Genomic DNA, 484303 nt, shown 5'->3' on the forward strand with positions numbered 1-484303 from the left:
CTCTTCCACTGCCTATCTGAGTTTTACTTAATTAATAAAAAAATTTATTTTTAATGTTCTTTGTCTGCTTACAGCTTCAAGGAAATCTTTGCAAAATTCAGATTAGTATTTCTAGTACTTATATCTATGGAAATAGTAAAATAAATAGAGTTAAGTTATAATTCACATTGCCAGACATCTCTCTCTGCAGTGGCATATTCTGGCAAAAGAATAAAGTAACATTTTCACAAAAACTACGTCTTTTATGGAATTCCTAACTTTAATCTGTCAGTTCCAATGAAAAAGCCTAATCTTTTCATGTGTGATTTCAAAAGCTTCTTTGCCAATAAGAAGTAGATTGTTTTGAATAAAGAAGTGCCCGTCAGTGAAAGATATGTAGGGCTATTGTGTTAGTAAATTTCTATAGCTGCAGCCTTATTGTTTCAAAAAATACAAAAATTACTGTAGTTCTTAAGGGCATCATTAGGTTTCAGAACAAATTTAATCAAAATAAAATGTATTTTTACTCTTTTGTGTCAGTATCACAAAATGAATATGAATGCTTTGTTTACATTTTATGTCTTTTTATAGTTGGAGCTTTTTATCATTTGAGATCAAAGTTGATTTTTCAAATAAGTAAAGCAAATTTTAATATCCTCACATGGCTCTCTCTTATTTTCTCCTTTCCTTCATTAAAGGAGATTTATAATTATTTATTTCAAAAAATCAAATGAGATCATTTTAAGTCATGTTTAAGGACTCAAAGGAAAATTTAGATACAATTAGAAAAAGTTGTCTAAAACTGATTTGGGGACACCTTACTGAAGAGACAATTTATGCAAGAGAAAACACTTTCTGACTAACTGCTATGTGCCAGGCATCACAATGAGCCCCAGGGATAAAAAATCGAATAGCACAGTTCTTAGCTGCAAGGCCTCATTCTGCAGGAAGGGGTCAGAGAACAATCACTTTAATAAACAATTTCTAACAGGGTTACAGAACCACAATGGAGGTATATCTAAAGTGCTGCTGGAGTACAGAGAAATTGTTAATTCTCATGAACCTCTCTAACCCTGTTTTCTCCATTTGTATGATAGGGACTAATATTAGCCCTACCCATAGGGTTGTTAAAAAAGATTAAATGAAATAAATAGGAAGTATTTAGCACAGTGTCTGGCATATGGTAAGTGCTCAATAAGTATAGGTATTGCCATTAATTTGTAATATTGCTGTAATTATTATTTGGAGGAGTAAGAGAAGACTTTACTGAGTAGGCAAGATTAGAACTGTGTCTTCAGGGATGGGGAGAAAAATAAGAATTTGCTTGTTTGAAAAGGCAAGGAGCACCCCAGGCAAAGGTACAGAATCAGGGGAAGTCATACTGGGAAAGATGAGTAACCCAAGTAACTGGAACATAGGCTTATTGGCCTGAGGGATAGGAATTGATGCTAAGCTGTAAAGAACCTCTATATGCTGAACTTCATCCTGTGGACAGTGTACATCCATTAAAATTTTTCAAGTAACAAAGTAAAATAATCAAATTTATGTTTTAGGAAAATAGTTATAAAGAGACTATTAGTCTAACAGAGCTAGGAAGCTATGAAAATAGTTTACATGAGAAAAGTAGTAACAGCTTAGACATGAGGCTTATTATATGCATATGCTAATTGTTTACCATATATTTATGCGTATTCTTATAAAAGCTCTATAAAGCACATGCTATTATTATCTCATTTTACTGATGTACAAACTGAGGTATATAGTTGTCAAATAGTTTGCTTAGGGCTCCATGTCTAGGAAGTGATGAAGCTAAGATTCAAACCCAAGCACTTTACTCCTGAATCTGCATATTTAACGACTATGTTTTACTGCTTCTTAAGTAGTAAGAGTCAGACTAGAGAAAAACCGGTAAGAATGGAAAAGGAAGTTGTGTTCAGGGACATTCTGAAAGTAGAGTTAACAGAATTTGTTGATAGAACTATTATTTAATTCAGTGAAGATTTATTGAGTTCCTATTCCATGGCAAGCACCTGCAGCTACAATGATGAAGAAACAGACATGGCACCTATTCTCATGAAGTTTGTTTGCCAGTGGAGAAGTAGACAACATGTAGTTCATAGTATAATGAAGGAAAAATTTTACCCCTACTCTCTACAGTTTTTTGGCTGGGCCTGATAATTCAATTGGCATAAGACAGAGCAACAGGAGAAGAGCAGACAAATGTATTTAACACAAGTTTTACATAGCACTGGAGCCTTCATATGGAAATGAACACCCAAAGATACAGTTAGAGTTAACCATTTACATATTGAGTTGGACAAAGAATAGTAAACTGTGGAAATGTGACAAGCCAAGGGAATGGGGGGACCCATGCAACAAACATCAAGAAGAAAGAGGCCTGGGAAGAAGGGCTAGAGTTAGGAATTCAGAGGTCATTATGAACTTCACTAGAGCAATTGTCTCTCATTTTCCATTGAAACCCATCACAGCCTGGCCAGTCCAATTGCTGTAACAACCGATTAAATTACTTACATGCAACTGGTATATATAGATATCTTTATATTTTATGTTTCTCTTTATATGATTATAATGATTCGTTGACTCACCTCCTGTTATTACTTTGTGTTTCCAGTGGGAGAGATGAGATTCAATAAGCTGGTGGAAAAGCTTCAGGAAGTAATTTAAGCTAAAATTTGAAACAAGAGTATGTTTTCCAAGGGGAAATGGGGGAGGGAGTATGGGGGGGGTGGAGCCTTTGGGTAGCTGAAAAGATAGATGTCCAAAACCAAAAAGTGCTGGAGAGACAGTAATTAAACCGATTTAAAGGGCTGACTGAGGGTTATTTTATGACTGTTGTTAGCTGTAAAGCTAGAGAACTGGTTGGTGAAAGAACTTGGAGGAGCTTAAATGCAAGACTCAACGTGTTAGAATCTTCTCCTATAGGTAGTGAGGAATTCGAGGACTAGGAATTTAGGGACACAAAACTATCACTAATCCATAGATGGCACGTGGTAGACTGCAGGCAGAAAGTCGAGTTACTCTGAAGCGCTCTCCTAGTTAGGCAGGGGTCAGGTAAGGCTCTATTAAGTGGAATCTTCATCAATCAAGTCAGCATCCAGGGTTAGCACATGAAATTGAAGAATAAATACCCTGTAACACACACACACAATCAGAGCCAGGCTAGAACATCCAAAATCTATTCACCCATCCAAGAAGCAAGATGGAATGTGAGAGCCAAAGTATAGAGCCAAAACAGGGTGCAAGTAACTGAGAGATCAGTAGGGGTGGGCATGACAGGAGATGAGGCTATGGAAATTTCTAAGCCAGAGTGCAGGTACTGAGATAATAGGCTGCCACAGTCCCGTGGTGAGAGTCAGAATGGAGACGGGGTTATATTTCAAAATAATACTGTAGGAGATTTGGTGACTTAGAAGCCAAGAGAGGGAAGGATTTTGAACATGGTGACTATAAAAAAGGTGATGTTATTAACAGAAATGGAGAGAGAGTGGGGGCTAGTTTTCAAATGTGGGGAGAAGATGAAGAACTCATTTTTGGATGTGTTGTTTGAGGCGATGCTGTCTTCAAGGCCACCGAAATGTGAGATAGAGGTCAGGATTGGAAGTAGGCACTATTTATATAGACATGCCATATGAAGGTGTAAAAATGCATGAAATTTCCAAGAGGCAGAGGCTAAGAAGAGAGAAAAATCAAGAGCCCAAACCAGAAACTTTCTGTTTGGGACAAAATAGGAACAGAGAAAAAGAAACTTATTGAAGAAAACTTATAGGAAGAAAAATAGAATGATGGAAGAGGAAGGAAGAAAATTAAAATAGACAAATGTCTCAGAACCTAGAGAGAAATATACAAATGGAGATGTTTGCCAGGTGAGAGTAGGTGCTGTGGGATAATAGCTCAGGTACTCACCAGTGTGTCTTCTAGTCCCCTCTATAGCCACCTCCTCTGCCTGTTCCCCAGCACTTCCTCATACTTGGTCAGCTCCCTCTTCTTGGTCAAGGCATCTGTTGCCTCCAGAGGGTAGCAGAAATGTAAAAAGAAATGGTCACCACTCATATTTTGAATTCTGATGTAGTCTCTTGAAGCTAGTAGGTTTTTGGGTTTTAGAAGGCTGAGCTCTAGAAAATTTGAGGCCTAAGATTTCTTCCAAAAAAAGAGCCAGAGTAACATCTACTTTCCATCATCAGAGGAGAAGAGTTTCAAGAGTGGAAGGAGAAGGCTTAGTCCCTGGCAGGTCCTTATAAGAGGCCTTTTTCCTGCCCCCTACGAGAGCTGGTCTTTTGGAAGTATGGTGCACAGCAGGCCCACCACATAAACTCTGGGGGATTCTAAAGAGGGGACTTGTGTCTGCTTCACATCTACAGCTCTGGAAGTGAGGCACAAGTGATCTCAAAGAAGTGCCTTAGGCCCCAATGAGAAGAAAGCAGTGGGACAGAGAGCCCCATGGCAGCTCTAGATCCCTCACAGCCCCAGAGGGGTGAGGGGTAAAGGCCAAACCTTCACCTTCAGAGAATAAATTGTACAAAGGAAACAGCCTGAGGCCCAAAGGTCTTATAGTCCTTCAAAGAGATCACATCTGAAAGTATCAATGTGAACTGTGCAGACAGAAAATCAGGTGCAGACCTAGTGCATGTGAGCATGAGCAATTACCAGCCACCTCAGTGAATTCCAGAGCAGAATTTACTGCTTATCCAATGCCATAATGTCATGTATGACCCCTCCAGCCCCTGCCACTGCCCCCAAAGTACATACCATCCTAGGGAGAAGGGAAGAAAGGAGAGTGTTCTGAACTGGACTTCATTTAAACCTAAGCAACTGAGCTTACCTCAAGTAACAAGGTAAAGCTTTCTGCCATCAGGTAGAAACAGGAGCTAGACTTAGAAATTAAATTTATTTATGGGAAAATAAAGTGCATTGCCATCTTTTGCACATATGAATTTGTGTCTGTGAAACTTGTATCTGTTACACATACAAGCCTAAAAATTATTATGATCCTGAAAGGATCACAATACTTTTGATGCAGATCAAAAAAGGCACAGTAATGCTAAAAATTAAGGATAAAATTGTGCTTAAGCAATATATAACAGTGCCACAGGGTTATATATTAGGTTATAGGTGTCAGAGAAAAATAAATTTTGTATTCTCTTACATATAATTAAGTGATACATCCATTCGGTTTTCACAACTGCTCTTCTAATGATGGCTATAAAGGATGTCAAATATAATACATACAGTTTAAGTATGTCAAATATCATTTGATTTCTGATCTAAGAATGTAGAAATGGAATCTTCCAGAAACAAGTCAATAGAAGACTTTTAGCATTACTTGGACAAAAGATCAATTTTTACCCCAAAATATCATGTCAAGGAAAAGCGTGCTTTTAAAAATCCATTATTCCAGCTGAGGGATGTGAGTGAAGTGTAGTGATAATTTAGTCTAATAAAAAAAAGCTTTACAAAGAAAATCTAAGTCCATTTACTGCCCTGAATCAATGTCATACAATACTTACTAAGAAAAAAAAAAAAAAGAGCAGTGTGCTCCATCAGTACCAAGCATTGTCAGATTTAATCAGTTTAAAATGTATGTAGCCCTGGCTTTCTTAGGAACTCTGACCAGATAGCCCTTATCTGGTACCAGGTACGAGGGGATGAAAAACAAGGAAACAAATATAGTCTTTGATTCTGAAATTTTACTGAGGAGAATTGCTGGAATTCAGCAGTGTTACACCACAAAATGTCCCAGGAATGTAAACTCTCTTCTTAGTGTTAATTCCTTTACCAAACAGAGGAATTACCGAGAGGTTCAGGAAGTCTTTGTTCCCCACTATTTGGAGGTTCAGGAAGTCTTTGTTCCCCACTATTTGCTTAACAGTCCTAGTCCTAGGGTACCATTATCAATCTACATGGGTCCCTTCTCTGTTTCTGATTAGTCCCTTATAGAAAGCCTACAATGGATATGTGAATTAGTTCTACTTCTTGGTGTTTCCTATAGTAGAAAAAGTATATTAACCCTAAAATACAAATGGCTTTTCCATTACAGAAATCAAAAAGAATATATATTCTGCTAATACATATTCATGATTTACCAAAGCCTAGAAAGCTTATGCCTGCTGAGGGGGCTCTCAGAATAAGACCACCATGCTACCAGCATCTACTTATCCAAGGGTATGAGTGAGAAGTGGGACTCATACCTTCTGGAACTCATGGTTCATCTTCAGCAATCACATTTATTTTCTGTCTCTTCTTTTAATATTTTTTCACCTTTTTGCTAAATTGTAAACTTGGCTCCCCCCTGGGGTCTCTCATGTGGTAGCAGTTTTTGTTCCATATTCCTGGAAATATTGGGCCTGCAGATAAAATAAAATGTGGGATAGGTGTCCTTCCTTCACTCCAGGTCATTCTTCTTTCTTTCTCCCTAAAACTCTCTGACTTTGAATCTCATATCATCTGACCAGCCTACAGCATTTCCTCTTCTTGTTGCTGTCATCTACTAGATTTCAATTCTGGCTCACCAGCACTCTCTTCAATGCTATCGCTCTCTCAATTCTTATTGATTTCAAAACCCACATGATGATTCTTCTATACTCTACCCTCTAAGTTCCTTTATTTCCTGTCTCCATGATCTCCATGGTCCATCACCTTATGTCAGAGACTCATTCCTATAGTATATCTTGGACCTTGTTATTACCAAAAATTACAACCCCTTCATAATCTAAATTTCCATCATCCAACTTCCTATCACCACCTATTTTTCTTAGAACCCTATCTCCAAAGATAGGATCTCTGACCATACCAAAGCCAACAATCCATTGACTCTACCACTTTTTTACTTCCTCTCATCTCATCAAAGTCCCTCACATCCCTCTTTATCCAACTTAACTTCAGTGTTCAATTAGTGTAATCAATTATTTTGTATTCATGCTTACTTCATCATACTCAAGCACACAGCACACACTCTTGGCTTCGCCTAATCCCTGTTAAATCCAATGCTCCATCAACAATGAGCTCACACGCCATGTGTAACCTATAACCAAACATGTCTTCAGAACATATCCTGAATACAAGTGATTTTTAACAGCTCTGCCATCAACACCCTGGTCCAAGACATCATCATCTCTCTCTAGATTATTGTAATAGCCTCCTAACTGGTTTCTCTGCCCTTGCTCCCTAGAATCTATTCTTCATACAGTAGTCATAGTAAATATGTTAACATATAAGTCACATCATGTCACTCTTCTGCTTAAAACACTCTAGTCACTTCCATCTCTCCCAGAGTAAAAGCCAAAATCCTCATAATGACCTACAAGATCTTACCAACCAAATATTTACCAACAAATATTTGTTGAATGAATGGATATTTTTGAGTAAAGGACCTTTTAAAAATGTCATCTATGGTATCTAAGGATGCCCTCTCTATGCCCTTGTCCCTGCAAAGTTAAAAGCTTAACACTCAAAGTGGAACATTTTTCTTAAATTGACATGAACTCTGTGCAGTCAAGAATGAAGTATTGATCATTTTTATAACCCAATCATTTAATAAAGTGCCTGGCTCAGAATAAACATACATATATTTTATGTATACTGCAAAATACCATATGTAGGGGAAGAAAGGATCTGCATAAAATTAGCAAACCTTCCAAGGGCAGTTCAAGAAATTCATTAATAAATATTAAGTAAATAGATTCCTACTGCTACTCATACTGCAAAAGTATGCTAGGATACTGCAAAAAACTCTCACCCAGAAAAGAGCTTCATCAGAAGCTTTACTCCTGCAATTTGAAGTGCCTACTCCTATGAATTTCCAGTTGGGATTCATTTCTGAAATCCTAGTTTGGTTTCTCTGGACTTGATCTTTTAATTTATATGAAACTTCTTTTCTAGTTGGCAGCACAACAAACTTCCTGTACTTTAGTGTCAGTTGCTTTAGAGGATAACTGCCTACCTTGGAATGACCCTCAGGACTCTCCAAAGTGAATTTCACCTCTGTTGTATAGTCTGTATTTTAAGCCAAAACTTCCTAAATGAATTCCTCTCAAACATGATGGAATTTCATCCAGGTATTTCTGTGTGACATAGTAAGAGAGAGATAAACAGACAGAAACTTTATTTTATTTACATAAAATACATAAATTAAAAACACATATGCTTCTATATTTTTAAGATACTTTCTGGAAGAAAAACTAAGACACTATGAATAATAGTTAACCTTTGGCAATGAGATAGTGTTGGCAGAGAGGATGAAAAAGTAGAATTTTCCTTTCATTCCTATACTTTTTGAAGTTTTAAATCCTTGGGTCCATGTTCCTAATTTGTTAATTTTTCATTCAACATTTGTCAAGCACATAATGTGGGCAAGATGCCTACTTGGCTAGACCAAAAAGTGACTATCATTCAACAGAAAATATAATTTTATGCATTTCCACAATAAAAGTGGCTTCATGTGCGTGATACTAGATTGTATGAAAGGGGAGGAAGAGATCCCAGGAGGGATTTCAGCTCATGGAGACAAAGAACAACATCCTAAATTCAGTTTAACAGAAGTTCCAGAAACCAATAGACGTTAATGAGCCTTTCTCCAGTGCTATTGGGACCCAAGCTTGAATTTCTTCATCCACCCCTCACAATGACATGGGAGGTCAGGCTAGCATCTAGCCTGTACTAGACCCCATGCTGGCTTTTTCTTGGGACCAGGTCTATGTAGAGTAAGGGGCCACCTGCTGCTCCAGGGATGCAGCAGCACTCTTGGTTCTGCAACAAAACCCCGCTATTGCGCCCTTTTCAGCTCTGTGCTCTACTGGGAGTTTTCACTTCCTTCAGATTCCCAGCACACAGGACATGTTGTCTGAATTTGCCCTTTTCTTTGCCCATAGAATAATACAGATGGGGGTGGGAATGGTGGGGAGTCAGACTCTCATTCATTGGTGACTTTTCCCATTAAATCTTCACAAGCAGATGCACAGATGAGCTCAAAGTCATCCTCCCAGCCAGGCCTAGTGGTCACTTCTCCTTCCCAGCATGCACGTTCTTGATATCTGAGCTTCTCTTATTTCTCCTGCTACAGCCCCGGCCTCTTTTGGGAACAAAGTTCTATTATTTTGTATACCTTAAATTTTTTAAAAAACTAGTATTAATCTTTATAGAAATTTCTGAAAATGTACTTGGTTTCTGTGTTGGCATGTTCAATGATCTCATTCAAGCCGCTTCATAGTAATAACATCATAACATTTATTGAGCCCTGATACTAGTGCTTTACCTGTATTAACTCACTAAATACTCACAATAACTCTCTAAGTAGTACTAATTTTAGCCCTTTTGTTCAAATGAGGAAATTAAGGCAATGAGAGCTTGAGTAATTTGCCAAAAAGTGTGAGTAACTTTCTATAAAGGGCAGAACCAGGATTCGAACCCCAGCAGTCAGATGCTAGAGCCTGCCCTCTTAACTACTAAGCTACACTGCCTTGCTTCATCCAGAAATTAAAAAGGGATTTTTCTGTGAATAAAAAAATGAAGTGGACTTTAGTTCTTTGTAAGTTTTCCAGAGTAATATTTTGTGTAACTAGTTTCTATTCCACATTGGTTACAGCAACAAATATAATGATGTACATATTACAATGAAAAATTTAATAAAAAGAGGTCCCCATATCCTGCACAGGGTGCAGGACAGTTCTCTATGTGAACCTGTTTTCAAAATTGGCACAGTGAGCAGGTTCCAGTCTGACAGAACCATGACTTCCTGGCAAAGCAGGAAGGGAAATACCCCCCTGTACCCGGGCCTGGATAGAGAAGTCAGCCTGGGGGTGCAGGTCTGGATATGCAGCTGGATGATCTATAGGGTAGGATAAGTGATAAGTGGGACATAGATCACCCACCCCTCACACCCCACTGCAAATGTGAATGACCTGGTTGCGTGGATTGAGGCAGAGAGAAAGGAATGTAGAGACAGGGGAGCAAGGCACACGATCCCCTGGTTGCTGGACACCTGTGTGGTTGCCCATTCTTAGGGCCAGAGAGCTCGGAAAGTGGGTACTCAGATTGTCCCTGAGATATCTGAAAGGGAGCCAGCACTTGCAATGCATGCCTTCACAGAAAGGGAGACCCATGATCTAAAGGACAGATATTGAAAAGTCAGGGAATTCTTGTGTAGCCTGGTTGGTGTGTTTATTTGTTTTGTTGTTGTTGGTGGTGGTGGCGTGTTTCTTTGATAAAGGGACATTGCAGGCCCAGTGACTCAGGCTGAATGGCGCAGTTAGGTATGAGACCAAGGTGTTCCAGGTCCCCACGAGAGGCCAATGGCCCTATATTCCTGTCAAGATAAAAGGGGAAAAAGAGGGGAGTTCAGACTTTTCTGTAGTTCTTGGATACTAGAGCCTGCATGACAATACTTCTAGCACCTTAGAGGAAAAATTAAACTGAGAACATCACAGTGACCTAGGGTGCTTATCTGCTTGTGGGCGGGGCCCTTTGGGCCATTTCAGGTGCCAGTGACCATGATTCCCACAATTAAGTGAATTATAGGCATTGACATTTTGGCTGTTTGTGGTACAGAATGTCATCATCACCTAAGGGGGTATGCCCGCTCACAGCTGAGAATCTGAGCCATAACAGTGGAGCTTATCTACTCCTGTCAGCCACCTAAGCTACCTAAGCCCCAATGGGTAAATCAACAAGAGCAGTTCTGCATATTAAATGGAGAAAAGGACATTACTTTTTAAATTCAGAACTTGCTACAGACAGAATGTTACAAACCACTGTGTCACAAAGTAACAGCCCAGTTTGGCTGGTTAAAAAAGCTTCCAGGGCACGGAGACTGACAATGGACTATGGCAGGCTGAATGCCAAACTAAGCCACTTAGGTGGGAAGCCAAAGAAATATCCCAGATACAGTCAAGCAAATATTGTTGGCTCTGGTGGCACCCACTAATAGAAATGAGGCCCAATAGCTGGAGATAGCATGTGCCCCAACTGGATGATCTTTTGCCCCCCTTAGACAAGGTGACCTGCAAAGCTTCCAGCTTTGAATAGGGCCCTTTGTAGCATCAGGCCTTGGAAGCCATTCAACAAGCTGTGGACCAGGCTCTTTGGAACCTTTAGAACCTGCTAACCTGATGGGATTACAGGGGTCTGTAACTTACATGCAGGCCGATTGGAATCTGCGGCAACAGAAAACTGCCACCAGGGTGTGCCAACCTCTCAGATTTTGGATTCATAAATTGCCTGCAGTAGCTGCCAGAAAATCCCCTTTTGCTTGCTCTTTGGCACTGGTGGAGACTGAGCATCTTCCAGGCAGATGCCACATATGACACTGTGACCTGAACTGTCCCATCTCACAATAATATTGGACAGACTCAACAGAGCTCACTTTACCAAATGGAAGAAGTACACCTAAGATCAGGCCCAGCCAGGAACCCAAGGGATCAGTGGGCTCAATAAACAAATGGCTAGCTTACCGGAAGGGACCAAGCCACATAGGGGATCCTTTGGCTCCTTCTGTAGCTAACTGGGCACCAAGACTCAGAGACCTGCTTACGGATGGTATGGCATGATTTACTGATGGCTCTACAAAACAGTGAGCATATGGGGTCCACTGGGCTGCAGCCACTTTGTGGCCAGTGAATCACCATCTTTTGACTGAGACTGGGCACAAACGTTCCGCCCAATGGTCCAAACTACATGCAGTGGTGATGGCCATGAAGGCTACCCCTACCACCACATCATGCTACATTTTCACCAATTAATTGGCCATGGGCAGCACCTCCTTGTCAGGAGAATGGCAGTTGAGTGACTGGTCTGTTTAAGGGTCCTGTGTGGGAACAAGGACTATGGCCACAGCTGGCTGCCTGTGGATGTTGGGACCTTGAGAGGAATTAATCTCATGTTTTTGGATACTCTGTGGGACTTCACTTCAACTAAGGAACATCCTACTCTACTCCAGGAACATGACAGTGGGAGCATTCTCATGCAACATGATGGACTTCCATGCACCCTGTCATCTTCAGGCCAGTGGAGCCACTAAACCATTGAACAGCTGACTCACAAAGCGGGACATCAAGAGTCCTGATAATGGGGTGTTACCCGCATCTGGCATGGAAAGAACAGACACTAAACACTGTACTCCAATAGATAGGGAACACATGGGACCCAGGAGGGGTGAGGGTAGGGCACTAGCATGTCAATCTGCTTTTTCCACAAGGACATGGCAGCAGAGACCTGGAAGCATAGGCCTTTGTTAGGCTCTCCCAAGCCATCGCCAATAGCCTGATGAAGTGTTGGAACTGCCATCCTGGAACTCGTTCTGTCACAGACCACAGTGATTCTCTCATTATGCCAGTGATAAATGATACCAGCACTCCTAATGCCACAGCATGCACCAGCAGAACCCGAGCCCTGGCTTGCAAGTGAGGATCTGGCACCTGCTGCATGGCAGTGAGCCAGAGATGCCCTGTTTTAACTTAACTGGCCTAAAGTGGCAAAATGTCACCACCACAGCTAACAAAACCTTGGTGGCTGATACTTTGATGTGCCATGCTCCTTTGATTATATGGATGAGAATGGTCCCATAGACAACAATGAAAACAAGGACTGGACTGTTGCCAGCCCTCTGTGCAGGGCAGCAACCTAGCCCAGGATGCCTCTGGATATTACACCTGGGAATGAGATGCATCACTGGGCCAGGAGCTTAAAGCTGTATGCCAGGAGTACTAGAGACCTTCCAAGAGGTATAACTGACTCTGGACTTACATCCTTTATGAGATCTTTAGTACCTATATAGGAGTCAGTGCTCAAGAGAAATGATAAGAAACCTGCCCCTGACCAGGGCAGATGTTGACTCTTCCACTGCCACTGCCTTGACAGCCCAGCAGATATCCCTCAACTCCCTCAGGAAGATTCTTTTAGACAACAGAATTGCTCTAGACTTTCTTTTAACACAAATGGGAGAAATATGTGCCACTGCCAACACCTCCTACTGTACCTGGGAAAACACCTAAGGCATTGTAAAGGCACAAGTGGAAGAGTTCTGGAAGTAGGTCCAGTAGCTGCAGACAGTGGGGCTACTTGAAGGATCCTCCTTTGATCTCTTTAGCAACTTCTTACCTGATCACTGGGATCCTGGGTGGGTTGCTGCTCCAGGCAGGCCTGATCACCCTGCTTGTGGTAGTAGCTCTCCTGGGCCTAGTGAAATCTTGTCTGGCTATGGCTCAATGATATTGCACTGAAATTGTGTCAATCAAGGTGCTACCTCAATCTGACAAGACAAATCTCTGCTTCTGGATCTGAGGAGGTCAGTAGGCATATGAAATGGACTAGCTTTGCTAAGGTGAATACTGGGTTAGGGGATGGATTACAGGACAATTCTCTGTGTGACCTTGGACTGACCCAGTTTTTCCTCCTTTTTGCTTTAGTACTCAAGAGTGTGCTGGGAATATAACATCCTGAGGTAAGAAAGAACTAGACAGAACAGTCCAGGCTCTGCCCCTGTCCCTCCTAGAATAGGATGTCCCACAACACTTTAGCCCAGAAATTCTCATTGCCCTGCAGTATAAACCCAGGATGGGCTGCTTTGGGGGGCCCCTCACTCAGCAAGTGAGATAAATGCAGATAAAACTTCATCTGTCCTGGGCAGCTTTTTTGAGCTTTGGGAGACAAGTTCACCATGAATCCTAGGTTTCTGTTGTACCTTGCTGCTTATCTGTGGGTAATAAACCTGCTTCATGTAACTTGTTTGTGAATGTTTTCTTACAAAACTTGTGCAAGTGATAGATATTGGTATAGCCCAAGGTGCAGTTGGTGATATGTTTAGAGTCCCTCCCTCTGACTGATACCAGTGCACAATGAACCAGCTTCAAGAGGGGTATTATAGCTGTAGCATTCTACTGAAAAACTAAGAAGTAGTGTCTAGGGAGTTGCCTAGAAGTAAACTGAGTGTTAGAGATGCAGAAAGAAGGCCTAGCAACATCAGTATCCTTGCTGTTCTTGATTAACATTTAATTCCATGAACTCTCTGCAGAACACTAGCTAAACCCTGAAGACCTATAATGTAAGGAGATCATCTCTACACTGGAGAGGCTTGAAGTTTAGTAAGAGAGGTAGAAAGGTAGACAGATAACTTCAATAGTATGTGATGAGTACCATGAGGTTTGCACAGGGCCTCATGAGAAGTCAGTCTAAGGAATTCTTGGAAGGCCTCCTGGCAAAGAAAATGCAAAGCCCTGAGCTGAATCTTAGATGAATGATTCCAAAATTTCAGGTACATGAGCAAAGGCAATGGGCCATGAAATAGCAATGTGCATGTGTGTGCACACGTGTGTGCGTGTACATGTATGTGTTTAAAGTTAGGCTGGGGAGATATGAGAACTGAGAGAGTAGTGACTGCACGTGCCCAGTTCAAGCAGTATAATATTACAGAGCAAAGCATGGAGTAGAAGGAACAGAGGGGAGTGATGGGCAAGGATAACCTCCTATAAGATTTCACATGCTATGCCTAAGAGTTTGAACTTCACTGCATAAGTAATTGCAGCCATGTCGACACAGTCGTATTACACTGAAGTCATACCTGTTACATTCGTGGTGATTTTACACGTACAAAAACATCTGATTTTCTTGAGTAGTTTTATCAGTAGTTTTGGCATATTAAAATGAATATTATAAATTGCTTTTCTTTTTATTTCTGCTTTATATTATACCTAGAAAATTATTTCTACTTTGGGGAGATATACACACAGGTAACATTATCTAAGGGTCTGATAGAATTGAGGACTATTGGCTAGGGCAATAGTTCCCAGTCTTCTGAATTTAAGAAGTCTTCTTAAAAATCTTCCTTAAGTGTATATTTTCACTGTTCTTTGAAGATTAGGGTAAGATTTTTGTAACCCAATATCATTTGAGGCTTTCCCTGTCCCTCAGGGATTTACAGAAACTTGGCTTGATGCCCTATTTTCAAGGTTTAAGTGATTACGGGGCCCTCCCTGTGTCCTTCCTGTGTATCCACTCAGGTAACTCACACTTTGGAAGGCAGCTATGCTCACCACTATACCACCAACGCCTCTGGTAACTCACACTTTGGGCACAAAGTTTAAGCCTACCAGTAGTTTCCACGAAACAAAACAAAACAAACAAGCAGTAATTTTACTGAAGATTTGTAAATATCACAGGGGAATGATCGCAAAACACACAGTGCAATCCAGTGCTGGGAGGCTTGGGGTTAAAGTAGAGGTTGGGGTCAGAGCAGGGAGGCAAGGGTGAGAGGAAAAGGATAAAAGAATGTGGTGAGAAAATGAGATGTTAAGGTTAGGAATACTTGATCATTCTCCTAATGTGACCTAAAATGCCTTAGGTGAGTAATAAATGTGACATATCTAGCTAATAATTTAAATGGCTCAAATACTACTTTTTTTAGTACTGAAAATGCTAAAACCATTCCATAAATGAAACAAAATATGTCATCACTAATTATATCTAAAAGCATTGAGTTCACTGCAAAATGTGGAGGAAAAAAATATGTATTTTAAGGAAATTTCTAAATCAACTGCAAAAATACTGACAGGTAGCATTATTATTATTTAATTATTTAAAATAATTAATCTATTGTGTTTACTATATTAAGCAAGTAATCCAATCAGAATTTGTAATTAAATAAATAACTTTCTAGACGTTTTAATAAAAACTTTAAATATTCTCCAGGAATTAAGTCCTATCAAATTAAATCAAATTTCCTTTTTTTTCCTCATGATTATAACCTACCTTTGAAAATACCTTTCCAGCCAATCAGGTTGGAGCTTCTAACCTTCTATATATCATATTAATAATCAAAGAAGTAAAATAAATATTAGAAGAAACAAACTACTCCTTGGCAAAGAGTGTACAACCTACATTTTGTATCTCTTTCCATTTCATTTCTAATTTTTTCAGCAGCTGGGGAAACCACTTGACACATGTGTTATTCACTGATAATAATAACTTACATTTACATCACACTATAAAGCAAGTGTGATATAGGCATGGTGTGTGTAATGAGCCTCATTTTGCAGATAAGGAAACCAAGTCTCTTCCTATGGTTATGATCCCTGCAAATTTCATAGTTGACACTCAAACCCAACCAAGTCCAATTTCTTTCCATCAGGCCTACATGACAATATTTCCCGAACTGAAAATCAGAGTATAAGGTCTGACAAACAAAAGTTTTTGTCCTTTGGCCTGAGAAGTCTGATCTAGTCCTTTAATATTGCAAATAGGCCATGAACACCCTGGTGCCCTATGCCAAAAGATAAAACTCTTAAGTCCTTATTTTATATACTGAGGTGCGGAAGGGTAAACAGTTACTCTTCACTTTGCCCACTTATGACTTTGATTTGTAACTTATACCAAGGTTTTGGGAACATCCTTGTTTCACTAAGATCTTCTAATTTAATAAACCAGAAAGGAAAAGGACAAAATAAATCCATTATACAAATGTCTGTTTATTTACAGTTATTGAACTTTGAGGCAAAATTTTTTGAGAAGCGATGTGGCAAAGTGGTTAAGATCTCGGACTCTGGAACTAGAACACCAGGGCTACAAACACATCTCCACTGTACCCCAAGGTCACTGTGTGACCTTGGGCCAAATGCTTATTCACTTTGTGCTTTAGTTTCCTTATCTGCAAAATGAAGATGATGACAGGACCTGTCTCATAGGGTCATTGTGAGATTTCAATTAATTAATGCATGCAAAGTTCAGTATTTGTCTACCATTATTCATTTCACAAATATTTTTTCTGCTTTTTCCTATTTATTTTTTATTTTAATTTATCAATATACAATTTAGTTGATTTTCGTGTCCCTTTACCAATTCCTCTTTTTCCCCTCTTTCTCTCCCCCCTCACAAATATTTGAGTGCTTACTATGTACAGGCACTGGAAATGCAGAAGAAGAAGAAAAAAGACCTTGCATTCATGGTACTTACTTTCTGATTGGGAGAGACCAAGAAAATATAAACAATAAACTGGCAAATTCCATAGTTTGCCAGGTAGTGGTAAATAGCTTATAGACAAATAAGAGAGAAGAGAGGAAATAGGAAAATCTAGGGAGTAGGGGCACTTGGGGAAGAGGGGCTTACAGTTTTAAATAAGGTTGTCAGGGAAGGCATCACTGAGAAGAGGACGTTTGAGCAAAGGCATGAGGTGAGGGAATAAACCACATAGATATTTGAGGGAAGAGTAGCCCAGGCAGAAGAAACAGCAAGTCAAAGACCCTGAGAAAAGAATATACCTGGCAGGTCTGGGAATCACAAGGAAGCAGAATGAACGAGGCAGAGGAAGACAGAAATAGTAGGAGATGAGGTCATGCAGTCAGAGTGAAGGGGTGAGCGTGGGGAGGGTGTGTGCATGTGTGTGTGTGTGTGTGTGTGTGTGTTTGTGTAAAGGCAGATTGCATAGGGTATTTTTGGCCACTGTAAAACAATTTTGGCTTTTTCTTTGAGTGTGATGGGAAGCCACTGGAGGGTTTTGAGCAAAGAGTGACATGATTGGACTTTAATTTTGAACAAGATCACTCTAGCTGCTGGGTTGACAACAGAGGTCGGTAGCAGGGAATAGAAGCAGGTAGACCTGTCAGGAGGCTTTTGCAATAATGCAGGTGAGAAATGATGGTGCTTGGACCAGAGTGGCAGTGATGAAGGTGGAGAGAACTGATTAGATTCCGGATATGTTTTGAAGCTACAGCCAACAGGATGTGGGCAATTGAAGAAAGAGACGAGTCAAGGGTGATCCAAATCTTCCGGCCTGAGCAACTGGAAGGATTTAGTGGCCATTAAGTGAGGTAGAGAGGACTTCACAAAAATAGGGGCAAGGGAAATGATCAGGAAGTTGGTTTGGGGGTATTAGATGTGAGGTGCCAATTAGACTTTAGAGTGGAATTATATAGTCGACATTGTATATGTGAGTTTCTGTAGTTTGAGTAAAGGTCTAGGCTGGGGATATAAATTTGGAAAGACTAAAGATATATAGACAGCATATAAAGCCATGAGATTGGATGAGATCACAAAGGAGAGAAAAAAGGGGTGCAAGGGCTGAGCTCTGGTACCCTCCACACTTAAGGGTCAGAGTGGTGAAGAGGAATAAATAAAAGTAGCAAAAATCAAGTAGTCAATAAAGTAGGAGGAAAACTGGGATGGATTATTCTGCCACCTCTGAGTTCATTGCTAATTTCAACATTAGACTTCCATATGACTAATATGTTGATAATATGAATCAACAACTCATTCCGGACTCCAACTGATTTTTTTTTCCCACCTGCTTTTAAGGATTCATAAATTCTCCATCCCAACTATGGCACAAAGACCAGTGAGACAAAGCCTATAGATATGAGGTATTTAGTGCTCATAGAGGAGTGGGAATAAGGGACCAATGACAGAATATTTGACTTTGCAGGGGTTTCTGAACATTCAGGAGTATGATTGTTGTAGTTGTAACATGGGGTAGAGGGTCATTGTAATCACAGGTAGCAGAAACATTGGGGCAATATTGAAATTGTGAGTCTACACTATTAATCATGTAGATAAGAACTAGGAAAATTCAGTAAAAAACAAATGTTTGATTAAAACAATAAAAGAGATCTAGATATAGGAAATATCGACGTATAACAACTTTTCTATTTTCCATTTCAGTGGTTGAAGTCATGTTTGTATAATTTGTCAGTATGTCATCCTGAATTAGGAAATTCAAGAGATGTTTCCACTGTTGATTTTTTTTTCAATGTATATTAGTAAACATCTTTTTGGTATGGAGAAAGGCTATGGATAAATAAAAATAAACTACCAGAAACAGAGAATCTCGGTACCCCTTGCTATTCATGTATTTATAGAACTTATAAATTACACTATTTTAAGCATATGTTCTTGTCATCTATGATTATTTTCATAAATAGTTGACATTTTCTTCATACCTTTTCCATTTAAACAGATACCTATTTATCTCTTTAAGGGGAATTAAAGTAATTTTTTGATGTTTCAGGACAAAATATTCCTACTAGTTTGGAAAAGGAGGAACTGGGAGCCAAACATAACCTGATTAGCTACCTTTGAGGATTAAATAAAAATTTCTCAACTCCCCATTTCCTTTGTCTAAAAAACAAGTCTCAAGAATTTCACTGATTTCTAAAGTTAATTTTCACATTTTAGTCTTATTTCTTTTCCTATGATTCATTGAGGAAATATATTTTAGCTTAAAAGACTCTGCAAAGTGATTTCAACAACAAATAGAATTTAACCCCCGGTGTGGTTTTTGATAAGCATAGGCTGTCTACAACATATAGTGGGAGAATTGACTGGCTAAGAGATATATTAGGCCACAGCATGTAGCAATAATACTAATGGTAATTGCCAATTTTTAGCATTGTTTATGTGCCAGGGACTGTACTTGAACTCCATGTGCATTATTTCTAATCCTTATAATAATCCTTGTGCATTATTTCTAATCCTTATAATAATCTTCTCTAAAGATGAAGAAATTGAGGCAGAGATATTAAGCAATGGGCCCAAGGCCACACACCTAACTAAGTAACAGAACTGGGAAATGAAATTACTCTATTTCATATCAAAATAGGTTCTGTCATAGATGGTTTGGGGCATCACATTACTTCTACAAAACATTACTTCTTAAAAGAGAACCTAATTTTTCAGACTTTTTATGATCCAATTATTTTTTGAACTTAATAATAATGTATAGGGAGTCAGAAATCTAGACTGGGAAACTGAGGTATACAAAGTAAGTGTAAACATTTAATTTTGTTACAGCTATTCTAGATTTCCCCTGAGTCCTTCATTCACTTCTAAGTAACAACAAAATTAACCCCTAGTCCAATATGTCCTAAAGCTTAGTATCACACAATCATTTAAATACACATTTGGGTAGTATTCAGACTCTTAGATAAATATACAATCTCTTAGACAGCCTTCCCCTGCTTCTCTCCCTAAAATGGTCTTCATGTGATGAGGGACAAGTGTGGCCTAGGTGAGGAGATAACAGGGAAGAGTTGGGGTCCTCAGAGACAAGGTCATCTGCTTCCTCTGGTCTTTAGAGTGATGCCCCGGGTTTAGCTGATGCTTGAGCTACAGCCCCTAGAACCCAAAATCTGCTGCTGGTATAATTCATGATCTGGAACCTACTGGCTTGGTCAGGGGCCAGTCATTCTCCCTAACTAACTCAGCCTTATCTCAGGCACGGGAAAGGTAGAAATGTTTCCTTCCCTGACCACCCAGGGTTACTTGATTGATTTCATCTTTCTTGGATGTAACCACTGTTCCCATTTATGAATACTTCCACCTGGATCATGGCAGAGTTGTTGTCCTCCTTCTGTGGTTATCACCATTGATCTGGCTTCTGATCTATTGTTTCAGTATGAGGTGAGTGGGGGACCCAACAGACCCCACTGATGAAGTACTCAGATCCCCACTCTCCTCGGTCACTGTTGGTACCTCATTAGGCTGGGCCTGCTCAGTTGGAGGACCCTATTAGCATCACACTACTTCTCTCTTATGTGAGTGCCTCTTCACCTCCTGCTGCAGCAGTCCCGCAAGCCTGTGCTCCCCCCATCTCATGGACTCCCTGTGGCACAGGTGAGGTCGATCTGCTTACAAGTATCTGCTGTATCTCTTGACAGTAGTGAACTTGGAGGGAAAGTTCTTCTCCCAGACCATCTGGCTTACTACAGTCATGTCATCTCTTCCTGGTGTTCTTTCCCTCACTCTTATAGCCCCAGGGCTGGGCAGCAAGCCATGGGTCAGCAGATACCACCAGGATTTGGGATGTCAGTTTTTCTACATACTATTCTGCAAACTTTGGAAGGGATTCCCTTAGGCTCTCTTACCTCAGCTACAGGGAAGAGAAGTATGTGAGTGCCTCCGTCCTTCCACTGTGGGAGAGGTGGAGTAATTCCTAAAACATCTCACTCCCCCTGTCTCCCACCCCTCCTTATATTCCTCCCTGGTAAAGGTCAGCAGTTCAGTTTGGCCCTTTTCACCTGGGAACAAACCAGAAGTCTCTTACCATTAACAGTTTATAAAACTCAGTGTTGAAGAATTTAGTAATTTTGTTCTCAATAAGATGCTATCTCTTGTGACCCCTGCACTATTTGTAACTTTCTGGAGCTAGAAAAGCTCTCAGTTAATACTTCACACGGACCTGTTAATCATCCAAACATCCAAAATGATGCCAGGATATTTAAGAGTCAAGATATTTTATTCTTTTTACTCTAATTCATAATGTAACTGTGTTTTTGATTTTGTTGTTTGTTTAGCAGATTCTGTTCTTTATTTATCTCTTTGTGGTAAGGTTCCCATTATAGTCACTGAGAGTTTTAACATATATAAAATAACTGCCTTCTGATAATTGTTACTGGTGTTATTATTTGATGGGTAATTTTAATCATATGCTTTTGTACAAAACAGTTTTTCACGAAGAAAGCACAGAATTATAAAGTTCAGGCCTAAAAGGGACTTTCAACATCAGCTCATTCAAATCTCATTTTTTTATAAATGAGAAAACTGAGACTCAGAGGGTTAAATAGCTTGGTCAGTGTTATATTGTGAGTTAGTAGAGTTTGGTCAGGACTCCCTTGTCCTTCAGAGCACTTATAAATACCATAGTTGGAATTATGTGTGTAATTATTAATGTGTAGTCTGACTTTCCCCACCCACAAGACATACACATATGCACACACTAAATTAAGCTCTTTTCAGGGCAGGGACTCTGTTTGTTCTCTGCTGCATCTCCAATGCCTAGCAGAGGCTCTTTAACATAATAGGTGCTTAATAAATATCTGTTTAATAAAGGAATGAATGTATGGGTGGATGGACTCAACAAATATGTGTGCAGATTCTGCTATGACTTCGACACCGTCGTTTGGTTTGGGGACTATAAAAGTGAATAAGACAGAGTCTAGAAGAGAGGCAGACACAGAAACCAAGGGCTACAGGAGACCAGAGGAATGATTCACTCCAGGAAATTGTATTTCTTCTGCTCCTAGGTTGGGAAGGCAGCCCTGGGGAAGAGAGCCTCAGCTTTGGAGCCCTTCATCACCTCCTGCAAGATCCGGGATGTAGATCTCCTCTTAAGACTTTGAACACCCTTTCCCCTTAGACAATTGCATGCTGCATTTCTGTTCTGTTTTATTCTAGAAGAGTGGCTCATAGTAGATTAAAAATACACCCATGTGTCCACAATTTCAGCAGAATAGATGACTCACAGTTCAAATCACATGAAGGGAAATGATTATAAGTCAGCTGTGAACTTATTGGTTCCAGATTAATTTAAGGCAGTAGCCTGCCTAGTTCAATGAAGACACTGGTGGAATCTTTTCCATATGTGATCTATCATCATGTGTAGAATTGATTTCCCAGTTTCCTTAGGATTCTTTCAAAGTTGCTCTGTGGTTCTGGAATAATAAAGAGGTTACATAACAGTCAGGTTGAATTCTTTTTTCCGTCCATGAGGGAACCACAGGAGTGGGATGAGATTCCTTCTCCCCCGTGCTCACATTCAAACCTCCAGTCATGAGGAGCCACAGGCCATGAAGAAGGAAGTACTGTCAGCTCATACTAGCCACTCAACAAATTATTACCAGAGCCTGTGCTCCTAACCACTCATGAGAAAGTGTTAAGTGCCCCTAGAGAAGAAGAATGAACACTCTCCCCAGGGACATAAGTTGTACCCATCCATTATATCCACTTTCTCTCTTCCAGGAGGGTGCCCACGTTAGAAACTCCATTACATGACTGAGATGAAAGTGCAAAAGATACAGCTGCTTGTTGTGAATATAGTTGAAATAGAAAACAGGTTTACAGAATTATATCTCCAGTCCCCTCATGCTATCACGGATCAATTGTTTCAATATGAAATGCTTCATATAGAAATTTAGCAATTGGCAATGGCTATCAGCAGACTATTATCCATAGGTCAGCTGGATAACATGGAACTTCTGTAGAGAATAAAATAATTTAGAATGCTGGTTAAATGAAGAGATCAGATAAATTTTTAAAATGATATGTCAAATCTTAGAGAATGTGGGGAATATGTAGCAGAGATATTCAATGCAAAAACATTTTGCTATTAACAAACAAAAAAATTCTAAAGAACTTAGAAAGTAACAAACTTAAATTCTGCAACAATCTCTACAACAAAAAAAGAGGGTATTTATGCTATGTAATCTGTTTTTTGCTGGTAGAGACAGATAAAATGACCAAGATTTTAAAACAGAATGTATAGAAGTGCTAAATCAACAGTGTTTTAAAACTCCTGATAATGACCAATGCAGAAACAGTATAAGAAAGGAAACAGAAAGCTCATTTGCTTCATTGCATGGAGTATGAAAGTATATCTGTGAGTTGGGATTAACAAGTAGAGTTTCTCAGAGAGTTCATTGAAACCATTTATACATGTTTGTATGTACAGTCATATTATCTCATAATTCATACATATTCATATTAATGGGAAAGTGTAGAGGATGGCCACTCCTGCAAAAGAAGGTACAATTGGCAGTATCAGTGGATGTGTAGAATTATCCAGGGCTGTCCACTGGTTTGGTCCCAGCACATTTTGGTCTCTGTCTGGTTGTTGATGACTGTAATGAAAGTGGTAATAGTCCACCATCATATTTCCTCCTCAGAGAGCCTAGGCATATAATAAAGATCAATGAACTTTACTAATATTTGCACAAACACAGAAATGAAGTTACCTTGGTAATAAATAATTTTATTCATTATGTATTCTCAAAATCCTTGAAAGCCAACTTCACAGCAAAGGGTACCAAATTGCTACCATGGAAAATATTTCTTATTTATGAAGATTCAACGTATTTATTGGTTGAGTGATCTAATGATATATGAAGCAAATGAGATTGCCTGTGAAATCCATTCTTTCTTCTATAATTAAAACATTTTGAAGCTCTAGGGATTTACATCTTTTCAAGTACCCAAGACTTTTGAGAAATGGCTCAAAGAAAAATAAGCCACCAAACCCACATTTATCAAGAACCAGGATAACAACTGCAGCTTAAAAATGCCCACTTTAAAGTTGTTCATAAGGACTTATATCAACTAGTTTTTACATCTGGCTCTTTACCACCGTTTCTAATTTACTTTAAGATACAGAATCGGCTTCCTGAATAGGATGAGAAGAAAGTAAATATAGTAAAGTAGAAGTAGCAAGGGTTGGTTATGGGGAAAGGTGATTGACCAACCCTTTTCTACACTCCATTAATTTCTTTTCCATTTCACAGACAGAGCTGTGCCATCACACCTTCCTCAATCTCAAATGACAAATTGTCATCGAGTTATAATATTTTCAATGCACAGATATTAATTATCATCCTCATTGTAGTACTGGGAGTACCTTGTCTCATAAAAACATAATTTTTAAAAAAAGATTGAACAAAATACTGCAGGATCTTATGGGAAGTAGTTATTTCATGTTGTACAGACAAAGGAAAGCTTTATGAAGATTGTATTTCAAGATCCTTGAAGCAGGAGGAATTTAGCCTTGCAGATTGGGGAGGTATTCCAGAGAGAAAGAAGAGCTTGAGCAAAGGCAAGAAGGCCATCAGGCAAGTGTACCCAAGAAACAGGAAGCAAGTTAGTTTAATTTGAGCTTACAGTGCAGGAGAGAGAGCAGTGGATAATTAGAATCAGGGTCTTAAATGAGAGACTAAGAAATTCAGTAGGCAATGCACTGGAATTTGGACCTGAGAATTAGGTTAAGTTTCAACTCTGCATTTATGAGTACTAGTTCAATTAACCCTCACAATAACTCATTGAATTAGGGATTAATTAATATGTTCATTTTTATAAAAGAGAAAACTGAGGCTCAGACTGGCTAATAACTTGTGGACATTAGATCACTAGGTAAGAAAGAGACAAGGCTGGAAATGATGACTCCATGGCCTGTACTCTTCCTACTCTGCTATATTGTCCCTTGTTACATTGTCATCTTTGGTTTAGTAACCTTGTCCTCTGGAAAGACCACGAGCATTTTGCCACAATGACTGTGTCTCTATTGCCTAAAATCCTAGCATGGTGCTTGACATAAACTATGTGATTAATAAATGTTAGCTAAATGAAAGAATGCATATCCAGCCATCCATTTTCATGGTAGAACAATAGCACAGGAGAGAAGCCAAGGCTGAAGAAATACAGGTAAAGAAGCCACTGGCTGAAAGGTCATTGGTGTAGCCATAAGATAGATGAGTTGAAAGGTGTTTTAAACAAATTTAAAGAGTGTTGGGAAAATATAGGAAAAATGGTCAGGGCCCCTCAGATGTTCAGAATCTTGCCAAGCATTTGATGTAAACAGGCATATGCGCTCAGGTGTTCCTTTGTTATCGTCTAGTGTAATTGCACGTGTTCACCCAGGTGTCCTTACGGACTTAAGTATAAGGATGAGTGGCTCTGATCCACAGCGCCTCCCAGCCCTGTGATGCCCCCCCGTGTGGGGGTGTCATGGGGAGGCCACTACTGCTGCTGGAGACTGCTGCTGCTAGTGCCCCCAGGACCCTCTGTAAGGCCACTGCCACTGCCGGACCTGTAAGCTACTGGACCTGTAAGCTGCTGCTGCGGAGGAAGCTGAGGACTAAGCTCATGTCATCTGCCAACAGCTCCTGGAATCTTTCCCAATTACCTAGCATGGACCTGTGTGTGAGGGGTCTGGTGATCCAGCCTGGCATGTGAGGGGTCTGGTGACCCAGTCTTTGCAGTGGGTTTGGAGGGTCTGAGCCCTAGCTCTGACAATACAAATGGGAACTTAGTATAACTAAAATAATAACTAAAATAATGGGACATTTTGGCTTTAGTTATGATTTGCCTTACTTTACAAAGGGCATTTAATGAATACTTTGACTTCAGGCTGAGCATAAAAATACTTTCTCGATCCAGTCTTCTTAAGCGGTAGCTGTCAAGCCCAGAGATATCAGGATGATTGTCCCAAAGAAGCCACCAGGGCTAAGTTAGGAAATACCTAAAAGAAGATGCTCAGGATAACAGAAAGATATAAAAACTTCCTTTTCTTTCATAAAGGTAATTCCGACATTGGGACTTCCAACATTTCATTAGCATGAAATAATCTTTACTTGCCAATTTCTGAAAATAACAACGTTGTGGAAGACAAGAAGGACACAATTGGAAATTTCTTCTAATGGAATATACCATGGTCTTGTGCTGTATTTTCTGAAGATGAGAGGAATGATGGCCTCCGGGTATTTGGAGTAATTTGAAAATAGACTAACTGATGAGAAGCTTTGTTTTGCTCTAAATAATGGAATTATAGCAATGGGCAACAGTTTTTTTTAGAAAGGCATGAACAAGGTCATAACATGTTTTCTGCCCTGCTGACTGTGATGCTGCAAAACTATTAACCAGGGACAGCTGGATGGGAAGGACACCCAGCACCTAGTACCAATTATCAGGGATTAGTAGACAGTCTCTATTTGATTTAAACTGCATCCTATTTGCTAGGTACAGGCATGAGAGATAATAGTGAAGGCAATTCAAATGCTCAAGCACCGAATTACAGTCATGAAAAAAACTTGTCTACAACTTGATGCAGTTATTCTTCCCCGCTCCCTTATTTAACTCCTCCCTCATTCATTATTCCTCCCTCCCTAAACTTATTTAACTCTAAGGTTAGTCAATGTTGATGAAGTTTAAAAATGATAATTCTAGAAAAGAGAGGGTCAAATAAATGAACAAATCCAAAGCACATCAAGCAATGGGGCTGCAAATGCTCACAAAACAGAAGTAATATTTAACTTAATTATAAATTACTCAAATTTATAATTTAGAATTAGTATATAATTACTCAAATTTAAATTTAGAATGCTTATTATGAGCATGATACTATGATAAACTACATAGGGATGCAGCCATGAAGACACATTTTGGCAGCTTGGGCAGATAACAGAAACAAAGGTACATAAATAAGGTATAAGGCAGGCTAGAGGTTGGAGTAACATTCTAGAGAGGACAAAGGAAGAAATTACTTAAATCCATTAGGGCTAAATACAGATGGCTTTTATAAAAAAGGTTGTCTTTAAGTGGTGCCTTGAAGGTATGGGAATATTTCACCAGGTGGACAACAGGAAAGTATATAAATCAAGGAAATCAAATAAGTATGGGCTCAGAAACAAAAAAGTGCAGAATTCATGGGTTACGTATGAACAGTATAATGAAAGATATACCTAGTGAGGTAAACTGAAATGATATTGTGAAGGGCCTGGAACTCCATGCTAAGACATCTGCAATTTATTCTCTATACCAGTTCCAATAGAACTTTCTGTACTGCCTTGGACTGAGCATCCCCCCAAAACCTGACCCCCACTATGATAGTGTTAAGAGGGTGGGAAAACCTACTAAAGTAGTTGAAAGGTGGGACATTGAAGAGGTGATTAGATTGCAGGACTATGCCATAATGAATAGATTAAAAATGATGGTCATGGCATGGTTCTGAGGACTTTAAAAAGAGAGTGAATGAGGATGTTAGTCTCTCTTTCTCTCTCTGCTCCATCACTTTCTGCCATCTGAGACACCTGCATTGCTGTAAAGCCACCACCAAAGACCCTCTCCAGATGTGTTCCCTGGACTTGGGATTTCCCAGGCTCTGAAAGTGTAAGCAGTAAATTTTTTTTCTCTTGTAAATTACCCAGTTCCATATATTTTGTTGTAAGCAACAACCATGAACTAATACAGAAAATTGGTACCAGGAATGGGGTGATGCTTATAACAAATACTTGAAAATGTGGAGGCGGCTTTGGAATAGGGTATTGAGGAGAGGCTGGAGGAATTTGGAGGAACAGGCTAGAAAAAACTTAGCAACTGGTGGGAGTTTAGAGGACAGAAAGCCACAGAATATTTAGAACTTCTTAGAAACTGATTAAATGATGGTGAGCAGAATGCTGATAGAAATATGGACAGTAAAGGCCATTCTAAAGAGATCTCAGATGTAAGTGAGAAGGAGATTTAGGAAAGTGGGGCAAAGATCAACCTTACTATGAACGTGCAACACCAACCTGCAAGAGCTGAAGCATGGCCTCAGACTAGGAAAGCCACAGAAGCAGAGCTGCCCAAGGATATGGGAACCCAAGCCCTGCACTAGTGTGCAGAGGACATCAAACATGGAATCAAGGTACATGATTGGCCAGCTGTAAGATTTAATGCCTGCTCTGTTGGGTTTTGGACTTGTTTGGGACCTGTCTTCTCTTTCTTTTGACCTATCTTTCCCTTTTTTTTTTTTTTATTTTATTTTGTCGATAAACATTGTGGCTGATTATTGCTCCCCGTCACCAAAACCTCCCTCCCCCCTCCCTCCCCCCCTCCCCCCCAACAATGTCCTTTCTGTTTGCTTGTCGTAATTGTGGTTGTTATATCTTCTTCCCGCCCCCCCCCCCGGTTTTTTTTGTGTATAATTCTCTCAAGGTCCATCCATGTTGTTGCAAATGGCAGTATTTCATTCGTTTTTATAGCTGAGTAGTGTTCCATTGTGTAGATGTACCACATTTTCCGTATCCACTCATCTGATGATGGACATTTGGGCTGGTTCCAACTCTTGGCTATTGTAAAGAGTGCTGCGATGAACATTGGGGAACAGGTATACCGTCGACTTGATGATTTCCATTCCTCTGGGTATATTCCCAACAGTGGGATAGCTGGGTCGTATGGTAGATCTATCTGCAATTGTTTGAGGAACCTCCATACCATTTTCCGTAGAGGCTGCACCATTTTGCAGTCCCACCAACAATGTATGAGAGTTCCTTTTTCTCTGCAACCTCACCAGCATTTATCGTTCAGGGTCTTTTGGATTTTAGCCATCCTAACTGGGGTTAGATGGTATCTCAGTGTGGTTTTGATTTGCATTTCCCGGATGCTGAGTGATGTTGAGCATTTTTTCATATGTCTGTTGGCCATTTGTATATCTTCCTTAGAGAAATGCCTACTTAGCTCTTTTGCCCATTTTTTAATTGGGTTGCTTGTTTTCTTCTTGTAAAGTTGTTTGAGTTCCTTATATATTCTGGATATTAATCCTTTGTCAGATATATATTTTGCAAATATTTTCTCCCACTCTGTTGGTTGTCTTTTAACTCTTTTAATTGTTTCTTTTGCTGTGCAGAAGCTTTTTAGTTTGATATAATCCCATTTGTTTATTTTTCCTTTGGTTGCCTGTGCTTTTGGGGTCATATTCATGAAGTCTGTGTCCAGTCCTATTCCCTGAAGTGTTTCTCCTATATTTTCTTTAAGAAGTTTTATTGTTTCAGGGTGTATATTTAAATCCTTAATCCATTTTGAGTTGATTTTAGTATACGGTGAGAGGTATGGATCTAGTTTCATTCTCCTGCATATGGATATCCAGTTATCCCAGCACCATTTGCTGAAGAGGCAGTCCCTTCCACAGTGAATAGGCTTGATGCCTTTGTCAAAGATCAGATGGCAGTAAGTGTGTGGGTTGATTTCTGGATTCTCTATTCTATTCCATTGGTCAGTGTGTCTGTTTTTATGCCAGTACCATACTGTTTTGGTTATTATAGCTTTGTAGTATAGCTTAAAGTCAGGTAGTGTTATGCCTCCAGCTTTATTTTTTTTGCTCAGCATTGCTTTGGCTATTCGTGGTCTTTTATTGTTCCATATAAATGTCTGGATAGTTTTTTCCATTTCTGAGAAAAATGTCTTCGGAATTTTGATGGGGATTGCATTGAATTTGTATATCACTTTGGGTAGTATGGACATTTTCACTATGTTGATTCTTCCAATCCAAGAGCATGGGATATCTTTCCATCTTCTTGTATCCTCTCTAATTTCTCTCAGCAGTGGATTGTAGTTCTCATTATAGAGATTTTTCACCTCCTTGGTTAACTCAATTCCTAAGTATTTTATTTTTTTGGTGGCTATTGTAAATGGGCATGCTTTCTTGATTTCTCGTTCTGCATGTTCACTATTGGAGAAAAGAAATGCTACTGATTTTTGTGTGTTGATTTTGTATCCTGCTACTGTGCTGAAATCATTTATCAATTCCAAGAGTTTTTTCATAGAGGTTTTAGGTTGTTCGATATATAGGATCATGTCTTCTGCAAACAGGGACAGTTTGACTTCATCTTTTCCAATCTGGATGCCCTTTATTTCCTTCTCTTCTCTGATTGCTCTGGCTAGTACTTCCAACACTATGTTGAATAGGAGTGGTGAGAGTGGGCATCCTTGTCTAGTTCCTGTTCTTAAAAGAAAAGCTTTCAGCTTTTCCCCATTCAGGATGATATTGGCGGTGGGTTTATCATAAATGGCTTTAATTATGTTGAGATACTTTCCCTCTATACCTAACTTATAGAGGGTCTTTGTCATGAATGAGTACTGAACTTTATCAAATGCTTTTTCAGCATCTATAGAGATGATCATATGGTCCTTGTTTTGAGTTTATTAATATGGTGTATCACATGTATTGATTTGCGTATGTTGAACCAACCTTGCATCCCTGGGATGAATCCCACTTGATCGTGGTGAATAATTTTACGTATGTGTTGCTGTATTCTGTTTGCTAGTATTTTAGTGAGGATTTTTGCATCTATATTCATCAAGGATATCGGCCTGTAGTTTTCTTTTTTGGTTATATCTTTACCTGGTTTTGGTATCAGGATGATGTTTGCTTCATAGAATGAGTTTGGGAGATTTGAGTCCATTTCAATCTTTTGGAATAGTTTGTAAAGAATCGGTGTCAATTCCTCTTTGAATGTTTGGTAAAATTCTGCTGTGAATCCATCTGGTCCTGGGCTTTTCTTTGTTGGGAGCCTTCTGATAACTATCTTTCCCTTTTTGAATGGGAATATATACCCTATCCTTGTCCGACCAATGGATCGTGGAAGTAGATAACTTGTTTTGAATTCACAGATGGGACTTTGAATTTGGACTTTTAAGTTTAAAAAAGTTAAGACATTGGGGATGGGATAAATGTATTTGTATGTGAAAAGGTCATGAGTTTTGGGGGGTCAGGGATGGAATGCCTTGGATTGAGGTCCCCCCAAAACTTGACTTCCACTATGACAGTATTAAGAGTGTGGGAAATCCTACTGTGGTAATTGAAATGTGGTATATTGAAAAGGTGATTAGATTTCAGGACGATGCCATAATGAATGGATTAAAAATGGGATCATGGGTGTGGTTCTGAGGGCTTTAAAAAGGGAATGAATGATGAGGTTAGTCTCTCTTTTTCTATCTGCTCCACCATTTTCTGCCATGTGAGACTCCTACATTGCTGTAAAGCCACCACCAAAGACCTTCTCCAGATGTGTTCCCTGGACTTTGGATTTCCCAGGCTCTGAAACTGTAATCAATAAATTTTTTTCTCTTGTAAATTACCCAGTTGCATATATTTGTTGTAAGCAACAGAAACAGGCTAATACATGTACTATCCAATATGCTGGCCGCTAGAGGTATGTGGCTATTGAGCACTTGAAATGTTGCTAGTGTAAATTGGTACAGCCACTGTGGCAAACAGTATGGAGGTTCCTCAGAGAACTAAAAATAGATCTACCCTATGACTCAGCCATCTCACTATTTGGTATATACCCAAAGGAAATGAAATCAATATACAAAAAGACACCTGTACTCCTATGTTCACCTCAGCATTATTCATAATAGCTAAGAGATGGAATCAACCTAAATGTCCATCAGCAGATGAATGGATAAAAGAAACTGAGGTATATACATAGAATGGAATACTACTCCGCTGTTAAAAAAAAAGTGATATCCTATAATTTGCAGCTACGTGGATGGAAATGGAAACCATCATGTTAAGTGAAGTAAGTCAGGCACAAAAAGACAAATACTGTGTGATATCATTCATATGTGGAATCTAAAAAGAAAAAAAGAAAAGAAAAAGTGCTTCTTATAGAAGTGGAGAATAGAATAATGGTTACAGGAGATTGGGCAGGGGGAGGGGAGAAGGAGGAAAAGTGGTGGATTAATGGGTACAAAACTATGCTTCCTACCCTAAATGAATCATCATTGTGCATGCTGAACCCCACAAATATGTACAAATAAATGTTAAAATATTTTGAATTAAAAAAAAGAAAAAGATCACTCAAAAAATAAAAAAAGAAATGTGGCTAGTTCAACTGAGAAACAAAAGTTTAATTGTATTTATGTGTAATGTGTTTAAATGCAAATAGCCACATGTGGCTAGTGAGTACCATATTGGACAGTGAAGACAATGAAATGATAGCTACTCAAATTTTTGCGAAAGAGGGTGACAAGATTGGAGAAGTGCTTTAGTATTAGTTTTCCTTTGCAAAATCTAAAATGTTGATTTATTTGGCCTCTTTAATCAGTGCTCATTTATCTCCACTAGATCTTTGGTTTTATGATTTCATCTAGTTAGAAAAATAGTATAAAAGTTAATTAGTTGTATTGTAGGAGAATGATTAGAAAATACGTGGTTAAACAGACTAGATAAAAACAGCAGCAGATGGTAAATTCTGGTAAATTTTAAAAACTTCTAGCACACCAACATGAATGCCTTGTGACTGTTGAGAAATGACACATTTTATTTCTTGGATGGAAAGATTATACACTATCTTACTCATCCTAGGCTGATTAATGTATGCATTACTAATACATTGTTCATGAGACATATAATAAAAACACAAAAATAAGCAATGTTAACCACACAAAGGGCATACTGGTTCTGACAGAGATGTGTGATTTAGAAAGTTTAGGCCCCTAGGCTCACAGAATTTTTATTTGTCAATAAAGATCAAAAGAATAACAAAAACCCAAATGTGTTATTTGCATTCTGTGAAAACAAATTTTAAAAAATAAATTCATCTCATATGTGTGTTTTGCTGTGGGGCTTAAATAGGACTCAAAAAGTCTTTTACCTGTAAGTATATGTCAGAATATTTATTTAAACCAAAACGAAAACGCTTCTCTCTATATTTTATGTGCAGCTTTGAAATTTAGAAACTCCTTGGAATTAAAGTTGTTTCCTTATTTATATCTATCATAGAAAAGTTAGGTTGACTGGCTGACTGATGAAGACTACATTTGACGCTATTGCAGATTTCCCACTGGTAGGTAAAATATTTATGCTGAAGAATGGACATTGAAATTCTAAAACATTAAGTAGCAAGTATGCACTGAAGCAAGTGGAAATTCCTCTCAAGAGGTTGTGCCACATGTAGGTCAACCTAACACATAGGTTAACTTTGGAGCTCAAATGGCTGCCATAAGCCAAGGGTTGTGGATGAAAACAGAGAAATGTGGTCAGTAAGCAGGAGTGAGAACTTACCATGTGCCAGGCCCCCTTCAGAGCAAGCTGTCCTTGTTGCTCCTGTGGGTTGCACAGAGTTCATTACTGTGTGTATCTACTTCTGAGGGTTAGTAAGCTGCTTGAGGCCAATTAATTAATAGTCTCCATGATGTCTTCAGGCCAAAAACCATGAAGTCATCCTTGAGGTTTGTTGCTTTGCCCCTCACAGATTTGTCACCCCTCTTCCCCTGGGTGATGGAGCTGCAAAGGATTACTCAAAGCCCATCTCTTCTGAGCAGTGAAAAGTCCTGAAGTGGTTAATTTCCCAGAACCCTCAAGAGAGAGGCATTCTTTTCATTTGGGAAATTAACCCCTAATTGGGGTTCTCTTCCTGCGTTTATTCTCCAGCCCAGGAAGTTACAGGAAGAGACATAGGTGGGCTTAAAGTTTTAACAAGTTTAACAATAGAAGCTGGTAACATTCAGTAAAAACAAGTCAGATGACATTCCATTAGGCAATTAAGTGATCCACCAACAAAAGCTTGATCTTAGCAAACATTTTCCTCTTACAACATTTCCCAGTATCTTTACATATCAATCAGTAACCTGTCTGTCTTTGAGCCAGAAACCTTGTGGTGTTACAACTCTTTATCTTACAACAGAAAATCAATAGCCTGGGGAAAATTTCCTGTTTTTTGTAAGGTCAATATTTGAAACTGCAAGGCTTTGGAAAACCAGGCCCTGTGAAGTACATTTACTTTATAGTATACTCAACAGAGGTTATCTCTTTCTCTCACACACCACATCCAATCTGTCAAGAAATCCTGTTTGTTCTATCTTCAAAATATATTTAGATTCTAACCAGTTCTCTTGCCTCTGCCACCCACATCCCAGTCCATGCCTTTGTCATCTCTCACCTGAGTCATAGTAGCCTTCCAGCTGTTCTCCCGGCTCCTGCCTTTGCTCTGTTACTGATTCCTAAACCAGCAGACAGATGATCTTTCAAAAATGCCGGTCAGATCACATTAGTCTTGGCTCAAAACCCTTCACTAATTTCGTGTTTAATTCAGAGTAGAAGTCCAAGAATGAACAACAGTTTACAAGGTGCTGAGTGATTTGGCCCCCTTCCTCTCTGCTCACCTGCCTCACTCTGCTCCTGCCACACTGGCCTCCTTGCTGTTGCCAGAACATGCCAAAGGACATTTGAACTCCCTGCTCCCTCACCTTTTCAAATCTTTGCTGGAATATCTCCTTCTCAGTGAGGCCTTCCTGACCACCCTATTTAAAATTGTAACCACTCATCTGGTCCTCCTTACTGTCCTCTACTTTCTCTTTTCCCCTGGCATTTATCACCTTCTAACAACCATGTAACATATTTATTTATAATACCTGTTGTTGACTATCTCCCCCTCCTAGATATGTACTCCATGCATGTGTTTTATTCACCTATGTGCCTGGCAGCACAACAGTGCCAGTGATGCCTGGCACATAAGAGGTGCTCAGGAAATGTCTATTGACTGAATGAATTATCAAAAAATACTATTTTCATTGTGATTTGTGTAGCTTAATTGTGTATGTACAAATCACCATATTTCTGGACATTATGAAGACATTGCTTAAGCTGGATATTCTCAATACCTAAAGATACTCCCATCTGATATATTAGGAATTCCTATAAATGGCATTAACTCTTTCAAGTCATCATGGTGTAATTTTAAAAGGCTTCTATATATTTGTTTTTAACAATAATAGAAAGCTTACTTTTTGCTGCTAGACTACCTTCTAAACTTTTTTGGCTGAGTCCTAAGCATTTTATAGGTATAGATATTTCACTCATGCATTCAAGCCAGGCATTGTCCAAAGCACTAGGAATATAAAGATTTCTAGGACATGGTCCCTGCCTGTGAGGAACGCAGAACCACTGAGAGAGATTAAGCTGTAAACATATTATTATCTACCTACAACATAATGTTTATGCAGCAATATGACTCTAAGTGCAATAAAAAAGGCACAAGCAAGGGACCATAGATTGCAAATTCATTTTGAGATCTGTTTATTAAGTGATAAAATAGCATAGAACAGTTAGGAAAGCATGGAATTTAAAAGTGAGATGGACTTGGATATGAATCCCATACCTCACCACTGTATTAGTCAGTTTCTGTTGCTTATAACACAATACCTGGAACTGGGTGATTCATAAGAAAACAAAATTTATTGCTTATAGTGCAAAGTCCAGGAAACATGTCTGGTGAGGGTCTTGTCCTGTTGGTGACTATGGCATCTTGGGGTATCACATGGTGAATACGGTGGAGCAGAGAAAGAGACAGACTGTCATGTGCTCTTCTTTTAAAGCCCTCAGAACCACACCCCTGACCACCATTGCTAATCTTTTAACTATGGCACGATCCTACAGTCCAATCACCTCTTCAAGGCCCTACCTTTCAATTACCGTAATAGAATTTCCCATCCTCTACACTGTCACAGTGGGGACTAAGTTTTGGAGGGACATTAATCCACCGCAACCACCTTTTACTTTTTAATTTGTAACTCTTTATTGTAGTATGCATACAGAAAGTACATGTCCTATTTGTATAGCTGAATAAGTTTTCAGAAAATGAGTATACCTATGTAATTTGCACTAAATCAAGGAACAGAACATGAACAGTATCCCCCAAACCTCCTTGAGTTTCCTCTCTGTTACTTTGCTCCTCTGTGGGTAATCACTGTATTAATTTCTAACATCATAGTTTACTTTTGTCTGTTTTTGTACTTTATATAAATGGAATCATAGAGTGTATATCCTTTCTGTCTGTTGCTTGCTTAATGTCATACTTGTGAAATTCATCCATATTGTTACATATAGTTGCAAACTCGATTCTCATTGATTATAGTATTCCATTTTGTGAATACAATGTATTTATATATTCTACTATTGGTGAACAGTGGGGAAGTTTCTGGTTTGAGGTTATTTCAAATAGAGCTTCTTTGAAAGTTCTAGCACATATCTTTTGGTAAATACACATATGTATATGTTCAGCTTTAACAGTTATTTACTAACAGTTTTCCAAAGTGGTTGTACAAGTTTACATCTCTCCAGCGATGTATGTTCTGACTGATCCACAGTCTCACTAACATTAGTATTTACTGTCTCTTTTCAATTTAACCATTCTGGTATGTATATAGTGGTTATCTCCTTGCTATATTAGTTTGCATTTTTCCTTTGACTAATAAAGTTATTACCTTTTACATATTTATTGGCCATTTGAATTTAGATTTTGGTATCATCTTTCCTGAAGCGTCTGCTTAAGTCTTCTGTCCATTTTTCTTTTGGATTGCCTTTTTCTTATTGATTTGTAGAAGTTCTTTATATATTTGAGTTCTTTATTGGATATATGTATTGAAAATATTTTCTCCCACTTAATAGAGTGCCTTTTCATTCTCTTAACTGTGTCATTTGAGGAACAGAAGTTCTTATACTATAGTACAATTTATTACTTATTATTTCATTATTAGTACCTTTAATATCCTATTTAAGAAATCTTTATCTACTTGGTCATAAACATGTTCTCTTCTAAAACCTTTATGGTTTTAACATTTACATTTAGATCTGAAAACTACATGGAATTGATTTTTGTGTTTCTGGTCTAATCACTCTATTTTTATGATTGAAGACTTGGATTCATTTTATTTTTATACTAAAGTGGAAAATAATGCCTACTTCAAGTTATTGTGTGTGAATTAAATGAAACATGTGATAAAGCTCTTTCTTCATTAAGCCCCACAACATGTAAGACACGGCACTGGGCACTGTAGAAGATGAAAAGATAAATCCCTCCCAAAAGGTGCTGACAGTCTACGAAAGGACAAAGTTTTGCAAATAACTGTTCTATAAAGAAGAATATAATAAATTCTATAATAGGATATAAACAAAAGCATGATCATGGGAGAGCAGCAAAAGAATGAATAATGGAGGAAAAAGGTATTATGAAAAAATATGGAAGGAAAATGATAGAAAGTAGAACTTAGCAAGGAAGATGTGAATTAAGTTATGATGGAATTTTTTAATGTGTAATTTTCATCTATTAAGGTAAAATTAAAAATAACATAATTCCTTATTAGTGAGAGTGTAATAAAACTGGAACTCTCATCTGTTCAAAATACTGCTTCTGGAACTGTAAAAGGATCAGACCCTTCAGGAAACTTGACAAATAAATCAAGAACCACAAAATGCATTTTCCACTTTAAACAGCAATCTCACTTTTGGAAATTTTCTCTAAGGTATAATTTAAAATGTGAAAATAATATGCACAGACTTCTTCATATCAGAATTGCTTATAGTAGCATAATAGTAGAAGCAACCGTAAATGTGTAACCATAGGAGAAAATGGCAAAGTTTTATGTCAGAGCTTCTCAATGAACGCTCACAAAGCTATCTGAAAAGACAGCTATCTAGAGCATGGGAATGAGTGTAGTTGCAGATAAACAATGTTTATGAAAAGCTGTATATCTAGAGGAAAGCTGGAAGGGAAAGCAGCGAAAATACAAACAGGTTTTTGAGGGTGTTGAAAAAAATGGAAAGAAACTCTATTTTTAAAGCTTTCTGTTAAGCGATTTTTTAAAATCATGTACATGTTTATGTGAGTCATGTACCTTTGTGTCTCCATCTTAACAACCCTCCTCCACATATCTAATTCTATCATATCACTGAAATATATTTTAAAATTTATCTGTACTTCATTATTGTAAATCCATTTCTCTCTACTGGAAAGTGAACCCCTTGAGTCTTATTCTCTGTATTCCCAGCTCCAAACACGGGTCTAGAACATTGAAGGTTATTTTATAAATATTTGATCAGCAAATGCATTAATTAATGAATAAAGATAGGATTTTCCAAATGAGAGCTATTTTTTTTTGTCTAGAAATTATTGAACTTGGACACTTTCCCAGTCCTTTCAGATACTGTGAGATAATTTTCAATCTCTTATCTCTAATCCAAGAATTCTTGGTGGTCTTTGAGATCCAAAATCTAAATGTCTGGCTGAGCTACTTGGCCAGTATAAGGTAAAGAAATAGAGCACAGGGAAATTTCTCTTTGGCTGAAGAATCGTGCTACATACCATTATTTCAGCCTTCATTTATCCCAGATTCCAGACTGGTGTGTACATTCCATATTTATCAAAAAAAGTAAAAGCCTCAGAAAGACCTTCTGAAAAGAATACTTGTAAACAAGGACAAGTATTATCAGGACATTATACACAAACGTATTGAATGAAGATCATACATATTAAGTATTCTTCTAGGCAAACAAAGTATTTCCAATTTTCCCACAGATACAAATGGCCCAGTAGCCTATCAATTAGTGAGGGAAATAGAATAATTTGGAGAGAGAGATTGTTTTCTGTGCCGCATGAGAGAAATTCAACACTCAAAAGTTCAGTAAATAGGAACGTTGTGTTGTCTGTACAACCTCTTGAAGCGAGCAAGAACTTTCAAACAGAAAACAACTTTGAACATCTGGGAAATCCACTGAGACAGACTTGTCACGACACGTGTTTTGTTATGTTGCTTGTGTTTTAAATAACACATTTCCCCCCAAATACAAAAATACTATCTGCTGGGGAAAAAAGAAAAGAAAGAAGAAAATAAGGAAGGACTCTTAGAAAACACTGAAAGGGAGAAAGGTAAAACTGTTGCAGGCCTTTGTAAACTTGAAAGGCATTATAATGATGATGTAAGGAGTGATGATATATGGGGATTAAATGGCACGGTTCTGCAGTTAAACTGACACTTATTATTAGTATAACCTTAAAATTAAGCTCTCTGAGTCTGTTTTCTCACTTCCATAAGAAGAATGATACATATCTCACAGGTTGTTTTAAAAATTAAATATGACATATGTATAAATATATAATATGCTTTATGTAAAGTATTTAGCACAATTCCTGACTCATAACAAGCACTCAATAAATTTTTATTTTGTATTATGGCCAAATTTGTCATCGCATCATTATTATCAACCAGACCAGTGCCCATGGCTGATGCCATTAAGCACCCCTCCTGTAGCAAGGAACTGCAACATGAGAAAAAATTTGTATTTTCTAAAATACAAAATTTTCTAAACTGTTCCCAGTTAGATGATAATGATATAAATGTCTGTTAGAAGTGGATGAGGATATAAGCCTAGGCTCCAGCTATCTCTGTAGGATTTGGGGAGCGCTGTCCTGGGTATAGAGCCCTTCAGCCTTTTTTGTGTGGATGGAGCAAGTGGTCCCTCTCATAGACACTTGAAATACAGACAGAGAAAGCTTGGCCCTTTGCTGAGGTGTAGCCTGTGTGTCAGCAGTGAACCCACTCAGAGATGACCCAGGGAAACATTTCCACCAAGAGCCTCCTCCGCAAAGATGTCTGGCCCTTTGGAAGTCCTAGTCATCATCAAATGGATATCCCTACTTCCACTTCCTCTGCCACTTCCACAGAACAGATCCGAATCCTCTACCCCTTGCTTCAGATCAACAGTTAACTCTGATTTTCATCATTACATTTGTCACTGTCTGATATTTTCTTGCTTATGTCTTTTTTGTTATTTTTTATTGTTTATCTGCCCTTTGTTTATCACTATCTGATGTTATTTATGCATTTTTATTGTCTATTGTCCACCTGCACTTCTTACACACACTCTCCAGTAGAATGTAAGTTCCTTAATAGCAGGGATCATGTCTGTCTTATTCACTGCCATAACTCAGAACCTAGCACAATCTGCCAAAGTGTGATCAGAAAAGATTCTATCTGGAAACACCAGACATGCAGTAATCATCTTGATTTGCTAGAGCTTGCAGGAATGCATCCCCAAATAAACAAAGGGTAAAGGACCATAAGCCCTTTATATACCTACCCTTAGAATTCCATCATTGGGAATGCTAGGCTACCCATCTCGTGGCAAGAATGTATTTAGTGTTCACTATCCCTTTTCTTTCCTCTCTTCCAAACCATCAGCCTGGCTTTTAAGTATTATATTTATCTCATATAGCCCTTCCCAACAAGGTCACTACTCCCTTTGCAAAAGTAACTATGATCATCTTACTTCTTTCACACATTTCTCTCCAGTGAGTGACACACCAAAAAGCACTGATTGTCAGTGTATATGGCTATTTAAAAATTTGTTATATCTCCATTTGCTACATTTTTCAGGCTATATACAAATTTAGTGTAATGCAGTCTTTCTTATTCACTCTCTTTTTACAAGCAAGTTGCCGTCTCTTGGCCAGCTATACTAAAATGCATTTAGAATCACATATCCATTCAAAGACTAGGAGTAGGAGAGAATAGATGTGAGCTGTGCTCTGCCAGATTCTTGTGTGTGAAGGGTGACCTTGAAAAATCCTGCAGAAAGTGGCCTCTTCAGTCCTACATGCTTCACCTCCACTGTGCCCGCTCACAGAATAAGCCTTCATGTCATGGATCCTGGTACTTTTTAGACATTGTTGTATAGGGAAAAGACCCTGCTTCATTACTGCCATAGCCTGCCCTTAAATAAAATATCTTAAAAGTCAGAGGCTGGGACTGTGAGTGATTTGGCATTTTCTAAGGGCAGAAACCAATTTCCATGGAATTGAAATACTTGCCTCATTTAGGGCTACCATGACACATGGTTTCACAACTGTTCACGAAACTACATTTACTTTACAAAACTTAGCTAATTAATTCTTGAATTCCCTCCCTCGGGTAAAACAAAGCTGCAACTACAGTTAAGACGTCAGCAGCAGTTGCTTGTGTGACAAGAAACAAAACCAAGGAAAAGTCTGCAAAGATGAACATCAAAATGCACATTCAGAGAGTGTTTTTTTGAAGCAGTTGCAGTGTTGCTACTCTGTCCCACCAGACTCCAGATGCCAGTGCCTACCAGAGTGTCATTCTCTCTCACACACCCTCCCAGTGTCAGGCCTTGTGCACAGTGAGAGATCATATTCTCAGGGGGCATGGACCATCTCTCAAACAATGAAAAGACATCTTTAACAGGGGAAATGAGTCATCTCAGGAGCTAGAAGAATGGGTGCACCTTGACAGTGGTCTGCAACCCATTATGCCTTGGCTCAGCCACCCATACTCCCCCAGGGGTGCTCCAATGGCCCACAGATCCCTGACCGCACACTCCTCGGATCTAATTAATGATGCCAGCCACCCCACCTACTAAGCAAGTTTCAAATTTAAGAAGTCTCCAGCTCTCCACTCCCACCCACTTCTCTCCTCCACCTTTCTTTTCCTCTTGATGGAGATACTAACGAGTCGATTACGTACTAATCTTTCTGTTAATGAAGATTCTAGACTCGCCCTAAGGCCTTACACTGAAATCTGAAGAGATCTGTGACACCGGCAGGGAAAAAAATTTTAAACCTGGTAGCAAAACTTTTCTGAACGATAGAAATACCAAAGATCTAAAAATTTTCTTAAGAGGGTGGATTCTGCACCTCGAACCCCCTTTTCTCCTCCTCCTCTCCCACTTCCTATCATGAAAGATCGGGTAACCTTAGGAATAAATGATAAATTCTGTGACTATTAGATTTCCTTCCTGGAGCTCCTTGGAGATTTGGGGGTAACGGTGAGTGTGTGTGTGTGTGTATGTGTGTGTGTGTGCGTGCGTGAGTATACTGGGTCCGGGGAAGTAAAAAGGTCTCAGGCTCCCAGAGACCCCGACCGTGTTCCCTTGGCCACCTGGTCCCGGGTGGCCGCTTCCCCAGGGCTGCGCGCTCGAGGGGTGTGCCTGCGACCCCCCGCGCGCGCCCGTCCCCACCCCACCCCCCCGAGCCCGCCGGCGCAGCGTGACTGGCGGCGGCCGCAGACCCGGCTCCAGGAGGCGCGGGCGCGGCGCGCGGAGCCAGAGAGGCGGGCGGGCTGCTGCCTGGCATCTGCCGCGCTGTCCTCCCTCCTCCGCTCCCCCGCCCCTCCCCCGGCGGCCGCGCTGCCTGGGAGCCGGGGCAGCCGCTGCGCCGCTGCTGGGAGCCCGCGGCCCGGGCGCGAGGACTAGCACCAAAGCGGGGGCGGCGGGCGCGCGGAGACCACAGCCCCCGGGAGAGGGAGGGGGCCTGGCTTGGGCGGGGAGAGCCGAGCGTGCGAGCGTTTGCGCGTGAGAGCGAGCGCTGCCCCCCTGCTCGGCGCGGACCCCGCCAGCCCCAGCGCCCGCTCCAGCCCCGGTCGCCGCAGCCCGGCGCGCGCGGCACAGCCATGAACACCAGCGACCCCAAGGAGTATCTGGCCCGGAGGGAAATCCCTCAGCTCTTCGAGGTAGGGTAGGGCCGGCAGAGGGCCGGGGGAGTCCTGGGGGGGGCATCTCCGGGGCTCGGGTGAGGCAGTCGCGCCCCGTCCCACCTTCCCCACGCGGGGCGTGGAAGTGAAGGGGCTTGCAGGAGCTCGCTCGCCCGAGGGGAGTCGTCTTTCCCGCGGCTTGCCAGGGTCCCTGTCAGATGGCTGGGCTCAGGAGCCTGCATCTGCAGGTCAAGTTTCAGTCTTCGAGCCGGGTTCCGGAAGCACGGGGACCCCAGCGCACCCCTCGGGTGCGGACACCCAGGGTGGGCTACAGACAGCGGCCCTGCCGCGCTCTCTGCGGACGAGGGCCAGGCTGGGTGGGTGTACTGTCGTCCAGCAGCGAGTAAGGACTCAAAACCGAGGGACCCCTCTACTCGCCGAGGGTCGGGACCACTGCGGGGAAGGGGAAGTGTGGACGAAAACAGCCTTCCCCAGGGACAGCTTGGAGGCGAGAGATGAAGATGCAAAACGTAAATCCCAGCCCATCAAGTGCAGCGCTGCCTCTCGGGTGACAGGCACCCTTCGCTGCCCTGCGCTCTCGGTGAATGAACTCCTGAGCACGTTTTTCCGTCGCCTTGGAAGGAACGGTTTTCCTTTCTCGCCTTCGGGCCCGCAGCGTTCGCCTGCGCTCCCCAACCAACCCAGAGATAGCAGGTCGGGGAGGGACACGAGGCGGGCGTGACTCCTGTTGCTCTGTCTTCAGACCACACCGCAACATCGTCTGCACCCGGAACCCGGGAACGTGGGGGACACTTTGAGAATGTGAGAGAGGGGGCTTGAGGGATGAACTAAAGGAACCTTGGTTAGTGCTAAGCCATAGCCACAATCTCGAATTGTTTTGCATCTTTTCCTTCTCTCAATATTCCTGAATCCTAGTGTTTTTGCTTAGGGTAAAAAAAAAAAAAAAAAGAATGGAAGCAAGCTACGCTCCATAGGGGGAGCCCTGAAAGGGGAAATCCATTCACTGTAAACAAGCCCCCAGTTTCTGAAAAATAATAGATTTATATAGTAAACTCAATAAAGGTCATCAGTTCTGTTTTCCTGTTTAGGGGACTTGTGCTGTTGAAAGGAATTTTGAAACACCACTTAGGAAAATAACTGTACCCCAGTTTCCCAAAACTATCTTTAAAATGGGCCGCCATAATTACAGATCTTCATTTTTCAGAGAAAGAGAGAATCTTCCATTTCAGGTTATTTGAAGCCATGATATCCAGGTAAACCACCCCCTGAACTCAAGTCTCCTATGTGAAGCCCAAATGTAGCAAGTGTGTTACTCCTGCGTGAAAATAATCAGGTGGTGTTGCATGAGGACAGGTCTTGGCAGTATGGGAATCTTATTTAGAATTTTTCTTTTTCTTTTTTTAATTTTGAAAGAGTAAATATGGAGATGAGGAGCTGAAGGTTTTCTCACAAATATTACTACTGAGATTAATTTCATTACTGTACTTCTAAAAGAATAGTAAGATCTGAAGGAGGGCCACTTGATTGCAAAATACTGCTGAATAATATACCTTTTTTGTTTATGAATGTAGGTACTGTTTTTCTTCCCTAGTGGAAGGTAAACCCAGAGAACTTTGAGTTTGTTCATGAAAATCTACACTGTGAATGCAAATAAGTGATAACAGGCACCTTTGTTCAGGTTTTATGCTTTTCCTTGGCTTCTCTGCATATGAACTGGACATTTTAAAATACTGAACACCCAGAAAAGGAAGTCCTCCTGCTTAGGTGAAATGCAGTAATGCAGTGTACTTAGATTCAATCCTGGATAATGGGAAGATGGAAGGAGACGGCTGGTGACCTCCAAAGGCTCCATCCTTCCAATAAGATTAATCTGTGCTCTGCACAGCACAAGAGGGAAGCAAAACCTGGCAGTTCTCCATGTGATGAGTGTAGACTACATGAAAAACCACAATAATCTAGGAATACAAAATTTAACAATTAAGTATCTATCAAACCCCGAAACATTGGCCCCAGCTGTGGCTAATAGACATCATTATAAACCAAATAAATGATTATTGAACATACATATTGTCAAACAACTAGATATATCTAACTGATCTTTTCAGATTTCTTCCTGATTTGAGACATCACATGGGCTAAATGGGATATGGGATATCTCTGGTAGGTTCGTGTTTGAAATGTATTTCCATTTTTAGATTAAATTGTTTTTAAAAACTGAACACTTTCTCCTGATTTTGTAATGACTTCTTAATTCTAGCTAACCTTACGGTGTGTATATTGAGTTTGTACATTAGAGCAGAGATTTGGCAATTAATTTGAATGCTACAGAAAGTCAAATTAGATTATTTACGTTCTCAAAGAATTAATTCAGAGACTGGAATTAATGTTTGCTGGTTGTCTTCAATCCCTGATAGTGGCTGGCTAGTAGAAGAAAGGATTTAAATTATCCAGTAAGAAGTAGGACCCATTGTGCCTTTTTAAAATCAGTGTTCTTTGGGGAGTCAGTTTTGTCTAGGGAGGCTGGAAGTGTATATTTTCCAGTCAGAAAAGCTTCATTGAGTGCATTTACTCATTTTAAGCAATAACACAGATAGAAAAATTAAAAGACCTAATCTTGAGTGATTCCTATTGTAGTTGGATTATGCATGGAGTACAGAGAATCTGTTATTTTCTTTTATCCCATATTGTATTTTCACAAGATGTATAGAGAGGAATATACGGGTTTTAGAATCAGAAACATTGAGTTGGAACCCTGGGCCAAGGAGTTTCTAGCTGAGTAACTTGAGCAAGTCACTAACAGATTTCCTAATCTATAAAATTGGGATAATAATGCCACACAAGGCTGAGAATGTATTGGGTAAGCTAATGCATATAGGGCACAGAGGTCTTTATATATTGACATAGCTAATACTGGCTCAGTATGTAGGAGAAATGTGTGAAGCCGAACTGCAATATGTGTATACATAGCACAAATTTTGACACACAAACTGCCCAGGATAGTTTTTCCTGCTCTTTCTGCAATTTAGCTCATCTGATGGAATTAAACACTCTAACCCACTTTATTCAGGATTTCAGAAAACAATTGTACCTAGCAAGAATTGCCTCTCATTCTGGGCAAATCACACAAAAATAATTTGAAAAGAAAAGGAAAGATGTCAGCCTTTCTAAGGGTGTGTGTTTTGTATATGAATAATGTATATTGGTGATAATCCTTTCCACTTTTTCCATGAAATACCCTAAAGGAAAATATTTTGTACATCAGCTTAGTTCCCAGGAGTCAGGATTTCCAAACTTGTAGCATTTTTAGAAACTAACACATGTGACACGTTGGACACCATGAACAGAAAAAGTAATAGCAGGATCATGCTTTTTTGCTCAGCCACTCTCTGTAACTGCAGTGGATATTGTGGTGAGTATTACATGTCAAATAGCAATTTTTTTGAGTCTTAAACTTCAATTTTTTTGAATCTTATTCAGACTTGAGTTTTTTATTTTTAATTTTTTTATCTTACAGGTTTATGGCATACAGTGTGTTGTTTCAATACATGCATATATTGTATAATGATCTAATCAGAATAGTTAGCATATCTGTCACCTAAACATTTATCATTTCTTTGTGGTTATAACATTTAAGATCCTCTTTTCTGTCTGTGGTGAAATATACAATACAATATTATTAGCTATTGTCACCCTGGGACACCAGAACTTATTCTTCCTATTTAACTGTAACTTGGTAACTTTGTACTGGTCTACCAACTTTTCTGCTGCCCCCTACCCCCTTTCCTTTCCCTGCCTCTGGTAACCACTGTTCTACTCTCTGTTTCTCTTTTTAATTATTTTTCTTAATTGACCCATGATAATTGTATATGTTTATGGAGTACAATATGATACTATGTACATTCATACTGTGTGCAGTTATCATATCAGAGTGTTTGGTATATCCATCACCTCAAACATTTGTCATTTCTTTGTGTTAGGAACATTCAACGTCATGTTGACTTGAGTTTTGAGTGCTTTTTTTTTTCCTAATCAGAAAACAGTTTAATATGCACCTACCATATGCCAGGAAAAGTGTTTGGTGCTGGGGATTGAAAAATAAGTGAGACCCACTTTGTGTTGTTGAAGAGCTTATAGTTTAAAAGTGGAGACTGACACATAAACCGATGCTTTCAGTATAAATGACAAGTGTGATGTTTTATGCTACATACCATGGCAACACTTGTAGATGAGGGGGTCCAACCTAAGGGTTCAGGGTAGACTTCCTGATAATAATAATAATAATGATAACAACAAGAACAACAACTAAAACCACTAAAACATTTATTGGGCAGTTCCTACGTGCACTTGATATACACTGTATAAATACTAATTTTTTTTAATTCTTAAAAAACCCTAAGAGGTAGGTCTTTAACACGCTGTACTTTATCTCACTTTGATAGGGCTCTTCCATTTTAAATTATACTTGTATAGTTGCCTGAATTGTTTAAAAGGCAGAGACTGCTGAACTGAAAACTAATTGGTCAAAAATTTTAGGGATTATCTCAATCAAATAATTTCAACTCTAATTGTTTATTAAAAGACATGTGCAAAGGACAAAAACAATCCAGAATTTAAAGATGGGATATAACACTATTTTAGCAAAGGTGGTTTTAAAACATATTTTATTTGTACATCTTTTATTGTATTTCAGAGCCTTTTGAATGGACTGATGTGTTCTAAGCCTGAAGACCCAGTAGAGTACTTGGAAAGTTGTTTACAGAAAGTAAAGGAACTAGGTGGCTGTGACAAGGTGAAATGGGATACATTTGTCAGCCAGGAAAAGAAGACTTTACCTCCGCTAAATGGAGGACAGTCACGGAGATCCTTTCTAAGAAATGGTAATGTATATGTAGAATAATAGACAGTTTTATATTTATAGCAATTTTCTTTAAAACATACCATATAGACTGTAGGCAGTGATTTCATTTATTTGGTTTACAAGTGCCTGGAAGAATATAAGGCCCTGGAACATGATTAATCTCTCTCTGCTTCTAATTCTAATCACCTACATGAGAAGACAAACAAGATTATATACCATTGTCCAGCAGTTCACTAAAGACTTAATGAAATTTTATATTACTGACTTCATTATTTTGCAAAATGAATTATATTAGCAAACCATGAATTTTTCTTAAAATTGCAAATAAGATTTTTCCAAATGAATGAGTAGAATACAAATAAAATTGGTAGTTAGTAGGTAACAATTCAACATTTTTCACTAGCTGGAAAAGAGATTTGGCTTATTAATATGTTTCCAAGTTCAGAGTTCATATTAATGCTTCTGCATAAATGCATGTAAAGTTTATACTGTTAATTAAATAATTTGTTAAGCAGCTACTGAATGCAATGTATTAGATTAGGCATTTGGGTGCTATGAAAGAAGTAGAAGTAAACGTGTTTAAATTTTAGAAGTAGTTTGGAATTAAGAATTGGAGTTTGTTGCAAAGGATTTGTGGTGTTCTGATCTCTTTCTGAAATATGTGCTTATCAAAATTAGGTGTTCAACATGAGCTAATCAGCCTTGCAGACTGTAGATGAAGTTGAGAAGTATAATAGCATGTGCAAAATGGGATCAGTACCAAATGGGAAAACTAAATTAATACTTTTCTAGTAGCCAAGATCATTATATTTTCAAAACCTAAACCATTCTCAAAAATTGTACCACAAAAAATTTTAGCCACACAGACAGAACTTGAAGTGGAGACCATTTTATTTGCAATAAATATAATCAGGAAACAAATCTTAGTCTGCTTAACCTTATTCTGTCATGACCCACTTAGATTTTATTTGAATGCAGTGTGGGAAAAAGTCATAATGTGCTAATTTTTAAGAAACACAAGCAGAAGAGGGCAAGTAGAAATAACATTTTCTCAGAAACATCTCCAAAGAGGAGGAGAGTCCTTCCCTATTCATTTAGGAGTCAATACTAGGTGATTTAGGTTTGGAAACTCATATGTTTTGATGGAAGATGATATGACTCCTGACCAAATTTCCCAATGCTGCTGAGAAGCAACTGGATATCTGAACTTGCTGTTTAAAACTAATTTCAGAAATTTTCAAATGTTTTCACAGACCAAAAGTCAGAGAAATAATTAGAAAATATTTGGTGTTACCATCAGGTAATAAGATTAGCCTTCTGAGTCTTAGAGAGCATTGACCTCATCACTGTATAAGCTCTCTCGCTCTCATTCATCTTACATAGATAGATGGTAAAACATCAGTCATTACGAAATAAGCCATTTTGTTACATTCTGTGGTGAACCCTAAGGTTATAGGCCATGTCTTCATATGCTTAGTAAATTGAATTTGCACAAAATATTTTTATTTGACCCTTAGAACCATTCCAATATAAATAGATTTTTACTCTTCCCATTCAGTCTACTCATAGACCCAGATTCTAGTTGATAACAGATCAGAGTCCCAAGTTGAAAAGTTCACTCTTTGTAAATCAGTGAGGTTTCTGTTTCAGTGAGAACAGCCTAGGATACAGAGAGTAGCAAGTGAATGAATGGCAGTTTAGGGCTCCAATTCAAATTGTGTGGATGCAGCTTAGATATGGCAGCTCTGTGGGCTGCAGGTACCCTCAAGCCACCAGAGTGCCTTTAGCCAGTTACTGCTGCAGCACACTTAGTGCATTACTGCTTTGGAGAACAAAATAATATTTTACTGGGCTTGAACAGTTCATACACCTTCCCTAAATGGCTAACTTACTTCCCAGGGTATTGTCATACTGCTGGAATCTGGTCAGTGTTAAATACATACCCTGTGCCCTTGTTGCCAGCTGTCTTCTGGTCCTTTCGAATATGTCATTTGTATTTCTGACTCTGAATCTTTGTGTTGTTCCCACCAACTGGGATTTACTTTCTACATTTCATTACCTGTGCTTGTCTTCCAAAGTTCAGGTCCTGCCTCTTTCACAAGTCCTTTCTTACCACTTCATTCCAAATGAATCCACCCTTTCATTGAACTCCTGTGGTGTTTACGATGAGAGATATTCCTTTTAGCACTTATCCTGCCTGATATGCATACAGCTATCAGATATGAGCATATAAGATCTAGTTTGTAAGCACTGAAGGGACAGGACTACATCTTATTCTTCTATCAAATCACACTCAGTACACTAAAATGTCTGGCAATAAATGGTAAATTTTTTGCCATTATATATATAAACTTAAATCTTCATATTTATATATTTAAATTAAGTAGATTGAAGATAATAAATATTATGAGAGAAAAATTAAATGACGTTGAAAGATATCCCAAATATAGAAATTGTTTGTACCCTTCTACCTGGCTTGTGACAGTACCATAATTTTTGGTTCATTCCACCACCAAGACATTCCTCTGGACCACACTAGAGTTCCTGGATGATAGTGAATGCATATCTGTATTTGTAGAATGAATGAAACACATGATGCATAAGCATTGGTTCAATGAGCAGCTGCATATGGTAGTGAAGGATATGTACTACACAGCTCCATGGAGTACCATTTGCAGATGCCAGGATGTATACAGCCTACCAAGCAATACTAGGCAATATCTGAGAAGTTTCCACTAGAGCAGGGGTGGCATACTAAAGCCCGTGGGCCAAGTCCAGCTGTTTATATAAATAAAGTTTTATTGAAACACAGGCATACTCATTTGTTTATGTATTGTCTATGACTGCTTTCATGCTATCATGACCCTTGAAGACCAAAATATTGACTATGTGGCCTTTTTTAAAAAAAGTTTGCTGACCACTTAGAGAGTCTTCTTCCATTTGAAAAAAAAATCAAACTCATTTAGTCTTTAAATTTCTTCTACTAATTGATTAAATTTTAAAAAGCGTTTTAATAGGCTTTTTTTTTTCCTTTTCAAAGTTATCTTACTCTTTTGCAGTAATGCCTGAAAATTCAAACTTTCCATATCGGCGGTATGATCGGCTCCCTCCAATCCATCAATTCTCCATAGAAAGTGACACGGATCTCTCTGAGACTGCAGAGTTAATTGAGGAGTATGAGGTTTTTGATCCTACTAGACCTCGGCCAAAAATCATTCTTGTCATAGGTATGAGAAAGGAAGCAAAATTCTTGTACTACTGCTAACTTTGTTTATATATTTACATTTCAAAAAAATGTCAATTATGTATGATATTTGCAAATGCTTAGTTGGATAATGACTAGCAATAGAAACAAAAGCTTAAGAGACAGTAGATGGAAGTATTTTTAGAATAATTTTCAAGAAAACGGAAATTGTTATATAATCTATGCCTATTGCATTTTCATTACAATGTCTTAGAAATGATCTATAATGAACTGAAAGTAAGTAATCTTTTCAAGATTTATTATCCTGTGGTTTTATTTATTTAATCTTTAACATAGATAACTGAATCCAGTAGAAGTTTTCTAAACATGATGTGGTTTTTTTCCCTTTAATTCAGCAAATTGAATTTTTATTCACTGTTAACTTTAGAGGTAAAAATAAATAATAACATATTGGTAAAGATTTATATAAATGAATCTTCCTTATGGCAAACTGGTAACTACAATAAAATCTAAGTTTCCATGTTATTAAACAAACAAATCTAATAGAATAGTGTTTACACATCACATAACACCTGAGTATTATCCAAAATAATAATAATTCATTTTTAAAATTGCCACTGTGAATCTTATGTTGAATAAAAAAATATTAGCTCGGTGCCATTTCACAAGGAATAGATATTGAAAATGTCTATTAAATATTTTTGCAAAATTCATTTTTGACCACTTTTGCAAATTCTACTTTCTCAAAATCTGTAAAAATCATTAAGAGACCTATCAACATGCAACATATGTAGTCATTTTCTCACTTTCCAATTTGACTCAGCTTTCACAGAGACGACCAAAAGCAAAAATCTAGCATGAAATGTTCAAAGCTATTCTAGCCAGTAACTATTAACAGAGGGCCAAACGTACACAGCCCCCATGCAGAGTAGTGCTCCAGAGGACACAACTATGGTGGCAACTAGGAAAAAAGCACGCAAATAAACACATCAAGCTGTAACAAGGATTTAAGTTCACCAGACTAGAGGAGTGACATTTGTACATTTTAAAGTAAAATGAAAATGAAATTGCAATTCTATTTAGCCCTGAATTGTTTAAGACAATGCTGCAGGAAAAGATTTTAGAAATCAGCTTTTGAAAAGTCAAATATTCTTGTGGCTGTGGTAGCCACTATTATGCCATGAATCTCTGTTTTTGAAAATGGAATGCTTTTTTTTTGTGCTTAAAAATTTGGAATTTTTACCTAGAATACAAGGAAATACTTTATTAAAAGACAGAACTACAGGTTCTGTAGTAATAATTAGGAATTATTTCACTACTTTTATGGTTTATATGTGGACAGGACACATTCTTTCAATTTTGTTTTTCTTGTTCATGTTAGTACAGTATCAATTGTGATTATTATCAGGATGAGCAAATGGAGGCTTGATTATTTGTCCATGAAAATGGTGTGATACTGAATTGCTCTTATATAAAACAGCACCTTTATAAATTTTTTGAGCATTATGAATTTTATATGAAAATGATTAAAATATTTCAATAAACTAAGATCTTTGCAGAATATATAAATACTCAAATCTCCCATCCAAGTACTAACCAGGCCCGACCCTGCTTAGCTTCCGAGATCAGAAGAGATCGGGCACATTCAGGGTGGTATGGCCGTAGACAAGAAATGATAGTGTAAATGATTTTTAGAGGATTGAGACAAGGAGTAAAGCAAAAGGTAAAGCTTAGGTTATATGAGAAAATTGGGGCAATTTTATGACTTTTGAGGAATTATAAAATAATTGTACCTGAACCTTACAAATTTTTATTAGTTCAGCCTGAAAAATGTGTGGGGTAGGTGCACATGACCACATGGTGTTACACCTAAATAAACAAAATTTCCCTCCTGGTGCTACAGAATTTTTCAAAATCTGACCTTCTTTGAACAGATTTTAGTCTATCATATATTAACATCATCATAAAATTCTACTTTGATGGATCCTACTATTTATAAGTATTAGAGATAAACAAATAGAACAATATTAAGCCCCTTTTGGCTTTAGAGAGAAGAAAGTAAAACTAATTTTTAAGGAAGCTTCAGTAATCAGTCTCATCCAATAAATTAATTCTACTCTCTGTCCATTGTGCCAATCGTATATTTTTGTCTGCTATTGCCCCCATTAGTTAACACAAAAAAATGTTTTTCCTTGAAGGTGCCAAAACTTTCTCAGTGTGTTTGAATTTTTTCTTAATTCAGTGGAATTTATAACCTGAGTTTGATGGTTTGGGAGATCAATTGTGGAAATATAGTTTCTGAAAAATAACGTTGATACTTTAGGGATTAAATCAGTTTGAATTTGTCAATAATAACATATAATTATTATTCTTCGGGCCAATCCATAATTTGCCTATACGTTAATAGGCCAAAAGCAGCAATTTAGAACCAAAACTTTTGATTTGTGAGGTTAAGAGTTTAATCTAGTAGAAGTAGTTTATAATGTTAAGACTAATAAAGGCTGACTGGTTAGCTCAGTTGGTTAGAGTGCAGCCTTGTAACACCAAATTCACCGGTTTGGATCCCCTTACCAACCACCTGCCAATTAAAAAAAAAAAGGAAGTGTTTAAGACTAATAAGACAGGATTTAGAGTATCTTAGAGAATGTTTAAAAATGTAAACAGATTTCTTCACCAAGTTTAATAAAGCAATAAAAAGGTGAAAGCTGGGTATTATTAGGTACATTATTTGGGATTGGGGTTAAGAAATCGTTCTCACTGTGTTAGTTGGTCTTAGAACTCTGTTAACCACATCTACCCACTCAGAATTCTTCTTAGCAAGAAAAGAAAAAGCAAAAAAGACCTGTCCTTTCTTTTTACTTATATTACTTGAAGGAATAAAAAAAATTCATTAAATAATTGATATAAAATGACTTAAACACACAAAAAACTTGATATTAGTTTCTGTTGAGTTTTATTTTCAATATTGCTTAATAAATTATAATTATGTTTCAATGAATATCAGTAAAATATTTCATTACTTATTAGACATTGACTCTTAAAAACTTGATAATTTTATATATAATTATTTTATAATTTATGTTTTAAGAAAATAAATAGCAAGTACTGATGACAGTATTGGTATGTTGCAAAATGTTGATTATTTCATACTAATGTATTACAAACTCAAAGATATTAGTTCTATGAAATTTTTCTACCTTAAGAACCTATTCCATTCACTCTGCATATTCATCATATAAAACTTTTGAATTAAAAGAAGATAAGGCAAGAACATGCATGAACCAACAGATTTCAAAAGAAGATTTAAATAAGCTGTGTCAATATTAGTGTGCCCTTGATTTAAAAATAACTGTTATATGTCACCAAACTACACATTAATTCTTTCTTAGCACAGAATACATTTCTGTTATTTGATCACTGTCTTTAGTATCCCATAGATTTTTCTTTTATTACAGAGGGGAGAACTATTAGATTTTACATAGAAAAATAGGCAAGGTTTCTTTCAACTGCACTGTTCAAAATATTTTTTTTTAATTAGTTATTTACTAAAACAGGTAGAGGGAAAAAAATGTCTCTTTCATCAAATACAGTTGATCGAGACAGTTCTACCCTTTCCTTAGCTAGGTGTGCACTTGCTCCGCTTCAGAGGCAGCACTGAGGACGCCACAAATGGAACAGTTAACCATCCCGGTGTTGGTGGTCCAGAATCTGCATTTCAGATGAAGGTAGTAGTTCTATAAAAAAGAGTTCCTTATTCTATCAGAAGGTCAGATTTTGCCTATCTTAATTAACAGGTGGTCCGGGAAGTGGAAAGGGTACGCAAAGTTTGAAAATTGCAAAACGTTATGGCTTCCAGTACATTTCAGTGGGAGAATTATTAAGAAAGAAGATCCACAGTACCAGCAGCAATAGGAAATGGAGTCTTATTGCCAAGATCATTACAACTGGAGAATTGGCCCCACAGGTACTGATGTATAATTTTCTTCTATTTTGCAAAAATATTTACACCAGTTGTGAGTGTACTAAGTTTTCATCTTTTCTCTTTATCAAAGGAAACAACAATTACAGAGATAAAACAAAAATTGATGCAAATACCTGATGAAGAGGGCATTGTTATTGATGGATTTCCAAGAGATGTTGCCCAGGCTCTATCTTTTGAGGACCAAGTAAGAATGTTTCCTTCTATATTGAATGACCTACTTTTCACTTAAAATTTTGGAATTAAAAAAAAAGATTTCTTGGAAGACTTGATGTTTTATTGAATGAACTCTGATCTGAAAGCAGACAAATACATTGGTATGGGTTGGCAGAAGGTCATTTCCTTGGCAAATGCTTAAAAACTAAAGACAGTCTCTGCCAAAAGGAAAGATAAAAACTAATAATAGAATTCATGATTTTTATTAATAAATGCAAATCTCTCTAAACTTTATTTTAAAATACTTTTTCTAGGATTATTTTTACCTCTAATTACTAAAAACAAGCCTTATTTAGTACTGCCCAGGGATGCAAAACTTCACCCGTATTTACATTCTTACCAATTAGGGAGGCCCTCTATATTGGGCTGGGAAATACTGAATGACCTACCTATATTAAATAGGGTTCAGTGGGCAAAATTTACTCAAATTTGAGTCAAATATGCCTGCTCTACACCCAACATTTTGTTTTAAAGGGAAATAAATCAATTAAAATATTTCTTATATCTATTTAATCTTTCAAAAGCTGTGTGACTGATTTTTTCATATAAAATTTTTAATTACCAAATAATCTATGATCATACAAATTTTAAGTTCTCCTGTAAAAGGTGAAAGTCCATTAACACCCTCCTTCCATTCCACTGCCTCTCATCTTCTGAGAATAGAAATATTGCTTAGTTTGTAATATATACTTACAGGCCTTTTCCTTTTTTTTTTTTAAAAGATGACCCATAAGGGGATCTTAACCCTTGACTTGGTGGTGTCAGCACCACGCTCTCCCCAGTGAGCTAACCGGCCATCCCTATATGGGATCCAAACCCGTGGCCTTGGTGTTATCAGCACCACATTCTCCCAAGTGAGCCACTGGCCGGCCCCCCAGGCCTTTTTCTATACTTCTATACTTGTACACGTACATACATACACATACACATGCATGTGTGCACATGCAGATATAAAAATTCATTTTAAATTTTCATAGCTATTTCCAAACTGTCCTCCAAAGACTTTTCCAAGTTATACTCACGTCATTGCTGAGTGAGAGTACCTATTTCTCTAGATTCTTTCCAAGCAGATGTAATTCATATTTAAAATTTTTGCCAAACTCATAAATAAGAAATGGCATTTTGTTTTTTAAATTTACTTTTCTTGGGTTACTATTAAGGTTTAATACATTTTCATATACTTATTGAACATTTGTATTTCTTCTTTATGTGAATTGCCTGGTCTCCTTTTCCCATTTTTCTACAGACTTGCTTATGTTTTTTTCATTTATTTGAAGGAGCTTTTAACATATTACAGGTATGACCAGTAATAATCAGACCAGTATTACAAACTGGTCATATTACATTGTAATACGATATTGTAATAATCAGACAGGATTAGGTCAAATAAGGTGTAAGTTTATGTGCCACATATAAGAAGCCTGGAGTTAGGCAGTTCATGGCCAGAAAGTAGCTTCACAAAGTATGTCTTTGAATATTCTAACTATTTTTGAACACTTATTATGTTGGAATGTCTTTCTCCCCTCCTCATGTTTCCCCTTCCACCAGAACCTCTAGTGCTTTAAGGGCTTGGTTCTAATTGCTCTGGCCTTGAAGAGAGAAAAACTGGAAAATTTCAATTTTTTGTTACTGTTCTTGCTGCCACATGATACTGCTGCTGAAAACAGGTGCTAGGGCAGCCATTCCATGTGATTCTTGGCTATTGCTGGAAGCTTGATAGCCAGGCAGGCATTGCCACCCAAACCTGGTCCACCTCAGGTATTTAATGAGCTGCACTTGGTAGGTACAAGGACATGAGGCTATTGATTCTTTCTCTATTGCCTTTTTTTTTTTTTTTTACGTTTTATTTTGTCGATATACATTGTGGCTGATTATTGCTCCCCATCACCAAAACCTCCCTCCCTTCTCCCTCCCCCCCTCCCCCCCAACAATGTCCTTTCGGTTTGCTTGTCGTATCAACTTCAAGTAGTTGTGGTTGTTATATCTTCTCCCCCCCCCCCCCGGTTTGTGTGTGTGTGTGAATTTATATATTAATTTTTAGCTCCCACCAATAAGTGAGAACATGTGGTATTTCTCTTTCTGTGCCTGACTTGTTTCACTTAATATAATTCTCTCAAGGTCCATCCATGTTGTTGCAAATGGCAGTATTTCATTCGTTTTTATTCCTTCAGATCTATTGCCTTTTAACATGCTCTATTGAGTATCTCTCTTTTTCCCCGGATAATATCTCAGGCAGATTCTGTGGCTTTTCTGGTCATTTAAAAAACATTAACAGATAATCTCATTTTCAGCTATTAAAGAATCTAGTCCATCCTAAATCAAAATTTCAGTTTTTCATTCAATTTAACTTATCTCTGCTGTCCCAGCTTGGGCCTGGTTCAGGCTCAAAGACCTAAAGTGTTATCTCAGAATCCTGAAATTCTTCCTCATATGACTTGCAGTAGGGTGGGGGAAGGGGGATGAAGAAGTACATAGCCCCTGGCAACCCTCTCTGGGTACCTGAGCAATCTCCATCTTCTCTCACATAGCCTGGTCATGGGTGATGTGCTGAGGGTCACAGTACTGGTTTGGGGGACACCTTTTAGCCAATTCTATAGGACAATCTGCTATCTCTCAGTAGGATGTGCAGCCACTTGCATTTATCATTCTAAACTGTACTTCTGAGGCTGAGAAAGCCAAACTTAACATCTTCTGAGGCTGGCATTGTAGCAGCCTGGCAGTTCTCGGCTACTGTGGGCAGTGCCGCCATTGCAGATCCTGCAGGAGTTCAGCAGTTGCAGAGGCAAAGCTTAAGTGTTTATGTAAAGCAGCGTGTTAGGGTCAGCCCTGATTCCTCCACACCCTATGTGGGCTTAAAGCTTCTGTGGTGTCTTTTCTTCTGCTACCACTTCTAACATCAAGTATGTGTGGGTTCTCCACACCAACTCTTCAATTCTCAAACACCAACTGATGTCAAGAATGCAGTTCAACTTGGACACTAACTATCCAGAGTTAGCACAGACCCCACAGGTTGAGGGTTCAGTCCTACAAGACTGCCCCCATTTCAGACACTAGCTGCAAGTCCCAGAAACCACCTGTACTTCTGATTGACTGACTATAAATTTGAGGGTTCTCAGAATGCCCTTCACAGGTTAGATAATTCACTAAAATGACTCACAGAACTCAGGAAAACACTTTACCTTTACGTACTCATTTATTATAAAGGATACAACATGGAAACTGCCAAATACAAGAGATGCTTAGGGAAGATGTGGTGGCTGGGGTGCAGAGCTACCATGCCCTCTCTGGACACCCATTCTCCCAGCACTTTTTTGTGTTCATCAACCCTAAAGCTCCCTGAACCTCACCATTCAAGAGTTTTTATAACCCAGTCTCCACCTTCCTTCCCCTCCCCAGAGGTCAGGGGTCAGAGTTGAAAGTTTACACCCTCTAATCGCATGTTTGGTCTTTCTGGCAACAAGCCCTACCCTGAGGCTATCAAGGTACATTCCCTCTCCCAATCCCCTCCAGATAGTCAGAAGGGGCTTGTCATGAATAACGAAAGACAGTCCTATGGCTCAGGAAATTCCAATGGTTTAGGAGCTGTGTAACAGGAACTGGGACAAAGACTAAATATATATTTTTTATACACCACAACTCCTCAAGGTTTTTCTTAAACTCCTTTTTTTTTTTTTTTTTTAGTGCAAATACAGGCATGTGCGCACACACATTCAGACATTTTCCCCAGGACTTCCTCACAGGTCCAGGGTGTAAGTAGAGATTGATTTCTGATGTCAGCCATTTATGGGCAATGGTAAGAGCCTTGTAACAGAAAGACCTAACACAAGTGGCTTATGGGATAAAGCGTATTTTTTCTCTTAGAGAACAGCCTCAATGTGAACAGTCCAGATTGGCTGAACATCTTTTCTCCTTGAGGTCATTTAGGGATCATGGTTCCTTCCGAGTTGTTCTACCATCTCCTGGAACACTCATCATTGTATGGTTGAAGTAGGGTTGCCATTGCATATGGGTTCCAGCTGGTATGTAAGGGTAAGTAAAGGAACATGAAAGCCTGAAGTCCCAGATCTGGAAGTGACATTTATCACTCCTGCTCCCATGGCATTGTTGAGAATTTAGGCATGTCGTAGTTTCCTAGAAAACTGGAAAATATAGCCCAGCTGGGCAGCCAGGTGCCTGGCCACCATTTGATTACTGTGGAAGTGTTACCGGACTCAGGTCCGGCTGCCTGCCCCCTTGAAAAGGAAAGAAAAAAAACTCAGAAGTCAAATGGTTGGTGTTAGAAAAGCAGATGTATTCAGCTGAAGGAGATGGTAGGCTACCCCATCTTAAAGATTTACATTAACTGAGGGGTTTTTAAATGAAGGCTTGAGGGAATGGAATGTGGGAGGTGAAAAGCGGGAGAGCAGGAGATGTGAGTTAGGAGGGATCCATTTCTATGGGTCAGGTACAAGGTCTTTCCAAGGTCTTATCTGGTTTCTGGTCTCATCTTCGTTGTTATCTCAGGACCCTGCAAGATTTTGATTTGCTCTGGTGACCAAGGTCAGCTTCAGTCATTTGGCCTTGATCATTTCTCAAAACTCTACAAGTCTCAAAGAAAGAACTGTTAGCTTTCCAAAGTACTAATTAGTTTCTCAGCCTTGTTTTCCTATTTGGCAAGGGAGATAAGAAAGTCAGGGGATGGGAAGCAAGAGTGGAGAGAAAAAAACTGTCCTTTTTAAAATCCTCCCCCCGTCTGCAGCCCAGGCAGCTTTAGGTCCCAACATGGCTTCAGTTCTGCTCACTCCAACAGAAGGTGTGAGAGAACTAATTAGCAGCTTCTACCACAGTTTGCCCCACTGGCCATGCACATGGCTGCCTAGTCCCTTCTTCCCACACGTAGAATATACTTGCTTACTCCCCAAGGAAAACAACCCAGAGTCCCATCCTCTAGTTCAAAAGTCGAGGATCTCTGCTTGTACAGTTCTCTCCATCAGGTCCAGATTTGACTCCTCATACTCAGCCATCTATAAACTAAACTTCAAGTTGTCTTCCCTCCCTGCCACCAATAAACTAAGGGAGGAGCAAGACCAGGATATGTGACATAACAGCTCCTGTTCAAAAAAGGAAAGTTTGGGAATATATACAGTGGTCACTGAACCATAGCAAGTAACAAATTCTGATAGGCGGGGATTGCAAAGAGCCCCTGATTTCTGTGGGTAGCCAATGGGCAACCGCTGGTTCTGCTGTCTTCCAGTAACTCTGTCTGTTCTCTTGAGACTCTGGCCCTCTGAGAAGTTTCCTCAAAAGTTTGGTAGGCTTCTGCTCTTCTTGCTTCTAGTTAGTGCCCATAATTACACCAAGTTCTTTCCTAGATAGAGTTAGTAACCTGCTTTATTTCTTTGTTTTCTCATTTTAAAGACAGTTACCTTAAGGCCGTCTAAAATGGCAGGCTTGGGTAAAAAGGCAACATCCTTACTCTGTGAAGCTCATCCTTTAGGGAGTTTGCCCTTTTTTTTTTTTGGTGGTGGTGGTGGGTTCACGGGCAACAACAGCCTTATCTCCAGCTGTTTGGAGGTGTAGAAGCAGTTGGCTTTTTCAACCTTGTGAGGGCTTAAATTACTGGATACTTTTTTTACCCTTACGTCTGTTTGCAAATGGTCTGTTCTTTCTTGAATTTATCTATTTCTTTTAATAAGTTGCTTAATGCAGCAAAAAATCTTCAACATTGCTAACATTCTAGCTCTTTCTAGCTATTTCTTCTCTAGTCATGGACTCCACTGGAACATGATCTGCCTTCCAAGTTATCACAGTAATAGTTGAACCAAATATTTTGTAATGGCAGTACAAGGGTCGAAACATCTGTACCCTTACTCCCCAAGCAAACCAATGCCACATACAAGCGTACTTCAAAAAGTTGACAGAAACATTTGTACTATCTTTTAATCCTATTTTTCCACAAACTTTTTAAAGTACCCTTGTACTTTAGTTTTTTGATGTAGTATCATCCCAGTTATAGGACTATTTATTATCTGTATTATTTAGAGTAAATCCAAGGTGCTATGATAAAAAGACACAACGATACAATGGCATAACAGAGAAACATTTCTCTTGTATATAATGGGTGGCCTCGCTATGAATGAGGGCAGAGTAGCTTCAGTCCTCACATTCATTCCGAGGTGCAGGTTCTTTCAAGTTATTGTTCCTCCAACCCTAGGGCAATGGTTCTCAAATTTTTGGTCACAGGACCTCTTTACACTTTTAATAATTATTAAGGACCTTAAAAAGCTGTTATTTACTTGGGTTGTATTTACTGATATTCACCATATGAGAAATTAAACAGAAATCTAAAAATATTAAGTCATTTAAAATAATAAATGCATACAAGATAACATAATTAATACATTTTTATGAACGTAACCATATTTCCCAAAAGTTAAAAAAAAATAGTAATGAGCAAGACAAATATGTTTTACATGTGTGCAAATCTCTTTAATGTCTAGCTAACACAGTAGAAGAGAGCTGGATTCTCATATCTGCTTTTATATTCAAACTGCTGTGATATCACACTTCATGTAGCCACTGGAAAGCTCCACTGTAGCTTTGTGAGAAAAGGAGATTGAAAAAGGCCATAATGTCTTACTTCCATATAAAATAGTTTTGACCTGTGACCCTCCCGAAAGGGTCTTGGCAATTCCAGAGGTCTCAAGAGCACACTTTAAGAACCTCTGCCCTGGGACATTGTTGACACCTACATGGTGGAAGCTAGGTCACTGCCAAGGCCAGTTTCCAGCTGGTTGGAAGAAGGAAGAGAGTGCAGAGGATAAATGCTCGATTTCTGAAATCCCAGACCCCAAGGCAGCACACATCATTCTCACACTTGATTGGTGAGAACTTGTCATGTAGCTGTATCCCAACTACAGGAGGTTGGGAAATAGAGTCAAGTGATCAGTCATGGGTCTCCTCCAGAGCTATTCTTACAAAAGAGAGGAAAACAGATTCCCACAGACAACCAGCTGTTTCTTCCACAAGCTAAATGCTGTGCATAGTGCCATCTTTTCCTTCCCACACTAACTTCTCAGCCCAAGAGCTGAGCTCTCCCAGCCCCCAGGCCTGTCATTTCAAGAGGAGAAAAGAAAATAAGAGTCTCCTTATTACCATAGTAGAGCTCTGGTTGTACTCCGTGGGTTTGTGTAGTAGTTCCTTCCTATCTGAAAAACATCTCACTTTTGGCCTGATTGTTGAAAAGAGATAACGGATTAGTGAGGGGGAAGGAATCAAGGTGGGGGAGAGTGGGAAGTCTAAGATCTTTTCACTACCAACCAAACATATTGCCTAGCCAAGATTTCACTAGCTAGCCCAGAGTCCACAGTGAAAACCTAAGCAAAATGTTTCTTAAAGGTTGTAGAATTTCAAATTCCATGGGATGGAAGTGGGGAGAAAAGCTACATTTCCATAGTGAAAATGTATTAACCAAACTAACAGTAAAGCTGAAACCAATAAGAACTCTATGTATTACTGAAAACGGAGGAAGTCAGTCTACACCAAATCTATTAAAAAAACACAAACTGACAATAATTAACAGTGTATTCCACTGTCTGGTCCCAGCTAATTTGCCAGTTTTATATATCTGTCTACATATTCTATGTGCTGTACAACTTCCTGATTTTCATAGTGACCTACTCCTGCTGTTTCTTCAATGCTATTTATGTCATCCCATAACTTTCTGTTTTCACTGTGCATTCTGTCTTTGAGCTCCTGTATGGATATATATAAACCTAGCACATCCTTATAACTTTCATAATGTTACATTCTATAAATATATCATGTTTTATCAGTGGACACTCTGGTTGCTTTAAAATTTTGACTGTTACCAACAATGCTGTAACCAGCATCCTTGTACATATCTCCCTTTGCATATGTCAAAGAGATCTCTAAGGAGTATTTCTGGAAATGATTTTTTTTTTTAAGATTAGAAAAAATCTCTACCCTAGAAAAAATGTATACAACATACTTAAATACATATATATACGCACACAGTTTTAAATCTATATTTTAGATTTTGTCATTAAAAAGTGGTCTTATAAGTTTATGATTACTTTTAACTGTTTTCCCACATCTCATCTATACTTCATTTCAAGACTTTTTATTTTAGGCTGTCTGATAGATTAGAAATATTTTAGAAATATTTAGTAAATAGAAGTATTGCTATTTTAATTTGCATTTTCTTAATTACCAGTGAACTGAAACATTTTTAAAAATCTGCTTTTGGCTATTCATATTTCCCCTTTTAAAAATTGCCAAAACATAACCTTGGCCACTTCCTTTTTTGTTTGATTGAGTTTTTAAAATTAATTTGGACATCTCTTATAACATTTTCTTCCATTTATATTTCCCTCAATCATGTTCAAGATATATTTTGTTATACAGAAATTTTTAATTTTAGTTTGGTATTTTTATCAGTATTTTCCCTTTGGCTTTTGCATTTGGATCATAAGAGTGTTCCCAATTAGTCTCATAAAAATATTCTATATTTTTCTAGTTATTTTTAGTTTTGTTTTGAAAGTTCGGGTATTTATTCTGTCTGTATTAATTTTTGTGTATAGCATGAGGTAGGGATAGAATGTTATTGTATGTTTTAAACGGAAGTTAAAAATGTATCCAGTGGCCCAAGAATCACTTGTTAACTTGTACATCTTTTCCCCTATTGAAATGACTTATTCCCATATAGACATGGGTCAGCGTATGGTTTCTGTATTTAATTCTTTTGTCTGTTTATATATTTCTGCACCGATATCATGGTTTCAATTGAAGAAATCTAAATTATTATATCTAAATTATATCTGAAGGACATTACCTCCCCGTTTTCTTTTTTAAATTGGCTATGCCTATATATTTACTCTTCCTTGTAAATTTTAGTATCAGTTTGTCAGACTCATAAAGATCTGTTGATATTTTTATTTGAATCTTAATACAGATTACAGTATAGAGAGAGATTAATTTTTTGAAAAATGACATCTTCCTATCCATGAACGTCACCATATCACTCTGTTTATTCAGGTCTGGTTTTATGTTCATTAGGTAAAGTTTTATAGTTTTCCATATAAAAATCTTATGCATGTTTTGTAGCTTTATTCCTAGGTAGTTTAAAGTTTGGCTGCTATTATGAACAAGCTAATTTTTTCTTCTAACCAGTTCCTCTTAGTGTTCAATTGATTTTTATACAATTATTGTTTGTGTTTGGGGGTGTGTCTGTCATCTGTCTCCCCAGACAGGCTTCTATTCTGTTCCCTTTAAGGCAGAGCTGACTCATTCATGTTGTAAATTTCCTTCCTTTCTTCTTCTCACCACTCCCACCCCCAGGACCCTCACACCTGCCCTGCCAACTTTGCATGTTCCTTTACTGTATTGGGTTCTATTAAATGTATGTTGATTTGGAATGGCAAAAAAATTTTAGCTTCAAGGATATCCAGACAAAGGAAGGATTCAAGGGACTGCTTAGAAAGTGGTCATGAGTTCAATTTCTCAGCTCCTCAAAAAAATCGGTGAATTTCATTATAACATCAGTGGAGGAGAGTGGATTTCGACTCTCATTTGATATGTGTGATTGGCTAATTTCTTTACCCTCTTGAGGCTTTACTGTTTTCCTTTGAAGAATGAAGATTATAACACGTAACAGGATTGTCGTGAAGATTAACTGAGATAAAGTATCTATAGTGCTTAGCACAGTTTGTTTCTCACAGTAAAGACTCAACAAAGGAAGTGGTTATTACTATTAGTCTGTGTTAAAATAAATAACTCACATTTTATAAAGGGGAAGGGCCAACTCTTCCCTCCCCTGTGTCAGAGGTTTTGAATGCAAAAGAACCAGATATCTTCTAGGGGCTGTTTTTCAAATTGATTGATAAAACCCTTAGAGACCATCTTGAGGTGTTAAGGCTGCCCAGAAAAGTTCTGCTTTTATTTTGTGTCCTGAGGTTCCACGTAAGACTTTGTTTGAAGAAAGTTTTCTTCTGCTAAAAATATCAGGAAACCACTTCAGTGATTTGTCAGCAGTGGTCTTGGGACATTCACGCTGCTGGGCAGGAAGCATTTGGAAGCCAACCGATTAAGCAGCACTTCCTGTCTCCTTCATCCTCCCCTCCCTTCCTGATCCTGAAGCAAAAACAATTCATAATTGATTATCTGAAGCCAGAGGTGATGACAATCTAGAAATAAGCCCATGGTAGGAAACCTAATATTGAGGAAGCATGTGCCACGATACATGATCTTATTTAATGTCAACCCTATGAAGAGGCTGTTGACAATCCCCTTTGTATCTCAGAATAAGTACAAAGAGATGAGTTGGTTACATAGTCACTGGCCCGGGCCAAGTCCGTGGTGCACTCGGGAGAGAGCAGCGCTGGGAGCGCGGCGGCGCTTCCGCTGCAGGTTCGGATCCTATGTGGGGATGGCCGGTGCACTCACTGGCTGGGTGCCGGTCACGAAAAAGACAAAAAAATAAAAATAAATAAATAAAAGGCACTGGCCCTTTCACTATAATCTCCTATCAACTCTGCTGTCTAAGATCTGGTCGCTGAAGCAGTCTGAATCATTTCACATGACCACTGATGCAGTCAGTGCAGACAACCACAGGTCTGAGGTGGGCTCAGACATGCGTCTTGGTTTTACATATTTAAACAAAACCCAAATTCCCTCCATTTTGCGTACCATCTTTTGCTTCCACCCAGTTTTCCCCCTAGTTTCTCCCTTCTAGGGGTTGATCCCACAGTACTGCCTTCCTCCCTGTCCTAATTAGGCTTGTACAACCACTTCCATATGATTGTAATGTGAGGAGTGGTTTGGTGTCCTGGGTCCCTCGTTAGGGACCTGGGCAGACCTTCCTTGCTGCTGCTGCTTAGTTTTCTTCAAAGTATATATACACACACAAAAATTATATTTTTGTAACCCAAATATTGCAAAACTCCAGACTTTTACTTTTTTAGTATGTATAGATAGATACTGATTGATGTTAAACTGACCTAACTTTTCAATTGTTTCTATACTTTTGATTCTATTTTTTGGTTCAAGATAAGGATATTGTTCCTAGAATATTATTTATATATGAACGTACATATTTTATCATTGATTTTTTGTTGTTATCACTTTACTCCTCATCATTAGCTGTTATTATTCCATTTTACAGGCAAGTAAACTGAGGCTCAGACAAGCTAATTAACTTGCCTAAAGCCACCAACAGGCAAGGACAGAGCTAGGATTCCAATATTGGAGGAAATACAGTCTCTAGACCACTAGCATTCTCTGACCTTGAGGTGACAATTGGGCGATTCTCAGTCTAAATGTGGGCTGAAGACAATTTTTTGTTAATGGGCACTAAATTTTAAAATCAGGATATTACAAGTTAAAAAGCAAATTTCTGCTTTTCTTGAAAATGTTGGACATCTGGCAGCTCCCAGTCCATGTTCCTACAGGTGGGCAGTGGCTGTTGTTGTTAGGCAAGGTGGGTGCTCTTCAGTCCATGGCAGTCCTCTCATTCCCAGCCCAGCCCTCTCCTTTCCATCACCAACCTGGCCCTCATAAGTGCCACTTGTCCTCCTCACTAGTCTAAGCTGTGGCCTTCTACTGGCAAAACTGCGTCCAAAGGGCTGCTCACCATCCCCTGCTGTGCCATGTCTACTGCTGCCTTGTCTGTGAGGATCCTGTCACTTTTTCAGTACAGCCTGTGCCCTCACACAAAGCAGACTGTGCATCAGCCCCTCTCCCTCAGGCTGTTCCCTACAGCACATCTCTAGTCCCTCCAGATTCTCCTAAAGATGCAGCCTGTTGGACAGCACGAGTCTTTACCTCCACCTGCCACCCATCTGTGAGGCAGTGAAGTACAGAGCTAGCTATTTGCTTGACTGATGCGGGAGAAGAGAAGGAGAAATAATAAATCAATGACAGTCATAGTCATGGAACATGAGTCGAGGACTTACTATAGGCCAGCCATTGTTCTGAACTCATATATGTTAATATATTAATATATGTTAACCCTCAAAACAATCCTATGATATGTATAAAATAGTCGTTCCTATTTTGCACATGAAAAATGGAGGCTAAGTTTACAAAGAGACTGGGGAATCTGCTCCAAGTCATACAGCTCTCAAGAGGCAGACGTGTGGTTTGAACCCAGGCAGTTCAGGTAGGTTCTGAGGCTTCAGTCTTAACCACTACCTACTTTTTTTTAGAAACATAGATGAATATGCCAGAATGTTCTCTAGCTACAATTGTTGCAATATTATTTTTATAATCTAAAATCTATCTTACTAAATAAAACAAACGACAACCCCCACCCCCCAAAAAAACTTGGAGGATGGAACAAGAAGTACAGGTGATACAAATATAGTACATTTAAAGATCCTGTTTAATTCTAGCAGGAGGATAAAGTGAGTGGGAGAGTGGAGAACACCTGGACGGTCCACTATGTTCCAGATTATGAAATGGCACAGGTATCTCAGGAAAAGATAAGAATTTTTACATTATCCCTCTGAGAAGTTTCATTTAACATCAGACATTTATTAAGCTACTGTCATGTTCCAGGCTTTTATACTTCGTTCTGGAAATACAAAGGCGAATGTGTCCTCAGGGTGAAAATACATGCATAATATGAGTATAAATACATATGATGTTTGGTCTGTAGACTCTCTCTATTTTTTTATTTTAAAGTTTAATTTTGAGTAGAGAACACATTTCCATAGTTGAACATTTTAAGCATATAAAATTACATACACTGGAAACTCTTTCCTACTCTTGTCCCCATTTACATTCCTAGAATGCAAACAATTTAACCATCTTCTTATGTATCCTTCCAGAGATACTTTATGCAAGAAAATAAGTGTATAGATTCTTTCTTCCAACTTTTTGCTTTTTTCATTTAAAACATTTCAAAATTATTCTCCATACTTTTTTGATCATGCATACCCTCAGTAAAAATTATTGGAGCATTAGTCTCTACATTATAATGTAAATTATGAAATACATACACAAAGAAATTTTAAGAGGGTGAGATAAAGGTGAAATAACTAATAATTTTAGCAATTTATATTTTATCTTAGTATAAAAACTTTTTTCTCTCAGTAACATTTTAAGTACAATGTGATGTAAAATGAAACTATTTTGAGGAAATTTGGTTAAAACTTTTTGAGACAGGATTCAAAGATTTGATTCAAAACTCAACTGACTTTATAATGCTCCTTGATTTTAATGGCTGTTTTCCCACCAAAAACATCTTACAAAGGTATGTAGACCCTATGTAGGTGACAGGTAAGTATCTGATATGATGGGGGCCACAATGTCAGTCTATATATTAAGGAATGGTGAAGCTTAATTTCTCCTACTTGTTAAATTAAAAAAGTGAATTTGAACTGCACCCATCTCATCATCCTGAGCCGTCTTCCTGGGGTACGCGCATTCTGCTTAAGGAATCCTGGGCTGGGGATTACACTTGTCTGATATTTAACACTCAGAGATCATATGAGGAATCACCGAGGTAATGATTTCTTTAACACAAATTCAAACCCTTGTTCAAAGCAGCAGTTCACCATGGTGCTTTTGTTTTCTGAGATGTGTTATTCAGAGTTTTGAGGTTTAATGTTTATAGTTAAAGTACTGATACTTAGTAATAGCAGACACTAAGCATTCTTACTTGTGTTGTAGTAGAGAGGCCCTGGTGGGAAAGGTAATGGGGAGGAGACTTTAAAGTCCCCGTAAGACACCCTAAATGCTACTCTCACTCGTTTGTATTCCTTCAGGCTTCCTGAGTAAGGGAGAAAGGACTCTAGAAATTGTGCTTAGGAGGGTTGTGGCCTATGAGCACACACTGCCCCTGTGAATTCCATTCACCATGCATTGTGGGATGAAAGAGGGTGAGACCTGCTGGAGCAGTATACATGACTATGTGTTAATTTTTTTTTTCTAGTTATTTTCTCTCAGATCTATAATTTAGCCTCAGCTTCACCATTTAAAAATAGTGAAAAAATAAAGTAAATTCTGAGTTTGAGTGAGACTGGATATGTGGAAAAATTCTCAACTAGATAAATATAGTTTTTTTTAAAAAAAAAAGCTTAGAGATAAAAGAAAATCAACCCTCAGAGGGCTGTCATCCTACTAGCATAGAGAATTGATTTGACAGACTCATAATTTGATTTACTGCTCCTAAGGGGGACAAATTTGATTTGCTCTTAGGGGGAGTGATTTAATTTCAATTATGCAATATTTTTCCTGAGCATTAGCACTTTCATACAAAATATTAAAGAAAATGTTGATGCTTTCCCCTGGAACTAATGACTTAGAAGCTTGTTTATAATTATTTAATAATTAGGTTTTGAATTGAGAATGTATTAGGAGAAGGTGATTATTCACTTGTTTGTATTACAGTGTGCTGTGATACTACAAAAGACCATCAAAGTTGGAAGGCTGATGAGATACTTATAATTGCCCTATGTAAATTGAAGAGGCAATTTTTAAACTTCATGCAAAAATAAAATCAGAGTCATCATTGATTTTGCTATGTATTTTAGGTATTATTGTGGAATAACATATCACCTTAAAAACTTAGTGGCTTAAAACAATAGTCATTTATAATTTCACAAGCTTTCTATGGATCAGGAAATCAAGAACTGCTCAGCTGGTTGGTTTTGACTCAAGGTCTCTAATGAGGTTCCATCTAAATGGTGGTTGGGGTTGGGGCCATCTTGAAGTCTTCTTTACTCCTATATCTGATGCTTGATTAGGGAAGACTCAAACAGCTCCAGGCTGCAACAGCTCCTCTGGCATCTCTTCTTATCTCTCCACATGGAGGTTCAGGGTAGCTAGACTTCATAACACCTCATGCCTCCAAAGGCATTACCCCAAGAGAAACACAAAGAAGCCCTATCACCTTTTCTAATCTAGCTTCGGAAGTTAAAGTGTCACTTCTATAAAACTTTCTGTTTGTTTGTTAGGAATGACTCACTAAGGCTGGCCTGTATTCAAGAAAGAGGAATTATGATCCACTTTATTATTATTATTTTTTAAATAAGAGCAGTGAAAAAAAAAAAACTTGTTGACATGTTTTAAACCACCATACCATGAAGATCAATAAATGGTTATCCGCCCATTTTTCACTTGTCTCATATCAGTTCCTTCCCTTCACTTCCTTTCTTGCCAATCTTTTCATGCCAGGTGCTCACCTCTTTGGACTTTTAGAGTCTTCCCCTATCTACCTTCCCTGACCTTATTCTCTCTACGTTCAGTCTATCCTGTGTCCTGTGGCCAGATCAATCTTTCTAGAAGACCACTGCCATTAATTTACTCTTCTGAGTGAAAGCCTTTAATGGCAAGTACTGTCCACAAATATATTAATCCTTATAGGGTTTGCATCAGAATTGGGTAAATGTCTTGTTAAAAAATGCAGATTGCTCAGATCCCTTTGCAGAATTACTGAATTAGAATTTCTGGTGGGTGGAACACAAGAATCTGGAAGTTAACGACTTTTAGTAAAGCTGATTCTTAAACACACTAAAACACAAACTTTAATTTAGCACTTGATTGCACATAGCAAAGATTCTCAGCCTTAGCATGTTGCCATAGTTATGAAGCAAGCGGTCTGTTGCTAATAATACTGAAGTACTGAAATTAGAGCAGTTCCCTAGTTATCCCAATAATGTCACCTTCACTAGCCTTCACACTAACTTTCTTGAGTGAAGAGAAATTTCTTATAATGTGAGTAATTTCACATACGATGTATTCCCAGTATTGACATCATTAGGTGCCTGTGTCTCCATGGAATCACTGCCCCACACAATCTGATCTGAGCCTTCCATGGCTTGTCTTAAACCATCCCTTCACTTTGTCCTTGGTCCGTCACTATTTATCTCTCTTAGTCTTCTTCTTCTTCTTTTTTTTTTTTTTACTGCTTATCCAGTCTCACCTTCTCTTGGACACCTTCCCTTAGGCCCCCAAGCCTTGGAGACTTCTTTTTACCCTCTGAGTATTCAACAAATTATGATAAGGTAATTCAGTACCACAGGGCTGGTAAAAGTGGGATTTGTTTCCATCCCTACACCTACAAGCTCAAGGAGGCAGAGCAGTTACTTGAATCCAGAAACTTGAACCAAGAAACAAACAGATGTATCAAGGGGGCTTCCTTACAAGAGCCTTGACCTTCAGTCAAAAAGAGGTGGTCAGTCTATGATGATCCAACAGGATGAAAGCCAAGGAAACAAATACCCAGACTTTCCTCTCTTCCCCTCCCCCATCTCCTCCTGATGTTTACTATCGACCAAAGTGAGCTGGAAGCCAGAGATCAAGAGAACCTCTGGATGTGTTCCGTCAGTCAACCACCCAGGTGCAGAGCTGGGGAGAGAACAGTGTAGACTGGAGCTAGAGAGGGCGAGAGAGAACGTAGAGCACAATTAGAGAGTCATTACGTCAGGTACCTTTCGTCTGTCTACCTTGTGTCTTCCTCACGGCTCTACAATGTACTTCATATAGTAGTTGTTCAATAACTATATCTTCACTCTTCTGTGCCTGCATATATTGGTTTCATTTCCCCAGAATGCTTGCCAAGGGTGAGTGACAAAAAGCTTTCCCAGTGATAACATTTTGTATTTTGTGCGCAGCGATTGACTCAAACATAAACTACTGTATTTCCTTAATTGCCATGCCCAATTCCCTTAATGTCTTTAATACAAGAGACCAGGTCCTTGTGAAAATGCAGATACAGTTATAATTTGAGTGTCATAAGTAATTACCAAAAATATAAATTCAAATTTAACTGGATGTCATATATTTTGGAAGTCCAAGATATTATTCTCAGATCCTTCCAGTTTGGCTTCATTGACTGTAAGCACACTGTATTCTGTGGAGAATTAATATGTGTGCAAGTGTGCTGCATGTTATGAGAAAATAATATCAGAGATGCTGACTTTCTAAAATGAATAAACAGGGCAATTATATACGCTACACAAGGATTCCTACCTTTATAGAAAAATTCAAATGGAATTTTTAGGGCTGGCTGGTTAGCTCAGTTGGTTAGGCTGTGTTAACACCAAGGTCAAGCGTTCAGATCCCTGTACCACTCAGCTGCCAAAAAGGGGGCGGGGGATATTCATTATTTGAGTAGAAATGAACATACTTAATTTTTAAGATATACTTTGCAAACACTACACATAAGAAAGTTGGAGTGACTCTGTTGATATTAAAGTAGACTTCAAGATGAAGAGTATTATCAGAGACAGAGGAACATTCATAATAAGAAAAGGGTCAGTTCATCAGAAAGACATACAAATTAGAGATGTGTACGAGGGTACTTCAGAAAGATCTTGGAAAGACTCATGTTATCTTTTTTTTTTTTTTTTTTTTTTGGTGACCGGCCAGTATGGGGATCCAAACCCTTGACCTTCGTTCGCATTATCTTTTAATTCTGTTTTTCCAAGAACTTTTTCAGATGGCCTCATATATACCTAATAAAAAAATGTCAAATACACGAATCGGAAATTGACAGAAACAAAGGGAGAAATAGACAAATGCACACTTAGAGTTAAAAATTTTAACAATCCTTTCTCAGTATTTGATATAACAACTAAACAAAATATCAGTAAGTACATGGAAGATCTGAAGAACATAGACGTATCTAAAATACTGTATCCAGCAACTGCATAATACAGTATTTTCAAGTGCATATGGTGCATTCACCAAGATAAATCATATACGAGGCTAAACAAATCTTAATAAATTTTATTTAATTTATTTTTTTAAGTGTATTTATTTATTAATATTACTTTTTTACATTCTATGATGTCATTGCAGAGCAGTTGGGGGATGGGCAGAGGAGAAGGGGGAAGGAAATAGGGTGGGAGGAGGAGGAAGGAGGAGGGGTGGGTTGAGGCCTGTGGCACCCCACTCCTCCCTGCAGGGGAGACCAGGGGGCTTCCAGTAGTGTCTTGGTCATTGCTGGGCTGGGTGCAGATTTCAGGAAAGTCTCAATAAATTTTGAAAGCTTGAAATCTTGTAGAGTATGTTCTTTGACCACAGTGGTGGGAAAAGCATTTGGCAATATTCAATATCAGTTCATGAAAAAACTCAGCAAATTGGGAGTAGAAGGGAATTCTTTCCATTTGATAAGGGGCATCTATAAAAAACCTTTACCTAATGTCATACTTGGTGAAATATTGAGTGCTTTTCCCTAATACTGGGAATTGCAGAGATGTGCACTCTCACCACTTCTATTCAACATTGTACTGGAAGTCCTAAATAGTGCTCTAGGACCAGAAAAATAAATAAAAGGCATAAATATAGGAAAGAAAGAAGTAAAACTGTTTGTTCTTATGGATTATGTGATTGTTTACAATGAAAATCCTAATAAATCTATAACATGATTACCAAAACTATTAATTAAATTTAGGAAAGTCATGGAATACAAGGTCAATGTACAAATTGATTGTATTTCTATGTTTTAGCAAGAAATCAAGAAATTTCTATGTGTTATAAAAACAGGGTGAGCCACCTCTAGCTTATTGTTTAACCTCCCATGTTGTTTCATTTTTTCAAATATTGACCAATAAGAATAATGTCTTTATTTTATTTTTTTTAATAGCACTGTTCAAATACATAGTCATGGGTACTTGTCTAAATATGTAGCTGGGATAGAGGGTAACATACTTAATGTTTGCAACAGAAAAAAAAGTAGTGACTGACTAATTTTCTAATGTGGTGAGTAGCCCTTGATTATTGCATTCAATCTGTGTGTAGTCTGTGCTTCCTTTTTTTTTTTTTTTTTTCCTGTGAGTCATGGCCTAAAGAGATTCCTCCCATTCATGCTTTAAATAATGCCCTCCATGAGTACATAGATTCATAGGAGAGTAACTCAGGCACAAATTTTAGAAGCTACTTTATTCTGCATCTAGTAGCTGGTGGTTCTTGCCTCTGGGGTTTCTGAGTCTTTGCTGAGGCAAACACAAGTAGGCAGACAAGCATTTTCTCAATCAACTAACACCAGGGGCTGGCCGGTTAGTTCACTTGGGAGAACATGGTGTTGGTAACACCAAGGTCAAGAGTTCGGAATCCTGCACCAGTCAGCCTCAAAAAAATAAAATAAAATAAAAATAACTACAAGCAATAGAGAGTCTGGCAAGTTGCTAGTAGGGAAATCAGGAGTTATAGACAGGATTGTGTGACTGCCTGACATTCCTTCCATCTCCATGCCTCAACCAAAACTTTCCCCCATCGTCTTATCCCACGGTGATCTCATCCTGCTCTGAATTCCTAGAATGCTTGCTTTCTGTATCAACATTCTATTCATTTGATAATTATCGTGGTGATCTGCTGGGTCTTTATATGAGGAAAAGTACTTGTTGAGCTCCACTTTGTCAATCAACTGACACCCAAAAATACAGCTTTTGCCATTTGGACATTCTTAGGATTTTTAAAGAACCGTTACAAGAGTCTTTGAATGAAAAAAGATTAGTAGCCACTGAGCTCATTTTGTGAATGAGAAAATTGAGTTCCAGAGAGAATAAATGACTGGCTGGAATTCACAAACCTAGTTAATGAGAGAAGTAAACTAAGCACCTCAAACTCCTTTCTCCAGTGCTTTTTCCACCCAACTGTACTGTCTCCCTGAGCAATGAAAAAAATTGATCTAGTCTCAAAGCATTGGGATTTACCACTCAAAAGAACCTCCCCGGAGTTAGATCCCAGAACATTTTGAACAATGAACAACATATTAAAGTGAATTTTTAATTTCCCAAATGGCCTATTTTGAAGGAAAAAGCACATTCACTTTATATAAGTTCTGGTATGTTTATTTCAAAATCTTTGTTTTTCTCTATAGTCATCTCCTCATACCTATTTCCCAAGCATGTATAAGAGTTTTTAAACAGTGTATTATCTGGTTCTTCTCTCCTGAGTAAGTGTATTTGTATTTAAGAAAACAATTTTGCATTATATATAAGAAAAATCTCCTTAAAAGTACTATACTTATTAAGCGTTAGGGCAAATTGTTAGAGCCAACCATTAATTCTTGTTTGGAAATTTTTAGGAATTCTTTAATATTATTTTTGCAAACATTAAACTCTCAATATTCACTGAATGAATGAGTAAATGAGTGAGTGAATAAATAGAATGGATAGTGGTTTAAGATCTTTGGTGGGCCTTTTCATATCTGTGGTTCTTTGCTTTCTATAAAAATTTAATAACAGGCCTTTTAGAAATTCATCCAAGTATGTTTTACTTGAACTAGCAAATATTATTCTTTAGGCAATGTGTGTTATGTATGCATATATATGTATATACATACCCATGTATATAGTTATATATGGATAAATAGATAGAAATACACAGAAATACAGACATACATGCAGAGAAAAGAGAAATATTTGGAAAAGATTTTCAGCTCAGATTAGTTTCTGCTCAAATCACTCTGTACCTCTGTCACCCCCTGTGCTGACCTCCATTGTGGATTTCCATACAGTTCCACTGGATTGAGATAACATTTTATGTGTCTGCTTCCACACGGCATGGGGAGATCCTTGTGGGCAAGGACTATGTCTTCTCCATTTTGCATCTCTTTAATCTAGTATGGTAGTTAGCTCATAGTAGATGTTTAGTAAACATTTGTTGAACTGAAGCGTTAAACCTATAAATGTACTTTCAGCTAGGGCTAGAACCCTACTTGTCAGAAAACTTTTAAAAAGGAAAAATAAATGAATGAAAGCATAGCAACCTAGTTTAACCAGTTATAGGCACATATTAAACAGTCACTAAATGCCTGTGGATTGAACACGTGGAAAAATGAATAAATCTTCCTTAATTGTTCATTTACTTAGAATGTGCAAGAAAATCTTGAGAATAAGATGTCCTGAAGATATATTCTCATACTCTGGCTGGAATTTGTTTGGGTTTCATTTAATGCCTTATCTGAGAATATGAATTCAAACTATTTTTCTTCATTATCAATATGAAAGAGAAGAGTTATTATAAGATAAGATAAGCCGAGTTATATACTAATGGCTAATAGAGTGCAATCACTCCTCCTCCAGCCAATAGTAACTTAATTTCTGAATTTCTTTAGAGACAGTCTTTGTGTTCGAGTTAGTGGTGGGCAATAAATGTGAATAAATGTGAAATAGAACTTTATTAAGCATGCATCTTCTTCTGAAGTATTAGCTTCTTTCAGCCACACAAATCAAGATAACTTTTACCTAAGAAAAACACACCAGTTTTTCTTGAAATGACACCAAAGTTGTTTTGTTTTGTTTTGGTTTTGGGTTTTTTTTTTAAAAGTACTTTTATCTAAACTCCAAATGGAAATCTTTAATAATGACATTTTGTGGTGAATTTTCAGCCTATTTTCCATTCAGTAAGCTTGTGCATGGGATATTAATGGAATTGTTGCATAATTTCTCATCTATTTTGTACTTCCACAGTGTCAGTTCACATTTAATATACTCTCGAGTTTCATTTTCCTCCAAGAAATGCTTTTAAAAGATTTGAAAATGTGCTTCTTGCTTTAAGACTTTCTAAATCTCTTTTCTAATACCTCCTTTGAATGGATGCATTATGCCTCAAAGCATAAAATCCAGTTGTCTGAACTAGGTAGGTCAGGAAGAAATGACACTGTTCTTGTTTTTAAAATGAATACATTTTATCTTATTTGATGAAACTACAAATATATCTCACATTTAGCTCCAATGATTTTTTTTGAAAATTAATTGCAATGCAGTAGACCAAAGGGATTTGGACCACATGACCTTTAAAAGATCCTTCCTGATCTTCTTTGTTTTCATGAATTTATGAACATAGTTGTATTAGTCTGTTTTGTGTTGCTATAACAAAGTACACTGAACTGGGTGATTTATAAGGAAAATTAAATCTATTGCTTACAGTTTCTGAGGCTGAGAAGTCCAAACTCCATCTGGTGGTGGTGATAGTGACTCAGGGGTCTCACATTGCAAGATGGTGGAAGCAGAGAGAGCAGAGAGACAGACAGACAGACTTTCCTCTTCTTTTAAAGCTCTCAGAACCATGTCCCAGACCACATTTTTAATCCATTCACTACTGCACAGTCCTACAATCCAATCACCTCTTCAAGGCTCCACCTTTCAATTACCATGATAGGATTTCCCACCCTCTTAACAGTCACAGTGGGGGCTAAGTTTCTAATACGTAAGACTTGGGGGACACAATTCAAGCTTCAATGAGTTGGGGGGGGACATAATTCAATCTGCTACAATAGTAGACAATAAAAGTCACATTTGTGTTTACATGCTAATGACAGGATCTCAGACAGTGATACCTATTGTCAATATTATGGGTTTAAGTGTTAAATATTTGCAAGGAAGCAAGATAGAGAGGGCTGGTTTAGAAGTTGGCTAAATACTGACATTAGCAATATGCTGCGGAAAATCATTATAGTGCTTTTCTTGGCTGGGTCTGGCAGAATCACCAAACATTATCATCCAGTCATTTGACCACTTCTTAATAGGCTGTTTTCTGCAGTCTAATCAATCATGCATCACTGCACTAGTAATGAAGAGTCCATAAAGTGACTATTATGAACCAGGCAGGTATGGCTCATCCCACAGGTGTAGAAACAGCTGATTTGGTTTTGGACTCTGCCCATTTGCCTTCATCCTTCCCTCCCCTCCAATCTCAGAAATTCCTTTTGTCCTATTTCATTGCCATTTGCCTAATGCTGGCACTAACAGTTCCCTTATTTCCTCAATGTTCATTAAAATCAAGCACATCTATAAAGACAATATTGAGAATAATGATCATGTTTTACATTATATCTTATTTGACCTCTACTCATAAGGGCACATCATTGTAGATAGTTCAGGCTCATTAGCTCTTCCAGATGATGTGCTTGGCTCCAGTCTCTGCCCATCCAATCTGCCCCCTGCACTGCCATTGATACTCATTTTAAAGCATGAAATAAAATATAATACTCCCATGTGTATAAGATAAAACCCTAGCTGCTTAGCATGGAAAACAATGCCAGCCCATCTAGTCTCAATCTACCTTACCAGAATTTCAACTTCTAGCTCATGATAGGATCTTAATAAATACTGGATGAATGAATATATACATGAATGAAATAGATGCCTGAATAATCAAATTAGTGGTGAGGAAAAGACATCTTGAAAAAATAGCATTGTAAGTTTACATTCATTTACGTATTGTATTAGTCCATTTCTGTTGCTTACAACAGAATACCTGAAACTGGGTAATTTATTAAGAAATAAAATTTATTTCTTATAGTTTCAGAGGCTGGAAAGTCCAAAGTCCAGGGAACATATCTGTAAGGGCCTTTGTAGGAATGATGACTCTCCACAGAGACTCAGGGTATCACATCAGCAGAATGGCTGAGCAAGAGAGAGCTAACCTGCTCATTCACTCTCCTTAAAAAGCCCTCAGAGCCATGCCCATTACTCCACAAAGGGACCAATCCATTCACAAGGGTACAGTCCTCACAATCTAATCACCTCTTAAAGTCCCCACCTTTCAATGGCCGTAATGGGATCTTCCACCCTCTCAACACAGTGAGGACTAAGTTTCTAATACATGAAACTTTGGGGGACACATTCAACCCATAGCACTTATTGTCAATATATGTTAAATAGAACCTTTATCTTTTCCTCTTCCTTAAATTTCTACATCTTGGTAGCCTAATGTACCCCCAATGGCTTTTAATGAAATGAACATTTGCACCATAATAACCAAACCACAGAAATGTGTGTTTCATAAACTAATTTTAATGATATATTTTTGAAGCCATTAATGATATACTCTGTTCAGCAGATATGATTAATTTGGCTTGTGAAAGGACAGAGTATCCTAGATAACTACTTCACTAAAGTAGAAACAATGTGCATTTTGGACTGTAAGAGATTACCACCAGGTCATGGAAATAGAATGCAACTTGTCAATAGGAAATGCCTAAACTCAAAGTAAGGTTTCACATACTGGTGATCTCTGTAAATGCAACAAAATAGTTTCTTTCATTTTGCATTTAATCAGATTGATATACTTTGGATTTTTAATGTTATTGTTGTTTTACTTTTAGAGATCTTGCAACCTCACTAACCTCCTGCTTTGATCACTCATTTCTATATAGAGAGTTTCTTATAATATAAAGCAGAGGTTAAAAGACAGTTTTCTAGGTCCCATATCTCCAGAGATTCTGATTCATGAGAATAGCATGGAGCTCGTGGATCTGCATTTCTAACAAGCTTCTAGAGGAGGCCTGTGGAAGGATGACTAGTGCAAGAGCTACTCTTTCAGTAGATGCCTCAGAGTCCATGGATGTCATAGTTTGTCTCAGTGAGTGAAACAGATTTCATTTACTTCATGTGATTTCATGAAATTGTAACAATAATAGGATGGGTAATGGTATTTGTCCTGGTAAAAAAAGAAGACTTAAGGAGAATACGTTAACTGACATCAGGTATTATAGGAATTGCCGTATGGAAGTAGCTCTCCTCTTTACTACCATATTTTTTAAGTTATTGCATGTATCATATTGTATTATAATCATCTCATTTTAAAAATTATTTTTAAATTGACAAATAAAATTGTATATGTTTATTGTGTACAACATGATGTTTTGAAATATGTATACATTGTGGAATGTCTGGATCAAGCTAATTAATATATGCATTACCTCATATACTCTTTTGTGTGTGAAGAACACTTAAAATCTACTCTCAGTGATTTTCAAGAATATGTGTTTATTAACTATAATCACCATGTTGTCCAACAGATCTCTTGAATTTATTCCTCCTGTCTAACTGAAATTTTGCATCCTTTGACCAACATCTATCCAACCCCCTGTAATTATCTCTCCATTTCCACTACTAGACTGTGAGCTTCTTAAAGTCAGGGAAAATGTCTTGTTCCTCTTTCTGTTAATGGAGCCTAATACTCAGTACTGATTATTGGAAATATGAGATATTAAAATGATGTTTGGGAAACAAACAAATCCTATGGGCAGTCGAGCAGTCCTCCAGCATGATCTAAGTCAAATACATACAGGGACAGCAGTAGACAGCAAAAACATTCTTTTACTGTGAAACTTTGTTTCCAAACCCAGTGAGGTCCAAGAATATTATCTGAACACATGGAGGATTCCTTTTATCTGGGATGGAGGCAGCCTTGAGCCTGGGACCAAAGCAGGTCAAATGGCCTCCTCCAAATCTAATCTCACTCCCAGTCTCAGATTGTCCCACTGTTGTCACACACATGTTGCTCAAGACAATGCCAATGAAGAAGAAGACAGGATGTGGAGCCAGAGAACCATAAACTGTGTCAATATTTGGCCACCTAACGTGAGTCTCCTGAGAATTAAGACCAATTATGCAGTGAGTCTCCTGCACTACCTGCATAGAAAGAAGCAAGTTCAAGAAGAAAGATGAGCAGCAGAGAGAAAGAAGATGGATATTCTCCAACCTCTTGGAAATAAAAGAGACAAACCACATGTCTGCCTAGTACTATTGCATGGTGAAAAGTCTTGCTCTGACCAGTTTTAGCCACACATTTTCTCCTCAAAAGTGAAGAGAGGGGGGTGGTGTTGGTTATAGTGTTGCAAATATCTTCTCTCAATGTACAGCTGACATTTCCATCCTCTTAATGCTGTGTTTTAATAAATAAAAGTGGGGGGTGGTTTGTTTTGTTTTGTTTTGTTTTAATTTTAAAGCTGTACAGTTTATCAAACTTTTCTTTTACGGTTAGAGATTTTCAGTTCCTGTTTAAAAAATCCTTGTCTACCCTAAGATCTAGAAGCTAATTTCTTACATGTTATCTTCTAGAATCCTTATCATTTTACCTTTCACGTTTAGATCGAAAAACCTATTTGGAATGAATTGTTAGGTATTGTATGATGTAGGAAGTCAAGAGTTATTGTTTTCCATATGGACATCCATTGATCCAGCACCATTTATTGAAAAGACTGTGTTTTCTCCACTGCATTGCAGAGCCACCTGCCACAAATCAGGTGCCCAGGTATTTGGGCAGTGATCTATCTCTAGGTTCTCTCTTCTGTTCCAATGGTCCAATGGTCTTCCTGACACCAGTACCACACTGTCTTAATTGCTGTAGGCAATTGGTTAGTGTTTTTATGGTATGCTTTTTTCATCCTTTTAGCTTTCTGCATCTTTATATTTAAAGTGTACTGCAATATCAAACGCCCCGCATGCCCCCCATCATATCCTCTCAGTCCACCTTTCACTTGGCCATTTCTGCTGTGACCAGCTTTGTGCCAGTGTATTATACAGCGACTCACTGTGCATGTTTGGCTTTCCACCCTGAGACACACATACCTAGGGTGAAAGTATGAGGAGGTAGAATGCCAAGGGGCAACTCTTGACCAATCAGGGATGGGATCTGATGGATAAAGGCTCCTCAGAAGGCCCAGCAGCATGAAGTCTCTGTCTTCCGTAGCAGTGACTAGCTTGATACCGCACCTGTGTTGCCTCTCCCCTGCTCTTCTCTGCACTCTCCCCATCCCTACCCCACCCCTCCTACTTCCTGAATCACTTCCCAACCAACTATCTGCAGGTAAGCCCCTGTCTTGGGTTTTGCTTTCAATGAAAACTCAGGCTAAGACTCTGTCTTGTGAACAGCAAATAGTTGGCTTTTGGTTTTGGTTGTTATTGTTTTTTTTATCCATTCTCTATTTTTTTTAACTGAAATATTTATTCTATTCAAATTTAACGCAATTAGTTATATATTTAGGTTTAAATCTGTTATTTGACAATTTATTTTCTATTTGTCCCACCTGTTTTATATTTCTTCTTTTTTACTTTCTTTTAAATTAAGTAATTTTTATGTTTTAATTTTCTCCTTCTGCTAGATTGTTTGTCATATTTTAGTCTACAACTTTTTAGTGGTTATTCTAGAGCAGGGGTCAGCAAACTATGGCCCAAGTGCCAAATCCTGCTGGCTGCCTGTCTTTGTAAATAAAAGTTTTATTGGAACACAACCAAGCCCATATTGTCTGTGGCTGCTTTCATGCTACAAGACCATATGACCTGCAAAGCCTAAAATATTTGCCATCTGGCCCTTTACAGAAAGTGTTTGCCCACCTCTGGTCTTCTGATTATGGTATGCTTTATTAACTTATTAATGTCTCATAGAAATTAGTACTTTTACCACTTCCTAAACAAGTCAGAGACCTGGAACAGTTGAACTTCATTACCTGCCTCATGACTTATGTGCTATCTCTGCTTTTAAATACCACAAAATACTTCTAGTATTCTTTTATATGGTCAATATTTATTTGGGTTTACCACATATTTACCATTTTCGTTGCTCTTCATTCATTCTTCTGGGTCAACTTTCTATCCTGGATCATTTTTCTTCTACTTAAAGAATTCTCTTTAATATTTCCATTAATGTAGAATTTCTGATGACAAGTTCTCTCAGTTTTTGTTTGTTTGAAACTGTCTGTATTTACTCTTAATTTTTGAAAGGTATTTTTGCTGGATATAGAAATCTAGGTTGGCAGTTATTTTATATCAATACTTTAATTTCCTTGTTTTCTGGCTTTCATTGTTTCTTTTGAAAATTTAGCTATCGGTCTTATTTTTGCTCCTCTGAAGATAATCTTACATTGCTTTTTTTTTTTTTCTGGCTGCTTTTTTTTTTTTTTTTTTTTTTCCCGTCTGTCTAGGTTTTCAGGAGTTTTACTACGAAGTGCTTAGATCTGAGTTTTCTATTTGTTTTTCTTAGTTTTTATATTGCTTCCTGAATCTGGGACTTGATGTCAGTTTGGAATATTCTTAGCTATTATATTTTTATAAATATTGCTTCTTCGTTTTTCTCTGTTCTTCTAGTGCCTTCCAACCATGTCTCATATGTCTGTTTTGCTCCTTTCTGTACTATTTCTACCCTTTTCTCCCCCTTGCTTCATTCTGGATATTTTTTTCAGACCTATGTTTTAGTTCATGAGTTCATTTTTTAATCTGTGTCTTACTGGCTATTAAACACATCCAGTCACCTTAATGTAATGAAGATTTGAAGTGATTCCAAATAGGTCTTGGTCCCATAATGGCTTGTTCATACGTGCTCTGATGATATAGCCATTTAGGGTTCTGGCAAAAGCCTGGGGTTGGGGCAGGGTACTTTCTAGAGCCCCTCCTCCTTGGTGGGCCCATATTTCAGTTTTTGTTTCCCAGCTTTGTAGTCTATTGAAAGCTCTGCCCAGAAGTTATCTTCATGTTAAATGGTAGTGAAGTCCAGTTATCTATTTTTTTTCCCTTGTTTAATGATTATAGCCTAACCTCTATGATAATGGCATATGTTCAATAAATGTTCAGTGGAAGAAAGAAATAACCTATTTTACATCCCCCTGTATGCAGAATAGGGAAACAAATTTTAGCCCAGCATTAGAAAGAACTTCCCAGTTATTAGAGTCACCAAGTAATGAAAGAGGCTGCTCCATAAGTATTAAGTACCCATTACAAGAAATGCTCAGGCAGAACTTTCAAGTTTAAATGTTCAAGTTTCAGAATCATTTGTCAAGAGATTGTAGAGATGATTACAGGTTTGACATTAATTTGGGTTAGATAACCTCCAAGTTTTTTCTCTCTGTTTCTATAGTTTCTGTGACTCCAGTTTCTGTTTCAACTGTGGTCTCTCTTCTTTAGTACTTTGCTTCCTGGTTTCTGACAGTGTAGCTGATCTGAATTATGGAGCTAGGCCTTTTACCCATCTTCATAAAGAACAGGGCAGTCAAAAGGACTGACAGTTAAGAACAGGGAATATTAAAATGAGCTCACTTTACAGTCTGATACAGTGAATATGTCTTTGGTTATACAAAGGCAGTTACAGGCTATTTTTTTTTTTTTTTTTTTTTTTTGTCTTTTTGTGGCCGGCCGTACCGCGCTCAGCCAGTGAATGCACCGGCCATCCTTACACAGGATCCGAACCCACGGCGGGAGCACTGCTGCGCTCCCAGCATCGCACTCTCCCGAGTGTGCCACGGGGTCGGCCCTACAGGCTATTTTTAATAAACAATCATTCAAGTATGGGCTATAAAATGGATAGAGGAAAACTGAGTTGTCTATGTAATAACAGGAAAAAAAAGATCAACTTAGTTGATTCGATGGGAGAAACAATAGCAGTTTGCAAGTTTACTGCCACATAGCAAAAGTGATATCTCAGTTTCGTTTGCATTTATTTACTTATTTACTCATCCAATCAGCAAATATTATTTGAGAATGTAGGCTAAGAAAAGGTGTGCCACGGATCCATGACAGCTGTTTTGTTTGCTGATATTTTTCACCATTCACAGATGTATTTCATAAAGACTTTCTTGGGGTTTCACATCTTTTTAAATAGAACGAAGTCTGCCTCTATTTTAAAGTTTTGGGAAAAACATAGCCATTTAAATATTTTTTCTCTTTAAAATGGAGCACTTTTGGAGAACGTGAGGCCATCATGAGTGGATGTCTGTGGCTTTACCAGGAATCAGATGAGCATGCTGTGGCTGTGGTCACTCTGCTGAGCAGTCAGCTGATTATCCCAAACTACTGTGGCATTCTTCCTGTTTTTACATTGTAATTTTTTTATTCCCAGTCAGATGTTATTTAATTTAAACCAAGGAAGGACAGCAAGTTAATCACAGTTATAAAATTAAATAACTTTGCAGATTCACTTCAAGGTCATCTTTATCAGACACGAAATTGTATTCATTGATTAAAAATCTACTCAGTTTTTCTGTAAATCTAAAAATGCTTTTAAAGAAGTCTATTAATTTTTTAAAAATAAAATGCAATTTTATTCAAAGTACTAAAAAATCCTATATATTTCTAGTATTTCGAAAGCTAACCAGAAGACAGAATATAGGGTGATTACTTACGTAAGGGTACCCTTGACCTTATTGTATTATCTAGAGAGAAGCACTTACATTGCCATCTGAAACAAAACACAAAATGTGTTCATGTAAACCATTTCAGTGCAAAATGCAAGAATTTCAAAATGTGTGAAGTTTTTATCTGCATTCAGTACTGAGCTGGTACTTCAGTTGTTCCTGTGTTCCAATATGCACTGTCACCAAACCAAGAACATTACAAGGGTACTTCAAAAAGTTCATGGAAAGATTTGTATTATCTTGTAATTCAATTTTTCCATGAACTTTTTGAAGTATTCTCATTATAATGTCATTTTAATTTATTTGTCAAAAATTGTCTTCTTCCTTATATAATTCATTTAAATTTTAAAATGTGTCCTTCATTATATTGGGTAAAGTTGAATATTACCAAAGATTATATTGAAATTTATAATATAGTTGATAAAATAAAAATTTTAACTTTAGGTAATCTCTTTATCATATATCACACAAAAATCACAAGTGATTTTCTAAATTTTTAAGATTTCTCAAAAGCAATTTATATGTTTTTTTAAATACTAAACTACTGAGTGGGGGTTTCTCCCTTATTTTACAGTTGAGAAAGTGAGGCTCAGAGGGACTGAACGATTTGCCCAAGGACAAACAACTAATCGAGGGCAGATTCTAAATTCAAACTCAGGACAATCTGATTCTAAAATTCATCCTCAATCACTTCACCTAGTGTGTGCCTCTGCTTACACAGTGGCAGTGAGAATTGGAGGAAGGGAAGTCTGAATGATGTTTCGAAGACAAAATCGAGAGAAAACAGTGATAGCTCAGACAGACTGACATTTTCATGAGTAAGGGTGGAATTGATGCTAAGGTTTCTGCTAAGAGATTTAGGAAAGGAGTGTTGTTATTGTAAAAAACAAACAACAAGCAAATAAATAAGATGGGGATTTAATTTAGGTAGAAAGGTGCCAAGATTAATTTTCGGCCTTGCTGTGTGACAAATAACATTAAAACTTACAGACAGAGCTGTCACATACACATTTGAAAATATAGGACTGAGGTGCTGTTGAAAGTCAGTGCTGAAAGTGTAAATTTGGAATCCATCAACAAGGGGTAGTAGTTGAAGCTAAAACAGTGGAAGGGCACAGAGAGAATGAAAACCTGGAGAGGGAAAAAATATGATCCATGTCTCCCAGCTTCCAAAGTCCATTTCTAACTAGTGGTCTCCATAGTGCACAAAGCAAACCACTATGATATGGGAAGAAAATGTTAAAATTTTAACATCCTTTTAAAATTTTATTTGTGTGAGTATTTTACAATGTGTACCTTATATTGATATATGTGCATATCATACATACATGCATAATTTATAAATTAATAGATGTATGTTTATTGGGGTATATACTCAAAAAATTTACTACTATAGTGTGAAGATGCTTCAAAAAATTTTGGAAATTATTGCTTCAAATCACTATGCAAAACTGCCTTTTTGCCTTGTCCCATATTCCACAACAAACTGCATCCACTTCGTATGATCATGTTATCTTTTAAATGCAATACTAGTTCTAATTTTGTTAAATAAAAACTGCTTATTTCATAGATTCTTTTTATGTCATTCCTTGATATTTTCAGAAACACACGAAGGCCTTTGGGCCATTTGGTGCTTTGTGATAGTGGAATAGAAGCCTTAGACCAAACAGACCTGTGTTCAAATGTCAGCTTTTACCCTGTCGACCATGTGATCTCAGACAAGTACTTAATTTCTCAGAGCCTTATTTGCTCACCTATAAAATAGAGATAATGTTTACCTTGCAGGTTGTTGTAAAGCTTAGCAATATCACAAGAAAATAACTTAGCATTGGGCCTGGCACACAGTAGATAATTTTTAAATAGCAGCAAATACTAATAACAGCAGTAGTACTTGTTTGCTGTAGAAAATATCTGTGACCCAATAGTCATCTCCCATCTAAAATCAGGTCGCATATACATTTGGCAAAGTTTGACCCATGTTTTCCTTAATTCAACCTGGAAATTTATTTGAAAAAGTGTTTTCTTGAAAAACATAGTGCCTCTATGTAAGGCCATGTGGGTTGTAGAATGCCCTTTACAGGAACTATAATGGGAATGGCTACCCCTGGCCTTGTGTGGAGCCGCAATCCCAGAGATACGCTGGTGAGAACATAGAGGGGTGGACATGGCAGCCTCCACAGAACCAAAGGGGATGATGCCATGACCACACTTGCATTGGTTGGTATATTGAACACCTCTCTCCTTGTTTGATACTCTCTGCAGATCTGTACTCCCGACTTGGTGGTATTCCTGGCTTGTGCCAATCAGAGGCTCAAAGAAAGATTACTGAAGCGTGCAGAACAACAGGGGCGGCCTGACGACAATATGAAAGCTACCCAAAGGCGACTAATGAACTTCAAGCAGAACGCTGCTCCACTGGTTAAATACTTCCAGGATAAAGGGCTCATCATGACAGTAAGTTAGCCCCCATGTGAGAACGATTTCTTATTTGGTCATGTTCTCTCTTAGAAATCCTCTTTACCTTCAAAAGTGGCTTTTTTGGGGTGTAGTAGCAATGAAAATCTCACGCATTTTGACCTAAGCTTTGCCTTTATTAAGCCATGATGATAAAAAAAAAATCATTTTAGTTTAGCTGATTTTCACAAATGATGATACATTTTAAGCTTGGCTAGAATCTATAGCCCCCAAATAAAAAGTATTTTGAAATAACTATTTGGGAAATTTTAAACAATACTTGCCCAGTTTCTCGACTCTTCTGTCTCTGGAAATCTAATAAAACTGATAGGCTTATAAACACACAGTTGACATGCTGTTATAGTAGATTTAAATTGTAACTTAGGCTTTGTTTATTATAATGTACTAAATAAAGAAATGAGATTCTGACTGCACAAAAAAATTTTCCTAAGGGTTTGATTTGTCATAAAGAAGTGATAACATGTCGAGATGGGAGGCATTAATCTTTCTGCTCTATTTTATACAATGCAAATATTAATGTTTCCCTAAATGTTTAGTTAGTTTTGTGATTAATGAAATTCAGTGTGCCAGTGAAGGATGATGCTGAATCATTAGTTAATACAGTTTTTTGAGTCTAGGACATTAGATGTGAAGGTTCAGCTAAATTTATGATCCCCACAACATCAGATTCAAGTATGAAAACACAGAGGAGACAAAGAGGATCATAGGCCATCTGAAGAAAGCACTTTATGCAAGAGGACACTAAAACCATAGCAGCTCCATGACAGCTGGGTGGTGGCAGACCTTGGCAGAATCCTCCTCTCAGCCCTGGGCCCCTTCCCACCAGACCAAAGATTCTTGTCTTGTGTTGCTATGAGCCTCCATGGAGAATCTGATGAAAGTGATGTATGCCTATCCCAATAAAATGCACATAAGACACTTTAAAGAAAATTTAGGTTAACCAGCCGAAGCCCATTCACAGAGCTCCTGTGACCTAACAATTCCTTGGTTAAAACTCTCTTAGACCTGAAAGAGGCAGTCTCGACATTTGAATAATAATTTCTTTGCAGTCTTTTTAGCATTATAAAAAAAAATTTATTACGATTTGCTCTTTGAGTCAAATTTGTCATGTAAGAGAGTTGTAAATCTGATGTGAAAATTGTTTGCAATACCCGAGTTTCATTTTTTGCTCTAAAACAAACATAGAGTTACAGGAAATGGTTGGAAAAATCAGGGTGGATGTTTCTGTGGCTATTTTTTGTTGGGGTTATCGTTTGCTTTTTTCACCAATTACCAATGCAGACTTATGCATTATGTCATAAAAAAAAAATTTACCCTACAGACCAAACCCCAACTGCAAGGTGCAGAGCCAGATTTTAATTGATGATTGCAAGGCTTAAAGGTATTACCAGAGTGTCCCGATTACTCCCTGCTTGTCACGTTCATCATCACAAGCAGAGCAGATTTCCCCAATGAATGCAGAGTGGGGATTGTTAATTTACTAATATTTTGCATGGAGGTGAAATGCCATTGCCTCTAATTGAGGGAGTCAATAACAACGTGGATGACAGCCTGTAACCTTACTGCTAAAACCAGATGAGCTTTAAGATAAATACCTCTAATTACTGGGAGAAAACTTGCCTTGGAAAGTCACCCTTTAGAAAGAAACAAATACAAACACAGGCTGAGCTCTGGGGAATATAATTTGAAAAATAGTCTGAGAAAGGAGCATATACTGCATCCTGAAACACATGTCCTCTTTCTGGATCATAGTTGACTTTGGGAATTGAAATATATGTGGTAGCACTTCTGCTTTTAAAGATGAGTTAAATAACAAAAATGATCATCCTTATTAACCATAAGCATGTTAAGATTTTAATAAAAATCTAGGGGTTATTAGATCAAACCCAAATTTTTCCTTTTCTCTGTAGTTTTTTTTTCCTTTTGCTTCTACCTGCTCCTCCTAAATGATTAATTTATTGATTCAATAAATATTTATTGAGAGTCAAGGGATACTCTGCTTGGTGCTAGGGGTGCAAACCTAATAAGCAAAGGGTAAGGATTTTCTAGGTATTCACCTGCCAGGTACATAGTAAGCGCCCAGTAAACAAATGAAGCTCACAGTCTGTGGGGAAAAAAATATTAAACAATGAGTTATTAAGTATGATGACTGTTGAGTTATTAGGTGTGATGACTGTGATGAGTTATTAAGGTGAGAATGTGCACGGTGCCCTCACAGATGACATGCACTGTGTTAGGGATTGGAATTCCCTGTAATGAAAAGAACAGACTCTTCTCCCAGTGGAGAGTAGGGTTAACCATTTATGTCCACGGAAGGTTCTTAAGGATCACAGAGACCATGTCCCCCTTCAATCCAGTTGAGAAACTTCATCTTCGTGCTCCTCTTCCCTAGGGCTTTGGAGTCTGAAACCTCTCCCTTGGAATCTCAGCTCCACTTACATTTAATAATTTCATGATGCCCCACAAGGTACTAACCTCTAGGACTTGGTCTCTTTATCTATAAATTGGAGACGATGTTACCTACTTCATAACATTGTTGTGCTGGTGACATGAGAAAAATGTATGTACCGTGGTCTCTGGTTCAGATTCCAGCTGCACCACCTACCACCTGTGTGATTTCCTGCAGGTTACTTACTTGCTCTGTGACTCACATGCCTTACCTGTAAAATGGGTATAATCATCAATCCTTACCTCAGTGTGACTGTGAGGATTAAATGGATGAATAGTGCCTGGAACATTGCAAGGGTAATTTACGTGATTGATAGCATTTTATATTTTTTGTATCTCTTTCTGTCTCTTTCTTCCCCCTCTAATCCTCATATTTTGGAACCTACAATTACTACTAACAATATTGTGCTCTTTGAAGGAACTCTGTTGCCTTTTCTTCAATAGATGGTTATTGAAGAAATACAAAATGAATAATTTAGGTTTTAAAATTTTCACGCCAAATTCATTTTTTTAAAGGGTCTGCTAATCAGTTATAAAATAGGCTGTGTGTTTTCTTTAACTTCTATATTTTCCCTGTAATTGTTGACCTAAATAACAAACAGAGAGAAGATCTCTAAAAGAAAATGATATTTATTCAGGAATGGGCATTGCAAAGAGAATACATGTGCCATAGTAAACTGTGTGTGTATTGAGAGAGGTAAAGGAAAACAAAAGGGTTTTAAAAGAAAACTGATGGAGGATTACATAATTGTTTTAGGATAATTATCCTTGGCTGCAAGGATCAATAACAACGGTAAAGCCAGTCCAAAGTTAGATAGACAATTGCTGAGCGGATGTCCTCACAGCAGTATTTTTTGTGTAAGGTTGCGATGGCCTTTTGTGCAAGGTTGTGGATTTGCAGAGTGCTTTGTGATAATTCTTGTTATCAGGCATAAATGCATGAGAACTCCTCCTTCATGGCCTCCCCCTGGCTCTGTTTGTCAGGGGGTTTTTAACACAAGCAACTCTATTTTGATTCTGAAAACTTTCACATTGTCAGGCTATATAATGGTTGTGTCTGAATAATGCAGATGAACTGTAACAGAAGTCAGTCCAATTTTTTTTCTTCTTTTTTGTTTCATCATTGACTGTGTTGGCAGATTTGACTGAAGAACAAACTTAGTTTCACTGAAGAGAAAACTTAATCAAAATAACCAGGAAAAATATGCTATTGCCTGAATGCTATATCTTATTGATATGGTTCCCACCCTTGGGCCTCTTAATTTTTTTTGTCTTTTATTATATAGTACATGTCTATACATAGCCATGTGTGCAAGTATTAGTTAAAATATATGAAATTGTAAGGCTATACTATATACTAGATTAGGAACTTCTTCATAAAATCTTCTCAGACATGTTTATGTTATTTTAAATTTCTCATGATGTCTTTTACAGCTGTATGCTTGTAATTAAAGATTAGGATGCTGTGAGTTCCCAGAGTCTGCCAGAAGATTTCCCCTGAAGTTTGTTTGAGTATTATTGGGACTACGAAAGCTACTTATTTAGTGTTACTGAGTAAGCTGTGCTTTATGACATTTTGGAGCACTTGGACTTGATGAAACTGTATAATTCAAGAGCAATAATTTTCCTTTTATAGATTTTTTTAAAGCCTCAATAAAATATCTGTTTAGTGATAACTTTTTATCTTTATTTTTAAAGATTTTTAAAACTAGTCTTTGTTTTAATCATTCTTATCAAGTTGGAACCCTTTTTTAAAGAAATAGCATTAAATACAGGTCAAGTCTTTGTAAGTTTGATGAACTCTTTAAAAAAATGCAACTTTATTTTTAAAGAAGAGCATCCTTTAAAATGCTTAAAAACAATAGGGCAAGGTGTAATGTTTGTTATTTTCCAAAATGCATTGAAAGCTTTGTGCCATTGTATGTTCCATTCAGCCAGAAAAACATGCAGCTCACCAGGGAAATGGTTGCACACTTGTGTGCATTGAACAAATGCTACTTAATATGGGGGATAATCAGTGAAAGTCCGCAATTAGCTTTAGACTGTGAAGTAAGCAAATGTCATTTTCCTTCTGGACTTTTTGTAGGAAGAAGCAAGAGAAGCATAACTTAAAACAAGAAGTAAACTGGATGAATGAAGAGGCCTACTAATTCATACCCAGATTTACCAACAGGATCTCTTCAGCCAGGAAAGGTGTAGGCTGAAAAATGTTAACGTCAGGATTATTTCTTGTTCACCGACACCAATTTTTCTGGAGAAGTGGGCAAGGAACTATAGCAAGGCCACTCTGGCATATAGCAAGGCCGCACAGACCAGTGATTCCCTATGCTTAAGAGATCAGAAAAAACATTTTTTTAAATGAGGCTAAGATGAAGTTGGCTTTTTTAATTATACAAACTGAGGGCATTAGGAAAAAGAACCATCACTATTGTCATTGTTTGAAAGGGATACTTTTAACACAAAAAAATTGGGAATGATATAACTCCAAATAAAGTCTCTAAAAGAATCTGTTTGGCTTTCAGAAAAACTCCCATTCCCCTTATTTTTCTCATTTTGCTGTGGTTTAGGGAGCCCTTCACCACAGACTTTCATCACTGCTGGAAAACCACTGACATACAGGACACGCTATTGTTCATTCACCCAACATTGTCCCTGAACCCAAGATAACCCCATTTGCACTACAATTGCTTAATCTGCCTCCTATCACTGTCTTCAAATTTGAGAATCCTCCCGTTATATATTGCAATATTACCATTGAAACTATGTCTTTCCCATCCCATCAGACACTTCTACCCAAAGGAAAAATGAACAGGAATAGAAAAAGTCAATTTAGACAGAACTGCTGAACAATTATTTAATTAACTTCAAGTTTCATCAAAATCAATGCTAACATTTAAAATACAAGTACATTTATCCCTAAACTCCAAATGCACAGCCATCAGTTAATTATCACCATCTCCACTAGCCTTACTGCACAGGGTGGGAGAAATGCGGGGGGTTGGGGGGAACCTTGGGAAGAAAAGAAATATCTAAACAGCGTAAACCCTCAAGAGATTCAGCAACCCTCCTAAACATAAGAAAGGTAAAGAAAACACTTGATAACAGTTTTCCAAACAAATCCATTCCCCTAAAATTACTAGGAAAATTCTACCTTTACCTCTCAATAAGTAAGAGGTTGATGAATTTCTAATACGTAATATAGCGAAACTGTATTTCCTTTAGGTACCATTGCTTATTATATATCCTGTTTGAACATCCATTGTCATATAAACAAAAGGTCCCACTAATTCCTATTTGGTGAGGCTAGTAACTAAGTCAGAAAATAGTCAAGGAGGAATTTTCAAAGGTTAATAAAAAGGAAAGGCCATGGAGGTATTCTGGAAGATATTTACTTGGGTGACAATGATGTATATGTGCACCTGGATATCTGGCCCTCTAAATTGTTTTTCAGTTGTCCAGAGTATTTTCTAATTAAGTAAATAGTACTTTCTGGCATGAAACCTGATACTGATCGAACCTGCATGTCAAGAGCCCAGATGTAACATGAGAAGTAGGCATTTTTGACTTGAATAAAGAGCAGCTTATGAGGAATCGCGTTCTCTGGACAGCAAGCATTTATCAAATTCTCCTGTGCAGAGCTGGCAAGATGGTGCTGCCCTTGGAAAAGTACTGTTGCTTACATACAGAGGGTACTGTCTCTGTGGATTACTCAGTGCTACCTATTTAATTTACCTATTTACATAGGTCTTGGTAATCCTGGTTTAAAAATATCCAGAACCAAATTGAAAAGAGAATCTGATTCTTTTCATAAACTGTCATTATTGTGGGCTCCAAAAACTAAAATACTATGATCCCAGTTTCATTTTCTGACCTTATGTATAGAAGGGAAGATAAAAGCATTGAGAAAGAAAGACATTTGGTCACAAACTGGCAACCCACATATTGCAAAGTAACATCTACAGTCCTGTGGGATAGATTATGCTGGTTCCTAAACAGCATCAAAACAACAGGGAGAACAAGCAGATACCATATTTACAGCTCATTCTGGCATCCTGTCTTTGTAACAAGCAAATGCCCTGACTCACAACTTTCCTATACCCAAAACTCACTCAGCATCAGTCGTATTCACACTCTGTAGGGCAGAGAGCAAACCAAATGACTCAGCGAATCCATCTCCTTTCAAAGCTGGAAATTGTTGCGGATTATATGGCAGCCCTATTGACAACTCCTGATGATAAGAACTCTCTACCAACAGAGGCTGTATTCTTATTGTGATGTTTTATACAGGTGTTTACAGGAAAAATAAGGAGGAATTTAAAGAATGAACACATTCTTCCCCAAAAGGATGTAAAATATTTTTCTATTGATTTTGTTATTACAAATACCCATAAAATAGAGTCCAAAAAGCCACAAGAACGACTTTGTAATCATCTTAAGTATAAATCAGGGCCGTCACATGATAACCAGGAAACAAATGATATGGACAAAAAATCAAGATAATATTCAAGTGAACACATTTGGAAGATTTACATTAAGACAATTCCAGTTCCAAGAACTGTTACTGGCAGATCTATCTAAAAATACTTCAGTTAAGCTCAGCGCTATTTCTGTAGCACTGGCTTTCACACAGCTTGACTTTGTAATTTTTTTCAAGTAAGGGAAAACAATTAGTAAATAATTGGCAGCTGAATATCATGCCATACAAACAGCTTCCTATAAATTCCTATTTCAACTCTACAGTTCCAGACAGAAACACGCGCGCGCACACACACACACACACACACACACACACACACACACACACACACACACACACTTTCAGCTGATTGATTCTCCAGGAGACATTCTGTGATCAGAACAAATAATTTTGACTGTAGTGTCACTGAACATTCCAGACTTCCAGAAGTAGGTTTTCATTTACTTTAAAATGTTATACTGAGACTTATTGGGAAAATGAGTAAGAAAATAATATTTTTCATAAAGTTTTTGTACTAAATTTCTTTCATATTTAAGTCCAAGCTAATTGGAATTGATCAATATCTTTAAAAGAGATGGTACTATAGTTTATTTTATTTTATTATTTATTTATTTATTTTTTGTCTTTTTCGTGACCAGTACTCAGCCAGTGAGCACACCGGCCATTCCTATATAGGATCCAAACCCGCGGCGGGAGCTTCCAGTGCCGCACTCTCCCGAGTGCACCACGGGGGTCGGCCCAAATTGGTACTATAGTTAAGTGACCCCTCCCCACCACCACCACCACTATACACACACACAAAAAGAAAAGAAATAGGCATTTAAGTCTTGCCAGTCAGGAAAATACAAAAAAAAAAAAATGTGAATAAAAGGTTCCTTGAAAAACAACGGCTAACAGGGACTGGCCAGTTAGCTCAGTTGGTTAGAGCTTGATGTTATAACACCAAGGTCAAGGGTTTGGATCCCCTTACCAGCCAGATGCCAAAAAAGAAAAACAATGGCTAACAGTTCCTGAGTGCTTAGTAAGAGTGTGCCTGTACTATTCAAAATGCTTCACATATGGTAGCTCATTATTTCTCACCATATCTCCATGAGGCAGGTATTATTAGCATCTCCATTTTGTAAATGAGAAAACTAAAGCACATGAAAGGGTAGCTTGCCAGGATCCCAAGAGCAAAGCAGCCTGGTCCAAGACCCAGGCCACTGACCAGAGGCTATACTTGTGACTGCTGTGTTGTCCCTTCATTAAAACCAGACACTTATGCACTCTGAATCATGAAGAGAAAGCCCGATAACTGCTTTCTCCAGGCATTTTTAATTTGATAAGCATCTCTATTCTGCTCTAATCTCTTCATTTCTATTTTTCAGAAAAGAATAAATGAGAAAATTAATTCTGTTGGTACATTACATTGAAAGGTTTTTTAAAAAGTAATTTTTACTAGGTAAAATAATTAAGATAACTCATAAAATTGATTAATCTGATCACACATACAAGCAAGGAAATTTTACTACAAACGGTCAGTTGTTGGGCCTTGTATTTTTGTTTATCTGTACTACTGACCATCTTCTTACCTTCCTTGCTCGGTTTTACAAATCAAATGTAACCATGGCTTCAGATCTGCTGTAGGCAAACCTTGTCCTTATTTACTTTGAGTCTTACAGTTCGTCTTCCTCATATGACAGTTGTTTTATAGTCATTCATTCAAACAGTTTTATGGAGTGGCTGTGTATTCATAGTGCCCTTCTCAACAACTATCTGCTGACATGCCAGATAATAACACTTTCCCACATACTTGGTACCACACTGGGCACTACAGGGACTACAGGGAGGATGTGGAGCTAGATCCTGCCTTCGTGGAGTTTGTGATGCAGGCACACTGATAATGTGAACATAAATAACTTGAACATGGCACAGGAAGGGGCAAGTGCCACCACGGAGAGATATAATAGGCCAGGAAGAGTCAAGGGCAGAGGAGTGATTTCCTCCTGGGAAGATTGGGGAAGGCTCTACCGGAAACACTGACCCTTGAGAGGCAGGCAAGAGTTGGAGCCCAGTGATGGGAGAGAAGGGCATTTTAGGCAGATACAGGATGTGGACTGTATAACAGGGAGTAGTGACGACTAAAAATGAGGGGGACAGATGTCCGGGATGAAACAGGAAGGTGCTGAAGTGCTAGGTTAAGGAGAAGGGTTATTCTATTGGCAGGGGCCAGCTTTAAAGGCTCTGAGGAAGGGAGTGACATAACTAGAAATATTAAGCTGGTAGCTGTGTGTAAACAGTGAATGGAGGAAGCGTCTGGAAGGGATTTGATAAGGGCCTGAACTGGTGGCTGTGTGACAGAAGGCTTCACTTGTCTGTAGGGCAGGATTTACAACCATCTGGAACTAGCTGCAAACATGGGAGTAACAGAAAAAGTGTTCTGAGGACAAATAGCACTCATAAGTCACCTGCATATGAGATGTAGCATAAATTCAACCATTCTGACATCCCATTTGGATAAAGTTTACGGCAGATTTAAAAGGAATAGCAATAGGAAAGGAAAAGTAGTGTAATTAAGGACTCTGACAAGCTAAAGCATTGTAAAGTGACATTAAAATTCAAACAAAGGGAAAGCAGAATCAGTTGAATCACCAGTTATATTGTTTCAAAATAATTCATTGAGTAAGTAAATTAATGAATTAAGTCAAACATTATAGATATATCTGGAACTATTTATTTTCATGATAGACAGCCCTATACATCTTTTATCTGTGAGGACATAATTCCATTACATCAGTTATCACCAAAATAAACAGTGTGTGTTGTTGGGATGTGTTTCATTTCAAGCAACAAAATAGCTGAATAGCTGTGATTTAAACAAACAGGTTTATTTGACTTGTGTAAAAATAAGCACAAAAATGGATGATCCAGGGCTGGAGCAATGACTAAATGGTGTTGTCAAGCATCCAGGCTCCTTCTATGTTCCTGTTCCACCATCTTTAATGTTTTTTCATTGTGACAAGATGGCAGCTGCTGCTCTAGTCATCAAATCCACATTCCACACAGGACAAAGGTGTGAGGGCAAAGGGCTGGGAAGCCACAGCTATTGCCCTTCATTAAGAAAGCAAAAGCTTTCCCTAGACAGCCCCCACCATCCATTGACTCGAACTTAGGTCTTATTGGTCACATAGGGGTCACGTGTTCTCCTCTGCCTTCAAGGGAAGCTGCAAATGGAGTATTTAGCTTCCCAGCCTCTGATCCAAGCAGAGGAAGGCAAAGGAGAAAGAAGCTAGAATAAATGTTGAGTGAGCAAACCTACAATAAACACTACAAGGTAAAAAAAAAAATTTAATGCACTTTTTTCTTTTTAAAAAGATATGATAAAATACTTTTGCAAGTAATTCCATCAAAAAATGGTTAAAATAGGGCCGAGCCTGTGGCGCACTCGGGAGAGTGTGGCGCTGGGAGTGCAGCGATGCTCCCACCGCGGGTTCGGATCCTATATAGGAATGGCCGGTGCACTCACTGACTGAGTACCGGTCACGAAAAAAAGACAAAAAAAAAAAAAAAAAAAATGGTTAAAATAGAAAATGTGCTTAATAATAATAGCTGCTTTTCGGTAAGCATGTTTAATATGCCAGATTCTTTATGCACTTTATATCTAATTCTCACAATAGTCCTTTAAGGTTAATGATGAAAACAGAGGCTCAGAGAGGTTCAGGAACATGTCATAAATCCCAGAGCTAGTAAATAAGTGTGCTGAGGTTTGAAATAGGTTCTGTCCCACCCACCCCTTTCAAAACACTCAGAAAAGATATTGATAATGCCATATTAGTGTGACCCACAAGATGTTGCTGACTGAGAAGCAACAATACCTGTTAAAGGGTAAACTGAGGCACAATAAAATTTTTAAAGACTTTATTTAAGCAAAGAATGATTCATGAATTGGGCATCTTCAATCTCGAAGTGGGTTGGGGGCCATACAGTGAAGGCTTTTATAGGACAACCATGGAAGTAAAGAAAATATTTGGTTACACTTGCCTTATGTGGTCTACCCTGCTGGAAAATCTCTAGTTATATAAGTTATTTGGCGCCTTCTGATTGGTTAGCCTTAAGTTTCATTTTCCTTTAATATAGGCATTTACAAGGAAAAGTCCAAGTTAAGTTTTGTTTATGTTTGCAAATCAAGCAAGGTTAAGGGCACTAATGAGGCCTAATTGGCTTTGTCTGCTCAGGGATTCTTCAGGCCTAATCTCCATTTTAATTTACATACCTAACTATAATGATTACAAGAGAGAAAATAATAATTCTAAGAGAATGGAGAAGAACTAACATATCATATCAAGTGCTGTGCCAGCTGCTTTACAAATTGTTACATCTCTCAGTCACTCAATCCTGTAAGGTAGGTATGAAAATTATTTAGTGCCTTATATGCACCAGGTATTTTTACTCAGCTTATCTCTTTTCAGATAAACACAAGAGCTTGCTGTCCTTCCTCAGTTAAATCCTAAGCTGCACAACCTGACTCTCGCCTCACCCACCCCATGTCTCACTGTGACATTGTTCTCTGTTCCTGGCCTGACCTGCTCCACCCTCTTAACTGCTGTTGTCTTCTCCGCCACGATGGGTTTCTGTCTTCTGTCATTTCGCCTCCCTCCCAGCCACCATCCTGAAGGCTCTTACCCAGGCACTGCCCCAAGGATGGTGTCTCCACCTAGTTTAACCTGACATGGCAGGTGCGACACAGGCAGATATGCAGACATGCCCCTGCTTCGAAGGAGCCCACAGAGAAAGGGGAGGAGAGGAGGAAAATGAGTGGCCTCACTGCACCCAACCATTGTTATGATAGAAGGATGTATCAGGGCCTACACGGTGGAGTGAATTGCACCTGCCATCTCCATGATAGCTTCTGTAGGACTTGATGAACTCAGACACTCTGGCACAGAGGTTACTCCAAGCATTCAAAGAAGTCATCAGGCACCAGAAATTTCTGAGTGAAGAGTCATAGTCATTACCAAGTTCAGTTGGAAATGAAAATAGGTGAACAGAAAAGACAGAATCAAAGGCTGAACAGCCAGGAAAGGAGTGGGGAAATAGAAATTTCATCTTAACAATTCTATTATCTTGTCGATTCCCCCCTCCCTAATTAAAGAATTTAATTTAGCATAGTATAAAATAAACTTGAGATCTCATTCATCATTTTTTAGGCAATTATTTCGAGATTTCTCACTAATGGGGGGTACTCAAAGATTAGTAAAGATGTTGATATGGGAGACTGATAGAGTTTGGATACGTTGTCCCCACCAAAACTCATGTGGAAATCTGATCCCCAATGTGGCAGTGTTTGAAGCTGTTTGAGTCATGGGGGCGGATCCCTCATGAATGGATTAATGCTCTCCCTGGGGGGTGAGGGTTCTGAGTGAAATTTCACTCTGTTAGATTCTGCGAGAGCTGGTTGTTTAAAGACACTCGCACCTCCCCTCTCTCTCTCTTGATTCCTCTCACCATGTGATCTGCTTGTACCCTCTGGCTGCCTGCCACTTTCCACCACGAGTAGAAACAGCTTGAGGCTGGTGCCAAGTGCAGCTGTCCCAGTATCGTAAGCCAGATAAACCTCTGTTCTTTATAAAAGACCCAGTCTCAGGTGTTCTATTATAGCAACACAAAATGGACTAAAACGGGCTTTCAGAGCTCCTATATGAAATAACAACTCTAAATTTAAAAGGATGTCTGTAGAAAGGAAGCCTGAATGTGTATAAGTTGCAAGCGTGATGTAAGCTATTCTCTTCAGTAACCTGCTTAGCAGGGACTGTGTAGCTAGTACTGTGCCAGGCGCACAGTGGGTGCTTAAAAATATTTGTTGACTTAATGCATAAATTGAGTCGAGCTATGTGAATTCCTAGTAATAAATTGAATGTGAACAAAAACTTTAGACTTCATTCATTCGGATTGGATAAGTAGCTTTTCAGTAATGTTTTAACCTCTGGCTTTCAAAAATTCATGCTTTCCACTGTGGTCTGGCCCCGAACCATTGCCAATTCACAGGTTATTTGAAGGTGTCAGCAACTGTGAGAGATTTCTCAGAAGATACCAGAGTGTTGTTTCAGACAATTTCCACAACTGCTGTCAAATTCAGGATCAAGGAGGAAAAATAAAAATAATGGATTTTTTTGTTTAAAAAAAATCTTGTCTTTTCAGAAAGTTTAATCTGAAAATGTCAAGTGCACAGTGAGATATGATTTTTCCTCTATTCTGAAATTTCTGCTTAAAAATCCGAATAAAGCTATCACTATCACTTGATATATACTTGATAATACTTATTTTTAGTTTTTCTACCAAGACTTTAGAGTTTATATGTCCATGACAAATTAATTCTGGCAGAATTCCAAAAAGATGATATGATCCCTTACAACTGAATGATTAATACAGCAGTAATTTCCAACTAAAGCCTGCTGTCTCAGATCTCGTAAAGCCTTCGGTGAAATCCTTTTGGTGCTATGAGCTTACTTCTGATTGTCTCTTCATCTCATCAATTCAGTCTGAATTGCTAAAACACTGAAATTTTATATTAGCAATATCAACCAATGAATTTCCTAAAATTGCTTGGGTAGGCAATTCCATTATGGTACTGCTGTACTCCATATTCTGTGAAATGATAACCCCAATTTAAATTGTAAGAGAAGAGAAGAAACGTAAGAACCTTCAGTTATTTCAGATTATCTTCTGTTACTTGTAGTTGTTCAAAGATGGTGTTTTTTCAGCTAGGGACCGTGGCCCAGGCTTTTCTCTCTGCAGTCCTGATCAACTCCATCACTCTGCCTTGACCATGCTGGGCTGTCATATTTGAGATGGCTTCTTCTGAGAAGCCACTCCAATGGGGACAGATGCCCTACCTCTGAGTTCCCACAATACCGCTTCATCCATTCATGGCAGTTATTATGCTATTTTATAATTCTACTACTTCCTTGTGATTCTGCTATCTTTCTACTATAATTCTACTGTCTTTATGATTACACTACTTTCTTCTTTATAATTCTACTGTCACCTTCAATGTTTTATTTACAGCACTTGGCTTGAAGCCCATAAGTTCACCTCCTAAGTGAATAGACCATATTAATGGGTTGTCAATTATATGGTGCATATACATATATATGCACTTAATATATATAGGGAAAGAAAGATCAAAAACAAAGCTAAAAAAGATGTTTCAGCTTAAAAACCTTTTTTCACATCTCTGCAGTTGATCCCAGGTAACACCTTTTAAGATTTCTAGTCTTTACATTGCCGTAAGCATGCTTTGTTTTCCTTTTAAATCTTAGATCTCTTGGTTCAAAATTTAAGGCTTAAATTGCACATAAAATTTTGATTTTTTTTTTTTTGTTTTACACTTTCATAAAAAATTCTTCGAATAGTGCAGATTTTAAAAATAATGTACAATGTCACTGAAACAAAAGCTCCATGAAGGAAAGTATTTTGATTGATTTCTTTACCATTTTATCCCAAACCCCTAGAATGTTGCCTGGCACATAGTAGGTACTCAATAAACATCTGTTGAGTGAAACATAGATTTAAACCAATACTCTAATCACATTCTGAATTTGGAAACATAAAAGAGAAGACTATTAAAAAAAAAGAAAAAAAGAAAAAAGAATATGACCAGGCAAGTGAAAGCAGCACCATGTATCAAAGGAGAAAACCTGGAACAGTGATTAAAAATGCAGAAGTCAGAGGAAAACAGATCATGGTTCTAGGCCATTCACCAACTCCTGACCTTGCACAAGTTACTGAAATTCTCAGGGCCTCAGTCCTACCACCAGAAAACTGAATCTCATAATACCTACCTCATAGGTAGACTGAGGACTGAGTGAGGAAAGGTAATTAAAGCATACAGTGTAGTGCCCAGCACAGAAAAAACACCCATCAGGCACAGTGATTTTTCTTATTTTGATGGTCTTGTGCCAACCCCCACCCTGTACTAACCAGAGACACTGTTAGTACTATAGCAACCACATTCCCTGTGAACTTTGTCAGCCCAATTCTTTCATTATATTGGAATTCTGACAAGAGAGAGATTCCTATATTCCAGTGACATTTTTTAAATTTTAGGAAAGTGGCTTCTGCAGCTCCTATGAAATGATGAACTGAGAAAATTGAACACAGCTTAACAGTCACAAGAAGCATTGCCAAACCTGTCACCAGCTATAAAAGCCCCTTAGAAGCTATTTTATGGGCTCTTAGTGTTGACTTTTCTCTCTTCTCCTTTCTTCCTCCAATTTTGCTTTCACTCTCTTTGATTTTTTTTCACTTTTCTTCCTTTCTGAGGATGGTTTCATTAGACACCAAGAATGTTGGGTAGGGCTGCCAATTTCATAATTTGTTCATGCTTGTTGTATTAGTCTGTTTCTGTTGCTTATAACAAAATACCTGGAACTGGGTACTTTGTAAGAAAACAAAATTTATGGCTTACAGTTCCAGAGGCTGGGAAGTCCAAAGTCCAGAACACATGAAACCCATGGCAGTGGTGACAGTGACCCAGGAGTCTCACAAGGCAGAAAACGGCAGAGCAGAGAGAGACTAACCTCTCAGGTACTCTTCTTTTAAAGCCCTGTGAACCACACCCATGACCACCATTGTTAATCCATTCACTACAGCATGGTCCCTCAATCTAATCACCTCTTCAAGGCTCCCCTTTTAATTACCGTAATAAGATTTCTCACCCTCAACAGTTACAGCAGGGATTTAAGCTTCAGTGAGGTTGGGAGCAGGGGGACGTCCAATCTACAGCACCTGTGTTATTCAGAAACCCTGCTCAATTTCTAATATATTCAAAGAAACCCCATGCTGGCGAAATGCTGAAAGGGACTCACTGATAAATATGACATTAAGCAAAATGTAGTGTGGTGTGGTGGGCCAGAGGCTGACTTTGAGGTCACGAAGACCAGGGTTTGAATCCTGGCAAGTTTCTTAACCTCTCTAAGCTGAAGTATCCTCATCTGTAAAATGAGGATGGGGATAATTGATTTTCAAGATTAATTAAGGATTAGAGATAATATGTATGAAGTATTCATATCACATGCATGACTAAATAAATGATATCTGTGGTTATTAGTGTAATCCATAGCCCATGCCTCAAAACAATTAGAAACAAGTCTAATCAAAATATGTGCTAAATAATAATAGCTTATATTTGTCAAGCAGTTCACTGTGCTGGACAACATCATGCGAATGTTTTAGGAAGATAATACATGCCTGGCGATAAATTCTCTTCTAGCCCATGCTCAATCTGAGGTATATCCATTCAAAGTCATGGGTTCCATGAGAAACCTGAAATCCAGTTCTGAAAGCCACTCATTACTTTTCAAAATAACTAAATCAGGAGACAACACCAACAGCTACTTATTTTAATAGAGACATTTTTCAGAAGAAATGTCAACCACAAATCTGTCTTGGCAGATGCATGCCATGTTATTTTCTGTCATTTTACTTCTCAACATTGGCAGGTGGGAGCTGCCGGAAGGATGAGCAGCTTTCAAGTTTTTATCAAGAGGAGAAATGGAGTCTGTTTACTTCTGGTTTTAATTCTTTTTGTGTTAAAAATCTTATGCCTCCTTTTTAAAACAAGGAATATTTATGGAGATGTTGTGCGTGTGTGTGTGTGTGTGTGCAGGTGTCAGTGTGTGTGCGTATGCGTGGGTGGGTGTTGGAGGTGACGAATGCAGAGGAGTATAAGGAGAAAGTAAAAATTATCCATTATTCAGCAATCCAGAAATAACCACTGTTAACATTTTGAGTCTTTTCTCATGCAGTGTTTTTCTATGATATTTTGATGATATGGTAGTTGAAATGATATCCTACTCTGCTTTAAAATTTTTTTCGACTTAAAATCATATCATGAGACATTGGTTGGGCAATTTTTTTACCCTCTTGAAGCCTCAACTGTAATGACCATTGTTTCTACATCACAGAATTGGTATGAGGCTCAAATTAGAAAATATGTGACAGTGCTTTGTAAGTCCCTTATAGAGCACACAAACAAAATTATTATTTATTTTGATCCCTATGTCTTGGAGAGTCAAAGGTTCATACTTACCAAGTATCCACAGAGCCCTCTGCAGATCACTTTGAGGATCCAGAAAAGACCGAAGACAACTCCTGAACCCAGACAGTTTAGTCTGATGCCAGAAATGAAGCTAAAACATGAAAACATTAGAGAAAAGGAGAGGGTTAAGCTCTCCTTTCAATTACAAATAGAACTTTGCCTTAATTATTTAAAAAGCGTTCTCAGATCTTGAACTCCTTCTATCCTTGGCTCTTTCCATTTTAAAATGAGTCATGCTTCAGAGAATTATTTTTTTTTACCTCAGACACAATTATAATTTTACCCACACTAATATGATTTGCCAATTGAATAGTAAATTTCCTATCCCCTCAAAAAAAAAAGAAAGAAAAGGCCTATTTTTGTGAACTCAGATTATTTATAATTGTGGGCTTAAACTGAAATCAGTGTTTTTATTGAGGGGAAAAAACTCCCTAAATGCAAAAAGAAAGAAAGATATAGAATCAGAGAGCCCCTTAAGAGTCTATTAATTTATGTTGTAGAAAAAAATTGAAACTATTTCTTTTTGCCAGAAGCATTATAAGGGGTATTTTTGCATAATCAACATATTGCTATGGAAAATTCCTATGTTTGGTTATGCCTGGAAGGTGGAATGATTTTTATCTTTTTTCTTATCTTTTTCTATAAATGTGTCTACTATAACATATATTCTGGTGACAGTCCGAAAAAAATGAATAAAAATTATTAGAAACTGTGTGTTCTTGAAGATCAAAAATAACAGTTAAGTCAGCCAGTTTAAATAAATGAGAAATGGGAAAATTTAGTTCAAATAAACATAATCCAGCAATGTGATATCTACAGGAAACCAATAAAATATTTTCCATAAGGGAAAAGTGCATACTGAGCCTATTTGAGCTTTTTATAAAACCTTTTCCCAGATAATTCACTAGCTTGACTTCACATTATTTATCTGGTTTCATGGTATGTCAGACAACTGTCAAATTCAGTGATGATGTTTTTTTCTCCCTCCTTGAAATCTACCAGGAATTAAAGACATCAAAAGTTGTCCAAAAGTAAACAAGTTTGTCAGAACAGGAATTAAATTAATAGGCCAAGGGATGGATCTTGGGTTAGCTGTGGCTCAGGAAAAGATTTGTAATGGGACCAAGTAGAGTTTGGCAAGATTTAGAAGAAGATGCAAAAATAACACAGGGAAAAAAAAGGTCAAATGAAGTAGTCAGCACAGGGACAGAGTGATGGATTTTCTTAAGGCCCAGCCCATAGGAGGCACTAGGTTGTTTTCCAATTTTTAATTCAATATGTACGTGCTGTCACTGGTGAATAGATTGTAATTGAGTAATATTGCCTAGAGAGTACTAAAGACTGAGTAAAAGCAACGTCCGAAGGCTGGCAGAGGAAGACGAGTCAAGGAGGTGAAGAGAAGATGGTCAAAGATGTGAGAGAAAAGAAGAATTGGGAGTCACAGATGCTAAATTAAAATTGTTCCAGGGCAAGAGAGGAGTCCACTGTCCAAAGTCGCCTCTCTGAGAAGTCAAGCAGATGAGGACTGAAAAAAACTGTTCATTTTAACAATTGGAAGGAAGTTCATGAATTTTATTGTCCATTGCTTGTTTGGTGGATTGACAGAAACAGAAACCAGATGGGAGTAGGCAGAGAAGTGGGAGGTGAGAAAATGGAGTTGGGTGGGGAAGGTGTAGAAAACTCAAGACATCTGACTGCAAAAGAAAGGAGAAAAATAGGGCAGTAGTTAGATGGAGAAGTGGATTTGAGGGAAGAGTTTTTGGGTTGTTTGTGTGTTGGTTTGTTTTGGTTTTATATCACATTGGTTTTGTTTTAGGGAGGGAGAGACTTGAGCATGCCTCATGCTGGTAGAAGGAACACATTTGAGAGGTAGAGACTGGCTGAATCTGTGACTTTAAGAGGCCTTATGTAAAAGTCTAGAATAGATCAAAACCAGCAACTCAACTAATTTCAACAAACATATGTTGTCCTCATAGGCCAGGGATCAAAAAGGAGCAAGACAAATTCTCTGCCTTTTAGAAGCTACAGTTTGATGGAAACTTACTCATAGAAAGGATATTCAGGAAAGGGGCAGGAAGCCACATAATTAATGCCTGTCAAAATAAAGTCTAGAAGAAAATTACCAGAAAAATGAGAAAGACCAATGCAAGCCCATAAGCCAATATAAACTGTTTCCTCTAGCCGGCTCTCTTTAATGTTCTCCAAACATGCCATTCCAGTTTACCCTCCCAAACTTTGCTTCTCTTGCTTGAGATTCCTTTTCTCTTCCGTTCCACCTTCTGGATCCTGTTTTTTGCTATTGTTGGTTATTTCACTGTTGCTTTGGGTTCCTTCACCCCCCATGGATTTGTCACCCCACTTCCCCTGGGTGATGGAGACGCAAAGGATTACTCAAAGCCCATCTCTTCTGAGCAGTGAGAAGCCCCAAAGAGGTCAACTTCCCAGGCAGCCTCCAGTGAGAGGCAGCCCTTCCTTGGGAAATTAACGCCGAATTGGGGTTCTCTTCCTGCATTTATTTTTCAGACTAGGAAGTTACATGAAGAGACATAGGTTGGGTTCTAGTTTAACAGTATAGGCTGGTAACTTTCAGTGAAACAAGCCAGATGACATTCCAGTAAGGCAATTAAGTGGTCCTATCGACAACAGTTTGATCTTAGCAAACATCCCTTCCTATAACAATTTCTCAGTATCTTTACATAACAATCAGTAACTAGTCTGTCTTTGAGCCAGCAACCTGCTGTGCCACAATCCTTATCTTGCAACAGAGACTTATAGCCTCTGCTATAAGGGAAATTTCCAGTCCTCTGCAAGGTTAATATTTGAAACTGCAAGACTTTGGAAAACCAGGCCCTGTGAAGTACATATGCTTTTAGTATATTCCACATTTCACCTCTTTTCCCTGAGGAAAATCTCCTCTGTTTCCAAATTCCCTTACTGCTTAACACTTGTACCACACATTTCAGTTCTTGAGTATTTACTGGGAGGCAGTGTGGTATAGTACTCCCCCCTTATCCACAGGGACACCTTCCAAGACCCCTTGTGGATGCCTGAAACTTCGGATAGTACCAAACCTATATACACTATGTTTTTTCCTCTACATACATACCTATGCTAAATTTTAATTTATAAATTAGGCACAGTAAGAGATTAAGAATGATAACTAATAATGAAATGGAACAATTATACCAATATGCCTGCTGCACTGCTTTTGCACTTTGAGGTCATTATTAAGTAAAATAAGGGTTACTTGAACAACAAGCACTGTGATACCATGACAGTTGATCTGATAACTGAGATGGCTACTAAGTGACAAATGGGCGAGTAGCATCTCCATGGAGATGCTGGACAAAAAGATGATTCGTGGTCTGGGCATGGCAAGGCAGGGTAGGACTGTGCAAGATTTCATCATGCTACTCAGAATGGTGACAATTTAAAACTTATGAATTGTTTATTTCTGGAGTTTTCCACTTAATACTTTCAGACCATGGTTGACCTCAGGTAACTGAAACCACCAATAAGGGGAGACTACCATATTAGAGAAAGGAGCATCAACTTTGGTCTCAAAATGACCTGGGTCAAATCTAGCTTCTATCTCTCACTACATACAGGACTTGGTAAGTCCTGTATTTAGTTTCTCAGTCTCTAGAATGGGGAAACAAATTTATCTCTGAAGGTTGCTATCAAGAGTAAATGAAATAATATATAAAGCAACTGATACAAATAATTACAGCAAAATAACAGTTCTTGACCCAGACTGTATGTGTTAGAATCCTGGCTGTGCTGTGGCATCTTTTAACCTACCTGTGCCTCATATTCCTATTCTATAAAAAAGGATCCTAACTGGTATTTACCTCAGAGAGTTGTTGAGGAAAATGGGACAATAGAGGAGAATGAGAGAATACTATACACATAAAGTGCTTAGAACAACACTAGGCACATATTAAGTACTATGTAAATGTTTGTGTTATTATTTTCTTTACTGCCATGTGTTATTACAGTTAAAGATAGTTTACTTAAAATGTTTGCTACTCACCTTCTAGCATTATTTATAATATTTCTAGTTTTCAGATAATTTCTATTCAGTGAGTACATTGTTTTAATTTTTAAAAAGTTCTTTTGCATTTTGATTTTTCTTTTTATGATGTGGTTTTTTAAAAATCGGGCTGTATCATGTATACTTCCTCAATTGTAGTTTAATACTGTAGTACTTTAAACTGCCATTATCTGCCCAAGCATATAAATTGACCTGAAATATCTCTCATGAGTTACCAGAAAGACCACTATGGCATCAATCTGATCCTTCATCATAGACTGTACTTCCTTATCCTATACTTAAATAACAAAAGATTACAAATAACTAAGAGTAATAAGGTTAAAAATTATGTGAATTACAATTTTTTTTAAAAGGTACCCCAACAGAAAATGTGCTCTAAGCAGGACATTAATAGTCAATGCACAATGCTGCCAGTATGGATCTGGCTTCACATCTCGGCACGAGGGGTGACAATCAGCTTTGCTTCTCATGAATATTCATAACCAATAAAAAAAGAGTCAATGCTTAGAAGAAATGAAAATGATCAAAACACATTATAAAAACTTTTTGCTAGTAATCAGAAAAATCAAATCAACAGTAAGGCTTTATTTTTATATGTGTCAAATTAAAAGAGATTGTTTTAAAGCATAATATTTGCTGTTGGTGGTAATGTAAATTGTTAACACCTTGAAAAGTAATTAGATAATATGAATCAAAAGGCTTAGCAATGTGCATGCCTTTTTTTTTTCTTTTTTGTGACTGGTAAGGGGATCGGAACTCTTGGCTTGGTGTCATCTGCACCGCGCTCAGCCATTGAGCGCACCGGCCATCCCTATACAGGATCCGAACCTGCAGCCTCGGCGCTCCCAGCGCCGCTGGAGCACAGCGCCACACTCTCCCGAGTGAGCCACGGGTTCAGCCCTGTGCATGCCTTTTGATCCAATAATTTTACTCCTAGAAATCTGTCCTGATGCAGTGACCATAGATAACAATATTCATCAAACACACACTCACTTCCCTGTTGATCTCATCCACCCTCATATCTATAAATTCTCTATTCACTGCTGACTCCCAAATTTATATCTGTAAGTTTGACCCCTGCCTTGAACTCTGGACTCTTATATGCAACTGCCCATTGACATCTTCACTTGGATGTCTAAAAGGCATCTCAGTCTTGACATGTACAAATTGACCTCCTGCCTCCTAGTCCCCCTCCACACACAACCCTACTCTATTCCCAGTCTTCTCCATTTCAGTTGATGGCACCTCTGTCCTAATGAAGTTTGAGCCAAAAGCTTGGTAATCTTTGACTCCTCTCTAGCCTCACATCCCACTTACAATCTGACAACAAATCTTATTGACATTTCTTCAACATATATCCAAAATACTCCTGCTTCTCACAGCCTCCACCACCACCACCCTTGTTCAAGCCACACCATCTTGCAATAGCCTCTTAACTGGTCTCCCTGCTTTCAACCTTGCCCTCCTGCACTCTAGTCACATAGCAGCCCAAGGGAACATTTTTAAAAGCTAATCAGATGATGTCACTTCCCTGTTTAAACCGTGCAGTGGTATCTCATGTCACTCAGAGTTAAAATCAAAGTTTTTACCATGGCCCAGGAGGCCCTATGTATGATATGGTATCCCTATTTCTGACCTTATCACCTCCTACTTTCCTCTTGTTTATTCCACTTCTCTCACTGTCCTCCATACTGTTCTCAGAATGCCCCAGGCACAGTTCCACCTCAGGGCCTATGCTTTTAGGGGTCCCTATATAGCTACATAGTTTGCTTCTTACTCCCTTCCAGTCTTTGTCCAAATGTTGCCTTCTCACTGAGATCTTCTTTGACTCACTATTTAAAATACAGCAGCCCTTCCCTGCATTCCTGATCCCCCTTGCCTACTTTACTTTTCTCCAGAACTTTTATTACTTTCTAATATACCATCCAATTTATTTTATTGATTGTCTACCTCTTCCCATTAGATTGTAAGCCCAGTGAAGGCAGGGATTTTGTTTGTTTGTTTGTTTTATTCATTGCTGTATCTCAATGCCCAGAATAGTGCATGGTACATGGTAGGTGTTCCATAAATACTTGTTGAATGAGTTAATTAATAAATTTAGAAGAGCAAGAAAAGGAAATAAAGTCCAACAATAGGAGAATTGTTAAATACATCATGGTACATTCAAACAATGAAATGTTTATGGACATTAAGAATCATGTTTTCAAAAACATGCAAAATTAAAAATTATCCTAAAACATACTTCTTTAATCTTGAAGGAAATATAGCAAAATCTTAACTCTGGTGTTCTCTAGGTGATAAGCTTACAAGAGATTTCTGTTATCGTTTTTGTAGTTCTCTTTTATTTCCAAATATACACATAAACATTGCTTTTATAATCAGAGTTTTTTCTCCAAAAGTCATAATACATATGGTTTTTCAAAAACTGTATAGTGGCAATAGGATCTTCATCATCATTATTGCTATTTATTAATAGTGTCAGAGGTTTTCTGTGCAAGTGCTAGGTCTTCTATATACATTATGAAGGAGACAGAATAACCAAGTTTTATAGTCAGATACAGATCCTACTTGCTCTCATCAAGCCTCCACTTGCTCATCTGTGAATTTGGCTAACAATACCCCCAGAGAATTTCTCTGCAAATTAAAGATTAGGCATGTAAAACATTTGGTCCAGTGCCTAGCACATTGTAAACCCTCAGTAATTTGTAGGTGCTATTGCCATTTTTGTTTTGGTTGTCATTATTATCTCTCATTTGTTTAACAACCTTTAATTGTAACGTGGATGAGACTATTACATTTATTGAGATGAGGGTACTTGTCTGAGTTCACATAGCACGTGAGTGGCAGATCTAGAATTCGCTCTGTTTGTCTAGATGCAAAGCCCACTTCTACTACATACACCATTCTACCTCTACCCAAGAATCGCGGTTGCAAAGTTTTACTTTTTTGCAACCAAGACTGTGGTACCAAGTTATCTGTACTCAGCTGCTTTATTTTTGACACTGCTTTGGATGAATGTGTGAACATGAGGCATATGTCTTAGAGTTAAATTATCAGGAAAGAATGTGTGGTTTTAACTGTGAGCAACCTTTAGTTTATAATCTCTTTACTCTTCAATAAGGTCAAGTCATGATGACAAGAGATTGTCACTGAGCTAAAGTGCTGATAAAATTTGCTCAGTGATTTAAAATTGGGTTTTAGCTTATACTTTTTCTAAGTGGAGGTCTTAGGTTTTTTCTCTTTCTTGAATAATTTCATTGATGCATATTAGCCTTCACCCATCATTGTTAAATGTCAGTGGTCTACGTGTGAGTAGTATCATCACACTTGAGAAATGCCAAGGCTCTGCAGCTACTTTCCGTTGGTCTTTGGTTCCAAAATTAGTTATTCTCAAGAGGACTTGTTAGGTGAATTATAGGGGGTTCTTTTTTTCTTCTGATTGAATCATGTGACAACATTTTAATAGTTATACATGCATCTCTAAATACAAGGGCACTTCAAAAAGTTCACGGAAAGATTCATATTATCTATTAATTCTATTTTTCCACAAACTTTTTGAAGTACCCTCCTATAATACATATGGAATCTTAATTTAATGATCCAGCTCCGTTTAAAAATCAAGGGTGATGATGCCTCCCTCTTTAACCAACCTTTACTGTTTGTAGTTCATGCCAAGTCTACCAAATGTTTGGTTCATGGAATTGGTGCTCATTTTCATCCTTATTAAAACCCTTACTCAAAGGAGGTTTAAAACCAGATAGTGATAAATCCAGGCTTCAAATCAAGATCTCTCTAATTCCAAGCCTGTTCTCTCTCCAATGCACAATCTCAAATGTATTCAAAAGAGTACATGTTTTAGCAAGATCTAGGGGTTTTTAAATTTTTTAATTTTTTAATTGAAACGCATTGATTGTACATATTTATGGGGTACAGAGTAACATTACAATACATGTATACAAGGTGTAGTGGTCAGATAGGGCAGTTAGCAAATTAGGAAGTGTTATATTAACAAACTGTTTTTTCTATGAAAACAGATGCTACTTTTATTTTTCCCTAATTTTCTTCTTCAAATAAATAATTTATGCCTCTCTCTTGGAATCATTCGAGTTAATATGATCTTGTGTTGTCATTTTAGTCTGTCATCATATGTATTAATCTTTGTATCTCCTGTATCAACTAATCAACAGAGTTCATTTTTACCTCTCCCATTTGTATATCTGAAGACAAAATAAAACCACACTTCCTTTTACATAATATGCAATATCGAAAAATGGTAAATGCAAATTGTTTAAGATAAGAACCTATAATATTAGAATTACTTGTATTATAAGGAAATAGTATGTTACTTGAGAAGTAATCATTACATCTTAAAGGTAGTAAACATTTAAGTAGTTTCAGGACGCACTTTGACAAAAGCATTGAGGATTAATTCGTCATAAATTATTAAAAGAAAATACACAAGTTTTGGAGTTTAGAGTGCAGCTATGTCCTTCCCCAAAACACACTTTAATGCCACTGTCAATAAATGCCATTTCCAATATGATATTTGCTATTACTATGACATAGCAGTTAGATCTGCTTTGAGAAAGCCGTATAACTTCACTATGTTGCTTTTTTCCCTCTGAAATAGCATCCAATACTGTCGGCAAAAACTTTTCTCAGCAGCTTGTGTCCTTGCAGACCGAGGCTGAAGTGGCAGGAGCTGCCGGCTGTGAGCCTGGGACTAGAGACAAGGCAGATGCCTTCTAGAGGGCTCTGGTCCCACCCTGCTGGTTCTCACCTGCTTATGCCTGTCCCAAGCAACGGGTTCACAGCTTCTGCTTTCACACTTCACCTCCAGCCCTGAGAAGAATTCCAGCAGTGAGCTTGGCTGCCTGACACTTTTTTCCCCATAAGTCACTGAATAGAGATTAAGCCCCAAATCTCAAAGCTGAAAGGAAGGAAATTCTACCTTCCAGCTTGTAACAAATCATCCCATGTTTTCTTTCTCACAAACTCTGAAGCAGCCTGAAAGCCTTACAGACTGTCTCTCAAAGAAAACTTTCACACTAAGCAGAAGAAACTGCAAACAGACTTGGGGGGTGGGAGACTTGGATTACAATTTATGAGGGTACTTCAGAAAGTTCATGGAAAAATTGAATTAAAGGATAATACGAATCTTCCCATGAACTTTTTGAAGACCCCTCATATTTTCCAACTTCGTGTGTAATTGTGAATAACCCATTGTGTTTTAATGAATGGAGTTTAAAAACTTCCAAGATGGATCAAGATTCTCAAGGCGGCAATGGAATGGGATAGAAATACTGAATGGCATTCTTCCTTTTGGTTATTCTCCACTTAGTACAATCTCTTGCACTGGAAAGCCACAGAGAGTGGAAGGAAGGAGTATTTTAGCTCGCCTTGTGCAAGAAGTGAAATACCAGATTCCAGCCCCAACCCAGTCCAGCTTAGCAAGCCTGCCACACTAGTGCTGGGGCAGCAACCTGGGAACCAGGCTCCAGGACCCTCCAACCCATCTGGGCATAGCTTCAAAACAGCCTGTGCCTTCTTTTTTTTTTAACCCCCAATTTTATTTATATTTATTTTCGTGAGTTACAGTGAGTTCCAACACGTAGATATACTGCACAGTGACTCACTTAGAGTAGATTGCAGAGTATTGTACCCGTTAGTCCACCCCTTCTCCTCCTGCCCCATCCTCTCCCCTCCCAGCCTCTGATAACCATTATTCTACTCTCTACTTCTATGAGAGTCACTTTTGTTTGTTTGTTTGTGTTAGATTCCACCTATGAGTGCGATCATGTGCTTTTGTCTTTCTGCCTGATTTACTTCACTTAACATGATGGTTTCCAGTTGCATCCATGTTGCTACAAATGACAGGATATCATTTCTTTTTATAGCTGAGTAGTATTCCATTGTGTATATATACCACAGTTTTTTTTTATTCCTTCATCTGTTGATGGTCATTTAGGTTGATTCTATCTCTTGGCTATTGTGAATAGCGCTGTGATGAACTTGGGAGTGCTGGTGTCTTTCTGATATAATGATTTCATTTCCTTTGGGTATATTCCAGTAGTGGGCTAGCTGGGTCATAAGGTAGATCTATTTTTAGTTCTCTGAGGAATTTCCGTACTGTTTTGCACAATGGCTATACCAGTTTACACTCCCACCAGCAATGTAGGAGAGTTCCTTTTTCCCTGCACCCTCACCAGCATTTGTTATTTTCTGTCTTGTTGATAATAGCCGTTCTAACTGGAGTGAGATAATATCTCATTGTAGTTTTAAGACCCTGATGATTAGTGACTTTGAGCATTTTTTCATGTGCTCATTGGCCATTTTTATGTTTTCTTTTGAGAAATGTCTATGCAGGTCCTTTGCCCATTTTTTTAATTGGGTTTTTTGGGGGGGGTTTGGTATTTTTTTTTTTTTTTTTGGCTTTTTGCTGTTAGGTTGTTGAATTCCTTATATATTCTGGATATCAGTCCCTTGTCTGATGTGTAGTTTGAAAACACTTTCCCATTCTGTAGGTTGTCTCTTCATTTTGTTGATAGTGTCCCTTGCTATGCAGAATCTTTTCAGTTTGATGTAGTCACAATTGTGTACTTTTGCTTTAGTTCCCCATGTCTTTGTAGTCTATTCAAAAAAGTGCTGCCCTCTCCCATTTCATGTAGTGTTTCCCCAATGTTTTTTTCTAGCAGTTTCATAGTATCTTAAATTTAAATCTTTGATCCATCTTGAGTTGATTCTCATGTATGGTGAGAGATAGAGGTCTAGTTTCAGTCTTCTGCACGTGGATATCCAGTTTTCCCAACACCATTTATTGAAGAGGCTTGAGAAGTAATCATTACATCTTAAAGGTAGTAAACATTTAGGTAGCTTCAGGACGCATCTTGACAAAAGCATTGAGAATTAATTCATCATAAATTATTAAAAGAAAATAGACAAGTTTTGGGGTTTAGAGTGCAGCTATGTCCTTCCCCATTGGTCTACTTGTCTATTTTTATGCCAATGCTGTGCTGTTTTGGTTACTATAACTTCATAGTATATTTTGAAGTCAGGAAGTGTGATGCCTCCAACTTTGTTCTTTTTGTTCAAGATTGCTTTAGCTATATGCGGTCTTTTGCAGTTCCATACACATTTTAAGATTGTTTTTTCTATTTCTGTGAAGAATGTCATTGGTATTTCGATAGGGTTTGCATTGAATGTGGAGATTGCATTGGGTAACATGGACATTTTGATGATGTTACTTCTTCCAACCCATGATCATGGATATGTTTCCATTTATTTGTGTCCTTTTCAATTTTTTTCAACAATGTTTTATAGTTGTTATTGTAGAGATCTTTCATCTCCTTGGTTAAATTTACTCCTAGGTATTTCTTTCTTTCTTTTTTTTTTTTTTATAGCTATTGTGAATGGTACTACTTTATTGATTTCTGCTTCAGCTATTTTGTTATTTGCATATAGGAAGACTGATGGTTTTTGAGTGTTGATTTTGTATCCTGTCACTATACTAAATTCATTTATTCTAGTAATTTTTTGGTGGAGTCTTTAGGGTTTTCTATGTAAATGATCATGTTATCTGCAAATAGGGATAGTTTGACTTCCTCCTTTCTGATTTGAATAGGCTTTATTGCTTTCTCTTGCCTTATTGCATTGGCTAGAACTTCCAGCACTATGTTGAATAAGAGTGGGGAAAGCGGGCATCCTCATCTTGTAATGGGATTATTCTGATTATCCATTACTATCCTAAATTAATGATGAGTGCCATACTTTGTTCTACATTTCCTTTCTGAAGTCATCCTTTATTAGTTCTGCTTTTTTCTTCTTCTTTTTAGTCATTCATGTGTGGCTGGATGTCATATTTCATTACCTGCTGACTCCATCCATCCCATGCTGAACCAGAGAGGGTGTGGGCATGGGATCCTATAAATACACAGACTCTCTTTCCATTCACATGTCTTCGGACAGTTTAGGAGCTTGTCTCTTGCAGTCAGAATTCTGCTTAGGCTCTGATTCATGACAATGTGCTCTTATTCCTAACTGTAGTTCTCAAATGACCAGGAGCCCTTCTTGGCATCATTTAGAGTCTTCCAAGAACATATTTATGTGAGTTATTTTAAGGAATAGTCCTACCTTGTCTGGGAGCTGGCTATTTGGTCTGTCTATTCTCTAGGTGAGAGGGGGCAAGGGCCCACCCACACTTATAATTTTCTCTGAAGCCTACAGGTCTCCAGACAGAAAGAAAATTTTACAGCCCTGGAGGTGCTATTTGGAAAGGAGGTTTCAAAAGAGATAACAAAAGCAACAAGTTTGAAGTCAACTCATTGGCACTGTCAGGCCTGCTGGTGAATTCCTCCCTGTCTGAGGTCCCCTGATCTGGTTCATTTTTATTCTTACTGTTGCCTACCCCACAGGCATTTGATAATCCACTTAAGAGTATGTGCACAGAATGTGGGCTTCTAAGTCAGGCAGTCCTGTGTTCAGATGTACGTTCCAACCTCTGACTCACTGACATTAGAGCAGCTTACCATCCATCTGGGTCAGTTTGCTCCTCTACAAAACAAATAAATTTAACACCTACTCTTCAGGGTTATTCAAAGGATTTAAAAGGATATCTCAAGTAAGGGTGTGGCATTTAATAAATGGTTAATAAATGAAAGTCTCTATTATTTCAGTACTCCATGTTTAGTGTGCAAACTGGAGAGTAATGGAGGGAAAGGGAATAAAATTTTTAGTTGTTAAGTTCTGATACTTATTAACACTCCTTGGGAAGATGCATCACGGGAGAAGGCAAAGGACCGAAGTAATAGAATATGTGATTTAATGAGTCCATCCCAGGTTGCTTAGCCCCCTTGGAAATGACCACAGGGACACCCGCACTCCTCCGTGAAGGCATGGGCTCATCTGAACCTTTGGATTTCTTTCATCTGCTTTTGATTTTGTTTACCATTCTTGTTACTAATCCTTACTAATGCAGCACATGCTGATCTTTGATAAATGGTTTCAAATAATAACCCATACTCTTCATACGTGTTTAATCACTGACACTTACCAGACCTTGAATACTACCACTAGATTTAAAACAAAAAATACATTTTATTTGAAATTTTGCAGTGAATTTTAGAAAAGCACTTTATGAAATTCTAGGAACAAACATTGCACAATGTACAGAAATACATGCTATTTTCTCTTTCATAGTTAACAGTCATGAAAATTCAGGGACTTAACCCAGTCATGGTATTACTTCTTTTATCATCACTTAAACACCAAATTTTAGATAGCCAAAGACTTCCCACATTCCACCCTCACCTTTTCCGTGGAAAAAAATTATTACTAGATGTCAGCACACTGGGGAATTTTTTAAAAGAGGCATCATTAATATACTAGGCTTGTGGTTAAATCTCTACATTTAATATCTTAATATAGAAGTATGACTCAGTCATTTTTAATATATTTAACTTATTAATGTCAAAGTACCAATATTTTAGAGTTTCTAAACCCTATTCTCTCTTTAATCCCGAAAAAAATTCTACCAAGTGGCTTTGGATATATAAGAAATCAAAATTACTCATGCAAAAAGTAGCATTGGGTAGAAAGGGCTTTGGAAGTCTTCGAGTCACCTGAATGCCACTAGACAAAAATTTTAGCCACAATTTCCAAATATTTTGGTGTTCTCTTTAAATAAAATATAAATAACTAAATATAATGCATATGTATATACAAGATAAAAGCATTATGTATATACGATTGAGTACCTAAGTTTTGTCTTTAGAATTTAACATGGACATTGACCAATTAAAAATTCCACATAAAAATCATTTCAGTGGCTGCCTTGTATTCTATTGTAGAGATTTATCTAATTTGCTTAACCATTCTTTTATTCTTTGATGTTTAGATTTTCAGTCTTTTACCATTATAAAGATGTGACAAGCATCTTTGTTTACTCAGGGTCACACTTTTAATTATTTTTTTTTTAGAATTGTTTTCAAGGAGTGAAATTTCTGGTTCTTTTTTAGACTCTTCATACATAATGTGAAATTACTTTCCAGAATAAGCTTTTAACAGTTTACATTCCCACCAGTTGTGTAGGAAGAGTTCCCACCTCACAGCACACTTGCCACCGTGGGCACTATCATTTTAAAATATATTTTATAACGGAGGCATAGACTTCAAAGACAAGAGAGTCTTAGATGCCATTTCATGTGACCTTTCCTTCAATGGAGAATTTGTCTTCCCAACACTATAGCTGTAAATTCCTTGAGGAGGACTCTACTTTATTCATCATTATAATCCCACTGCCTAAAATATAGTGATACAGTAGTATTTGTTGAGTTAATGAGAGAATATATGCATAAACATATGATTGAATAGACATCCACAACAGATAATCATCCAGTTGCCAGATTATTATTCAAAATAGCCTGAAGTAAATAGTAAATGCTTTTGAAGTCAGCATATTCTCTATTTTAAAAATGACTCCTAAATCTTAAAATTACACTGTAATCAGTATATCAGAAAAGTCTATTTAAAAATATTATTCTAACATAAAAAATTGCCTAAGAAACTATATGTATGTCTTTTAGCCCATAAAATACATATATTGAGTAAATGTGTTATTTCTGAGATTTCCATTTATAATGCTGTCATTTCCCAACTGAATGAATTCTATCCTAGAGTCTCTAATCCATCTGAAATTAGATTGGTATCTCGATTTTTTTACCAAAGCATGTACCAAAAATATAGAATTTAGTTTTAACCTCTTATTTGCCTACCATTCTTAGTACTGTCTCATAATAGTTTTTAAATGGATTTGCAAATCTCTTTTAAAACCCAAAAACACTCTGGATTACCTGTTGGGAGCTTGTCCTTGAACAGTTTCCAGTTTTGTTTTCTTAGTCAAGCAAAATGCCCTTGGACTTGCTTTTATTCTTTGTCTTTTACCTTGCCAGATAGGAAAGTGACCAATTAATTCTCCAAATAGTTACCATGAAATCCTCCCAAATACAAATTTCCTTTTGGGTTGAAGTTCTCTACTGCATCGCTTTTCAGTTCTTTTATGCCAATTGAGTTCGTGCTTTTTCTTAAGAACCAAGAGAAGGAAGCCAAAAGGTCAGGTTTAGCAATATCCGTTCCAAATATTCTTTATTCTTGAGACTCCTTTTCTGTACTTACAGGTTTGTATTAAGTAGAGAGTATATAGTAGAGAGACCTTAAAATCATCACTAAAAAAGCAGTCCAAAAAAAAGCAGTTAATAGATTATTTTGATGTTCACTAAGTTTATCTGATTCATAAATTTTAATTATATTAGCAAGTGCATTCTTATCAAACTCTTAAAATTAATTTCTCTTCCTTCTGACATGGTCCTTATGCAACCTCAGTAACAAGGTCACCGTTTGCTTGGTAGTTATGATGTGCCAGGCAAAGAGCTAAGTGCCTCAGATTTATTATCTCATTTAGTCCTTTCAATAACACTGTACTATAAGGTATTATTTGTCTCATTTTTATAGATGAGGTAACAGAGGCTCAAGAGACTTGAAGATGCTTGGCCAGGTCACTCAGCAAAAGATCAAGAGTGCTGTGATTCAAGCCAGGTCAAACCCTGTGCTTGTGGTGCTGCACTGTAACACAAAGCAGTTCAAATCAGTGACATAAAGCAGGAATACCAAAGCGTTTTATCTGGCATGCCAGACTTGATCAGTAGCCCACTTAGATGCTGAGTTGAGGCAGGTGAGCAATTTGAGGTCTTTCAGAAAGAGTGTCATGGTCACCTAGACGTGTCTGCTGTGAATTCAGGAAAAGGAGATGACGGCATGCATGCTGGGGATTTGCCATTCGAGACCTCAAAGAAATAGTACTGGAGCAAGTGGAAATGAGAGCTAACAGCCTTAGAGCTGTATCCAAAGTGTTGGCTCCATATGGGAGATAGTGTAGGGTAGGAGAAGGATTGTGGTTTGTTACTTGGAAGCCTGGAACTGACTCTTAACCCTGACACTTGCTACATGTGTGACCTAATGACTACTTCAGAACCTCTGTTTTCTCAGCTGTGGATATGGATAAATCATGTTAATAATTATTTCATTGACTAGGCTGCTGTGATGTTCAAGTGAAAGAATGCAGGTACAAATGTGTTGTAAACTATCAAGAGCTAGGGGTTTTAGCCATTAGAGTGTGGCGTAATAGCTAATGATTAATTTTTTAAATATTTAATAGTTTCTTATGAAAAACACAGCAGCAAAAGTTATGCTTCAGTGTTGAATACATTCATCACAGCTTCAGACTCCTGGTGCTGCATGAAAACTCAAAGAGGGCACCACTGGTTTATGTCACTTGAGACTCCAGACACTGAGCAGTAATTAGGGAATATGACAATAATTTGATTTAAAGTCTGCAGCCACATAATTCGGTCTCCATCCTTCTCTCCTCAGATTACTTAATGCAAATCAAGAGGGAGGGCAAGTAGTTTGAGGCAGGCTCTGATGTCAGACACTTACAAGTGACTGGAGAAACAGAGCCTCCCAGTTCTACAGCTGATGCAAAACCAAGCTGAAAAGCAAAAGCTCTAGTACACTCAATGCCAGAAAAAGACCTGTCCTGCTTTTTTTTATTATTATTGCTGACTTAATCAGTCATGCATGTCACTATTTCTATGGGTCTTCTCTTTGATTTTTGAAGAGAACCATAGGCATTTTGATGTTTTATTGACCAGGGGGGTTGCACAATGTCAGCCATAGTAAAAGGGATATAGATGATAAGAAATAAACAGAAGGTCCCCTTTCATTAAGTGACAACATTAAATAGAATTGCTGTGCAGTAAAGCTAAAATAAGCAATTACAGTCATGCATCATTCAACGATGGGGATATGTTCTGAGAAGTACATCATTGGGCGATTTTATCATTGTGCCAACATCATGGAGTGTACATACAAAACCTAGATGGTCTAGCCTACTGCACACCTAGCCTATATGGTATAGCCATTATGATCTGATGGGACCACCATTGTATACGTGGTTCATTGTTGACTGTTTATAACTCTACTTGAGTTCTTAAAGCAATTTGACAATCACTTGCCCCAAAACTGTGAATCAGCTCCTCTCTCCATCTTTCATGGGTGTTTCTCCTCTCTGGCTTTGTGTTGCCATCCCCGGTTTCTCTCTTGATTCTCCTCACTTCTCCTCATACTCTCTGTGGGATCTCCAGACCCATCTATCAGACTCCCTGACCCTGTAGTCCTCTCTACTTGGATTGAATTTACAACTTCTGCCCATCTCCAAACCTGCTTCTACATTCCCTATCTCTATACATGTCAGCACCATCTGCGAAGGAGCATGTGTCGAAACCTCAGTTACCCTGGATCACCCTCTCTCACTTACCCCCATGTCCAATCAGCAAGCATGTTCGTGTCATCCCAGCTTCTAGATATCTCTGCAGGTTGGCCCCCGTTATTCCTGCTGCTACAGCTTTCATTTAGTCTCTTCCCCCTACCCTATCCCTTCTTGCTGACGTTACTATGATCCACTGCTTTCCCTTTTTCTAGCTTAGTCTCTTCCATCCAATATCCACATGCTTCATGAGCAGTGTTTATGATCATGTCACTCAACTGCTTAAAATCCTTCAATGCTTCCCCATTATCTCTTGAATGAAATAAGGATTTTTAGTATGACATTTCGGGCTACTGTATCATGCTTCCTTCTGACTGTACTGAAATATTAGAGGTTCCTTAAGTGGGTGATAAAATTTCATACCTCTGTGCTTTTGTAAAAGATGTTCCTTTGCATGCCTCTTACCCTTGGAGAATGCCTACTCACTCTTTAAGACCTGAATGCCACAATCTATGAAACCTTCCTCCTTTATGTTCCTATAGCAACCTGTAAATAAGTATTCCTCGATAATGCTTATCATGTTGTTTTATTATGAATTTTTTTTCTAAATCATGAAACAATTTTATTCAAATTCTTTATACGCTTCCTAACGTCAGGGTATTTGTCATCATTAAAGCTACTCATTAAGTTCTCTAACTCAGTTTTCCAGAACACATCAACTTCACTCCCATGTAAGCTGCTAAAAGACATAGTACCTTAAAAATCCATGTATATACTGGAGAACAAAGGTTTCAGGGCAGCCAACTACCCAGAAAACAAGAAAGGCAGGCATTTGCTGGGGAGACGCTTTCCGGGCAGATGTAGACAAGCAAGAAGACTTTGGGTAGAAAAGTTAACAAATTGGTGAAGGCCAAGTGTGGGCTGGCCAGAGACCAAAAGCCTCCGGGGTGGCCACATATTAGGGGACGTTGACACCTTCTTGCAGGCTTTTCTCCACAGACTCCACCCACCAGGTGCTCACAAAAAAGATTGGCAGGATTCCTGGGAAGGTGCCCCTTGTGCTGTAGGTCTGCAGGAAGGAACATGAAACCCTCCTGGACCTGTCAGCTCCATTCACCTGTGGAACAAAAGCCCTAATCTGTGGGGGAAAGGTATGGTATCTCTTTAGAGAACTGGTGGAAACCCATTACATCTATAAGAAGGGAACGGGGGAAAAACTTCCATACCTGGATAAGAGGCAGGAATGCGAGCTGGTCCCAGAACTGATGTGGGAGGAGCAGAAGCACTAAGAAGGTCACACCCTGAAACCCAGGGACACAGTGCCTGTTTAAGACTGAGACAATCAGAATAACAGAGAACACTCCCCCACCCCACACAACCAGGACAACCAGCATTGTGTCACGAGTGACAGTGGAATATTGGTAAGACAGTTGTGAGAATGTAGAAATAGACCCTCTCTGAGGCATGGCACAAAAGAAAGGCCTAAAGCTCAGGGTGGAGCAGATATTGAGAAGAATTCTCTGGAAAATTACCCCACACTCTAAATAGAAGGTATTCCTAGAGGAATTCGAAGCTTGGTGCTCTGAAGGAAACCATAGATAACAGCAACAAACCTGAAACCCAGTTTAACTCCTGACTAAATGGACTCAAACACTATATTAGAGCCTGCGCCAAAGGAAAGACAGGCCCATTTCCAAGCATAAAAACTATTTATCTCAGTTCCTACTCTCCTAGACAAGATGTCTGGCTTTCAACAAAAATTATGAGGCATACAAAATAGTAATAAAAACAACACACTGCCGAGAGACAAAGCAATCCACAGAGCCAGATGTGACACAGATGTTTGAGTGATCTGAGAAGGAATTTAAAATAACTATGATTAATATGTTAAGGATGGACAACATGCAAGATCAGAGGGGCAATTTCAGCAGAGAGAGGGAAAGTATAAGAAAGTCAAATGGAAATGGTAGAAATGAAAAACACAGAAACAGGTGAAGAATGTCTTTAACAGGCTCACTAGTTGACTCAACACAGCCAAGGAAAGAATAAAAGAACTTCAAGACAGGTAAATAGAAATTACCCAGACTGAAACACAGAGAGGGAAAAAAAAGTGAAGAGAAAAAAATCAGAACTGAGCATACCAAATGTTATAACATACATGTGATTGGAATTCCAGAAGGAGGAAGAGAGAGAATAGGTCAGAAGAATTTAAATTTAATGTAAATTGAAGAAATAATTTTCCAACAATTAATGATGGACACCAAACCACAGATACAAGAAACTCAGAGAACACCAAGCAGGATAAATTGAAAAACAAACAAATCAAAATATCTAAGCACATCATAATCAAACTGCTGTAAACATGAGATAAAGAGAAAATGTTGAAGGTAGACAGAGAAAAAAGATACGTTATGTACAGAGGAAGAAAGATAAGAATCACATCACACTACCTGTCAAAAAGCTTATAAGCCAAAAGACAATAAAGTAACATATTTAAAATGCAGAAATAAGAAAAAAAACAAAAGTCAACCAAGAATCCTTACTGAGTGAGAAAATCTTTCAAAAATAAAGACTTCCTCAGACAAATAAAAACTGAAAGCCTTCATAGCCAGCAGAGCTACAATGCACGAAATGTTAAAGGAACTTCTTCGAGTGGAGTATGATATCAGATAGTAACTTAAATCTACACAATGAAATAAAGAGAGAGCTTGAAATGAAATAAATGAAGATAAAGGAAAACTAGTTTTTCTTGTTTTTAATTATTCAAAAAGAAAACTGTCTAAAGCTAAATTAATAGGCATATATTTTGTGTTTATAGCATATGTGAAAGCAAAATGTTGGCAATGTAAATTATCAAATATAAAATGAACACAAAGGATGAGATGGAAGAATTGGGAATATACTATTATAAAGCCCTTATACTACATGAGAAGCAGTATAATGGTATTTGAAGGTGGACTGATTAATTAAGGATGTATAGTAAAGCAAGGTTGGATTGATGAAGAAAATGGAGAGAAGTTATTATACGAACCGAAGAGGGGATATGTGAAAAAATATGCAGGTGGAACTGAGGAAGCTCTCCAGGGAAGATAACAGAGCTGTCAAGGTGACATGGACTAGGGCTGACACAGCTGGAGTGTCAGGAGTCCTTAGAATATCTAGGCTGTGGGGAGCTTTAGATACTTAGGACAAACTGCCATAGAGCTGAACAGAAAAGAGGTACAGTCCACAGAGTTTGAGGCGGGTTATCATTTCAGCTGCTATGTATGGAATGGGCAGTGCTTTCGCAGTCCTGGGAGGTCTGGGCAAAAACACACCACAGCAGGCGTGAGAGAGTACATACTAGGTTCCTTCTCTATAAAAACCATGTTTCTTAATTTTGCTCCTCAGTCCCAACCACTTAGGTGGCATTGCCCCTCAGTCTTGTTATCTGAACATGTCATGTGCCCTTTGACCTTGGTGGGTTCAGGGTGATCCAGCAGGACAAGGACCAGTGGTTAAACAGGAAGGAGCCGTGTGTGGCTGTGGCTGAGCCCTGGCAGAAATCTCAGATGGTGGCACTCCCCTTACATAAGTGCCACCTTTGCGATGGATGCAGTTGGCACCTTCAACACCCCCTCTGGAGACTTGCCCACTGTGGTTCACAGAGCACATGAATCATCACCATTATCACAGACCCCAGAAAGGAAGAGGCTTTAGGTTTCTTGCTTCCTTTCTCTGCTGGCAGCAGGTAATAGCAGGATTATTTGTCCATTCGATTTAGGAGCCCTACAGATTAATCAGAGATTTGGGCTGATACTCTGCATAGACTTAAAGGGCCACTGATTGTCATTTTTAAGAGTCCTTTGTTCTTAATAATCCAGATAACCTTTATAGTGGCAGTAGGAAACCCTGAAAATGCAGTAAATTTGAGGATGAAGGAACATGTTCTTTGTCATAAATGCATGAATCAATTAGTGGCTTCCTTAACTTCTTAAGTAGGAATTTGGGCTTAATCAGGGCACATCTATCTTTAAAGAATATGCAAGGTGCCCAGGTTGAAATTGAAGTAAAGAACAGAAACAAGAGAGATAATGTACTTTGTTACTGCTGTTTGATCTCCATGCTTTCGTTGCATGGGCTTTCTCAGATTGTAACTTGTACATAACATGAACCCAAAAAACATGAATAACGAATCTGGGTCAGTACTTAAAGCATTCGTTTCACACAGGCCTTGAAAACCAATGGTATCTAAAACATATTTGATTATTACTTGTGGAAAGACTGAGTTTTGAATCTACTTCTGTAGCATGTCAACAGCTTGTAGGGTTCCAGGGAAATAATAATTATTAATGACAACATCCTGAAGGTTCCCATTGAGCCCACAGAGTAAAGAGTATTTGAGACTGTTGAGAAGGCAGATGCTGAATGAGCCAGTTGAAATGTGAAGGCCACAAGGGCTCAGTTTCTGTTTGGCATCCTCCCCAGCAGGGCTGGGATGGTGGAAAGAACTGCTGAGGACCCCGTCGCCTCAGCCCTTGAACTTGGAAGGGAAGTGCAGTAACAGGCAAAACCCAAGCTAGAGCTCTCAGTGCTTCACTTCCTGATAGTAATAGCTGACATTTGTTAAGCCCTTGCCAGTACGAGGTACCATGCTAAGGACTTCACAGCCAATCCTCACAAAACCCCCAGGAGGTCAGAACTATTGTTATCTCTTTTTTTTTGGAGACTAGAAACTGAAATTTAAAGAAAGTGCATAACTGCTAAGGTCACATGATTAGTAATTGGTAGAGCCAGGTCTAGAACCAGTTACTGACTCTAAAGCCTGCATTTCCAACCACTTGCCCTCGTCCACTTCCCACAGTTCATCTGGAGGATGTTCATTCAGTTCTTCAAATAGTGATTGAGGATTTACTATGTATAGCACAGTGTGGTAAGCCCCAGTGGAAAATTGTAAGCATATGTACTCATTTAATCAACAAGCATTTCTTGAGCACCTCCTCTGTACCAGGCACTGCTTAAGATGTGGTCCCTGCCCTCAGGAAAGCACAAACTAGTGGTGGGCATGGACAAGTAACTCAACAGTCCTGACTACCATGTGTTGTCAAGGCCACAGAGACAGGGCCTTCTAAGAAAGTCTCCAGGAAGAAGTGGCCCTGAGCTAAGTCATGAAAGAGAAATAGGAATTAGCTGGATGAAGACTGGGAACCAAGGCTTTCTAGCCAGAGAGAGCATGTCGGTGAACGAGCATGGTGTGTCAGGGAACAATAAATGTTATGGCTAAAGTTGAGAATGAGGTGGAGACTTGGAAGAGATGAGACTCCTAACTCTGCTTTTCAATATAATGCTATTAGTGCTTTAAGGCTGAGAGTCTCTTAGAACATTTATAAAGGATATTCTCTCTTTCTTAAGCAAAAGATTCAGTTTAGTCCCTGCTGTACACTGAATGTTTTTGTCCCCCCAAAATTCAGATATTGAAACCTAGTCCTCAATGTGTTGGTATTAGGAGTTGGCCTTAGGGAGGTGATTAGTGCCCTGACAAAAGACACCCCAGAGAGCTTGCTTCCCCCTTCTGCCATGTGAGGTTTTAGTGTGACTATGCCATTTATGAACTAGCAAGGGCCCTCCCCAGACACCGAATCTGCCAGCATCTTGATCATGGGCTTCACATCCTCCAAAATTGTGAGAAATAAACTTCTGTTGTTCATAAACCACACAGCCTATGTCAGGAAATCCAGGGTAATAATCTAAAAGCTATTTAGGGTGACCTAGAAAATGTATCAAAGTGGTCTTGCAATGAACAATAATGAAGAAAAAGATCCCATTCTCTGTATCAATGAAAATATTAAATATCTGCTACTTAAGCTAATGTAGCATTCTCTAGGACTGAACAAATAAAATTATCTAACCTTAATGGAAGAAATAAAGGACAATAAGTTTTACACTATTGTTGTGGAAGACAGTTGAAAGTATGTAACAAAATCTTTCAAAATGAACATATCCTTTTTATGCAGCCAGTACTTCTAGAACTATGTAATGATGATGATAATTATAGCTACTACACTTATTGGGAAACTACTTAAGTAGCACTGCACTAGACACTGTGCAGATATTATTTTACATCCTTATGAAATACTATGGGTGGACATTGCTGACCATGTTTTAAAGATGAGGAAACTAAGACCCAGAAAGGTTAAATAAATCACCTCGGTCAGATTCAAATGTAGGTTTACCAAGCTGTTTCTCCCACCCCATGCTGCCTCTGAAACAATGTAGAAGAAAAACAGAGGAAACAAGAAAAAGGAAAGGGGAAGGAAAAGAAAAGAAAGAGGAAGAAAAGGAATAGGAAACTTTTTTGTATAGTTTGCATGCCTCAGAAGGGAAACTAGAAATAACCTAATGCCCAACAATCACTATGGAAGTGAATTCAAAGTATAGAACAGTATCTATCAGAATGAGTGAACTCCTTTTATGCAGCATACTTCTAGGATTGTGTAATGACCACTCTACTGCTACAAATAAGAATGAATTAGTGAATAGCAGGAGTGAGAGACAGAATACAGTGGGAAAGGGTTGCCTGGGTACCAGTCCTGGCTCTGCCTCTTACCAGATGTAGAACAGTAAGGTTAAACTCAAACTCTATTCCTCAGTTTCCTCCTCTGTGAAAAAGTAGTAGTTTCCATCTACTTCACAGGGATGTTGGACTGAATGAGTGGATAAATGGCAAGCACTTAGGACAGGGCCTGATCCACGTGTGACAGTGAAAAAGAACACAAAATGTGATAACCCGTTGATTATATGTAAAAAAAAAAGAATATGCAAAAAACTATGTAAATAAATTCAAAATGGGCCTTAAAGTCAGAGAATTATTTGCAGTTTTTGGTTGAAAAATCTACATTTTTATATCTCTGTAATATTTGAAAATACAGTTTTTTAAATTAACTTTAACTTGGCAAAGGCAGTATTTTACCAAAGACATACAGAATGTGCATGTGAGATCAAACAGTTATTCTCTTAGAGGGTTAGAGAGATAATGGACACAGTAAGGAATCTGTAGTGATCGTCACCATTTTACACACCTACCTTAGGAACGGTTTATGCACATATTCCCATAAAAGGCTACCTGTCAAGAAATGAAACTAGGAATCTGTCAGTGACCTATTTAATGTCAAATAAGTCTGAAGAGAAAACAAAACCTTATTTCCAAATACAGTCACATTCTGAGGTCTTGAGGGTGAGGACATCAATATATGAGTTCGGGGGGGAGGGGACACAATTCAGCCCATAACACCAAGTGTAGCATCCAAGGTGAGACAGGCTGAAAGTGGATTGAGAGCCAGCCCACAGGCTGTTAGACCACGGCCCCCTGCCCTGCCTCATGCACAGCACCAGTGATCAAGAGTCCATCCCCTGGCTGGAGATGAGAACATGCCTCTCTGATGGAGAAACTGGTGGGCCCCAGTGAAGTATGTTCTGACATTTGAGGGGATCTCTCAGCAAAATGAGCTCACTCATAACTATTCATGGTCAACCAAAAAATCTTTGGAGGAAAGCTTTCAACACAAAAGTGGATGCAACATGAACAACAGAAAATAATGAACTTGGGAGAAATGGAGATTCTGCAGGAAATGGAAGAAAACATTAACAACACTCTAGTTACATCTTCAGAGAAATATGAGGAAATAGTGTCACCACAGAACAGGAACAGTATGCCACAAGAGAGGATTAGTCATTTAATGGAAAATAATGGTATAATTTTGGGAGATCACAACAATTGGACGTTGAAAGTGGTATAGGAGATAATCTAAAATCAAGAAATAGCAAAATCATATCATTTGTAATGGCAATGACTTCCAGAAGAATCAGCTAAAATAAAATGCACTTGCCTGCAAGAGAGAATAGACTGCTATTTTTCATTAAGACTTTTGATGCTATATTCTCTTTCTTTCTTTTTAATTGTGGATATATTACTTTGAATTAACTATTTTTAAATTTTAAAAAAAGCCTTGGAATAGTCATAACTGTGCTTAATAGCTGTGTTCTTGGCAATCTGTGTAGGTTAGTTTTTATATGTCAATCAATATTAATTATCTTTGAGGTGTCAGTAAGCCAAATTATTTTAGTCTCTGTGGAGGAATATAAAGAATTGCAAGAAGTTCATTCTGTCTAAGAGTCTGTGGTTTATTCAAGATGACAGTATTTTAAGGCAGCATATTCCAAGTAATAAATAAGAGCAGCAGACTGGCAATGTCTCAGGACTTGAGGGAAGAGATGATGTGGAGTTCACAGAGAAGGGGGATAGAGTTGAGCGTTGAGGAGAAGCTTAGGATTAAATTGGGGGCTGCGGAGGAATCTCTGGTGGAGGTGACAGGAAACACAAGGGAGCAGAGGCGGGCAGCTCATATGTGACTGTGAGATGGGTAGTAAACCAAGTTGGCAGCAGCAAAGACTTGTGTCGGAAAAGGGTGGAAATAAGTATGAAAGAGCGGTCCGAGAGGCCATGCCAGAAGTGGATTTTATCTCATAGGAAATAAGTCTCTGGATGTTTTTTGAGCAAGATGTAGGCAAGATCAACCTAGTGGTGGTGTGTGATATGCTGTGACCAGAAGACCAAACCAGAGGTTGGGAAAGAGTTAAGCAATTATTGCAATATTCCAGCTAGGAGATGAGAGTGACTTTAACCAGGACAATGGCAGTGGCAATGGAAAAGAAGGATATTAGAACATTAAAGATGGAAAAACTTAGAGATCCACAATATTTCCACCTCCAAGGAACATTAAATATTATTTTACCCTAATTGTCACTGGAAATTTCTAGAATGTCATTACAACCAATCAGAGCCTTTTAGCAGCATGAGTTAACATCTATTACTCTACTAAGTTGACAAGTCCAAGCAAAGAAACTCAAGGTTTTAGTTGTCATTTATAGCACCTTTGTGGATAAAGGTACAATTTCCATTAGGCATTGTGAAATATAAAATACTTAGAAAAGTAACTGTTGGTTTCTTATTACTGCTTTAAACCCCAGGGAGACTCCCAAGTTGGAAACCACTGGCTAGACCCAGAATCTCTGCATTTATAGGTGAAAAAGATTAACCAGATATATCTCAAAACATACCTTCAAGTTATTAGCAGAACAGAGTCAAAACAAGCCTGTTGAGTTTTGTCCAAAGCTAGTTACATTCTGCTGAGAATTCAAAGGACTAGGTATCTGACTAGTAGCACTTTTAGAAAACAACTAAGTCATTTGAAAAGCCAATAATGATCCCCTCATTTATCTTTTGTTTAAGACCAGCTTTTCCATTAGTAAAGGTTTGCTAAAGCAAGATAAACCATTAATTCTGGCTGAAAATTGGCTGCTAAAACCACCACCTGGATACTTTTTTCTAACATTGATTTCTCAGCTGCTTATTTTCTTATTATCCTGCCACTTTAAACAAGAACAAGCATTACTGTTTCTTGATCTATGATGGCATAATGGCACATTAACAATTTTATTGTTTAAAAGTTCCACTGTCGTGCACATATAGAAATGGGGCTTTAACAGACTCAAGAACTGAAACCCTCTTATTCCACTCTATGACATTTTTTTTCCTCCCATAGCTCAGCAAGTACAATATCACAAGTGTTGGGCATTAATTGCTTATTCAGACCAGCCTCACTAGCCTCTGCGGTGACATACATATTTTATGATACAAGTCAAGCTGCTAGATTAGCAGATGTTTGTCATTAAAAGAATGAAAAGTGAAACAGCAGTCACAGCATCTTTGTCCTTATATGCACTCAATGGTAATGCTACATTTAGGAAGCAAGTTAATGTGTATATTATCTTCTGAATTATCATCACCCTGAACATGCTGTCTCTCAGTATGCTATTCTCAGCATACAGGTAGAACCTTTGCTGACAAATCTTTGACATCTGAGTAACCCAAAGCCATGTGAAAGATCCTGGATCTTAACTTTCTTTTCTTGCATTCAGCATTCCTCATGTATGGGAAACTATGATAATTTAGAATGAAATGTGGGAGAAATATTTTTAAAATATTGTCAGCTACGTAAAGCCTGACATTTAAGAAAACTATTATGCACTACTGAAAACAAAGTATGAGAAGGATGAGCTCTATTTAAAAAAAAAAAAGAAAGAAAGGAAAAAAAAGATTGATTACAGTCCTGCACTTTCTCCACTTGGCCAAAAGAAGAATGTGAAGTGCTAAAGCCATTTTGGTGGGGTGACTGGAAGGGTTGTTGTTGCAATGGACAGGCTGAGTCACAGACCACAAATTAAGGAAGCAAATTCAGAATATCAGGGAATGTTGAAGAAAGTAGAAGAGAAAAACTGGGGGACTGGATCAAAGAAGAACTAGCTCATGGACTGAGGACTATCCTGTCTAGAAGATAGAAGGCTTAGCAATAACCAAACAGCATAATTAAGGATCTGCATTGAATGTGGTGTCTAACTTCTTTGACTAAACAGAAGGCTGAATTGCAAAAGACTGCATTTGGGGCTCTGTAATGTATTAAGCTGGATATCCCAAGGATGATTTTCTGGTACTTCCAGAGGGAGACTGTGGAATTACTTGAACATGATACACTATTGGTAACAAGATCACATCTGCCTGCAAGATGAAATGGTGCAAATAGAGAGGGAATAGTAACGTCCTGTTTTAAAACACATACAAAAGATATTTACCAATTCTTGTCCCAAATGCTAGGAAAGAAAAAGAATGGATCTACGGCTACCACAAGAACAGTTTCTGGGTCTTGTTGGTAGGAAAGAATAAAGTAGCATGGTCTGGGGCATAGGGGTTGCCTTAAACAACAGAAATGCTGAATTACTTAAGGTAAAGTACAGAAAAGTGACAAGAGGAGGTAGTGAGAAGGGAGAAGATGACTACAAAAAAAAGGAAGATAGAGGAAATGAATACAATTTTAGCTTTTCTAAGCATTGGTGGTGTGATTAATAAGAAATTTGTGGAATTTGGGAGGTAAATAATTACAAATTATTACTATTTTAACAAATTGTTACCATTATGACAACTTAGTTTCTCTAAAAGTCCTTTTTAAGAAACAGTATGATCTCATGGCAGGCAGACTTCAAGCATGATACTGTCTGAATTCAAGAGTGAGAAGAGGGCCTCCGCTGGACACTCAAGGTCTTTTTTAACCCCATGATTCAGTGATGTGGTGAAGGATCGCCAGTTATGAAAGATAATTAGCCATTCTGTAAGAAACTTGCAGAAAATTAAGAAATTTATTCTGCTCTTGTCTGACTATCCTACCCAGTCATGATCAGCTATGCTTATTTTCATAAAAAAGTTGCTTTAGCAAGATCTCTAATAGTGTGAAATCCCTATACCAGGCATTCATAATAATTATTCATAATTGCATTATTTATCATGGTTTATAAAACAAAGATGTGAAAGTTTTGACCAGAGCACATGTTTCACTATGTGAAAATTATTTTTCCAGACTACTGTATATATGTTGGATGGCCTCATTACTTAGTATCAGTAATCAGTTAACTGATAAAACTGTTCTGCTGGACAATTGGGTGAGAGTGGACGAACCCATTTTAGCTCAGAATTTATGACGCTAACAACCTACTCCTACAGAAATGACAAACCCAGACCACTTAATAAGTAACAGAAAAAAATCAATAGGAATAAACACTGAAAAAGGGAGATGATTAAAATCACCAATCTGGTTTTTTTGTTTTTTGAGGTTTTTTTTGGCAGCTAGTCAGTAGGGGGATCCAAACCCTTGACCTCATCAATCTGCCCAAAAAAGAAGAAATTTTAATTTAGAAGGAGCATAGAAAATAAAAACAAACCCAAAAAGGTCTTTTAAAAGTTGTTAAATAAGATTTTTGTTCTATTTAATTTACATCTATTATAATCGCGTGATTTCTTAGGTTTAAAGGTGAGGAAGCTCTAAATAAGCTGAGATAATAAAGGCAGAGAGAATACTTAATAAAGATACTTAATAAATACATGTTCAATCACTTTGGAAAAACAATAGATTACTTGAGTCTATGTATTTTAAAGAAGTTCTAGAAATATTTGCTTAGCCATTATTTGTGTATTTACTTGAAAGCTGCATTGTTATCAAAATTTTTATCAAAATAATACACAGCATGCTTTGTTTTGGGTTGGATTCCCTAGCAGCAGAACTTCTGACAAGGTCTGTTGAGGGTTTGCTGCCCGAAGACTCCCGTCATGGAGTAAAGGAAACAGGAGAGGGAAGGGAAAGGAGCCAGGAACAAAGAAATGGGTTCTGGAGAGGTCTAGCCTCAGCCTGATCAAACAAGCAACTCAGTAGGATAAATTTACAGATATGGCCCCAGGGTTTGGGGGCTGCTCCCAGACAGCATCCATCAGCCAAGAGCAATACTCCAAAGAATAGTGCAGAGGGGAGCTGTTAGCAGCCAACTCTCACAACAATTGCGGGATAGGTGCACCAAGCTGGGAGTGTGTATATATTTGTCTTTCTCAGTATTTTCTTCATACAAAAAAGTCATCCAGCTGTCGATGTTGCACAGTGCCTGTCTGTAGCAGGCATTCAATTAATAGCTAATGGGTGAATGAACACATGGATAGATGCTACAGAAAAGGTACTGAAGAACTAGATCATAAGAAATAGATAATAGTAATAAGAAATAGCATCTATAAAACATTTTCCGTGTGCACACACAATGTGTGTATTACTTTCATCAGGTAGGAACAGTTCACACTTGCAGAAACTGAGGTAGATATTTTCCAGAGCCACATAGCTGGTGGGATATCAGAGCCCACACACTGAACCTCTTCATGATACCAAATGCTAAGAAATGAGGAAGGTGAAATAAATGAGGTCAAAAAAATACTGAAAACCACCTATCCTGAGTCATTTCTAGCTTCATAGAGTGGCTTTGTTTTGCTTTTTTTTTTTTTTTTTTTGGTTGTGAGTTGTTTTTCTTTTAGAAAATAGAATTAACATCTGCATTTCCCTCCTTCTAAAAGGGCAGGTATGTAGTCTCCAACATGGTCCTTGAATAAAAATTAGAAATTCTGGAATCGTTGGATCACGCAGAGTAGTTGAAACACCCAGAAGATTCCCAGTATTTTTGTCTGTGCTATATGACAGTAACCACTGACTATTCACATATATAATTATACATTCTAAATTGGTTGTTTATGTTACGCCTGGCTGTAGTTAAGAATATGCCATATTATTGGAAGTCATGAAATTTAAAATGTTATTTTTTCAATATTCCTCCAAGGCCCAAGTTTCCAAATTCAGAATCTCTTGAATCAAATATGAGAAAGTCTCTAATACATTTGGGGCTTTTCTAATGAGTTGCTTAGCTTTTCTTCAGAGTAATTACCAATTTGTTCTATGCCATATATAAGATAACTGGCTTAAAGTTTAAGCCAAAATCCCTCTGTAATTCTCTGGATATATGGGGGTACTTCAAAAAGTTTGTGAAAAAATAGTATTAAAAGACAGTATTGATCTTTCCATGAACTTTTTGGAGACCCCTCATATTAAAGAAAACATTAAAATAACACATTTTAAATAAATGCTCATATTATCTTAAAGCGAGAAAAGTATCTGGCTACTTATAAATCTTTAATAATACAATGGTATGAATCTGAATTTTAAAAAGAGAGAATCTATATTGATTTCTCTTCAGTATGTGCCCAGGGGATTATGTTCAACTCTCTGGGCTGTCATTCAGCTGTGTTCATTGTGACTGGGCAAATTCAGAATCCAAATCTGTACATTAATAATAATATTTCTGACTCTTCTGACAACACAGCTAAGTAGGTCATGACTTTACACCGAAAGGAAATGGCCTTTTAGTGACCAAAAGAACTACTGTTTTTTATAATCCATGGAAACCTGTTCTGGTGATCTAGTATTATCATTGCTGTGGTTTTTCATCCCAAATTCATCACTTTGCCCACAATCTTTCATTTTGACCTTCCAACGAGGAAATAGTGGTGGAATTTCATTTTAAATATCTTAAAATCCAGGAAAGCACTTTATGATACTGTAGATATTACCAACTTTCAGAAATCTAGCCTAGTTTTTAGGACATGATTTTTGTCATACTTTATGCTTCCTTTTGAGGCACAACCATCAAGATAATTAACTTCTTTATTCATTAATTCATTTGCACAGCATCTCTTCTAGGTTAGTAAGTAGACTTAGTCTGAAAGAAATGGTGAAAAAGTGAAAGCCAGGCGTAGGTTGTGGTGATTTATTGTTGTGGCTTTTATTCCTTTTATCATTGTTATAATGATATTTATAAGATAAATGTAAACCAGGGTGGTTTGGGTTTTTTGGTTTTTTTTTTTCTTTCTTTTTTTTAAAGAGCAATGTTGAGACCTAAGAAGTTGTCAGAAAGAGATGTAAATCATGCTGGACTTAAAGAATTTATCCCATTTTCTATGTAGAAAATGTGATTCTACATAGACAAGCATTTGTCACTTCCCAATATAGTAATAGGTGACACTTTTTGAGATTTACTGTGTGCTGAGTTCTATATTAATAATGGATTCTCTTACCAAATCCTTTTAGCAGTCTACAACCACATGACATTATTGTTGTCACCTTTTTATATATGAGGAAAGAGGCTCAGAGAACCAGTAACTCTTCCAGAGTCACACAATTAGTAACGATAGTCTGGGATTTGAATCTAGGTGGTCTACCTCTGGAGTCTGACTCTACACCCTGTCACTTCTTATCACCTCTGGAATCTGACTCCACACCTTATCACTTCTTATCACATCAGTGTTGCCTGTGGTCAAAGGAAAACAATGCATAATTGTTGACATTATTAAGAAACTGAATTCTCCAGCCAGATTTTAAAAATAGTATAGATCTGTGTGACTTTTGATTCATAAAGTGTTGTCAGATAAAGAATATCTTTCCCAGATCTGGTGGGGCAGCCACTAACTCAGACAAGGATCTTTGTGGGCTCTGAATACTTTGGGCTCAAATGCTCCCTCCCATATAGTACTTTCTTTAATCCTCACTCTGACCCACTCCACACATCCCTCTTAATCCTCCTTTCCTCTCTGAGACCAATTAATCCTTCTTTCTCCTTTGATCTCCCACTGTACTTTTCTATGTAGATCTCTGACAGCCTTTATTCTGTATTAATGTTAGGACTCAAGTGAATGTCTTCCTCACTGGACTGTGAACTCTTTAAAGGCAAGAGTCCTATATTACTGAACACTAAACCCCAGTGCATAGCACATAGCAGGTACACAATAAGTGTTTTTAAATAAATTAATTAATAGCAGTTTCCACACACTCAATAGTGTCACTTTCTCACTCACCTTTAATGGAAGTTTCTACTTGGACAGGCAGAGGACATTCATAAGAGGTAAAAACTTAATCTACTATATTATATGATATTGGAGTAAAACATCTTTGCATACTACCCACAACAAATGTTAGGTAATAAATATTTGTTGAGTTACACTCAACTATTAGAAATTTCCAATGCACTTGCAAATTCAGGAATTTACTGGGATATTTACTGAGAAACTCACTGTGACTTACATAGTTTTTAAGAGACACAGGACCTAAGAGACCATTAGATCTGAAGCCCCCTCAATAACACTTTCTTCATCCACTACTGGAGAAAAAAAAAAAAGTAAATATGAGGGCCTTCCTCTCCCCCAGCTGTTCCTGAAATGAAGCATTGCAGTTGAAGGAGGGAGGAAAGAAGACCAGACACATTTCAGGAGAGTTCGGAGCACGGTGCTGATCTCCTCCACTGCTGGGGGAAATGGTGTTTTCTCTTTTTTTAGGATAAGGATGGAGCTTTATTTGGAAGAAAAAGGACCCGGCAAATATGATAAATTTTCTAGATGTCCCACTTTGTCATTTTGTAAAAGCTAATATAGGCTTTGTTTTTGTGTGATCAAGTTTGCCTGATTCTGCAAAGCCTGAAGGTTACATTTGAAATAGGCATTAACTTTGTTTTTCTCAGGCTTAGCTTTTTGCCCTGAGGCTCCTACCAGATTCTAGTTGGCTTTCATCTTTATTATTGACCATGTATACCAAGAGGAATGTCTTCTATAAAAATCTGAAGTCTGTTGCTTTGAAGATACTATGTACCCTTTGTACTTTAGGTGAGCTTATCAATTCCATCCCCTTTAGGATGAGGTTGACCATGCCAATGGTTGCCGAGGTGAAAATAGAAAGAAGCAGCCTTGGCTTGAGGCCACATGGAGACTAAGAGGCTCTGCACTTTGCTTTGAGTAGAGTCACTCCCCTGTGGGACAGAATCTCATTGTTCATGTCCTCAGGAGGCTGGGAAGGATTTCTTCCAGCAACTTAACCATATCTGAAAACAAAAAGGATAGAGGCATAATTAAGCAAAAAATAACCTCAAACAAACATGATGGAGAAGATGAAGCTGGGACACACATGGACAAGTTTCCATGGGATGAGATAGAGGCATATTTTTCCCCTCTACCAATTCAACGACTGTCTGAGAGATCTATCAATACCATACTTCCTCAACAGAATCAACACTGGGCTGCACACAAATCTGAATGTGCTGAGTGTATAGTTTATTGAGTGATACTTGGCCAATAGAATTATTTTTCTATATGATCCACTTTAGATCAATTTAACAAATAAAATATATTTACCATACAAATAAAATTTAATACCATAGATATTACTTATTGATTGCAAGTAATCTCTTTTTCTGCATGTTGCTTCTTGTCAAAGGTCTAACCACTTTAGCAGAGAACTAAGAGTGACTATCTTTATGGTTGAATCAGCTAAATCCACATAAAATCATAGCATCTGCAGCATTTATAGGGATTTTAAATCCAGTTGCATATCAATTTCCTTCCTCTCTGCCCATGGATCTAAATGTAAATCGCATCATTATAAACCTGATTTCCATTCTCATAATTACTTTTTCCACTCCTGCTTCATCTATAGTTTTCCTAACACTTGGAGCAAAATTGCTCAATTATACAAAGGGCCCAATAGCTATTAATTTGTTAAACAATCCTCCATTCTGTTTCCGTTCTGTATTAGCCATCTTGCTAATAAGTTAATTATTCTGAAACGAAGACCAGTTTCATTTTTTTGGAACTTGGTACAAACAATATTATCACAAAGTACTAGACCTGGGGATGAGTAAAGGAAAAAATGAGGATGCTGTTTAAATGGCTCTAAATGGAAATGACCCTCAAGCTAAAAATAGGGAGTAAAAAGAGATGAATGTGGAATAGCTAAGAACATGGGCTTTTTTTCTTCCCAGAGCTAAAATAGCTTAGTTCTTAAGGGCACAAGCATTGTAGTAAGACAGACCTGAATTCTTATCCAAGCTGTGTTCTTCAGGAGCTGTATGATATTAAGTAAGTACTTACCTCTCTAGGCCAACTATTTCTTTGGGAAAGTGAGACCTTAGGGTTCCTCTGGGGGTGAGATGTTTGCAAAGTGCTTTGCCTATTGCCTAGCATACAGTAAGTGCTCAATAAATGATAATTACTGTTATGCACATGAGCTCACCTGTCACATTCCTGTGTAAACAACACAGCACACACTCACTACAAACACATGCCCAGGGATTTCTGGTGGAGAATAGTCAGCTACCAGATTTAAAAATCCCAAGAAGGCCTTCAGATAATTTCTGGAAGCAAAAAGGTACATTGCCCATCCCTCACAAAAGAAGAATCCCAAGCTTTTAAGACAGAGGCATCCTCACTGTCTTCAAAGAAATTATGCTTTTATACCTTCTCCTCCTGCGCTGCTGTTCCCTCTCCCTGGAATGCCCTTCCTTATCTTTCTTCATTTTGCTTAATCTCACTTGTTCAAAACCTGACTCATGCATCAGCTTCCCCAGGAAATCTCTGACCATCTTCCAACCATGCACCACCACACCTACCCACCCCAGCCCCCAGGACACCCCACACACACCCCCATCACAGACCTCCCACATTGAGCTGTTTATTCATGATTTGATTATCAGTCTCTCAACGCCGACCTTAATATCCACGAGGGCAGAGATGTTGCCATATTTGACTGAATTAAATTATTTCTCCAAAGTCATACTTTATGTCCACTTCTCCTACAGAGGGAAACGTTAGCGTGATTCTTCTAGCAGCTATTTTACTATCCAGAATGATTGTTCACTATTCCAATAAAATACATTTTCATAAATGTTAAATGCTATCCTAAAGGTTTGTAAAGAGAAAGATAATCTCTCAATACTGGCATCATTGGATTTGTGTATTGTCTATAAGGAAATTTAGTTAAAATCTGAACCCTTTTTCTACTTTGTTGGTGATGTCTTTTATCATACTGTCCTGTATTTCTATTGCAAGATACATTTCCCCTAGTTTTTCATTTTCTAACCTGGTCTCTTTGATTCCACTTGATCTCCATTGAATCTTCCACATAATTATGAACTGACCATGTTTGGTCATGATAGTTAAAGTCAACATTGCAAGAGAGAAAAATTTTTTAAATAAAAGGAGGCAGCATTCAACTAAGAAATAATAATAATAATAAAAGGAAAAAGAAGCTCTCTGCTTTCTCTGTGCTCCGCTATTCTGCCATGTGAGAGAGACCCTGGTGTCACTGTTATCACCAACAAGGTCTTCACCAGATATGTTCTCTGGACTTTGGACTTCCCAGCCTCTAAAACTACCAGAAGCAGAAAGGCAAGTCCAAGTCATGAACATCTTGCATGATCCCTATGAAGGCTCAGAACCATGGCTGAACAAGATTCCACACATCCTGTGCCTGAGTATCAAGCTGACTACTGAGTGCTCAGTTTCCGCCTGGAGTATAGAGTTTCCTCCCCCACACGTCGTCTTCTCCTTCCTCCATAGTTCCTTCCGTGGCACCATTCTACCCTAGGTGACACCTGCTGCGTACAGCCCTCTCCTCTCCTTCCGTTCTGCTGCTGCCTTAGTTGGAGTCCTAGAACCCTCCTACCAATGATAATATTCTATGTTCAATGTGAGTCTGGGGGGCCCTTGTGGGTGGTTTTTCTGCATAGAAAAGATTGTTCAAAAATAATTCTGTTTTTTTAAAAAATCAATATAACCTTTTATCAGCTCAAAAACCTTTCTTTAGCTTTTTTTCAACAGAAAGAGTTTAATGTAAAGAATTGTTAATTAGGCATAAATTTGTTGACTATACCAGCAATAACTATCATTTTGAGATACTCTATTGGGCAACATTTAAAAGGAAGTAGAACTTTTAAAGGGCTAAGGGTTAAGCACTTTCAGGTGTCATCTCTCTCTGTGTGTCACCATCTTAATCATTTTTAAGTGGCGCATAGTTCAGTGGCATTAAGTACATTCACACTGCTGTGCTGCCATCACCACCATCTGTCTCAGAACTCTTCCATCTTGTGAAAGTGAGACTCTGTGGCCATTAAACAATAACTCCCCATGTTCCTTTCTCCTCCAGCCCCTTGCAACCACCGTTCTACTTTCTGTGTCTGTGAATTGTACTCTAGGTACTTCATATAAGTGGAATCATGCAGTATTTGTCCTTTGTGACTGGCTTATTTCACTTAGCATAATGCCCTCCAGGTTCATTTATGTGGTAGCATGTGTCACAATTTCCTTCCTCTTTAAGGCTGAATAATATTCCATTGTATGTATGTGCCATGTTTTGTGTATCCATTCATTTGTCAAAAACCTTCCTTTAGCTTTTAAGTTCTTTTTAAAGACTTTCCCCCTATTTATAGCATTAGCAAAGTATAGCAAACATCTTTAAGGATGTCTTTGGTTAACTTGGTTCCATTTGTAAGCTTAATTAAATACATTCAAACATTTAAAGCTACATTTATAAATTTAATACATGCAACTTCTTTTTTAAATACCTCAATTATCTGACAACAAAATCTTACCAATAATTTTTTAAATACACAAATATAATAAGTTAAACTGGTAAAGAGTAGTACGTAAATTCTCCTAACTCTTCCAACACTGTACATAATTTATTGAACTTCCAACTTAAAATTACAAGTCTAACTCAATTACACTTTTAAATTTGATTTATAACTCTCACCTATTCCTCAAATAAATGAAATTCTCTTCAACATTACAAGTGCTACACCTAAAATGCCAAATATGCAGAGTATTCTTAAAACAAAAGAATTAATACAATCAGTGTATTTTAGAATCATTTCTATACTTAGTTTTAAATCTTCTGGGCCAAAAGAAGTTTTTCCAGAGGGCAGGGTTTTACAGATTTCCCCCAAAAAAGAACCGCCTGGAGTATTTGTTAAATATAGATTCCTTGGCCCCAGCCCAGATACACTGGAATCTACATTTCCAGGAAAAGATCAGGTAATCTGCATGATTGTAAAAGCCCGAAGTTTCTTTTCTCACCTCAGAAGTTTGGAAACTTGATTTGGGGAAAAACGGCTTCTCAGCCATCTATGGACCAGATTTTGGCCGGGTTCTGATTAGATTCTAATGGGTCACTCTGAAGGGACCCACCCCCAACATTTATTATCTGTCATTTCGGTGTCATTGTAAGTTCACAGAGGTGGCTCACCTTCTTTTGCTGTGTGTCATATGGTTACCTAAGTTTTCAAGTCAGGTGACAGCTTGGGGCTTCAAAACTCTCTGGATAATGTAAATGTCTTCTCCCTCTACCACTAAAAAAGGTTTTTTCTTCTTGTTTCTCAGGATCTCACACCCTTATAATGCTGCCCTATTGAGGGGGGAAAAAAAGAAAAGAGAAGAAAAAAATAAAAGAAAATAGAATGAGCCTAAATTATCCCTATGCACACATCTGGTGCTTAGGCAGCACACTGTTTTTTCAGGCTTTCAGGGTACCACTTAGGGCTCTGTAGCAGGGAGACACTTGAACATTGGAGGAATGAAACCAGTAATTAGGAAAGACACCAAATGTCACATGAGCCTGAAATTTGACTTCTGAGGCTCTAACTTCTTTAGTTTGGAAGCTTCCTTGGCCAAGGTTTAAATCTTTATCCCACTGCTTTGTAATTTTGTAAAGCCTCAAATTGCTGGAATGCTGGGAGGAGAGAAAAAGAAGAAGAAATAGGAAGGGGAAAGTGTATTTTAATTAATTTAATTTTCTGGTTAACTCAGTTTGATGAGTATTTGGTGTCTAACAACTAGGCTCAGAATGCTGCTAGGTATAGCAGAGAAAAAGTGGGAGATGCACAATGTAATTCTCGTCTGCAATGAGCATATCTTTTCTTCTCCATTTTCTCTTTTTAACTCTTTCTTTACTAAGTCTTTTCAAAGTATTTTAGTCCTCATTCGTGCTTTCATAAGTATAGAAAAGCTAACATGATTTAATCTTCCTTCTATGGTTCTCCAGTGCCCAATACAATACCTGGCACAAAATAGGTACTCAATAAATCTTTATTGAATTGAATCGAATCTTGTTGGTGGTATAAGAAGTTGGATAGAATCTATATTGATCCCAAGGCATATTCTAAAAGTTTATTTGATAAAATCTATTATATCAACCTATTTTCTTGGCTACAAATCTAATTCATAGTTAACTTTTGAGTGAGAAACAATGCATCATCTAGTCAAGAGCATTTTAATAAAATCTTAAATCCTTTTGGCATTTATTAAATAGGGGCTTATTTCAGCTACCTCCATTAGAATGTATGTATCTTACACATGCTTTCTACAACTACTTAATTTTCAAAGTATCCTGTCATACTGCCCATGGATCAGTGAGCAAAATATCAGGCACTTGATATCCACTCATGATTTGACATTGGTCAGACGAAGGACATTTGCTCTGGGGCTTACCCGAGTCTACAAAATTTGAATAATCAGCCACTGCAGCCGCCCACCCTTCAGCTCGAAAATTGTTCCAGACCCTGATTTCCACCTTCAACTTGGTTTCATTATGCTTTAGCCCCCTTCTCTCAACAGTAACTCCTTCATGGCCTAAGACATAGCCTCTTCCTTCTTATTGTGGATGGTCTGGCTTTGGATCCACCATTCCCTACTGAGACAACCAGAGCAAGGAGGACTGGAAAGGAGTCTGGAGTGCCTCCTCTCCATCATAGGGGACAGTAAGAGCTGAAGCCCTGGCTGGAGGTAGGGAGGGCTGGCTAAGCCAGGCCTATGTCAGTGGGTGCTGGTGGATGGAGCCCTGGGCAAGAACCAGAGCAGCTTCTACAGGAAGTGTCAGACCAGAGGTGGATCCATATCAGAAATCTATTCTCCCACCCAAGAGAGGCTCCTGGAAGGAGGGTAGGCCCACTCTTCCTTCAATTCCTAAGGGGGATTGAATAATCATGAGAAGAGAAAAACAGAATCTGCACTAGATGACCTCAATCCTCTCAACAAACTAAAAGGCAGTGTTATGTGCAAAGATAAGTTTTAGAAGGCTGCTGTGGGGTACAACTGGAATCAACAATAGACAGAGGATTGCTGAGCAGAAGCCAGTTTCCCTGTGAAATTGATAGCTTTCATCTAAAGACCCACAAAGAGAGCTCTGCTAGGAGTTGGGAAATCATCTGTCTCTTGTGGTCAATTTTGCCTGTCCTTGCTCCTCCTGATACCCATGGCCAGGCTACAGGGAAGTTCTGCCCACAGCCAAAGCCACCTAGCAGGTTTCGTGCATCATGCAGAGAAAGAAAATCACCTGCCGTGGCCCTCACATGGGGAATAAGATAAGGAATATTTGAGTAGATTGCATCTGGACCTGGCTTGGCTTGGCTTCTGAGGATTCTTGGGGAATCCTCAAAGAACCTAAAAGTACTTCTAAAAGCCCTGCTTTATTCTACAAGTACGCAGCCAGTATCTAAGGCTGCCCTAATGGAGCAGAGAGCTGATCCAACAGCCTTAACAGCCAGTGGGGCTCACAGTTTTGTGTAGACAGATGTGGATTCAGATCCTGGCTCTGCCACTCGCATAACCTTAGACAAGTTACTTAATCTCTCTGAGGCGCAATTTTTGAGCCTGCAAAATGGAGATAATGAGACCCCTTTTATAATGTTATCATAGAGACTGAATGATAAAAATGTATAAAGAAAACCTCTAACAGAGTGTGTGGCACATAGTAGTAGCTCAATAAATGGTAATGTTACCTGGTGCAACAGAGCCATGTTGTTGTTTGCAGATGAAGATTCTGAAAAATGTTCTCTGAACTAATGTTGTAAGAATAATCAAAATTATCTTGAGTTAGCCTTCTTTTCTAGTTTCTGTAGCAAATAAATCAAAGGTCATTATTACATCGTTAAAACTTGAAGTTCAGGGAGAATTTTTTTCTTTAAACATTTCATAAACATCATAACAATTTTCTATGAAATCTCTTTATTGTGTTGAATTTTTCTCAACAAAATTTTCTAGATGTTGTCTATAATCTGAATATCCAGTAAAATGAAGATTCTGTACAGAAAACTGAGAAAATAAGTTTTCTACTCAGTTATCCACAGCTTTCAAGTGTTCTATACTCATCCTTTGCATACCAATCATGTCTGTTTTTAGATCTGTCTTCTTTCATGTTTTGCCCTTATTTCCATTCTGCTCAATAAAACGTTCTGCAGAGCTTAGTTCAGCAGGGCTGGAGCACAGAAATTCTTATCAAAACATGGGATTGATTTGCCTGTCTCAGGCAGAGAATTTTCCCCATCCACCAAATCCACTTAGGTGTTTCTCTTTCAAATTTTGTGGTTAATTATGAAGCTTTAGAAACATGTTTCTGCAAAGCAGTAATAACGATCATTACTTCATCACTGATAACTACAGATTTCACTCCAGGCACCATGCCTTTTTAAAGCATTACTATTTTAGTGCAATCTCCCATTTTTAGTTAGAGAAAAACAAATCACTGCAAAGAGAACACCAACCAATCTTTTAGAGAAAAGTCTCCAAACATATAAAAGAGAGTATTTGAAGGGCCAGTTATTTGCACGTTGAGGGATTTTCAGTAGCAAGCAAGGAAAGCCATTGGTGGAGAAGGTACTTAATTGAAATCCTTTGCATCACACAAGGGAGAAGTAAAAATTTCAGGAAGTTCATTTGATGCTTAGAGAATGATACTTAGGGGATATATAAAACTGAAACAATACTAACAACAGAGCCAATTTATTCTCTCCTCAATTGATGCCAAAGAGAAAAAAAGAAAAAGAATGGGAGACAGACATAAATTTAAACAAGAGTGGAATCTTGAAGGAATGATTGAATTGGTACCATCCTTTTTTAATCCATTTAGGATATTTTATAGACCTAACATCACTAGCTAGCAGAAGTAAGAATATGGAAAGCCCTGTTGCTATGGAGAAGATTTGGGCAGCCTGTTGCCATCTGAAAATCAGAGCCAAAAGAAAACAAAAACAAAAACTCATTTCTGCCATTAAAAATGCAGACCATCATTGTCACTTTCTCCTCAAATACTGCATAATTCTACTACGTCTGCTGTAATTTCCTTTCCTAATCTAGATATATTTTGTATGCTTTTGAAAGCTGTTACAGCATTGTTATTCAAATTAAAACATGTGTTGTGAGTGAACAAGAGAATATTGTAAGCATATCATTTTGAAATTTCCAATTGACCTTCCCAGCCCTCTTGCATTAAATGACATAAAACAGATTATGCAGACCATGTCCTCTGCAAGTTCTGTCCCTCAGAGTAAGAAAAGTGTTTTCTTAAGACTGCTAGACGTTAAATAACAATCACCTAAAAGATAAAGTTCTCATCTAATATCAGAACTGGGAGCAACTTTAGACATTGTCTGGTCTATTCCATGCAATTACATCTCCCTGAAACCTTTTCTGACCCATGAGAAGTAAATAGATTTTTATTTCTAGGAGACCTCAGCATTCTTTAATGCTGCTCCTGCAGCATTATTACTTGTGCTATCCTTTGTATTTTGGAGTGAATAGCTCAGGTTCTTCAAACTCAAAACTTTTTTCTTTAAAAAAAAAAAAAAATCACTACTTGAGTGTCAAAACACCATTTAGAAATCCTAAAGCGAAGAATGCCTTGGCATATATTAGGACTTCACAGCTTTGGCACTATTGACATTTTAGATGGGAAAATTCTGTGTGATGAGGGGGGCTGTCCTATGTGCTATAGGATATTGAGCAACATCCCTGGCAAGTATCCTCCCCACCCCTGCAAGTGTGAGAACCAAAACGTCTCTTGGCATTGCCAGATTTCCCTGGGGGAGGGAAGGGGAACGGGGGAGGGATGGGGTCAGGTCGCTCCTGGTTTAGAACTATTGATGTATACGGTCTGTACAAAACAAATGATAAATAAAATGTTTCATGATTTAGAAGTCAGTTCTCTCTTTATCGTACACAACCTCTCCAACACTGAAGGTCATGGTTTTGTAAAAATCTTTGCCAATTAAGTGGCAACTGTTGTGATAAAACTTAATCAGAATGCTCTTCAGGGTCCCCATGCCATATTTACAAAAACAATAGAAAGAGGAGAAACACGCCAGTCTGGGGTTATAGGAGGGGAAGTTGTAAAGAGTGAGGAAGTCTGACTTCAGTCTGTCGTCCCGCAGTGAGAGTAAATTGGCTTCAGCAACATCTGCTTAATCCCAGAGTTGAGTTGGTGATGTGACATGGTTTTCTTCTTCGTGGCTTCACGTTCATTTGTCCCCAAGCTTAGATGGTCAGTTGAAGAGTCTACCTCACACATAGTAGTTACTCAACAAGTATTTGTTGAATGATTTTATGAATTGTGTTTTACCTTTGCCTCTTGGATTAGACAATCAGGTACTACAGTCTGTGCTGGAACTAAAAATATCCTCCTTCGAATCAGTTGAAGGATATAAGATCTCCGAGAAACTCTCAAAGATTCTTTTATTCCTCACTCCACACCCTGAAGTTTTAAAAAAAAAAAGTGTGTGTGTGTGTATGGTGTGGGTGCATGCAGCTGTACAGCACAGAAGCAATCAAAGATCCATAGAACATACTCTGTCAGCCCTGGGGACTCAAAGAAGAAAAAGAATTTAACACAATTAAATTCTGTTCTACCTGCTGTTCTCTCCTTGCTTTTAGACAAAAGGGCTGTGTTAACACACAATTTGTGTCTAGGCTGTTGTGTTAAATAGACAATTTCTTTAATCCACACAACCATCCCTTCAGCTGGGTATTATCACCTCTGTCACATAGATGCTAAGAAATAAGTTGCTCAAAGTGAGACAGCTGCTACAGTGGGTAGCAGAAGTTCAAATCAAGCGCTAGCCAAGTTATTAGCTGTCTAAGCCCAGTTTACAAGCCTCCCCTGATCACTTGGCCTATGTGCCCAGGCCTCAGTTGATTCTTGAATGGAGAGCCCTGTGCTCCAGTGCCCTGCCTGTCATGGCATCTCCTGACTTTGCTGCCAGCCCCAGCCAGCGTCTTCAGGGAGGAGGACTGGGCTTATCATCCCCACCACGGTGGGAGTCGCTGCAGAGCCAACACCCAGACCCACCCAAACCAGACCACAGAGGCATTGGCTCCTCTCAGCATTTCTGGATTCAGATGCTGTGTTGCCCCCTGGGGCTGCCCAGAGAGGCTAGGCAGCACAGGCAAGAAGTAGAGACTTGTGTCCCCGTGGGGAAAATGTGGACAATTAAAGACAGGCAATTGAAAGGCTCCAGCAGATGAACTTCTCTCCTTTCTCCCCTTACCAGGCTGTTCTGCGATAACAGCAGTTCCATTTGGCCTTTCTGGAGACTGAGCTGCCAGCTGTGTTTTCTTGCAAAGCTGGGGCCCAGCTGAGGGCCCCTTCTTTGCTTCACCTCCCTTTTCTCCTCACACTTAAACCGCCCTGGAGTTGCGCGCGCGCGCGCACACACACACACACACACACACACACACCAGTGAAATGTTAACTTGCAAGTGCTGCCTTAGTCTCCATTTTCTGGGGCACCCTGGCTAAAACATAAGCTTATGTTCTTTATTTACAAAATGACAATGCTTCCACCAGTCCTTGAAAAATCTAAGAAAAAAATAAAAATAATACCCCTCTTAGTAGATATTACCTCATACTGATAAGAGTAGCAAATATCTTGAAAGAAATAAACAGCCACAGTATATGGGTATGAAAGCAGTACACTGAAATGGCACTAAATGTACCTTTGGGGCTACCTTGTATCTGCTGCACCTGCTTTTCTCTCCTTGCTTTTAGATAAAAGGGCTATGTTAACACTTCCTGGAGCAGAAGGGCTGTACGAGGGCACTTTGAAAACTTCATGGAAAGATTCATATTATCTTTTAATTATATTTTTCCACAAACTTTTTGAAGTACCCTCGTATTTTTCTTACTGTTGTGATCACATGCCATCTGGTAGGATGGCAAGTGTCAATCAGTCCAGTTCAAGTCCCACCTTTTCTGCTTATTAGCTGTGTGACTTGAGAAAGTCATAATATCTCAGGTTAGATATTTCCTCACCTGTAAGTTAGAAATAAGACTATCTGCCTCACCTTTCCCTTGAGTCTATGTGACTGCTTTATCTGTGTGAAGAGAGGTAAGGAAATAACTTTCTAACTTAGGTTCCCCAAATTTTCCTCACTACAAATAATACAACACTTCAGTAGGAAAATATCAAGGAATAAATCACTTAAGTCTTCTGAAATGCTTGCATCTTCAAGATAATAATTAAGATTAGAAGCTAAAGGGTTAAGACTTCCAATCTTCACCAAGATGGAATAAAAGAGACTAGATTTTCCCTCCCACATGAAACAATTTTTAAAAATCTATTTAAAAAAATTTTTTCAAGGATGTTTCATGGATGTCAATGAAGTGATCACTGAGAGAAAAAACAAATGCAGTGAGCCCTGTGATTGCCTCAGGTGGCTGCCCAGAGAGTTTCCAGGTTACAGTGCAGGGGAAAGGAAACTCTGCAGAGGCTGGTACACCCCGTGAGGAGATGGAGCTGAGAGGCCAAGAAACCAAGGTGACAAGAGATTGTGTGACAAAAGTCTCAGAAATGAGAGAGTTGCACAGAGAACTCTGGAGATATGCCAAGGGCTCCCTCCAGTATTCAGCAGGGTCCTAATTAGTGCATGTATGTGAAGAAATTACCCTAATAGCCTTCTCTGTTTGGTATGAGGCCTGGACTTAAAATCCCTCTAAGTGTCTGACTGAAGACTCAAATGCTTTAATTCCTGTTGTCCTGCTTCATTAGAGATACAGTTGTGTGATGCATGCTCATTATACACTGGAATTAACTAATTTATGTATTCTCATGTTCCAAACTTGCCTGTCCTGATTTCCCCCAGTTTGATGCTGACCGAGATGAGGATGAGGTGTTCTATGACATCAGCGTGGCAGTTGACAGCAAATTATTTCCAAACAAAGAGGCTGCAGCAGGTAAGTTGCTGTGTCCTTTGGGCAACAGTATACCATGTTCACCTGCCAATGTCTGGGGCTTTGTATTAATGGGGGAAGCCCAGCAAACTGCAGTACATCTTGAGGAAGACACTGTCCTCAGAGCCTCCTACTTTCTGGTTGAAAAATAAAGCTACAAAACAAAATAGAAAGAAAGGGCTATAAATCCATCCCTTGTAGTTGTAGCTTCTCTTCCTGTCACTGCACATGTAAATTAGCAGGTAGTCACAATGTAATACACAATCTATGTTACTATGATAGCAAAAAATCTAGCCTAATCCTTACTTTGTGCAACAGTTAAAAGTTACAGTTCCTCCAGAACCCCCTAACTCATACAGGTTTCTGCTGTGCTGCCTGGAAAAAGCATCCCCTCCAATCTGGTAGCCACTCCCATCCCAACCCACAGCTCCTCTCCTAACCCTGCCCCTTCTCTTCCTGTGTGCTTTTGCCTGCAGGTTTGCCTTGGGACACTTGTGCAGAGTAATCGTACCTCTGAGGTAGGCGGTTCTCACGCTTCTGTCTTTAACCCTCCTCTCATTGTCTCATTACTCTCTTTGACTCCGGATCAATTCATTTTCTTGCATGGTATCTGTTCTACAAGAATGACTCTCAAATCTCGGTTTCAGTCCTGACCTTTCTTCTGAGTTATGGCCTCAGAGGGTAAAGACCAAAAGCTCTGGACTATAAAGAAAAGGCTGAACACTTAAAATTTTAAACCACTGTTTGAAGCCACCTAAGAGTAGCTGTAAGAAAAGCAAGGTGGTTGTCTTTCTGCACAAATAACTGATGTAAACTCATCTGCCTGATTTTCCAGTGATATTTATAAAAAGTTGGCCTATTGCAGGAAAGATGGGATATTGAGAACTGTGTAAGATCATATAAACAAGACAAGTGCTGCTCTGAAAAATGCTAGGACTCCTATGCTTTTTAAGTTAGTATTTTTATCTAGAACATGCTTTAAAAATATCTACCTCTAACAACAAATATTTAACTGCTAAATATCCTTGGCTTGCTAATACAGTGGAGTGGAGAGGCTGATCTAAGCTACCCCTTCTTTGAAACACCCCAGCACTTTGTGGCTTGCTGGTGGCATTTCTTCAAGGTAGCCTTGTCCTGCAGTTATGCAACTGTGCTGGCTTCTGTGCTAATGGGTAAGCTGTCTGAGGATAGGTGCTATGTCCTGATTTTCTTGAAGTCCCCTTGGTATAGTGCACAGTGCCTGGTCCATAGCAGTGGTTTCCAGGTGTCTGCTCTTTCCTCTCTACACCTCCAAGCTTATGAACACAGGAGTCTCTGCTTACAGCCTCAACTTCTGCTAGCTCCCTTCAACTCCTAAGACCCCTGAAAGCCGGGTTCTGCTCCAGCCTTAAAGTAAGCCTGTTCTACCTGTAACAGCCCTCCACGAGTGAAGTGAGACTGGGAGGGACTATGGTAAACTAGAAATAAGTGATGCCAACCCTACAAGAGGCAGCAACTATGCAGCTCAAGGCTACTGTTGCCATTAAAGAATGGGCCAGTGTTACTGGGTTCTCCTCCCTTCAGAGAGAAAACAGAAACCTGCATTTGTAGGTGAAATCTCCTGGCTTGTAAATGTTGTGACTCACCCAATAAATAAGTCACGTCCGTGTCCTCTGCTCTGTGAATTGTCAGCCTCCAGGTTTTGTCCCTCCATTCTTTCCTTCTCTCTGAACTCTCTCTCTTTGCAGAATCTTAGCTGCCCCACAGCTCCCATATCATCTCCGTATGAATGGCTTTTAGTGCTCTTTCTCTCACCTTGACCTTTCTCTAGAGAGCCAGACAAAAATGTTCTTGCCCTCGCGCCCCACACCAATCATCATTCCTCAGGGACACCTTGGGAATCCAAACCTTCTTCTCCATTCCCACTGCACACATCAAAGGCTTTGTCATTACTCACCCCTGGGCTTGCCTGTCTGTCTTGAATCTTGTTGCTGCCTTGGGGATGCTCAGAATGCAGCTCTAATCATCCCGCCTCTCTGAAAAAAAAGAAAAAGCAAACCCAAACCTTCAATGACTTTCCTGCAGGCTGGGGGCACCAATGTCCTCCACCTAGCAGAGAGCCCCAATTCCTCAGCTTTCCTGCAGTGGTCCTGTCACTGCAACAGCATCACCTCCCCGCTTACCCACAACAGCTTCCTCAAGTACCTTACTGCCTCTGTCTGTTTGCACCTGCTCTTCCTTTTGCTTAGAACACCTGTCCCGCTTACATCCCTCCACTCTCCCAACTCCACAGGCCCATCCTTCACCTGACCAGATCTGACTTTGTGCCTCATTGTAAATGTGAGTTTCTCAAGGAGGCTTTCTCAAACCCCACCCCAGACTAGAGTAGGTCTCTGTGTAGTACTTTTCCTTCAGGGTATTTACCATCACTGTGATTATGTAGATGGATATATGATTATCTGTTAAAACTCTGTTTCCCTTATTGGAACACAAGATTCCATGAGGGCAGAGAGAGAGAGAGAGTGTGTGTGTGTGTGTGTGTGTGTGTGTGTGTGTGTGTGTGTGTGCCCCCAGTGTAACTCTCATAGGAGATGACATGTAAGGCCTATCTTTTCCAGCTGGCCACCTCAGCTGGGTCATGTCTAAGTACCTGACGCACAGCACACCAGATCTTCTTTGGCTGCAGAGTAGTGTATTTGCTTGCCTCCAGGCCTTTTCCTATTGACTGCGTTGCCCTGAACCTCTGCACCCTTCCAGCTCCACTGCAGCGTCTCCTCCTCTGTGGAGCCCTCTGCTGATACTTCCAGCAGAGCCATCTGGCTACATCACTCACTTTCTCTGGACCTCTGTTTCTTCATCTGTAAAGAGGGGGAAATAATAGTACCTACCTCTTAGGATTGCCCTGAAGAGTAAATGCGTATGTGTGTAAAATTTGTGGCTGTCACATTGACAAGGCTATAAATGAGTTAGTATCTCCCCTGAAGATTTGAGGGCTTGCAAGGAGAGGCCACGACATGCACAACACAACTTCCCCCCTTCTCCTAGGTCTACTTCTCCTCTCTTCACCCTCTCTCTCTTCCGCCTTCCCCCAACCCTGTCCTGGAGTAATTGAAAAATCCCCCCCATCCCCTTCTCACCCAGAACAGTCCACCAACACCCAGACCCCACCCAATGGAGAATTGGGTGTTGGTAGACCGTAGGAGGAATTGTTACTTTTAATTGTTGCACAAAGTATGGATTAGGTTAGATTTTTTCTACTCCGAAATACTGTTAGGATGTTTTTCCAAATAAATAGTGCTCTTCCTCAAAGGATTCTGATGCAAACTGTTACTATCACTTTTCATGCCTGTTGGTATTAGAGCTGGATTCTCAGTGCCTAATGCAGGTCTCGTACTTACAGGAGGTATTTAATGTTTGCAGAGCGAATAAATGAGAGCAAGATCTATACAGATGAAATGTAAATATCCTTTTATTCATTTCCAGTCATTCAGCATATATGTATTGCATGCATATAATTTCTGAGTTTTGTTCTTAGATTCAGAGACGAAGCCCAACCCTACCCTCATAGGGTAGCTGGCAGTTTAACGGAAGAGCCAGGACAAGAGACTACTTTCCTTAGAGGGGGAAGATAAAGTGTTTAAGGAGTTTATTGACAGACGCCCTTAGCTGCTCAAGAAGCCCTGTAATTGTCGGAGTATCTATTTGGTACTCAAAGTGGGAGGAAGATCTTCCTAAAACTTTAGATTGAAGATCCACAAGAGGAAAAAAGTCCGTAATATTGTCCCAGAGAGCAATATGATTAGCCTGCGGTATTTCTAAAGCCAATTTGTATCATCTTCCCACTTAAATTTAAGGAGACAACCTGGATATCTTATTTCTGGAGATCATTCTACATCTAAAACTAGTGAAACTGAGTGCTCCCTGTGGGGTTCTGTATTTCAGTTTATACCATTTTCTGTTATCTATTGACAGGATATTTTTAAATCTGCGGAGAAATCGAGAAATTCAAAATAACGGGAAACGAAAGCCACACTATCACTTTTTCAAAATGCCCTAATTTCACTGTCTTTTTTGAGTAACAAGATTATTTCAGTTGTTTTATGTGTCAAATTGTCCAAAGGAAGAAGACAAAAATGTGTTCATAGTCTAAATTTACCTCCCTACTTCATATGTCCAACCTTGGACTATTATTACGGATCCCATTTTCAGTAAACCAAGCAACCAATGCTAAAAGAAAATGAAAGCTGTTCAATCATTATCTAAGTTGATAATGATATCTTTTGTCTATTGCCTTCTATGATATATTAATACTGTTGCCAGGGGCAACAATGTGTCAAGAAATTCCGTCCCTTAATGATACAATAAAATTTCTGTTAAAAACATTTTATTAGAAAAGCCAGTTACTCCTTCCTTATAGGCACAAGGTTATTTTGTAGACAAAGATCTTTTCATTTCATTCTACCATTGCGGAAGACAGTTTTCTAATAATCTTGCTCCAGTTTCAAATATTAATGTGTAATATCTGCTAACTGGGTTGTTTAACAGCCCTTCACGTTGTACTTTTTGCAAACAACCAAGAGAACTGTTTCTAATTAAATAAAATAAGTAGGACACAGGAACTAAAAGCAGCTGTATGTTTCATAAGATTTCATGTTCGGATCACGTTGCTCACTCCACATGAGTCACTCTAAATGCGGCTGAGGTGAGCATATCATTTGAATCCAAGTACCTAGCACCACTTCCACTAGTCAGTGGTAGATAATATCCACATTGTGGAACTAATGAAAGCCGAATAAAATTTGCGTTACCTTTAGTGATGCGGCCACCTAGAAAGGAGCATCGATTGTCACCGGCTTGAATGAGACTCCTTAATTCCACTTGTGATTCTTCCATTCCTGCAGCCAGCTGGTGACCCGCGTCATCATCAGCCATTCACTGTTCCTCATTTTCCCAGAATGTAGAATCGGCTGCGTACTCCTTCAGGTCCTCTCCCGCAGAGTGCTGTAGTGAGAGATCGTATTTATAAAGCTGTTTGGTTTGATCCTACTTAGAATTTGGAGCCAGCAGGGTGTGTTAGAAGGAGAAATGGGAGCTCCAACTTCTGTCTTTGATGTCACACACTTTCTGCATGACCTTGGTCAAGTTATTTAACTTCTCTGCATCTCATTTTCTCTCTTTTATAAAATGGGTGGGATTCTGTGAAATATTGGTTCTGAAATGTCTATGATCTTATAATGGAAAAATATGCATTTGGGGGCTGGCCCATGGCTCACTCGGGAGAGTGCAGTGCTAATAACACCAAGGCCGTGAGTTCGGATCCCATATAGGGATGGCCGGTTGGCTCACTGGGTGAGCATGGTGCTGACAATATTAAGTCAAGGGTTAAGATCCCCGTACTGGTCATCTTTAAAAAAAAAAAAAGGAAGGAAAGAAAGAAAAATATACATTTTGCTTTTGACATTTGTATTGCCTCACAACACAAGCGCAAACTGACCTTCAGACTGGGCTTTAAGATGGTCAAGTATTTGGGCCCTAAGATACACCTTACAAAATTCTTTATTTGAAAAATACCAAAAGCACAACATTGAAAAATTATATATAATCCCACTAATTTAAAAGTGTGTTTATAAACATACATAGAAGTTTCCCACATCAGCCCTCTAGTCTCACGCTGTTAAGAGCAGGGTGCATGGTCTCCCCCATCTCCATTTTAGCAACCTCCTTATTAACAATGGAATTGCAAGACTTCTCTCAAGCTGCGACTGGCATCACCTAGGGCTGTTCTGAATACAACTATGCAACTCCACATGGCAACTCTATGATGGGTTACTTTTCCAAAACGGTTGGATGGTCCAGGTATCTCCATTTTGAAAAACATTATCATCCTTTTAAAAAAAATGTAAAGTAAAGATACGAACACAATAAACAATGGTGTGACTGCTTAGTACTTACTCAATTTGGTAGACAGCAGGGATAATGAGAAGAAAAGAAGAAAAAAAAAGAAGAGATGAGAAAAGACTGTGAGGGCAAACCTTAACTCTTGATTTGGAAGAAAGCATGAAAGCAGCATCTCTGGGACAGGTCCACATCTGAGATGTGTGTGAGATGCTTGATGTTTTTAAAAAATACATCCTTGTAAAACAGTACTTATTGCACATTGTCACCAACAATTATTTGGCAAGGCCAAGTTTACCACAAAACATGGAATGGTTTGTTTTTTTCACAAGACACATAGTATTTTATAGGCAGCACTGAATTCTTCTTTCTGGCTAGTTAGGGATGTATATTTCCCAGCAGGAAAGAGTTGTTAAATGAGTATAATGAACCAATTGTGCTTCAGGAGCCCCATTGTGAAAATTAGCAGTTTAAGTTGGAGCCTTGGGAATGAATGGGTAAATGATTTAACGTAAACTGTAGTACCTAGGGGAAACGATCTCTCTATTAATACCTTAAGTTAATCTGATTTTCCTCACCTTCAGGGACTAAGGTGATCCAAAGATTTGAAGACAAACTTCTCAGGTTTCATAGAGTGAGCAAACTCAGCCCTTCTTATTTCTGGAAAACCTTTGCTGTCCTCCCACTCTGTACTTTGCTCATAGTGTTCCTTCTACCTCAGTTACAACTGCACACCCTGAAACTGCTTCTCCTCCTGGACAACCCGTACTCACCCACAAAGTTCAGGCTCATGGACTAGTTCCTTGTGAAGAATCTTAACTCCACCATCACCTGCACTTCTAGTCAGAATTAGTGGCTCACTCTTTTTGGTTTGTGAACCTTGCTGTTGACAAATTATTCTCCCCCCCAATATTGCCTTCTTCTTATGGATGGAGACAGTGTCCAGAGTGTGTACATTCCAAATCTCCAGCCCAAACCCAGTGCCTGACAGATGGGAAGCGTTTAGAAATGTTTCCAAATTTAATGTAACCATAGGAGAAAATGGAAACCTAGTGGGAAATTGTTTGCTTTAAAAACATACATAAACAGCCTCCATCAACTAATCTTTTCTTTCCTAATCTTAGGTTCAGGTGACCTTGATCCTTTGATGATGTTGGACACTGGAGAGATCATTGACACAGGTTCTGATTATGAAGATCAGGTAATTAAAATCTAAAAGTATTTCTCTACTTAAATGTTTTTAATTTTAGCCTTTGTAAATGTTTTCTGAAAATTAGAATGATATGCCTTCATTTTGTGAAACCTTTGCAGATAAGTGATAACATATTCCACACTAAATCCTAGTAACCTACAGTTTTCACTCACTGAGTGTGGCTCTTCAACCCTCCCTCACCCACAGATACAAAATAGCAGTTAATTATGGAAAGATTTGTGATAGAAAGTTACATGAGATACAAATGAGATTCTTTTGCCCAAGAATGTGCCTGTGTCTTGATCCCTTCCCACTAATAAACCAATAGTATTTACTGAGCGTCAGCTACAAGCTCAGGGCTCCGCTATTCTATTTCTAGCCTTTGGAAGGGAATAATGACTGAGGAAAACATAGCCAAGAAGTTAAATGTATTTTCTCTTTGAATAAAACTGAAGAAATTTATCTGGTTCATTTTCCTCTCAACTGAAGAACTCTCCCTATTGCAGTATTTTAATGACCCAAAATAGTTGGCAAATGGTCCAACTCTCTAATTAGGCTTTATTTTTTAAAAAGGATAATGTCTGAAACTTCCTTCCCCCTCTCATCTGTGCTTCTCAGCAATGGCAGGAAGCCAGGTGAACATGTTCTTATGTGGGGGTCTTGTTCATATCTTAAACGAATATATGTCACAAAGCAAACAAATCTGACCAGTGTCCACATGTAATGGCCAGCTATACATTTCATATACACATTCAAAGCTATTTTCACAAGCATTAAGTTTCTTTCTTATATCATAATGCAAGGAGAAGATATTGACAAGTGCTATAATAGCTACCACATATTCACAGTAATCTTTAACATTTATTAAGCACTTAACTATATGCAAAATATTGTGCTAAGCTCCTTATGTAGATGATCTCACTAATTCTTCACAACATCTCTAGGAAAGAGAAATTATCTCTGCTTCACAGACAAGAAAATTAAGACTGAAAGAATACTCTGTCCAAAGTTATGCAAGTAGTTTCATAGTGTGGATATGAACTTAGGGCACATTCCCTAACACCCACAATATGCTGCCTCCTATGCTGGCCTCCAAAGACAGGCCATTCAGTAATACATTTCTGGAGACTTCCTAGTTGCTGACCGTTAAGGCTCCAGCAGAAGCAAATACCAAACAACCACTCATGGTCTAAAATCACAACTGTGCAAAGAAATAAACCATAACAAGAAAGCCAGCTGATTAAACAGATGGAAAGCTTCACACCCCCAAGAACTAGAGATAACAAGAAAATGTGAAAAAAATCTTAATATAGGAATATTTAAAATATTCAAAAAGATAAAGAGAAGATTAGAAATCATGAAACAAGTACAGGACAGAATGGAAAGGAAAAGGCAGAAAGGAAAAGAGAAGAAACAGACATTCTAGATATAAAAAAATTTTTCATTGAAATAAAAATTTGATTAATAGATTGAACAGTAGACTAGACACAGCTAAAAAGAGACTTAATGATAGAACAGAGGAAACTGCCTTAGAATAAAGAGAGAGCTAAATATGAGAAAGAATTTAAGAGACATTGAGGATAGAATGATTGGGCTGACATATTCTAAAAGTAGTACCAGAAGGAGAGAATTGAGAGGATTGAGCAGAGGCTGTATTTTAACATATAATAGTTGAGAATCTTACAGAGATGAAAAAATATAAGGCCCCAGATTGAAGGAGACATCCAGTCCTGAGCAGGATTTAAAAAAAAAAAAAAACTCATCTATTCTTTTCTTCATTTAGTCATTCAACACATATTAATTGAGCACCTAATGTGTGCCAGGTTCTGTTTAGGCACTTGGAATATATAATTATATAAAATAGGTAAGGACTTTTGCTGCAAGGAGTTTACATCCTAGTAGGGAAGGCAGATAGTAAACAATAAACATAATAAATTAGTAAACTTTTTAGATTGTCAGAGGTGATAAGCTCTATGAGAAAAGGAAAAGTAGAACAAAATAAGGGGGTTAGGAATGCTGGAGGGGGACAGATCTTAGTATGATGGTTATTAAGACAGATCTTAATATGACGGTTAACATTAAATGGAATGGCCTCATTAAAGAGGTAAGATTTGAGCACAGACTCAACATATACCCTAAAACAGAATGTGGAAGACAAAAATAAAATATAAAAGTGAAAAGGCATTATCTACAAAAGATTAGCAATTTGGGTGGCAGCAGATTAACTGAAGCAAGAACTTTTCATTTATTGAGCACCTATTGTAAACCAGGCACTGTGTTTTATGGTTTACATGCATTATTGCTAATCCTTTCAATAACTCAAGAAGGTAGCTCTGTTCATCCATAATTTACAGCTGAAGAAATTGAAGCTCATAGAAGTCAACTGACTTCCCAAGACCACACAGCCAGCAAGGTGTAGAGTTAGGAACCAAACTTTGATCTGCCTGGCACCAGAATCTAGTTTCTACTTCCACCACTCACTCCCATAAGCCATTATCAAGGTCTCTAGTAACCTATTGCCAATTTCAGTTAACACGTTTTTAGTTATCTTTCTTGATCTTTGCTGTGTTTGACACTGTAAACCAGGGATCATATAGGATCTATAAAACACCAAGTAGTAATTTTAGGCTCTGTGGGCCATATGGTCTCTGTTGTAACTACTCAAACTCTGCCATTGTTGTTCAAAAGCAGCAACAATATGTAAGCAAATGAGCTTGGCTGTGTTCCAGTAAAACTTTATTCGTGGATGCTGAAATTTGAATTCCATATCATTTTAATGTGATTTATTTCATCCATTTAAAAATGTAAAACCCATTCTTAACTGAGAGGACATACAAAAATAAGAAACAGGGTAGATTTGACCTGCAGGCCATGGCTTACTGACTCCTGCCATAAACCATTCTCCCATTCTTGACATTTATCTCCAACATTTAGCTGCTAACATTTCTAGAGTCTATTACTGTTTTGAGTGCTTCACATTTATTACCTCATTTTATCCTCAGACAACTATATGAGACAGACATTAGTAGTATTATCCCAATTCTACTGATGAGGAAACTGAGGCATAGAGAAACTAAGCAGTTTATTCAAGGTCACACAGCTGGCAAGAGGTAAAGCCAGGATTCAAGAGGCAGAGCCAGGATTCAAACACAGCCATCTAACTGCAGAGCCAAGTCAGGAAAGATAGGCTAGGCTGTGCTAAAACTCAAAACCTGAGTGCTTTCTTTCCAGAGGCCCTTTTACAGGCAGCCTCCAAAGGGCTCACGGATGGGAAGAAGAGCTTGAGGAAGATCCACGTGCTCTTCATTGCACATTTCCTCGTCTCACATTCAATGGCAGCCCTAGTCACTGGCTCTATGTAGTTGCAAGGAAGCTGGGAAATGGAGCCCAGGAAGGAGCCCATGTGCCCAGGAAGGAAGAGCTGGATCTGGTGAGCACTGAGCCAGCCAGCCCTGGCCACAAAGCTCCTGCTCTTAACCACAGGTGGCAGCACCTGCCTCTGTGTGTTCACTCTCTCCTCCCTCTCGGTTCACTCACTCTTGGTTTCCTTGCTGAACTTCTCTGCTTTGGCCCATTATTTAAATGTGGGTGCTCCCCAGCATCCTGGGCATGGCCCCTTCTCTCCACACTGTGCACATTCTCCTTTGAGAAGCTCGATCACAGCTGGGGTTTCAGCTTCACTGAGAGCTCCCTGGTGAGTTCCTGTTGCTTATGTCTGCCTGCTAAATAGCACTGGTTAGATTTCCCATGTGCACCTCGAACTCAACATGTCTAAAACCAAGCTTACCATCTTCCCCCACAAAATCTGTTCTCCTTCTGTTTTTCTTATTTCTGTGAGTGACACCACCATCCCCCCAGCTGCCCAAGACTGAAACAAGGATGTCTTCCTCGCCTCCTTCCTTTCTCCCCCTCCCTACATCAGTGTGATAAGGCAGCTGGTTGGTTCTGTGCAGGAATTGCTCCTCCTCTCTCCAGTTCCACTGCCCCTGCCTTGGTTCACATCCCCAGCCTTTCTCCCTGGGACTACAAGGACATGCTCCTAACCAGTATCCCAGTCTCCTCATCCATCAAAATAATCTTTCTGAAAGCAAATCCAATCATGGCATCCCACTGCTTAAAACCTTTCTTGGCTCCTTGTTCATTTCAGAATTAAATCAGAACCTCTTAGCATAATAAACGGAAACTTTCAAATCTGAATTTGACCCCTACGTTCCTCTCTAAACTTACCCCTTGCCAATCATCAAAACGCACTAACTGCTCCAGCCACACTAAGCCATTTGTAGTTCCCCCAAGTGGGTTGTGCTTTGCACAGTCCCTTTTCTCTATATGGAAGCTTCCTTTAACCCATCACCTCTGTCCCAGATAACTCTTTTTCGTGCATTGTCAGGACCAAGCTTCTCCTCACAAAAGCCCTTCTGTTGTTACATAGTTGGTACACCTTCTCAGTGGACCCCTGAGACCCTGTGTTGCAATGTTCTCTTGCATTTTGGAGACTGTGCTCTGCTCTGAATATCCTCATGGCCTGCCACACATATGACATATGCTCAATAAATGCCCATTTTTTAAAGCCGAGAAAATTAACTTTAGTTCTTCTACTTAATGCATAATATTTTTTTGATAACTTGCTGAGGCTTTTTTGAGCCTCAGTTTCCTCTTCTAGAAAATCATGATGATAACCCTACTTAAGAGTACTGCTGCAAGAGGTAGGGAGTGCAAGGTACCTTGTACAGAACAAATGCTCAGTAAATGTGAATCCCTTCTTAAACCTGACTTTAAACTCAACTTTTCAGGATTTTGTGCCCTTCTGTAGCTGATAGGGGCCTCCACTTCTTCAGCTAAGTGAATGCTCATTGTCTGAGCACTAGATGATTTCTGGACTGGCATGTAAGGAGCTTAGAAGTTGCCACTCTGTCTTAACAAGAAGTAAAAAGCTAAACAATCTGAAAAATCAGCAACTCTTATTAGATCCATCAGAGAAGTGAGGTCATAGGGCAAACCACTGCATGAAAAAATTAGAGAGACAGACATGTAAATACAGAGAATTACAACTTACCTAAAACCCACAAGCAGAAACCTCCATGGGAACCAGTGCCAGAACAGGAAAAACTAAACAATTACAATTTCTGGAGGCTAAGGGTGGACAAATCTGAGAGTTAGAAAGACTCCAAAGGGATCCAGTCATGGGCCCCCCCCCCCACTTTTGTGAGTTTCACCTCCAGGAGCACTACCAGGTCCTCAAAGTGAATATCAGAAAAAAATTCCCATCAGTCTTTTGGCAGGGGGAGGAGAAAGGGAACCATATTAAAATATGCCAGAACATTCTATTCTTCTTAACAAGACCTGCCCTCAGAAGAAGCTATTTTACCAGAGCCTAATCTACTTCGAAAAGAGAAGCACCCAACTCCAGCCCTCTCTAACCATCTTGTCCCACCTAAAGAGAGAAAAAAACCTAAGAAGCACTGGTGAAGTTCACAGTCCAGGGACACATACTCACCAAAAGGCTGAGACTTAATTGTAGAATTATAGAATGCTTCCCTTTCCCCTACACTTTACCACTACATTACCAAAGGCTATTTACTATAGTTCCTTTTACCCAGTACATCATGTCTATCTATCAAGAAAAAATTACAAGGCATACCAAAAAGGGGAAAAAAACTTTAATAGACTGAACAAACATCAGAACCAGAGTCACATGTGGTAGGAATGTTGGGATTATCAGACTAGGAATTTTTTTTAAACTATGATTAATATGCTAAGGGCTTTAATGAAAAAAAGCAGAAGGCATGCAAGAACAGGTGGATAATGTAAGCAGAGAGATAGAAATTCTAAGAAAAAAACAAAAAGAAATGCTAGAGATCAAAAGCACTATAATAGAAATGGAGAATGACTTTGATGAGCTTATTGGTAGACGGAACACAGCTGAGGAAAGAATCTCTGAGCTTGAGGATATGAGAATAGAACTTTCCAAAACTGAAAAGCAAAGAGAAAAAAAGACTGAATAAACAGAACTGAGTATCCAAGAACTGTAGGATAACAACAAAAGGTATAACATATGCCTAATGGGAGTACCAGAAGGGTAAGAAACAAAGAAAGGAACAGAAGCAATATTTGAAGCAGTAATGACAGAGAATTTTTCCAAATTAATGTCAGACACCAAGCCATAGATCCAGAGAGCTCAGAGAATACCAAGCATGATAAATGCCAAAACAAACAAACAACAAAAAACATTGACATATAGGCATTTCATATTCAAACTGCAGAAAATTAAAAGATAAAGAAAAAAATCTTGAAAAAAGTCAGAGGAAAAAAACACCTTCCCTGTAGAAGAGCAAAGATAAGAATTATATCTGACTACTCCTCAGAAACTATGCAAGCAAAAAGAGAGTAAAGTGAAATATTTAAAATGTTGAGAGAGAAAAGCAACCCTCAACATAGATTTTTTTTTACCCTGTGAAATTATCTTACAAGGAGAAATAGAGACTTTCTCAGGCCAACAAAAATTGAGGGAATTTGTTGCCAGTATCCCTACCTTGCAGGAAATGTTAAAAGAAGTTCTTTAGAGAGAAAGAAAATTACATAGTTCAGAAACCCATCTACATATAGAAAGGAAGAGCATCAGAGAATAAATAAGTGAAGGTAAAATGAAAACTTATTTTTCTTATTATTAATTGATCTAACAGATAAGTTTGTTCAAAATAATAGCAACAATGTATTTGATTATGTATGCTTATACATGTGTGTCTCTATATAGAAGTACATACACATACATATATATGGAAGCATATATACATATTTGGATGCTTATGTATAAGTGAAATGAATGATGGCAATGATACAAGGGATAGGAAGGAAGAATTAGTAATATTTTGTAATTATAAGATACTTGCACTACCCATGGAGTTGTATAGTGTTATTTGAAAGTGGACTTGGATTCATTGTAAATGTTTGTTGTAAACTACAGGGCAACTACTTAAAAAAGTGAGAAAAGAAGTATGATTGACATGCTAAGAAAGGAGAGAAAATAGAATCATATAAAATGCTCAATTAAAACTCCAAAAGGTGGGAAAATGTGGAAGACAAAAATAGGAGCAAAGAATAAGAGCAAGAAATAGAAAACAGTAACAAACATGGTATATATTAATCCAGTTATATCATTTTAAACTTCAATGTCTGAATACACCAATTAAAAGAAAGAATGTCAGAGTGGATCAAAAAATAAGACCTCACTTTATCTTATGTACAAAAAAATCCACTTTAAATATAAAGACATATAGATTTGAAGTAAAGGAATAGAGAAAGATATACCATGCTGACACTAATCAAAAGAAAGCAGGAGTAGCTATATTAATTTTGGACAGAGCAGACTTCAGCACAAGGAAAGTTATCAGGGATAAAGAAGGGCATTATATAATGATAAAGGTGTTAATCTTCCAAGAAAACATAACAATCCTTAATGTGTGTGCCTAAGAACAGAGTATCAAAATACCTGAGGCAAAAACTGATAGAGCTGCAAGGAATGAATTTACTGTTATAGTTGGAGACTTCAACACTCCTCTATCAGAAATGGACAGATCCAGCAGACAGAAAATCAGTGAGGACATACTAGAACTCAACAACACTACTAATCAACTGGATATAACTGACATCTCTAGATTCCTTCATCAAACAATGGCAGAATACAGATTTTTCTCAAGTTCACTTGGAACATTCACCAAGATAGACCACATTCTGGGTTACAAAACACACCTTACCAAGTATTTAAAATATATATTAATCATACAATGTCTGCTCTTAGACCATAGTCTAATTAAACTAGAAATTAATAACAGAAATATAGTGGAAAATCCCAAAATACCTGGTGATTAAACAACACATTTCTAAATAATGTATGGGTCAAAGAAATCTCAAAAGAAATTAACAAATATTTTGAACTAAATGAAAATGAAAATATAACTTATCAAAATGTGTGTGATGTAGCAAAAGCAGTGCTTAGAGGGAAATTTATAACATTGAATGAATATATTCAATAAATGAATTAATATATTCAATGTAAATAATTATATTTGCATTGAATGCATATGTTTACATTTACATTGTATGCATATATTAGAAAAAAAAGAGAGATCTAAAAATCAGGTACACAAGTTTCCACCTTAGGATACTAGAAAAAGAAGAAAAAACTAAATCCAAACAAAGCAGAAAAAAGAATTAATAAAAATTAAAGCAGAAATCAGTAAAATTAAAGACAGAAAATCAATGCAGATAATCAACAAAACCGAAAGCTGGGTCTTTGAAAAGATCAATAAAATCAGTAAGCCTCTAGCCAAAATAACTAAGGAAAAAAGAGAGAAACACAAATTACCGTTATCAGAAATGAAACATGGAACATCACTACATATCTCACGGACATTAAAAGGATAATAAAGAAAATTATGAAAAACAGTGTCCCCACAAATTTGATATGGAATAAAGTAATTCCATGAAAGACTCTGTCAGTCAAAACTCACACAAGAAGAAACAGACAATCCTAATCTTAGGCATATATCTATTAAAGAAAGTTAATTAATAATTAATAATCTTCCCAAACAGAAAGTACTAGGTCCAGCTGGGTTCACTGGTGAATTTTATCAAGTATTTAAGAAAGAAATTGTACCAATTATCTACAATTTCTACCAGAAGACAGAAGAAAAGGGAATATTTTCCAACTCATTCTATGAGCCATTTTATTCATACCAAAACCAGATATAGAAATTACAAGAAAACTGTAGACCAATATCTCTATGAATGAAAAGCAAAACACCTCAACAACATATTAGTAAGTCAAATCTAACAATGTATAAAAAGAATTATGCACCACAACCAAGTGAGATTTAGCCCAGGTGTATAGGGCTAGTTCAAAATTCAAAAATCAACCAATGCAATCCATCACATCAACAGGCTAAAGAAGAAAAATCACATGATCAAATCGATAGATGCAGAAAAGCCATTTGATAAAATCTAACACTCATTTATGATTAAAATTTCTCTAGGACAAGAGGGGAATTTCCTCAACCTCATTTTAAAAATCTGTAAAAAGCCTACAGCTAACATCATATTTAATGGTTAAAAACTTGAAGCTCTCCTTGCTAAAATCAAGAACAAGGCAAGGATGTCCCCTATAACTACTGCTTTTCAACATCATACTGGAATTCTTAGTTAATGCAATAAGACAAGAAAAGGAAATAAAAAGTACATAGACTAGGAAGAAAGAAATGAACCCTCTTTGTTTATAGATGACATGATCGTCTATGTAGAATATTCAAAAGAATCAACAAAAAAGATCTCTGGAACTAACAAGCAATAGTAAAGCTGCAGGACACAAGGTTAATATACACATGTCAATTGCTTTACTGTATACCAGCAATGAATAAGTGGAATTTGAAATTAAACACACATTATTCATATTAACACCAAAAAAATGAAATACTCAGGTATAAATCTAACAAAATGTGCAAGATCTATATGAGGAAAACTAAAAAACTCTGATGAAAGCCATCAAATAAGAACTACATAAACGGAGAGTGATTTCATATTCATGGATGGGAAGACTTAATGTTGTCAAAATATCAGTTCTTCTCAACTTACTCTATAGAATAAATGCAATCCCAATCAAAATTCAAGTAAGTGATTTTTTGAATATTGACAAAATGATCCTGAAGTTTATATGGAGAGGCCGAGGACACAGAACAGCCAACTCAATATTAAAAGAAAAGAACATAGTTGTTGGACTGTCACTACCTGACTTCAGAACTTTCTATAAGCTGCAGTAATCAAAACAGCATGGTATTGATAAAAGAATAGACAAATAAATCAGTGGAGCAGAATAGGTAACCCAGAAGTAGACCCACATAAGTATGGTAACTGATTTTTTTTTTAATTGAAACATTTTGATTGTACATGTTTGTGGGTTACAGAGTTATATTTCAATACATGTATATAGTGGGTAGTGATCAAATCAGGGTGTTAGCAAATTCATCATTGCAAAAACTTATTATTTCTTTGTAATAAGAACATTTAAGCTCCTCTCTCCTAGCCATTTGACAACATACAATAAATTATTGTTCATTATAGATACCTAGCACTACTGTACACCAATAGAAATGATTTTTCCTAGCTAGCTGTAATTTTGTGTCCATTAACCAGCCTCTTACTATCGCTGCTACCCTTCCCTTTTCAGCCTCTAGTAACCACTGTTCTACTTTCTATTTCTAAAACTTCAACTTACTTTTTTTTTTAGCTCCTATGTATGAGTGAGAACATGTGGTATTTCTTTCTGTGCCTAGCTTATTTCAATTAACATAATTTTCTCCAAGCTCATCTATGTTGCTGCCAATGGCAGAATTTTATTCCTTTTTATGGCTGAGTAGTATTCTATTGTGTTCACACACTATTCACATCTTCTTTATCCAGTCATCCACTGATGGACATTTAGGTTGCTTCCTAATTTTGGCTTTTGTGAATCAAGCTGTGATAAACATGAGTGCAGGTATTCCTTCAAAATGTTGATTTCCTTTCCTTTGGATATATACCCAGTAGTGGGATTGCTGGATTGTGTGGTAGTTCTATCTGTAGTTGTTTGAGAAATCTCCATACTATTATCCATAATGGCTGTACTAATTTACATTCCCACCAATAATGTATGAGTCCCCCTTTCTCCACACCCTCACCATCATTTGTTACTTTCTTTTTAATAATAGCCAACCCAACTGGAGTGAGATGATATCTCATTGTGGTTTCAATTTGCATTTCTCTGATGATTAGTGATGTTGAGCTTTTTTTCATATATCTCTTAACCATTTGAATGTCTTCTTTTGAGAAGTCTATTCTTTGCCCATTTTTTAATAAGATTACTAGGGCTGGCCCATGGCTCACTTGGGAGAGTGTAATGCTGATAACACTAAGGCTGTGGGTTCGGATACCTATATAGGGATGGCCGGTTAGCTCACTTGGGAGAGTGTGGTGCTAACACCACCAAGTCAAGGGTTAAGATCCCCTTACTGTTCATCTTTTTTAAAAAAAATAATAATAATAAGATTACTTGTTTTTTAACTATTGAGTTGTTTGAGTTCCTTGTATATTCTGGATGTTAATCCCTTGTCAATTAGTAAATATTTTCTCCTATTCTTCAGATTGTCTCTTTGCTCTGTTGACTGTTTTCTTTGCTGTGCAGAAGCTTTTCAGTTTGGTATAATTCCATCTTTTTATGTTTGCTTTTGTTGACTGTGCTATCGAGTGTTTATTCATAAAATCTTTGCCCAGTCCTGTCCTGAAGTGTTTCCCCTGTGTTTTCTTCAAGAAGTTTTATAGTTTGGGGTTTTATATGTAAGTCTTTAATCCATTTTGAGTTGATTTCGGTAAATGGTGAGAGATAGAGGTCTACTTTCATACTTCTGCACATGGATATTCAGTTTTCCCAGCACCATTTACTGGAAAGGCTGTCCTTCCCTCAATATATTTTCTTGGCAACTTTGACAAAGATCAGTTGGCTGTAAATAGGTGGATTTATTTCTGGGCGCTCTACTGTGTTGCACTGATCCACTTGTCTGGTTTTATGCCAATACATTGCTATTTCTGATACTACAGCTTTGTAGTATATTTTGAAGTCAGGTAGTGTAATGCCTCCAGTTTTATTCTTTTTGCTCAGGGTTGCTTTGGCTATTCAGGGTCTTTTCTGGTTCCATATGAATTTTAGGATGGGTTTTTCTATTTCTGTGAAGAATGTCATTGGTATTTTCATGGAGATTGCATTGAATCTGTAGATTACTTGGGTAGTATGGTTATATTGACAATATTAATTTTTCCAATCCATGCACATGAAACGTCTTTCCATTTTTTGTGTGTCTTCTTCATTTTCTTTCATCAGTGTTTTTTAGTTATCATTGTAGAGATCTTTGACCTCTTTAGTTAAATTTATTCCTAAGCATTTTATATTTCCGGTAGCTCTTGTAAATAGAATTAATTTCTTGATTTCTTTTTCTGCTAGTTTCTCATTGGTGTTTAGAACTACTTTTTCTGTATTAGCTTTTGTATCCTGCAACATTACTGAATTCACTGATCAGTTCTAAGGGTTTTTTGGTGAACTCTTGGTTTTTATATATATATAAGATCACATCATCTGCAAACAGGGACAATTTGATTTCCTCTTTTCCAATTTGGATGCCTTTTTTTTCTTTCTCTTGCCTAATTACTCTGGCTATAACTTAGAGTGCTATATTAAATAGCAGTGGTGAGAGTGGGCATCTTTGTCTTGTTTCTGTGCTTAGAAAAAAAGCTTAATTTTTCCCCATTCAGGATGATGTTAATCATGGGTTGGACGTATATGTCCTTTATTATGTTTAGATACTTTCCTTCTATATCTAATTTGTTGAGAGTTTTCATCATGAAGGGATATTCAATTTTATCAAATACTTTTTCTTCATCTATTGAGATGATCATAGGATTTTTGTCCCTCATTTTGTTGATGTGGTATATCACATTTACTGATTTGCATGTATTGAACCCTGGAATAAATTCCTCGTGATCATGGTATATAATCTTTTTAATATGCTGTTGAATTCTATTTGCTAGTATTTTGTTGAGAATTTTTACACATATGTTCATCAGGAATATTAGCCTACTGTTTTCTTTTTTTGTTGTGTTCTTACCTGTTTGGTATCAGAGTGATGCTGTCCTCATAGACTGAGTTTGGGAGAATACCCTCACCTTTGAATTTTGGAATAGTTTGAGAAGAACTGGCATTAATTTTTCTTTAAAATTTTAATAGAATTTAGCAGTAAAGCCATCCAGTCCTGGGCTTTTCTTTGTTGAGAAACTGCTAATTACTGTTTTAATCTTGTTGCTCATTACTGGTCTGTCCAAGTGTTCTATTTCTTCTTGGTTCAGTCTTGGTAGGTTGTAAGAATTATCAATTTCCTACATATTTTTCAATTTGTTGTTGTATAGTTGCTTACAGTAGTCTATAATGGTTCTTTGTATTTCTGTGGTATTGGTTGCAATGTCTCCTTTTTCATTTCTGATTTTTGTTATTTGTGTCTTCTGTCTTTTTTTCTTAGTCTAGCTAATGGTTTGTTAATATTGTTTATCTTCTCAAAAAAAAAGTTCTTGTTTCATTGATCTTTTGAATCTTTTTTTGGTCTCTATTTCATTTAGTTCTGCTCTGATCTTTATTATTTCTTTTCATCTAGTAATTTTGGGGTTAGATTCTTCTTGCTTTTCTAGTTCCTTGAGGTGTAATGGTAAGTTGTTTATTTGAAATCTTTCTACTTTTTTGATGTAAGCACTTATTTCAGTAAACATCCCTCTTAGTACTGCTTTTGCAGTATCTCAAAGGTTTTGGTACAATGTGCTTCTATTTTCATTTGGTTCAAGGAATTTTTTGATATCCTGCTCATTTTCTTCCTTGAACCATTGGTTGTTCAGGAGCATGTTGCTTAATTCCCATGTATTTGCACAGTTTCCAAAATTTCACTTGTTATTGATTTCTAGTTTTATTCCATTGAGGTCTGAAAAGATACTTGATATGATTTCAGTTTTTTGAGATTTGTTGAGACTTGGTTTGTGGTCTATCATGAAGAATGATCCATGTACTGATGAGAAGAATTTATATTCTGCAGTTGTTGGATGAAATATTCTGTAAATGTCTGTCACGTCCATTCGGTCTATAGCACAGTTTAAACCCAATGGTTTTTTGCTGATTTTTTGTGTAGATAATTTGTCCAATGCTGAGACAGGGCTATTGAAGTCCCCGACTATTATTGCATTCAGGCCTATCTTCCCCTTTAGATCCAATAACATTTGCTTTATGTATCTGGGTGCTCCAATGATGGGTGTGTAAATATATATTTATAATTGTTATATCCTCTTGCTGAATTGATCTTGTATCATTATATAATGTCCTTTGTCTTTTTATAGTTTTTGCTTTAAAGTATTTTATCCTGTATATCTAGTCTTGCTAATTTTGGTTTCCATTTGCATGGAATGTCTTTTTCCATCCCTTCACTATTAGTCTGTGTGTGTCTTTACAGATGAAGTGAGGTTCTTGTAGGCAGTGTATAGTTGGGTCTTGTTTTTTAATCCATCCAGCTACTCTATATCATTTAAATGTGGGGTTTAATTCACTTACATTGAAGGTTGTTATTCAAAGGTATTGCCTTATTCCTGACATTTTATTAATTTTTCATGGTTGTTTTATGTATTTTGGTTCTTTTCTCTTTTATTGCTTGTCTTTGTTTTTTGGTGGTGTTTTGTAGTGATAAGGTATGATTTCTTTCTCTTTCTCATTTGTGTATCTGCTCTACCAGTTTGTTTTGTTCTTTCACATGTTATCATTCTTTTGCTTCCAGATGTAGGACTCCCTTAAAGATTTCTTGTAGGGCCAGTCTTGTGGTGGTGAATTCCCACAGTTTTTGTTTGTCTGGGAAAGGTACTGTTTCTCCTTTCTGAAGGATAGCTTTGCTAGTATAGTATTTTTGGTTGGCAGTTTTCTTCCTTCAGCACTTTGAATATATCATCCCATTCTCTCCTGGCCTGTGAGGTTTCTGATAAGAAATCTGTTGTTAGTTTGATGGGGATTCCCTTATAGGTGACTTGTTGTTTTTCTCTTGCTGTTTTAGAATTCTCTTTTTGTCTTTGACTTTTGACAATTTGTCTACAGTGTGTCACGAGAGGACCTTTTAGGGTTTTTTCTGTTTGGGGATCTTTGAGCCTCTTGGATCTGGAAGTTCATATCTCTCCCAATACTTGGGAAGTTTTCAGCTGTGAATTTTTTGTTACATAGGTTTTCAATGCTTTTTCCTTTCTCTTCCCATTCCAGAACACCCATAATATGGATGTTTGTATGCTTAAAGTTGTCCCATGGATCTTGTAGGCTTTCTTAATTTTTAAAAATTCTTTTTTCTTTTTTTTCTTTTTGTCCAACCGGGTTATATCAAAGCACCTGTGTTCAAGTTCAGAAATTCTTTCTTATGCTTGATCTAGCCTGTTGCTTAAGCTCTCAGTTGTGTTTTTTATTTCATTGAATGAATTCTTTGTTTCCAAGATTTCTGCTTGGTTCTTTTTTATCATATATATCTCTTTCTTGAATTTCTCCTTCAGATCCTGAATTGTTTTTCTCATTTTGTTGTGTTGTCTGTCTGTACTTTCTTGTATCTTATTGAGTTTCCTTAAGATTATTATTTGGAATTCCTTTTCAAGCATTTCATAAATTTCCTTTTCTTTATGTTCTGCTGCTGAAGAATTATTGTATTCCTTTTGGGTGTCATGTTTTCTTGTTTTTTCATGTTCTCACATCCCTAAATTGATGTCTGGGCATCTGGGGGAACAGTCTCTTCTTCTAGTACTCTGGAGTTGATTTTGAAGGGAGAGACTCCTGTAGATGTGTTCTATAGAGATAGTCAGGTAGAGTGTTTTAGGTTTGGTTCTGGGTGACTGCATTAGATTAGTCTCCATGTGGTTTCTTCAACTTTATTCAGCATCAGAGGTTTCTGTGAGAGCTTCTGTGGCCTAAGCACTGGGGTGCTGAGAAGCACCTTGCTGAAGTGGGTGACAATGGGCTGGGTCAGAGGGATCAGGGATGAGGTCTTGATCTCTTGGCTAGAAGTGTTGGGGTGTTCTGCTGCTCCTTAGCTGTAGTGAGGGACCCTGGGTGGGCTCACTGTTGCCCCAGCCAAGATCCTGTGCTTCCAATAGAGGCACTGAGGAATTCTGCAGCTCCTGAGCTTAAATGGGCAACTCTGGCTGGGGCTGAGACCTTGGACTTTTAGGGAGACAATGAAATGCTCAGCAACTCCTCAGCTGAGCTGGGTGACTCTGGGTGGGGTCACTGGGGCTTTGCACTGGGCCCTGCACCCACAAAGGAGGTGTTAGGGTGCTCTGCAGCTCACCAGCTGAAGTGGGTGACACTGGGCAAGGTCACTGTGCCTGAGGGGAGGACCCTGTGCCCCCAAGAAAGACACTGGGGAGCTCTGAAGCTGCTCAGCTGAAGTGGGCCACTTTGGGTGAGGCAGCTGCAGTCATGTGTAGAGCCTTGTTTCCCAAGAGAGACACTGAGTCATTTTTCAGCTTTTCAGCTGGAATGGGCTTCCCCGTCTAAGGTCACTGGGGTTTGGGGTGGGCCCCTGTGCACACAGGAGAGATGCTGGTTCATTCTGAAGCTCCTTGACTAGAGTAGGCCACCCTGGGCAAGGTCACTGAGGCCATGGACAGGCTCCCACACCTCCAAGAGAGACACTGGGTCACTCTGCAGCACCTCAGCTGGAGTCGGCCACCCTGTACAAGGTTGTAGGGGTTGTGTGCAGCCCCCTGTGTCCCCAGGAGAAATGCTGGGTCCCTGTGCAGTTCCCAGTTAGGGTGGGTTGCCCTGGGAGGGCTCACTGGAGCTGAAGAAGGGGCTCTGTGGGTACTCCACAGTTTCCCAGCTGGAGTATGTGGCTCTGGGTTGGTTTATTGGAGATGCAGTGGGACTCTCAGGGGTGTGAGGTGTGTGGGCACTTCACTGCAGAGAGCAGGACCACTGGCAACAGCAGAAGACCCAGATTGGTTAGCTCTCTGGCTCCAGAAAGTTCATGTATTGGCTCCCTATATCCTGGGAGTGGCCTCCACACAGTGCTGGACCACCTGTTCCCAGGGGGCCAGGTGCCATGTGAACTTGGGTTCCAGAGTCCCAGAGGGATGAGTGATGTTAGAGCTGTGGAGATGCAGAGGCTATTGGGCCCCTATGCAAAATGCACTCTGGTATTGGCTCTGATCCCAAAATGATGACATGCTGCAGCAACCAAGGACATGGGGGGTTGGGGAGCTCAGCATGAACTCCCTCGCTGGATTAATGTAGTCGTGTGGGCTCCCAGCAGCTTCCCATGCTGGGCTCACAGCCTGCAAGGGCCACTCAGCTCCCTTGTAGCTTGGATTGCAGGCATCTGTCTGTGGCATGGAACAGCTTTCACTTGCCTTCCCCTGCAGGCGGAAATTCCTCCTGGGTCCCTGCTGCTCCTGGCTGGAGGATGGGGTGGTAGAGGCTGGATATTTATTACCTTCCATTCTCTATGTGGCTGTCCTGAGTTTCTGTGCTCACTAGTGTTTCTGTTATTCCTTTGATGTGCTCCAGTGCTTTTCTTTAGTTATTTTTGTCCAAGCATAGTTGCATATCCATTGTTTTGTCTGTCTTTGAGGGAGAGACAAGTGGTAGAGTCTTCTAGTCAGCTATCTTGCCTCTTGTTTTTAATGCTTATTATTTAAAGAGATGTGACATACCCACATGGCTCATAGTCTCTCCACAAGTATTGAAAATATATCAAATAGGAGATTCAAACACAGCATCTGGGAACACAGCATGCATTTATGCATGCAAGTTATGAGACAGCTCATTTCATAGCTCTTAAAAACCAGGCAAACATGTTTTCTGGGGTAGCTGCTTCTGGTGCAGGCCTCAGGCTGCTTCCACTCATGGTGTAAGTCAGTAGGCAGACAGTGGGTGCAAGGAGATCACAGAGTGAGAAAAGAAGCAAGAGAGAGTGGTCAACTGATCTTAACTGATCTTTGATAAAGCAGCAAAGACATACAATGGAGCAAAAATAGTCTTTGCAGCAAATAGTGCTAGAACAACCGGACATCCATGTGCAAACAAATAAATCTAGACACAGACCCTACACCCTTTGCAAGAATTAACTAAAAATGGGCCATAGACCCAAGTGTAAAATGCAAAACTATTAAACCTCTAGAAGATAGCATAGGAGGAAATCTAGGATTCTCTCTTTGTCTTTGTCTTTTGCCAGTTTGATTACAGTGTGTCTTGGAGAGGACCTTTTTGGGCTGAATCTGTTTGGGGATCTTTGAGACTCTTGAATCTGGAAATCCATTTCTCTACAAATACCTAAGAAATTTTCTGCTATTATTTTGTTGAATAGGTTTTTCGATGCCTTTTTCTTTTCCTCCCCTTCTGAAACACCCATGATTCAGATGTTTGTGTAACACTTGAAGCTATCTGATAGCTCTCGAAAATTTTCTTCATTTTACAAAACTCTTTATTCTTTATTCTTTTTTTTTTTTCTGTCTGCTTGGGTTATTTCAAAAACACTGTCTTTGAAATAAGAAATTCTTTATTTTGCTTGTTCTAGGCTGCTGCTGCTTAAGCTCACAAATGTAGTTTTTATTTCACAGGAGAAAATCTAGATGACCTTGGGTATGGTGATGACTTTTTTGATATTACTCCGTATTCATCTGCTTTTGTGTTGCTATAAAAGAACATCTGAGACTGGGCAATTGAGGGAAAAAAAGGTTTCTTTGGCTTACAATTCTGGAACAACTACAGCTGGCTGAGGCCTCAGGCTGCTTCTACTCATGACAGAAAACAGCAGGACATCCAGCAGATGCAAATATCACATGGTGAGAGGAGGTAAGAGAGACAGAGAGAGGAGAGGTACCAGGCTCCTTTTAACAACCAGCTCTTTGGGGAACTAATCCATTCCTGAGAGAACTCACCTACCCCTTCCCGAGGAAGGGCATTAATCTGTTCATGGTCACTGGGATCCTCCCCAGTGACCCAACACCTCCAAAACACTGCCACATTGGAGATCAGATTTTAGTGTAAACTTTGAGGGGGACAAACATACCCAAACTAAATGAAATACCAAAATCATGAAAGAAATAATTGAGAAGCTGGACTTGATTGAAATGTAAAACTTCTGCTAATTGTCTGAGCAGAGTGTATAAAGCTGCTGAGCCCACACACTGAATCTGAAAATGGTACCAGGTTGCAAAGGTTACACCAAGGAAAATGCCTTCTGTTCCTCTTCTCGGTGTACTTTTTCACTCACAGAAACACCTGCTGAATACAGAAAACTACAGCTTAGTTTCTCAAAACCTGCAGTCACACCTCTACAGCTTTGGCTATCCAGGAAAACAAACAATTGCCCCATCAGTAAAAGTAGGGCCTTTTCCCCATAAGATGGAAAAAACTCCAATGAAGATGACAGGCCAGGCTAGCAGTGTTCTCAACACTGAAGTTCAGGGATGCAGTTTTTCATTCTATGATTGTGTATTGAACATAAGCTAAACGTGCCAGGCTCTGCACTGGGTGCAGAGGTCATGGATCCTGCCCTGAGAGATGGAATTCATACCAGAGAATGATGAGTGGAGAGGTTGGATTCAAGAGGAGGGGGGAATTATTCCTAAAGTGTCTGTCCATCTTTCATTCATTTATTCAAGCAATGTACACTACATACCTGCTGTCGGTCAGGCACTGTTGTAGGCCCTTGAGATAAATTGGAGAACAGGGACAGATAATGTCTCTTCTCTGATTGGCTTACTTCTTTCAGAAAATAAAAGCAAGGATCCTGTACTTCATGGAAAACATATTTAAAGACTGGAGACATCTGCTGCACGTAAATGCTTGTTGCCAGTATCGGTGTAGAAAGCAGATTGTACATTTACACATTATGTGAAGTCATTTCCTCCTGCTTCCACCCCATGATTGTTGACAATGAAAATAACATTTTTAAAAAATTCTTTTAATCTACACCTAAATTACCAAGACTGATCTCAACCTTAGGTCTCTTTCTGGCAATAAAGAAGTTTTCCAGCACAGACTGAGTTCACAGAACTTCCCTTCACTCCACCCTTGAGTTTTCCTGTACTTTTGTCCCTTCAGCCAGCTTCAGGAGAGGAGGTGCACAGCCCGTCTCCAGGCTCACCCTCCACCCAAGTCCTTAACCCCGCCACTGCCATCTTCCCCAGAACCTTTCTCCATTAACTGGTAGTGCTTTTTCTTTCTCAAGGCTCTGATCCTAATAGCATCTTTCTCTATCTACAAGCCCACCACCCCTAACTTGGAGGAAGAAGGAGCATCAGCAGTGCCAAGAGTCACAGAAAGGCCAAGTGGGATATGGTCTTTCCTCTTCCCTTTCCTTTAACAGCAGATTTGGTGAAAGAAAAGTCTAATCCCCTGCTTCTATGTCCTCACCTCCCATCCTGTCCTATAAACCAACTTTATTTCCCAGTTACAGTGTCTGGGCCTAAGACTCTGATGACATTTCTGCTTTCTCCGAACACTCACCTCCTTTGGCTTATGTGACCACCGTGGCCATTATTTCTTCGTCTCTTCCCCCCATCATGGTTTTTCTTCCTCTTCTGTCCCCTTAAAATGTTGTGTTCACCAAGTTCCATCCTAGGACCTTTTCTCTCACCACACAATGGTTCATCCATGCCCATGCTTTCAACTTTATTAACTTACTTATTCATTCACCTTATATTGAGAATATTTAATATGCCAGACCCTAGATGAGGTTCTGAGGATACAACGATGAGCAAAAGACACAGCTCCTGCTATCATAGAGCTCACAGCAGAAATAGATGATAATAGAATAAACAAACAAAAAGTAAAAACTATGTCAAGTGCTTGGGAGAAGAAGCACATGGTGCTGTGTGTAGATATGGTCAGCCAAGGGAGGAAAGGCTTCCCTAAGGCCAGAGATGCTTGAGTTGAGATCAGAAAGAAGAGTAAGAGATAACCAAGTATGTGTGAGAATGTGAGAGCACAGAAAAGGATGGGGGACGAGCAGGGGGTGTTCAGAAAGAGGAAATAGCATGTACAGGCAGGAAGAAGCGTGGTATCTGAAAGAAGGCCAGTGTAGCTGGAGTGCAGAGTAAGGGGGAAGGTGGCATGAGATGAGCCTGGAAAGTAGGGCTTTGTAGAGCAGGTTAGATGTTTTCACTTTATCCTAAGAGCAATGGGAAGCCTGGAAGAGTTGGGGGTTTTCTGGTGGGACTTGGGGGGAGCAGGAGAATGTGTTAACATAATTATGTTTGTATTTTTAAAAAGACTGTTCTGGCTGCAATATGGAGAACACATTGGAGGCAGGCAAGAATGCGCTTAGGGAGTCCAGTGGGAGCTGCAATGGTCCAGACAAGAGATGGTGGAGGGTACCTTGTGCTGGAGTGGTGGAGGGGATGGAGAGAAAGGGATGTATTTGAGAGGTACTCGTGGGGCAAAATCAGTGTGGAATGGAGATGGGAGCCAAGGGAGAGGGAGCTGCTGAAGATGACTCCTGGGTTTTTATCGTCCAGCTGGGTGGGTGGTGGTGACATTCACTGAGAAAGAACACTAAGAAAGGCCAGTTCTGTAAGGAAAGAGCATGAGTGTAATTTTAGATATGCTCTGTTCAAAGTGCCTTAACACATCCAAGTAGAGAATTCAAGTGAGCAATTGAATATACGAAGGTACATCAAAAAGTTTGAGGAAAAATAAAATGGAAAGATAACACGGATTTGAGCGTCACATATGGCACACAGGTATTGATATTTAACGCTGTACCCCACAGATATGTATGTTCAATTATGTTTCAATTTTTAAAAAGAAAGATTTTTTAAAAAGAAAGAAGGGAGTGACAGGCCTTTTGAGCAATGTGTAACAGTAATAATAATAATAATATTTCCATGAACTTTTTGAAGTACCCTCACGCTCAGAGGAAAGATTTGGGCTGGAAATATAAGTTTATGACCCTTTTGAATATAGATAAGAGTGGAAGCTGTGAGTGGAGATGAGATAGAAAAAAGAACTGAGCTGAGAAGAGAAGGGGTCTACAGCTGAGCACTGAGGACATATAAAGGCTGGCAGAGAAAGATGAAGTAGCAAAATGACAGAGAAGAAGCTGTTAGAGAGTCAGGAGGAAAGTCAGTGGAATTTGGTATTCCAAAAGCCAAAGAAAATAGTATTTCAAGAAACAGGAAATGTCAGATGTTGAGAGGATGAGGAAGAGGGAGACTGGAAAATAGCCACTATTCACAGAAACATGGAGGAAATTGTTGACCTTACAAAGAGCTACTGGGCGAGGTTGTCTTCGTTTGTTCATAATGGAAGACACTTAAGTGTGTTTAAGAAGCCATTGGAAGGATCCACTTGCTAGGGAGGAGATTATAGGAGAGAAGTAAGTTCACCTGAATGCAGTAGGGCTGGGTTCTAAAGCTCGGGGGAAAGATGGGCCTGAGACCAGAAGAGGGAGCACGTGTGGGTTGTGACGGAAGGAACACAGTAGGATGGGAGTGTGGGTTTGTATGTTTAATTTTGGGAAGGTGATGAGTTCCGTCAGAGACTTCCAGAAGCAAAGCCATCTGTTGGGAGTTCTAGCTTTGAAGAGAGTAGAGGACCAAACTGTGAAGTCCAACAGAGAGTGAGCACAGGAAACCCAGCAGGATGGCCAAGCAGTCCGAGAGCCCGTTTGACGTTAGTGACTGGAAATTTATTTTGACCAATCAATCCCTTTCATTTTTCCCCTTTCCTTCAGGAAGTGTTTACTGGGTGCTCTCTACGTGCCAGACACTCTTCTAGGTACAAAGGATACAGAGTGTTGTGGAATTCCTAGTGGGGCATAGTCTTGTGCACACAGTGATGGAGTATTACCAGCTGTGTGCTACAAAAAGACAGAGAGCAGAGCATTAGCAGCGTGTAAGTGGTGGTGGACCAGGGAGTCTAAGCAAGGTAGGAAGGGAAGTGGACAGGGGAGAGTTAGAGGCCAATGCCCAGAAGAACTAGAAGTATATTTGACTTCCTTAAAAATATAGCTTTGTCACAAATATGCTTTTGTTCAAAAGAATATTTGATCCTAGCAATCCTGCTTCTTCTTCCTTGAGACATTCACTAATAATCAGAGGAAACCTTAACGTCTTGCCAGTGAACGTGTAAAGTGCTTGAGGCTTATACCTTAAGTCTCAGCACGTGATTATGTCTAATTCTGTACTTCGTTACGTACTGACTCATATTACCCTCTGATTGTCATACATCCATTACCAGAAAGAGTGTGGAGGGTGGGGCCAGACAGACCCGGTTCCAGTTACAAGGTGCAAGTTACTTAATCTCTTCCAGCCCGAGTTTCTTCGTCTGTAGAATGGACAACTATTTCGAATAAAAGAAATAATCCATGTAAAAGCGCCTGGCACAGTAGGCCATCCGTTAAATATTTCCTCTTCTTTCCTTCTCAAGAGGGAGGACCCCATCACATCCTTCTCTTGTGCACTGTGACTAGGACACCATAGGGACCAAAACAGACGTAATGATTAAAATCATAACACACATTCCCTGGCCAGAACAGATAAGAGTTTACTGTGGGGTGTGTGTAACTGAATTTCCATACTGATATCCAGTTTCTAAATCAAGAAATATCACATTTAGCCAAAGTGTGTGTTAGGTTGTATTCGTAAAGCTGGTTTAAAATGATGCCATTCCCAAGGCAGTGTATTTCAGTAACACAGTGCTGATCGCAGTATGGGGACTTAGCAAGTTGTAGCTCACATGCTGAATCCTGTTCTAATGGGTAGGTCAGGTTTTGTGGCAAGTCCTACAAGGATCAGCTGAACCAGCAAGTTAGAGTGGCTGGATTTGCCTCTCAGCTCGGCAGGAAGCATTTGTGCTTAGTGGTGAAAGCTGTCGGTGGCTTATTGGAAGGATGAGAGCAGGGACATTGGAGAGGGAGGATGTTAGGTCTAGCTTTGCCCCAAACCCTGAAACAAAAATGCCTGCTGCAGGCTTTCGGGCAGCCAGCACTTCCTGGCTGTCTCCATTGGCCCTGGAGAGGTGGAGCTAGTTGGAAGAAAGATTGGGGGTGGAGGGGGTTAGAGGAGGGGGAAATGAGGAATTGGTAAAGGGACACAAAAATCAACTACATTGTATATTGATAAATTAAAAAATAAAAAAAAGAAAGATAAGTCCCATTTTTAAATCTCATGTATTAATAGGGATATATTTTCACCATTCTTGAGTGCAAAGTCAGGGATGTCCTTCATATTTTCAGTGTAAATATTAAATACTAAACAGCAATGTTATGTCACTTAGGTTGCCAGTTGTAAGCCAGGAGTTCGATATATTTCCACTCTGAAGACATAAAAGTAAATGCCTCGTCACTATGTGTGTCTGGCACACTCCATCACAGATATATAGGAGAAATCTTTGCAGAAGGAAATGAGAACTGATAGAATGCTTCATTTCGAAGCAATAGGAAATACTGCAGGGGTAAAAACATATGAAAGACTGATCAGCAGAGACTGCGTTTCTCATTTCAAAAACCCTATTATTCTAGTCAGGCAGGTTTTATAATTAATTTCATGGGCTCCTGTGACATCTTATTAACTGGAATAACCTTGAATGCCATGTCATTATAAAGGCAAAATGAAAATATTTGTGATAGCATTGTAGTATCACTGCCTAATAAAGGAAAGGAAATAGAACTCATGTGTGACCATCATCTAGTGTGTCTTGGAGCCTTAAAAGACAGGAAATTGTTGTTACTGGGACACCAAATAATCTTCTGGGATTACTAGGTGTTTATGGAAGTAAGGAGGTGGGGCGAGTGGACAAAAACCTGAAAACTCAATCTAAAAGCTAACACAGGCTTACCAGTTACACAAACTTGAATGTGGGTAAGGGAGGGATGGGATGAGGTTGCTCTTTGCTCCTTGGAGGTGGCTGCTGAAGAGCAGAGTTGTCGTTGACAGGTTACCTACTGACAAATTATCTTTCTCTTTCTATCGAGTTTTGGGTCACACTATATGTCCTTATTTCAATTTTCTGTTGGATCCATGTTTTTATTAGGGATTGTGATTGTGTCTAGAGCAAGTAAAGATTCCCCAGTTTAGAGTCCTGGATGGGTTTGAATTCTGGTCTGCCACTCGGTGGCTTCATGCTGTTGGAACTTCCACCTACTTCTCTGAGCCTCAGTTTTCAAATCTATAAAATGAAGAGAATAATGTGAAGATTAAAAAATTGATTCCTATCAAGGCATTCTGTCAAATGCAAAGCACTTTACATATTGTTATACAAACACAGTCTTAACGTGATGATTATTTACTCTAAGTTCCTCATATCCTCTTTTGAAGCTAGATAGAAAACATAACAGCTTTGCCACTTAAGATCCTGAAAGGACCCCTTTAGAAATACATTAAATAATTACACAAAGAAGAAGAAAATAATAAAATAGTGCAGATAAAGAATTTGGATTCCAGTGCCATCCTGAAGACTTTTGGCAGATTTTCCTTACTTTCACCAGCACTCACTCCTAGTTCTGTTATAGCACTTATCACATGGATTATGGCAATTTGTGTACATGTCTTTCTCCCCCAGTAGAATATACCTACGAACACTGACAATGTCTTCACTATAATCCCTCAATTCCTAGCATAATGCTTGATAAATTATAGGAGGGCAATTCAGAAATATTTGTTCCATGAACAGAATAAAGAAGAAACACGAAGCGAAATATAAGGAAGTCTGACATTTGTAAACTGTAAACAGAGAGCAGGGGGAAAAAGCAAACTTACTTGGCAATGATGAAATTTTTTTTTAATTTACATGTTTTCAAAAGAGTATAGTTAGGATGTTGAGGGATCCACAAACTATCACACAAGAAGTGGTTGAAGGATCTGGAGATATCTAAGTAGAGAAGAACGTTCTACTGGGGCATGAAGACTGACCAGGCTCTCTCTGGTCTGTCCACTCCGTGTTGGGTGGGGTTTGTGGTCTTGTTCACGGCTCTGTTCCCAACACCTTGCACAGCACCTGACTTGAGCTCAATAGTTACCTGTTAAATGAAAAATCCCTTATCTATAAGGGACTATATTGTATTAGAACAGGGAGTTAGACTTCTGTATGACTGTGTAAGAGAGAATTGGGCCCTAGAGATGGAAATTGCAAAGGGATAGAATTCAGATCAATGTACGTAAAAAGGAATTTTTGAACTAGTGTTATCCAGCTCATTTAAGATATTTGAGCAAATTCTAGGTAGCCATTCTTGAAGAATGTTTAAAAAAAAAAAAGTGATTTCTATACTGGGCGGGAAAAATTATGTGTCTCCTAAGGTCCTTTCTTTCCATCTCTGAGTCTACTTGTTTAAGAAATGGCCAGGGTGTGTGTGTGGGGGTCGGTGTGGGTATGTAACGTCAACTCCCACCACCACCATCCCAGAAATACCTAATTATAACCCTGACTGACCTCAACACCTGAAATCCCATCTCTAGGGAATCCAAGGAGGGTTGATAATGTGTCACTAGAAGCTCTCTCAATTTTTCATCATTAACTTATATCATTTAACCATATGTAACTGCAGCTGAATAAAATCTCAATCATCTTAGAACATTGTTAACTGTATAATTTTTTCATCTTCAAATTCAGACCAGAAAAAATCATTTTATTATCAAATATCAAGAATTTCTAGTTTTCTTTCAAAAGGTAACTCTGATAGGAGGGGTAGAAACATATTAAGTCATTGTTGGCATTGGCTGTGCAATGTGAATGAATTCCTTATCATTTAAGCAGAGGTGGTAGCGTTCAGGGGTTAAGGGCTGGTGGTCAGACTGCCTGGATTTTGAGGTCTGGTTCTGCCAATTACTGGTTGTATGGCCTTGAACTTCTCTATGCCAAAGTTTCCTAGCTTGCAAAATGGGGATTTTGTGAGGATTAAATGAGATAATATAGAACAATAATGATAGCTAAAATGTATTAAGTACCTACTCCAAGTCAGGCACAAAACTAAGTACTGTTCAATTACCTTAACAACCCTACCCCTAGCCCAAAGTTTCAGTTGAGACTTGAGAGATGTTAAGCAACTTGCCCCACACCACACAGCTAGAGAGTGGCAGAATTGTGACACAACTCACCTCTGTCCAGTGCCAAAATCTGTGCTCCTAACCTCCACAATATGTGGCCTACATAGTTAGGAGGTTGCTTCCTAGCCCTGCATTTGTGAGGAAATTTTAGAGCAAGAATGTAGAGGATTAATAATAGTAATAGCTAAAATTTCTCAAGCGCTTACTATGTTTCAGGGGCTATTCCAAGCACTTTGTGCATTAAACCTCACCAAACCGTTATGAGGTTTTATCTTTACTCCCATTTTACAGATCAAGTAACAGGTTAAGTAACATGCCAAGGATTCAAAGCCAGGCAGTCTGATAGCACTGAGACTAAGTTTTAACCACTACACGATGGTTCTACTTCAGGATAGCCCTGGGTGGGGCAGAGGACTTTGGAAAACCAGAGAAACACATGCAGCTCCAGGATCCAAAAGAAGAAAGTGTTGGGTTGAGGAGGAATCAGAGACTGTCAGAGCCCATTTACCTCTTCAGTGGTTTTTCTAGAACTCCCAACAAGGCTGAGAGTGGAACTGGGCCCAGAGAGGAACATATGGGTAGACTTTTGAGGCACACCATGTGATAGTAGGTCTGGGGCTCTTTGTTGGCCGTCTTGTCTTTAATTTAGAAGCTTGATGATTCATGAGGAACACACTTGGTTCTAAATAGTAAATGTAACAACACTCCTTTTAAAACCACTTTCCTTTTTCATTAATCTTGTCTGGAGGAAGCCAGCAGAGAACGCAACATAAAACTTCTGGTTTTTTACTGTATATTCATAACCTTGAAGAAAAGTCAGAGTCAACAGCTTTTATTAAATGCCTATCCTGTGCCAAAAGCTCTCATGATCTGGTTTAATTTCCACCACAACTCTGGGAGGAAAATATCATTATCTCCAAGGTCACACAACTAATAATGTCTTCACTGCAAGTTCATCTCTTTGCAATAAGCCATACTGATGCCCCAGAATCTATAATAACCACCCCCAGCGAAACACACACACACACACAGTCCCCCCAAAAATTAGCTTGCATTTTATCCTGGTATTTGCAATCATAGGAGTTAATCTTTTTACAGGTTTATAAAATGAGCAAGCCACATAAACAGATTGTAAGAAATATCAAGTTTGTGATTCATGCATCATACTCTTCCATTTCCTTGTTATTTCCTTAAATTTAATAACATTTTTCTTATTTGTGAAAGCAAACTACATGCTATGGAAAATTTGAAAAATCACAAAAAGTGTAAAGAAGAAAATTAACATTAACATTATGGAGTATTTCCTTGATTGGTAGAGAGATATTTAGTAAAGTTATGATCAGATTTTTCACTTCATAATATAGAATTGCCCGTATCATCAGATAATTTTTGTAAACACATTTTTAATGTCTGTAGAAAATATAATTCCATAGGAATACTGTATTTGTTTTCATCATTCCTCTACTGCAGGGCACCTACTTTTCTTTTTATCTTTTTACTTTTATAAATAATACTCCCCTGGCACATCATTGCACATAAACTTTTTCTAAATCTCTGATTATTACCCTGGGAGTAATAAGGGCCAAAGGGTATAAAGAATAGTATTGCAGTATTTTTACCTTTTTCTAATCAGATATATTTCAATAACAAAGCAAGAATTATTGATAGGGCAAGGGATTCTAAAGAGGAAGATTTTTAGATAAGGCTATACATTCAAACTGAATTGAAGTAAGAGTTGTCAAACTGGATCCAATTTAGTCCCACATGACTCTGGATGCAAAATATATTAAATCCTGAAATATCTGCAGTTCATTGATAGTAAGCGAGTCCTCCAAAATGCCAGTCACCTGTGTAGTGGGGCTAGCCTAAACAACATGCCCAGGACATGCAGCAGAACCTCTCCTAGTTTTCCTTGGAAATGAGTAACCTCCATATTCAGTCCTGCATTCAGCAAGAAATTACTGGGTTTCACTGGGCCCAGCCACATACTGGTGCTTCCACGCTCTTTTAGAAACAGTATTATTCAAAACATCCAACAGTGCTTATAATTTCCAAACACACAGGCTTTCTTGAATACTTACAGCTAATGCCCAGAACATCTCCATTAATCTTCTTACGCTTCATTTGACCTCACTATTCTCTGTGGAGGAAAACGTGTTTTTAAAAGGAAAAAAGAAACCTATAGAAGGTAAAGTAGGAAATAAAAGTAAATCAATTTTATAAGATATTTCAGACAGACTAAAACCTGTGCAGAATGATATAACAAGCATCATTTACCTGCTTCCCAGCTTAAGAGATAAAACACTGCAAATAACTGGAAACGTCTATGCACCTCCACTGAAATCACATTCTTCTGGCCCTCCCCAGAAGTGTTCACTGCTCTGAATTCAGTGTTTAGCAATCCCAAGCATGTCTGTATTTCTACAACGTGTGTGTGTGTGTGCGCATCTAGAATGCATGTTCCAGGAAAGCAAGTACTTTGCTTTGTTCACTGTTGTTATCAACAGCACCTGCACAACATCTGACACAAGGAGGTATTCAAGAAATATGTATTGATGGCTGAATAAATAATGTATTCCTAATCAATGTAAGGGTGTTTTCGTGCTTTAAATCCCATGTAAATTGTCCAATATTGTATATATCCTTCTGCAGATTGATTTTTTTGTTCACTCCATGCTGATAACGTAACTCTGCTTCATTCATTTTCACTGTCATATAGCATTCCAATGTAAGACTGTAACATAATTTCATTATTCAGTCTCTAATGTTGTGCAGTTCAATTGTTTCCAGTTTTTAATATTGTAAATCTGATGCAGTGAATGTCCTGGTACTGTCTTCTTGTTCGGTTGTGTAAGAGTTTTTCCATAGTAAATAGCAGGGGAGAAGGTGGAAAGGGGCTGGCCCTTGCCTCTGCTAAGTCCCTTTCTCCTCTAAATCTCTGTTGGGGTGAATGCACGTCAGGAAATTGGCTCAGCCCTCTAGGTGTCAGCTTCCCCACAAGTAAAATGAGGCCAGTTGGCCAGCCAGTCTTTCAGTGAGTTTGTGCATCTTCAACTTTATTATATATTTCCAAATTGTTCTCACTAGATCGATCATTTTAAATATGTAAATGTAATCATTACACACCAGAGGTAAATGGATGTATGCACTTTATCACTTCCAGCAGTTATACTATACTTGGAATATATGTGTCAACTCTAAATTAGAACCACTTTTAGCAACAATGGTATAGAACTTAGGAAAGGACTAACTTCCTCCGTGTAACTTTTCTGTGTTTTTCTAAATCAATTTGGTTCTATGGCCCTATCCATATAGGTAATGGAAGTTTCATTTTCAGTCGTGTTATGGGGAGCCCCTTCTTCCTCTCTTCCAGTGTCTTACTAGAGTCTGGGAAGACTTACCTAGTCCAAAAAGGTTGAAGAAGAGGCGTCTAGTCTTCAGCTCAGTAGGGTCAACAGGAGATGCTTATGTTTCAGGCCTGTGCGAGTCACCTGAAAGTGGGCTGCTCTGCTTACAGCACCCATGCTGCTGGGACCAGCTGGACAACAGGGACGGTTGAGACCTCAACCATCCATCTGTCAAATCCACCAGAGGTCCTGGCATTTCCTAGGACTGTCAGTGAGGGAGTAGGGCACAGGTCTCCTCCTTTTACAAACTACCAATCCATATTTGCTCTGGAATATTCTCACTCTCTTGGCTGGGGGAGGCAGTGTTGGTCCATCCCCCTCTCCTCAAATCCCATCCCCTTTTGGACAATATTACTCCATCTGCCCCAGGAGCCTAGACATTCTCTCTCTCTCTTTTTTTTAATGAGCCAACTGCAGAAAATAAGATATGGTTACTTTCTCGTAACATATCTGGCTAGTTTTATTTCTGGAGGTTCTAATCATTTTTTAGTTTCATCAGCTTTTATTTACTCTCAAAATGATTGCATTTAAATAACATATTTAGAGTAAAATGATGGGTTCTGGTCAAGATGGCGGAATAGACGGTTCCCAGCGTCACCCTCTCCCACAAATCAACCAATTTTCAACTATAAAAATGTATCATCAGCCAAGCTGGGGCCCCTGGAGCTCAGGGGAAGAGGAGGAGAGACCTACGGAGTTCATGAAGGCAGGAGATCCATGATGCGAGAAAGAAAAAGCTGCTCTGAGCGTTTCGGGCCGCGGCTGCTTTAATGCTGGGGCTGATGAGCGCATGGAGCAGGAGCCGGCAGAAGCCGCAGCTGTGCCCTTCAGATGGAGTTACCTGGGGACAGCAGGAGAGAAGAGGGCCTTGGCGGCCCCGAGGACAGCAAGACCACTAATAGGGTTCCCATGGACCCACGCAGGAGCAAGGAGCCAGAACGGCTGAAAAAGGGGAGCCATTCAGAGGCTGGTGAGGCATCGCAAGGGACTGGCACAGGGCTCGTCCCATGAGAAGTGTTTGGAGCACATGTGGTGGGTAAGATGGGCCCAGCAGGAGAACACTGGGGCACAGCAAGGACAGTCAACCTGCCCACTCAGAGGAGACTGGTCAGGAATGCAGAACTGCATGGGGTGCAGTTTGATGAAAAAACTCAGGCCCAGATCAGAGATTCTACAGAACACAGATCCACTGGGTCTCTGGAGAGCCAGAAGTACCTATAAGATCAACCATTAAACCCTGAGCTGCACAAAAAGCCTTCCTTAGGGAAACAGCAGCAAAGCAGCAGTTTAGCTCAACCACACAGCTCAAGGACAGGTTCCCACAGGAAGTTCCCCCGTGTTAGAAGCAAAGGACAAAAAATTAGTTCCAGCCCAGGCACACCACCAGTACCTTGGGGCCTGCCTGGGAACTAGAGGCTTGGATCCAGGGACCAGACCCCACTCCCACTTCCAGGCAAATGTGCCAGCACCTTGGGGCCTGCCTGGGGAACCGAGGTATGGAGAAGGGGACTGGACCTCTCTCCCACAACCAGGCACACCAAGTCAGTGCCTTGGGCCCACCCAGGGACCCAGGTCATGGAGAAGGGGACTGGACCTCTCTCCCACAACCAGGCACACTGTACCAGTGCCTCGGGGCCCACCCAGGGACCCGGGGCATGGAGAAGGGGACCAGACCACCCTTCCCCAACCAGGCACACCACGCCAGCACCTTGGGGCCTGCCCAGTGACCTGAGGCATGGAGAAGGGGACCGGACACACCTCCCACAACCAGGCACATGGTGCTAGTGTCTTGGGGCCTGCCCAGAGACCAGAGGCATGGAGGAGGGGACCAGACACACCCCACAACCAGGCATACTGCCAGTGCTAAAGAGCATGCCAAAAACAGCACCTCCGTGTGGGTGGCCCACCACAGCCTCCGTGATAGCCATGGCTGCTGCGAAAGCGACTAGACACCACAGCCACCTCGCAGATGGTCTGCCCACCACTGGAGTGCATTCACACAAGGAGAGTCACCAGCAGAGATGAACAAAAGAAGAGGATGTCTCTTTCCACAAAGCCCATTTCAGAGTGACAGAAGAAGCATCTGCTCTATGATAATATCAGGGGACCCGATGACATCTCTCAGCATTGGACAGATCATCTAGGCAGCAAATTAACAGAGTAACCGTTATTTCAGAAGGAGAGAAGAAATCTAGGGTAATTAGAGGGGGCAGGGGGAAGGAGTGGGGCAAGGGGAGAAATTGGACAGGGGGCATAAAGAATGATTACGATTTGTAACAGTGTATATGCTAGTAATACTGATTTGATCAACATATCTCAGTGTTCAACCCCCAAAATATGTATAATCGATTTTTGATTCAATAAATAAAATAAATTTTAAAAAAATAAATAAATAACATTTAAATTCTGTAGACCAGACCATAGCTATCTTCTTTAATTTATGTTTTCCAAAGAGACCTAGTAGATTTACCAAAACAGGAAATTAATATTTATCGCCAAGAAAAAGTCATTACCTGGCAAAGTCAAGTTGAACAGATAACACTTCTACCTGCAGCTCTTCACTGTGGCAAAGTTGTAACTTTTTTTTTCCAGATTCCATCGGTACACAAGTAATTGGATGACATTGACCTTACAGATTTTCTTGAGCGGTCTAAGTTAGCTTTATTTTTTTCCTTTATGAAGTTGAATTTATAAACTACAATCTTTACCAAGGATTAAGACCTTAAGTTTCATCTTCTTTCTGAAGTAAGATCTTGAGTGAGTCAGTTAATCACATTGCCCTTCCTTTGGCTCCAAGGTAGGAAGTTTCCCCCACTACCCAAGCAATGATGACCAGCTCACTCTTGCTCCGCACTCAGTATGGGTCAGGCACTAAGCAGAATGCCTCATATTTTTTATTCATACCAGAGCCCTGTCTGATTGTCATTTGTAAGCCCATTTCATAAACAAGAAGCTGAGAACCAGAGTGTAAAATTACTTGGTCAAGATAAAACACCTATTATTTTGCCAAAGCAGCACTTGAACCAAGTCTCTCTGACTCCAAAACTGCTATGGCCTGAATGTTTGTGTCCTACCAAAATTCATATGTTGAAACCTAATCACCAGTGTGATGGAGTTAGGAGGTGGGGCCTTTGGGAGGTAACTATGCACTGCCCTCATGAATGGGATTATTTATTTAAAAGGCCACAGAGGGCCGGCTCCATGGCTCACTCGGGAGAGTGCAGCACCGGTAGCGCTGAGGCTGCAGGTTCGGATCCTATATAGGGATGGCCGGTGCGCTCACTGGCTGAGGGTGGTGCAGACCACACCGTGCTGAGGGTTACAGGGTTGCAATCCCCTTACCAGTCAAAAAAAAGGGCTACAGAGAATTGTCTTACTCCTTGCACCACGTAAGGACACAGAAAAAGGGGCCGTTAGCAGACACTGAATCTGCTCCTGCTTTAATCTTGGACTTCCCAGCCTCCAGAACTGCGAGATATAAATTTCTGCTGTTTATAAGCCACTCAGTCTATGGTATTTTATTATAGCAGCCCTAATGGACTGAGACAAAAAAACACTGTTCTAAACCCAGTAGTTACTGTCCCAGTTGCACATTAGAATCACCTGGTGATTGTTAAAACCTGCCCATATCTGGACCCCACCCCCAGAGGTTCTGATTTAATTGGTCTGGGAGTCAAGCCTCAGCAAAATTATGTTGTAAAAGCTCCCCAGGTGATTCTAACATGCAACTCAGGTGAGATCCTGAGTTAGGATCTCAGAGGATCCTAGAAGAGGATCAAGCATGCAAAAATAGAGTTGATCAAAAGCACCAGGAGCAGTGGTCTTAAAAATGTAAGAAAGGATGATCTTTTCAAATTAGTTTAAATATGAAGAAAGTGTGTTAATTCAGGAAGATGACCCTTAAGTTAGAGTAGGTATGACTGAGGTATCTGGGATTTTGCAGGTTCCACACAGTTACTCAACTTAGCCTGTGCCTGTGGTGGCAGGCAGTGTCTGCTGGAGCAAACCACCAGAGGATGCCCCTAAAACAGCGAGTAATTCCTCAGTAGTTAAGTATGAGATTTAATAGTTTTTAGTTTAAGAGAGGACTCTGTTTCCCCCTGCTGATGGAGCTACGTGGTGGATTTTTTTCTGGGTTTTTTCCCCATGTTTAAGGGCACTAGTCTCTGATCTTGCGGGCAAATGGGGGTAACCACCACTGTCCCCCCACACCAACTGCAGCTCTCCCCTCTGAGCAGGGAGAGGTTTCATTTGGCATCTGCCTGAATAGAGACGTCTCAGGAGGTTAACAGACTGTGTCCTGTTGTTACACCTTGCTGGAGAAGACAGCCACCTCAGCAAGGATATATTTCTTCATCTCCAAACTTGAGCTGGGCTTAGAGGGTAAGTAGGAATTGTCCAGGCAGGAAGCATGTGCCTGGAAGAGAGAAGAGCACGTGCAAAGTCACAGACTTGAAAGAGCGAGGATGGGCCCAGTTTCAAGTAGGGTGACCAACCATCTCAGCTTGCCTGAGACTTCCCCGATTTTAAAGCTGAAAGTCCCACGTCCCGGGACACCCCCTTATTCTGGGCAAACAGCAACAGTTGGTTGCCCAAGTTCCAAAGACCCAGGTGGAATGGGGAAGGAGAGGCATGCCGGGCATTACTGAAGTCAAAGCCTGGTCCCTGGTCTCACCTGCCCCAGGCAGCCTTTTCTGGAGGCCAGTAAACTCCCTCTACATTGTCCTGTTTGAGCATCTTTCCGGGATCTGGGGTCTGATGTCTTCCTCTATGTATTCCCTACTTTTCTAGAGCACATCCTATAGTGCTTTCTAATAAACAGTTGATTGAAGGTAAATTTTTTTTAAGTCTCCCTTTACTGAATGGTTTTATTTGTTCCTCTTAATTTTCTGAAAGATTACCTGGATGTTTAATCCTAAAGTGACAATCCCTGAAAATGCTGGAGGCACTGGGCCGTTGTCTTCTGCCTTGCAATGTTGCAGTTGGGTGGTGTTCTGATTTTCAATCCTCTGTTATTGTGATCTGTGCCCTCCCTGCCCTCTCTCTTCACAGCCCTTGTCGTTTTTTAAGACCCTCTGTTTATACCTGGTGTTCTCAAGTACCTGGGCGTAGACATTTTTACACTCACTGAGCTGGGCATTTGGTGTGACCTTTCAATGTGGAGACTCAGGTCCTTCAACGGTGGGACATTTTATAGTGGTTTCGTTTTTCTTTGCTCATTTTTATCCTCAGCTATTTCTGTCCTTGCTTTTTAGAATCAGATGTTAGGCTTCCTGAAATGATCCTTTCATTCTTTTTTCTCATTCTCTACCTTAAATTTTCTACTACATTCTGCTTTCTGGAAAATTCCTTAACTTTACCTTCTAAAGTACTGAATTAATTTCAGCTGTCATGTTTTTAATTTTCAAGAGCTCTTCTCTCTAAATGTTCCTTTCTCACATCATAATTTTTTTTATTTTATGAATGTCATATCTTTTCGTCTTTCTGAGAATAATAATGTTTAGATTTCTTTCTAGATTTTCTTTGTATCTTGCCTTATTTTCATATCCTTTGGATTTATTTTATTAGTTTATTTGGACCTCTTTCCTTTATCTTTAAAGGTTTTTTCCTAAGTTTGAGATCCACGGCTGTCCATTTATATTAGAAAGGAGGTAAGTTCTGTCCATTTATATTAGAAAGGAGGTAAGTTCTGAACACTCTGTGTACGTGGGGGCCACTCAGGTAGGCGGCTTGTCTGGGTGGGTTTCAGTCCAGCAGGATTCGTCAGTCTCCACTTTCCTATTTGCTGTAACAAATTACCACAAACTTAGTGACTTAAAACAACACAAACTTATCATCTTGCAGTTCTGGAAGTCGGAATTCCTAAAATCAAGATGTCAACAGAAACAGTATTCACAATAGCTAAGATTTGGAGTCAACCTAAAAGCCCATTAACAAATGAATGGATTTTAAAAACTGTGCTATATATACACAATGGAATCCTTTCCAGCTATTTAAAAATTGAAATCCTGTCATTGGCAGCAACGTGAATGGAAGTGGAAATCATCATGTTTTGAATTAAGCGAGGCACTCAAAAACAAATACTGCATGATCCTACTCATATGTGGAATCTAAAAAAAATAAAAGGTGGCGGGTGCGGTTCTCATGGAAGGAAAGAGTAGAATAATGGTTCCCAGAGATTGGGAGGGGAAGGAAGGTGGGTTGGGGGCAGAGCGGTGAACTGACGGGTACAGCACTATGCTATCTACCCTAAGTGAATCACTGTGCAGTGTATGTATGTATTGAAATAACACACGGCACCACACTGACCCCCACAAATATGTACAAGTAAATGTTAAAATTTTAAGAAAGATGTCAGCAGAGCTGGTTCCTTCTGGAAGCTCTAGGGGAGAATTAATTTCCTTGCCTTTTCCAGCTTCTGGAAGCTGCCTGTGTTCTTTACCTTGTAGAACCTTCTGCCATCTCTAAGGCCAGCACCACAGCCTCTTCAAATCAATCTCTCTCTTCTTGACAACTGTTTCTTTCATTACGTCTCCACTCTGACTGTGACCCTTCTGCCTCTCTCTTTAAGGATCTTTGTGATTACCTTGTGCCCCAACCCTGGGTAATCAGGATCATCTCCCCATCTCAAAACCCTTAACTCAGTCACCTCTGCAAAGTCCCTTTTGCCATGTAAGGTAACATGTTCACAGCTTCTGAGGATTAGGACAAGGATTCCTGGGGGGTGAAAGGGGCATTATTCAGCTTACTATGGGTAGGGACTGGTCATTTCCCAGCAGACCTCCAATGCCAGAACACACAGATTTTGCTGTCTTTTTCCAAACAAGTAACTTCTGGTGTCTTGCTTGGGAAACAAGGATCCTGGCTGTTGGTTTATTCACTGTAAGAGAATTGGTGGTCTAGCTTCTATATGAACACATTTTAATCTCATTTTCAGCCTCTGGCCACCCTCCTGGGTCCTGGGACCTGGGGCCTTTGTCTTCCACATGTATCCTATTCCCTTTCTCTAAAGAACCCCAGTAATCTTATTAAAAATAGATCTAATTTTTATCATCTCCTTTTTAAAAACCCTTTAATGGCTTCTCATTCCCCTTAACATTAATTTCAAACCCCTTACCTGGATTACAATTTCCTAAATGATTAGGCCCCTGCTTGTCTATCCGGCCTGCTAAAGTTCTCCAAGTGTTCTGTACTTCCCCCGCTGCAGCGAGTTTTGGAGTTTGTCATGCATGGCCTGATTACTTCTTTGTAAGCTCCACCCCTCCACTACCCCAGTAGACTAGAAGACCTACAAGGCAGAAACCACTGTCTTTAACCCAGTGCTTCTCACACTTGAAGGACCATCAGAATCATCTAGCAGCACGGATTAAAACACAGTCTGGTGGGCCCCAGCCCTACAGTTTCTGATTCAGTAGATCCGAAGTGAGGTCTGAGAATTTGCTTTTCAAACGAGTTCCCAGGTGATGCTGATGGTCCAGGAGAACGACAGATTTAATGAGTACTGATCAAGCATGTCTCGTTCACCTCTGTATCCACAGCAACCAGCATGCTATCTGGCACATAGTAGGGCCTCAGTAAATGGTGGCTATTGTTATTGTCAGTACTAATAAAAGGAATTAGAGAAGGGAGCAGGAAGAGGAGATACTGTTCAAATTTTTCTCGAGTTTCTTAAACTAGGAAATAGTTTCTTAAATATCTGTGACTTCTGAATCATTAAAATATATTTTATCATATTTTTAGAGAAATAGAATTTATGATCTTTAATCTGGTATAATGCAAGAACCAGGGGGAAACACTGACGTTCAGTGAAACCTATTTAGGCTCTAGATCTTATGGTCTTACCATGAGCAGAGTGATCACTTCAAGGTGCATCTAGTTTCTCAGAGATATGACAAGTTCTAGAACTTGCCAAGAATACAAATTTCATTATTAAAGGAGTCATCAAGACAAAAATGAAGAACATTTTCAAATACAGGGACTGTGTTCAACGGGTGCTAATAAAGTGATTCAGACTTTACAGAATGGGTCACCATAGTCACAACATAAGCATAGGTGAAGATAAGAGATTATATTACTGCTAGCTTCATTGCAAAAGAGGAATCAAATGAAGAGCAGTTAGAAAAATAGTAAATGCCACAGGAAATATACAAAGCAAGACAGAAAAAGAATGATGTTTGTATATAAATCCACTCTTTCTTCCTCTAAACAGGGATCTGTAATTAAACCCAGATTAAGATTAGAACACACATGTGTTTGTTCAGGACATTGGCCCCAATAAAAACAAAAGAAACATAATCTCCACTGTTTTTTGGAAGTTAATTTGTCAATCCTGAGAATGCCCTACATTTTCAACTTGGCTTAAAATGATTCAGAGGGGCCGTTAAAATGTTCTAGGAGCATTATTTGAAGAATGGAAAGTTTTCTTTGTGGGAAGACAAACAGTAGTCTTTAGAAAAGCAGTTCTGACTTTCTGCTCTCTAAGAATATTTTCTATTTTTCCACAAGCTCTTATCCTATTCAAAAGTCATAGACAAGACAGCAGATGGTCTTTATTATCCACATCACAAACTTTTAGCATTATGGCTTCCATAGAAGAAGACGATCGGGACAAGGAACACTTTCACTGACTTGATCTCAGTTAACTAGGCCAGGCACATTGTAGGTGCTTAACAAATATTTGTTGCATGGATGGATGGATAGATGAGTTGTGAGTCCTGATTTTTCTGTTTTTTTGTTTTGTTTTGTTTTGTTTTTTTACTTAAGCAATATTTGTTCATTTTACAGAAATTACAAAATATAGATATTTAAAAAGAAAGCATCTATAGCCATGCACCCAAGTTTAAGCTACTTAACATATTAACATTTTAATTTTTATTATAAATTTTTGTGTAGATGTATATTTATAAAAATGGGATCAAAGTATACCTGCCATTTAGTTACCTATCTATTCACATAATAATATATTGTAAATATCTTTCAATATTAATACATATGCTTCCTCACTATTATTTTTGAATAGCTGTGTAAAAGTAGAAAAAAACACAATAATTCTAGTATTTTGTAGGTTTCCTGAGCCTCAATTTCAATATCATATTCAATAAATACAGTAATAGTATTTTCTGTGCTTTAAAATAATAAAACTGGGTTCGTTGAAAATATTCTTGAGATAGGCTAAGAAGATATTATTGCTGATATATGAATCCTCATTTCATGTAGAAAAGTAATTGTATCAATTCTGCATAAACTAGAACTTTTACAGTGTTTAAGGTTATCTTAAAATTTATTCTCTTAATTAGTTTAATTATGTCCCTGCTGCCTTATTTGAAATTTAGCATCAAATCCTCTTTATGGTGTGCAAAGCATTCAGATTCTGATGGGACTGTCATAAACATGGATTAGTTGGGTGTGAATTAATAAAGTATTTCAAATAAGATATATAAGTTATAGAAGCTGGAAGGGGGAACTTCTTCCCTCCTAATGTTTGAGGAGGACCCAATAATTAGCACCCCCACTCCTTCCTTCCTGACTTCTGAACAATTGAGAAGTCCCTAAAACATTCCCTTCTTCTCCTATGGGGAGGAAGGAGTGAAGAAGCAGAGCTCAGCACAGTTAGTCTGATAATAATAAGTTTGGTCCACACTGATTGAGTGTTTTATGTCTTTTGTACATCCTCTCATTTGATTCAAGAAAATGTCAATACATCGATTCAACAAGCACATATTGAACATTTACTAAATGTGAGGCACTATGCCAGTTTCTGGGATTACAAGACTTAAGATCTACTTAGCCTTTGCTTTCAAAGATCTCAGTGTCCTGGGAAAGACAAGCATTTACAGAAACATTCCATTGTAAGTCACAAAAACCTGTTTAAGCTAGCTTCAGCAAAAAGGTAAATATATTACAAAGCTTTGGGGGCCTCTCACAAATCCATGGAAAAATGTAACCTCCATTGTATGTCTGCGTCCTGTGAGAAATGCCCTCACCCATCCAAGGCCAAGGGATGGACACGGAAACATGAGGTACAGAGAAGCGAGACTTTAATTACAGCCTTGCAAGTTTTGGGTGTCTGACAGGCAGACACACAGAAAAGGGCTGTAGCAAGTAACTTATTCCCTAGTGTGCAAGACCCTGCCCCCACCTCCTCATTGGTCGGGGTGCACAATCTTCTCAGATGACGTCTAAGATGACACTGATTTCTTAACCCCTTGTAAGAAATTTCTTTGTCTGTGGGCTCAGGACAAGCCCTGGAAAAAGGCCCCTGGAAACCCTGTGAAATGAGAAACACTAGGAAATGAAGAGAACAATAAAGGGCTATTAATTCATTACCATCTCAAGGAGAACTTTGTCCATTTGAAGTAAATAATTAGGGACTGGTAACTCATTAGCATCTCAAGGAGAACTTTATCTATTCAGCGACCCCCCAGGAATGGGCTGGGCCAAAATTATTTCTGAAAATGAATCAGTTAGATTATTTTCTTACACTTCCCTCTATGCATTACCTCATTTTTCTCTCTTTGCAGGTCTATTTCTTTTGATACTTACAATCACATAGTGGTAAAAGTATCTACCAACTGTCCAGCCAGCAGGGAGGCCAGTCTCTCTCAGTCTGAATTCCTAAGGAAGGATGTTAATTGTCCAAGCTTGATTCAGGTGCAGTCCTGATCCAATCACCTGTGGCTAGGATCACTTTATAGGGGGAGGCCGAAGGTGGGTGGGGGAGTCCAACGGGGGTCCAGTATGTTGAGAAATTGTAGAGGTGCTATGGGTTAATGAAGGCAGAGGCCACTTTACTCTGCCTTCTATGATCAAGGCACTATAAAAGATGAAAAGATGAATAAAATGCACGACTAACTCTAATATAGGACAGAGTATGAAGTGACATGCACCATTACAGAGAGACAACATTCTTTTTAAGAACACTGGTGGGGGCGGACTGATTCCAATGGGAAGAAGGAGAGTGACTCGAGTTCAATCTTAAAATTAGTCTTTTAATGAGAGGAGTTGAAGAGGTAGCTAGGCAGATCATTCTAGGTAAAGATAAATAAATGATATAAAAGATAGATGGTATAAAAGAAAAATTATTCTAGGTAGGATAAATAAATGACAGTGCATATTGAGGGACAGCCAGGAGGACTTATGGAGCAGACAGTGACCTGGGTGAGCCTGGAGAGATGGGCTGGCCCAGGTCTGAAAGGGCTTTGCAAGGTTCAGTGATAGGAAGTCTCTGGCAGCCTTGGAGCAGGCAGACACCATTGGATCTGCATTTTAGAAGCATAATGTTGTTACTCATGTGGGAAATGGACTGAAGTGGAGAGACTGGTTTCAGGGAGGCTAGACAGGAGGGTATTTTTATGATTCAGGCAGAAAGAAATTATGGGGGTGGAGCCAGGGCAGAAGCAGAGGGAATAATGAGAGGAGAGAGATTTAGGAGACCAAGGGAGAGCAGATGTGCAGGATGTTTCATCCCTCTAATTTCAGGATTAAATTTCAAAGGCGACTCTGGGAGCTCTTTGCTAAGAAAGAGGCGCTCGATGTGTGGTGGCTCCTGGAGAGAGGCAGCCACCTCTTCCCTTCCTTCTCTGCTTCTCCTGTGCCTGTTCTGCGCACTGTGCTATCTGAACGTTGTTGGCTGCCTGGCAGGTCTGAATCCTGATGAAATTTCCAAACCGTCTCTCCCCAGGATATATTTTTCTCATTCATGAAAGTGAAGTGCTGCTACTTCAGGGTCTTGTAGAAAAAGAGTGCTGATATCAGGCCAGGAAAAAAGCAACAGCTCAAGATTATCTTTTTAAAAAGCTCACTGCAACATTCAGTAGATAAAAAATGTGTATCTGAAATTCATTGAAGGCCATGAGTAGTCTGCTCTTGAGTTGCCGTGGCAACTGCTCAATTAAGTAAAAAAAAAAATGAAGAAATGTACTATAGTTGCTCTTGAGCTTAAAGTTCTTTTTAGAAAAAAAAGAAAGAAAGAAAGTAATATGTTCAGTGAGTTACTTTCCCCAAGGCTTTTCTAAGACTGCATTTCCTCACTCTGCATTTTAACAAGCATGTCCTGTTCCCCAACTGCGTGCTGGGCTGAATGCTAGAGCTGTCATTCATGATTAGGAAACACGGCCCTCAGATTTCACCTCAGAATGTTCTTCGTTAACACTGGCTTACATCCAGCTTCCACTGGATTGTAAGGCGGAGCAGTGGAGCCTGTATCAGAAGAGAGGTGGGAATCGTGGGTGGGTTCTAGCACTGGATTTGACCCCAACTTATTTATAACCTTAAACAAGAGACATGACTTTTCTGAAGACATGAATCATAGCTCCTGCCTTGATGTATTAAGTAACAAAGGATATAATAACAGCACCCCACCTACATTTGTCAAGAATTTCCTGTTCACAAAACACTTTTAATCATCTCATTTCCTCTTAGCAACACCTGGAGTGGCCATTGTACTCTCCCCTGCAGACAGAAGCAAACCTCCAATCCATGCTCTGCACAGACTCGAGTGATCTTTATAAAAATACAAAAGCAATTGTGTCACTTTCCAGCTTGCGACGCTCCAGCGTCTCTCTTCCCATTGCTCCTGGGGTAAAACCTGATCCCCTCCCGGTGGCCTGTGGGGGTCTGCCTGATGCCTCAGCGCACTGTCCTCCCAGCTCTCTGAGCCCAGCCTGGCCTGGCTGCCTCCGGCTGCTCTGAGGTTTGCTGCTCCTCCTTCAGGCCTTTGCATCAGCTTGGTGCTCTTCCTGGGACACGCTGGTCTTTCCCTACCCTGCTCTACCCTTCCTTTCCCCGGTTGGCCAAGTTAGCATCTACTCCCCAACCCCAGTCCAGCTCAGCTCCTATTTTGATTTTCCTAGAACCCTGTATTTTATATAAATCCCTATTTAATATACATTTACTTATATGATTAATATGTCTCCTCAACTAGACACCAAGCTCGGTGAGCACAAGGACCATGTCTGTCTGCCTGCCACTCAGCCCGGGCACGGTTCCTGACAGAATGGGCCCTTGGTGTAGAATAGAGGCCTCACTCACGTTACCAAGAGCACACAGCAGAGCTTGGACCCAAACACAGGTTTTTAGGAGTCCTATGCTTTTTCCAACATACCAAACTGCATTGCAATGAAATAAAAATGAAAAGAAGATATTCTTAGCATAAAGTACCATATAATAGTATAAGAAGTTGGCATTTGAAGAAAACACAGTGGCTTCTGTGGGACCACATTAACTTACATGTGGACATGCAACACATAGCAATTCTCCTGCAATATGTACTAATACACACTTGCATAGAAAATGATAGCAAGTGTCCTCATTTATTCATTCATGGGTAGTCTTTGGAGTCCAATCCCCTGGGTTAAGGCATCAGCTCTCTTACATGCCAATGATGTGATGCTGGATGTCATATTACATGTCCCCCCACTCCCTGAACCTCAGTTTCCTTCCTTATGAAGTGGGGGCTCCTGATTCCTCCTTCCCAGGGTTTTTGTGAACATATTCACAACAATGAGCATGTGAGCATTTCACAGCAATGAGAATCCCTCTTTCCACCCCATAGACTGCTGTTCTATGCAGGGCCTGCTGCTTGGTAATGAGTAGAATAACAGCAAGGAAAACACTTTGGAAGTCCAGGCTGATGATTTATAAATGTGCTTTTGTGAAAAGTAAAAATTATTTTCAGCGAAAAAGAATTATTTTATAGATCACCTAGTTCACATACGGTTATTCTAAAATAAATACTAATGCGTCAGATCCATGGTATAATCTCCATATTTACTCCTCTTCAGGGCTTTTAATTCTTTATTTTAGTACATACAAAGAAAAGATATGAAGAGGCATCGAGGAGAGGAATTTATTCTAGCCTTTAGAACATATCCATTGTCCCTTAAAGTTTCGTGTTCTGCAACTTCAGGGGGAACAAGACCACTCCGAACTCATAAGGTGTGTCTCGGGAGACAGGTGCGTCCTGTGCCTCTCCCAGGGCAGAGTGGTTTCACAAACAGTGAGCCCTCCCTGCATTCATAGCATCCCTTTCTGTTCATACCTCATCCCGGCCTCACAACAGTGTCATTGTGCAAGTAGGAAAGGAACGATGGTTCCTCTGTTATGAATCAGCGAAGGAGGCAGAGAGCAGCAGCGGCATCTCCAGAATGGTTACATAGAAGAGGTTTAAGTGCTGGGATTGGGTCAAAGGGGGGCTTATAGGACTGGCCCGAGGCGGTGTTGGTCTGGCGGTCCCTGGTCTTATAAATATAGTGCATGTCTATTCGGACAGTCGTGGGGTGTGGTGGTCGCTGCGTCTGACTGATAGCATGGAAGTGGCATTTGCAAAAGCTGTAAACTCTGACTTGGTTTTTTTCCCCCATACTCTTTTTCTTTTGTTTTCCAAATATTTGATATGGAAAAAATTGATACTTTTTCTCAAGGCAGGCTATTGCTAGCTCATATGGTACCTTTGTACAAATTAGAAAAAGACCCTCCTCTAGACAGACACATCTGTGGGGACACACACACTCTGGTGAGAGGATTTAGTCCCTACTCAGCCCCTTGGCCAAGATCATTTGCTCAGTGCACAACTGCAGAGCTGTACATGGCAGCTGTGCCTCAGGGACAGGCTTCTGGCTTCCAGCCAGGGAGAAAGGGCTGCCTTCCCTCAGCGGTAGGGGTCCAGCCTTCCATTTTGAATGTCCCAGGTTTTAAGGGTTAACTGTCACGTTAACTCACCTTACCTAAGCCTCTTTTATTTTTGCTTTTGGCAGCTGTTTCTTTTTTCTGTACAGCATTACTTGTGAGGGACTTTCCGAAGAAGAAAAGAGCAGGCGGGTTTCCTTGGCTCCTGCCTCTGTTTGTGTTTTGGTAGTGGCCTGAATGTGTGTTTTTCCAGATGATGTCATCTTGCCTTTAAGTATTCCCAAATATTCCTTGCCAAAGTCTTTTCAAAAGACAGTAGAATGTTTCTCTTTACCTCATTTGGAGCTTTGTGCTGAGATTTTCAGACAAAAAAGAGGTGTAAAGGCTGGCTTTTCAGTACAGTGCATTTCCAGGAGGCACACAGCTAGGCTAGGTCACTCTAGAAGCCACCCTGTCTAAAACATTGTCTGGGGAAAATTATAGCAGAGTTAAAATAGAAAGGGCAAAAGTCCTTGGGCTACAGGATTTTGAAATACTGTTTCAAAATAAGAAGTGCCGTGTATTCAGTTAACTATTTCTATGTCACCGTCTGTAATTTAGTAGATTAAAACAACATCCATTTCTTATTTTTCTTGAGACACTGGGGTTGATTGAGCAGTTCCACTGATCAATGCTGGGCTTGGCTGATATCAACTCACTTGCATCTAATCAGTTGAAAGGCCATCAGAGCAAAACAGAAGTTTCCCTGAGAAAGAGGAAATTTTGCATATGGCCATCAGCATCAGCTCCTTCCCAAGAATTTCCAGCCTGCCAATCTGCCCTATGGATTTAGATTTGCCAAACCAGCCCCCACAATTGTGTAAGCCAATTTCTTGCAGTAGATTCCATAAATGTGGACATAGACCTACAGAGACACCTAGTCCTGTTTCTCTAATACAACCCTAACTGACAGGTGGTCAGCTGCTGGGTGAGCCAGGGACTAATTGGTCAGGGATGGCCTCAGCTGGGATGACTCCAACTCTGCTCCACATGGTCTCTCATCCTCAAGCAGGCTGGCTCAGGTTGGTCCTCACGGCAGTGGCAGGGGCCCAAGGGAGGACATGGAAGCATGCAAGGTTGTTGAAATGTAGCCTTAGAACTAGCACACCATCACCTCTTCTTCATTTTTGGCTGAGCAGCAAGGTACAAGACTGGCACAGGTTAAAAGTTAAGGAAAAATACTCCCCTCTGGATGAGAAGATCTGCAAAATGACATTGCAGGGGCAAGAATGCAGGGAAGGGTGAAAATCTGAGGCCGCAGTTGCCATTGATCTACCACAGACAGTTTGGTACAAATGGTGCAGAAAAGGACAAGCATCAAAATTTTTTTAACCACCAATATGCCTTTTCCCTCTCCCTAAGAAGGTAGGTAAAACTATAAAGAAAAATATTCATCACCTTATTTTTCTCACATACTAATGAAGGATAGTAAAGCCTACCTGATGGTGTTAGCATGAAAATAATGAGATAGCTGAGAGAGCATCTGCTGCAGTGCCTGGCAGGAGTTCAATAAATGATATTTCCCTTTGCCAGCAACCCTTGACTACCTACTGCACGCATGAAAAAAAGAAGACAAAACATATTGAAGGCACAGGGTGGAAATTTAATTTCAGTGTCTTTGTAAGGTCAATATGCATAGGTAAAAACTATTTTCAATAGAAAATATTTATTTGACAAATAGCTTAGTCCGTATGTGGCAATTCCAATGTAGTTTTGAATTTGTAGGGAAAACACACCTTATGAACACAAATACAACCCAATCCTCATAATTTGTCTTTGTGATTTTGAATTTTCTTATTTTAATGGCAAATTTAGGAGCTATATTTTTAAAAGTTGGTGCCCAGCTTTTGGAATCAGACAGACATAAGTTCAAACTCCAGCTCATATACTTTCTAGCTCTATGACTGAAGCACATTCCTTAACCCTAACATGCAGCTTAAAATATATAAAATGGGGATGATAACACCTTCAGCAGGCTGCTGCAGTGAGCAAATAAAATGAGATAACAGTAAATACAGTTATTGTTATTATAACCAATGTAATAAGATGATAGCAACGTGAGTTTAGAATGCACTGAAATGCTTTTTTTTTATTGTATTGACTGCCCATTCACTTCACCTTTTGCACTTTCCTCCCCAAGAACTAATTCTGCAACAGCCCTGGCCTTTATTGCACCCACACCTTGGGACTGGTTAGAAACGTATCTTCTGTAACTGAAGTAGTATGGAGGTTCATCTATGAACCTTGGAACTTGCAGGTGTTAGAGCCTATCCCCATATATTGTCAATGCAAAGAAAGTATTGCCACATGGGGCGGCATTAAGTAAACAGCCCACAACAAATTAAATTGATAATGATGAAGAGAAAGTAATCATAATCAACCATGAAAAAGCAAGAAAAGCAGCAACAAAGCAGCCTGAAAATTGTGAGATTGCCAGTTCCAGCACGTGCATACGCTCTGTAGGAGCACTGAACATTGTCAGATCTTGTACAGCAGCCAGATTCGTAGGAGAATACCGAATTAGAGTCCTCCAAAAGCTCTAAAAATATGCTGATTTTAGATTACAATTTTAAATATTTTTAACCCTTAATAACCTGTTTATTAGATTACTGGTAAGTGCCTTTTAAATATATGCAAAAAAATGAAATTCTATGTACTTGCACCATTCACCCAAGAAACGATTTTGCAATTGTAAATAAGTTCAATAGGATTCAGTGATTTTGCACACACCTGCAAGTAACCTAATTAAAATTGTTGCAAACAATTAAAAATGTCATTTTCTCCCTTAATTACAGTCCAAAGGTAGATGGTCCCTGGGTTAGTCCAGCAGTAACACAAGGTCACACAGGGCCCACGCCGTTTCCCTCTTTTCCCTCTGCCCTTCTCAGTGAATAAGCAATGCCTCCCTCCATGGTTGCAAGGGGAGGTGTTGGCTCCAAATGTGACATCTCATGCAACCACTTGCAAAACTTGAATGGGAGAGCAAAGCTAATTCTCCCTGTGTGTGTCTTTTTTAACAGAGAAAACATCCTTCTTCCAAAGTCCCCCAAAATACTTCTTTCCATATCCTCTTGGCCCAGATTTGGTCACAAATGCATGTTCATCATGCAAAGAAGGATGGGAAAGAAAGTATCAGTCATTTTCAGCATCCAAAGAGGGAGGTGAACTCTGCCTGCAAGAAAAGAAGGCTGGAGGAAGGCTACTGAGCAGGCAGCTGAGAGTGCCTGCCAGAGGAATTAGCGAGGAAGGCAGAAGGCATGGCCCTGGCAGGGCTCTGGAACCTCTCACTCTGCCTTCATCAATACTAGTTCCGTTCTTATCTGCTTTAGATAGTAGGCTTCCAAGATTCTGTTTGAATAAAAGCTTCCATGGATAAAAATCATTTGTAAACCTTTGGTTCAGCACACTCAAATACCTGATGTACCAAATGAGTCAAAACTGTTTGCTCAGTATTACATTCCCAGCACATAGAACAGTTCCTAGCACATAGTAGAAGCTTGTATGTATCTCCTTTTGCTGCTGTAACAAATTACCACAAACTTGTGGGTAAAAATAGCACATATACAATACATGTGTGTATTGAAACAAAAATTGTACCCCATAAAAATGTACAGTTAATAAATAAATAGCACAAATTTATTCTCTTACAGTTCTGTAAGTCAAAAGTCCAAAATGGGTTTCTCTGGGATAAGATCAAGGTGTTAGAAAGACTGCATCTCTTCTGGAGGCTCTAGGAGGAAATCCGTTTCCTTGCCTTTTCCAGGTTCCAGAGGTTGCCCACATTTCTCGGCTTGTGACCCCTTTCGTCAGTGGCCTCACTCTGACCTCTGCTTCCATCGTCACATACCCTTCTCTGACTCTGATGCTCCTACTCTCTCTTACAAGGACCCTTGTGATTACATTGGGCCCACCCAGATAATCCAGAATGATCTCCCCCTTTCAAGATCCTTAACTTGGTCACATCTGCAAAGTTCTTTGTGCCATGAAAGGTAACATTCATAGGTTCCAAGGATTAGCGTGTGGCAGATTTGGGGGAGGAGGCTATTATTCTGTCTACTACACAGCTCAATAAATATTTGTAGAATTGTTGAATGAACAGTAGAATCTCAGTATTGGAAATGTCTAGTCTCACCTCTTACAAAGTCTAAGAATCTCTTCCCTGTGACAGTTATTCTGCCTCTGCTTGAATACCTCTGATGCTGGGACCTCTTCCAACTCAACACTTCCAGGACTTGACATCTATAGACATTAGACATTTAGAGCTTTCTTCCTTATATTATTTCTGCCCTTCTTCCTTCTAGGGAACTATAATAATTGTATCTTCTATATGACTATTCTTACCAAATTTGGGGGAGGGGGGAACTATCATATTGTCTTCATCATTTTCAGATCTTTACTTAGCACATTTCTCTGTTTGTCATTGGGATGCAAAAAGATGGAAGACGGCCCTGTCTTCGAGGGGGCTATTGGAAAAGTGAATCCTACACATAGGAGTTAAATAGCAATCTAATTAAATGAGGTCGTCTATGTAAAGTGCTTAGCACTGTGCCTGGCACATAGCAAATGCTCCAAAATGTTACCTGCTCTTGTTGCTGTTATTACCACCCACTTATGCTCTGGGCCAAATGGGAGTTTGGGGAGGGAGCAGTGATTGGCAGAGGTTCAGGGAGGAGGGGAGATGGAAGAAAGGGCAGAATGTAAACAAACTCAGGGCAAAGGAGGAGGCATTCCAGGTTGGGCAAATATAATATGTGGGGGTCTAGAAGCCAAATTAAACAAATTAAGCACCCTCCCCCAAATCCGTCCACATTCCTAATCCTTGGAAACTGAATGTTTCCTCACATGGTGAAAGGGACTTGGCAGATGTGACCAAGTTAAGGATCCTGAGATGAGGAGGGCATCCTGGATTACCCAGGTGTGCCGAATGTAATCACAAGGGTCCTTGTAAGAAAGAGGCAGGAGGGTCAGAGTCTGGGAAAATTAATTGACTCATTTATTTCATGTAGAGCTTATCTTAACCAGCTTGGGCAAAACAGCATGTACTTTATACAAGTTGTAGGTAGCAGCTGCTCTGCAGCCTCTCCAGGCTCTTCCTCCTGACCCCTTCCTCAGACGTGCAGATTCTGGCTAAAGCCCCATCACCTCAAGCCTAGAGCTTGTTTCCAGTGGGACGAATGCTTCTTTTGACTTGTCTCTGATTCCTAACTCCAACCTGGATGTCGTCTTTAGTTCCTCCTTGGTTCTACGTTCCTCCCATGGCTACTAACTAACCCTGTCACACACCCCACTCAGCCTTACCCTCTAGACTGTCAAGGAATTTCACACAGACAGTCACAATGAGGAATAATGGAAGTGGGAGAGGCAGGGGCCAGGTCACAGCTGGACTGTAGATTTAGGAGTGATGCCTGGAAAGCTGTCTGTTGCATCAATGATGGTGACAATTAAGAAGTAGTTCCGACTGCAGAGAAAGCATGAGGGTACACCTGTGATGAGCAGAAGAGCTGAGGAGGAAAAGGAATTGGGGAGGACTTGTCCAAGTCCTGTGAGCCCTCCACTTGCTCCCCTCACCCAGACCTTCCTTCCCCCATCTTACTTCCTCTACAAGAGAGGTGGTGGGACAAAGGGTGACGCCTCTGGGTGGTGTTTTTTCTCCCTGAAAAACATGAACGCACATATAATGTGTTTTCTTTTAATAGTTCATCTGATTTTCCATTTTGAGATAGATATATATATCTATATAGAGATATATCTAATATATATGGGGCCTTTACATATGTATGACACCTAACAAAAGTACTAGAGACAGGCCAATACACTCTGTAATTTTCAGTGGTTGAAGCTAAGCTTTGCCATTTTGTTTCTGTTTTACAAGGAATCAGAAAATAAGGAGGTAAAGGCCAAATACTGTCTTTGGTAAAATTCTAGTCAGATATGAATTCATGGGCCACGTTAACTTTAAATGAGAAGAAATCAGAATGGGAACTTCGCACCTTCCCTTAAACCACCAGCCTAACAAAGCCCTTCTTAACAATGGGGCTACATTTGGCATATGAAGACAAGAGCGAAGTGTTTCTTTCATTATCTTCCAGCAGTGAGTTGAATTGGACACATTTTTGAGATGGTGAAAACAGGAACTTATAGAAAAAGAGAGAAAATTTTTTTCTTTAAAATTTCTTATTAGAGACACCAACACTTTATATTGTACATAAAAGAAGAAAAATACCGTTCCTCCTAGAGAACTAGATCTGTAAACCACTGTTTAAACAGTTCATGTAGAAAACCTGCAATTTAATAAGACTGGAAATAGGTTAACCTAGCATCCACTATTTCTTTCATTCCTGTTTACTCTATTATATAAGCACTTCCACAGCAAGCAGACCTCTAATTGTGTATACTTCAGTGAATGAGAAATGGGACTTGCTGCAGAATAAATTCTTGGGGGTAACTAAATTGCATACCACTTTCATATTTTTTTTTCCAAATTGCCCATTACTTTAAATGAAAACATGCTTTAGAAAAGAACTATAAACACTCAAAGCATGTCTCAAGGACCAGTCTCCCATCTCCCTTCTAATAAAATGTAGTTATGTTTCTATTTTCCAGTATTCTCCTGGTGAAAAATCCAAGAGATTTCAAAACTTTACTCACAGTTTACCAGAAACACTTGAAAAATTCACTTTCAAACCATTATGCGTGATCCAGCTTCAGTCCCTTTTTTAGCAAGTGAATGCATCTTCATTTCTACTCAGATGACACCAGGCACGTTTATAAGGACATCCCTCCTGGCTCACTCTATTCTGTCCTCCTGCACTTCAGACACAGACGTGTCATCTCACCCCACCTGGAGCAGCAGGAGTGAGGCAGAACATGGGCTTGGGAATCAGGAAGCCTGCCCTGCTGGGGCATCCTGCACAAGTCACATAAACTTTATGAGCCTGAGTTTTCTCATCTAAAAACTGGAAATATCAAACGTGCCTACCTACTAGTGTTTTTCTAAGATCAGGTGAGATTGTCCATATTGAAAACATTCTAAATACTGCCTAAATAATGGTTACAGTAATCACTTTTAAAATTGTGTGTGTGTGAAGTGTTTTGCTATTTTTTTAAATAGGTGTCAAGAAAGAATCCAAAAAATTCATTTTCAGGTTACAAGATGGGGAAATATCTTGCTATCCTTTTGGTTGTTCTTTTTAAATTATTCTCCTATACCATTAAGATTCTGCTCCTCACTGAAGTGAACCCTTCCAAGAACTACAGGACATTTTTGAGTCCCACCCCTATCTCTACCGCCCTGCTGTTACTTCTTGTAACCAAAGGCAAGTCACTAGGCCTATTTAAATAGAAATCTAGGAAAATCCTCACCTGTTAGCATTTCATGATCACATTGTCTCAGAAACTGGGGAATATCTGTTTTTTTTTTTTTTTTTTTTTTTTTTTTTGCAGAGCTGTAAAGCACTATTTAAATGTCAGCTTCTTATTGTGATGTGATCTGCTTGTGACGGTGCTACAGGAAATTGGTTCTTTAACTAGGAATACACAGTACGCTGTAATCAAAACAGGTTGAAGAACGTAGTTTCATAAAATTAGTGAACCCATCTGTGATGCTAAGTTGTTCTATTTTGATCTCCCCCACCTAAAATTTACTGATTCCAGAAATTGGGAGTGACCAGACATCCCTATCTTAAGGTGGTAATGATAGGTGCTCTGATCCTAAAGAAAAACACATACACACACAAATTAGTTCCTCTTCCTACAAGTGATACTACCAGAATCCAGCCTTGCAAAAGCAAGTAAGTTTTTGCCTCCAAATCCACACAAGGAAATAAAGTTGATTGTGGGGTGCTTTTGCTCTCCTGTGGTTCTGGGTTGACTAGAGAGTGAGGGATAGGGACCAAAAAAATCTGTGGTACAAATCTGCAGTTTCCCATAAAGCCACTAATCCAACCTTGAGGTTCTGAACGTGTCCCTTCAACAGGATTTAGATTTCTCCCCATCAGTTACCAACGTATTATCCAATATATAGCATCAAAAGGATGTAGCAACCTGAATTTGTTTATTTCTATTAGTGGGTTTGCTGCAGCATTCCCCACCTTTGCTGGTATTAATCTCAGCATTGTAGGCTGTGTCTTGGCTCCATATTTGTGAGTCATAAATGGCATTTACATAAAATCTGTGCCTATATTTATACTATCTCTCTTTGTCAGTTCAGGAGATTTAGTATCCCACTTCATACCCCCAAAACCTAGTTTAATACTGTGGAAAGTCACGTATGTCTCATTCATTGTACACACAAAGCCTAACTCCATAATTCGGACTTAAGGTGACAAAGAGCTAACCGGATGGAACATCAACATAGTCAAAGGCTGTAACACAAAGAAGCACCCACAGGCACTGAGAGTGGAACTCAGTGTTAGTGGGTTGAATTTTGACAAATTATGCCTCACTGAGGATGAAGCTTCAAAGCAGCCAGGCATAACCGCCTTATCAGATGTCTCCTGAATAAGGATACAGCCTTTTGCTCGTTGTCCAACTGATGTTCTGAAATTAAAGCCTTTCATGCAGAATACACCCCGCATTTGAAAAGAAACAAGATTTAGTGCCTCCAGGGGGTGTTTGGCACCTTTTTCACCAAAAGCAGAAGTGTTTGCCATTCACCCCTGTGTGTGTGTGTAAGATGAGATGCCAGATTAATTTTCATTTACTAAAGATTCCCATTGGAACCATGAGGTTTATTGAGAGTCACTGGAAAATAATATCCTCCAATCAAACATCCCACTCACCTGGGCTCTCCTGTCAGTTCACTGCATTCCTGGCTCAGAGCTGAGGACCGTTGTTGCATCTGTGCCCCAGCAACCTGTTCACTATCAACAAATTAATGGAAGGAAAGCGAGGGTGCATTCAAAGCATGAGCGCAAACAGAACAGGAGGCTGTGCATAAGAGCTATAGCCAAAATCGGGTCAGACTCGAGAAGCCAGATAGAAGTCAGATAAGCCGTTTTATAATGTGGTGCATTGTTTTATGAATTCAGATTAACCATGATTAGACTCCTGAAACATGATAGCCACATATAAGAAAGATCTGATACAGCTTAGCCTTAAGGTGGGTGTAAGTCTAGTGATCTAACAATAATATTAAAAATCAAGGGAGAGGAGTCAGTGGTTTCCTCTCAACCTTATCTGGATATATTCAACAGCTGTTTGACAAACAATAAGCAGTTCTGGCTAAACAATCCTTTTCCAGCAAACACTACTGAGCCTCTTCCTATGCCACTGCATCTCAGGCAAGCATATTAATTGCTTCAGATAGGTCCCTGTCTTAGGTCAGCTTCCCTGGAAGCAGCGACTGAGTCGGACGGGGATTCTTGTGCTAGTGTATGATTAGGGAGAGAAAAGCAGGAGAGGGCAGGGGTGAGAGCCAAGCAAAGATGTGGTCCTGGCTCCATCCTAGCCTCATCCTGATCCTGCGGGGAGCTCTGGGGCGCAGCTTGCACCACAGAGTCCTACTGACTTGAGGCAGGGCCCAGACTCCTGTGAGCCCTTAGTGATTGTGGGGGATGGGAGCCCCAGGCAGATGGGTGGTGGGACACCAACAGCATCCGTCATGGTAGCTACACTGATGGCACAAAATCTATAGGTGCCACGCAACATGGTAAAAGACATAGTTCTCATCCCATCCCTGACCTCACTAAGGACATCATGACATGGCATGGGCCCCTCACGTGACCCCTCTAAACATCAGTTTCCTAGTCTCTAAAATGGGAAAGGGGCGTGGCAGGGTTGGATTAGGTGATCCCTATACTCCCAGCTCTGAAATGCACAAGGGAAGTGATGGGGAGGCTCACTGAGGAATAACTGATGTTTTTTCTGCTCACAGAAGGGGAATAATTAATGTAAATGTGTCCCTGAATGACCATTCCATTAAAAGTTCTTCTCTCACCTGGAATAGCTCTGGATACAGAGGCAAATCTGAGAAGACAAGCAGTAAAGTTGCCCTGAAGGCATGTGTTTTAAAAAGAATGGCAAGGCTCTGTCTTTAAACAAAGTGCTTTCATGGCAGTTTACCTGAGGGAGCATTAATGCAACCAGACAGCCTCATTTAACTGACCCCTGATCTAAGTGAATTAGAGACAAGAGGCTGGTGTAAAGCACTAGCCAGAGGCTGTCCCTGCAAAATGGTACAACCTCTATGGGGAGCATTTTGGCAAAAATCTGTCAAAATTATAAATACATTTTCTCTTTGACCATGCAGTCTCCCCTCTCAGAATTTATCCTACAGGAGTATATGTATGAAATGACATGTGAATTTATTCACTGTGCCACGTTTCCAAAAATAGTCAAAGATTGGGAACAACACAAAGTTCTATCAATAAAGGCCTAGTTAAAAAACAACTATGGTACTGTCTGCACAGTAGAATACTGTGCAACCGAGAACATTCTATACAGATGTGTAGAGCTAGGGCTGGGACTGGAGCTCACAAACCCCTCAATCCCATTGTTCAGGCTGGGTCACAAACCCTTCACACACAGGTCTACAAGCTAGGTAACCGGAAGAAAGGTCCTCGGAGTCTTGGTTGAAGAAAGAAGAGTCTTTATTCAGTACACAGACATCTCAGAGCTAGGCAATTCAAAGAGAAACTCAGAAACTCAACTGCTACCAACAAACTCCAAAGAAAAACTGAGCAGCTGCCAGCAAAGTAAACATGCTCTCTTTTTAGATGCGAGCTCTCTGCCAGCCAGCACTGCTTCACCAACTCTCAAACACACAATAGCAACAAAACTAAAAAGATACATTGGCACGCACATGCACCAACTCTACCCCCACACACAATTTGTTTACAAAGAATGTGCTGCACCACACCCAACTGGACCCGAGGTGAGAGGGCCTGATTAAACTACTCTATTTTCCCAATAATATGGAAAGTTCTCCAGGATATATTAATAAGTGAAAAGGCAAGTGGAAGAACAGTATATTATAGAATAGTATTATATCAATCATAAACACATATGCATGTATAATAAAAGTATGCTGCTTTCATATAGGAATGGAGGTCATAGAGTATATATTTATATTGAAGTGTATCCCTGGATATCTGGAAATTGTTTTTGTGTAAATGGAAAGAAGCTTCTATAAGTGGTTACCTATAAAGGGTGAGAGAGTGGGAAAATAAGATAGATAAATAGGTAGGTGGGAATGAGTATTCTTACCAAATGCCCGTTGTAGAAAATTTTTTTCTGAATTTTTCCCAACCACCATGGGCTACTCTGTAAGGAAAATGGAGCATCTGTTTAATTAAAAAATAAAGTGAAAATTTAAAGTCAAGCATCAACAAAAGCTGGTCATTCCAACTTCCCTCATTTCATGCTTTGGTTCAGGGACTGGCAAACTATGGCCAGTGGTTAAACAGTTGCAACAGAGACCATACTCGCATGGTCCACAAAGCTGAAAATATTTACTATCTGGCTCTTTACGAAAAATGTTTGCCAAGTCCCAGTTTAAATTATGGAGGTATTCGTAAAACAGCTGTGACTACCCTTACTAGTAAGCTTCTGATACTGAAGGGTTTTGTCTTCTTGAAGTCAGCTTTTCTGTTCACAGATAGCTTATGCACCAAGAAAATGAGGCAGGTGGGGTACTGTATCAGTTAAGAGAGCATGGACTCTGGAGACAGATGGTCCGCGTTTAAATCTGTGTTCTGTCCCTTACGACTGTGTGACCTTCAGCAACTTAACTTCCAGAATTCTCCGTTTCCTCATAGAATTGTTTGGAAGATCCTCCCTCATAGAGTTGTTTGGACGTTTAAGTATATTAATGTTGGGAAGGGGGTTAGCACAATACCTGTTAGTTAGCATTATCACCTAATATTGTGACTTTTTTTAACAGGGTGATGACCAGTTAAATGTATTTGGAGAAGACACCATGGGAGGTGAGTTTCCTTTACTCATCAGTTTAAAGTTGTCATTTTAGTAGCTTTGAGCATGCCTTTTTTATTAAACACCACCTAAGAGACAATAAAATACCAACAGCACGCACTTTCCCATTAGCCAGGGAACATGACTAAGAGTGGAACTTTGGATCTCTCCCCTCTTGGTCCATGTAAAGAGCCAAAGGTATGCATTACTAAGAGATGCATTTCCTAACTGCCCAGAGAACATGACTCCCCAGATGCTCAATGAAAAGAGGATGTTCTGGTCAAATATGTTTGGGAAATGTTCAAAATTGGATCCCCATTGGAAGATTCACATCTATAGCAGAGTAAGGCTCCCAGAAGACCTGCAGTAAAGAGAGCTAACTTTAATTCCACATTCTTCACACTTAATTGGAACACAAAACTTTTTTTCCTGCATAGTAGTTACTATTCTGCAGTGTTCCTTTGGGACCCGACCTAACATACACCAGGATTATACTGTTTTGTCATTTTTGTCATATTAAAAGTCTTGCAAAAACTAAAAATCCACCCACAATTAGCTATTCATGTAACTAAAAATAAATAAAATTATTGAATTCAGAACTGTCCAAAAAAGATAGTTTATGATTGTCTTAGATAAAACCTTCTCACGTTCCCACTCGGTAACAACAGTTGTTATGATTACGATTCATGGAAATATGTTTATAGTATTGACTGTGTACACACACAAGTAAGTGATCTGGCTTTTTACATAACCCCAGCTCTAAGCCTGCACTGATCGTTGAGCATGAGGTAGCAGATAAAGTGTCATTTGATGATAATGGCAATAGCAGTGTTTGAAAATTGCAGTCACCAAATGATATCATTGTGATTCATGGGGCAAGGCCCATAAACATGAGCCATAACTCAGCTGTCGCTTAGCTAAGTGCAAATAATCAACTTGGTCTCAACTGGATAGGGGATGATTGATGGCCTGAATAAAGTTTCCATTTTTCCTGGTTATAAAATTAACAAATACTCACTGTGGAAACTTTTTAAAGTAGAAAATAAAAGTCATCTAAAACCTTATGACCTGTAAATAATCACAGTGTAACATTCTAGTATATTGCATTCCAGTGTGTTGTCTGTACGTCTGTTTTTACATAGTTGAGAATACATGTGTATATACAAATATTATCTCCAAATTTTTTCTACATGTCATAAGCATGTTCCCATATCATTAAAAACTCTCTATAAAGTTAATTTGTAATGACTACATTGTATAAATGTACCATGATTAGTTAAAAAAAATAACTTTTAAAAACTTAAATAGAATACAACCATACAAAAATAGAATAATAATAACCCTGGCCACTTTCCTAGATTCCAAATAGATTAGAAGTTGCTCATCTTCATAAAAATAAACTAGCAAGCCGGAGAACAGGAAAGGACCATCTAGTCCCACATGTTAGGAACACCAGTGTATCCATCTTTAATAGAAAACTCCAGACAACATAAGATTTTTCCAGTGACCGTGGGCTACCCTGTAAAGAGATTAGAGCATCTTAACTAAAAAGAGCAAAAAATTTCATCTTTCCATATGAATACCATATGGTTCCAAAGACCCCCCCAATTCACTTCTTTCCTATGCTTCCAGCTCTTCCTCCCTTCTTTGTCCCCAACCCAATTCTTCATGCCCCATTCTCTCTCTCTCTCTCTCTCTCTCTTTTTGGTAGAATTGGGGCCTTCACTCAGCTAATAGTGGATTCCTGTAAAAATGTAGCATTGTTTATATAAATGAACCATCCCAATTCCACTAAAAAATAAGTTTTAAAACTGTTTTATAAAGTTTTATAAACAGGTTAAAATGATGTTTAACTTACTTATAAATAAGTTATGCTAAATTTTTAAAAGTAGTTGTCATCTACATAAAATGTAAAGTGTAAGCCACAGTACTATCGGTTCATTTTAAGTGTAAAAATTATAATTTCACCACCAAGATGGGAAGTAAAAAACCTATGACCTCTCCAAGTAATCACATCCCCCATCATTTTAGTCAACTCATACCCAGAGGGATAGTGATAGCAGCCGCTGCCAGAGCCAGAAAAGAGCCCAGAGTGCCACCTAGACGAGGAAGTCAGGGGCTGACTCCATCCAGTAACACGCCTCTCCCAAGGGTTCTCCCTGCTTCGACGGCTGCTCTAGGAACCTCAGCAGCCCAGGATCCAGAATGCACATCCAAGGGGCTGGGGTTCCAACAAAAAACACCAAATGCCTTTGAACTCTAGTGTCTTTACTATAAAACTCCATGCAAATTTTTCATCCTACATCATAATATATTAATGTCTACTCAACTGTCTTGCAGTTTGAAAAGCATCTCCCTTAACATAGGCATTAACAAGAATGAGAAATTGTTCACAATTATCTTCCGTTATTCTATCAACACTTGCATCTGTTTAAGGGAAGCATCCAGCCTCAGATGCATTCGTTTGGTCAGCATGGTGCTCCAAAAACTTAACTTTGACTGTTGACGATTGTTAACCACAGCCCACACCATCCACACCCATCCACAGAATCTTTGCCTGGCCTTTGTCTAAGCACATCAAAGAAACCTTTCTGGAAGCCAGCATAGTTCTTGTTCGTGGAATCGGCCTACCACCTCACCACCCCACTCATGCTGCTGAAAAATTAGCCCGTCCAAGGATGGAATTTTACCTGGTGAGATTCTCTGACCCTGGAAGCACCTGCATCCTAAGCTTTGCACCGTCCTCATTTGCTTAGGATGGGCCTCTAGATTGGAGCAGTACCTGCCTATGTGGCTTGTGCAGATTCCAGCTCTGAACTTCACAGCATCCTGAACTAGCCTGCAGCTGCAATCTTTACCCACCTTAAAACTCTGCCTCCAGGGCAGAAGCCTGACCCTGCACTGGCACAGTTGAGTAAGCAGCATGTTGACTCACGTGTAGCTGGTTGGAATCGAGTGCATATGAAGTCTTATCTTCATAAATATAATCTTAGGATCTTAAAGCAAGGGAGGTTGCTCATCTCAACTCCTGTCTGAAATAGTTTTAGGTAGGAGTGCTGTTTCTCTTGTCCCTGGGGCCCTCACTCTATTTTTTTATTTTTATTTTTTAATTTGAGGATCCCCTGCTTCCAGATTCAAACAGTAACCATTAGCATTTTTTGAGCCCAGAGACTCTAAGTTCTCAGAGTTGTTCCCAATTCTGGTTTTCAGTTGTAGTCATCCCTTCAAGTGACCTCACCCTCACCTAGTGTCTCTTATAATCATGGTTTATTTAGGAAGATACCTGAAACATATGACAATAATAACATTATAACTTTAGCTGAGGGACAAAGAAGGCCACTTCCTCAGGTGACCCATTCATTTATGGGAACCACAGAATCATCAGTATTTGAACCAAAAGAGGCATTAAAGATCATTGGGTCCAACCCATTGATTTTACAGATGGAATAACTGAGGCCCAAGGAAAGGAAGTCACTTGCCAAGTCGAGCCACTTGGTAAGAGGACCAGAAATGTAGCTCTTATCTTCCCCCCAGGACCCCCTACTGCACCACCTGGCAATCAGAATCCTTTAGGGTTCCACAAAGCCCAGAGAGTTTCACATTTTGCTTAAAATTCCTAGCACAAATCATTCTTTTGCCTTAAAGCAGTGGATCTCAAAATTTAATGCTTGCTTACCACCATCCTGGTCTTTACTCTATCTCAATACTAACCACCTATACTGTATATTATCTACTTAATATTTTTCTGTAATTGACTCACTGAGGTTACTTAAATACATTTATTTTAAAAGGAAATCTTATATACTACCTTAAATGGGAGGTGGCATTATTTGTTGTAAATAGAAAGTATTTTTTTAAATATTGTCTTCCAGATACTCTACTTGGGTTTTAACCCCTCTTTATTGAAAGGGAGAGTTGCAGATGTCTAAAAATGTTAAGTAACACCAAACTGAGATACTTAGGAAGCATTTTAAATAATTTTTTTAAATAGCTTTCTTTGTGATTTATGTTATTTAATGACATCAGTTTTACTACCAAAAATTGACGGTATATGTTAAAATGAAAATATATTACCTTGGTCTGGGAATAAAGGTGAAATGGTTATCAGTGCCTGTTAATTGCAGCCTGTTAACGTTCGCTCAATTTCAAGCTTATCAAATAAAACTACAAGATTTGGGGTTTTACATAACATGAGTAAAACCAGGGTTCAATATAGTATTTTTTGCCAATAACTTAAGTTATTCTTATTTTAAAGGCTTCATGGAAGATTTGAGGAAGTGTAAAATTATTTTCATGATTGGTGAGTAACAGCCCTCAAATTTTCTGTACAATTGCTAATAATAACACTTTGATAATGAAAGACTATGAATTTCTCACTCTTTTTTGAAATCTTGTCCTTTGGTCAGAATAACACCCCAAAGGTTTCCAGACTGTTGCTTTCATTTACACATTTTTATATTGCTTTTGGCATTATATCTTTTCAGCATAGAAAAAGGAGGACTCCAAGAAACACCAAACCCCTGAATTTAGCTCTACAGTAACAAAGTAGGCCACAAGGGTGAGAGGATGCCGTCTGTTAAAATCTAACATACTCCTTTTCTGTTTGAACACTGATGCTCTCCTTCCTAAACTAAATGCATCAGTGACCACATATTCAAATATGTTTAAATAGCTCTACCTTGTATTCTACCCAGCTAATGGTAAAAACTGTCTAATTTGTTCTGCACCTTAGTACAATGAAACTCATTGATAAGTTAATTGTGGGATGATATGCATTTGTGGGGGCTTCAGGATGGCTGAACACGTAGGGGTTCCTGAAGGGTGGCACACCCAGAGAGGGCATGGAAGCTCCGCACCCCTTCCCCCATACCTCACCCTATGCAGCTCTTCCATTCGGCTGTTCATTTGTGTCCTTTGTAATAAGCCAGTAAATGTCACTTTCTTAGTCTTCACAAGCCTGAGCTTCTGCCCGAGCCCACTCTCCACTTCAGGGATCAGCCAGCTCCTGTGGCCCTACACCCAGGTCTCTTGGCACAAAGGACAGATTTCATCTCCTTTCTCATCTTCATCGGGGTTGTCAAGTGACGACCTGTGGGCCACAATAGCAGGGGACTGTCATCTGACCATTTCTCAAGCCCTGGAAGCCTGTCTTCTAAAAGGGAGGCTGCTCGGGGTCCTCTAAGGGAAGGAGAGGAATGGAATCCCATTCCTGCTTCTTACCAGATGTGTGACTCTGGAAAATGGATGTACTCTCTGTGCGACTGAACTTCTCCACTGTAAAATGGGGAACAATTGAAACCTTCCCCACACAGTCGTGTGGAGAAAATGAGAAAACTTAAATAAATGTTTGGTGCATTAAATACACACACACACACACACACATATTTGGGGCTAACCAACATTTTCTGAGCACCTGCTATGCTCCAGTTATCTCATTTAATCCTGACACAATCCTATAGGTTGGTATTGTATCCCTATTACATAGACGAAAAAACTGAAACCCAGGAAGGTTAAGGAACTTATCCAAGATCCCATAGTCAATGAGTGTGAGAGCCCGATTTCCATTTTTCCTCATGGAAATAAATGGGACTAGTTAGGCAGCAGTTAAAAATGTACAGAAAAGCACATGTATTTTCAAAGCGTCTCTCAAATGTTAGTATTTTTTCCTCTAATCATTCAAGTAAATAAAAACATTAATACAGCTACCTGCACATTTTTCAGAAAATAAATATTTATATTCAGAAATAATGAAAAAATCTTCTCCTCACTGAGTGGGGAAAGAATGGCTGTCAGCACCACCGAAATATAATCAGATAAACTTAGAATCTTGTGTGCCAAAGTCAGGATGCTTCCTTGGAAATCTCTGAGTAAACCTCTCAGATGTGGAAACTGAGGCCCAGAGAAATTAAGGGGTTTGGCCAAGGTCATTCAACCAACTGGTGGCAGAGAAAGGACCAGTGTCCGCAGCTGGAGTCCCTCACTCCAGGGGTTGTCCCCTCCACCACTCACTTGTCTTGGTTGTCAACCTGAGCTCAAACTGTCTCACACATCCAGCCTTCTGACAAATACTTATTGGATATTGCACCCATTCTGGGCAATGAGCAGGAGTCACAGAGCTTCCATCTTAGACAAAGAGAAAAATTAATATATTGCAAACCTTGAGAAGTACTAGGAAGGAAACAAAGCTGTAATAGGGAACAACCTGGGTCAAGTGTTTGGGGTAAAATTGGGTGATTAGAGAGCGTGACCAGGGACACCTTCCGTGAGGAGGTAACATATAAGCAGAGAACTAAGTGAGAGATGGATGGGGCCAGGGAAGGGATTAATGAGATGTGAGAGGAGGGAAAATTCTAATCAAAGAGAACAGCCTGTCTCAAGCAGTGAGACCTACCTTAGTTCTACTTCTCATTGGTTTGCCTGTAGTTGACCTTAGCCTTGGGAGCTGGATAGATTCTTCCCACACTTATTTTACATTCTTTTCAGAAAGTAAAAGTATATTACTTGTATTTCTTACAGAAGAGAAACTCAACATCATAATTTCAAAGGAAAATCACTTGTGCTATAAATTACTAAAATTCCCTTTTCTGCATTAATTTTAATAACCAATTTTCTTGGCATCCACACCATGCACAATGCATTTTATTTTCTGTTCAGCTTTTATATTAGGGGCCAAATTAGGAAAAGGAAAAACCCTTTAAACTTGATATCTAGGAATTCAAAGTAGGAGCCCTTATTATCACACAGAATCTATGTTTTTAATAGTGTGGTTCAAAAAAGTTTCTAAAAATAGTACGGCATGTTTTGTGGTTGTTACTCTCTCTAGCAGTAATATTATTTCAGGTTTATCCATTGTTTAGCTTTCACAGTTGAATTTCGAAATTTATTTTCAAATGTCTCTTTTATCTGTCTAGGTATAACTAAAGACCTCAACCCACCTATGCCCTTCAGGAAGTCGAATAGCACAATGTAAAATCTTTGGCATTAGACAAAGTTTGAGGCCCCCAAGGGTCCACAGATCACACTCTGAGAACCACTGCTCTGAGCAAAAGTTTTCTTTTATATCTAACCAAACTCTCCTGTATTTCAACTTACTGGTCAGTCACTACTCTAATAAAAGAGATCTCAGCTTACCATTTGGGGAGTAGAAGGTCAAAGCTACTGTGATATGAGAGGAAATGACTGCTCTTCTAAGGTATTTACTGGACTCTGAAAATTAAGGCCTTAGTTCTAAATACTTCGTTGATAGATAGCAGAATGGTATTTGGGGACTGCATTACTGCAGGTTAATTTGAAGCTTATAAAAATACTCAGGATTTCATAGACACACTTGTAGCTGTTTTGATGAGTTTTAATAAACGAGGGTCATTTGATTTCACCAGAACAAGTGTGGTTTGTCTATATGCGAAGATGACTGAATTTTTCATTTTTCAAATTGTTGTCTTGGCATCTACCAGAACCACAGTGGGGCTGCAGTGTTAGCCAGAGCCTAGGTTGGCATCCTCTTGTTAGTCTTAAGACTCTTCCTCTGATTTAAAGTATCCATTTGTTCCTTTTTATCCACAGAAAGGTCCAAACTCCTCAGGCTGGCCCTTCAAAGCTCTCTCATGACTGGACTCCACGTGTCTTTCCCATTTCCCACTACACCCCCACATCAGCCTACGGCTCCAACCCCACCTCCATCCTTATTATCTCTTGAATTTGCCCAGCTTATGCCAGTCCTTTCACTTAGAATGTCTTCGCCCCTCTCTCATCACGCCCCAAGGTCAGGTTTAAGTTCTAGCTCCTGAGAAGTCTTCTCTAATCACCAGCCTTCCTCTGTACTCCTCCATCACTTATGTCTGCATTGCTCATTTGGATACCCCATAATGACCAGAACAGCAAATATTTGTTGGAATAGTGAATTCTTTAGGAAGTAATGTGGTTTGTTTCCATAACAACCGAAATAGCAATTGGAATTCCTGGACTGGACCTGACAGGCAGGTCGTTGCTGCTGTAGCTGTTTCTTGCAGGACAGTTTTTAGGTTAACTATGAGCCTAATCAGACACTGCTTTCTCCGTGTAGCTGCTACCCTCTCACTGAAAACAAGCAACAACAACAACTTTTTCCCCTAAGCTGGTGCTGTTTTTTGCTCATTTGCAAGGCAGTAGTTATAAGCGGGGGCAGGTGATAGCACCGACTGCCCTCCAAGTGGAATGAATGTCCAGAGAAAACAGACCATTTGCACCAGCAGGAAAGGTGACAAAGATGGCCCTAGCTGACCCTTTGAATATCGTGTGAATGTTGTTACCTTTTTGTTCATGAAAAAAGCAGCTCAGTAGCTGTTTATAAAGAAATACCTTTCAGCAGACAGAGAAGAGATCCCCCCAGGGTAGGGCCAGATGATCAAAAGGGTTCAAAAAGGTTCTACGGACTTTGGTGGTTCACAGGGAGATACAAGAACCTGTGCAGGTGCACAAGACTGGGACTCAATCATTTTCAAAAACAGCATATTATTTGGAAAATGTAAAACTATCCTTTAAAGAGCCTTGTTCTGTCCCACTAACAGGTTCCTACAGTTTCTCACAAGCTTTTCTGATACATTTTTCTTTTTTTTTCTTTCTTTCTTTTTAATCTCTTGACCATTATCACACGATTATTTAATCTATTTTGGCTTCTTTTTCCTGTTTCCATTTTTCATTGCCTGCCTATGCCAAAAATGTGACATACCCAAATTCTTGTTCATTTATTTCCAAAGCCTGGTAGAAATACTTCAACTTGAAAAACATTTCTGACTTTTCAGGGTGTGATGTTAATGGCATAATGATGAAGACATCACTCAATGTCCATAGCTTTCAGAGTGTCAGGGACACAGGTGGCCTTGTGTACACTGGCATTGGTGATATGATAAAGTGCTTTTAAGTAGTGTGCTTGGGAGGTATTTTGACAATATTTTGTGTTATTCTACGTATTTTTAACCACTGCACAAATAATTCTATTTATTTTCCTTAGGGAAACTGGAGAAATGGGAATTTTTGCTTAAAACTCAATATTTCAATGTCTGTCACTATTTTATTATAGTCCTATTGTCATTTCATTATTGCTTCATTATTAAAGAACTATGGATTAATTTTTAGAGTATCTACTTGGCACTCAGCATGAACACTTTTGATGGAATTGACTCACATATTGGACTAAATCAAATATGAAAAAAAAATCTGATTGTTTTAACTCAATGTAGTTGTAATAGAAGGCAACATTTATCAAGCCCTTAACATATGCTACACACTATATAATGCACTTTATAATGTTATCTTATTGAATGCTGGTATCCACCCTATGGAGCAGTACTTCTGCCACCTGACTTTTCAAGTAAGACATCAGAAAGTTAAATGATTTGCTAGTAAGTGTTGGATCTGGGGCTAGAAAGCTTGGATTTTAACATTGGCAACAAATGCTGCCATTTGTTTTTCTTGAAGTGACAGGTTTTATTTATTTTCAAGAAAATGTCTGCCAGATACTCAGGTCTGAAAAACCGTAGTTTGTCTGTTACAGATGGTCTCTCCAAAAGTAGAAATGGTGTTCAATTTCAAAAGCATCTAGTTTAGTAACTCAAGCAATCACACAAGTGCTTTTCCTCGAGAAAACCATCACACCTAGGTGTGCTAAGTGCCTTATGCATACTGCCCTTCTGTCACACAAAATATTAAAATGATACGTACTTAAGGGCCAGAATGAAATAAAATTAATCTTTTTTACTGCTTCATCCAGGGCATTCTTAAGTAACGTTGGCATTTTCTTTTTATCTTTTTTTTTTTAACTACAAGTGCATGGTAGTGAAGGAAACAATGACTGGTACATCTGATGTCACTGCCTTGATTCACCACAGTGTTACAACCACTGCTCATGCGCCATCCATGAAAAGCAAACAACCTCTTGGTGTGATAATGAAAATAGGGGACCCCCCCAGGTCTGTGGACCACACTTTGAGAACCACCACCCTGGGGTTAATTGGGGTGTGGGTGGAAGTGTTCAGCAGGACAGAAAGAAATCCCAAAGTCAGCATTTAGGGGATCTTGAAGGGAAAAAATTCCCTTGTGCCTTGTTTTCACTTGTCCTTGCAAAAGTGAATAACATTACAGATGTGAGGAAGGGGTCAGGGAAAAGGGGTGCCTCTACTGAAAGCCCCTGTTTCTTCAGGCTCTTGTAGGCCTGAGAAAGTTCTGAATGTTTCTCTGCAGCCAGTGGTGCAAGGGATGCCTGAAAGTAAAGCTCGTGTGCTTGTCAGAAGAGGGCAGAGATGAATGGATCAGGGAGACCAGCAGGAGGCCCCAGAGCGGGGCTGGATGGAAGGTAGAGGGGTACACCTCAGGGGACCAGTAGCAGCGGGAAGAATCAGGACTGGAGAAAGGGCCCTAACCCAGAGACTGGACTTTGAACTGGACTAACAGGATTGTCAGAAATCACTGGATAGGACTAAGAAAACCCAGACTAAATTTGACTGAGTTTCCACTATGAAGTAAAACCAGGCGGCTCATGGTTTATTTTAAGCTCCAACTTTTTTTTTTTTTTTTTTTTAATTTTATTTTGTCGATATACATTGTAGCTGATTAATGCTCCCCATCACCAAAACCTCCCTCCCTTCTCCCTCCCCCCCTCCCCCCCAACCATGTCCTTTCTGTTTGTTTGTTGTATCAACTTCAAATAATTGTGGTTGTTATATCTTCTTCCCCCCCCCCGGTTTGTGTGTGTATGTGTGTATGTGTGTGTGTGAATTTATATATTAATTTTTAGCTCCCTCCAATAAGTGAGAACATGTGGTATTTCTCTTTCTGTGCCTGACTTGTTTCACTTAATATAATTCTCTCGAGGTCCATCCATGTTGTTGCAAATGGCAGTATTTCATTCGTTTTTATAGCTGAGTAGTATTCCATTGTGTAGATGTACCACATTTTCCGTATCCACTCATCTGATGATGGGCATTTGGGCTGGTTCCAACTCTTGGCTATTGTAAAGAGTGCTGCGATGAACATTGGCAACTTGACTGGGTTAAGGGATATGCATACAGGTGGTAAAGCATTATTTCTGGGTATGTCTGTGAAGTGTTTCTGGAAGAGACGGGCATTTGAACCATGGGCTGAGTAAGGAAGATCCACCCTCACCACTGTGGGTGGGCACCATCCAATCTACTAAGGACTCAGATAGAACAAAAAGGTGAATCCTTTCTCTCTTCTGGAGCTGAGACACCGTTCTTCTCCTGCCCTTGAACATCAGAAGTCCAAGTTCTCAGGCCTTTGGGCTCCAGAACTTACACTAGCAGCCCCCAGCTTCTCAGGGCTTTGGCCACAGATTGAGAGTTGTACCAGCAGCTTCCTTCATTCTCCAGCGTGATAGGCGGCCTATCGTGGGATATCTCACCTCCATAATCAAGTGAGCCAATTCCCATAAAAAATCCCCTCTCATATATCTGTACACATATTTTATTGATTCTCTTTCTTTGAAGAAGGCTGACTAGTACAGCTGGGTTCATGTAGAGAAATAAGTTTCTACCTGACTCCCAAGCCTTTGGCCTGGCCCAACTGAGGCATTGTCCCTGCTCCATGCACAGACCCAGGATCACCACAGCTCTTTCTCCCCTGCAGGATGCAGATATTAAGGGCCCCTTCCATGCTCTCCCAGGCCTGACACCTGTATTTCCAAAGTCCAGGCCATTCAGGATGGGAGAGTAAAGAAAGAGACATTGGACTACCTTCCAAGAGAGCCTCAAATGCATTTACAAACCAATAAGATGTCTTTTTAATGTTGGAAAAATGTGGGCACTATGTGCTGACAACAAACCTGCTTAATATATAAACCTTTTCACTGCAAAAAGGCTCTAAGTGATGTTGAACTAGAATGCAATGCTTTCTTCATTTAATCAAACCAAATTAATAAAACTTTATCAAGGGTTTACTATGCTCAAAGAACTGTGAGATTCAAAAAGACATAAAATGGTCCTTGGAACACTGAATGACATGCAGAAGTTTGCTTTGTTTGGTTGGGTTTTTTGTTTGTTTGTTTTGGGGGGATTTGTTTTGTTTTATTTTGTTTTCCATGACTTTTAATTATTTCCTCAAAGAAAGGAATGTTGCTGAGTTAACTCAGAGTCGTTCAGAAGGGCAAATTACTGCTACAAAGAAAAGAGCACAAGTATGTGATTTCACCAGGTAAAGTGAATGGAGACCTCACGCTCATTGTCTCCCTGCCCGTTGGTTGAAATCTTTTTGGAAGCACTATTAACTCACCAACCAAGTTACCTGATAAAGTTTTAGGCACTCAGCATGTTCACTAAAGGCTGTGTGTATTCAGGGAAATGGCAAATGTTCCCTGTCCATTTTCTCCTTCTGCTCAATTAGCAGTTGGGTCAAGCCCACATCTCCAGGCCAGACTCACTGAAAGCTTCTTTCTCTTGTTCCACAACCCACTGAGAAGAATCAGTGGACATTGGCAGGAGCTACTGACTCTAGCAGGACCCAGTACTGGAGTGGAGAGAACATCCAAAATCTTGTGTTGATATCCAAGCTTGGTGTGCCCCTGAGCTAATCCTTTAGCCTCTCTGAATTTCTTTTTAAATAGCAAAATATTTTTTTTCTCTGTCCACCCCAAATTTGAGCAGTCAATGAGTTAACACATTGCTAACTTACAACACAAGACAACACAGACATAGCCCCAAGGAAGTGAAGTGTGAAGGCAATTAAATAAGTCAAAATTCCCATCCTATGCCCTCAAAATATTCATTTTAATTATCTCATACTAATATCAAAGCTAACATATACCAGTGACTTACTATGCTCCAGATATTGTGCTGTCTTTATATGTACTATTTTGTTTAATCCTCACACCAATCATCAGCACCCATATTTTTCTCCATTTTACAGATGAAGAAATTGAGGCTCAGAAAGGTTAAGTAACCTCCCTAAGGTTACACAGTTATTAACTGGCAGAGCTGGGACTCAGACCCAAGTTTCTGTGACTTCAAAGCCCATACTCTAAAAGTATCTGCAGATATGTAAGGAGGACAAATGTAGGTGAAGTTGTAGGAGTATAGTGGGTGAGGGATGTGTTTGCCATAATTATTTGAATAAGTGTTGCTTTGCCTCACATGGATTTGTCACCTCTCTTCCCCTGGGTGATGGAGGCGCAAAAATGATTTCTCAAAGCACATTTCTTCTGAGCAGTGAGTGACCCCAAAAGGGTTAATTTCCTGGAACCCTCAAGAGAGAGGCATTCCTTCTTTTTGGAAATTAACAACAAACTGGGGTTCTCGCCCCACAATTATTCTCCAGACCAGGAAGTTACAGAAAAAGAATGTAGGTGGAGTTATGACTAAGTATATTCTAACAGCAGAAGCTGGTAACATCAGTAAAATAAAAAAGTGACATTCAATAATGCAATTTGCAAAAGGTTAAGTTGATCCACCAACAAAAGTTTAATCATAGCAAACATTCTCTTTCCCTACAGCAGCTTTCCTAGTAGTTTACATATCAATCAAATAACTTGTCTGTTCTTGAGCCAGCAACCTTGCTGTGTTACAATTCTATGTCTTACAATGTAAGACTGGCCCGAAAGCGTGAATCTTACTTGTTGGGAAGGCTCATCTCGCAAAGACCAGGAGACAGAGATTGTGGCAATCAAGCAAGAGGTTTTTATTCCAGCATGCTGGGGTCGCTCCGTCTTCAGGACAGAAGCGGCCCCGAGCTCTTAACACAAGCACTTTTTATACAGTTTGGTAGTCAGACTTTGGCAACAGGATGAGTTGTACACAGCTTATTGGTCACCTGAGGTGACTTTTAAATCTATTGGTGGCTTTCAGTGGGGTGATACACAGACGAGGAACTGGGGAATTGACCAATAACCCACCCCTTTTACGATTAGGCCAGGTGGCCCATAGATAAGGAACTGGTTAGACAGTTCCTGGAACTGGGTGTACTTTGGGCGGTCATGCCCTTCCTGGTATAGCTGGGCTGTCCCTCGTAGAGACTTTCCAGCCTTGGCCTGAAATGGCAGAGTAGTTCAAAATGGCGTTAGTTATGCTACCTTGTTCATTTATTTGTTTTTTTAACAAGCACAGGTACAGAAGCAGATGGCATATGTTAAAGTAAATTTCTCCTCTGCAACAACAGAGACTTTAGCCTGGGGAAAGTTTCCTGTCTTTTGCAAGGTTAGCATTTCTATATGTACTTTTAAGAAGTTAGGCTAAACCTGAAACTGCAGGGCTTTGGAAAACCAGGCACTGTAAAATACATTTGCTTTATAAATATTAGTATATTCCACAAATAAGTGCCTTAATTTTCTATTTTACTTTGTTCTTATATACCTAGCTATTGGTGTCTGCAAAACAAAGACAAAATAATAAGACATCAAATGAATATTAATGAAACAACCCTCTGAGTGCCCCAGCCATGTTTCTCCCGATTATGTGAAATTCCCTATTAACTTCAAAACAGGAAACAATTTAAATCCATAAGAGTATCCTGAACCATCGCTAAGATCAATATCTAGTCAACGTTCTCCATCCAACCTGCGAAGAAAATCTCAGAACGACCAGGTGCCTCAGATCCACCCAGCATCACATTCTCAAACACTTGCTTATTGTTGCTGTTGGACCTCTGAAATAGTTTTGATAATGCTGACAAAACAGGTATCCATGATATGTTTTTATAATAAAAGATGCAGCATATATTCTGAAATCAATGTGCTTGGTATGGAAGTAGAATAAAAAATAGCCTAAGGGGGCTGGCCAGTTAGCTCACTTGATTAGAGTGCAGTGTTAGCAAGATCAGTGGTTCAAATCCCTGTACTGGCCAGCTGCCAAAAATAATACAAAAACAAATGCCTAGACCAGGGGATATATAGACTTAAAGGGGACTGCTTAAACTCCCCTAATGATAAATATATTCTTTCTCTGCTATATTAAATTCCCCCTTAGGTATATATGCCTTTTGGTGAGTTTCATTAATTCATTTGACACACTGATTGAGTTCCTGCTCCACATCAGCAGCATGACAGGACTAAGCATACAAAGATGAAAGGCAGGTTTCCTGGGCCGAGGCCGAGCCCGTGGCGCACTCGGGAGAGTGTGGCGCTGGGAGTGCGATGACGCTCCCGCCGCGGGTTCAGATCCTATATGGGAATGGCCGGTGCACTCACTGGCTGAGTGCCGGTCACGAAAAAGACAAAAAAAAAAAAGAAAGGCAGGTTTCCCTAACCTCAAGGAGCTCATGTTGCAGGAAGGAGCAAACACATGGCCCAGCTTGGTGCATGCAATGGCAGAGGCACAGGTGATGGAGAGAAAGAGCTAAGTAGGGAACAGGGGTTGAAAGGGGACTTCAGAGCTGAGTCCTAAGGAAGAAAAGGGATTGGCCAAGAGCTGAGGGGGAAGAAGTTGGGGTGGGCCCATGGCACATAGAGGGAATGGTGTGTGCAAGAGGGAGCCTCAGAGGTGAAAGCGATGGGAAGTGGTGAGAGGCAAAGCTGGAGATGAGGCAAAGTCCAGGCCATGAGAGGCTGCAACACCAGACTGAGTATGAACTTCATCCTGTGGCAGTGGTGAGCCGCCAAGGCTTTTACTCAGTTGTGCGCCATCGGATTCAGATTTCAGAAGGAGCACTCTGGCAGCAGTGAGAGGGAGCCTGGATGCAGCAGGGAGGCCAGTCAGAGGTCATCAGGATGGTCATCTGAGTAAGGAAAGAGGAGGCAGCTGAGGTGAAGAAGAAGAAACAGATCCAAGAGATCTTAGGAGGTAGGATCCACAGAACACAAAGATCCATTGTGTGTACAGGCGAGTGAGAGAAATTTAGCATGACTCAGAAGTAGCTGGTTTAGACAACACATGGATGGAGGAGAAAGGAATGTAGAGAAGAAACGGGTTTTGAGAGAGACGTGAAGCGTTCAGTTTTAGAAAATTTTAAGACTGAGATGCTTGTGGGACATATATGTAGTGATGTCCATTAAACGAGAGGTTTTTGATATCCTATACCCAAAGAACAAGTTCTGGCTGTAGGCACAGGTGTGGAATTCACCGGGATATCAGTGGTAGGTGAGGTCATTTGCAAACGAGAGATTACCCAGTGAGTTTAGGTAGTGTGAGCCGGAAGAAAGCCAAGACCTGGAGCCTTTGAAATGCCCATGCTGGAGCCAGAAGAGAAAAGAACAGAGGGAAGTGGAATATCAAGAGCAAGCGGTGTCCTAGAAGGCAAGGGAGGAGACTTTCCATCTGGGAAAGGTTAAACAAAATGTAATAAAAATTGTCTGTTGGGTTTGACAACCAAAGAGTTATTGGCAACTCTGGTGAGAGCAGTTCCAGTGAACAGAAAGAGGTAAAGCCAGTGGGTTAAGGGGTGATTGAGGGAGTTATGGGGTGATTGGGGGGGTAAGGAAATGAGGATGTGTACAGACTGCATTTCAAGAAACTTACTTAGAAAGAAAGGAAAGACTTAGGGCAGTATCTAAAGAGAAGGGAATGTCAAGGGTAGAGTATTTTTAAAATATGGGAGATTCAAGCACATTTGTATAAAGCGAGAGGCAGTGCAAGTTCTAGACAAGGGCATCAACTGCTTGAGTTCAAATGTCAGCTCTCCCACGTGCTGGCTGTGTGACCTTGGGCAGTGTCCTCACACCCACTGTTCCTCAGTTTCCTCACCTATCATGTGGAAGTAATAATAATACCCAGGCTGTAGTGTCACCGTGAGGATGAAGTGAGTTAACACATGTAGCAGTGCTCTTAGTAAATACTCAACAAGCCTTAACTGTCATTATAACCATTATATGCTGAGTGAGGGGAGACAAATGATAAGAGGGAGAGGATCCTGATAAGGGGGGGTGGACAAGGACGGGATTAGAAGCAAACTGAAATGGGAAAAGATGCCTACAGGCTGGGGGAGCCATAACAGAGGTTCAGAGGTTGGTAAATTCCTGTTTCTGTTTCCTCGGAGTTACTTGTTAAAATTAAACACTCCCTAAGGGACTGAGCTGGTAAAAGGTGTTTCACTTACAACAGCTGTAGTTGGCTGAGATCAGAGGCAGTTGAATTAAGAATGTGTCTCTTACGCTTTAGGCTTAAGCCTGCCTATTCTCTGCCATTTCCTCTAGTTGACACATTCCTGCAATTGTTTACAACAACTCAACTCTGTAGGAGACAATTGACTGTAGGAGACCATTTTTTTGCCTTCAACAATGAAGCAGGGTAACAAGCCAGTGATTACGAGGACAATGACATTTACAAAGTATTCCCCTTCCAGTTTGCTTCAGGCTCCTCTGAACCAAGAGTCTCAGAGTGTTTTTAGCTGCAAATGAAACATTTTTTTTCTTCCAAATTTTATTTTATTTTGTCAATATACAATGTGGTTGATTATTCATTTAAACCAACCATCAGGTGGTCAAGGCAACAAAAAACTCTTTCTTAACAGAGTGCAGCTACTTTGCTTTAAGGTGTCTTATGTTCCTGTCACCCAGGTGATATTTTTTCTCATGTGTGTCTGGGGCACTGACTGAACGAGATGTTCCTCATGGTGCTGCCATGCTACAAGGAATCCCTTCTACTGGGATGTGGATCTCGGTGTTAGTGCCACACACCTGCCTGTGAACACCAGCCTAGGGACCTTGGTTTAAAGTGGAAGGAACCTATGTGGTCCAGTTACATATTTCCCTGCTTAGACTAACTCTTGTAGTAAATGCGTATGGAAAGCTAGTGTGGGCATAGCAGCATTCAGAACACGCTCTTGTTTTTATCGGAAGTCCTCAGCCTTGTCTGGTGGAGCTGCTGAGGCAAGCACCGAGACTGCCCTCATGCCAACATCTGTTGTTGAGAAAGGAAGAGAGTGTTCAGCGAGAAACCTGGCCAAGGCCGGTCATCAGGCTCCTGTACTCCGCCCCTGGAACTCCTTCCATTGACTATTTGCTTGAAGGCAATGATGGCCAGTTGATGGGAGGGTGATTTTTACTAAATCTCCTATATGAGAGAGACCATGCTCTTTTTTCCCTCTTTTCTTCCCTTTTTCTTTCTTTCTTTCTTTATTGTTTTGTTTTATTTTTTGTTTCTGTAGCACCTATCAGGATGCCTAGCACTTAGTAGGCATTCAGTATGTCTTCAGAATGATGAGAGCTCAGATAAAGTTACTGCCCCCAAGTTTCCCAGGCTCAGTTGGAGCAAAAGAAGACCTATCATCAGAAGTAAATGTATTAACCTGTCTTCCACTTATAACCATATAAGAGCCATAATGATAAGAGCAGAGGTTTGAAGTAAAACTATGAAGGTTTGGCCACTTTTAAGAACCAACCAGAACTAAGAGACTCTTCATCTGGGGGGGGGTCTTGAAAAATCAATATGGAGTCTTAATAAAGTTTTTGCAGCCCCTTCCCACAAAAAAAATAAAAGACATGGATTTTGGTAAATTTTGCTGAGTAAGGAAGCACATGGTCAGGAAAGCAACATTAAAATACAAAACAAATAACTAGTAAATGATTACATTGGTGATACGATCCTAAATTGATCCCAGATGTCACCATTCTTCAAAGAACAGAGTGTGGAATGGAGTTGATGTGCTGGTAAAGTGTTGCTAAAGATGACAGCAAGCAAAGGCTGAATTATGCCTCATTGCTGCAGTGAGCACTGTGAAGAAATTTTTATGTTCCTGTTGTCACAGGTAAACACCACAGGGTCCTTGTCTATTGTGAATGCTGAAAGAAACACAATGACAGGGGTGGGTTTGAGCATCCAACAGAAAGGAGCTTTTATTTTTGGCGGGGTGGGGTCACACAAGCCAGGAGTGAGGCTGATCTCAGGACTCATACCAAACTCCCCAGGTAAACAGAAGTTAGAGTTTTTAAGGATCTAGCCATGGAAACTTATACATATTTAATAAGGGGCTGGGCTATTTCTATGTATATTCAAATGAGGATGAGTGCACACGCATGATGAGGCATCATGTAATTTACATGCAACCCATGTTCTCTCGTGGGTGGAGATTTAAGCATTAAAATTAAGGGGAGGGGGTGATGGCTTGCATCATCAGAAGGTGGAATTTCGGGCAAAATTGAGACTTGTGTGTAAACTCCCAACAAAAACTGGTTAGGACTAATTGGGGGCTCGGCCTGATTGGTTATCACCAGGAGCCTGTCTTGCCCACTCGGAATGAATGGGAGGAAAGTAGAAAGACTGATTAGGGAGAGGAAGGAATGAAAGGGCTCTTAATCAAAAGGTAGTAGGGATTAGTAGCTCTCAACCCTTCTCTAGTTTTTATAACTTAATCTCAAATTGGAGTTTAAAGGGATAAGGGGTGGCGACTCCCTCTAGCTACTTCCTGCTGAAAGGGGGCAATATAGGAGAGGGGACTCCTGGGGCTGTGCAGAATTTGACAAGCGGAAGATCCTATTTTCCTATTTTCATGCCTATTTTCTTGGAGAGGAAAGCTCTTGGAGGACAAAGTTATGAGTTAATGTTGAAACTATTTTGGCAGGAGATAAAACTGATTACACAGGTAGGATACAAGGCCCAAATAAGCATGAAGAAAAGGAAAATTATGGGCGTGAGTAGTGACCAAACCCAAGAGAAACTGGGGAACCAGGACAAAATTTAGTCTCACCAGGAGTCAGTGGAATACTAATGTCCAGGGTTTCATCTAGTCCAGTTTGCTACTTGGTCTATCACCTGCAGGCTTTCTTCAATTACTCCTAAGTTATTTACCCAAACACAACAGGACATGTCAGCTACTGCTCATACTCCCCCAGTTTCAGCCAGAAGAAAGCCTAACGCAATGCAATTCTCCATGACCACCTTCGACAAAGAATCTAAAGATTGTTGTTGTGCACAGATGACTCATCCAACAGTCCTGTTATCCAGTAGGTTTCTGACTGATTCCTCTAAGTCTCCTTATCCTGAAAGGGTAAAGAAATGAAAAAGTGTCCATCTAGGATTGGAATATTCTATTTAGTTTCAGTTAAATCTGATACTCCCAGCCATCAGGTCGATTCAGTTTTCCTTATCTGTGGGGGTGTCCTGCTTAGCTCAGCTCCCAGGGGTGGGACTTGGGGCATTTACTTAGATCAGAACAGGGTGTAATAACCATTGGGTATTGTTAAGTACCCAACGGTGTAACTTCTTTTCATTTGGGTGAAGTTTAAGAAATTAAAGGCCCAGGTGTAATGTGGTCTGTCTCTAATCTGACCACAAAAAAATGATAGTCCCAGAGGAGCTCAAAGTAAATGGGGCCAAGAGACATTGGTCTTGTGAGAATTTGAAGCCCACAGAATCAGACTGAAATTGAAGTTGGAACAAGAAGAATAATTCCCCAAATCCTGTGTAATGTTTCTGGGTTTTGTTAATGTTCTAACATTTCCATCTCCCCTACCCAAAATCAGTAGGGTTGTATACTGTATACCCAAGTATACAGTAGGGTTAAATGAAAGCAAGAAGTATTAGAAAGATTGAACCTGAACTCCTATCACAAAGCTATCATAAGCCCATACCCTCCAAGAATCTCTTTATGCATCTCCCAAACCAGTTTTCATTAGGATAGGGGAGGGGAGAGCCCCTTCTGACATATTTTGTACCACTATAGCCCATGTATTTCTGAGTTTACCTGTCAGTCAAGGCCTGGGCTGGGAAATCTAATGATCTGCAAGATTTCCTCCCAGTGCTACTGCTTGAGAAAGTTGGACCATTGTACTGCCCTGCCACTGTGGTCTTAAAACTGTGGCAGCAGGGCAAATCAGTAGAGCTCCCAAAAGAAGCCAGGACATTTTCATGTTGACATGAAAGTTATTTACATGTACGTTATTTACATGTAAAGTGGTTGAGAAAATTAGGTAAAAGGAATCATAGGCAAAAGATGTAAAAGAGAAGCATAGCAATGGCAAAACTTTCCACTAGGAAACTATAAAACCCTTTGCCCATTCCTTTGAAGTTTATTTTTTTTTAAATAGGTCATTTTTTTAATTGAAACGTAATTGATTATATATATTTGTGGGGTACAGAGTTGATTATCAGTATTTGTGTACAACATGTATTGATCAAACCAGGATAGTTGGCATATTTATCATTACAAAATGTAAACTAGGGGTTTTTTGTTTTGTTTTGGGGCTGTTTTTTTTTGCCACAAAACAAGTCTTAATACATTTTAAAAGACTAAGATAATAGAAAACATGTTCTCTGACCATAATAACAGAAGGAAATTTAGAAAATTCACACATGTGGAAATTAAACAACACTCTCCTAATGAAACAGTGTGTAAAAAGAAAAATAAATCACAGGGACATTAGAAAGTACTTTGAGATAAAAATCAAAGCGCTGCATATCAAAGTTTATAAGATGCAGGGCTCATGCAGTGCTTAGAGGAAAATTTATACTTGTAAACACCTATATTAAAAATGAGAAAAATCTCAAATCAGTAATCTAAACTTCTTCCTTAAGAAAATAGAAAAAGGAAGAGCAAACTCAGCCAAAAGCAAATATAAGTAGGAAATAACAAAGATCACAACAGTAGTATATGAAATAAGGAATTAAAAAACAATAGAGAAAACCAACAAAACCAAAAGTTTGTTCTTTAAAAAGATCAACAAAATTTGCAAACCTTTATCTAGACTGTCCAAGAAAAAAAGAGAAAACCAAAATTACTAAAATCAGAAATAAAGTAAGGATATTATTACATTGTGACTATGGCTTTTTGTGGTGGTAAGATTTAATTTCTTTGGCTTTCTTGTTTGCATTTTTATTCTACCAGTGGGTTTTGTTCTTTCTAGTATATTTGTGGTAGTGATTATTGTTTTTTGGATTCCAGATGCAGGACTTCCTTGAAGATTTCTTGTAGGGCTGGTAATGTGCTGGTGAACTCCCACAGTTTTTGTTTGTCTGGAAAATATACTATTTTTCCTTCATTTCTGAAGGATAGCCTTGCTGGGTATAGTATTCTTTGCTTGCAGTTTTTTCTTTTAGTATTTTGAATATATCGCATTTTCTTCTGGCCTGTAGAGTTTCTTTTGAGAAGCCCACTGTTAGTCTGATAGGGGTTTTCTTTTTGTGATTTGACACTTTTCTCTTGCTTCTTTTAAGATTCTTTGCCTTTGAGCTTTCCCGGTTTGACTATACTGTGTCTTGGAGAGGATCTTTTTGGATTGAATCTGTTTGGGGATCTTTGAGCCTTCTGGATTTGAAGGTTCATATTGCTCCCTGGGAAGTTTTCCATTATTATTTCATCGAATAGGTTTTCCATGCCTTTTCCTTTCTCCTTACCTTCTGGAACACCCATGATTCAAATGTTTGTGCACTTAAGGTTATGTGCTAGCTCTCTTAGATTTTCTTCATTTTTTTAAATTCTTTTTTCCTTTTTTTTTTTTTTTTTTTTTTTTTTGGTCTGTCTGGGTTATTTTGAAAAGACTATCTTCAAGATCAGAAATTTTTTCTTCTTGTTGTTCTAGCCTACTGCTTAAGCCATCGGTTGTGTTTTTTATTTCATCAAGTGAATCTTTTGGCTCCATGAGTCCTGCTACATTCTTTTTTAAATTATTAATCTCTTTGTAAATTTTCTCCTTCATATCCTGGATTTTTTTTTTCTTGGTTCATTATGTTGTCTGAGTCTTCTTGTATTTCAGTGAGCTTCCTTAAGATTGTTGCTCAGAATTCCTTGTGAGTCATTTCAAGTGTTTCCTTCTCTATGGGGTCTGGTATTTAAGAATTACTGTATTCTTTGGATGGTGTCATATTTCCTTGGGTTTTCATATTTCTAGTATCTCTAAGTTGATGTCTGGTCATCTGGTAGAGCAGTTGCTTCTTCTGTTACTCTCGAGTGGGCTTTGAGGAGAAAGACGTCCTCGTCTTTTTCCAGTCTCTGCTCGTTACTCTCCTTGTGTCAATGCAGTCAAGCCTCTGGTGCGCTGCCTGCACTTTTTGGCATGCTCTCTTGCCTGCTTCCAGGCAGGGGGTGCTGCCCTCGGCTCCTGCCTAGGACCCCAGGTGCTCCCATTCCTTGAAAGTTTAATGAGGTTTTTTTTTTTTTTTTAAGGTATCTTAGGCATTCTGTAGGCTCACGGGACCGTTGAGGAGCTTCCTCCCAACCCTTTGTTTATGGTTTTTTGTGCTTGTTAGGGTAAGGCCCTCTGGGAGAGCTTGATCTTCTGCTGGGGCTTCATTCACACAGGTGTAATGAACACATGATTTGGGTGCTCAGGAGGACTTCATAGGACCTGGTCCGTTTAAGCTGAAGAGTATGGTGAGCTGATAGTCCTGTTTCCCAATGTAGCAGAAGAAACTTTTGTCTTGGTGAAAAGGAGTGCAGAGGAATATCTGTAGGGAGAGGAATTCTAAGAGAAGCCTAAGTGTGAATAAGATCATGAGTTTTAGACAGAATTTTAAAATAATTTTAAATCCTTGTTTCCTGTGTAAGGTGGGAGTCAGATTTCTGTTTATGGTCAGGCCTGAGGAAGGGTCTCCCGTATAACATTTCATAATGAATCAAGGTAAGCCTACTTCTGGAGGATACACATATCCTTAGCAAAGCCAAAGGCAATACCTGTGTCCATGTCAACTGAACTTCCCGGCAGAGTTAGGCTGGGGCCTGTTTTAGATTATTATTTATATTTTTTATTTTTCCAGAAGATTGAGGCCTCCAGGCAGCATGGAGTGTCCGAAAGATTCCCATAGTTCAGGAGACTTGTTAGGTGATTTCAGCAGCAAACTCTGGTCTGTTACTACTCTATAATGAATCAGGGAGGCCAAATCTTAGAAATATAAAGTTTATTAGTGCCTTACTTACCTCTTATGCTTTTTCAGTCTGTCAGGGATATGCTTCTGGCCAATTAGTGAAGGTGTCTATGAACACCAACAAATACTTGAAACCCCTGGGGCCCTTGGCATTACCATGAAATCAACCTACCAGTCCAGTGCTCTCTAGACCATTACTTGGTATTGAGTGCCAGGAATCAGGGGGAACTCCCAGCACTTTTTTTTTTTCTTTTCTTATTCTTTTTTTTTTTCTTTTTTTTGGGGGGGCAGCTGGCTGGTACAGGGATCTGAACCCTTGACCTTGGTGTTATAACACAACTCCCAGCACTTTTGAGTTATTTGCTGTGCATAGCATATACCTCCATATGACTTCTTGGCTGACTGCAGCAAATCTGTTTCCAGTCAAAATTTTAGAAAGCCACTGGAATAAGGCTTCCTTTCCATGCTGAGTGCGGTTATGAGCAGTTTTAACAATTCAGTAGACATAATTTTCAGGCATATAGACTCTTTTCTCATTGTTATAATATCAGCCAGTATCATATTTATGGAAACCACATGACTTACTTCTGTGTCTGTCCATATCAGTATAAATAGGGGAAACCTCAGGAAGAGTGAAGGAAGGATTAGAGCCAAACATAGCTTTGGTTGTCCATGTAAAAGCAGCCTCTTTAGCAGTCTGATCAACCAATTGATTGCCTTTGGCCACAAGGCTGTCAGATTTTGAATGTCCTAGACAATATAGAACAGCCACCTCATTGGTGCCGTCAACTGCTTTTAACAGTGGAGCACCAATGGTCCGTGTTTTATCTCCTTATTGGTTGCAGTGAAGAGCCCCCTTTCTTTCCAAACAGCTTCCATGGGCATGATAAACAGAAAAGGCATAGCTGGAGTCTGTCCAGATATTCAGCTTCTTTCCCATAGCCAATTATAGTGCTCTAGTAAGTATTATGAGTTCTACCTTCTGAGCAGAGGTCCTGGCAGCTCAAGCCTCGGCTTCTGTAATGGTGAGGCTAGGAGTCAAGGTTACTACAGCCTAGCCCACCTTGTGGATCTCATCTTTGATAAACCTGCTTCCATCTGTGAAGAACTCAAACTCTGGGTTACCAAGAGGGGTATCCCTTAAGTCTGCACAACTGGAATATACTTTTTCTATGATTTTTAAAGTCATGCTAGATGGATGAGTCACTGGGCAATGGCAGCAGAGTGGCTGGATAAAAGTGGTACCCAACTATAAGCTTATAGGAGGTTTGTGTAATAAGTCCACTTAATACCATGCCAGTCTTCCTGAGGTCTGCCATAAATTTTCTTTTTGTTAGTAAAGTGAAAACTGAATGTGGGGTACGTACAGAGAGTTATTGGCTAATGGTGAATTTCTCAGCTTCCTGCAATAACTCACAGGTAATTACAATTGCCCAGAGGCATACTGACCAACCCTTGGCTGTGTAGTCCAGTTGTTTAGAGAAATATGCTATGGGCCTCTGTCAAGGACCCAGTGCTTGAGTCAGCATACCCACTGCAATTCCCTGTCTCTCATGAGTACACAATTCAAAAGATCTTTCAAGGTTTGGGAGTTCCAAGGCAGGATCCTATAACAGTTTTTGTCTGGGCTTGTTGAAGGTGCTTTGGCATTCTGAGGACCAGGTGAATGGGTCAATTTCTGCTCTGTTCATGGCTCCATAAAGGGGGTTGGCTATTAAACCAAAGTTGGGAATCCAGATTCTACAGAATCTGGCCATTTCTAGGAATCCCCTCAACTATCTTCAGTTCTTAGGGGATGCTACTCAGATTATCGCTTCCTTTCTTTCAGTCAGGAGTTCTCTTTGTCCCTGGGAGACTTTAAATCCCAGGCAAGTTACTTCTTGAGAGGAAAGCTGGGCCTTTTTCTGTGAAATCTTATATCCTCTTTTAGCTAGGTAGTTGAGTAACATTACAGTATTTTTATTATAAGCTTCTTGAGTGGGACTAGTGATTAGCAAGCCATTGCCATATTGGAGGAGGACATGATCCTCTAGTTATAAATCCCAGAGGTCTTTATTTAAAGCCTCTCCAAATAGAGTAGGGCTATTTTTAAATCCTTGGGGCAGGACCTTCCAACAGTACGTTTGCTATCACATTTGGGGGGTTTCCCATTCAAAGGCAAAGATTTCTTGGGTCTCCTCATATACTGGTATATAGTAAAGGGCATCCTTTAAATCCAACACTGAGAACCAAGCACTCTTTCCCTGGAGTGCTACCAGAATAGTATAGGGATTCAGTCCCGTCGAGTATAAGTCTCCTACTACTTGGTTAATGACCCTCAGATCCTGAACAAACCAATTTTTATCTGAGTTTGGCTCTTTAGCCAGTAAAATAGGAATATGAAAAGGAAAGTGACAAGGTCAAATAAAGCCGTGCTTTAAAAACTTTTTAATCAATGTCTGGATCTCTCATCTGGCCTCTAATCTCAATGGGTATTGCCTCAGATGTGGTATTTTAATCTCAGCATTAAGCTTTATACAGATAGGAAGGGAAATTTCAACTTTACCTGGGAGTCCAGTGGCCTATACCTTGGGGTTGAGTTGTAGGATCTCTCTGGGAAGGTGGTTATTGATTGGAATGGACAACAGCTGTAGAAATGCATCTTGAAGGAAACATGCTTGGTCTGGCTTTACTCACAGGTTCAGGCTGTTTTCCGAGGTTATTTGTGCCTATAATTTGAAAAGAAGGTCTCTCTCCAACAGGAGTATGGGGCATTCTGGCATATAAAGAAAACTAGGAATGAACAGTTACCCCCAACCTGGCTATCCATCGGTTTTAGAAAATATTTTTCTCTTGGAATTCCCAACATGCCAGTTCCTCTCATCATTTTTGAGGATATGGGAGCAGGTTTGGTATTCAAAAAAGAATAAATGGCTACAGTGTCCACCAGCTATTCAGTCAAGGTACCTCCCGTTTCAGGGTTACCCAAGTCCCCTTGTGGGAGAGGAGAATGGACTGAGTGCTTGGGATTGGAGCCCCCGGGCCCCATCATTCTTGATTGATTTCTGGATTCCTTTCAAACATCCAAAGAGTTGCTGGCATAAATCCAAATTAAAGGCACTTGGGCATGAACTCAGGGGAAGGAGATGCAGGTGAGGAGAGTTTCATCAGACACCCCCTTTGTCAATATCCATCTTGTTTACAGTGGGTGCATAGGGAGTGCCTCAGTTTCTGGGAGCGCTGATGTGCTGTGGGGGTTGCAGGAAGAAGACACCCAATGGTTTATCTCTGAAGTCACCTGAGGGGTTGGAAACTGTATCCCATCTTACCTTAGGCATTACCAGGGCACCATCCATGTAGTCCCCTAATGACTGTGCCTAACAGGGCAGCTTGTTGTTTCATTTTCTGAGTATCCTTTTTCTCTTGTGCTTGGTCTTTACTGTTAAACACCTTAAATGCAGCCTCCACAAGCTGAGATCGAGTCATGCTGAGTCCTCCCACCCACTTTTGTAGCTTTTCCTTATGTCTGGTTCACTTTGTCCAAGGAAAACTATAATTATGGTGTCAGTGTTTTTTGGAAATTCAGGATCTAAACCTGTATATTGTCTGAAAGCCTGATAAATGCACTCTAAAAAGGCTGAGAGGTTCTCATTTGGTTGTTGCTGTACTTCACATACTTTGTTAAGATTTTTGTGTTTAGGCGTCCCCTCCTTGAGTCCTGAGATTAAGCAATATGTATAATTGCTAAATCTGTTTCGGTCCTGAGTCTCATTTGGATTCCTGTTAGGATCTTATATGGGGATGGCAAGGGGGGTGTCCCATTTGACTGGGTCTTGAATATTTTCCTGATGTTCCTCATCTGCCTATTGCCTTGTTCTTTTGAGGATAATCTCATACTCCTCTGGAGTAAGTAAAATGTCTATTAGAACCTGACAATCCACCCAAGTAGGGTGGTGGGTGGCAGATATGGAAATAAACATGTCATTCATTTATTTTGGATCCTCTCAATAGGATGGGAGATTGCTCTTCCAGTTGAGTGTCTGAGGTTGAAAAGAGTATATGTGCCTATGCATATCCTTGTGGCAGCCATCATCTCTGATCCCTATGGGAATTTGTCTGAGAGGACATATTCTTGGCTCTGATGAGGACACATTCTCTCCCATGCCAAATTGCACCCTGCTATGGGTATGGGGCAGGGAGACCATTCACAATTTGGAGGAAGGACTCTCCAGGTGGGCCAAAGGCCTCTGTGGACATCGAGTTTTCCTGGAGCTGGGAGAGGGCAGGGGTCTTGCCTCTGCCCATAGTGGGTAAGGTGCAGGTAACTAAGAAATTTCCTTGAAAAAATTATCATCCTTAGAGGTTTCTAGACACTTAACCATCTTTGCATTTTTTACCTTTTATACCAAAATATGACACTGTTTCTGTAAATTCTTATTGTACTATAAAGTCATAAAGGCTTCCACATATGGGATCTTACACCTTTTTCCTTCCCTTTTGCAGAACAGATCCAACTGCAGTATAGTATTATAATTTAAGGATCCATATTCTGGCCATTTTTCTTCAGACCCTGTACTATACTGAGGCCAAGCAGTGTTGAAATAGAAAATCATCTTTTTCTTTTTCACTGGGTCATATCAGAAATAACTCATTTTTCAAAATGCATCCTAAGGGACCACAATCGGGAATACTCATTTGGGTATCCATAATGTTATACCAATTACTCAAAGTAAATACCATGGGAGGACTGAAAGTTTCTAAAAGTTCAAGCCACTTAGCAGAGGACTCTAATCACCCTCAATTCAGAGCAATTCAGAATACTTGGGGGACTGAGGGACTCTAACCCACAAATCCAGAACAATCGGGGGATTCTGGCCACCCAACTCACTCTTATCCTGAGACCTAAGTGCTGAGCCCTCAAATGGTACTTATTCAGTTCCTTACTTAGCTCCTGAGGATCCTCATCTTGTTTCTGCTGCTCAAACCTTTTGGCAGGGCAGAGTCCAGGAGCAGGCATCACTGGGGGAGTGGAAGGGGGCTTCCTGCTCCAGCAAACCTCCCAAGCAAAAGGCTTGGTGTATGCTGAGATCAGTCCTCAGTGTCTCCCCTGAGGATCTGTCCATCACGTCCTCACTGCCAGCTATTTAATCATGAGTGCCTTCATGGTCATCAAATTTGTTGTTCCAGGTAACACCTGCAGGGTCCTTGTCTATTGTGAATGCCAAAAGAAACACAATGACAGGAGTGCGGTTTGAGCATCCAACAGAAAGTAGCTTTTGTTTCGGGGGGTTGTACAAGCCAGGAGCAAGGCCAATGTCATGACCCATACCAACCTCCCTGTGGAAGCAGAGGTTATAGTTTTTAAGGCTCTAGCTACAGGAACTTGTACATATTTAATAGGGGCTGGGTTATTCCTATGCATATTCAAATAGAGGTGAGTGCACACATGCAGTGAGGTGCCATGTATGTTACCTGTGACCCATGTTCTCTTGGGGATGAAGATTTAAGCATTAAAATGAAGGGGGTGTTGGCTTGTGTCATCAGAAGGTGTAACTTCAGGCAAAGTTGAGACAAGCACAAACTCCCTGATTGGCCCAAAGCTGGTTAGGATTAATTGGGAGCTCAGTCTCAGTGGTTATCACTGAGAGGCTGTCTTGTCCAATCAGAATGGTTGAATGAAAGGGGTGGGAAGGAGAAAGACTGATTAGGAAGAGGAAGAAATGAAAGGGTAGCTGTTAATCGAAAGGAAGTGGGGGTTGGTAGCTCTAATTCCCACCCCTCAAGGAGCTTATCATCTACTTAATGAAGCAAGAATTCATGCTTATGCAAACTTTAGAGCCAATGCAGGACAGTGTAGAATTAACTGATAAAGGAGCTATTCAGTGAATTTTACCAGGGATTAGAGGACAAAGAAAGCACAATTGTTGGAGCCCCTGCCCAGAGAAGCTGAGAACCGAGGGGAGTGTCAGAGAGTGGATGGGATTCCCTAACTTTGAGAGAGGGCTAAGGAGAGAAGGATTGCAAGAAGGGAGCCTTCAAGGAAGGAACAAATGAAAACAGTAGGAATATGCCACTTGTGGCCCAGTAAATCAAGAAATTGAACATGACCATCACCCAGCAGTCTCCCTTGTGTCACCTTCTAATCACTGCCCCCTGCAAGGGTTACCACAGACATTTTAAACTTTATATAAATGGAATCATACTGTATGTATTCTTTTGTATCTATCTTCTTTTAGTAATCATTCTAATGGCTTCATTCTATTCCTTTGCATTGCTATAATTTATTTTGTTTATTCTTATTATGCATTATTTTTTCCCAATTTTTTGCTTTCATTAAAAATGCTGTAATGGATATCAATATAACTAAAACAGTAATATTTTTTCCTTTAGGGTAAATTCATAGATGTTGAAAACATTAAAGACTTTTTACTTATATTGCCAAATTGCCCTTCAGAAAGGTTGTACCAATTTTATATTCCCATCACAAAATGTATAAGACTTCCAGTTTCCATGGTGTGGCCTAGAATTGACTACAAAACCTCTGATGTAATCCAATTAACATCTACCACAATTGTCCCTACCTGTCTTACATTCTCACTTCTTTTCACTTTTCGTAAATATACTACAAGCACAGACATTTTCCGAGTTCTCTGACAAAGATAAAAACATAGAATGATAGTGCTAGAATGACCTTGGAACAACAAGCTTATTTTCTGTCCGACAAGCTGATTTTCAGATGAGAATTCAGAAGCCCAGAGAGGTGAAATACCAGAGCAGAAAAATTCCCAATGAAAACCAAACTAGAAAAGTACATGTACCAAAAAAGCTGCAAAGAAACAAACCAAAATTTGTCTTTGGCAGTTACCTTTGGGGAGTGGGACTAATTCTCTTCTCTTTACTTTTCCAAATTATCTAAATCTTCAATAAGAAGCATGTATTTCTTTCACAGCAGGGAAATAATTATTTATTTAAAAGAAAGAAAAAGTAGAAAGAAGAAGCTAGGTTTGTAAATTTCCTATTATGTTTATTTAATACATGCCTAAGATCCTAGTGTGAAGTGGGCTGCAAAATAGGGGGGGAAGGTAGCATGGTATGTTTAAGAATTTGGAAGAGGCAGAACAGTCTAGAACAATGAATTCCAAGAATTCAGAGACCCAAACAGGCAGAACCTGACTGAAGCAACTTTTGAAAGCCTCCAGTCTGCAGGTTTGAAAAAATAAACATGCTTGATGAGTTGGGTCTGGAACAGACCCTGGAACCTCTAGGTGAAGAAACAAAGAACTTCTTCCCCCCCACCCAACCCTTTATTTGTGTGTTTATTCATTTATTTATTTTTAGCTCCCACAAATATGTGAGAACATGTGGTATATTTCTCTTTCTGGGAAGAAGACACACCAATGACAACAATTCCTTGAACTTTTTAAATGTACAGATATGATGGGGGGGAGGGGAGAGAGGGAGGGGGAGGAGGAACAGGTAAAAGGTCATGAATATCAACTGCAATGTATATTGAGAAGTTAAAATTTAAAAGAAAATAAATAAAAGAAACAAAGGACAAGCATTTTAATGGTGTTTTCTCATGAGCAGTTTGGAAATCCCATCCTTGTCCCTGTTTGGGAATGGGGTTAGGTTGGAGATGGAGTTAGGGTGCTATGAACTGTAGGAGTTCACCAAGATCACAGGGTGGAAAGACTGATGAACCACCGGCATGGTGCACGCGTTTCCTCTCACCCAAAACCTGAACCTTCCTTGTCTTCTGTCTTTGTAAGAGCTAGAGTCATGGCATCCAGTTTCAGAGTCTTGTCCTAAGGAGACATTTCATATTATTGCTGTGGCTATGGTGAGTTTTGCCTGAATGAATCACAAAATCAGGCTGTTGTCAGAACAGAAATGAAATCACATCCCTATAAATAGGTGGTGGGGCCTAACAGGGTGCCAGATTTAACCAATAAAAACAGAACTCCTGGTTAAATTTGAGTTTTATATAAATAATAACTTGGTGTTTAGTGTAAGTATATGTCTCGTGCAATATTTAATTGGGCCTCCAGTATTTCATCCAGCAACCCTATGAGGCCATGGTGAAAGCCGTGTCCTCATGACCACTCTGATAAAGACTGGTCAGTGCATTCCTGAACAGCAGGTCAGACTTCCAGCAAGTAGGACCAGAGAACCTTATATATGAGAGTCTGTAGAGCTGAGTGGTACCAGGGCATAGCTGGCCCATGGCACAATTTTTCTGTTTTAGAGTTACAAATATCACCTGCTTCAAATAGCTATTGTGAGGATTAAATGAATTAATACAAATGGAACACATAAAACAGATATTTATTAGATAAAATATCAAGCCAAAAGCATTGGGAACCAGAGACTTTTAATCTGAATAGTGTGCAGTGACTTCTCAAACATGTCTGGTCACTGAACCACACTATTGGTGCAAAATAGGCCCCAGTACCCTTACTATTCTCTTCAGCTTAACGCTGAGAAAACAAAAATTTCCCCTCATCTGCAAGAGAAAGGAATGGCTCTGCTTTTGATAAGGCAGTAAGGATTTTTATTAACCATCATAACAATTATTTATTCATGATAGAACCATTATCTCAGAATTATTGGACTGTAAATATAAAAAGAAAGAGCAAGACTCCCTGAGGTGACCATTGGGGAGTTCACAGCAAATCACCTTCTTTACATATTGTCTAGTCTAGAAGTTCCAAATCAGGCTAATCATCAGAGTCATCTGGGGAATTTTGTAAAAGATTATATTTTTTATTATTATGAAAATATTTCAAACATACAACAAAACTGAAAGAATTTTACAGTGAACACTTGTATACCCACCACCTAGATTCTACCATTAACATTTTACTATATCTTGTGTTATCGCATATCTGTCCCGCTATCCATCCCTGAATACATCTCTTTTTTTCTTATACAATTCAAAGTAAATTGCAGATATATGTGTACACTTTCCCTGGGGAATTTTCTAAAACTATAAATTCCTAGGCTCAGCCCCAGAGGTTTAGAGATTTACTGACTCAGGAATTTTTTCACCCTGGTAACCATGCTGATGGAGCCCCTACTATCCAAAACATTGCTAGTCTCACCGCAAAGGGACAGGAGCCCAACAAACCACATACTGGCTGTAAAAGCTCCGTCTAAATGTGCTATACATCCACCTCTGCCCACATTTTATTGACCAAAGCAAGTCAGTTGGAACTCTTAAATTCAAAAGGGTGGGCATGAATAGTCCTTCTGCTGAGAGGAGCCCTATGGAAGGAAAGCTGGAATATTTAGGAAGAGTAATACAACACATTTAATCCAGGCTCTTCAATTTACAGACAAGGAAACAAGCATCTGAGGAAGCAAAGTGACTCTCCCAGGATCACTCAGCAAGTTCAGAGCAGGAGTGGTCTAGAACCAAGGTCTCCTAATTGCCTTTCTTGTTATGTTCAGGCTGCCACCCTGAAGCTCACAGACAGTTCACCATTCGGTCATTGACGTAACAATCATTAAGTGCCTACTATGCACCAGACACTGATAAATAAAGCATAGTCCCTGCTATTAAGAAGTTCCCAGTTCCATTTAAAGTATTTCCATGTAAGTTTCAGTGAACCCATCACTGGCATATTTCAACATATTCACCGAATAACCTGAAGTAGTCTGTGCCTTTCAGAACTGATAGAGACGTTGTCTTTGAGGTTAGAGATCTATTTTTCTTAATTGTGTCTGGTCAGAGAGGGTCAGTTCCCAGCAACAGCCTGCTGACACTCTGCACAGTCATGCAGCTCATCCCAGATGCAGAACATTTAAAGCAACTCATGGGCTCAGACTGGTTGAAGACCATTCCTAGGGCACAGCAGTTCATGCTGACAGCGTAATAGCTTTTCTCTGAAAAGAGTCATTCATCACAAAAATTTGAACCCAACTTTGGATCTCATTTTCATTTATAAAGAAAGAAATATTTCAACAGGCAGAAATATGATAGATTTTTAAACAAATCTGAAGGTTATCTAGAAATAGGACAGTTTGATCTGCAAAAGATATTTGATACCCTCACAAGCTATAACTGTGAAGACTATTCATCTTTTAAAATGGTAAAATAGTACCACAATGTAAAAATGCTGTGACTAATCTTTGTAAAATCATGGGATGTTAGAGCTAGGAGGACTTTTAATCATCACCAACACTAGCTGCCTCATTATACGGACAATAATCATAATGCTTGAGTGTTTCACTTTGCCGGCTAGTGTTCCAGGCAGTTCACCTGCACTACCTCACTTTGTCCTCACAACCAATAGGCATTATGACCATCCGCATTGTAAATGAAGAGGTTGCAGCTTAAAGAGGATAAGTGACTTGATCAAAGTCATCTAACCAGGTGGAGAAAGGTCTGAGATGTGAACCTGGAACTCAGGACCTTTAGTCCTTTGCTTCTTTTATGTGAAAGGTGTACACACACACACACACACACACACACACACACAATACTATGAAGAAAATGCCAGGGTGATACAACAACCAAAGCAGAGAAATTAGCCTTAGGCTGAATAAGTTGTATAAAGTCTTCTAAACAGGAGAAAGGAGGGACAAAGGACAGAGGATTGAAGACACAGATGTTTTGAAAATGTTGAGGAAAGAAGATAATCTTCATCTTCTTAGTGAATAGGAGGATTAAAAAGGTCTATTAAGAGTGAGAGGAACAAGGATATGTTGAAGGACAAAGTGGGAAATATTAGAATCCATTCATGGACACTGATTGATATTCAGTAGTACTAAAAGCTATCATGAAGTTAGATAGCATGACTCAGTTAGCTCAGTTTTCTGACTCTCCCAAGGAATTCTTAGCAGCCCAGAGTATATGCGATAAAGCCAATGGTGATCTGGGCAGAGAGCAGGCTGGTGGCTGCCATGGCAGGCACAACAGAATTCAGGGGGCAAAGGGTTCAACGTTACTAGAAAGAGCCTGGTGTCCTGCTAGCAAGGGAGGTAGGTGGAGCCCAAAGGGAACAGACCAACTTCATGAGCTCATAATGACAGCAAAGAACAAACTGAGAAAAAGTAACGTCAAGGGTAAAGAAGGAGAGGAAGATGCTATCAGAGTGGGAAGACAGACCTTAATGATGAACTTCAGGTTCAGCCAGAACAATAGGGAGCTGAAATTGGGTTAGTGATGAAGGTCATTGGTGCTGAGGAGTTTTAAAGAACTGAGACTGAGATGGGAATTAAGGCCTGGAAAGCTTTGCTGATGACAATTAGAACCACAGAATGCTGTCCTCTCTGCTTTGCAACTTAGAGAAAATAAACTTTATGAGTTTTCTAAACCAGGTACAAGTGTCTGCACATATACTGTCAAATGTGTGTGTGTGTGAGCGAGAGAGAGAGAGAGAGAGAGAGAGAGAGATCACACACTGAAATATCTTAAGTGCCTGCAGTGATCTGGACATCTCTACATGATGACGCGTGCCCAGACTTGTTGCTGACTTCAGCTTATGTTTAATTCAAACCTTGGTGTGCTGGGTGGCATCGTTCAGGAAGAGCTAGAGAGCTGGGTAACCTCCCTTCATTGTAAATAGCATTTACCAAGCACCACTTTTTTGACTGATATGGGACATGGGAAATTTTCAATGAGACTTGGGACAAGGGGACAGATTTCAGAGACTTTGTCAAATGTAGACTTGGCAGAGCTTGTTGACTAGTTGGGTATAGGAGAGGAGGGGGAAGGAGAGTCAAAAGTGGAGTGAGGCAGAAAGTTGATTATTTGCCCCCAATTTACAGATGAGAAAACTAAGATTCAAAAAAATTAAAAGGCTGGTCTATAACCACATGACTAGTAGGTGGCAGAGCCAAGGTTTATCGTCGGATCCATCTCTCCTTTGCCCTTCATAATACGTCACATGCCTTTCCTGCCATTCTCTGAAGAACCCTTCTGTGCTCCAAATCATGTTACTACTGAAGACACCAGGCTCAGCCCCCTGCTCTTCTTTCCCACATTTCCCCTGTGTTGGCAAAGGTGATCGGACACCCTTCCCAGACCAGGTGGGGAGTCCCTCCCAGTGCTGTTGCGGTGGTGTTCACAGGCCCCACTCCCAGCCCTACCCCACTGCTGTGATGTGGGGCCACCTATCCATCCTCCTGTCTCAACTGTGACTTCTCTAGTGGAAAACACCCAGCTCTGAGTCTTTTTATTCCCAGGGCTTAGCACAGTGTCAGACCCATACCAGCTGCACAATAGATGATTTTCCAATGAAGAGCTGTGTTAATAGGCCTCATGCTTAATTTCAGGATGCATCCTGCCATTAACAAGACACAATAAAATGTCCACAAAGGACATCATAACCAGCTCTGTGCCCTTACTATGTAAAACACTTAAAAGTGTAATTGAAACTTAAGTGCATGCATTTGTATTTGGGATTCAGCTAATTATCAGCCTGACATCTTCATTTGTTTGGGCTTTCCTTCTGAGCCTGGAACGTGCTGTAACACACCAGCTTTGCCATTTCTTTCTTTTTTTCCTGAGGCCAAGTACCTGCAACAGTTGCTTAGGAGCCAGGTCCTTATCTTGAAGAGCTCAGCTAACGAATCCAGGAGCTGTCTCCTAAGAGAGCATTCCTCTCGCAAATAGAAAGCAGACTGAAAACGGAGACTCAGATGGGCCTGCCCAGGTGACACAGAGCATTTTGGTTGTATCTGAAAGAACACCAGGTACCAGAAAGAACACCCCAGTGAGAATACAGACTCAGGCTCCCTCGTCTCCTAGTTCCCCACAGTCTCCTCTCCCTTCCTTCCGTGGCCACGCTGGGGCTGTCGGGGACCTGAGGGGGAAACGATCTACTGAGTTGTGAAGTGGCAGTTTACAGTATTTGCATTTCTCACAATATAACAGCTTCGGCCTTGCATGGAAAAATTTTTAAATCACATCTGAGGTTGAGAATAAACATTTTTTCACCTTTTTCTTTTTTTGGAAATATTGACAGACTTCAAAATGGAATCTCATATTCCAGGCTCTGTGAATCACACCACATGGTATTGTGTATGGGTTTGTTCAGGGGTTTAAGCCTTGAGTAATGATACACTAAACATCAGCGAGATCACAGGAAATGTGACAGTTCCTCGTGTGCCATCAATCTTCTTGTCACCAGAGAACACAACCCACTCACTCTGAGATATGGTTCCTCAAAAGATTTTGTTCCATGTAACAAATTATCCTGGAAGGATATCATTATTTTTTATTTAAAAGTCAAAAGTTAAGACCTCAAAGACATGTAAGTAACAGTATATGAAAATTCATGTTTCCGCCAGCAGATTTTGTGCCATGATAAAATCACTTTGTTCTCCAGTTTGGAGTCTAGGGAAGAATCAAGTCATTGTGTAAATTACTTAAAATTCCACAGGGCCTGCACCATTTGGCCAAAGAATGCTAAGAATTTGCAGCTGTTACTCCCAAGAAAGGTTTCTAACTGGGGCAGCGGCTGCTGTTTAACACACAGCTGTTGTTAATTTGAGCTGAAGATTTTTAATTGCCTTTGTGTCGAGACATTAAATAACATTTTAGAGGAACAAAAACTATAATAGTCATATTAGTAGGATTCTGAAGGAAGAAAATAATTGGAACACAGCATTTTTGCCTTGTAAGCCAAGTCTGGAAATCTTTTCCACATGACCAGCTTCCAGCCATCCCAGGAAAAGCGTTTCCAGGTAAATCTGGCCACAGAAGCCCTTATGGCCTTTGCAGGAGCTCAGCTGCTTGCTCCCCTCAGTCATTTATCTCGAAGCACTTCTTCCCCTGAGTGGCCTTCTCTTGTCCCCATTCTCTGTTCCTGTCACATCAGCAGACGGGAGTCATAGTGCTTGCAGCAGACGTAGCCTTAGCTGGCATTGGCTCCTCCTGTAAATGGTCTGTATTATTCCGCTGGCCTCTGTAATTGCTGTTTTCCTGTTATATCCAGCCCAGCAGGACAATGCTGTGAGGGGTCTGAACCCTCTCCAGTCGGTTTAGAGCAGCTGCATGGGTGAGCAGAAGATAAAAAACATGAACCTTTCCTGGATTTCCTCTCGAGGCAGAGAAGGAATGAGAAGCCTTCTACAAAGGGGAGACAATTAAAGTTGTCCCTTAAGAGGGCAGTTGCCAACTGCCCCGAGAAAGAAGTTTTGAATATAAAGAGAAGAAAACCAGGAAAATTGCACAATACGTAGTAAATCCTCACTACCATACTAAAATCTCAATCATGTTTTGCATTTTAACGTTAAATATTCCCTTTTAACAGGAAAACTGATTCATCAAACATTTATGGAGTACTATGTGCAAGGTGCTGTGCTCGGTGCTGAGGGCACCCAGGGAAGTCTCCAGGGCAGAGGGTCTAGTGAGGGACCTGGAGACCAAGTGTGAGACGGGCAGAGAGCACCCAGGTGCTGTTCACACCACTCCCTGCAACAGAGTTGAGGGCAAGAGGGCTAGGTCCTGCCACAAGGGGGGAGCATCTGATCTGGGCCCAAGAGATGAGGAGAATCTTGGTAGTTAGAAAAGAGGATGGAAGGGTAAAGAAAATGTGCTATATACAGTGATATTATCCAGCCCTAAAAAGAAGGAAATCCTGCTGTCTGTGATGTGGATGAACCTGGAGGACATTATGCTGAGTGAAATAAGCCAGGCATAGAGAGAGAAATCCTGCATGATCTCACTTATGTATGGAATCTGAAAAAGCCAAACTCATGGAAGCGGAGAGTAGAATGGTCAGTGCCAGGGGGTGGGGGAGGGGGAAATGGGCAGATGTGGTTAAAAGATACCAGCTTTCAGTTATGAGGTGAATGCATTCTGGAGAGCTAATGTACAGCATGAGGACCATCGTTAATAAACCATATTGTGTACTTGAAGTAGCTAAAAGTATTGATGTTAAATGTCCTCACCACACACACACAAAAAAGGTAACTGTGTGAGGTGATGGATATGATAAGTAACATTATGGTAATCATTTTACAATAGATGCAATATCATCAGGTTGTAGACCTTAAATCTATACAGTTTTGTCAATTATACCTCAATAAAGCTGGGGAGATATGGAGAGAAAAGAGGAGGGAGGAAGGGCCTTTCAAACTGAGGACCAGGAAGAGCAAAAGCACAGTGGCCTGGAAAAGAATATCTTGTTGAAGAAACTGTGTGTGGTTGCACGTGACAGTGTTGGGGGAGGTGGAGAGGTCAAATGGGACTAGATTCCAGAGGGTTGAAATGCCACTCTAAGGAGTTTGGATTTTATTCTTTGGGGCATGGGAAGCCATTGAATGCGATGGAGCTGGGGGGTGGCATGCTTTTCAGGCACGTCACCCTGCAAGCAGGTCTGCTGCACTCCAGAGCCCCACCCATTCCCGCTAGAGCATGAGGACGGAGCAGTGGCCACGTAGGTCTGGCCATGGCGGGGAAGAGAAGGCAACGCCTCTGAGAGCCAGTCTGGGCTTCAAATCTTAGGCTTGCCAAATCAGCGGAGCTAACTTCTCTGAGCCTCTGCTTCCCCACCTGTAAAATGGGGATAATAACAGTGCCTGCCTCTTAAGTTTATTTTAAATTAATACACATAAATGCTTAGAACAGTGGCTGGTACAAGAGCACTTGGCAAAGTTTAGCTATTATTATTTCAGATGTAAAATCCTATGACGTAGCAACTAGTTGAACTTGGGGGCAAGGGATCATCAAAGGGATGTGGTAGACACCCAGAATTAATAATCATAGCTAGGGAAAAAAACAAACAAAAAATCATATTGAGGGACATTCTACAAGATCACTATGTGTAATATAAAAGTGTCAAGGAAACCCAGAGGAACTGTTCCATACTGACAGAGACCAGAAGGACATGGCAGCTAAAGGCAATGTGTGATTCTGAACTTGATCCAGTGGCTCAAGGGACATTTTTGAGTCAACTGAGACAATTCAATTGAAATCTGAATAGGGTCTGAGGATGTAGTTGTGTAGGAGGATGTGCTTGTTTCCTTGTTCGTAGGAAATGATGCTAAAATGTTCTGGAGTGATGAGGTAGCATATTCTCAAATGTTTCAGAAAGTTCTTTGTACTCTACTTACAACTCTTCTGTAAGTTTGTGATAGTCTGAAAATAAGAACAATTTCTTTTTTAAAGTAACAGCTGGCATTTGTTGAGTACTCACTAAGTATAAGGCATTGTAGCCAGTACTTTGCACACGAGCAGGTTCAGTTCCCCAGGAAACTTCTCAGAGTTGCACCTCTACCAAAACAGAGTCATGTGCCCCTCCTCTGCCCTAATAGCAGCCCGAACTCCTCCCCATTAGACCACCTCTTGTTGTCTGTCTGTAATACCTGCCCCCTCCAGTAAGCCCCCTTTTTTGGGGGGAGGGAGCATTGTTTGGCAGCTGGCCAGTGTGGGGATCTGAACCCTTGACCTTGGTGTTATAACACTGTGCTCTAAACAGCTGAGCTAACCAGCCAGCCCCATGGATAGTAAGTTTTTGAGGGCAAGGATTCTATCCCATTCCCCATTGTGTCCATGGCTCCAGCACGGCTCCCAGTAGATGTAAATTCTCAGTACATGCTTGATGAAGGAAGCACTGAGGCTTGCTCACCACGGTGACTACAGTCAAAAAAAAAAAAGGGAGGCACCAGTCTGGGGATGCATGTCTGATACATGACTTCTTTTCAAGGTGGCCCTGGCTCTGGCAAAGGCACACAGTGTGAAAAGCTGGTGGAAAAATATGGATTTACACATCTCTCAACTGGTGAGCTCCTGCGTAATGAGCTGGCATCAGAATCTGAAAGAAGCAAATTGATCAGAGACATCATGGAACGTGGAGACCTGGTGCCCTCAGTAAGCAACACTGCCTGCCCCCCAGAGCTGCCTGCCCTGGCTGGAGGGATATTTGGGGCTGTTGCAATGAGTCTGAGCTGCTGGAACAAAGAAACCCAAAGGGGCAATAACTGTATTTTATTTCCCTCTGCTGTAACAATCCAGAGGCCAGCAGGTCTACAGCAGAGAGTGCATCTACCCAACCAAGTTGTGCAGGCCCAGGTTCTTTCTGTCTTGTTGCTCTGCCAACCCGTTCAGTGTTAGCCTCTTTCACATGTTCCCCCAAAACTGGTCCCCACTTTAGAGTAAAAATCTTCTAAACAGAGGTGAGTATGGTGCTGTAGAGCCTAGAATGAGAAAGCACTGGAAAATAGAAAATAACATTGTTCTAGTTCTGGGAGATATGATAGCATTATCTTAAATAGAGAATTTAAGGATCTTGATATATTGCTTTTGTAATTTAAGTAAAGATATCTCTTTTTATATCTTTTTTATTTTCAAGTCACCATCCATCTCTTAGAAGCTGTATATGTGGATATCAGAAAATATTCATCCCTGGTGTACATCCTAGGTCCCCTGCTAGGCACTACAGTACAGTCCCTATTAGCTAACAGAGCTTTCTGCTTCCTCTTACCCAGTTGCAGTCTGCTTCCCACCTGGATGCCAGAATGATCCTGATGAAAGGAAAATACCACTGCAGTTGCCTCTTAGCCAGCCTCTTTGTACCCACTCTATTCCCCCATAGTTGACTTCATAGCAGCCAGAGTGATTTCTTTAAAACTTTTATCAAACTGTGTTATTGCCTTCCAAAGTCTCCTCACCACACTTAGAATGAAATCCAGAGTCCATCCCATGGCTCTGGACTCCAGCGACCTCTCCAAAGTTGTTTCCTGCCACGCACACAGTGCACACTCCCATCCAGTCACTGGCCTCCTCATTGTTCCCCCACAAGCCAGGCTGTTCCTGCCTCAGGACCTTTGCACTTGCTATTTCCTCAGCCTGAGTACTCTTTCTTCATATATTCAGAGTTTGCTCCTTCGCTTCATCCAGATCTCTGCTTAAATGTCATAATTTATCAGAGGCCTTCCCTGCCCACCCTATCTAAAATAGCAGCTCCAGCATTCTATATCTCTTTGCTCTGCTTTAATGTTGTGCCTGTAGGTTATCCCTCACTGATTCTTTATTCTAAATTATTTTGTTATCTATTGTCTGCCTTCCTCCCTAGAATATGAGCTTCATGAGGAGTTAATTCACAATTATCTAGGGATAGATTGTCACCACCACGCTTGTGATGGCTGCATTTCCCAAGCCCCTGCCAAAAGCCAGGGAGCCAGAGAACAGGAAATTCCTGCATTTTAGCAGCTCATTTCATTTTTCCTTCACCCATTCCCAAGCTTCCATGGATCTCTACTCCCTTATTTTCCATAAGCACTTGTGAAATCAAAACTTTCAACAGAGAGCAATGTTGCTAGAAAATGCTACTTCACCTCTTCTGAAAGTCTTCTCAAGTCAGTGGATGTCAAATTTTATAAAATATTTACTGGAAAAAAAATTAACAGTGAAATTCTTCTTATACTGTGTTTTGTCTAGCCTTAAACTGCCCTTACACCTAATTCATGGAGGGCTACCATATTTCATCTAATCTAAGATGCCATTATTTTAAGACACCCCAGTAAAATGTAATCAGTAAGAATGTATCAGTAAGAAAAAACACAAACGATTAAAGTATGCCCAGCACTGATTGTAAGATACCTACCAATTTCATAGCACTAAAATGTGAGGGAGGAGGTGGAAATGAGACTGAGAATTGATGCAATATGGTGTATTGCTGGCTGCTGTTGATCTTATCTGAACCTTCCCTGACTAAGGGAGACTTGTGATCATGCTAGTGCTGTTCAGTGGATGAGTGTGGGTCCTGACCCTTCTCCCTCTGCTCCAGGGTGTCGTTCTGGAGCTCCTGAAGGAGGCCATGGTGTCCAGCCTCAGCAACACCAAGGGCTTCCTGATCGACGGCTACCCACGGGAAGTGAAGCAAGGGGAGGAGTTCGGACGCAGGGTGAGCTGTTGTTATGAGGATCATTCCAGAAAAAAATAGGGGACATCATTGAGGTTGGGGGGTGAATTCAAAGTCTATCCCTTTCCCAATTACATTAATCAAAACTTTTTTTTACAAATGGTAGAAATTCAACTCGAACTAGACAAAAAGAAAAAGGTGGGGGGAATAGATTTATTGACTTAAGTAACTAAAAGGCCCAAGAGTGGTTCAGACATGGTTGGATCCAAGTATTCAAATTTGTTCGTCAATTGTCCGACCCTCTGTCTTTTGGACTTCTTTCCTTTGTGTTGGCTTCATATTCTTCCTGTCCCCCAGGCTTATATACTACCATCTGAGTGAACTCACAGAAAAGTGTTTCTGTTTCCCAATGGGCCCAGCAAAAGACACAGGGTGGGTTTTGTCATCCCATATTAGGTCGCAGCCCTGTCATCACTGAATCAATCACTGCAGCCAAGGGGAAAGGAGAAAGAACACGATGACTGGTCCAGCCTGGAGGACCAGGGGAGAGGCGAGGGAGGAAGGGATCTGGGAGCCACACCTGAACCACACAGACTGAGAGAGGGAAGGAAACTACCCTGGGAAAAGTAGGGATGCCCTACTGAAAGAAGCCTGGAGATTGGACGCTGGCCAGGCGGAGTCATGCACACCACCCCATCTTCCCACCATCCCAACCTCTCCAACCCCCACTCCCAGTGAAGAGGGCGGGTGGGTCAGGGCCACTTGGGAGGGGCAGGAATTAAAAAGCACTGTAGCTGCCATGTACTGAACCCACGCTGGGCCAGGTCTTGTGTCAGACACCATATACATTAGCTGTACTTTTATAGTGTCCAAGAAAGAAAGGTACAATTTTCCCTTTTGTTAAACAAAGACTGACTTCAGAACCTACCAGAAATTTTTATTTATATAAATATCTCTTTAGACTAGTTTTGAAACATTTTCATATACATTCTTTCGTTTGATATGTTTTTTAAAATAAACTTTTTAGATAGGGGAAGTAGTGTCCTCATGTTAAAAGTGATGAATTAAACCCAGGAAGTTTAATGACTTGCCCACAGTCACACAGCTGATGACAACTTTCTGGTAAGTGACAACTGTTGATAGGACAAAGATTTTGGGGGACTATCCATCTCTAACACGGCAGCATTGATTAAGGTGAATTATATGTGTGTGTCTCCTGAGGTTTAGTTGGACCTCCTTCTGAGCCTCTGTTTCATTTAACTTCCCCAGTTGGTATCTAAATATTTAAAGGACAATTGTTCACCTTCCCCTGTCTTTCCTGCTTACAACCAGAGTCAAAGAAAAAATTCCCAGGTCTAGTTGTCAAGGGTGGACCCTGGACTGACCCTGGCTGTTCCTGGGCCCCAGAGCCCCATCACCCCAGGACAGGGTAGGCAGGGGCAAGTGGATTTGTGTGGCAGAGCCCTACAACTGTGGTGGTTCCAGGAAGTTCTTAGTGGGGGACAGAATTCTAATGAACTTCTTCCCATGACACAAACCACTTCAAGAACACAAATCTCAACATAAATCAACTTGTTTTTTATAAAATGGAATTGGGAGGATTGTTCTACTTTTTTAAAAATTGTTGTAAAACATACGTAACAAAACTTACCTTCTTAACCATTTTTAAGTACATAGTTCCGCAGTATTAAATGCATTCATATCGTTGTGTAGCCATCAGCACCATCCATCTCCAGAACTCTTTTGGTCTTGTTAAACTGAAACTCTATACCCACAGAACAATAACTCCCCTTTCCTCCCTACCCCAGCCCCTGGCAACCACCATTCTACTTTCTGTCTCTATGAATTTGACTACTCTTGGTACCTCCTGCAAGTGTAAACATACAGATTTGCACTTTTGTGACTGGCTTATTTCACTTAACAAAATGTCCTCAAGGTTCATTCATGTTGTAGCATGTATCAGGATTTCCTTCCTTTTCCAGGTCGAATAACATTCCATTGCACGTATATGCTACATTTTGATTATCCATTCATCCATCAGTGGAGACATGGGTTGCTTTCACCTTTTGGCCTTTGTTAATAATGCTGCTGTGAGCATGGGTGTACAAATATTTGCTCAAGGTCCTGCTTTCAGTTCTTTTGGGTATATACCCGTAAGAGGAATTGTTGGATCATATGGTAATTCTATTTAAATTTTTTGAGGAACCACCGTACTATACATATACGTACATACTGACAGCCACAGTAACTACTGTTTTACATTTCTACCAACAATTTCCCCTCACCGACACTTATTTTCTGTTTTTTTAATAATAGGCTTCATAAAAGATGCGAGATACTATCTCATTGTGATTTTGATTTGGTTTCTCTAATGATTAGTGATGTTGAGCATTTTTTTCATGTACTTTTTGGCAATTTTTATGTCTTCTTTGGAGAAATGTCTATTCAAGTCCTTTATCCATCTTTTAATTAAGTGGTTTGTTGTTTGTTATTGTTGAGTTGTAGGAGTTCTTTATATATTCTAGATATTAACTCCTTATCAGATATATAATTTGCAGATTATTTTCTCCCATTCCATCAGTTGCCTTTTCACTCTTTTGATTGTGTCCTTTGATGCACAGTTTTTAATTTTGTTATAGTCCAATTTATCTATTTTTACTTTTATTGCCTATGCTTCTGTTGTCATTTCCAAGAAATCATTGCAAATCCAATGTCATGAAGCTTTTCCCCTATATTTTCTTCTAAGAGTTTTGCAGTTTTAGCTCTTCTATTTAGGTCTTTTGATTCAGTTTGAATTAATTTTGTATAAGGGTCAAATTTCATTGTTTGGCATGTGGGTGTCTAGTTTTCCCAGCACCATTTGTTGAAAAGATGGTTTTTTCCCCACCGAATGATCTTGGCACCCTTGTCCAAAATCATTTGACCATATGTATGTGAGAGTTTATTTCTGGGCTTTCTAGTCTGTTCCATTGGTCTATGTGTCTGTCTTTATGCCAGTGCCACACGATTTTGATTACTGTAGCTTTGTAGTAAGTTTCGAAATCAGGAAGTGTGAGACCTCCAACTTTGTTGTGCTTTTTCAAGATTGTTTTGGCCTTCAGGGTCAAAGAGATTCTGTATGAATTTTAGGATAAATATTGCTATTCAAACCAAAAAAAAAAAAGAACCCCACTGGGATTTTAATAGGGATTGCATTAAATCTGTAGATCATTTTGGGTAGCAATGAATCTTAACGATATTAAGCCTTCCATAGATTGTTATACATTTCTGTTTATTCTAGTCTTTTAGCCAGTGTCAAGACTGTGGATGAAGTCCCTGGAGATACACTCTGAATAACTGAGAAACAAGGGCATTTTTCCTACACCACCTCAGAATCAGGGTCTGTGCAAGGCCGGGGGCTTGAGGGGAGAAACAAAGATGAGGAAGGCGTGCTCCAGCCCTGAGGAGCTCCCTGCCTAGTGGGAATTGGCAGTTGTGTAAACACAACACCAAAATACACTGGGAGATGTGCTGTAAGTGCTGCAGGGTCACCAGTGTTTACTGAGGCTCAGGCTTGAGGGTGGTGAGCAGCCTACCAGGAGATTTCCCACATAAGTTCACTTGCCTGTGAACTTCAGGTCAGTAGAGCCTCAGGAGGGCCACTGGGAAAGTCAGCACAGGTCATATACTTGCTTGGAAGTGCTGGAGAAAGATGTTTTTAAAGGTCTTCTTTAAAAAATTGCTCTCAGAGGTGGTAGAATATTCTTTTGAAGCCTCCAAATGGTCAAGGATAAGATGTATAGTAAATATAGGTTCTCTCTCTCTCTCTCATTTATGGCAACTGCTGGCTACAAACAGTGGCAAAATTATAATCCTTATCCCTCTTTTGGGGATTTTTAAACTGGGTCTGAAGGCAAATCTGAGAACTTAGGTCTATGGGGTTCCAAACCATTTTGAGCAATGAATGCACTGCTGGGACCCATCATGTAGAGCCTCCCAAGGTAATATCTTTAAAGCACATCACTCATGTGTCCTGGAGTCCAAAACTGGATTTTTATCTCTGACATTTGTTAGTGTGACCCTCAACTTCAAATTCCACCTCTGTAAAATTGTATAATAATACCTGTCAAGTCCTATTTAAAGGATTTTGTGAACATTAAATGACATAACATACATAAATGTGTTTCCCAGGCTATAAACATCTATAAAATAATATCTAGTTTAGGATCACTCATTTTTTAATCACCCCTTATACAAACATTTACAACCCATGCTCTGTCACCCCTTCCTCCTTTGCTTATAACCCAGTTTGGGTGGGTTCAGGGCTTTATACAGCCAAGTGGTCTGTCCCCTGGCCTTTGGGTAAGTATGAATTCAAATCATTCATATGATTTCCTCTCCCATTATGGTCCCCGTTCAGACAGGTTTTAGAATGTGGACACAATTCACCAGAGATCTAGCTAGAATTAAGGAAGAATAAGCCTAACTAGAACTAAGGAGCAAGAAAGAGTCATCAGCATGGTGACTGGACAGTTTCAATAAGTGCTAAAATTCATGATGCCACATCAAAAAATATGCTAGTGCCCCATTTCATTACCGAACCAATGACCCTGAAAGTGAGCTGTTTAGATATCTACAAAGATAGTCTTTTACATGCTGCTGAGAGTTGCTCACAAAGACCAAGAGTGACATTAATTTGTCCTTGAGTACAGTAACTTTAGAAGATTCTAACAGCAGTTAGGTAGGTGTGCAAGCGAACACATCCAACCCTCCAAATAAGCACCTGCTTTAAACCTGAGCAGAAGAATGAAGATGCTACAAACATAGACTGAGCTCCTCTTGACTCATTTATGCCCTGCAGGGACTCCATCATTTGTACAGTTCCCTCCAAACTACAGAAAAGAAATTAATTTGAAATTTGGGTAGAGTGACATCATGAAGACAGTGGCAAAGATAATTTCCAGCATCGCTCCTCCCCAATTTACAACTATTAAAAAGCAAAGACTGCCAACTTTTGGGACTGCTAGAGCTGGGGGAAGAGGAGGAAAGACACACAGAGTTCTTGAAGGCACCAGAGACCATGGCAAGAGGGTGTAGGGACAGCTCCTGTCGTTCTGAGCCCTGGCCACTTCTGAGCAGCCTGGTACAGAGGCAGGGAGTAGCTGCTGTGCACAGACTGGAGCTGGAAAAAGCCGCAGCAGCTCCCTTCGTGTAACCTGCTTTGGAGTCTGCAGGGGAGAGGAGGGCTTCAGAGCACACCTTACCAGCCCACAGGCCATAAGGATCATTGGCAGGATTCCCCTGAGCTCACAAAGAGCAAGTGACTGCACCTAACTGAAGAAAGGAGCAGCCCAGAGGCTGGTGAGTTATCCCAAGGACGCATACATGGCCTGTCCCACCAGAAGTGGTTGGAATGCCAGGGAAAGGCTGGCCCACCAGGGGAACATTGGGCACAGTGCAGGCAGCCGGTCTCGATGGAAAATGCTCAGGGCAATAGAACTGCAAGGGGTTCATTCTTCAGGAAAGACTCAGTCTCGGTCTGGAATTCCCACAGCCCAGACTCGGAAGTGATTAACAATCTGCACAAAAATCCTTCCCCAGAGAATCAGCAGCAGAGCAGCAATTCAGCTCAAACAGAGAGCTCAAGTCCAAAGGAAGTTCCACAAGCTCAGGAACAAACCACAGGACAGCACATTAGTTCCTGTGCAGAGTCTAAGTGGTGGTGGTGGCTATTAATCCATCACAGAACAGGAAGGAGAAAAAAAAAAAAAGCCACAGGTCAGCGACAAAGCTCTGATGTTAACCAGTAAAGGTCTAACACAACCAAAGAATACCTATAAAACCCAGAAGAGGTAGCAGTCCCCTCAAATGCCCAGGCATCAACATAAAGACACAAAGATCAAGGAAGAATAGAAAACTATGTTGCCACATAGGAAACAAAGAACCAACTATGGATGCAGAGGAACAGCAGAGCTATGAAATGCCTGACAGAATTCAGAATAACCCTCTTAAGAATGTTCAGGAAATCACAAGAAAATAGAAAGATAGAAAATTAAATGATATCTGGAAAAAAATTCAGGAGCAGAATGAGAAACTTGACAAAGGAGTAGAATCAATTTTAAAAAACCAAATAGAAATTCTAGAAATAAAGAATACATTATCTGAATTTAAAAACTCAATAGAAAGCTCCAACAACAGACTTAATCAAATGGAAGAAAGAATCAGTGAGCTCAAAGATAAAACATAAGAAATTATCCAACCAGAGGAGCAAAAAGAAGAAAGAATAAGAAAAAATGAAACAGAAATGCAGCAAATATGGGACTCCTTCAAGTGAAATAACCTCCACATAATTGGCATACCCAAAGGAGAGGAAAAAGGAAGAGATGTGGAAAGTGTATTCAAGAAAATAGTGGCTGAAAATTTCCCAAGTATGGAGAAAGATGACAGCATCCAGGTACAGGAAGCCCAGAGGTCACCAACCAAACTCAGTCCAAGGAGGCACACCCCAAGGCACATAGCAAGTTATCAAAAACAAAAGACACAGAAAGAAGATTGAAGGCAACAAGAGAAAAGAAACACATAACATTCAACAGAGCCCCAATACATCTCTCAGCAGATTTCTCAGTAGAAACCCTTCATGGCAAAAGGGAATGGGATGATATATTCAGAATGCTGAAGAAAAACTGTCAGCCAAGAATTCTCTATCTAGCAAAATTAACCTTCAAATATGAAGGAGAAACAAAGTCTAGCCCAGACAAACCAAAGCTAAGGGAATTCATCAACACTAGACCTGCCTTACAAGAAATGCTGAAGGGAGTTCTTTAATCTGAAAAAGACAATGCTAAGGAGGCGCAGGAAAACATTTGAAGGTACGTAACTCATTAAGTTCACGGACAACATCAGAATACTCCAATGTCGTAAGGGTGGTGAATAGACCACTTACATCCTTAGTATGAAGACTAGAGGACAAACCTAACAAGATAGTTACATAGACAACAGCCATATAAGAGATAGGCAGTATTAAAAGGTGTAAATTGGGGCCGACCCCCGTGGCACACTGGGGAGAGTGCGGTGCTGGGAGCGCAGCAGTGCTCCTGCCACAGGTTCGGATCCTATACAGGGATGGCCGGTGCGCTCAAAAAATGACAAAAAAAAAAAAAAAGGTGTAAATTGAAAAAACAAATTGTCAAAAAGTAGGAGGGAATGATGCCAAAGCATACAGTGGGCTTTGGTTTTTTCTTTTTTCTTACCTATCAAAGTTAAGTAATTAGTCTAGAATAATTTGTTATAACTATAACATGTTTTTATAAGCCTGGTAGTATTGATAACACAAAAACTTGAAAGAGACACACTAAAAATAAATAGTGAGAAATCAAAATGTAAAGCTAGAGAAAACCACTCAACCACAAAGGAAGACAGTAAGAAAAAAAGAAAAAAGGATCTATAAAACAACCAGAAAAAAAAATAGCAAAATGGCAGGGATGAGTCCCTGTATATCAATAATAATCCTAAATGTAAATGGATTGAATGCCCCAATTAAAAGACACAGAGTGGCTGAATGGATTATAAAACAAGAATCAACAATATGCTGCCTGCAAGAAACTCCCTTAACCAATAAAGACACGTATCAGTTGAAAGTGAAGGGATGGAAAAAGATATTTCATGCAAATGGAAAGCAAAAAATAGCAGGAGTAGCTAGCTACAGTGACATCAGATAAAATGGACTTCAAGCCAAGGAGAGTAAAAAAAGATAAGAAAGGTGTATAGACCATGGAATACTACTCAGCTACTAAAAAAAACAAACAAACCGATATTCTATCATTTGCAGCAAAATGGACAGAACTAGAAACCATCATGTTAAGTAAAGTCAGGCACAAAAAGACAAACACCACATGATATCACTCATATGTAGAATCTAAAAAAAAAGTGGTTCTCGTTCAAATAGAGAGTAGAACAATGGTTACCAGAGGCCAGTGGGGGGGTGCAGGGGGAGAGAAAGAGGAAAAGTGGTGGAGTAATGGTACAAAACTTTGCTGTCTACCCTAAGTGAGTCACTGTGCAGTGTATGCATGTATTGAAACAACATATTGTACCCCACAAACGTGTACAAGTAAATGTTAAAATATTTTGAATACAAATAAAATAATAAAATGCAAAAAAAAATTTCTTTTTTGAAAAGATAAATACAGAAATCCGATGTTCCTCACAGATTCAGAGCAACCACTTGGTCAGGAGCAGAGTGAGTCTTTCTTGCTCATGAAACTACACTCATGCCTGTGAGTGGTTTTAAAGCCTACAGAAATGTCACCACCCTTTTTGTGTCACAGAGACCAATGATGGGATCATCTGTCATCTGAAAAAAATCCAGTTGTTAGTTAGGGCTGATACTTTTGCGTACCTATAGCTGAATTTTCTGAGATGCAGGCCTTTGAGAATTTGCTTTGCTACTGTAAATGACTTCACTAAAGACCAAACACATACTAATATCCACAGCTTAGGGGTAAGTCACCGTGTGGCTTCTTGTTACCTTCCTGTCTTCTATTCCCAACGCTGGTCTTCCCAGCCCCCACACTTGAGTGAATGATCTGTGCCTTCAGTGTTCATCATGGTATATTGGGGAAGGGAAGGGTGTGTGTGTGTGTGTGTGTGTGTGAAGGGAAGGGTGTGTGTGTGTGTGTGTGTGTGTGTGTGTGTGTGAAGGGAAGGGTGTGTGTGAAGGGAAGGGTGTGTGTGTGTGTGTGTGTGTGTGTGTGTGTGTGTGTGTGTGTGTGTGTGTGACAGGGCAGAAAGAATATGAGGGAGGAGCTGGCGTTTCTGATCACCATCCCCAGCCTGGTTACGGTGACTTTGATATTAACAGGCCTGTATTCAGAGCCTGGCTTTGTAACTCCGACTGGTAGGCAAGTCATTTAATTTTGCATATCTCAATTTCCTCTTCTGTAAAATGTTACGTTAAAAATACCTATCTTAATGATTGTTGGAAGGATTGGATGGGATGCCTTTATACATTTGTAAGTCTATGGTATTCAGTAAATTTTACACTTTTTTAAAAACTAGTGTGTAGTTTTTCTGACTATAGAAATAAAAATTTTATAGCTATGATACAATACACAAAAGTATAAAACAGAGAATAACCTATTAACATTTGGATGTATATTCTTCCAGTCTTTGTTCTGTCCATTTCATATAGTTAAAATCATACAGAATCTAAAAATAATAGCTGTTATTTTGTGAGCACTTAAAATGTTCCAGGAACTGAACTAGATGCTTTCCATATGTCATTAGATTAATCTTTACAATCCTACTCAGTAGGTGTGATTACCCCCATTATATAGGTGATTATTATTTTGAGGAGGGCTATGCACTTAGCCTGGCTCCCTTGTATGAAATTGAAATGCTTTCCTGTATTAACCCACTCTCATACTCAGCAACAGCCGAACTAAACACGTACCAACAGAGGTAAAAGGCACGGGCTTGCTCTTGGCTTTTTCCTCCCAGGGGACTCTTAGCTGAAAGTCTACCCTTAGCCAGAATATGCATATAGTTTTCCTGGGTGTGTGAATGATGCCATTACTGTCTCTCTGCCTGACTGTTCTTTTGTTTGTTTTTGTTGGTGGTGGCTGACCTTTAAGGGGATCCAAACCCTTGACCTTGGTGTTATAACACCAGGCTCTAACCAACTGAGCTAACTGGCCAGCTCCTGCTGGACCATTCTTAACCATCTCATAACACTTTTCATCTACAGAGTCAGTGATTCTGTTTAAAAATGTATTCTAATCTTCAGAATGAACTCATAACAAAAAAGGATGTGAGCCTGGCCAAGGGAATGTCTAGTTGATGTGTTGTCGTTGTTTGGAATTGTGGGGAGCCCTGGGGGCCGCTTAGGGATTTTCCCCTGAGATTTTCCTGCATCATCTTCTGACTCCTGGTTCACTGTGGAACTTTGGGCTGTGGGATGGCGGGCTGGAGGCAGAAGAGGTGCTGGCAGCAGGTGGTGGGGTTACTGTTAGGGCTGTGTGTTCGGGAGAGCTGGAATGACTCACATACTCCCCCTTAGTAAGGTTCCCCAAGAGAACAGACCTCAGGGGTGAGAGCAAATGAGAAATAGAGAAGCCTGGGTGGGGCCTCTGACTCTTTCTAAACCCAAATCTGACCGCCAGGGGATTTTATACCTCAAGGGGATTATGTTGCTAGGCCCACATTAAATTTATTAGCGCACATTTGTGTAGTGTTTTAAATTAGTTAGGCACTTTACATGTATTAACTCATTTAATCTTCACAATGGACCTGTGAGGTAGAAAGTGTTATTATCCTCTTCTTTAACTGAGAAAACTGAGGCACACACAGAGAACAAGACAGCTGTCATTCTCAAGAGAAAGGAGTTCCTAGATGGCATGACAAAGCCCACTGGTAAACACGGCCTGACCTGTGTTCCGACTTAATCAGAAGAAAACTAAGGTGCGGGTCGGAGGGGAGCAGGGCCAGCTTCTCCTCCCCTCCACCTGCTGGAATTACCAAGGCAAAGCCATTATCACAAGTCCCCTGATGCTGACATCCTCAACCTGGCGGGCTGCCCTCATGCCCTGGGGACCACAAGCATGAGTGCTGATCCTAACTAGATCCCAAGGGGCAGCAAGAGCCAGCTTCCAAAAACTCACACAGGCAAGTCGGCACCCAGCACTGTCCACTTTCTTTCCCACTGCCCGCCCTCCTCTCTGGCTCCTTGTGGCCCACCAGGCATCTGCCGGAGCCCCATTCTGAGGGCCATGGCTCTCTCCACCAGGGTGAAGTCATCAGACTTTGGAGTTACACGCAGCAGGTTCAGGTCTGTCGTTAACTAGTTCTCAGTGACCGTGGTCAAGTTAGCCTCTGGAGCCTCCATTTCCTTAAAGTGGGTATAATAACACCACCCAGCAGGAGGGCTGAAGGATTTAAGGGATGGCTGTAGGTACTGCCCTTAGCCTGGTGCAGTTAGCTGCTGAAATGTTGCTTATAGGACCTCAACAACCCTTCCAAGGGCACTTGTACACTAATAGAAGTCCCCTGAATACCAAAGTCCATGAAGTGATGCTGGTGGCAGAATTCCAGCAATGCCAGCAGGGTGATGTTGGGGCAGGGCATTGTCCCCAGGTCTCTGTGATTCATTCTGACAAGAGTATCTGCTGTCCTGTTCACTTGATGTTAGAGGCTAACCACAGTCCAGTGATGAAGGGGCAGAGCTCGGAGCCAGAGAGCAACTCCAAGGGACTTTCTAAAGGCATACAAGTGCATCCAAACATTTTGAAAAAAAGTTAAAATGTATTTCATTCAAACATTTCAAAAACTGATGTGGTCCAGATCACTTCCAAATGGAATGACTTCTCAATAGCTTTTCATATAGGAACAGAATGCTGATTTCAGGAGAAATGGGTTAGGTCAAACCCCATAGATTTGGCACAAGGAAGTGGCTTTGTAGAGCAGTTTCTGAAATTATTATGTTGTGAAGAATCACCTAGAGATCTTTTTAAAATGCAGACTCTGATTTAGTAGGTCAGATGTTATGCCTGAGACTTTCATTTCTAGCAAGCTCCCAGATGATATGTGGTCCATGGACCACACTTTGGGAACCAATATGGAAGAAAAAGCTACCTCTCTGCCCACACTTATTTCGGTCCAGAGGATCATTTAGCCAGCTCCTGCTCAGCCACACATAACCTCTATTTGTACTAAATGAGTCCCTGGATTATCTTTTCTGTCCCCAAGAATGGCCTGAAAATGACCCCACAAATGGAAAAATCGCCTGGCCACCTCATGCAGCCCTAACCACATACTGTTTCAGGGAGCAGACCTCTCTGTAACTAACTTTACGCTGCCTCCCAAGCTTGCCCTCTGCTGGTAGACAAGGGCCATTTTCTCCTCGATCTCACCCCAACCTCTCTTTCTACTCAAATTAATAGAGACAGAAAAGTTGCATGACATAGTCCAGAGGTTTATTTCTTTCTTGTAGATTTTGGAGAATTTTCCCACTCTGTTCCTTAAAGTCCATCCCTCAGAGAGGGTAGATAAATGTTTGATCAGCACTTACTAGCAATTCATGTTTCTGTGCATTCCCTAGACGTTCTCGCTGACCCCCTCCTGAGCACTTTCTACAAAGGGCTGACAAGCCTTTGTTTACTCACAGCCTGAACACGGCAAGGTCAGAAGGGAGCAATGTTTCCTTCTGACCCAGGGTTGGAGTTGGTAGTGGAGGCAAAGTTGGTGTGTCCCAGAGACACCAGGGACAAAAGAAAAGTTAAGAGAAAGATGAGGAGATTCATATCACAGATCGTGTCACCATCATTCATTCATTAAGACATTTCTTAGTCCACATCCTGTATGCATGACTTGAGACGAGGAACGGAGGATTCCTAACCCCTGCACACAGAGCCTAGGAGAGGAGAAAAGCATAATAGCAAATACTTATTGTTTGCTGTATGCCAAGCAGCATACATACATTACCTTATTTAATTGTATTTAATCCTCACAGTAATCCTATGGTCATCCTCACTGTACAAATGAGAAAATTGAGGTGCTGAGAAGTTGGGTGACACTTTTAGTTAATAATGAAGCCAGGTGGTTTAATAGAACAACTTGTTATTCTCTTTCACGGTTCTGGAGGTTGAAGGGCTCCTCTGGCTGGTTCTCACTTGTGATTCCTTATACGGTTGCAGTCAGATAGTGACTAAGGCTGAGTATACATGTTTGGAGGAGGGGCTGGGATGTCTAAAACAGCTGGGGGCTGGTCGGGCACCTCTGTCCACATGTCCTCTCCACGCGGCCAGCTTGGGCTTCCTCACAGCTTGGTAGTCTCTGGGTGGTGGGACATCTTAGATGGTAGCTCGCTTCCCCTGCTGCAAAACCAGACAGAAAATGCAAAATTTCTCACGGCCTAGCCTCTAAAAGCATGTGGTGTCATTCCTGCTATAGTCTGTTGGTCAAAGCAGTTACAGTTCAGTTCAGAGCCAAGGGAATGGGGTGGAGCAACGGGCTCTATCTCTCAGTGGGGAGCAGCTACAAGCTACAAGTAAAGCGAGGTAAGGGATTGAGGAAGTCCACCTGGAGACCAGTCCTCACACCGGGATTGACCCCTAAGCAGCCTGACGGCAGACTGTGTGCTCGACCACTATGCTGTACTGATACGTGCACACACACACACCCTGAGACAGACATAGCCACAGTGCGCTATGACGATAATACACGATAGAATGGTAGGAAAAGTGATTAGCTCTGCCTCGGTAGGTCAAGGAAGGCTTCACACAGGAGGAAATATCCCACGCGCACACACACACACTCCTGTTAGTGTGGAGGGCAGGTTATTAAATTCCACACAGTGGAATTTCTGACCGTGTTGTGCTCCCCCACCCCTTAGATTGGAGACCCACACTTGGTGATCTGCATGGACTGCTCGGCAGACACCATGACCAACCGCCTTCTCCAGAGGAGCCAGAGCAGCCCGCGCGTGGACGACACCACCAAGGCCATCGCCAAGCGCCTCGAGACCTACTACCGAGCATCCATCCCCGTGATCGCCTACTATGAGACAAAAACACAGCTACAGAAGGTGAGTCATTTCACTCTCCTCCTCTAACATGAGCCGGTTACTCTTTTTTTTTTTTCAAGAGAGAAGAGAAAAAGCCAAGAAATTTTTGGTTAAGGGATCTGGGAATTAGAGCTTCCTACAGCTGCAAAATTTGGACCAAAATGAGTCCCTGACTCTGTTCACTTTTGTCTCAACGAAAATCAAATATCTGTCATCGCATAGACTATAAAAAGTTGGTCATATAATTTTCCCAGATGCCACTACCGTTGCTGAAAACGACTCCTTTTTCCAAGAAAGAGAAGGGAGGGAGGGGCGGGGGTGGCGGAGACAGGGCCGAGACGGCTCTGCGCTGGCTTTCTGGGTGGCCTCTAGAGCTCAGCTGAGCAGGATAGTCCAGAAGGTCTCTTCTAGATCTAAGATTCGACGCCTTTGTATTTCTAGAGTTTTACTTAGTTCATAATTGGCACTTGGCTCCTTTGCCTCGATTTCTTGTCTGGGGGGAGCAGCATCTGGGGCCAGGAAAGCAGGTAAATTTGGTGACACACTGAAGACACTGTGGGGACATGGGTAGTCTCAGCTTAAGGATCATGAGCTCTAATCCATGCCGAGTCACCATTAACTTCATGAATCCGGGAAAACTGCCCAATCCCCGTTCTGTCCCTAATTTCATAAATATGTGTCAGGCACCTATGGTGCATTCATTGCCCTAGTGGTCCTGATGCAGATACCAGGATGTGGTCCTCACACTCCTGCAGAACTTACGGTCTTGGTAGGGGACATAAACAAACATGTGATCACAGTATGCGGTTAAAGCAAGCATGGAGGGAGTTGTCAGGGCCTTTTCATCCGGTCTAAGGGGACAAAAAGGTATCCAGAAAGTTGCCTGAGGCCAGGTGGCAGGGGGAGGAGGGGTGTGAGGGAAGCAGGACACTCCACACAGAAGAAGCTCCAAGTGACAAAGTTCGGAGGGGCCAGTCACTCAGCTTGGCTGTGACATAAATTGCCAAGGAAAAGAAGGACAAGCAATGGGGATGGATAGACGAGCAAGGACCAGCTTGTAAATGCACCTCATGTAAATAACTCTGTGGGTGATGGGGACAGACCCGGAGGACAGGCAAAATCAGGGTTTCAATCTAGGTAACTCACTCCATCAGCCTTATGGAGAATGGATCCTGAGCAAGTAAGACTGGGAGGCCACTGGGAGCTGGGACAGCAGCCCGAGAACGAAATCCTGAGGGCCCAAACCAGAGTGGGGAGAGTGGGGATCTACCTCTTGCTATTCACAGGAGACATCAATCAATAAATAACACTCGTCTCTGAGGCAGCTACATTATCAGTTCCTTGCAGAAAACCAGTGATAATGAATCCTTATCTTTTAAACCTGTTAATGGTCCATTTTCCAGAATCCTAAGAAGCCCTGGTATAGAAATCTGAAGTCAGACGCCTTATCCATTAGGCCACGTGGTCCTACACTCTGGTATAGAAATCTGAAAGATGCCTCTTGATTTAACTTAGGGATGTCATATATGTGGCACGAGAGCCATCATCCCCTTCGGTATCCGTGGCAGCCATTGCTAATTCATCCCAGCATTCTTTCCTGCAGGACCCAGATGTGGCCTGAGAATGTGTGTCAACGCAGCACTCCAGGCAGTCACTACTGATTCATAAGACTTGATGTGCAACAGGAAACCTATTTGTTGTGCTTTGTGTAACCTTTGGTTGCCACATAAAACAAAGACTTAGATCCTTAAAAACAAACAAACAAAAAACACATTCCATAAGAGCAAGGTCTTAAGAATTCAGAGCTGCAAAGGCTTTTCTGAGATTAGGTAGTCCAGTGATTTCCACCTTTTGTGCAGCCTGGAACACACACGGAAATTATCCAGGTAGAAGCAAATGTCTTCCACTTTCAAGATTTGTAAGGGTGAGAAAATGCCTAAGTAATTCAGGACTTAACCACTCTCAGAAAATCCCTTTTATCACTCCCTTGAATTATTCTAACCTGAATTCTACAAACTTACAAATGATTGGCACATGGATACAGGGCTAAGAGTTCTCAGATAAATCTGATTTCTGAACTTCTCCTTAGAACTTTCTAAGGTAGTGGGAAAGGAAGTTTCCCATCCCCTTTGGCTCATTTCTTCAGCTTCCCCTGCATTTTGGAGGTGATGGCCACTGGGCCTATGGAGAGGTAACATTTATGATCCACTCTGCAAATATTCAAAACTGCTTTTGCCAGGACCACAGAGCAGTGTAGGCTCCAGCCCTAAGGACTCCCAGAGGGCCTCCTGGGGAAACTGCTGCATCCCGCTGCCTCTGCCCAGCGCCATCTCCTGCCCACACAGCTGCAGAGATAAACGAGCCTCCCCCTCACACACCCAGTGTAGGCATAAGTGCTGGGCCCAGGAAGGCGAGAACCGTCTGCAGGTCCCCATGGGGTCTGCCAGCAGCAAGGGCTAGAGGGGAGGATTGGAGGAGAAGCACAGGCGGGCACGGGGTTGTTTGCCATTGGAGAAGGAGAAAGCCTCGGTCCCTCTCTGTTCTCTGGCCTCCTGGGCTTTTGCACCTTCCTCTTGCACCAGCTTAATCTCCTCCTGCTTTCTAAGTGACAGCCCTTGTTCCTGTCATGCTCATTGGCTTGTTGGCCCCTCCTCCCCTTCTCCTTGGTTTACTGAGCCCAAGACAGCACCACCCACCCTGGTGGGCTTCTGGGTCATTTAAGGAGTTTTCTTTAAACCAGGAGAGGGTGGTGAGTGCACTTCAAGAATGCAAGTGAGACAAAGCAGCTCAGTGAGATTGAGTTAGGAATTAGAGCTGCACTGTGGCCCAGCCTGGGCAGCCCAGAAATGGTCCACAAGCACCTCCATCAGGCCTCTGCCCAGTGGTGCTGACATTGAGTCCATCAGCAGATGCCCCAGCCCCAGGCCAGCCAGCCCTTTTGGCCACAGATAGCCAAAGAAAGTACAGCAAGATTTCTAGTAATGGTCATTTAAAAAGCAAAGCAGACATTATACAGCCTCTGCCTTGTTCTTTATGTCCTTATTATGTCATAAAAGTATAATAAACTTAGAAGTCTGTGTAATGCAAATGTATTCTTTATGTCCTTATTATGCCATCAAGGTATAATAAAGATAGAAGTCCATGACTTTGTCTTCCTCCCGCTCCTAAAGCAAAACTTTGCTCTGCATCTGAGAAAGTATTAGAACAGATCTTTTCTCTGTTCCATCCCCTTCCCCTGTGAACTTGGGGCAGACACCATTAATCATTCGTGGCACTTCCTTCCTACGAGTCTGGACGCTGCCTCAAAACTTTCTCAACACAGCAGTACAGGTAGTCATACCCAATTGACACCCAATTAACCCACAAGAGGAAGCTTTCTTTCCCCTTGGGTGAGAGAGTTTATTATTGCATAAATAATTGAAATGTAGCCTTTGGGGGTGAAAAGCACAATCACTAGCCAAAGACTCTGGCTGAGAAAATACTGGCTTGGGACTCACAAAGCCCCAGGCACACCTCGGTGAGCTTTGGTGAGTCATTTCACTGATCTGCTTCTCAGTTTTTCTTCCTAAGATAAAGGGGGTGGACAGAACATGATCTTCTGGAATTCTCCCAGTCTCTCACTCTATGATTCTTGGAAAAAAATATTTTTTTCTAATAAAAGTGGCACAGTCTTGTTTCTGAAAATATGGAGAATTAGGTAGTCTCACCACTCAGAGGCAAACATTCTGGAGTATTTCCTCCAATCTTTTTGCTATGAATTTTTAAAACAAGACTGTGACTGTAGGTAATATTAATCTGAACCCCTTGGTTGTGGGTAACAGGCACCCACTCCAGCTGGCCTAACCTGAAACGTGGAATTTAATTATAAGGTGATGAGACCCAAGGCCCCAGGAGGGTGTGGGACCAGGCCTGGAAAGCTGCCACCACTCAGCTCTGCTTCTCAAACACGTCTTCTCCTCCTTCTTTCTAGGCTAGGTTTTTCTCCTTCTCTGGCCCACAAGCCAGAGTATGGCTGCCCGACAGCTTCCACATTCACTGTTCCCAGGACACTGTCTGATTCTCAGTTCCAAATTCCTGAGAGAAATTTACTGATTGGCCTTGCTTGGCTCAGGGTCTCCCTGGTCCTGTTAGCTCTGGACAGGCAGTGGAGATCACACGGGGCTTTTTCATTTGTTCTGTGAATATTGTATTGAGTGCATACTACATGTCAGACACTATTATTGGTGCTAGGGACACAGCCGTAAACAAGACAAAGTCCTTCACTGAAAAGAGAAAAATAGTAGACAAGCAAATAAAACAATTGCTAATAAGCTCTGTGATTAAACAAAACAGAGTGAGTTGTTGGGGTGGGTATTTTAGTGGGGTGTTTGGAGAGTCTGTCTGAGGAGGTAGCATTTGAATTAAGACTCTTTTGGGGCCTGGCTGTTTAGCTCAGGTGGTTAGAGTGCAGTGTTATAATACCAAGGTCAAGGGTTTGGATCCCTGTATCAGCCAGCTACCCCACTCCACAAAAATGTCTATCTCAGGACATAATTTTTTTTTTTTTTTTTTAAATGAATTGAGACCTGATTTATGTAAACAGGGTTGCCTGGGACTCTCTCCTGTGAAGTGGGTGGAGGGACGGGCTTGTTGTGGTCTGAGTGAAACCACAGAAACTCCTTCCTCGAGTGGCGTGTGCAGAATTGTATAAATTGACACTTAAAACCTCTTTTATTTCTAAGTATGCATGTAACAACTATACATTGTTTAAAAAGAATCCAACTAGAAAATTCAAGATATAAAGATAAAAATAAAAATTATCCAGAATTCTTCCATCACTAAGGAACATTTTGATATATTTTCTTATATTTGTTTTTCTCCATTTTTTACATATGCTTTGCTCATGGCATAATTAGCCCAGAAACACTCCAGGCCATGGATGAAGAGAGACTGATAATAGATGATATCTGCCCCTGGGTTATTTATTACTCTTAATCAGTTAAAAAAAGAAAAGAGAGGTCACCGACTCATGACACACGAGTTTTACAGATGCAGAAAATTAAGTTCCTTGGCAACTCTCCATTTATAAAGAAGAAAATACGATTTTTGCTGAGTGATCCTGCTGCTGCAGTTCCCAACTTTTTTCTGGGTAGTCATCCAAGCTGGCAGGAGATGCCCTGTGACCTGAGAGATAAAGAGTGAGAAATGCAGTTTCTGGTTCTTCAGGAAAGGAGTGGAAGCAGAAGGTACTACAAGGCCAGATTTCACCCCCTGGCTACGAAATCTACTTGGTAACTCATATTAACTGGATTCCTAAGTTTGGGGTCTAACGCAAGTCAAGGAAAATCCAAATTTACTTTTATACCTTGGATTCTCTGTACTAAATTCTTTATTTTGATTCTACTTTCAGGTGGCTAAAGTAACCCTTAAACTCATATCTGGTTCAATTTTTCTGTGAATATTTGAGAATGCCACTATGGTGGCTTTACACACAAATGACAGTTTCACTGGATATAAAATTTAGGTCATAATTATTTTTCTACCAAATTCAGTCAACATTGTTCCATTGTTTTCAAGCACTTAGTGTTGTAGAAGGAAAAGCAGAGACAAATTTGGAAGTAAACTCTTTTTCTACTGGTATCCTTAAATTTTTTTTAAAAAAATTTTTTTCCATGTCATTCAGAAATTGTGTCCAGGTGTTGGTCTGTTTTCACTGATTTTCACTAACTCAAAAAAGTTCTGTATAATTACGCTTTGATTATTTTTATGTACCACTGTTCCTTATTCTTCCTCAGGAACACAGTTCTTGAGTCTCCATTCTTTGCTTCTGTGCCAGCTCTGTCCAATAGAAACACAACGTGAATCACATATGCAATTTTGAGTTTTCTGATAGCCACATTAAAAACATAAAAATAAACAGGTGACACTAATTTTATCAAGTCTTTGAAATCCAGTGTTTTACATTTACAGCACATCAGTTCAGAGTGGCCACATTTCATGTGCTCAATAGTGACCTGGGGCAAGTGACTTTTGTATTGGAGAGCACAGGTCCATATCTATAGCCTACTCCGTTATTTTTATTCTGTAGCCATCCACTTTCTAGGAAAAGCCCCAAATTTGTCTCCAACACTACCAATTCAATTTTTTACATCATTCCTGTAACCTTAGCTTGCTCTTTTTCATCTCATGCTGTTGCCTTTTCAGTCTAAGTTCTCATTTCATGACTTTCTGCTCTTATTTCATATCAACCATGTCCTCTTACATACCATTTCAACTACCAGCAGTATGCATGAATTGTTCCTCCCGTGTGTCTTTATAGCATTCTGTTTCTTCTTCATCTTTGTATTTATCATGCTTTGTTATTACTTTTTCACTTCTCTGTACCCACCCATAGAAAGTACGTTCTCTGGTGCGAGGATGTCTGTCTGTCTTACCCACAGCTTCATTACTGGTGTGTAGCACAGTGTCTGGCACAAGGGGTGAAGGTACTCCATAAATATTTATTGTTGATTATTCAAAGAATTTTATTTAATATTTTTCCAGTTTCTGTATTACCTGATTTTCAGAGGTCTTCTCTCCTTCTGAGTCACTAGAACAGTGTGTCTTTTGCCTTTTTCTGTAGTTTTTTTTTTTTTTTTTTTTTTCAGAAACCCCTGTTTGTTTTAAGATGACTCATCTTCTGTGCAGGTTATCTATTGTGTGTAACAAGCCATGCCAAAATTTACTGGCATGAAACAACAATCATTATTTGATACTCATGGCTTCTATGCATCAGGAATTTGGACAAAAGCCCAGCGGAGATGGCTCCTCTCTGCTCTGTGGTGTGGGGGGCTCAGCTGAACTGACTGGAATGGCTAGAGATGACTCGAAGAGCTGGGAGCTACCACAGTCGGGGCCGGTGTGTCCACTTAAAGATGGTTCTTCGTGCACACGTCTGGCGCCTGAGCTGGGAGGGCTGAGCTGGGACTGTCACCCTGAGCACCTACATGGGGCCACTGTCGCAGGGCCTGCGCTTCTCACAGCACCGCTGCTGTTGCCCTCTGGCAGTGAGGACTCCCTGTGGTGTGAGGCTGTGTCACATTTCAAGTGTTCAGAAGCCACATGTGGCTCGTGGCTACCGTATTGCACCGTTCTAGACTGTCCTAGGAAGTGTGAACTGAATATTGCCAGTACTGGCGGAAACCACTGGGTAACTTTAAACAGGAAAATGACTGACCAGATGTTTTGGAAAGGTCACTGTGAAGGAGGGGTTATTTTCATATCTGTGAAAAGATCTGTTAGTCAAATTAGAACTTCAGACAGAACGGAGAAGAGGAGGAAAAAGAAGGAAAGAAAGCACCACGGAACATTTTAAGTGGACAAACTGTACGCCCTTTGGGAACTCCTATTTATGGCAAAGCCAAATTCATCCTGATATTTTTGCTAAAGCTTGTCCTTAAATCTCTCTAAAGGCAAGGTATATAGTCCTCCTTCTTTCTGTGGTCCTGGAGTGAGGAGAAGTGTGTGGCCTTGGCTGGACACAGGAACTGGATGTCTCTCCAGGAGCAGTCTTTTGCCTACCCCCAGCTTTTGAAAAATGCATCTAATGATTGTCCCCTGGCTGTGCACAGGTGCTACATGTTAAGGCCGTTGCCTTGGCTGAGCCGCTGCTGTTATCCCCTGGCAGTGAGAACTCCCTGTGGTGTGAGGCTGTGTCTGGTTGAACAGAGGACAAGATTAGAAGAGGAAGATGGTGGCGCATAGACAATGATGCTAAACCACTGTGGGACAGCTTGGGTTTGTCCCAGAAGCCCCATGGAGCCGATACGTGAAAAACTAAAATGAAACTCAAGCAATGTTTTGAACAGTGTGAGAAAATTCATGAAAAACACACCTAGATACAGGCAGTGTTTGAACGAGCCAACTGTTTTGTGATTTACAGATTGATGGAGGTGCAGAGAATGAGCAGACAATGTGCAATCCCACAGCCGTGTGACTGCTTTCCTAATTTAGCAGAATGTTCTGCTGATGGTTGGGCAGAAATATGGCCACTGACTGATCTACTTTTCCTTCCAGAAGTCAAGTTAAAACTCAAAAATTTGCTATTTCCTGGTCACTTGCTTTTAGTTTTTTAATAAAAGAATCTTTTTTCTATACCGATCGAGACATCACATACTTCAGGATTTTAAATCAAGTCTCAAAAAGGGTAAATTCTTAAAGTCAGAAACAAATCTACTTACCTCGTTTTCAGTTAAACTAAATACATTAAAACTTCAAACATTCTGACTTTGCTGATTAGAATTGGAGATCTTTTGGGAAAAGGCCACCATGAAACTTACTTTTGACTATTCATTGGAAAAGTGGGTTGCTGTAAATCAATATTATAAGCATTGATTATAGAGCGATCACACCTTGTGTTGGAAGACATATTACTCTCAAGTTTGCACAATTGCTAAGGAAGTCTCATTCACATGAAACAATATGCTAATTACACAGGATTCTTCTCTGTTCACTAAGGATGTTAAATGCTGGCACTTAAATTTTGGTTTAAATTTGCAAATGTAGGGCTGGCTAGTTAGCTCAGTTGTTTAGCGTGGCCTTGATAACACCAAGGTCCAGCCACCCAAAATAAATAAATTTGCTAAAGCTGTAAGAACGAAGAATAGTTCTTCTAACTTAGCACTTAGTTACTTAGTTCTTTTCCACTACCTTTGAGTTTCAGTTATACAAGAGTACTTCAAAAAGCTTGAGGAAAAATAAAATTAAAAGATAAATCTTTCCGTGAACTTTTTGAAGACCCCTCATATATGAAAGTACAAAACTCACTTATTCTCTTAAAACATTCTCCACGCAGGAATTAGATGAGCAGGGAGACTCCACTTTGAGATTAAGGAAGAGTCAAGGTAACCTGTGGAGAACCAAAGGAGAAATTTGGTATACAGAAGAGTATACAGAAGGCTTTGGACCCACCCAGTTCAGCTGGGCTCTCTTTTGCTCCTTAAAAATCCAACCCAGAAATCCAGGCCTTTCCCATTTACACACACACACACACATGCATGCGTGCACACACACATCCTTCTATAAGAAAAGCACCTTACTGCCTCTAGAATTTTATTCTCAAAACTTTGCTTCTTGACCCTAATGAGGACTGCAGACAGCTTCAGAGATTTCCCACTCACTCAAGGAAAAGGCTGCTTTTTCCATGTAGAAAGTCTGGTTATTTGATTTTGTCTTTAAACCTCCCCATGTCTTTGGGCTCCACATAGGCAAACACCACAGCACATGACTTCAGTTGGGTAGCACTGAGCAGTTTTATTTAATTAAATAAATAAATCCCCATACTTAAGCCACAAAACAGAATGAGGAGGGAGGTTTTAGATGAAAACAGAAGTGAGCAATTGTCCAGTGAGAGCTCTGGGGCCCGGCCCTCAGCTTTCCCCAAAACATCAGCTCTGGCCTCATTGACAAGATCCCACTGCAAAGCCTTTCACCTCCGGCCATTAGAAAATGACAAGTGTTGCCCTTCAGGCACTTGTGCTCATTAGTGCTCCGTGCTGAAACCAAGTTGCCTGGTTTGTATAAGAGAATCCCTTATCCTTCCATAAAGCCCAGATTGTGGGCCAGAAAATGGGCTCCATAAGCATATTTCTGCCCCCACAACAGCTCATTTCTGTGAGGACAAGAAGAGGAAGTGTGGAAAAGGAGGACACATTCTTTTGTTGAGCCATTTTTTCTTTGCCTGCCTACCTAAATCCAGGCACTGGGGGTATAGTGCTGAGTACGGACCTCATCTTCACAGAGTTTACCATCTAGCTGGACACTGGCAAATACTCTTTGCTTGACCAAACTTTAGTCAGGCTCCTGAACCTTATCCTAGGCCCATCTGTGTACTTCCTTGTAAAATCAAGTTTTAGCAAAGAACGCTGTTAAATCAGTTTAGCAGGAACGCCTACCCTTGATATCTGATCACCTCAGATATCTGACCGGGTTCCTCATCCTCCACCGTCCCCCAGGAGACCACCCTGGCCGGTCTTCAGCATGGATCCTGTTAGGTGGGTTTAGCCAGAATTCACCTAACTCCTGACGTTACCACTTTGTAGTAATTCTCCAGCCTCTGACCCCCACCCTGCTCCCTGACTATAAATTCCCACTTGCCCATGCTGTATTCGGAGTTGAGCCCTATCTCTCTCCCCCACTGCAGAATCCCATTGCCATGGTTCCTGTATCGATCACAATGGTCCTGAGTAAAGTTGGCCTTACCATGCTTTAACAAGTATTATTGAATACTTTTTTCTTTAACAACATACAAATATTTAAGCTAATGCTGCTATGTTATATCTAGCCAAGAAGTAATAAGTTGAACATCACAGCAAGCTGCAGCCAATTTAATGTGTTGAAATGTAGTTCATTGTGATGGTAAAAGGGGGAAAGTAACAGAGTGGACTAAAACGTTGTTGTAATGAACAAACGTGTTTTCATCAGAATCTAAAATAAATCCTGGATAACGGTCAACTGAAATTATGTGAGTCTAATACTGGCATTACATTGAAAGACCAAGTTATCAATAATGAAAAATGGAGGAAAATAGAGAGGATATGATCAGTGTTCTTTTAAAAAATTTCTTTTTGGTACTAATTATCAGTATAAAGAAACATGATAAATATTAGATAGGAGATAAGAATATGGGAAACATAGGCATGGATTTCTTTTGGAAGGCAGATGAATTTAGAAAAGCATATGTATAGGCTGGAGAATATCGGGTAGTATTAGTTACAGAAGATGGATTGGAGGAAGCAAATGTTTCAGGGCCATGTTGAACATGTCATTAAATGCAAAGAACTAGTCGAGTTCTTGAACTAGGCTAGGATCTTACTCCAGTATCTTACATACACTGGAGAACAGATAAGTAAAAGAAGATTCTGCAAAATATAGACTGCCTTGCAAGGATAAGAGAGGTCCCAGAACATGAAGCAGAAGGCGTAACTGAGGCTGGAAGTCCCACTACAGGTGTCCCTCAATTGGGAAATGATATTATATAATGAGAAAACTGACATGCAATTGAAGTAGAAGGTGACTTGGGGTCAATCCATAGTCTAATTAGCTTCCTCTTCTGGGGCAGATCTGGGGCAGATTTTGGGAAGTGCTTGTGCCAAGGACAAAGAATTGGATCGCTAGGACATTGTGCACAAAAGGGTTGTGCTGAGTCTTTGTGCTTGTGGAACTTCTTGAGGACCAGAGACCTGATACTGGTCATGGACAGTATAAGTAATAAACCAAGTGTTTGTGGATCCATCTTCTCGCCCACCCTCCCTGCAGAGGAGGAAACCTGAGAGGGGGCAGGAAAGTAAGTTAACAACCCTTTCCTCTCCTCCCTCCTCCCAGGGTTTGATAAGGCAAGGTCAAGCGACTATCTAGCAGGGCTGTGGGCAGTATCAGATTTGCTAAAAAGGGAAGTGAGAAGGGCAGACATCACGAAGCATGCCTTGGACATTCAGATTAAAGATATTAAGGCATTATTCAGCACAAAAAGGAATTAGGTACTGATAGGTGCTACAACATGGATGAACCTTGAACACGTGCTAAATTAAAGAAGCCAGTCGCAAAAGGCCACATATGGTGTGATTTCACTTATATAAAATGTCCAGAATAGGCAAATCTGTGGAGGCACCTCATTCCAATCTGTTTTTCCAGCTTCCTCTTTTCCTCCCTCCCCCAACCTAAGCAGTGTTTGCTTTACCCTCAACAAATGATCTGCTCTTCGCTGAAAAATCCAGGTGCTTTCAGATCTCTATGCCTTTGCACAGGATGTTTCCTCTGTTAACAAAAAGGAACACACAATCCACTAGAGAGAAAAAGGGAGATTTTATCTTCCAGCAAAGGAGACAGTCTGCAGATGGGGGAAACGCAACCTCCGGGAAACCAAAAGCACGTGCTTCGCTGAGGGAGGGGAGGAGACTGGTATTTATGCCCCCCAGGATCAGGTTTACACATGCATATTCAGTGAGCTTAGAGGAAGGCTATAAATATTTATAGAGAAGACTATTCATGAGCTCAGTGAGTGAACATATATGTAATTATAAGGCACTGAGGTGTGTTACTGCCCAGACTGCACAGACTGGCTGGGGCCGGTTTTGTTATGGCCCCTCTTATCTGGAGATTGTCCATGGAGTGTGTTCTGTGTAATTGGAGCTGCAGTGGGCCTCCAAGAATGAGGTGACTGTAGAACTCCCAGCTATAGCTCACTTGGCCTCATCGTCTGAGAGTTACCTTTTACTCAATTATAGGAAAGAAAAATTTCATAGCAGTCAGGAGCATAGCAACATCCATTGACAGGCTGAGAGATAACGTGTCTGCCCCCTCCATCCTGCTGCGGTCCTTTGGTTCTGTTTAACAATTTGAGTGCCTCCTTTAGCCACAAACTGTCCATTTTGTCTGTCTTTTGGGGTATATTTTTACACCACCATAGGGAAGGTCCTTATTCTTTTTTATTGCCTTATGTCTATTTCTCTAGGCCCAACCTAACTGGCAACACCAAACTAAACTGAACAATCCTGATGCCTGCTGATAGGAGTCTCATCTCCACTAAACTGTGAACTCAGATTTGGAATAGCATAGACTATCAAGGCTGGAAACAAACCTGGAAGTCTTAGATCAGTCCCTGCATGTAGTAGAGGAAACCGAGGCCCCAAGCAGATGAGTGGCTAGTCCAGGTCCAGAAGCACATTGGGGATGGTACCACATATCATCACTCCTAATACAGGGCTCTCTTGTCCTTACACTTCAACCTTTTTGCAATTCTTTTGGATTAAACAATATTTACCAAAGATTTGCTGTGTACCTAGGTTTGATTATGTCAACACATTCCTTAAAAACCCTTCCATGACCCTTCATTATTTTCATGTAATAGGATACGTACGCCTCTTCGTAGCGCAACCTCTGCTTACCGTTCCATCTTCACTCCTTGCTACTCCCCATATATTAGACCATCCAGCCATTGAACTGGTTCGACATAGTATAATTTTGTCAACAAGTGCCAGGACTTTGGAAGTCAGAGACCTGGGTTTAAACTTAGCTATATGAACTTGTGAAATTTAATCCATCTTTCAGAGCCTCTTGTTTCATCCTCTGTAAAATGAGAATAATAATACCTGTCTTCTAATATCACTGTTGGGATTAAGTGATTATTTCAAAAGCACTTACATATCGTTACTGGAAATATTTATCATTTTAAATGATAATTATTACTTTCCTTAAGATGCTTCCCTGTCCTTCCAAGATTGTGTAAGGTACCCCTTTATCCATAGCTTCTGTGCTCACCTCTTACAGTGTCAATTCCTGTTAAATGTTTTTTGTCTCTACCATTGAGCTGTAAGCTCTTTGAGAGCAGGACTGTTGTTTCTTGTTCAACCTGGTATCTGCAACACATTAACACATTGTTGGCACCCAGGAAGTGTTTGTTGGTAGAAAGGAAAAAGAGGGAGAGGTAAAGCAATAAGCAAAGTCTGTGAGGGACATAAACATAACAAAGGCAAAGCCCCTGCCCTCCAGGTGTAGAGCCTCTAGCCGTGAAGACAAACTAGTCACAGATTGCTATATTTGAGTCTCCTAAGGATAAAGTAGAAGCTCCCTCCCCCACCCCAACCCCCACCCCCACCATCTGTCTCTCCCTATCACATCACCCTTCCTCTCCCCAAAAAGTAACCACTACCTTGGCTTTTGTGATCATCATTTCCTTGCTTCTCTTTATGGTTTTATCACTCATGTATAACCTATATAATTACCTTTGTTTTTTAACTTTATATAGATTAAATCACTGTATTTATATTCTTCTGATACTTGTTTCTTTCCCTCAACTTTGTGAGATTAATCCATGTTGTTGAATATAGCTGGGGTTTTTCTTTTTTCTTTTTTGCAATACTATAGTATTCTATCATATGACTATGTCACATCTCCTGTTGATGGACATTTGGGATTTCTCAGATTGGAGTTATTACAAACAGTGCTTCAGTTAACATTGTTGTATCCATTTTCTGGGTTATTAAACACATAGGATTTTTCTTTTCTTTTGAGAATTCATTCTGCCTCTGGAATCAGTGAAGTCCCTAAGGGTTACAAAATTGAAACTAGTTTGCACAAAGATTTAGGTAGGTAGAAAAAAGTTGAAGAAATCAAATGTTTCTCAAAGAGCGTCTAAGATAGCCCACAACAAAATCATCTGGCAAATTTGTTAAATATGCAGATTAAAAAGCCCAGCCCTCACCTACCAAACTGGACCCTCTAGAGGTGGGGCCTGGAAAGCTACATTTTAGCAAGCTTACCCACCACCCCAAACCCCTCCACGAGTCTTCGGTGGATCACCAGGCCTCTACCTTCTCCCCACTCACCATCTGTTAGCAATGAACCTCCCTCCATGTGGCTTCAAGCCACCAGGATACAGGCCCCCTGCCACACACACCCTTAATCTTCTCCCCAGCTTTCCTGCTGAAGAATTCGGCCTTTATGATGACAGCCTGCTTTGGGAGCTTTCCTTTGCCCAGAACTTTGAAGTAGCCCAGTTGGACCACATCAATGATTGGAGCCGCTCCAGTCTTGTTTTGGGCAGCATTTACCCAGGTCTACTCACTGACCAAGGTACACAATCTATCAAGTTCACAGTTGGGCAGAAGTTCTGGTTCCTCTTTAAGTGGTACAAGCTGAGCATCACTAATCTGAAAATCTGAAATCTAAAATGCTCCAAAATCCAAAACTTTCTGAGCACCACCTTGAGGCTCAAAGGTCATGATCAAAGAAAATGCTCATTGGAGCATTTCAGATTTTGGATTTTCACATTAGGGATGCTTGACTGGTAAATTTAATGCAAATATTCCAAAATCTGTAAAACAAAAACACTTCTGGTCCCAAGAGTTTCAGATAAAGGATACTCAACTTGTAATACCTCCTACCAACTTTCCCAAAGTAACCTGAGTGATATTTGAAGTTGACCTTGCATGCCACCAGCATTACCCCGCCTTCCTGTATGCTTCTGGTGCTTGTCCAGGCCTTTGCCTTCTGTAGATGTTACATGTGTGATGGGACAAATCTCAGTGGTCGATGCAATGTTAGGAGAGAACAAGGGCTAGTGGCTTCATGCCCAGGAAATCAGCTTCCTTTCCTACTTCCTCTGTTGGCTTCTTGCGATGGTCCATCAACAGTGTCCAAGTGTACTCTGCCCTTAGCACACCTACACGCTATGGTCCTAACCTTTTGCTTTCTTCTCCACACCCCTCTGCCTCATCCCCCAATTTCTGCCCTATTTCCACCCTGCTTCAAATGCTCTAGAACAATCAGAAATCTCATTTTAAGTAACCCCAAAGTCTTTCCATGACCTCTTATAATACTTTACCTAAACAGGGTACTTTTTTGTTGTTATTGTTTTAAATAGACTTTATTTTTTACAGCAGTTTTAGGGTCATAGAAATATTGAGTATAAAGTAGAGCGTTTTCATATACCCCATTCCCACATACCACAACCTCCCCCACTTTCAACATCCCCCACCAGACTGGTATATTTGTCACAAGAGACAAACCTACACGGACATATCATTATTACCCAATGTCCATAGTTTACATTAGGGTTCACTCCTGGTGTTTTACCTTCTGTGGGTTTGGATCACTGTATAATGGCATACATCCACAATTACAGTATCATACAGAATAGTTCGACTGCCCTAAAAATTCTCTGTGCCCCACTCAGTCGTCCCTTCCTCCCCCGAGCCTCTGGCAACCACTGATCTTTTTACTGTCTCCACAGTTTTGCTGTTTCTGTAATGTCATATAGTTAGACCAATACAATACCAACCCTTTTTAGATTGGCTTCTATCACTTAGTAATGTGCATTTAAGTTTCCTCCATGTCTTTTCATGGCTTGACAGCTTATTTCTTTTTTAGCACAGAATAATACTCCATTGTCTGAATGTACCACAATTTATTTATTCATTCACCTACTGAACAATATTTTGGTTGCTTCCAAGTTTCATCAATTACGCATAAAGCTGCTATAAACATGTGTGTGCAGGTTCTTGTGTGGATATAAGTTTCAACTCATACCGAGGACAGCAATTGCTGGATCGTATGGTTAAGAGTATGTTTAGTTTTTTAAGAAAGTGCAACATCTTCCAAAGTAGCTGTACTATTTTGCATTCACACCAGCAATGAACAAGAGATCCTATTGCTCCATATCCTAGCCAGCATTTGGTGTTCTCAGTGTTTTGGATTTTGGCCATTCTATTAGATGTATAGTGATATCTCATTTTAATTTAAGCACCTAGTTTTTACACAACTACTTTTCACTCTGGGTTTTTTTTTTTTTTTTTGGGGGGGGGTCTTGTTTTAAAATTCTGCAGAGCAAATTATAAGCAGGTAATTTTTATTTCATTATTAAAAGTAATCTTATTTACAAACATTTTTTAAAACTAACTTTCTCTTTTTTTCTCTTTAAATACAGATAAATGCAGAGGGAACACCAGAAGAAGTTTTTCTTCAACTCTGCATTGCTATTGACTCTATTTTCTGAAAGCAAAAATGCATGTATGTTAAGGAGAGTGGAGACAGAGAAAAACATTAAAAGGTTCATCCCTTAAAAGTGTTTCAAGTTAAACCTTTTGTGTCCCCCTGAACCTGACCTCACTGTTTGCTTCCCAGCTAGACATGTATGAGAAATATGGAAATCATGCATGGTGTATTTGGGACTATTGACTTCTCCTTCATACTTCAGACAGCTGTCTGCACTCACAGCATGCACACTTTTTAGCATGTAGGTTGTACCTCAGAGCTAAGTCAGTATGTGAACAGCATTACAGTGCCGGTCTGTGTCAGTGGTGTCCCAGGACTTGTTGGAGTCTGATCGTTTGGTTCTACTCTCATCATATCGGTGAGGAGAGCATCTCATTAGTGAGCATCTGTAACTTCCCATCACATCTTCCTTCCTCTCTCCAAAATTTATATGCTGTTTCCTGATGGGCAGCAAACCTGGGCATCTTTATCTGGTACCTGACTCTGTTTCCTCAACTATTGTCCACTAGTGGCTAAGAGCCAGAGAGTGGGTTGACTAAACAATGCCATGTACACCCTATAGAGGCAGCAAGCATGTCAAACTTGAAAGCAACTTTTTAAAAAGTGAAATTATATAGCTTTTCCAAACAGCAAAATCCAGGTTAGTCATCAGAAACATTCTCTATTTTTAGGAAAACTGGCTATGTGTAATACTATCTTAATGACTAAGAGAACAGATTTGATAGATTGTATAACCTAGTCTCCTCTCTACATGGTGATACATTTCAGGAACTATAAATTAATATCAACTACCAAAAGTAATTTAAAAGCATAAGATGACTTGTTATTTCATTCATTGGACAAATATCAACTTAGAATTTTGATTTTAAATGATCACCCATTTACTTATTGCCAAGCAAGTATAAAAAATACAGTAACAATAACAAAACTGATGCGGGTGAGGGGCATGTTAGTAAGCAATGTTTGGCAGATTCCAATGTTGTATTTGTTTCACATGGGCCCTTTCCAGGACTTTGCAAACCATACCATTCCCATATGCAAGATTGTGTTTCCTTGCATCAAACCAGTGAAGTTTGGGTTCTCTTTTGTGCAATCAGTTGTCAAATCAGAGCTTCTAATATATTCTACTGGAATAACTGCATCTTCCACTCAATCACTACAAACTACATGGCTTCAGTTTGCATGGATTTTCCTTCAATGTTTGTGCAGATAAGGATCTATTTCTAGGAACAGAATTGTATTTTTAAAGTCTTTTTTTTTTTTTCTTGAAATGGATATGTACAAATAAAAAAAATGGAAGACAGGATAACTTTTTCTATTTATTTGTAACTCACATCATTCTGCAAAGCATTTGAAGTCTTACTCCAAACAGAATTAGAAGCAAATACAGTAATCGCTGAGATTTCTGATATGTTTATATGGTTTGAATTCTGGCCATACATCAGTTTTGAGCTATTACACAGAGAATTCTTCTTAATGTATTCATGATACATGGTAATTTTCATATTTCCTTTTTCTCTAGCACTCATTTTTTTTTTTACATTCTGGCACTCATTCTTAAACAGAAATGTCACTGTTTGCTAAAGATGAAATTTCTTGGGTTACTATTATGCCTCTATTAACAAAAAGGGCAATATTCTCACAACTCACACAGTTGTCAAATACTTTATTACTACCCCAAGTTGTCACACTCGATAGAGGAGCATAAGGAATATTTGAGCAAATCAGAAAAAAAGGGTTACAGAATGAAAATTACCAGTTGTGCCAGAAAACATAAAATGACTCTTAGTAGGGATTAATGTTCTTCAAAGACATACCACATATTGGCAAACACAGTCCATGCCCACCACAGCTTTGACAGCTTGAGTAAGAGAAATAAGACAGCAGGGAGGCAGACAAGCCCAGCAATGGCTTTTATGGCTGTAGTTGGCAGCCGTCTTGAAAAAAATCAGCAGGGGTGAATGGCTTTGCCCCTGAAGAGTATCTAGAGGTGCAGATGAACTCTTCTACAGAACTGCTAAAATATACGTTCCTGATTTGAATGGCTTGAAATAACATCACTACTCTAAAATCATAGAATTTTAGAATAGGAAAGGACCTTAGAGATCTCTGCCTAAATAAAGATCTTGTGTGTATATAGAAGACATCAGAACACAACCCCAACTCCTTTACAATAACCTACATTCAAGGCCACAACTGAGCTGGCCCTGTACTCTCTGACCCTATCAATACTACTCTCCTCCTGCCCATGTGGCTCAAGCCACACTGGCCATCTTAATGTTGCCTGAATAAGCCAAGCTCTTTACTGGCTCAGGGCCTTTGCCATTGCTATCCTTCCACTTCTTCATACAGATTATCCACACAGCGAATTCCCTCACTCCATTCAGGTCTCTATTCAAATGTACCCTTGTCATCAGGGCATTCTTTGATTATTCCATCTAAAATGGGAGACTGTTCCCCATTCTCCCATTATTTATTTATTATTTTTTAGCATTATTTTTCTTCTCAGCATTTATTTCTGCCTGAAATCAAGTTGTTTTTTTAAATTTACTTGTTTATTACTAGTCTTCTGCATTAGACTATAAGCTCTGTAAAGGCAGAGTTTTGTATCCCCCAGTACCACATAGCAATTATTACTGAGAGCTAACATATTTAAATTCTCTACCTGTAGTTTTCTCTTCTGTACAGTGGAGATCATAATAGTAACCAACTCACAGAGGAGTTATGAGGATTAAACAATACATATAAATCATTTATTAGTTCCTAGTGTTCAACGAAAGGTGGTTCTTTGTCAATGTTTGAGTGTCTCACTTCCACAATTAGGACTAGGACCCAGAATTTTCACTCCAGTGTCCTTTCCATTACATCACTCTAAAACACTGGCAGAAAATCAAGACACATGGCCTAACTGGGCTCCCACAGAGGGCCAAAAACCTCCTCAGCCACCCAGAGTTGAACTACATCCTCCAGATAACATAGGATGCAATTGCCCTGTCCTCTCACAGCCCCATAAAGGAGATCTCCTGAGGCAAGGGTTCCAAGGATCTCATAGACACACTCAGGCACAGATGGCATCTCCTAACTTCCTAAAGAAAGAAATGTAACGCACCAAAACGTTGGTCATACAACCAACAAATATTTATTGAGAATATATTAAAAGTCGGGCCCTAGAGATACAGACAGACGTGGATGTTCCTGTTCTCATGAAGCTAAATGTGACACAACTCTCAAAAATTCACTTAATCAGTTACAGGAACTGTGAAAAAAAAAAGTCATGTTTTTTCTGGGATCATAAAACAGAAGCACATTTTCCATCAAGGTAAGAAATAAAAACACTTTACAGCCTAAAAGGGACAATGCCTCCCTCCATACTCCTGTGGAAAAACCTACTTGTAATCTGGTAGCTCCCAATTCCATACAGTGCACCTAGAACAATGGACTTCAAACTTTGTTATCCACAGTAAGAAATACAGTTTATATAGCATGCCACACATATATGAGGGTACTTCAAAAAGTTCATGGAAAGATTCGTATTATCTTTTAATTCTATTTTGCCATCAACTTTTTAAAGTACCCTTGTATTTATAATTGAAAAAGAAATTTCACAAAACAATATATATCCTTACTACATGTGATGTTCTATTTTCTCTGTCATTTTTTTTTTTAATGTTCCTCACACCTCAGTAAATTGTTGTGTTCTGTGATTTAATTTAAACAAAAGGGGGAAGGGGAGAAAAATGAGCAAGGTATTATTAAGGTAAGTGAGAAGCACCCAACATGCATTTTAAAAAAATCCTACCTGAGGCAGAAGACATAAGCCTTAGTCCAAACTTTGCCCAAAGCCTCATAACCACGTTTGCTGTCAAATTAGAATATGTAATTTATATGTAGGTGTGTTTTTCTAATTCACAATGGCAGAACATTTCAGTGCTTTCCCCCCATCCACAGATATATGTTTCCCTATTCTGTGCTACAAACCTGGACATAGGCTCAGGTTTGTAATCGAGGAGTCATACCACATCAGGAAAAAAGAATGAAAAGCAACCCCTGCACACCCTCCATTCCTAACACCTTAGTGATGCCTGACACAAAGGCAATATTCTTGTTCGGGAAATAGGATAGTGAGGCACACACTGATTCTGGAGTAATCTGTCTAGGTTAAAGTCCAAGCATCACCACTTTACTAACTACATGACCTTCAGTTACTTCTCTGGCTAGATTGCCTCATAAGAAAACAGGATAATGAACCTGCCTCATAGGGTTGTTGAAAATTAATTAGTTACTATATGCTTGCTTGGCACATACTAAGCACTAGATCAGTGTTTTCTATCATTATTAGTGTATAACACCAAAGGAAACCTCTATCTAAACCTTACAGCAGTGGTTTAGGTATCATTAAAGTTCCTTCAGTTATTAGTAAATAACTTGAGCATAATATAACAGGAAATAGATCTGATTTACTAAATACCACTTAACAAGAAATGCTTTAACAAGTAGGTCTCTTACAGTCTGTTGTCCCTTACAGCCAATACTTCTTTGTAGGCAGATGAAAGGCCTACTTGCAAATGATATAGCCCTGCCCATTCTTGCAACCCTCAAATTAAAACAACAAAAAATTACCTACTACTATCCTTTCGGACCTTTTAAAGCTATGGGGACTATTTGGTTGGAGCCAAAAAATGAAAAATAAACACATTTTCTGCTCAAGCAAAAAATAATCTTCTTTACCACTCAAAAGTCTCAAAACCTTTGCCCTTGAAAAATGCATTCAATGGGTTTATTTTGTCTATTCTGTTTATATAACAATTGTATCACTCATAGCCCTCTTCCAAAGCATAACTTCCTACTTTATGGAATTTTTGAACGATTCTCCAAAACTAACTGGTATTATTTCTATACAAACACAGAATTTACAGAAGTTACCATCAAGTGCCACTGTCTTTCCTAATTATGGGTTGAAAGCAGATCTTCTGGCATAGTAACATAACATTTAATATATAAATGCCCAGAATGCTAATAATTCCTCTTTCTCCCCCATTAATAATTCCATGGTGAGAAGTTAAGCTCAAGTCCATTTACTTTTCTTTTTTGATATGACATACTGTATCAACATCATCAGTGATTTTTTTTAATCAATACATTACTTTAAAAGTCTCAGATTTCTATATTTAAAATTCCATTACTCTTCTCAATTAAAAAACCCCAGCGTATGATTTTAGCACCTTGCTATGTATTGAAGAGAACTAATAAATCATGTTGCCTTGACTTAAAGTAGGAAAAACAGGTGCCATTAAAAATTGGTTCAGGTATAATACCTAATCTTAGAATATTTATGCTATCTTTTCCTATAGTCAATAATAATTTCCAGGAAACAAGGTGATTTTCAAAAACCACCTGTTTAAATACACGGGGGCTTATTTTCATCAATAACAACTAGCACAAGTTTTTTTCAACTTAGGTTTAGTTTTCACATCTGGGTATTAATAACTGCTTTTTTTTAACCCTGGTCTGTGTTTCTTTTTTGTAAGCCAGCTTAATTAAGTGTTTCAGCACACATTGAGTGAAAACATTACCATCTTTTACATGGCTTCTCAAGTTTACCCTCTTTTCCATAATATAGTTCTTATTGTTTGTAAAGGACAGAAAGAAAGTCCTTATATATGTGAAACAAACCCTTAAAAAAAACAACTTCTGGTTTTACCACTGGTAAAACTCCAAAATCTAACCAAAAGGAAGTCACAAAGAGCATTCTATAATATAAACAGACGGTATTCACATAGTTTATTTCTCACAGTTCTCCTGACAAATGAACATTATTCAAGAACATACTGTATACACAGATAAGAAGAAACATACAAAATGTTTTAAATGATGCACAACAAAATCCAGCAGTATAAAAGAATGCATGTGAACTCTCGCTCACTGCGCAGACTAAATTTAATCACTTATTTAAATAGTAATAAAAATACAATCTTTTATGGATCTTGTGCAGACTACAAAAGAGGGAAATTATTACCATATATATGATTTTTATATTAGGCAGTTTTCTTTGACGAGTTGTACTGACAACTCCGAATACAGAGGCAGAAGGCTGTGTATTTTAAAGGAATTAATGTTGTGAATTAGAGACTTTACACAGTTACTACCACTGGCACTTTTCACCATAGTCTGTACACGTCACATGATCATCTTATATAACATTACATTTAAAAAATATATCTGAGTGACAATTTTATAACATTCACACACCATGAGCTGGTTAAGGAAGCAATGCCACAGTCGCCTCCTGTAGTGCTTCACTGTTGGTAATAAAGACAGTTCATTGTGGTTAAAAGACATTAGCTATCAATATGGTTAAGCAGCTCCAATTTCCTAAAGGCCATCAATGACCACCACTGGAACAGTGAGTTCTTTTAAAGTATATCCTAGAAGCAAACATCATCATTGGTTAAAACTTTGTCTAAAGAAGTCAGTTTCTGTGCTGAAAACTATTTTCACAAAACTGAAAGCTACTAAACTGTTTTAATATAAATACTTTGTCTTCTCATTATGACCAAGTTCTTTGAAACCTTTGGAATTTACTCTCACTTTAATATGTGTTCTCATTTCCATCTCACCCATTTAAGATCACCACCTAAAAGGCTTTTAAGGTGGTGGTGAAAAATTCACCATGGAAACCCTCTGCTCACCAGGAATGTTCAACTGCTGAGCAGTGATCTAGAGCCACAAGGGAGCAGAGCTGTACTTGACAAGAACACTCAGGAAGCTCTCATGCTGTGAGTGTCGTTTCAGGGAAAGCAGAGAATCTTTCCAAACTGTGCACATAATTAACAATGATACCATTGCTATGTGTTGAAGAAGACTAGTAAATGATGTTCTCTTCCATGTCATCTGTTTGCTGGAAAGTAGTTTGGGTCAAGGTAATTATAACTTGTGCCCTGGGACACACAGTAGTCTCTGTCTAAGAATGTCTCTGACCTATAAATAGGTTCTAATTGATGATCTTCCTTGTGAATATCTGTTTCATGTAGGCTGCAATGAAAACACACAAACACACACACAAACATCATTACATGGCATTGGATATATTTTGGTCTACATATTACAAAACTTCCTAAAACCTCTACCTGTTTAAATCTGTTAATCTACCAGAATCTTTAATGGAAAGTTACTTGAGATGTGATATGATCAAAAACATTTTAATTGCCTAGAACAAAAGAATTTGATTCACTAAGTGTGGCTATTTTCTAAGAAGTTTGGAAATCAAATTCACTAATGGCTGAGAAGCTCTTTACTTGTCAAAATTCAAGACAGACAATGAAAAAAACACTTACCAGTCTGAACAAGAATCACAGAAATCCAAAGACATTTCTGGAGGACAATCCTGGCAGTGCCACCGAACACCCTGGATAGGTTCCGTCCCACAGTTATCACACTATAACAGATTCAGAGAGAAAAAGGATTGAGCTATATTGTTCTGCAACCTTTTATTTTCTGCTGGGAAACAAATGATGTGCCCATAAACATCTTTTCCTCTCTCCCCATGTACACTGGACAATGGTATAATACAAAAATGGTTCTAAGTTAGATACAATTTTTTAGCAAACTAGGTAAAATTCTGTCCACTCAAGATCGGGATACAGGAGGGTAAGAGGAATATTATAAAGGATAATCTTCAATCTGCTTTAATATTTTTTTAAAATTTTAATTAAATCATCTCAACCTTGGGCATTTTGTAATTAGTAACCATTTATTTGAAAGATACCTCAGACCAGTGTATGATGACTATGATTGGGAAACACTGACTTAATACCATAGTTAAAACTATCCAAATATTTTATAGAACTGTTTTAAAGATTATTGTAGCTAACGTAATCCCAGGCAACCACAGAATCCTCTCTGAACTTTTATCTTACTGAATCACTCTTGAAAGCCTAAAGGCTCCTAATAACCAATGCCTATCATGACAAAAAGGCAGATCTAGCTCTTTCTTGGTGTGGTAGCATTGTGATAATGATCAGTGTGTTCTGTGCAATTTTGGAAATTAAGGTAAATCTCATTTCTAATTTCTCTGATCATCGGGCCAACTAGGGTTGCCGACAGACTGGTGAACAAGCCATAGCTGGGTCTTGCAGCAAAATAATGAGACATGCAGTGAGTTTCCTCTTGAAAGGCCAGGACTGCCAATTAGGAAAATCTCTAATGGAGAAGTAAGGTCACTGAAAAATCAAGAGGGAAAATCATTTAATATATATGGCTAATGGCTACTCCACAGGATCAGAGGTATAATTTTGTTTTCAATTTAGTTTATCAAGCACAGGATACATCAATACTTTTACGTATACCACCAACACCACCAGATTTGTGGTCTCATTATTACTTCCTCCGATCCAATCAAGGACAGTCAATTCTAATGCCTAAAAAGTTTTCTCAAACCTGTTGTGCTCTCAATTTCCACAGCCAACAGTCAAGTTCAGGACAATCCTTATCTTTTGTCTAAATTACCAAAAGAATTTCTAACCAGAATCCTTGCCTCCAGTCTTGCCTTTCTGTAATTCAATCTCCACACTATGACCAGAATGATTGTTTTTCCCTCCTTTACTTAATTTTTTTAAAAACTATATAAATAACATACATGAATATATTATTGTTTCACAGAATTTAACAATATAATAAAGAGCTGTTTGGCTCTAAACTCACTGCCTTCCTAAAGGCTATCAACACTAATAGTTTAAGTAATTAGAATGATATTTCTGAAATGCAAATTTGATGTTATGCTCTGCTTAAAATCTTTCAATGGTTCTCAACCTCTTAGGATAATTTAAACTTCTTAGCAAAACTTCCAAGGCACCTGAACAGCCTCTCACTACTTTCCAGTATGCACTCTAGTCACATTCAACTATTTTCTTTGTTTAACTTCTCTAAATTCCTTGTGAGAACTAAAACAGTATAAGGGTAAGAACTCAAGAACTGAGTCCATCTTTTTTATTGCTGAATCTCTAACACTTAGCAAAATGCCTGGAACATAAGGAGTATTTCAAAATTTCATGCAGTGAGTGGATATATTCAATTAGCCTCACCAAAAAATGGCTGAGATAACTCAATTTGAAAGGGGGAAAAAAAACAACCCATTTCTGATCTATGAATAAGAGCAACAAAAACAAACAGCTAGACAAAAACTTTTCATCTCATATTGTACCTTAAAATATAGATACTTGTATATCTGCCTTCTCTCTACTGAATTGTAAACCTGTTGACATCAAGAACTGCATTACATTATGTTGTATAAATGAACAGGACAAGAGATAAACTTACTAATGTTTCCCTGCATGCTTAGAATTTTTAGAACTGGAGCTTCTAAAGTGGAGCTGACCATTCCAGGAACCACCTTAAAGTAACTCTTCTCATCCTTTCAAAAATTAAATGAATAGTAAGATTAAGTAGAATTTACCTTGAAGCCCACATGTTGTACAAATCCACTTTCAGCTTGCATTTGCTGAAGTTTCTGCTTCTTTAACTTTTTAAACTGTAAGAGTTCTTTATATTCAGGTAAATTCCTATAAATTATAGGAATACTTTCTTCATCCTATTGAAAAGAACACAACACAAAATAATGTTAGTTTGATAATTAAAATAAACTAAGGGTAGGAAATATTGATACAGAATATTTTTCTAATGACAAGATATTTTTCACTTTTAAGATAACTCATCTTTTAGGACTCAGAAAATTAGAGCTGCTATCAGCATATTTTACGCTAATACTTTTGGAGAACTTTTTGATGCAACAGTAATACTGAACTGTAGTAGACTACCTCATAATGCAGGAATAAGGGGGAACATGGCATGACTCCTACCTCAGTCATATACTAATGCAAACCCACCCCACTCTCTACACACTCCTGGTTATTTGAGAGACTCCTTATAATATATTTCTCTCTGATGTGCAGGAAGTTCCTCTTCTCCGGCCTAACAGATTTTTATGCTTGCTCCTATAAACATGACATTTTCTTAAACATGATTAGCAAACCAATCTCTGCTCTTGTTTTCTGCTCTATACTCCCAATGATCAAAGGACTACATTTCTCTCTTACTCAAGGAGATGAACTGAGTTAAAAGGATGACTATTTAGAACAGACTGTAAAATAAATGAACAGTAAAAACTATATAAATATATTAATTTGAAGTGGCCCTTAAAAAGCTGACCTTCAAGATATAAAGTCCATATATGATTCTAAACTTTTAAATATATGTTTACAACTCCACCCACAATTGACTAGCAATTTTATACTCAAAGTGCTAACATGCAAAACCTATTTAAAATTTCTCTGAATACTATTCATCACCCTGGGCAACTGCAAATTCTCACAGATGCCCAATTCCCTATTTCTAGCCTCCATTCTCAGACCAGTTCTACTACAATGACATTCATCTCCGTTCGTTCTCAGTCTCCCACTCCAGTAACCATACCATGGACCTTGCCTTCAACTAGACGTATTCTGCCTTCTAAATATTAAATTTAGATTTCCCACCTACAATGTTATTTCCTTCCACTTCTCTCATGCTCGCACCCTAAATAACTTGCTTTTTTTAACCTCACTGAAATTTTTAACCACTGTTCTGCTTTCTATTCTCCCTATTTGTTCGTGCTCTGCAACTCAAGACCCATGTCCTTTCCTTTGCTCCTAATGATTGATCCCATGGTCACCAATTTCCTAAAAGCATCCCCAATTCACTGACCCTCCTGTTCCATCAGTTCCCAATCCTGGATCATACAACCCTTTCCCCTCCCATTCCTCCTAACATGTCAGGTATTATTAACTACTAGGTTCATTTTACATCAAGGAAATTGATGCTTATAGAAAATATAACACTTGTCCAAGGTCATATAGTTAATTAGTTGCAGAGTTGGGTGATTTGAACCCAGATTTGTCTGACACGCTTAGCAGCCCAAGGCAGAATTCGAAAAGTTATACTTAATTTTTCACTCTCATATCTAATTCAACAAATTCTGTCATTCCTTAATACTTTCTAAAATCTCTCTCAAATTGGTCCTCTAGTACCCACTCCCTCCTCTGCCCCACCATGACTTAAAATCTCCCAATGGCTTCCTGAGCATCTACAGCATGAAGTCCAAAGTCCTCAGCTTAATAAAAGATTCCTTACAATTTTATATTCAACCTATCTTATCTTCCACTATCTAATTCTTGTCAACTGCAATTATTAAATGATAGTTATTACCTTCCTAAGTCACCACTAAGAAACAGAGCAAAAGTAATGGTATATACCCTAATAAATAGGATGTGACCTAAATATTTAAATATTATAGTAAGAAATTTTACAATGAAATTGACTAAATTCAGATATTTTAAGCAAATGCAAAGAGTATAAACACTTCTAAATTTTTTAATTTGCATTTTAAATCTAAGGATATTACTAAATTTGGTCAACAAGGCTAAGATTAAGAAAAGTCATTAAATCACCTCACATCCAGTAAAACAAAACAGAAAGTAAATGTTGGCAAGGATGTGACCCCTTGGCATTGTTGGTAAGAATGTAAAATGGTACAGCCACTATGGAAAACAATATGGCACTTCCTCAAAAAAGTAAACACAGAATTACCATTACATCCAGCAATTCCATTATGGGGTGTATACTCAAAAGAACCAAAATCAGGGACTCAAACAGACATTTGTACACCCATGTTCATAGAAGCATTACTCACAATAGCCAAGTATCCATCAACAGGTGAAAAGATAAACAAAATCTGGTATATACATACAGTGGAATTATTCAGTCTTAAAAAGAAATTGTGGTACATGCTAAGAAAGAGATGAACCTGAAGGATATAGGACATTATGCTAATGGAAATAAGCCAGTCACAAAAGGACAGATAACGTAAGCTTCCACTCATATGAGGTACCTCGAGTAGTCAAATTTAGAGAGACAGAAAATAGAACGGTGGCTGTCTGCAGCTGGAGGGAGGAGGGAAGGGGGAAATGCTGTTTAATAGGTAAAGAGTTTCAGTTTTATAAGATAAAGATAGTTATGGAGAATGAACTGAATGAACTGAATATACTTAAAAATGGTTAAGACAGTAAATTTTGTTATGTGTATTTTACCATAATTAATAATAAAAATTTTTATAAGAACCTCATTCACCCATAAATAGATTTCCTAGTCATAATCATTTTAAAATTACTTAAAGGAGACTAATTTCAAATGGGGCTAAAATGACAGACAGATTTTGAAACTACAGAGTAAATTATATACGTATAATCTCTCTAGCTACTGTTTTTTTGAAAAGAGAAAATGAAATCTATAAACTTTACCACTAAAGGCTTCATAAATATACACACTGAATAGCTATTTTCAAGTAATTATAATGATTTGAACAGTGCGCATTTAAAAATAAATAAAATTAATATAAAAAGGTTAAATCAAATTCAGTGCACAATATTATATTTTGCCAACTCTGTCAAAATGTACTTCTTTTAAATACCCCATCATCACTCCTCATCTGGCTAATTTTTATTCATCCTTCAAGTGCCACCTTCACTGTCACTTTCTCAGGTCTTCCCCTTAAACTCCCAAATGAAATTAATCTTAAATGATTATGATAGCACCTATTTTTCCTTTGAAGAACTTTTTTAAAATTTGTAAGTTACTGATGTGATTACACATTTATCTCTTCGTACAGACTAAGATTTATGAGCACAAAGAGCATACATATTTTGTTCACTATGTACTTAACCCCTAGCAGAGCTTGAAATATAGTAAGTTTAAATAGATATTTCTCAAATGAATAATTCTAATAATCACAAAGTATAAAATTATACACTAATGCCATATCTTAAGGCACAGCAGATATTAGCCATTTTTCAAAAAACAAGTTGAAAAGGGGGGAAAAAAGAATACAGTTATTAACATAATTTGATACCAAAGTACCTAATCAGTATTTCATTAATCTAGAAACAGAGTAAAGGGACATACTGGTATTTGCTGACTTCATTAAAATCTCCTTTTCCAATTATATATAATCAAATATTAAGAAAGATATAATCAAATATTAAGAAAGATATAAGACAATCTTTATGCCCTTTAAGAAAGGAATCAGAATCACGTTAAGTACTAAGGAAATGGAGTTTCAGGAATAGTAAAATAATAAAAAGTATTAACAATAATAAAAAGGAATCCCTATGAATGAAAAGTAAAATGAAATTAATTAACCAAAATAGCATCCAACTGGCGACAACACTGAGAAGAATTAATCCAAGAGAATTAAAAACCTAATTTTTACTTCCAGTGGGATATATGCTAAACAAAATAACTGAAAACAAAAATTGTTTTCAATTTCAATAATCATATTGTTGGTGGTGGTGTTGGTATTAATATATTCTGATACTTCTGTGAGCAGTGTGAGATAATGAAAGTGAGTATTATGTTGATGTCACTGAGAACTGGGATTTTCACTGTGGGAGAAAGAACATACGTATTTAAGATCAATGAGAGTAAGTAAAAACTGTATAGTCCTTAAGTTGAATTTGAAATAAAAATATGAACTCTGATTATGATGTCTTTCACCCTTAACCAAAAATATACCATATTTCCCAGCTCTAGCCACTAAATTGGCCTAGAAACAGGGTGTAGTCTCTAAATACCACTTCCCAATAAAAAAAAAGCAGGACTGACTCTAGGTCTGAGGCAGGAAATATACAAGATAAGGCTGGATTTTACTTGTCAAAACACTACTAGAGTCTCATAAAAAGAACTCAGAAGCTAATGTGTATAGGCTACAACAGATCAAAGGTGGGACAAACCTGAACACTAACAAAGACAATAACATCAATGAATTAAAACACAAAAAATATATTTAAGTACCATAGTTCATAAGAATACAAAAATTTAAAAAACCCCATTGGTCATCTTTGGAGGATATGAGAGGATAAACTCATTACTTTAAAAACAAGAAAATAAAGGGAGAATCAAGTAGTTAATCCTGACTTTTCTATATGTAACTTAGAGAAACTAAATAGTTGATTAGGGGGGTTTACTTTATAAAATATTCAACAAAATAAATGAAAAAGAAATGATAAATATCACTGTTTTGTAACATCTAATGAATTCATGGATCTAGGCAATGATCAGTAGCTGCTATGTTGAAAAAAGAGAGACAACCAGACTGATGAAAGCACACATGAAGTAGACCCACCCACTCTAACAAATAAACAAATACATCTGAGTGATCAATTCTCTAGACATATTATCATCTTATAGGAAATTCAGGGAACAAAGGAATAGGTTAAATGACATGAAGGAAATGCAATCAATAAAATCCACCCTGTGATAAACCACAGGACAAATGACCCCAGTTCTTCAAAAAAAAAGGATGTGAGAGGACAAAAAGGAAAGAGAGAATGAACCTACTGCAATTAATGGGCTATATGTGGATCTGGATTCTAACAAACAAATTAGAAAAAAAAATTATAAAATGGAGAAATGTGAACACTGTATTATTTCATATGAGTTGAATAACCCTAATCTGAAAATCTGAAATCCCAAATGCTCCAAAATCCAAAACTTTTTGAGCACCAACATAACACTTAAAGAAAATACTCATTGAAGCATTTTAGATTTTGGATTTTCAAATTAGGGATGCTCGACCTGTATGTAATCTTCGAATATTCCAAAATCTGAAATATTTCTGGTCCCAAGCATTTTAGAGAAGGGATATTCAACCTGTATAAAAAAGTACATTTTTACTATAAACATAATAATGATACTGTATAATGTCTGGGACTAGCTCCAAAATAATCCAGGGTGAAGTCAGGGTGGGTAGGAAGTATAGGAAAACAAGACTGCCACAAGGTGATAACTGTTGAAGTTCGGTGATGGACATATGTGAGATCATTATACTATTCCCTCTATTTTGTATATGTTTGAAATTTTATTTAGAAAAATAATTTAAAGCACATTATTAAAAAAACTATAAATTTGACCTGTTAATTAAAAGAGAACAAACATGCATTCTCTGAAGAGTAGAAATAATTAGAAAATCCTGGTATTCTCATTCTATACCTGGGTCTATACAATAACTAAATAGATAACTTACTGATGCCTCTTCAATAGCAGTGTTCATGTGGTTGTGAAAACAGGATCGGTCATCATCTTCATCCATATACACTGGTGGTTCATGTGAAGTCATGAAAGTGGAAGGTTTAAAGAGATGCTTATTAAGGGGGTGCTGTCGTCTGCTTGTTGAAGACTAAGTGAGAAAACAAATTTTTAATTGGGACAGTGGAAAATTGTTTAAAATGAAAAATATAAAAATATAAATGTCATTTCCAGCAAGCATATCAGAAGGATTTCACTTCTTTAGCATACTCTTATGTCACTGCTTTTTATACATTATCTGGATTTTTAAAGCACAACTAGCCTTACATTAAAAAACAAAAAAATCCCACAAAAATGTAGGGAAAATAGCCCAACAACAATACAATGGACCCCATGCTCAGTATCTAACTGATATTTGTATCCCCAGCATTAACCACACTCTTGGCATTCAAATGCTGGCTGCACTGAATACCTCTTACAGTCATGTTATAGAAGATCAGAGAGGAGGAAGCCAGACATAAAACTATCCAGTAAAAGAAAAATTTCCATAACACAATGAACGTCTGAAAATAATTACCTAACATTGATTGGTTGCTTACTCTATGCCCATGTCATTTAATCCTCACAACATTCCTATTAAGTAGTTATTATCAGCTCTAATTTAAAAAACTGAAGCACAGGAAGTTTAAGCTTCTTGTTCAATGTGTTGAAGTTAGACAGTGGTAGAACCAGGATTACAAGGCCTGTGTGGTGCCAAAGCCCTCAACTACTATGCATACTGCCTCTCTTGATCAATACCATAGCCACAAAGAATAATCTCAGCTACATGGAGAAACATCATTTCACCTGTTTCAAAATTTAAACTCTAACCATGGCAAGGAATTGTTGTGACTATAGCTATGCAAGATCTCCATAGCCAAAATGTTTATTAACTTTAAATATAGTACACCCAAAGGAAGAAACACATTTAGGTTTCTCCAGTATTCCTTTTGTTATTATCCAGTCTTAGCAGTGAAAACATAAGGTGCATGATATACCTATAAAGTTAGCTTGGAAATTAACCATGAAAATTAGAACTGTTAGACTGAACATTGGTTATCAAGGTTCCAACAACTCAAAATTGTAGGATGGATTCCATATATCTAAGTAATGCTATATTTTGGGGAAAAAGTCCAAAATATAGAAAATGATTCACAAACTAAAACAAGCTTCCAAAACTTCATAAAAATGAATTTAAAAACTTGTAAAACATGGAACTGTATGGACAGTATTCTTAATGTAAAATTATATAAAATAGTCAATAAGGAAAGGTAACAGTTTTAGATTTACTCTTAGCTTCTCATTACATGAAGGATGCTATGGTGGAGAAGGTGATGTACCACGATAATTTATTAAAGAAATGAAAGAAGGTCAATTAGATGCCTTTACTTTTTGCAACTGTAACAAAAAACTGGCTACAATTTAATGCAGCACTATGTGTAGAGAAGAGACAGTAGCTTTTTCACTGTTAAAAGCAGCAGAGAATAGTAGAAAAGGCTTGCCATCAGGATAAGAAAATCAAAGGTTCCCAGACTTACTAGCTATGGGACTAGACAATTTACTCAACATACCTTAAAGTCCCAATTCACTTATCTATAAAAAATTTGTAGAACAGTACCTGGCCCAGGACTCTCAATAGTGAGATTAACAGCTAGCTGTTAATATTATTAGTAGTACAGTGAAAGTGATACTACTACTTACACTTCTAGAATTGTAGTGAGGTTTAAATAAAATACAGTTGACCCTCCATATCTGAGGGTTCTGCATCCACAGATTCAACCCACCATGGTTGGAAATTACTCAAAAAAAAATTTGTCTATACTGAACATGTACAGGCTTTTTTTTTTCTTGTCATTATTCTATAAACAATATAGTATAACTACTATTTACACATAGCATTCACATTGTATCGGATATTATAAGTGACCTAGGAATGATTTCAAGTTACAGGATGAAGTGTATAAGTCATATGTAACTACTATGCCATTTTATATTAGGGACTTGAGCATCCACAGATTCTGGTATCCACAGGAGGTCCTGGAACCAATCCCTGGAAGATACTGAGGGATGACTGTACCTTAACAAACATTTCTATTCTTGGATTTATGTAGCATATCTACAAAACAGAAATTGACTGTATTACTAAAAAGTCAAATATCCTAAAAACTTTGAATTCACAAAGGCCTTTCTGATATTCAATCTAAAATTTTTCAAGTAGTATTCACTCACATTACTTCCAAGAAAATAATCATTAAAGCTCACTATATTTGACTGAGTAGCAATAATGAAATCCTACCCTGAATTTATGCCCAATATAATGAAATGCTTAGAATGAACAGAATTTTAAAAATAAACAACTCTATTCTGACAAATATGTACATTTTTACATAACAATTCTGACTTTAATAAATTTAATCTAAGGTTCACTTTCATCTATTTTCTTTTTACCTTTTTGGAGTATATATATAAGTTTGGTGTTCTGCCTGGGACTGGAATGCCAGCTTTAGTTAACTTTATGAAATACTTCTGTACTCGGCTAGCAACCTAAGGAAACATGACAAGCCTTTTAACATAATAAGACGACGTGTATTACCTGAGTAGCTTTTAAAAACAAAAGCGTACATGTGTATCTAATGAATGCTAACAATTTAAAATTTATTATAAATCTAGAAATAACTTTAAATTGCCACCAATACACTTATATTTTAAAATCTAGACAAAAAAAATCACTTGAATAAATTTGAATGTGTTTGATTCCAAAGCTAAACATATTTTCAACGTGTAAACATTCATGCTTGTAGCATAAAAACACATCTATTAATATGAATGGCAATGTGAAAAAGGAAACTACAAGATACATTTTCAGAAAGATAACCAGGGAATATTAGTGCAATGTCACAAATCTATTAGCACAGTCTCACCAAAAAGTACATAACTGGTACACTTATTAAGCATTCAAGAGATACTAAGTCTGTTATGTTTTTATTTTTTAATATTTTGTAATGATTCAAAGCAGAATTATCTCAAGTTATTTTTGAAACCAACAAAAAAATATACAATACTAATAAATTTTTAAAACCATCATATACTACAGCATTCTGTAGCTGAAAATAGTATGGCAGATCTGCTAAAGTCAGCCGCATTATCCTTCATTAAAAAACTGCCAAAAACAGGCCAACAACCTGCAGCCATCTCCTTAATTACCTGTTTTGCTGTCCTGTTGCCCAGTTCATCTGCTATCTTTTGCCAGCGTCGAGATTCTACTTCTTCAGGAGGGTATTTCAAGAGTAGCTGCTCAAGCTTTTTCTACACCAAACCCAAGAACGAATTTTAAAAAATAAGTATTTGACTTAAATTACTGAATTTCTAAATAAATACATTTACATTCCATTTTAAAGCATAATAATACTCTTTCCCCAATTTGGGGGGTTATGTTACTAGAAACACTCATCATGGTAGGAAAGATTTCTAGTTAGGAACTTAAGACTTCACAGGGAAAATAACATGAGACAATAAACCTATGAAAGAACTTACAAAGGTTTTCTACTCACTTAAGTAAAAAGAATGAACAAGAAAACATAATAAATAAGTGCATTGGTATTTTACACATCTTAGTGATTTCCACTGACCATCTTTTCTTGCTAGAATATGTCAGGCTCTCCCCTATACTTTTGACAAAAACATGTAAATTCATTTGGATTTAGAATATTAAAGGAGGCTTTCCCCTTGTTTGTGTGGTTCTATATTCAAACATTTAATTTTAATATTCTGACAATGTGAAAAACAAAACTGCAAGATACATTTATAGAAAGATAACCAGGGATTATTAGGGCAATATCACAAATCTATTAGCACAGTCTCACCGAAGAGTACATAACTGGTACACTTTTTGTGTGTGTGTGTGTGTGTGTGTGTGTGTGTGTGTCTTTTTCGTGACCAGCCGCACCGCACTCAGCCAGTGAGCGCCCTGGCCATCCCTATATAGGATCCGAACCCCCGGCAGGAGCGCTGCCGCGCTCCCAGCGCCGCTCTCTCCCGAGTGCGCCACGGGGTCGGTCCTTATTAAGCATTCAAGAGATACTAAGACCATTATATTATTTTCCTACACCAAACAAGTTTTAAAAAGTAAGTATTCGATTTAAATTACTGAATTTCTCCTAAATTCTATTTCCTAAATTCTCCCACAGTCCTAAAGAGGAAGAATAATTTGGATGTTTGAAATAAAAGTTTCCTCAAACTTTTTATAAACAGCTGAATTTCTTATAGCTGTGGGGTTAATCCCCGTGTGAGACAAATATGTGTCTCAAACTTCACCCACCATCCTAGCTATATGCCAAAATGTAACAGAACATGCTGACCCAGCTTCATCACTTTCCCTCCACAACAAAAATAAGAATGCACTTTGAGGCTTGGCTTTTCTTGGTGTCAAATTTTTCTCTCTCCCAAAACTGCATTCCAAAAATATCTACTTTCTTCCATCCATTTCTATCTCCCTCCCAAAACCCAGGTTCCTTCTTTAAAAATTATCCCCAAACAGGAGTTCTTATATTCTCTTGACCTCTAATACTGACTCTAATATTAAAAGTTTACTTTTTTTTTTAACCTACACAATTTAGAAATATCTACTACCTGTTCTTCGACAGTCCACAATTGGTTAAATGTTTCAGGTTTGGTATCATCACACAGGCGTCCTCTTATCATCTGTATTTAAAACAAGGCTTTTGTCAAATGGAAAATAACAAAGACTACCTTTTGATGTAACCAAATAACAGATAAATTGTGAACCTTTTTATGGATTTCAAAATATTTCAGTAAATTTGTTTTTTAATGTATATGTATACATTACTGTTGACTGTCTACAAAATGCTTTCACATTCTTTTATTTCATTTGGTTTTATACTCCTAGCAATCCTGTGATACAAACAACAGTAATTTCATTTTAAAGTAAGGAAATAGGGATGCAGAATGGAAAAGTAACATGTCGACTGAGGTTCATCTAACTAATAGTGACAAGGGCAGGACTCACATCCTGGTCATATTCCACTACACATAAAGAACTATTATTTTAAGAATAAATACTATGTGGCAGACATTGTACTAGACACATTACATGTACTAACAATTTAATCTTCACAACAACCCTACAACATAGGCAATATTAATTACATCTTATATAATTAATAAAAACTGGAGCTTGGAGACTTTAACATAAATTATGTCCAAAGTTCCACAGCACTAGTAAACTGGGATTCCAACCCAGGTTTCTCTTAACTTCAAAGTTCATGTCCCTGTTATCTTCCAGTGAAAGACTGCTTTAATTTTAAGATCAAAAATGAGCAAAATGTTAAAATGCTTTGTTTATAACTCAAATTTTCCTACTGCAATATTCATTCTGCTTACCTGAGGACGACTGTTTGAGCCCTCTGGACCGTCACTCAAAGGCAACATAGAGTATGAAAGGGACTCTCCATCCTTCTTAGGATCCAAAGGACTTTTTGGTCTAGCAGGTAAACCTACTAAAAACAAGACCATGTATAGAATTATTAAAGCAAGACACTGCCAGATACTTCTACGTAAATTCTTAACATATGATTTCTTACCTTTATCAAAAACTAGCTTAACTCTCCTGGTATGTCTTTTACGATTTTTAAATTCTCTTTCAAAGTTCCCAAGGCTATGAGTATATTGGTCCCATACAATCTCAGGCAACTGAACAACTCTCTGTGGATATGGAAGCCCTATATCGGCCTGGGGAAAACAAAAAGCAAACAAACAAAAACAAAGTGACAGTCTAAATTTAATTTAAAAAATAACCATCTATAGTCAAATTTCCAGACGATTCCAAACCCAAGTAGTCAACTGGGCATTTCTATTCACTGTTTGAATCCAATAGGCAATAAAGTTAATTAATAATACAGTCTAAACAGTAAATGCTATGATAAGAAATAATAGAAAATGAATTTCATAAAACATAAGTACTACTTTTAGAGTTCTAAATCTGAACTATACAGACATACTGTTCTATCCATTACACTTTAAACATAAATACCAAAGCAAAAACTTTATTATCTCTAAGAACAGCATATGAAACGTATTTGATTGCAATAAACAAGACTCAACACACAGAATTCATTTTAAATATACTCCCATGTTTGTGACTTATTCATAAAACAGTGAATTATTTTCAATCTATAAGCCTTTATCACATTTACAAAAATTATATGTCGAGAATCAAATCAACACCTTTAATTCATCTGAAACCCTTAGAGAATTCATTAGTTGTCATAATTAGTAAAACCAGGTCATTATATATTATATTACATGTAATATATATAATATATATATAACATATATAATATATATAATGTATATTTTTAATAGGGATTTAGGTTAGATAGGTGTATGCATTTGTCAGAACCCATAGAATGGTACAATTAGGATCTGTTAATTTCACTGTAGACAAATTTCACCTTTAAAAAGAAACAAAGTTTAAAAAGAATTTTAGTTAAGTATATGCATGCTGAAGTGTTTTGGTGCACAGTACATGTATCTGCAACTTTGAAATGATCAAATTCCATCCATCTTGAAATAAGATGAAATGATGTATAGAAGGACTGATACACAAATGATAAAGCAAATACAGTAAAATGTTAATTGTAGAATCTAGGCGGTTGATATATGTGAGTTAATTATACAATACTTCAAACTTTTCCACATTGTTTAAAATTTTCCATAATAGGATGGGAAAAAATCAAGTCATAAACTATAAAACTGGCAAGCAAAATCCACTTTGTGACACGGAATTCTTAATATTTATTTTGCTTACAACCTGTTACAGCATCATCATCATAATACTATATATTATTTTAAGGCTCAACTTTTACAGAATTAGAAGATGGTGTCTTTTAAAATCATGGTGGCAATATGAAGTAAAACTAATAAGCCATAAATGTTCCCTGCATTCTATATACCAATATATATCACAAGTTTCACTCATTTCAATTGGGAATTTTTAGATATTCACTAAAACAAACAGATCATATGTCAACAACTTAATTAATATGGTAACCTAAAAAAAAATAGGCAATTAGTATACATGAGTTAAGAGAGAAAAACAGAAGCATCAAACTTCTAAATTAAATCTAGTAGAAAAATGTCTTTCCAAGGAACCTATGTCTTTCATGGTTATTAAAGTACCTGGATTTAATACAATTCTGTACATTTTTATTAAAAACTCTTAGGATGGCCAATATCACATCTTTATTTCTGAAATAAAGTGAAAAGAAATTCAGTTCTAAACTAAATCTGAAAATGAAGAACCAGCAAATAACCAACTACATGCAAATCTAGTATTTATGCCTAACTACATCTTTTTCCATAGCAGGGAACAAAAATGAGACTAAAGTTTATTAATTTTTATTAACATTTACTTTTCTAATACCATGTGTTTTGGTTGCATCCACTGTAAATAAGCATTATAAGTACCTTATCTTTTTGCACTAGCAAATTGTTTAATAACAGCAGTGTAAATTAATAAGCACTTAAGGGGGCCCCATTTCAACAAAGAAGATACAATAGGGTTCTAAAAACCTTACAAGTTTTAACAAATCAATATACAGATTCTATATCTGTTATGATATTCAATGTTTTCTGAAAGCAGAGACAAAGGAATGTTTGTCAACTAAATAATAAAGCTAGAAAAATCCAAATATACATCTAATGAAATAAAGTCTCCAAGGCTACTCCCCCAACACCTTGTAGACTACTTTTGCAACTCATTAAAAACAGGTAACTCAGAATGAGACTAAACCTGTCATATTATACAAGATAAGATTTTTTTAATTTCATTTTTTTGCTTGTTTTTTGTTTACTGTTGTAGCTGGCCAGTAAGGGGATCTGAACCCTTGACCTTGGTGTTATTAGCACCAGGTGCTCTAACCAACTGAGCCAACAGCCAGCCTCGTTTTGTTTTTGTTTTTTTTTTTTTTGAAGACGAAGATGAGGATTTTCTATCATAGTTTCTCAGTTTTAATCTTTTCACACATGCTGATTAATATTATGCCTCTCAAGTTTATTGAGCAATAGTGGGTCCCTAATTCGAAACACTTATCATAACACAAAAGCACATCTAGATCATCTCCATATTTATATACCAAGAAAATTATTTTAAGAACTTGTTTCACTTTTAAATGATTGTTAAACATGAAAGTCCTGTTTTAAGGAAAACAGAAAATTATGAGTAACTTTCACACTAAAAAATAAAAATGCATTTCAAAATTAAGTAAAACTTATACTTCTTGCTCACAGACTTGGCTATCATAACCTTAAAGACATTTAAAATACATTTTTTGTTTTTATCACCATTGTTTTCCTCTCTCAATATGTAGATGTGCAAAAGTAACCCAAAACAAGAACAGTTAATGAATCCTGAAGTATTTTTTTCTTTTAGCTTTACTAATCCTGAAGTCTTGAATGCAGAAGAGAGAAAATACTCTAAAATGGGGAAGGTAACAGGAAAAGTTAGGAAAAATAGCTAAGGAATAGGACAAAAGTTCCTATACAAATATCTAATAAAAGCTCCTAGCTATTTTCATTTGGGTATATTTCATCATGTGCTTTGCGGGGGCAGAGGAAGGTAGTACCCTGCCTTCAGTAGTATGGTCAATTATAGAAGTGAAAAAAATTTAAAATTTTAAAAAGCATATACCCACTTAAAAAGAATAAACCAAATTATCTTAGGTTATTAGCAAATAAATCTTAAAATGTACTCAATGTATACCTTCTTCTGGAGTTTTTCCACAAATCCAATGGGATTTTTTAGAGCTTCTTTCTGGTGTCTGCCTAAACTTTCCAGGTCTTGGACTGCTTGAGAACGCTGAGCCTCGAGAACAGCAATTGTCTGTAACAGTCTCTGATAACTACAGAGACAAAGAAAAATATCTCACTAAAATTTCCTAGTAACAACAATAAATAAAAACTGAGTTCAAGCCATGATCTACTATTAAGTCACACAGTCTTTTAAAAGTTACCTGAAAGAGTTTAGTAAAACATATTACTGGGAATAAATGAGGTCTTCCCGAGTTACGAAGTACCTAGTCAGAAAATATCAGTTAGAGAAAGCAAAGCCTTCTTCCCCCATTTTAAGTCTTTAATTCTCGAACCTGAACAAGTACAGAAAATAAGAAAGCATCAACAAAGTCATTAAGAAACTGCTAAATAAAAAAAAAATTAAAATCATAAAATTTTTGCACTAGGAGGGAACACCAAATTGAGCTGCTCTGTTGTGCTCTGTTGAAATAAGTCATCTGAGGTGCATTTTCTTGCCCAGAGTCAAAGGACACTGTCACATAATACAGACATGACCTTATATCTCAAGGTTCTCATTTCCATTTTGTATTATACACCTCCCCCTCCCTATTTTAGAGATTTACTTTTCCATCAAATAATCTGTTATATTTTTCCTCAGCATTTAAGATAAAGACAAAAGTTCTATTCTTAAGTATTGATCATTTATGGAGAAGAAAGTCCAAAAAAACATTTTTACTTTGCCTGCAAGGGTCTCTTTAGCACAGATAACATACTTGTTCTACCTACACAAATCTACTATTTGTCATTATCCTGAAATCTCCCTACAATATATATATGAAGGGTCTTCAAAAGGTTCATGGAAAACACATATTATGAAAAACCTATACATAGATTTCAAAATTTTTTAAAAAACATTTGTACCAAAATAAACTTGGACTAACTTGTTATATTGTGTCTGAACAGGTTCCAGTTTGAGGCACTAAGAAGCATAAGATATCAGTTTGAAAAGAGACCCTATCAGAGCAACATGAATTCTGCTAAAATTGAAGCAAGGACAAACATCAAATTTATGGTGAAGCTTGGGTAGGAGAATGGTAAAATCACTAATGCTTTATGAAAAGACTATGGGGACAATGCCCACCCCGCCAAAATCAGCAGTTTACAAATGGATAACTCACTTTAAGAAGGGACAAGACAACACTGAAGATGAAGCCCGTAGTGGCAGATCATCTACATCAATTTGTTAGAAAAAAATTAATCTTGCTCATGCCCTAATTGAAGAGAACCAACAATTAACGGCAGAAACAACAGCCAACATCAGACATTTTAATTGGTTCAGCTTACACAATTCTGACTGAGAATTAAAGTTGAGCGAATCTTCTGCTCAATGGGTGCCAAAACTATTGTGCTTAGATCAGCTACATACAAAGGCAGAGCTTTCAATGAAAATTTTAAATAAGGGGGATCAAGATCCTGAAGCATTTCTTCAAAGAACTGTAACAGGAGATGAAATGGCTTTACCAGTATGATTCTGAAGACAAAGCACAATCAAAGCAATGGTTACCAAGAAGTGGAAGTGGTCCAGTTAAAGCAAAAGCAGACCAACCAAGAGCAAAGGTCATAGCAACAAACTTTTAGGATACTCCAGGCATTTTGCCTGTTCACTTTCTGGAGGGCCAAAGAACAATAACAACTGCTTATGATGAGAGTGTTTTCAGAAAGTTAGCCAAAGCTTCAGCAGAAATACACCTGAGAAAGCTTCACCAGAGAGTCCTTCTCCACCACAACAATGCTCCTATTCATTCTTCTCATCAAACAAAGGCAATTTTGTGAGTTTCACCCATTTTTCTTCAGTTAATAATGTAAAAAAGACTGCATTGACAACATGGCTAAATTCCCAGGACCCACAGTTCTTTAGGGAGGAACTAAATAGCTGGTATCACTGCTTACAAAAGTATCTTGAAATTGATGGAGCGTACATTGAGAAATAAAGTTTATATTTTTTATTTTTATCTTTTAATTCCATTTTTCCACAAACTTTTTGAAGTCCCCTAGTACTCATTCATTCATTCATTCACCCCCTGACTGTTCAAATTGTCCTGCTACTCTGACTAATGTCTAATTTTACATATAAACATGCATATGGAAAGACGTTAACTCCAAAACCCCGAATGCTCAAATACACTTTGTAAAAAGAATTTTTTTAAAAAAGTCACTCCAAGTTCACTTTAAAATAAGTGGTTATGTCCTTAAAGTATTAGCAAAGTGCAATTTTTCTTTATAGCTTCAAATAAACTCCATAATGGCAAATACATCTGTTTTGTTCACTGTTTTGTTTAGCCAGTGTGCAGCTCACTTCTCAGCATACAGATGCTCAATAAATATTTTCTGAATGAATGAATGGACAGATGTTCTGTGCAATCAAAAAGTATTGTTTAAGTTCCAAAATCAGCAAACTGACAGAAATATCAAAGGTGAAACAATGTTAATTTTGAGGTTCACAGCCACTAAATTTCAACATGATGTTCTCTATCAGAACACTTTCTCAGCCCCTTGCCTTAAACATATCTTATTCTCGTTCTCAAGTTGTTAACTATCACTGATGAAATGTTTAATAATTAAAGTAAAACTGCTAACTCTGAAGGGTTAGACTCCTCTCAAACTAGAAATATCTCAGTTAAATTTAGAGTTCTGAATGGAAAAACTAGGGCTGTACTATGTCACTTTCAGATAATTACAGAGTTACTTTCACTAAGCCTCCACTTGCTTTGAGGCGTATGGAATGTACAAACCCTGCCTCTGCTGGCTCTTTCTACTAGGCAGATTCACACAGGCTCAATCTCAGGGTGATAATAATAAACTAAGTACTAGAAGCTATCAGAGAATACACTACAACACTCTTAACTGCCATACTTCACTTCCAGAACTCCTATCCCACTAGCCGAATATAACCAAAGACTTGTCACAGTGTCTTTATCCCTGTTTTAAGAAGGAGTTGCACAGTTCAAAATAACTTTAAAAACAACTGTGGGTCTATTAAACTTTCAGCAAACTGCTGTAGGCATAGTAGCAATTAATAAGGCACAAGTAAGAATAAAGTTATGAAAAAATGAGCTAAAGCTTGAAAAAAGTGCTACAGTCAGTCACAAAGGCAGCTGTCCTTTGTTGTGTTTGGTGTAAACAGACACTGGGAACAAAGGCCTCTATTTAAAGCTAATAAATTATAACAATTTTATTATATGTAAATTATTCCACAATAAATCTGACTTAAAAAAAAGCAATTCCAAAAAGATTACAACAAAAGTATAGCTCTTCAACTCCTATTGTATTCTCTTAACTTAAAACAAAATGATTATCAGATGTTTGCCTAGGACAAACATTGGTAAAGACTTAAAGCCCAGAATATTGAAAAGACTATAAGAAAATAGTGAGTTCAACTCTTCTATCCCAGAAAATTTAAACTATCTCCTAGAGTTCTCAGAGATTTTACCAGTAAGATTACCACATATATGTCTCTGCACAAATATGGAAGGAATCATAAAAAAAAAAAAAAAACTGGCGTGACATCTAAAAAAAACAGTATGATATGGACAAATTTATTTTCAATCCCACACACCCACCTACCCCATCTTCAAAAGCAAACTACAAAAGCTGATCCAGGCATGAATCCAAAGCAAGATTCATTTGTTGTCTAAATCAACAATTATTTTTTAAAAAACAAGGCACTATCCTAAAAGCTTTAGTAATTACCAAGATAAATCAGGCATGGAGCTTAGGTATAATAGGGAAGCTAAAATTACAACAGAGAGGAAGAAAAGTAACTAGATGGGAGTGTGAACTGGACAAGATAAGGCATGCTATTGGGGATGGAGGATGGGTATAAGAGGTTCCAGCATACTAGTTCTATACCTTTTTGAATTTTTAAAATTCTCCACAATAAATTTTTTATAAAAACAAAAAAACCCCTCCAACTTTGGTCTAAATCAACAAGAGAAGCGACCATTGTACTCCTCCTGGGCTGGTGAGATCACACCTGCAACTGCATTCAGCTCTGCTTTGAGAAAGAGAAATATATTCATGAACAGATAAGATAGATAAGAAACCATGTGATAAGAAATAACAGTGGTGTCTAACATTTACTGAATGTGTACTATGTGTCAAACACTGTTGCAGTTTAAGTGTAATACTTCAATCCTCAAAATAACTAATGAGACAGTTATCATTATCCTTATTTTAAAGATAAGGAAACCAAAGCATAGAGTAAGTAAGTAACTTGCCAAGATCATACCAGCTATTTATGGTGGAGCTGTGGTATAAAGAATGGTTAAAAATTCTGAGAATATTTAGCCAAAAAATGAAAACCTCCAAAATAATAATACTTCCATCTTTATTTAAGAAACTGCTATGTGAAAAAGGAAATAGACCCATTTTATGGGTTACTGTGTGTCAAACCAGGAGCAAATTGTAATAAAGGCAAAATATGAAGAAAAACTTTGCCTCACTCAGAACTAATAAAAGATGGTAGGATAGCACAAAAACACCACAGATGTTCATAAAAATATGTAGAGGTAATTCAAGCACTAAAAATCCTGAAACTTTAATTCCAGTAAACAAAGCATACTACTTTCACTTTTACTACTCAATGAACCAGGCAAGAGAATTGAATAACTAAAAAAAATAACACACACTTTTGCACGGATGCTAGCTATAGCTTTCCCACAAGAACAGCTTTGTATTAAATCTATCGAAATTATTTATCTATTTCTAACACAGAATCTTACACAATTCTAAGAACAGTGAGCTCACCTGTGGCAAAAAATTGTTAATTTTACTTTCATTTCATGTCTTCAATATAAAATGAAGACAATTTTAATTTTATATTATAAAATTATATTTTGCTAAAACATAAATACCCTTCAAGTCTAAGTTATTTTCACTACCTTTCAGTACCCAATTCCTCCTGAATTCTTTATTCATGTCTGAATATGAAAACATTTATATGAAAGAGTATATATATATGTAGAAATCCTGATGTCTGAAAGAGAATTCCAAGGAATTAGCAATCTGGAAGTTAATTTTATTGTTCAATTCTAGCCAGTAATATTTACATACACAGTAATCAGTAGAGGGAGGGAGGGAAAGAGGGAGAGAGAAAGAGAAAGACAGTCAGACAAAGACAGAGATAAAACAGAAAGGGAACATTTTGTCAACTGCACCAAAATCTTTTTCAAAGAAACAGACTTCCATTTCTATTGTGGAAACAACCTTAAGATTATATGGGCATTTGTAATCTTAAAAAAACTAATGAGGAAACATTTTTTAAAATCCAGATTGGGAACATCCTGCCAAAAAATTGTCCTGATTCTTCAAAATAGTTATTAAAGAGTATCATTAAAGACAAAAAAGATGGGAAGCTATTCTAGCTCAGGAATTTACAACCTATGGCTTGCCTTTTTTATAAATAAAGTTTTATTGGAACATAGCCATACTCATTTGTTTACATAATGGCTATGGCTGCTTTCTAGATGCAATGACAAAGTGGAGTAGTTGCAATAGAAACCACATTATTCACAAAGCCTAAAATATTTACTGCAGGTATCTGGCCCTTTAAGAAAAAGTTTGCCAAGTCCTGCTCGAGATTAAAGGATACAGAGACATGACAAGCAAGTGTAATGCATAATCTTTGATTAGATGCCACAGAGGAAAAATGGTTGTTAAAGATATTTTGGTGGATAAATAGAAAAATGTAAATATAGATTGTGGATTATATAATTTTATTTTACCAATGTTAAATTGCTGGGGTATAATAATGGTGTTTAAGGTTATGCATTATCCCTAATAAGAGTTGTTTTTAGGAGATATATACCGAAATATAAGAGTGACAAGTCTAAGACCTACATTTTAATGATCCCGCAAAAAGAAAAGTATATTATACCAGATGGTAAGGAGGATAAAGGAAAAGGGAGAGAGCAAACGTTACAATATGTTAAATTGTTAACAACTGATGAATTTAGGTAAAAGATATACAGATGCTTGTCATATTATTTTAACTTTTCTACATTTTATAATTTTCCTAAATAAAAACTGAGGAATAAAGAATGCTTCATTATACTTTGCTAGTAGAAAAAGGCAGCTTGATTCATTACTTTATGAACAAACTAAGCCTAACACACTGAAAACAACCAGAGAAAGTAAGGTGACATAAGAATAAACTTATTTAAGTATAAACTGTAGGGGGAAAAAGGAAAAGGAAAAACTTGTAATTAGGTGAGTTTAATAATGTTTTCATATGTGTGCATGTACAAGTGTTCAAGTACATGGTTAGCAGTAGGAAATAAGAAAGAAGTGCAAGATTTTATTCTCAATAGGACAAAAGTATGCAAAGTAAATTGGTACTCAAGAATAACAATCAGGCCATTTTAAAAATAAATTCTAGCCAACATAGCAATTTACCAATTTAAAACAATTGGGAGTGGGCCGACCCTGTGGCTCACTGGGGAGAGTGCGGCACTGGTAGCGCCAAGGCTGCGGGTTCGGATCCTATACAGGGATGGCCAGTGCACTCACTGGCTGAGCGTGGTGCAGACCACACCATGCTGAGGGTTACGATCCCCTTACCGGTCAAAAAACAAACAAACAAACAAAAAACAATTGGGAGTAACTGCCTCAATTTCCTCTAACTACCCCATCATTTCAATCAAGTTTGGTGTATCTTTCTGCAAAATAATGAGCTCATTAGATATACACATGATTTCACAGAAATTATTTTTATGTAAGCAGAACACACAATTTAAAAGTACCTATTTGGTGGAACAGGAGCTATATAATACGATACTTTATCTTCCTTCACAAAGGGCTGAAAGATTCTACGGGAACTGCAAGTTCAAAAACTCACAAATAATCTCCCACTCGCTTTTGATGAAAATCCAAAAGTCATTAGAGAATGATCACAAAGCCTCTTATGACATTCTGTGTTAAGACAGAAACTAATACCTTAGCTTCCAATAATATGTCTTCCAGGTATAAAGATCAATCCTGCATTAAAAATAACTAAAACCTAGAGGGAAGGCCAGTTAGCTCAGTTGGTTAGAGTATAGTGCTGATAATAAGATCAACAGTTCGATACCTGTACCAGCCAGCTGCCAAAATTAAAAACAAAACAAAACAAAAAACCCCTAAAATCCTTAATTTAAAATGTGAGCAAAGAAAAAAACCATGTACCTGTTAATTTTAAAAGTATAGAAGAACTAGCAAGATACTAAGGTTTTATTAACAGGCCAAAGTACTGAACTACGCAAGTTTGAGCTCAATTTCCTGGACTTTATTTGGCCAGGGAACAGAAGATAAAGCTACTAAGAGAGGTAGTCTCATAAGAGACCCTCTCTCCATCAATATGGAACCCTATCCCTCACTCTTATCCCCAAGGAACATTGCCTTGGGTCTGAGGAAATAATATGTATCTACTGCTCAAAATCATACTACCTAGGTGGCCCAAAAAACTCAAGCCGTGACTATAGCCTAAAGCAGTGGTCCTGGACTGAGTACCCAACCCCCTCCAATTCCCACCCAACCCCTTCACCGAGATACCCACAGAAACGAATGCAATCCTCTCTGGAGGAATACATCTTCATCCTAGGCCTCAAAGATAACCCATAAATAATTTTCCAAAGAAGTGAACAGCTCACATTAAAAAATTATGAACCATATGAGAAAAAAAGACACAAAGAATAAGAATAAAAGATGAGCTTGAAAATACCTATAGGGAATAGAAAACTACAAAAACTGAGTATGCAGCTTTGAAAAGGAAGCAAATAAACATTTTAAAAATATAATAATCAAAACTAAAAGCTCAGTGAGGACAAATTTCTACTTCCAGAAAATACAGACAAGACAAATTCAGGAACAAATGCTTCATTGAAGAAAACCAGTAAAAAGCTGGAAAAAAAATGCTTTGAAATTCTTAAAAACACAAAAGAGTTAACAAAATTGTGAGGTATTACCAGGTCAAGATCCATGAGAAGATAGAAACCAGAAAGATAAAACATATATTGGGGGCACTTTTGCCCTGGAACAATTTACTGATCCAGAGGAGGAGACTAAGAGGCTGAGCAGTGGTGCTTTTGACAGCTTAAAACCATAGAAGATCAAAGTTAGCGTATAGGGCCTATCAAGGGCAGAGGCCCTGGGAAACCAGCCCATGCTTTGGGGTAAGATCCTGAAGGGCTACACCTCAGAAAGGGTGAACAGGAAGTAAACAGCCCTCTCAGAGTGGACTAGAATATCACAGTTTATAATTAACTAGTAATGACCCAACTATCCCACTACTGGGTATATATCCAAAGGAAATCAATATATCAAAAAGACACCTGCACTCCCATCTTCATCATAGCACTATTCACAATAGCCAAGAGACAGAATCAGCCTAAATGTCCACCAATGGATTAAAATAACTGTGACATATATACATGATGGAATACTGCTCTGATACAAAATATATATTTATATCTTAATCATTTGCAGCAACATGGATAGAACTGGAAACCATCATATTAAGTGAAGTAAGTGAGGCACAATAAGACAAATACCGTATATCACTCATAGGTGGAAACTGAAAAAAAAAAAAAAAAAAAAAACAATGGTTCTCACAGAAGTGGAGTAAGAATAATGGTTACCAGAGGCAGGGGGCAGGGAGGAGAAGTGGTGGACTAATGGGTACAAAACTATGCTATCTACCATAAGTGAATCATTGCACAGTATATGCATTGGTTCAAACAACATACTATACCTCACAAATACGTACATGTAAATGTTAAGATATTTTTAATTTAAAAAAAAAAAGAAAAAAGAAAATTAACTAGTAAGGCCGAAGATGCACATAACTCAAGAGTCAGACATCCTATACCTATATCTAGGTATGTAATCTCAGGAAACTCTTGAATATACACGTCAGGAGACATATGTTCATAGTAGCATTATTTATAATAATAACCCCAAACCATGAACCACCTAAATGTCCACCTAATCAGAATGATTAAACTATGATATAGGGATATGACGGAATACTATATAGCAATGAAAATGGACAAATTACAACTATTTACACCAACACAGATGATTATCATAATGCTTCACAAAAGAGTACAGGTAATATTGTTCAAAAGCAGGCAAAACTAAACTTTATTGTTTAGAAATATAAACATAGGTAGTTAAAACTTTTAAAACAGCAAATAATGATTTTCTCAAAAGTAAGACAGTGGTTACCTCTGAGAAGAGAAAAGAAGGTATAACTGAGGAATTATTCACAGAAGACTTCTGAAGTGTTATCAGTATTTTATTTCTTAACCTGGATAGTGGTTAAATAATTACAGAATGTCTGATTTCTTTTTATTATTCTATACCTGTATCTAAAGATTTCATTACTCTCACATGCATGAAATACTGTACAAATTTTTTTTAAATGGAAAAGAAGATTTCTAGGAAGAAAATGTTACAGAGAGATCATTTCTACTCTTTTAGAACTTTAAGATTCACGTAAGAGTCCCGCTTCAAATCTCAGCTCTATCAGCAACTATACCAAGCAACATTAAACCTTGGGCCTCAGCTTCCTCAGCTTTAAAATGAAAAGAATGTACCAGATAGGTGACTACAAAAGCTTTTTTCTGGGCCGACCCCATGGCTCACTCGGGAGAGTGCGGCGCTGGGCCGCCATGGGTTCAGATCCTATATGGGGATGGCCAGTGTGCTCACTAGCTGAGCGCGGTGCAGACGACACCACGCCAAGGGTTGCAATCCCCTTACTGGTCACACACACACATAAAAGGAAAAACAAAAAAATAAATAAATTTTAAAAAAAGCTTTTTTCTAAGTGAAAAATTCTAGGATTGTAAGATACTTGTTCCACTCTGGTCACTCATTACTACATATACTTCCTGAATTGTAAATGAATTCAGTTTATATTATATACATAAATACAGCATTAATCTCTGTTTTCTTCATACAGATATCAGCTCTGCCCATAGGTAGAAGTACGCCAAGTAACTGCCCTCAGAGAGAAAGGTATTTAAAAAGATCTGAGGGAAAAGTTCCCCCTACTTCATTATGTCTACTCATGACATGTTAATAGCTTTTCTCTCACAGAGGTTACTTCGAAAAGGAAATTACCAGGAATATGATGGCTGTGAGTTATGAAGGAACTGGCTCTTCCCTAAGTCACTAGTGTACTTCCTGAAGGCAGGAATTTTTAGGTACACCTCTCTTTCTAGTTTCTAAAATGAATGTCTTATTTCATTTACTATATTGTGTGGTTCTTGAAAGGAAAGTCATTTTTCTCCTTCTTTAATCCCATGTTCCATAGCATAGTACAGTTCAAGAACCATAGAAGGTGCTCATAAAGATAAAAATAAATAAAAACCACAAAAGAAAATATGAGCTGAATAGTTATATAGATGCATGACTTTTCAGTAAACAACTATTTCAGAACATTATTGTAATTGTATGTATGACATCTTGAAAATTCCTTAGATATGCTATTAGAACATATAGCCTTGATCCTTTTCAACACTTGAAACTTAGATAAACAGATGGACATACAAAAGGCAAACTTACCATATTCATGTATGACAGGAAGCTAAGAAAGATAGCAAATACCATAGATTAAAAAAATGAGGATTAAAAAATAACAGGCAAGCTAAAATACTAGGCTAACACCAACAAGATGAAGCTTAACCACATAAACAGAAAATCTGGTATTGAACTACAAAACAACCAAATGCACATAGGATGGCATGAACAGGCCTTGACAGGCAAATAAAAATTGTGGTCCTCCCACCTGATCATAAGTTCAATATGAGGTAAAAGTGTGAAGTGACTGCTCAAAAAACAAGTATTAGCTTGAACTTGTATGAACCTATTCAAATGCTTACCTAGCACACTCTCTGTATGTCCCACTATAATAACCATTCTGAAGGACATATACAGATAATTACTACCTACAGAAATATAGATATGTGTATATTTATGGGTTAGTACACATACACATTTTCTTGCTCTGTCAGCTAAGACAATAAAAGCAACAACTCCTAGTAGCAATAAGCACATTTAGCACTCAAATCTTGGTTTCTAATACTATTCTTCAATAAAGGACACTGGGATTCTTGCCTGATTCTAGGACTAAGACAGGAAATATATAAAATGAGCCTGGGGTATTCTGTAGCACCAGAAAGTCACAAAGTGCTCAAAACAACAAACAAAAGCAAAAAAAAAAAAAAAAAAAATCAACAAGACACCACCTTGATGGGAGTGTGTTGAAGGGACACGGGAGCCAATATAAAAGTTGCCAGCAGCCAAAGCTGGAACAATTTAAGCAACAATAAAGTAGTACTGCATGATAATCCAAAGTATAAAGTAAATAACTATGAGAACATACTGACATAAATAAATGACTGAGTAAATAAATAAGTGAAAAGAGAAAAAGTCTCCCGTGCAAAAGGATTCCAAATAATTTATGTAGATACTCTCCCTCAAGGATGGAGAACATAACTACCCACTCCTTAAGTGTGGGCTGTGCATAGTGACTTCCTTCCAAAGAATACAGTATGGAAAGGCAGAGGGGAAAAAAAGGAACTTCACAGTGTAGAAACGTGACAAACACTACCTCAGTCAGGTGATCAAGGTCAACATCAACAGTGATAAATCTAATTGGTACATGCACCCTTGGTATGAGGTAATAAAAATGGCATTTTACCTCCATGGTCTTCCTCCCCAAAACTCATAACCCCAGTCTAATCATAAGGAAAACATCAAACAAATTTCAAGAGAGAGGTATCTGTACCCATCAGAACTGTCCAGGTCATCAACAAGGAAAGTCTGAGAAACTGCCTCAGCCAAGAGAAGTCGAAGGAAACACATGAAAACTAAATGTAATGTGGTTTCCTTGAAGGGATTCTACAACAAAGGACATTAGGTAAAAACTAAGAAATCAATAAAGCATGATCTTTAGTTAATAAATAATGTACTAATGTTGGCTCATTAATTATAACAAATGTACCACATTAATGTAAGATATTAATAATAGGGGAAACTGGGTATAGACGAAAACTCTGTAATATGTTCTAGATTTTGCTGTAAATCTAAAATCATTCTTCTTAAAAAGTCTATTTTTAAGTAAACAAATAACAAACACAAATAAATACATAACAATTTCTCAACCCTCCTTAAAGCCACTATTGTTTTATCTTGGAATAGCAAAAGGGAAAATATTTAGTTGAGGTATTTATTCAAGATTCCACCAGTTGAAAAAGCAGAATTTAAGAGTTCTCATCTGTAAGGAAAATAGAAAAAGTTTAGTCAGGCTCAGTCACCTCACATCTGTTACAAATGGGCAAGATTCAGCACATTCACTACAAACAGTTATAAAAGTAGTGTAACTGTGCATGTGTGCCCATTTACTGATTCAGCATGATTGTTGTTAATTATGTAATGCTTGACTTGTGGCAACTATTGTGTACTAAAAGTATAAAGGTAACTGCTCTGAACTGCTGGACAGCAGAGCCTGGAAGGTTGGTGGAGCATGGAAGGAGGACAGAGCTTGGTCAGCAGGGCAGAGCCTGAGCTTGTCTTGGAGGAATAAAGCATGTCTGTGAAGCTCATATCTGAAGAATAAAGTATGTCTACCTTGCATAAAGCTGCCAGGATCTTCTAGTAACTACCTGACTCACGACCTGCACAGGAAGGGGCAGAAGAATCAGAGATTCTTGCCCGACAACTGGCATAGTCGGCAGGATGAGGAGCTAAGAGAGCCACAAGCCCCTTGGAAGTGGGAAGAGATATGGCTGCCCTCAAGCATGTGGTACCTGGTGGTGGCGTTCCTGTGGACTTGGGCTTCACTGGAAACATGGGTCCAAGTGGATGGGTCCCTGAGAGCATAGAGAAAGCTCTCAAGGTGCTGGGCTCCATGATGAAAAATGAGGAGACCCAATGTGCGGCTGGCCAGATGGACTGGCTACTGCTCACTGCACTGTGAGCCAATATGGACCAGGTACTCCATGACGTGGCATAGTTTTGAGAGTTGAAACAAAAGGCAGACATGCTGGACACTGAAGTACAGCAACAGGTCACTGCCTCTTCTGAAGCTAAAGATGATGATGACCATGAGGGTGAGTTGGGAGAACCTGTGCATCTCCTTGCACCACCTGTTGTGTGTCAGACCAAACCCCTAGCTGCTTGGCTCCTATGGTTATGGTACCTAGGGGTGGATGGCAAATGTGTGGTGTGTGTTAGTGTTGGTGGATGCCAGCACAGAATGTAGCCTGATACACGGCAACCCAAAAAAGTTTTCAGAGGCCACAGTGAATGTTGATGGCTATGGAAGACAGACTATTAAAGTCAAAGCTGTGTCTCTGCCACTGGGCATTGGACGATTGCCCCCTTATGTATATACTGTGTCCCAAGTGGATGAGTGCATCTTGGATATAGATGTACTTTATGGTTTGCATCTGCAAACAACAGTTGGAGAATTCTGGCAGCAGATCCACAGTAAAACTTGTGTTGCTGGGACATGTGAAACAGTAACACTTGCTGGGAGGAAAATGCAGAGATAAATGCCACTATCTTGGAATTAGAAAAGGTTGGCATCATCCATCCTGCATATAGCTCCTTTAATGTCCCGGTTTGGCCAGTGAAAAAATCTGATGGTACTTGGAGAATGACTTTTGAGAACTGAATAAAATAGTGCCTCCTTTGCACATGGCTATGCTTTCAGTTCACAACTTGATGGATCAGCTGAAGACTCAACTGAAAACTTGTCATTTTGTACTGGACCTTGCAAGTGATTTTTTTTTTTTTTTTTTTTTTCTCTATCTCAGTTTCAGCTGATAGCCAAGAACAGTTTGCCTTTGCCTGGGAAGGAAGACAATGAACTTTTCAAGTGTTGCTCCAAGGTTATCTGCATAACCCAACTATCTGTCATGGTTTGGTGGCTGAGGACCTAGCCAAGTGGACTAGGCCCAGCATAATTACAATGTTTCATTATATTGATAATGTCTTACTAACCTCTCACTCTCTTGCAGATTTAAACCAACCATTTCCAGCACTGTTAGGACACTTGGAACAATATGGGTGGGCCCTGAACACAACCAAAATGCAAGGACCTAGACTGTCTGTCAAATTACTGGGAGTTATTTGGTCAGGTAAGACATGAATCATCCAGGAAGCCATTATAAATAAGACACAGGCATACCCTCAGCCCACAACAGTAGCTCAGCTTCAGGCTTATTTGGGACTTTTGGGGTATTGGACAATTTTTGTACCCCATATGGCTCAAACAGCATGCCCACTGTATGCATTCATAAAGAAAGGAGCTCCTTAGGATTGGACTGAAGAGGTAGAACAAGCTCACCATGCTACTAAGAGGGCAATACAGCAAGTGCAGGCTTTACAAATGGCTGATCCCACTAAGCCTTTTGAATTAGATGTGCATATAACCCAAGAAGGGTCGGGATGGGGTTTACGGCAGAGGCAAGACCAATTCCGAATGCCTATAGGATTCTGGTCTCAGCTCTGAGAGGGTGCTGAAGTGTGTTACTCTCTGATAGAAAGACAGTTAGCAGCTACATATTCTGCCCTGATGGCCACTGAAGCTATTACAGGAACTTCCAAGGTCCTAGTAAGGACAATATACCCCATTCTAGGTTGGCTATGCACATGGACAACCACCCCTAAAACTGGTGCAGCTCAGACTCCCACTCTGTCTAAATGGGGAGCATATATACAACAGAGAAGCACTATGTCAATGAGTCTTTTCTCTAATGAGTTGCAAATTGTGTTTGAACCAGTCAAGGTTATGGAGATAATTTTGAAACAACCCCAACCACTACCCATGGAGGTGGAGACCACACCTTTCCATGAGGGAGAGGGACCTATTGTGGAGCAACCCTGGTATATAAATGGCTCCAGCAGGGGACCCTCAGCATTGTGGACGGCTGTTGCTGTCCAGCCATAATCGATACCTTGTGGCATGAAAATGGTATAGGGCAAAGCAACCAGTGGGCTGAACTAAGAACAGTATGGATGGTAATAAAAAATGAGCCAGGGCCATTAACCACCTGTACTGACAGCTGGGTTGTACTCAAGGGTTTGACCCTTTGGATCTCTACTTGGAAGAATCAACGATGGCTGGTAAGTCACCGGGCCTTGTGGGGGCAAGCCATATGGCATGAGTTATGGGAATTAGCACAGGAAAAGGAAGTAACTCTTTTCCATGTCACAGGACATTCCTCCTAAGCCAGTCCAGGCAATGATGAAGCTGATGCACTGGCTAAAGTAAGGTGGCTGGAGAGAGCTCCAGCGGCTGATGTAGCTGGGTGGCTACACTGAAGTATGCAGCATACTGGCTGCAAGACCCTTTGGTTGATGGCCCGCTGGGTGCTGCATAAACCCAAGAAAGAATGCCCCTGATGGGCAGATGTGCTCTTCATGAGCAGATGGGTGCCCCTGATGGGCTGCTAACCCATATGAGAGTGCCTCTGACAGTGGCAGGTGGATCTTGTGGGACCACTGCCAAAGTCAGAGAATTACTGGTCTTCAGTTTGTATGGCCTTGTGGGGCTCCAGAGCAGGTAAGCACTGTGAAGGCACTGAGTAGCCTTATGGTCATGTATGGTCTTTTGGAAAGGGGATTAAGGCTGTCTGCCAGCCCCCCATCTTTGAAGGGATGGACACATTAGTTGTGGCCAACAGAATCTTGAATGAGAGACCTCACAAGGGCAGGTCCTCTCTGATGGAGGCTCTGTTGCACAGAGCTGCAGCACCTATTCAACTGCATGTCACTACTAAAAACGATCTCTTGAAACCAGGATATGGTAAGAATGAAAATATTCTCTTACCGGCCCCAACCTGCTTACAATAGAGGCATACAGTACAATGGGAATGGCCATGGAAAATAAAAGCCCCACATGTATGCTGGGTAGGCCTAATTGGACCTTGGGGGAGGGGATTAAAGGAAGACTTGCAAGTCTCACCTTGGGTAACAAGCACCTGGCCTCCCCAAGTAAAGGTAACTTGGTTTGAACAGAATTTTTCTAGTAGCATGTTGCTACAGTCTATATTGCTGCTATGGCCTATGAATACAAGGGTCAGCTACTCTCACTAAGGGAACATATGGAAGATCAAATGTGTAGATTGTATGGCAAATGACCCTGAAGAGATAGACTGTAAGGAAAATAGAAAAAGTATAGTAAGGACCTCTCACCTTGCATCTGTTACAAATGGGCAAAATTCAGCACAGTCCCTACAAACAGGTATAAAAGTAGTGTAACTGCGCATGTGTGCCCATTTACTGATTCAGCATGATTGTTGTAATTATGGAATGCTTGACTTGTGGCAGCTATTGTGTACTAAAGGTATAAAGGTAACTGCTCTGAACTGCTGGTCAGTGGAGTATGGAAGGTTGGTGGAGCATGGAAGGAGGGCAGAGCATGGAGGGTCAGTGGGGCAGAGCCAGAGCTTGTCTTGGAGAAATAAAGCATGTCTGTGAAGCTCACATCTGAAGAATAAAGTATGTCTACCTCTCATAAAGCTGCCAGGATCTTCTACCTGACTCACAACCTGCATAGGAAGGGGCAGAAGAATCAAAGATTCCTGCCTGACATCATCTAATTTAAATTAAAATTTTTATGTTAGCAAATTTAATGCTATTTATTTCTGGTTAAACTTTACCACATAGAACAATCATTCTAAAGGTTCTAGAACTCATCAATTAATGAATAATTCTCAGCTTCTATCTATGATCAATATGGACATTTATTCAAAACATCTTTTTAGATATTATCGCCAGTCTGCTTAAGAGTGACAGTTGCTAGAACATTTCCAACGTTGTTAAATCTTTGCCAAATAAGTCTAATCTCAAGACCTACTATACCTACACAATTCTACTCTTTCGATTTTAGTGCTTCACAGTGGTGACATTAAAACAAGCAACATTATGCCTAGCATAGCTGTTATATATTTTTAATACATTCTGATGAAGAGGCTAGAGGAGAGAAAAATCTAAGGACAATACTATTACTAAATATCAATTTAGTAATGATAGCTCGTTTACATGATTGTATTAAACCAGCTTAAGAATTTACAGCACAGCAATTTTAAAGAGTATTTAAATAAACGAATGATAAAGTATTTAGGTGTAGGTGCATCTGGTAAGGGCTGGATTTATACAAAATTTTAAGATCACAAGATGGAATAAAAGCTTTCTTAAAACTTTTGTATAGCTATAGGTACCTTATAATCTCATTATACTTATACTATTAATTTTACTCTGTACGCTTATTACCTTACTTATACTCATTCCCCAAATATTTGAGTATATATTAATTATGTTCACATATGTAATACTTATTCTTGATCAAAAACCCTCTGAAATAGGTATTATTACACTTTATATGTGACCTAACCAAAACTTGGAAATGTTAAGTACTGGTGGAAGATTCTTGCCATAACATTCTTTCCATAATATAGTTTTATACAAACCCTAATTTTTCTGTAATATTGAGCTCAGATTTTACACACTAAGAGAGTTAGCCTATACCTAAAACTCATAAATGATCCAAAACCTGAGGTCTTACTTTCCTGCCTTGCTTATAAATATAGTAGAACCAGTAATAAAGTTAGCCTGTTAAATGACTCCTCCTATTCCTATTTATTTCCTCATACAGATACTAATATAATAACAGAATACAAAGGCAGAAAGAAAAGAATACCAGAAGATTTTTTTAACTAAATGTATCTTAAACAGAGTAAGCAATGTCTTAACCAAAACATGTCATTCATAATTAAAAAGGAGTTTTGATAATCTCACACAATTATATGAAAAAGCTTGCCCCTTGCCAAAAAGTTTTCATTACGTATAATCTCTATGTCTACTTAGCACTTAGAAGTATATTTTCTAATGTTTTTCAAAGTGCTTTTGGGGGGTTTATTTGCATGAAAGTTTTATCAACAATCTTGAAGACACAGCCATTCTTTCAGTGACCTCTATTATAAAAGTTATCACGCTTCTCTTTCCAGAGTATACCTTAGTATTCAGAAGCTGGTTTAGGCTAGATTTACACAGGAGTCCACAATATGTCTCTACAAGGCTAAAAAAAAAGGAAAAAAAAAGAAAATGACAGCTGGGCTGTATTTTCATTGTCTTATCACTTTCATTTATTTAGCTCAAAATCAATCGGTAAAGATTAGCCACTTGGTCTGATTTCAACTGAAGGCTTATATAAACCACATATTATATTTCTATAATCTGATGCCAAAATATGATTTTTAACATCATTTTTCTTAGTTCCAAATACCTGGAGAACCAACAAGATTTCACTCATTTATTCATTAATTCATTTACCTGTTAGGCTAAAGGTACAGCACTATGCACTGGAGATGTAATGGTGGACAAAACAGATAAAGGCCTTTTCCTAACAGAAGTATCAGTCAAGGGAGCAACACAAATAAGTAAACACAGTTGTTCCTCTGCATAAGCAGGTTTAACCAACGCCAGATAAAAAATATTGCAGGAAGAAAAACAAAGAACAAATAAAAAAATTTTAAAAATTTTTTTTAAAAAGGAAAATTTGAAATATAGCATAACAGCCCGGGTGAACACCAGCCCCATGTGCTGACACTAATGCAGCCGCAGGCCTGCCCACACCCACCTGAGCCCCAGAGGGACCCACCCACTGACCAAGCGGGAGCCCACAAGTGCCAGCCCCATGCACCAACTCCAAAACAGCCACAGGCTGCCCACCCCTACCCAAGCTCTGGAGGGGCCTGCCCACCGACAGAGGGGGTGCCCAGGTGAGCACTGGCCCCATGCGCTGACCCCAATGCAGCTGAGGGCCCACCCACTCCCACCAAGCCCAAAAGGTGCCCACCTACCAACTGAACATGAGCCGAGACATCCCACCACACACTCAACTGCACTGATACAAGAAAGGACACCAGCAGAGGCTACAAATAGAGAAGGAAGTCTTTCCCCTCATAGCCCACTCCAAAGTAATAGAAGAAACAAGTGTCCTACAAGATGACCAAACATCAATGAAAAAATACTAGAACTATAAGTAAACAAGAAGATATGACATCACCAAAGGAATATGGTAATTCTCAAGTACCAGACCCCACAGAGAAGGAAACCCTTGAGATGTCTGAAAAGGAATTCCAAGCACTGATCTTAAGAAAACTCAAAGAAGCCGCCACAGGAAGCACCCCGGGCTCTCCCAAACAGGGGTGGTAGAGGGTCTCAGGCCTTGGTCATGCCCCCCTGACATGTGCAACCAGCCCAACAATGACCACCAAGACTCAGCAAGAAGGGCCCTGGGTTCCTAAGCTGGGACAGTGGGGAGCAAGGGCTTTTCCACACCTCCCTGACATCTGCACCCAGCCCAGCAATGACCAAGCCACTGCTGCAAGCCCCCTAGTCTCCCCTATGGGAATGAGGGGGGTGCCACAGTCCTCAATCACACCCCTCCCTCATCCCTCCCTCTTCCATCCCATTTCCTTCCCCTTTCCCCTCTCCCCATCCCTCCCAACTGCTCCACAACAACATCCTAGAATGTAAAAATTAGTATTAATAAAATTTCATTTTCTAAAAAAAAAGAAAACTCAAAGAAATAAGAGAAGAGTCAATTAGAAAACATAATGAAACAAGAAAAAATACGCAGGGTATGAAGGATGAAATTTACAAAGAGATTAATACCTTAAAAAAGAATGTAACAGAATTCTTAGAACTGAAGGATTCACTCAATGAAATAAAAAACAGAACAGAAAGCTTGAGCAGCAGGCTAGAGCAAGCAGAAGAAAGAATTTCAGACCTCAAAGATGGTCTTTTTGAAATAACCCAGGCAGACAAGAAAAAGGGAAAAAAAGAATTTAAAAACATTAAGAAAATTTAAGAGCGCTAGCAGACAGCCTCAAGTGCACAAATATCCAAATCATGGGCATTCCAGAGCAGGAGAAGAAAGGAAAAGGCACTGAAAACCTATTCAAGGAAGTAATAACAGAAAACTTTCCAGGTATAGGGAGAGATGCAGACCATGAGATCCAGGAAGCCCAAGGATCCCCAAACAGATTTAATCTACAAAGATCCTCTCCAAGTCACATTACAGTCAAACTGACAAAACTCAAAGAGACAAAGAGAGCATTCTAAGAGCAGCAAGAGAAAAGCGTCAAGTCACCTATAAGAGAGCCCCCATCAGACTAAAGGCAGACTTCTCAACTGAAACCTTACAGGCCAGAAGAAAATGGGATGATATATTCAAAATACTAAAAGAAAAAAATTGCCAGCCAAGAATTCTATACCCAGCGAGGTTATCCTTAGAAATGAGGGAGAAATAGTGTATTTCCCAAACAAAAATTATTAGAGTTCACTAGCACACAACCAGCCCTGCAAGAATTTCTCAAAACAGTCCTGTTTCCACAACATCAAATACGATAATCACTATCATGGATTTACAAGAAAGAGCAAAACCCACCACTAAAACCCAAATGCAAACGAGAAAAAGAAAGAAGCTAAATCATGTCACCTCAAAAATCCAACTAACATTGAAGATAACAAATAAAAGGGGATGAAAGGAACAAATAATATTTAAAACATTTAAACAAAAAGCAATATAGTGACAGGAGTAAAGCAGTATTTATCAATAACCCTAAATGTAAATGGATTAAACTCCCCATTCAAAAGACATAGACTGACTGTATTACAAACCTAGACCCAACTACATGCTTTCTTCAAGAGACCCATTTCACCTACAAAGACATACACACAAACTAAAAGTGAAGGGATAGAAAAAGATATAGCATACAAATGTAAATCTAAAACAAGCAGGAGTAGCTATCCTTCTATCAGATAAAATAGACTTCAAACTAAAAATGGTAAAAGGAGACAAGGCCATTCTATGATGATAAAGACATAACAATCACAAATATGTTATGTTAGAAGATGTAACAATCATAAATATATATGCACCCAACACTGGAACACCCAGATATGGAAAGCAAACACTCTTAGACCTAAAAAAAAGAGACAGGACCCTAATACAATAATAGTGGGTGACCTGAACACCCCTCTTTCAGCACTGGACACATCTTCCAGGCAACTGACAAACAAAGAAACACAGGATTTAAAGTACACCTTACATCAACTGGACCTGGCAGAAATCTACAGAACATCTTATCCAACAACTACAGAATACACATTATTCTCATCAACACATGGAACATTCTCCAGGATAGACTAGGTTAGGTCACAAATCAAGTCTCAGCAAATTTTAAAATATTGAAACCATTCCAAGTATCTTTTCAGACCACAATGGACTAAAACTGGAAATCAATAACAAGCAAAATTCTGGAAACTACTCAAGCGCACGGAAACTAAACAATAGACTCCTGAATGACCTATGGGTCCAAGAAGAAATTAAACAGGAAATAAAAAATTTCTTGAAACTAACCAAAATAAAGATACATCATACCAAAATTTGTGGGACATTGCAAAAGCAGTACTAAGAGGGAAGTTTATTGCAATAAATGCTTACATCAGAAGAGTGGAAAGACTTCAAATAAACAACCTAATACTATGCCTCAAAGAACTAGAAAAACAACAACAAGCCAATCCTAAAAGTAGGAGACACAAAGAAATAATTAAGGTCAGGGCAGAACTAAATGAAATAGAGGCCCAAAAAATAATACAAAAGATCAATGAAACAAAAAGTTGGATTTTTGAGAAGACAAATAAGACAAACCATTAGCTAGGTTAACAAAGAAAAGAGAGAAGACTCAAAATAACAAAAATCCAAAGTGAAAAGGGAGACATTACAACCAATACCACAGAAATACAAAGAATTATTAGAGATTATTATAAACAACTGTATGCCAACAAATATTAAAATCTGGAGGAAATGGATAAATTTCTGGATACATACAAACTACCAAGAGTGAACCAAGAAGAAACAGAAAACCTGAACAGACCAATAACAAGCAATGAGATTGAAGCAATAATCAGCAATCTTCCAACAAAGAAAGTCAAGGACCGGATGACTTTACAGCTGAATTCTATCAAACCTTTAAAGAATTAATGCCATTCAAAATTTTCCAAAAAATTGAAACACAAGCCATTCTCCCAAACTCACTCTATGAAGCCAGCATCACTCTGATACTAAAACTGGATAAAGATACAACAAAAAAAGAAAATGGCAGGCCAATATCCTTGATGAACACAGATGCAAAAAATCCTCAACAAAATATTAGCAACCAGAATACAGTGAAACATCAAAAAAATTATACACCATGATTGTGATCCCAAGGATGCAAGGTTAGTGCAACATATGCAAGTCAATAAATGTGATATACCACATCAAAACCAAGGACAAAAACCATGTAATTATCTAAATAGATGAAGAAAAGCATTTGACAAAATTCAACATCCTTCATGATAAAGACTCTTAGCAAACTAGATATAGAAGGGAGTTACCTCAACACAATAAAAGCCATTTATGACAAACCAATCGCCAATATCATCCTGAATGATGGAATGAACAGGAACAAGAAATGGATGCCCACTCTCACCACTCCTATTTAACATAGTATTAGAAGTACTAGCCAGAGCAATCAGGCAAGAGAAAGAAAGAAAGGGCATACAGATTGGGAAGGATGAAATCGAACTGTCCCTGTTTGCAGACAACATGATCTTATATAGAGAAAAGCCTACAGCCTCTACCATAAAACTCTTAAAGCTGATTAACAATTTCAGTAATGTTGCTAGATACAAAATCAACGCCCAAAACCAGTAGCATTTTTATATGTCAGTAATGAACAAGCATAAAATAAACTCAAGAAAGCAAGCCCATTTGCAATAGTCACCAAAAATATAAAATACGTAGGAATCAATTTAACGAAGGAGGTGAAAGATCTCTACAATGCAAACTACAAAACAGTACTGAAAGAAATTAAAGAGGACAAAAAAAGATGGAAAAACATACTATGCTCTTGAATGGGAAGAATTAACATCATGAAAATGTCCATTCTACCCAAAGCAATCTACAGATTCAATGCAATCCACATCAAAATACCAATGACATTCTCACTCCTAACTAGGAAGGAAGGGAGGAAGAGAGAGGGTGGAAGGGAGGAAAGAAGGAAAGAAAGAATCCTAACATTCATGTGGAAGAACAAAAGACCCCAAATAGCCAAAGCAATCCTGAGCAAAAAAGTAAAGCTGGAGGCATAACACTACCCAACTTCAAACTATTACAAAGCTACTGGAACCAAAACAGCATGGTACTGGCATAAAAACAGACATTTGGATCAATGGAACAGAACAGAAAACCCAGAAATCAATCCACATACTTAGAATCAACTGATCCTTGACAAAGTCAACAACAACATACATTGGGGAAAAGATTGCCTCTTCAATAAATGGTGCTGGGAAAATTGGACGGACATCTATATTCTGAAGACTGAAACTGGATGTGTACTTTTCACCATACACCAAAGTCAACTCAAAATGGTTTAAAGATTTAAATATAGGACCCGAAACCATAAAATTACTAAAGGGAAACACTCCAGGAAGTAGGACTGGACAAAGACTTTATGAATAAGGCCCCAAAAGCACAAGCAACAAAAGAAAAAATAAACAAATGAGACTATACCTAACTAAAAAGCTTCTGCATAGCAAAGGAAACTATCAACAGAGCGGAAAGACAACAGGTAAATGAAAAAATTCTCAGCATCACTAGTCATCAGAGAAATGCAAATCAAAACCACATTGAGATATCATCTCACCTCAGTTAGACTGGCTATTATTAAAAAGAGTGAGAATAACAAATGCTGGAGAGGATGCAGAGAAAAGGGAACTCTTCTACACTGTTGGTGGGACTGTAAATTAGCATTTATGGAAACAGTATGGAGGTTCCTCAAAAACAAATACACATAGAAGTACCATATGATCCAGTAATCCCACCAGTGGGGATATATCCACAGGATTGGAAATCATCATGTTGAAGGGATACCTGCACTCCCATGTTCATTGCAGCTCTATTTACAATAGCCAAAATATGGAACCAACATAAGTATTCATCAACAGATGACTGGATAAGAAAAATGTGGTATATATACAATGGAATACTACTCGGCCATAAAAAAGAATTAATTTGTGCCATTTGCAGCAACATGGATGAGTCTGGAGAAAACTATGTTAAGTGAAATAAACCAGACAAGGAAAGAGAAATACCGCATGCTCTCACTCATAACTAGGAAGGAGGGAGGAAAGGAGGAAGAGTGGAAGAGTGGAAGGGTGGAAGGCAAGGGAGGAAAGAAGGAAGGAAAGAAGGAAGGAAGGAAGGAAAGGGAGGGAGGGAAGAGAAGAAAGGGAGGAAGGGAAGGAAGGGGGAAAAGGGGCGGAACGGGAGGGAGGGCGGGAGGAAAGAAAGAAGGAAGGAAGGAAGAAAAGACCACAACAATACACTGAACGTTCAGAAAAAAAGAACAAATCTAAGGACACTAGAGATGGGGGGAGGGAGAGAGGGAGTTAGGGAGGGATAGGCTGGGTAAAGGGCATTAAAAAAAAATCATGATTTGTAATAATGAATATAATAATAATAAATAAAAATCAAAAATATATAATAACTATTTACATAGCATTTACATTGTCTTTTGTATTATAAGTAACCCAGAAATAATTTAAAATAAAGAGAGGATGTGAATAGGTTTTACGCAAATACTATACCATTTTATATAAGGTACTTGAGCATCACTGATTTTGGTATAGTGGAGTCCCTGGAACCAATCCCCTGAGGATGCCAAGGGATGATTGTAAATAATTATAGTATAGGATACTAAGTGCTTTAAAGAGAGAAGCACACACTATAGGTGGTCATCAAATAAAAGTCTCTGAGGGTTAGGGACAGCTTCCCAAAAGAAATTCAACTGAGATCAGAAAGAGAAGGGAGAATTAGCTGGGAAAAGGGAGTAGAAGGAAAGGAGTTCAAGGGTTGTTCCAAAGAGAAGGGACAACATGCACTAAAGCTTTTAGGCAAAGCACCACACTTAAGACAAGAAAGAGGTTTAGCATGACTAAGAGTGAAGACAAAGCCGATGCTCAGAAGGAAAAAAGGAATCAATTATGCAGGGCTCTGTAAAGCCAAGACTGGACTTACCATGGACGAGTTTTAAGATAGAGAATAACAATGATTTTGCATTTTACAAAGCTCACTCACAATAGAACAAGGAGAATGGATTAGAGTGAAGCAAGACTCTAGCAGGAGACCAATTAATGAGCTGTTACAATAACCCAGGGGAAAGAGAGACTGTATTAAGTGGTGGGAATGGAGATAGAAAGAGGTAAGTAGGTGAATTTGAGAGATTTATGATATAGGCCCAATAAGACTTGGTGACTGTCTAGACAAAATACTACTACAGAAACTAGAAGTGTTTCAAGAAGGAGCGTGTAGCCTACAAAATCAAATCCTAATGACAAATTTAAGGTAAAACAATGAGGCGTATCCAACGGACATCATACAAGGAATTCACTAGTAAGTCACTTCAGAGGAGTGATGGGGGTCGAAGGTAGATTTCAATGGTTTAGGAGTAAGCAAAAAATGAGCAAAGTAGAAATATAAAGTAAAATCAATTTATTTAAGAAATTTAGCTGTAAAGGAGAGAAAGCAAGGAGAACAGTAGATACAAAAGTATACAAGACACGAAAAGATATTTAAATCTGGAAAGATTTAAGCATATTTAAATGCTGATGGGAAAGGGGCCACTAGAAAGGATGATTCTGAAAAATCAGTCAAGAGTAAGAATAAATAGAGCAAGGTCCCTAAAAGAAGAGGGGATAGGACCCAACTCACTGATCAGCCTCACACAGAAAAAGAGACCTCTCCATTTACTTGTTTAAAAGATTGCTTACCATCATCATCATCATTTTGTATTGAAAATTAGTACCTATAAGAAACTATGCTGGGCCAAGCCCATGGCACACTCAGGAGAGTGCAGCGCTGGCAGCGCAGCGACGCTCCCGCCGCGGGTTCGGATCCTATATAGGAATGGCCGGTGCACTCACTGGCTGAGTGCCGGTCACGAAAAAGACAAAAAAAAAAAAAAAAAAAGAAAGAAACTATGCTAAGCCCTTTACAACCACAAGCAGTCCTGTAAGTATTGTTACCCTCCGTTTTTACATGAGGAAACAAAACTTCAAGGTTAACTAACCTTGCCCAAGGTTTCAAGTGGTGGGTTTAAACTCAACTATTATGCTGACACCCCAAGAGCATAATTTGTAATGCTATATACTCTAATTCATGAAGGATGGGGACAGGTGCAGATAAATGTCAGTTTTGTGGCAAGATGTTGCCTGAGGAAGTTCTGGTCTGCTACCTTTTTCCATTTTTTTTTTCATGAAGTAGAAAGCCAGCTCATCTGCTGAGTGAGAGGTTGATGATTTATTGACATTAAAAAGATTTTAAACGCATACAAAAAAAAAAACTGATTACAGAAATATGGAAAGGCACCTAGGAGGCTTCCAATTATAACTGAAAACCATGAATTTACAGTGGTACCAATATGCAGAGGTACATGATTTTTTTTCAACAGGAGCAAAGGAAAGGCAATGGAAGAAAGGAGGGAAAAGTGATGGCAAGAAAGTTACATGCTTTAAAATCAGGGAAACTAAGCCAGGTAAGTAAAGGAAACAAGGACAGATAAGGGCAAATACAGAAAAGCAGAGCTGGTATGGAAATAAAGAACTTTGTGTATCCTTCTATATATTTATTTGTCAACTATCTGTTGTCCATCAATTCCAAGAAAAGCAACAGCAGTCCAGAGTGCATATTTGTTGATTGAGAAAATTAAAGAATATATAGTAATAAAGCAATGGCTTTAACCAAAGGTTGGAACTCTAAATCACAATGCCTGTGACCAACTAGGACAACCAGGATTTCACTTACACTTCATTAAGAACACTCAATAAGTCAAAATAGATGCAGGTATGGATACAATCATTATTTTTACATGATTTATGAGCATGATTAACAGGGCGCTGTGATTTTTTACTCTCTCTTTAAAGCAGTTTTAAATTAATTAGTCAAACCTAGGATTCTAAATATTGATAAAAATTACTATGTCTAACAACAAGAAATAATAGTAATTTTTTAAAACCAGAACTTGTTTATCTCTTCCAGATCCTGCCAACTCTAGTTTCTGCAAGGCTAAGACACAAGAAAATAATACTTGTAAAAAGAATGCCTGTTTTCAAATTAATCATCACAAAATCCACATAATATGTGTTTGCATTTCTGTTGTGGTCTTCAAACAGTACTGCACATTGGCTGAATTCCTCCAGAAAGATGAAAGATTTCAATAGTTTCTTGGAATCAAATTTCAGCTATGTTCTCTTTCTCTGAATATCACCTTTTTCCAAGCAAAGTGAAAATAATATTTTTCTCCCGCCCCACAAAATATAGAGTCATAGGAATGTCCTAAAAGTGAAAGAAAACGCTTATGAGGGCAAAGTTTCTCAAAGTCGTCTAAGGACCACCAAAAATTCCACTACTGGATTTATATGCAAAAAAAATGAAATCTGTATACCAAAGAGACATCTGCACTCCTATATTCATTGCAGCATTATTCACAATAGCCAAGACACAGAATCAACCAAAGTGTCCATCAACCAATTAATGGATAAAAAAATTCTCATATAGGTACACAATGGACTTGAAAAGAAAGGAAATCCTTTTCTTTGGGGGGGGGGGGACATTAGGGACAACGTGGATGAACCTGGAGGACATTGTGTTAAGTGAAATAAGCCAGGCACAGAAAGACAAATACCTCATGATCTCACTTATATATGGAATCTTGAATAGTCGAACACATAGAAGCAGCGAGTAGAATGGTGGTTACCAGGGCTTGGGGATTGGAAGATGGGGTTGAGGAGACGTAGGTCAAAGGATACAGAATTTCAATTAGACAGGGAGGAATAAGTTCAAGAGATCTATCGTACAAAATGGTGACATAGTTAACAGAATATTTTATACCTTAAAATCACTGAGTGGATTAAGTGTTCTCAATACAAAAAATAATAAGTATGTGTGGTAATACCTATGTTAACTAATTCGACTTTGCCATTCCACAATATACTTATTTCAAAACATTGTTGCACACCATAAATATATACAATTTTTATCTGTCAATTAAAAAATAAATTTAAAAAAATAGAACCATCAGTTATTTTTATACTAAAATAGAGGGAAAAAGTATCTATGCCAAGAAAATCAGTATCTACAGAGTGTGCTCTCATATAAACTATTTAAAGTATCATCAAATAATGGCTTAGCTGAAAAAGAAATCAAGAAAACAACCCCATTTACAATAGCATCAAAAACCAAACAAACAAAAAACCTAGCAATAAATTTAACCCAGGAGGTGAAAGATTTGTACACTGCAAACAATAAAACGCTGATGAAAGAAACTGTGGACACAAATAAATGGAAAGATATCCTGTGTTCAAAGGGGGAAAGAATTAATGTTGATAAAATGTCCATACCACCTAAGTAAAATACAGATTTAATGCAATCCCTATCAAAATTCCGATGTCATTTTTCACAGAATTAGAAAAGTAAAATCCTAAAATTCATATGGAACTCCCCCCCAAAAAAAAAACCCAAATAGCCAAATCAATAGAAAGAAAAAGTTGGAAGCATCACACTTCCTGATTTAAAATTATATTACAAAGCTACAGTAATCAAAACAGTATGGTACTGGCAGAAAAACAAACATAGACCAATGGAACAAAATAGAAAGCCCAGAAACAAACAGAAACATATACGGTCACCTAACTTTTGACAAAGGACACAATGGGGAAAGACAGTCTCTTCAATAAATGGATTTCTGGGCCGAGCCCGTGGCGCACTCGGTAGAGTGCGGAGCTGGGAGCGCAGCGACGCTCCCGCCGCGGGTTCGGATCCTATGTAGGAACGACTGGTGTGCTCACTGGCTGAGTGCCGGTCACGAAAACGACAAAAAAAAAAAAAAAAAGGAGGAATAAATGGATTTCCACACATGAAAGAATAAAAATGAACCCCTATCTTACACTATACACAAAAACATACTCAAAATGAATAAAAAACCTAAATGTAAGACCTGATACCATAAAACTCCTAGAAGAGAACACAGAGGGAAAGCTCCTTGACACTGATTCTGGCAATCATTTTTTGGATATCACACCAAAACTTGACTGCAGAAGCAAAAATAAGTCAATGGGACTACAACAAACTAAAAAGCTTCTGCACAGCAAAGGAAACAATCAAACTGAAAAAGCAACACAAGGACTGGGAAAAAATATTTGCAAACCATATATCTAATATGGGGTTAATATCCAAAATTTATGAAGATCTCTTACAATTCAATAATGGAAAAACTAATAACTCAATTAAAAAATGGGCAAAGGACCCAAACAGACATTTCTCCGAACACATAAATGGCCAACAAGTATATGAAAAGGTGTTGAACATCAGTAATCATCAGGAAAATGCATATTAAAACCACTATAATCCCACTACTGACCTGCCGCCAAAATAAATAAATACATAAAAACCACTGTGAGATATCACCTCACACCTGTAAGCATGGCTATTATCAAAAAGGCAAGAGGTAACAAATGTTGGCAAGGGTGTGGAGAAAAGGAAAGCCCAGTACACGGTTGGTGGGAATGTAGACTGCTACAGCCATTATAGAACAGTATAAAGTTCTTAAAGAAATTGAAAATAGAACTACCACACAACCCAGAAATCCATTTTCTGGGTATATACCCAAAGGAGATGAAATCACTACCTTGTAAAGATATCTGGACTCCCTTATTCACTGCAGCATTATTCACAACAGCCAAGATATGGGAATAACCTAACTGTCTATCGAAGGATGAATGAATAAAATGTGGTATATAGATACAGTGGAATATTATTCAGCCTTTAAAAAAAGGAGATCCTTGCCATTTGCCACAACATGTATAAACCTGGAGGGCTTTATGCTAAGTAAATTAAGCCAGACACAGAAAAGTACTACATGATCTTACTTATATGTGCAATAAAAAAAATTTTTTTGAAGAGCTCAAAGACAGAGAGAGAGAGAGAGAGAGAGAGAAAGAGACTGTGGTTACCATGGGGGGGGTGGGGATGTTGGTTAAAAACAGATATGTAAGATGAACAAATTTAGAGAGTTAATATACATCATGCGGACTAAAATTAATAGAACTGTATTAGGGATTTTTGTTAAATAAGTAGATTTTAGCTGCTCTTGTCACAAAAGAAAGTAACTACGTGAGATGTTAATCTACTTCAGTATAGCCACCATTTTACTGTGTTTCCTATAATATCATGTTGTAAATCTCAAATATACACAATAAAATTTATTTTAAAAAAATAAAGTGATGATCTTTACTTTCACCAATTCTTTAAGTTATTAATGACACATTTTGCTTCAGTAAATCATTAAGACATCATCTAGCTGCTCTTAACTTCTTCACAGACTATTGGTCTTTAGTACTGAATACAAAATCCCTAACTCTTCACTTGCATTTGGCTGAGTTATATTTTCAAATCCTAACCACAGAATAAACTTGTGAATAGGTCTTTAAGTAATGTAATAAATACCTTGATTTTATTAGAATCAAGAAAAATAAAACATTATTCTCCACTGCTATTCCACGCCTTAAAAAAAAAAACTTTAAAAGCACCCATATTTAAACTCTGTTTCTCAGCTTTGTATAATTAAAATTTTTCTTAGTATGTGTCTAGGTGGGTAAAGACTGAGGAACCAAAATGGTTCATCTCTAGTGTTGCTAGGCCGGTGTGAGAAAGTGAGTAGGTAAAAAGACTTTTTAAAGGAGGAAATGAAATTACTCATTTACTAGAATAAAATAAAGACACCCAGCCAAGGACTGACCTTTCTATTTTCTCCTGACCTCCTTTCTTTGCCACACTTCCTGACCCCACACCAAAACATACCTGATATACAAAAGAGGGTATATCCTACATATTAATTGTTCACCTATGCTGAATACACATTAAAATTTTTTAAACTAACTAGGATCTCATCCAGTACACACTATAATCATTTTTAACATAAAAAATGTCAAGGGTCCCTAGACTGAATGCCACAGTAACTCAATAACAAATAGAAAACAAGCAGTTAAAGCTTTGAAGTGCCAACTCTGATGTACAAGTTGCAAGACATCTTTTTAAAAATACAGCACGCCCTACAAAAAACAGCTATAAACAAGAAGCAGAAAATTACTTTTTATTTTCTTTTTTTATTATTTTTATTTTCTTTTTTCTTTTTTTTTAATTTTTATTGAATCAAAATTGATTATTCATATTTTGGGGGGTTCAACGTTGAGATATGTTGAGATATGAATCAATATTACTAGCACATATATTGTTACAAATCATACTTATATTTTATGCCCCTTGGCCAATCTCACCCCATCCTCCTCACCTTCCCCGCTCCCTCCTCTAATTACCCTAGATTTCTTCTCTCCTTCTGAAAGAATAATGGATACTCTGTTGATTTGTTGCCTAGATGATCTATCCAATGCTGAGAGGTGTGACCACATACCCCAATATTACCATAGAGCAAATGCTTCTTCTGTCATTCTGGAATGGGCTTTGTGGAGAAAGACAACCTCTTCTTTTCTGTATCTCTGCTGGTGACTCTCCTTGTGTCAATGCACTCCAGTGGCTGGTGGACCATCTGCACGGTGGTTGTGGCATCTACCCACTTTCGTGGCAGCCATGGTTATTATGGTGGCTATGGTGGGCCACCCATGTGGATGTGATGTTTTTAGCATGTTCCTTGGCGCTGGCGGTATGCCTGGCTGTGGGAGAGTCAGGTCTCGGCTCCATCCCTCGGGTTCCCAGGTGGCCCCAAAGTGCTGGCGCAGTGTGCCTGGTTGTGGGAGGGAGTCTGGTCCTCAGATCCATACCTCAGGGCCTCAGGCGGGCACCGAGGCACTGGCACGGTGTGCCTGGTTGACGGGAGGAGGTCCAGTCCCTGGATCCATGCCTCAGGTCCCCTGGCAGGCCCTGAGGCTCTGGTGGTGTGCCTGGTTGAGGGAAGGAGGGTCCAGTCCCTGGCTCCATTCCTCAGGTCCCCAGGCAGGCCCTGAGGTACTGGTGCAGTGTGCCCGGTTGAGGAGAGGTGTGTTCAGTCCCAAGATCTGTGCCCCACGTCCCCAGGTGGGCGCTGAGGCTCTGGTGGTATGCCTGGGCCAGAACTAATTTTTTGTCCTTTGCTTAACTTCTAAAACGGAGGAATTTCCTGTGGGAACCAGTACTTGAGCTGTGTTGTTCAGCTAAATTGTTCCTTTGCTGCTGTTTCCCTAAGGAAGACTTTTTGTGCAGCTCAGGGTTTAACGGTTGACCTTATAGGTACTTCCAGCTCTCCAGGGACCGCGTGCACCTGGGTTGTGTAGAAACTCTGATCTGGGCCTGAGTTTTTTCATCAAACTACACCCCATGCAATTCTGCATTCCCAACCAGTCTCCTCTGAGTGGTCCTGTGCTGACTAGGGGGCAGATTGGCTGTTCTTGCTGTGTCTCAGTGTTCTCCCAGTGGGCCTGTCACCCACACTGCCTGTGCTCCAAACACTTCCCATGGGACACGCCCTGCACCGGTCCCTTGTGATGACTCACTGGCCTCTGAATCGCTCCCCTTTTTCAGCTGTTCTGGCTCCTCACTCCTTCGTGGGTCCATGGGAACCCTATTAGTGGTCTTGCTGTCCTGGGGGCCAGCAAGGCCCTCTTCTCCCCTGCCGCCTCCAAGCAACTCCATCCAAAGAGTACAGCAGCGGTGTCTGCTCCATGTGGTCAGCAGTTCCAGCCTTAAAGCAGCCACAGCCCAAAATGCTCTGAGCAGGTTTTTCTTTCTCTCATAGTGGCTTCTTTCCCTTCATGAACTCCGTAGGTCTCTCCTCCTCTTCCCCTGAGCTCCAGCAGCCCCAGCGTGGCTGTTGTTACATTTTTATAGTTGTAAATTGGCTGATTTTTGGGAGAGAGTGACGCTGGGGATTGTCTATTCCACCATCTTGACAGTAATTCTCCAGAAAATTACTTTTTAAATGCATATCTCAACTAAAATTCCGGTAATACACACACTGATTAATGACATGGCATTAATATACATACATATCATATAAGAAAACAAATGTGCTTTTTAAACATTACGTAAATCGCTATCAAATAAGACTTAACCATAACTCTTCTATTATTTAGCCACTGAATACTCTCTGACAGTAGCTTATCAAGATGCATCCAATGTTGTAAAAGGGGCTAGAGTCTATGATTAGGAGAAAAATATTAAACAAAATTAATAAAAAAGCAACTACAGGTACCACATCATCATAGAATATTAGAGCTAGAAGTTACCACCTCAAGGATAAGCACAACCTTTTCATCTCACAATTGATGAAATGAAGTTGAAAGAGACTGACTTCTTCATAACTGACCAACTAAATGCTTAGACCCATGCTAATGTCTCTTGATTTGATAGCTTAGTGCTCTCCTCCTTAGCACAACACACAAAAAACTGAGGTTGGGGACTTTTTTGTTTTGGGGTTATTTTTTGTTTAAAATTCTTTTTAAAATCCCTTATAATTATCTTTATGAGAATAAATTTTATATGCTCGATTATTAAAATATTTTCTAATTATATAACACAAACAGTGCAGAAAATATGAAACACGAAAGGAAATAAAGTCGCCATGATTCCAACACTAATAAATAAAGTTATCACTTTTTTAATCTACTGAGAAAAATAGATTTTAATAGGGTATTTTATACTGTAAGTCAAAATACAGGGAAAAAAATGTTACTAGCTAAATTTCTTGTTCTAATGTTGAACATCTCATTATGCTTATAACAAAAGCTTCACTTCTGAAAGAGCTTTGAACAGATTTCTAACAAGGGAATTAATTTATGCAAAAAAACTTTGCTTTAGAAATTACCAACATTTTTTAAAGCAATCTCAAAGCCTTTAAAATTAGGACATTGGGTAAAAACTAAGGAACTCTAAATAACATATAGACTTGAGTCAATAATGTATCAGTTCATTAATTGTAACAAATGCACCATACTAATATAAGACACTAATAGAGTAAACTAGGTGTAAAGTATACCGGAACTCTCTGTGCTATCTTCATAATTTTTCTATAAATCTAAAACTGTGCTTGAAAAATAAAATCTATTTTAAAAACTACAGGAGGGTTTTGCAGTTTCTTCACTGGGGTAGCGAGAAACCAATCTGTCTAACAGAGTCCTCAGGATTGCTATGCAAACGAAAATAATAATGATTCTAAACTTTTATAAGAACTCAAAAGTGGAAAATGCTTGACCTAAATCAGGAAACATAGAACAAATGGCAACTCTGCCACTAATTGCAATCTTTAACATGACTACCATTTCTGGTCTAGGTTTCTATGCCTATATATTGTAAAATATCTGTGATTGGTAAACAGCGACTAAAACATTTATTTTATCAATATATCCATTCTAAAGTATTAGAATAAATCTCTCTATCCAGTATGTCATAGTAGTAGGCAAAGAATTTTGCTGTACCATTTAAATAGAAAAATAAAAGCCAGATTAAATCACATGGACAATTAGCATAATAGCTCTGCCATTTCTACTCTAAGGAGTTGACTCCTGTGACACTGAACCCTAGATCCACTCTAGTCTTTTACTAATTAAACAATTTATTAACTGCAGTATCCTCATCATAAGGTAGCAAAGATAACAAGGAAGATGTAAAAATCAGAAGTACAATGTTATGACAGAAGAGAGTAATACAAGAACCCAGAATGTACCTAGCCAAATGTTCCAAACCCCCACACAATGCTTATCTACTTTCAAATCAAAACTTCAGGTTCTAACCACAGCCATGGAGCCAGAAGTTATAATCCACTTCCAAACATTCTTCAAAGAAGCATTAACAGAATGGGGGTAGCAGGAATGCAGACTGCACGGTGGTGGAAGCAATAGCAGAGAGATCTTCCTCATTGGTACACCCCCAATCACTCCCTCTTCTTTTTCCCTGCTTTCACAACTGATAATAAATAGACCAAAGAATTCAAGGAAGCTTTCTCTCTACCTAAAAAAATGAAGACAACACAATCACAGTAAATGAACTTGGGATAGCCAATGGTTGTGCAAAATTAAGACAGATTGAGAATAACAAAATATAATCAATGATGATTGTCTATAAAATTATGATTTCCCAGAATTTTTTTACTATGATGATTACAAAAACGGAGAGAAGGGGAAAAAAATCTATAAAATATTCTGAATCTTTAACAAGGATGGCAATGGTTAAATCAATGTGGAGAAACTACATTATGTACAATTTGGTCCCTAGATTCAAAAAACTCATAACCTAGAATAAAAGATGGTTAAATTAACAATTATTCCACTACATGTTAAGTTCTATATGATGCATATGCAAATGCCTATGGAGTTGTTCTGGAATTCATCAGAGACAAGTTTATGAATCACATGTAGTTCAGGTTAGTGAGGGACGAAAGGACCTCAGTTTCATTATTTATAATTTTATTTGACAAAAAAATATATATTTTGCCATGTTGTATTTCTCTACAAAATATGATTAAGAATTTTAGTAAAAATTAAATATCCTTTAAAAAGAATTGCCACCACTGAGGATATTCTGCAAACTGTACCAAAAGTTGAGTTCCAAAGCCATTTTGAACAACAATGGGTTAGTCCAGGACTCACAACAATGGGTGAGGCACTGATGCCTATAAGGTGGAAAACATTCTACTTGTTTTTGTTTTTTAAATAAAGCTTAGCAAATCAGTAGTACTAAAATAACCACTATGTAATCCCTGCATGTCAAAAGCCCCCTTCCAATTAACTAATACTTCTTTTTAATCACAAATTTAAAAGGAAATAACTACAATAACATAGAAGGTTTTGAAAGTCTGTACACTAGTATAATCTGAGTTATTTTTACCTAATAATTTATCTCTTCAAGAATTCTCATTAATTGGTCAGACATAACTTCCTACTCCTGCCCTTGCAGAAATCATGATTCTTTTCTCCCCCAAATCACTGATTTTTCTTTAAATACCTAGTGTTCATATTTATTATCGTTAATATTATTGACTTCACAGCTTCCCAGTATAAAGACTATTCATAAGTCTCTAATCTCCAAGACCATTTTGGTGCCCTTGTTAGGAATGATAGTCATATTTTAAATGTCAGCCCAAATATAATAGATCACACAATTTGGCTAACATCACCCCAAGTTATTTTCAAAACAGTTAAGTGAATGCCACCTGAGACCTGCAGTTTCTCTAAATTTATTATCAGGATTCTATAACATATCTACATCAGGATAATATTATCCTTAAAATCCTCCCCCAAATATTAAAGCAAGGTATTATCTTTAAAATCCTCCCCTAAATAGTAAAGCAAAAAATTACAAACTGATCAGTAATTGGTTTCTTCTTGCTAAAAACAATGGTTTCCATATTTTGCTCTAAGCACATCTACTTGTAAAAAATAAAAATTGTGAGGCATGCTCCCAATATATTAAGGAGAAACAAATATCTAAATAGCATTTTCTTACTATCTCTCAATGGATGACCTCCACCATACACTAGTATGAACATAATCCCCCCACATTTTAAATTTCTTTTTGGCATTTTTTTATTGTGGTAAAATTCCCATAATATAAAATTTACCATTTAACCATTTTAAAGTGTACGGTATAGTGGCATTTAGTAGATTCACAATGTTATGTAAACATCACCACTATCTCATTCCAAAACATTTCATCATCCCAAAAGGAAGCCCTATACCCACTAAGCAATCACTCCTCATTCTCCACTTTCCCCAGACCCTAAAAACCATTAATCTGCTTTCTCTTCCTGCCTCTATAAATTTACTTATATTTCATATAAATAGGATCATATAATATGTGGCCCACTGTGTCTGGCTTTTTTTTTTTTTTTTTTTTTTTTTTGTGCAGCTGGCCAGTATGGTGGCTTCTTTCTTTAGCATAATATTTTCAAGATTCATTCATGTTGTAACATATCAGTACTTCATTCCTTTTTACAGCTGAATAATATTCCACTGTATTGATATACCTTGCTTTGTGTATCAGTTCATCAGCTGATACACATTTAGGTTGTTTCCACCTTTTAACTATTGTGAATTATGCTGCTACAAACATCTGTGTGTAAGTTTTAGTTTGAACACTTATTTTTAATTCTTTTGGGTATATTTGTAAAAGTGGAATTGCTATGTCATATATGGTAATTCTATGTTTAACTTATTGAGGAACCACCAAACAGTTTTTCATAGTGGGTGTACCATTTTACACTCCCACTAGCAATGTATGAGTGTTCCCATATTCCCTTTTATAGACCAATAACTGATCAAGAACACAGTTTGACTCAAAATATCAAATGGTCCATAATGCACATGTTTTAGCAGCTTACAATGCCCACCACCCTTCTTTCCAAAACATACTCTTGCTGAAAGGGTAGACCAATGCAGCCATTTTTGTTTTGTTTCTTTTTTCAGTAATGCCACCTCCTGACTAGATAATTTTGCCAGGGATCAATACTAACCCAGGGTTAGGTAATCTTATTGAACAGTCAAAAACCAGGTTCTCTTCAGAGAATGTGAAGAGGTTCTAGGGATGAAAGGTCATAGAGTTGAGACCATGACAAGCACAGGAGGAAGCCGATGCCATTTGCAAACTGAAACTACAGGGGAAAGGAAGAGGAAGATATGCAAAGGACATTAGTAAAATGAGAAAAACCATTCTGCACAGCACAGAGAGGCAAACATGAGAAAGCATACATAATCTTGAATAATAACAGGTTAGAATTTCATGAAACCTTGTTAGACTTTATTTCCTGGCCTCTAATATTCATAAGATTGTCTACTGCTGTTTATTTAAAATAAACCCTCTTCTTTGTTTGTTTGCTCTGAGTGGTGTCTGATTCTTGCTAGTTTTAAGTAACTTAAAGAGGTTCCTCTCCAGTTACTGAAAGCGAATACCTTTCATGGGGAATTTTTTAAGAATCTATCGGTATTTTTTTTTTTAATAACATTTTTACAGCCTTCAAAAAATGCTTTTCCCCCTCAAAGACTCTGAGATTCCTGTGAAGAGACCTTAAAAGATGATCTTTCTGCTTGTTCCCAGGGGCTGCTTTTCTAAATCTATGCAACAGATTTAGAAATTTTTGAGTTTTCTCTGTTAAAATAGGAAACTGAATACAACTGTATTGTGGCCAATATTATAAGTTTCATAGTCATCTAGAAAAAATCCTGACCACTGGTCAGATTAAGATTCACATATTTTCTCTACTCTAGAGTTTTAGATTACCCATTCTATGAAACAATCTACTGAAAACATCTAAAATGTTCACCTCCTTTTCCGGCATTGCAAATACATAAAAGTTTCATATAACAGAGACAAGTTAGTAACTTCTAGTTATAAACTAATACTGTTAACAAGCAACACACCTCAATTATAGCCAAACTACGTATCTGTTAAACTATTTGTATGCTATCACTTCACAGTAACTCCAAAGACAAAGGATACAATCATTTTTAATTATTTCTAGCATCTACTCAAAATTATGAGTTTATACAGAGAAAGCTGAGTACCATCCTCCATTGAAAATCTTTAGTAGAACAGACACACATAAAAAGGAAACAATATACATATTCTTTGAAGTCCTTCAATTCAATAAAGACAACCTCAACAAAATTCTTACCACTCCGGAGGTTTTCTAAAGCCTATTGACAAAACTCTATATTGTAAAAGTATATTTAAAATCATATAAAACTTTCTGACAATACCAAACTTATAAATTTATTTTACAATACAATGACTTCTCTTTGGGGTCTGGTATTAACAGCTGAATTTATATTTCTTATATAGCTACGTAAAAACATTATTTTACCACTCGGTGAGATTCAAACAACACATCCCTGAATATGAGACTCCCTCCATACCTCTGTCCATACCAGAGTTTAATGAACTATGTGAATAATTATGTAGCTTATTCATCTTTTCTTTTGTAATTTTAAAGTCCAGATTTTTTGGAAAGTAAAAAAAAAAAAAAAAAATCACTATACTACAGAAATTCAGATTCTTAAAATGATAAAAACTAATGATATTTAAATTTTTCTACTATGAAAAGTATGCTAAATTTTTCTCTGAGCTTTTCAAAGCAAGATAAGGCTTGAAATTTCTCCACTGATACATCACCCAACGAGAAAAACATGGTTCCCTCAAAGAGCTTGAGGTCTATTATATATCTTTACAGGCAATTGTAATTTGCAAACCAATCAGTCTTGGGAAGATTAAGAAAGATTTCTCAGAGAATGTGATGCCTAAGTTGAGACAGCCTTCTCCCTTTTTAGACAGAAGATGATAAACAAGGAAATGGGGATAAGGTAGACTTTAGCAGGCAGTTAGGCATATGAGAAGGCTTATACTGAAAGATCATAATAATTAAGGAACTCAAGGAAATCAAGTTTCAATCTGGTTAGAATTTAAAGTAAGAGATAGAGTGAAAAAATGTTTAAAAATCATGCAATAATTAATCTTAAGAAGATTTTTCCCTAAGACATTTATTCCTGCTACAGTATAGGAGTCCACTGGAAAAGTAGCACCATGGAAAGTAAATGAGGAAGCATCTTCAGTAATCCAGAAAAGAGATAATAGTGACCTAAATTTAAGAAAAAAGAAATGGAGATGAATCAACAAGACTGGTGGGGGAGGAGAGTGAAGAAGTAGTTGAAGAATACTTCCCTTAGATTAGGCAAGTGAAAGACTACCAAATTAAAGAAGAAAATAGTGTTGAATATTGGGTATGGGTGTGGAGAAAGCAAATGCTAAATTCAATTTCAGACATGTTCCATTGAGGTTACTGTGGGATATGCAAATTGAGGTACCTCGTAAGTGATCTGAAGCTCAAGAATAATTTGAGCTGGAGATACACATTTGCAAATTCATCAGTATATAAATGGCAATTTAAGTGACTGAGAACACCCAGAGAGAGCACACAAAGAAAGAAGAAAGCCAAGCAGTGCCAAAAGTAAGGGGAAGGACAGAGAAAGAAGTAAATTTAAAATCATGTATAAAACACGCTAACTAAAACTGTAGAAATCAAACAGGGCCAACGGTTTTCAAATGAGAAAACTAACAACCACAGAAGTTAAAGACATTTGCTCAGCTAAAAATAGTAATTGGAAGGGGGTCGGAGTACTCCTCAGATCTAGTCCAATCATCTTATCTTTGTAAATAATTTTAAAAGAAAATTTAAGAATATATACTGAGATTTTAAATTTAAATGAGATAGCACTTTAAAAGTAAAAAATCCAGGTATGATTGGTGCCTCAAAAATACACTATTTATGACATGAAATATTATACTTATTTGTTTCATTTAACTTGATTCTTCACATATGCATGTATGTTTTGAAATGTTTAAGAAGATACTTGTCTTTGACTGTAACCTTTTTCAACCTCACTTCCTACACTCATTGCCTATAAACTGTTAGCATGATCTTTCCCTCCAACCAAAAGTATAAACATAAAACAATCCTATACTCTTATATTTTGAGAACCTTTAGTTAAAATATACAAATGCATAAAGAAACTAAGGGGAATGGTGATGTAGGACAAGTGAAAGTAGGAAAAAAAAAAAAGCTGAATCAAAGTTTTCCAACTTAACTGGTAAAAATTAAAGTACCAGGGAAAATAAATTTTCTCCAAAACACGCTACATTTAATCTTATTTTAAAAGAAAACCACTTACTAGAAACTGGATAACACTGATAAGTCATATAAAAAGATTATATTCACCATGGTTTTCTGAAAACATTACAAAGCAAATTTGGCCCAGCAAAAAACCCTGAAGAATCTAAGAAAAATAGCTAACAAAAATCCAAATACATTACTCCTTTATCTCTTAGGATTACCATTTAAAACCTAGTAAACATTGCTTCATATCTTCTTGTATGTCACTTTCCCTCTTTTACCCATCTTTATGAACTTTATTCCAACCAGTAACCCAAATTTTTACTTTATTTCAACCATAGCAACACTTAACCAACATAACTAACCATGTCAAGTAAAAATTACCTTCATTCTTCAATTAAAATTCCTATCATTCCAATTTCTCTGACTTTAGCTTCTTTAAAAATAAGTTGCTTAAACTGATTTTTTAGGTATAAATAAAAGGTAGCCTTCACTGTCACAGGAGTGTCAACAATTTCCAGATGGTAAAACTGCCAGCTGGGGGGGTGAATGGTGTCATAAGAAGGAAACATACCCAGTGTCTATTAGAATTAAGTCAGGTGCTCCATTCGGCAGCACATATACTAAAATTGGACTGATACAGAGAAGATTAGCATGGCCCCTGTCCAAGAATGACAGGCAAATTCATGAAGTGTTCCATATTTTTCAAATAAATAAATAAAATTAAATCAGATACTTCCACTTATGGTCATGACAGAATAACTGACACAGAATGACCCTCCTACCATTACACAACAAAAAAACTGTATAAACTATAGAAACAACTATTTTCGGACACTGGACAACAGCACACAACTGTGATCTATGAGAGAGGGCAAACAAATATGGTATGCTCTATCACCCTCTCTTCCTAACTTTGAATGACTGTCAATCTATGGAACAGGGAGGTGTCTTGCTGAACAGAGTGACGGCAGAGTTTGGGGCTCTTTCCATCTCCAGCCTCCACAGCAAGAGGACCTGCCGCCCATCTGCAATGAATGGTCATGCAGAACTGCTCCAATTTCCTGGTCAAGAGGAATAACCAGACATATAGCACCTAGCCCAATAACCTGAAGACCCGCAACTCCTTTTACCACAATGGGCTGACTCATTGCAAGAATAGGGGCGTGAAACCAGCAGCTGATAGCAAATGTGTCATGGTGGTCATGAAGTAGAGATCCGGACAGCAAAAGCCAGCTACTTCCTATGTGGGGACCACCATCAGCAAGAATGACCTGGCCACCCTGAGCGGCATCAGGCACAAGATCCACAAGAACAAGTACTGCCCTGACCTGCGCCATCCGCAGAGCCTGTGTGGTCCTGAGCAGCCAGAAGGCTGTGATGAAGAGGAAGCGGACCCGCCCCACCGAGAGCTCCTGAACCTCCCACTTCCCCGCCAAAAGCAATGAGGAGTCAACCAACGTTTTCTCAACTGCCAAAAAAATGAAAAAAGAAAACAGAGTTTGGGCAAGCTGAGGTAGCAACTAGAATTTGTGACACAGAGCACCAAAGAGGAAGAAGCAACACAGAAAAAAAGCACAGAGGTCACCTTGAGACTTTGGCTCAATACAAAGCTGCACACATGACACTCCACAAACCAAGCAAAAAATAATTATAAAGGAGCAGTACACAGAACAACTAACAGTGTCCTCATAAGGCTAGAATCATTCAGGTTTCAACCAACCAGAGTAAAGACCTCTTTAAACAAGACACCAGAAAGGCCATGCCGTAGAAGGCTAAACTAGACTTCGAGTACAGGCTACTCTAGATTTCCCCCAACATAGGATAAAGCATAAGCCTTAATAGAAGCAAGATTATCACCCAATTAACTACCTATCAGAACAAATATAATTTTTTTTTTTTTAAAGAGGACAAAATCCAGATCCTCAACTATATATGCAGGGTCTTCAAAAGTTCACGGAAAGGTTCATATTATTTTTTAATTCTATTTTTGCATGAACTTTTTGAAGTACCCTTGTATTTACAATGCCTACCACCTAGTCCACCAAGATTACTATAGACATGTGAAAATTAAATAATAACACTTCACAGAAAATTTTGCCTAATGAGAGGGCCCTGAACAAATTAGTACCCTCTTGCCACTTTCAGATTTTCCCTATGTTAAAATCAGAGATTAAAGAGATAAACAGAGGCAGCTTTCCATAATAATGTGAAAGAAAAAGAGGTTTACAAAAAAAAAAAAAAAAGACCTCACTGAAAAATGAGACAAATAGAAAAAGAGAAGTAGAAAGGTCACAAGACAGATCTTCCCATTTACTATATATAATATATGATGACATGAATCATCACTAAAATAGTATATATACCCTGCTTACTAATGTGTAAAAATACAATATTTTTGATCCTACTTCTGAAATAATATATACATAGGTCTCTACCCCCAGTTCCTGATACAGAGCTCCTAAAACCCTGTAAATAGGGATGCTAGGAGAATATTTTGTTCTAATATTTGGTCTTTGACCCTGGTTCTTGACAATGAGTTCCTAAAACCTCTGTAACTTTCTGAGTGGCAGGAATGTCTAAGACAGAACTTGCAAACCCATTAGAATGTCCTGGGTGATAGAAGTGTCTTTTATTCTAATAAGGTGACTCTTGGTGGGCTCCTGGATGGAGGCTGGTCACCAGAAAGACCAAGCCATGATTAGAAGCTTAAGACTTTTAGCCCGAATCTTTGTCCTCTGGGGAGGTCAGAGAAGCTAGAGATTGAGTTAACAATCAATCATGCCTAAGTGAATAAGCCTCCATAAAAATCCCTAAAAGACAGGGTTTAAAGACTTTTGGAGGGCCGGCCTGTGGCTCACTCAGGAGAGTTTGGTGCTGATAACACCAAGGCCACAAGTTTGGATCCTATATAGGGATGGCCAGTTGGCTCACTGGTTGAGCGTGGTGCAGACAACACCAAGACACGGGTTGAGATCCCCTTAGCGGTCATCTTTTTTAAAAAAAAAAAAAAAGACTTTTTGGCCCGTGAGGGTGGCACACCCAAACTCTACAAGTTCCTTTGTGCTTGGTACCCTTTCCAGACCCTGCCTTATGTATCTCTTCATTTGGCTGCTCATTTGTATCCGTTAAAATATCTTCTGCAATTAATTGGCAATAGTAAGTAAACTGTTTTCCTAGAGTCTGTGAGCTACTCTAGCAAATTATCAACCTGAGGAGGGAGTGATGGGAACGTCTGACTTGTAGCCAAGTCAAACAGAAACTATGGATACTTTGAGCTCTTAACCTATGGGGTCTTCCGTAACTCCAGCTAGCATCAGAAAATTTGAATTGAACTGTAGGACACTCAGCTAAGTCAAAGAATTGGCCAGTATGGGGGAAAACCGGACACACATTTTTTTTTTTGACCAGATGTCACAAAAGTGTTGAGTGTGAATATAGAGAAAAACAGTTGGTTTTTCCTATACATCAGGCATCATAAGTGAAGTATAGGTTGAGCATCCCTAATCCAAAAATCTGAAATCCGAAACTTTTTGAGCACTGACATGACACTCAAAGGAAATGCTCTTTGGAGGATTTTGGGTTTCAGATTGTTGGATTAGGAATGCTCAAACAGAATGTATTCTGCAAATATTTCAAAACCAAAAAATAAATCTGAAATCTGAAACACTTTCATTTCCAAGCATTTCAGATAAAGGATGCTCAACCCGTATTGAGCAAGAAAAAACATGTTTTCTCCATACACTATTATGATAATTACTCAAGAAAAATTTCTGCAGCTAAAGGCTAAGCACAGATTAGTCTCAGAATGGTAGGAAATAACAGTTGTTTAAGATGGGTTTTATTGAATAATGAGTCTTTTTACCATACATAAAGAAACAACTATTGTTTCTCTATTGAGAATTTAGCTATCTGGTAACTTACATGAAACACAGCTTCCAAACCAGAAAGCAAACAAACAAGAAAACATACAATCAAAATAAACATCCTATGCCCTAAATCTTATGTGTTCATTAAATATTTAAGAAAAGCAAAGGAAGCAAAGATGATCCTAAGTCAAGAAAAGAAGGTTAAATTATAATTGGGTACAAATATACTTGGATTATAGCAGAGAATCACTTTTAGAAACCACCCACATTAGTTGAAATAAAAGATGCTGGTGTTCAAAAAAAAAAGCAAAGAATTCACTGAATGTTTTGAATATTCAACGGCTTACGCCACCTACAACCAAAATTTTGTGCTTAAGGGATCTACCACCCTCCTCCCATTAATCTTTATGCCAAACTATTGGGGCCAATCTGGCTATTATTCCACAGACCTTTCCAATGAGTTGAGGGGATACAACAAGCATGAGTATACCCTACTAACCTCTGACTTTAATATACCTACTGCAATCTAAACCCTCCTTGCCTCCAGAGTATTCTTTTCAAATTATCCATATCCTCTATTTGAAGTCAAACCATAGCTATAGTTTTTATTTCCCCAGTTTGTTCTTCACAGACACACTAACAAGATGTTCTTTGAAACTGAACATGAAAGTATCTCATTCAATAAATAAAGCAGGTTACTTACCTATAATGCTGATTCTCTGACAGATAAAAACCAGATAATCATGATTATAATTACAGAGCTTAACCTCAGGGTAGAGTTCTTTTCAACCAAGTACCTGAAATCTGCTCATGAGGATACTCAACCAAGAAACCCAAAAGTCCATGGAACAAATCCTCACTGGATAAGGTTCTTCAGACTAAGAATTAGTAGACAGAAATTTGATCCCATTTCTACCAGTAATTCATGATACTTTAAACAAATAACCTAAAAACCTTAATGATGAGATAGGAAATGGAGAATGACCTATCCTGTCCACTTCAAAGTTAACATGAGTGTCAAATGAGAAACAATATATAACTGCTCTGTAAATTATGAAGCACAACACAAATGTAAAATTATCTTATCTAGGGCAGGATGACTCCTCTAGTGCTTTCTAAGCAAAATCTACCCCTAGTCTCAAAGTTTTTCTGGCCCCCTGAAAGAAACTGCTTTTATCAACAGCAATAGAATCTCAACAAGTGAATCTACTCAGATCCCTGTACCATCCAGCAACCAAAAGAAAAAATGTGACTCTGTAAGAACTGATGGGAATTCTTCTCTATGCAGCTTCTGAAAATGATGAAAATATCAAATGTTTTATCAACTATTAAATAAGCATGGTGCAACAGAAAGACATATTGTAATTATTTAGCACCACTAACATTTTCAGAGAACAAAGTTTAAAACTACAGTTCTTAGAAATACTTTTTAATATGGCTTGAAAATAAGATTCTTACCCAGAGTAACTGATCAATACTCTTAAACAATAACTCTTATACGTTCATTACCTGAAAACTTAAAAATTGGTATTAGCAACCTCTTATCAATGAGTTAATCTTTGCAAGAGCTCAAGAATCTAAAAACCCTAAGTTTGACTTTTCTCACTCTATCTGTTCATTAAAGGTTACCATTAATATCAAAAATCCTTAAATAAAACTATTCAAAGATTTTAAATATAAATTTACTTATGTCATGTTACACAATGAGAGTTCAGAGGCAGCTGACCAAATTACATTTTCATTTGAAAATTTATTTTCCAGGGATTACCTTTTGAATTGGAAGAAATGCTCTGAACACGAAAGTTTAGGACCTGAAATCTTCCACACCTGCTTCCTAGAGCCAGAACTTCAAAACTAAGAGATTTGTTTCATTGCTTCTGATTCAAAATCAGCAAAAGGTCAATTCTCAAACAGAAAGTGTAATCACAGTTAAGTAAATGATCTCAGTCAGCCATGCTATTTTGCCCAAAAAAGGAGTCACTAGTTAATATCTACCACTTCAACAGAATCCATCAATGTTGAAGATCAGAGTATTTTTCTTTTGATCCCCTACCTCCTAATCTCTGAGAAGGCATGTCTAATAAAATAATCCACATCTGGAATTTTGCCAGAGAAAAAAGTAGTCTCTAGTCCCTTGCTCACAGCTGGGTTCTCCATTTGGAAAAATAAATATATAAAAGCACATTGTGGGTTTATGTGCTAGAGAATAGCATCTAGAGATAACAGGGTAAGTACCCAGAATATTTGCAGATTCATTTCCCTGGGCTATGGCCAATTTACCATGAGGTCTAAGGCTGTGACTAGATGACCTTATGTGTGACATCCTTGCAAACAAGATGGATAAATTATAAGCTAATTAATGCTCAGTACTTTCTATTACTATCCTATTTTTCAAACTGGCTACTAGGAAGTACTCACTTCCTACTGGTAGAGATATTCACCTTAGGCTGAGCAATGCCCAATTTCTAGTTTCAAAAGGTAATTATCTGGAAAACTTTTCTAGCATGGAGAGAACAAAGAAGAGAAAAAATATTGAACAAGGTGTGTGTACATGTGTGTATAGGAAGATGATAATCCATCTACCCCAAATACTTTCTTTTTGATTTTTAACCCCGGTGATTTTTAACATCATTTTCAAACTGCCAGAAATTTACTTGAGACTTGAAAGCACCAGACAGGTATCATGATGTTATTTTTAACAATGACAACTTGGGTAAAAAGAGCCAATGTTACATCCAGTATCTCTTGGTTCTAGAAAAAAAGTATAGGAAAGAGGGCAAGGGGGAGGAGAGTGGAACTTTACGGAAAGAGATTACATCTGACATGATCAAACACCCTTTCCCAATTTTTCCTAAATTTTCTTTAACCAAGATGCTAATCATGACACTCCCTCTTCATCTCACTTCTCCTGCTTCGCTTTCTTTAAAAAAAAATAAAAGTTAGAAATGAAGTGCCAAAACATGCTCTCTTCAAAAAATTTGGAGCAAAACAAAATGGCAAGAATGACCCATCCAATAAGGCATTAATTTGAGAAAACTGCCCTAACAAAGCCAACCAGCATCCAAAATTCCAAGATTCTGTATATCCTAAAGAACATATGAAACTGTACTGCTCCCATCCTTAAAGGGTTATAAAGATAGGACATCACCATTTAAATGTTATGGCCACTATCTTTATGTAATTTTTTATGGGAACATCATCCTTCATAATCATCATCAGGAAATCTCTTATAAAAAAGTAATACTATAGTGAATTACTAGAAAAATATGATCAATAATCAGCCAAGCCTTAAGAGAACATCTCTTGCCAAAGAAACAATAAAATGCAAAGAAAAGAACTAGCAGAGTATCATCTTGTGGTTAGAACACAGTGTCATAACACCAAGGTCAAGGGTTCAGATGCCCGTACCAGCCAGCCACACACAAAAAAAGAATATCATTTAGTAATAATTCACATTTCTTGAGTTTTTGGCATTTCCCCAAGACATGCACTCTCCTTCCTTGCACCTCCAGATAAACAGCTCTACTTTTAAAAACTGATATTATATGTGAATGGTAACTCAAATTATTTCTAACTTTAAAAACTTCATTTACGAGATGTTTTTCTACCTCACACTGGACTTCAAACATTTCAAATACATGAGACTCCTAATAATATCACAAAAGTAAATTTATAAAATGTTCAGATAAAATGACCTCTCTATTAAATCCAATATTAAAATACTATTTAAAAAGAAAACAGAAATTTTTTTTAAAAGAGACCTATGTTAAAAAGGCCACTGTATTACCATACAAATCACACAAACCTGAACTATCTATTATGTATGTCAAAAAGAATACGATGTCACACAACCAGGATACAATACTTTGATCTGGTATGTACCAGGGTCTGCCAACCGTCACAACAAAAACATAAGAAAGATTCTTCAAATCAAAGAATTTTTACATAGCCTATATAATCTGATTGTGATATTAATTCAAAAGCCTACCCTGTAGGAGTACAAGTGATTAACTTATTATGTAAGCTGTCTTTTACTGTTGCTGAATGTATTTACAATGAGCACTCTTTGTTATAGTTCCTTTCAGGATTATTTAGACATAGCTCCAATTCATTTGTGTTATTGTACAGAATACTTAAAAGGAAATATAAGAAAAATTGTGAAAATTTGGACACAGAATTTTTTATTTACAAAAGTGCATATATAGCAAAGGTTGAAAGCCAATAGCATTTTAAGATACTTTTCCATTATATTCAGTATCAGGAAAAACTATGTCAAATGTTTTATGTAGAGTAAACTAACTCTTGCTAGTATACTAATTACAACATACAACTAACTTTCATAATGTTAACAGTAACATCTACTTCTCTAAGTCACAAAAGTCAAAGATGATGCATAAAGCACATTTTTTAAATCAAAAATTTTAATGGGGAATTGAATGTAAGGAACAAAGATAAAAGTAGATTTCTAACCTGCAAGACCACCCATATCTGGATGACATCTATGTACTCATTAATTATTCTACACCATCTGGAAGGCATAGACATTTCATAGAATTCTACAACGATAAGTCAAAGTATATTGTCATAACTTAAGATGTTTCCATTTTATAAATTAGCTCAAATGGCATAAAACTTATTAAAAAACAAAAACATTAACAACCATGCTTCCCCATGTCTTTTCTAATGGAGACATGTGAAATATCAGAACGAGAAAGACCATGTTGTCATAGAGAAGAGTAATAAAGCTGAGTTTTAAAGTCTTTCCTTTCTTGGATTTTTTAAGAGCTGAGAAAATCAATATGTTAAACCTAAAATTTTAGCTAAAGCATTAATATTAGTTAGCTGTAAAAAAAACACTCTGAATAGACCTTATAGATACTGAAAACTTGGGGAATAATAAACAAAGCAGAATTCATGGTTACCATATTTACACATACTCTTTGTTGTGTTTCAGTGCCACATGATCTGATTCAAAGTAATAAACATCAGGATCATCATCTTCCTCTTCTGTAATGTGCTGACTGGCACTCTCTTTGGCAGATGACAAATGTCCAATATTGAGTCTTGCCTCTGAGGGTGGCTTACTTAGTCCTTCACTTCCATCATTCTGAGAGTCACAGCACATCCCTTTCTCATTTTGAGACTTTTCATCAGGATTTGTGGGAAACTCATTTACATTATCACTAACAATTGCATTTGTTTCATTGAGACTAAGATTATTCTCCTCAAATTGTCCATTTTCTCTGCAAGGAGAACTGTGTTTAGTGGGACTGCCTCTGGTAGGGGCTGCCCTTCGTGGTGACGTTCTCAGGGTATAACGATGTTCTTGAGGTTCTGATAAAGACATCATCTGAGCTGAAACACAGTCTAGAACAGAAGATGGTTCTGATTCTCTGGAGACTGGCATACTCTCAACACTTGTATCCAGGACGTTACTGCTGTTTTCATTACACTGCTCTTTTGAAGCACTGCTATCTCCTACCACATCTACTTCTTCCTCAGAATCCCTTAAAGATGACTGAATTTCAGAAAAGGGGCCTGTAGCTCGCTCAGCAGTCAACTGATTAACATGTTCCACGGGCAGGCAGGCAGTTACTATTTTGTGGTCCTCCAACTCAACCTGCACTTCTGAATTTGTGCAAGGCACGTTATGGTCTATATAACTGTCCTCCTTCCTACTATCAAGAAACACTGAAGTCTGGATATCCAAATCCCCATTTTCAGCTACTGAGTTTTCCTGTAACACATAGGAACCAGTGCTATTTTGTTTAGTGTTCCCGTCAGGCTGACAGTCACCACAGTTTGTAATAGCTGAATCACTGTCATCAACACCATTGACAGCCAAATAGCCTGTGATTTCTTCAACTACTGCAGAATTAAGTGGCCCTTCCTCACTGACATTCACCTTTTTAATTTCCCTTTTCTCACAATCATCCAGTATAAGACATCGACAAGCTCGTTTAGTCCCTTGAAAATCTGCATCATTGTCCACTACTGTACTCCTCTGTTCTACTGACTCCTTGTCTGACTTTACAGGTGAATCTTCTTCTGAACTGTTTGGTGCTTCAGATCTAAGACAACGCTTAATTCTTTTTAAAATTGGTGAAACAGGTTCTGTTTGCCTTCTCTCACAATTTTCTACAGCCTGCCTTTCTATGTTATCCTTTTCTGAAGAAGAAAGTCTTCTTTTCCTAGGGCTTACCCATGATTCTCGAGTACTTTGCTGTTTTAAATCAGTGGTTCTTCCATTGTTATTTCCTTTCTGAATTTGCACAGGCTCTGGTCTCTTCTTTGGTGATCTTGATCGTACTTGAGAATGGGAAGAGATTTCTTCAGGGTGAGCAATGCTACGATTCCTTAAAGTTCTACCACAAAAAGATTCATCCAAGCCGTTTAACCCCACTGTTGATCTTGTAACACGAGTAGATCGGGAAGCAGCCATACTATGGCAAGTCCCTACAATACGGTCATCATGATCCACTCATTGGGAAACCTTCAAAAACGTAAACAAAATAATGAGAAAAAGGTAATAGTTAATATATCTAAAACAAAAGTATAATGCTACAATTTTTTATCCAAGAATAGCCAATATTAATAAATTATGTGATAAAAATTCTTTTATTAACATTTCCAAAAACGATATTAATAATAGCTGACACTGTATGACACAATATGTTGGAATCATTCTATATGCTTTTTATACATTAACTCACTTAAGTCTCATAGCAACTCAGACAGGAGCTACTATCATCTCTACTTTACAAATGAGATTTGAGGCATACAGTTTGAGTAATCTGTCCAAGGTCACACAGCTAGTAAGTGGCAGGGCTCTAAAGGCTATGCTCTTAACCTGCCTCACTTTGTATCTGCCTCTCAGATAGGCACAAAGCACCCACAAAAGATTTATCTTAAAGATGGGATCTAACATTGATTATTAAAATAATAATCTCAAATTTATATAGCAGCTATCTTACAAAAACTATCCGAATCATTTCTCAGGTTCTCTCAGAACATCCCTTGGAGACAGTAAGGCAGGCTATGCTCTTCTTAACTTACTCTCACAAAAATGAGTTTCAGGTCAAATCTTCAGGTAACAACTATTTGGCATCCAAAAAATTCTGGTTCCAGTAGAATTTTTTGTAATTAAACAGATGGATAGAAATCACAATCCTAGCTTGCACCGGCTAAGAACAAAACAAAGCAAGGCCAAACCTTCCTAGTCTTTAGAAATAAATCGATAAATTAGCAAGAGAAAAGAAGTATTCTAAGGAGTATAGAAGAAAATGGGAATGAAGCCTCCGAAGCCAATATTTACATTTAAAAAATCAGGAACACACATATAACTCCATCCTTTCCTTCTTTGAACTCCTGTGTATTGTATTTGTAAGTTTAAATGCATGGCTTGGGAAATGAGCAGGTTTTCTGATATGGATGCTTGGTATTTCTAAAAGAGAAATACAAGAAATATTGAAAAATACCCTGATTGATCCATTCAGATAAACTGAGTGATTTAGTGATATTTTCCAAAGTCTCTCCAATCAAGCAGAATTAAGGAGCTACTAACACTTCCAGTCTCCATTCCTCTGCTCCTCTTCTATTTACCTTTCACAAGATACTTTGCCACTTCACTGCCTAACTTCAAATGGGATGTAGGATGGTTAGAGAAAAAGGCCAATAATGGCTGTAGTGCAGTTTCACAGTCCCCTCCTCCTGTGCTTTGTCATCCTTCCAACAACCTCCTTAATATAATCCTTCAAATGCCATTCTAACCCTCTACCCACAAATCAAACACAATCTCTCCTTTGCCTCAACTAGAAGTATCTAATAATGGAAAAGTTAGAAGAACTACAGAAGGCACAGTGCAACATGCTACTATATACAAAAAGGAAACATTAAAAAGAATTGTCTCCCTGGTCCTGCCTGCTGACAAATGAATTAAGTGAGAAGTGCCCTATAAAATATGTAAGTTTGCTGAAAGTGCCATATAAAATATGCAAGCTTTAGTCTTGTTTCAGAGTATGGTATAACATGAAAATTTTTAATTAACAATTTTTTAAAAATCCTGTAGGACTCACAAAACCAGCCCTGGAATTAAGGCATGATTATTTGTTCTAGAGAATTTCATAGCAATCAAGTAAACATTAAGTATGGAACAGCAATCAGAACTCAGAAATATGTTTCTTACAGTAAACTTTTACGGTTTTAGGATACATTAAAGGTACTCAGACATATAGTTTTCTTTTGCTGATATCCTATCAAGATTACAGTCTTTCTGTTTTTATTCACAGGTAATAAACACTGAATGTCCCATAAACTTTCACTTTTAATTAGAAAAACTTTAAGTTAAATTTCAAGTGATGTTTTAAAAGAACACAAACTGAAAAAAATATTAAAAGTGATTTGTTTCATGTACCCAAATCTGCAGCTCTCAAATTTTAAGATTACTGATTTTTAAATAGTAAATGCCTCTGTAAATAAACAAAGAAAACATAATATTAATTTTATAAATAAACTACTCACAAAGTCTAATGTAAATATCATTAATGCATATTTAATTATATTCATAATTTATGGTTCAAAAATAATGCTGGCAATAGTAGTATTTGATAAACACACAAAAAATCTGTTTATCTTTACCTTTAAAAATGCAATGCCAGAAAAATAATAAATAAATAAATAAAAATAAAAATGCAATGCCAATTAAGGCATATAAACCTTTTAAATAATTCCAATAACAGGCCTTCCTAGTCCTTCTTTTCTTTCTGCACCAACCCAAATGAGAGCAAAAATCTCTTCCTCGTAGTACAAACTTCCCAAAAAGAGACTATTTGGGATGAAATAACCTATTATTAGTGGTGCTCAGAACTCCTTCAAAGAGTAAATATATAAATCACTATAATATACTACCTATGAGGGCCAACCTTATTTCTTCACCATTCCAGTGATTAAAATAGCAACACACTGATTAATACGAAATATTAAACCTCTTTCTGTTTTTTTGCTCTCTAAAAATGTTTTTTTTCCATTCAACAACTACAATAAAGCCCAAGTTTTAGGGTTTTCAAATCCTGTTATTTAAAGGAAAACTGTTTTATAACAAGGACCCTTTTGGTACCTCAAACTCTCGCAACTCGGTGTGGCCTGATCCTCATTAGTATAGTGGTGAAAGCGGGGGGGGGGGGGGGATCAAAGTGTGGCCTGAGAACCAGCATCATGGGCATCTCCTGGCAGCTTGTTAGAAATGCAGAATATCAGGCCCTTCCTTAGACCTCCCACTGAATCAGATTCCCAAGTGATTCATATATATATATTAAGTTTTGAGAAATACTGCCTTAGACCACTGCACTCAGACAGTATTCTAATAAAATAATACAGCTATCAAGTTTCAAACTAAGTTAGACCTATTTATAACACACCCTTTAATTCCTTACTCGATGCTAATAATAAAAAATTCATAAATAAGGCAATGATCTCTCTGACTAAGGAAGCACCAATTAGAAGACTATAAAAATATCTTGCCTGAAATTAACATATTACCTGCACTTAAGGTAATAAATTGCTTAAAATTACTAAAACTAGAGTTGAATAAAATTTTACTAATCTTCCCTCTGATGAATTTTTCTTGTTTTAAAACCTGTTTCTTCCTGTTTTTTTCTGTTTTGAATAAGCATATATAAAGGCACATACTTTCTGTAATTATCTGATAAACTAAGTGCAAAATTCAATTATCAAAAAGGGATTTAAAATATCCAGATTATCTCAACCAAGTCTCAACATTATTTTGCCATGCTTAAAAAAGTATTACAGACTAAAGCAGTTTTCCTCATTTTAGCTGCGTAATACAATGTTACTGAAGAATCCAGTGAAAAAGTTTGAAGCACAAAATTACATTCCTGCCAAATATTAAGCTACTAAGGGAAAGGAAATGAACTCATTTACAATCTCAGAAAATACCCCTGCTGGCTAACTAAATAGAAGGCATATGATGAAAACCTTAGCCAGCACCTATTTGGAACCAGAAATTCAATCACTCTAGTTTTAGAACTAAGGGAAACAATTAGTTAATATATTGATATGGGTAAAACCCAACCTAGCAATTAGACTGAAGTTTTTCCTATATTTTATCCACCAACTAATGAATAGTGACATTTTCTAGAATACAGAGAAAAAATGTAATCAATCACTAGAATTAAACAGACTCCCTTTCTTTCTTCTCCACCTTCCTTAAGTTTTTCATTCTATGTAAGGGCAAATCTGAGAAGGATCAGTCAACCTGTACATTCATATTAAGCCCCCAATTCTACCCACAATTCCATATATTCAACACACTTATTTCCTGTTGAACTACTTTTCTCCAAATTTGAATCTACTTTAACCCAAATCTAACTATAGGATTCTAAAACACTCTCTAAAACATATGCAGAACTGCATCAATAAGAACTAAAAAGAATAATTAATATTAAACAAAAAGACCCACCTAATGAAACACTGCTACAGCTATTACTTTTATTTAAAATAAAGAAATCTCAAAACAATATTTCAAAGACTGACCTTCTGCTCCTACTATAATCACCAAAGTGGTAAGGTTTATTTTGGGAATTGAGGGGCTGGTAATTCTCCATTAACACCAATGTTGTTGTCAATATTATCATAATATTTTGGTTTTTTAAGTGAACAATTTTTAGGAAAGTGGTTATGATACCAGTATATACTCATGTAGACAAACCAAAGGAAAAGGGAAAAAGAACAAGAAGAGCACGTAGAAGTGTCACCAATATGATTCTTTTTCTAGTTGTCTAGAATATAAACATCAATGTTTAAAAATGTTCAGGCTATGACTTTCATACAATTCTTTTAAGACAAATTACTTCAGCTGTGCTATTACTGCCATATCCATAAGGATAAAAGTAAAAGAGTGAAACCTGAGGAAGCACCCATGCGATTCAAGTTAAGAATCCTAATATTTGCCTCTTTGAACTCTGGAAACTCTATTGTGTACTGTCACATAAAGGGATTTCTTCTTTCTTCCCCACTGAGAGACAGATATATGACAAATGATAGATAGATAGATAGACAGACAGACCGACCGACCGACCTGAATGAACATACACTTAAAAAAACAAATGGGGAGAAAGAGAAGTCAAGGAGTTTCATAATGCTCTTTTTATCAAAAACAGCTAGGTGTCAAGGATAGGTTTAATGGTCTAGAGATTCCAACATACTTCACCCTAACCCATGCCCTATAGCTCCACACTCCTCTAAACAGCCAGCCAGACTATACAATTTTCTACACAAAAGATGAAGTCCACAAAACAGCAAGACTCTCCCCACACCCCCCAAAAAAGAAATCAAACTATAGTTGTCTTCACTACCACAAAACTAAATAACTTACCTGTACAACCAAAGATCTATCATTGTGGAAATATTATCTCTTTTCCTTATATCCTGAAGGAGTTGGAGCTATGATCTAGAATAGAGCTTAAGCATCAGGGTTTCAGACTCTCAGCTTCAGTCATGGAGAATACTAGAAACTCTTAAATTCCTTTCTTTAAAATAAAATAATAAAAAAAAAAGAATTAAAGAAGAAAATTAACTTATGCTAATAGATTTACTCCTTTTATAACAGGAAATAGCAGGTAACAGAATCTGTTCATAGTGACATCTTTGGTGTTTCCTGGTAACTCTGTAGCCTCAGGGATACTAAAAAACTGGCATGGGATTTTTAGAAACCAACAAAAACAAACCAAAAAGAGACTGAAATATACCAAACCATTGTAACAACTCGATATTAGTTTGAGTCAAAATGTGACTCAATTATTTTCTAGAGTCTGCTCTAGGCAATATTTTTTTGAGGTGACGTAAAGAATGCCCTTGATAAGATTTCTCATAATAGATTTTATCTTTTATTCTTATTCCAGAGCACTTCAAGTATACACAACTGGGGACTGAACAACAAAAACTATATGGGTTCTGCACACCAAAGAATCAACCAAGGGCTGGTCCGTTAGCTCAGCTGGTTAGAGCGTGGTGCTGATAACATCAAGGTCCAAGGTTCAATACCTGTACCAGCCAACCGCCAAAAAAAAACATCCAACCAAGTCTTCTATACGTACAGGATAACCGTGATGCTTATTAAAGTGTACAGGACTCAATTATAAAATAAAATTTCCATTATTTTTGGCATATGGATTTTCAACAAAAACAAAAATAAGGGTTTTCTTGTTTTACTACCCAATTAGACAGATATTTTAATTAACCTAATTACATTCCATTTCTTGGAAGTCTATTTATTTCAGTTTCACTTTATATTATGATATACTTTTCAGAGATTGCACAATCTGCATAATTGGGTTATTGTGTGTGCCCGTCTAGAAATGAGCACCAGATATTTATGATGGAAACTGTCACTTTAGTAGAAACAGAAATCTAGTTACTCTAAAAGTGACAGTATTTTCAATAAAGGACTATAAAGACTGCCAAATCTTGTAAACAAGAACTACTGCCTAGTAAAAATAGACAACTGTTTTAGTCAGCTAGAAGGGGAACAGGGATAATACCTAAAATCTATAGATGCAACCTGTCCCAAATATGCCTTGTAAATTCTTGAAAAAGCACAAGTTAGGAAATTGTCTAAATGTAGCCATGTAAACTACATTCATAAATGTTCTTAACATGAGGAAGGGAAGGATAGTGAAAACATGATCCTACAAAAAGTAATCCCTGACTTGAAAATTCACTCTTCTTCTAAGACTTCAATTGACAACTCCTTTGTATCCAATGCTGAAGCCTTTCACAAACATGCAAACCATTATGTTCTATAGTATGTGTGGTGGTGGCAATCATCAGAAGCAAAGAAGAACCACAACTTAAATGTGTCTCTGAGCATACATGGGATGTGCCCTTTCTAGCACTCTATCGAAGTTCTAGTCAGCCACCTTATCTGAACAGAATTCACTATAGGAACACCATCCACTATGACATTTACCAGGCAAGAACTATTATTTTCACAGAAGAACTGATACTTACAGCTGAGTTCTACCAGTATTAAGATAGACAGGATACTGTGGGCATGTTTCTTAAAAGCCTGATACACTGGAAAAGAAACTTCAGTTAATTACTTCTAACTAAACCCCACTTGTCCTTAATTAAGATTACATTTTTTTCTTACCTTTTAAAAAGTGTTTCGCCTAGTATTTGATTCCCAAGCGTCTGTATTTATTTGTCATCACTGTTAATGTCCATGTTACATTGAGACTTCAGGTATTAATTATTTATATGGTTGTACTAGCACAACTTGATATCTGTGAAGGGAAACCACAATATAGTCACTTTGGATGTGTTACTGTTTACAGATCTGTGGATAAAAGCAGTAATATTTCTAAACACATATGGCACACTTCATTTACTAATAAATTTTACATATAAGTTTTCTAAATTTAACTCTAAATTAAAATTCTTACAGGGCTGGCTGGTGAGCTCAGTTGGTTAGAACATGGTGTTGATAACACCAAGGTTCAGGGTTCAATCCCTGAACCAACCAGCCAACCCCCTCAAAAAAAGATTTAAATTAAAAAGTTAAATTCTTACAAATTTGAGAGCCTTAGATTCCTTTTCTGACTACCAATGCAGATATCTCTCATTTTCTAGAAGTCTATAATTGCTCAGACATTAATAGGAAAGTACATTTTTTGTGTTTTACGATAATGTTAGGGAATAAATCTATAATGCTTAAGAATGAAGTAAAAAAAGATTATGATTTTCCCTTAAATATGACTTTGAAACATCTGTTATCTTTTAAAGTAACCTTTTTGCCTTAGATTACCCCAGTAAAGGACTAATTTGTCAAAGGTATTTTGGAAGTAAATAGAAAATAAATGTGATTTAAAATAAATCGAGATGTAGTTGTACAAACAATCCTTAAAAGTAAGCTTCTTAAAAACATAGACTTAGTTACTGATCACAAGCCTGAGAAATACATCCATGTACTTACAATGATGATGAAAAGCATTATATAAAACTTTAACATACATTGTTGGTGGGACTGCAAAATGGTGCAGCCTCTATGGAAAATGGTATGGAGGTTCCTCAAACAATTGCAGATAGATCTACCATACAACCCAGCTATCCCACTGCTGGGAATATACCCAGAGGAATGGAAATCATCAAGTCGAAGGTATACCTGATCTCCAATGTTCATCGCTGCACTATTTACAATAGATGAGTGGAAACGGAAAATGTGGTATATGTACACAATGGAATACTACTCAGCTATAAAAAAGAACGAAATACTGCCATTTGCAACAACATCGTTGGACCTTGAGAGAATTATATGAAGTGAAACAAGTCAGGCACAGAAAGAGAAATACCACATGTTCTCACTTATTGGTGGGAGAAAAAATAAATAAATAAATTCACACACACACAAAAGAAAAAAAAAACAGGAGGAGAAGACATAACAATTACAATTCCTTGAAGTTGACATGACAAGCGAACAGAAAGGACATTGTTGGGTGGGAGCGGGGAGAGGGAGGAGGGAGGGAGGTTTCGGTAATGGGCCACAATAATCAACCACATTGTATATCGACAAAATAAAATTTAAAAATAAATAAATTTTAAAAAATAAATAAATAAAACTTTAAATCATTTCAATCAGTTTGTCAGTGGAAAAAATGAGCTATAAAAGAATGCTCATTCATATATATCAAAGAAAGAAGCCTATAAATGGCATTTTTAAATGATTCACCATGGTACACCACTCCAAACCCCATACAATAAAAAGAAAGAGTAAAAATCCACACAGAAATTGCAGATAACCTTACAACTGTTTTGTCAATAAAATCTGTTATTAGAGTTGTCAATCTTTCAGATCTTCTCAGAGAAAAGTTTCATTAAAAATACAGTGATTAAGAAATACTGATATCTATCCTCAAAAATTTATAACAATTCTCTATTGTTTTCAAATGTTAAAAAAAGACCTTAACACCATAAAATTTAACACAGATCAAAGAATTCCTAAATTTAAAGGTTGTCATGACTTCTCTTGTAACAAGTCAGAAAATTAAACTCACTAAAACTCACAGCCCCTATATTGTGCTCTTCATCTCATTTGCTATACATTTCAAACATACGCATTCCGTAAAAATACTATATATGCCTAGAGGTAGAAAAGGGGAGGGGAGGGAAAGGGGGGGTAATGAGGAATTGTCAATGGCCACAAAGAATGATTGCATATTGCAATGATGAACACACTAACTATACTGATCTAACCACCACATATTCTACACAATTATTGAAAATCAACGTTGTACCCCACGTGTATGTATAATAAAAATAAATAAATAGATAAAAATGCTATATATGCTTTCTGGAGCAGATAAACTACTTTGTATTATGACAAGTCATAATAACTGGTTTCATTTGAATTATTTAACTATAGTAACTTACTCTAAAAAGTTTAAAAACATCTATTTTGTCTTTTAAAAAGCATACAAAACAGAAAACAAACTATTTAAGTTCTATTCCTAAAGCCTTCTTATTTATTCCTTGCTACAGAGCTTTGCCTGTTTTCATGTACTAATAAAATCCGTTGACTATTCAAGCATTCCAAAAGCAAATCCAAGAACCAATCTCCACTGAAAAGAATTACTTTTCCTACTACTTGCAGTCTAACACTAATACCACTGTGTTAAATAGATTACAGGATCTCAGATTCATGGCACATATGAAATCACTTAAAAAGACTACAGAAAAATCTCACTAGAAAATATTATCAGTTCTAGTGAAAGAGCAAAGTAATAAGCCACACAACTTACTGTAAAAATAAAACTGTAAAGTCCAAACTAAATGCAGACTAAATTATGAGATCCTGAAATTTTTTTTAGTTTTATAAAAGCTTGGAAAAAATTCAAAATAAAGGTTATACTATAATCTCATATTTAGTATCTGATTCTTCAGTTGTTGTAAGTGAAAATACTAAACATGCGTACTATACTATGATTTTAAAAGAAAGAGAGAGGACTGGCCAGTTAGCTCTGTTGGTCAGAGCACGGTGTTTTTACTTGAAGGTCAATCCCCTTACTGGCCAGCCACCAACAAACAAAAAACAGAGAGACATTCAAAGTTTGTTGTAAAAAGCACTAAGGGGCTGGCTAGTTAGCTCACTTGGAAGAGCATGGTAGTGATGACATCAAGGTCAAGGGTTCAGATCCCCATACTGGCCAGCCAAATGAATGAATGAATGAATAAGATGATGGTCAAGGACAGAAAACCTTTCCTAGACAGTTAAGCTTTCACTTACTCACTAGAAAGAGCTAAATCAAATTTTTATTTGGTACAAAGCATGACCAAAGAAGAAAACATTCTCCTAGCTCCCTAAATTGTTTGGAACCACAGATTCAGTGTCCTGAATACCTTCTACAGCTTTTAGAAATAAATCTATTTCATAGTCAACAGAAAGATAGTACGTAGAGCATCAGATTTGGTTGGAGGAGATGTAGAAGTGTCATTCTCTATCATCAATAATTAACTCACGACAAACAAGCTACTCTGCCCATCTGTGATTTATTTCTTCATCTATAAAATGGGAGACAAAATACCCGCCTACTTACCACCTCTCAGGGTTACTGTGGAGTTTAGAAGAGATTATGTCTGTAAAGTACTTCAGCTTATTGGTTCTGGAACTTTAGTGTGCCTAGGAAATTCCTGGACCCAACATGCCCAGAAATTCAGATCCAGCAGGTCTGGATATAAATGCACAAAATCATTTTTAATTAAGCACTTCAGGTCTTTCCAATGTAGGGCCTCCTGAAGGATGATGATCAAACTTTGGAAAAAAAAAATACTCTACATCAGTTTCTTCTAAAACTAGTGTTCATGAGCATTAACCTAGGTACTTCTTTAAAATGCAAATTTCTACACCTCATCCTTAGAAATTCAGATTCAATAAACTTAAGGTGGAACATAGAATCTTCATTTTATCAAATACTATAGGTGATTCAGATCTACACAGGTCATGGTCCACCCTTTTAGAAACCTTATACTAGATTCTTCCTCTTAAATATTTCTCAAACTGTTCCCCACCTCTGTAGTATCATCACCCATGACTAACCTTAAGCCTTCATCATCTCTCATTTGAACTAATCCAACTGCCTTCTGATTAGTCCTTTTATTTTAAGAGATGTATAGTCTTGTACACGACAGAGTTACTAGACAATAACATTAAATTGATTATTATAACTGTAGTTCATATGCCCAAAAAGGTAGAGAGAAAGATTAACGTGTTAAGTAGAGATATGGAAAATATTTTTTTTAAACTGAAATTGATTCTTCTAGTAAGAAAAATATAATGTTTAAGGTGAAAAACGTTGTGGTTGGGATTAACAGCAGATTAGACACAGCAAAGAAAAAGGTCAATAAACTTGAAGACATAGCAATGGAAACTATACAAAATAAAGAAACAGACTTGGGAAAAAAGCCATAAATGAACTGAAGAACATCATCAAGAAGCCTAATATATGGGTAACTGGAGATCCCAAAAAACTGAGAAAGCAGAAAAAATATATAAAGAAATGGCCCAAATTTTCCCAAATTTGATGAAAATCACAAACCCACAGATCAAAGCAGCTCTATAAACCCAAGCACAAGAAACATGAAGAAAACTACAATAAGCTATATCATAATCAAATTGTTTAAAATCAATAATAAAAAGAGTATCGTAATAGCAGATATAGAAAAACAAATTACATACATAGGGGAAAAAAAATAAGAATTACAGCAGACTTCTCACTGGAGATACCACTAGCCAGAAGACGACGAATTATATATTTAAGGTGCTAAAAGAAAACTTCAACCAAAAATTTTATACCCAGAGAAAATATCTTTCAACAAATAAGGTGAAATAAAAATGACTTCAAACTTAAAAAGTTAAAAGAATCCATTATCAACAGACATGCATTATAAGAAATATTAAAGAAATTTCCTCAGGCAGAAGAAAAAGATACTGGATGGAAATCTTGATCTACCCAATGGAATGAAAAGTACCAAAAATGGTAAATATGAGAATAAATATAAAAAACGTTTCCCCTTAGTTTTTAAATAACTTAAAAAGGTAATTGACTACCAAAAAGATACTAATATATTGTGTGGTGTATAACATACACAGGAGTAAAACGTAATAGTGTGACTGTTGGAGAGGGAAGATACAATGTTTTACGATTTTCAGGTTACATGTGAAATGGTATAATATCACCTCAAGGTACATGGTAACAAGTTAAAGATGTATATACTATAAACCCTAAAGCAACCAATAGATAGATAGATAGATGGATGTATATAGATAGATAGCTAAAAAGATAACAAAGGAAAAAAATATTTAGTAAAAATACTCAATCCATAGGAAGACAGAATAAGAGGGAAAAGGAAACAAAGCACATATGGGAGAAATAAAAGACAAATAACAAGGTGGTAGATTTAAACTTAACTGTATCAATAAGTACTTCAGTGTAACTGGTCTAAAACAGTTTAAAGCAGTTTAGTTATTTGAAAACAGGTACTTGGAAAGATCAGCAATCAATAAAGTTGAAAGGATTCAAGCCATATAAATTGTGACTACAATGGAATTAAATTAGAAATCAATAATAAAAAACACATAACTCGAAAATCTCCAAATATTTGGAAATAGATAATATGTTTCTAAATAACCAATCAGTTGGCTCAGTTGATTAGAGTACAGCCTTGTAATACCAAGGTCAAGGGTTCGGATCCCCTTACCAGCCAGCCACCAAAAAAAACAAAAACAAAAATCATAAATAAGCAATGAGTAAAAGAAGAAATCAAAAGGGAAATTAACACAACATATCAAAATCTGTGGGACACAGCAAAAGCAGTATTTACATGGAAATCCAAAGCAGTAAATATATATTAGGGAAAAAAAGAAGGTCTCAATGACTTCAGCTTCCACCACAAAAAACTAGAAAAAGAAAGGATAATATAACCTATATAGAAAGAAGAAAGGAAATAATAATTAGCAGAAACCAGTGAAATAGAAAACAAAAAAAGCAATAGAGAAAAATTAATAAACCAAAAGATGATTCTTCAAGAAAAATCATTGAAATTGATAAATTTCTAGCCAGACTAATCAGAAAAAAATATAAATTATCAATATTAAGAAAAAAAGAAGGTATATTACTATGGAGTCTACAGATATTTTAAAATAACTATTTCAACATGGGTACCAAAACAATTCAATAGGGAAGGAATAATCTCCAACAAATGGTACTGAAACAACTGGATATCCACAAGCAAAAGAATTATGTTGGATCCCTATCTCAGACCATATGTGAAAATTAACTCAAAATAAATAAAGATCTAAATATAAGAGCTAAAATGATAACATCCTTAAATGAAAACACAGGTGCAAATCTTTGTGACTTTGGATTAAGCAACAGTTTCTTACATATGATGCTAAAAGCATTAGCAACCATTAAAAAATGGTTAAAATGTTAAATTTTGTTATTTATGTTCTACCACAATTTAAATATAAAAATTTAAGGGCCGAGCCCATGGTGCACTTGGGAGAGTGTGGCGCTGGGAGCACAGCGACACTCCCGCCGTGGGTTCGGATCCTATATATAGGAATGGCCGGTGCACTCACTGGCTGAGTGCCGGTCACGAAAAATAAATAAATAAATAAATAAAAATAAATAAATAAAAATAAAAATTTAAAAAGCATAGGCAACCTAAGAAAAACACAGATAAATTGAAATCGTAAAAATTAAAACCTTTTGTGCTTCCCAAGAACTGCAGGTGGTGAAAAGACAACCCACAGAATAAGAGAAAATATTTGCAAACCACCTGTCTATAAAGAACCCTTACAACTCAACAAAAAGACAAACGTAATTTTAAAATGGGCAAAAGACCTGGACAGATACTTCTGCAAAGAAGATATACAAATAGCCAATAAGCACATAAAAAGATGCTCAACATCATTAGCTAGAAGGGAAATGTAAATGAAAACCACAGGGAGATACCACTTCACACTCACTAGAATGGCTATAATGCAAAAGATGGACAATAACAAGTGTTGGCAAGGAGTGGAGAAATTGGCACTCATACACTGCTGGTGGGAATGTAAAATAGTAACGCTGCTTTGGAAAATAACCAGTTCCTCAACAAGTTAAACATAGAATTACCATATGACCCAGGAATTCTATTCCTAGGTATACACCCAAGAGAAAGAAAATATGTTCACACAAAAACGTGTACACAAATGTTCACATCAGCATTATTCATAATAGCCAAAAAGGACAAACAACCCAAATGTCCATCAGCTTCTGAATAAACAAAACAAGGTATATCCATACAATGGAATACTATTCAGCCATAAAAAAGTGTAATGTTGACAGATGTTGCAATATGGATGAACCTTAACATTATGCTAAGTGAAAGATGTCAGTCTCAAAAGCTACATATTATATGATTACATTTACACGAAACATCCAGAATAGGCAAATACATAGAGACAAAAAGAAGACAAATGGTTGCTAAGACTGTGGAAGGTGGAGATGGTGGAAAGTGAGTGCTATGTGTGTAGGGTTTTTTTAAAAGTGATAAAAATGTTCTGCAATTAGGTGCTGGTGATGGTTGCACAAATCTGTGAATACATTAAAAATCACTGAGTTATAAACTTTAAAATGGTGAATTTTACGGTATGGGTATATCTCAATTTTAAAAGACAAGAGAATATTTTAAATAACTTTATGTCAATAAATCCAACAATTTAGATGAAATAAACGGATTCTTTGAAAAACCACAAACTCCCAAAACTCACCCAAGTAGAAATGGATACCTTAAATATACTTAAAGAAATTAAGTCATAGTTAAGAACTTACTAACAAACTCCACGCCAAGAGGGCTTTACTGTTGAACTCTAACTATACACTACATTTAAGGAAGAAATAACACCAATTCTACCCAAACTGTTCCAGAAAACTGAAGAGGAATACTTCGCAACTCATTCTATGAAGCCAGCATTACTCTGATTCCAAAATCAGACAGACACAACAAGAAAATAAAACTACAAACCCATATTCCTCATAAACATAGATGCAAAATTCTAAACAAATTTTTAACAAACCAAATCTGACAATATACAAAAGGATAATAATACATCATGACCAAATGGTGTTTATCCCCAAAATGTAAGATTGGTTTACATGTATATAAGGTTGGTTCAATGCAAACCACTCTTTATTAACAGACTAAAAACAAAAAATAAGAATACTCATAAGATCACCTATACAACTACAGAAAAGGAACTTGGACAACAATCTAACATCTACCTATAGTGACAGAAAGCAGATCAGTGGTTAGCAGATGTGGGACAGGGGAGAAGCAGTAGGAAGAGATCAGAAAAGGCCATGAGGAAACTTCTGGGAGATGGAAGATGGATATGTTTATAAACTTGATTGTAGTGATAGTTGCACAGTGTATACATACATCTAAGCTTTTCAAATTACATACTTTAAGTATATAAAGTGAATTATTCCTCCATAAAGCTATTCCAAAATAAACACAAGAAACAAAACACTTTTCCAAGAATACAGGTTAAAATCTAAGCATCTTAATGGGGATATGAATTGTACCTGGCCTTTCCGTCTCTAACTAATTCCACTTTAAATCCTCCCAATAGCTAACCAGATCTAAACTGCAATATCCTATCACAGAGGTTTTCAACCATGGTTAAGTATCAGAATCATCTGTGACACTTAAGAAAAAAAGATAGCAGGAATTTCTGATTCTGTAAGTTTGGAATTCAGTCCAACTGTAGTGTATTTTATTTTACAATTTTTTAACTTTTAATTTTACTATTTTTAACTTTTCTATTGAAGTTCAGTACACATAAAGAGAATCATAAATGTATATAGTTTGATGAATTATCACAAAATGCAGAGGTAAATATTCTTTAAGGATGATATGATGAACAATTAAGAACTAAAACTATTACCTCTGCTTCTTTGCTCACCTAACATTTATCTTGCACCTCGTCACAGATCAGATGCAACCAAAAGAAGCTGTATTCCCAGGAAATCCTGTGCATACTTCTTATACCACAGAGAATTTGTGGTATTTTTTTAAACTTTCTTAAAGGCAAGAACCCTTACTTAAATTAAATCCTGGAGAAACAGAAGAAAGTGAATCTACTCTAGTTAAAAGCAAGGGTAAACCGACAGCACAATAGTAAGCTTGCCCACCCTGCCTCAAGCTATCCCCCTATGAGTTTGAAGATTATTAGTTACTATACTCACCTATTTCACTTGTCTGTTTCACTCACCAAAATTGCTTTATAGCAAGGTCTATTTTTTATTTCTCTTGTGCTTTGAAAACATTCAAATATTATTATTGAGACATTATTCAAACTAAGAGGAAATATGAAGGATAAGTCAGTAAGGTAAAAAGAAGTTTGAGATAAGGGGAGCAGCACATGTAGAGGTCCTGAAACAGAAAATGGCTTGGTATGTCAGAGGAACTGGAACGAGGCCAATGAGACAAAAACCTAGTGGGAAATGGGGAAAGCATCATGAAATAAGCTTTCAAGTAGCCAGGTGCCAGACTATGAAAGGCCTTGTAGGCTGTTTTATGTTTTTATTTACTTTTTTAAATTTTATTTTATTTGGATTATTTATCCTACTGAAGATTTTTAAAGAGGGGAATGACACAATCTTACATAATACGCATTTTGAAAAGAACATTCCGTCTGCTGTGTGAATGTGAACTTGGAGCATAAAGAGAAGGGAACACAAGTACAATAATACCTGTGATCAAGGGAAATAAAAGAAAAAAAGTTTATGCAGGAAAGTGACATGAACCAATTTTGTCACTCATTTCATTAATTGGGACCAAATGTAGTCTTAGCACTGTTCTGGCATTGGGAATGCAAAGACAAACAAAAAGTTCCTGTTTTCACAAAGCTTACACCTGGTATAAACAAATCAAATACAAATTATGTTAGGTGAGAAGTGCTACATAAAATAAAGCAAGGTAAGACAATGAAGAATGACGGGGTCATCAGGGAGGTACTTTCTAACATTTAAAATAGCAATCACGTAGGGCCTGGTAGGCCATGGTAAAAACTTTGGATTTTATACTGAGTGAAATGAGAGCCTCCAGAAAATTTAAAAGGGAATAACATTATTTGACACTTTAAAAGGATCATTCAGACTGCTATGTGGAGAACAGAGTGTAGACAGCAAAAAGGTATAAAATTATAAGATGGTTTGGAAGGATATTACTGCTGGAGGAGAAATAATGGTGCCATATTACTGGAAGGGGTAAGAAATTTTCCACTTCAATTTAAATTTTGAAGGCAAGCCCAACAGAATTCGCTCATATACTTGGTTCTGGGCTTTGAGAGAGAGTAATTAAAAGATTCTTAAACTACTACTCCTCTACCCAGGCAGTATTTCTCAAGCTTCTGCCCTAGTCCTCCCCTGTTCCTGCCCTCTTTCATCATTGTACAGTGACTTCATTATGCTGAAGGCTCCTAAAGCTAAATATCAGCTTCGACATTTCCCTTCTGACCTTCAGTTTCATATATCCAACTGTCTGCTGGACTCAGTAAGAACTTCAAATTCTATTTGTTCAAAACTGAATTCAACCATCTTCCCTTCAGCCCCAATACCCAGTCCCTGCTCCAAAATTACTTATCTAAATCAATGACGGGCCGAGCCCGTGGCGCACTTGGTAGAGTGCTGCGCTGGCAGCGCTGGCAGCGTGGCGACGCTCCCGCCGCGGGTTCAGATCCTATATAGGACTGACCGGTGCACTCACTGGCTGAGTGCCGGTCACGAAAAAACGACAAAAAAAAATAAAAATAAAAATAAAATAAAATCAATCAATCAATCAATCAATGACACTACAAAACACTCTATTATGTAAACCAAAACCCTAGGAGTAACCTTTTAAATTCCCTTTTCCTCTGTCACACAACCTGTTTGCACATACACATATCCAATGCATGCCCCCTCCCTCTTTTGTACATAATGTGCACTTCAATGATGTCACAGCACAAAAGTAAAGAAGATAATTTAATTTGCTTTCTCTGAAAAGTCAGTTATGAGATAAAAATTCTCCTTTAGGCCCTCGATGCCTCTTTTGGTATCTTCCCCTTTTGTTGCTTTTCTTTGGCCCTTCATGCTCCCTGGTGAGGTATTTTATATTTAAAGAGAGAATACGTGGTTGGAAATGTGAGAGAATTCACCATATTCCTTCAATTTTACTTCCTTAATACACTTCAATTTCTCTCTGACCACTATTAACTCCTGCCTAGAATGGAACAACTTCATATCTGGTCTCTTAAATCAATTATTGGCCCCTATCCAATGCATTATCCACATTGTAGTGCACGTCCACCTACCTAATCACATCAGCAAAACCTTGCTTTAAACCCTTAAGTGATTCTCCTCTTGGAATGTGGGAGAAAATAAAAAATTAAAAAATAAACACTTAGGTGACTCTCTATGACAAAGCCCTTCAATAATCTGGCCCTACCTTAATCTCTCCAGTTTCATCTCTGCCAACTCCCCAACAATCTCAAACTACTTTCAGCTTTCCAAATTTTCCATATTCTGTACTTGCTCTCATCCTCCATGTCTTATTCCAGAGGTTTTCTCTGCATGAAATAGCCTTTCCTGCTTATCTCTTACATCCTATTCACCTAAGTAAACTTCATTGTACCTTTTTCCCAGTTTCATAATAATTATTATTAATATAATAATGTTTGCTAGTATGTATTAAGCACTTAATATTCGAAGGCCCTGTACACAAAATAATGTCTCATTTAATACACTCATCACAATCACTTAGAATTTCCAGTTTACTGATGAGACACAGAGAAGTTAACTTGCCCAAGGTCACAGAGCTAGTAATGGGAAGATCTAGAGATAAAATCCCAGTCTTTCAATCACATCTACACTGTGTTCTCTAGGGAGTTTTCTTAGCATTGTGGTTCTCCCATCAGGCTCACACTACCATAAAGCCTTCTCTAATTTCCCCCAATAAACTCTGTGAAAAAAGACACCAGGTCTACCTTGTTTACCATTATATCCCTAGCACTAAATATAGTGCATGGCACAATTTTCAGCACTCTAGTGTTGATCAACAAATGAACTGCAACAGCTAACATTTAAGATGTGAACACTCTGATTTAATATGCACAACTACCCTGTGATGCACTCTCTTAGAATTTTTATTTTTGTGACAAATCATTGAAGCAATCCAAAGTCTCAGACCTCATTGGTATTACAGTCGGAATGTGAACCCAGAAAGTCCTAGCCACTGTAAGAGATGAGGGAATGAATGGATAGATGAATGGATGAATAAAAGAATGAACTTCATGACATCTATTCTAGCTGCTCAGAAGCCTTTTTAATTTCCTGGTTTAGAGCTACATCTCAAGAGCTGAAGTTTAAGGAAATGACTTCTGCATAAGGAAAATCTTATCTTTAAAACGTGATCTCCATCTTCAAAAATTTTTTAATCTGCTTGGAAAGGCAACAATAACGAAAGAAACAAAGAGGTAATAATATAATACAGGACCATGTTCTTTCTAAGATTTACCTTAAAACATAGGCCCAGTAAGTTATTTTTTTAAATAATCAAATATAATTCCTACATTATTTGATTTGGATAAGTACCACAAAAGCATACAAAGAGCAGCATTTCTATAGTAAAACTGCTTTGTTAAAGACAAAAAATATTTTTTAAAAAAACATAATCACAAATATGTACACTCAAATAAGCCAAAGTAGGCACTACTGGTTGTTTCCAAGTTTTTTCCTTTTTTATTTAGTGCCTTCCAGGATTCAATAATAGAACATTATCTAACTCATACAGTTGTTGGAAGGATGCAGATAATAGATGTAAAGTGGTTAAAACAATGCCTGTCACACAGTAAGCACTCAATATATATTTGATTTTAAAATAAAATCAACACACTTTTAGTCTGCACTGTGAGAAAGCACCTGACCATGGGGTACTAACAGTTAGTTTGTGCCATGGCAGGGCACAAACTGTGACTGCCAAGTCACTGGCAAAAAAGCTGCACCTTTTAAGGTAACTGATGGCAGTTGCAGTAAGTGGTTATTACTGCAGAGGGCTTCTATTTCTTCTCTTTTCATACACTGAGATCTCAAAGCCAACTCAGCTGTAAGAGATGTAGCCCTGTTCATTGTTTTTGAGTTATCTATCTGTACACTGGGCTGGATTCTGAACTCCTCTAGTTTTCTCTAATATCTGGTATAACTCTTCTGCAAATAAAGAAAACTACTCTGTTCCTGAAGCCTTATAATGGATTCTGAATTCCTCTAGTTTTCTCTAATATCTGGTATAACTCTTCTGCAAATAAAGAAAACTACTCTGTTCCTGAAGCCTTATAAGCCAAAGCCAGACAGTCAACTCAATATAAATTTCAAGGGACAAGTCTCATGCCTGATGCACAAGTCACACAGGAAGTTCATCTAACTTGCCTGATGCCACAAACAGAGACAATCAAACTGCAAACAAGAATGAGAAGTCAAAGACTTCGTGCCGTAGGCAGCTTTTCCCAAGACCATGGGAACAGGACTCCCTATCATAATGAGTCTCTTATTATGTCTACCTCTTTCATTTGGCAGGATAATGCTATATTCAGAGTTTCACAATCAGTAGCTTTTTTCAGTAATTTGACAGACTGTTGGATCTGTCATGTCAAACCCAAATCTTTACATGACCTAAGAGATCCTTTAGTCCACCTGGTAGGTAACTTCAGCAACACCCCTAATGTAACTATTCAAATTGTACCAGTGGTCTCTTTTACAGAGTTAGCACTTTCTGCTTTAATTTAACTTAGTCCTGGAATGCTAGATGAGAGAAATGCTACCTACTAGCTGAATGGAGAAGAATCTGTGCATGTGCCAACATTTATTGCTGCATAGGTATCCGGTATTGCAGACACTCCATTACAAAAAATTCACAAGTAGGCTACTTTGTTAAAATAGGTAGACACATCACCTGACTAATTCTTTTATGTACTCAATTTTAGTTTATTTGGTTCATAGGGACCCTGGCTAAGGAGAATACTCCAAACTTTTGGTATTATACTTCTGATAGTCTTAATAGTAGTCCCCTACTTTGTCCTCTCGAAAAATTTTCAATGTTTCCATGCAGCCATCTGTGAAACATCAGATGGTCTCTCTCCAGCTGGAAAAACAAAAGCTCAAAAAACATGTGATAGTAGGACACTGAAACCTATGAATGGCATGCTAAGACCAGAAACCCAGAAGATGGTAACTGAGAGCAGCACTAACGTCCTTAGGTTTGTTCACGCTCTCACTAAGTGAGAAATTGTTAAATAAAATTACAGGAGGCCATTATTTTGGACTAAGCTCCCACACTAGGCCTTAACAGACCAGGTTAAAATTCAAAATGGAGTCACTTATCCTAAAATTTCATGTCACCAAAGCTAAACTAAGTTGTTACCTGACCTTCCAAGATATCAGGAGAGAGAGAAAGCCAATTTCCCAAACAGGGCAGTTTCAGTCTTTAACAGGCATGATAATTAAGTTCCCTCTGTTTTAATCCTTAACCTGAAGTAACCTGAGGTTAACCAATGTTATTTTTCTATCCTTCTGTCTCCCTGTCCCAGCCTTACAAGGAAATGACCAGTCTGCTTTTTGTTCTTTGTTCCTGCTTTCTTCAGTCTGTCTCTGACTATAAAGCCAACTTTTTCTGCTCAGCTCACTGGAACACTTATTCTACTTTATGGAATGAAGTGTTGCCTGATTCTAGACTTGCGATAAAGCCAACTGAGATCTTTAAACTAAATGTGCTGTAATTTTGTCTTTTGACAGTGTTAAAAAGTGTCTTATTTTATGAAAGGAATGTGTGTACCTTTTCTAATGTCATTTCTTACAAAATTAAAAGCTGGCAACCCCACAATGATCCCCCAAATTATTTTTGAAAATTATTCTGGTACGTAAAAAAATTTTAACTTTTTGTTAATTAACTACAATAAGTTGGAACCATACTGAAGTTGCAATGATACTGACATTCTAACATCTTACACAAAAATAAGTTTTAAAAAGACAAAGAAGTATCAGATTGTCATTTCTAAATAGTACTCATCAACTCTACTTCATACTAGTGGATTAAAAACATAAGGAATAAAGTAAAAACATAAAAACAAGTGAACTCAAGAAGATAAATGGAGTTTAGTAGACACATTTAGAAGCAATCTTTCTATAAGCTACGTATCCATTAATCATTAGAGACTGTTTCCTGCTTTCTTCCTATGAATTCCAGAGTTATACGCTGATTTTATAGGTTATGTGGTAAATTCCACACTTCTCAAAGTACATAATTCATTCCTACGCTGATAATTTCAGGTAGTTAAAGAATAAATGCCTACTTAAGTAGTGCTTAACATAAGAAGTATTAAGAAAAAGGATAGCTAATACATGAAATTAATGTTTTTATTTAAAAAGTTTTAATTGAGGGTAGGCAGAAAAGTTAGTCCAGTCAAGGAAAAATCTGAAGAATTGTATTTAGACTATATCGAGACACAATAAAAACAATAAAGTTACAAGAGAAGAATTAAAGTTAGGAAAACAGTGTTATTATTATGACCTACAAACACACAAGAAATTATCTTTCGTTAACACCACCTACCTCCATGAAAGAGAAATTCCAAGTTGTTGATAAAATTCATAAATCATATCTTACAAGTTAATTATCATGTGGCAGGTACTTTGACTAAGAATACTTTGAAGGTCTCTAATATTTTTCCAAGTTCAAAAAATGAACTGCCACAGAAAAAAGAAAAAAAAACCTCAATAAAGTTCCCAAAATTTCCTTTGAATTCATTAGCTATTTCTAGTTCCCCAGACTCGGCATCAAAAAAGTTCACCCAGAATTATTTAAGGGTAGACTAGGTACTTTTTCATTTCTGCGTCTGTTGGCCTTTTGCCCTTTGCTATAAAATCACTTCAATTTTGTGCTTCAGCTTAAAGTAAGTTCCTTACAAAAAAGAATAAAATCAGAGTATTTTTCTCTTTCCAGGGGTGAAACCTAAAGTCACTCTCTAATAGCTAAATCAGCCAGACTCAAGGAGTCTAGAGGTGTGTAAACAAACCATTAACTATTCTTAATTACATATCATCAGGCCATGTTTATTTCTTCAGTAGAAGTTTTGGCTTATTGAGTAAATTTTTTAAATCTTAGAAAATTGGAATAGAAGTTATTTGAAAACAGTGGAAATATACAACGCCTCAGTATGAAAAATCCTGTAAACATGAATCAAAGGTGATATGTCTATAAAGTATATAAATGTACCTAGAGCCTATATTTGAGAGGCATCTTAGTACACTGAAAAAAAAACTCCACAAGATTTGGGTTTCAATCCCAACTAAACCACTTGCTTGCTACGTGGCCTTGAGAAATTAACCTCTGACAACTATTCCTCATTTGTGAAATGGGAGAAAAGCATTCCTACCACACAGAATTGTCCTGAGAATTAAATAAAATCAATTATATAAAGTATCCCCAGCACACAGTACAAAATCAATAAATGTATGTAATAATGATTGCTAACATTAATTGATTCTATATGATATGCCAGACACTATATTTTATATGCATTATCTCATCTAAAACTCTCAAAGGCCTATGATTAGTACTATTAACCCCCATTTTACAGGTGAGAAAACTGAGGCTTTAAAAAGATAAATATTTTATCCAACATTACACAGCTAGTTAAGTGGCTGTGCTTTACAAAAACAAAGAACTTTCTCATTATACCTTCAAAATAACCTCAAAAGTAGACAGGTGAGACATTATCTTCATTTCCTATATATGGCAACAGACCCAATTAATGGAGCAAGAATTTGAACCTAGTTTTAATGCCTAAACCAGAGTTCAATCCATGAAACTCTGTGGCACTCTGCACTATGGTGGAAGTTCTATAAACACTTAGAACAAAGAAATTCTTCCAGGAGAAAGTAAAATGGCATGTATGAAAAACAGATGATACATGATCTTTGTTAAGATTTCCTACCAATGGCTGTTAATATTCAAGTTTTCCAGAAGTTAAAATACGGATTTACTTGAGAATAACAACTTTATAACATTTATATGAAATTTGTGAGAAAAGCCCAGGGCTAGTCAGCAGCAGGAAAAGATATTATGACAGGTTTATTACTGTTTTCTGTGGTATGTTTCTTGTTTAATGAATGACATGATTCAACAGAGAACTAGAGATAAGAATTTTATACTTTGGTCATTCCCTCTCTTTGTTCATAAAGAATATCCATCTATCTATAGAGGCATGGGGCCTAAACACAAAACAGCACATAAGACCTGATACTGAAAGTGCCTGTTGTCATGTTTATTTCCTATTTACCTTGAAATAGAAAACTTAAGAAAAGCAAACCAATCAAACAGTTAATACTGATATAACATGATCAAACTAAGGATTTTAAAGATCAAAATTAAATTTTCTTCTTCTAGAATTACCTTTGCTTCGATTGGGTTTAGTCAACTTTATGCCCCTTCTGCCATGTGAGGACACAGTGAGAAGATGACCATTTATGAACCAGGAAGTGGGCCCTCACTAGACACTAAATCTACCCACGCCTTGATCTTGGACTTCTCAGCCTCCAGAACTGTGAGAAACAAATTTAGGTTGTTTATAAGCCTCACAGTCTATGGCTTTCTATTATAGCAGCCTGAATGGACTAAGACAATGGCTAATGAGACAGACAGCCAAATGGAAAAAACTCTCTCTTGGGAGCAAATAATAAGGCTGCAATTGTCAGTAGCCAAGCAACAGAAAGAAGCAGAACACTAAAAAGGACATCATTTGGGCCGGCCCGTGGCTCAATCGGGAAAGCACGGTGCTGATAATACCAAGGCCAGGGGTTCGGATCCTATACAGGATGGCTGGTTCACTCACTGGCTGAGTGTGGTGCTGACAACACCAAGCCAAGGGTTGAGATCCCCTTACCGGTCATCTTTTTTAAAAAATAAAAATAAATAAATAAATAAAAATAAAATAAAAAGGACATCATCTAAAAACTTTGGTTTAGGGCCGACCCCGTGGTGCACTCGGGAGAGTGCAGCGCTAGGAGCGCAGCAGTGCTCCCGCCGCGGGTTCGGATCCTGTATAATGATGGCCAGTGGGCTCACTGGCTGAGCGCCGTGCGGCCAGTCACAAAAAGACAAAAAAATAAAAAATAAAAATAAAAACTTTGGTTTAGTTCTGCCTGAAGCCAGATAAACACCCTGGACTTTACGTAAGTCAAACAAATTCCGTTTCTTGACTCATGACTTAGAAGAAAAATGAGATGAGAAAGCACTATATATCGTTCTTAGGTCCCAAATAACTTGTTAAATCCTGGAATAGACTAACTTGAAAATGATTCTTGGACTAGCAAGATTGATTCATTTCAAAATATATTAATTGAGCACATACTATGTACTATGCACCTATCATTAAGGCATAATCTCTGCTTTGCACAATCATTTGACTTCACTGGGCATTTGCAATTGTCATATAAATGATTCAGCAAGGGCTATGTGAAATGCTTGGTGTAAAGATCCCTCTATTATCTTCAATTTTTATGGAAGTATATTTTTTTTAATCAACTTGCAGTTTTCCTCACTACTATCTTTCATAGCTGTCTAAATGTATACAGCAGTTTAAAAATACTTACAAAAAATTATGATTAAGTGCTTGCTTTAAAATATTAAAAACAAGTCCTACATTTATAATCATTTTAAAAATCAAATTCTGCAAAGCTGTAGAGTTGTTATGAATTTGCCAATTAGTTAAATATAGAAACACTAAACTTCCATTAATTTTATTCAGTGATTTTTATCTTTAAGGATGTTATTTAATATCTTTTTTTAAAGCCAGTCCCAGGTAATAAATGATTACTTAATCTCTTCTAAAAGCCATGCTCCATCTGTCCTAAGAATTCTCACTGGTTTCTGTCAACACAACTATCAAGAACAAGTAAGACTAGGAAAAGTCTTAAAAGCAAATAAAATAATCAACAGGAGACAAATCAAGGTAAAGATTCATAATGACTGAGGACATTTTACCATTTCTCTCTCATAGGACAGAGTCCTCCCAGAAATATCTTTTGATATCAACATCAAGGTCTGAATACCAAAATGCAGCAACCTTGAATCTTAACAGATAAGTAGCTTTCCCCTAATTTCTTGCATTTTTACTGTCAGTCTAGGACAGCACAAAAAATTTTCACAAGCATATTAATCAACCTGGATTCTCCACCACCTCCAAGAATCTTCAGAGGAGCTAAAGGAGCTCCCAAGCTAGTTTCAACATTTCAAAAACCATAACTTTCATAAGAAATCATACATACAGCCGATTCTCATTATTCATGGGAGTTACATTTTATAAAGTTGCCACAAATACTGAATTAATGAATACTGAATACTAAGGGAGATTCAGAGTTTTAAGTTCCGTGAGCCTCACATCAAAATATTTTCATCAACCTATCAACATAGATCCTTGCTCTATGTGTGTTTCTATTTAAAGTCACCTTATTTCATATATACTGCTGATTCATTAACATTGAACTCACAGCCAACAGCTCTGTAACTCCTAGCTGAATGAAGTTTATCTAACACATGTATGTATTTTCATCACAACTTTCTTTCACTAAGGAACACTAGACAGTACTTCAGCACTATACTTAGGGGCCATTTTAAACAGTGAAATCAACTTCAAAATAGTACAAAGTGGGAAAGACATGACACCTCAAAATAGACCTTAAAAACTGACCTCAAAAAGGATACTTGTTTACAGTATGAGAGCTGAAACATAAAAGCAGAGCATCACCTTGTTCAATCTCAGCTGGGAGTGTGCACATCCTGTGACTTAAATGTCACCATTCTGCACATATACAAAGATGTCTGTGAAAGCAAAAAGAGTACTGATTTTGGGGTTACAAATAAATTTTAGCTAGTAGATGAGTTCACAAATACAGAATCCGCAAATAATGAGAACTGACTATATTTTACATTGTAATCATTAATTCTACCTAATTTCTTGACTTCTGACTAGAAAGTACTATGGAGACACTAGCTATATCTCAATACTGATCAGATGTATCACCACAATTACTTTAGCAAACAAAGCCTTTGAAAATACAAGTTGTGAGGGAAAATAATAAATAAGATATTTTATAGGGAAAAAGTTAGGACCTATTATGCAGAAAACACACATGAAAAAACACAGGAAGATAATCAAACCTTAACTCTATTCTGCCTAGAAAAATTTAACATGCTAATATTGTTGACCTAAATTAAACCATGTGTTTAGAATACATGATACTACAAAAACATATTAAAGCATTCTCGTAAGTATAGAGCAATGCACAACTGCAAGGGATCAGGACTTCAATTTACTGTTCCATCTGCCTGGAATACTTTTCTGGTTGGTTCCCTCATTTGTTTAAGTTCTCTGCTCAGATAGCACCGTATCAAACAAAACTTCTCTGACCTTTGATACTCTCTGATAGCCACCCCCTGCCTCCACACAACCATAATCTCCCGCCCCTTTACTTTCAGTTTTTTCCACAGCATTCATCACCTCATGACATACACATTAGGTCGAGCCATATGAAACTGCCAGTTTTTTAGGTCAAAAATGGTCAAATAACAGCAATTTAATAAGGTTCAACTGATTACTTGCTCTCTGTCTCCCACGACACGAATATAAGCTCCATCTAAAGGACTTTATCTGATTTCTTCACATTTGTACCGCAAAGCCTAATCTAGTACTTGATGTCCAATAAATATTTGTTAAAGAATGAATAATGATTATACAAAATACAATAATTTAGACACACCCATAATATAAAGTACAAATACAAGGACACTTCAAAAAGTTCATGGAAAGATTCATATTACCTTCTAATTCTATTTTGAAGTACCCGCCTATAGCTTATCCCATTTCAATAACAATTTAGCACACTGGCGTATTCCCTTCCATTCTTATTTCTATGTGCGTCTTTTGTTTTATTTTTTTTTATTTTATTTATTTATTTATTTATTTATTTATTTATTTTTATTTATTTATTTTTTTCGTGACCAGCACTCAGCCAGTGAGTGCACCGGTCATTCCTATATAGGATCTGAACCCGCGGTGGGAGCGTGGCCGCGCTCCCAGCGCCGCACTCTACCGAGTGCGCCACGGGCTCGGCCCTCTATGTGCATCTTTTAAATCATAAATTCACACATGCACACACACTTAGTATTACATCCTGCTTTTTCACCCCCAATTAACAAGCCACATGATTATGGTTTTAAAATTGTTAATGGTCATATAAAAACCTTATATAGACCCTAATTTAACTATTTCCATTCTGTTAGGACATTGAGGCTGCTTCTGATATATTGCTATTATAAAAAACACTGTGATTAATGTCCTTGTAGAAGAAGAGATACAGCTTTATAATTACATAATTTCATTACAAAAGTAGTAAAAATAATTTAGGTTTAATACATCTCAAAAGTTAATAGTATGATTCCATTTACATATAGTTCAAAATCATAGAAAACTAATCTATATTGTCAGAAGTCAGGTTAAAGGTTACCCTCGGGATGGGGAAGTACAACATAACTGGAAGGAGGTTCTGCTGATGTTCGCTTTTTTCATCTAGCTGCTAGATTGTTAAGGAGTGACCAGTTTGTGAAAATTCATTGAACTATATATGCTTAATGATGATGTGTTTTACATATGGATGTTATAATTCAATAAAAAGGTTTAGAAAGGTTAATAACATTTGAAACTAACAGTACTATAAAACAAGAAGAAAACTAAATTAGAAATAGAACTATACAAATATACAAATAGGGACCAAAAATATTTAAAAGGAACATTTCATAGCAGGTAAAGGTATGCCTCTTAAGTGAAAGAGGCCACAATTACTTCTTCACACATCCAGCTCCCAATTTTTCTTTTTTTACTGTGGTAAAATACATGACATAAAATTTACCATCTTAACCATTTTTATGTGTACAGCTCTGCGGAATTCAATGTAATGTTATACAACCATCAGCACCATCCATCTCCAGAACTCTTTTTATCTTGTAAAACTGAAACTCTATACCCATTAAACAATAATTCTCCATTTCTCTCTACCCCAGTTCCTGGCAACCACCATTCTACTTTCTGTCTCTATGATTTTGATGGATCTAAATACCTCATATAAGTGGAATTATACAATATGTGTCTCTTTTGTGACTGGCTTATTTCACTTAGCATAATGTCTCCAAGGTTCACCCATATTGTATAGCATATGTCAGAATTTCCTTCTTTTCCAAAGCTGAATAATATTCTGCTGTACGTATATACCACATTTTCCATAAGAGTGAATGGATACTTGGTTTGCTTTCACATTTCAGCTACGGTGAATAGTGCTACTATGTAACGTGGGTGTAAAAATATTTCACTGAGACCATGATTTCAAATTCTTTTGGGTATATTCCTAGATATGGAATTGGTGGAGGGCACATTACTTCTATTTCATTATTTTAGAACCCAACTCTAGTACTGCTTCTCCCTACCCTTCATATTACCATCATGACCAAATCAAGTTTTCTATTATTCTGGGCTGATCTCCATTTCTTCCAATTTATAACTAGAAACAGCTGATCTAAAAGGAACCACATACTTATGAACACACAATACTGTATACACAAAACACATATTTTTCATTTATAAAATTTTTCTACAGAACTGAGGCCACCAGAGGAGAGGGAGGAGGAGAGAAGGTTAGAGAGAAATTGGTAAAGGGCCACAAGAAATGATTACATTGTATAATACTAAATATAGTAATCACTCTGATGTGAGCAAAACATATTGTACACAGATATTGATATTCAACACATTACCCCACAGATATATACAATATATATAGTGTGTATATATATACATTATATATATACACACATACAATATGTTTCAATAAAAAATGTTTCAATAAACAATGTTTCAATAAAAAATTAAATTATATATAAACTTACAATTAAATAAATTATATTAAAAATAAAAGAAATAGATATTCAAAACTAAAAAAAAAATTTTCTGGGAAAATTCAAGAACCTAAATTCCATATATACCCTAAATGCATTTGTTACCCTAATTTGCCATCATTAAATTGAGCTTTAATTGTTTTAATGCAATAAAAAATCATTAGATACCCTTTATAAAAATCACCCAGAAAACCATATAGTTAACAATGACACAGAAAACCCAAGTAAATTTCAATGGCCCTCAGAGGTTGTTTAGCCCTTCTGGCTTTCCTGATACTTAGTTGCCCTCTCCCAGAGGAAAATGAATAAGGACACCGTAGTTTGTTAGCTGGTAACAAACTGCAACCTCTCTGAAGAGAGATTAACTACTTTTTTCTACTATAGGAGGAAAAAGCATACCAATCTTGAATAATTACCATACAAATAAAATGTGATAATTATGATAATTATGAAAAATAGGTACTCAAAATTGTCAGTTTCCTTTATCCAATTTAGGGGAATTTCTTAAATCACAAGATACCCAATTAACATTTTTTTTGAGCATGGTTCAAATTGCTAACAAGGTATTTTTAAATAAAGCAAAACCACTTAATTATCACCACTATGAAAAGATGAAAATCTGAATATACACGGCAGTGATCAGAACTGAAAGTATCCATATACATAACAAGAATCTAACCATAAGGAAACATCAGAAAAACATATTGAGGGGCATTCAACAAAATAATTGACCTAAATTCTTTAAGAATGTCAATCAAGGTCAAAAGATTTGAAGAACTGTTCCAGATTAAAGGAGACTAGAGAGACATGATAATTAAATGCAATGCATGACCCTTGACTTTAAAAAGCTATAAAAGGGCTGGCCAGTGCTCAGTTGGTTAGAGCGTGCTGCTGATCACATCAAGGTCCAGGATTCAATCCCTGTACCAGCCAGCTGCAAGGAAAAAATAAAAATGAAAATGAAAAAATAAATAAAAAGAAAAAAATGGAAAACTATAAAAGTAATTATTAGCATAATCGACAAAATTTGATTATGGACTATAAATCAGATAATAATATTATATTAAGGTTAAATTTCCTGATTTTAATCATTGTAACTGCATTTAAGAAAATATCCTAGTTCTTAGGGGGAAAAGTCTGGCGGTATCCTGGATCTAGTTCTGCTCTATGCAACAATTCATCACAGCCTTTCATTACCAGAAAATAACTGTCTCCCCCCACCACCCACATCACTCATTCCTACCAAATCTTCCCTTTTCCACAATAAGCACTCTCAATTCTGTCAGGGGTTCTCAGACACTTCACCATCCTAGTTACCATCCTCTTGACATTGAATTTCTCATTTACTTTTCTTAAAATATAGCTTTCAGAAGTGAGGCCAACGTGGTGAATATGTTCCAACATCGAATACATATTATATCGCTTATTATGGACAGAATCCTATTAATGTAGCCTGGTATTTCATTTGTTCTGGGTTTTTGTTTAAACCAACTCACACTGTTGGATGTCTTAAGATTATGCAAAACCAAACTCTTGGAAGTCTCTATCAAATCTAGCTAGTTCTTCCACCAATTGCAAATTTCTCTTCTCAGTCCCCACACCATTAAATCTCTCTGAAACTTTTCAACAGGTCATCGTTCCCTCCTTCCTCTGAAACTCCCATCTTTGACCTCCTCCATTTCTTTCTAGCTTTCCTACTTCTGATATAAAAATTTTCAAGTATCTCTCCCCCCATTTTCTCATGCATTATGACTCCTTCTCTGCTCTCCCCCAAAATGTACATAGCCCTTTCTAATCCTCTCTCTACAGGTAAATTTATTAATTATAATTCAGATCATTTTAACTTATAAACAGTTTTATATCATAGCCCAAATCTCAACCCCAAACTTCATAGTCAAACCAGCATATTCAGAGCTCTAAATCTAGATGTCCCAAAATTGCCTTGTACTCAACAAGTAAAAATCCTTAGTCATTTTTTTCCTACTGCCCCCCCCCACAAATTATCTCCTCTCCATAACAATAATCTGTTACAGATATCTGATTATTGTAAATTACCCAGTAAAAAAAGTTAGAATATCTTAACTTTCCTTTTTTGAATATACAATCAACAAACCCTACTTACTCTACCTCCAAAATGTCTTGAAAAAAACTGTCTATCCTTTCTGTCCTGTTGTTATTCCTCCAGTTCGGGCCATCATCATCCCATTTAAAATACTCTAATAACCTAATTAGCCTCCCATTCCAATGTATTCTTTATCTGTTCACAAATATATCTGTCTGAATAAGAGAAGGGGGAGAGGAAAGCAGCAGCAGCAGAGCAGCAATGACTTTCCCCCATCTTCAATTCCTAGAAAACTTTTATTCCTCAAAGTCCAATCCAATGATCCATCAGAATTAGCTGCTCTCTCCTTTGCTCCCATAATGCTTAATTCTTCTGTCATAGAATTTACAATGTATTGTTTGATGTGTCTACATTCCCTATTTGACTACAGGCTCCTTGAAGGAACAGTGCAATTAATTTTTTATTCTCTTCGTATAGTGCCTTAAAACTGATGAACTGAATAAAATTCTGCTCTTATAAATTTTTTTTTTCTTTTGGTGGCTGGCCTGTATGAGGATCTGAACCTTTGACCTTGGTGTTATAACACCATGTTCTAACCAACTGAACTAACTGGCCAGCCTCATATAACTTTTTCTATCTGAATTCCATTCTTTTTTTTTTAATTCCATACTCTTGAGCAACTCACACTATACGTTCCTGCCTGTAGTTTCAGGCAGAACTTTGAAAGTCGTTTTATTCATCTATCCTTACCAGCTGAGTTGTTCGGAAAATGTCTAACTGTATATTTACCCCACACATCAATAAAAATATTAAAATGCACAAGGACAAAAATTACCTCTTCAGATACTTATCTCCAAGTCTCACATTGATCCTTTCTTAACAATATTTAAGAAAGATTATTTTATACTTAATGTTCTTAAAGCTCATGAGCTAGCCAGTATTTCCCTACCTCACCTCAAATGATGTAAAGAAGAAAATGATTTCCAAAACTATTCTCTTTTTTAAAAACAAAATGTCTGTTTCTAGTTTTCTTGCATACTTTGAGTCACAAATTAACAAAAGTTATCAATACCTCTTAGTTCCTTCATGCCATTAAAATGATCTAAAACCTGTGGTACTAGCCAGATAGATAAAAAACGGATTCCTGGAACTCGATCAAGTGGTGAAGCAAACTGGGTGAGGCTTACAGTACTTGATCAGGCAATGAAGTTAAAAAGCAATTACGAAAGGCCTTAAAGTTGAATTCAGAAGAAACCAAAGGGCATTGTTTTGAAGTTCCACTGTTATCATAGAGACAATTTTTATTAAAGGTTCACTGTGTCCATCTGTGGCAGGAGAAAAACCACCAGGATGAAGGCAGCTTACAAGGCCAATGTCAGGCAGATTAATAGCCTGTCAAGAGATGGTCAATGAACTGTGTCATAAACTATGTCACAGGAATCCCAACTTGCTTGAGACAACAAAACTATTTGTGTTCTTAGGTAAGTGATGTCCAACCTCCAAGATGAATTAATATTAAATATTGAAATAAGCATACCAAACCTATGATATTAGTATTTCTGTTAAGTTTAAAAGTATTCTATATATTTCTTTAAGTTTGTATAATGTTTAAGAGACTTTTAACTATACAATCTGACAGTTTAGTCTTATAATTCTAAATTTAAAATAGTAACTGACTTCAGATTTACAATTTCAAGTTTAGAAATGTATTCCATTCAGTTAATAAGCAATATCATGATGTTTAAGAGAATATGTAACTCACTATATTAACAAGTTTCATTTATTAAATTTTAAAGTTTTAATATTTGTCAATTATAAGTCAAATAAAGCTGGGGAAAAATTGAGTTTTAAGTACTTGAGAAAATCCTGCTTTTTGAAATTTTACATTTACTCCACAAGGCATGTGAAGTGCTTAAAAATAAAAATAAAACAGTATATTAAATGTACAAATATAGGGAATGTAATTAAGGTAAGCAGAAGTAGTAGTAGTAGTACTGAATGACTAGTTAACATTCATACAGCACTTCCTTAGTACCCAATTTTGTTCCAAGCACTTTACAGTATAAACTCATGCATTCAACAGATAGTCACTGAGCATCCACTATAAACAAGGCATCATCCCAGGCTCTAAGAACAAAAGCAGTGATCAAAACATAATCCCAACTTTCATGGATCTTATACAGTATTTTAATGAGAAGAGACAAAAAATAAATATCAGGCATAATAGTTAAATTAAGAAAAACAAGGGAAAGTGAAGGAAGAAGGTGCTATTTTAGGTAGCATAATAAGGGTCACAACAGTTGATCACCATTCACATTGAAATCTATGTAAACGATGTCCCTTGGAAACTCCCTCAGGGAAAAACCTCTCTGGACGAGGCAACATTTGAACCTGAGAAGTGAGAGAGCAAGCCATGCAAATATTTGAAAAGAATATTCCAAGAAAAGAAAACAAGTACAAACGCCATTTTAGAGAGGGTTATTTTAAGGGAGATTTAATCTGTTCAACTAGAATTATGAGGTTATTAATCAAAGTCCTACCCCACTCAGAAGAAGTATTCTTAGTTTATATTAAATTTGCTAGATTTATTAATCATATAATAAAATGTATAAGCAGAACTTGAAGACAAGTTTTCTAATTTATGACTTTAATTACTCAGTATCTCTAAAACCAAACATTGTAAATAAATTGTCTTCTCTATACCTAAAAGCAGCCACAGACATCAAGAAACACATGCTGACACTTCTTTGTTCTAAGTAATTCATTGGAACTGAGATCTAAATTTATTAAATGAAACTACATGCTGTTTATCATGTAACATAGCATGGAATAAAATCTCTCTTTAAACAGTCTTTTTACCTTCTCCCTCCCAGTACGAAAATCATTCTTCTAGACACAAAAGAGATAAAACAGGAATTAAGTAGTTCTTACTATTGAATGTTACTTCTCCAATCAGTGGTGTCTTCCTTACTCATCTTGCTTTGAATTTAGCTAAAACTAGCCCTTTTTAATAGTCCGTAGGCATTTTTTGCAAACCTTAACTCATTCAGAGCTCTAGCTTACTTACCACATTCTTACTGAAGCATGACTTTCTGGATTAAATATTAGTTATATACTACTAGTTATGGGTATCCTTGATATTTTTCTTTTGAAGTTTAAGTTTATTAGAAATTAGTTAAGTGAAAGACATAATAATTTCTTTAAATTACTCATACATTTTTCTCCCCTCGATGGAAATGTTTTATTTTAATCAAAGGTTTCATTTTTAAGAGCCTTATATCAATATTGACTGCTTATACTATCTGTGGTCATTACCAATCTTTTTTCTGAACTTTCTGAAACCCACTTTTCTGTGAATTCCTATCTAATACAAACTCCAAGATGACATGGTCACTACCTTTTGATTCCCATCATTTCAATATCTAGCTGGGAGGCATGAAAAAGCATGGGCTTTGGAGTCAGATGTTTGATAAACTTCTCTAAGCCTCCATTTTCACATCAAAATAACAAATAGCACTGACTGAGCACCTATTTTATACGGTACCTTATATACTCTATGAATAGAAAGTACTATATATATTTATAATAAAGAAAACAAAGCTTAGAGATAAGTAACTTGCTTAAAGTTACAGAGCTCATAAATGCTAGAGCCAGTATTTAAACCCAGGCCTGATTCCAAGTCCATGTTCTTTCTATTACACCACAAAAAAATGAATGCAAAAAGGGTACACTTGTCCAAAACCGATGTTCAATAATAGTTAATTCCATACTTCTCTCACTGCTCTTGCCTGTTGACCAAATCAATTTCACACCATCAATTCTCTTCAAGTTTTAGGAAATTAAACTGCCAGGAAAAACAAGAATGTATCAAAAGCTCTGAGAATCTTTATTATTAGTATATTGTTTATTTGATTCACTAATTAAAACCAAAGACTAGACAGTATCAAACTACAACAAACATATTCCTCAGATATTAACAAAAGCCTTATGCACAGCCATAAAAACTCAGGGTTAAAGGGATATAGAAAGTCAAGTAGTTGGACTACCCTATTCACCATACTGTGCTAATTCATCTCCAAAGTTCTTAAAACACACCATGTAGAGAAAAAGCTCTTTAAAAAGTGTATGAGGTATTCATATCAAGACAAAAGAAATACAGTAGTTTTCCAGAAACCAAGTAGCCACCACACAGACAAGAAGAGCACTAAGATTATCAATATCATCATGGAACCATAGGAGTAAGTTTCTCTTATCTTTTTCTTTCTCCCCATTTCCTCTTCATACATTAGATTGTGAATGGCCAATTACATGAATGAAAGAATGGTTCCCTAGCCCTAAACACTACTATTCACATCACTTTAAATCCTATTAATCAGGTAAACTGATGTGAGTGGACTGAAATTAAGAGCTAGAATACCAATAATTTTTTTCCTCAGTTTCCTTGTTTGTTTTTGGTTTCTTGGCAGCTGGCCAGTAAAGGGGTCTGAACCCTTGGCCTTGGTGTTATCAACACCACACTCTTACCAACTGAGCCAACTGGCCAACTCTCAGTTTCTTAAAAGTAAATAAAAGGTTTATCGATTAAGGTTCACAGGAAGGATTTTACTGCTAATCTAAGGACGTCTGAAATACAACAGATGATTTTTTCTTTTTTAAACCTATAAAAGGCTGAAGGTGGGAATGACTCAGAAAAGGCAAAAAAGATCCTTTTGGAGTAACGGAAATGTTCTAAAACAACATTATGGTGATGGTTGCACAACACTACAGATTTACTAAAAATCACTGAATTACATTCTTAAAAAAACTAACTATGATTCACAGTTGGACAGTTAGCACACTTGGATAGTGCATAGTGTTGATAACACCAAGGTCAAGGGTCCGGATGCCCGTACGGGCCAGCCACTTTAAAAAAAAAAAGAATTTACATGATTCAGAAATCCCTCCAAAAATCCTACAACAAATGTGGCCAGGATGCCCCTTCCTTAGATTTCTCCCTTGAAATAAACACCAGTGTTTATATCTATTATCATGCAAATATGCATGTCTTACTTGAATGGAAACCCAAAGTGTAATTTTAGCACATGTGAGGCTTCTAGGTACTGAAATGCACTGTAGTCCTCTTTAATAAACCAATACAGTCCTTGAACATATCTATGACACTTAACACTGTGCAAAATTTTACCTCAAACACTAACCAGTAAGAGCTACCTTACTAAAAGTACACACAAAATCTATAACGCAACAAAGAATTTGGATGGATAACACCTTGATGAATAAACTGAAGAGATTTCTATTTTGGTTAAAAGGACCAAAGTATTCTAACCATAACTACTTCCAGTTCTGATTCTTCTAGTGAACAAAAGATCTGGAAGAAAACTCAAACGTCATTATAAAACACGATACAAAAAACTCATTAGAATACAATCTGTACTATGGTGCTAGAACAAGGAAGGACACATACCCAACACAAATGATCCTGAAGATAGCACCTCAAACTCCAAAAGCACAGTTTAAGTACTCAGGTTCAAAACCCAAACCTGCACTTGATTAAGCACCAGTGTGGCACTGAGGAAGATAACTTCTCTGCTTCGATGTGCTTATTTGTACAATGAAGAGAACAGCAACCCTCATACAATTGTAGGAAGGACTACTGATAATGAATACGGTATTTAGCTTCTATCTAGCACACAGCAAATATTCAATAAATTTTAAGTAGTATTACTTTTACAATAGTTTTTTAAATCACCTAAAGCAGCCCTTTTCAATCTTGAATATACAGACGAACTGCCCAGGAATCTAGTTAAAATGAGATTCTGTTATTCAGGTCTGGCTGGGACCTGAAATTTGCATTTCTAATAAGTTCCTGGATAGGTGCCAGGTCACCACACTTTTGAGTTACAAGGATAGTTCTAAAAACTTTAGTATGCTTCAGAATCCCCTGTAGGGCTACTTTAAAACACAGATTTCTGATTCCATTCCAAAAGTTTGAGAAAAATTGGCGTTTGTAACAAGTTCCCAAGTGAAGCTATGCTGCTATGCCCAGACCATGCCAGTATACTGAGAATTACTGACGAAAACTTCTCAGCTAGGATGTATACCAGAATCACCTGTGAGGTCTTTTGTTTTGTTTTGTTTCTTAATGTAGGTGCCCTGACTATACCTGAGTAGTATTTCTCAGAATATGCTCTCCTGACCTACTAAATCTGAAACTCTAAGGGTAGAACCCAGCAATCTATTATTTAAAACCAGCCAAACTTCCATGTGAATATGACGCATGTTAAACTTACAGAACCACTGCTTTATAGTTACAAATGAATCAGGATTTCCTTGGTTAAATTCTAACTACAGAAAGTATCTACCTACATATATGGCTTAGGTCAAACTGGAAAAGGCTCTGATTAGTTCACCATATACAAACAGTATCTATTCAAATTTAGAAGTAACTTGGGTTCGGATCCTTGTTTTGGCCAGCCAACCTCCCCCCCCCCAAACCCCCCCCAAAAGAATTCTGTAACTATTTAAAAAGTCAGTTGCTGGGCCGGCCTGTGGCTCACTCGGGAGAGTGCAGTGCTGATAGCACCAAGGCCATGGGTTCGTATCCTCTATAGGGATGGCCGGTTGGCTCACTGGTTGAGCGTGGTGCTGACAACACCGAGCCAAGGGTTGAGATCCCCTTACTGGTCATCTTTAAAAAATAAATAAATAAAATAAAAAGTCAGTTGCTATTTTTTTTTTTTTTTCCAAATATGACCGGTAAGGGGATCTTAACCCTCGGCTTGGTGTTGTCTGCACCACACTCAGCCAGTGAGCGTACCGGCCATCCCTATATAGGATCCAAACCCGTGGCCTTGATGTTATCAGCACTGCACTCCAAAGTGAGCCACGGGGCTGGCCCAGTTGCTACCTTTTTATAGGATTTTTAGCACACAATTATGCAAATATTGTAATGTTTATTAATGTTTATGGTGGAATTGTAAATTAGTTTTCATTGGACTATCTTATCCCTTGACAAAAATACTTTGTCTTTTTTCTATGTAATTTCAGAGTTCTTATTTTGTTACAAAAAGACAAAAATGAAATATAACAATGAAGTTATTTAACAAGATTTCTAAAAGTGAAATTTTTCTGTAAAATAAGGTAGTACTTACAACTTGTTAAATATACTTATTCAGACATTGGATGTTCTATTTTACGTATTTCTTTAAAATATTAATAAAATTGAAAAGAAATTTTTAAATAAAAATGTCAGTTACTGTCTACTCCATTCTTCACAAGATAACGTTCTCCTACAGCATGACGTTCCCCCAAAGTCAGACATTTAAAATCTCGACAAAAATCAATGTTTTAGAAATTATGCTAAAATCTTGCATATCATTAATTTCCATAAAAGCTAAGCAAATAAAAGACAGAGTCAGAAGTATAGGACGCAGAAGGATACACGTTACTCTTAAATTATACTTGAAGAAAATAAAATATCTAATTTCAACAGCTACAGGCCATTTATAATATTCTCGTCTTGCCAATTACCAACTGAAAGTAAACAAAATTTGCTTATAAAGGAAATTCAATGTAACATCCAGGCTAACCATGAGACTTATGTGAAAGAAAAATTATATGCAGGAATACAGTAATATATCTTTCACTATGACTTCCATTACAATTAAGGAAGTGAAATGGGAAGACAATACAAAGGGAGAGTTTCTGATAAGAAAGTTGTACTTACACTTGAATACAGCCTGAAAGGAATCTAGTTAAACCAACTAGGTAAGGCTCTTAGCTGTTTCCCAATTTTTTAGTAGCCTATAATTAAGTTTTATAATCTGCACATCACAATGTTATACTGTTCATAAATATAAAATAAATATTTTGAAAATAAAATGACTTAAACTTAAATTGGGAGTTTTTTTCTTGGGGGTTGGGGAACTCACACATTCTTTGAAATAACTGAAGATACTACAGCGTATCATAAAAATAAGAATGGGAATCATCGCTTGAGGAATTCAAAGAATGAAAAGAAAGCTACCGTAGTCAAAAGTCCAAAAAGCTATTAGCTGGTGAGGAATGCCATATCAAAGTTTTCAAAACAAATTTTTTTTTTTTTTTTTTAAAGACGACCGGTAAGGGGATCTCAACCCTTGGCTTGGTGTTGTCAGCACCATGCTCAACCAGTGAGCTAACGGGCCATCCCTATATAGGATCCGAACTTGGGGCCTTGGTGTTCTCAGCACCACACTCTCCCGAGTGAGCCACAGGCCGGCCCTCAAAACAAAATTTTTAAGTGAAAGAAAAAGCAACTGAGGGACTGTTGTAAGCCATCGATGACAGAAATTAAAATACTGTTTACCCAAATAGCATTAAAACAAAAACAAGGTCTACCACACAGTCTAAAAGCAAAAAGGCTTTTTTTTGACGTCTCCTCCTAGGAGTTCTTGAAAATTATGCATGCTATGAGAAAAAAATCTAAGTCAAAATGCTGAGATCTCCAGGTACAAATCAGATTGAGTTCTAGGACTTCTCAGGTTACACATATCAAAACGGGATGAAGATGCAATAAAGGAGTTTAATCTCAAAAACATGTTGAGCAAAAAATGCCAAACACAAAGCAGTACGTACCATATGATTCCAGGTTCAAAAGCAAACAAAATTATTCTATAGTACATCCAAATAGTGGTTTCCAGCGGGCAGGGGTGGACAGAAACAGTTACTGACCACAACAAGGGCACAAGAGTTTCTGGAGTTTTGATAACGTTCTGCGTTTTAGTGGTAATTACACTAGTGTGTCCACATTGTGAAAATTCACTGAGCTGTACACTTATGAGAATTTTCTGTGCATACTATACTTTAATCTTATCTACATTTTTTTTAAAAGTAGGAAGGGGAAAAAGGTAATTTCTCCCCAGGAGAAAAAACATATTACAAGAAGACAACAACATAAAAACTTTAATATTTAATGAGGACAGTTTAGCTAAGAATTATAGGTTGGGGGCGGGTGTTGGAGAGTTAGAGAAGTAGAGAGAATATAGAGAAGTAATATAAAGTTCTTCAAGAGCTATCAGTAGATAAATCTCACAAACACACACACACCTTTTTCAGGACAAATTTCTTGGTAACTCCCTAGACAATACAGCCAAGCCAACTAAAAACATTATTTCACTTTAGGTATGAAACATACATCTGCTTTCTAATGGGGAAGCGTATAAGTATGGCAGGATCTATTTTCCTTGGGAGGGTAAATAGTGCTAGAATATAATCAGCAACTCATATTTTCTGTCAACATTGGTGACATTTCACAAAAGTAATTTATCCCTTATGGGGTAGCAGAATTCTGGTAGAAACATATATTCTGGTAAAAATTATGTTCCAATCCCTTTAAATCTCAACACAACCCAAGAGAGAAGGAAATTTCATCACATCAAGTTCTTCATCTGCAATTCTCTTTAGGCAATCTCCAAGCACAGGACACATATTTTTTCAAATATTTATTTGTTTCACACTCACAAAGTTACTTAAATCTGGTTTTTCTTACTAGCATGAATGTAATCACAACAATCCGTAAACAAAAAATGTCAATCAATAAAATAATAGCTTTGGAGCCATCAGTTTTAAAACGTACATAAGTATAAATATCTTTTTTTCCCCAATCAATCTAAGATCTAAAATAATTATTTCATAAAGGAAAAAAAAAACACACCATAGTAAATAATAAGCATTTTCAGTATTAAAAATGCTCTCCTCGGTATGGATGGCCTCACTAATGCTCACCTGGAATTTCTTACGTTATTCATTATTAAATTTCAGAAAATGCATCATACTGCCAATCTTAACATTTGAAGGTTTTGTGATTCTATAACATGAGTCCAACAACTGCTAATTAACACTTTTTCATTAAATATAGAGGCACATGATGTCAAGTTGTATATTACTGTTTAATAAAGGAACCACCAACCACACATACTAAACTGCTGATCCTAGAAACTAATTTCTCGAATTCCACAAAATCTACCAAAGTAGCTTTTCTCTTTACAGAAAAGCTTTACAGGCACTAGTACTGTACTCTGAGGCAGTTTTATATGCTTTATAGGCACTAGTACTGTACTCTGAGGTAGTTTCTCTGTTTAAGAAAGAAGAAATTGTTTCATTCAATGATACCAAATTCTGGAGTATGGGAAAAGAAAATTTCAAATTCCGGCTGAAAAGAAAGAAGAAATTGTTTCATTCAATGATACCAAATTCTGGAGTATGGGAAAAGAAAATTTCAAATTCCGGCTGAAAAGAAAAGGAATTCTAAAACATTGTTTTGTAAAGAATGAGCTTTATTATCCTCAATTTATAAAGCACTCTTAAAAATCAATAAGAAAACAAACACTACAATAAAAACAAAACCAAAGCAGAAGATATTGAACATGTCATAAGAATTATCTAAAAACAATACTAATTTTTTTTAAGTTTGGGATAAAAATAAACAATATAAAATATAAACATTTAAAATGTAAAAATGAAGGATAACAAAACAATGGGAAAATAAAGCATTATTTAATAAACAGAATTGAGACAATTACCAATTTGGAGGAAAACATTTAGATTCTCATTATACACCAATGTCAGATGAGGTAAAAAGTTAAATTTACTTAAATCTAACTTAGAAAAACTAAAGAAATAGTATTAAATGAGTTTTGTTTATTACATTTCTGGAGAAGGGGGATTTCATAAAATCAGTAGAACAAAACTAAATCAAGATACTTGATTACATTAATTTTTAAGATTCTGTATCTTAAAAATTTACGAGAAATACATCTACTAAGCATGTTTCACCTCAGTAGTAATTAAAGAAAGTGGTACAAAATGTCATATACACTCATTAAATTAACAGTTTTTATTAATAACATTCAATGTTGACCAGGTACAGAGCAACAGCCACTCCAGTGGAAATATAAATTTATCCCTTTTCATAAATATTATGAAAATGTTTTAAGAGCCTTTAAAATGTATGTAAAAATCATTTCTGGCAATATAGTAGAAGGAGATAATACTACATACAGGAAACACCTTACATATAAATATGTTCTTCACATTTATATATGCAAAAAATCAGAATACAGGAATAATATTATACATCTACTACATAGAACATTATATAACCACTTATAATGATGATTATTAAGACTAATTGTGAGAACGGGAAAGTGTTACATAAAATTAGATTTAAAAGGAGGATATTTTAGGTGTTAACATTTTTTTTTTTCCTCTAAAAAGATGACCGGTAAGGGGATCTTAACCCTTGACTTGGTGTTGTCAGCACCACATTCTCCCAGGTGAGCTAACTGGCCATCCCTATATGGGGATCTGAACCCATGGCCTTGGTGTTATCAGCACCACACTCTCCCAAGTGAGCCACAGGCTGGCCCCTAGGTGTTAACATTTTAAAGAGAACCTTCAGGAGTTCTGACCTCTGACTAACCCACCCACCCCAAAGAGGGGACATCTTGGAGAGTCTATAATTAGTTATATTTATACAACCAAAGATGACTCTATTTTGTGGTTTAAGGAGAATAAAGTTGACTACTTGTTTTGTTTTGTTTTTAAGAAAAAAAAGACAGGACATAAAATTAAATGTTTTATCTGCATGTATGTAAAAGGCATATTTTAAGATAATGGAAGAAATATACCAAAATGCTAATAATGGTTATATTAATTTCCAAGACTTAAAGTCCTCAAGCCAACCTTTAAAATTATTAAAATACGTACACACTTTATACCTGAGTCAAATACTGTGTACCATCACTCCATCACTGAAGGGAGTGTTAAGGTTTAAATTATCATATTAAGAGAGTCTGAGAAGGCCAGTAAAACAACAAACACTACAAAATGAAACATTTTTCACCTCAGGACACTTAGCTAGGCTAAGGACAGAGACTCAATATGAGGTTTCAAAACTACAGAACTGAATCATATGGGAAGGTCATTTACTATTTCTAATTACCTGCTTTACTAATTCCTTCATTAACAAATGGGCTAGTCTTTAGACAACTGGTTATTACTGTTATCAAATATTAAATGTAATAGAGCCTTGTTTGGGAGGTAATCGCTTGAAATATTAAATAAGTAAATAAGTAGACAAATAGATAAAGGCAATAAAATAAAACAAAGAAAATTCCATACACAATAGCACCATTTTTATTTGGTATCATCAGATAAGGAGTTCTGTAAGTGAATTTTCCAGAAAACTGAAAGAAACTGAAATAATTAACAAAACTGAAATTATTTACTTTTATAACAATCTTTTCAAAAGACACCATTTCTTACATCCTTAAACATATTACATAGAATAAAAGTTTATTTATGATTAAGGTCATCATTGTAACACATTAACTACTATATTGCTCTACAATGTGATTCCCTCAGAAGTTAATGATTATAGGAGTGTATGTCTTATTTAAAGTACTATTTTTCAATAGTTCCATCTACTTTTTAATAGTTTTTCCTTTCTCCTTGAAATAAAATGACATTTCAGCTGTCAGTGTGCCTAAGTCCAATGGCCAACACTGTGGATTTTAATCTGTGGGCTAATTCCAATTAGTAGTTTCCAACTAAAAGGTAACAGGCTTATTGTACCTGGTTAGTTATTTTCAAGGCTCAGAGATCTTTTTATGTCCAGGATCTCTGCTATGTTTCAAATGGCTGAGATTACTAGTACTCAATAAATGTTAGTTGAATTACTGACTTTAACTTTTAAAAATACTGGAGTTCCAAAAAAAAAAGAATAATAATAATAACTGAATAGTTTGATTAATCACAAACTGATATCCTTTTCAGGTAAAGTTACACAACTCACTTGTCTCCAACAGGACAAAAATTACCCACATAGATGGGAAAGAACAGCTGAAAATAAAAAATAGGTGAGAAGGACAGGTTCAAACAAAACAGCCAAGTCCATACTTCCATGGTTTTAGAAGTCAAAACTTAGGACATTGGGAAATATTTACTGGTAGTGCTTTTTAGTGTACAATTACAGTGGTTATCAGAGTTATTAACTACAGAAGTCTACACAACAATATATGCCATATCTACATTAGTCACTGCTATAAAAATCAGTCTTTCAGCAACTATTCCTTGTAGATAACTCCAAACTGAATTTCACACGAAATTAGTTCTTTTAAAGCACCTGCAATGTAACTTCACTGATATTTCTGGGCAAGTAATTTATGGTAATCTTTCTTAGACACTGATTCAAAAAGAAGAAAGAAATAAAATGTATACTCTTGATACAGTTAATATGTAACATAGGTATTGCACCCTATATAGCTTACAAAGTTACAGGTCTATGGAAATTAACATAGTGTTAGTCCTTAAGAAAAAAAATCCAAGTGAGGATAAATCAGTATAATATTATCTCTATTAACTAATTTCTTCTAATCACTGAAGCTCATTAGCTCTCATCATTTCCACGACAGTAATAATTGAGAAAAGGGAAAATAAAACTTCTTGGTTAAGTTTTACTCAAGCAAACTTGAACCATGTAAAATACATTTCTCCTCTTCCTTGGATTTTCTCAGTGTATTTCTTTTTTGTGGCTGGCCAATACAGAGATCAAACCCATTGAGCACCCCACTCTAAGCAGCTGAGATAACTGGTCAGCCTCTACCAAAAACCTCAAATAATTTAGTGTCTGTAAAAGACTAGTAACTCCCAAGACCCACCACTAAAAAAAGTTTATAAAACAAAAGTTTTAAGTTTGTAGATACCCTTGCAAAGGCTACTGTAAAACTGTGACCTTCAAACCCATTGACATTTTCACAATTTCTTACTTCTAAAATAATAAAACGTACTTAAATGTTATTTAACAGGAAAGCTTTACCTAAGTAAAGAATTCACAAAGTGTCAGTTGAATATCAACTTAAGTTGCTGACTTTGATATCTAGCAATTTTGGGGGTGGACTGCAGAAATGCCTAAAACAATTACTTAAGAGGAGACAATTGCCTCAAATATTGATTCCAAATTGGTCAACTCCAACCACTATGAGCCTGCCTATTCTTGGACCATGGCTCTTGCCTCACTCACAACCTACTACATTCCCCTCTTTTCTCTGCAACTTCTCCAATTCCATTTCAGTATCAACCTATACACACTTCCAGGTCTCTTTTTCCTCTTTCCCACATCGCACCTCTCAACACTTACTTCCATTCTTCACCATCCCTACCTGCATATTACAAGAAAAAAATCACACTGCACAAAGAGTGGACACTTTTTTCAGGTGACAGTTTTGATAAATAATACTACTCGTGGGGGGGATACAAGAAACAACAGTCAATATGACAGCTGCTTAGCAACTTTTAATTTAAGTACGTTTGTATTATCTACTGATATATCTACTGCTCTCTAGTTGAGTTCACTAAATTGAATGGTCAGAAGTATTACTTTAGTTGAGCTGATAAACGTTTAAAACTTCTAGAAAACCCTTACAGACATACTTGTGTTACAGTGGAGAATACATAAGTAATATAATATATAAATATACAAAAGGTAAATATATAACATAAATATCAAACATAAAAATATAAAACTCAAGTGACAAAACATTAATTTCTTTAAATCTTGTTTTATATGGACTTTTTGTGCAAAGTTACCAGCACACTAAATCACTTCTACTGCAAAAATGCTATCACTCAAGATATTTTCACAGATTATACCACCAAAAAAATCTGTACAAATTTGCTTTTTAATCTAAGCCGTATGCATACATGAGTCCTAACAATAGGCCTATATCATTGAAGAAAAATTTAACTGTGCAGAATATTTTTTACTGATTGCTAAAACAACACCCCTCCACCTCCTCTCCTTTGTTTAAAAAAAAACACTAAAACAAAGAAAATGATATCTGGAATAATACACAGCAACCACAAAGAGCAGTTACTTATGGGCAGAAATTTAAAACAGAGGAAGAGAACTCGCTAGAAGAATACAACAGGCAACGTTTTACTTTACATACAAGTACTTCTCTGTATGAAGTGCAGAGTGTAGTTGTTTTTTTGTTTTTTTTTTTTTTTGTCGTTTTTTCGTGACCGGCACTCAGCCAGTGAGTGCACCAGTCATTCTTATATAGGATCCGAACCCGCGGCGGGAGCGTTGCTGCGCTCCCAGCGCAGCACTCTACCAAGTGCGCCACGGGCTCGGCCCAGAGTGTAGTTTTTTTAAAAAAAAGCAAATAAAAATCAATTGTAGGCTGGCCGGTTACTCAGTTCGTTAGAGCCCAGTGTTGGTAACAGGTAACACCAAAGTCAAGGATTCGGATCCCCGAACCGGCTAGTCCCCCCCTCACACCCCCCCAAAAAAAACTATGAATGAATTACTCAGTTACCTGGTTAGTCTGGTAATTAACTTCCCAGTCCGAATACCAAACAAAATCCAAACATCGCTAAAGAATACAAAAAAAGGGATACCGTAAATTCACTTAAGAGAAAACATTAGAGAATTGGAGGAAAATTAATTTGATTTCGAACTCATTTAAGAAAAAAAATGAGCTCAAACTGATACCAAATTTATGAATTTTGCTTTCAATTAAAAATTTGATCTATCCGGTCACGAAAAAGACAAAAAATAAAAATAAAAATAAAAATAAATAAATAAAAATTTGATCTAAAACAATCCACTATTACTCTAAATATGTAACGTAAAATAACCATCTCTAAACATCAATGCTGGCAACCTCAGTAACAGAGTAGTGAGTGATTAAAATCCTACCGATAATTATGAGTTAATAGGCAAGCACAAAATGATTAAAAGAACGATTTTATTCCGACCTCAGGTACTGTCAGAGACATGAGACCCTGCAAATACTGCCAAAAGTTACAGTAAATACAAAGTCAGGAAGTTATCAATGACCAAACAAATGGCAGTAAGTGACACCCAGAGATGAGAGATGGAAGGCGTTCTCTTTTAAGCGTCTGGAGAAAGGTACTGTAGCAGAAAAAGCGAATAGTTAACAGGTCTGGAATACTTCAGAAAACGGCAACAAGAGGAAAAACTGACAAGAACGTTTTGAAGCTAGAGGAACGGTATCCAATGGAATCATCCCGTCTGCGCGAGCACGGCTCCGAACTTCCAGTGGCTGGGACGGGGGTGGAACTATCACTGCGCTGGGGAGAAGTGCCCCGAGCTGAGGGGTGCGTACACTTCTGCAGGTGGCCGAGCGCCCGCAGGGGGGTGGGGAGGAGGACCGTGTCACCTCCGTGGGGTCACTACATTCTCTTCAAGATTAGGGAAAGCCGACACAGCACGTCTCCCGACACCAAGAGGCACTCGCCCCCGGCCCCTCCCTAACGACTTGCCTGTAGAAAGAGTTGTGGGTCCCAGACCCCCGGAACCCAAGGCTCCACCGTCCAGGACAAACTGCTCAGCCAACGAGGTCCCGCGAGAATCGAAAGATCTCGCGATGGAAACCCACTAGCATCTCGCGAGCTTCCTCTAGAACCAACATGGCGGTACAGAAAAATCGGTTATTTGGGACCTTAAAAAGTGCTTCATTAAGGGACGGGAGAACGTGTAAAACAGAAGAGGTAGGGAATCTTTTCCGCCTTGTATGTCTCCTCCCACTCCCCCAGTGGAGAAGAAAAGTAGCAAACAATCCTAAGCCCCCGATGGCCACAGTTACACTACACAGACAGTGCATCCCTCTGCCTCAGCCCAGCCTCCCCGTCTGTCACGTGGAAACGGATTTTCTGCGTACCTGTCACGTGGGCTGCTACAGAACGAGCGCGCGCCCGTCGTCCTCTCGAGAGCCCTCCCCGCCCCCCTTTCGCCCGCGCACACGTGCGCGCGCACCCCCGCCCCACGTGGGGGCTTAGCGGTCGCCGCCGTCGCCTTCAGCCCACCCCCCTCCCGGTAGTTGGCTCCAAACCCGTGTCCCGGAGCCGATCGTTTCATCCCCCCCGTACTCTCCCCCCCTCATTCTCCCTCCCCCGCATCTGGCCCCCACCACGTGCCCCGAGCGCCTGCTCACCTTTCGCGCGAGGCCGGAAGCCACGGGCCACTCGGGGAGGTGCCGCTGCCGTGGCCGCTCTCCGCCCCCGCCACGGCACTTGCTCGGGTGGCCGCCGCCGCAGTAAGCTCAACAGCGGCGCCGCGGCGCTTCCAGGTGGGTCCCCGCCTCCCGCTCCTGCCACTTCCCGCAGCACCAGCGGCTCCTTCCGGTCCCCTCCTTTCTCCTCGTCGGGACTGGCGGGCGGCAGCCGCTGCAGGCGCGCTCACTACACCGCCTGCTGGTAACCGCGGCCCGTGCAGGGCCTGCGGGCCGGGGGCAGCCGATGCCCGCCCCCACGGCCCGCCCCAGCCCCTGGGCGAGGGTTGGTCGTCTGAGAGCAAGACCCAGTCCATCTCCTGCGACAGTCTAAGATGGCCTTACCCATGGAGGAAAGGCGCACCCGTAGCTCCGCTGTTGGAAATCCGCTTCATCCTTTGAGGTCTACTGAGAGATTTGTAAACCCTGGTTCCTTTAGCACTGTGGCCTCAGGCTAGGAAAATATCCGTACAGGTATATGCATTGTACTGTAGATGCTCCTGCCCACCTCGTCTCCAGCCGCATTGCCCCCTCGCTCGCCTCTCTGGCTTTGCGGCTGTTACTACAGCACGCACGCTCTTTGCGCTGGCTGTTCTGTCCAGAACGCTTCCCCCAGGTTTCTCTCAACTCGTCCATGTTCGATATGTATTTCGGGTCCCTTCTCAGAAGTCGACATCAAAGGGCTGCTCAGACCACTATTCAATAGAGCACACCTGCACCAGTGCTTTTACTCTCCTGACCTGCCTTTATTTCTTCATAACATTTATCACTTCCACACCTATTCATCAGAACACTCGCCACCAAGAATATAATCTTAGGCTGGCCTGTAAAGCGTGGTGCCGGTATCACCAAGGTAACGGGTTCGGGTCTCAGTACAGGCCAGCCACCAAAAGAGAAAAAGAATGTAATGTCTCTAAAGTCAAGGACTTAGTAGTTTTTGTTCATTGTTATATCCCCAGAACTGTGTCTGGTACAAAGTAATGCTCAGTAAATTTTCTATGAAAACATATCTAGCAGGTATGTTAAGCATGCAGAAAAATAAAGCCCAACACATATTAATGGAGATAAGCACTTACTTTAGGTTGATAGTACCATAACAGCTTCACCATTTATGAACTGTGGAAAAGCTAAGCTAAACCTCCTTCCCTGTCTATAACATTATGTTCCAAAAATATCAAATCCTTGGGCCGACCCCGTGGCTCACTTGGGAGAGTGGGGCGCTGGTAGCACCGATAGGGATGGCCGTTGTGCTCACTGGCTGAGCGTGGTGCAGGCCACACCTTGCCGAGGGTTGCGATCCCCTTACCGGTCAAAAAAAAATAAAAATCAAATCCAGTGGTATAACTAGGGCTCTTCTACAATTGTGAAGTATTGCTTCATTGCGTTTGTTTTCCTTTTCTTTGGAACTTTTTTTTTTTTCAGGCAAGTGGATACATGTATCTTCTTTTATATTGCTAATAAAAGTAATTAAACAGTTGAAATGGGGTTTTGTATTTACATTTCGAGTTCAGTTCAAAGTAACATCTGCTTCAAGAAAAGGGGTGATAGACATTTTTGACTAACACATCGACAAGCCTTTTATTGAACCTACTTGGAGGCAGGCCCTATACTAGGAGTAGAGATACAGAAATAAACACAAGGTTTCCCCACCTTCCTCCAAATACTTACAGAGCCAAATTCTACTTATAATAACCATAACACTGGCTTCTTGAGACCTATATAATGGGCAATATGCTGTGTAATTTTTTGTATATTACCCTATTTTAGGCTTGCAACAAGCCTATGAGATAGATACTGTTTGTAGTGGGCACTGAGATGTACTTTTAAGATCCCCATTCAGGAATGAATAACTATATACTGCCAGGACTGTTGCCCAAAGCCAGCCATCAGCCTCCTTTCTAGAAAGCCAGTGTCACACAATGTCATAATGTTCCCAGCGAGGCCACATACAACAACTGATCAAAACATTAATAAAAAGCCTAGCCCTCTCACCTCAACTTTCGACAATTCAGATAGATCATCCCATCTCCTGCAGAATACCTTACAGGATCAGCTGAGGCATTCCATTGAGACTTCATCACAGTTCAGCTTCTCCCTCTGGCCAGTTCTGCTGTTTCTCTCACACAAGTGATTATCCCAAGAACATTCCCTAATAAATCTCCTGCACACTAATCATGTAAGAGTCTGCTTCCTGGGAAATACAACCTACAATACTATTCACACTTCTCTGTTGAGAAATCAGGTTAAAAGTAACTTGCTTGAGTTTGAGTTGCAGAAGTTTATTTAGATGTATAGATACATAAATATAAAGTATTGTGGGAGTGGAGGAGAGCCTGGGAAAGGCTCTTTACAAAGGTTAGCATTTGAGTTACAGCATGACTTTGCTAATAAGAGGAAAAAAAGTTCATTCTCAGCTGAAGGAACTGCATGAATGACTGTGGGAGTGGGAGAATACTACAAGTAACCCTAAGTGGCTGGACTGTAGGGTCTTTGAAGTTAGCCCTATAGGGAGAAGGGAAAGGACTAGTTCATCGATAGTAAAGAGAGTAGCCAAGGAGAGAAAACTGTGGGCCTCGGGGTAGATCCTAGCTGAGTGGAAAGAGATGAGTCCCTGAGAGCCTCAATTCTAAGGGTGGGAAAGAGCAGTCTTGTTGATCAGCTGAATAGAAAAATACTGCCAACCTTTCTGGTAGATGCTACTCCCTAATTATATTCCTGTACAGCCTTTTATTTTCATCTAGGATCACAAAATACTGAAGATGGAAGAGACTTCAAGATCAACAATTCAGGAGTTTCTACAATATTTTCTGAAGCACTGGCATCCCTTTACAAACACAGTCTCATGTCAGAATCCAGTATTTGAACCAATTAAATGAGGACCTCAGAGTGAGCGACCAGCTGACATTTCCCTCAGTCCCTTACCATGGTACATAAGGCACTGCCTCAGAACATGCTTTGAAAATCATTGATGTAATTCATTCATTCATTCTTTCAAAAAATATGCCGTGTACTGTACAAGGTGCTGGAGATACAGTGATGAACACAGCAAGCATAGGCTCTTCTCTGACAGAGCCTACAGTCTAGGGAGGAAGGATGACATTCAAGAAATAGTCACATAAATACATAAATTCAAACTGATAAGTACCATGAATTAAAAGTGCAGGTCACTATAAGAATCTGTCCATCTGCCAAAAAATACATGTTCTAAAGCACTTCAAAAGAAGTAACATCCAGGCTGAGTGAGACCTGAAGTGTGAAAGCATTTAGGTATTAGGCAAAGAGGGTAAGAAAAACATTCCACAGAAAGAGAAGAGTTGATGCAAAGCCCCCTACACGGGAAGGAACTTACTACTACTTACTTCTACTAATTCTCATTACCAGAAAGAAACCAGTATTTTTTCTATGGATATATATAAAATCTGATATGAAATAATGTATCTAATTTATTTCATTAAATCATAGGGTTTTTTCTATGTAATTAAACATTCTTCAAAAACCCCAAGAGGGGCTAGCCAGTTCACTCACTTGGGAGAGCAAGGTTCTGGTAACACCAAGATTAGGGGTTTGGATCCCCACACTGGCCAGTTGCCAAAAAAACAAACAAAAAAACCCAAGATAGTCACCATTTTTCTTTTTGGGGACACTTTCATACTATTATGATTGGTTTCATGAGTGCCATTGTGTCCAAATATGTGTCTGAATCTCTATAACTTGGGTAGTTGATTGAATCTGTGGGTAAGTAAAAGGAGAGTTTAGTATTCTTGGCTTGAGTGGCCAGGAGATGGAGATTTCATTAATGACCACAGGAAATACTAATGTAGGAGCAGATTTAGGGGTGAAAATGATATGTTTCATAGGGTATACTGAGTTTAAGGTAACTAGTACATCCAAATGAAGTTTCCCAAGAGTCAGTTGAATATATGTCTAGGAAGCAGTCTCTAGGTCTGAGCTGGAAGTACAGATTTGTGATTCCTCAGCATACAGATAGTAACTGGAACCTTAGGTTTAGATTTGGTTACACAGGGAGAGCAAAGAGTGAGAAGAGCTGAAAATCAAGAACAAAACCCTAAGAAACACATTTTTGGAGTCAAGGAAAGTGAAAACCATACAGCAGAAATGGGCCAAAAAAGTAAAATTACATAGAGTGATACCCCAAAGACCAGGGGGGAGGAAATTTGAAAAAGGGAGTCCTCAACATTAATTTATTAGACAAATTTACTGGACATCTATTTTTTGTCACACTATGTTAAGCATTGGGAGTGAACAAGACAAAACCTTTTGGCGCTCACTGTCTAGCGGGGAAGACATTGTTGTACATCACCAAAAAGGCCATTATATTTGGCACATTTTGAAAAATTATACCTTGGCCAGCCACCGGAAAACAAAATGCAAAAAAACAAAAAATTATACGTTGCTTATTTCTAAAAAGACTTAAGTGGCTTTCCAAAAACAATCAGTATAATAGGTAAAGTAGAATTCAAAATAATTAAAGTGGGAAAATTAGAGCAAAAGAAAAATAGACTCGGAGGAGGCATTACTATTCCCAGTACTGAGACCAAAGATAAATTTTTCCCATGGTTTCTCATGACAAAATCATGTGAATATCCTCAACAGCATTTTTCTAGTAAATCCAACAACTAGTTTTTTAAGACTGTATTACAGCATCTCTCAATCTAGACTGAAAGCAATTCTGTAAGCTTGGAGGAGGTGAACAACACAGCATAGGTAATTCTTACAGTCGTAGTACAAGAAAGGATTTAAGAAATATTCCTATTTAGAGGAATGAATGAATTTTACATTCTTCATGTCCCTCCTTCATTCATTTACTTGATGCAGTCCATAGATATGAGTCTTTGGGGTCTCAACTAACCCCAGGAGTGCTGAGCTAGTATTGGTTTCAAACATCACAGATTCAGAACAACTCTCCTTTCTTCTCCCATAATTCATTTACAGGAGGGGAAATCTTTCAAAAATGTCCCTTAAAAGAAACAACAGAATTATAAGAAATATTAACTAAAATCACAAAAAGTCCAAGAAACCACCAGAAGATGGATTAAGAAATATTAACTAAAATCACAAAAAGCATAAAGTCCAAGAAATGCCAGAATTAAATCATCATTTTGCAACCTATAATGAAATAATTGATTCAGGCAATAATCATCAGCAGATAAAACTATTAGTTGAAACGTTGACTGATAACTTTACAATGCAAAGATTAAGCTCTCAGCACCTGAACCAGATAATGTGTGGCACTCCTTCTTCCTCCCTGTTGTTTCACCAGGCTGGTCAAATTGGTAGACTGTGACATTGATGGCTCCCGATGAACAATGCCTCCTGGTATTCATGCCCTCCTGTAGTTCCCTCCCCATAGAATATGACAGAAATGACACTGTGCCAATTCTAGTCCTAATCCTTAAGAGAACTGCAGCATTTTCTTTCACCCTCTTGGAACCAAGCTGCCACACAGTAAGGAAGGCTATCTTGCTAGAGAGAGAAGCCACGTAGAGAAGCCCTGGTAGGTGAGATCCTGTGGAAGGAGAGGACTTAAAGATAAATGTGGCACCTCAGCCAACAGCCACGCCAAAGCCCCAGTCATGTGAGAGAGGTGTTCTTAGATTTTCCAGTACAGACCAATGCAGCTTCACGAGTGACCCTGGCCAACACCACATGGAATAGAAAAACCATCCAGACAACCCACAGAATTGTGAAAAATAATAAATCATTATCTTAAGCCAGTTAAAATTTGAGGCGCTTTTTTATGCTACAAAAGATAGTCTTCAATCTGAGTAGCATCATGATTTAATGTTGGAGAACTGCACCTGCTGCCATATTCATGAACAGTCTCACAGTCTAGTATCCACAGGTCTGTAGCAGAATTTCACATGGGTGAGAGACAAAGAGAATGGAACCTTAAACCCAAAGAGCTTGTCTGATAAATCTACACCTGAAAATTTGCTAACATAATAATGCCTTCATAATTTTGCCAAACTTACACACTTCAGACATGAATCACCAAGGTCATCATCTACTCAGCATTTAGAGCCATATAGGGGAATGAACTAGGGTCCTGCACTTTCTGCCACTAATGACACGTGAAAAAGCATTAGCATAAGACTGTGCAACTCTCAGGGCATGTTATTTGCACCAAAAATTAGGGACAGGGATACTGTACATTTACTATGCACTTTGTAGCTATTAAAGCATTTAGTTTCACAATAATCCAAAGTAGTAGATAATCATTTTGAAGATAAGGTAACTGAGACCAGAGAATTTGCCAACGCCATACAGCTAGTAAGGGGCAGAGCCAGTATTCAAATACAAACAATCTGACTATAGTAGACAGATTGCCTTAGTGACCTTAATTGTTCACAATTCCTTGTATCCATACCTTTTGCCATGTGACTCTGCAGTTCCTCTTATTAAAAGTAGAATCTATTTCCCTGATCCTTGATTCTGAGTTAGGCCATATAACTTGCTTTTTGGCCAGTGAAATGTTAGCATATATGACATATGCATTGGCTTGAAAATTACTTGTTCCTCTGCCATGACCAAGAGAACATGCCTGGGTAATCCTGCCTAAGGATACAAGAAACAGCCGTTTTGCTCCAGTCATCTCAGCAGAGGGAAGTCATCCTAGATTAGCCAAACCCTAAACAAATGAATAAGCCTAGCAAAGGTCAGCATATCTCCTTGCCAACCCACAACTGACTGCAGATGCATGAGTAAGCCCAACTGAGATCAGCCAAAGTCTGATTAGCTAAACTCCACAGATGTGTAAAATAATGTTCTCGTATACCACAGGTTTCTGTTTTACACAGCATTGCTGTAGCAAGAAGTATCTGACACACTGGCTCTGGAGCCCATACTCCTATGGGCTATTCATATTGCTTTTCAAATTGTTGAGTTTTAGGTGACTGACATATGAGTAGATGTACCCAGCAAAGTTAGAAATTTGGGACTAGAATTTAGAAGAGACATTAAAGCTAGTGAAATATACTTGAGAATCATTTTAAAGACGTGATAATTGAAACCAAGGGAGTGAATGGGCTCTCTAAATAAAACAATATGAATGTATAAAGGTAGAGTGACAGAGCTTTAGAATTCAACATCCAGAATGAGAGAGGTAAAAAGGAGACACGGGAGTAGGCAGATAAGTAGGGGGGAAATTAAATGCAGCATCATCATGCAAATTTAAATGGGGAAGTTTCAGGATATAGTTGTCACTGGGAAAGTTAGTAACTAGATTTTCTAATTGGAAGTTTACTTGTGACTTCTGAGAGAATTGTAGGTTTTGGAGTCTGACACATCTGGGTTTGAATTCTGACACTTAATAGTTGTTATGTACTTGGGCACATTAATCTGTAACATGTTCAGCCTGGTGGCTGACATTTGATGAGAACTCAGTATTAGTACTTGGTTAATAGTGACTGTGTTGTTACTAAAATAGGTTTAGATAGTCCATTTTTCCCTAGAGAAATTGGTTTCTTACCTACTACCACTCCTTACCCCCAATCTTCAAAATAGTACAAGTATATTCAAACCAATCACCTTCGAGTCAGGGGAGTAGCTTCAAAACACAAGGAAATTATCTCTTTCTGATATAATTAACAACACATAATATTCCAAAAGTTTGTTATGAAAACAGCAATGATTGTTTATAAACCATATAAGGGTGACAATAGGAGAAGCCAGACAGTAGATTTAAAAAGAGGGTGAATACTAAAGTGGAAGCAAAGAGTATAGAACAATCAAGTCAGAAACTTGTAAATGAAAGTGAAGGAACAGGTGAGGCAGATTGGTCTAGAGAATGAATATTCGTTTCTCTAATCTTCTCCCTCCCAGTAAAGGAGAATTTAGCAAATCTGATGACAGGGAAAGGGGGTAACAAAGAGGGAAAGTTTGAGCAGCTCTATTGCATGGAGCACTGATACTTGATTGGGGGTGGGGGGCTGCTGGGAGGTATAGGGATCCAAACCCCTGACCTTGGTGTTAATACATCACATTCTAATCAACTGAGCTAACCAGCCAGGCCTTAAATTGCATTTTAAAACTGGAAGTAGCTTAGTGATAGGATAAATGAGTATTATAATAGCTATATATACTATTTTTTTGTTGTTTTGCTTTTGGCAGCTGGTCAGTACAGAGATCAAACTCTGGACATTGGTGCTATCAGCACCATGCTCTAACCAACTGAGCTAACTGGCAGCCATATATGCTATTTTAAAAGTTCGTTTTGCTTCTACGTAATTAGCCTGTATGTGTAATCTTAGGCAAATCACCACCTTTCAGAGCAATGACATTATTGTTAGGCTCAATGAAGAAACTTTTTAAAAAAAATTGTAGGGGGACAGTAAAAGTATTATTTTTTTGCGGGGGGGGGGGGACACCCAACGTCTTATTTTGAAAATTTTCAAAGCTACAGAAAAGTTCCAAGAATAAAATAAACCCCTACACTACTCACCTAGATTCATCAATTAGCATTTTGCCACATTTGCTTCCTATGTATGTGTGTGTATTTAGAATGACTTTAACCCTAAAAACTTTAGCATTTCAGCATATATTTCCTAACAAGGTCATTCTCCTATATTACTAGCTATCACACTCAAGAAACTTAACATTGATATAATATTATTAACTAATATGCATTCTACATTGAAATTTCCCCAACTGTTCCAATATTGTTCCTTATAATTTCCTCCAATCCAGGATCCAGTCGAGGATCACACATTGCATTTAGTTGTCATGTTCTCTTAATTTTCATCTACGCTTTTTTTGCCTGTCATAACACTATTTTTTTTACAAGTCCAGGAAAACTGTGTTTGTCTAATGTGCCTTTTTAAAAATTATCTTGATTTACCCCCCTCATTAGATTTAGATTAAATATTTTTGGCAAGGCTCTTAGATAACGTGTCTTTAGAAGTTACAAATTTTAAAGAAGAGAAAGCAAATAAGGGATTACATCATAGAGTACCAATTATGTTAAGTACATTATATATGACATACAAATAATTATCATAATCCTATGACTGAGTGTGGCAGACACAGAGATTTGTTGTTCAGACCCCTCTTCAAGGAAGCACTTGCTGCCCAGTTGAGAGGAATGTGGTTGGCTGGCAGCCTCTAGCTGTTACCTACTCCAGGGTCAAGCTGAGTACACTCTCTCTTGCAGGTAGCCATTAGTTAGTGACAGAACAAGGTCTAGTGATAGTACAAGGGTCTAGCCATGTCCACCCAACATAGGACCCATCCAATGGATAACCAAAGCTTCCAATATCCTTATGAGGCTGGCAGAGACTTTATCGGGTCTGCATCACTCTGGTAACTGCTTCTGCTCAATCCTGCTTCCTCTCATTTTTTTCCACCTATGTTGCTCCCCAACAAATCATATGCAATCCTAACATCTTGGTGTCTGCTTCCTGGAAAACCCAAACTACAACATTCTCATTTAACAAATGAAGAAAACTGGAAATTAGAGAACTTTAAATATTGTTCCAAATCATGCTGGAAGGTGAAATAGCTTCTAGAATTTGAATTTGACTCTAGGACCAAAAAACTAATTACCTTCATGTTATAAATCAGTGAATTCTTTGACACATGTAGGCTCTCACTGTCCTTTGACTGCAATTTTCCTATTTCTCAGCTTAAGTATTTCTAAGAAAATCATCCTCAGAGAAACCATTTACAGGCCAACCTTTAGCTAAGAGTCTATGGTTTACATGAGAGTCTATGGTACTGCTAAGAGTCTGTGGTACTGCTATCCCTTTACTTACCATATTAAATATTTTGACAATTATATTATAAGCTCTTAGTGACCAGTATTCTTTACATTATTATATATCCCAATAACAGATGTTTCTATTAATGAAAGTAACAGATACCATAACCACTTTCAAAAAAATTCACTGGGAAATGAATTCTTATTCATAGTGAGTAAGAGCATTGGTATGAAGTCACACTGAGTTGAGCTGCACTTCTTTGATGTATGATGATGAGCAAGCTACTTAACCTCAGTCATAGGGTTGTTATGAGGATTACATGTAAGAAAAGCACTTCAGTAGAGTAACTGAAACATCATAAGTATTTGATAAATGGCAAGCACTATTAAAAATAAAGCTTTTTTTAATTAACTACTAAGTGCCAAGCATTACACTAAATTCTGGTGATTCAGAGACAGATCAATAATAGCATTCAATTCTTATGGAGGATCATGGTATAATTATGAGGAAGAAGAAAACTAAAAACTATAATGAAAATAAAAACTCAAACTAATCTTAAAAGATTGATTAGTAAGTTCATCACTTCATTAAAAATCAAAACTTTGGGGCTGAGCCCGTGGCGCACTCGGGAGAGTGCGGCGCTGGGAGCGCGGCGACGCTCCGGCCGTGGGTTCGGATCCTATATAGGAATGGCCGGTGCACTCACTGGCTGAGTGCAGGTCACGAAAAAGACAAAAAAAAAAAAAATCAAAACTTTACACTGAATGGCTTATTTGCATACTTCTGATTAAGAAATAACAAGGCATTAATATTAACAAACTTTACACCCTTCAAGTTATACATTTTAAAATCATTTTTATTGAGCTAATTTTAACAATATTGCTTTAGCTAGTGACATCTGCCCCTAACAAAAACAAAGCCATCATGAATGCTATTCAATATCCTCAACGTAATCTGTTATGTTTTTGTACGTGGAATATAGTTAAACTTTTAACATTACATAATCAAGCAAAGAGCAGTGCATACCATATTATTCAAAAAGACTTTATGCATTTTAAATTATTTTGCAAGTGGCTTCGGCTTTATCAACAATCTCACTGACACATTCCACACTTCATGCTCTCAAAATAGAAAGTGCCCTGAAACTAATTCTAAGTTTTTAAGTTACTGCCATTAATGAATACTATCCAGGGTTATAGAAATTGAATTTTAACATTTTATAATATAAGCGGCAATAAGTTACTAAGATCTGCTGACAAATTCCACTCAAACTAAATACATCCTTGATACATTCAAAAAAGACATTTTGTAAATTTTAATATGCTAGTTTATCTACTGCAGTGCAAAAGAAGTGACACACTAATGTTTCCTGAGCTTTAGGAAATTGACAACAATTTTCTACTACTCTCAATTTAAAATAGGCTCTTTAGTATACGAAGCCATGTCAAAACTGTACAATTGAATTAGGTTTTTGGAGAAATGAAAAGATTGGTCAGTTATGGTAGTCTAGGGTAATGAAAAAGTTTTCAAAGCAAAAGTATTTACAACACTACAAAGGATACTATAAATCTGCATGTAATACAAAGATCAAAGATAATCTACTGATTACCAATTGATCACAATTGTCCCTTCTCTTTCAAAAATATTACACTGTAAGACTTATGGTAAGTTAGTTAGCACTGAATATACCAACCTGTAGTATATTACACATTTTAACATATTCTTTCATAATGCCCAGTACAAAGGAATAAATGGGATAAAAGATGAAAAATCAAGAAAATAAACATGCTTGTAGGAATGTTTTTGCATGTATATATGTCAGGGAAGTGAAAATTATTTCTCATTAGAACTCTCTATATCTTCAATATTACAAAGACCGAGTTTCTACTTCAATTTTTTCTTCTGCTTGCAGTATATCAGGATCAACATGAACAACTGGAGGTCGGAGGATAACTTCAGGCCCTCCACCATATATAGACTGCAGAAAATTCCATGTTTCTTCAGAAATTTGGCCAGAATCTGCTCCTAAAATTATGTGTATATAGAAAAAATGTTTACAAACCTATACATATTCATACTGCAAAAGCTTTCATAATGTACCCCCCCAGTATAAATCCTCTAGGGATAACTAAGAACTTGTAGTATCTTCAGACTACCAGTCCATATTGTTATAAGCTGCAACATATTGTCTACCTTAAAAAGGTGGAGATGATTTTTCCCAGCTCCTACTAACAGCTTTAAAGCCTTCATCAGATAAAAATTAAACACTGACTGCTTTCCACTATCTGTCCTTGTTCATATATGAATTACATTCTTGAGCACGGTAAGAAAGTACCATATATAGCTAGTGCTGATATATTCCTAACAGTGACAAATTACTAACAAGTAAAAGCTTAAATATTAGTCAAACTTACCTTGCCTTAGCATCACATTACCACATTTAGTGACTGCAATTTTAGTGTTGTCAATAGGTCCTGGAGGATCTAAGTTGAAAGGAAAGAAAATGAGCAAAATGCACACTTTTCAAAGAAATGCACCAAATAACAGCATAATTTTGTGCCTGAAATAATTGAGAGCTGTTAACTATATAATCAGATTGGTTAGTTTTCAGGAAAATTATTATAGTAAATTCTTTTGGGGGGCAGGGGCAGTACAAGGACCAGCTAACCTAACTGCCCAGCTCTATAGTCAATTCTTAATGTCTTCTCCTGAGCATCCTTCTTTTTGGGTCTTAGTTACTCCGAAAATAGAACCAGGAGAGAAGGTGAGAGAGACTCTCTCACTACCATCCAAAATCTTTAAAAAAGTGATTTCTCAATTACCCATTTGGGGATTACAGGTCAAAATGTACCTTTGCTGCTATAAAAGAATAATTCCATTAAAAGGAAATTACATAATTCTCAATTTGTTTCAGACTGTCATTACTTAAAGTAAATTAAAAACAAACATTATAAAACGAAACCTTAAAATACATCCTTTTTTAATTTAAGGAAACTTATTTGTTTTTCACTTGAATACAAAAGTACAGTGAATGATCATTATCAAAAGCTGTAAAAAAAAAAAAAAAAAAAAAAAGGCATAAAGAAAAAAATATATTGTTAGCCCACTACAGACGGGTAGACAAACTATTTTAATATCGCTGTGGTCTTTTTGCCTTTACATAATATGTTTGCTTTTTTTTAATACAAAGGTTCTAAACTATGCATACTGTGTTGTAACTATTTTTATATATCAAAAACATCTTATTTTAAATTATCAAATATTGTCATTCAAAATTATTTTAGAAGTCTACATAGTATCTCATTGTATTGGATAATTTAAGCAATTTCCTATGGCTGTATAGAATTTTTTAAAATTTTTCAATACTAAGATCACAGACTAGTTTTGTTCAGTTGCTTTATTCCTGCTACAAATATGTTATAATTCATAAAATACCTTTCAAAAAAATTAAAAACAACCAAAATATAAACTAGAACGTAAGATCCCTGAAGCCAAGGATTTTTTTTTTCTCTTTTGTTCACTGGTGTAATTCCAAATGCATATTGATATTCAAGAAATATTTGCCAAGTGAATAAACAAAAAATTTGCAAAGAATTTGATTTTTCAGTTGACCACTTACCTCCATCTTTACCCTTCACAAAACTTTCCCATTCTCTAAACCACTGCATACTGATGCAATAAAAAGTAGCTGGAGAGTCCTCCTCTTGGAATGCTCTGTTGAGCTACAGGGGGTGGGGGAAATAGTCACCTAATAGTTAGAATTTGCAATCATTCTCTTTCCACATCTCATAAGGCTAATTTTTCATACACACAGAATGTAGTACCACAGTAAGATGTACACTGATGCTAAGTTATCTTAGTATTAGGATATGTGGTAGCACTTATTATTAAACAATTCAAGGTTCTGTTTAAAAATTTAACAAGCACACATAAAAGGGACATAAAAGATTGGATAAGATGGTCAAAGCAAAGTCTTCAAAACAATAAATACTCCATATAATTATTAAAGATCTAATGTGTAAACTTTATTTAAACATACTATATCCACTATCTACACTTACTTTTTGTTCACTTAACATACTGGCAGACAATCTGCTATTACAGTGCTGCATGTCATGTCATCTCACAGGCAGTACACATATATGTATAGGCAAATTCTCAGAAGCGGTGGGACAGTCCCTAAAAATGTTCTACTCCCTCCTCTAGCCCTACGGCCTAAGAAATGGATGTGTGGCTCAAACCACGCACTCCGTGGAAATCTGCAGAGAAGTTAGAATGGCATCATTCCAAAGTCAATTCTTGTTAGCTAGATACCCAGGGCTACCTTGGTTCTCAAACTTCTGGAGATCTGGTTATTCAACTTTTCGTCCCAATAAATTTCTTTTTTGCTTAAGTGAGCCAGTCTGGATTCTACCACTTGCCAACTAAAGAAATCCAACTGACAAAAAGACTAGTTAAAAAAAAAAAAAAAAGGTATAGGCAACACAGCCTCCGGGAAATTAGGGCATTTGGAATTTATTTAATTGTAGTAGTGTGTAAGACTCGTAAGAATATTTCATGACGGGCAACTAAATCTCCATGGTACATACTACCTATGGACAAAAATAACCAAGTTCAAAAAAAAAAAAAAAAAAAATAACCAAGTTCAGGTTATGCCACTCCTCTAATCAAATTTAATCAAAACCCTAGTTCAAATATCCTTGTAAAAGCCCAGAAGTACCTCCATGATCTGGCCCCATGATCTGACATCATCTTCTAATACTTTCTTATTTCTCACTTGTGGTCACACTGACCTCTCAGAACCAACAAAATATATTCCTGCCTCTCAAGGGTTTTGCACTGGCTGTCCCTTCCTTTTGCAGATATCTTAATGACTATCTTCCTGACTTCCTTCAAGTCTTTGCTTAAATGTCCCCTTCTCAGTGAAGCCTATCTTGACCATCCTGTTTAAAATTGCAACCTGGGGGCTGGTCAGTTACTCAGTTGGTTAGAGCACAGTGCTCATAACACCAAGACCCAGGGTTCGATCCTTGTACCGGCCAGCAACAAAAACATATAATAAAATTGCAACCTGACTCCTGCCCTCACTACTGTAATACTTATGCTCTCTCTTCCTGTTCAATATTTTCATTTTCCATAGTACTCATGACCTTTTAATATACTGTATAACTTATTCATTTAATGTAAACTTTTTGAGGGCAAGGATCTTTTTGGAACACAAGGCAGCTCCTTCAACAGAAAAATGAAAGGGAATGAAAAATGCTGTGGCTATCCTTGATGCTTAACAAAGAAATCAGGCAAGTTTGTCTCAAGGCGTGGAATTAAAGTTAGGACTTTCTATGATATACAACTTGTCCCTAGAGAACTGGATTTCTGAAATGTAATGTCAGACTGATTCTGCCAGATGCTGAATTGTAACATCCATTAAGTTCATACCATTACAAGGTTTGGATACTTTCAGGACTTACTTTATCTTTGATTATTAGAAGTTTCTTCTTTATGTGTCTAGGTGGGGGCTTTTTAAAATTCAGTTAAGCACAATTACCCCATTAATTTAAAGATATGTTTTTTTCTAGTTCTGGAAAACTTCATTCAATTGTTGCTCTAAAAGTAGTTCTTTGCCTCAATTCTCTCTTCTAAAATACATATTAGAAAAATATTGGATTTTTTTTTTTTTTTTTTTTTTTGTCGGCTGGCTGGTACAGGAACCTGAACAACCTTGGTTGGGTATTCTTAGCACCACGTTCTCCCAAGTGGCCTAACTGGCCAGCCCAGAAAAATACCGGATTCTATATCTATCCAACATGTCAAAACTTTTCCTCCTGCTTTCCATTTGTTCATCCTCTGTGTTTCATCTTAGAACTACTTCTGCTAGATCTTTCAGCACACTAGTTTGCTCTCCAGCGGTAGTTATTCTGCCATTCTATTAACCCTTTATTTTTTTCAGTATACGATATCCTTATGCATCTACCTGAGGATCAATCATACTTCATCTGTTCATATTCACTGCCCTATCCAGGCAGACACCTTTATGCTTGCTGCCAGATACAATGCAGGGGGTAGAATGCTGAGGTCATCATTGGTATCTGCCACTTCTAAGCTTGAAGCCAGTGTGGTCATTTCCTGGGGTCTTTGGTTTACTTCTTTGATCAGCTTTTCAACTACCTGCTTTTTCAATTTTTTAGAAACTTCATGTAGTTTCTGGTCCACCAAGGGCACCTATTTTTGTACTCCATTTCTATTTATATACTAACACTTTTGTTAAAAAAAAAATGGGGGTGGGTGGGTGGAATCAAACAAAAAACCCTAGTGTCATGGAATAACCATAGACTTGCATTTTTAAAAACAGCTTTATTAAGGTATCATCCACCCACTAAGTATAAAGTTCAGTGGTTTTTAGTAAATTCATACTTGTGCAACTGTCACCACAATGTCGTTTAGAATATTTCCAACATCTCAAAAAGCTCCCCTGCACCAGTTTGCAATCAGTCCCCTGCTCTCATTCCTTGAATCCAATCATCTAGTTTCAGTTTTTCTCCTTTTTAGAAATTTCATATAAATGAAATTAAATATTATGGTCTTTTATACCCATCTTTCACTTGGCATAATGTTTCTGAGATTCATTCATGTTGTTGCATGAATCAGTAGTCCATGACCTTTTTACTGCTGAGTAGTATTCCATTGTATGGATATAACACACTTATCCATTCGTCAGCTGACTGACATCCAATTATTTGAGGCAATTATGAGCAATACTGCCATAAAAGTTTACAGGTGTTATGTGAACGTAAGTTTTCATTTCTCTGGAATAAATACCTAAAAGTGTGATTGCTCGGTCATGTGCTAAGTTTCAAACCTACAAGAAACTTCCTATTTCTCATTTGGCACAAAACACTTTGCATCCCCTCTATCAATATTCATGAGAATTCTTTAATGACTGAGATTGTGTACTTTTTCATGTGCTTATTAGCTGTATCTTCTTAGGGGTAATGTCTATTCAAATCTTTTGCCTGTTTTTTAACTGGAAAATTTATCTACCTACTAAATTGTACGGGTTCTTTATACAGTCTGGATATTAGTCCTCTGGTAATGTGATTTGCAAATACGTACAACTTAATGCTGATTTTAGGTCTACCTTCCTAATTCTCAATATTTCTCCCATTAACACCATTCTTGGATTTACTGAATGTCTCATTCATTGCCACAATATCCCACACTATTTCTGACCACAGAATTCATTTTACACAAAAGAAAGAAATAGGCTCACATTCATTAGCTTCACTGATCTTACCATGGACTATCACCCAAAAGCTGCCGGCCTACTGAACACTCAGTTCTTGTGCCTGGGTGGCAACACCGTGTGGGTTTGGGACTGCCCTACATGATGTAGTATGTGCTCCAAACTAGAAACCAATATATGGTGGTTTTTCCCAGAACCAGAACACATAAGGCTAGTAATTGGGTAAAGTGGAAGAACTTGTCTATTACTACCTACTGACACCCTCACAAAAGCTTTGCTTCCCATCCCCACAACTTTGGCCTCTACTAGTTCGGAGGGTTTATTCCCCAAGGGGACACAACAGTGGTTTTTCTTGAATGGAAGTTGAGACAGCCCCCTAGCCATTTTGGGTTTCTCATGTCACTGAACTAATAGGCAAAGAGGGGTTACAGTAATGACTATAATGACTGATCCCAGTTATAAAGGGTAAATAAAATGACTGCTATACAATAGAAGCAAAGAGGGTTATGTCTGCAAACTAGGAGATTATACCTACTGTATTAGTTTTAGAGGGCTGCTCTAACAAATCACCACAAACTTGGTGGCTGAAAAAGATATTTATTCTCTCACAGTTCTAGAGAGCAGAACTCCAAAATTTTAGTGCCAGCAGGACCATGCTCCCTGCAGAGGCTTTAGGGGAGATTCTGCTTCTTGCCTCTTCAAGCTTCTGCCTTGTGGCTGTATTGCTCCAACCTCTGTCTCCTTCTTCACATGGTTTTCCTCTTCTCTGTGTATTTCTCTACTGTGCGTCTCTTCAAAAGGACACTTACTGGATTTAGGGCCCATGCAGAAAATTCAGGAATATCTCATTTCAAAATTGATACATAGGCAAAGACCCTTTTTCAAGTAAGGTCACATTCACCAATAAGGTCAATTCACAGAGATTAGGGCATGGAAATATTTTTTTGGAGACTACCATCCAAACTACTACAGTCACCGTTTTGAATTTCCATACCCAGAGGTTAAAAGTTAAAAGAAATTCAAAACAAAGAAGCCTACTAAGGGCTCAGAACCTTCAAAAATAAAGGTCTGGGTTATTTTACCAGGTAAACGCAACCACAACCAGCTGAAGTCCTGGCTGAAAACACAGGGAATACAGAATGGGTAATGATCAGCCGTAGACACATGTCTTTCTTGCTCCATATACGTTTATAAATATTTACCAATTTTAAAACAATTATCAATTTTTTTTTTCCTTCCTTTCATTCCACTACTATTATAAAGTATGTTGTTCGTGGTTAAGGTTATAGTTTATTCTTTAAATTAGACTATAAAGGGGAGATTATGACTACACTGACTAAATTAAAAGATGAATGACCATCATCTAGAAATTTACATAGTGACTGATGGAACTTTGGGTGTCTCAAATTTAGGAAGTGGGTAAATAAAATATGTACCGCTGCATGAGCCAGTTGTATCATGTTAGGTAGAAGCATGTTACTGTCGCTACTGTTGTCTGGATGAATGAGTGCGTACAGACACTGAGTTAACAAAGGGACAATCTGTACTGTATTACCTGTCAATGACCATCATTTCATTCATTCTTATACTCTCTTCTGCAAAGAGTAGCCTACATTTTCCCTTGTGGGCAGTGCCCAGATTAGATACTGCCAATGATATATGCAATATGTGAGAGGCACAAGAAAAATAAACTTTTTCCCCCCTGGTGGCAACTGTGGGCAGGCTTGAGGCTTCCACAGATGGCACAAATAAGGTTTTGCCACCAGTTCAAAGCATATTCCCAAGAGTCCAATCTCATTTGGCATTGCAGGCAGCTAATATTTTTAACAGCAGCATCTTGTGTCTACTGGGCATGCTCTGAATAATGCACCTGGGTCCTGATATCATCAGGAGCAGCTTAGGTATTTGAGCACTCTCCTGATAATCACCACAGGCAGGCAGCCGAGATCATTTCCAGAGGCTTTATGCAAATTTTTTTAGCTTTGAAGCAATCTCAAACTTACAGGAAAACTCCAAGTACAGTACAAAAAAATTTTCTTTTCCTAGACCAATTTCAGAATAAATTGCTGAACAGATGTTCCTTTCCTCCAAACAGCTTGTTGTTTAGAAAATGTCCCTCAATCTGGGTTTGTCTGACTTTCTTCATTTGAAATTCAGGTTATGCATCTGTGTACCAAAGAAATAATGCCATGTTCTTCTCATTGTATCCTATCCTGGCACATGATTTTGATTTGTTCCATTTATAATGATGCTCATTTTAACTGTGATGCCAGGATTCTCTGCTGAAAGTTTATCTTTTCTCTTTGTAATGAATAAATATTTTGTGGGGAAGAAGTTGAAACAACATAAATATCCCACTCCTCATCCCTTCCATTTATTTACTTATTTTTAGCAGTATGGTTGCAATATCTCCTATTTTGTTATGTTATTATAATTTATTTTATAGTTCAAATTGTCCCAAATTTGGCCAGTAGGAGACCAGTGAAGATGGCTTCTGGATACTTTTGATATGTCCTCATCATTCTTCAAGAACTTCTTTACTTTCTGGCACGATAAGATGTTCCAGTCTCATCTTGTAATTCCCTGCCCTGGCACTGGCATCAGTCATTTCTCAAGGAGGGCTGGGTTCCTTTTAGTGGAGAAAGATGTTTAGAAGCCAAGATCTGAGAGCTAGGTATGCTCAATCCTATTTTTCTATATTTGCATACCCACACACACACATGCACGCGCGCAAACACACACACACTTCCCTACACCTCTATATTTATTTAGCTATCACCATGAGTTCACAAAGATGCCTACAACTCCAATCAAATAACAGAGTACATTTTAGTTTTCTCCCTTTCCACATTTGTAGCTTCCTTATCTGACAATGAGGAATTTGGCTCTCATTATACTTATTTGATCAATTCCCCATATGGTATCAGCCTCAATGCCACCAACACCAATATGCTGTGCCTTTGTAGCCACCAATCTCTGGCCAAAATGAACATACCTTCTCACCCTACCTGAGCTCCAACACCATTGACTGGGCTCATGCCACTATACAGAAGCTCTCTTTACCCTGTCTTGGCTCTGAAACTCCACTCTTAGTCACTGACCCCCTTCCACCTAAAGTGTAGCAGCCTACTCCACTCCCAGATTTCTTGAAAGTCAGCAGTAGTCTTCTTGACCTTGACTGCCCGGTCCTTTTGGTGGTTGTCTAAGTCTCTCATTCCCTGTATTCCAATTCTATTCAAAATACTTAGAATGTCTTCTGTTAATCAAACTCTGATCGATATAGTCATTAGCCGTTGAGTGTATTTCAAAAAGTTCATGGAAAATTAAATTGAAAGATAGTGTGAATATCTCCATGAACGTTTTAAAGACCCCCTCATATCTAAGCACTGATAGAATTATTTTTAATATTCAATTAAAACTTGCCTCCTTAGATTCAGAAAGCCAGTGAAGTCCAAGCAAAATAAATAAAATAAATCCATACTTATAATATCTTCTCTTACGTAAAAATTTCTTTACTTTAGGCAAGGGCACAAAAAAACCCTGAATCAATGAAGAAGAGAAGCACACACACGTGCTAGGCAGGGATAACGTGGAATGTATTGGACATCTAATTTTGATTTGCTCAAAATCTTCTCTGTGCTTTTACTAAAAGAATCCCAATTTTTTCTTGCAATACCATCCCTCCACCTCAATGAACATGCCTCTCAGGTGACCCAAGCTTAAATAGTTTATTGTCTTAAATAGTTGTAGCTACATTACCGGCAGCTATACTTTGAAGATACTACCTGCTACCTAGATTATTGAAACTGTACTGGTTCTTGTCTATAAAACCTGATTGTTCAGCTTTTTGATTCTGTGACCAGGCTTATTGTTGCTTACAATCAAGGAATGCCTCATAATATACTCACTTTGAGGAAACTGGGTATATTTTATAAGTGCAGAGAGTGCCCAAAAAACAAAACAATACTGTATTTCACAAAAAGATGGAAGCAGAGCATGCAGTCTCAACAGACTGTAGACAACACTAACTTAAGGAAACCTGTAACTTTCCATTTCAATAAGGAGATTTCTTGCCAGTGACAAGCCATAAAACAAAATTTATTGCCAACCTATAAAAACAAAAACCTATAAAGGGAGAACTTAACTCACTAGAACTGTAGTGAACTGCCTGAGGTCACTCACTGTTATGTACCCAGAACACTTGAAATCTATTACAACTCTTTCATCCAATCATTTCATTAACATAATATAGTTCTGCTAATTGTCAGGTCTTCATCTTTATCCTAGATTATTTACAATTTGAAAAGCATCACTTTTTTTACCCGAATAAAAATTTCCAATTCAGTTTTTCTTCTTTTCTCAATTTTCTCTGCCTCGATTTGGCAAGTATGACAAATATACAGATGGTTGACAGCTGGTCCTCCTCCATACCTAAAGCATGAAGAATTTAAGAATTAAGATTATCACAATTTTAAAGAAAGATGACATTCAAGAAATTGGTTTCTAACGTTTTAGTCATTGCTAAATCCCCAATTAACAATAAATCTCATAGGAAAATTTTTTTTAAAAAAAGCATTTTAGAGTCTAAAGGAGAATTCTCACAGTAATGAAAAAAATCCTATAAGGACTTGATTTTTACGTTTATTAGGAGCAATGACTTTATCAGTTTATTGCCTAACCTGTTTTACCTATATTTTCAACTTTTCCTTATAGTTACTTCTGCTATAAAATGTTAGAGGAAATAAAAGAGGTGGCTTTCAAAAATGGCATACAATATATAAATCTTAGTTATGCATACACAGTCCTAGTCAAGTTTTAATTAGATGAAGGCTTCCCCTGGCCTCTAAGAAAGCAGCGTTCATGGCATAATGAATTACTTTTAATATTTAACTAAGGAAAACATACTTAGTAGGAAAATTACTGTGCAAAATGCTTTAAAATAAAATTTAAAACTTCAAAATTTAAGAGTAAGAATATTCAATCACGGGAGTATATACACATGTAAAATTTCAGTGTTGGGAATATACAAAATCTTTTAAATAAGGCACTTAAAGTTAAGTATCACAGCATACCCTTACCAACAGATAATCAGAACACAAAAATGAGAATTAAGTATCTAGGCTAGGGCCATACTAGTTCCATGTCTTCTTACTCACTCTTCATTACAATAAATGAAGGAAAAGAGATATTTTACATACGCAACATACAGCATAAGGAGCATCTGTGAAAAACTGCCAATCCCCTTTTAACCAGTTCAAGTGATTTTCACCAAACTATAATCATGTGGCGCTTAGTGATGTGGAAAGATCCTGAGAAACCCATAGTTAGGGGATTTCATCATTGTGTGAGCATCATAGTTTGTATTTACACAAACCTACACAGTATAGCCTCCTACACACTTAGGCTATATAGTATTGCCATTATGATTTTATGGGTCCAATGTGGTATATGTAATCTATTGCTAACCAAAATGTTTTTATGTGGCACATGTATGTTCTCTGATCTAAAGAACAAACCTGCTATATAGATTATCCCAAATGTTCTGAGGAAGCATCAAAACCAGGTCTTCAATATAACCAGCTTTTCGTGGAGGAACACCTACAAAAATTTTAGACAGGTATCATTCTTTAATCCTTTCATATTACTTTCAAAGGTTATTCACGACTAAGGAACTGGCCAATCATTAGTCTTAAAACCCATCCTCCCAAAAAGGGAAGTATAAAGCATTTTTGGTGATTATGTTTTCTAATGATAAACATATACCTTGAAATTCACAGACAAGTATTTTCTAAAATTTAGGTTTCTAAATCCAACATATCATCATCCCTTGTGGTTTCACAAAAACATAATTTAACAAGGATACTAAGTCTCCAACAGTGAAGGTTAATCAGAGTGTCACATGGAGGTCCTACTTATTGTAGCAACAAACACTAACATAGCCAATCACAAAGCTGTAAATATACTTAACGAATAAATATATGAGATGCTTTTTTTTTCATTAAATCCCAAATGCATTTCCATACTCAGGAAAAGAGACAGCTATTCATTTAGACAAAAGGGTCAAGAACCACGATATAGTTGGTAGCTGAAATCACTAGCACAGGAATGCCTCTCAGCTAAGAAAAATTATGTATAATAGAAGAGCTCCCTGTACTGTAAGTAGCTATTTGTGTATCTGACTCTACCATGAAATTAGAGCTTTGATTCTTACCTCCATGAATACAGAGAAAGTCATTATTTGAAATAGGGCCAGGTTCAGCAAAAGTCTTAAATTTATTTAGCCACTGTCGAGAAATGTAAAACTGAAGGAGGCTTGGTTCCATTATGTTCAACAAATTTGATATCCTTCGCCTCTCTTTTTGTGCCTCTTCACTGCTCTTCCTATTAAGGAAAACGATTATTTAAATTCAATATGCATCTTACTATATTAGACTTAGCATACATTAATACTGTGGGTCCTATTAAGTACTGGAAATTTCAAAAGAAATATACTTTGTATCACCCTTCCCCCGACCCAGCAAAACATTTTACATCCCTAGGTACAATACTATAACCTACCTACTGGCATCCATATAACTACTGGTACACAGTAAGTATTCAAATGTTAATAAGATCAACTAAATAATCTGTTTTCTTGTTTCAGTAGCTAGCATTTTCTTTTATAAGACACTGAAAAATACCAAAAACTTTTACAGTAATGCCTCCATTATTAGATATTTTAGGAGAAAATTAAATTCCTACCATCAAAAAAATCAATCCTTCTAAAACAAAAGCTATCCCTTTTCCCTTAGTAAATTTAACATTTCCTGAACATTTAACATTTTCTGAAATTTAACATTTCCTGATTATTCTGCATACAACTTTTAATTTTACTCTAATAACCCCAAAGAGTGAGATTTTTTTTCATTTTTGTAAGAAGTTTATCTGCGAGAGTTACTTCCATTACCTATAGAAAAGAACATAAGCTTCTGCATTTTGTACAGTAGATTCTGAAACTTCAGTTACACTCTGATCATCAAATTCATACCAGAGATTATTTAAATTGTTTCGGCAGTAGGCTATATAGTGTCCACCTAAATTTAAGGGGGGAAAAAAATCATTACAGTAATACAAAATTAACACAAGAATGGAAGATAAACTTTTGCATCCCAAGAGCCTAACACAGCAGCTCATATTTTTTTCAATATGGATCTGCACCACCACCACTTGAGGAAATGAAAAACAGAAAATGTAATCTTAAAAAACCCAGTGTAAAAATGATCATGTTAAAGTCCTTATTTAACTTTACACAATTTAATTTCCAATATTCCAAACATCATAGTAAAAAATATTCAATTTTCTAAAATTATCTGACATGTTTTTAATAACCAGCCATAAAATCTGTTTTTTAAATATTTTTTCTTTTGGTCAAATCAGGCCTTTATTTAAGGGATCAGTTCAGCTGTTTTATTTTTTTAAATCTAAGAACAAAAGTCAAAACTGCATACTTACTACTTGCTGTTCCATGATGACAAATGACTGACAGAAGATCATATGTCACAATTTGAGCTGGACTATCCTTAGCAAGAAATGGCTGAAGATCCAGGCCTTCTAATGGAAATGAAACGTGGGTACTGATTTTGGTGGAAAACATTAGTTCATGTCTGAATCTTTTAAGGTGGATGCATAGAATCTATAAAAGAATAAAATTCAAAATCCTAATTTATCATTACAAAAGACCAAAGGCATTCCAAGCGGTAAAATGTAGTACACTAAGATTTTTATTCCACAGGCAAGAAATTGAGGTGCTCAATCAAATTGAAATTACACAGTAAGGTACAGTTATTCAAAATTTTATTTAGTTTCATATAGTAGATAAAGGAGTCTATTAGGTATTCACATTGAATTAAGTGTCAAGGTTACACATTAACCTGCCATTATAACCTGATTCCAGAGATGTTAAAAATGAGGGAATGGTGAAACATGGTACTTCTAGTTCAATGCTATTTTTCTTTTTTTTTTTTGTCTTTTTCGTGACCAGTACTCAGCCAGTGAGTGCACCGGCCATTCCTATATAGGATCCGAACCCGCGGCAGGAGCGTTGCCGCGCTCCCAGCGCCGCACTCTCCCAAATGCACCACAGGCTCGGCCCTCAATGCTATTTTTCTAATTTTACACTTTATAACTGCAAGACCCTACAATATTTGATTAAACCATGTTCAACATAGCACTCTGTTAAGGGCACCTCTGGGATTTAACACAATATCTTAAAAATAAATAATCCTAATAAGGCAAGCATAACAACCGGTCAATAGAACCACTTCATTCTTCTACCATGCTAAGAGAATTTATTACTACACTGGCTTTTACATTAATGCTTTATGTTTCTACCATACCAAATAGAGTTAAAATAAAGATCATACCTCAGGAAACTTTTGTACTTTACAAAACTTTACTCCATTCCTCAACCTAAGAGGAGGAATCAGAAAATCAATGAATCTACAAAAGATTTACTATATTTAAATATACAGCAAAAATCTTTTAGAAAATGCAGGAAAAAAAATGCAGAGACAAAGGTATCAAAAAAAAAAAATCAGACTAGAAATACTTCACTATTGAATTATGTTACATATATATACACTACCCTAATAATCAAAACACTGGAGTCCCTTATTGTGAAAATAATTTAAACTGAGACAAACAGAAATTTAGAGAGTTGTGTTATTCTTTGAGGAAAATTTTTTTAAAAACTGTGCTACTGTCTATAGTCTGGGTATCCCTTTATAAGATGCAGGTATTAAGTAAAACTGGATAAAGCAAAACCCCAATTTTATAAAATTTGTAATTCGGGTCAATATATTAAAATCTTTATTCTTAAATGTGAAAAAAACTTAAGATAAAGAATGGCTATTATTAATAATCTACATTAATATGCACTTGACAAATCTCTACTTCAGATTTGGGGGTAGATGCAAGGTTCTTTTCCATCTTTACTATTTTCTTTTTCCTAGCATGCTTTGCTTTAAAGGAAGGATCCCTCTCCAGGCAATCTTCCTTTTCAGCTGTCAGCTAGACTTGAAGGACAAACTGATAAAAACTTTGTGAAAGTACAAGGCAGCTTTTTCACATTTATTGACCAAGTAGTATACCATTCTATTCTGTCATGAAAATGACCAACAACTGCAGGTCAATGTTTCCCTGGGGTTACTGCCAAAAGCCAGAAGTCTGTATTGATTCTAGATCTTATTAGTAGACCATTATTTTTCTATTACAGAGATTCAGGAAAAGTTTCCAGTTCACTCTACCTCAAAATAGTTGTCTTCATCCAGTCTCCATTTTTTTCTGACTTACCACCAGAAAGCATTAAAGTCTGAATTTATTACAGGATAGAAAAAGGAAGCTGGTAGTAGACAGAAACAAAATCAGACTTTAATTATCCTTCAAGTCTGCTACCATAACAGCAGACAACATCAAAATTGGTATAATCTTTCTGAATTTTATGCAGTTTTGAAACTATGTACCTTCCACAGTTCCTGAATCTAGCCTGTTTAAATGGTAATCCAGAAGAGAATATTGCTTTATTTTGGAAAATGCAAAATCACATACTAATTTCATGCCTCAAAATACACACTTTCTTTAACACCTTAGATAAGCTTATTAAATTTGTTAAATTTTTATCTCAAATTTGTTTTACAGAACAACTTTATTAATAGTAGGACAAAGCATTCTGGTCTGTATTTTTCTAAATATAGTGGCAAATTTAGCTCTATATGCCCAAATCAAATAACCAAGAAAAATACACAATATGCAATTAAAAGCACTGTCCACATGACTTACTTTTTGCATTTTTCACAACTGTACATATTATCACCTACAAATAAAACAGATTTGGTCATTTCTTTCAAATTAACAGCAAATTATTTTCTTTTGGTTCTCCAATTCTTTGACTGTGCCACATGCTACCTCAGCACACTACAACAAGGTCTACTTTTCTTAGTCTCTGTTCATGAATCAATTCATGACGCTTAACTTACCTAAAACACTCCTCTACTCCTCTCAACCTTAAAGGCCTACCTCAAATAACATCCTTTCCATTTATTTACTCAAAAAAACTTACTGATTGCCAGCAAGCTGTTGCATTCACAAAAATAGTGAAGGACCTTAAATGATATTGAGGAGTTTACAAACAATCCCAGATACATAAATAAGTCCATTATCTTGGTTGAGTTTTCCCTTCTTTAAATAAAGAACAGCTTTAAGACACAACACATATCATACTATTTTGTACTACAGGAATTTGTATAAATTCCTTCAGGATATGATTTTTCTTGTTACATTTATATTACCATACTAGTAGATACTAGTTCTATGCCAATATGGCAAGTACCATTTAAGCTGCCTAAAACTTAGCTTTTATAATATATTTTATGTTTAGTCTCAGTAGTATTTTAGAGTCACCTACAACAATTTTGCCACAGATATTATCATATTTCTTACCTTTTAGTTCATCCCTGGCGAAGAAGGCAGCAAGACAATCTTGCAACGTTACTACTGGACCCCAAAACCAGCTAGGGACACATGAGACAACAAACCTGAAACATCATTGATAGGAAAAAAAGGAAGTGTTCTGCCAGTACAGCAGAAACAGCAGTTTTAACAAATCAATTAATACAAAGAAAATACATACCTCTTCACATATTCCACGAAAAAAGCTATCCACCCTTGTGGAGCATATGCTTCACCACATGATCCTGCTTTGACTATAGAAGTTGGATGACTTGATGAATGCAGCTTAGCAAGGTCTTCCTTGCCAGGAATTGGCAAGGACAGATCTTGAAAGGTCTCGAGGGTTACAGACACCTAAAATTGTTTTATGTTTTAAAAACGGGATGAAAATAATCCAGCACAAACATTTACAAGGTTAGATTTTAGACTCCAAAGATCAAAGGAAGTAATAATAAGCAAAAACAAACAAAAAAGATCAAACCGCTTTTATAGTAATAACAGCAAAAAACACTTACTCTGTACCAGGTACTGTTCCAAATTTAATTTGCACTTAAACCCTACGCAGTAGCTAGTAGCATCCCCATTACAGTCACAGACGTTGTGATATTGAGAAGTACTCCAAACCCAACCATTGTAGCTTCAGGTCCAAACTCTTAAGCTCTTCTGTATTTATTTTTAGAAACTAACCTTTGATGATAGTTTAAAAATGTTTTTTAAAAAAGGGATACCAAATCTGGCATCTAATTTTAATAGCTGAAAACATTTCTGGATAATTCCACTTACATATTTGGTGCCAAAATAAACTACTTTAAAATTACCCAATCGAAAGCCCTTAGATTTGACTTAAGATACTAAAATAATAATTGGAAACTAAGTTTTGTTTTGCAGATATTATTTAAAATTTATTAATTATATTCCTCATTACAAACCATTTTTAAGCTCAAAGAAACTTTGAGGGATTTAGAGGTATTATTAAAGAACTCATGCTAATTTTAATTTATGCCCTTCTTACTGTCCATGAATCTGATACTACCTTTATTATCTGAGCTCCAATTTTAACATGGGAAAATATTTACAAGCCATAAGTATAACCAAATGTAAAGGCTATATGCGTAACCTTTTGCCTGTGAACAGTAACAGTTTCCCAGCACACTAATTTCATAAATCTTCAGAGAATATACATGTGTTACTACCTTTTGTTGCTAAGCAACTTCTCACCTTTATATGTAACCAAAATAGATGAAGAAATTAGTAATTTCTCCTATTAATGCATGCCTGTCCAATGATGGCTCAAGTCCCATCCTTTAAAAGAGATGTGTGGGCTGGCTAGTTAGCTCAGTTGGTTAGAGTGTGGTGCTGATAGCACCAAGGCCCAGAATTTGATCCCTGTACCAGCCAGCCACCCAAAATAATAATAATAATAATAATAATAATAAAATTTAAAAACACATGGGATGTTGCTGTTACTTCCTAAAAAGTAAATTCAACTCCTAGAATCAATTTATATTGATGCAAACACAAGAAATGCATGTATGATCATCACTAGCAAGGGAAAGAAATTAAACTTTTCATACCATTTTGTCAGGTTTTTTTAAAGAAGCATTTGACAGAAATTTTTTTTGTGTTATAATTACTTCATACTCACCCTGTCACAAGTCAGACACTGCACTGAACTAATGATTGTTCCATCAAATATGTCTGAAATAACACTTCTGTACTTCTTGTGCTGTTTTTTTCTCTTTGGAGATGGAGATTGAGCTAGGATTGAAAAACAAGTATAAAACATTTAAAATAAAAATCACAGTAGTTCCTTTAACATTTTTCTCTACAATCTTTAACAGTAAAAATTACAATGCTGAAGGGAAATTTTCAAAAATACCCTTTAAGAGCATTACTTTAAAATAAAACAAAAAAAGAGAAACCAATCAGCTGGTTTTTAATAAAAGTATACATGATCCTTGGCCAACAGTAGTGTGCACATACAGGAAAATGAAAAATCCTGAATTAGCATAATATTCAGGTCATTTTTTTCCATATGTAAAATGAAGAGTTTAGCCTCATGAATGGCATGTTTACTTTTGTTCTGCAGGTTAAAGCAAGAGGGAAAGAGGTTAGAATGTAGGGAGAAAAGCTAAAGATGAAATAGAAGGGATTCAGTCTTCCCAGCTTGACTTCAGAGTAATTCTGCTTTTACTTATTCTTGGTGTTTCCAAGTAAGTCTTTATTTATTTATTTATTTATTTATTTATAAAAGATGACCGGTAAGGGGATCTTAACCCTTGACTTGGTGTTGTCAGCACCACGCTCAGCCAGTGAGCGAACCGGCCATCCGTATATGGGATCCGAACCCGGGGCCTTGGCGCTATCAGCACCGCACTCTACCGAGTGAGCCACGGGCCGGCCCAGTAAGCCTTTATTTGAAGAAACCATTACATAATTAAGTTTTGAGAGTTCTTTATATTTTTCTGGATACAAATCTTTTCTAAGCTATGTGATTTGCAAATATTTCCTCCCAAACTCATCTTTTCATTCTCTTAACAATGTCCTTTGCTAAGAAAAATAAATTTTTTTTTCTTTTATGGATCATGCTCTTTGCCTAACCCAAGATCATGAATATTTTCTCCTATGTTTTCTTCTAAGAGTTTTATAGTTTTACATTTTATAATACTGAAACTTTCATATGTAGTTAGTGGGAATGCAAAGTGGTACAGAGACTCTGGAAAATAGTCTGGCAGTTCCATACAATGTTAATCATAAAACAAAAAGAAAACCCAGTAATCCCATTTCTAGGTATTTATCCTGGGCAAGTGAAAACTTACGATCATACCAAAATCTGTACACAAATGTTCATAGCAGCATTACTTATAGTTGTCAAAAACCGGAAACAATTCAAAAGTCTCTCAATGAGTGAATGAATAAACAGTGGTATTGTCATACAATAAAATACTACTCAGTAATAAAAAGGAACTATTCTCACATGAAATAATGTGACTGAATCTCAAATGCATTATGCTAAGTGAAAGAAACCTGTTTCAAGAGACTACATACTATATGAATCCATTTATATGACATTCTGGGAAAGGCAAAACAAGAATACAGGATCAACAGTGCCAGGGATTAGGGGTAGGAGAGATGGTCTGATTACAAAGTAGTATGAGGGAATTCTTTCGGGTGTTAAAACTGTTCTGTATTCTGTTTGTGGTGGTGGTAATAAGAATCTATGTATGTGTTAAAACTCATAAAACTAGGCCGGCCCGTGGCTCACTCGGTAGAGTGCGGTGCTGATAACACCAAGGCCACGGGTTCGGATCCTATATAGGGATGGCCGGTTTGCTCACTGGCTGAGCGTGGTGCTGACAACACCAAGCCAAGGGTTGAGATCCCCTTATCGGTCATCTTTTTTAAAAAAAAAAAAAAAAAAAAAAGGGTTTTCAAGATGGCGGCGGCTGCGGCGGCTGGCGCGGAGTAGCTGAGGTGGAAAAGGTGGCCACTGGGCCTCAGGCAGCCGGGAAACTTGTGGACCTTCCTCTGCCATCTCTTAAGGGAGGACTGCTGCTGCTGGCCGGTCGTGGGGGCTGACCGCCACTTTACCCCCGGCAGGAAAGGCTGCCTCATTTACAAGCAACAGCTTTGAAGTGTGGAGCAGGAAAAGAACTGTTTCTTAGCTGCAAAAGCGAGTATCGAAACAGGGAACACAGCGCCAGGGCTGCTGTGGATGCAGACAGGACCCCGGAGGCCGGGGCCGCGCTGAAGGCGGCCAGCTGCCCTATTCAGGATTCGAGGTTTCAGGCCGGCATTAAAGAAGAATCCTGGGAGCGCCCGAGCCGCGCCGCGACTGAACAGCCCGAGGCGGCAGCGGCCGAGAACTGGGAAAGGCGGCAAACCAGAAACAGAGCGAGCGCCCGACCTGGCACAGCACTGTGAGTGACCCCTGGCACAGCTCTGTTCGGGGGGTGGATGCCCACGTGGCTCCCGCCTGCACCACCAGGCCACTCACTGCCCCGGTGCTGCCTCCATTTTCCCAGGTGCGGGCAGCTCCGCCCTGCTCGGCCATCACTGAGCCCTCCCACTTGCTTGGCCTGGCGCGGGGCTTTCCGGAGCCTGCAGACCGGCCTCTGCTCCCACTCCCTCCGCGGTTCTCTGGCGGGGCTGGCAGTGGGGGGCATCCCCGGCCAGTGTTGGGAGGGCAAGGAAGTACGGGTGGGCCGACTGTCACTCCACCACATCCTGGACTCCGGCCCCAGGTAAACTCCCTGTTCCTGGGAGGCAGATACCATCTCTGCGGCCACCAGTTTGGAAAAAAGCCTAACGAATTTCTGGTTGGGAATAGTGTGGTAGGAGAGTTCCCAGGCCCGCTTGAACCTGCCAGAGACCAGGCTGCAGGTGGGCGCTAGACTCGGTTTATACTGGGGGGATACAAAGGTGAACAAGACCCGAGAAAGATCTACATAGTGCTACAAAGGCACCCAGAGAGACCGGTCGTCTGTGCCTAGCAGAAACCTGGTAGACTTCCTGGGCGAGGCGGTGCCGAGCAGGGTCTTGAAGGCCCAGCTGATAGACGAGGGGTGCAGAAGACACGCCCCAGCCCAGCACAGTGCGCACAGAGTGGGGAGACGTGCGGCCAGGGAGGCGGAGACTCGACAGAAACCACACACCCGGTGGGGTCGCCACTGCACAATCTAACAGCCTGGGCCAGAGCACACGGAACAGGGAGAAGTCCTGCACAGGAAGTGAAAGCTCAACAGAGATCACACACCCTGTGGTACGTGATCCACCAGCCCAGCAGAGTCCAAGCTGACCAGAAAGGTGGCTCCCCGGAGAAGCCCAAGACCCAAGGCAACCACACACACAAGGCACTAGAGGCCAACCGAGCAGTCACGGAGGGAGCCATACGAAATTGGCAACCACAGCAACATCCTAGTTAGTCATTAGTCTCAAACCAGTGGACTGTGAAACCCCCTGCCACAATGAATAAACACCAAAAAAAAGATACCAGAAATACAAAAAATCAAGAAAGTACACCAGCAAAAGTTAATAAATCTCAAACTCTAGATCCTATAGAACAAGAAGCCCTTGAAATAACTGATAAGGAATTTCGAGTGATAATTCTAAGGAAACTGAATGAGATACAAGAAAACTCAGCTAGACATCATGATGAAATGATGAAAAGTATACAGGATCTGAAAGAGGAAATGTACAAGGAAATCAATGTCCTGAAAAAAAATGTAGCAGAACTTGCTGAACTGAAGAAGTTATTCAACGAAATAAAAAACACAACGGAGAGTTTAACCAGCAGGCTTGTCGAAGTTGAAGAGAGAACCTCTGAACTTGAAGATGGGCTGTTATGAAATAACACAAGCAGACAAAAAGAAAGAAAAAAGAATCAAGGACATTGAAGAAAATCTGAGAGAGATATCAGACAACCATAAGCGCTCAAATATCCGAGTCATGGGTATTCCAGAAGGGGAGGAAAATGGAGATTCCATTGAAAACATATTCAACAACATAGTGGCAGAAAACTTCCCAGGTATAGGAAAAATCACAGATCTTCAGATCCAGGAAGCTCAACGATCTCCAAATGTATTCAACCCAAAAAGACCTTCTCCAAAACATGTCATAGTCAAATTGGCAAAACTCAGCGACAAAGAGAGAATCTTAAAAGCTGCAAGAGAGAAGCGTCAAATCACCTATAAGGGAGCCCCAATCAGGTTAACATCAGACTTTTCATCACAAACCCTAAAAGCTAGAAAGGAATGGGATGATATTTTCAAAATACTAAAAGACAAAGATTGCCAGCCAAGAATACTCTACCCTGCAAGGCTATCCTTCCGAAATGAGGGGCAAATAGTATATTTCTCAGACAAACAAAAACTGCGGGAGTTCACTACCACACGACCACCCTTACAAGAAATCCTCAAGGGAGTACTGGGTTTGGTTCCTGAAAAATAACTACCACTGCCATAAAAACCCAAGAAAAATCTAAACCCGCTAGTATAATAAAAATGGCATTCATGAAAACAAGCTAATAAAAAAAAAAAAAAAAACTCATAAAACTACACCAAGAAAAAGTGAGTTCAATTGTATGTAAATTTTTAAAGTACCACGCACACAAAAATGTTTAAATTATGGTTGTGTAAAATCATGCTGTCAATTTTAAAGGATCAAATAACATTTCATCTTTAACACTTTAACTTATCAAATACCAAAATCAGCATTTTAATCTAACACCCAAAGCAAAGGAACTTGATCAAGGGAAACTTTTTACCTTTTTTGTGTGTGGGTGTCAATCCTGGCCACAAATTGCCTGACTTAGGAGGGCTTGATGATAAACGTGGATTAACACCTTCATTTGATGGAAGGTTCTGTGGTGCAGACAGGTCATTCAAATGTCCATCAGTGATATATTCTGTAATATTTAATATCTGTATTATTACCTTAAATAGTAAAATTATTCCACTTGTCCAATAATGTTAATTCATTTAAAGGTTTTTTAATTCGATATTTTGAACAATTCATATTAACAAATGTGAGGTAAAGTATTTGATAGACAAAGTAGCTTGCTAATAAAATAACATTGACTTCCCACCTAGGAATCCAATCAATGTTTATAATACAGTACTGTTGTAGGAAATTCAGAAAGTGAGCAGTGAAAATACAAAGCCAAAGAACTTATTTGTCCAAATGTAGTATTAAAAAAATACTCAAGACTGTTTTTAAAAAGTTTTAAGACCATGTGGGAGAAAAAGAGTTTATTCTCTCAAACTAACACAGTAATTAAAATCAGATAAGAAATCTAGGCAGAAAGTAATCATTAGTTATTTTATACCTCTGTGATAAAAGAAAACACACCCCTTCATCAGGAAAGGATCTTTTTAAGAATTAAATTATAAGATGAATTAAGAAACTTTCAGGTCCATGAGAGCTATTTTGATAGTTTGTTGTTGGAGTTTTAGAGCCTAACACGTATTCCAGGACATGGGACTGTGCTCAACGAGTATTTAAGTGAAGAAAAGAGAACTGTTCATAAAAGACCCTGAAACAGAATGTCTCCAGGGATTTTTCCAAATAATGCAAAATAATTTTCATATAGGCATTTCTTAATATCTCAGCCATGACTAAATCAGAATAAATATTGGGGGTAAAAACTCTAGGACTTTCTGAAGGGAATCAAATTAATGTGGTCTAGATAAGGGGTTGGCAAATTTTTCCTGAAAAGGGCCAGATTGTAAATATTCTAGGTTTTGCATATGGTCTTTGTTACATTTTTTCATCAAGGCTTTAAAACACCTAAAAGCTCAGACCCTTGATTTTGGTCATCACCTAGTTACTATGTATAAGTACCTGTTACAGAGCAATAAGGATCAGAATGTCCCTTAATTGGACTTAATTGGGCTTTTGACATGGAAGGGCTGAACAGCAGTCAAGACTGTCCAATACTGACATGGTCAGAATAATTAAAGAGCCTAACATTCCTAGTTTTCCTTACTAGAAAGCATCTGTGCATTGTACACAGGTGAAACATGAGTCTTACTATGGTTAAGAAAATATTCCTCCTTAAGAAGAAATTTTGGATTTGCTCAAATACCTAAATTGTTTAGTAGCTCTCACTTTTTAGTAATTATAGAAGATAAACTTTTTATGTTACTTGTCTGCCACTTATTTTAGGATCACAAAATTTGAACCTCTGATGGTCTAATTTTACGTGCTTTCGAGAACTAAATACCACATTAAGCCAAGATGAGAGATAAATGTAATATGCAAAGCAATTTAACTCAATTATCTTTCATTTGGCCACTCGCACTTTCTCAAAGGAACACTAATATTATGGCATAATCTATCATAACAGAGTTCATCATATTTAATTAAACTCCTACAGTAAAACATATCTGATATGATTCCAATGATAGCAATCTAAATCTAATAGTGTATATAATTAGAAAATTGCAATCTGGTTTTGCTTTTTCCCAGGATCTCAGTAGAATTTGCTTAAACATAAAAGGGAAAATTCTGAGGAGTCCAATATTCTAGATTACTACATAACCATAAGAAAGACTTCTGAATTTCTTTATAATGAAATGACCCATAAAATTCCTCTTATCCTCTGGTTCTACAATTTTGTGACTTTAATACTCACATGAAAAAATTGCTAAACTATAACTCTACTAATTAGAAATCCCAAAAGTAATAATTGTTTTAAGCACCCATTGTCTACAATGGAAATACTATCATTTTCGTGATCAATTGTCACCTGAAGCTCTGCTGTGAATTTGCACTTTGACAGTTTCCTGGTTGTTCAAGTCGACTATTTCAGACACAGAGTCTCTATCTTTTTCTAATTCTCCTTCAGAATTTACTTTATTAATTTTATTGCATATCTTCTCTTTTTGCCAATCTTTTGACATTTCTGAATTGTTTTCATCATCCTGAATTAACATTGTTGTTTCATTATTATCTTCAGAAAAGCCTCTAGAGCTATTTTCATTCTCTGCTTTATCACTGCTGCTACAAGATTCACAGGACTGAAAATCTACATCTGACTGGCTCTTGTCTTCTTCCATGGTCTCCTCAGTGGTTATGGCTTGAGGATCTTCCTCTACTTCCATGACCTGTTCTTTCAATTCTTCATGAAGCAGATCCATCAAACATCGAAGGAATTCTTGAGCATCCTAATATACGAGCAACATAATGTTACCACTTCATTATACATGTATGCAGAAACTTAAAGGAAATTATACAAAATGTGGTTATCAACTGATTTATAAACATGCATAGTTATACTGAGGAAATACCGGTTTGTAGAACATAAGGCACAAAAGGGATGGGATGCCCTAAGTTCTAAAATGTTATGTAAATAAAAGTTGTAATAAACTGAATACGATCTGGAGGTCAGCTTTCAGTATTGCTGCTATTAATAAATTGGATGAATAAGACAGAGAAAATAAGGATTACTTTCTCATGTGGCAATTAGAATTCAGAGAAATGTCCGAAATTCAAATATTTTATAATTTTGGATTAAATTAAACTGGAACTCAAAGAAAACTCCTTGATCAACCTAGAATGCTTACTGAAAATACAAATTCTTGGGTCCCAACTCACACCACTAAATCACAATCTTTGGAGATCCAGGAATCTGCACGGGAAGAAATGAATAGAAAATATGTACAGGTTGAGAATCCCTTATCTGAAGTGCTTGGGACGAGAAGTGTTTCAGCTTTTGGATTTTTTCGGATTTTGGAATATATGCATTATATGGTTGAGCATCCCTAATCTGAAAATCCAAACTCTGACATGCTCCAAAACTTGAAACTTTTTCAGCGCCCACTTCACACTCAAAGGAAATGCTCACTGGAGCATTTTGGATTTCAGATTTTTGGATTAGGGATGCTCAACCAGTAATGGTTTGAAAAAAAGCAGAAAATGTGAAGACCAGGTATTAATATTAAAAGATATTATATAAAACTACAATAATTGATACTACCATGTGTTATTAATTTAAAAAAAGACAGGTCAATGAAATGAATTAGAAAGCCCATAAATAGACCCTATCATATATTAAGAAAGCATGAAACAACTAACAAAGAAGAAATTTTTAAATCAAACAGAAAGAGAATTGTTAACATTCGTACAGTTTGTTACAATTTCTGAGCTATTTGTGGAAAAATAAAAATGAAATTTGAATCACTGTAAAATGAAATAAAAGCCAGATGTATTGACAAGTTAAATGCAAAAAATAAAAGCATAAAATGTAGAAAATATAGCTGAAAATTTATGTAATGTTGGTATGTGAAACTTGAAGCTAAACGCATGAAAAGAAATATACTGACATATTTACCCATCCCTAAATTTAAAAGTTTCTAGAAAAATATACATAATAAAACTAAAAGAAAGTTGGAAAAATATAAACATGATAAAGGGTTACTATTCTTGGTTGATACACAAGGTGTGATGACCCAAAAAGATACATGGACAAATAAAAAAGCATTATGAATGAAAGCAACAGACTAACCTGCTGAGAATATCCCCGAAATGTTGGATTTACAGTTTTAATTCCTTGAAACAGATTAGTAGGTACAACAGATCCTGGCCTGAGGAAGAAAACATTTTTATAGAGAAATTTTAGTGATTTTTAATTTTTTATTTTATAAATTAACAACCAAGAATTCAAAGTGTTATTAAATAAACTGAAAAATATTTGTTTCAGAAAATCATTCAAAACTGCCTGGTATTACGTTTCATAGGCTCATCAAAACATCTTATGACTAATATTTTAAGCGATATTTTATTGCCATCTTTCCCCAAGTAAATGATCGTGCTCCACTGTACAATTTTTCAAAAATGCAATTTCCTGCACAGTTCTAAAATGAAATTAAAATAATAATTTTATATAGCAAACAATTATTATCCTAATGCCATACTACAGAATAAACATAAGCAAGAAATCATTCATGTAGGTATCTATGATCTGGTTCTAGCAATTGCAAGAATACCTACTCCTGCATTAAAACTCAAACTTTTCAGTGATAGCAGCTTTAGTAGTTCAACACTATATCACCAGTCCAGATACTTCCAAACTTCTTAGACACCTTCATTTGGATGTTCAGTTTCAAACATAACATGCCTGGGCCAAGCCCATGGCACACTCGGAAGAGTGCGGCGCTGGGAACGCAGCGACGCTCCCCCCGCGGGTTCGGATCCTATATAGGAATGGCCGGTGCACTCACTGGCTGAGTAACCGGTCACGAAAAAAGACAAAAAAACAAACAAATAAAAAAAATAACATGCCTAAAACTGAACTCTCTCAAATCTGTCTTTTCCACTTTTTTAAGGTTCTATAAATAGAACTGTATCTTTTAATATTTATAATATTCATTTTAAAATATAATAAATGATAAGTATATTAAATACATACATACCTGCTTTTATGCCACAGTTCCGTCATTAGTTTGAGATAACTTTTACAAATGGCTGGTTTCTTATCTGTTCGAGCTAGTCCTCCACAATCAAGAAAAAACTGTGTCAGAGGTGGGCTAATTTAAGACAGAGAAAAATGTTACAGTGGAATCAAATCTTAATCCTGATTAATTTCTAGTCATTCAATGAATTGACAGCACATATATGCCTGTATCTATTTCTTAGCTCTCTTTTACAGCTTCTTATTCATTTCTTCATATTCTCCCCCCCCCCACCCCCCCCGGCAGCTGGCCAGTGCAGGGATTGAACCTAGGACCTTAGTGTTATCAGTACTATGGTCCAACCAACTGAGCTAATCAGCCAGCCACATTTTTTCATATTCCTAAAGAGCTCAGCCTATTTGAATCAGATTTGGCCCCACCATATTAGAGTCCACCAGATCTAGTTAACACCTTTCTGTTCCCTCTCAGTAACATTTGTCACAGGTGCCTACCCCCTCATTCTTGAATGAACCTTCTCTTGACCACTGTAATGTACTTTTCTACTTTTCCTCTTTACCTCTCTAGCAACTTCTTTTCCCTCTTTATTGCTTCCTGCTCTTAGACATCTAAATATAAGGGACCCTCAGGACTTGATCCCATGACTTTTCATCTCTTCCCTATATAATCCCTGGGTGATCTTAAATTTTCATCCTTATGCCAATAATGGCCAAAATTTAAATTAAGTCAACTATCTCATCTAAACTCTAGATTTTTATCAAATGTCCAAACTGATGTCTGTCGTGGCATTTCAAATTTAACATGCTCAAAATTTAACTTTTGAGAGAACCTGCTCTTTCGTCTAGGCTTCTACATTCTAGTATGCAGTATTGATTTCTGTTGGTGGTTCAAGTTAACAATTTATGAGGCAGTGTAATCTTTATGAGCTTGATCAGCTTGAGGGAATCTTTGTGAATCTATTCAGTTATCGGGAACTGAGTGGGCAAAGGACCAAATCCTGGCCTGCAATAAACTGACCATGCTGTGAAGGCAACTGGATAGCCACTAAACTATCTCTGCAACATTGTAACATTATTGTCTACATCCTTTCCAATGAAATCAAAGAAGTTGCAAAGTAAATTTTTGGAAGGAGTATTGTGTAGTAATTAACAATAAAGGATCTAGAGCAACAAATATACACATAAAAATCTTAGATTCAGAATTCTGCTCAAGTATTTACTAGCTAGTAACCTTGACAAAGTTACTTAAACTTCTGTGTCTAATTTTCTGATGTGCAACATCAATCTAGAGTTCTTTCATAATATGATTACATTATTAAACTTTGAATCTCCTCCCTTTCTCCACTTACTGTATCTATAACCTATTAACCAATCATTCTCCCAGAAATGTTTATCTCCAATTCTTCCACTCCTTTCCCACCACTCTAGAAGGTGCAAGCCACCACCATTTCTTGCTTAAATTACTACAATAGTCTCCTAGCTGGTCTTCCAAATTCCATACCCCTCCCCCTCAAACCCACTGTCCACAGGGCAACCACAGTGATCTTTTTAAGATGTAAATAGGATTATTTAGCTACCTTGTTGTAAAAACACTTCGATGGTGTCAGTACACTGAGAACAAAGACTTAAATCCTTAATGTGGCCTACACGACCTGGATCCATGTCATTCACCCCATGATTACTATACTCCTATCATATGATTTTCTTCTAGTTCCTCAAAAGTGTCAAGCTCTTTCCCACACCAAAGCTGCTTACAAAGTGTTGATCTTTCTGCTTGGAATGTTCCTCCCACCCTTTCACACAACCAGCTCATACTCATTCTTCAAGTTTCAGATTAAATGTTACTTCTTCAAAGAGGTGTTCTCTGATCACTTATGAAAAATTTGGTTCTCTTTATTTCACAGGGTTATGAAACATAAAACAATTGAAAGTAAGGTTTTTATACAGAGTTATGACTAAAACTGAGATTATTGGGGAAAGAAATATGCATATGTTCAGTCTCCAAAGACTGCTCTGACATTCAATGCAGTAGAAAAAGTAATGTCAAAGTCAATGGTTTCTGAATTCCGGTCCTAACTCAATGCATCTCAACTTCAGTGTATTACCTGCCACATCTACTTTGTAGAGCTATAATTGAGAAAAAAACCTGAATGCTTTATTAGAGGCTTTCCACTTAGAGAAAAATATAAAATATTTTCATAAGACCTCTGAACTGAAAGTAATCTGAGGAATTATTTCAAGAGCCTCATTTTCTAGATGTAAAAAACAACTTGCTCAGAGATACACAACTACCTAGGGTCTAAGTCAGGACCAGCAGTCTTAGGAAACTACAGGCATACACAGAGTGACCCCATTGGGACAATAATGAAATATGTCCCAACCCAGATTCTTGCCTACTCTACCTTGGGAGTTAGTCAGCTACTACAGTATTATGGTATTTTGCTCAAAAAGTGACTTTAAAAAACTTTACAAACAAAACACAAAATTAATTTCTCTACTTACCAATTAGAAAGAGCCTGCAAAGCTGCGTTCATATAACAAGTATTCCCAATATTTTTCAAACCTGTAAGACCTATTCAGAAAAAATATAAATTAAGTCACCATTCAGTAACACAAAAATGTGTGGGTTTTTACTGAGTACTATGGTTCCCAAACTACATTAAGAACCATGGAAACACAAAACAGCAATTTGAACAACTCAGAGAGGACACACTTTTGGAAACCTTACAATCATGAAATTTTTAATTGGTGCATTAGTTAGGATTAGTTAGTTCAGCCTCTGAAATTTGCACAGGAAGAGTAGCTTTTCCCCCTGTCCTTTAACTAATAGACTTTTTTTTTTTTTGGTGGCTGGCCAGTACAGGGAGGAGAGACATTCAAAGAGCACTAGTTGACTTATATTACAACCAAAGTTTAATTATTATGAGAACAGTTGAATGACAAGGCAAAAAATATTCATTTTAATGTATTATATTGAAAACAGTATTTACTAGGCCAAACCATAGGCAATTGCTGACAACCTACAAAAATTCAACATACAAAAATGGCAATTTCACATGGCTCAAGCTAATACAATAAAGCCATTGGACAATTTTTATCTCTTCCACATATGTTCAACTTCACTTTCATCAGTTTTCTCCATTATTAAAAGATGATATAACAAATACTTCAAAAATAAAATTATAAATGCTATTTAGATTTGGAGCAAAACAAAGGAAATTTAAACTTCTAACAATCTCTTAAGACATGCCTGAATTAACACTTGTTGATAAGCACTTGATAAAATTAATACTATGGGCTAAATTAAAGGGCTAAAACAGGAAAATATATACTATCGCTAATATTATTAAATATGTTAATACCTACCCACCAAGCCCTATCACTGACAGATAAGAATAGAAAAATTGGTTAAGAACCACTGTTCCAACAGATCCCAAAAGGCAAGTTAAGCAAAAATGGTCATAAGTCTCAACTGCAAGAATAATTAGAAACCCAGCTTTGGTAAAGTAATACCAGAAAAACTCAAAATTTGCTTTTTTTGCAAACCCAATTTTACTAGGCCAAATTTTAGAGTTCTTGTAATTATCTTGAGTACCTTTCACCTTCAGATTTTGAAATCTTCACACTATATAGTTTCCTAAAGAAACAGGCAGAGCCACAGAAAGGAGGAATGTTATAAAGGAAAATTATTTTACCTCTTGCCTTAAGTTCATCTTCTTCTTCCACTTCTATATCCAGATCATCAAATACAGCAACCAGAGGAGTTTTTAATGTTGTATTACTAGGTATTTTAAAATCCTTAAAACAAAAAGATAGAACAATTGAACAAATCTTTTCATCCTAACACATCAACTTATCTGTAGACTTCTACACTCTCCTCATACTTATTACTATACTTACTTTCACCCTTTTATTCATATTAAATAGTTCAAAAACATTTAAAATGGCAATTAAAATACTCTAATATTAATTTCCAAGAATTGACTTAACTCAGAGGTTGGAACTGGTGATCTGTTGGCCAAATGCTAGTCCACACTGTTAAAACAAAAAAACAAAACTGTGCGCTAAAGTTTTTAAAAATCTGGTGAACACACATAAAAATCAGAATTTGTGAATTCTCTTACAGTATTAGAATATCGAAGTCCATTGAACCCATTCCACAACAATGAGATAGAGAAGGAAACTGAATAGCATGCTTTTAGCATGTACTCTGGTTCTCCAACTTTTTTTTTTTTCCCTGGGAGAAAATACCAGAACGACAATGGTTCTACAACTTACTATATAGCCTTATTCTACCTCTACATTGCAGGTGGAATAAGCCTATATGCACTTTTACCCACTCACTTTATAAATTTACTTCCCTGGCATCTGTAGATACTGGACATTTGAGTAGGTCCCATATTCTCACTTTTTCTTTAAAAAAATAAAATAGTTATTATTTTTATAAAGATGTTACATGATCATTACAAAATATTTAAATGCAGACAAGTACAGAAGCTTAAAAAAAAATCTTACAACCTAGAAAAAATTTCTATTTGAAAAATCTTACTAATGACATTTGCATGGTTTCTAATATTTTGCTGTTTTACAAATGATACTGTAGTAAACTGGGTTCAACAGCCAATAAATTTTGTACTTCTAAATAAATCTATTAAGAAAAAGTTATTCATGTAATTTCTTCAACAGAGAAATCAGGAAGTCACATGAAATTTAGTTCATGCCTTTTATTTGTTAATATTTGTAAGTCACCAGAAAAGTATTTACAAGCCAACAGAAAAGTATCAGTGTTGCTAGTCTATCAAATTCATTAGAGTTTGCAATCATAATCTATTCTGGAAGAAATAGTAACAGCTTATTTAACTTACTTTTCTTAATAAGTGATGCTGGTAATTTTGCCCTGAAAGATTGTTATGAGTTCCTTAAGTGATTAAACTGTTAGTCAAAACATCACACTTTTGTTAATAATGTAAGAGAATTCAAGAAAACTATTGTTTTCACATTGTCAGGACTTTCAAAAAAGATCAAACATATTTGTGAATGATAAATAGATATCGGTGAAAGAAACAGTAATGATGAAGATTAACTAGAGTCATTCAACTGTGAAATTGGAAATGTAACAAATATTACTCATCCAAAATCTTGCCATCTTAAGTTATATGTGAGGCAAACAAATTTATTATCACAAATGTCTACCATCAGAATGGGATACAAAGACACAGCAGAAAAATCTGAGAGTTGGTATCAAAGAACAAGTATAAAAATACAGTGTGATTTCCATAATACACACAAGGGAAAAAACTGGCTGTTAATCAAATCTGATCAAATTCTGATCAAATGATAATCAGGTAAGTTAGAGAAGCCAACTATTCTAATTTCCTCATTTCCCTTTTCCTGTTTTTATATGACTGGAAAATTCTGAAAATTAAGTGATCAATCTTTACAAGCCTGTACATGTTTTTTAGGTATCTTGATCCTTTAACCAAAGATTGATGCTAAGCTTTAATATATTCTATCCGGTTTTCAATAATTAGTAAAATGCTCACGGCAATACAAATGGGAGCTGAGAAGGCAGGTAATAGGGGCAAGGGAGCTAACTCAGTACCTGCCAACCCATATCAAAGAATGGCCTACCACCTTTCCTAGAATCAGATTTGCTAGAAAAAGTTAAATACTACTTCAATCAATTTTTTTTAAGCTTTTAAAATTCATTAGATGCATTTGCATCTTCGGACAGGTGGGCTTCAATCTCACCTTAATCTATCACTATATGCTATGCAAAAACAAGGAAGAGCACAAGTGCCTCATCTGAGGGGGAAAAAAGGCACATTACAAAAATTATTAAAATATAGGTTTGGCGGAATTTCTTTTTAAATTTCAATTATATGACAAATACAGAAATTATTACCTGAGTGTCTGTATCATAACTAAATGAATTTATATTACCTGGACATTGTTTTCTTGTATTTGGTGAGGTTGTCTTACATGAGGCAATGAAGGCTGAGTTCCTAATTTCCTATCCAAAAACACTTCTTTGCTGCAAGCATAACACCATACTCGAAGAGTGGTAAGGTTCACAGTTAGAAAATGCTTTGTCTCCTGTATAATTTCACAGGAGAGGGAGAAGAGAAACCAACATTAGATATACTTAAAAATACTTATTCGAAAGATCATAGAAGATAAACTTCTGGCCTTTGATGAATAACACTATACTAAAAAAGCTAATCTTGAGCACAGAAAAAACATTGCTTAGATAAACTTCTGAAGTACAATGAGTAGTAACAATATCTACGCATACTCTAGAAGTTATTCTATCATCCTTTCCCACTGCCACTATTCATTATACAAAGATAAATGCAAGAGTATAGGACTGTTTTGCAGTTAGCAAATAAGTATAAGAAAATAAGTGATAATAGCAAGTAACTGTTCTAAGAAACCACAATGGTAAAAGAATACAAATAATATGAGTGAAAGCATAGGTCAAGCAACAGGGAATATATGATTTTGAATAGATAAAAGTACAGCCTTTCTCAAAGTTCTGCAAGAGAAGTCCTACAGAAAATGATCTGAGTGATTAATTTCTCAATTCTCCCAAGGATCATACATATCAAGTACCATTCTAAATGCACAGAAGAGAAGTAAATTATACACAATGATGCCTTAGAGCCTTGGGTCTCTGAGCTTAATTATAGTTTTGGAGAACCCTGCTTGAGAACAGTTGGTGTTGTAGAGATTTCAATGTGCATCTTAAGATACAGTTAATTTGAGAAACTTACAGTTTAGAATAGGAACTCTACCTAATACTATAAAAGAGCCATGCCAGAGTTACATAGGAAGCACCAAACAACCAGTGCAAAGCAGAAAGCGGATTCCAGTTAGAATAATGTGCAGGAAAAGGTTATATGAGATGAGTTAAGAAGTTAGCCAAGCAATGTTATAAACCTAAGCATCCACTGACTTCAACCTCCATAATCTCCTAATAGTCCAACTATCAGCTCCACACATCTGGATGTATACTTCTTAAATCAGTACTATATTACAATCTTATTCTAATATTGATCTTTTCAGCAATTTCCATCCCCCAACCCACCACTTTTCACAGACAATATAAGTGAAGTTTTAATTAACTCTTATAAAAAAACACCAAATTCTGAATTTGCAAATTGAGTTAATAATGTTATGTTTAGGCTCTCTTTTTAAAAAAATTTTGCATTAAAATTTTTTTATATACATACCTGAGAATGTATGGTGCTATGATCTACTTGTGATTCACCACAGCCGACATATGAACACTTATTCTATAAATAATTACATGAAAAGGAAAATAAGATACTTTATAACATATAAATTTATAATAGCATTACAATTACATTTAAAATTAAATTTTGATTACACGTTTTAACTCAATGACATTCCATAGTCAGTTAATTAAACCAAAAGGTACAAGGCACAAAATAAAATCAGAACATATGTTTTTAAACTAATTGGGCTGGCTGGTTAGCTCAGTTGGTTTGAACATGGCCTTGTAACACCAAGGTTAAGGGTTTGGTTTCCCATACCAGCCAGCCGCCAAAAACAAATAAACAAAATGAAACTAAAATCTATGTCACCTCCAATAAAAGGCAAGCATAAAATATGTCAGAGCGGTTTACTAAAAGCTCTGCGAAAGCACTATAAGTTAAAATACTACCAGAGTTTGAAGTTTAGTTTTTTATTATCAATAATTATCTTTTAGAAGTACGTTCATTTCTTTTTTTTTTTTTTTTTTTTTTTTTTTTTTTTGTCTTTTTCGTGACCAGCACTCAGCCAGTGAGCGCACTGGCCATTCCTATGTGGGATCCGAACCTGCGGCAGGAGAGTCGCCGCGCTCCCAGCGCAGCACTCTACCAAGTGCGCCACGGGCTCGGCCCAGAAGTACGTTCATTTCTGAAAAATCATTTTAAATGTCAAAATTATTTAGATCTAAATTTATAATATCAAGCTTTTCAGGAAAAAAACATATACATACCTCTAGGCATGCCCAAAGATTTGGCCCTCTGACCTTACAATCCTGACAAGTACCCTATAAAAAGAAATGAAAAACAAAACATTTGTTATATTCATACAGCCAAACATATAATATAATATAATATAAACAATATCTGTTACATTGATACAGCCAAGCACATAACATAATATACATATTATTAGTGAATTGTGTGTGTGTGTGTGTACACACACACACACGCACACATACACACAATTATAAATTGGAGGGACTTAAAAAGTATTTTAATAATTTATAAAAAACACACATTTGGGAGAAAAGTAAATGATTTTTCAAGGAAGAAAAACCTATATCTTACATGAGATTTTTGTATCAAATCTTCTTTGGTTATTTCACCAACAGAATCCAAATGTGGACAATGATTTCTAAAAGTTGACATTTTCTTAGAATTTTTTTCTTGTTTCCCCAGGCTTTCCAAATGAGGTAATACCTATATAGGAAAAGTGACCAAAAAAAAATTAGTTAAAAAGTGCAAACAAATTAAAAGCAATTAAAAAAATAACATAAGAATGATACATGTTTACAAGTTTGCCCTGCAAGCGTATTTTCAAACATACCTAGGGGAGTGTCATAACTGAAGTTAATTTGAACACTGGAAATCTCTCCACCAAGTAAACATTAAAATTTACACCTATAAACAAACGTAACTTTGGTTCTCCATGACTTTTGCTGCTTTTCTCCTGCCCCAATTTCACTTTTTATAAATTAAAGAGGAAAATTCAAGTTATTCAATTTTAAAGCATTTTTATCCTTTTTTTTAAAAAGAATAATCCTTAAGCTGGAATAGAAATAGAAAAAAAACTGCAAATGGAAAGCTTGTTTTCAATCTAATAGCAACTGCTACTGATGATGTAAATGAAATCATCTGGAGGAGCCGAGGGCAACCCCCACCACCCAGAAGCAGGCAAGGAGCACAACAAGAGTCTTAGGAGCTGAGGGCAGAAGAAAGCAAGGAATATGTCTGGTGTCCAAAACAGAAGTTGAGGGCAGCACCCCCCGCCCAGAAGCAGGCAAGGATCACACAGAAAACACCACTTCCAAGGGGGTGGCCCATCACGGCCACTGCCACAGCCATGGCTGCCACAGAAGTGACTCACCACCACAGCAGTAGCCACAGCCACTGTGCAGGTGGCCCACCAGACACTTGATTGCAAGGAGAGTCACCAGCAGAGACCAGAAAAAGAAAAGGAAATCTCTCTCCCCAAAGCCCACTTCAGAGTAATAGAAGAAGCAACAGCTGTACCAGGTGACCAAACATCAACGCAGAGATATTAGAAATACAAAAACCCAAGAAAATACAATACCACCAAAGAATACAGGTTCTCAAATACCAGACCCTACAGAGTAGGAAACCCTTGAAATGACTGAAAAGGAATTCCGAGGAACAATCTTAAGGAAACTCACTGAGATATAAGAAGACTCAGACAACATAATGAAACAAGAAAAAAAAAAAATCCAGGATATGAAGGAAGAAATTTACAGAGACTAATACCTTAAAAAAGAATGTAGCAGAACTCATGGAACTGAAAGATTCACTTAATGAGATAAAAAACACAACCAATAGCTTAAGCAGCAGGCTACAACAAGCAGAAGAAAGAATTTCTGATTTTGAAGACAGTCTTTTTGAAATAACCCAGGTGAACAAAAAAAAAAAAAAAAAAGGAAGAAAAGAATTTTTTTAAAAATGAAGAAAATCTAAGAGAGTCAGCAGACAATCTTAAGCACACAAACATTCGAGTCGTGGGTGTTCCAGGAGGGAAGGAGAAAGGAAGGACATGGAAAACCTATTCAATGAAATAACAGAAAACTTCCCAGGTATAGGCAGAGACACAGACTTTCAGATCCAGGAGGCTCAAAGATCCCCAAACAGATTCAACCCAAAAAGATCCTGTCCAAGACACATTGTGGTCAAAATGGCAAAGCTCAAAGACCAAGAGAGAATCTTAAAAGAAGCTAGAGAAAAAGTGTCAAGTCACCTATAAAGGAGCCCCCTATCAGACTAACAGCAGACTTCTCAACAGAAACTCTACAGGCCAGAAGAAAATGGGATGATATATTCAAAATACAGAAAGAAAAAAAAAATGCCAGCCAATAATACTATACCCAGCAAGGCTATCACTCAGATATGAGGGAGAAATAGTGTATTTTCCAGACAAACAAAAACCATGGGAGCTCACCACTACACAACCAGCCCTACAAGAAATCTTCAAAGGAGCCCTGCATCTGGAATCCAAAAAATGATAATCACTACCATGAATACACAAGAAAGAACAAAACCCATGGTAGAACAAAAATGCAAATGAGAAAGAGAAAAACTAAATCTTACCATCACTAAAAGCCATAATGACAATGAAACAAAGCAAACAAACTCTCAGTCTCTTCGGAATATAAGGAAACAATTCATTTTTCTAAAACTAGTAAGTAAAATGGAAGAGTTGTATTTATCCTGTCTTTCCTACATGAACTGTTCCTTAGGGTAACCATAAATAGCTGAGGAGGGAACATTTCTGTCTATAGAGATATTTTAGTTAGTAAATAAAGAGGGAATAAAATAATTAGAATATGGTATTTTGCAAACCCCTGTTGAAATAATGGATCTAGCTAATTTTCATCAATGTCTGCTAATGTTACAGAGATGATCAGACATGAGAGTTCAGATGTGTTGTCCCTGCCAAAACTCATGTGGAAATCTGATCCTCAATGTGGCAGTGCTGGAAGCTGTTTGAGTCACGGGGATGGATCCTTCATGAATGGATTAATGTTCTTCCTGTGGGGTGGGGGTCCTAAGTGAGATCTCGCTCTATTAGTTCCTGTGAGTGCTGGTTGTTTAAAAGACCCTGTCACCTTCTCTCTCTCTCTTGCTTCCTCTCACCATGTGATGTGCTTGTACCTCCCGGCTGCTGCCACTTTCCACCATGAGTAGAAGCAGCCTGAGGCCCACGCCAGAAGCAGCTGTCCCAGAATCGTAAGCCAAATAAACCTCTGTTCTTTATAAATTACCCAGTCTCGGGTATTCTGTTATAGCAACACAGAATGGACTAAGACAGGCCTCCTGCAGTAAGAACATATACCTCTGAAGCTAAATCTAAACCTGAGTGAAACCAAGCCTCAGGATCCAGCAACCGATCATCAGGAAATGCAGGGGATGGTGGAACATGTTAAATGACACTACTGGGATGGAGCCAGCAAATCCAAACCTTGGGAAGATTTATGGGGTAAAGGGGGAAAAAATAGATGAAGAGGAACCTATAGATTAAAAGAAACTTAAGAGACAGCTGACATAGTGACCAATGGAACAAGCAGAGTTTGTTTGGATCCTGATACAAATCAATTGTAAGATAAAGGGAGGGGGAGAGAATTGGAGAAATTTAAACATGTTTAATTTTTGATCATATTGAGGACTTCTCATTGATTTTTAAAATGCGATTATACACTGCTTTTGTTATCTTTTATAAAAGAGTTCTTACCTTTTAGAGACACATACTGAAATATATACAGATGAATGCTACAATACCAGGACTTACTCAAAATAATCCAGGAGGAAGGCAGAAAGTGGCAAACCAGAAGACTAGTCATGAGTTGTTGACTGCTGTAGCCAGATCTATAGTATATGTATTAAATTTTCATAGTAAAAAGTTTTTTAAAAAGTATAATTTTTTAAAAAAGGAACTATATTATGGAAATCAGTTTACGTGATTTCACAGAAATCCTTTTCACATTTGTACCATAGTTTATTCAACCAAACTCCTACATATGGGCTTTTAGGGTGTTTCCAATTTTGCTATTACAAATAACGCTATAATGAATAACTTTGTGTATATGTTTCTCATATTGTTAGAGGTACATTTTCAGGGAAAATTTCTAGGAGTGTGATTTCTGGATTAAAGGAAAAATGCATATGTAGTATTGCTAGATATTGCCCAATTCCCCTCCATAGAAATTGAACTATTTTCTACCCCCCAGGAGGGAATGAGAGTGTCTGCCTTCCCACAACCTCTCCATTTTGTCAAGAGCACATATTTTTGCCAATATGACAGGTGCAAAATAGCATCTGATATAGTTTTAATGTACCCTTTTTTAAGAGTTGAGCATCTTTTTGTAATTCCTTTTCTTTTTGAAAGTAGATCAAAAACTTTGGTGATAACTTGAACTGAATCTTTCATCTGTGCTAAAATAAAATGAAACAAAACTCCCCCCCCTCCCCCCCCCAAAAGAAGAAATCATCTTGTATTCTGACACTATACTAGGATAGGCACTTCATATCAGGGTTTCTCAGCCCTGGCACTATTGACACTTATGGCCAGACAAATTCTTCACTGTGGGGATTGTCCTGTGCACTGCAGTATGTTTAGCAGCATTCCCTGCTTCTACCCACAAGAGCCAAATCACCACTTTGAGCTCTGACAACCAATGTCTCTAGACAGTATTAAATTATATCCTCTGGTGGACAAAATGGCCCCAGACTGAGGACCCCATTATCATGATCTTTAGAACAACACTCAGGTAGGGTACCATTATTATTTTCATCTGGCACATAAGGCTAAAAGATGCAAAGTTGACTGAGTGCGTGCTGTTTGGTTCATGTAAAGTGAGTGATTTCCAAATAAAGGTAATGTCTTAACTCAGTATTCCTAGATCTTCTTTTGGTTGTACATTCTTAGTAACAGGCTTTTCATGCCTGTAGCTCATGTTTTCATTTGAGAAAACTATTTGGCAAAACCTTAGAAACTTACTAGGACAGAATGAAACAATTAAAAAGTTTTACATTCAGAGATATTGTAAGCTTAATTTCTTTTATGGTCTGTAAGTTATTCAATAACCCCATAGGTCTATGTAATAGTTTATACTACATAAAAGCCCTTTGTTACCCTATAGCCTATAATACTCTGCCTTTTAAACCCACTGCAGTAAATTTGCTAATATATTAACATATTAGTAAACTCATTAAAACAAAAACAGGTTGAGCAAAATCAAATCAAACAATCCACTATTATACACCAGGAACCACTCTAGGGTTAATAGTGAAAACATTTCTAAACATAATGCACATTACTACATAATATTAAATAAACCATGCTCCAAACTTCTAGAGCATACAGTTAATGTAAAATATTTATTAATATTTTCTATTCCTTATTTATGTTTGGGGAAGGTCCAACAATGTTTCTCAACCACCTCTCACTCTTTGCCCTCTTATTCAATTACTTTCACCACCACAAGCCAAGGTGGAGTAATAGGGTCCATATTTCTTCTCTCACCTCAAATAACTATAAAAACCAGACAAATATATAAAGCAATGGTTTTCAGACACTGGACAAGATGCAGTGAAGGACACTAATCCTAAGAAGATGAAATCAACGTGAGCCTTATGACTCCCCAACGAATTGCCCAAAGAGAATTTCTAGGTCACAGAGCAGATACAGCCAAACAGAATCTGGCAGTCTTCTTGAGTTGAAGAGACAGAGTAGAGAATTTACAGAGGCCAGGGTGGCTAGAACTCACAGGGTAGAGTAATAGAAAGGAAAGAAATGCATAGACAGCAAGCAAGTTCTGGAGATCTGTAGAGAGCTACTATTAAGTATTCATTCAGCTGAGCTCTGATGAGCATTATGTACATGAGATTAAACTACCCAAGTCAGGGAAAGAACCACAGGAAAGGAGTAGGCAGAACAATAACTCAAAGCCTAAACAGGGTGGTTGTGTTCCAATCAGCTAGAGTTGAAAGACTTCATAATACAGAGGGAATAGATTACTCAGAAGTGTACTGTTTCAGTAATGGGAAAAAATTATCCCTAAAATAAAGGCTGCTTTGTTTCTGCCTTTAAAAGGCTCAGAAAGAAGTCTTAAAAGGATCAAATTGGCTGGCCAGTTAGCTCAGTTGGTCAGAGCACAGTACTGATAACACCAAGGTCCAGAGTTTGATCCCTGTACCAGCCAGCTGCCAAAAAAAAAAAAAAAAAAATCAAGCTGTTCCCAAGAACTGTGTCCCGGAACAAAGCTTAAGGACAGTTTAATGAACGAAAAATTCTCTACCCAACAAGGTAAAAATCACAATGTATGGCATCCAACAAAAATTTACAGACATACAAAGAAGGAAAATCTGACCAACAGTGAAGGAAAAAGAAGGTACAAGAAATAACACAGATAATAGAATAACAGTAGATTAGACAATGCAGAAGAATAATGAGCTTGACGACAAACATAGCAAAAGAAACTATCCAAATTGAAACACAAAGAAAACATTGATAAAATTAAATCAGAACTTCAGTGAGCTGGGGGGAAATGTTCAAATTTGACAAAAACTATACACTTACAGATCCAAGCAACTCAAACTCAAAGTTCAAAGTACAAGACATGTAAACAAACTACACCATGGCACATCAGAAAACAAGTTACTTGATACCAGTAATAAAAAGAAAATCTTTTTTATTTTCTTAAAAATATTTAAATTTATTTATTTATTAATATTTTTACATTCTAAGAAAATCTTAAAAGCAGCCAACAAAGACCCTTAATGTATAGAGGAACAAAGAATGACAGCAGACTTCTCATTGGAAATAATACAAGCCAGAAAACAGTGAGGCAACACTTTTTTATTTTTGGCTGCTGGCCAGTATAGGGATCAAACCCTGGACTGCTCTAACAAACTGAGCTAATCGGCCAGCGTACAGTCATGAGTCGCTTAACAACGGAAATACATACTGAGAAATGCATCATTAGGCAATTTCATTGTTGTGTAAACATCACTGAGTGGACCTATACAAACCTAGATGGTATAGTCTACTACACATCTAGGCTATATGACATAGCCATTATAACCTGATGGGACCACTGTTGTACATGCAGTCCATTGTTGAATGAAACACTGTTATGTGGCACATAACTGTACTGGAAGAAGACTGTCAACCTAGAATTCCATACGTAACGAATATCTTACAAAAACAAAACAAAAATAAAGACTTCTTTAGGCATACAAAAGTGAATAGGATTTATCACCAGCATATAACCCCTGACATCTGCAACCAGCCCAACAACCACCAACCCTCCACCGCTAATACTTTGGGCTCCCAAGTGGGGGCAGTGGGGTGGCCGAGGGCTTCAGCCACACCCCAGTGACATCTGCATCCAGCCCAGCAATGACCGAGTTGCTGCTGGAAACCCTCTGGTCTCCCCTGCTGGAATGAGGGAAGTGCCATGGCCTTGACCACGCCCCCCCTCCTCCTCACACCCAATTTCCCTCTCCCCTCCCCTCTCACCCTTCCCCGCAACTGTTCCACATCTTAGAATGCAAAAAATAGTATTAATAATAAATAAATAAATATATAAACACGGAGGCTCTCAGAAAAGAATTGGCTTATAATCTTAAATAATAAATACCCATGAGAAGATTAAAAAAAATAACTGCACATAAAACCTGTAAGTATCCTTCAACATTTTTCCATGTTCACATAATCATATACAAAAACAGATACTGAGACATATATGGCCTTTTTTGTCATTGCTTCTTTAACAAACATGCCATCATTTACCACTTTTCTGAATCCTACTTTTCTTATTAATACTTTAATGGACATCTCTGTACATTGTTTTTACGGGTATACAATACTTTATGATGCATGCACTGAGTAAATTAGTCAATCAATTCTTCTATTGGTGAACATTCACTTTATTTCCACATTCTGCCCTTAAAAACATCCTTGTAAATATAACCTTACATACACAGGTTTTTAAAAACAGATTTTGTAAGATTACTTTCCAAAGGGACTATAAAAACATATTCCACTAATGATGTAAGAGAATACCATTTTCTGCACAGCAACACCATTTTCTCTGGTAGCAAAAGGTAGTCATTTGATGGACATATTGTTATTTTTTACTAGTACTTTAATTTACATTACCTTGACAACCACTAAGTTTGAATGTCTTTTTATGAATGTTATGGCCTCCTGGGTTTGCTCATTTATTAACTGCTTCTTTAAATCTTTTGCCCTTCAGATCCGTCTTCCAGCCAGCCACCAAAAATTAATTAATTAATTAATTAATCTTTTGCCCTTTTTACTATTGGGACCATAGACTCTTATAAAAGAAATCCTGTCTTCTATATTGCAAAACGTTTTTTCAAATTTAGTATTTTAAGTCTTTTAGTTGTGGTAAAATACATATAACATAAAACTTGCCATCTACTAGTGTTTACTACATTCATACTGTTATGCAACCAAACTCCTTTCATCCTGTAAAACTCAAACTTTGTACCTATTAAACCCCTATTCCCCCTCTCCTCAGCCTCTGGCAACCACTACTCTACTTTCTGTCTCTATGAATCTGACTAGGTACCTTACAAGTGGAATCATACAATATGTCTTTTAGTGACTGGCACATTTTATTTAGCATGTCTTCAATGTGCATCCACGTATAGTCCATGTAAGAGTTTCCTTTCTTTTCCAGGTTGAATAGCATTCCATTGTATGTATACACCACATTTTGGTTATCTATTCTTCTACTAATGGACATGGGTGTGAGGTGATATTTCACTGTGGTTTTGATTTGCATTTCCCTAATGATTAGGGATGTTGAGCATCTTTTTATGTGCTTGATGGCCATTTGTATATCTTTTTTTAGAGAAATTTTATTTTCTTTCAGATGGGCAGATAGTTGTACCAGCACCACTTATTAAATCCCCTGAATTGTAATACTGCCTTATTCTTTATTCAATTTGCAGATAAAATGGATTTCTGAATTCTGTATTTTGTTCCACTAATCTGTCCCTGTCAATATTATATTATCTAACTACATAGAATGTATAGAATATTTTAAAAACTGTAAGACACATTTCCTCACTATTCCTTTTCAGTTTCCTTGGCTATTCTCTTAATATACTGGAAAACATGAGTTTTACCTCTTATTTTCCAATATTAACACCAATTATTTAATTTTACTGTTTTAATACATTACTAGACCCTCCATGACAATATTGAATACAAAGGTGACAACAGGCATCCCATCAAGTTCCTAACTGTAAAGGTTTGGACATTTAGGATATTGGCTATAATTTCCCTCTATTCTTAATTTAGATATTTTATTATTCATGGTCTTGTTGACCTTAATCAAGTGCTTTCTCCACAATTACTTTTGCTTACTATATTTCTTGCCTCATTTGTTGATATAATCTATTATATTAACAGATTTTATACTATTACCCTTTTGGGTCAAAATGTATTATTAGCCTGTTGCTTCGTATCTATATTCTATTGGCTAATACTATATTTTGAGATTTTGTATTTCTAGACAAGTGAAATTGGCCCTATTTGGTAGCATTTATATCAGAGATAAAAGTATCTGTGCTTCACAGAATGCACTATCTTAGCATCTTTGATAGGGGATAGGGGAGAAAAGGGTTCTTTTTTTTATGACGATGCTTTGTTCATAAATTAAGTGAATCTCAGCTATGAAACCATTTGCTACCTCTTTCAAGAACAAATCTTCAATCATCTTTTCGATGCTTTCATGGAAATTGGTCAAATTTTTACTTCTTGGGTCTATTCTATACATTTGTATTTTGCTCTAACATCATCTCAAAATAACTTTGGCGTCATAGTATTACATTTATATTCAAGATTTGCAGATTTCATTAATCTATCCTATATTTGGGGGTCTATGGTGTTTCCTCATTCCTAAATCTTGTAAATTTTTACTTCGTTTTTTTTTTTTTCCTTCTACAAGAGGTTTATCTAGTTCATTGGTCTTTTCAAAGAACCAGCTTTGGGATTTATTTATCCTTTCCACTATTTTCGTTCTGTTTTGTTTCCAATTCAGTTAAATACAGTTTTATCTTTAATCTCCTTATCTCACTTGCTTTTTATTTTATTTTCTTAATCCCTAAAGACATGGACATATCCACAGAGGACTGATTCCAGGACACTCCCCTCATACCAAAATCTGCAGATGTTCAAGACCCTTACATAAAATGGCTTATTATCTGCATAGAACCTACATGTATCCTCCCATATACAGCAGTCCCCCCATTATCTGTTCCAAGACGACCAGTGGATGCCTGAAACCATAATGTTTTTCCAATCTGATAGCCAGCTACTAAGTTACTAATGAGTGGGTAGCATATACAGCATGAATACAGTGGAAAAGGGACAATTCACTCTGTCAGAGGTGTTTCAAAGGGTGGGAATGGAGATTATCATCCTACTCAGAATGGAGCACAACTTAAAATTTATGAATTGTTTATTTCTGGAATTTTCCATTTAATATTTTTAGGCAGCAGTTGCTGCAGGCAACTGAAACCACAGGTAAACTGAAACCACGGAAAGCAAAACCAAGGAAGGATAAAGTACTGCATATGGAAATGCTATTTGTCCAGTCCACAGAAGTAGATCCCCCAAAACTTAGATTCCTTTAGAAGTCTGTGGCTCACAGGTTGGGAATGACTAACAGAGCACAAGAATATTCAATATTTGACTGGAAATTAAGTTTTTCCATAATTTTACCTCAATTTGTTCTTATCTTTGCAACCTTATATCTGGCAGCTTTTCCCTCCATTTAACCTAACTGAACTATTCGAAGTTTTCTCAAAAAAAGAAGGTACAGCAATAACATCAACTGAAAATTTTGCCAGAAAGAAATGACTGCATTCATGCTCTATGAAGTACAGTTCTAAGGGTTCAAATGGCCATCCGCATTAAAGTAGATTCAAAAGCACTTCTGAAAATATCACTTTTTGCAGGGGGGCATATTTTAGTAGTACAATCTCCAAGTTTTAGGGCTAAAATTCTGACTTTACCATCCTAGTAGTAGAAGATGATTAGATATTCCTTTTTTAATATTAGAAAAAACACAGGGACTCGTGCTATTTATTAATGTTTTGGTTACACATCAGGACATGGTTGGTAACCTAATGAGACCATTTTGATATTGAGAAAATGCCTGCATTCCACTGCCTAGTCTATTTCAAAAAGTCGAGCTGTTCATAGAAAGTCAGATTCACATGACAGAAAAATTTTATGCCACCTTTACTAGCAGGTGGCAGAATTGTTCAATATCTTTAACAAACATCTGGATAAAGACACAGAAGGCAGGCTAGTGAAATCTAATTATACAAGCTTATAATTATTAAAAAAAAATTTAAATGCCATTATGACAGTATTACAAGGTGGGACCTTTTTCTTTTTTTGGTGGCTGGCCGGTACAGACATCCGAACCCACGACCTTGGTGTTATAAAGCTGCACTCTGAGCTAACTCTGAGCTGTCACCAACTGAGCTAATCAATCAGCCCCAAGTTTTTAAAGAAAAAACAAATATTTAGGAAAATGAGCTAAAATTAACAAGATGAAATATAATAAGGATGGATGTAATACTCCATATTGGGATTCAAAAATCTAAAGTGAGGCCAAAAAAAGGGGTTCAGGTATTTAGATTTGAAACCTGATAGTGTTTGGATGTGTTGTCCCACCAAAACTCATGCGGAAATCTGCTCCCCAATATGACAGTGTTAGAAGCTGTTTGAGTCATGGGGGCAGATCCCTCATGAATGGATTAATATTCTCCCTAGGTGGGGGATTAATGAGTGAGTTCTCACTCTATTAGTTCTCACGAGAGCTGGCTGTCTAAAAGACCCTGGCACCTCCTCTCTCTCTCTTGCTTCCTCTTGCCATATGGCCTGCTTGTACCTGCCAGCTGCCTGCAGTTTTCCACCAGGAGTAAAAGCAGCCTGAGGCCCATGCCAGATGCAGCTGTCCCAGAATCGTAAGCCAAATAATCCTCTGTTCTTTATAAATTACCCAGTCTCAGGTATTTCTGTTGTAGCAACACAAATGGACTAATACAAGACCCCACGAGATGTATGAAACAATGCAATTCTTACCCAATTTATCAATAGAATAAAAGGTTTCAGAATAAAAATAGCAAGTCTTAGTGTAGTCACAAACTAAGTAGATTATATTTGGAATATTTTATTTAAGAAGAATACTAAAAACTACAGAAGAGTGTCTCCCATACAAGCCTTAAATAATCTGAAAACTACTGTATCTTATAAGACAGCACTGCTGCAAAGAGTAAAGTTTCTGGAGCAAGGCTACTTTGTACTCAAATCCAAGCTCCACTATCTCCAAGTTTGGGACCAAGCTGGTAAGTTACTTTTCTGTGCCTCAGTTCCTGCACCTAAAAAACTGAGATAATTACAATATCTACTTCACGGAGTTTAGGGGAGGAATATATACATATACATGTATAAGTACAAGGGTACTTCAAAAAGTTCATGGAAGAGGGCCGAGCCCGTGGCGCACTTGGTAGAGTGCTGCGCTGGCAGCGCGGCGACGCTCCCGCCGCGGGTTCAGATCCTATATAGGACTGACCGGTGCACTCACTGGCTGAGTGCCGGTCATGAAAAAACGACAAAAAAAAAAAAAAAAAAAAAGTTCATGGAAGGACTTGCACTATCTTTTAATTCTATTTCTTGAAGAACTTTTTGAGGTACCCTCATGTGTGTGTGTGTAACATACATGAAATGCTTATAAGGCAGTGATATAGTAAGTACTGAATGAATGTTAAGCATTATAAGAAACAATTGAAGGCATGGATGTTTTCACATCAGAAGGCAAGTTTCAGGACTTGGTACAGGTGTTCCAATTATTTGAACATGATGACTAAAGAGGGATTCCTTTTTTTCTATGTAACCTGAGAAAGAATAGCAAATCCAATCAATGGTAATAATCTTGGTTCAAATACAGATGAACTTTCAGGGAAGTAGGACATTCTTCATAAATTGTTACTCAGGTTGGATGACATTCCTCATAATTGTTACTGAGGTTGGATGTTTCGAAGGATAGCATTTTGCACTAAAATCTCAGAGGTGAATTAAGATTCTACAATTATAGAAAAATTGACTTGTTTGTCAATAGTCAACCTAGACTATGGTTCCACCAATACAACTAAACTAGTCTAGGAGTGCTCTTTTAAATACTACTCTTTAGAATTATTTTAATAGCAAAAATGCAATACAATAATAAGCTTATGGCTTATCTTTCTGTATTAATCACGGAGAAAAATTGCTACGCAACAAAAGCAAGCCAAAAAAAAATGACTAATGGAATTATCAGTGAAGCGTATGATAACAAGCAGAAAAATTTATTTCATTCTAGATACATAGTAAGTGTTCATGGAGACTTTTAACCTATGAAATATGCTGACAAGGATTTTTTCCCCAAATGAACAGATCTCTTATTCCATCTTTAAAATTTACAAGCATCTCTTGGTAATCATCCTGTAGCTTGTTTCTGAAGCTGGACAACTCTTAGCTCTTATTCATCAGCCTGCTGAACTGTTCCTTTTTCAGAGACATAGATAACCATCCAAAAATTCTATGATATTCTTGTTTTTAACTGTTGTGGCTTGCTGGATCAAAGCAGCAGAATTTGAAACAAGTTCAATGTTGTTTCCTTCAAGGATTAACTCATCTTTCTGGACTTGAGAGTGAACAAGCAACACCTGGCCTCATTCGAACCCTGTGGATGTATTTTTCATCCAAGAAATTTTGACGTTGATGGGGAAGTGAGCATACATAGACCTCATCTTGTAATGGAAACCCAGCCTAATACCTTTGATCATGTTCTTTCTCTGCATGATTACAGAGAATGAGAACAGTAGCCAGTTCCTTTCTACGTTCCCACCATTTGTCAACCCGGACCCTCTTCTTTTTCTTTCCAAGGAGACTGACATGACTGAAGTCCCTCCACAGGGTTCCTCTGGTGGCACTTCACTGTAACTATGTATCCCTTCAGAGCAATGTCAACATTTTCTGGAATGTCAACAGTCTGATTGCTGAGAATGGTCATCATTCTTGCAGTAAACGCAGCAAAGAGAGATCTGACGAGCATTTTAAATAACTGTTTCTTGTCTTTAAACAAATATTCTACCAAACACCTTCAAATCTGTGTGAAGATTTGAAGATTTCACACAGTCCTATTAATACTTGCTTAATCATTCTTAATTTTCATTCAAACCATAACAAAGAAAAAGAAATTTAGTACAAATCTTTTTATTTCCCTCTCCCTAAAAATATGTCTCATTGACCTTTAACAGTCTAATGAGAGCCTTAAGTCTACTGAGAGAACTATACAGTCTCCTCACTGATTTCTCTACCTGCAATCTTTCTGTTGTAGAATCTGTTCTTAACACTGGCACAATTACTTATTCCAAAGCAAAGCTCCAATATGGCAACCCTCACTCCAAATAAAACCCTTTAATTGAGATTTGTAAATATTAATTGGTATTTCTACAAAAGGAAAAAAATCTGTCCAATAATGAATGGCAAAATATGGTCAATTCTAGTCTTATCTAGTTGAAATAACTGTGACAAATACAAAAAAGAAAGAGAAAACATCAATGTATTAATGAATATGATAGAGTTCTAACAAAGGCTCAAACAATCTGATGGAAATTTTCACCCTAAGTTTCACTCACTTCTGAGCAAGATGGAATGTAAATTAAATAACAGTACACTGGCATTAAGGAACAGTCATTAAAAATACTTATGTAGGCCATGTAGAAACATGGAAAAACAAATGCAACCACCATATTCAAATAAGAACCAGTCTAAGAGAAATTGTCAATCTTTTTTTATTTGTTTACCAGACTATAATATTGGTAATTACGAAATAAATTAAAATTTATTCATCTAAATAATGCCTCTACTAAAAAAAAAAAAAAAAAGACTCCACTAAAAATATTAGAAATTCTTCCTTCAGGATTTTATAAACAGTTAAAAACTGTAGGAACTGGTCTTATCTGGTCTTATTATTTTATGTAACATTCAGTCCCACATTTTCACCACATTACTGTATTTCAGAACAGTGCTAAGCCCTGGGTATACAGTGACTAATTTAACAAAGACTTACAATTAAGTATGGGCCAGACACTAAAAAAGTTAGTGGGGGTGGCAGCACTGTTCAAATCTCCACCTTACTTTCCTTTTTTTTTTTTTTGTAACCCGGACCATGCTCAGCCAGTGAGCTCTCCGGCCATCCCTATATAGGATCCGAACTTGCGGCCTTGGTGCTACCAGCGCCGCACTCTCCCGAGTGAGCCACGGGGCCGGCCCATTACTTTCCTTTTTCAATGACTGATCACCTACATTCTATTGCCACTCTCCTCAACACCCTGCAATTGTTTTATTCTCTTCAATAACTAATTTGAAAGTCAGTACCTTTTGTAACCCTTCTCAATCAGGAGTTATCTTTCAAACCTCAGTACCATCTTAGATTCCCTCCTTACTTTCTGTCAGTTACCAAACAAATTCTACTTTTTTCCACCATTTCCCAATTCATGTTTCTTCTAGCTTGCCACCTAAACTGAGGCTTTTACTTCACATATGGATTATCTAATGAGAATGGCTGTTAATAGACACAGCTGATACCTGGCTCCATATCCTTTCAGCTCACCTCAATGTTTACTTGTAGCTGGTACGAACAGTTTCTAGGCACACAGATAGCTTCCCACCTCAACCACTTCTGTTTCTCTACTAAGTTTTCCAGTACCTCAGGAGCTTGCCTAGCCATGGCAACTGGAAAGTGCTGGCAGCATTTCAGGGGCAATCTCAATCAACGAGGACTGGGAGTAGGTAGAAAAGCAAACCAGCCCCCCTTCACTTGGTAGAACACTTCTGAGGCAGTTTTACAAAAATCTTCACAGGGTTAAGCTCACAGTTGCCCATCCATTACTGGCTTTTTTCCCTTCTCTGACTCTACTTGCTCCATCACTTTTGCTTCCTGGTATCTCACCTGAACCCACTCCTTACCTCAAGGTCTGAGTTTAAGATGAGCTTTAGAGAAAACACAAAGGCCACATAAATGATGCTGTCAAGTTCTAGCTTAACCTAAAGCTAACCAAATAGTCTTCTATTCTCAATCTCCCAATTACAGCTCATTCTGCATTCATGTAGATTACATACCTCTTCTAATCAAACACCTTCAGTGAAGTTTTCCATAAGTTGTCTTCTTCACCTCCCATTACTAACTTATGTGAACTATGAATTATCAGCTAAATTGTTCTACTGACCCTTTCTCAAATATAACTTGTACCTTTTTCCAAGAACTCTGTTCATACTAGACATGTCCTCCAATATTTGTGTGGTGAAAACCTTTCAAAGCTCATTCATCTCAAATACCAAGCCCCAATCACAACTAATGTCTCCCTCACCTAAATGCCTAAAGAAATTATATAATACTCATAAGGCATTTACTGTAGTTGTGTAAAAAAAAAAAAAAATCATCCTAATTGACTACAAGTTCTTTGAGGGCAGAAACCATGTTTCATTCTTTTTATCTTCCAAAGGGCCTTGCCCCATAGACTCAAAATATTGCCCTACTTAGCCTTCCAAGGTAACATTTGAAAGCAACATTTATTCTGATATACATGTTGTTTCTTAAGCACTACTTCTCATTTATATATGTACTATATTGTACATAATTCATGCACCTTTTTATAGAAGTTAAAACCAACTGTACTCATCTTAGACTCTCTGGAGCTTTTCTACTTATCAAAATGCTCCTGCAGGAGGCAGCTGTGGTGTAAGTCATAGTGCACACAATGGGCAGCAGATCTCAGTTCAAATCCCAGTTCTGCCACCTGTGAGCTGTGTGACACTGACAGGTCTCCCATTCTCCTAAATCTCTTTGGTACTGGACAGTTAGCTCAGTTGGTTAGAGCACAATATAGTAAAACCAAGGTCAAGGGTTCAGATCCCTCTACCAGCCAGCTGCCAAAAAAAAAAAAAAAAAAAAAAAACTCCTGCAATCACATGCACACTTTTTAAATGTTTTAAACTACACTAAAGAAATAGAGCCGTACTTATTCCTTTCCTTTTAAAAAATGACTACATTTCACATTTCTCATCAAAAACCTTTCAGTATTTTATGTACTTCATTTTCTTAAGAGTCCACTGTAGGTCATACATTATAATTCACAGTGCTCTAATCTTAATCTAAACTACAGTTTATACCAAAGGCTACTTTGGCAATGTTTCAGGTTTTAAGGAAATTCTGATCCTTACATAACTTGAAATTCTTCTGTCACAGGGAAAGACTTTATATCTTAGCATTCCTAACTCAAGATTGGCATGAGCCACAAATAAGATTGTGTAAGTGAAAGGTCATTGAAAATTCTAAGAGCAATACAGGAACGTAAGAATTATCTTTGTAACTCTAACTTCAAATACTTAAAAACACCTATTTACTACAATCTAATGGCATTAAACTACAGTTATGTAAAAAGACTGGCTTATTGATAGGCTTTATAGAGCTTTAAAAAAGACAGAAAAAAGTGAAAGTTGGCAATAAATCAGATCAAAAATAAGAAGCTATCTTAGACTATCCCTCTTGCACATAGCGGGTCAAATATTGTATTCCAGAAATATTTTTTGCACCATCCCTTTTTTTCCAATCTTGCCAAAGTAAATGAAATAACAAAAAGCTCTTAGCATAGTGTAACTATTACTACTATTTTTTCTTAAAATTAGCATTGTCTTTCAATAAGATTCCTATTTTTCCCCTTTTATATTAGTAGTATACGAAAATAGTCCTTTTCCTATTGCTTATAACAAAATACCTAAGACTAGATAATTTATAAAGAAATGAAATTTATTTCTTACAGTTTTGGAGACTGAGAATCCAAGGTTATGGGGTGCATCTGGTAAGGGCCTTCTTAATGGGGTACAGGGAGTCACATAGCAAAAGGGCTGAGCTTGGTAAAAAGAGCTCACTTGCTCTCCTTATAAAGCCACCAGTTCCACTCCCATAACAACCCATTTATCCGTTAACCCATTAATCCATGAACGGATGAATCCATTCATGAGGGCAGAGGCCTAACAATCCAATCACCTCCCCAAGGCCCTGCCTTTCAAATACCACAGTTGGATTTCCCACCCTCTTAACACTGTTACAATGGAGATCAAGCTTCAATATGAATTTTGGGGGGACATTCAAACTACAGCAGACGGCTTCATTACCTTTTGTAACAGGATTTTCTTAGAGAAAAAAAATCTAATTAAAAAATTCTATAATCCCACATATCCATTCATCAAGAAGTCTAGAAATCCCTGTGATAGAATTCATCCTCAGTTTAAAATCTATGTTCCTGCCAGGATTTCACCCACTAGCTCAAGTTTCCAGGCCTAATACTTATTATATGAGAATGTAAATCCTACAAATACTTAAGTGCAAAATACCTAGAAAAATCTCATCATCCAGCAGCTCAACTTGCACACTGCAAATATTCAAATGAAGAGCGTTTTGTATTTATGACTAAAGGTCTGGGAAACCAAGCACTACAGAAATTTGCCGCAAACAAAAGCTACAAATGGACAGACGGTAAGGAATAACCTATGAAACACTCAGGATCAAACATCAGTCGAAGAAAAATTCCAGGGACGATGATAGTTTGGTTTTCCGGTTCATAACAATGAATAACGGGGCCGCACAAATGGGTCCGACCACCCTAACTGCGCCGCAAAGCGAAACCATAACGCAGGAGCCGTCGCGTTGAGAGACTTCCAGTCGTCCGCGCCCACCGAAAGCAGCTGGCAAGCCGGAGTGGGGAAACCAAGGCAGGGAGCTGAGCCCCTCTCCCGATGTCACCTCGCCCCTCCCGCCCCCCGTTTCCTAGGGAAGCGCCCCCTGGGGACCCTTCCTCAAATCATCGACCGGTTCGCATCCTCCACCGACCCCTGGCGGGGCGACCACCAGGTTACCTCTGCAACGCAGAGCACTGAAAGGCCGAGGCCTTATTCCCGACAGCGCGCCCACCACCACCCCAGACCAAGAAAAGGAGGCCGCTGCAGCGTCCACGGCCCCCGGCGCGCGGGAGCCAGAACCGAGACCGGCCCCGGCGGCGGGCGAGGCGCCCTCCGGCCCCGTGCCCCTCCCAGCGCCGCCGCGTTCACCTCCACGGCCTTCTCCGCGGGCCCAGCCAGCGCGGCCAACGGTGGCCTGCGGCCGCACCTCTGCAAACTCTTTTCCTCCCCTGGCCTCGGAGAGGCGCGGCGTCGCGTCCAGAGGCCGGGAAACGGCTCCGCAGCGCTGCCCGCCGGGTTCCCGCCTACCGAACTGGCCACTTCCCGCAGCGGCCGCGGCTCCTTCCGGCGTCTTCGCGGCGGCCGCAGGCGTCTCGGGCGTCGTGGGCGGGCGGGGAGGGGGCAGGGGCGGGGCCGCGAGGAGAGTCCTTCCCGGGGCGGGGCCGCGGGGACCTAGGTCTGGCGTCGCGACTCGGACCCCAAATGCAGTTGGCTGTACAGAGACCACGTCCGTGCAGCAGTTTAAGGCTTAGGTCTTTTTTCATCTTTACATTTATTCTTCCCCTTTTGTACAGTCGCACTACCACCATTGTAAGGTTTTGTCTCGATGCATTACAGAATCTGCATTAAGGCTGGCCACTGAAGGGCTTCAGGTTTCCGACCCTGTGTAAACAAATATCAGACTTAACTTATCTTAATTAAGCACTGTATTCCCTCTTCTCTTTGTTCTCCCAACTTCTTAGGACCTAGATTTTCTGGAAGCAATTGTGTTTCTCTTTTCCACATATGTAAAGAAGAAATTTATCTCTAGCATTTTCCTCTAGGACAAAATCAAAAAGATCAAATCAAATATTTATTGAAACCTTACTGCCTAGAGCATTGGTCTCCAAAATAGGAGCACATACCCCAATGTTGTGCAAAATGCTCAATCTCCATCATGAGCAAGTAGAAAATACAAATTAGAGGAGCTTCTACTTATATTTATTTTTATGGTAAAAATAGAAGAAATTAATCATGATACAACATTCTATGTAGAGATTGACACTGAGGCCTCAGTTTATACCACATATGATCACCTCTCCTGGGTTTAACAATAGAAGTTTCACAATGTGGGTAGTACCCATGGTCCTGCCATTCCTCCTTTTATTTTCAGCCTATTTCAAAATATTGCAGTTTACATGCTACAGGATGTCAGCAATGTGATTAATTTTTATTTTTTAAAAATCAACCATATAAATGTTTTAAATATTTATACTCTTCTGCAAAAAGATAAGGGAATGATTATAAAAATCATTCGTTCCCTGATGTCTTGTGGCAAAGTACTGAAGAACTCTCTGGCTTAAATGAGAGTTGTATAGGTTTACTTGAAAAAAAGACAAAAAGAGAAAGAAAAAAGACCAGTGGTCTAAATGTTCTGACCTTTTTTTTGATGACAAGCGACTGTCAGCAGCAGGCTATCTAACAAAAAATTTTTTAATGTATACATTTAACCTATGGCTTTAAAGTAAAAGTGACCTTTTTTTTAAAAAAAAGATGACCAGTAAGGGGATCTTAACCCTTGACTTGGTGTTGTCAGCACCACACTCTCCCAAGTGAGCCATGGGCCAGCCCTAAAAGTGGCACTTTTTAAATGAGTAAGAAAGTAAATGCATTTAAGAGGCCTGTGCAATGTTGAGATCATATTGAAAAATGGGGTTTAGAAATGTTGCCATTGCTGAGTAATTTTGCTGCCAAAAATTATTTGTTACCTAGAAAAACTGATTTCTGCATCAAGAGATCATTAAGAGATGACAAGTCAAGCCAGCAAATAGAAGATATATGAAATACGTGTAACTGATAAAGGGCTCATATATATGTGTATTTCCACAAATCAATATGACAGGCAACCAAACAAGCAAAAGTCACTACTCTAGAAATTCCTGCATTGAAAATGTATCAGAGATATTCTGTCCTTAAACAGTGTTCTAGCAAATTCAATTAATCCCCAAAGTCCCCTCAACCATCCTGCTTGGTAACCAAGTTCCTCTTTGGGCTTAGAGGGGTTCTGGGACACTGTCAGTACAGGGAAGGCAAATGATATGGCTGTTCAAAGCAGGTGTGACTCATGCTTAGATGATAGTGGACCAGTTGTCACTAAGCAAATGCACTCTGACACAATGCAATACCTCTCCCACTTTTAACTTCCATAGATTCCCACCCCTCTCACACCCTTGGGTATTTACTTTTATCCTTTTGTTCCTCAATCCAGAATCCTTAACCCTTTACTTTTCTTCAAGCAATATCTCTTGATGGATCATAAGAAAGGGCACTGTCATTGGAAAATCAATCAATCAATCCACCTCCGAAAGAAGAGATTATACGTTCTATAGTGCAGACACCCAGCTGAGTCATGCTGATTTTGGAGTGGAATTCTAGAGATGCCATTTGTAGAGAATATAATGTGAATCATATGACCTGGAATTGTACTTCAGGCCAGGTACTAAAGGCTCTCCTAATGCAGGGCTGAAAAAGAAAAAATGAAGGGAAGAAAGAAAGGAAGGAAGAGAAAAGGAGAGCTAGAAGGAGGGAGGAAGGAAGGCAATTGAACAGTCATATCAAAACAAACATCTTATTTTTCCAACTGAGTAATGGCAAGTAAAAATAGCAGTGCATAAAACATACACTTTGATACTCATGTATATTGCAAATGCTGTGACTCTCAGTCAGATACACTTTTACAGATACTCTCAACACTCATCCCTCATTCACCTGGCTAACTCCTAGCTAGATATTCCTGGTTTAATGTAGCGCTCTTCACCCCATTATTTCCCATTTCAGCATTCTGTCTGTTTTCTTCAGAAAATTTACTGTAATTATCAATTATTTCAAGAATTTTTGTAAATTTAAATTTTTTTTTTTTTGTCCTTTTTTTGTGACCGCAGCTCAGTCAGTGAGCGAACTGGCCATCCCTATATAGGATCCGAACCTGCGGCGGGAGCGCTGCTGCGCTCCCAGCGCCGCACTCTCCCGAGTGAGCCACGGGGTCGGCCCGTAAATTTAATTTTTTGCCTGTCTCCTCTGAATTTAGGCTCAATGAGAGCAGTGACTATTTGTCTTGTTTACAATATTCCCAAAGCCTAGCATTAGGACTCAAGTATTTGTTGGTTTCCAACTGGGGTTTGTTTAGCTCCCGGTGTTGATATTTGGCAACATCCCTGAGGAGGACTGGTGGAAGAAGGAATTAGTCACATATCTTTGCATTGATGTAACAGGAGAGTCCGAAACATCATTAGGGCCACTGTTGAGAAACCCTGATTTTTGTTTGTTTGTTTCAGAAAAACCCTGACTTAACCTGAGGCTTTATAATATGTTTTTGGTTATAAGCGCCAGAAACCCAATTAAACTGTTTTCCTTTTTTTGTTGTTGTGTTTTTTTGTTTTTTCAGCTGGCCGGTATGGGGATCTGAACCTGCGACTTTGATGGGATAAGGTTGTGCTCTAACCAACTGAATAACCGGCCAGTCATGTTTTTCTTACTTTGATAAACAAGCTGCAGCTGGCAGGGACAAGCAGAAACCAACTTTATTCTTTCCTATTATCATCCTTGAAAATCTCTGAGAAGCCCTCTCTACTCCTAGACAAAAAATCTTAAGTAAAGCCTTTAGCTTTTCTAGTCACTCTCACGCAGTTAAAAAGTACCCCAATAGACAAACGATCTTTTCTCCCGGTATTAAAAAATTCCTGTCCAATGCAATGTTAAAAATCCCAGACTCATACAGTTCAAAAATTCTGTCATTCGCTCCACCTTGTTCTACCTTCCCGTTGGCTGGCTAGCTTCTCATTGTGGACCCCTCCAGGGTTGGAGAACACAAGAACAGGAAGGATCTTCCTGAATTGGGATAGTTTTAGCCATATGTCAGTGCTCTCCGGGTTTAGCTGAGGTCTGAAGCTGATCCTTTCTCTCATGGAGTACTTCTATATGTGCGTCACTGGAGAACTGTCACCTACAGTCTCTTAGCTTGTCGGTGTAGCTTATTTTTTATTTTTTTGGTGGCTGGCCAGGATGGGGATCCAAACCTTTGACCTTGGTGTTTTCAGCACCGCACTCTAACCAACTGAGCTAACTGGCCAGCCCACAGCAATCTGTCTTCTGGGGCCATTTATGACATACACCTCAGTGTCCTGGTTTCCAAGGATACATCCCTAGATTGGAGTCATCTCACCCATGCTGGCAGTCCTGTTGGACAGCCATTCTCAAGATGACCCAGTCTAACTTTCTTACACGGGGTTCTCACTTGGACCACAAAAAGCATAATGGATCTCGCACAGAAGTGTGGGCTCTTCCCCATGTGCATCTTCTGCGCAGAGGTGGCCTCAGCCTCTCGCCTTAGAACTTTTCAAGTAAAAATCCATTATCAGGTCTCATCTCTCTGGGATTCCAATGGACACATGTCATCTTTTCCAAATGGTCCTCTTGAAGTTCCTCAGACTTGGCTTGACGTAAGGGGAAAGCACCTATTACCCCACTCCCATAGTGGTACCTTAATTTGGATGTGAAAGCATTTGGCATTGACATTTGGGGCCTCTGCTAACAATCTGTTACCATACATTCATTCTTACAGTAATGGTTCAGGTTACTGTAACTCAGGGTTTCTCAAAAATGACATTAGTGATGTTTTGGGCTGATAATTTTTTGTGTGGAGGGGGGTTTCTGTGCATTGTAGCATGTTTAGCAGCATCTTTGGCCTGTACCCAGTATACACCAGTAGCACTTCCTACCAATGATGATAAAAATGTCTCCAAACATTACCAAATGTCTTCTAGAAGGCAAAGTCGCCATGGTTGAGAATTACTCCTCTAACTTAGGCTTGTGTTCCTCAAATCTTTTTTGGATGATCTGATCATTTAGAAAATTATAATACTCTGAGATCAATAGACAAGGATGCTTGCAGTTAGAAGTGTCCAGCAGGGATTGCTATCTTGGCATACCTATAAGCCACTTGAAGCACATCAGTGAGCTAGGGCTTAACAGTTGGGATGCTCTGTCTTTGGCAAAAAAAGGGGATTTATTGGTTCATGGAATCCAGGGAAAAATAGCTAGAACCAGAGACTCAAACATTGCTAGGACTCACTCATGATCTCTTCATCACTCACTTCTTTTTTTTTTTTTTTTTTTTTTTTAAAAATGAGTGGGTTTATTTTATTTTATTTTTTTTTTGTCGTTTTTTCGTGACCGGCACTCAGCCAGTGAGTGCACTGGTCAGTCCTATATAGGATCCGAACCCGCGGCGGGAGCGTTCGCCACGCTCCCAGCACAGCACTCTACCAAGTGCGCCACGGGCTTGGCCCATCACTCACTTCTTAATTTGCCATTTTACGGTTTTCTCCAAAAGCAGAGTTCCTAGTGTAAAAAATCCCAAAGAACCGATTTATTGTCTTAACCTGGGTCAAGTGCCTGCCCAAGATCATTCAGCCAGAGGGTCAGAGTCATGGAATAACAGGGCAGCTCCAATGACAATTAAGTGTGGATGGATGGAAGACCCAATATCATAGTGAATACTGGCTTAAAGGTTAAGATTTCTGATGGACCAGAGCAGGAAAGACATTGGCAGAGGGAAGAGCATGGGCAAAGGCACATGAGCAAGAGACAGTATGCTGCAGGTGGGAACCTACAAGGGGTCAGTATTGATAGAGCAGAGACTGAGAGCAGGGGATAGGGAGAAAGACTAGACAGAGAAGGCAGATTATGGGTAACCTTGTCTGCTAAGTAGTTTTCATTCTAGAGCTCCATGAAGAATTTTGAGAAAGGATGCAACATGATAAGATTTATATACTGTATTACTTGGATGGCAGTGACTGGCATGAAGTAGAAGCAGGCTGTTGCAGAATCAAAACAAGGGAAGGTAAGGGACTAGAAATAAAGATGGTTATTAGAGCTACTTAGTGGATAAAATTAGTAGACTTTCAATTGACAGCATGAGAGATGGAGCCTAGCAAGGCTCCGCTGTACAGATCCTCTTCATTCTTACCTGGATTATTTTAATAGTTTCCTAATATGTCTTTCTGACTCTAGTCTCAGTCTCCTACAGTCCATCACCATACTTCTAAACATAACTCTCTCTAAAACACAAATCTGATCATGTAACTCTTCAATGACTCCGCCTCGCCTCAAAGAGTTTTTATTTTTTTTCCCTCACCAAAGGTGTAGGATGAAGCAAACGAGTTGCCTAGAATGAAATATCTTAAGCACTCACCCTCATGAAAACTAACCCACTCCCATAACCCATTAATCCAATCCATGAATGGATTAATGGGCTCTGCCTTCATGACCCAATCACCTCCCAAAGGTCCCACCTCTCAAAATTGTTGCATTGGGGACCAAGTTTCCAATACATGAACTTTGGGGGAATACATTCACACCACAGCAATACAATTCACCCATTAAAACTGTACATTTCAATGCTTTTTAGTATGTTCAGATTTGCGCAACCTTCACCATAATCTATTCACCACTCCAGAAAGAAGCTCTGTACCCTTTATTAGTCACTTCCATTTCCCTTCTACCCTCCCAGCCCTAGGCAACAACTAATTTACTTCCTGTTTCTATATATTTGTCTGTTCTGGACATTGCATATAAATAGAATCATACAATATGTGGCCTTTTATTACTGACTTCTTTACTTAGCATTATGTTTCCAAGGTTCACCTGTGTTGTGGCATTTATCAGCACAGCATTTCTTTTTATGGCCAAATAATATTCCATTATATGGATATACTACAATTTTTATCCATTCATCTGTTGATAGACATTGGGTTTTTCCACTTTTTGGTAATTAAGAATAATGCTGCTATGCATATTTGAGGACGAGTGGATATTTTTTGTGTGGATGTATGTTTTTATTTCCTTTGAGTATTAACTAGAAGTAGAATTGCTGGGTTACATGGTAATTCTATGTTTAACATTTTGAAGAACTGAATCTATAATATTTGGATGTGTGTATGGACCACTGCACTCAATAGATGTCCTAAATTAGCATCTAGAACAATACTCTGAGTTCTATATGCCTTAGTTGGCTTAGTTCTGACTTGTTAAGGGGTACTGTAAAACACTTTGAATGGGTGATGAGAACAAAGGTATCATAATCAGTGTATGCCCTATGGCATTGTGTATAGTATTTGAAAGAAGGCCCTGAGGTATTTCTGGGGATTCTGCCAGGTTTTAGCAGTTAATGGAAATGGTAATTGGAGATATGACTTATCTAAAAGTGTTCATCTACTTAGGTAATGTAATTGTTTTTAGCTCCTCAGTGTGCTAGACTTCTCTGGTCAGGTTTAATGTTGTCAACTTGATAAGTGCTGTTTCCCCCAGTAATTCATGAAGTATGTATGCCTCATACAGTCATGGCTGGAGTGAGCAGTGATCCTAAATATACTAAGCAAAATATCAGATAAACCCAATCAGTGTAGTTAAATTAGACTTTGGTACCTTCTTTTTATTTTTTTAATTTTTAAAATTATTTTATTTTATCAATATACAATGTAGTTGATTTCTGTGTCCCTTTACCGATTCCTCCCTCTCCCCTCCCGACTTTGGTACCTTCTGCATGTGGCTCACACCTAAATACCTGTTCTTTTCTTGGCCCTATTGTGCGTTTTTTCAGTGTCTGTCCCCCTGGCTGGAGACCTCTCACTGTTTCATTTCCTAACACAGGGGGAGAAATCTGTGGCTAACAATCTGTACGGTCAATTTAGACCTAGTTTCAAGACGATACAATCTTTTAAGAGAATTCAAGCCTGGCTACATTCTGTGGCATTCATATGGCCCACAGGAAAATCTTTCTTGCAAAGTTGCTGGTACAGGTCACTTCTGCTGCAGGCCTCTCTCTGTTCTACTGTCAAAATCCTCTCTGGATAGTCTATTGCTTTTGGACTTTTCCAGGTGATAAGAACTCCAGTACACAGAGGTCAAGTTGTCAGAGTTTCATAAAATCTCTTTACTTGGTTTGAGGTGGAGGTAGGGTGGGATAAGCAATCTCCTTGCCCCACTCCTGACAAGCACTGCTGACATGCACAGCACTCCAGAAAACTACCTCCTAGGCATTTTCATTTTATAATCTTCTCATTCTGGGGAGGTGCATGAGAACTGAGGATTGCTACATGGGCTTCACATTCTTCCAGCATGTTCTGTGTGAATGGTCTAGCATCCCTTTTTAGAATCCTCGGGGTACTTGGCATCTATTTTTCTCAGCTTTGGAGCTTCTGCCAAAAGACACCAAAGAGTCCCATTTAATACATCAAATATCTTAGAAATAAGTGACAGGATTGTTCTATGTTCTTAACCTTTTTTGGTATCATGTACCTCTTTGACATTCGGGTCTGTGGAACCCCTTCTCAAAGTAATGTTTCTATGTGCATAACACAAAATACATAGGATTACAAAGGAAACCAATTATACTGAAGTAGAGTTTTATCCTTGGATCTCTCAGAGGTCCAGGTTCCCATTCTAAGAACCTGAATAAAAATCTTAGTGCTTTACTGGATTAGACAGTTAGCTCAGCTGGTTAAGAGCATGGTGTTGGAACATCAAAGTCAAGGGTTCGGATCCCTGTAGTGGCCAGCCGCCAAAAAAAAAAAAAAAAAAAAAAAAAATCTTAGTGCTTTATAAGTGTTATTACATTTGTCTTCTTAACACTCCAAGATGAAACTGAGGCATAAAGAGGGCAAGTATCTCGCCTAAGACCACTTTGACAAACTAAGAAATATATATTTGGTCTCTGACAAAGCTCCTAAATCCCTTGGGATTTCCTGGGTGATAGGAGTGTCTTTTTTTCTAATGGGGTGACTCTTGGTGGGCTCCTGGATAGCTTAATGATGGGGACTGTTCACTAGAAAGACCAAGCCATGATTAGAAGCTTGGAACTTGCAGCCCTAAGCCCCATCCTCTGTTAGAGGAGAGGAGCTGCAGATTGAATTAATCATCAATCGTGCTTACTTCCCCTGTCCTTATGGTTAAAGCCACTATTTGTTTAGTTTTCTTTTACTTGTAGATAACAGCAACTTAAATAATATACCCAATAATGACTCAGCTTGAATACTCTGCCAACCCAGAAGAAGGGAGCTTGGAGCAAATTACATTTGGTTTAGAAAAATTAATGAAATGTGACATGTCTTATTTCCTTTTAAAGAGTAAAATCCTACCCAGTGTGTAATACAATCTCTCGCATAATGTTTACTATAGAATTAAAGAAGACAATGTTCTTAGGAAAGCTGCTTTAAGTGGTAGTCATTATCTTTACTGCTCTCCCCATTAGGTTCAATGTACGGAAGTTGTGG

At 38.1% G+C, this 484303-nt stretch overlaps 3 protein-coding genes, 2 non-coding genes and 1 pseudogene across 19 annotated transcripts; 3 read left to right on the forward strand and 3 right to left on the reverse strand.

Moving 5' to 3' along the window:
- The first annotated feature begins 42456 nt into the window (after positions 1-42456).
- On the forward strand, positions 42457-285961 carry AK5 (adenylate kinase 5). Its single transcript, XM_063104609.1, has 14 exons — positions 42457-42516; positions 47189-47375; positions 50416-50583; positions 54356-54525; positions 54614-54727; positions 86885-87076; positions 149653-149743; positions 156739-156815; positions 213381-213423; positions 217665-217709; positions 253758-253921; positions 255840-255956; positions 269281-269472; positions 285893-285961. The coding sequence occupies exons 1-14, from the start codon at positions 42457-42459 to the stop codon at positions 285959-285961; spliced, it is 1689 nt and encodes a 562-aa protein (XP_062960679.1).
- ZZZ3 (zinc finger ZZ-type containing 3) lies at positions 275239-409837 on the reverse strand. 10 transcript variants are annotated; one of them, XR_010024186.1, is made up of 17 exons: positions 409751-409837; positions 367764-367896; positions 367622-367687; positions 365988-366141; positions 359533-361088; positions 309890-310028; positions 306711-306858; positions 306511-306626; positions 305740-305811; positions 304315-304416; positions 303559-303654; positions 301070-301222; positions 295412-295546; positions 293295-293395; positions 289760-289819; positions 278236-278317; positions 275239-275268 (listed from the first exon to the last, which is right to left on the reverse strand). XR_010024186.1 is itself a non-coding variant. In XM_063104601.1 (15 exons), the coding sequence occupies exons 5-15, from the start codon at positions 361035-361037 to the stop codon at positions 292848-292850; spliced, it is 2712 nt and encodes a 903-aa protein (XP_062960671.1). In that variant the 5' UTR covers positions 361038-361088; positions 365988-366141; positions 367622-367679; positions 367764-367896; positions 409751-409837; the 3' UTR covers positions 291720-292847. The 10 variants fall into 10 exon arrangements, 8 of the variants coding, with proteins under 8 accessions (XP_062960671.1, XP_062960677.1, XP_062960670.1 ...); XR_010024187.1 differs by lacking the exon at positions 289760-289819; XM_063104601.1 differs by lacking the exons at positions 275239-275268; positions 278236-278317; positions 289760-289819 and adding an exon at positions 291720-292992 and having other exon boundaries at positions 367622-367679.
- On the forward strand, positions 323003-352145 carry LOC134383250 (uncharacterized; annotated as a pseudogene).
- Positions 351326-351432, forward strand: LOC134385306 (U6 spliceosomal RNA). The gene has a single exon (XR_010024298.1). It is a non-coding gene; the product is annotated as a U6 spliceosomal RNA (small nuclear RNA).
- On the reverse strand, positions 397221-397295 carry TRNAI-GAU (transfer RNA isoleucine (anticodon GAU)). The gene has a single exon. It is a non-coding gene; the product is annotated as a tRNA-Ile (tRNA).
- A 10521-nt stretch (positions 409838-420358) lies between the features above and the next one.
- USP33 (ubiquitin specific peptidase 33) lies at positions 420359-475316 on the reverse strand. 6 transcript variants are annotated; one of them, XM_063103615.1, is made up of 24 exons: positions 475201-475316; positions 456500-456631; positions 456163-456216; positions 455390-455452; positions 454101-454253; positions 451853-451955; positions 450660-450729; positions 448162-448275; positions 447255-447333; positions 445497-445914; positions 443514-443654; positions 438894-439006; positions 437430-437602; positions 437240-437334; positions 436580-436613; positions 435166-435211; positions 434255-434435; positions 433710-433836; positions 432975-433144; positions 432280-432361; positions 431086-431194; positions 423143-423245; positions 421938-422006; positions 420359-421548 (listed from the first exon to the last, which is right to left on the reverse strand). In XM_063103615.1, exons 2-24 carry the CDS (start codon positions 456578-456580, stop codon positions 421391-421393), a joined length of 2736 nt encoding a protein of 911 aa, XP_062959685.1. In that variant the 5' UTR covers positions 456581-456631; positions 475201-475316; the 3' UTR covers positions 420359-421390. The 6 variants fall into 6 exon arrangements, with proteins under 6 accessions (XP_062959685.1, XP_062959683.1, XP_062959682.1 ...); XM_063103613.1 differs by having other exon boundaries at positions 437240-437310; positions 475143-475316; XM_063103612.1 differs by having other exon boundaries at positions 475143-475316.
- Positions 475317-484303: the final 8987 nt, after the last annotated feature.

Source organism: Cynocephalus volans, chromosome 8 (assembly GCF_027409185.1).
Source record: "Cynocephalus volans isolate mCynVol1 chromosome 8, mCynVol1.pri, whole genome shotgun sequence".
Classification (NCBI taxonomy): domain Eukaryota; kingdom Metazoa; phylum Chordata; class Mammalia; order Dermoptera; family Cynocephalidae; genus Cynocephalus; species Cynocephalus volans.

Coding starts and splice junctions, on each gene's coding strand:
- USP33 (XM_063103615.1), bottom strand. CDS start 456,580: ATGTCAACTTTTAGAAATCATTGTCCACATTTGGATTCTGTTGGTGAA. Junction 454,254..455,389: donor ATAGCACCATACATTCTCAG/GTATGTATATAA, acceptor GAAATTATACAG/GAGACAAAGCATTTTCTAAC. Junction 422,007..423,142: donor TGTGAAGGGTAAAGATGGAG/GTAAGTGGTCAA, acceptor CTTTCAACTTAG/ATCCTCCAGGACCTATTGAC.
- AK5 (XM_063104609.1), top strand. CDS start 42,457: ATGAACACCAGCGACCCCAAGGAGTATCTGGCCCGGAGGGAAATCCCT. Junction 47,376..50,415: donor GAGATCCTTTCTAAGAAATG/GTAATGTATATG, acceptor ACTCTTTTGCAG/TAATGCCTGAAAATTCAAAC. Junction 253,922..255,839: donor GTGGAGACCTGGTGCCCTCA/GTAAGCAACACT, acceptor CCTCTGCTCCAG/GGTGTCGTTCTGGAGCTCCT.
- ZZZ3 (XM_063104606.1), bottom strand. CDS start 361,037: ATGGCTGCTTCCCGATCTACTCGTGTTACAAGATCAACAGTGGGGTTA. Junction 305,812..306,510: donor GCTCAAACAGTCGTCCTCAG/GTAAGCAGAATG, acceptor TTTTAAATACAG/ATGATAAGAGGACGCCTGTG. Junction 304,417..305,739: donor TGTGGACTGTCGAAGAACAG/GTAGTAGATATT, acceptor GGTTTGGTGTAG/AAAAAGCTTGAGCAGCTACT.